Source organism: Lonchura striata, chromosome 5 (assembly GCF_046129695.1).
Source record: "Lonchura striata isolate bLonStr1 chromosome 5, bLonStr1.mat, whole genome shotgun sequence".
Lineage (NCBI taxonomy): Eukaryota > Metazoa > Chordata > Aves > Passeriformes > Estrildidae > Lonchura > Lonchura striata.
Window position 1 is genome coordinate 66,634,939 of NC_134607.1, and position 518,074 is coordinate 67,153,012.

At 42.2% G+C, this 518,074-nt stretch overlaps 10 protein-coding genes across 21 annotated transcripts in view; 3 read left to right on the forward strand and 7 right to left on the reverse strand.

The window, feature by feature from the left end:
- Positions 1-16,296, reverse strand: part of OPTN (optineurin) — a 16,439-nt gene extending 143 nt beyond the window's left edge. The window contains exons 1-14 of one of the 7 annotated variants that reach the window (XM_021530991.3): positions 16,192-16,296; positions 15,380-15,556; positions 13,528-13,730; positions 11,206-11,361; positions 10,070-10,146; positions 7,870-8,001; positions 6,689-6,770; positions 5,320-5,435; positions 4,497-4,646; positions 3,440-3,533; positions 2,614-2,772; positions 1,819-1,949; positions 1,002-1,081; positions 1-842 (exon numbers count right to left, since the gene is read on the reverse strand). The exon at positions 1-842 is cut by the window's left edge and continues 143 nt beyond it. In XM_021530991.3, the coding sequence (XP_021386666.1) occupies positions 721-842; positions 1,002-1,081; positions 1,819-1,949; positions 2,614-2,772; positions 3,440-3,533; positions 4,497-4,646; positions 5,320-5,435; positions 6,689-6,770; positions 7,870-8,001; positions 10,070-10,146; positions 11,206-11,361; positions 13,528-13,730; positions 15,380-15,545 (1,668 nt within the window). In that variant the 5' untranslated portion in view covers positions 15,546-15,556; positions 16,192-16,296 and the 3' untranslated portion in view covers positions 1-720. Of the gene's footprint in view, positions 843-1,001; positions 1,082-1,818; positions 1,950-2,613; positions 2,773-3,439; positions 3,534-4,496; positions 4,647-5,319; positions 5,436-6,688; positions 6,771-7,869; positions 8,005-10,069; positions 10,147-11,201; positions 11,362-13,527; positions 13,731-15,379; positions 15,557-16,097 lie in introns of all 7 variants that reach the window. The other 6 variants (XM_021530988.3, XM_077783676.1, XM_077783675.1 and 3 more) reach the window with 6 other exon arrangements.
- A 28,027-nt stretch (positions 16,297-44,323) lies between these two features.
- On the forward strand, positions 44,324-78,036 carry CCDC3 (coiled-coil domain containing 3). The gene is made up of 4 exons (XM_077783159.1): positions 44,324-44,411; positions 45,533-46,073; positions 47,035-47,209; positions 77,748-78,036. Exons 1-4 carry the CDS (start codon positions 44,324-44,326, stop codon positions 78,021-78,023), a joined length of 1,080 nt encoding a protein of 359 aa, XP_077639285.1. The 3' UTR covers positions 78,024-78,036.
- A 13,543-nt stretch (positions 78,037-91,579) lies between these two features.
- Positions 91,580-298,519, reverse strand: CAMK1D (calcium/calmodulin dependent protein kinase ID). Of its 3 annotated transcripts, none has more exons than XM_021530986.3 (11): positions 297,674-298,519; positions 209,098-209,229; positions 173,023-173,097; positions 133,906-134,044; positions 129,631-129,757; positions 121,854-121,929; positions 113,541-113,653; positions 111,814-111,892; positions 103,069-103,156; positions 102,427-102,565; positions 91,580-95,377 (listed from the first exon to the last, which is right to left on the reverse strand). In XM_021530986.3, exons 1-11 carry the CDS (start codon positions 297,763-297,765, stop codon positions 95,331-95,333), a joined length of 1,107 nt encoding a protein of 368 aa, XP_021386661.1. In that variant the 5' UTR covers positions 297,766-298,519; the 3' UTR covers positions 91,580-95,330. The 3 variants fall into 3 exon arrangements, with proteins under 3 accessions (XP_021386661.1, XP_021386660.1, XP_021386662.1); XM_021530985.3 differs by having other exon boundaries at positions 91,580-99,099; XM_021530987.3 differs by having other exon boundaries at positions 91,580-95,351; positions 297,674-298,518.
- A 24,631-nt stretch (positions 298,520-323,150) lies between these two features.
- On the reverse strand, positions 323,151-357,013 carry CDC123 (cell division cycle 123). Its single transcript, XM_021530981.3, has 13 exons — positions 356,832-357,013; positions 355,009-355,080; positions 353,107-353,161; positions 352,286-352,318; positions 349,752-349,847; positions 348,904-349,010; positions 342,693-342,741; positions 341,007-341,082; positions 338,004-338,126; positions 334,718-334,746; positions 329,513-329,641; positions 327,645-327,782; positions 323,151-326,839 (listed from the first exon to the last, which is right to left on the reverse strand). Exons 1-13 carry the CDS (start codon positions 356,903-356,905, stop codon positions 326,813-326,815), a joined length of 1,008 nt encoding a protein of 335 aa, XP_021386656.2. The 5' UTR covers positions 356,906-357,013; the 3' UTR covers positions 323,151-326,812.
- Positions 357,014-357,026: 13 nt separating this feature from the next.
- NUDT5 (nudix hydrolase 5) lies at positions 357,027-368,761 on the forward strand. Of its 3 annotated transcripts, XM_021530982.2 has the most exons (10): positions 357,513-357,630; positions 361,524-361,613; positions 363,628-363,695; positions 364,486-364,538; positions 365,131-365,238; positions 365,780-365,875; positions 366,868-366,969; positions 367,369-367,377; positions 368,106-368,159; positions 368,420-368,761. In XM_021530982.2, exons 2-10 carry the CDS (start codon positions 361,551-361,553, stop codon positions 368,527-368,529), a joined length of 663 nt encoding a protein of 220 aa, XP_021386657.1. In that variant the 5' UTR covers positions 357,513-357,630; positions 361,524-361,550; the 3' UTR covers positions 368,530-368,761. The 3 variants fall into 3 exon arrangements, with proteins under 3 accessions (XP_077639804.1, XP_077639805.1, XP_021386657.1); XM_077783678.1 differs by lacking the exons at positions 367,369-367,377; positions 368,106-368,159; positions 368,420-368,761 and adding an exon at positions 357,027-357,137 and having other exon boundaries at positions 357,511-357,630; positions 366,868-367,348; XM_077783679.1 differs by lacking the exons at positions 367,369-367,377; positions 368,106-368,159; positions 368,420-368,761 and adding an exon at positions 357,027-357,137 and having other exon boundaries at positions 357,524-357,630; positions 366,868-367,348.
- Positions 368,762-370,159: 1,398 nt separating this feature from the next.
- On the reverse strand, positions 370,160-384,231 carry SEC61A2 (SEC61 translocon subunit alpha 2). 2 transcript variants are annotated; one of them, XM_021530979.2, is made up of 12 exons: positions 384,125-384,231; positions 382,563-382,630; positions 378,709-378,774; positions 377,186-377,264; positions 375,438-375,569; positions 375,192-375,301; positions 374,431-374,584; positions 373,312-373,472; positions 372,117-372,314; positions 371,712-371,903; positions 371,496-371,572; positions 370,160-371,216 (listed from the first exon to the last, which is right to left on the reverse strand). In XM_021530979.2, the coding sequence occupies exons 1-12, from the start codon at positions 384,129-384,131 to the stop codon at positions 371,030-371,032; spliced, it is 1,431 nt and encodes a 476-aa protein (XP_021386654.1). In that variant the 5' UTR covers positions 384,132-384,231; the 3' UTR covers positions 370,160-371,029. The 2 variants fall into 2 exon arrangements, with proteins under 2 accessions (XP_021386654.1, XP_021386655.1); XM_021530980.3 differs by lacking the exons at positions 382,563-382,630; positions 384,125-384,231 and adding an exon at positions 379,638-379,837.
- Positions 384,232-388,138: 3,907 nt separating this feature from the next.
- On the reverse strand, positions 388,139-407,248 carry DHTKD1 (dehydrogenase E1 and transketolase domain containing 1). The gene is made up of 17 exons (XM_021531056.3): positions 407,089-407,248; positions 405,275-405,430; positions 404,594-404,805; positions 402,742-402,936; positions 401,510-401,779; positions 398,273-398,444; positions 396,576-396,774; positions 395,435-395,747; positions 394,288-394,372; positions 393,576-393,715; positions 393,054-393,204; positions 392,038-392,144; positions 391,595-391,759; positions 391,149-391,231; positions 389,417-389,586; positions 388,808-388,893; positions 388,139-388,359 (listed from the first exon to the last, which is right to left on the reverse strand). The coding sequence occupies exons 1-17, from the start codon at positions 407,246-407,248 to the stop codon at positions 388,258-388,260; spliced, it is 2,766 nt and encodes a 921-aa protein (XP_021386731.3). The 3' UTR covers positions 388,139-388,257.
- Positions 407,249-412,188: 4,940 nt separating this feature from the next.
- Positions 412,189-464,351, forward strand: UPF2 (UPF2 regulator of nonsense mediated mRNA decay). Its single transcript, XM_021530978.2, has 22 exons — positions 412,189-412,318; positions 417,002-417,381; positions 418,733-419,512; positions 423,312-423,472; positions 424,476-424,673; positions 425,912-426,061; positions 426,457-426,560; positions 426,881-426,966; positions 433,264-433,372; positions 434,545-434,658; positions 435,910-436,026; positions 440,814-440,999; positions 441,525-441,728; positions 442,347-442,622; positions 444,007-444,190; positions 446,322-446,461; positions 447,497-447,601; positions 448,534-448,632; positions 449,305-449,472; positions 453,859-454,000; positions 457,588-457,708; positions 463,142-464,351. Exons 2-22 carry the CDS (start codon positions 417,020-417,022, stop codon positions 463,149-463,151), a joined length of 3,816 nt encoding a protein of 1,271 aa, XP_021386653.1. The 5' UTR covers positions 412,189-412,318; positions 417,002-417,019; the 3' UTR covers positions 463,152-464,351.
- Positions 464,352-473,498: 9,147 nt separating this feature from the next.
- On the reverse strand, positions 473,499-497,886 carry PROSER2 (proline and serine rich 2). The gene is made up of 4 exons (XM_021530977.3): positions 497,779-497,886; positions 488,279-488,494; positions 478,155-478,407; positions 473,499-477,252 (listed from the first exon to the last, which is right to left on the reverse strand). Exons 2-4 carry the CDS (start codon positions 488,456-488,458, stop codon positions 476,264-476,266), a joined length of 1,422 nt encoding a protein of 473 aa, XP_021386652.2. The 5' UTR covers positions 488,459-488,494; positions 497,779-497,886; the 3' UTR covers positions 473,499-476,263.
- An 18,432-nt stretch (positions 497,887-516,318) lies between these two features.
- The window catches only part of ECHDC3 (enoyl-CoA hydratase domain containing 3), a 5,535-nt gene continuing 3,779 nt past the window's right edge, over positions 516,319-518,074 (reverse strand). The window contains exon 5 of the mRNA XM_021531055.2: positions 516,319-516,819. Coding sequence (XP_021386730.1) covers positions 516,490-516,819 — 330 coding nt within the window. The 3' untranslated portion in view covers positions 516,319-516,489. The remainder of the gene's footprint in view (positions 516,820-518,074) is intronic.

Sequence of the window (518,074 nt, forward strand, 5' to 3'; positions counted from 1 at the left end):
CATCATAAAAATTAACAGTTCTATAAAACCAAGGGACTTGAGAGAGCAGGAGCTACATATATCAGACCTAGCTGATCTGTTTTAAACCTTACCCACATCTGGCTAAAGCAAGAAGTTACATAAGCCATCAAAAATTTAACATCAGATTAGTATGGTCACAAAGACAGCAATGAAATGGCCATCTGGAGAAAGAGCAGGGTTCACTTCAAATTCTTGATGAATACAGCACTATTCCATTTTGCTGAAAGCTTCTCAAACAGCTTTTTTTGTGTATTAGTTTCCTGGTATATAGTATATAAGAGATGAAGTATTTACAGGCTCACATATATATTTTTTATATATATAAATATATTTGATCAGCAAATATCTCATCTCTCCTCTGACTTCAGTGATTCAGCCCTGTTCTGCAGAGTAGCCATAGAGCAAAGCACTTCAGGGGAATATTCCTGAAAGGTTTCATAGCAGCAGACACACTGCAAGTTCTGTAGCACAACCATGTTGTTAATCCAAGAAAACTCCTTCCCTAAAGCAGATTACAACAACATTAGTGACTACACAGCAGGGGAAGAGTTTTATCCTTTTCCCATTGAATTAATAAGCAAACCCTGAAAACCTTCTTCAAAGGACATAAGAGAGCTGAGTATTATTTGAGCAAGAAGGAAAAAACCCCAAGTGTTTGGCAGGTGAAATTCCAGAGGACAAAGAATTGGAGGGCATCACTCAATTAATGCAGTCCATAACGTGAATCTGCAGTGTGTCCAAATCAGGTAGAATTTCTTCACATTTCGGACATGAATAAATTGAAATATTCCGCTGCTCTGGCCAATCTTGACTATTAGTTCCTGTAAGCAGAGAAGATAAATGATTAACTATTATATTACCTGATTTTGCTCTCTGCAGCTACCCAGCTGCCAGAATAACCACAGGGAAGCTGTCTGCAGCCAAGCAAAGCTGGTTAACCTGAACCTGACCCCAAGGGCTGGAGAAAGTGCCTGCAGTACCTCTTTGGACAAGGTGAGGTGAGTGCTCCCGATCCGGCATCCTGGCTCCGTGGCGACTCTGCATCTCTGCCAGAGAGGTTCTGTGGAGAATAAACAAGTCAAGGGCTCTGAAAACAGACTCCTGTCAACTGGTCATGCATTTAGTTCACAACTGCTGCTCAGAAACAGGACCTAGAAATGCCACTGCTTTGTGAGCTCATGCCAGAGGTCTCCTGAAATCAGGGTCATGCAACTGACACCAGCAGCAGGATTTGGGCAGCCACACACCTAGGGATCTAGGGCACCCTTCTCTGGAAAACTCCAAGGACTCTCAGCTGTTCAGGGAAAACTGCAAATTTGCTTTAAGTAGAAAAGCAAGCTATACCAAAAAAGGACCCTGTACAGTTAATGTGAAATGTAACTTGATTCAACCACCACCATATTCAGAACTATGTACTCACCACTACCTCCCAGAGAAGCAGCAGATATCCCTGGCACACACAGCAAAATTAGCTGCAGATTCACAGCTAAAACTGAGGCCAAAAGCCAAAGAAACTCACACGGATCAACAGGGAGAATTTACCAAGCATGAATCATATGAAATGAAAGCTTACTAAGGCACCCAACTAAGAACTAACACACTTTACAGAGATTCTACCAGAAAACTGAGAAGTCAGTAAATTCACTTTTTTTTCTCCTTTTAAATTCAAATTAAGCAAGAAATGTCTGCAAAGTTATTTGCCTTTCTACTACGACACTCACAAAGACAATGTTGGTCAACATCAGTAACAGAGTAACAGGACATTGCAAAGGCAGTTCAGCCAAAGTCTGTTCTCACCGGCCAAGATCTTCAAGATTTTGCTGGTCTTTTAGTAGGTATGCCAGCTGGACAGCCAACTGCTCCTTCTCCTCATGGATCTTCTCTCTTGCTGCCCTCTCAGCATGGAAATCAGAACAATAAACCTCCATCTGATCAGAGAAATGAGATCAGAAATGAAAATTTGTAACTTTGACTGAACAGTATTTGTATATTACATGTCAAAATCACAAATCTGTATCATAATATGGATCTACTCTAAACACTGCAAAGCCAAGACCTGCACTTCTCACAAGGTGAAGGAGACCTAACACTTTCTGGACTCTGTAAAAGATAGTCTTTTGTGTCTTTCCTGGGGCACAGGTATTGCCTCTGCTCTATAGAGGCAGGAAAGAGGCACAGACAAGCAGTGAGTGACTTGACTAGTTACACTGACAAATCTGTGGCTCAGATAGTGGAACCAGGCCAAGATGCCAGTTCTGTGTGTTAAATATGAGGCAAACCCCTTTTAGTCACTTAACACATGCTGGTTTGAGTAAAATTATTCCTAGAACATATGCAGTGATTCTTAGGCCAGTGGTTCTAAATACCCATCTACTCCCAACTTCTGTTTGTTGTGCCAGACTCCAGCATACACAGCTCCTCCTACAGAGCCCTAGAATACAGTGGGTAAAGGCTCTGCAGGTATCTGCAAGGCAATCCAAGTAAAGGGTGTTATGCTTTGAAGTTGAGAAAATGTATTCAGCATTCCAGAGTGAGCCATTCAATACCTCCTGGTTTCAGGGAAGTAGCCAGTTTGTAAAGAAGAGCTGATACCTGAGCACGGAGCACAGACATAGTTTCAAGGTCCTCCTCTTGCTTAGCAATTAACTGCTTCATTTCATCTATCTGGAGCTGTTTTGCAGCAAGGGCTTGTTCTGCCAAGTTCACCTTTGCTGTCAGTTGTTCCACCACTGCTTTGTCTACTCTGTCCAGCTGCAAAGAAGAACTGGGATTATGAGATGAACTCTGACCCTCCTCTAAGTGAAAGTCTGCTTCTTACTCCTCCTGTCATTGGAAAAGGTTCCCATTTTGGTCACCAAAGGAACTTGGACTAAGACAGCAGTGGTGACTGATATTTTACCTTAAAGATTAGTTGTGAGCTTTCAAACTACATTGTATCAAATTAAAAGACAACCCCCTAGTGGACACTGTAAAAGACGTTTTCCTAGTTTCTGAAACTACACAGAACAATGTAGCACTTCCATGGTGTTTCAGTTCCTGATAAGACCTTACTGTGGCAGGCATTTAAGAATACAAAAATGCGTAGAGATTTACTTTCCCATAAATATGGGAAAGTAAATATATATAAATGAAGCTGCAGGAACACTGATGTATCTATCACTTCTGTCTAAGGACTGGACTCTGCTGCAATGCATTGCAGATAAGACCTTACCCAGAAAACACTGTGGAAGTACTGATGTGTAGATAAAGTTTTCTGTAAATGACAGCACAGGAACCATGTTTATCAGAGCAGTGCTGCTATGTTGCATGCAATTATGTAGAAGGGATGACAGTTGTTTCCTGCCCAAATTTGATCCTAAAGATGTTTTCTCATCCTTTCCCCCTCACCACTTATGATTTCTTCTTGCGATGAGTTTACCTCTTTGCGTTTCATTTCATCAATTGTTTTCATTGCCTCGGTGAGTTCTGGAAGGACTTTGCTATATGAATCCTGGAGGTTATTGTATCTTGCCCTGTTTATGACAGGAAAAGAGACGAAGGTTTGAAACAATTATCTGAAATCTAAATAATGTTAGAACTTAAAAAAATCCACTACCAGCTCCTTGCAAATCAGTGTGCATTTCTGGTGAGAAAACGTCATGCTTCATGTCTCAACATCTCTCTTCCAATGAGTTGTGTGCTGCTCTATCCATGGACTAAGTGCAAACCAATGTCCTTACTGATCATCTGCATTTCGTATTGAAGAATCCATCACTCAGTTTTTTTATATGAAGCTTACAAATTCTGTTCAAAATGTAACACCCCTCTTAGGCAGACATCCAAGTCTTGACTCAGACTTCAAGTGAAGAAGAATTTATCAGAATAACCAGAAACAGAGTCCAAAGATAATGAGCAGCTTCTGCAGCAGCTGAAGATGTGTCCTTCAGGAAGTTCAGCCTCTCTGAACAGCTTGGACTGACATTTTCACACTCCTTACATGGACTGCACATGAAAGGGAACAGGAAGCCAAAGCAAACAGCCTCTCTTTACCTCAGCCTGACCTGACCACACACTTGACTCTCCTAGTGCAAACATATTGTAGGGATTGCAGACCTCTTCATTAATGCCACTTTCCCAGCACTGTCACCACCTGACTTGTCCCTTCCCTCTGGGATGTGTCCGCATTTACCCCTGCTAGTCAGTGCCACAGCTGTTGTCACCTCTCTGTTCTTCCACTTGTGGCTCTATTCCACCTTGGACTTTATGATTAAAGGAAGATACAAGTCAGAGTTGACAGCTCAGGTATTCCTAAGTGAGGGTCAGTAGACGAAAGAATACAAACTTCTACTTCATACTCTACAAACACAGCATAGTTTCAAAGGGCACAGGACACAGAAGTAGTACTTGAGATTCAATTCCCCTTTGGCCAGGTTCCCTTGGACTTTGCTTCTTCACTGACAATACCTCCCTGGAATATAAAACCAAGTCACACTCACTTTTCTTCACGTGTCTTGGCTTGTTCCAGCTTGACCTCTGCCTGCATGCTCTCTACCTGAAGTTCCAGCTTCTTGATGGTGTATATTAGCTGCTGCTTCTCCTCCAATTCTGATGCAGCAGCCAAGCTTTTTCTTTCCAGTACTTGGCACCTAATAGAAAAGGAAAAAAAAGACTGATCTCTTCTGTTCACCCTCTCCTGATGGATTTTTCCCATCAGGCACATAGCAAAAAGGAGTATTTGTATGGTTCAATTTTAAAGGCTTATTTTGATGAAAAACATGGGAAAACAAAAACCAGTCTATACACAACCATCAGAAAACAAAGCTATAGAAACCAACATTTATTTTCTTACTATTATGAATCTAAAAGAACTGGATTTTGACAGGAAACTAAGCAAAAAAGTGACGGTCTTGTAACCACTTTTATAACCTAAACCATTTTCTTCAAAAGTCCAGACAGCTCATGTGAAAGGCTATAACCAAATCCCTTGGCTTTTCCCCCTAAAGCCAGAATAGGGATTGATTATGTGAAGGAGAAAACAGAAAAGATTTTTCTTTACTTCATGAAGGGTTAAAACTCAAATCTTATAATTCAAGGCACTCAGGTTCTATTTGTAGAACTAGGTTGGCAGTTCAGATTTTCTGACAATTGCTGTATTTCTGCACTTCACCACTTACAAAGAAGGAGCACTCTTTAACAGAACTTCTATGAAAGAGTTATTTAAGTTGATATTTGTTGAGCTGGTGAGTTTCCTAAGATGGGAGTTGTCATACAAGTATGTACTGAGTGTCGTGACAGAACTTTTGCTCTTCTGAGCCTTACTTTTCTTGCAGTTTCTTCTGAATCAATTCTGCTTCTTTTAACTTCTCATGGGCTTCCTGAAGCTCTTTAAACAGAGCACAGACTTGCAGATTCAGGGCTTCTACTTCACTGCCAACCTTTTAGAGAAAAATTGAAAATTATGTATGGACAATTCAAGATAGTAAAGTTACAGGCTAAGAAATATAAGTAGGAAGTCTCACTCCAGAGAAAACAGCCTAAGTTAGTTTGCACAGTTACAGTCTGTATTCAGTAATAAGGTCTCATCTACAAGGCTTCACAATTATTCCACACTGCACCCCTTCATTGTTCCACTAAAGATTTACATTTTACCACAGAGGCAAGTAACATGAGTTCTGCTGACAAGAGCCTCTGAAGAAATCCAACAGTGTACATGGAAACAGCTGCCAACAAAAGCACAAGTGCTGACCTCAGTGTCCACTTCAATGAGGAGTATTGGGCCCAGGCTGTAACTCATGCAAAGTGGAGATAAAAGCACTGGAAAACATTAATTAACTGAGACGTCATCTGCTTTCCCTAGGAAGGGCATCTCTTGGCCTGACTGCAGACTAGTCTTGTTTAACCAACCCAGCCCTGCCCTGAAATACTTCTCCTGACCTTCAGAAGGGCACAGGTTTCCAGCAGGTCCCATAGCATATTTCCAAGTCCCATGCAGCACTTCAGAAACTCACATACAAGCACACTTAGTTGCCTGTATTATGCAGTTGCACTGAACCAGCATGGACCACCAAGGCTATGGGATTGCACTCTCACCTCACACAGAAGCTTGCAGCTTCAAGCACAGAAGTTTAAGCATCTGACTGGAGCTGAATCCCAACCCCAGCACTCTTTCAAATCTTGATGGAGAACATCAGGACTAAGTTTTTGCCTGGAACTGTGTCTCAGTCCAAGATAGTTATGCCCCACCTTTGTAATCCCACTAGAAACATGAACAAACCTAAAGCAGGTGCCACATGAACTCCACATTTAAAGTCTGTTTTCCAGTATGCTGTCACTGGATTCTGATCAAACAGCTGACGTGGGCAGGAGCAAGGAAATTCACACAGCCTAGATGATTTCTGAAGAAACCATTGGAGACATTATGGTATTTCTCTCTGTTCACTGGGCATGGCCAGGGCAATGTGGTGTAACTGCAGTTATGCCAAGCTTCCTGAATACTTGGCTCCCAATTCCACGCCTTTGCAGTGGTGTAATTTGGAACCACCTCTAAGATATATCAAAGTTCACTTCCATTACCTGTGCAGGACAATTGCCCTTTGCTCCCTGAGTGCAAGTGGAAATCTAGACCCTGAGGTTGGTGACCTCAAGTCAGCTGTATGTTGTTATATCTTGACTGAGGACAGGAACTTACAGTTTCTGAACTCTCTTCTTCCTGTTCAGTTTGTGTCCCACTCTCCAGGCAGCTTCTGGTCTCCTTCTCCAGCTTTGACAGTCTGGAAAAGAGAAGGAGCCAATAATGATGGATTTGGCTTATGCTTCAGGTGAGATTGTGACTATGCAAGGATTTCATGCAAGTGATGACTCTCTTTGTAACATCACAGCCACAAAAAAACCCAATAAGGCATAATGGAAAGCACAGACATGCAGGAAGGCCTGCACAATATGGGGGTTCTTGAAGAACACAGGATGCTGTGTACATTTAATTAAAATGGATGTGTAAGTCTGCAGGTGTGATGAAGGTCATGACATTCAGTCCAAAGGGACTGATCTTTGGTACAGTCCAAAACTGCCAACTCTTTGGAAATAGGTAATTCTGTTCACTGAATCCAGTGATTAATATTGTCTCTGTTTTCCTGTGGTATTTTTAGGGGCTGAGGTTTCTAAGAATTGTTTGGTTATGGCTCATGACCTCTTCTAGGAAGACCACATAGAAGCAACTACTGTGATACCAACCTTTCATAGTAGATAATGTCTTAGTCTGTTTCTCTGAAGTGAGGATCTGGAACTTCCTGGGGAATTTGCCACTCCTGAACAGTCGTGCTGATTTACACCCACAGAACTGAGCTGAGACAGACCCTCATACAGGTCTCACTGTGGAAACTCTCTTAGGAAAGTTTGGAATTAAAACTTATTTTAGACATTTCTAAGGAGCTTTTGCAAGCTCACACACTGCTGAATGTAGCCTGTATCATGAAGAGGACTATAATCCTGTTTTAGACAGTGATTTGGTTAAGGCCCCACACAGAGATGATTCATACAAAGCCAAATAACTACGGAGGAGTGAATGGAGAGAATAGCCTCAACTAGTCATCCTATCTTTCTGAATAACCCATGGATAGTTCAAACCCAAGAGGAAATGGGTAATTTGCCTCGATCTGTGGCACTTCAGGAAATCAAAATAAAATCCCTTGGAAAAAAACTGTGGTTTATCCCTATATGGACAACTACAAAATGTTATTACAACTGAGTGCTCAGGAAAATTCCCCAAATCACACCAATATTTCAGCTTGTTGCTGATCATTCAGAGACTTGGTAACTGCAGCAGCCCTGAAAGAAAACAGCTCCAAATGTTACAGTGTGCCTACTTCATACCTCTCTTTGTGATCCTCCAGCTCCTTCTCAAGTTTTTCCCTCTTCTGAGTTTCATTTCTAAGGCAGCAGAGCAGCTGGCTCACAGTTAGCTCCTCAGATTCCAAATTCTTAGATTCATCTGCAGATTTGCTCCTGCTTCAAACCAAACCAGAAGTAAATAACAACAGCTACCCCTTTAACAGCACACTCCCTAATCCAGTCTGAGAGGCCACCAATTCACACAGTGTTGGAAACCAGTGCTCTGTGAAGGGCTCATCCCCAATTGCCAAGAGCCAAGACCACTAGCCACAGCTCCTGTCTGTGCAAATGAAGAACAGAGGAAGTCCCCTTCCAGTGGAGGGAACAATTCAGCACTTAAGCTAGGAAAGCAAAAGCAGTCATGACATTACAAAACCCAATGCACTTATTCTGACCTATTTTGCAGCCCTTTCTGCAAAGTGCTGCTGTATATTTCTACAAACAACTTTTTTTCCCCAATAAAGCACAGAACATTTCTGATCTCTGCCTCACTCCTTTATGGAAAAGAAAGCATATCCCACTAAAAATTGTCATCAGAAATCACTTTCTTGTTCAGAAAAAAATTTCTTTAATGCTTTAGTCTCCTCACATTCTATAGCTCTTTTCAAAATCATATTTTGCTACTGTAAATTGAACCAGAACTAATATAAAGCTCCAAAAAATAGGATAAGTGTTAAAATACTGTGTTCCATTATATCCATTTTTATGGCCATCTAGACAGAAAGTCAAAATCTCTGAACTGTATGGAAGACAAGCAAGTTAGGCTGTATATTTCAGAGTTTCAGCTGTAAAAAGTTCTCAGCTCTAAAAAGTCTCAGCATGTGTTAAAAGTTCTGCTTTTGTAGTTCAGAAAAGAAAGCAAAGCAGAGTCTTCTGTGTGCTTCTGAGAGCTAGAAACCTCTAGTGAGCAAAATTCAATACCCAAAAGACAGTGTTCAGCCAGGATATTTTAAGTAAATAACTTTTATCAGGGGATTTTTAGTGCAGTTCTACCCTTACAGAAATAAATCCATCCTGAGTGGATCACATTTCATTGAACCTGTTAACAGCACCCATCTAAAGTTTCAGTGCTGGACAAAGACACGTGGTGACACTGGAAATATTTTAAGAGGTATGTATGCCCTCTGTTCTTGTTGATATGGCCCAGATTCTCCTCCAAAGGTAAGCAAGTTCCACAGAGAATGTCCTCTCATAATCAGTGTTCTCACAAACCACAACAGCAAGCTTAAAACTTGCAGCTTGGTCTGTGGTCAGCAGCTCCTTCAGTTTTGTCCACAACTGTGACACAGTTTTTTTTTTTCCTCCTTCAACTTCTTATCTGCATGCTGAGGGACAAGTTTCTCTGATACTACACTGAAGCACTGCTCTCCCTTGCAATGACATAGGATTGACAATGTGGAGCACAGCTTTCTGGCCTGCTATGTCCTTAGCATTTTCTGTATCCCTCCCTTTCAAAAGCAAAGACACAAAGTAAATAAGAGTTCAGCCAAAACCATCTAGCTGCTAAACTGGGCAGTATCCAAAATGGAAAGCTGAACAGTATCAGATGTCTATGTCCACAAGGAGTAAAGGTTCAGCCAGGGGCAAGAAAGTCCCTTGTGTCCTGGAGCTGATGTAAAGATCAAATTTTGAGAAGTAACCTGAACAGAATGCTGCTATCTTAAACCCAATAACCTGAAAAGCAATGACTGTATTGCACTGTGTGTCTACGCCATCATGGATACACTTCATACCAACCACACTCCAACAGGGTCATATCTGAAAGACTATAAGACCTCTAACTCTTACCAACATCAGTATAATTGGGTAGAAGACAGATATTCTATTAGATGGTCTCCAGTGATTAGGAGGAAGAAGTCCCTGTAGCCTCTAGTTTTGTCTTTTCTCTGTGGCCTCCCTTAAAAGCCTGAAGAGTTGGCAAGTCAGAATGTCCATAAATGCCTGACCAACTGGCCAGAATAAGCACTACCTCTTGTCAGCCAGTAAAAATTGGAAGAAAAAATGTCAGAGAGCTGAGGGTCTTACTGCATGCTAGGAGGTAGAGCTACTGCAATGGAGGGGTGCAAAGCAAAGAAAAAGAGGATTTTCTAGTGCATTCCTAACAGAAAGAAGTTCCCTTACATTGAAAACAAAACCTGAGGCAGAAGTCTGAATCACACATATCACACAAGAACCTACGTACATGCAGACAGCAACATTACTTGGCATTTCACCACTATTCTCTTGATGTTCCTTTGCAATTGTATTTATTTCCCCTTCCTAGGAGAGAAAAAAACACTATTAGCTCAGTATTTTATCTAAGAAGGACAGAAGGACTTTATTTATTTGAATTAAAGAATGAAGAAAAACAGGGAGAATTGCTATCATGGCAATACACATGAATAAAAAACTCTCACAGATAATCTTCATGTTTGGAAATTCTTAATTTAAATACTTCACATGCCCTTCCCTGTATCTCTTCCAGCTTGATTAGAGAATAGGAACAACAATGAGATTTGCCCTTCTCCATTCAGCAGCAACTTCCACAGCCACTCTCCCCTGTGAAGATGACTGGGCACCACACAGCAAGTCAATGGCATTGCAGGTGACGTTCAATATAAGCCTAGAGATCACTCTCCAGCCTCCTAAATGAACCACTCTTCTTTCCCACTACAAACCCAACTCCTTGACAAACTTCCCACTCCTACAAACCCTGCTTTGTAGCCCAAAGAAGAATCCTTCTAGCAAATAAAAAGGAGAATGCACCCCGAGTTTTCTCTGACAACTCCAAACATATTTTAATTACATTTTTAAAATTTCTTGTTCCACATCTACTTTCCAGAGAGAGGACATGGGGAATAGAAGGGTATCAGAGGACTGCATTTTCACATCTCAGTTTGTGAAGATCTTCCAGATACAAGAACAGTAAAAAAAGTACATTTTTTGCCTCTAGGGAATACTCTCTAGAGTTTTGCACTCAAGTTTTGTTTGTCTGCATCTCTATTTATCTGTCAGTAGGAAGTAAGCTCCATTTTCAAAATTTATGCACAGGTGTTGCCCCTTAACAAAACATAGTACTGATGTTCCCAGAAATTTCAACTAAGACAAGAGTTAACATTTTTAGCTAGTGCAACACAGGCTATCTATGAAATTAATTTGCTTACAGCTTTAAAGGGGAAGGACAAAAACTAATTCTAAGTCCTTTACCACTACTTTTACGCTATCTTGTAAGACACAAGTGCTCTATGGCAGGTAATGTAGGAAACCAAAGAATGACACAATTATTTAGCCTGGCACCTGGCTGCAGGTTACTGTGTTCCTGTTGTTCCCTTTACTTACACTCATCCCAATCTCCACAAAGGAATCCTCTGCTGAGATGTTCAGCTTGACCTGCAGCTCTGAAATGATGGCGAGCAGATCTGCCTTCTCAGCCTGGAGCCGCTGCACCTGGGACTTCAGCTGCTTCACTTCCTTCTCGGGAGCCATGCAGCCCTCCTGGAATAAACACACCAGCATTAGCCAACCAAAAGGGAACTCTAGGCAAGGAGCACACAGCCTGAATGCAACACTGTCCCACATCCCTTCCTTTCTGTTCAGGCTTGCCTGAAAACCCACAGTACAGATGCCTAAAGGATGTTCTGGTTCACTCAACAGCAAGGAGTCTAAACTGTGAAACCAAGTAAATCAAACACTGGGCATCCCACTGCTGGAAAATATGGGACTGGTTCTCTGAATGCACACATAATTAGGATGTAAATTTTTGCCTGAATCTATGCCTTTTGCTACCACACAGAGTATCAATTGACTTCCAGAATTACTGAATTTTTTCACCCATATCCCTATTCCTCTTCTCCCAGATCTAACCAAAATCCAAGGAAGAAAAGACCAGTGGCAGAGAACTTTTCCACACACCCCATTCTTAGCCTTTCCCCACCTTCTAGCTTCTTTGTACCCTATTTCTAAGTAAAAATCTTCCCAATTCCTCGACCTTCATACAAAGTCCTAGATTCCTTCCACAAAGTCTCTATTCCTCAGAGATTCTCCCCAAACTTCCCTGTTTCCAATCATGAACATCTCTTTTGCCTTCTGCCTTTTCTCTTTCTCTAGGTTACTCAAAACCCTCTCTTAAGCCTCTATACAACCAGCAAGATTCATTTTTTCCTCTCCTTTAAATGCTGCTCCCCATCATGAAACTTTCTCTGTGAGTTTGTTTCTTCCTCATTTTGTAATCTGAGCATCCACCTCCTGATAATGCCCTTCTTACAGCACATACCATCAATGCAAAGTCTGAACAATTCCTGGAGTCTGAATTACATTCTAAGATATGATTATGCCAAATCTCCAAATTATCTCTGTGTCGACAGTGTCTCTCATCCCACAATACCACTCTGCCCCTCTGACCTACTGCTGCCTCTAATTTTGTGCTTATACTGTAAGAGGATGCATTTAGACTCAGTTCCAGGGAAGAAGACAGATTTTAAATTTCTCAAGCAGGCTGGAAAATTCTGGCAACAGCATACTTCACAAGAAGTTCTACAATAGATAGAAAGATTATAAATCCTCTACTTTCCCTTAAAAAATATTCCATATTTATGAAATTCTGAACAATTTATTAAATCCTGAACTTTCTTGACAATCCTGAAACACAGCTTTCAGTCTGTAAAGACCGTGTAAGTAATACTTACACAATCACACTATTTAAGCATGACTTTCATCCCCCTTGCATCTTCTGATCTTATTGGCCAATTTTGATTTACATGCCAACACATTTCTTATGGAGTTCCATAAAACAGTCAGGAGGAAGGGAGAGTCTACTACTGACTCTGTTGAGAAAAAGGTTAATACACTCATTTTTCATCAGACAGCAGAGAATCCACATGGGTCTTGGAGGTACCAGACACCAGAATGCATCAGTTTGGCTCTGCATGGAACTTCTTAGTTAACTTTTCACATGACAATTGGGAGACAAAGCAGGTTTTGTTTTGGTCACCTTTGCCCACAGATACCTTCAGTACCACCTGCAAAATGTTGCCTGGTTACTGTGCAAGCACCTGCAACATTAGAAATGATGTGTAACAGGGCCAAAGGCAGGACACAGAGAGAAAGCTCAGTCAGACTCAAATGGAGCAGCAGAAGCACAGATCTAATCCGACCTCAGCAAAACAGCTTTCAGAAAAGAAAACTGATATAATAAAAATAGATGGAGCATAATTTTTTTTTTTGCTTGTTTACAGGTTGACTTCTCCCTGAAAACATGCTCCTGGAAAAACAATACAAAAAGCAATTAAATGATGAGAGCCAGATAATCTAACAAGTAAAGGGAAGGATAAAGTAAAGAGATATCCAAGAATAAATGAAAAATTCGCAAGAAATGCCAGTTCTTATTTATTATGTTAAAAAGTTGAATTATTATTTACTAAATGCTAACAAAAAAACTAAATTATCTCAGGTGTGCCATATTTTTCTCTTACTACACTCTGAAAGGCCTCACTTTATAAAGTAAGTCAAGTGAAGACCATTGCTTAGAGCTAAGGATAAAAATGGAGATATTAACAAATCTCCAAACCATCCCAGTGTGATGAATCCTAGAATCATAGAAGGGACTGAATGGTCCAGATTTTCAACTCAAAAGCATGTCAATCTAACCAATTCCTTATTTACCATTTCAGCTCCTTCTTCTCTTTCCTTTAAGCTCTGAAGTTGCTGCTGTAGCTGTTCATTTTCAATGCACTTGGCCTGCAAGCACTGCTTTGCCTCCTTAAACTTTAACTCATAAAATTCTCGTTCTTCTTTCTGCTTCTCTCTCCATGTGGAAAGTTCCTCGTATCGGTCCTTCATAGCTTGGTTGTGCAACTTCATGGCCTCTAAATGGTAGCCAGAGAGAAGGTATTGAATCACATTAATCCTCTGTCCATGAAACAGCAGATTTCCACTACACTGAGCTCAGCATTCTTCAGCATCAAATGGGTTGGCAATAATTGGGTATGAAATATGAGCCTCTGTCTGGCATACCTTAAATACCAAAACTAAACTTATCATAGTCCGTTAGCACTACAATAAACAGCTTTAAATCCACTGCTGAGATCACATGCTCACACTCACTGATTTCTTGACTTTTTCCTAAACTAAGAAGCCAGAAGGATTGCTCACAAGAGATACTTGGTATCTTGCTGTGTGTGGTATTTACATGATCAGCCCAAATCAAACTGCTGAACTGAGCTTCTGAAACTACTGAGACTTGGCAGGGAAAACATCCTCCACTAGTAAATTTCTGCATGGAAATCGATGCTATCAAATAAAATGTCTCAAATATGACCAACAACATTCTCCCCCAACATTTGGTTAAAATTCGATTGCAAGCACTGAAAAAATATACCAAACAACCTACAGGCAAATCTTTGAGTAACAAAGTCAGTATGTAACAATATCAGTCTTACTACTGCAAAATGCTGACAAGATTTTTAGGCAGAGTCAGTGAAATTATTTTAGACATGCTTTTTTTTAAAGCAAACAACTCAAAGCTGGTTACTTAAAAATCCTTTATACTTGTACTTTCCAGTAATTTCCATTGCATCCTGATGTCATATGATAAACTGCCCATAAATCCTTCAGGTTATGAAAAAAAATATTCTGGAGAATGATTCTGCATGTTATGGGTTACGCCAGCTGTAAATATGTCCCAGAACATTATCTTCTATAAGACCTTTCAGCAAAATTACAGACATACTTCTACAAACAACTTTCCTGCTAGATTCCCATGAGACAGAAAAGTTGGACCACGTCCAGAAATGATTCAGGAGGAATTTAAACACCAGTGTAAAATCACAACACAGGAGATATGTGACTTCATGCTCTGCTGTCAAATAAACAGTGAGATACCTCTGTCTTTTACACAGAAAATTCTCAGATCCCCCAGGTTTTGCTCTAGCCATTTAAAGGAAAAAATAACTGACAGCTACATTTCAGATCCAGAAGCAAATGTATCTCACACAAAGGACTCAAATAATTAGGAATTTTCAGGGAAGGCTACTGGTTTCTCCCAGATGTATCCAGCCATAGCCACCACTCTTTTTTGAAGTATGGAAGGTACAGTACCCACCAATCCTAATCCAGCTTTGGTAAAGTATTTGTAATGGATCAAACAGTTCTACAATACAAACCAAAAAAATCCTTTAGAAGTTGGTGAGCAAATAGCACATCATAGGAAGAGATTTTTCATGTCACCCTCTAAAATCCACAGTGCTTATATATAAAACTCAAGAGCAAATAAGTCACCCTTACATTGGGTTGTTCTCCCTCTAATCTACCACACTAATTCAATTTGATGTGTGCTACCAAATATCCTATTGATGTGTATTATCAAACTGGCACTGTCACTTGCAGAGTTGTTTATACAGCAAATGCTACTCAGCAAGGGCAAACAAGCACAGAATTCATACTCATAGCACAAACAAACCCTTCAGAAGAGACTCAGGGCTCTTGCATTTTAAGACCAGCACATGTGTGCATTCACCTTTTAACTCATTGTTCTCAGTGATTAATTCTTTCATCTGCTGCACCATCTCTTCTGGGGTGTAGGTGTTAAGGGCTGGGGGAGCCATGCTGTCCACTCCATTTTCCATTTTACTCTTGGAATGCTCTCCATTTTCAGCAGGACCGCCCTTCAGCTTGCTGGACATCTCCGAAGCAGCTGTTACGAGGTTTGCCAAGAGAAAACTTTCAATTTCTTGCCCAATTATAAAGAAAGCATTATCACACACTCATTTTATTAACACATGCAAAAGCACATAGGCACCTTCAATCCCCCTAACCCACCTACACCTGAGTATCAGTGAGTCTACGTTAATCCCCCATGGGCCTCAAACACGATGCCCAAGACGTTTTTCGGGCTAACCAGCCTTTCCTCAGGAGCTCATTTCTCTGGGAATGAAAGGAGACTCCCGCCTCGCCCACTCCCTTCCCACCCCTGACAGCACTCGGGCCCCGCCGCCCGCCCGGCCCTGTCGCCGCCTTTCACGCCCAGAGCCCGCTTCCGCTGATTTTTAACTTTCATTTTCGCTTTCCTGCCCCCTCTTCCCGTTCTCCTGCGGACCCCGCCGCGGTGCCGGCGAGGCTGCGGCGCCTGCAGCCGCCGCTGCCCGGGCACGGCCGCTCCGAGCCCGGGCCGGACCGGCCCGCGGGAGCCGCAGCGCGGCGCTTCCCCGCCTTGCCCTCCCTCCCCGCAGGCCCACCGCGGATCCGCCGAGTCACCGGGCGAGCGCGGCCATGGCGACCGGCCCCCCTCACGCCGTCCTGGGCTGGCCTCAGGGACGTGGCCCCACTCACCCCTCACAGCGCGCCCATGGCCGCAGCGCCCCGCTCAGCTGACGGGCGCGCTGCCCGCCCTCCCCCGCCGTCCCCGCCTCCGCCTCCTCCTCCGCGGGGACCTCCCGGCTCCTCCGCTTCCCTCTCGCTTTCCCGGCTCCTCCGCTTCCTTCTCGCTTTCCCGGTTCCTTCGCTTCCCTCTCGCCTTCCCGGCTCCTCCGCTTCCCTCTCGCTTTCCCGGTTCCTTCGCTTCCCTCTCGCCTTCCCGGCTCCCGCCCTGCGCTCCGCGGAGCCAGCGGCGCGGGAGCCAAGCGCCTCATGGAGCTGCGAGGTGGAGTGGGGAGCGCTGCCCTTCAGGGGGAAGAATCCTGCGGGTCGATGGGGTTGGGAAAGACCTCTGAGATCTTCGAGTCCAGTTTATGACAGCACTACCTTGTCAACCAGGCAATGGCACTGATTGCCACTTCCTTTACAGTTTTTACAGATTTACAGACAGTCTTATAGACTTTCCTTTACAGTCACCTCCAGGGACAGTGACTCCACCGCCTCCCTGGGCAGCCCGTTTCAATGTCGATTCACCCTTTACGTGAAGAAATTCCTCCCAATATCCAGCCTAAACCTTCCCTGGAACAGCTTGAGGCCATGTCCTGTCATCCTGCCGCTGATTTCGTGGTGCCAGAGCCTGATCCCCCTCAGCTACACCCTCCTGTCAGGGATTTGTAGAGGGCGATAAAGTGACCCGTGAGCCTCCTTTTCTCCAGGATAAACACCCCCATCTCCCTCAGCTGCTCCTCACAGGACTCATGCTCCAAACCCTTCCGCAGCTCCACTGCCCTTCTCTGAATCCCCTCCAGCACCTCCATGTCCCTCCTGAAAAGAGGGACCCAGAACTGAGCGCAGAACTCGAGGTGTGGCCTCACCCTGCCCAGTACAAGGGGAGGAATGGCTTCTCCTGACATGAGCCAAAAGACAGGATCGAGGGGTAGCTGTGAGGTGAGCAAAAGGGAACATTATTGCACAGGACATTTCAGTGATTTTTGCCACAGGGTCAAATCAATTAGGAAGGGGTTTGCCGTGCTGTGGGGATATAGTCCATTAATGGCTGTCAAACAATGTGGTTGGAAGCCTTCAAATGGCAGATTCCAGGGATGGGGTTAGCTGGGGTCATTCACCCTGCACAGCCCCAGTGCTTTGTTACTGTGTTTAGAAAGATGGGGGGACTGGGAGTACCTCAACTGCCTGGTCTTAAGTAACAAAGCCAACCAGGACATTTTGGTTACTGTATTTACAATAGGAAAAATTGTAGCCATTGTAGGTAAAATGTCCGTTTCAGATGTGGAAAATACATGGCTCAAAAATAGTCTCTTTTGATTTGAAAATGCTGCTTTGCCATGTCCTAGGAGTTGTGAACTGCCTGTTTAACAAAATCATGACTTTCCATGGGCTGGTCTCCCCAGCTGCCCTCCAAGTGCCACAGCCAGGAATTTCCCAGGATGAAGGAGAGAAGTAAGGTGCCCGCTGGATGGTGCATGGCGGACACTGGCAAGGAAGAGTCCTTTTACAGGTTCAGCCTTTAAACAGGGTGCAGCTTACAAATCTCCCAAGAAATAAAGCCAGCAAACATTTGGGACCACCTACATGGTGCAAGGAACAGGTCTGATAGCAGATTTATGCATGCTGAGTCCATAATCCATGTGCTTTTTGCTTACACTGCTAATGAACAGAATCTGTCTCCTTGATGGTAGAATGAGATCTTCTCTGTGGGAGGGAATATGATTTTGGAATTGCTGTCGTCTCCCATCACTGCATCTGTGGCTGGATGTTAGACAGGAGTGTATGGAAGTTAGAGAGGCAATAAAGAAACCTTCTGAGAGACTGAGGAACAGAATTACTAGCAGCTCATCATGGCTTTTTATTTGAGCTCTGAGACAAGTTCTTGCAGACAGCAAGACCTTACTGCACATACAGCAAAGAAAATTGAGTTTTACTTGTAATCAGAGGAGTTTAAATAAGATGGATTTTTTGTTTGGTTGGGTTTTTTTTTGTTTGTTTGTTTTAATTTTTTTCCCACTCCTGATAGCTGTTTGTTCCCTCAATAATCCCAGGTCTGGTTTTAGCACCCAGAATTAATTTTTGGGAACAGATCTTATTTAAGCCACAAATACCCAAGTTTTAGGGGAGCATTTTATCTTTTCAGTGTTTCACTGCAACTTAGATTTATGTATCTCACAATGCTTTGAAGAGATCCAAATGCAAAAATAATCCTTGCTTGCAGTTCTAAAATGGAGGTGGGTTGCCTGGAAGCAGAAGTCATATATCTGATTCTAATTGGAATGAAACACTTGCTTTCTAAAAGCCAAAGAAAAATTAGAGTCCTTGTAGATATGGAATGGAGATAAATAACCAAAGAGACTTTGTGAAAAATAAAAAATATGAGACAATTTATTTACATGAAAGAAAAAATGGCTTATGTCTAAGGAAGATTAAAGTATTTGCACAAAACTCTTGTTGCACATCAGCCTTGTGGGAACATAAGAGATGAAGCAATTGTTTGCCCACCTATTTTATTCAGATATTTTTTTTCACCACAGCTTCTCATGTGATGAATCCTTTTGTCCATTCTGCAGGTTACAGGTGACACAGAAATGAAAAGTGTGGGCTTTGTGTGGGAGGGAGATCTGTTCTGAGTCTCCTGGTGAGTGGTCTGAACTGCTGAGCTGAGTTAGGAATAGCCCATCTCTCTATGCTGTACAGCTCAGATAATAAATATTTGGAGGTAAGAGGTATAAAAGTGTCCAGCTTTCCCCAAACCACTCCATAACATTGGTTTGCAAAAAAAAGACATCGGTCAGCTCTGGGTCTGAGGGCTCAGATGCAGTCAAGTTACTTCAGAAATTTCCTTGTGGCATCTGAGCCACAGAAACATGGCTTTGTGTACACCCTGACTCCCTAGCAAATGTGGGATAATTCAGTTTAGCTTAGTCTGAAATGATGAAGAATTGTGCTGAATTATCACATCAGTCTGGGCTACCATCTTAGGTATTGTTTTTGCAGTTATCTGGGAGCTGAGTCCTGAGAATCAGCCAAGGCTTGAACTGTGGAAAGCTTTGTTACAAAGAACACTTCTCAGAGTATCTCTACATTCAGGGCTTACAATTTATCCATCTCTCTGTCTGTCATGGATTATGTGGAAATCATGTGCCTCTGAGTCTCTTCTGCTGGCTTTACTCTTTCTGTCTTTCAAGTCTCAGCATTACCTTCTTGACTGTTGCTGCAGTAGCTGCTGGAAATTCCTGATTTTGGCCAGGACCCCATGAATATTGTACAGACATAGCCCAAAGACTGACTTCTCTCTCAGGACATAAGGAATAGGCACTATCCTGGTCTGGATGGTGTCCCCTGAGCAGCTCAGGTGCCTAAAGGCTTTGCTTTATTCTGCCACAGAGCTATCTGCAAGTCTGCGGAAGAACTACTAACCTTGATTAACACCTGGGCCTCTTGCCAGCATAAATGCTGGAGTGTTTGCTGTGACTTCAGATTTGCTGATTAAGCTTAATTTCCAGCTGACAGGTATTTTGAAAACACCATAAAGATATATGCTTTGAGCAGATTAGGTGGAGGAGAGGAGTTGTTATAAAGCACATCCAACTTCTGCAGTCAGCAGTATGCTGTGATGAATGTCACCATAACCTAGAGAGAAGTAAGATGATTAAATACTTTCATTTCTTCCAAAAATTAGGTGCTACCATGACCTGGAGAGGGCTCAGTGCCAGCTGGCAAAATTTACATTATGCAGATTCAGGCCTTAGATTATCTTCTACAGTAAAACAGCTACAAAAAACATGAGAGTCAGATGTATGTTCTGAATATTTGCTGCCACTGACTGTGGGAACTCAAAATGTCTCTCAGACATTTTTAGAGGTTCCAGGCCTTGGTCAGAAGCATTCTAGACCCTGGCAGACAGCTGAAAAACAACTGTGATTTTGAGTTTGAGCCATGGAATGAATTACCGGCTTTGGAGGTGGAACAAGCAATCACAAAAGGTTAGATAGTATAGTATAAGTAGTTACAAAGTAGAGGGGAAATTTTTTTAGTAGTGTACAGGGGGGTTTTAGTACATGTACAGGGGGGTTTTCGCTTTGTACATGGGGGTCAGAAGTTCTAAGATGGAGGAAAGTGGGCTGAACCCATCCTTCTTCCTTCTTCTTCCTTAACTCCATGTTCTTAGTGATGTTGGCACTCACAGATTGGTTTAGAGTAGAAAAACACTTGGCAACGTAGGTAGTAGGTATTGGGGAATAATTGTAAACATGTTATACGTAATATATCTTATAAAAGATAGCAGCAACCCTGGGCGGAGAGAGAGACGAAGAAGACAGCAGATAGAGAGGATGTCAGGGTGTGTGTGTGCCTCTACCCAGGCCACTGATCAAATAGCCGCAGTCCAAGAACATAATCTGTTAGATAACTAGCAATAAACTGCCTTGAGACCGAACAGCTAAGCCTGCGGAGTTTTTCTTTGGAAGCACGGGTTGGAGGAGGAATTTCACCACCACATGTGGCCCCAAAACAAAGCTGGGGTTCCCACAACTGACAGATGGTATGACAGGTTAAATCTGGGACCATCATGGATTTTTTATCACTCCAGTATTGAATCTATTGCTATTGATACTATTCTTACCTTCCAAGGGAAAAATCATCAAAAAGGAAGTCCAGGAAGCCAAAAGGTAACAGAAATAAAGTAGTAGAAAAAAAATGATCCAAGGTCCTGTTTTCAATCTAATAACCCTGCTGTGGGCAGGATATGTGAAGCAAAGGTAGTGCCAAAAAATGTGTCTAACTAACTGCTTTTGGCCCATTGTGAGTTCAATGCAGTGTGTGTTGTGTACCTCTTTCCAGCCAAATGGATAACTTCTTTTACAACTGCAGTTATATAACACTCCTGTGCAATGACACAAGAAGAGTAAAGATGCTTTAGTACAATTTTTGGATGATCTAATACAGAGAATGCTGGTATGTAGGGAAATTGTGATGTCACAGTTTTCTTTTTCTGATTTTTCCTTCCTCTAGTGAGTTGCAGTTGGATTGTGCCAAGTTGCTGGAATTCCTCACCAGCAGTTCTGATTTCTTTCTTGAAACCAACTCGTTCTGTCACCAGTCAAAAATATTATCTGTAGGTTTTTTCTAATAAATTTAGTGATTTGAGTCAAACTAGCAAAAACATCCCAGTTATGGACAGTCTAGCATGAGCAGTAGAAATGAAAGGTATTCTAGCCTATTTCCTCTAGGTACCTGGCTCTGCCTTAGGGGCTCTGATGACAAAGTCATTTTCTGCCTGTCAGTAAGCTGCTTCAGAATTTTTGCAGAGGAGAAGAGTGAAATGTTAACCATAGGGCTGGTGGTTTTGTGATTTTGTGTCTGTCATTGCAGAGGAGATGAACTGGCTCCTGGCTGTGGAATAACTACCACAGACAGCGCTGTACAGTCCTTGTTCAGGCTTTCTTCTCTTTTCGTGACTACTCAGCAGATACTGGTGTCGACTCAGGATGCAGTACATTTCACTCAACAGCTGCCATGCCAAAAATAAGATGGATAAATGTGCAGAAAATCTAAAAACTAAACTGACCATCATACTTGTTTTCTCCTTCCAATAGATGGCAGCAATTCTCTTTCCGTACTGTCATGGGATGAACAGGTCAGGAGATCCAGAATACCAGCAGAGTTTAAAAATACAGGCATCTTTGCCCTTTTCTTTTGCTCTTTCTGAGTATGAAATTTGCACCAAGAAGGCAGAGGACTGAGGAAATGTCTGAAGCCCTTGGAATGTGGCACTGCTGCCAAGTACAGCCGTGCCAGGAAAGCACAGGCAAGTCAATGAGCAAACATGACCCAGGGCTCAGAGATGGGGGAGGGAGGTTTTCTTTTGCCTAAGAATGATCAAAAGTAAAAGTGGGACTATTTTAGGGTTTAATTTAGAAGGAATTGAAGAGCCATGGAAGAAGAGCATGGAACATGAGGATTCCAGGTCAGCTGGAGAAGACTTGGACACCCAAGGAGCAATGACGGTGCACCGTGTGGAAGAATAATCACACACAGTGGACTGGCCCCTTGGAAGAAGTGACTTCTATAAATCTTCTATAAATCTTCAAGAGGAAATTAAACAAGAATGGAGCTGAGGAAGACTCTCTTCAGAAAGTACTGTGGCAAAAATCTCTCACAGATAAAACTGTTTTCTTTATCCTGAAATGCACCTGTGTTCCTCATTAGAAGAGAACAGCTCCATACCACCAGATGGGCCATGGGAAGGGATGAGCCAGACTCCTATCATACATTATGACATAAAGAAAGCATTGCTTCTTGGCTGCAAAGAGATGGTCAAAAAAAAAAAAAAGTTTTAACATTATTTTAAATGTAGAAAAAACATTGTATTATTTTTAAAACATTATGTTAAAAAGAATAACTCTCAACTATAGCCTGGAGGCAAATGAGTTTTTCATTAATTTTGCCACTTAAATACTTTTTTAAAAAATCTCTTTCTAATGTTTTCAGTCATACATGTCCCTTATTTTCTTTTTACCTCAAATGTCTTGCTAGGATTTTTGGTTGAAGAGCTCTTTGACTCCACAAGCTGCTTCCCTGCTAAATGTGGAAAATGTCACTCTAGTGGGTTGTGTAATTGCACTCCTCACTATTTCTCTTTTTACACAATCTGGAGGAGGGAAATATTGCTACCCCAGTGAACTGAGCTGCACTGGAATTTTTGATGGGATGCAGAAAAGACAAACCAGTAAGAGGACAATTCCAGAACATTATGGATGTTGTTACAGTACAGAGTTTCCCAATAAGACACCCCAGATCACACTCCTGAGAGGAGCTAACTGTTTGTTTTTTCTAGAGCATCTTGTGGGTCTACAAGCCATGAACCCTGAGCAGTACTCCAGGGGACATGGGGCCATATCCTCATCTTGTTCTTGAGATACTGTGGTTTCTGCTGGGTGGAAATGAAGCTTGCAAGCACATCTCATAAATTGCAGTATTCTCCATATCATTTAAGAGATATTCTCATGTTGCAGCATTGACTTGTCTCTGTGTTGACTGTAGGAATACCCCAGCATACCTGGGAATATAGCTACTGCAAGGAAGCTTGGAGTGCAGTTTGTATGGTGTTTAAGCCTCTTTGAGACAGCACTGCCATTGAAAGTGCAGGTGGAGACATACAGGCAAATGGATCTGGGTGAACCTGGCCAGAGTTTTTAACCTGGATCATTTTTTACCTAAAACAGTTTTGCTCGTGCTGACTCAAAACATGCTCACATAGTTTTGGCAGGAGGCTGGGGAGAAGTAGCCTTTGGACACGTTGGAACAGGTCCAGAAGAAGGCCCTAACAATTAACAAAGTTCTGAAGCACCTCTCCTATGAACAGGCTAAAAGAGCTGGAGGTGCTCAACCTGAAGAAGAAAAGTCTCTGGGGAGACCTTATTGAAGCTTTTCTATACTGAAAGGGGGCTTGTTAGAAAGATGGAGAGAGACTTTTTAACAGAACTAGTAGTGACAAGATAAAGGAAAACAATTTTAAACTGAAAGAGTGTAGGTTTAGAGGGCATGTAAGAGTAAATTTTTTTGCAAGGAGGGTGGTGAAAATGGGCCTAAGTTGATCAGAAAAGCTATGGATGGATGCCCTATTCCTGGAAATACTCAAAGCCGGGTTGGATGGAGCTTTGAGAAGCTTGATCTAGTGGGAGGTGTTCCTTCTGACACTGGGAGAGCAGGGAATACTGGGAATAATTTGGTTTGCAAGAAAAAGTAGAGAAGGAGAATTTTTCTGAGGCTATTTAAGGCAGTAAACTCAGACTGAAATCTTGTCAGAAAACAAAATGCTTTTCAGGCAGCTGAGGGCGCTGAGCACTTCTTAAGTGAAGTTGGCGTTTTGCAGGCTTGGGCTTTAAGTTACAGCAATAAAATGCTCTAGTCACACCGAGTGCTGCTGGTGAGCAAAGCCTGAGCAGGGGCTCAGGGTCCAGCATTGCCAATAGCTGAAAAATGAAAGACCAGAGCTGGTTAAATAACTGCTTACGTGCTTCAGTACAAGCGTAAATTTAATGCCTTAATTTTAATGGCACCTTGAAAGAACTCTTTGATCACTGATTTCCCCTTCTGAAGCAGCAAGATTTTGTTTATTTATTGCAATTTCAAGTAGCATCATAAAAGTAGAACTGGAGAAAAATGTTAGGCTCATTTACCTGTATATTTGCATTCTCGTAATCTTTGTCAGTTTTTTCCCATCCTGGTTTTATCCATATCATTGAGATCTGCTTCTTTGCATATGACACATCTTTGCCAGAATCACCACCTAAAGCTGTCCTGAATTTCCCAAGAAATGGCTTCTCTTGTGGTGGAATCTGCATTTTGCGCACGTCTGTTCAGGTCTGGAAAAAAGACACAGTGATATCATTTCACTCAGACTGTGATGCATGATTATTTTTAGGGATTTTTAATATAAATCAGATTTCTCTGGATTCTCATTTATCTTGTATTGATTTCTCTAGCTTATTCAAGCTTCTTAAAATTGTTCAGTGGTTTTTGTTTATTCACCATTTTTTATTAGCAAATCCTTAATTCCTTAGTGCTTCTAAAGCTTCTTAGGACATGAAACAATGCTTCTGATTTGTTAACTCTTATTATTACCTCTAGTGGTATGAATAAAAATTAGTTTACTTTGAAGAAATATACTTAATACATACACTTATTTTATTAAAGTCAAGTAATTACTGCAACTAAAGTCTTTCTTAGTTGGATACTTCATGTCTTTAGAAGAAAGGTTAATCTACTTATTGTGGCAGTCATTTCTACAATTTTTTCAGCTCTAAAGGGACATCTTGGTTTAGAAAGTTACAGATTTTTGAGTCAGTCAATTGCCTTTTTTTCATCTACAGAAACTTTGATTTGTATTTTCAAGTACTGGTAATTGAATTAAAGAATCTGTGACTTGTAAGGCCACTTGACATGGGACATGTAACACATCTCTCAATGTCTTAGGTTGCAAGATGTGGCTGAGGGTGTGTATTTTATTGCCATCTGTTATAGGTGGGGCAGTTACCTTCTGTTAATTGGGCAGTTTTCTTTATCTCTTCCACACCAATCCTCCCTCTGGGAAATATATCTTCTGTTAATGGGCCATTGAGTGTCACTGCATGGCTGATAAAATTCTATCATCCCACTGGGAGATGCTCTGCCCAGGGGGAGGAGCCAAGCATTCCTACCTGGATAGAATCTGAGATTTGGAACACCACAGGAAGAGTTTTCCCACTGGATTCCCAGAGGAGTAATTTTCTTCTCCACTAGCTTCCCAGAGGAATACCAGGCCCATCTACACTGCCACTGGATCTTCAGAGGAAAACTCCACCCTTGTACAGGATCACTGCTTCAACAGAACCACACCTGACACTCCAGGAGGATTGCAGTCACCATTTAATGGGACTGCTATTAACACTGTGACCCACAGGGTGTCAGGGTTTTTTTTTGTACTATTGCATTTGTATTTTTAATTTTCTTAGTAAAGAACTGTTATTCCTATTCCCATATCTTTGCCTGAGAGCCCCTTAATTTCGAAATTATAATTCAGAGGGAAGGGGTTTACATTTTCTGTTTCAAGGGAAGCTCCTGCCTTTTCAAACCTGTCTTTTTAAACCAAGACACTTAGGTACATGTGTCCATGGTGAATTCTCCATATGGAGATAAATGTCCTTATTTAGGGTTTGTATATGACAATGGCTGTGGCTGTGATGGCGTCTCTTAACCTGAGCTGTGCAGAACCTCAAGGCATGAGGGTCAAAAGGGCCACCTCATTTTTTATTCAGGTGCCCTGGTACCTAAGGCTCTACATTGTGTCATATAACAAATGTCTTCCTGTCTTCTGTGACCCCACAGCCAGGCTGCAGCTGGCATGGGACCTTCTGGAGGGATTTGCCTTTCATCCCTGAGCACAGGACATGGCTCCTGAGCTACCGAACTTCTTGGTTTCCTCACTGAGGGATGAAGCACAGAGAAATGGTTCTGCAGAGAAATTACACTGTTCACTGAGAAAACATAATTTCTCAGTACTCATAATGTGGGATTCTCAACCCATCTCAGCATTTCTAATAATATTAAAAATAGCTTTGTCAACACAGAAGTTCCTCATGGTAGAGACAGGCAGCACAGGCATCATCTATTTTCTCCACACGAAGAAATACCTGTGTGTTAAAGGGAGAGACATGCAGAAATCAAGTCAAGCTGCCTGATGAGATGCAGACTGATACCCAGATGTCAAATGGTTGAATCCATGTTTCTGCCTGTCAGATCTGCTGGGGGTGATTCAAACTGGATTTCTCAAGGGGTAACTTGTGGGTGTTCCCAGTGGCAAGTGATCTCTCTCGGGTCTCTCCTGCTTAACATTTTGTCTATCTTTGGCCTTTGGGTGCTATCAGACCCAGAGGACTGTTTGAGGGGCATGGGCCTCTGGGGAGGTCGGTATCTCACAGGTGTGGCCCATGAGCTCTGTGGGATGCAATACCACAAGACAGAGGCATTTTATCCCTCCTGCCAGCCTTTCTGCCTTCCTCTGCAACATTGATCTCCTCTCTTCAGCCAGGACTAGATCCAGGTGGGGTTGATGGCTGTATCCAGCTACTCCACTGGAGTCAGACTGCACTTCCTGAACCAGGCAGCCTTAATGGCAAGTCAGGGAGGGGATGGATGCCACAGACAGCCACCACTCTAAATCCCTGCTGCTTCCTAAAGTGACATCCAGCCAAGGAACAAAGCAGATGAGGGAGCAGACTTTGTGATCAGGTTTACAATTTGATCAATTATTATCATAGTTGCAATAAGCTAGTTACAGAGATGGGAACAAGTTGGTGTCATAGAAAATCAGCTATAAAAAGTGTGCTTCTAGACATGCTGAGTTCTCTGAAGACAGAGAAATAGCCTATTAAAATATCTTGTTAACACACAGGTTGTAGCCTCAACGCTGCTGCTTAGTTTAAATGTGTTTTATTTTTCCTCTCATTTTCACTTGTTTCTTTGCTGTCATATGTAAAGGGATATAGTTTTATTTGGGTAGATTATTGGATAATATAGTGTACAGGAGGTAAACACTTGTGGTTACTTCCATTTTCTCAGCTCCCTCAAGGTGACCAGGACATGATGCAGACCCAAACAGGAGCCCAGGTAGTTTCTTTGCAGTAACTCCTGTCTTAGAATATCCTGAGTTGGAAGGGACCCACAGGGATCATCAAGTCCAGCTCCTGGCCCTGCACTGGACAAGCCCAAGAATCCCACCATGTGTCTGAGAGTGTTGTCTAAGCACTTCTTGAACTCAGACAGACTTGGTGTTAAGATCACTTCCCTTGGGAGCCTGTGCCCAGCCACCCTCTTGGTATGGTGTTTACTGTCTCATGCACAGCCACCTCTTTTTATGTCTGTTTTTCTCTAGCTACCTGATTTTTCTGGTTGGCCATTGGGTTAGAGGGTACAAAGGAAAAAGGATACCTGACCTCAACTCTTTGCTTAAGAGAAAGAACAGTCAGTCTTGTGCTTGAATGAATTACATCACTACTTCTGTCTATTCATTTATTCAAGAGACAATGAAAGGGGAAGGAAACTTAAACATTTTTAGGCACTTGCTCTCATTGAAGGGTTAGGATAATAAATGAAGATAAGTTTGACTATTGCATTATTTTTTCCTTATGCATTTATTAGCCTTGCAATATCAGAGTAGGGTTAAATGACAGAGTTCCTGTCCAGGTCCCATTGCTTTGATTTAGCCTATCATTCTCCAGGAAAGGGACCTGTGCCAAAATCTGAATCAAGCCCAGTGTCAAACATCACTAATATCAAATATCACTCCCACTATTCCCAACAAGGTTTCCATTTAAAAGATTGTGTCTACTTGCAGTTTTTCAATAGCACATCACTGTAGGGTCTGAGTTCCCCCTGATGCTGTAGTAAAACCCTATAGATCTATACACAACCTGTTCTGTTTTCTGCAAAATTATTTTCTTGGTCTGATAACTTTCCCTTTGAAACCATCCCTTTTTTTATAGGCTGAGCTCTGGGTGGGAATTTAGTACAAATCTCTTATTTAAAAGCCCCAGTAGTTGCTCCTTGAGGCCAAGTCTGAGCTGAACACACTGCTGCTGGAGTCACAACTGGACACGGTGAGTTTTGGCAGCAACAGTGTGTTCCAGAGTAGAGAGAAAATATGGGAAGGTGCTTTAGGGCCCTGGAGGATTTTTGTATAGGATATGTAAACTTAGGGCAGGGTCAGGAACACCTCAGGAAGGTAAACTTCTTAAGAGGCATTTTTTCTTCTTTCTTTTTTGAAAGCAAATGGCCATCTAAGATTTTGGGCTGCCTGAGACTGCAGTCAGTAAAATACATTTTGGGATTAAGCAGGGGAAGATTGTGTTTGAGAGTGAGAGCTAGGTTAATACATCACTTTAGTTTTGCCCCTTGTAAGCTCTTCTGTATGTTATCTCTACATACCAAATCTCAAAGAACTTCCTAGATTACAGCCAGCTCCTGTGAAGGTATCATTTCCCCAAGCCATTACCCCAGACACATCTCATCCTTGAACCTGGAAAGAGGAGTAATGTTGAATGAATGTAACTAGAGAAATTTGAGAGAGAAAAAAATAATTGCTAGGGAATGATCTTACACAGATTAATGTATTTAATGGACCACTTGGATTACAGGTGACTGAACTGTTTTGGAATGTGCTGTTTTCTCCTTGTTCCTGTGCTTGCCACTTCCATTTTTCTGCACTTGTTCAGCACTAAGCTTAGAGAGGCAAAATCAATAGTGCTCCAACATTAATAATTGAGCAAAGTAGGCAGCCAGCTGAGTAAACCCTATCTCACTTGAAATCAAAGCAGTTACTCCTGGCTTGAGCTAATATATCTGAGAATTAGGTGCAGGCTGAGGTGGAAAATGGGATAAAAATACCAAAATAAAATAAAAAAGCCAAACAGCTGGCTCCCCCTGTGCTGTGCTGTCATGATTCTCACCAAAGGAGTGGCAGAAGTGAATAAGGATTGCTCTCTTGAATCATTCTGTATTGGGATGCAATCAGGCAGAATGGTTTGAAAGCATTTTTAGTTTGTAGGAATTAACTCTCTAGGGGTCCGAGTGCTATTTCCAGGTTTCATCCTAAAGCATAAATCATGTACTTATTGAGAGCTGATCATATAAAGAACACAGAGAGGAAAAGAGTCTGAGCTTTTAACTTGGGGAGTGGAAAAAAAAATAGAAAGAAAAAGCAATAAACACACTATTGGAAGTGTTTCTGAAGGGCATTTGGATACCCTCACAATGCAGGGTGAGAGCCCCACTCATGTGAGAGAATGTAATGCTCCACAACATCCCCTCACTGAAATGCTGCCATTTTTGGAAAAGACTGCAATAAATTCCTAACACCCCTAGTGAAATTACACAGTGCTTAAGGGACAGGGTCTCTTAATCCCTGTAAACCATTGAGCAATAGGATGTCACATCAGATTGTCATATCACCCTGGTGGCTTCTGCAGTTTATGGAAGTTGCCTACATGATGTCTTTGAAAGTACTGGGTTTGGGAAATCTCCAGATCAAACCTGCTCATAAATTTTGAGAAGAGGGGGTTTCTCTGAGGGATAGTCTTGTTTTAATGGGGCAGAATATCAGTAAAGGCATAAATCATGAGACAGTAGGATATAGCTGGCAAAGGAATTCAAAAAGAATTAATGCCCAACTGCCTGAAATCCAGGAGATGCATGATAGTATCACTGCCAACAGAGCAACAGATTAAAAAATATCATGTAAAATTGTCCTTTCTTTCAGGGAATCTCCTGGGTTCCTTTTGCAGTGTGTCTAGGAAAAGTGCTTTGAATCCTAAGTAGTGTGAGGAGGCAGACAGCCTAATTTAAAGGTGTTAAAATATTGCCAAGGGATGGGAGCATCCACAAGGACAGCCCTCTGGGGTGGTGCTGAGCACTCATTGCATCAGGGCTGTTCAGTGTGTGTTGAGGATGAACTGTGTGATGCACCAAGTTATCCCATCAGGAATTGTGTGCCATTTCTGCAGGAGTAAAAACTGCCTGTCTTCTCTGTAAGGGGGAACAATCAAGAAAACATTATGAGCTGGTGCATGGGGGAATCCTACTACTGTGTATCAAAGCATCCTTTAAGGGGACAACACAAACTCCAGATGGAGACCCAGTTTGTTATTTCGATGAAGCCTGTAGGAGTGAGTTTATGAAAAGTTCAGCTAGGGCTGCATTTCAGCAGGGTGGAGTTTGTAGCTTTTCTCCCAAACAGCAGAACAGGATCAAAGCACTTTATTTTCTTGGCTTGCAATGTGTTTTTTTATTATTTCTTTTCAATGGTGCAACACAACAAGAGTTGTGGCACAAAGAGATTGTGATATTCAGAAGCAAAAGCTTTTCTAGATAGGACACATCTGTATCTCCTCTCTGAGCTCTATCTTTCCATTTTGACTCTTTGTGCAGCAGTTGGCAGTATGCGTAAATCCAGAAAAGCCTTGCAGAGCCAGGGGAAACCCAGGAGGCAATTAATTAATCTTGAAACAGCACAGCCTAAGCAGTCACCAGTGACCTGGACTGTCTATACACAAAGTTTAAGTAATTGTGCTGCCAACTTGCCATCAGGGCTGGGTTTTTATGAAAATTTTTTTGCAGTGAGCAGCAAATATTTTCTTTAAATATGTCAGTGAAGGAGCAATTGCACAGCTCTCAGCTGCAGCAACCACTTCTGGTCTTGTGGGTGCTGCCCATCACTCTTTGAGACCAAGGTGGCTCCAGCAGAGGTTGAACAAGGATCTCCAACCATGAACTCAAGGGCCAGAGGAAAGGAAAGAAAAGCAGAGGCTTGTTTGTCCCTGATGATCCTCTGGGATGTGTGCAGCCTGGAGGTATACAGCTGGAATGGGAAATAAGACCATATAGCATGATTCAGCTGATACCAAACAAAGGCTGGGAAAAGGAATTCCTATGTGAGCAGAGGGAAGCTTTGCAGGGAATTTCCCCTGGCTGCCTTTCAAAGTTCTGGCTGCTGCATATTGACCTGTGAGGCATTTGTTTGGTTTGGCTTTTATCTTCTTTTTCTTCCTTTTTTTTTTTTTTTTTCTTTTCAGTTCTTGTCTGTTTTGTTTCTGAAAGAATGACATCCTGGCCCCTCACATTTCTGGAGGCAACACACACATTCCTTGCAGCTCTGTGTTACCAAGAGGACAGAAAATATTCTTCATAATTACACATGATTTAATCATTCTGGCTTTTCTACCTCTTCCCAGAAGTTTTATTATCGTAATTAATTTATCTGGCATCTACTTACAGCTCTAGGCATTTTCCCAAACCTTTAAAGACACAGTTAGCAGTTCTGAACGTTTCGCTGCTGTATTTCTTTTCCTCAATTTGCGAGTTATAAATTCTTTGCTAGGAGTCTTTCCTGCAACATGAGCTTTATTCATGTAGTCCCCATTACTGTAGTATCATCATACTCCAGGATCTCTTCTTCACCACAGCATTGTGATCAAAGAAAATGGTGTTATCCCTAGTTACAAATGAGAATCTGGGGTACAGTGGGACTAAGATTAATTTTTGGTGACTTGCCCAAAATGCCACAGAGGCAGGAAAGAGAATTACACTCTAGTGTCCCAACTCCAGCTCCTGCTAGGTTTTGCTGTCTTACAATGTATTTCTCTTTCACAAAATGTTCTGCAATTTCCAGTCCATGCAGAACTTATCACTTTCTTGAATGCCTTTAAGGAAAGATGAGCCAGGAGGGAAGCAATCCTAAGAGCCAGTAATTCCTTTTGGAAAATTATCTTCTAGCTTCTGGATATTGGGCAGAAAAAGATCTTTTGCTTAAGAGAGATCTGAAATCTGATCTAAACTGTGGAGTAGTAATCATACTTTCATTATATCTGTATATAATTGCATTTGTCCATAGTAAGTTTCTTCAATTTCAGAGGGATGTAAGAGAAATGATCACAAATATTGTTGGGTTTCAACAGCCAACCCAAATCATTAAAGACATCAGTTTAGCCTCCTGTTTGTTTTTAGTAAGGGTTGGGAGATTACTGAAATGAGAAACTCCAATCATCATCCAGCACAACTCTGTGTGATTCAGTGTGATCCCTCAGTCACCACACAACGGGCAGAGCTGTACATTAGCCTGGATTGCACGTGACCAGGAAAAGCCACAATGGTGGAATTCATCCTACCTCTGGCCTTGCAAATCAATTGTACAGGCTGCCAAAATTCCACAAATTCTCACTTGTCATCTGTTTAAACTCAACCCCATGTAATGCTCTTGACACAACTCACAAGATCCACAGGTATCCTCAGTCTGAGCACAGGCCACCTGTGCCTTGTTTGCTGGAATGGGAGCAACAGCCTGGAAAACAAAGCTGCTGATGGAGATGCCAAAATCGTGCTCTTTGTCAGACAGAAACTGAGTCAAAAATCAGGTTTCAACCTATGCAGAACTTGGCCAAACCTTTACTATTAATTTGGCTTCCAGCACAAGGAGCACAGCACTGTAATACAAAACTCCCTTGGTGGGTGAACCATTTTCCACATACTGTTTGGTTATAGCTGAGAAGGATTAGAGATGTCCTGGTGTGGGCAGCTTTCTCCAGTGTTAGAGTGAGAGCTGGGCTCTCTCCTGGCTCAGCACCCTGAGTCCCAGCATGGTTCAGTGTGAGGAAGGGAGCATTCTGGGGTCTCCAGTCCCATCAGGTTGTGCTCCTGAGACTGTCACAGGAGGGAACTGCTTACCAAATTCACCATGGATGGAGATAGCAGCTTGCCAATTTTAGACATGGTTACTAGTGGTACCCAACAATGTCCTAAATAATTTCACTGCATTTACTCCAAATATACTTTTACCAATTAACTGGGCAAAGCCTTAAGATGAACAAGTAAACAACAACAACATTTAAAAACCCCCAAAACAAACAAGCAAAAACAGCCCCAAAAGAAGAATAAAAAGGCCTTCATAGCATTTCATTTACATTAATTAAGCTATTTGTCTCTGTCAGTCTGTGTCAGCCAACAGATACTCGGCAGTCCTTATCTCTACACCGTTGAGCCTGATAAAGGTCTAATTGCCTAAGAATTGTACAGCCCTCGGGACTGCAGTGGCAAAAGCAATTTCCTTCTGCATAATGGAGCCTTAACGAAAACACCTCCCGTTTAATGAAAGCCTGGAAGATTAAGGGACAAAGGTAGGGGTGTGGAGCTGGGCTGCAGCCAGAGGGGTCTGTGTGGGATGGCTGGGGGCAGGAGGAGCCCCAGGCAGAGCAGGAGGTGCCTGTGCCATTCCTGCTGGTGTGGGGGGCCCTGCCGCATGCCCCAAATCCAGGTGCCACCGAGGGGCAGCCCCTGCCTCCAGGTGCTGTCAGTCCTGCTGGCTGCAGCCAGGGCACAGCCAGCAAAGTTGAGCTCGGTCCCCACATCTGCCTCCACTCGCCCGAGCAGAATCTGGCCACTTGTTGCAGAAGCGTTTGGAGGTGAAAGGATGGAGGACAGAAAAAGTGTGTGTAACAACAGTGCTCTTTTGTTCTAAGTTAAAGAGCCGATTTTAATGCAGGATGCAAAGCTGACCCTGGGGTGAAACATCACTGAGCGTCCTCAGAGGCTGCCCTCCCACGCAGGAGCCAAACTCAGAAAATCTTTGATGCATTAGTGTTTGAAAGCAAAAGAGAGGGGGGAAAGCCCTAGAAAATATTCTAGAGAGAGAATGAAACAGCAGAAGCAGCAAAATAAGTTAATGTGGATTTTACAGCAGATACTGATAAGGGACAATTTCCCCATTTCCCTTCTGGTTTAGAACTAAGATTTCATGGACACAGAGATAGTTATGGAAGAGCTAATGAAGCATAAAGCTGAGTGGAAGGCATCGTATTCAGGGGGCTGCTCACAACTCACAAGAAAAATGTTTCTCCCTTTTTTTCTCCCCACAATTATAAAAAAGAGGAGTTAACACCTGTGCTTGCTTTACTCTGCCATTTTTCACATTTGCAGTTGTTCTCAGGGGAATCAAAGTGACAGATTTATGTAAAACTGCAATTTGGATCTTTTCTTGCCCCGAAGCAAGGCTTTTATCCAAGCTATTCTTTCCCTCTTCATGAGGGGATGGTGAAGAGGAGGAATGCATCACACTTTAAAACAGCAGAGGAAAAAAATCTTTCACAGCTGTTTCCAGCAGCTTAATCCAAGGTAGCGATTAACATGCACCTCTGTGGAAGAGATATTTCACCTCCCCCTGTGGTTGTTATCACCTGTGTAGCAGATAGGGCTCAGAAATGAACTCATGGTGAGAGGATGGAGGGCTACAATGGGAAAGCTGTGAGCAAGAGACTTTGTGCTCTTATTCCCAGAAATTTCTGCTATTGGTTGACTCTCCGAATAAAGTGGACAACTTCTTTGGGCTGTCTGCATTATGAATGTCACTCCTAAGTGCTTTAAGACCTCAGGTTTGCCTCTGTACAGCAGGGGTTTTAGCAGGTTATCTGCAAAAAGCAGCTCTGCTCTAACTGTTGCGTTGGAGATGGGATGAGCAGAGGTCTCTTCCTCTGTCTCAGTGCTACGGGCACGTAGATGCAAATGAGTAATGGTAAATCTTCAGTAGCACAAGAACTCCTGCTGTCTCTTCAGGGCGCTGAGCCATGAGCAGCAGTTTGGAATGTGCCCTCCGAGTGAGCACTTATATTTTATCTTCACTGCTCAGTGTGCAAATGTCCTGAAATCCCATCCTTGAATATGTAAGTGTTTGGGAGGCAGAACTATTAACACCTGAATGGACTTTCCTGTGGTGCTTGTCTCCATGTTATTTGAGTGCTGCAAACAAGTTAATGGATGTGAATTCACAGTCCTTTTATGAAGAAGCTGGTACCCATGTGACCAACCAGGCTTGGCATTTTTGTCCCCAAATCTTATCCTTCCAGTCAATCTCCTTCTCCATCCCCATGTTTTAGCCAAAAATGAGTCTTGCCTCTACTCATAGGAAAAAGGTCTCCTACACAAGAATAAAAATGCATTACTCTTTAGACTGCCATGATGAAAAGAGCATTAAAATTTTTTCTACAGAAATCTCACCCAAGATAAGCATGTAAAATGTGATATTTCAGCCCAAACAATGAATGCACTCCAAGGAGAAGCCAGGCAGCTCTGCTGACAGGCCATGTAATCCAGCAAATCACTTGCTTTGGCTGCTGCTGCTGGACCTTGTAACCTTTGCTGGCTCCAACAGCACCTGTTTTGTACATGTGTCACCTGAAATGGTGGCCAGAGGACAGCTGTCATGGCCTTGATTTATGACTTTGCACTGGGTGCTGCATGTGTGCACATGCAACAATCCCTGTACAGAGCATGGCCATCAGTCCCTGCTACTGGGTCATCAGCAGTTGTGTGGGTGGGTTTCAGCTGAGGTAGGTTCTGGAGTTGTTTCTTCCTCCTCTGCAGTTCTGATGGTGTGTGTAAACATCTCATTGCCAAGGAACTTGGGAGCAGAACTAAATTACCAATAGGAACCCATCAGCAGCATTGCCCTCATCACAAGCAATCAAGTGAATTCTTCATGAATGTTGATGGCATTGCTGACCCAGTTCTGGAGAAAAGACATTCCTCTGAGTCAGGAGCACCAAGCCAGCTGATTGCCATAAGAAGAGGAGGATTCTCTGTGAGGGAGCTGGATCAGAGCCCATTTCACTGCCTTGGCTGTGTGCTTGGGTTAACTCACTGGGTTAAGTGCAGCCTTATCCTTTGCAAAGGGTAATTTCTAAAATCCAAAAAACCTCCTGCAAAATGGTGGGGGAATGTGCTTTCATGTCAGCTGCTCTGTGGATAGAGCTCTATTCTAGAGCATGGCAGAGATGAACAAGACCTACTTAAGGTAGAAAAATACAAATCCCATGTGCTAACACAGCAGGGCCTTGACTCATTTTGTGAGATATTTCTAGGTGGTTTGATGCCCTCTCAGCAGCAGTTAGAGAGAGAAACTCACTGCCTGGTTGCCGGAGCCCACCCTAGGTTGCGGGGTGGCTCCGTGTGGTGCAAAAATCTCTCCTCCAACCCGTGCTTCCAAAGAAAGGCTCAGCAGTCTCTTGTTCGGTCTCAACGTAGTTTATTGCAAGTTATCTAAAAGATTTTCTTCTTGAGCTGCTGTGGTTTGCTCAGCAGCTCAGGCAAAGAGGCACACACACACCCTGACATCCTCTCTGTCTCTTGTCTTCTTCTTCTCACCCCCTGCCCAGGGCTGCTGCTATCTTTTATATGGTACAGTATGCGTTAAATGTTTATAGTTTTCCCCCAATGCCTATTACCTATATTAAATGGTGCTTTTCTACTCTAAACCCATCTGTGAGTGCCAACATCACCAAGAACATGGAGGTAAGGAAGAAGAAAGAGGGAGGACAGGGCAGGCCCAAATCCCTCCATCTTAAAACCTCTGACCCCCATTTACAAAACCAAAACCCCCCTGTACAGCACTCAAAAATTCTTCCCTCTACTTTGTGACTACTTCTACTATAATATCTAAAATTTGTGACTTCTTGTTCTTCCTGCAAGGTTGGTAAATCATTCCATGGTTCAAACCCAAAATCACAGCTGTTTCCAGCTGCCTGCCAGGGTCTCAAATGCTTCTGACCTGGGCCCGGAACATCCAAAAATGTCTGAGGGACATTTTGAGTTCCGACACCTGGTGGTTGGGGAATAGGTGGTTTGTGGGGAGTGGGCACATCTCATGTGAGTGTTGCTGGAAGTTGGTGGGAAGGTTATGACCCTGCACTGTCAGGGACACAGCTTATAAGGCCACCCCAGACAAGAAAACTCACCTCCCTCCTGTTGGTACTTAATTTAAAATTGAAAGTAGGTGCAAAGATGCCCATGAGAAAAAAGATGGTTTGGGGGGTGATGGTGGGGTTGTGCTGGGGCAGGCACAGCACCTCTCTGGCTCCAGGAGGGTCAGGAGCATGGGGAGCAGCTGGGAGAGGGCATGAGGCAGGGCATGGCACTCAGGCTAAGCCCAGCTTTCTGCAGGACAAGAGGCAATGCAAGCTGGCCAGTGTGAGTGAAAGTTGGTTTTACAGAAGGTCTGACAGCTCCTGTGGGGATGTACAGGTTTCTCTGATGGGGTTTGGACACTGAGGACATCCAGTTGGTGGCTGTGTTAAAAAAAAGACTTAGAGTTCTCATTGTTCTTTTTTCCCTTCTTTTCTTGTCCTTATTTCTCTAGTTTTACCATATACTCTTCATTTAGTTAACTTAATTCCTTCATTTGCTCCTTCTTTGCTTTAAATTTTCCTTGACAAGCTACTTCCCTTACTGCCCTTTTCTTCCTGTCTTGAGTCTCTTTCTCCCACTTCCTCTGCCTCTTCCCCACTGTTTTTATATTTTTCTTGGGCTCTATGTCTGCCTCCCACATTATTTCCTACCCCTTCATCTGTGGGACTTTCTGGGTGCAGGGGCACTTCTAACCCTGTGGTAGTCTACAGTAATCTATTACTCAGTAATCTGTGCTGCCTTGCACCTCTTTGCCACAAGTGTCCCCATCCAGATGTGCATACACATCTGTACACGAGGCACACACTGTCCCAGAGGCAGGAGATTGAATTCAGACCTAGTTCAAGGAAATGCCAGCTTCAGTGGGGTTCCCCACTCCAAATCCAGAGCTCCTTGGGTGTTGAATGAGACATGGAATGGGAAGCAGCTGTTTTCCTTACCCCATCCCATGAAAAATAATCAGGTACTTTATTGATTAGTGCAGTTTGAGAGAAGAGAATTGTGCTGAAAATTAAGCATCTGTTGGTTTATAATGGAAAGTATTTTAAATAAAAATGCTTTCAATTATATTGAGATGTTTTGTAACAGAACTGTCATATGCCATGAGATAACTTCACTGGAAAGAACATCTATAATGAGAAACAAATCACACTGACCTTTGCTATAGGCCTGAAAGCAGGTTTCTTTGGGGTTGTGAGGACTCATTTGCCCTCCAGCAGTGGAAGAATTAAGATGTTACGTTTAACATAAACAAGAGAGGTTTAATCCCAAATCCTTGTGGGAGAGCACTTTGTGTTCTCTTAAAAGTTCAGTAATTCCATAAGCAAGATGGACAGTTGGGTTATTTTAGACTCAGTGAAAGCAGGGGAGGGACAGAAGGGACGTCAAAGGGAATTAACTCATCAGAGTAAGAACCCAGTTGTGAAAACTGAGCAGAGAGTGAGTTCAATTGCATTAACCATACATGGTGCCAAGGTCTCTCATTATAAGATGCCCTTTCCCCTTTTTTGCTCTGTCCAGCTGAAGTGCAAGAAGAAATGTCTGTGTGGGATCATCCCAAGTTGGGGCTGGGCAGCCTCCTGTACACAAGTGCCCATTGCTGTTCAGGCAGTAATAGCATGAGAGCAATGATTCTCATTTCCACTGGGGCTCGACACAAGAGCATCTGAGGGCAGCTGCTGGTTTCTGAGTGATGAAGGAAGAAAGGCTGCACAGGGACGTTTCTTGTCTCTGATGACCTGTCTCTGCTGGATCTACCTGCACATCTTCTCTGCACTCACAGAGTGGGCTTTGTTTGGGAGCATCTTGGCCCTTTTGAAAGGCAATCCCTTCCCACAGCTCTGTGTCCTGCTTCTCTTCTGCTGGGGCACAGGCAGAAGTCAGGCCCAGCAATCTGTTACCATTTAGCACACTAACTTCACTTTAGAAGAAGACTTTGTCAAACATGTTACCTCCAGCTGTGATTCAAAAACTGAAGACAATTCAACTCTCAGGAAACATAGGAGGGACAAGATATAAATCCAAAAAACTTGAGCAACGACAAAACATTTCACATCTCTATCTTTTTATTTCCAGACAAGAAGCCAAAGTCCTACAATATGACTGTTATATTAGGACTTAGATATGTAAGCATAATTTTCTTCATCACTCTGCTGTGATCTTGCAGCTGAAGAGAACCAGTGTAAATGACTGGGTGCTGGAGGGATTATTGCCCTGGCCCAAAACCCGGCCAGAATTGTCTTCACTTGATAAGTGAAGTTTGGATTGCAGGGCAAGTTCTACTTTGCCAATAAAATTTTTCTTCAGGAGTGACCAATGCAAATTGTTCCATACTTGTGTAATGCTGGCTAGCAGAACAAATATGGTTTTTGGATAAAAGAACAGAAAACAAAATAGATGTGGTGGTGCTGCTCTCTCCCTGGCTCTTTGGAGACCAAGCTTTATGATCCTGGGTTCATCTCCGGTGTCTGCTGAAGAAAAGAATGCTAAAAATCTGGGGCAATCAAGCTACAATAATGTCCAGTTATCCTACCACCAAGAAAAGGAAAGTGTATTCAATTTATTCAAGGGAGTACTTATATTGGATTATAAATACCAAAGCTGGGTGAGAATATCTAACAAGAGGGGTTTTTTTCCACACAGCAGACAACAGCATGACATGAACCTATGGATGGAATCCAAAGCCAGGCAGATCCAGAAGAAGAAAAACCACAAAATTTTTGCATTGGAACAGCTGACCAATGGATGACCTATCTTCTCCACCACCTGAGATTTTAAAGTGAGAATTGTGTGTCTTCCACTTTCTTCTTCTAAATTCAGTAATGATCGGGACACAGGAGTTCCTGGGTGACATCATCAGTGTGGACGGGTTAGATTTCCTAACAGTCCCTCTGCCTTTAAAACCTTTGATGCTTAAAAAGTGCATTTACCTGAGCCAGGGTTCACCCCAGGGACAGGGGAATTAGCTGTCTTTATTCCTTTCTCCCCAGCTGTGGGAATGCTCTGTTTGAATATCTTTCCCATCGCCGGTTGTGTCAGTGGTATGTGTTATGCAGATGTGTGTCTACTGGGAGCAACGTTCAGACAGCACATTTCACACTGATTTATGAACAGACTTATGTGCCCAGCAACTTCTGGCCTCTGCTGACTTGGGTTGGAATCAGCATGTTGTTGCTATTCTCGTTCTCAGACCTGCAGTCACAGCTCAAGAACCAGATGCTGCAGAAATGTGGAGCCGAGGAAGTCCTTGCCTCAGAGCTCTTCTGTAAACGGGCTGGAGGAGGTTGGTAGCCAAGGGAACCCAGGGAAAAGATGGGAAGTAAACATGCCCAGTCATGATGAGCTGGAAAAGCACTGAGTGTGGCAATAAGTTGGCTAGGCAGTGGTGGGCCAAGGCTGGGACTGCCCAGGAAAAGATGCTGCAGGACTCCAGGCATGAGACAAAAAAATCTTCATTGTGTAAAATGGCAGGAATGAGAGAATGTCTGGGATACAGGGCTACAGCGAAAGTGTCGACACAACCCTGAGAATAGAGAGGTCTCTATTCTCTAGTCTAAAGTGAGGATGTCATCCAGGTTGTAAGTTCAAGTGATGGATAAGAGAAAAACAGTTCCACTTCGGACATGATGGGTCTGAGATAAGGACCAGATGTCCCCAGATGTCAGGGAACCAGGCTAAGATGGGAGTTTCAGTAGGAGAACACAGCTAACAGGGCAGAGGTCCGGATCCAAAGGAAATTGAATTTGAATTGGTGAGAGAATTTGAATTTGAATTCCATTTGAATTGAATTGAATCAGAGATCAGAGCAGAGGAAAAGGAGAGCAGGACTCAGTGACCACAGTGAAGGCAGAGTGGAGAAGGGGGATTGGTTTCAAACTGAGAGTAGGTTTATATTAGATATGAGGAAGAAACACTTTACTGAGAGATAAAGAGCAAACTCTTTACTGATGAGGCACTGGAACAGGTTGCCCAGAAAAGTTGTGGATGTCCCATTCCTGGGAATGTTCAGCATCAGGTTGGATGGAACTTTAAGCAACTTGGTCTAATGTAAGGTGTCCCTGCCTATGACAGGGGGGTTGGATCTTGGGAATCTTTAAGGTCCCTTCCAACCCAAGCCATTCCATGATTCTGTGAAGATAGAAAGCAGAAAGAGTAAGGGCCAAAGAGGACAAGAAAGGGCAGAAAGACACAGTGAAGGTGTAGCCAAAGATCTCCATCTATACCATCTACCTGATCCTTCTACTCACTTTTCTATTTGAATTCTAATTGATATTACAGAAAGTCTTTTTACTGCTGTGCATAAAAGAAATATTTCCAAATGCTTTGAGACAACAATGTATTCCCAGCTGATCCCATAAGACATGTCCAGTTTCTTCATGGTCATGATTACTCTTCAAAAGAAAAAAACTTGAACAACTATGGCCAGGGAATGTGATTTTTTTTTTTAATCAGCCAGCCCAGTATTGGTAGAAAAATAGTTAAATAAATGCACCAAATGTCAACTATGACAAGAATGACTCAAATTAGAGAAGCAGAGATAGAAGAAGCTAACAAAAACATCTCTTTCTGTGGGGACACTAGCACAGCCAAATACTCATCTTTGCGGGTCACCCAGTTTAAAGAGCAGTGCACAGGGGGAAAAAATTTGGGTTTGATATTTTGTACTCTGGACTACAAAGGAATCACTGCAGATACATAAATAAAAGACAGCTGAGCTGAGGTTTCAGGTCACCTACACCCATCAGAAAGGCAGCTAGACTAAGCACTGTGCTCTCCTGTTGGATACCTGGACTAATGCTCAACTCAGTCAATTCTTTAGAGGCAAAGAGAGACAGAGCAGAGCAATGTTTCATTAAAACATTTCAATCACCTACATTGTCACAGAAACAGCAAAGAAAATTACATAGCCCAGGGAGAGAAACCTTTGATTTAAATATCTGTAAAAATGTGTGAAAAAAAAAAAGAGGAAGAGCTCCTGCCTGGGAAAATCATGAGCTTGTCTCAAAGTCTACAAGACTATCTAAGCAGAGGAAGTGAATGAATAACTGTGGCACATGCATGAGTGGCTGAAAGTGCAGCCTGAGCAGTAATTGGCTCTATTGGTGCTCCTCTGATTAGCTGGTTTTGGCTGCAGCACTTGTCAGACCCACGCTGAGTTCACAGCACAAAAGCATTCACACTGCACTGAAGAACGTCTCAGATCAGCCGGTGGATCCCTGCAGAGAAACAGCAAACACAGATCTGAAGGATGCAGTCCCCAGGGAGGGCTTTAAACCCTTACTTCATGTCACTAATTCCTCGTTATCTAGAGCTGGAAGAGAAAGGATTCCTGGAACGGATTCAGATGCTCCTGTTACTTTTCACTACCTCAGAAATGAAGGGAGAGAGAAGAAAATTGATGGTGTTTCTGTGGACAGAAATTTAAGAACAAAATCACAATAATCACGGAATGTAGGTAGTTTGAATTCTTTATCAAAATACCCATCTGAGTTGCTAATTAACTGAAGCAGCAAAGGGATCAGCTTATTGGTATGGGAAGGAAAGGTTACACACTGATAAATCTCCAGAGGGAGACAGGGAGAGGTCTCAGTTGGGGACATGTCACAGAGGGCATGGGAGGAAATGAGCCACCCCAAGTCCTCACAGTGACAGTGGGCACAGCACTGGCAAACATGAATGGAAAAGGCCAAGGAAATCAGGCACTTCCAAATAAGATAAGATATATTTTTATGTGTAGATTTGCACACCTGCTGTATCTGCTCCCAGGTTATGGCTAAGACCCTGTTTCAGCTCATTCAGCTTTAAAATCAACTCCATGAATGCCTGCTATATCCTGAAAATGCTGACATGACCACTCTGCAGAATGCCAGAGAAATCCCACAGAACATGAGTTATTTGCATCCACACTCTGGTAATCACCACCAAAAAACAATTTGGAGAGCATCAGCCAGCACAAGAGTATGCCAGCAAATGCTGTTGTGTTTTCTGAGCTGGCTCACTGATTCAAACACCCTGATCAAATATAAGGAATTTAGGCTATTAATAGTAGCTTTAAGGAAAGACTTACATATTTTGCTTATGAGCTGCCTGTCCTTTCTCACCCTGTCCTCCCTCCCAGCTAAATTAAGTTATGTTTTGTGGTGGCTAGACGAAATGTGAGGAACAGCAGAACAGATCACAGTTCAGATCACATATGCTCAAGGTGATTTGAGGACAGCTGACCATTATTTACTTCCTCATACAGTAAGCAGAGATGAAGGTTAAATGTGAGGCTTTTCTATCCAGAAGATATCAGTCTTCTATGTATACACATAGGAAATAGCAACTGCATTTCACACAAGCTGGGAATTTGGTTCCCAGGACAAAACCAACCTATGGTTACAAACATCTCTTCAGCTTCTTGGGGCTCTGCCTCCAGAGAAGTGGCACTGAAGTAATAAAACACTCACATGTTGCTGCCCACACTGACCCCAAGATTCATGTGGGTGAAGCTGCCAAGCTCTGACACAGTTGTACCATTGGGAAAGACATAGACAGACATGGAGAGTCCACCCTGGATGGGCTGAACATCTCTCCCACCACTTGCAGCACTTCTTTCTTCATTCTTTGTCAATATCTCGAGATACCATTTCTCACAGAAACCTGAGGTTCATGTCAAAGCCTCCATTTACACTGGATTGCACAAAATGCCTCCAAAACTGCATCAGCATTAGCTGAAGTCAACATCAGCCTCAATTCTTTGTTTTACTCTTTATTTTCTTTTTATTTATCTAAAACCTACTGAAGGAGGCTCTGGACCTTCTCCACCACAGTTTTGTCCCTTCAGGTTCTAAAGCAATAAGCAGTTTTTCCTAATGGTTATCATTAAAGAAATACTGAGCTGGTTCGTCTTTTGGGATTTCTTGAGGGTATTTTCTTTAAAAAATTCAAAATTGTCTTTAATTTTTTTTCCCTGAAAGTTTGAAGCAATTTGTTGATCTTTGAGAAACAGGGAAAAAAATCAGAAAAACTCTGTCATTCTGAATATTTTTTTAAGGAAAAAAAAAAAATCTCTTTATTTTTTAGCAAGAACCAACTTTGCTGTCCATGCATAAAGCTATGGTGAAATATATTGTAGCATCTTGCCATCATGAAATATGAATACTACTTTGTTAAACTCTTCAGCACACAGATGAGACTGATGAAACTATTCCTGAGGAAGGCTCTTGTCACTGAAGCTGTTTTGTCTCACTGTTATGAAGCTGACTCAGCATTATTCAACTGATGATTCATTATTTTGCACATTATTTTGAACCCCAGTCCTGCACAAGGACCCTCCTATACCACACACAGCATGAACGTGGAACAAAGAGGCACCTTCTGCTTCCAAGAGCTCCAAGTCCTTGTAGACAACTGGAGAAGCAGATGGAGACAGATGGAGGGTGAGATTAAAGGAACCAGCCATAACATGCTGTCAGACTTTGAGTAACCTTTACAGCCAGGGAGAGACTTAGCTGTGACTGTGTCTCCACGATATTCATACAAAAAAAAAAAAACCAAAAAAACCTCCAGAAGATTTAAAAAGTCCCAGGCCCATTCCTGACTATTATTCCAAGTGAGATCAGATGTGGGAAAAGGAGAATACTGAAATAGAAAGAGGCTGTTGGAGGCTGTCAGTGGTGCAAGGCCCCTAGGGATCTTTGGGAGAAGCTCCACAGCAGTTTGTATGTGGGGAGAGGGTCAGTCTTTGAGCTATCTGCCAAAAAGCTGCATCAGCTCTTCTAGGATGAAGCAGTGGGAAGTCAAAATATATTGAGACCTGGCTTTTACCTTGCTCACCAGATGTATTTTGGAAACTGATTGCAGGCTGCTAGGAAGAGCTGGTCTCCTACACTTGGAAGTTTTTCTCCAGCCTCATTTGAAGTGGGAGAAGTGGATGACTAGAGTTACAAGTTTCTACACAAGCACATCTTAAGTTTCCCAGGATTTTCTTTCCTAGTGGAGCTGTGCACTGCCCCCTGCTCCACTGAGACCCTTGTACTTCCAAAACCCTACGAGCCACACCTTCACTTTTCAAAGCACTGGGTGCCACCAAGCGCTCACCCCGGGTCCATGGAGTGTTGGGCAGCAGCTGCAGTCAGCCCAGAGTACGTCTGCCCTTCCCATCTCTGCTCTTCTGCATCTTCCCGCTTTGCAGTCTCCGTCCTGTCCACGTCTTCCCTTTGCATTCCTTCTCTTTGCAACCCTGCCTTTGTATCCCTCCCTTTTCACCTCCCCCTTTGCACCTCTCTCGCTTACAAGCCCACCCCTTTGCCTCTCTGCCCCTTCGCATCTCTGCCTTTTCCCATCCCTCCCCTTTGCATCTCTGCTCCTCGCATCTCTGCCCCCGCACACCTCCTGCCCCTCGACCCTCTGCATCCTCTCCCCTTCTCGCTCCTGCCTGCCCGGCTCTCAGCCCTCTGTGCATCCGCCCCTGGCACCCTCCCGCCCCTTTGCACCCCCACCCCTTCTCATCCCCGCCTCGCTGCCTCCCGCGCTCTCGCCCAGCCCCGGTCCCCCGCAGCCTCCGGGACAGCCCGCAGCGCCTCCGGGCCGTCCGTGCCCCGCTCCAACCCGCTGCCCCCGGCGCTCCGCTGCCCGCCCGGCCCGGAGCCGCCCGCGATGCCGCCGCTGCCGCTGCCGCTGCCGCTGCCGGTGCCGCTGCCGGTGCCGGTGCCGGTGCTGGTGCTGGGGCTGGTGCTGCTGCTGGGGGCCCGGACGGGCGGTGCCGGGGGCTGCCAGCTGCCGGCGGAGTGGCGGCCGCTCAGCGAGGGCTGCCGGGCCGAGCTGGCCGCGATCATCGTGTACGCGCGGGTGCTGGCGCTGCACCCCGACCCCTACGGCGCCTACAACTACCTGCCCTGGCAGAGGGGCCCCGCCGGCGGCCCCCAGCAGGGAGCGGGGGACCTCTTTTACTCGGCCGAGATCGAGCTGCTGTGCGACCAGGCGTGGGGCAGCATGCTGGAGGTGCCCGCCGGCTCCCGCCTCAACCTCACCGGCCTCGGCTACTTCTCCTGCCACTCGCACACCGTCATGCAGGGCTACGCTTATTTCTTCTTCCTCCGGTGAGTCCCGGGGTAGGGGGGTCCGAGGAGGGGTTGGGATGGTGCATCCCGGCTCCGGGGCATCTCCGCGGGCGGGGGATGCGCGCCCGCCCTGCCCGCAGGGTTCGCTCCGTGCCGCTGCCGCTCTCCGCGCAGCGCCTTCTCCTTTGCGCTTCCACACACAGCTTCACAGGGAAAGAGAAGCTTGGGACACCAAACTCCCGTAGTATTCCAGCACTGTCGGCCAGCACATGCACAGGGAGATGGTGTTGAGTAGCTTGTGGGTGCTGCTGCTTTTGTTTTTTATGGCGGGACGGTCACAGAGCTGTTTGCCGAAGTTTGGCATGGGAGTTTAAAACCCATCCCCAAATACTCACCCGATAGCTTTCCATCGACTCTCCCGAGTCCCAGCCAGACCCTGACTTTGGGCTCATCGAAAGAATAAGAAAATAAACCACAATGTGGGAACAGAGCCATCTCCGTGACCTTTCAATTCGAGAGCATTTGTGAAATACTACTCAGTGGCTTGTTTTGAAATACTTGGTATATTCTTAGACTGGACGTGCGACAAAAGTAATTTTGATGCTGTCTAGGGCTTAGTCTGCAGCAACATCTTTAAGCGCATTTTATTGACACAAGTTATTTATTGACTGCTTGAAGGAGTACTTAAACTCTGTGCTTAAGGATAATGTGATGAAAATCCAGTAGAAAGTGTGGCACCAAAATACAGATTTGCCTCCTTCATGGGGTTTCACAGGTATCTGCAGGGTGGCAGGAGCCTGTTTGGTCCTTACTGCTGCTGCCTGATCCCAGTCCTTGTGGTGGAAATTATCATTTTGGTGCCAGGAGAGCTCAGAGCCACTTGCTGGCTAAAAGTCTGTGTGACTTTTTGTTGAGCCAGGCTGGAGTATGACAGGTGACTTCTGCAGGACAAAGTGCTGTTCATTCTCACAGTGGGCTGCCCCTGCAATCTGTGTTCCAGAATGGATGAGAACTACATCCTCCTGCCACATGGAGTCAACTTCCAGGAGGCGATTTTCCCTGACACCCAGGAGAACAGAAGAATGTTTGCCAGCCTTTTCCAGTTTTCAAACTGCTCACAGGCACAGCACATGCTGAGCTTCTCCAGTGACTGGGAGATCCAAGAGGACAACCGGGTAAGGGATTCTTTCACTTTCCAGTGCTTGTTTTCAAAGTGGCCACAAGCATTCCCATGTCCTTTGTAAGCATATGTATATTAACACAGAGCAGCAGGTACTTGATTTTCCTGTTCCTTGAGTAGTATCACTAGCAAAGTAACACACTGGTGAGGAAATATTAAACTGTTTTCAAAGATGACATCTCTGTTAAGCTCTTCAGCTTCCTGTGGACCTGAACAAAGCTTAGTATCAACTTGTTCATGAGCAATAGGTTAAAAATAGTATTACTTGTGATCTTTTCCTCCCCCACCTAGCTAGTTTCTGAGTTTGCTACCTCTAGACCTCTTTTTTTAAATTTCAGCTGAAATGCTCAGGAGCAGGTATTTGCTTTTGAACTTCCATGTTCATTTGATGAAGTGAGAGCAGTACCTGGACCATGACAGACTGTAAGGGATTATTCTTGCCTGACTCCACATAACAGCATAAACATCTACTGAAATAATTGCCCTGAGCTGCTTTTGTGGCAACTGGGGAAAAAAAAGACACTTAAGGGTACATTTCATGTGTGTGATGAGGCCAGGGTTCCTCTAAGTGATGCCAGCACTTCTGGATTAGACAGATGAAATGTCTCTTTCTCCATTCAAGGAAGGCCACAGAAAGCAGTTCACCCTCTAGGCAATCCTCCCTTAAGAACATCCACAGATGCCACTGTTGGTGGCTTCTGAGCCCCTTTATGGGATTGTAGTGTGTGTAATAAATGCAGGATTTTAACAAATGCTTATTTGGCAGAGAGAAGCAAAATGTTGTTATGTGTGTGCATGTTCTGGATGTGCATATACTTTTGAAAAAGTGGAACTTGGAGAGCTGGTTTAGTGCCAAACCCTGTTCTGTGAGGCTGGTGGTTTCACTTGGTAGCTGAGAACATTTTAAGCACCCCTCTAGGTCAGGATGGACAGGACAGGTGTCATTGCTTGTGTATTCTGTAGATTTACCCAAGGCATGTTTATGTATGACAGCAGATGTGTGAGTGGCTTCTTGGGAGATGGATGCAGGGAATTCAGTAGCTGTCTGAGCCTTTTCCTTTCACCACCTGGCCAAATGCCAGCACACAAAGTTTGAGCTGCTGTGTGGCCATCTGGCCAGTGACACAGCTCCTCTCCTTGGGATGCCCCATGAGCAAGAGTTTTCTTGCTGCTGATATTTTGGGGAGGGAGTGTGGAATGGTGCTGTTCAAATGTGTGGGGACAGCAGCAGAAATTGATATTTAAGAGGAAATTAATTATCCTACAATTAAATTGCAGAGCTGTAACCCTGTCTGGGCAAGAAGGGGGAGGTGGAGAGCCTTGGTCCAAGCCCTGCCTCCTCCCTCCACTCCCCTGCTCCCCAGTGCCACATGCAACATACTTGGCAAGTAAAGGTGCTGCTGCTGCCAAATCCACAGATTTTTGTCCAGGGCATCAAAGTGGCATTGGGAGGCCACCAGATCCAACTGCCAGTGTCTGCTTGTGATGCCTCTGCACTGTTCATGTCATCATACTGAGCTAAATGTAGGGGACTCTTGATGGACTGGTGCTCGTTTATGCCAGCAGTGAATCTCACCAGTCAGCCTTAATGGAAATCACCAGGCAGAAACCCCCAGGGTAAGTTGGGGCAACCCTCAGCAAATGTATCAAAAGTGCATTTCAGCTGTTGCACTCTTTGACCCATGCAGCTGTGAGCAGACTGGGGGGGATTAGAGCTGCTGGTCCCACAGACAGGGGCCAGGGGCTTTACACGCTTCCACCCCCACCCATCCAGTGAACAAATTCAGCACAACTGATGGACACTTTGTCTCGCCTTCATAATGAAAAGTAAAAGCTTCCTCTGCACCAGTTAAAAATAGATGGGGCTGACTGTGCTCTCATTCAGCTCCTGCATCTGTGTTTGCCCAGCCGAGTGCCGGCTCCCGGCGCCTGCGTGCCCCAGCCTGGGAAAGGGGTGACATTTCTGGTGGCTGCAATATTAGGAACTTGTTCCCCAGCTCTTCCCAGGTACAGGTCTCTTTATATTTCCCTCCTCTCTCTGTCTTTTTACATATAGTGGTGGTTTTCCCAATTGTCACTGTGTCTGCTCACATCCTGTCACAGTGTGAACAATTTCTGTTTCCAAATTTGCTCGGCCAAGCTGGCCCGTGCTGGCTCCTGAGCTGAAATCTGTGGTGTGTGCCAGCTTCATGGCACAGACAGTGAAAATAACTTAGAGCATTACTCCTGAAGTTTTTGAGAAAGAATCTCTTTGGGAGCCTGAGTACATCCAAAGATGGGTTCTGTGATGATGTCAAGTTTGGAAGAGCTTGGACAGAGAGAGAATTGCTTGATGAGGCTCACAATGTAGTGAGGAGTCAGGGGTCTCACTAGCTGCTGTGTACTGACATAAATAGTTACTTAAAATACATCATGGATGTTTTGTGCAGTCAAAGAGGAGAGATGGAAATGTTGAGACATTCCGAGCAGAAGGCAGCTGGGATGAAAGTCTCATCCCAGGAGTTCATAGGTAAGGTCCTGCCTCCAGGTGTTGGAACAGCTGCATGCAGGGACAACTTGAAAAGCAGCAGAGGAGGTCTGGAATAAGAATGATGAAATTTTGTTTACAGATAAATCCCATACTCTGAAAATCTTTTGGAATCCTGATCTTGATATATTTCTGGGGTGGACACTTTAAGAGAGATTTTGGTGCTAGAAGCATGTGCAGTTGCAATGGATAATTTGGGTTTGCAGCTCTGGGATGCTCAGCCAGAATGTGAGAAAATCCCATGATGGATGAGTGTCTTTGCCTCATGTAATACTACTCCAAGGAAGAGGTCCCTTCTGCAGGGTGTGCTTGAGCTGGCCATGGGGCAGGTGACCCAAAAGTGACCACTGACATGTCACCCCTCCTGCTTGGCCTCTTCTGTCTGCAGTGTTCCTTGCATGCAGGCAGCCTTGTCTGGGCTGCCCGAGGGGTGAAACTAGGAAAGCACTGACAGCTCCTTCTCCTTCCAGCAAATGTGTCTGATAAGGCAAAAGAGAGCAAATAGATGTGCAGGAATCTTTTTATGCACTGGGATGTGCCACCTGGCTTTTCCATCATAGTAAAATGCTTTAATTTAATTTTCAGAAAGGCCCATGGTGTGTGATGAAAAGAGGTCAGACCCAAGGCACATCTCATTGAGTATAATACTTTCCTCATCCTGGGCCTGCTGCTTTTGCTGAAAGCTAATTCCAGCTGCATTTTTAAGCCCCTTACAGTCTGGGCTAAGAGCCAAATACTGCTTTCCATAGTTTTCCAATAACCCTACAATCTCATAAATTTACTTAGGTGCTTGTTCTGGCCATTTCAGAGTGTAGTGATAGCTCCTGCCATTGTTTCTTTAGACACTTGCATTTTGGCCTCCACATTTGCAGAGGAATATACTAATATGGCTTCATCTTGACTTTTTGTCTCAGACCTTTGGCGATGTTGCAGACCTCTTGCTTTACTCCAGCTCGTTGTTGCAGTGGTTTCCACAAGGTTGTTTCTAAAACCAAGGGATGATGCAGTACATTGGGATTGAAATCTAGCCCCTCTGCAGAGTTTCACCACTTTAGTGCAAATCTACGAGCTGTAATTTCTTCCTTCTGTGATCTCATAAAGTGGACCTTATTGCTTTGTCTGCACACAAGGGATTACAGGAGAAGTGACTTGAGGTCTGGTGTCAATAATGACAGTAGAAATCTCTAGAAGCACTTGTAATTATTGTTCAGAGGGGCTTGAACTGGTTTTGTCAACAGGTTGGTAAGGAAATGTGTTCTTTTGGCCTCCCTCTTATGTGTGCAGGAGAGCTGCAAAATGACCCCACCTGCATCACAACAAGGGGCTGATGTCAAGGTGTCAGCCCAATTGTGAGCAACAGTGAGAGCACTGAGATAAAGTCCATGGAAATTAAGGAGTCCAATAACTTCAGTTAAGCTCAGAGATTGCAGGGGGAGGCTATACCTTTTATTAAGTCTCTCTCCCAGCACTGACTCGAGCAGAAGAGCCACAACCACAATGACACCTCAATTGATTTAGATGAATGGACTTGCCTTCTGAGAGACCTCCAGAGCTTTATCTGGAGGTATTATCTCTAATAATAGAGCTTTTATGGGAGTAGTCAGTGTCCCAAATAAAAAGCAAGGTAATTAGTGGGTTAGCCTGGCAGTCTACAAATATCTGTTTAGCATCTTTGGGTTTGTATCTTCTTCTCTGGTGGCTGTAACAGACTAATGACCTGACTGGGACACCTGGAAGACTTTGGAGCAGCTGAAAAGGGAACTAGATAAGAAAAGCAATGTAATTGCATAAATGGCCTTGCCATTACTGTGCAAAGCAAAAATCAAATTAAATTACATTCTTCCTCTATGGAAGTAGAGGAAATGGCTTCAGAATTATTTGTATTTTAGCAACTGCTCTGTGCATAGACTGGGAGTCACTGGGTTGGGTGAATCCCTGAGCCCATCTGTGGGCAGCAGCACATCTGCTGGTCCCAGCCTGGCTCTTCCCTGATGCTCTCAACCAGGTGAATGGTAAAGGGTCTCAGTCAGTGACATTTCACAGCACCACGAGGGCACAAGCCACAGAGAAGTAGCCACTTGTACTAGAGCTCCTTGCCTACCAGAGAAGGGCTTGTTAATGTGATGTTTGCTATGGGGACTTGTTTTGATCCATCTCTCAGGCAACATGCCCCCAGAGAGGGGGAAGAAAGAAGGAAAGTTGGGGAAGTCCCTGTAATTTTTCAGACTACCCTGATTTTGGAAGTGATTAAACAGTGTCCTGTCCAGAGAGAGCCTTGGATGCATGTGCCAGAGGTCTTCCTGTGGTGGCTGAGAAGGACATTGCTGATGCCAAAATTGACTGTGCTCTGTGAGTCTTGCAAATCCTGGTCACTGGGAAAAATAAGCTGATAACTGTGTTATCCATGTTATTCTCAAAATTAAAATGAAAAATTATTTTTTTTTCTCTTATTAAAGTTAAAAGCTCCTGCTCTTGCAGAGTTCCCTCCCTGCTCTGAGTGCTGTGAGATGAATTTCAAGACTGGAAAATGCTGCTCATGTAGTCCAGAGTCAGCTGTTTTAGAAGAAGAAGCAGACTGAAAAAGAGCAGGGAGCATCCTGCACAGTTCTCTTTAATTCCCATGTACTGAGTTTTTGTGTTTGCTTGTGGCATGAGCTGCATTAAACATTCTCCCTTCTCTGGTTCTTAAGGCACTTGGGAAATACAAAGTAATATCAGTTAAAAACAGTGCTACGTGGCAAGGGCAGTACAAAAAGACCTCAAAATAGAATTGAAGTGAGGTCCAATATCTAGAGCTTTGAAAATCTTCTTTTCTCTGTGGTTTCTTGCCCTGCCATTGGTTAAAGGAGCTGATAGCATGATAGAAAGTGCCATCACTTCTGGGTTGTTTTCACAGTGATTTTCAGAGCTTTTGTTTTCCTCCCAGAAACCCACCCAGGGTGAACCCCTCCCTATGATCTGTGTTTAATTTGAGTACATGCAAGCAATATCAGATTAAATGGAGAACTGCTGACAAGAGTCTGGGGCAAAGAAAGACCACAAGACAATTGATACATTTGGGTACCATCCCCAGGAGTCTTTTGGCACAGAAATGGCATTGATTCTGGAATCTTCACACCCAGGCTGTGGTAAGGGACTCTTAGAGCTCTGACTGGCATATCCCTATCAGTTTTCTATCTTTCCATATACACACAGGCTGATAAAACACAGAGTAAAAGATCACAAAGGAATACACAATAGCCTTATCTACAGGATGTTTCCATTACATATAGAAGGTGTTCTGAGCAGTGCTTCCCAGGAGAAAAATGGGCAATATCTCTGGTTTTCAGTTGTTTCTTAGAGGAACATTATTTCTGTTGTGGGTAGATTGGCTGGTTTTCATACACAATGCAAGAGGGATGACCTGATGTAATGTGGGAGCCTTGGATTTGTTATCATTTGTGAACAGTCAGAATTTGGGATTGAAAATGGAGCTTTACCCCACCCATCTGAGCTCTTGTCCCCCACATCAGCCATGGTGGTGGGGAGGTGCTGAGGTGAGAGCCCACTTAGCACCCTCCTGGTACCAACAGGGGAGCCCCAAAGAGTGCCAGAGCTCCTGGTGAATGTGTCTGGACCAACCTGCTGCCTATCAGGCATTGCAGATTGCTCCAGAGCACGGCTCTCTCTTGCTGTGTCTCAGGCACATCCAAGGACATAATATCCTTAAGAATATCCAGTTTCCAGCTCATTGAGCAAGGAAATGCCAAGACATCCAGGGCTGTGTGTGTGTGTGTGTGTGTGTGTGTGTGTGTGTGTGTGCTGCTGCCTCCTTGAAGGGTGAAGCAGCAAAGCAATCCTTCCAGGAATTGGCAGGGAAGGGAGACCCACATGGCTCCAGGCCGCTTTTAATTATCCAGAGTCACACTTTAATGAAGTTCTGCCAAATGCTCTAATTCATTCCATACTTTGTGGCACAAGGCTATCTGCTGCTGTACTTGAACTTGGTGGTAAACAGGCATCTGATTCCAGCCCCAGGACATCTTTTGGCTTCTCCATCTGGCTGGTGGCCACGGAGGCAGTTGATAGTTGTAGGCTGAGCTCTGCATGTTGAGAGACACAAAGGTGAGGCTGAAGGGACTCTGTTGTCCCTCCTCTGTTTTAGATCCAAGGCTGTCTGCAGGGATGCCATAGCCTTGGGCTTTCCAGCCCAGACGTGGCTGAAAGACTTGCAGTGCTGGATTTCTGCTGCCGGGCACAAGTCCTGCTGCAGCACTTTCTTAATTGGATGAAGAGTTTTTTGGGAGCCTCTGACCTTTGAAAGTCTCCTAGCCAAGGGCCAAGGCTGTGTAGGTAGGAGAGATGGGATTTTGATTGAGCTGGTCATGTTCTCTCTATGCTAACACAGAAGTGGCTGAGGGGGGTGATACCTCCCTCGGGGGGGAATCAGTGGGAAGGCTGAAGCCACCCTGAGCATCCACATGTGAAGATGGGCTGGGAATTGCAGCATTGTAGTGAGTGGTGGACCTCTCATCCATCCCCTCTGGAGATGACACTGTCATGAGAAAAGTGGCAACTAGAAGACATGAGGAGGCTGACTTCAGTCTACTGTCTCCTTCCCTGTGTGTGATACTTCTGCTTTCCTGCCCTCCTCCTCACAGCCTCCCCAGAGTTGGAAAGTGAGAATGGACATCTCACCACTGTGAAAGATGAAGGGAGAGATGCAGGGAAAGGGTTGGTGCAGATCTGGGCTGTGAAATTGAGGAGGGCAGGGCAATGCATGCTTTAAAGACCTTGTGTCCACAGCCAAATCCCCTTCCTCAACAGAGGTTTTTGTACTCAAGGTGCTCCCCAGATACCTGGGATGTGCTCTCCAAGGAGAAGAGTTGAGGCTGGTGTTCTTATGGTGGATGTATCATCTTACTAACCCAAGGCAAAACAGAATGTGCAGTCCAAAGAAGCAGATCACAGGTTTATTTGAATCCAGTTATGCTTACAAGTCATAATTGTTCCATGACATTTCAGTCTCAGAGGGTGGAGGTACTGACTTTGCCTGGGAGCCACTGAAAGATGCTCAGATATGAGTCCTCACATCCTGCTCACAGTAACATACTGGGGCTATTCCAGTGCTTTTGATTGGGTTAGGAGCAGGAGGGGGAAGCAAACATCAGAACTGGCTGCACATGGCTCTTCATGTGCTTGGATTTTCCTAGACCTTGTTTGGAGCCAACTCTTGGGGAATACATTTAGAATGAGTCTCGGTCAAGTTTTCTGGAACAAGATCTGCCAAAATTGATGAGGGAGGTACCCATATTATGTGTTGTTCAACCCAGTTATGGGAGCCACTGTGTCCTTTTGTAAATCTGTGAGTCTGTAGATGAGTTGTGTTGTTTTTGTGTGCAGATTGAAACTTTGTATTGGTCAGCAGGTGGAAAGGATGATTCCTGTAGATCAGTAGTCCTGGACCAGGATCTCTCCTTGATGAACATGATGCTCCTACAGGCACTGTGGGCACACCTGTCCTTTAGTTTAGTTGCTGTTGACCTTGAACCCAGAGAAAGTATTTTCTTTCAATTTCTCTCTCTCCTGACCCATCTGTGACATAGATACAGAAAAAGATGGAGCAAAACATTTATTAAAATCAATGGCCACCAAAATCCAGCTGGCAACTGGCAGACAGGACACCTGTGATGCTGCCTGTAACCAGATCAACCACTGTGGCTTGAAGGGAGATGAGATCTTTTAATCTGGGACATATTTTCTCCCAGCCCATGCATTTTGATGTTTATTTTCAGAAATGACAAGCCAAGCTGGCTCTGAGGCAGCAGGAGTTCAAGTCCCTAATGGAAGCTGCAGACAGAGCCTTTTAAAGCCAGTCCTGCCTCTGCCAGCCAAGTACCTTTCCAAATTCCCCTGGAGAAGTGTCCTTGCCCTGTTGTGCTCAGCCAGGAGCAGCCATGTGGTGCCAGGCTTGGCTTGGCCACTGGCCCTGGCAGCGCTCAGCCCCTTGCTGCAGCTAATATGAAGTGACAAACCGAAGTGACAAACCAAATTGCCTGATTTTGAGGGACTGGGAACATATGGTTTTGGTGGACCAATTGCAGTTGGTTGCTGAGCAAATCATTGCAGGTGCCTCCAGCAGCTGATGCAGTGACTCCCTCCTCTTGCTGCCCCAGTCTGTCAACTTTTTTTGGAACCAGGCTACTGCAACTGTCGAGTCATCTGTAAAAGGAGTGACAGCAGGGAAAAATACACTGAGAGAGAAGCAAGTTTCCATGACACTGTAAAATACAAAAGGAAAATAATATAACTAAAAACCCAGGTCTGAATTTCTGCCCAAAAAACTCAGCAGCAAGCAAGGAAACAAATATTTCCTAAGATCTGAAAGCACTTAATGGATTTTTTCTGCAGTATTTTTGCATTTCGTAGATCAGCAAGGAAACAGTAGCAACTGCAAGGGGCAATGTTGGTGCAATGTTTTATATTGAGACAAGATGTGGGACTAAAATGCAACCTAGTATTTACATACTGTTATCCTCAAACTGACCCATCTTCTTCACTGTGCAGGGGCAGCAGGAGAACTATTTCCATTCTGCAGAGATAAAAGAAAGGCAGGTGTGTTGGGCTCCCAGTCCAGTGGAGACAATTCTTTTTTCTCCTGGATTCATGCCCTCTGGGATTAAAATCAACTGTCTGAATTTCTTTTTCCTGAAAACTTAACTGTCAAAATCCTGTGCCCTTCCCCTCCCATGACTTCCAGTCTTATTGCACAGGTAGTGCTGTACTTTGAGTAGGGATTTTTCTTCAGGTGGGTGACAAATGAGCAGCTGGAGTTTAGTTGTTTATTCAAACAGAGCATGTTGGTGGTATGAACTCTGGCTTCCTTCTTCAGGTGGGTGGTGTCTCGTATCGTCTTCATTCCCTCAAAATGTAATAAGTTTATTGCCTTCATTTGTCTTTGCTGTACACCCATTTCAGAGTACAATTGTTTGTTTAGCTTTCTTTTTGTATTTCCAGAGCCTTTAACTAGGGTACAAACACAAATATGTTCTTCTGGATGTTGTTTATTAGATTATTTTTTATTGTGGAAAATTATTTAAATGCTTACGTGGATGGTGGCTGGGGAGAGAAAAGAGAGAAAGTCAAAGCACTTGTACTGACAATAGCTCAGGATAGGAATAGAAATTCAGATGCTTTAAGTCCTAATTTCCCTTACATGGGGAAAGATAAAAATCCCATTATATCCCAAAACAGAGCCTTTGAAGCAGAAACACAGTAGCCACATCCACTCAAAATTCTCCATTTTGTCACAGAGTGAGGAAGCTGTTTTCCACCTTTAAAGCAGCATCCTTGGGCATGGAAAATGAGCAATAATGAGGAAAGAGCTTAGACACAGTAACCATAGGGCACCTCTGCCACATGCCTGCCCATGCTTTAAAAAAGTTCTGAGGTCTGGGTTGGCTGGGAGAGAGTTTATTATTCATGGTCTATAAAGGTTGTCTTAAGTGAGAATCTGTGTGTACATGGCTTATCTGTGGGGAAGAACCTTACTTGGTCTGTAAGTATCTCTGCTGGAGATTTTTCTGTGAGTAGAGACAAAGAAAAAATAACAATGCAAATGAGAGAAAATTAAAATAACTCATGAGAATAGGAAATGAAGAAATAAACCACCAAAATGTGTGGCCCACTGATGTGGTTACAAAGCACGGGTCTAGCTGGGAGATTGAGGTGGGTCAGAAGAAGACATTCTCTGGCTGCCTTCCTCTGGAGAAAGAGCCACTGCACGGCTCATGACATGGCTCTGGGAGGGGCTGTGTAGGCTTTCAGAACCCCCTGTCCCTCTCCTGTTACTCTTCAAGCTGGATGTTTGTGCTGCTCTCTCTGGAGAGGGTCTATGTCCCCCACTCTATAGCTGGGCAGCTCCAGGAGGTACCAGGTAGCATCTAAAGCCCACCTCTATCAGCTGGATTCAAAAAGACAACCTGGAGGTGAATTTTTTAAAAAATTACTTCCAAGTTCTCTGTGCCATGCTGGATATGAATTCTGGTGTTGTGAAAAGTCTCTGAGGATTGGAAAAAAAACATTTTAAGAAGACTCTACAGAAGGGTTATTACTACCATCAATGGTTTAGGTTTTGTCCTTTTATACATTTTAGCCTCAGACATGTTTTGTTTGAGTTGAGTGAACACTTCATGATCTGTCCCTCAAAATCCTAATTGAGCCTGTGTTTTCTTAAGTCTTGGTTTCAAAGGGCAGAGGAGCAATACTTTGTGCTCAGATGTTGCCTGCCATAATGAAAATGGCTTGAAACCACATCCAGTGACAAAAATCCTCCAATATTTAACCCTTATCTGAAAGCAGCTGAACTACTGATGGGAAATGTCCTGGTGCTTCCAAATCAGTGGCACTCTGGAGCTGCTGGAACACGTCCTGTCCTTACAGACAGTCATGGCTCAAGTAACATATTACAGATGTCAAGGATATGAAGGAGCAGACCCCTTCTATCAAAACATCAGGCCAGAGAAGGGCTGAAATCAAAATCCCAGACTGGAGGCATCCCTGAGGCATTTGCCTGCCTGTTCTGTGTCTGGGCTTCAGGATCTGCCTCTGGTCCTGCTCATTGTCAGAAACTCTGGAACAGGAGAAGCCTCCTGTGGTCTCTGCTAACGAAGTGGTGTTTATCACGCTCTGCTAATTGCATTTGCTATGGTATTTACAGCATTTCCTATGTTTTGAAATGGAGAAATCTCAGGCTTGCCCAGGGCTCATTGTGTATTTTAATTTGCTCCTAAGCCCACACTATCTTTAAACATTAACTTACACATTGGCAGTGTCCTGGGGCAGCCTCAACCCCACAGCTATTGAGCTGGGAATGTGGCTATTGAAGTGTTAATGTTTGCTCTCATTAGGAATCAGACATAGTGTCCTTTTTCCAAGTCCTGGGAAATATTTTTAAATTTTTATTATTTTTCTTTTTTCCTTTTCCTTGCAGTTTTATCTGCAGTCAGTATTCCTGACTCCTCTAGAGCAGCACAGGGATTTGGAAATCCTTGCCCAGCACAATATGGGAGTGGAAAGATCTCCTAATGCTGGACCCACTGCAACATTAGCCCTACAAATAACTGTTTTCAGATTCCCCTGGCCTCTGGGGCAAAGACAGTGTATTAATTGCAAGAACAGAGGTCTTTGAGCTCACATCGTGGTCTGGCCTTGGCCACATATGAACTTATTTGTGTCTAAAAGGAACTGATGTGGTCCTGGGCCATTTATGCCACAGCACCTTGACCATGGCTATGGCTCTGTCTCATTAGCTTCTTTTTCTGGATATAGCAGTTCCAGCTTAGATTCAGTGGATGAGGAAAAGTCCAGAGCTTGAATCAAGCACTGCAGCATGCCTGGAGTCCTACTTCTGTATCTGTTGCTGTGTGGAGCAGGTGGCTTGAATTTGGCTGGAGCTTATGATGCATTTTGTAGTCTTTAGCTTATAAAGCCTTTTGGATAAAATTTACTGAGTGCATGAAGGATGTGGAGTTTTGTTTTGTGGATTTAAATCCAATATTCTAAATTGCTTTAAAGCAATTCCTTGTGTTTTGAAATTCTGAAACCTCTGTCCTCCCCTTTTTAAGGCCTGTGGTCAATCACAGACTGATTTAGAAAATGGTGCAAAATGTGTAAAAGAAATAAAAACCCCCAATTTTTAAAATGATGGTAGGAAAAGAAAAAGAAATAGAGGACGCATATGTTATCAATACTCTACCAAAAGTGAACATTGTCTCTGACACAGAAAGCCTTTAACTCTAAAGCTTGTAGAACAACTGGAATAATCTTTCTAATGCAGTCAACATTATTGGAGCTGTCATGGGGCTGTTTGAATTACTTCAATATTGATTTTAGGGCTTTTTCTGTTTGAACTTTATGTATGCACTGTAGATGTGACTCCAAACATGTTTTTCTATGCATTTTATGATAAATATTCTGGCTTTGGATTGGCTTCTTGGTTGGATATACTTAAGTGTTAGTTGAATGGAGTTAAGGAGCTTGTCTACTTCAGTATTGATCTTAAAATGTGAGCAAAGATTGGATTTCATTGCATACAGCATTCTGAAGGGCTTCAGCCAACAGCAGAGTGGGGTACAGGAGTCCTTTTGTTAGGTGCTTTAATGTCAGAAGTACTGAACTGGTGCAAAATGACAGTTTTCTGAGGAAGTAAAGTAAAAGGCTGTCAGCATTCTCCCCTGCCCCCATCCCAAGACCCACAGTATGCTGAGAGATACCTAAGTCAGGTATCCATGGAAGAGTACAGGAAGAGAGTTCTGCTGATGCTTTCCCATCCTCCAGTGTTTTCAGGTGAAGATGTTTCTGTGGTGAAGTAATTTCCATATATTTCTTTCTTTTTTTATATTCAGTGACATCCAGTCAATTTATCTCCCGTAAAGCTGTCCAGCTCTCTCTTGAGAATTTGATTGCCTTTTTGATTTGATTTCCATCTTTTAGATTGCCTTCAACCTGTTTCCTACTATATTATCTGATATTCCCAGTTCTTCTGCCTGACAAGGCTCTATTTTCTTCCTTCATAGCATTCATGGTTGTGTAAACCTTTATCCTCCACCCTCTCACTGGACAGGACTCAAAATTACAGATCAAGCTTGATGTCTGAGCCTCAGAGAAGTTGTTCCTTCCCTATCCTGGATAGGACTCAGTTACTGCTAACACTGCAATGCAAGTCCTTGAGAAAAGAGGGAGTAAAGCCCCTTCCCTGGCTGTCTGGGACCTCCCACTGCTATTGCCACAGGGAAATTTCAAAGTTTTGCCTAGACTGTTGGAAGTGCCAACAAGGAAAGCAAATATTTGTGTGTAAGACTTAACCCCAAGAAGATTAAGTGCAGATGAATGTCAATAGTGCCAGCAACCTGTGAGAGAAAGTGAAAACTGAGAAGGATGTAAAAACAGAACATAGTATGGAAAAAAAAAAGAAAGGAAAAGGAAGAATAAAATGCAAAACATATTAGAAGAAAATCAGGGAGAAGGAAAATTTCAATGGGGCTTTTTGCTTTCCAAAAAGGGCAGCATGAAGAGCAGCAAGACAAGCGTTGCAACAGGGGCTCATCAGTGTTAACAAGTTGGGAGGTTCCAAGGGTGAGCACAAAGTAAAGAGGGGGCAGAAATGAGGGATGCAGCTTGATGGGATGCTACATGGACAGTAGAAGCCTTTGGAAATTGAGAAGAATCCCGTAGGTGATGAATATCTTGCACGGTCTTTAGTTCCTACCCCTTCAGTTTTGGAAGTCAATTGCTAGCTGGGGAATTGTGATCCGTGGGAAGAGGTTTGGTTTTGTGAAGCTTGGCCCATGTTCTGTGGGAGGAGAGCTGTACTGTTTGGAAAGCATCCACCTTGAGAAAATCATAAGTGGTAGGGCTGTCTAGACTAGTCAGGAAGGCGTGAACAAATAACCAGAGTAAAATAGAAGGAGAAGAGAAAAAGTGTGATTCCTCACCTAGAATTAAATTAAGATGTCAGGAAAAAAAATTACTCGAGGCTTCAAAGGATGCAAACAGAAGATGTTCTTAACTGGCTTTACTCTAAGGTTAACAAGGAGAGGAAATTAGACATGCTCATGGCTGGATTTACATGTCGCTGCTGGAAGAGGGTGGGGAGATATGTGATAGGAATGCTACAATTAATTATTATAAATCTCTTCATAACAACCGTGTGGGCAGTGTGCAGGTGTGTGTGAGGACCTTGGCAGCCTGACAAAAATGTAATTATTGGTTATGGAGGTAGCAGCGCTCACTCCTTGGCACTTTGTCAATCAGCAGAGTGGTAATTAGCCATTGCTAGAGGCCACTGTGATTCTCTGAAGAGGAAAGTAGAACCTCCTCAAACACCTGGATGTGGTCTGGGTGAGAGCATGGGAGGGTAGTATGTCTTACCTGGGAGACTGCAATTACAGCAAGGATTTCCTGACTCAGAAACCAAACCAGAACTATTCTGCCTTAAATATTGTTATTTTTTGACCTGCAGCTTGAAACTGGCAGCAATCTGCATCCATATAACCCAACCTAAATACAGTGGTTTTTTGAAGTGAAGTAGATCATTAATCTTTAGTTTGCCAGGGGTCATGATAGATTTTCTATCGCTGAAAAAGAGGTTGGAACTCTTTTCTAGGATAGATATGCACCTGCTGAAGTAATTTGGTGTGCAAAAGGAATGACTTCCAACAATTTTATACAGGAAGTCTGATATAATCTGGGTTAAAGAGAACTAATTCTTGTTGCCCTCATTGCCTCATAGAGGACAGCATGTTATTTTCTAGTTTGGCTGACAGAAAATGTGGGCTTTGGGACTATACTACATATAATGGAGAATTCAGTGTCCTGCCCCAAAACCCATTCTTGGGGGTTTCCCTCCCTGTGGATCATAAGCAATCATGTACAGTCATGTTTACAAAGAAATCTGAACCACAGGAGTAAGAAGCAGCCTTGAGAGGAGGGTCAGAAGCTGTCCAAGGCACCATCTTTCCAATTTCTACTATAGCTGAGGAGTCAGGGTGGGAAAAAGCATTGCCCTGTGGAGCTCTTTAAAGTTCCCCATCAGATGCAGTAAAACACACTGTAGAGCAGCTTTAAAAACAAGGGGAAAACAAAGGTAAATATATCTCTGACATAGTGACAGCCAAGAAGAGCTTGTCAGGCCTGGGTTCCTTCAAAGATGTGCACTGAGCCCTTTCACACTCTTAGTGCTGTTTGCTGAAGTACTGAGGAAGTGGGAAGGCATCCAGAAAACTGGTTCAACTCAGCTGACACGCTGGAATTTGAAAAGGAGCAGGAAGGAGATGGAGATCTGCAGCACACTGCTGACCTGCTGGGACACAGTGATGCATCATGCTGCTCCTGCTGCTGCAGGCTGTGCTCAGAGGTGTCGAGCAGCTGATGAAAGCTGTTGGAAATGATGGAATAGCATCTTCTCACAGCTGCTACAGGGTTGGGTTTTTTTGGTCCCGATGAAACAGGGAGACAGATTTTTGGGGTAGCCTTCAGGAAGCTCTTGACCCAGCTGGCTACAAGGAGTGAAAGTGCCTCACAACTCTGTATTGCCCTGGAATACATGGACAATCTGTAACAGTGAATTGATTGTAATTTGTCAGAGCTGAGCAGAGCTTCCTCTGATCTTCTGCAAGCTTCGCAGATGCTGTGTAAGAATTACTTGTGAGCTGTAATGCCTGCAGTGGTAAAACTCAAACACACAGGGTGAAGACTGAGGAGTGCTCATTTGTGGTTGCTACAGACGTTCTTTGTCATGGCCATTACTGTAACTTTATTGTAATTTAACCACATTTTAAAAGTCAACCCACAATTGTAACCACTGTGTCACCACCCAAGACTCAAAACTCAGCCCAGAATCAATGAGGTTGTAAATGCACAGAAACCCCTCCTGCAATTTAACACCAAGGGAGAAGTCTTCTCAGGTAATGCAGAATTTATTATAGCATCCCTCCCTTTTCCTCTTCCCTTTTATGTGGTTTTGTATAGCCCTCACAAACTACGAGTTATACATAGAAAGCAAAGTAATAAATGAGTTTGAAATATGAAGCCACATTCAGAATTTTTTGGATGAAAGTAGCTTTGTTAGTTTAGGTTATTGGTCTACTTTGAGAAGTGGTAGAGGTGGAACATTGCTTGTGAGATCTTTCACCTGAACTTTAGGGGTTGAGCCCAGTAATTGGATCAATTGATGCTTAAGTTGAATTATCCCTATAATTTTTGTGTTTCTTTATTATTGTTACATATGCATCAGTCCTAATTGACTGAGAAGTTTTTGAATAATTAAGCTTTGAAATACCAGGAATTATTCCCTCAGCAATCAGAGGATGTGACATGCATTTTTAACAGTCTTCATTAAATTTAAGTATTTAAGTCATTAACGTAAAATATGAGCTCACACCTTCCCAGCAATGACACCACTGACTCCAAAAGGCACAACTAAGCTGTCATAAGCTGTTGGACAGATGGCAGCTTCTTTAGCTTCTACCACATTACTTTTGTTCTCCTTTCTGTTGCTTTGTTCAAATTGCTGCCTGGCCATGTGAGCAAGTCTTGGACTCACAGCCTTGAGTCCATAGCAAAGCATCTTCTTTGGTCTGTCACTCTCCAGCCCCAAAAACAAAAGGTCAGCCATATTTCTTGACCTTTTCAGTGGATCTGAACATCTGTGGAGCTCAGCCCATTTCCAACCTCACAGTTGTTCTGGTTGTATCTTAGGAGCTCACTTCTGGAGTGTCTAAACAATTATGACCTGTCTTTAAGGCATGGACAGTGATTAGCAGAGCTGGGAGGCAATGTCCTTGTATCTACTGAGTTATTTTTTTGCTGCTAGGCATCTGCCTTCCTTCCCATGGAACTCTGAAACCAATATGCCTGTATTTCTGTCTGTATTTCATGTGTGGTATTGTGGAGAGAGCTCATTACAGACAAACTCAAGTGTAGCCAGCACTTAGCTGCAAGTGCAAACATATCATGAATGTCTGTGTTGCATTAGGATCTTTCCAGAAGACATTGAAGACAGCCAAGAAGACATTGACAGACAGCCAAGGTGGCTTCACAGGCTCAGTGTTCTCCCAGCACTTGTTGGTTCAACTGTTTTTAAAAAATGTAGGCATTTGGGAGAGCATGGATGTCAGCACCAGTAAAGATTTGCAGTGCACCAAGTGGCAGGAAATAGGTGAGTTGATTTAGAGCTCAGCCAGCCTTGTCCTTGCTTGAGCCTTCTAGAGGAACTTCAGGGAGAGAAACGTAGTGAGCTGTGGTAGGAGATGGCTCTGGGGAGCCACTAGCTGCTGTTTCTGAGTTATAATTGGATTTCACAGTCCCAGAGCTGCATGGCACATCCATCCCCACCTCTTGTCCTGAACTGAGTTGTGAGGGTCCTCCATCAGCCCAGTGAAACACCTCCAGAGCCTGGAGCTGGCCCATCAGGAGGGATGAGAGGCAAATGTGAAACCAGTTGCATTGCAGGCTTTGCAATTGTTGTGAGGTCTCCTGTTTGAAGTTTCCCAAGCCACGGAGCTCAGGCAAAGAACCTGAGGGAACAAGAACTGTCTTAACCTGCCAGATGTGTCAAATCAGTGCAATCTCCATCATGACAGGGAATGAGTCTGGTGAGTAGGAGACATGTGAGTTTGCTTGACAACTGCTGGTTCAGTTCACAGAGAAGTTTTCTGCACAATGAGTGGATTCCTCCTGGAGGAAACACAGCCAGACTGCTCCAGATGCCTGTATGGTGTGCACCAGCTCCTAATGGGAACATGAGGGATCCACAGCTGGTACTTCACACACCTTCTGAACCCTTTCCCTGTCTGTTTGTTCACCCCAAACACATCTAGAGCTTCAGTCTACAGATACATTTATTTCATTCAAATTGATGCAGCCAACAGTGCAAGCCTTTTTGGGGTGTCTCACCTGAGATCTTGAGTTTTAGGCACACAAGCCTCACTGCGGGTTTCTGGAACTTTCAGTTACTTGTCTCTTCCTCCTCTATTCTTTCATTTAAGCCTGTCCACCTGACACCTGCTCTGGCCACCTTACTGTTCAGACATAGGTCAACCCAGCAGGGTCTGGCATGGCAAATGTGACAGAAAATGTGGAGAAGTACAACATTATCCATGGCTTTGTGAGGCATTTCTGTGTCCTTTTGGTAGAAAACATGACCATCATACCTTCCAGCTGACCAGCATTGAAGTGAATAATCTCAGGAGATCAGGAGCATCTTTACAGTATCACATCAAGGCATTTGCTCTTAAGTTTCGACAAGCCTGATGTCTCAAGCAAAACTCAGCTTTGTTTTGTCCACAGGCAACCTCTGCTTCACTCTCAGTTTGCATCCAAAGCATTAAAAAAAACATGGGTTCATCAACATGTTCATGAGTTTTTAGTAAGCTGGGATTCGGCTTTCTGACAGCTCTGTTTAGTCTGACATATGTTCCTGCCCTTTACTTCTGTGCAGGAATGTGTCTCTTCATTTCCATGAAAACCTCCCTGGTGAGAAGTTTCCTTTTAATCTTGCACATATCCTGAATTGCTTCTTAAAAGTCACTGATGATGAGAGCTGGAATTATCTTCAGATTTTATAACTTGGCTAAAAAAGTCTGGCTTCAAGCTAAATCTTGACACATAAATCTCAGCCAGGAAATAATTTAGTTTCTCTCTTTCCATCAAAACAGCAAACAACTCGGCCCACTCCCAAACAGTTGCAAAGTTCTCAATGGTAAAAGGGAATTTTAGGAAGGGATTAAATAAAGAAATGTTACTAAGTGGCAGAGTCTCTAGGGTGGGGAGAATGTGAAAGGAAAAACATTTGGAATGATGCAATTTATTCGGATCTTTTTTCTGTTTGTTTTTCTTCACTTGAAATGCCTCACAAATATCTGGAGGGAGCAGGATAAATTATCAATTTGATTGACTTTCAGTAACACTGATTGCCACGAGAAGGTTGGTGCTGTATGCCAGTACAGGGATGTACTTATTAACAGGATTAAACAGAGCGAGGCAGCAGTTGAGAGATCTCTCAGTTGAGAGATCAGGTGGATGGGGCGCAGATTAAACAAATTGGTTATCCAGGCTTATCAGCTGAGTTTGTGTTGCACTTTACATGTACTAACCCTAAACCACATCTGGTTGATGAAGAGAGGCCTCAAATATCTGCAGGAAAGGGTCTTTACCATTCCCTCCAGAGGCTTAGTGCCATGCTCTTGTTGTGCTCTTCCAGATTAACTCACACTCCCATTGATTTCTGACCTAGGCAATGAGTGAGAATAAAAGTTTTCTTCCATTCCAATAAAAACCCCTTGTGTATTCTGCTGGATTTTCTGCTCATTTACTGACCCTTAGATCCAGAATAATGAGAGGAATGACCATTACCACGTTGCTGCCTAACCAGTCACACCCATTTTGTTGGTGGATGGTGCCTAAGGAATGGTTTGGTTTGTTTTCCATGGCCCAATAAGGGCAGTTGCTAGAAGCTGTCCCTTTGATCATACTTGAAACCTTGGTCTTGGGACCATGGACATTGCTCATGTATCTGAGCCATATCTAAGCCATGTTCACAAAGCCAGGATTTTCCCCTTCTTGGATAATGTAGACTTAAATGCCTTTATCAGTGACACAGAAAAATACAATTTTTTCTTGTATTGACTAAATCCCTCAATACTGAAAGTTCAATCAATCACATAGTGCAGCGATGGACAATTGGTCCAGGATCCTTACTGAACAGTATGTTTCCAGATTGCAGGAGACAAAGCTGCAGGTATGGGCAATGCCTACCAGCACCTAAGGAAAAACATGGTGTCTGGGCTCATACTCTGAATTTGCACAGAGAAGCACTGTGGCCATTCAGCATGCAAGTATCTGCCCATGAGTCCTGGCTCTGCTATTGCTCTTGTCCTATACATACTATTCAGGATTTGAATATAGACCTTTCTGGATTAGGTTATAATGACTCAGAAACTCTATAAATCACAGTTGTTCTGTAATCCCCATTTTTTGGAGACAAGGAATGGAAGCACAGGGAAGCTATTTACTGGACCTACTTACCCCTAACTGGTTATTGCCCTCACTGCAGGGGAGACCTCCAGTCCCATTCCCCTGATTAGGATGAGCATTTTATCTGCCCTCTTTGATGAGGTGTGAAATGCACATGTTGCTCAATGAGAACAAACTGTTCAGATAACACAGCTCAGAATGATAGAGGATTTGTTCTTCCAACATTATCATTGTCAAAATACAGGGCAAGTGTCCTAATTATGTGACTAGAATGGAGCCAGGTCCTGACTTCCTCAGAGTGGGTTTGCCATTTTTTTTTTTTTTCCTCCAGTTCTGTGATGTTTGGCAATTTTTGTGAAGTTGTATGGATGGTGACTGGTGTGGGTACTGTGATTGCTACTGCAGGAGGGGTGTGAGGCAATCCAGATCATCTGCTCTTCAAGGCTCTCTATGCCCTGGCCCTTGCTATTGCTGAAGTGATGCAGTACAAAGCTGGTGAAAGTACAGATAACTTCTGCATCAGAGAAATATGGGAAAAGCATAACAAATTCCACAGAAGAATTTTGGACTGATAGAGAAAATTAATTTCATAATCATATTTAAAGCCCATGCGTACACAAACAGTAACACAGACTTGCAGAGGGAAGCATTTACTTCATGCCCCTAAGTATTTAGCCAGGAACAATAGCAGATTTTACAGGTAAAAAGACAGAACAGCAGGGTATTAGGAGATTTTTCAGACCTCAGTGCAGTTATTCACAGAAGAGCCAAACCCCAAGGTAGTGTGTGATTGAACTGTAGCTCTGAGGTATCACCATGTGCTCGCTGTGCAGTGGTGTGGCACTTGCTATGTAATTATCTCTCTCCAGCACAATTATTAACATAGGATTAAACAGCTGAGAGCCACCACTGCAACATTAACCAGCAGTGGGGTGTGTGCTCTATAATTTAGATGCTTGGAGGGAAGAGTTTACCACAGGGCATCCACCAGCCCTGTGAGCATTTTGTCCTGTGTAACTGTGGCTGCAATCCTTCTGAAATCAGGCTGGAAAGAGTGCTCTAGGCTTGTGTGTATGGGGAGGCCTGACTCATGCTTCTCTTATGACCTTATTTTCTGCAGGCATTGTAGCCAGCCCTGTGTGAAAAGGTTTTCTCTGTATAAGGCAGTAAGTTGTGCAGCACTTGCTGGGAGTTTTTGGTGCTTCTGTGTCTGTATGAAATGCAGCAAAGCAGCAGGGAGAGATTTTAGCCACTGAAAATGACATTGGATTTAAAATATGACCCTGTATTTACCTGACCCCGTATTTCTGTTGAGAATTGAAATATTAGCCCAGGAATAGATCCTGATCTGAGGAATTGTACCAGAGTGAAAACAGCTTTTGTTTCCTATAGAAACAGTCAAGAATGCCCCAAATGCTTACGGCCATCTGAGCATATGCAAGTAGGAGGGTGTTTCCCTAAATACCACATCTTTCCACATTGAAAACTGCCTATTTGCCAAATCCTGCCATCTTCAGAGTAGCCTGTTGCCCATTTATCTCACCCAGGGTGGTCTGGGGCCCTTTCAGGATTTACAGCCCACGCAGCAGCTGGAGCTGTGGACAGGCTGCTCTGGGCTGCCTGGTGGGACAGGAATATCTGTGAGTAGCAGGGAGCTCTTGTCAGCCAGATGTTAGTGCTTGGAGCTTGTTGTGCAGAACTGCTGCTCAGTCTCTCAGGCATTTGGTCCCTTTCTCAGCATTGACATTAGTCAGAGAGCGCCTGCAGATCACAGATGTTTGTTTTTCCTTCCCTTTGTCTTTGCTTCTTCAACCTCACCAAGGCTTTTCCACTTCTGTGGCACTTCCGTGCTTGAATGAGGGCTGGACCTGGTCCTCAGCCCTGCTGGCTCGGTCACCTCTCCCGAGGCTGCTGGCATGGGGCACAGCAAACATCTCCTGCTGAGGTCTCCTCCTTGCTCTGGGCTTGCAGAGCAGCTCAGGAGCAGATGCAGATGCCTTTTGTCAAGTCCGTGTGTTTCACCCTGCCTGATTTCAGTGCTGCTGCCGTCATTTCCATGCAGGTTTCACAAATCCCTTACTGCTTGCAGGGAAAAGCTTCATTAGAGCCTCTTGTCCTGCTCCTGCCACGACAGGGGCATTTCCACCGTGTGCGTAAGCACCGTGCTGGAGTTGTTTCCGTACTATTCAATGCAGCTTTAGTGCCTGATTCCCTGCTCTAAATTAGTTCCTCTGACTCATCCTCCAGAGGAATTTCTGTCTCTGTAAAGTCTGTAGAAAAAGATCTGAAAGCCAATGTTTCCTACCCAGGACTGAGGTTACATATTTTAGCAGGGTGATGCAAAGACCACCACAAGGGACCCACCAAACACAGATAAATGCAAATCTGAGTGTGGCCTTTTCATTCCCCATGCTTTTCTGGACCCAAACAGGCTTGGAAAATGAAATTAAATGTCTCCAGCAGTTCCTATGGATGCTCAGGAGAGATGTGAATATTCCCCCTCCCCAGTGGCACCATAGGGCAGCAGGTTGCCCGGGGGCACTTGCAATTTCTCTCTGAAATCCAGAAGCTGTGCACAGCAGCAGGGCATGCTCAGGGCTTCCAGCTGAGCCTTCAGCCAAGGAAATCCTATCTGTTTGTAAAGGCAGCTGAGCTGCAGCAGCTTGTGCGCAGTGTGGAGCCAACACATCCAGAGCAGAGGGATTTATAGGGGAACTTGACTTTTATAGATGTTGCATTAACTTTAAACATTTGCCTTTCTCAGCATGGATTCTCCTCCTGTGCATACAAATGCCCCTGGGTATGATATATTGTCTGGAGAGGAGACATGGCCTCAAATTACAGTAAATGTCCATTTCTTTGCTTTCTTGAGAGGCAGCATTTAGTGCATTGCAGTCAATGCTGTGGCCATTTGCCAATACCCACCCACAGCCTGCTGGGATTTGCTCGGCTTCTTTCCCCATTTTGACTTATAGGTGACAGAGAAAGAAAGTTCTCTTCATATTTATGCATAACATTTATTTTATTATATATTTGCTGATCCCAGTTCTTCCCTCCTCACTGACAGGGAACATGGGTGCTCAGCATTTGCACTCTGAACCTGCTGAAGGGTACAAGGAGGTGTGGCATGGCCTTACCCCAAGAGGTTCTGAATTCCTTAAGACCTTAATCAGCCTTGTTTCCATATGCCCCCTGTTCTCTCACAGTCCATGTCTCCCACCTGTTCTTTTGTACCCTTTACATCCAAGTTTAAGTAAACCTCAGCTTACAAACATCCCTACAGCACTTGCCACACCAAAACATCAGTCACCTCTGTCAGGACTTGCAGGGGGTCCTACAACTCTACAAGTTGTAAAACATTAGACTGAAGTAAATCATACTTAATGTAAAGACCCCAAAGCAGGTATAATGGTACTTTAAATCTGTGTTATTCTCATGCAAATTCATGCTGGTAAGGATAAATATTTTTCTTCACCATCAGATTCTGGTTCTCAGCTTCAGCTGCATCTGGGGATGGTATATTTAGATATACTGCACTTTCCTGTATGCCCTGTACTTGACAGGAACACTAAAATAAAGGAGGTTTCTAGAAGCTGTTGTAACACAAGGTAAAGGTCAGTTCATTCAAAAATTTCAATAAATAGGAACAAATAATAAGATGCTGTGCTGCTCTGATCATCATTTTCTCCTTTCCCTGAGTTCCCAACAGTGAGAAGGAAGGACAGAATACACTTTGGTTTTGGGTCTTGTTGGTTTTATCCCTTCCTTGGTATTTAATTAGTTCTCTGTGTGTATGTGTGGGGGGAATGGTGATCTAATCCTGTTGAAATACAAGCCAAGTAAAACAAGTTTGGATGGAGACATGGTCACACGGCAACTTTCAGTCAGAGAACAATACACTTGGGGTAAGGTATATTAGCAAAGTAGTTTAAGGCATATCAGACCTAATTGGTTTTATTGTGAGAATAGTAATACTAGGTGGGAAAAAGCTAAGTTGAAAATTAAAGTGGATAGCAAGTTTTGGTAACTTTGGTAATGGAAAAGTTCTGTACACATTGTTGGGGAAAAAAGCCTCTCACAGAACTTTTGAAGCTCTGCTAAGACTGCAATCACTCTGAGACAAGAAAAGAAAAAACACAACACCAATGCCAACAAAAAATATACAACTACCCCTCCCCCACAAAAAAAAAAAAAAAAAAAGAAAAAAAAAAAAAAAAGAAAAACAAAATAAATCCCCAAAAGTGACTCTGTAATTTTGATATTTTCAGCATTCAGGCAGAGCAAAATTCAGAAATCTCTGAAGCAACCTGTCTTGTAAAGTAGAGTTAAACGCACATTTGCTTCTTAAAACCATAGAGAAAAGATTTTGTTTGTCCTTCCTCAACACATTTTCCTTTAAGCTCAGCTGGGTAGTGCATTTTAACATTCAGGATCATTTGCCTATAACTGAGCAGCTCAATCCTGACCTGCCCTGTCTGCTCCTGACCAGGAACAGGACAGAGGTATATTGGGAATGCCCACCAGCTGCTATAAGGAGCAAAGGCAGACACTACATTTGCTTGGTTGTGTTTCTGCCTTGCAGAGAGCTGTGCTGCAGGGCTGTGAGCTCACTGTCCATGCAATGAGCTCTGTACATCCCCTGCAACAGGTGTGGAGAGCCAGGAGTGGTGTCCTGGCTGCTGCCTCTGCTTTTGTACATAATAGAAGCATGTGCCACCCCACGGTTCCTCACTCCGCTGGCCAGCCTGAGAAGTTCTGGTGCAGGGAGTCCGAGGAGGGTGATGTGGGTCTCAGCAAAGAGGCTGGCAAAGTAAAACCTGTGAGGGCTCCAAGACCCTCTGCTTCCCCAGCCCCGACCCACCTTGGCAGGTCCACATTGCTGGGAGCGCTGCTGAGGCCAGGAAGCTCCTGGAAACACAGACAGCACAAGGGATGGGGCAGGTGGGGCTCGGCTGCTCCTGCTGGACAGCTGAGCCCGAGCTTCCCTGCAGCTCCGCTCCCAGCTCACCCCGCATTCGTGCTCAAAGGGGGAAAAGCTGGCCCTGGTGTGCCTCCCCGGCTGCTGCACCCTCAGTGAGCAGAGGAAAGGAGCTTGGAGGTCATACCCTCTTGATTTATTTGTCTCTTCCTGGAGACCTTCTGTCTCCCACTGCCTGGGCAGGGAATTTAGGGATTTACTGTCAGGACTGACTTATCTGCTCACTTGGCACAAGTGAGGTACCTGTGGTAGGCAGTCTGGCTCATACCCTACACCTTTTTTTTTTCCCCTTTCTTGTCTTGATTAGTGTGGTTTCTATACTTGCTAACCCATTGACTTTTTTCCTTCACAAGTATAGGGAATAAGGTGTTGATCCCTTCCTGGGCACCAGCAGTGACTGTGACGACATATTCCCATCCCCATTTCCAATCATGGCAGAGGTCACTTGGTGTGACTGTCATTTGGTATCTTTGTTTCCATCCTCTCAGCAGCTTCTCAGGCTTCAGGGCTCCAAGTGCCAGGAGAAAGCAATGCCTCAGGACAAGCTCTAGGTGTGGTTTTAGGGCCAGGGACCTCTCTTCAGGTATCCCCATGGCTGGGGGGGGCTCTTTTCACCAGTTCTCCAGTGCCCCATAATGACCCTGCATCCTGTAAAACCACCCTCAGCCAGAGCAGGGGTGTAAGGGCTGTGAATTTGAAGGAGAACTGTGGGGTTTTGAAATGGATGCCAGCAACACCCACTGCAGATGAGAGCCACCAGCAGTTCAGATACCTCCACACCAAGCAGTGATTTGATGCAGGTCAGAACAAAGCTCTTTTTAAAGACCCCCAAGAACCCATGGACATGGATTTGGGTCTGTTTCCAGGGCAAGTTTGTCCAAATTCCAAGAAAATTGTCTATATCCTGCCCTTGTAGCCTGCCCTGGGAAATCAGTGCCATTCTGATGCCATTTGATGGGGCTCATGGTGACATCCATCCCCATCAGAGATAGTTATCTAACAGGAGTCTCCAAAGGTGGCCCACATAAGGGAAGCATCAAGGTAGGCAAGAAATCTTCTCTAGGATGTGCCCATTTCTCTCTGGTGGCTGTTGGGAAAGATGACTTCCCTTTACTAGCTGCATCTAAGGAGCTTAAAGAGAAAATCTGCTTTCATTGAGGACTGAAATGAGGAAGAAAAACAGTGCTGAGACACCTTGGGGTGGGTGTAGCCTGGAAGAAGCTTCCTGTAGGCAGTGCTTCCTACCCCAAAGAAATCCACATCTCTAATATTTTGAATGAGCTGGAGAGATTAAAAACATTACATTTCCTGTGGCAAATGCTGATCCAGCATTCAGCAAGGTAACAAGAGACACAACAATTTTTTCCTCCATCCAGGTCCTGTGCATCTTGCTGATGCATATGAGGTCCTAGGGTGAAATCCCAGTTTATCTCCATTAATGCCAGTGATGTTGGATATGTCCTTGGGACCCCAGTTCTGTTCCTCTAAAAGTGCTGTTCCTGCAGCAAGCAAAGGTGGTTTAACTCAGTGCTGCCATGCCCCCACCACCTCACCCAACACGATGCTTTAACAGCGCTGACAGGGACTTTTCCACACTTCAGCACGAGGGTTAGTCTTGGCTGAAAAATCCCAGTAACTGGAGGTTAAGTCACTCCATCCCAAACCAAATACTCCCCTCTGCCAGACCTCTCCCACTATTCTTTGATTCCTCGTCTTTCTTTCCATGCAACACACTCACTCCCACAGGAAGGACTTTTAGGTAGTGGGACTCCAGTGTTTTTTAGCAGTGTTGCCATAAGGAGCATGCATGAGGAGACAGCTGGGACTCAGCATCTCTCCCTTGGGTAGGTGAAGGGAAGGCTTGGGTGCCACTGCTGGGTTTTGAGTGACCTGAGTTCTGTGACACTAACTTCAACCACTTACGGACATTTTGTGGTGGATGAGCACTACCATGACACCCTTATCCATGGCACCTTTATCCATTGTGCCCTCAAACCAAGCTTCTAGAGGGCAGGTCTGTCAATAAGAAAAGTGTGTACATACATCACTTCAGTGTGTTTGGTAAGGGATTTACATGCCTATAATGTGATGATCCAAAATCAGTTTGTTAGTTAATAATTGGATTGGATGATCTTGGAGGTCTTTTCCAACCTCAATGATTCTGTGATTCTATTCTATTTATTACAGTGCTGATTTCTTTGGCAGATTTTCTGTATCTCCTAGATTTGGTGAAACTTTAAACTTGGTGTATTTGTCTCTCAGACAAATACTCAAATAGATTTAATATGCAGTTTCACAGCCGTAGGCTGTCCTGGATAAATCCTCAGGATCTGTATGGTTCTTGTGCCATCTTTCTCATTACATCTCTGGTATTGCTCTGAACTTGAGTGTACCACTGCTGAGGATGCCTTCCTAACAAAGCTGAAACAAGCAGACATGCAGACTGACCTTCAGACCAAACAACTCTTCTGAATTATGGGTCATTAGGGAATCCAAATTTTGAATGGAATTTGGAAAATTTCCTGTAAGTTTTGCCTAAGGAGCCATCTCCTAGTCCTTCTCTTCATTTCCCAAGCATCCAAGTAGCAACTTGGACTGGTTAAGTTCTCACCAGTTTGTTCAGCAGCTGGGTTGGTTATCCAGGGTGTGCTGGACTCACAACTGTCACATTTACACAGTTCTCAGCACTAGTTTGAGGATAACTTGGTTGCAGCCAGGTGAATCACAGCTACAGCAATAACAGCAAGGGCAGGACAGCACTCAAACATCATCATCATCACCACCACCACCACCACCATCATCCTCCCCACTGCAGAGTCCTGTGAAAAATGCTGTTTGTAACCAGACAGTGAGAATGAGAACTCCACCTTGTTATTTTTCCCTATGTAGAAGGAATAAAGTGTTTGTTTTCCAGCTGGTAGTCATGCAGCTGCAGGCAGGCATCCAGTTATCAAACTGGGCTCTTCTTATCACCTACCCTGTTGGCAAACAAAGCTGTGCATGCCAGATAGTACCTCAGTCTTTTAGAACTGTGCTGTTCCCGTGATGTCTCTGAATATCTCCAGATAATTTAAGCACCTAACTCTGTGTTTCAGACTGGAGAGTGAGGACTGTAGAAAAACAGTATAAGAAAATGGTCTGGTTAGCTTTTTGATAGTGTTTGAGAGGTTTCTGAGTAGCTTTGTAGAGCAGGTCTACCTCTGCTGACAAAGGACTAACCTCAGAATGTTTAGGAGTGTCTCTGGGATGAGGATAATGCTATCCTTGATGTCTGCTATTCCCCCATCAGCCAGCCCAGACAGATAAAACGCAGTTGGGTTCACACAACCTCCCACTTCAGCAGCATGAAGTGTTTGTTCCTCTGCACTGGATTCTGGCATAGGCCATGCCTATCACTGCATCCACGGAAAATGCAGGAAATCCCTCGTGAAGTAGAGTTTCCACCTCATGTCTTCCCAACAATCATATTCCCCTAACTCAGTGTCCTCCTTTACAGGGATTTAAATTCAAGAAGGATTCTGCTTGAGGTTTTGCAAGGGCTTGGCAAACACAAAAGCCAAGATGTGCTGGCTGTTTTCAAAGACCACTTGGATTGAACAGCGATCAAAACCAAACTCTCTCCTTTCCAGCACAAGTTCCAACCCTCTATCTGTGAGCTCCCCATCTTGCTAGCATGCATTTATAAAACAGCCCTGGAGAGAGAAGTTGGGGTAAGAATTTGCCACATAGCAAAACCCCGCAGTGCTTTTGCACAAGGAACAAGAGCTTCCAAGGGAGTAGAAGCAGTTGCTGTGTTTGTGTTGACTGGCCATGGTTTCCCACTGCTGGGGGTTTCCAAAGCAAATGAAATGTTATTCATCAAGGCAGGCTCCCTCCCCCGCTTTCAGTTGTTGAAAATACTACAAAGTAAGATGGAAAGAAACATGTAATCCTTCATCATCACAGTCAGGATTTACTTGTTTATTTAGATTCCCTGTCTGTTCCAAATGTTCTGCCAGAGAAAACCCATCCAGACTCCAGGAGTGCTTGACACACATAGAAAACTTTCTAGATGTATTTAGAAGATAAATCCAGCAGAATACATTGCCTGTCCTCACAGTGCAGCAGCAAGACGAAAGTCCCACATGCACAGTAAAATATCTCAGGATAGTTTTGTAGGGCAAAAAGAAAGCAGGAGGCATCTGAGGAGAAATTGATTTTGATGTGGATCTTCTATATCAGAAACTTTTTGGTGGAGCTATCCTTGAGCTCCAGGTACCTCCTCTTTTTCTGCCTGGAAAATGTGTTCCAGGTAGAAAAAAATGGAATTTGGTGTCTTTGTGGTCAGTAAAAGGAGAGAGTTGTGCTCAGAGGGTGATTCTTCCCTCTGCCCTAGGAGGTGCAAATCAGCCCCTGGAAGGGTGTCTCTCCCTCCAGGCACTACAGGGGAAATGCAAAGTGAGGAGCCCAGACCTAAGTCTCACTTTTAGCTGCTTAAGAGAAGGCAGCTGAATCCCATCCTGAGTGAGGGTGTGTGCTGGGAACTGACTACTCAGCAGCCTCAGCTAGTGTTTGTCATCCCACTGCCGTTGCTGCACCTATAAATAGGAAACAAGTGAGACCATAAACACACCCATGAGATAGGAGAGCTTTTGGGTCATCCTAGGATGAGGTAGTAGAAGATGAGCAGTTGTCCAACAGTTGTTTTGCAGTTGTACCATCACCCAGTCTAGTGGATTTGAAAATGCCCTGTGAGCTGTTCTTCTAGTGATGCCTTGGGGGCAGACCTTTGAAACCACCTCTCTTTTTTATTTCCTATCTAAGAGCCACTGGCATGAGTGAACGTCAAGAACTCGATGTCCCTTCTGGGGGCAATATTGCAGTAAGTTGTATAGGGTAGAGTGGGAGGGGCAGTTTTCAGGCCATTACCCTCTAAATACCTTATGTTTAAGTTATGGGATCGTGGATGCTCCTAGAGACTGCTGAAATCTTACCCTCTAGGGTTTTGTCTTAAACAAGCCAATATAAGGAGGTGTTTAAGACACCTCTGTACATGGAAAAGCAAAATAACCAGTTCTGTGTTTGGCAGGCGCTGTCCTTATTTCACATGTTGATGTAAAGAGCAAAGGGCAGGCTCTTATCAGAATCTGGGGTTTCTGTAGGGCTGCTTAGCTGAATCAAAACTAGAATTTCCAAAAGTGACACTCCTTGACCTGAACTCCAGTTTGGTACCAGAATTAGGGCAGCCTTTCTCCATAAACTTAATGTGGCCTCAGTGTACTGGACAGGTCTGACAAAACAATTCATAAAAGCAATTTTGCATCACTAGTATCATTAAGATCTACAATTTCGGGTCTTCACTAAATCCATAAGTGAAAGAGAGGATTTTACTTAAAAGGATATAAAAACAAAGTAAAAGTTCCCCCAAAAAAGCATTCTGCTTTTGAAAAGCTGTGAGGTGTTTTCTGCAAAGCCTGAATTAACCCTTGCTATGATAACTTTCTGTGCAAAGCTCACCTGCTGCTGTCCCCACAGCTCATGTGCTCCTCGGTGCAGAAGGCCCTGTTTGAGGAGGAGGACAGGGTGAAGAAGCTGCAGCAGAAAGTGGCGGCGCTGGAGAAACGCAACAAGCAGCTGCGAGATCGAGTGAAGAAAGTCAAGAGGTCCCTGCGGCAAGCCAGGAAAAACTCCAGGCACATGGAGCTGGTGAACCGAAAGCTCAGTGAGAAACTTTCTTCTGCAGGTGGCCAAATCCCCTATATTAACTCTTTGAAGCAGGAGAACTCCCATGGTACCTACCTGAAAGTATAATGCAAGGGTAAGTGCTCAGGCCAATGGTAGTGGCAAGTTTTGTCTGCATTAGATCAGGGTCTGGCCCTCACACCTTGTCTGTGCTGTGCTTCAAACCTTGCATGGAAAATGAATCTGAACTTGCTTTAGACACAGTGCCAGATTAAACAGGAAAGCCAGCTGGATTTGGCATAGCCCAAAGCCATGTCCTTGCTGTTCTCAGTGGACACAGGGCCTGGCAGTCATCTGTGCTTCTCCTCTGTCACCCACCTCCACCATCACTTTTAGGTTGTCTTTGATGGAAGTGCCAGCCCAGACCTCTGGGCCATTGCAGGCACTTGACACAGGAGCTCTTCCTGCCAGTTTACCTCCTCCTCATGAGCTGGGCAAGCAAGGCTTGGGATCTAGAGATGAATGTGGTGGGAAGGATGAAGGCATGAATGCCCTTCACTCTCTTATCACCCCCTTCACTCTCTTATCACCCCAGGATCTCAACCTTGCTTGAGCTTGACTGAAGTCTATATCCAGTGCCTGGGCATAGGCTATGTCCAAGACTCAGACAGTTTGTGCCTCTCTTCAGCACAAAATATAGATGTGCTCAAATTGTCTTAAGACTGTCCCTATATATCTTTAAATATTCTAAATTGACTATATAACAACTTTTATTTTTCCAAGAAGTGCCTCAAGGCTCTCAGTAACTTCCTCAGGTGCCTTTATCACTGGTCAGCCAACTGGGTTGGAAACCACATCCTTTTGGGACTGTGTCTAAGACCTAATCCTGCAGTTAGGAGTGGACTTAGCCTATGACTGGGTGTTGGATCAGGCCCAGCAGGCAATTTCAGATCCCATTCTCAAGCAGGTTTAAGTTACAGTGCAGACAAAGCTTCAAGTTTTGTAGTCACTGAGGTATAATGAAGGTTGCTGGGCAGCCTCAGTTACATTTAAAACCTGTAGAGACCACATCAATATCAACAGGGCATTAAAAATTTAGGTAGTTTATATATGTATATATTTTAAAAATCCTATAGAAAATATTTTTATTACACATTTGATATAGTCTTATTTCTTAAAATATGAAGTAAAACCTGTTTCTTGGTTATCTCATAAAAAATAAATGTCCATCATATCCTTTATTAGGCATTTACAAACTGACTTCTGCGCAAGCAGTGTGGGTTTAGGCATCAGTATCCATGGCTGATAATGTTAATTCTTGAAACTATCCCTGCACTTGGAAAAGCCCATATCAGCTTTCAAATGTGAGCTTCAGTCCAAGCAGAACACAGAAGCTAACTCTCATTGCCTTCCAGTTTTGCTCCTTTTGGAAATACTTTTTTTTCCCTTCTTGAAATAATATTGGCATTTTTTAAGATTCTGACTCCTCCTCAAGCTCCATTGGTTTCAAAGGCTCCTCCTCCCACATCACCACAATTTGAATTGTTTTCTGCTGGAGTCAGCAATGCTATTTCCTGAGAATCTCTACAGAACTTAGGCTTCCCTAGAAGCCACCAAGAGATTTTAACTCCAAAATTTAAATCCATAGAAAAGTAACTACTCTTTATTGTTTTATTTTCTGGCTTCTAAACTACTGTTTAAATAAATGAACTGGTTTTCCTGGGATAGGTATTAAAAGCTTATGTTTTAATTTTTTGTTAAGAAAAATAATCCCTCTGGTTTTCATTAATTTTATAAGTGTTTGTATAAAACTGAGAAAGTATAATTCATATAGTTACACCTTTGCTATTCTTACAGATTTTCCAAACACAGTGTTGAATATCTTTTTCTTTTGGCTGGTATTTTTGTTGCTTGACAAAAACATTGGAATTTTCTTCCTGTTTCCCCCTTTGTCTTCCTTAAAAGAAAAAGTAAAACATTTTGTTCTCCTTGTAAGTTTTGTGAGAATTTTGTTTATTCTGCAAAGAAAGCAAAAAGAAACTCCCCAAATGCAAAGTCCAAATGCAACCCAAAATGTTCTCACTGGGTACAAAACCCAAAAAGGTTGTTTCCTCATAAGTTTTTTCCCTGTCATTCCTGCTTGGGTTTGGATCATTTCCAGAGATAAGGACTAGCAGTCATATCAGGTCACAAGTTAACCCTCTCAACAAGTAACAGGGGATGTCAAACCTAAAGAAAAATGCCATTAAGGTGTCAGCACTGATTGCCTGTCCCTGCTGGTGACAGTATCCAGAGAGTGACCAGTAAGGCTGCACATGCAGGAAGCACAAGATGAAGAAGGAATTTGGGTTATGTCTACACAGGCTGGTACACATCACACAGGGCCTGCCTGACACATGCTAAAATTTTTAGGCCCACTCCATAGCAATTTCAGGGATCAGCTCATCTGGGGACCTGCAAAAAGGGCAACATTTTATGCCATTTCCAAGAGTAATGGGAAGGCATGATTGAGTATCTTCCTCTTGAAAAGCAATAAGGGAGGGACTGAAATGCAGAAATGAAGAGGAGATTGGCATAGCTGGATGGTTTGGCAAGAGATGATGTAGAAACCCAGAAAACATCCTGGTAAGAAAGAGAAAGACAAAAAAAAATCCCTATTTAGTTAGAAACAGCACCAAATGTGTCATCCCCCCTTGAGAAGATGCTTTACAAATTAGTAACATCTGCTTTTTACAAAACATATCAGGAGCTTGAAGGCTGCCAGAACATCTGCAGGACCAGTGCTAGGGGTTTCCAGAGCAGCTGGACACAACTGGAGACAAGGATGGGATTTTTGGCATCTGTGTTCACTGTGGGGATGTTTTTGTAGACAAATAAATTTTTCCTGATGGATACAGAGGATGACAAGAAGTGAAAGAGCAAAATTAATAGTAACAGGACAGAGTAACTGTAGGAAAGAGGAGGAGAGAAGAGAGAAGAGAAGAGAAGAGAAGAGAAGAGAAGAGAAGAGAAGAGAAGAGAAGAGAAGAGAAGAGAAGAGAAGAGAAGAGAAGAAGAGAAGAGAAGAGAAGAGGTGACAGAAAGAAACAGAAGAGGGGAAATAGTTCTCTTAGGGATTGTCCCCTTTTAACCATCAACATATCCCTCTTGTACTATTTCTTTCACAACTTTTGCAGGACTTGTGTGTCTCACCAGAGTGTAAGTGGATAATTCAGATGGTGATCTGCACCCAAAAACACCCTGAGTTTTTAGATTTTACAACTGAATTTTCTGGGGTTTTTTGAAGGTGGATATTTATAGAACAAAATGTATAAAATAAATTATTCTCATAATTCCCAATATCATCTCGATTTAAAAACCCTACCTGAATAACTGGGGAAGAACCACAAAGTGATGTAGGATTTACGGGGAGCAGACACTGTTAGTAGCTTTCTTTGCTCCTCAACACCAAAACCATTGGGAAAAAATTACTTCCTTATGTTTGAATAATAATTTAGGGAAATAGCCATGTTTTTCTGTTTGGGTTTTGGCAGAAGGGGGTTTTGGAACCAAAGAGCACATCAGTGTTTCAGAGTTCTATCAGTGAAGCACATTTCTAATACACAAAACCTCTCGCCAAGCTAGGTAATCTCCCATTAATGAGGCAAAGGATCCTAAATTAATTTCTGAAAGTAGGAGAAAAAGCATAGAGGCAAAACTGTAGAAAGCAGATAAAACTGAAACCATGTGTCATTCTTCTTTCTTATAACAAATCCAAGTAATTGCAAGGAAATTTCATTTTCCTCCCTATTTAACCCCAATTATTTTCATTTAATCACAGACGTGCCCCTATTTCCCTCCAAACCAGCCTGCCTTGCGTGTGAAACATCCTTTCTAGCATGTGCTTGGGTTCAGGGTTCCTAATCCCCTAAAACAAACACAGCAAGCAGCACAGCATGTCCCAGCACTCGTGGCACTGCTGGGAGGGCTCCTGGCATCCCAACAGGGATGTCTGGGGGCAGGCACAACAGGGATTTAGTGGGGCGGGAGCAATGCTGTCTTTGTGGGGAGTCATCTTTTGGGGGATCAGGATTTGGTGCAGATGGCACCAGGTTGGGTGAGAATTGGGAGCGTTGATTGGCTTGAGGGTGTCCCTGCAGTGGGAGCTGGACAGGTTGGTTTGATGGGCTGAGGCCAATTGCATGAGATGAAAGAAGGTGAAATCCTGCACTTCAATAACAGCAACCCCACACAGCACCACAGGCCGGGGGAAGCGTGGCTGGAAAGCTTTCCAGAGGAAAAGGACCTGGGGGTGTTGGTCAACAGTGACTGAGCATGAGCCAGAGGTGGGCAAAGAGGCCAATGGCACCTGCCTTGCACCAGCAATAGTGTGGCCAGCAGGATCAGGGAGGATTTTGCCCCGGTACTGGCCACTGGTGAGGCCACACCTTAAACCCTGGGTTCAGTTTTGGGCCTCTCAATTGCAGAAAGACCTTGAGGTGCTGGAGTGTGTCCAGAGATAGGAATGGAGCTGGGAAAGGGTCTGGAGCACAAGTTTAATGAGGAGAAGATGAAGGAGCTGGGGGCTCAGCCTGGAGAAAAGGAGGCTCGGGGGACAACTCATGGTTCTTTACAATATTCAGAAAGAGGTCTGCACAAGGCTCTTCTTGCAGGTAACAAATGAGACTACAGGAGAAAACAGCCTCAAGTTGTGCCACGGGAGGTTTGGTTTGGATATAAGGAAAAATTTCTTCACCACACAATGGTTGTCATGCCCTGGAAAGGGCTGCCCAGGGAAGTGGTGGAGTCACTGTCACTGAGGGTGTTGATAAGACATGTAGATGTGTTACTTGGGGACATGGTTTAGTGGCAAACAAGGCAGTGGTGGTTTAACTGTCAAACTAAATATTCTTTAGGGTCTTTTCCAACCTAAGTGATTTAATGATTCTATGAATTTGTTGGTTTTCCATTAGATGGGTTTGTTGACTTCACACCACTCCTGAGGTGCCTGATGGTTTCTTCTGGTGAGAGTGTTCCAGCAATTGTTGGCTGCTTTGGTTAATGCTGATTGCATGCAATGGCATCTCCCCCTCTTCTTATGGAATAGCAATTTTTCTTGTCACTGAAATTTTCCACAAACACGGAGCTATTTCTCAGAACAAGTTTTAAGTGCTAAATAATTGTTTTGCAGTGTTAAAATATAATCAGTGAAGTGGCATTTTCTTTGGCAATATACCACTTTCGAGTCATGACAAAATTTGGCAGAAGTCCCTTCTATGTACCCCTTGCCCCAAGAAAAATCAGCAGGAAGCCTTTGAAATGTTTTGGGATTGCAATGCACGCATGCTCAGCAAAAGCTTTGTAGTGCTGCACAGTAAAACCACAGCAAATGCACTAAGTGAACCTTCCTGAGCCTGTCCTTCCCTGAACAGTCCAGCTGGCATAGGCGGCAGCACCCACAGCCTTGACAGGACTGATAAAAGCAGATTTTTATTACATCTTAATCTCTTGGATGACTCTGCAGTGCCCAGGGGTTTGTGTATATGCTCAGGGTGGTGTCTTAAGGATGAGGATGCTCCAATAAGCTCAGAAAGGACTTGAGGAGTAGTTACAGTAGAGACACTGGAGCTGGGAATACTCACAAGGTCAGAATTGCTCTTACAGAAGTGGCTGCCAGTACCTGGTTTGGAGATGTGGAAAAGGTCCTGTAAAAGGGAGAGCCATTTGCTATTCACTGTCCATCAAGAGTCTGTGTGAGGGAGCTCCACTGGACAGAGAGACAGAGAGACAGGATCTGTCACTCGTGTTTTGTACCTGCCCAGCTCCAGCTTTAGCTCCAGGTAAGGGACCAGGCTGGAGAGCAAGGCATGAGTGATTCCTTCTGTGGTGGGAGTGGCCCAGGCAAGCTGTCCTAGAGACAACCTGGCAGCATGGTGAAGAGTAGAGGTGGGCTCAAGCCATTGCTGTCAACACCCAAAGTGGCCTGGCTCCTTTTCTTCATTTCTACTTGCTCTTACAGACCTGAGATTTTTCTGCAAGAAAGGCAGTCAAGAGGAAACCAAAAACCACATGGTTTTGGAGGGTCACCAGCTGCCAACGTGCAGCCTATATATCACAGTCTGGGAACAAATGCAACAGAATACTTCATCCTTCCACTGAATACACTGGGTCCTTAAAATTATATAAGCAAGACTTTGCACAATTGCTCTCCACTCAAAGTCAAGCAAAGGCAGCAAGATGCATGCAAATCCCTCCAGCCACACAGCAGTTCTGTGGCAGGTCTTCATTAGAGAATTCAGGGGCCCTTGATTTTGGCACCTGCTCCAATTTCTAGAACTGTCACCTTCTTGAATGGGACAGGGAGGGGAGGTGCCAGCACATCAGAGATGTAGAGTCTTTCAGAGTGTGAATTAGAGCAATCTGAATTAGGTGCCAAAACTTGGATTGTTTATTTAGTCAGGAAAGCAACTATCTCAACAAAAGTGAGGGGACAAACATCCTCTTGGCTGGAGCAAAGCCCAGAGAGGTCTCTTCTGTCTTCCAGTGTCAAGAACTTTTTTGACAGCCTTTGACTATTGAAAGTTTTTACACAGTGCCCTAACAGAACGTGAGTCCTTCCCCAGGACAGCCATGATCTGGCACTTCTTATACACCAGACTGCCCAGAAGGAGGCAAACAGGAAATCCTTCCTGACAGAAACCACGAGGCCATGCACGGAGGAGGAGGAGCTCTTGGGCAGGTAAAGCAGCACTCCAGGTGGAATCTCAGGACAGCTGACCAGAGGGGCAAAACCACTTCTTTCAACCTCCATAGCCCAATCTCTTCATCCCTTTCTCACCCAGGAGGTGAGAGGGGACTGATGGGCAGATGCTCCCATGGAGTCACTGGGAAGAGGTCGGAGGGATCCTTGTGTTGAGCTGTGCCAGGATCCACTAGGGAAGGGCTGGACCAACCAAGAAGGAAGGAGGAAAGTGCAGACCATCAGGTTGTCCCAGAGGACATTTCTGTTCCACTTGCCCTGCCCAGAGAAAAGCAGACAGCCTCCAAGGTCAAAGGATTTAATTATCTGTCATGCCAGTAAACCCCAGGCTGACCATGGAGAGGATGAGCTGCCTGATCTCTGCTCACCATCCAAGGACAAACACATGGCCACATCAGAAGGGTGCTCACTTGAACTCTTCCCATGCATTTCCATGGGAACAGGTCAACTGTTTTGTTTTCCTCTCTTTAATATTTCTCTTATGATTATTTCCGAAATATTCTGCTTGCTGGAGACTTGGCCTAAAGTGATAAGGAAGAGAAAATGTCACAGACTGTTGTCAAGGAATTATTTTTCCCATTCCCTGATGCCAGGAAAAGCAGTTCTTGCTGTAGGAAAGCAGATCATGGGTTGTGCTGTCTTTGTATTACTTGTTTCAGAGATGTTAGAAAATGCAATATGCACCTATAAGTACAGTGTGTTATTTGGAAGCTGGCAGCAATGAAAACCATTTTTTAGCAAAAAGAAAATATCTCATAACCTGATATATCTTGTCTTGTCCATACATAGGTGATTCAGGCTCATTTCAGGATCACAATCTATTCTTTTTTACACATACAAAACATTTTGCTCCCCATGAACACAAGATGAAGAGATAACTCCTGCCTTAGGAAATGTACCTTTTAATTGTCTGGAAGCAGCACTCTCACCAGGAAAGCAGGGCAGTTGTGACTTTACAACATTTTCAGTAGCTGCATCGACATTGTTCAGGTTGAAAGTTTCTGTGCTGATGCTGGTCTCTGCCTCAGTGCATGAAAAAAGTACTTTCCAAACTGTGGACAGTTTGCAACTGAAGAACATTTTCTTTTTCTCTAAATATTTTTGCTGATATCTAGTCTATTACTTCTGTGGAGAATCCACAGCAATTCAGGAAGGTTACAAGCAATGACTGAAAATTCTTCAGCTGCAGAGAGTCAGCCAAATCTCCTTTTAACCACTGTTCATTGGCTCATCCCCAGCATTGTACCATGGATAGATAGAACAGTGCAATGTGATGGTCCCAGTGCTGCCACTTGCTAACAGCCTCTGCCAGAGATCACCACCTGTAGTTACATCCTGATGTCACATGCAGAGTCCATTCTGTAGCCACATATTTGATACCTCACCCTACGGAGACAAAAACCATCATCAATCTGAAATTGCTCCAAGACAGAGTGCATGGTTGAAAAATAAAGAAGAAATTCTTTCTTGTGAGGTTAGTGACACACAGGCACAGGCTTCCCAGAGAAGCTGTGGATGCCCCATCCCTGGAAGTGTTAAAGGCCAGGTTGAGTGGGACTTTGAGCAACCTGGTCTAGTGGAAGGTGTCATTGCTCAGAGCAGAGGAACTGGAAGTGCAGTCAGAGCTGTGGGCAGCCTGGGGACAGGTATTGGGGTCCCAGATCCAGCCCTGATCAATGGAGAGTGGTTAGTGCTGCACTCGGAGCACCCATGACATGTACTTCATTCTGTGCACTGACTCAGGGGCTAAATGGGCTGGAGAAATCAAAATGTAATCCCACAGTTTAATTAAAAGATAATGGAAGCTTTCCAGCCACATCACTAAAGCCCATGCAGAGACAAAACTCCCTGTTCTCCTAGAGGGATAAAATAAAATGCATTGTCACGCTGGGGATCAAGCTGATCTGAACTTCATATTCCTCATCTGCTGTATTCTTAATTGTCATTGCTTTTAATTGACTGCAGATTTTCTTTGGTTTTGCAAATTCAGTTTTGAAGCAGATTCTTTGTATTCTTTATGGAATAGGCTTCAGGATATATGAACAGGGCTGGTGGGGGGCTTTGCACTGCTGGTAAGTAATGATAGTTTCTCTGCAGCAGGAGCCAGGTTCAAGTGAGATGTGAAGTACAGCGTTCACTGATGAGCAAGGAGTGGGAGGAAGCAGCATATTTCCAGCCATAAAACAGGGGGACATTAAGAAGTTACAGGCAGCTCTGGCAACACAGAGCTCATTAACCCAGTGGGTAGAAAATACATTGCAGATGCATCAGCCTTGCTGGAAATCCAGAGGGGAAGAGGTGGAAAGGAACTGTGCAGGCTACAGGAAGCTGCCAGTGGTGATGGAGGGCAGCCACACCCATGCTTCTCATGAATGTCACAAAACAAAATAGGGAGAAAATCGTTGTGCTGAGTCCTCTGCCTAATGTGTTCATCTGGGCACCAAACTGACAGCAAAAAGAACGGGGCATGAGTCAAACCTTTGGGGACATGATGAAAGACCTCAAAACCCACAGAGAATTGGCTTTCACAGCAGGAGGGATCCCAGCATGTATTCTAGCCACTGGGCTGAAGTTCTTGTTTGGAATATAAGTAGGTTTTTAGGTCTTCTCCTAAACGACTTGCTTGCAAAGTTAAAAGGAAATCTGAAAACTGGGAACTGGAACCAGGTTTTAGCTTTACATTTTACTGTTTTCTTTCTCTCATTCTTCTTCTGTAGGGATGTTTGCTGAGGTACTAAGTTTTCTTTTTCTGAAAGCCTGTATTTGGAGGAAGAGCCAAGGACACTGCAGATTGATTTTCTGAGCTTTGCTCACACTCCCTAATACAAGTGGCAATTTAGTAGGATAAGCTCATTCCTTTTTTCACTTTTATGGATTTCATTAAGAAGCATGAACAGGCAAGAATTCCTCTAAGCAATCATATTACCAGCCTAATTTGCTAGACTTTCATGAAAACAATTAAAGATAGAATGATGCAATGACCCAGTTCAGGACCCAATTAAGACTGAATCAATAAATCAGTAGGTTTAAATCACCAGCATAAGGCCATAGATAATCAAAAGAAGTTATGAGGCTGAAGCTGAACAGAATGCCTGCATTACATCACCACAAGAGAATTAAAAGATTAAATACTTCACAGTTGAGGTGCTCAGCTCACCTTACTACAACAGCTTAGTGGCAATGGGCACAACCTGGTACAGGTCCATCAGCTGCTGGGGACCACGGCCTGGGTGCACAGCACAACAGCCCTGCCAAGCCATCCACAGCTGCAGGTATCCCTGGACATGGTGACTTCCAGGAACAGGTGTCAGGACCCTGTCCATCTGTTCAGCCACATTTGGTGCTAAATTGTCTCATCAGTCTGTCACCACCTTCTTTGCACAGGTAAGTGCAGCCCCCAAGGTGTCCTGCTAACAAACAGCTGTTGGCTCTTTCCTGCAGGTCTCTGACTTTCTTCCAGAGGAATTGCTGGACATTTGTTTCTCTCCATAGATTTAATGGGAACCACTAGTAAACTCAAGCATGTGGTGCCCTCTGCATACTGCAAATACTTAGAGAGGGAAGAAGTTCCTCAATTCAAGCCTCTAAGGTGACTGTCAGTGGACTCAGCAGTGAACTTGGTATTTGATGGCAACAAAGCTGCACACTGTCTTCAGAATTCAGCCCCAGCTTGATCAAAGATGAATTCCCTCTTTAGATATTGTGACTAAAAAGTAATTGAAATACATGGCAAAATCCTATCATTTGAGTACTGACAAAGCACAGCAGAATAGTTCCCAACCTTCAATTAATGCCATGTTTCCCTCTGCTTTAGTCTGATAGAGACACTGTAATAATATAATATTGTATAATATAATACAGATATAATATAATATATAATATAATATTCTATTGTATTGTATTACCATATATTATAACTCCAAGTGTGTGTCCATCATATACCTGTGTTCTATTTGTTGAGAGCAGGAGTTCATCTGTCAACTCCCACTGAAGGTCAGTATGGGCTCACCAAGACTATAATTTTGGTTTTTCTTTGTAGTGGAACAGCCCTCTGATCCACTTAGGTGCTACACTGAACTGTGTTGGGTCAAAGACTAGGAGGGAAAGTTGCATTTCAGATGCTACTTTGAGCAAATGCAAACTTGAAGATGTGGTATGTGATTCTTAATATGGTTGGTAGCTGGCCTGCAACAAAAAGAAGCATTTGTTTGAGATTTATTATGCATTTCTGGTCACTGTTAGATTGCAAGCTGAGGCACAGATGTGAACACAGCTCTTTCTTCTGCCCTAAAGAAAGAAAATGAAAAACATACAAGAGTCTATATGGCGCCAAAGAAAGCACAAAGTTCGTGAGTTTGATGGAACAATAAATTGCCTCTAAGTTCTATTATTATTAATTTCCCTAAACAAAACACTTTCATGAAGAAGGTAAATGAATCATTAATTGAATGTAGCTTTATTAGAATATTGAAATTATAAAAAGAAAAACCTCAAAGATTAAAAAAGAAAATAAACTCTTGAAATCAGGATAAGCACACAAAGTTTGGAAGTCAGGAATTTATCCCAAAGTAATCCAGAAAGCCCGAATGCCAAACAATCTGGAAATACTTAATTGAATACTTGCAGTGATAGTCCAGATGGTCCTTCTTCCCCACCCCCATAGATATAAAAAATGGTTAACACCAAAACAATTCAGCATAGTTGAGAGGGCCCACCAAAGAGGGACTCAGATGTGCTGGGCAGGGCACACACCCATGGTGATGTAGGAGGATTTTCTCCCTGAGGGATGTCCAGAGCTGGGAGGAAGCATAAAATGGTGGGAAGAGTGCATCCTTTTATCCCTGTGACAGCTTAGAGTGTCCTGGGATTGCTTTTTGGCAGTGCAGGCCCATGTTGTCTCCCCATGGAAAGCTGCCCAAAGGGATCTCACAAGACCAATACAGTTTTGTAGATTCACAGAGCTGGGGAGGTTTGGACTAAAGCAAGAGATTCAATGTAGGCATTATCACAAAGGGTAGGACAGTTCACAGTGCACAAGCACTGATTTGAAAGCCCTGTGCAGAATGTATCTTCCTTAGCATCACCTGCTCCTGAACCACAGGGGTATATCCCTACTCAGGTTGGATGCTCCTCCAAGTTGTGCACCTGCACTTTCTCTGCTTTAACAGGTATCCCTTATTCAGAAGTCCTCTTGGCTGTGAAAGAAGAGCTACCACAGCCTGCTGGAGCCTTGGTTCTGGCAACGGACAGTTCTGGAGAGCAGGAGTGAGAAATGGTGCTGGTGCAGCACAAAGAAAGGCTGATGTGTGGCATAAGCCAGACCTCAGTGCATACCAACACCCTGAAAGCCTTCAATGTTAGGGCATCCCCCTTCCCTCCAGTGCACATGGCTGTGGATTTTGGCAAGGTTGCAAGCAAAATATTTTCTACAGTTTGCATCTTGGTCTTGTCCCTCTGGCTTCTCTGTACTGATATTTTATCTCCCTTGTTGCAAACAGCCAAGAATTTGTGGCTGAGCACATAGAAGCAAAGAAGATGTACAAAGATGAAGTGAATATTGAGATGAGATCGTCAGGATGTCATGGCTAAAGATTTCAGTGGTCCTGGGGTGACCTTCTGCCCAGTCTCTCTGGGAGCTTGGAAGAGCCTGGCGGACTCTGAGTGACCACTGGATCTATGGGGGAACCCATGACTTTAAAACCAAAACATGAGCAAGTTTTCCTGGCTGAGATTTTAATTTCATGGTGAAATGTGGGGTAAACCTTTATCTACTGTAAGTGCCACATTTGAGCTAAATCCAGCTAACTTATACACAGATGGGAATGAGGTCCTTAGTGTGAAAGGATTGTCAGAGTTCAGGCTTATGTCAGGTGGGAAGACAGCATAGTCTTTCTACAGGATCTGCTGCTCTCCCTGACACTGCAAATCATGTGCCTGTGCCTCAGTGTCACACACCACCTCCAACACACTTCCAGGCAGCATTTTTGTACATGGATGTACTTTTCCAAAGGTGTATTTCGCCATGGATGTGCTTTTTCTGGAGCACAAATCGAAGGTTATCTTACCTGTCCTGGTAGAACCCACCATCAAAAGGTAATTCTGAGAACACAGCTGCTCACCACAGCTTTCAAATACTTACCACGTTGGTTCTGGGAGTTGTTTCTTCATTCACAAAATAAAAGCTTTATAAGTAATTTGCCTTTCTCTTTATATTGCTGTGAGCTGGCCATCATTACTGCTGTTTGTTTCAACTCTGTTACTGAACCAGGTGTCTAAAATTACCTAGCTCTGGCCTCAAGCACAGGCCCACCTCCCTGCTGGGCATGTTGGTTTTGTCACCTATTTTAAGAAGGGAGGAATTCTTGTGTGCCAGTGAGTGAAAACCAGAAGATAAAAAACAATAGTTGAGAAAAATAGGAGGAAAAAATGAAAAGCAGGTCATAACACACCCCAGGAACATCATCTGGAAGAAAATTAAGCCAATGATGGAGCACACTCAACCGTCTTTGGAGAGCACAGCTGACTGCAAAGGGGCTCAGAAATTCTCACTGACGAAAATCTTGTCTCCTTTGATGATTCCCACCGCAGGGTGTGTAAGTCACCAGCACCAACTCAAATGTGCAGCAGTCTCCAACAGGTACATGTCCTTTCCCAGCCCTACACAGATATTCTCAGAGCTCAGGAGACAGCCATGTCTCCATATGTTGACATTCAACACCATTTCCACTGACAGCTTTAGGAAAAATATGAAGGACAAATCATCCTTTCTATTCATTTCCCTATGGAGTGAACTGGGGAGAAAGAAAATCTTATTATTCTCCTTTGGGACATAAAGGAACATCATCGCATAAAAAACAACAGGGCAGTGGAGCAGCCACAGAAATTATTCACTCCCTTTCTTGCATGTGGGTGGAGACTCATGCACTCAAAATCATCAGACTTCACATCAGGCTGATTTAATTGGATTTATTGGAGGAAAACAATTAGTCATCCCTTTAAATTGTCATTATGATAGAAATCTTGATATGTATACATGATTGTCAAGGCAGAGAACCACTTGCGATGTAGCCCCATTAACAATTTGCAGAACTGCAAACTCATTACGCAGATAAAACTTTTGCAATGCCTTAATAATACATGCATGGAGTAAATACACATTCTCCCTTCTTTTTGGACATGGATGCTGTTATGAACTTGTTATCAATCACAAGACCTGCAATATTAGGCACACTGACATTCCTTGATTAAGATTAAAGCCTTTGTAGAAAACATGCTTGCATTTTCATTAGAAGTCAACTGAGGGATATTTTGTAGTTGGGGATATTTGGGGAGTCACTATTCTGGGCAGACTAGGCTCTTTTTTCCCACTATTTTCTGGCTCAAATAAAATATCTATCTAAAAAAAGGCCCAAATGGGCCAAAATATTGTTTCTCAACTAGAGATCAATGTACAGCAAGTCACTGATATTGTGTTGACCAAAACATGAATCGCACCAACTGAGCTGCAACCTTGCACACTCTTCACTTTGGGGGTCATGGAGCCTCACACCAGGTGCTGTCTCAGCAATCTGATCTCAGGCTGGTTGACAGCTGTATCTGATGGTTTGTTGTGCTGCCATACAGTGATTTGGCAATGGCACAGCCCTGGCTGAGCACCAGCCTTGAAGGGGGGCTCAAGACTTCTCGGTGTTTTCGGCCACCATGGAGAACAATTTCCAAGGACTATGCCACCAAGCATGGTGCTTGCTCCCCAGGCCTGCAGCTTGTCATGCCCTTGCCAGGAACACAGAGCAATTCCCAGGCCTTTCAGATGACTGCTTTGAGTGTTGGGAACTCAAGGGTTTTCCACACAGCAGCCACTCAGCAGCTGGGACCAAAGGCCTGGAGATGCCTACAAGAGGTTTGGGCTGGAGCAATCCTGTGCTCTGCCTTGGAAAGCCCAGCACAGATGAAAGTGGGTCAATGGCTAAGGGAAGAGAAGGCAAGGGCATGGTTTCCATGTGGAAGAAGGAAAAGTACCACACCAAACTCTTCCATGGATAAATGGTATCACCTGGAGGTTCAGGGATTAAATGGTAGTATTTAGGTGGTGATGCTTTGGAAAGGATGGGATAGTTTAGCTCAGCTTTCTGCCCTATTTTGTGCAGGCAAAGAATCACAGCATCTTGGTCCCCAAAATGCAGTTCATTCTGCAACAGGTGAGAAAGAACTATCTTACAGGAAGAGAAAAATACTAAGAAGTGAGTGAACCAATCTGAATTTGCACTAGGAAAAACAAACCAAAAGAAAAAAAAAAAGAAAAAGGGACACACCAATATGTTTCTTGGCAGCTCTGAGAGTTAGTGACCCAGGGAAGGAATTTTTGATTCAGATCAAATTTGTAAGTGTTGTATTAAAAAAGGGATTCTCACCTCCCCAGCTCCCTGCTTCTGTATATGTGTATGTGACTGCTGCCTAATTTTAAGCTGCTCTGGATGGTGACTCTTCCTGTACATGCTGCAGAGCACTCAACAGAAAGACAAAATACATTACCAGGCTTTGCAATATCTTGTTTACAAAACATCAGCTTTTGCATTTACTTAAACTTAACAATGGATTTCAAGTTACAGGTACATTGAGGCATTTAAAAGCAATACATGGAAGTAATTCCCTCAGAGAGAAGGTTGGGTTGAATGTGGATAAAGAAAAGGCTCGGGAAATACAGAACCAGTGAACAGCAGTTTAATACATGCAGTGCAGTATCATGCATTTATTGGACAGTTGATGCCATCATTAGTTCAGCAGTGTTTTTTCACAACACCTGCGAGCACACATGCCCTGATTCCACTCTGGAGTATGGAAAAACTCTGAGAGCCATTCGACTGACCTTAGCATTTATGAAGATGAGGGGGAAAAAAAGCTACCTGGACAGATAAGTGGCACTATTTGTGGTGGGGAAGGGGGTTTTGAAATCCAGAGTCCAGGCTAAAGAGCCTCTATCCTCTGCTACAAACACTATATACACAGCTTTGACCCAACCACGCAAAGTCAGACCAAAAAACCTGGACCAACTCCTGATGAGCCACAGGAGGGATCTGTGATCCCTGGGGCCACAACGCACATGTGCACACACAAAAACACTCGTGTGTCACAGAGAGACAGGCTGGGAAGGCAGGGCCCTGCTGCAGGGATATGAGGGGAAACAAAAGGGATTGGGTAAAACTTGCTGCTGGGCATGAAGTATGGGATGACTGGTTTACCAGGGGAAATAAGAATTCATGCAGTGTTTGTGAGCAGGTTGCTGTTCTCTCACTCAGCTATTGCTGACAGTGATTTGCCAACTAATCTTCCACTCTTGGTCTTGATGCTGTTTTTCTTGGATACCGTAATCTCCATGTGTGTTTCTGCTTTTTGCTTGAATGAGTTTTGGAGTTTCTGGAGCAAATAAGCACAATGAGGAAGGCAAAACTTCCTTCCCATTAATAATTTCTGGGATGCATTCACTCCCCCATTGACAGGTAAATATTCATGGCAGCAAGAGCAGGAATAATTGCATCAAATGAGAATTTCCATATGCTGAATGGAAGCTACTTCTGTACCTTGGGGCTCAGCCTAGAAACTTATTTTGCCAGTAGATGAATCCCCTGATTCTTTGGAAAGAGCAAAAGGAACAGGCTATAGCCTGCATGATCTTGCTGGCAAATTCAGTTTTTATCTGGTGCTCATTCAGTGTTGCTCAGGGCTGGAGCTGTTATCACAGGAGGAAGTAATAGCACAGGTTTCCCTAGAGCTGATCTTATTAATGCCAAGTTCACATCAAAGGGCAATATCCTCTCTGCTTGCCAATGGCTGAAAGCTATCTGGCATTCTCTGGCTGTTTGCTTCCCTAAAAATAGGAAGGGGACAACCTTGGGGCCAGCTGCAACTGCATTTCATGGGCACCCTGGAGGCCCATGTTCTGGTTTGCAGAGGGTTTGGGGAGAAAAGCCTTAGATCAGGGGTTATGCTGGCCCTGGGACAGAAAAAAAAACCCTTAGAACAAGACCTGAATTTCATCAGAACCAGTCAGGAGCCCAAAATAACTAGTAATAATAATAAAAAAAAATACTGTCAATAGCCATGAAGGTATGCAGGACACATGCACAGCAGAAACCCCTATTCACTGCCTACAGCAGAACTACATGGAGATGTCTACCAGTGGGATCACACCCTTTTTGTGGTTTGATTCTTGTCAGGAATGAACCAAATGTCTTGGTTTTATTTCAGCACCACAACCATAACACACACACACACACAAGGCATAGGTAAAATCCTACCTTTTTTTTCTTTTTTTTTTTTTTTTGCCCACTACTCTAATGGCACCTGTACAACAGCAACAAGGACAGAGGAGACAGCAGCAGCAGCAGAGTGACACAGTCTCAGGAAAGCAACACTGCCAGGTTTTCCCCACACTCCTACTCCCCACCAGCTGTGTTGCAGGGCCAATATCCATTTTGTGCTGCAGAAGGGTTGATCCAGCAGAGAGTTAGGATGCACTGGGAATGAAGTCACATGCAAAATCATCAGCAGAAGCCCTTGCCACTGCAATACTGACTTTCAGCTCGCAGAGTTCACGGGCAGCCTGTCCTCACAACTTCTTCTGCAGGCTAAGGGGCCAGCTGGAGCTTTTCTGGATTTTTTTTTGTTTTGTTTTCCCAGCAAGAGCACTGCTGTTGGCATCAGAGATGGCCTCTGTGACTCTGGAGGTAAAAATCAACAATCAAAGCTGCAAGCAAAGAAAAAGAAGGGGAAGGAGCTGAGGAAAACAAGTTACAAAGGAATAACCCATCGAAACCAGTAAAGTAAAGCAGAAAAGGGTAACAAACAGAGTCCAGGCTGAAGTCCTCATGCAAGCAGCAAATCACAGATTGTTTAGCAGGACAGTTCATTGGAAAAGAGCCCAGGGTGATTTTTCTACCTAGTCCTTCATAGCAAGGCCAGCTGGGGATTTGTTTTGAAGTTTCTACTGTGGGGTTGTTCAGCCATTCCCCCCATGCCCACATTATTTTCTCTACCTTTGCATTCTCCTGTGAGAGTGGCTGAGCAGAAGCAGGCTGGGGCAGGGGAAGGACATGCAAAAGCACTGGAGCATCCCTGGTAAGCAAGGCTGGAGTGTTTGCCCTAACTGTGCTTCCAAGGGGAAAATGTCTCCAGCCCTCCCTGACAGATCTGGCCTGGGTGCTGCCAAGTCACCCCTGATAAGAGATTTACTCAGATTTAAACTGAGAAGTTTCAACCAAGTGATGCTTCAGGAGAGATCTCAGCATTTGGTGAATCTGGGTCAGGTCTCCAGCTTGATACCAAAGAAGAGCTCCCCATCACCAAAACTGCAGTAGAAAGAAACAATTTTGCTCTTAAGTGCTTCTGGTTTTTATCTTATGATCCTAGCAGTTGATAGCAAGCCAAAGAGAATGATGATAAATTACACAACCAAGGCAGAATATTACTTGCAAAAACAAAACCAAATCACATTATATTCAACAATGGAAGGAAAGAATACCCCTCTCATCAAAAAAAAAAACACAGAAAAAACCCAGCAAGGAGGGCAGCCAGTGTATGGGAACCCCCATCTGCAGGACAGCATGTCTGCCTTTGCTCCTGTCACTGCTCTTTGTTTTGGAGATCCATTTTGGAAATCCATTTGCTTTTCTTTTTTCTGCAAGATTCATTTGGATGCTGTATTTTGCAGTGGTCACAGCAACTGCTGAGGTCAAGTTCAAACCAGACCTCAGGTTTCAGAAGATGAGGTACAGAGGGAACATTTGAGCCCTAACCTTTAAAACTGCTCTACAGAGACAAAATTATTCCCTAAATCCTGCTTTTTTTGCACATGTGTAAATGTAGGGAACTCCACTGTTGCCAAACTGGGAGACTGTCTATTTACAACCTGCAACTGGAGCAGAATAGGGTCAGACATGCTTGTGAAATCATGGGGGTTCAAAATACCTTGAATTTCTTGGGGTTGGAGTCTCTCAAAACTAAAACTTCCTTACTCAGGCTGGTAAAATAAATGAGTTTAGGCCTTAGGATGAGTTTAGACCTTAGAATGAATTTGTGTTCTACTTGTGTTTTGATGCTTTTGCAGCAAGACATAAAGAGCTCAGATGTAAATGATAATAAAAAGTGTATGGTGGCAATGGCCAGGGTATGGGTACAGGAGTGTGACCTGCAGCAAGGATGTCCCCTGACCTTCAGTCTGCCCAAATCTTGGTCAGAAGTTTTCACTGTGTAAATTATGTGCAGTTTTGCTGTAGGCCCCCAATAGTTTAGTATCTGCTATCTTTCTTAAAATGAGAAATTGAAGGTAAAGCCTTTCCTGTGTGAGCATCCATGCCAGCTGCAGCACGGTGGGGTGCACAGGGGGCACCTGGGCTCACCCAGATGTGCCACAAACCTCTAAAAACAGGGAGCAACTTAACACAGAGAGAGCTAGAGAAACTTGGTGCAACAGCTCCAAGTGCCACTGGAGTGGCTGTTTCAAACACAGTCAGTGCTCACTGCCACATGCCTTCCCAGCTTTTTTTTTCCTCAAGGGTTTTTTTTTTTTGGTAGGATGGATGAAATCCCGGCTCTGCTGCACGAAGCCAACCAAGCAAAGCTGGAGCAGGATACAGAAGTCTTGATGAAAAAGACCTATCTTATGGCTTTTCCCAGCACAAGCACTATTGCCTGATACATTCAGCTCTGTCTGTGACTGGCTTTCACAATTTCTTGTGCAGGATAAGTGAGGCAAGTGTGGTGACAGAGCACACTGCAGGGAATTGTGCCTCTGGCAAGGATGGACCTGTCTGGGATGTGAGGGGCTCAGAGTGCCCAGTGAAGGGCATCTGTCTCTGCCACCTGCCTCCCCTCTCACCTCCTCAAAGCAAAATCAGATGGAAGTTTCATTGAGGTAACCTGGAGGGAGTCCTTTAACAAATGGGGCAAATTTGCTCCCCTCTCTGTTTCAAGCTGCTTTAATGCACAGCAGCACAGCAGTTTTGGTGACTGTTCCTGAAAGATGCACCAGCACAAAGAGCCTGGGATGTGCATGCATTCAGTAATTAAAAAATGGGTAAATTGGGCTTGCTTTGGTATATAAGCTCCTGGAGAGGAGGGAGAGCCAGTGTCACCACTGCTGCCAGCTGTGTCTGTGCTTTTCAGCAAGATGCTGCTTTCCCAGCTGAGCACTCCTTGTCAACCCTCAGCCTGATCATGATGGAGCTACACTACACCAGATCCTGCATTTTGCACCCAAGAACCTGCCAGTACTTTACAGAGGGTTTCAAGCACCCCTCCTCTCCTCTCCCTGCTTTGGCTGTTCTGGGAGGTGCCGAGCATCAGCAATGCCAAGGAAAGCCCCAAGGAGCTGTGGGTGCTGGGATCTCTCTCATGAAGCCCTTGGGCTGGATGCACCCCATGCCAGAGGACACACTGTGGGGTGGCTGGTGAATTAAATGTCTTGCTGGAGGGCAGCACAGCAAATTGGTGGCAGAGGACAATGATTCCCACCCCTGTATCTTCTTTTTCTCCCCCTCTGCTCACAACACACAGCGACTCGAAGGAGATGGGAGCTGCAGGATGAGACCATGATCTGTCATTTCCCTTGCACAGCTCTGGCCAGCTCCTGCCTGACCCTGTGTACCTGCCTCTCCTCTGATCCCCAGCACAACAGGAATGAGGCCAAGGATGAGCTGATTCCCAGTTGGTGGCAATTTAATTCTCCCCATGGCTTTCAAGGAGGAGGATGAGAGGGAAAGCAGCAGTTTCTTAATCTGAGCAGTAACAGCTCTGCTAAAGCCAGACAGACTTGCAGTCCTATTTGAGGAACAAGAAATGGCATGCCATTGAAATCCTCCCAAGTTGCAAAGTTAATGCCAATTCCTACCTACAGAAATAGCTATCCCCCATCAAACTGGAAGAGGGACGTTATTACTTGAAGTAATTTTTAAAAGAAAAAAATATGCTTAGGAAAGTATTTCTATTTAAATAATCCAGTTGAGATGTTTGTAGTTAATGGAAAAAAAAATACAACATATACTGTTACCTACACTGAGAAAAGAGTAAATCACTGGGGAAAAGAATGAGTGTTCATTAGTTAGAACATTGCTAGACTCACATACATATATATATTTATATATATATATATATATGTATATATATATGTACAGCACCAGCGACTGTTAGATTCCGTTCCTCCTGGAGTCATTGCAGTTTGTGATCAATGAAACATTTCAGAATTGCAGTAGAAAATATGGCCATAAAAAAATCTTCTTTCTTCTAGTCCTTCGCCGAGCGGGGTGGGGCGGCGCCGGGGCCGCCTGCCCGCTCCTCGCCGCCCCGGCGCTCACTTGCTCCCTGTGTGCACTGTGGTCACTGTGGTGGCTCTGGGTCTCCGGTCCCCTCCTACCGCAGAAACGCCTGAAGAAGCAGATGAAACAAAACTACAGAGAGTGGATGGAGACATACCTAAAAGGAAAGCCAGAAACACAGTTAGAAATGTTATTTTTGGAGGTGGGAACTCGGGCAAAGCGGAGTTTGTTTCGTAGCACGCTACGGAGCGGAGAGGATTGCGGCTGGAGGAGGGGTTGTTGCTCTTCCTGCAGTGGTGGGTTGGCTGGGTACCTCCACAGGGCATCTTCTGCCCATGGTCATTGCCCTAGTGCCACCAGCAGCAGTGCACACACATCTCACAGGGACTCAAGGCCCACTTTCGGTATAAGTTCTGCCACACCGATGTCACAGTTCCAGGGCTGAAGACAAAGAGTTGTGGGGTTCAAAAATCCCTCCAGCATTGTACTTGCTCAGAATAATTTCCTCTTGGGCATGTTAAAGGTGATTAAATGTCTCACCATGGCCATCTAGCTAAATGAACAGACTGTGCACCTGGGCTAATAAACACAGTTCCCTGGGCATCCTGGGAAGTACAGTGGGTCAAATTTGTTGCTGAGTTCCAGTAAATCTAGAGGGAATGTAAATTTGTGTGACTTGGACATCACTCTAGTGACAGCTCACTGCTCCAGGCTTTGCTGGGATGTCTCCAGGACTTCCAGCTGAGACGTAGGTTGACGTGAGGTTGAGTATCTCTTGAGTACCAGTACTCTGGTGCAACAAAAGCTGTTAGGTGGGGACCTGGCATGGTCACCTTGCTCTGACAAGATGCAGGCTCAGCGTGATTAGAAATACAGTTCATTTTTCCAGACTGGTGAATAAAGGATGGATGAAGCTGATATTAATATATTCTCAGACTGAAGTTTGACATGACCTTTTGACTCTTCAGGATCTTTTTGATACTTGTTGGGACTTTTAACTACTTTTCCATGCTTCAAGGAGGCATTTCAATCTCAAGGATGACTATGCTGTATCTATACTTGGCCACATTCCATTTCCCATTGATATTTGACAACTTGGCATCACACTGCAATTTATCTAGTACATTAAAAATACAGAGCTCTAGGACCTATAAATAATCTAAGCAGTCAAATCATGACTGAATTGAATAAACCAGCCATGCACTGAGAATCAGGCCAATACACTTGAGAAATCCTGACTGATTCCCTTAGGGATCCCTTCCTGTTTCCTGACAGCTAGCATAATCCAGCCTAATGCCTGATCTCTTCTCTGCCCTACTACAGAGGTTTTGGATGCAAAAACAGGAGACAATCTACTGTCAGGCAAAGGCTGTACTTAATTGTCTTCAGTGATGTGGAATCGCTGCATTTGAAACTATTTGGAGAGTTGAAAAATTGTCTATTAATAGCATCAGGCAGCATTCTATTGTGTAAGGGTGGCACAGCTGGATCACGTAATTTGCTGTATAGGATCATTCTCGTGCAAGGAGTCTGTACCCAGAGAAAACTGCTGAGAAATAAAGAGGTAGGAGAGAGACTTCAGAGATTTCCTTTTTCCTATCAGGAGGTATTGGGTGGAATGTATTTGATACGTTAGATCTCTCTTAACTCCTTGCATTTGTTGCTGTCTCTCCTCATTGGTTCTCTGGGGCTCCAGCATCTCCTAACTCTTTAAATTATTTCTTTGAGGAACAAAAGCTCTTCTGCATTATCTGCCAAGGTGGACTTAACCTGGGATGCTTGGAAATCTTCCAATATTTTCCTGCCTTGTGTTTCTGGCATGTAAAAGCTCATCCTATCTTAACACATCTGGTTTAATCCTTCATGTCCTGGTTGATTTCACTACTGCAAAATATGGCTGGATTCTGCACAGGGTTCTGTAGTCATTGAACAGATTTCTTTGCCTTTCCACCCTTCCTGTTCACACACATTTTAACACTTTTCAAACTACTGATTGCCATTAATTAACGCAATTTGAGATTAATCAAATGGATGGGTGGAGATTAATCACCCACCACTTTAGCAGCAAAGCATTCAACAGATGCTCTAGACCTGACTGAGGTCCAGGCTTGCCATACTTCAACAGGAGACAAAACCAAGGGACATTTCTCCCACATAGGGGGTTTTCTACATTGCTGCATGGCCAGTGCATGGTTGGAAGTGTTTAAGGATGGTCAGCATCACTCCTTTGCAGGTGCCAGGAGCATGGTGATGTTTTTTTGGCAGCAGCTGTAGGATTTGGCACTGAGCATCCCAAACCGGACACTGGGTATGAATCCCCACCAGGCTCAGTATCCAGGGGGAAAGGAGCTCTCCCCTAGCTCAGCCACAGCACAGGCTGAAAAGGTATCTCACAGAGTACCCAGAAGGCAGAAACCCCCCCCCCCCCCAGATTGTGGGGGAAACCACGCCCATGGCAGCAAGAGGAAACAGCTTCCACACAGAGCCACCAGGACTGTGGTTGGAGGCATGTCCTCAGCAAGGAGCAGGCCAAGCAGAGGTGGCAGAAGCAGAGAGCAGCATTATCCAAAATCCTGAGCAATGGGTTCTTTCAGCTCCAGGACAGTGCAAGGTACAGTCTGGAAATGACTATTTCAGTCCACAGCAAAACATTCCTTTTTAGTGTTGCACTTTAAAGTAAACCCCCCAACTGTAAAGTTCACGTCCCTCCATTTCATTGTATCAAATATCTACAGATGGACAGGAGAGAAAAAAAGAAACGCTCAGAAGGGAGAGAATAAACAGACTTCATTGAAAAGGATGCATTTCTGTCTTCCAAATAATCCTTTTGCTGCCATGTCCCCTTCCCTGGCATTCAGAAAAAAATATATATCCCAAACATGAGTCCAGTGGGCAGCTTGCAAATATCAATTAAGGCACAAAACAAACATGGCCAAGGGCCAAGTCCCACAGTGGTGTACAGGGTCTGAATCCTGCTCAAACAAATGAACTTCTTAATGAAGGAGCTTAACATGGCTTAGGAAGAGGGAGGCTGGGACTGTCTGGCAGTATCAGTCTTCTCCATGGAAATGGAAAATAAGGCAATTTTTACAGAAAGATGCTGTATCATGATACTCTAAACTCAAACATAAACAGTTTGAGTAAACTTTTTCAAACTTCAACCAAACAAAAAACTTTGTTGCTGTGGGGGTCTGGGTCTTTTTCCCAAGCAAAAGCCCTTTTTCTCCACAAGAAACTATGATTTTCTCTCAAAAAATCACCAAGCCAAAACCTTCATTTTTTTTTTTTTAGTGCATCGACTTTTCCAATTGCAACGCAACTTTTCTGGCCAGCCAAAAAAATGACGGCCCGTTTCAAATCCTTATTTTAAACGCCTGCTTGCACCAAGCCAAAACCGACGGGCAGCGAGGACTGCAGCCTGGGGGGCAGGGGGAAACGGGGATGCCGTGGATTTGCTGGGATTCCCGGGACGCTGGCTACTCACAATCTTTCCGTGTGGCTGCGTCGGGGAGCGGCGTGGCGAGGCTGAGGGTGCTGGACACGCTGGCACTGGCGCTGTCCAGGCTGCTGCCGAGGTGTAGCCGCCTCATGTGCCGCACGACTGCCGTGGCATTGAACGCTTGCTGCAGGAAAAGAGCGGGAAAGAGATGGACAAGAGGGAAAGTTGGAGGTGGAAGGGTTACTTGTGCTCCTCTCCTGGCTGCTCAGAGTGTCAGAAGGGAATAAGTCTGTTCTCTTTCAAATTTTTCCTGAATTCGAAACTAGAAAGTGCGTTATCAAACCGTTGTTGTCCTAGTGCTCAGCTGGGATGCAGCAGCCTACAAGAAAGTCATATTTGACAAATCCATCCCTGCCCCAACACGTATATTTTCATGTCCCTGTATGGTGCTGACCCCACTGCCAAAACCCAAAGGTGCTTTAGCTATGAACAGCCCCAGCCCATTTCTCACGCTCTTTACATTTGGTACTTGTCAAACACCATCCTGTATAAGAGGCCCTGCAGGGTCATGTAACCTAAGCCTGGACCAACCATTTTGGCCACAGTTTTGAGCCACAAAAGCTGCCACAGGGGTGACTGTATGGCAGAGCTGTGAGTCAGTGTCACCCCTCAGGACGGGTCACTTACTCTCCATTTGCTTTTTGCAAAGTTCTTCCGGATCTGAGCGCTGACCGACTCGTGGATGTTTTTGTTGAGTGCTGTATCTCCAGCGATCCTGAAATGACAGAGCAGGCACATTTTAAGAGATCTTTTCCTCCCCCTGAACACTCTTACTTTTTCCCCTCAGTGGAGGGGCTGCTCCCAGGTGTGACTGCACCTGCAGTGACAATGATTCCAATCACAGACGGGCTCAAACTTCCCATGGCTGTCTCTGCTGGCAGCTGTGGTGGAAAATCTGGGGCAATAAAAGCCAGTGTAGATAAGGTTTGTAAGTCTGGCAGCTACAAAGAGGTATGGGCTGATTTGTTGGTGCTTGGCTGCTTTCTATCACCATTACAGCCCCAGATGAAAACATACTTTTTTTTTCCTTTACATCCAAAGACTTAACATCAACAGGCTGAGACTACTTTTAGCCTCAGCTATGCAGAAGCTTCTAGAGGCACTCCAACCTGTCTGATTTCTGCTTGCACTGGAGGTTTTCCTGCCAGCCTACAACGTATATAGTCATTCATCGTGATTAATATAGATTTACAGTAAAGCAGAGACATGGACACTCATTGAAGCAGCACAGGCTGCACAAAGAGCTTAAGCTGTGCAATACTTAACCTAAAATAATTGATTGATCTTGCATAGTTTCTTTAACAGATAAAGATGCATTCAAATCTTCACTAAACTCTGTTATTTCAAGGACATTTATTGATTAATTCCTCAAGGCATGAGATCTGTTGGAAGAGCAGGCACCACAGTGAACTGATGCTGGGCCATGTGCTGGGGTAATTAGTGCCATCTAATGTAGGTGATGATGCAAGGAGGCAAATATTGCCTTGTATGTGATACGTTCAGAAATATTTTTTTTTAGCCACAGTGTAGAAAAACAAAGTGCACTAGCAATAAAAAAATATAAGAAATTTAATAATACACCAGGACCAGAGTCTCCCAGTCTGAGGGGTTCCAGCAGGATAATCAGAAGGTCTGGGGACTCAAGAGTCATCTAATCCTTCTGCCCACTCCATCTCTCTCAAAATAATTTTGACAAATATTTGACAAACCACTCTCTAAAGATCTTGGAAAGATGGAGACTCCTCAGGCAACCTATTCCAGTGCCTCACTATCTCCTAGCAGACATGGAAAATAGTTTATTCCCTTTGTCTTTGAAGCATCCTTTCACATATCTGAAGACTGTTACCATGACTTCTCTCAGTCTTCTCTTCTCTAGACTAAACAAACTGATTCTTTCACTGTTTCTTCATAACTCATGTTTTCTAATCCTCTGATCTAGTGAGCTCCTCTGGACTTTCTCCAACTAGTCCACATTTTACTTTGAGGGTGGCACCCAAACTTTCTCCGTTTTCCAACTAAGGCAGCAGAATGGCAGCGTTGCTTTGTGCTTTTAAAAGAAAAATCTCTGCTTACATACCCCAGCCTGCTGCTTCCATTTATGTGGATTGAAGACACCCCTTTCACTTTACCCAGATAATTCCAAACTTCTTCTAAGGACATGCTGCTTTTTCTGCCTTCATTTCCTTGGTACATCTTAGAAGTGCTGAGACCAGCCTTCTCCAAATTGCTGCCCACCTTCTAGCTGACAACAATCTCCTAGGATCTTCATCAGAGGGATGAGAGGAATGACTTACCCTTGGGAGGAAGGACTAAATCCTCATGTCCCAAGAGTGGAGACACACCAATCCCATCCTGCTGCAGCTGAGCTGTCTCCATTGGGTTATTCAGGAGTGCTGGAGCCAGCAGGATTGTGGGCAGGAAGGAGCAGGGCTCACCCAGCTGGGAAGGACCCTGTCTCACTGCCACTGCCATGGAGCCTCTGCCTCAAGCAGACAGAAGAGCTGGGCAAAGCACAGCTCCCAAGTGGCACCTGGCTTCTTCTCTTGGCTCCCTGTGCTGTTGATAGAGAAAGGGAGGCATTTGGCTGAAAACTGGATGATCTTCAGATCTTGCTTTGAAGATGATGCCTTCTGACCACCTTTCCCACTGACAGCAAGGCAAGTTGGATTTCCTGGATTTCCCACTGGGGCCAGGTGACCAAAATTTTTGTGAGGCACTATCTGGTTTATCACGTTCACTGTTCCATCCTCTGTCCTGCACAGTGAATATTGCCAGGCTCAGCACAGACCCTGATGGATCCCAAGCAGTCCACACTCCCAGACAGGTCCTAGCAGAGTTTCCTGGTGGGAGTGTAAACTTCATGACTAGTTAGAGTCACTCCAAAACATCATGAGCACTCTGCTCTGTCCAAGAACACCTCCTTGCACTTGCAAGACACATTTTTCCACCGAAGCTTATGATGCATTTTGCTTTACAAACAAGTTGGTTAACAAACTCTATAAGAACAGATCTTTTTGCCCACCTGTCAAATCTTATTTTGGAAACATAGATAGAAAAAGTTCTTGAGGCATGATGCCCTTGCAAGCTCTTCCAGAAGATTGTTCTTGCCAATTTCCACAAGGATTTGAAAATACATTTTTGTAATATGAAGCTTTTGATCTGACATGTAGCTCCAATAAAGGCTATTTTTGTATTATTATTATTTTTAGTTTAGGGATCATTTTCTGCAATGCTGGTGGTTTCAATAAGAAACTGCTGGTTCCAATAGTTCACAAACTGCCTTCTACCACCCCTAACTCTATGTTCACTATGCAATTCTTGTAATTCCAGGAACAAAGTCTTGGTATTTGGGTTTTTTCCAGATAGGCAGAAGAATATTTGTTTACTTCACAAGGGGATGGAAAGACATCCTGTGAAGCCCTCAGATGCTACAGCAGTGGAACCATCCTACATCTTAGGTCTCTTCAGCAACATTAGCACCTTGCAGATGATAGTTTCTAATCAGAGCAAAATAAGAGCACTGCTGGGGCTAATTTAGTGCAGCAGGAGCTGTTCAAACACGTGCTGCTATGCTGAATGGTGTGGCTCAGAATGCAGCCTCAGCTGCCAAAGCTGGGAGTGGGATTGTTCTCCAAGACGCCTTTGAAGAACTACCCTGTTAATCCTGGGATGCTGTAACATGAGCACTGTGCTTTCAGGCTGTATTTTGCACTTGGAGGGTTTTGTAACTTTTATGAAATACTCATGGTATTATAGTGTTTATAGTATAGTTTTACTTCTAGGAAAACAAGAGCAGTGTTATCATCCCTTCGCTGTTGGTGCTTTGGTGGAGATGTGGGGGTTTCAGGACATGAAGAGGTGGAGGTGAGCAGGGAGAAGTCACATGTTTTGTATTCTCAGCTGGTAGATATGGAAAATGAGATATGCTTTGGGCACACATATCTACTCTGTGGTGGCCATCATGAGCATCCTCACATCTATATCAAATGTATTTAATAATGAACTTTAGTTCCCTTACTGAGAAGAGAAAGAATGAACTTAATAGATACTGGTTTTAGTGCATTTATGATTTCCCTTCCACATTTTCCTAACTCTTCAAGTCCACAGACTATAAACGATCTTGTTTTTCCTTTTAGGACAAAAATAACTTAGTATCTTTCTTTTTTTCTTTCTTTCTTCCTCCCTCTCTAGCATAACATATACTTTCCCTCTAGAAATCAGCTCCATTTTCATTGAGAAACTGCAATCAACTTGCGCTAATCAGGCTGATGGTTATCTAGTCCTGAACAATAGCTTCTGGCTTTGTAGTTAACTTTGAAATTAACTATGTCAGCTCTGAAGTTTTTTTTTATACCAACTGTTCTACTTGGACCAATAAAAGACATTGCTTCTACCTACCACACACACACACAAAAATAAAATTAAACAAATCAGAATAGTACATCATCTGTTACCCTGTTGAGCATCACCCAGAACCAAGCAAGGACTGATTAGTCTAAGTGAGACCTGGATTTTCTATCAGCATTCCCATTTTTGCAGCACCTGAAAGCAGCTGCATCCTCACAATGCTTTGAGGAGCTTCCTGTTGAAGCTGGTTTTACATCCAGTTGTAAATAGGTAAGTGTCTCAATGCACAGAATTGGATACCAAGAGACCAAGAATGATGGCTCCCCATCCCAAACACATCCACTGAAGCTAAGGAGGGTATTTCTCATGAATAACCATAACAGAAATCTAATCCTGCACATGAGAGGAATCTATTCTAATGATCAAATATTATTTCATAGTATTTAATTTATTTTAGCTTTTCTAGCTGACTTCAAACTTATCACACCAATTTATCTGACCATACCACTTCTAAGCTTTGAGAGGAACCTTCAACAAAGACAAAACCAGCAAATTTCCTTTTGGACAGTTCTTCATTAGCATGCTACAAGCAAATGCCTCTCTCATCCTCCCTGCCCACAATGGCAGGCAGAGCCTTTCATCTACCACTATTTTCTGAACCTTCCTCCTGAAGGCAGCCAACTCAAATGCTGTGCTGGCCAAAAAGTGCTTGGAAATACATCTGAGTATGATGACAGGAAACATGGAGTTAGCTGTAATGGATAATGCTGAGAGATCATAACTCTTCTATATGTATGCTCACACACATCCATGCATGTATATAAGTATACACACACTGTATCAGTGGTGCTCCAAAATAAATAGAGTGTGGGGATGAACTCGATAAGAGTTTGATTTAATGTTGTAAACATCAGCAATTCCCTTCAGGAAGGCCTTTTCACACTTCAAACAATATTGTCTGAGAACTGAGCTCTTTGTAAACCATGTCCTTTCCCCGGGTGGAAATTATTATCTGGCTTGTGCTCTCTGGCACATAATAAACACTTGGGGTCATGGTCACAATTTGCAGAGGCTCAGTCCTTGCCAGAGCTTTGTGATTCCTCAGTGTAGGCGTGGCTGGGCACATCCCAAGGATCCTCTCTCCCTTGGCACAAGCAGTGGGGAAAGGCCAGGACCACACTCCCACCTGCAGACACTGGGGTCTAACTGGTGCCACAAGCTCCTTCTCCCTTCTACAGCCGATGTATTAACATATGGAGGCAATTAATCTATCATCCTTTAATTTAGATGTCCCAAATTGCCTTTGATGCCATAAGTGCCTTCAGTGCACAGCTTTAAATCCCATTTAAATTCACTTGGTTAATGCATGATGGAGTAAATAAATTCATGACAGCCCTTCTAACTTCTGTATTAGCTTCCTGACTGCTGGACTTTGTCCTCACCCTCTGAGCATTGTTTTCTTTCCCTCTGATCCAAGCCTGGAGGATGAATTTGGCTCCGAATGACTTAGTTTGACCTGATGGGGAGCACACTTGGGTAATCCTTGTAAGTCCCTTCCACCTCAGGATATTCTATGTTTCTATAAGTCTACAGCTGGAATAAACAGGTCCTCAGGTTTCTGCAGCTCACCCCTAACCACTGCAGACTGAGCCACTGCCCTAAACAGGATGTGGGCTCTGACGTGGCAATATATTTAATAAACTTAATTGCTGTCTTTAATATGAGCCAGGGAAACATTAAAATGTATCAAGCTGCAGCAAAATCACCCCATTCTTTTGTTACCTTCATTTTCCATGTCCTTTCTGAAAAGTCACAGTGGGAAAAGCTAAGCAGAACATTGCACCTTTGCAACACCCCATAAACAGTGCAAACCTCACTGAAAGATACATTATAAAACAAATAACTTTTCCAGTGGAAAGCGTAAGTCACCTGTATATTAAACTGGAGAAATCTGTATAAATGGACACGCAGGGGTGGAGTCATTATACCAACAAGTCTCACATTTTGTACTGTTTCTGCTATCATACTTCACTGCAATTATTAGCCTCCTTTTCTGCCAGCTCTGAGTTTAACACACCATCCCCCTACCAAGGCCATTTGATTATAAATAGCAAGACATCACATAAATGCAGGCATGTGGCGAGCAGATACACTGCAGAAAAGTGGGCCATTGGGAAGAAGTATTGACTTTTTTTAGGGTCTGATCCTGTGCAAACATTTATTCATGCAAATAGCTGCCTATTCTGGAGCAGTTTCCCAAAATTCAAAGATATTATTAACCTTAAAGGCACAAATGTAATATCTTGCAAGATCCAGTTCCTGCAAGCCCTGTTTGGAAGGTTTTAATGAAAACACAGTGATTAAAATAAAAGGTGTGTTTTAGAATCAGTTTGTTCTTCACAAATACTACATATTGAAACAAAAAAATCTCATGGCGAGATAGCCATGTCATGCAGAGTTAACTACTTTCAGCACAATCAGAGTATACAAAATGTGCTAATTATTCATAATTTGATAGATTTCTTCCTAATTTGGGAACATCTCAATGATCTGATACTGCACAGGAAGACTTCACAGGAGGAAGAAAAAGGGAAAACTGGAAAATGTTACTACATGGAGCCATCTCACCATATATATATTAATTATCTACCATTTGCACAGCGACAGTGACCCAGGGAGGCCTGTGTTCTGCTGGTCAAACAGGGAGACAACCCCCAACTCTCACTGAAGTCTGGCAAAACTCCCATTAGCCTCAGTGGAATCAGAATTTCACTTCATGAGCGCTCTAGGGTTCAGAGATGCTTCTCCAGTTATGTTGCTTGTGCAGACAAGAAAAAATACCTTTTATGAGATGTCATCAAGGGCTGCTTGCAGTGCAAGCACTCTGCAAAAGGATATAATTTATGGGACCACTTCAGCCTGCTCTGATCATCTCTTCCTTCCCACTAAGCCAACAGCTTTAGGTACCTCTGTGCTGATAACACACAAAGATGTCTCTTGGCACTATGGAAGGTGATGTAGCCAGGGGGGATGTGTGCTGAGAAATCCATGCTCATCTGAAAAGGGGGTGTGGGATGATACAAAAGCTGTGGTAGCCCCTCTCTGCTGGCTGCACATGTGCACCTCTGTCTCCAGCTGCTGCAACACTGAATGCAACCATGAGAGAGAGGAACTCAGGCCTGAAGCTGCTGGGAACTTAAATATGTCCAGGCTGAGAGAAGGATACAGCTGACCACTGAGGCAAAGCACAGAACTCTCTTCCTACTCCACTGAAAAAGCCTTCCCTCCCTTCCAGGAGAAGGAAAGGATGCCACTGCCACAGATGTAATGGCTAGAATGAGAAAAGAAACAGTAAAACCCTCACTATTTCCTGACATAAGGAATCTGGGTGGAAAATGCTCCTTGAGCAATGCTTTGGCAAAAGGAGATCTTATCACTAACTCCAAAATAACATCTGGGTGAGCAGCCATGGTTACCCAAAAAGTAATCTATCACTACAGGATCAAAAAAAAAAAAATCACTGCACAGCTCTGCAGAGAGGTCCATAACTGCAGTGTCCATGTTACAGAAGCTCGTCAGAGCAAGGGGGAATGAGACATGGAGTTGTTCATGAGCACACTGGAGAGGACAGAGGCAGGTCTGAAGCCATAGCTTTGGAAACCTCCATGCTTTTGCTTTTTGTCCTGTAACCCCCTGGCATGTATTGTTGCTGTGTCAAAGGGAGGTGGATTCAGGGTCTGCATGCCAACACGGTGAATATTTTAGCCTCCCTTCTGCTGTGCCATTTGCATGTCTGACATTTCAAAGGTTGACCCTGAGTTGTGGTAGGAACCATGTCAGAACCTGAAGTCTTGAAAATGAACCACTGGATGGCAAAGTCAGCCTGGCAGAAGAAGACCCCCTGCCACAGAAATAGGGGAAAACCTTTTTTGGGGGGTTGTTTTTAAGTGGAAGATTAGATTATGTGGAAAATAGTACGAATTATGTAGCAGTCTGTGAGTTTCCATTGGCCCTTGGCCATGACATGCAAAAGAAAAAAACAAAACCACACAAAAAAAGGAATGAAAACACTTTTTATCATTTTGTTCCTTTCAGAGGGCCCAGAAGCTGTGTGTGTTACAAGTGCCACGTTTCTTTGTTGCACTCCAGCCACCAACACAGATGTATCAGGGCCAGAAGCTGAATGCTTACATTTTGTGTATCTTGGATGTAAGGCTTTGGAAAATCTGTCTCTGAGTTGTACAAATGGTCACCTCACTCCCTGCTGGGAGATGCATTCTCATTATTTATTTTGTATTTCTAATCCTGACTTGTTTAATTTCCTGAGGCTCAGGTCAGTCTCATTTAGAACCAGTTTTGGATTTTTTTTTTCATCTCTCAAAAGTGGGATTTCATGTCTCAAATTTCCTTTTTGTCACACAGACAATGCAAAAGGAAGTGGCATTTGGGGCAATGGTGATAGTATAAAAACAGAGTGCAATGCACACCTGGGGTGAAAATGTCATGCTATTAACTCTTTTCTGTTGCAGCTATTGTAACATCAAAAATAATACTTTACCTTGCTTATATAACGTCCCCTAACCTAAAGGAGTTAGATCCAGAGCCCATGTGAGGGTGCAGCTGGAAATGTGGGATGATGCTCTCAGTCAGGGCTGGTCAAAAGTACATGAGTCACCCTTGCTCCAGCTCCACAAACCTTGGGAATGTTGATGAAGTCACTCATATGCAAAGGCATCATTGAACTCAAAGCACTTTAATCATTTTGGCACATCCCACTGCTGCACTACAGTCAACATACATAATTCAGCATGTTACTAATCCTTACACAGGTTGGTGCATGAAATTAAACTCCATTGCAGTTTTCCAGGAAAATCTAGAGGACAAAGGCAGGGATTGTAAGAATAAAAGCACAGAGTTATGTAGTAGAGGTTAGTACAATATGTGACAGAAAAATAATTTCCATGCAGGAATGTAAAAAGGTTCTCTATGTCCTGAGGATTTCTCAGAGCACTGAGTGCTGCTTACCAAGGGTGCCGTGCTGCTTGCTCACAGGTGTATCTTTTATTAGGGTCCTTCTCCATCAAATTCCGAATGAAGTCTTTAGCTGCCAAAAAAGGAGAAAATGATTGAAAGCAATAGAGTTGATGCTATATTCAACAGCACTTGATCAGGCTACCAATTGCCATCTGGCCACAGCACAAGAAAAGAGCCCTGGGTAATCTGTCATTTATTAGTATAGATAGAACTGAAGTAACTTAGGAACAAATCCAACCTATTTAGTGTACCTGAAGGTATCTACTCCTGCAGGTATATCTAGGAGTGGGATGGATATTTCAGAGTCAGCACAGTCTATCTCTGCCAGCCCTAGGGTCCCTGGTCAGCCACGTGCTGCATCATCTTAGTGGTCAGAATGTGGCCACACGCCCTGGCTGTGCTGGTCAGCTGAGTGGAGAGGGAGGAGGTGAGATGCCACAGTAAGAGGAACTTCACATTGCTCATTCCAAGCAGTCACACACATGAACAGCTGTGAGGACATGTTGCCTGTTCAATAGGAATTCAGCAAGGAAAATGAACTCCCTGGAGCAGGAGGCAGTGTGTTTTTAATCGACATTATAATGGAAGGAACGGGGACTGCAGCGTGGCGTGCATCCAGCAGTTTCAGGACAGTGTAGCTGAAGGAGCCACAGCAAAGCCAAATATGGCAGGAAAATCTTTGTGCTGATTTAGGTGATGGACTTTCCCCCACAAGGCAGAAGGGTCTGCCAACAGACCTTCATATTTTCTCTGAAAATACTTATTAGTTTAAAAAAAACTTCTCATCACATATATTTTTGAGTAATCCATCATAATGATATCTGGATTGAAGATGTAAGCAGCATAAAATGTTGCTTTGTGTGGAGATAAGAGAATATATAATCATCTTTATAATAAAAACACTCAATTTTTATCTCCCCTGCCTCAATCAGTAGCACTAATAAATCAGAAAACTGTATTGATAGAGATATTTTTACATGATGGAATATTCCTAGAATTCATTTCTTCTTCTGCATGAATTTTCCTGGGTTGGACAGAGCAAGGACACTGATCTTGGGTGACCTCTTGGAGACTAAACAGTGATGCCTGTGCAGTGCTGCATGTCCCCTGCTGTCACCCCTAGACACAGACTCAGGCTGGAGCCAGAAGCCCTTAGGAACATCTGCCTGTAACACATTTGGGGTATCTGCCCCTCTGCCAGGCTGACTGGAGCAGGGACAGGTGGGTACTGTGGGTTAAATATCTCCTGCACTGGGTGGAGAACATCCACCCACATGGACAGTCCTTCCAGTTTCTGGAACTGCTTACCTGCCTCATTTGAAAGCCATTAATTTCTTGTTTTTGCTGCACTGACTGAGGACTTGCTTTGGAGCCAAACTCATTTGTCACCTTATTACTAATGACACATTAACAATCTGCTTTTCATTCAGACACAATGAAGAAATTAAGCTGCTTTTTCTTCTTGGGACAGTCTTCTGCCATTTTTATCTGCTGTTTGAACTATGTTTTAGTGCTTTTTGTGTGACTGACAGACCTAATTTGTCTCCTGCAGAAACAAACTCCCATGAATATTTGAGCCAAAAGAAATGCACATTCCCACTGGTTAAAAGGACCTCTGCACATGATAGAGGGTGCATTTTCATGCCCAGAGGGGGATGCATGCAATAGGCACAGATGCATGCATGGCTGTTGCAATTTAAAGAGCAGTAGCTACTTACCAGACTCGGAGATGTCGTCCCAGTAAGGAGAGTCAAACTCATACTCTGCCTTAAGGATCTGCTCAAAGAGTTTGGAGTCGTTTTCATCATAGAAAGGGGGATATCCACAGAGCCTGATGGAGAACAGGAAAAGAGAGAGGTGACCACTGGTCCCATCTCTGTCCAGAAAGTAAGAATGAGGGAAGGAGAAGGAGAAACTCTCACTTAAGGCTTGCCCCAGTACGTTTTCACGGAGGCAAGTGCTACCATGAGAGAAGTTTCTTCAGGGACATGTAAAGCAACTTCTGAAGATTGGCAATGCCCTGGACAAAGTGGAATTCTGCCTGGAATCCTGGTGCTGTTGACCTCATGCTGACTCATGAAGATATCTTGGCCTCTCTCTGCATGCTTTTGAGTGTTTAACCAGAGGAATAGTTTAATTACACAGACATGACCCCTGTCATCCTCTCCTGTACCAGTGCTAAGAGGAGATTTCATGAGCTAAACCCTACATCCACAGAGCATCAGTGCCTCTAATCCCTCAGCACATCCATAAGACCTGGTGCAAAGCAGGACAAGGAGCCCTGCAGAGCTTTCAGGCAGAGGGCAAAATGCATCTGCAGGATGTGCTGGGCTCTGTGTCCCCAGGCACAGTGAGGAGGAGGCCCAGGAGCCCATGCACCTCTGCAGCAGAGCTTGCATGGGCTGCACATGGACCTGCTGCTGCTGCAGACACAGGGAGAGCCTTCTCCCTTTCTCACTCCTGCAAGTGATTTTGCTGACCACATCCAATTGCCTGCCTTGCCTGAGGCCAACACCAGTCCTGTCCTGGTTTTCAGTGTTTCTAGTCAGACTTCTCAGAAAACCTAGCCCAGGACAAGCAGGACAGTGAACATTATTTGCCTAATTTGAGCTCATACATTCAGGGTGCACCCTCCCAGTGCTGCAGGAGCAGGACATCCACGATGCTGAGGCAGGGCTGGATGTGGGAAAGCACATCTAGCACTGCATTAAGCAAGTGCAGTGATAGAACTCGTGTGTCAGAGATCCCTCACAGCCAGCTGGTGCTGCAGGCAGGATTCTGTCCCATTCTGCACAGACATGCCAGCACAGACAACCCTTCTTCAAGCTTTAACACCAGTGTTGCAAAGTGCCACATTTACCTCTGAGGCTGGCCCAAGGTTTTAGCAAAACCATCCTGCTCACAGCTAAACAGCCCCTCCTGCCTCTGTGTAGAGATTATACATTTTTTATCTCTTATCACTGGTCTGTGGTCTAAATCATTCTTTCACATACTTTGCTGGTATTGAAATGATGTTTTTCCTACATTATTTTTAACTCTAAGTCAACCAACCTCAATAAAGCGTTTAATTGGAGAATTGGAGAGAGCCAGCCATTACAAACAGACTGTAGATCTAGCTCAGAAACAGCAGCAGAGCAAAGGCAGGGGGAAACTGCAAGAAATGAAATACTTGAGTTATAAATAACCCAAAGCCAGAAGGCTGCCCTGGAGGTTATTTGAACCAACTCAACACTTGAGGGTGAAAGGGGCAATGTTTTTGTTAGCTCTGAAGAGCCAGTGTGCTTGATAAATAATTTAAATATTGAGATGTTGATCTGCATCACATCCACACTGACCCAGGGGAACTCTACTGAAATTTGCAGCATGATTATGAGCCTGCTGTGGTTCAGATGGACCAGAAATCTCTCTTTATCTCAGAGAGCAGATGAGCCAGTCCTCATTTGTGTCCCACTGGCTGACTGCTGTTACCAAACCGCTGAGATAACCTCATGCCAGGCAAGCCTGTATGTCCAGAGCAGGACTGTGCACCTACTTGATGGGCACATGCTTGTGTGTGGGGCTGGGTGCTCCTGTTGGAAACCCTGTTGTGCAGGTGGTGTATGAGAAGGGTCCCTAAAAATGCTAAACTTAAGCAAATGCCAAAAAGCCACTATGTATACAGACAACAGAGGAAAACATCTGGTATCTTAATGAAGAAACTGGATCCACAATCAGTGTCCAGCTCTACTGGTACCTGTGAAGAGCTTATAAATTACTTCTTTTAGTGTAATAATTATCAGTCCTCACATCCCACAGTCTTGGGATGGGATGCACATGAACTCCTGATTTGTGTGCATTCAAAACTGATTTTCTCCTTCCTCCTCTTTTGTCACAACCCTCAAGACTTTAGGTGCTTTACTGAGGGGAAATGATGGAGCTGACAACACCAGCACTGCAACTGGTGGGATGAGCACTGGGGTAGAGACACCCAGGTTGGAGAAAAAGAAAAAGGAAAGAAAAAAAAGAAGAAAGAAAAAAGAAGAAAAGAAAATTAAAAATACCCCAAAAAAATAAAGAAACCCCACTTAAAGCCATTGCTTTGTCCCCTCCTCCCTGACTCAGGGGACTGCGCTTAAGAAGCCTGACAGCCCTTCATTAATTTCTTGCCTTCCTCAGCACTTTCCTTAGACAAACCCAAAGTGCTCCAATAAAGCATTTTAAGGCAAGCAGACAGTGCTGTGCATGCTGAGGCACTGGCAGGCTGCTTTGGAGAGAGAAATAACTCTCTGCAAATGTGCACTGTACTAATTACCTTGGCAAAAGTACAAGAGCACAAGTTGGGGCTGCTGATTTATACACACTTGTGGCAGCAAAAGGTAAGAGCAAACTGCTCAGCAGCACAGAGCTGGAGGGCAGCAACCCTGCAAGGGGGAGCACAGAGACATGAGGCTCAGCAAGAGCTCCAGCCTCTCCAGAGCCTTTCAGTCCAGCTCTGCATGCCTGGAGTATTTACACATCTGGGAAAGCAGCCTCTGTGTCCAGCAGGTCACTGCAGCCCCTGCTGATGCACAAGGAGAGGCAGGGTGATGCAGGAGGGCACCAGAACTGCCAGGAGCTGGGCACAGGGCAGAAAACAGCCTCTTCTGGCACAGCTTTTCCCTTGCTAGGAAGAAGCTGAGAAGTGTTAGTTGCTACTACAGGTCATGGGCAGGGAGATTTCCCCAAAATCAGCCCTCGCCTGAGAGCTGGGTGAGCCCAGGGCAAGGGCTGATCCTGGCTTGGCCAAGGATGGGATAAACATCCTACAAAGGGGGATGCAAGGATGTTCCTCTGGGAGGCAAATCAATGAGGATTACACCAGAAAGGTGAGAAGGGAGCAAGCCCTGTAGGTCAGAAGAGGTAGTATGTGGGAAGGGAACATTGGGGCATCCTGGCACAGGGATGAGAGCCAAAATACAGGTATTTTATGTACAGCCTTGCTGTCCTTTCCCTTAAAAAGAGCTTAGGAAGACATGGAAGTTTTAATGTTACTTAAGGTTTAACATTATTGGATTTGCAGAAGGGATGGGAAAGCTCAGCAAATCAGCCTCTCTTGCAGTTTATGGCTGGACTTCCAGCAACTGGGCCATTTTCCAAAGTCCATAATGAGTTTTTTGGTTAATTCTTACAAAACCAACATCCCACTGACTTCATTTCCATCTGGTAGGACATTTCTGTGTGAATAAAATGACCTCACTATCAGAGGTTCTGCTGCTTTACTTCAGATATGCAGAAATGCAAAAATAACCACTCTGTCTTCGATGTGAAAAAATCCTGCACTGTCCTGGGGGAGTTTCAGGCAGCTATTAGTTGTCATCATTTTCTTGCAGTTTCACCAAATAAAAGGTTTTCAGAATTATTTAGCAACCTTATCACATAAGCAACAGATTTCCCCCTAAACTCCTATTCCCAGTCTTGCCTTAAAAATAATGAGATGCAGATAAGAAAAACACAGGTGGATGTACAAGAGAAAGATATTGCCAGAAGTTATTTCTAGCAATGATTCCTGAGAGCACAAGAGGAATAGCAGGAACATCTTGCCTTCACCAAGCAGAGAAAGCAAACCCCTGCAAGATCCCATTACATACTGGGGAGGGGGGGGGATACTAAAAGCTAAATAACTCATTCACATTGTCAGTGTCCAGTCTGTAACACAAGAGGCCCCAGGGTTAGTTTTACAAGCAATTTTACAGTTAGATTAGAACAAAGAATTCAGTAGCTGCTCAAAGACCTGAGATGTATGGTGTGGGAAGTCATCCAAGTGTTATTTATAGGGATAAAGACATGTATTTCTTCTGAATATTTTGGGAACAGTCCTTCATATTGGCTGACACTGGTGTCCCCACAAAACTGTGGACAAGGACATATCAGCATAGGGAATCACAGACAAATTAAGAAGCAAGCAACAAGGAACAATCATTTAGGGCTGTTTTCCCAATGTTAGCTGAGTTTTCCTGAGTAACCCAAAATGCCTGTGTCCTCTGCCACCACTGTTTCTCCTTCCAGTGCTGAACAAGTAAGTTATTCCTCATTTTTTGCTTAGGCTTGTGTGTCATGCAAATCAGGAAAGATGACTGACCACTTTTTCCCAATGGATGACTCCTAGGATGATGGTGGAAACTTCTTTTGGCATAATATACTTTGCACTGTCCCTGGTTAATCCTTCCATACAAACTTCACTGATGATTAATGCACATCTATTTGAAAATCAAAAGCAGCTCAGCAGCAAAGTGTTAAAGTATGATGCAGGATTTATCTCCAGACAGGTAATTGTTTATAAACAATAACAAACCAGTAACTCACTGTCCAAACAGTGAATGGAAACGGAAGAAAATTTAAGACAAAATGTGTTTGACCTATTGCAGATGACTATGAATAACCACGAGCTGAGGCACAACATTTTGTGCCCCCAGGTTATTTTCCAGCTTCAAAACATTATTTTCTATTTTTTGCATCAATTAACCTAATCTTCTCTAGAAAAGGTATGCATGTGATCAGTATTTTAGTTCCCCAAGCTTTTATAATCCTTTATCTGACCCAGAAAGGCCCCAAATGCAGCTGCTGGGAATCCAGTGAAGTCTCTTGCTCTTCTTATGCTTTATATTTTAAAGCTGGACACATTATCAAAACTACCTTGTGATAAGTGGAAGGCTGAGCCCAACAGTGAGGCTGTTTCAAATTGAGAAATGCTGCAACTGGAATAACAGGAAATTTCAGGCTCTAAAATTAGTTTTTGTGAATAATGATTTCTCATGCAAAACAGGTTTTGATAAAAACTCCACTGGTGGGGCCTCTGCAATCTGGCTGTCATTAAGGAGAAGCATTAGAGACTGGCACTGAAACAGAATTGTTCTTTCCCAAGACATCCTTGCATATCATGGAAACAAATATTTCTCTACAGCATTGGTGCCACAGAAACAGTTTGTTCTTCCAGTGTCATAAACTGAGAGCTCTCAAGTGAGACTGAGCTTGGGTCTGGAGGCACTCAAACCAATTGCAGAAATATTAACTCAAAGCATCTTTAATTTATGCCTGACTTCTGTGCTGGTTTCCCTTGAGTTTCCATCTCCTTAAATGACAATAGTCTACCCAGAGTGGCAGTGAGGATCTGTGGGAGAGGTGAGGAGATGAAGCAGGATGTTGTGCTTGGGTTGCCATATGCAAAAATGCATCTCCAGCTGGTTCAGGCATGTGCAAGTAGTTCCAGCTGTGCTGATTGTGGAGCTGGAAATGGCATGGGTGCAGCTACATGTTTGAGCTAATAACTCCTGCTCAGGGCAGGTTTAACTCCCAGCATTTCACCAGGTCCTTGAGCTGCTGGTCCTTGTGGCATCTCAGTGCCATGTCACACTAGGAGCCCCCGCTGGCACTGCTGAGGCCACCAACCTACGTGTTAAACCCGTGCCCATCACTGGCAGTATCAGACACACCACCAGGGGTAATTCCCCCCAGCATAGGGAAGGACCCTCCTCCTCCCTCTCTTTTTACTGTATTCCAGACATTCACTTTCTTAAGACATTTGCAACTTCTGGCTATTCCTGGAAGCAAGGATGACATCCAGCCCAAATTAGGACACGTGAGATGTGGGCTGGGTTTCTAAGATCCCATTGCACTCAGCAGAGATGGGGGCAAGGGAGGCTGGAGAGTGATGTAAATGTACCACAAAGCAGATGAATCCATGCTGTGGATTCAAGCAGGGCTCTGAGCAGGGAGCAGGGTGTGATCCAGTCACCCCAGCACGAGCATCTGGTGCTACTTGACGTGGTCCATGGTCTGGGGCTGGATGCATCTGCCTCTCCAGATGGAAGGCCTCTGCAATGTGTTACATTTTCCAAATCCATGTGGCTGCCCTGGACCCCCCAACATGGCACTAAATGTGCAAGTTTAGGCAGCTGAACAGCCCACCCTGGTGAAATGGCTGCTTGCATCCATTCAGGCTGGGTTGAGATACCCAGTGACTCTGAAGTGCACAGGGCCCCTGATGCTATGGACTGTGGGGGGCTAACCAAAGGGAGCCCAGGAGTGCTGCTGACTGCTACAGGGGTTGAAGGATGTGGCTTACACATTGAAAGAGCTGGTTTGGTCTCAGACCCAATCCCACCCAAGCTGTAACAATCTGGCAAAGACATTAACAGACTCCTTCTACAGCAATGCATTATTGCCACTTATTTGGGCTGTACAAAATACAAATCAAGACCTTATTACCTGAAGCATAGAAACCCTGAAAAGGTTTCCTTGTCCTGCAAACAGGAATTCATAGAGGCTCATTCTTACTGAGATGATTTAAGCCTTCTGGGCTGGGAATTCCCTGTATAGCAAACAGGGAATTTAAATTTGAGGAGTGTGCATGCCTTGCCCGACAAGCAGAGCACATGCTGATTTGGAAAACAGAGCAGGAAACAGAGCTGAAACTTGCAGAAAGAGCAGCTTTGCTTAGAAAGGGAGAAAGATTATGGAGGAGATTAAAATATTCCACCTGTTGAAGAAGTGTTCATAAAGTGGATGTGGAGGACACTTTGCTTAGCACTGTCTCACCCCTATTCCCCAGCAAGATCCATGAAAGCAACAAGTGGAATAAGACCACAGCTCTGCCAGCACAAAAGACTTCTGGTGCATGAGCCATTGACACATGGGACTGACAACCTGGAGGAAGGCAGAGCCAGGTTTATCTCCAGGCAGCCACATGCAGCAGCTCACAGCCCTCCCATGGGCTGACAGATGGACACATATTTTCATATTTCATATGTTCATGGTGGATATTTGGCAATAAACTGAATACAGACAGCAGCTGAGCCTGGATGTAAGGCAGAGTAGTCCTATCTCCCACCTGCCTCTTCCTTTTCCCACTCTCTGAAACTGGTACTCTGCTAAGTTCTAAAAGAGCATCAGAAAAGACTCCAGCTGCGTCCTGCCATGGCTGGCAAGGGCTAGCCATGTCAACAATCCTGACCCTTAGGACTTCCATAATCAGTTTTTTTTTGGAAAGAAGTAGCTTTGAGTCAGCACACACCATCCTCATCTAAATGAGCACTAAGGGATGGTTTGCAAAGCAGCCTTCAAGGTATTTTGCATCTCTGTGCTCTTCCTCACTGCTGTAGTAGGTCCCAGTGGGCTTTGAACCAAAGTCAGAATCAGCAATGTTGATTTTTACTTTGTTTAGCAAAAGCTTTTTGTATCCTTCTATTGATGGCTGCTCCAAGAGAAATCCATTACCATGTAATTTTTGTACTCAACAAGTTTTCAAAATAGACAGTCAAAAAATTAATGTTTTCAGGAGGATTTTGGTTTAAATAAATAAACAAACACACAAGCAAAAAACAAAGCCACCATCCTATACTATTTAATATAAAACCTTCTTGGTTTGGGTGGCATATAAATTATGCAAATGTAATGCAAATGTAAAGAATGAACATTGCACAGAGTGGATAGCACAGCAGTGAGGTATGTCCTGGCAAAAATCGTCCTACAGCACCATCAAAAAGTTATTCATGTTGACAAGCCATGAAATGTCTGCATAAGGAAAAAGGGAACAAAGTAGGAATGCTTTAACGCTGTGCCTCATTGGAGCTACTTTTTCCTTCAGTCTTGCATAACAGCTGTGACAGTTGTGTAAAACGGAAAAGTAAAAAAAATAAAGCAGTGGTAATGCTGGAAAAGACATTTGTTTCTGTGGCAGCTCAGTGGACACAGCCAGATTTGTTTCTTCTCAAAGTCAATCTGAGCAGGGGACAACAATAACTTCAATAATGTCACAGCCTGGACAAGCCCACATTACTGCACACAGTGTAATTCTGGTGGGACCAAAGATTTTAACAATTAAAGGGTACTACTCCATTTCCTACCACTTTAGCTCAAATTTCAGCCTTTATGCAACTGGGAGGTATCCAGGGTACGTGCTACCCTGTGTCACAAACGTCAGGGATTCATTATTTTGCCCCAGGCTAAGCAGGTGACTCCATGGTGGGACAGCAGGTCCCAAAGGTGCCAGCACTGGAAATTCAAGAGGTACTCACAGGATGTAGGCGATGACCCCGATGGACCAGCAGTCCACGGCTTTGCTGTAGGGTTTCTGGGCCAGCACTTCAGGAGCTGAAAATAAAAAGCCAAACAAGCACATGCTATAAGAGCAGACATTTGAATATGGTCAAAAGGTAGGACTCTGAAACTTGAAGACCTCCAATACCTTGCTTTGCTCTCTAAGTACAGCCCTTGTGTTTGCAAATGTGTCGCGAGGATTTTGAAGGTCATATTCTCACGAGAAAGGATGACTCCAAAAGTAGAGCAAATTCACTTTTTTTTTTTGTCTCCAGGCACAGAAAACAAAACAAAGCACAGAAAAATGTGTGAGAGGCAGAGGGCCATCACCTCTCTGTTCAGGAGGAAAATGAGGCCAGGCTTTGCACGGGGGCAGAGATGCACATTCTCCCTGACAGCATCACAGCTCTGCCAGAGGGGAGTTCCAGAGGCAGCTCAGAAAGGGCAGCGAGTCAGGGAGGAGATCAGCTACATCTGCAGGAGAGGAAGGAGAGCAGCCACCACTCCTTCCAGCAGCTGCTTTCCAAAGCCTGCTGGATGTCAAAGTCACAGGGAGTAATTTGTCCTTCTGCCTCTGGGAGCAGAGACACCTCAGAGGGAAAAATGAAAAGCTGCAGGAACTGGACATGTGCACAAAGGAAGTGAGGCTTCTGCTTCTATAAGTCACCATAGTCTAAATTTTGCTAGAAGCAAGAGTCTGGGAATTTATTTAAACTATTTGTGTATCTCCTTTACTATCCTATACTACTGAGACTTAAAAAGGTGTATTTTTTGTTTGGAATCCTTAAGTATTATGTTTTCCCTGTTGGGACCTTGCAGTGCAAATGCTTAAACCTAAATTTTAAACCCCTGTGACCATAATCTTTTTCATTTAATAAGTTTTTGCCTTTTTCAAAGCAAAACGTCCACAATAATGCAAGAAATCACTAACTGTGGCATTCCTAAAGCAGACTTGCCATACTGGGTTTTAAAAAGTCCAGTATTTCCTTTGAGTAATTTGGAGTTCAAATGCTGGAAAAAAGTAATGAAGTGACAAATCCCAACAAAAACATTTCTTGGGAGTCACACCTTCCTCTGCTAGGAGTCTCACCAGCATTAAAGCACTTCGTTACTTGAAGAAGAGCAAAAAAACAAATTGTGAAGCACAGAGAAGTATTAAAACTCAAGCCCCACATTTAGTAGCTACCTATCCTCTGTTGTACTGGTAGGACTCTTCAAAGACTTATCTTCCTAATCCAGACAAGCCAACAAAAAAAGCCAAGGTCAATACTGCCAGCAAGGTATGGAACAAGAAGAGATAATGAGAGTAAAAAAGACTTTCTGGTGCTTTGGCATGAGGGCTCAGAGAGGGGACTGAAGGAAGAGAATGCATGAGGCAGGTGAGGGCATCTGCATTTGCACAAGCAGAACAATGATGGAAAGGGTCAAATTTCCCCAGGGACATGTTGCAGAACTGAAGAACATTCAGGGGAATGTGGGTAAAATTATAGCTGGCAACCACATTATGAAGACTCTTGAAGATTGGGATATATCCCAATCTGCAGCACAGGTTAAATACTACCCCAATTTTCAAGTCATTCAGCAAATTAGGACCATTGTATGTGAATTGGAAATTGGGACCACTCTCAAGAAATGAGAGAGTTTCCTGTTTTGTTCCATCCCTTGTAATTGAATTTTGTGACAAAATATGAGGAAGAAGGGAGATAATGTTCTCCTGTCTTTATGTGCTGAAATGTCTTCCAACTTTCCAGTCCTTCCAAATTCCCAATATTTTATTCACATTCTCTTCTACCGTTGACTGTCTGTGCCTGTTTACATAACTTTCAAGACTGGTAAACATTACACATCTCATAGCTCCTAAAGAAAATATTATGCAAATGGCTGCTGTGCACCAGTGAGCTCCTGACATTACACAGATATGCCACATTTACATAACAGAAAACAATGCTGAGATGAGGGGATGTGAACTATATAAAGATTTTCCCTCTTAACACATCAAAGCTACGCTGGGGCATTTCTCTCTGTTTTAAAGGAGTGAAGAGCACTGATAGCTGCTGCTGTGGATGGCAGCTCTGAAACAGGTAAGAACAATACAGGGCAAGCATTAATGAAGAAAGGTAGGAGGTTTAAATACTTCTTTAAAGTCCAAATGGCTGCTTTTGATGTTTGCTCCAATAAGCAGCCATGCAGCAGGAGCAGGAGGACACAGCTCAGCATCATCTGTCTCTGATATACGGAAATATTTAATGAGCTGAAAAACAAGTCAGAGAAGCTCTCAGGAATGACAGCAGATCAGTGCCAAGAGGCAAAAGCAGGAGACACAACGAAAAAAATCCAGGAGCTGACAGCATTAAAGATCAACACAGACGGCTGGGGAGACAAAACAGCAGAAAGGAGAAGGGAAAAGCCAAATCTCCCATTTCTGGAGCTGGGTTGATGCCAGCTGAGCAATGGCTTCCACTGCCACACATCCCCAGGGAATCACTCTGGGCTCAAACCATAAACAGTGGTCACCCAGACAGGGAAACCAATGGAGCAAACCTGGACCCTTCCCTCACATCCAGGTAGCTGTTTCAGGCCAGATCAGCATTGCCACAGGCCAGGTACAAGGCGGAGGCTCATTCCACCTTCAGGGACATGAAGATGTGCTTCTCCAGATGATGTTTCAAATGGAGGTTTTAAGGAAAGGTACAGACCAGGACATCTGGAGCCCTTTGAGAACACTATGCCATTACCCTCAGAGAGCACATGCTAATAAGTCCCCTAAAAATGCAGCTGCTGGATGCCAAAAACTGCAATCCATGTTCCTGCAAAGAGCTCAGATGATGGGAATTGCTCTGATACTTTAAGCCTGTTGATCACACTGTACAAGTCATGAGGGTGCCTGTTCTTCACAACAGCCTGTACTACACAGGAAGGGCCAACCCAGTCCCTTTCCTGAAGTCAAAACCTACAAAGTACCCTCCTCACAGTGCAAACAGGCTGAGATGCACATGAAGCAGCTTCACCACAAGACCAGAGTCCTTCTTCCACTGACTCTTGGGGTGAAAACAAGTTCCATTTTTTCACACATCCCTTCAGTGTTCATCTTGTCCTGCTCAGCCAAGACTCTGAAGTTGTAGGCTTTTTCTGAAGGAGAGCAGGATTTCAGCGCAGTAGTGCTGACTTTCTATGCTCCTGTCAGTCTTATTTCACGTTGCTGAGTCAGATTTAAATATCTGCCATGGGTAATAATGCAGTTTATGTTTAGCAGAGGGTAACACAAGTCTTTGTCAGGATTCGGCAGCAGAGCTGAGAAATTGCCCTGTCACGTGCCTGAGCAAATCCTGTTCAGAGTGATTCCCATGCTTCATTTTTACTTTACAGTATCATGAATAATACTGCCTAAAGGCTTGCTAATAAGGATATTCTGAAGGCTTACTGAATATTATTTTCCAACCTTTGACTCACAGGATACCAAACAGGTCAAAATTCAACGTGGAAATCTGTTGCTTACTTAAATGCTGTGGTCTTGCACAGGGCTAAGAGGAACAGGTGGCTTTGGTGAGATCTGAAACTACTGGATTTCTGGTAGAGAAGAGATGAAAGTTGTGAAATGACCTTTCGTAAAAGCACTACAGAAAATGAAAACAGTGAGTGAAGTGGGGTGTATAGGGACCAATCACATAGACAGGATCCAGCCCAATTTTTATGACAGGGAAATAGAAGAAAATTTTACTTGAAGAGGACTGGGACTCAGAGCCAGAATTTTAAATCTCAGTAGGATTAAGATATTAGTCAGCCACAAACACAGCTCATAATTCAGCCTCTCTGCAAAATGCGAGCAGATTGCCTTGATACCTCAGGTTTTAGCTTTTATATTTTTCAGATTCTGTGCTGCTTTAGTGTGTACTTCTGAGCTTCATATTGGGGGACAGTAAGCTCTCTTCACAGAGTAGGGAGATAAAGCAATTCCTTCTCTAGCTGGGGACCAAGGACAAATGATTCAAATCTCAGGCACATAAACAACATGGACTGAAGAGAGAAAAACAAAAAGGAAAGGACTTCATAAGCTAAAGCTATAATTAGACAACTAACTTAAATATGCAAATGGACCAGAACTTATAAAAATGTGAGATCCTGTGACCAGTCGTCCATTTTTTGTGACTATTTCGGATTCATCTTGGGTGCAGACTTGGCTGGGCTCTTGTGTTGCCCAAGGTGTATCCAATGAGGCCTTTTAATAAATCCCTGCTTTATTCTTTATCTCTGTCTAGCCTAGTTCTAGGTCAGCCTTCACAAGGTATCAGCCTCAGACAGACTTTCTAACATTTTTTTTTTTCTAATTTTTCAAGCATCTTGAAAGTCTAAGTTCCATCTGCAGAAATAACCAAAGCTTTTGAGGGATCACCACTCATGGAAAGTCACTCAGTGACACCCAATTCCCAAGCATCCAAAATCTCTTCCGAAGAATTTGCTGAGTGACTGGAGTCACCTCCTGGTGGATGCCCAGCTTGACACACCTCAGGGATGGCTCATTTTCAGCAGGTTTGAACAGCTCCTACATCAAAACTGAGTTATTATATAAGGCCAAGAGCTGACCAGCCCAAATCCATGATGTTTAAAATTATAAATCACTAATGGCATCTTGGGATCTTGCCCATAATCACACACATCACTCAGGGTTTTGAGAACACCACTTCTTCTCCACATTGGACAATGGGTTCAGACCCATGTAGGTCAGTCCTCACACCTAATTTGCAGTGAAATGAGCCACACAAGCTGCCTCACCTTTCCCAATTCCAGGTGCTATCTAAAAGTTGGGTGTCTAGTCCCAGCTCATCACCCAGACTCTTTCCATGAGAAATGGAGATAAGAATGGTAAGCAGATAAGAGAATGCAAGACCCTCTTAGAAAATGTTGTATTGTCAGACCCCCTTTTCAGTAAGCAAACATTTAGATTGGCCTTTTAACAAAAGTGGCTCAGATAATTGGGTTAAATTAGTTTAACCATCAGCTTTTCATCACAGGGCCAAAGTCTCTGACAAAACTCCTGAAAAAATAAGAACTCAGAACTCTTGACAGTAATCTAATCTGCAAGGCAGAGCTTTAAAAGCTGAAGTGCTAATGCACTACTGGTTAGGCACATTTTAGATATAGTCTAAGTTGAAAAGTAATATTTTGATTTTCAGAAAGAAAACTGATATTTTCTAAGGAATTTCATTATAATTACACCCTTCCTTATTCATTAAATTTCCAGACCACATAAACAGGCATTTAGTGTCATAGATACTACTGTTCTTTGCAGATGAAAATAAGAAAAATTGAGATAAAAAATGAAGTACAAGGAGTTGAAAATACATCCTGATCAAGGAAATTAGACAGAAATGACAGGGGGCTTGTAACTACTTGGGCAGCAGACATGAGTTGAGATCAGGACTGCTTCTGAGTCAGAAGCTTGTCCAGCACTTTGCAAAGTGAGATCTGACTGCACCATTTCTGGAGATGAAATATAAATTGTAGCAGATGCCAATGACTTCTAAACAGAGCCCTGGGTGCTTTGACATGTGATATGTGCCTAAACAAACACCTTCCAGCAATTTAAAAGCAAAGTGGTCAAACTGATAAAAAGAATCAATTCTAGTAAGATCTTAGGAAATAGGGTGTTCTGCCTATCTCTGAAGAAAAGCACCAGGAAATTAGTTTGAAGTGATGGATCTCTGAGTGCTACTTAACCTGAGGTAAAATAAGTGGGAAAGAAAAAGCAAAACACAAAAAGAGGTGTCAGACAGGGCACTGGATGGGGCTGTGGCATTTGTCTACCCCAGCCAGGCTGAGGACTTTTATCCATGCTGTGCCATTAGGAGGAATAATTCTTCGTTGGATTTGAGGGCACTTGGCAGGTGCTGCAAGCTGGAGTGACACTGGAAGACATGAAAGCTTTTGGACATGGGCAAGTTGCAGACCACCTATGCAGAAACCACAACATCAGGTGTAACCCTCAAGGAGGACCATTTCTGGGCATCACCACAGTGACCAGCAACAAAAACCTTCTGAGCTTGAAGAATGTGTGAGCAACCTATTGTGTTTTTTTAAAAAAAGTACAGCACTAAAGAGGAGCTGCATCCTGTGCAGGAAAAAAAAAAAAGAAAAAAAAAATTAAAAAAAAAAGAAGTACAACAAATATTTAAAGATGTTTTCTTTATGAAGGAGGGGGAAAAATCCTGTCAGCACTTCAGAAATAAGTGGCCATGACCTCTTGAACCAGGACAAATAAATCCTGTGTTCAGCAAGGCAACAACAAACCTGGAGGCACTTGTGCAGCCATCACAGGCCAGACCATGGGTAATGAGAGCTCTCAAACATCTCACAAAGCACTACAGCTCCTGTCACAGCCTCCAAGAGCTTCCTCTCCAAAGTAGCAAGTTTTCTCATGTTAATAACAATGATGAGAAGCTGCATGAGATCACTCAGAGACCAAGCAGAGTCAGTCCCTCATTTTCACCAGCACTTCAGCAAACTTCATCTAAGCTTTCCTGAGTCTTGAGACTCATTCTAGTCAGCATCCATTCTAGAGCAAAATAAAACATGTCTGATAGGGACAGAAGAGCTGACAGCAAAAGTTATGAAAATTGCTGTCTCAGCTCAATTCCTGCTACTGCTTTGGAAGATTTCCAGTCTGGTGGGATTACACAAGACTGCTACTCAGAGTGCATCATGGCCCATGTCTTAAAATAAAACATTGATGGGAAAAGCACAGAAATCTGTTCTTTTTCCTGATTTTAGTGGGCTAGAATGTGTCTGCACAGTATGAAGATAATGCCCATAAAAAGTATCTGTGACAAATTTGTATCACTGTGTCATAATCACCTATTCTGAGTTGTTGTACCATGATATCATCAGAACTATGAAAAGAGGTGAGGTGGCAGCTGCAAAGTAAAAAAAAGCTTCTGACAGCTGGAAAACATCCAGCCTTTCCTGCTGGAAAGATTTGAGAGAAATCTATCCACTGTCAGTGTCATGGATTTCATGGATACCCCAGAGTTTAATTTTCCCACCTCAGCTGATGATCCTGGTGTGGCAGGAGGCACAGGCTTGCTGGATGTCTTGTACACAAAGGGAGCCATTTAAATGTGTTTGCTCAAACAGACCTCATCACCACCTGCCATCTAATGCTCACTTTCAGCTACTTTAACTGTTTTCAAAGGCTGCTGGTAAACAGGTAGCCTTGTACAATCACTACCAAATGGACAGAAGAGCAAAGAATAAATGACAGAAGACAATTTGACACTGTCCGGGAAGGCCCAAGGATCTAAAGAGGTTTTGCATTTTGACATCTGAGTCAGTAACTTAATGTGATTGCAACAGGATTACTGAACATATCTGAATAAATGCAGCTCCTTGATTTTACTGTCTCCTATCAGGAATCTGGCAAATGTTATTCTTTATGATTAAAATAATACCTTTAATTATGTAAAGTTTTCTAGGTGCTTGCAGGAGCAATACATTTGAGACTATTCTTCCCATGCTCCTGGTGTAGCTAAAGCAAGATCTGTGAAAACTCTCATTCTGCAAAGGTCTGAGAATATTAAAGTGAATCCCACAGACCCAGATCTGGATTAGAGAATTGTACCCCAAAGGGGAAGAGAACACAAGACAGAGCACAGGCAAACGTTAAATTCCACCAAACATCTGTAAAATCTCATGTGCACCATGTACCAGCACCAGAAAATGAGGACTATTTAATTTTCACTAAAATATAAGCAAACCCCTTACCGACATAGCCAGGAGTCCCGCAGGCTGTGGACATCACATCTCCTTTACCCTCCATCTTCGACAATCCAAAGTCACTGATCATGATTTTTGACTCCTCATCCTGGCTGTAGTACAGCAAGTTCTCAGGCTAGAAAGGAGAATAAGCACAATGAGTTTTGAACATGTGAGGTCAGTAACAACAGCTGGTGACCCATGCATTGCATTTGATACAATCCCTAGTCACACCATACACAAACATAATTTGGTTGCCCTAAGCCTAAAGAGTTGTTCTCAAAACCTACATGGAGATCCTCTCCAGATTCCTGTATGGCAACAAATGGAAGACCCTGACACCCTGAGCTTTGAGCAACTTTTCTGGGACAGCAAACTTCTCTTCTGGCACCTCGAATAAGACCTAAGACTAGTCCCTTACTTGTTAAATATCTCTGACACATGTTATCTCATCAGAGTGGCAAAACAGAAGGATTCATTCAAAAGCAAGTAAATATGGCAAATCCAGGCAGTGTACTAAAAAATTTTATACAGTATTTGAAAAAAGAAAAAGGAAAACAGGAGGTGTTAGAGAATTTTTGTATCTTCTCCACTAGAAACAAACTGTTTTGAGAGAGGAAATGCCTTTACAGTTAACAGACTTGAAGCAAGGATATTTCAGCTAGAGCTGATTAGGAAAAAATGCTGAAGGAAAAATGTGCTATGGTACTGAGCACAGCAACTTGTTTATGGCAAGAGAAAACAAGGATCACTCCACAAAGCCCTGTGACTTTTTATACCAGAGTCAGGCAGCTTGGAGAGCCCAACCAGCCTCCATCTGCCCCACACAGTCCTGCATCCATGTGTTTTGAGTGTGCTGCTGCTACACAGCAAAGCTCTTGCTGGGTGCTGTGAGAGCCCAGCTCCTCCCCTGCTTAACATCTGGGCTCATGAAAGGGTCCACAGCTGCAGCACTCAGCCTGCTGGCAATGTGTCTTGGACCTTTGGGTCTTCACCTATAAAAGTGATGGGTGCCCAATGTTTCCAAATAGCCTTGTTGGAGTCTTTTGCCCAAAGCTGGTACAAATGCTGACACGCAGCCTGCTGTGTGCTCCAGGAAATGCTGAGAAGCAGCTGCAGCCACACAACATCCTCAGACTCCCTGGGACACATCCAAGCTTGGATTTGTAAGGAGGAGAAACTGCAGTTCAGCAGCACCAGCATCCAGCTTCCCTTCTCCATCTGCTCTGGGGAAGGGGGGGTTGAAGGAGTGCTGGAGGGGAATGTCCCCATTCAGGAGGTCAAAGCATTTCCTGGCTCCCCAGCCCCAGCATCAAGTGATGGCTTCATCCACAGGACATGTGGAAACATGGGACACGATGGCCATGGGAAGATCTGCAAGCCACAGCTGTGGGCCAGCAGGGCTGAAGTAAAAAGGGAAATTATTTGGTTCCCAAAAATAAATATGCAGTTGTACCATTTATGTTTCTTTCTCATGATACCTTGCAAGACCAGTGCTTTAATTGGTGCTTAACTCTTTTAGGGACTACAGTTTCATGCCATGCTCTGCCCTAGGCTGGAGTCACTCCTAATTTTTACTGGCGCTCTTGTGATCTCCTGAGGGGTCAGTAGACTTGGAATGAATGGAAAAGCAGTTATTTCCTAACAATTTCTGATAACTCACCTCAGGTTCCCACATAGTAAGGCCAAGAAATCTACACATTTAGAAGTCAAAACTGTTTGAAAGAATTCCGTTTCCTCAAGCTAGTTAATTCAAAAAGCATTAACAATGTGGCTCTGTACCAAGTGGAGCTGCTTGAGCCTTTCAGTCCTTTTGTGCATCCTGGAGCTCCCCTGGACATTACCTGCTGCCATTGCTTCTAATCTGCTCTTGCATTACTTAGATCAGAGACTTGGAGCCCAGACCTGCTTTTACCAACTACAGCAAGTACTATTTTGGTATCTGAATAATCACATAATTACAATAAACAATTGTTATGGATGTTTCACGGGTTGTATTTTTGTAGAGTGGATTCTTTCCCACAGTTTCATTTTGAACCTTACACTTATTTTGATATTTTGAAATCACAAAAAGTTTTATTATATCCCTGTTTTTCTCATCATGGTATGTTTTTGCTAACAGAAATTCACAGCAGGCGTTCCTCATATACTATATTTTATGAGTCATTTTGACAATTGATATGGCACTGACAAAAATCTGCAAACAAAAGAGAGAAAAAGAGCTACTCTTTGCTACGAAATACCACTGGAGAAGGTTGGTTTGATCTAAATTCAGCCTGGCCTTACATAAACTCTGAAAGTAATTTGTACGTGAATTTAATTCCCAAATCACCAGACCCCATATTTTATTACAGGAACTTTAAAATAAGATTGTTTTTTTAAATGAGAGGTATAACCTGCTTTAGATTATAAATACAAGAATACCAAGACCTTGTACAATGGAATATCTGAATTAAGAGCTCTTGGAGCTCACTCCAAAAATGCTGGTGGCAGAAAGAAGCCTGAAGTTGTTTCCTAAAAGTTGAATTTGGGAGCAAGATGGTTATGGTAAAATGCAGCACTTCCATACTGGAATTCTGTGGAGCTCTTATAAATATAAGAATTTATGTTTCTATGTTTCTTATACTTCAGCATAAGGACAGGAAATGAACAGGAGCAGAGGGCAAGGTGTGGAGACTGTAAGAGATGGAAGCCTCACCAGTGCCTCGTTACAGGAAACATATTATTTGGGACTGTCTGGACTGGACTGCAGTGCCTCTTGACTCTATTAGTGTTCATTAAACCTTTTTATAAGGCTTATATAAGGCCCATAACCTGTAGCCAAATTCCTCTCTCTTTACAGGGGGAAAATACAAGCTCTGCCTCAACGTCCAAGGAAATTCCTGTTTGGAGCATCCCTCCAAAATAGAACCAGAGGTGTTATTTCCATCACTGAAGTCTTCATTTCTGGCAGTCAACTTTGGCAGAATTAACTATCTCAGGAACTGAACCAACAGTTTTCTTTTGAAATTTGTGGTTTTGTTTCTAGTACCTTCTAATTTATTATTTAAGACACTAAAGTGTTATCAAATCCAAGCCTTTCTACTTGTCTTAATGACAATTAAAATACTGGAAGAAAACAATACAACAACAACATTTAGGGAGGGTTTTTTTTACCTGTAAAGATGAGAGGTTTAGATGTGACAATATGGTGCAGATGAAAGGAAAATCATCTAAATATCACATTGGCACACAATGGTGCTTAGAAAAACCCTTACAGTTAACAAAAACACTCTTCCAAATGATAGGAAATTGCTCAACTTTCCCCCACATTTGTTACCAGTTATTATTAAATAAAAATAAATCTAGCACAGCAAACCTGCAAAATACTTTATAGCAGTGAATACACCTTAGCTGAGATGGAGTTTCTACCTTAATGTAACATTTTGGGTCTAAATGGCTTTTCCTCACATCATACATGCAGAGCTCCCACTGTAACTGCCCTGACTGCAGAGTCCTCATTAAAACCAATTCCATGGGTGTTGGAATCCAGGGCACAGGGAATTTTTCTCTGCCTGTCCTGAGAAGTCCTGATCCCCAGGAGAACACTGCTTTTAACTTTCATTCATGGAGAAAGCTTCCAAGATTTTGGGATGAATTGGAATCTACAAGTCTGTGAAATAGATAGTAGTATAGTTTATTACAGGGTGGAACACTTAAAGTTTTGGGTTTTTAGTATGGAGGTAGACAGAAAACAAGATGGAGGATTTTGGGTGTTGTATGATTTCCTGCTTGTTCTTCATCTGTTCCATTTTCTGCAGTGTTGGTGGCACAGAGTGATTGGTGAGAAAGAACTGCAATTCAGATGTTGCGTGAACAGACAAATTATTAGTTATTGGTAGAAAGGTAGAAATAAAATAGGTTCTAAGAGTTAATTGGACAAAATAGCTTTAAAAGACCTTGAACCTGTGTGTCTTGTGACTTTAGTACCTTTTCTTTGTATGCTAAGTCTGATATGTAGACTGAACTGAACTGTAGGTGTGCTGAGCTTTTGATAAGAGAAAAATAAACAGCAACCTGAAGACTGAAAAAAAACAAAAGTCCCATTCATCTCCCAATCCTGACACAGAACTTTTTAAGGGGGATCCTTCTGGGGTGGGGTTTCCAGGAGGCTTTGGAGCATCTCTCCTATGGTACCACCTTACTGGAACAGCCAGTGCCGGGGCACACGTGTTTGTTAGGCGCACACAATTACACAGCCTTCACTAACATTGCCCAGGGCACAGAGTGGTGCTGTGGCCATACCTTGAGGTCCCTGTGCACGATGCCCATGCGGTGCAGGTAATACACAGCGTCCAGGACCTGCCGGATCAGGGTGCTGGCGTCCTTCTCCGTGTAGAACCCCTTCTCCACAATGCGGTCGAAGAGCTCTCCCCCAGACACTCTGGAAAACACAACAGGAAGTAGAGGTGTGAGGATGTGCTCTGTAATGCCCTTTCTGCATCATTAAAGGATGGTCAAGGCCATGCAGTAGGCACAGGCAGCCAGAGCAGATCTGGGGCTCCCCCGCTGTCCCAAGGAGGGCCATGAGGATGGTGAAGGGTCTGGAAGGGAAGCCTTATGTTTAGGGGCTGAGGTCTCTTGGTCTGGTCAGCCTGGAGAGGAGACCTCATTGTGCTCTTCAACATCCTCATGAGGGGCAGTGGAGGGACAGGCACTGGTCACTTCTCTGGTGTCCAGGGACAGGATCCGAGAGAATGGCCTGAAGCTGAATCAGGGGAGGTTTAAATTGCATATCAGAAAAAGGTTCTTCATCCAGAGAGTGGCTGGGCACTGGAACAGGCTCCCCAGGGAAGTGGTCACAGCACCTGACAGAGTTCAAAAGCATTTGGACAATGCTCTCAGGCACAGGGTGGGATTGGGGTGTCCTGTGCAGGGCCAGTTCAACTCAGTCATCCTGACGGGCCCCTTCCATCACAGCGTATTCTTTGGTTCTCTGAACTGAGTTTGATTTTCTCCAAAGACTGGTCAGGCTATAATGGAAAATCCATCACACATCAGGGAGTGGTTAAAGACCCACCAGCACTTGCAGAGGGAATCACAATCATACCCCAGCAAAAGCCAGGGGAGCAGATCCTGCTTTCCGTGCTGTCCCACCCTAGAGAACTTTGCATAGGCAGTTCCATCTGCTGATGCTGGCCCACTCAGGCTGTAAAGCTTCCACCTTTTATGATTCCTTGGGGTTCACTTTTGACTCCACTGACCAAGGCTTGGGGTTTGCCCCAGAGGAATGATCCCATTCTTTCCCCACTAGCGAGTGAAATGCATTCAGGGGTTGCTGCCACTACCTATAGAGCATTAGTTTATTAAAGTAGCCTGCACTTCTGACAATTTTAAATGCTCTCAGAGGCCCCCTCCTTTACTCACACACATATGTATGCTCATTTATCTGCAGTCACAAGCTCTTTAGTCAGAGCACAGCCTCTGCCTGGCACTGGTAGGATACAGTTATTGATGAGGAACAGAGATTATCAGTGCAATTCATCACCAGATGACACAAATGAGGAAAGTATTCCACAACTCAAAGAGGAAAGAAAATAAAACTTTGACATCCCACTATTTAATGTCTCCTCTACTGCATTTTTTTCCCTGCCTTGCTAGAAATAACACGTTCTGAACCCAATTTTAAATAAAGAATGGCACATTAAAACTCCCTGGAGGATTATCTGAGGAAACAAAAGAGGAAAGAAATGTCTGAGTAATTGAAATAATAAAACTGTCAGCAAAAAACTGCCCTACTAGGGTAAATAAAAGATTTCCATTTTAGCAAGCAAAACCTATTAAAAAATAAAATGTATGCGATATGTTCCTTCAGCAAGTTACACCACTTAGCATATCATAAATAGCACAGTAAAACTTTCTTTAAAAACAAACCTAATAAAGGGAAAATAACAAATTATTACAGTCATTAAATGCATATGGACTGAGAGCTTGCCATTACACGAACACTAGGTAATTCAGCCACTCCAGGCAATAATCTGCTTGAATAATAACATGAAGTCACTTCCTAGGGAAGTTTGGAGCCTGAATGGGAGAGAATGCTACCACTAAAAATGAACACATTCAGCTCAGAAAATGAAAAGCAACCTTAGAAGAAAAAGAAAGAAACCAGATAATCCTTCTATTAAGTGCTAGGCAAACAAAACAGTTTACTAACTTACTGGCACTATATTGCAACTGCAGGAAAGGTGAAGTCCACCCAGGGTCTGAAGTCCACCAGCAGCCTGAATTAAATCCCCTTCTTTCCTAGTTTCTCACAGCAGGAGTTGTATTTCTCACATACACATATTTATACATAGATATGTGTAAATACACAGCGTGCTGCTCCAAGCCCTCTGGGCCCAGCCCGTGCTGTGCCCTGCCAGGGAGAGCAGACACACCTCACCCTCACTGCTCACTGAAGGCAGATACGATTTTATTGAATATGGCTCCTATTAGCTGACTGTCTTTATATTTCCTTTGCAGTCTCTTTGTTTCCTGTGGACTGACTGCACTGAAAATTGAGCCCACGCAGTCATTAATATCACTGAATACAACACATTTCCCCATAAAAATGCAGTGTTTGCTGTTTTGCACTTTTATACAGTTACTTTTGTTACACTCAAGCAATGGACTGCTTTAGTAGATACCAATTTACATCACGTGCTTTCCTGCACAAGGAAACTCTCCTTTGATCTTTGTGGAGAGTGTATTTCCACAAAATATTTTTCACTAAATTGACAGAATTTCCTTCCATGCCAGCTCACTCCCTGCCCCTCTTATGCCTCATTCTTTAATTGAAGGCTTTTCTTAGTCAGATTTAGTCCAGTGGATCTACTTGTACCCTGGCTCAGTCTGTTTATAATTTTATTTCAACACATGGAAAATATTTGCAACCTCTTAAATGATGCACTGCAAACCAGAGCTTAACCCAAGCACTCAGGAGCAGCCCTTATATTTGCAGGTACTTGTTTATTGAGAATGTTGCAGCATCCCAGGTACATGCAGAGAGCCAAGTGCTTCTCTTTATTAGTGTGGTGACTCTGTGTTATGGTGCATTACACATTTGCACTCATGTCTAGGGTCTCCCCGATGAGGGCAAGATTCCTGGCTGAGTTCCACCTCCCTGAGATGCTCTTCAACTCACACCCAAGGTCATGGTTACTTTCCCTATGGAGCTTATGTCCTTATGGCTTTTCTCCTCCAGGACAGGGTTAACTCAAACACGATGTCATTGGGAATGCCACTCCCTGCATGGCACCCAGGGACTGACATAAATCAGTGCTGTCACAGGAGTAAACCAGCAAAGGCAGCTGTGGGAGAGCATCTGAGCTCTAAACTCATGGTGGAGATGTGGCCTGTTGCTGGTCTTGATCCCAACCCACTCTGCCCTGCTGAGCTGGGACTTGGCATTTGTTCTGAGCAGACCTGGGCACTCATAAAGTGCTGCTGCAGTTTGTTCCAGTCTTTAATACTCTGGAATAATTATTTTCTCTTTAATGGAACCATCCAGCTTTGCCCTCTCTATGGCAATTTTGAAACAGAATTGAAACTGCAGGCAGTAAAAGTAGAATTAAGTCTTTGTTTTAAAGGAATTTAAGACAGAATTTTCTGTCCAGAAAGAGAGAGTATTTGGTAATTCAGGGAGGGATTTCTCATTAGTGGAAATTAGAGGACTGCTCCTGTCTTGCAGCTGGCACTGGCTCACAGAGCTGGACACACAAACAACAGCAAAAGGAACCTTTTTCCCCTGATGATTTTGATTTTGGTTCCCAGCAAAGAAAAAGTCAGAGGACAACTAGCCAAGTTCAGCTACCTTAAAAGCATTTAACTCTGGAGCAGCTCAAGTGTCATGCTGTGATCCAGGGCAGCTTCAGCCCTGCCCAGGGACTCAGAGTTGGTCAAAACTCAGCAAAGCAGCCACAACTGCCTCTTCTGTATGGACGTGCCAGCTGGGGCTTCCTGGATGGAACGTGTGGCTCCAGCCCTTGGTTTTCTCAGCCACTGAGCAGTGGCTTTTCCCTGGTTCTCCAAGCAGCTGGATAAAAGCCCAGCACTTGGAGAAGGAGCTGACCCAAGTGTCCCCATGGCACATGGAAACCCCAGAATATGCCTTGCCTGCCTCCAGCAACAAGAAACAATTTCAAAACAATGACCAGAAGAATAATTTAGTTTAGAATGAAAAAAACATTACAAGACCCAGCCATAAATGCAAATACTTTAACTCCTACTACATCTTTCACCCGAGGCTACGTGCCTTTAGTACATATTACTGACTAGGCACATGGAAAAGGCCAGAAAAAACATTTGAGGTAAAAGGAAATAGGATTTGAGGGGAGGAGGGCAGTCACTGCCCTGGTCCTGCTGGCCACACTGCTGCTGGTACAGGCCAGGATGTAATTCCATTAACACCCAGTTTGAGGAAGGACAGTAGAATCCAACTTGACCATGTGATAAAAGAGACATTATCTGCAATTCCACTGGGGAAACAGATTGCACTCTGTTTCCAGGGTTTCCTGAGATAAGAGCTTCCAGATTTAGTGTTTCATTAAGGAGACTTCATGTATTGATCATGCAGATGATACAAATCTTTCAGAGGACCTAGGTTGGTGATAGGAGTGTAGATGTAGGAGTTTGCAATAAATTCCTAGATTTCTAATTCCTGTATTTATAATATTTTATTTTCCTGGCTGGATTTGGGGGTTTTGCTTCTTGTTTCTTCCCAGTTTGATGTTTAAATGCAGATCTAAACCCCCAGCACAAGCTGCCACACTGAGTGGCTCAGTTTAAGACAGGTTTCAAAAAACTTTGAAAATACCAATGGTTTTGTACATGGACAAGCTACCTTGTTAATTGGGCTCTCAGCGTGTACACTGTTGGCTGAACACCCTGCACAGACAGTAAAAAAGGACCCTGAAAGACCTTTCAATGCTTATTAGAGGCAAAAGAGAGGTCACTCTAACAGTGTCCTAGTAATTACTCAGGCTCTGTTCAAGGATTGGTGTCAGTCCTTGACACTACAGTTTCCATATTTGTGCCTCTTCTAATTTATAGATGTAACTCATGAGAGGCGAGGAAACATTTCAGCATTACAGAATTCACAGAATTCACAGAATGACTGGGTTGGAAGAGACCTTCAAGATTATCAAGTCCAACCCATGCTCCAACACCTCAACTAAACCATGGCACCAACTGCCACATCCAGTCTTTTTTTAAACACATTACTATTACATTTAAACACATTACTATTGCACCTTCCCTTTACATTAGCCCATTTCACCATCAGTTCATCAGGAAAGAACCAAACTGGCAAACAAAAAGAAAACAGACAATGCTGCAGGTAAAGAGAAAGGGCATTATTAAATTTTTTCCAAAGCATCCGATTCCTCTGCAGCACTGTCAGGAAAGCAGAAGGTGCAATGTTTCAAAGAAGTACTTTGATGAAAAATGAGAACCAAACAAAAACTCTCATGCAATTTAAGGCCCCTAAACTCATAAACAGAAAACAAGAGGCCATCTCTCTGAATTTCTGGTGTTTTTGCCAGCAGAGTGAAACTTGCACCTGCACACTGCAGGTCATGGTACCAGGTACCTGCCGGACTATCACCTCAGTGGAGCTGCCTGGTGGGGGACATCCCCACATATGTTAGCTTTCAGATGAATAAATAAATGAATAAAAGATCAAATAAACACTGGAATTAAAAATAAGTTAGTCATATTAATGTGTTCATGTTACCCTTTCTTTCTCTTGGTGGGACTCTCTGTGTGTACAGATAAATCCTCTCATTTCTTCACCCCTGCATTCCCCACTGTTACCAAGTGTAGGAACCTTTCTGCTTGTTTTAGGAGCTCGAAAAATAACACCCTTTGAAATATCTTCATTGACTTCTTTGCCATTTGGCAAAATACTGATGCTTTTCTTCCTCTTTTGTACTACAGGCTAGAATTGCTCTGGATCATTTACTCCTTGACAGTTTAATTGCTTTTTATCAGGAGTCTTATTGATGAACTCATCAGTGGTGGATTTTCATGAAGAATCCAAGCAAAGCTATTCAGAGCTTGTTGGCTTTTCCCTCCAGAAGAGTGTTAAGTTCACCTGATGCTTCCATGCAGCTTAAGATGCATTCTTCACAGGACAAGTCACCAAAGCACCATACATCATACTGGGTTAGAAGAACCACCCTGTAAAGGCAGACACATCTCTAGGGATTCACTAATACTGTTTAAACTTGAATATTGGGGATACTAAACAAAAAAGAGGACTGATATCAGAAATTAGAGCAGGAGGCCTCCCAGGACAGTATGAAAAGTAAGTTAAATATGAGCATTACCCTAGAATTGTGAGCAGCTTATCTATCAGAAGTTACATATTCACAGTTTCCTACAATATAAATCAGAAACAGCACAGAACTCAGCATGAAGCTGAAGTGTGAGGGGAGATAAGAAAGATTGAAGGGACTATTCCTGAGAAGTTCTGCCTTTGAGTATTAGATTTCTCTAATGAAGGAATTCTTATTAAGACAAATAATTCAGTTTTTAAATGTATTTTGTTTTTAATGGAAGGCTTTTCTGTTTGGCTTTAAAATTCCTCTGCATTGTGAAAAATGCATGAGAACCAGAAAACAAACCTGGCCAATGTGGTATTTGAAAGGAAAGAGAAATTTGCCACCCTCATCTCATTGTTCAAATGAAGCAACACATAAAAGGAAAATGAGTAAACAGATTAATAGATTTTAGACCTAGAAAGGAACATTATGATTATTTAGTCTGACCTCTTGCAAATAGAAGTATGTGATGAAAATTCTCCTTGTACCAATAATCTAGAGTGTTAATCAGGCAGGGACAGATATTGTTACAGAATTACTGTACAGCCTTCAGAGATTTGCTTTATTCAGTAAATATGTCAGAAAACTGCCCTGGCTTTCTCATTTGCAGCACATCATAAAATATACAGCTTGAAAAAGGCGAGGATTTTCCTCATTATTGTATCTTTAAATCACCCAGCTTAAAATCTGCTGGTAACATGAATATATATACTCCAAGGCCACTAAAGAAAGGACACAGGATTAGTTTTGGCTTATTTTTCTAGAATGCAGGAGTGTGCATATGGCAGGGAGGGATGGATAGATGTTAGCACCATCTCCTTTATAGTTCTGTTAATTATTCAGGCTGGAAAAGACCTTCAAGAACATCAAGCACAACCTTTGACCAAACGCTACCATGCCCACTAAAATATATGTTCAAGTGCTACAGCAACTCCCTTTTTGAACATTTTCTGGGATGGCAACTCCACCACTTCACTGGACAGCCTGCTGCAGTGCTTGCCAATCTTTGAGTGAAGAAAATTTTCCTCATATCCAACCCAAACCTTCTCTGGTGTGACACAAAGTCATTTTGTCTTGTCCTATCAAGAGTTTCCTGGGAGAAGAGATCTCACCTCATTACAGCCTTCTTCCAGGTTGTGTAGAGAAAATGCAATGCAACATTGCATGGTATTTAATCTGGTTTTTCAGCCCTTTCACCACTGTGATGATGGCTCCTCCAAAGGGCTGCTCTCCACCCCGAGGGGTTGTTTGGGAAACAATTGGGCAAAAATGCTGTGGACATTTTTCTGAACCAAACTGAGCAAACTAATTTTCCTCCTGCATTAAAAGTTTCATGTGACATTTGCTGAGCAGCTGTAGTGAGGTTGTGCTTTGGAGAACAGACCTCTGTTTCCACTGGGGCAAGACTCTGAAGTCTCTGGAAAGCTCTGCTCAGGGATGTAGCACAGTTTGGCAGTTAAAATCTTTGGAGACAGCATTTTCCTTCACAGAATCCCTACTGCAGAGATCTTTTGAGGTCCATGATTATTCAAGGTCAATGCTGTTTTGTTTTATTCAATTTTTTTTTCCATATTCAAAGAGTCAACATTATATTCAAAATTTCCCCATGTCCTATCAGCTGTAAAAGGTGTGACTGAATCAAAGGCAACCAAATGACAAAGGACATCAGGTTTTAAAGTCTTTTATGATTACACTATTCTTATGACAGCCCTTTAAATGCCAGCAGCCATCTTGCCCCTGTCTGTGCTCATCCCCCCAGGCAGTGGTGCATGGATAGATGGGACCTGCCAGTGGCAGCAACACTCCCTCAGTGCTGCCATCATGACAAGGCACAGGAAAGAAGCCAGTGCTTCCACTGAAAACACCACCATGCAGTCAAATCCTAAAATATAATCACAAATTTGCACATTTCCATCACTCTGCTGAGGTCTGCAAACACCATGATGTGCAGAAGATGGGCACATCCTTTCTTCCAGTCTTCTGAGCTCCTACAGTTTGATTGGCACCTCCACAGGAATCAAGGAATCATCCTGGGATTAGCAAGTGGATCACACTCAAGCGGGCTCCTTGTTAGTTGAAAAAGGAGCTGTGGAGGGTGGTGAAACACTGGCACACGTTCCCAGACTGGGGTGGATGTCCCATCCCTGGAAACATCAAAGGTCACATTGGACAGGGTTCTGAGCAACCTGATGTAGTTGAAGCTGTCACTGCTCAGTGCAGGAGGGTTGGACTGGGTGACATTTGAGGTCCCTTCCAACCCAAATTATTCCAAGATTCTATGACAGAGGTTGGCACTTCAGCCTGTTTATCTTCATGGTTCTACATTAAATGGAAAGGCAAAGCTGCAGCCCAACAGTGGTGACTTTTACCTGTCACATCCCTGCAAACAATGTACTCAGCAGTGAAAAAACCAGCATTTTTTAAAATGTCATTAAAAAATACACAGTATGTATTAAATACCTCAAAAGCATCATTTTAAAAGAAGGAATTGATCACTGGTTTATTCACTTCAATCTGTGGGATGTCAGTAAATCAGTCCACTCTTGCTCATTGTGTGTGTGTGCATATATATGTGTGTGTGTGTGTGTGTGTGTGTGTGTGTGTGTGTGTGTGTGTGATCTTGTTGCCTCAATTTTATTCACTTTGCTTCTAGAAAACAGAAAAGTACAGCTCTGGAGACAAACCACTGCTCAAAACACATTTTCCAGTATCTAAGGGCTGGAACAATGTATTTCCTAACTGCTGTCTTATTCCTCCATCTCTCCATAAAATTAGTGGACAGTTAAAATCTGGAGGAGATTCTTCACCTGACAACAATTTAAAACTAGGTCATGTTTCACCACTAATAGGTTTGGTTTCTTTTCCTTTTCACTTGTTTTCCAATGGAAACCAACCTGGATGTCCTGCCAACATTAACTAGGAAGAACAGACCTAAAAATAATTAAAACTGATGCAACGAAAATGGATACTGTAAATTACACAATAGATAGTAAATAACTTTGAAATATAAGGTGAATGCAGCACTGAGAATTGTACTAAATAACAGAAAGGAGCACAGGAAAGTGCAATAAAGTCACTCTCAGCTGGAGCTTAAACAGCCCAGATTTTCACTGAAATATATTTAATAGAAATTTGGGGTGGTGTGTATATTCCTTCTTCTGAGATTGACTTTTTTTCCCTTTGCTTTCTCACAAGCAAGTTTGCAGGCAGATATCATCAGAGAAATAGCCAATGTAAAGACAGTATTGCCTGATATGTGTCTCAGTGCAGAAAGAGCTTTGAAAACTCTTATACCCCCTGTATCTCACATAAATTCTACTTTTTTTCAGCTTATTTGTAGGATGCACAAGATTGAACCATCCCTTTGTCCTAGAGAAATACAACCCTGAAAAATTTATTTTGAACCAGAAAAAAAAAAAGGGAGAAATACTCTCAATTGGTCAAGATATATTGTTGCAAATATCAACTTTCCAAGTAGCTTGTAGAAACAATAAATTGCAAGGTAAATATTAAAACCAAACAGACCAACTTAAAGTTATATAGGTATCTTTTATGTTTTATCAAACTGTTGCAACAACTATATATACATTTAAAGTGTCATTATTATGCTCTCCAGCTTTTGAGTGCCAAGAAAGTTGCAGAGAATTGATAAAGAAACTTCAGAATGCTAATTGTTTATAATGAAATATTTCTTAAGAAATGTACAAATAACTCAAGTACAAGGAAAAAGTCATTCTATATGCACTATTTTAGAATATACATTTTTCATAAATATCAGGAAATACACATTGGAGTTTAAATATATATTGAAGTTATCAAGGACAATTCCCTGAAATACTCGGTGGCCATGAAAAATCAAGCAGAAGGTTTAGGAGAAAAATGAGTGCAAAACAGAAAATAATTTGTCCTCCTAAACATTCATGAAACACTCCCACCTTCAATAGTTTTGACAAAGTTCATCTCACCAAATTTTGCAAATTTAGACAATAAGCACCTGTATGGGTGCTACCACACTCTTCTCCTCCAGCCAGCACAAGGAAGGGAGCGTGTCTAGGGTGTGAGGAGCAGAAATGTCCATTTCTGTGTTCGTTTGGACAAATCCCAACTTGATAATCCCCATGGAAAGAGTCCTCAAGATGCTTTGGCCAAAACTATAATCAAACCTGGGGAAGTACAGAGAGGAAAAGCAAGCAGGACCAGAGAGCCTCTCTGTGAACAGAGAGAACGTGTTTTAGAAGGAAAAGAGATGGTAGAGAAGAACACGCTACAGAATCAAAGATCCACAGAAACATGGAATTATTTAGGCTGGAAAAGATCGCTAAGATCACCAAGTCTGACTCTTAACCCAGCACTGCCAAGTCCACCACTAAACCAGTCATGAGAAGGATGGAGCGTGGACAAGGGAAATATAAATAATTGTTCCACAGCACAGATAAGAAATGGGGGACCTAATGGAATTAGCAGGTTGTGGATTTAAGACAAAAGCCTTCGTCATCTGAAGAGCCATCCTGGAACAGATGAATCTTTGGTATGACCCAATACAACTGCACTCACCTTCTTATGTTTATGCTCATCAAATTAATTATTGAATTATTTCACTCAGCTCTGGTCTGAGTGTGCATACCTACATTAAGGGAGTCTTTTGATTCTTTCACTTAAATCAAATACGACAGATTCATAGATTTTAAAACCTTTATGATAATCTAATCTGACTCCAGACAAAACAAAGGCAGTACAATTCTTACCTCTGATCCATTGCTCCTGGCTGGACAAAAGACTATCATTTAGCAGTGTAGACAGGCTTGACTTAGAATATATCACTAATCCCTTGTCTGCTCTGTCCAGCAGTTAATTACACACACTGACTAATTACACTGAAGTTTTTTTTCCAATGGTAATTTCAGATGTTCTGTCACTGGAATCCTTTCAACACTGCCTGCAGACTTTTTAGCTGTATTAGAGAAACTTTACTCTATTTAGGTCTTGGTAACCTCATTCTTTTTGCTTCTATCTGAAGTTTCTCCCCAAAAAAGTTATATTCAACAGCCACCTAAGATATCCATTGAGAAGAGCTAACTAGAAGCTGAGTGATGCTCATTTCCAGTTCTCTATTTGGAATGTTAAATTACCATGTTAAGAATCTTCATTTACATATGCATCAATAATAAATTATCTGTTCCTGGACAGGATATTGACCAGTACTAAGTACCTGTATTTCAGAATTGAACCAAATATAGCATAAACAGAATGTACAGTTTTCAATTGCTTACTTCTCAACATCATTTAATCACTCTGCTTCATCTTGTGAGTTTATCTCACTGCTATTCAATCAAGATATTCTTGTTTTCCACAGTGAAGAGTGCAATTTTGAGTGGTGTAGAGACACACCAATCTAATTCCTTACAGCCTGGACGCAATCTCAGCTAAATAAAACTTACACGACTGTTAAGAGCAATACTATATATTTAGCCAGTAAATTCAGTTTCAAGGGGGCAGTTTGTAATGTCACTGAAGGAACAGGAGAAGCAGATAGTTAATTTGGAAACCTAAGGATTGTACATAAATTGATTAATCTTCTGCCCAGTCCCCTCTAAAGGGGGACAGGGTGCACAGGACATGGTGAGTGAAGATGAGCCAGATCACACCTGTCAAAAACAGTTTATGGCAAACACACTGGTCTAAATCCCACTGCTTCAAACCCACTGTAACCCACAACTGCTGAGCTCTGCTCGATGTGCCCCACCTGGGGCTTTCACCTACGTATGAACCCCAGTTTTTCACGTCACCCACTCCTTCCCAGCTCCCTCCACGCACAAAGCCTGTGAGTGGGTTCATGATGCTGCTTGTGCATTGCTGAGGGGCCAGGAACAGCACAGGCAACTAAAGTTCCATGTTTATTTGCAGATGGCCAGCTGCCCTCTCCCATTAACAACAGCTAATTTCCAAACTGAGCCCTTTGCACAGATAAGGCACAGCAGGGACCAGCAGGACCTGCTGATTTATTGTGCTTTGGCTGGAGGGTGGGCAGCACAGATATTCTCTCACGGCCTTGAGGGAAGATTTATGATGTACAAAAGAGGCAGTTTCTTAAAAAAAAAAAAAAAAAAAAAAAGCATCTGGTCCTAATTCTTGATACTCTCAAAAAACTCCTCAGAATTCAGGCATGTGAAACAGGATGGCTCATGTGACTTCTGCTCTTCAACTGCCATGGGATGAGCTCCTCAAGGAAATGCTGTCCATGGCAGCCCCAGGAGAGATGAGAGGAATGAGGCACCACCAGCACTAAATGAAACACAGGCAAACCTGGCCAGCAGAGAGAACAGCTTCCAAAAATGCTGGGAAATCATGAGGGAAACCAGCTGGGCATGGAAGGGGCAGGAAGGGAGATCCTGCCAACACCCTGTGCTTGCTCAGTCTGTGTTAGCTGCTTGGCACTAAAACCAGGTACCACAGCCACAGATTTACTGCTTTTATTCTGTGCAATAGTTGAATTTACTGTCTTTAGAAGGAAATAAACTCCAGCCTTCTGGGAAGGCAATTACTTGTTGAAAGATCTAGTAGGAGCAGAGCCCACAGAAAAGAAGGTTTCCAGAATGTCCTGCATAACACAAATGTGCCCCAGGGTTTCTTTTAATAATTCTTCAATTATTGCCTTGCTGGTGTCTGTTTTAGTCCAGGCCATAGAGATGTTTCTAATGGAAATCATCAATTCATCACAGAGACAATTTCCAAGAATATAATCACAGAGATGAAAACAGACTCATGCTCATAATGAGGGCTACAGAAAAAGTGGGAAGATTTTATGATCCTGTTATTTTTAATGGCAGCTATTTGCTCCTGTGTCTTAACAAACTAGGCTGGACAACTGCCAGGCATTCTGGTTTTTACTGGGACTGTCCCTTGGCCTGGGGAGAGATTTTAAATATCCATTTATACATTATTGCTCCAAGGCTGCCATCTATTCTAACACTTTACATTTTCCTTGACACAAAAAATGCAAGGCTTCAGCTATTTCTTCGTTAATCAACACAAGTAGCTCCACAGTAATTTTATTTTCAAGACAGAAGAGTGAATCGATGCCAAGAAACCAACCCTCACAGGTCACGCTCAATATTTTAGGAGTTTGTGTTACAATTGCCTTGTCTATTTCTGTAATATTTTTTAATGGATGGATTAGTGACAAGCTGTAAAAGCTTATGTTTGTAAAAAGTAAACCCATGATTGATACAACAAAGAATCAAAATTAGCTGGGAAAATGGAGAAAAGATTAACCAGACTGTCTCACATGCAGAAATTTGTAGAAGCTACATCCAGCAACGAAAGTCCACCACAGTGCTGTTCAAAGACTCCTCTCTCTCTCCAGCAAACACCTTGGTCATCTGCTGGGGCAAGGCACAGTGATACTCCGGCCCATCCCACACAAGAGCATCCCAAAAATCTCTCTCCAGGAGTGGCACCTCTAAGGCAGCTTCTGGAAAGCCACACCACCAGGCAGAGTGGGCAAAAAGTGAAAACATGGACTTCATCCCCTTCAAGTTCCCCAGCCTCCAAAGCATCCAACAGGATTATCCCAAAGCCTCAAAGACACCTTGTTGATGATTCCTGTTAGCCATGGAAAGTTCTCCTTGAGCCCTGCCCCCAAGGCTTGGAAAGGATTTAATTTCTCCATGTTTCACATTTCATACTTAAACTGGGAGGTGTGAGATGTTCAGGATCACTGCACTGATCCGTAGAAACACAAAGGCATGGCCAAGGCAAGAGCTTCACCTTGGGTATCTGCCTTTAACCTTTGCTCTGCCACACATTTCTTCTGCAACCTTGGGCAAGCCAGTGAAGGATGACTCTAAAAAGGGATTTAGGTCATTGGAGAGGGAATTAGGGTTTGGATAACCCAGGTGCTGCTGCTGCCAGCACATCAAGGTGTGACAACTGTGAGCAGCAAAGCTCCCAGGACTTGGGGCTCAAGCTCTGACCCTTGTTCCACATGTAAGAGAAGAGAGGGGAATCAAGTCAATACATCTAGCACTTGGAAAGTGCCCTAAACCACAGGATGCTTTCCATACTTCCATCTGAAAATATTCCACCTCTCAGAAAATAATTCAAGACTCCCTCAGCAGCATAACACTTCCTCAGCACCATGACTGCTGTACTGATGCCAGTGTCATGGAACAGTAACAGGGCCCATTAAAGTCAATGTCAGTTGTTCCCTTAACCTTTGTAGGGAGACAGATTAATCCCTTCAAGAAATATGTTCATCCTGTCATGTTTTTATGAGATGGTAATCTTAGTCCATGTCTTCCATGACTAAAGGAAAAGTCACCATGCTGACTTTGGCCTTGCAGCTGGAGTGTCTGTCCCTCCAGCAGGAAAACCAGGTGTATTTATGCAATGGAAGGAGCCATTCACTCTCACTGTGTGTTACACACCAGTATGGAAAACAGATTTCACACTGATGATTTATAAAGTGCTTTAGGCAGCCCTTAAATAATGAGTTACAGCCAGGTATGAACATCCAAAGCCACTGATGAAAAGGCTCTCCTGCTCTTGTTATGTTATTTTTGCTGCTCTGGTTGCTAGAGCTCAGCTCCCTGGTCCAGGTCCTCAGCCCAGTGCCAGGATTGACCTGTCTCAGTGCCACAGATGTCTGTTTTCTATTTGGCCTGTGGTATTCCCTGTGCAATATTAAAATGTCATCAATTCAGTTTAATAGGCCAAGTAAAGGCCTTAGTCAACCATTTAATAGCTAAGTAAAACACAGGGCAAATGCATATCAGTCCAGGGACTGCATTAAAAGTTTAAGGGTTCAATTAAGAGGCATCTCGCTGGTGTGTTCTCAGGAGGTTAGGAAAACAGAAATGCCAAATGTTTCCCCTGTTGCAGCTGTTAAGCACCAGGCTGGAAACCCCTTGTTAAAGTGCTTTTTGTTACAGTGCTATTCCAGTATATTAAAAGAACCTCTGTATAATACTCCATTAAAATAAGCTATTTACTGCAAAAATTGAGCTGATATTTATATGATTTGGGGTTTTTTATAATTTTTTTTATTGTTGTTGTGCTGCAAGGTCCTGTCTTGAGGGCCACCTGGATGCAGAGGTGCCCAACCCTCCCACAAGGCAATGCCTGATAGCCCAGTGTTCCCAAGGCTGAACATTCTGACACAAAACCAGCTGAGCTTGAGTTTCAGAGCTGCCCAAAGCCCTGTTTGAAGATGCAGAACCAAGCTGCATTATTACAATTTTTTCTATGGTTTGGCATCCTTAAGGACATGGTCACCCAGGAGAAAGAACATGTTAATTAATAAGTGTTTTCAGATTCAAGCAGACACTGACAATATAATGGATGAACAATATTGTTGCAGAATAACAACCACATCCCAAAACACCTCAGCTTGCAAGAACAGACATCCCTTGGGCTGAGTACAAGAAATCCAGATTCTGGGCCTCAAACTGATGTGTTCATCACATAACCATGGTGTGTATGCACCACACAGACACCACCACAAACCTGACCCAGCAGAGAAAATGGCATTGCTGCTGCAATAAGGTTGTCTTTGCAGTGTTAGACCCAACCTGGGATCACAGGTTTCTGCACTGGACCTCTTGGCCACCGTGAGATCAAGTGCCCACAAAAGATCAGGCTGAAATACCATGCAGGGACTGGGAAAAAAAGCAGCAGCTCCTTGGTGGAGCAGTGAGATCACAAGACTGGGCTTGCTCCAGAGACAGACGGCACAACAATAGTCACGACTTCTGCTGCCTCGTTATTTATAGGCACAAAAATGTGGATCATTTAGCAACTCAGAGTGAGCTGCCAAACAGAGAGAGAGACAGCAGCTGAACCCACTGCTGAACAGTCAGCCGTGGCTCAGGATATTCCCTCCTGCAGCAGCAGATGCAAATGCTGCAGGGCAGCAGCTCTGGGACAGGACGCTGCAGTTCTGCTGGCATCTGGTCCATGCTGGCACATGAGCCACCAACCAAGGCAAGATGGTAAATTTCAATATCCATACTGAAAAGAGCAGTGAGATGCTGGGATTTGAATCCCTGCAGTCAACTGGCATTATATCCCCTGACTAAAAAGAAGCTTTGATTTTGGCCCTAAGGTACTCAGACAACAGATGGGACAGAATATAAAGATGTGATCCCACAAATACTCTGTGAAGAACCCCAGCTGCAGGGAAAGGCAAATGTAACCACCAAGAAAAAAACAGATATGAGTGACTTCAGCAGGTCCCAACACAGTGAGTGAGGTACTACAGACTTTGCAGGTCTCCTCTCTGCCACGCTGCTCTGCTCTGTCACTCTGATGAAGGTTTCCTCTCCTGGTTTAGGCTACTGGTGATGGTCAGAGCTTATGCACTGTGCTCCACCTCTCCTCACAGCTCACTGATTTGGGGAGGTCACCTTGTCCCCCTGCCCTCATCACCCAGCTTGGGAAATACCCATCCCACAGTGCTGGGGGGCTCCGACCACAAGCTGCCACCACCCTCATACTGAACACAACACTGAAACTGAACATTGGGAAGAATTAACTTATTTTTTGTTTATTTTCTGTAATTTGGTACAACTAAACCCAAATATCAAACATATTTTCAAATAACAGTCATGCTGGGAATATATCACAGGGCACAGTGCAAAAGCAACCAGTAATTCAAACATTAATGCTTTTTATTAAACAAATAAAACACTTTGACAAATGCCTCAGAGTCTACAAATTATTCTCAAAACTATGCAGAACTACTTTATGTTTCAGGTTTGGGGCATTGGTTAAAATTTACTGTAGTGCTGTTTTTTGAAAAGTCAATTTATTTCACCCTAGTGTAGATTTAAGACATCAGAGAGCCATCTGGTGGTTTGATTGCCTTCTAATTAAAATTCGTCTCTTGGGCTCTTGACTTCCTCTGATGCAGAGCTAAGTTGTCTGCCCCAGAGCATAAAAGCAGAAAAATTAAGAACAGTAAGATGTGTGAAAGAAAAAATTAAGTATACAGAATTTCAGAAAATATTTTTGCCCTTGATTTGTAAAAGTGAGCAGTTCACAAAACACTGGTGATGTGTTTTCTCTCTGATTTATCTTTTTCACAAGATTAGAAGTGGACTAAAGTTTCACAAAAATCATCCTATGATGTAAAAAGAAAAGTATTAAGTAAGCCTATGCTGCATTTCTATGGAATTGTTGTTTTGTTTCTTAGAAAACTTCACTGTTTTCCCCTATGATTTCATAAATATTGAAAGAGAACTGTATCTGTGACTTTGGAAATACAGAAAACAAGGAGGAAAAAAAGAGAAAAACCTCAGATACTAAAATTAAGCATTAAGTTGATTCAGGCATTCCCCTGGCATTTTTTTTTCCCAGGAGGGAATCAAAGCCCCATCACCAGGGTCTGGGGTCCCAGCCTGGCACTGTCCCCAGGCACAGAGATCTGGAACCAGCAGAAGCTGCAGCTCCCCTTCCTCTTGGACCTGATCAGGTCTGTGTTAGGAGTGCGGGAGTCTGGCTGCCAAACTCACCTTGCCCAGGGCTCAGCAGAGGCAGAACTTGATAATTTGGCTAATTAAGTTAGTGCCAAGCTCATTACTGGTCAGAGACTGGAGTAGAAAACAACTTTTCCCACCCTCAGGGATGGCAACATCTGAGTGTCTTCATTATAACAGGTTTGATTTTCTACTCCTATACTCCAGCTAAATTTGGGATGCCCAAGTCCCTCCTGACATTTGGCCCTTATCTCTCTATTCCTGCACAGCCTAGTCCTAGTCCTAGCTCTAGTCCTTACCTCTCCCTTGTTGTACAGACCGGCCTCTGCAAGGTTTATTCCCAGATCTGAACCTTCTAAACAGTTCAGGCAGGGTCTGAGTGGATGTGCAGTACCATTCCTGTGACAAATCTACCCTCATGATACATCCTGATCTGGATCAGGGTCACCACTGTCACTACTGGGGTTATGACAAGCTAATCCACATGCTCTGGTGGATACAGAGAAAACCCAAATTTGCAAAGCTTCATTGTGTAGGTCTGATTAGTAACTGTGGAAACCTCTCCCTGGATGATGGAGAAGTGCTCACCAAGTGTTAACCAAAACCAAGTGTTAACCAAGGGAAAAGACCAGGCAGTGTGTCCTCTCTGGGAGGACACAGCAGATGTCATTTCCAGAAAGGGTGGCTGGAGTCACACCTGGGCCACAGCAAAGCAATTCTGTGCTGCTTTCTGGACAGCAGCAAAGCAACTCTGTGCTGCTTTCTGGACAGCAGCAAAGCCTGAGTTCTGGGATGCCACATCTTTTCCTGGAGCTCACACAACATCATTCACCTGTCTGTGTTTGCCTGTAAAAAGACCCAAATCAATAGGACCCTGATTTCATTCTGACTTGGTGCTGCTGCTGCTTCCAACAAAAAAAAGCACAAAGGAGAAAAGTTACTTAGAAACAAAACAGCAGCTTCTGAGGTTCGTAGCAAGAGGTGGACAGCTACTGGGTTTGTTTTATACATTTGGCAGGGATATTGAGTGATTCATTCATCCTTCAGTGTTTAGTTAATGTTTCTCTTCCTTCCTCAGCCACTTTTTCTCCTTAGTTCTAGTACTTTCATCCTTTGTATTTCTCCCTGATCCCCCCAGGAGGAGCCTCAGTACCACGTAAGCAGGCAGAATTTGAGACTGCCAAAGAGCTCCTGCAGTTTAGCCCCATACACACGGCTGCCCTTCCAGTTATTAGCCAGGAAAGATTTATTTTAAATGACTGTGAAAGAGCACACTAATCAGTCTGGAAAAATTTTCTAGGGATATTTTCCATGGACTGAGATCCTTTTAGTCTGAGGCACTTGGCACATCAGGAGCTATAATATGAGAATGTGATTCACAATTCCATGTGTAGGGGGTTATTTATGGGGACAAAGTTACATCAGAAAGCATTTGCAGGATCACAAGATGAAATATACCTTCAACACCTTCTCTTCCAGCAAATCACAGGAGATTTCTGAAGTGTTGGAGAGTAGCTGGTTATACAGCTTCAGCCTGGAAATGGGCAAAGCTGGGTTTTGAAAATTGTGTCTTTCTGTTTTGACACCACTACAGGCTCCTTCTGTGCCCTACAGCACATTTTTCCCTTCCAAATGTTTCACATCACCTTCTGCTGTTTTTCTGATCTGTGAGCTCCAGGACTTGTGAGATCTCTGGGGTTAGAGCAGTGTATCCATGCCTTACTAACCTCTCAGCATCACAGCATCCCTACAGTCAGGCTGGGAGTATGGATGGATCCTTCCCTGTCCATCCTCTCTGGTTTTCCAACCAAAAGAGGATGGGATACCCCACCCCACAAACTAGGATCCACCTAGAGCACATACATGGGCCCAGGGTGCTGGAGATGCTCCCATCATGCCTCCTTAGATTTGGCCCTTGTGCTAAAAAAAAAAATCTCAGCTGGCCTCTGGTTTCTGTTCTGGAACAGAAAAACAATTAAACACTATTTCTCCAACTGAAATTTGCTGGTAGTAGAAACAGTTGCTGGAGCAACTGCTTCTCAGTGCTCTAAGGGTGGTTAATTAGAAATCTATTGATTGACGTTATATGAGAAATAACAGATCTTTTATTTTTCAGATGATTAATTATTAATAAATTAATGAGATGGAAACTAAAGTGCCAGAAAAAAATGGTTCTTAGTCTGAAGGAAGTTAATATAAAATCTAAAACACATTCACTTCTACCTTATTAACTTTGAGATTGATGTAATATCCTCAAGAGGTTTAGTTGGTCTCTTCTCTTAAGTTTATATTCTGATTTGCACAAAAGTAGTCTCTATATTCAGACTAGATCTTGAAAGAATTTTCTTTTATAGAGTGAATTTTCATATTTGAAAAAAGGAAAACAGAACAAAGCCATTTATAAAATGGTAAAATCTGAAGACAAATGTTACTCAGAAATTTCTTACTCCAGAGGAGAATCAGCCTGAAACAAGTTTTCCATCACTAAAACACAACATGTACTATGCAAAATTTTAGGAAGAAATTCATTGTATGGCCCATTACAAATCTCAGGGAAGCAGACCCAATGTACCAGCAATCTCAGCCAGTTTCTGCTCTCATTTTCTTGGCATTAGATGCAATTTCAAACCATACTAGACAGAAGTAGGGAGAAAAACCCCTGCATCATTCTGTCCATCAAATTTTTAATTGTTGTCTCGGAGTTGCAGGATTGGTCTCCACTTCTCTGTACTGCTCAGGTTTGAGTGACAGATCTGTTCATATTTCATTCAGAGAACTTCAACTACTAGGAAAGTGTGTCTTCATACTCATAATAAAAATTTCCTTTCTTTCATGCTTCCTTTCACACCATTCCTATCCTCTCTGTGGTGGATGTCTCAAACCCAGAACCACCACGGAAACCTCAGCTTTGATGTCCTTTGAGAGTGTGGCTGCTCCCAAAGGTCTTGCTTCCAATGGGATGCTTCCCAAATTCTCCTGCTCTTCCTCTGTGAGCTACCATTGGAATCACCACTGCTGATATATCACAAACCCTGTCAGGATCTCCTTCTCCCTCTCCTTCTGAGGGCATCTGGAAACCCCATCACTAACACCCAAACCACAAACACTTCTTCCCTGCCACTGGAAAACTCTGATCTGTTTATGGAGCACATGTTACTGTCTTCTAAAATTCAAAAGAATATGTTAAAATTACCATAACTTAATGTCACAGGAGAGATGAGCTCCAAAGTTTTCTTTGGAATTTCTTGCTGAACAGAATTTTCTGCAGCCGGTATTTACTTTTCCCTGAAAAAAAATGGATACTTCCTTCTCACCTCTGTAAGAGCCTGAATCACAGCTCACTGAGCATATGGAAAAACTCACTGTGACTTCAGTGGTTTTGAGCAATGTCCCACATGCACATGCAAGCTTTTAACCCAAATGCCCTCCCAGAGCATGGTGTCACAGAATCACAGAATCACTGGGTTGGAAGAGACCTTCAAGATCATGGAGTTCAACCCATGCCCTAACACCTGAACTAAACCATGGCACCCAGTGCCACATCCAATCTTCTTTTAAATACATCCAGGAATGGCGACTCCACCACCTCCCCAGGCAGGCAATTCTGGTATTTTATCACTCTTTCAGCAAACACTTTTTCCTAATATCCAACCTTTATTTCCCTTGGTGCAGTTTAAGACTGTGTCCTAGACTGGAGGTTTGCTGATCTTTCTTCTTGAGAAACAGAGAGCTCTGCAGAGCCATACTTGCTGCTGCAGGTTAACAGCACCACAGGAATTTTCTCCTGGCTTTTTTAACACCTCCAGTCTGAATCTGGAATCAGAAAAGTCTGTCACAATTTTCCAACAGCAGCCAGTTTCTTTCCCCTAGCAGCCTGCATCCACCACATACTGTGCACAACACACCCTGTATTCATCACTGCTTGGTCAAAGTAACCTTTTGAGCTCTTTTAAACTCTTCTCTGGCACTTCTGCCAGCCTCTTAAACATTTCTGTACTTGTCTCAGATAGTCTCAATATCCTAATGTTTTTTCAAACATTGTGGGTGATGCATGAAACTCTACATTCCCCTGTCAAGCCCTCAAAATAACCACTCTATACTTGGAAAGGAAACACCCCTCTGTTTCAGTCACCAGGAAACACTGAGCTGTTTATGAGGCACATACTACCACTTTCAAACCTCACAAGAATATGTATTTCCTTCTGTTGAAGGTACTGCTGTAGGATCTCTCTTTAACAGGGAGATACTAACACAAAACACACAGGAATCCAATTATGTCCAAGATATAACTCTACTCCTCCATCAGATACATCTCTGGTGTAGCCAATGGTTCAAAAATTGTTGGGAGATACATGGGGAAGGAACAGAAAGACCCATGTTTCTCTCCAGGAAATCAGCTTGAAATGGATGCTGTAAGTAACACATGCAAATATCCTTTTGTGTGTTTGACAATTTAGTTTAGACCTTAATTGCTGAACTGAATCACTTTAAAACTACATAGTAAAATGAATGACTGCAAAAGCATAAATGTTTGAGTGCAAATACCTTTTAAATATCTTGAAATTTCAGACAGTGAATCAAAGAGAAACGGAAGGATGCAGTCTTATTTTTAATCACTTTCCTACTATTCAAATAATAAGAAACAATGAAATACATAATAAGAGATATTCTGGAATATTTTGGCATGCTACTGAACTGAAATTCAATGACTTGACATGCTATCTTGGATAATTTAACTTTGAAGCCTTTGTTAATTGTTTTCTGGATTACTGCCTACATAGACTTGATTTCAAAGCTCACCCTGTTGGGCTTTGAACATCTGAACTGAGAATAAAATACAGAAAATACATTAAGTAGCTCCCAGAGAACTCTTTAAAAATGTTATTGATCAGAACAGTGCTTGAGTTCTGGGTTGGCCCTGTGAGTGCCAGTGAACCCACGACATGAGGGCTGAAGGGCAGCAAGAAAAGGAAACTCACTGGATACTGTCTTGGAGATTTCACATCTTGCTGGGCTGCTCTCAGCAAATGTGGTGGCTTGGTCCATGCTGAAGGCTGAGCCTCCTCACAGCCAACCATGATGTTCAAATCATGATTTTCAGGGGTGTGAGATGGCACACAGCTCCTGCACACCACAGCCTTCCAGCATAGTCTTCCTCATCTTCATCACTCTGCAACACCAGGCACAGCCCGTCAGGCTTGATGCCCTCTGACTGGGGGTCCTGTTGGTTCTCTCTTCCTCACTGTCTTTGATGTGGACTTCTCCCAGAGACCCCCGTGTGTCTCGCCTTTCCCGCCAGCTCTGACTCAGCCAGCGTAGGCCTGCAAGCAGCAGTGAGAGGCAGATCCGTGACAGCTCCCTCCCAACTTACTCCTTCGTCCCCTCCCGCACGGCCGAGCAGCTCTTCACGCCGCCGGGGAAGCACAGGATGCTGCCTCAGCACTGACTCCTACCCACCAGCTGCTGGGCTCAGCCTGGATCAGCAGCGTCCCCTCTGCCCCGGAGCCTCAGCCAGAGACACCAAGCCCAGCCCTCAGCCCCCCTCCTCCCCAGTCCTCAAATTGACTGGGATGGGACACACGTGAAGGTCCTCCAAAGAAGGTTGTGGGTTTGCTTGAGCATCTGAGCATGCTGATCCACTGTCAGGACTTTGGGGTTTCCCTCTGCCAGGAGGAAGATGAAGGACACACCTACTGTTGGAATCCAGGGCTTCCCTCTGGCTGCCCTGGGACCCTGGCAGGGGGTCAGGAACCCCCCTGGACAGAGCTCCCAGAGACACTGTCTGTGATCTCTGTCCATGGAAAAGAGTTTTCAATCTTACAGGATGAATTACCAGCTCTGAGTGTTTGATATGAGTAATAATTAAGTGTGGCATGGGTGCAAAAGTAAAATGTTAGGATTCTAGATTAGGGGTCCAAAGGGGACAAGATGGAGGAAATTGGGTGTGTCTTGTCCTTTTTCTCCTTCTTCATGCCCTCCATGTTTCACTGTGGTGTTGGCATTTTTCTGTTGGTTTAGGCTGGGGACACACTGTCCAACGTAGGTGACAGATATTGGCACGTTCTTGTAAATCCAGCCCAGGGAGTTTCTGGTATTTAATGTTTGTAACATCCCACTGAGGGCAGAGCCCCACACGCTGCCCTGCAGGACAGAGCTGGGCAGGGCAGCAGAACATGTTAGAGATAAACAGAATAAACAACCTTGAAAACCAGCACAGATGAATTCTGACTTCTTCTTTGGCAACGGGGCAGAAAGACAGAGATTTTTTACAGTCTTGGAATCATCAATATCTCAGATTCTGACAACCTACAAAAGCCAACCAAAGAATGGCCAGGAAATGAGCCTAAGCACTCACTTTGATGTGGAATACGTGAGGTTCAAGGATTCCCTCCTCGGTCACACCCTGGCTCTGGTTTGGATCAGTACAATGAGATCTCTCTGCAACACATTCCAGCTTCCCACACTGGTCACACACTCTGTGCCATGCTGTGAAAGTGGACTGCAACATAGTCCTTCTCATGCTGTGACACCCTCTGACCTGGAAAATGCCCAGCAGCATATTGATCATTTTTGAGGGACATCACGGCACCATCTGAGGCCTCAAGGAGACAAAGGCCACTGCTCTGTGCTGTGGATGTACAGGGGGTGCAGAGCAACCTGGCCACAAGCAGGGTAGGTGAAGTTTGCCCTAGGCTTGCCCATGAGTCATAAACAAGCCCTTTGCCTCCTTTGTTCAGTAAGCCTAAAACAGACAGGCCTGGGAAAAATTCCTTGTCTAAGCAGCAGGTTTAGTCCACTCCTACCCTTTTATCTGCAAATTTTGTCCACCAAAGTATTTACTTCCCTAGCTTATCACAACCACTCTACCATCCCATGCAATCAGTTACTACAGCTCTTTCTGGAGGCAAAACCTAATCTTTGACCTACAGGACTGATTCCATTAAAGTTAGCAGAAAATTCCTAGCTGAACTCAGCCATAGATTGTGCCCCTAGATGTGAGCATGGACACACAGTCTCTGCATTCTGCAGGGCTGAGAAAGCCCCAGGCAGTGTCAGAGCTGATACCAACTCCTTGGCTGGGTACCTAAAGCAGATCAGTGCTGCTCGCCATCATCCTCATCCCACTAAGTCCTGTTTATTCTCTGTCTTTCTTCCAATCTCTCCACAGAGTCCTCAAAGGTCCCTTTGAGGCATTTGGTTTGTACCAAGTAAAGGTAAAAGGAAGAGAGTATTCCTTGCTGAATGTGAAATGAGATTATCCAATGGTCTCAGGGGGTTTGATGGTTGTTAATTTTCATCAGCCTGTTGCTTAATGCAGTTTTGACAGGAGAGGGAAGTCTTTGGTCAACACAGTTGAGTCCAGGGGCCAGATCATGGCAGAAATAATCGGGTCAGTGTTGTTGCAAGACACAACTGTAACCCCTCCACAAAACTGATAGCAAGCACCACATCACTGTAGCCAAAGAACAGCCATTCCTTTGTTTTAAAGACAAAATTTACCCTAATGCAGACATATGGTGCTTCCTCTGCACCACACAACATCTGTGGTCATTTGTCCTGGTCATTTGAGAGATGATCTTCCTAAATGTATCACAACACTTACACCTTTAAGCACAGGAGACTGAAGTTACCTACCCAGGGCTTTCAGCATTTTATCTGACCACACATAAGTCATCCACCAAATTACTTTCAAATCAACTGAGGAGTGTATTTCAGAAGAAATAAAAAAAGCGCAGCTCAAGACAATACTCGGAATAGGCAAAGATGAAATTCAGTCATCCAGATCAATTTGGTGCAGAATTGTTATATCTGGTGGGTCTGTGGTCTCTGTCCTGCATGCACCCTACAACTCCACCAATGTGCAGTACCACTTCTCAACCTCATCTTGATTTGTTTTTGTTCTATAACATGACTGTTAAAAACTCACCTGCAAAAATCATATCCATGGGATTACTAATCTTGGTAATCTATGATTTATAAAATTGTGGGAGTGGGTTATTGTTTCCTGGCCTGTTATATTTTAACATGTTGCTTATGTTATGGACTTATATTATGGACTTATTTATGCTTGTGATAGAAATAAATCTATTCACTATGCCTCAAATTTATAAAAGGCTCATTGAAATTATAAAGGAAATGTTTAGAAAACTGCTGGAAAAATACAAAACCATCAGTTAAATAACATTAGCAAGGAACTGCAGGAATAACTGAAGTAGCCTATTTCCTTGCTGTAGGTAAAGATTAAAATGTATTCAATTCATGGCAGTTTTCAAGTTGCTAAGGATTATGAGAACAATGCACACTATTTTCAGCTTGCCAAGGAGAGTGAATCAAATGCAAGAGCCCAATCCTTCAAAAACCACCCTTCAGATGATTCATCTGCAGAAGCCTGGCTGGAGCACCCTGTGTGGCCTGACACCATCACATTGTCTCTCTGTGGCAGCCAAGGCAAAGTCCTCACCACATTCAGACATGTAATTAAGAGACTGAATGTGTTCAAGGTCAGGTTGGATGGAGGTTTGAGCAACTTCATCTAATGAAACATGTCCCTGCTCAATGGCAGAGATGGTTGGACTAGATAATTTTTAAAAAGTCCCTTCTGATTCAAACCCTTCAGTGACTCTACAACTTACCAGAAAATAAAATTTTAGAATCTTCAAAAGAAATTCTGAACATATTGCCAGAAGTAAAACCTTACAAGAAACTGTATTTGCTTTTCACCTCTCTGTACCAATGAGTTCTACAGTGCAAAGGCTTCACAGCTTAATTGTGCAAGACTAAGCTACCCTAGAATCTGATGCTATCTGCTGAGTAAGAATTCAATAGGAAGGAAAGAAGGATACCTTTTGGTTTAGGACTTTCTCTGAAAACCATAAAAATGTCAAATTCTTTAAAAGAAGATAGGCTTTGTAAATTTTTTTTTTCTGAAAGAAATGCTAATATTCACATTCTAAAGGGCACTTGTGTCTTCAGACTAAAGAAAATGGACTATTTTATGCATTCAAAGTGCAAACAGAATAAAACCAGTATGTATTTCCTTTGCCTTGCAAATAACTATTCCACAGGAACAGGAACTAGAGGCAATGAATATAATTTACTACCAAGAGGCTGTAGATTAAGTAAACAGCAAGGAGGTCAATTTTGCATTCACAGCCACATGGCGTGGTGTATGCATGACTGAGGGTACACCAGTCTCCAACCTAGAGGCAATTCTCCTGCCACAGAGCCAATTGTCTTGCTGCTAGCTGGGGTTTCCTCTCCCATTTCTTCTCCTTGGCCTGTCCTTTGGAAAGACTGAATCACCAAGCAGAGGTACCTGTGGCTAAATAAAGTTTGGCATCCACAGGTGGGAATTAGGTGGCAGAATGTGACTTTGCAAACCACTTCTGTGACCCTTGTGTTCTTGCCAGTGGTGAGACTGTGGATGGGCTGAAGTTTGAATTGTGGCAGAAAGCTCTGAAAAGACCATGACAGAAGGAGCTCCTGGTGCAGTGATTTGTGCCACAGGGTGATGGAGAGTGGTGCCAGACCAGCACTTAATGGATAAATGGAGTTGTTTCCACTCTGAAATCTAAAAATTTAAACTAGGAGAAAGCTTTTAGATGCTTTGCTTTTCTCTTTTAATGGCTTTTTGGTGACAGTGTCCATATTTCTTGCAGAGGGAGCTGGATTCAGACGATTTATTTTGAGAAATCCTTTGAAATGGAACTAAACCAGCCTTTAAGCAATATCACAGTGCCAGAAGTTGTACTTTAATCCACTTGGTGTTTGCACAATATATTCGTCCAAGGCACTTACATGCCTAAACTGATATTATAATCTCAAAACTTTTTAGAGTTTAACATGTTTATACTCACAGCATCCACATATGACAAAACAGGCTATTATTTTCAGTTCCCAAAGGAGAAGCAGAGGCCTGGAGGCTGTGCCTGGTCTGTCTCTGAACAGAAACAGCACACTGCCCCACAATTGTCCACACTGACAGGGCTGATGACATGCTCCCCTGAGCCAATTCACCCTGAGCCAGCCATCCTCCTGGCCAGTGCCTGCACACAGCTCAGTGGACAGCACCAATACACACCTTCTGTATTTATTGCTAGAGATAGGAGACAAAAAGATCATTCGTATCCACCCCCAAGCAAACCCAGACAATTCACTACAGGGTTCGTGGGTCTGATTACACTTATATATTTTGAGTATAATCTTATGGCCCCAAGCACCCTTCTCCAAAGGCCCTTTCCAGTGTTTATTATTTAGGACAGTAAGTATTTCAAACACAGAGCTGCTACCTAGTTATCTTACTTCTTATTGTAATGCACCCTGGGACACCCATCACTTTGAGCTTACTCCTTTGCATGCACAAAGCGGAAGATGGGGATGAGACACGAGTATGATTTTCCTTCTGAGCTGAAGGGCACCCAGGCACACTGGGAATTCCCAAATCACCCACCAGCCCTTGCCTCCACACAGATCCAGTCACACAGCATGGGGAAAGCATGAGCAGAGGTGCTGGAGCCCCTTGTACCACATGCTTTGGCACATTGCTCCTACATCCCCATATCTGCATTAACCACTTCCACCTCCCTGCAGCACAAAGAAATGAACATTAAAATTCAGGATACTGCTGTTCAGTTTCTACCCAACCTGAGTTTAAGCTGCTATTTTATGGCTTTTCCTAACCAAGTTTTAACTGATGACTCTTTTTGTTTCCCTCCATTGATGGTATGATGCATTTGGCTGCCCCCACATCTATGCACAGTAGGTGAAATCCTGGCTTTATGTAAGTGGATTTTTAACTCTGGCTGTCATACATCTGCTGCTTGAGATTTCCACATACCTACATCATAAGGATATATAAATCTGTGCAATGATGATGGCCAGTCATGCTGTTACACTGAGTCACCAGAGAGCCTGGGCTCTGTTTGCTGCAGGTTTCTGCACAGACATGGATGGGATGGAGGGGCAAAGCCACTGCACAGCTGTTGCAGAGTGTGGGATTAAGGCATGCCTGAATATGTTTTTCAAAACAGTCAATAGCTCCTAGCAAACAAGTCCATTCACTTTTACACAGATGGACCACAGTGCTCCTCAGTGAACACCACCAGAGGCCAGACTTCAGTACTAATTTCTTTTAACAACTTACTCCACGAAGAGCAGCACTGACTCAAGGGAAAAAACTCAACAAACAAAAACCCAATTAATCTTCCCCAGAATTAATTAGGAAGGTATTCTCTTTCTGCGAGCAGGGAAATTAAAAGACAAAGTGATCTGAGACCACAATGTAAATCAATGACAGAGTAAGACAAGAACTCCAGATTTTCAGATCTGTGTGTTCTAACCACAAAAATATCCTCAAAGACTTTAAGAACAGCAGCCAGTGGTTCCTGTTACACATTGTTGGTAAACAGGCTAGAATATTTTTCCATAGATAAAAAGACCTATCCTTTACCCACTCTGCTACATTTTTCAGCTTAGAGAAGAATATTAGAATTCCTTTAGCAGGATAAACTCAGCCTTCCCAACACATCAGAGACAGCCTAATGAGCACCTACCACTGAGATGCTGTGTATGATTCTCCTTTCTCTTCCATATGGCTCAGCTTCTGCTTTTCCCTCCTCCTCTTTGAGCCATGAGCTGCCTCCTCTGCCACTGTCCTGGGGTTGCATTGGGAGCCCCTGTTCCAGGGCTGTGCCAGGAGCCACACACCAGAATTTAGAGGCAAACAAACCTTCCTGATTCATTAAGGGCCCACCAGGGTTTGCAATGGTCCTTCCTTGTACAAATAGACTGGCTTTAGGTGACCTAGAGCAGAACGTGAAACAAGCAACAAGAAAAGTTTCCAATGTCTCTGGCACACTGTGCTGCTGCTGTTTTGGGGAACAGTCTGTCCACCAGCGTGACCAGGGAAACCTGCAGTGGAACACCTTGTGCAGGAAGAACCCCTTGGATGAAGACACTTGCTAAATGGAGCAGGCTGAGGGCAGGCATGTGGTCAGGAAAGCTCAGCCAGAGGTTGAAATCTCTGATATGACTATTACCTGGCCACATTTCACAGCATGTTGCAAGGAAATTCAGGCCAGGGAGAAGCTCTAGACCTTCAGACAAGAACAGAGAACAGCTCATAATTTATTTTGTTATTTTTCCATTATTTTCCACTTTTTTTTAATGTGTGTTGTTGTGCAAACTGTTGCCTTTTTGCTCTAAACTTTCAAACGTACACAGCCATTAATGTAGCAGCACATTTCTTTAGTTAATTTAGCTCAGATGGGACCAGGATTAAAGGAGAGGCTGCTCAAAAGCACCTCTCTCCATCTTGGTGTGAATCACTTCCAGCAGCAATCCTGCATGCTCCTGTCTGTAGGCATGAGCACTCCTCACTCCCATTCCATTATAAAATAAATGCCCACACACATCAGAGGAATGCTTTTTCCCCAAAATACTCCCACTTGCTGTTTCTAGGAGCTGCCATGGCTCTCCTGACAGTGATCACACGTCAATAGCAAGGAGAAGGATTCCAGCTGCAATCATGTTAGGCTGAAAAGGAAAAGGAAATGCCTTTCTCTAGGAAATTTGCCTTTTAAAATACATTTTGTCTGGTGACACAATCATCAGTGACAGAGAGCTAACCTACATTTCCCTTGCCAACCCTTCAGACAAGGCAGGACAGCACCAATGGGAAGCAAAACCTTTCTACAGCAAATCCATTTTCAAAAGCATCTGAAAAGAGCAGATTTAAAAGTCTCTGGCAGGGAGCTTTCAGCCCCAAGAAGCAAAATGTCAGAAGCACTTTCTGCAAGTGGTCCTGCCCCACACTTACAGGAAAACAAGCCTTAATCAACAGGAAAGACCCTGAGCTGCAGTGAGATAAATATTCCTGCAGATAAGCCTGGTGAGCAATCAAAGCAAGGTAATTTCTCTCTGCTCAGCATTGCTTAATTATGGTTACACCTCTCCTGTCCCATGGCACTGGGTCATGTTTTGCAGCAGGGTGACCATGCACTTCAGGACTGAGTACATCTGACATCACCATCACAGCAAGGAGCATCACAGTCATGGCAGAATGGGTGCCTAGCTCTGTCTTCTCCTAAAGGAATATCCCTTTTTCTGTAGCTGCAAATTTTTCATGGCAAAAACCCTACAGCAGAGAAAAATAATTGCATGAATTTTAATTTTTTACCCGATTTTTCATATTATAGATGCCAAGCCCAGTTTTTAGTAATGCTGCCTCTGTTTATGCTAATGCAGGTCTTAAAAATCTCAGCTGCCTTTCAGTGGATTTCAAACTGTGTTTCTGACTCTTTCTTTACAATGCATTTTGGAGAATTGTATCTTCTTCCCTCAGGGACATCTGGACATTTAAAGGCTCCACTACGTCTCACTCAAGGATATAAGTGCTCCTTAGAGTATCATCAATGAGGGATGAAGAAAATACAGTTACAGAGTGGCTAAATGCTCCTTGCCAACAGAATAATCAGACAGAATAAACACCAAACTCCTCCAAATCATCTTCAGAGCTAGTAGAGAAAGCCCTTTTCAGCTAAGCCAGGATCACACCGCCCCAAATGGGAATTTTGCCTTGGAGAAGGGAAAAGATGACATAAATATTTGGGTCTCTGAACACAATTTTCCTCCAATGTAAGAGAAAAAAATGGCCTTTACAGGCTAAGATATCACCATGTGGCATGAATCAGAATGAAATGAGCACATGTGCTATAAAAGCATCAAAGAAAGGCTTCACCAGCAACAGTATTTTCTTTTTCTATAAAATGCTTAAAAAAGTAAAAGTTTGGCTACAGCAGACCTAACCAGTGTTTCAGGAAAATAAAAAAAAAAAAAAAAAAAGAAAGAAAAAGAAAACCACAAAATCCTTCACATTCATTTTCCACTGAATAATTTTCCAGGGAGAATGTTTAAAGCAGAAACCTATGGCAAGTATTTCTGCAGACCTATGAAAATAGTTCCTGTAAGAGGAGGCAACTACAGAACTGCAAAAAGAAGTCAAAAGAGGGTTTCAAACAGCGACCTGCATTTCCACAAAAAATTCTAGATTTTACATTCTCCTTTTTAAGGCCCTGACACCCAGTCCAGCCACAGAAATCTAAATGAATCAACATGACTTTAAAATACACCCTATGTAGAGATTTTGGGGCAATGCAGACAAAATGTGTAGCGAGAGATCTTTTCTCTCAGTGTGAATATGAATGGGATGACAATGCTCCATCATCGCCTGCTATAATACAAAGCAAGTGTAGGTGCAAGTCAGTCCCAGCACTGACTCTGGACTCACTTACAGACTCTTGACCAGAGTAATGTATGTGACTGTACAGCCTAGAACACAGGCTGGAGCTGAGACATCAGCATGCCTGGGAAATTGAGCCTATTTTTCTGCCACAAAGTCATGGAATGTCTTCTGGAACACACTGACACATAACACTCATCAGCCTCCTACTGTCCCCTTCACCACAGCCTGCACAAACTTCATCCAGCAGAAAACTTTTAATAATGTTTTCCGTGTAAAAGAATGGACTTGGGAACGCCCACGTTCATTTTGCATCTTGATTCAACACAGTGTTATTTCACTTCAAAGCTTTGCAGGTTGTTATGAAAAGCCTTTTCTGTTTAAATAAGTGTAACCATTTAATCAGAATGACTCCACGTCATGCCTGAGAGAGATCCCACTGTATCATAATGAATTCTCACACTGTGGCATATATGGATTTAACATTTATTATACGCCTTGCTGAAAAGCCCCTTCCACCTGAATTAAACACCAGCTATTTAATTGACTTTGGTGCACCACAGTGTAAATTACCAAGAGCTGAGAGAAGCAGAACTAAATCTAAAAGACTCATTCAGTGACTACGTGAACGTCAAGTAACCAGCAGTGAAACTTCTGGGCAAAGCATGAAAGGAACGAGATGCTTATCCAAAGCCAACAAAATGGAAAAAAAATTGCTAGGGCTCTAAATAGCCACCTTCCTGCTGTTTGGAGAGAAAAGCCTCACTCCTGCTCTCAGGGAAGCAGTGATATTATACAGGATTACTGGCAGATCTGTATTGCTGCCCCATCAATTGCCTGTTCCAGACCAAGCTACACAACACAGGCACATACACCCCGTGCCCAGCTGCAAGGGAGCCCTAAATGAGAACTCAGTGAGGCAGCTGCTGCAGGGCTGAAGGAAGGAACTCAAGCTGATGCTGCCAAAACTTATTGCTATTAAAAAAATAAACAATCAAGGCACATGCTGTCACCCTAAGGATTTGGTACCAGCCCTTGCTGGTGAGTGGGCATTACAACAAATAACTCTATGTTTATTGTAATTGCCAACATAGGAAAACAAACAAATTTATGAGACCTTCAAATCTTTTTGTAACTTTAAAGGTTAATATAGTAGAACAAGTTTTATTTTGAATTTTGGACAAACACTTTGTTTTCTCTATTGACACTTTGTTTTCTCTATTTCTCTATAGCAGCTTTGCAACAATAGATGTCTTGAAAGAAAAAAAAATCCATTTTCATCTGAACTCTTCACATTTCTGTAAAAGCAAGCAATGTTATAATGCTGTCTGTTCAATGAAAATGAGAAAATTTTTCTCCATTACTTCTTTATGCTCAAGGCTGCAGGAAAAAAAGAGAACCACTCTCCATCAGGAGTAGCATGTCACTTCAATTGAAAAAAATAACCCCAAACCATAGTGTTGCCTTGCTAATGAGTCCTTACTGGGATGTTTTGACTAAGGTAACAATAAGTGCAAGCTTTGGAACAAGGATGTTGACAATTGTTTACAACTCTTGAAGGTGATAGAATCTTCTAAGTGGTTTTGGAAGGCATCATGAGAAAGTTTATTGTAGTCTCCAAGGTGAAGAAGACTCTCACCATTCCTCTGTTGCTGCAGGAAGGCTGAGCTGCTGCCCAGAGATTCTAAAATGCCTGGTCCTAGCCACAGCTGAAGCACAAGGAAGCAGCAGGATTGCTGCTCAGGAAAAGGTGCTGTGTTTGGAGAAGACATGGGGACTAGGAGTTACCAAAAGTTCTGCCACAGCCAGAAAAAACAAAAAGAAAAATGAAAAGTGCTGAGGGAAACTAGGACTAGCCAATGAGCACACTTACACTTTCAGGATCACACAAACTCCACATGATTACAGGTGTCTCAAAGCCATTCTGGTGATCAATCTGTGGTCTATTAATCTATTACCAATAAATTTGCCCATGCCCTGATCTCTACAATGACATTAATCTTTTCTAGTCTGCTTATAACTTCTCTGCCATTGGAAAAGGGGAGATCCTCCTTTGTATTTAGCACTGACCAATGTAACCCAACTGATGGAATAACCTTTTTTTCCACAAAGGAAAAGATTTTAAATTTATACTGGATTAATGGCTGTTAGCTTTCTGCTCCTGAAGAGCCCAGTATGCTTTTATTATTATTTATTATTTATTGGTAAGGCCCTGGAAGAGGCTGATCAGAGAAGTTGTGGATGTCTCATCACTGGAAGTGTTTAAGGCCAGGTTGGATGGGGCTTTGAGCAACATGGATTAGTATAAGGTGTCCCTGCTCAGGGCAGGGGGGTGGCACTGGATGATCTTTGAAGTCTCTTCCAACTAAAATCATTCCTTAGTTCTGTGACATAAATTCCATTGTGAATGCAGAGAGATTTCCTTCTGTCTTTTGCATAAAGCTTACACAAAACCCCCCAAGCAGGGGAATAAGCCTCACCTAAGGAATGTGGCATGGCAGACCTGTATTTTGCTTCAATTAGCATCCTGATGCGATACCGGCTTGGCATGCAGATCTCTGTTTTGTAACACACCGAGCCCTCGCTGGACTCCGTAAGGAACCTGGCAAACACAACACTTCCTGCCATTGTCTCTTGTTTTTCTTGGAGGCTGAATATTTTCATTGAAATGTCACTTACATACACAGCTCATGCTCGGCTGCTCTCGGAGTGCACTCAAGCATTGGGCTTTCAAAAAACAAAGTGAATTCAGCACTTAATCACAGCTTAGCACTCTGCTTACTTATTAGCAAAACATGCAGTTGAAAGGCAAAATCACAAGCAGAGTGGTTCCGGTAATAACAAAGACTTGTGCAGATTTTACCACTGGTGAGTACCTGCCTGTTTGAGCTGCTTCCCAAGGCATTGCAGGGTTATAAGGTGCGTGTGGTCTGGCAGGGAGGAGCTGATAAACAGCAGGAATGGGACCCTGGGATTCTGAGCCTGCAAACTTGTCAGCAGAGTTTTCCTCAGTGCGTGACTTGCACCCAGCAGGAAGGAGCCTCCATCATCTCAGCTTTTCTGTGACAGAAGTAATCTGAATAATTCATCAGAGTTTAGAGACCAAGCTGGGAAAACTTCAGGGTTGGGGGTTTTGACTCAGCTTCAGCTGGTTTTTTGCAAAGGTAAGGAGAAGTACTTCAGGGTTGGGTCAAACAGGATGTTCACCCTAAAAACTTGTCCTCGGCAGAGATGCCAAAGCCTCAAAAGACATCACACAGGGAAAATACTCTGGTTTCTTTGGAGAATCAGAAACAGCAGCTGACAGGATCTAGGTAAAGCAGTCCTGCCAAGGGGATCAGATCACAGGTGCCCCAAAGAGGTGGAACACTATACCAGACAGGCATCAGGGTTTTCACTTTCTTGAACTAGATCCTAGTATTGATAAGAATTTCCTCTGGATTTGTCAATATTCTTGACTCTGCAAAAAATTGCAATGAAACTATGAGGCGAGTCTTCAGCTTTGACCATTACTTACTGCACGCTACCCTGGGCTGCTCCATATGGTTCAGAGGTGCCTTTTAGTCCCATTTTTAGCCTGTTTTCCAAAGGCAGTGAGACAGTGACTCTCCATCCCAACTTGCCAACCCTTAGTAATTTCTGACTCATTGGGTGAACTTCAACCAACTTTGACAGAAGAGCAGAGGTAGCAAAAACATTAAGTTCTTACTTATTTTAAGCAAATAAGGATGAATAAAGGAGAAAAAGGAAATTACTGTCTTAATAGATTTTTAATATGGTCCCATATTCTTCTGGAGAAGCAACAGCCCCAGATCCTGTGGCTTTGACTAGTACAGGTTACACAAAACTCTTGGGGAAACCAAATTCTGCTGCTTCACACTTCAGTGCAGGTGAACAATACAGATGAAATCAGTCAAGCCTCGGAAATTTGCTCTGATCTACGCAGGCAGCACAATCAGAAACAGCATTTGCAAATAGACCCACAAAACTCAGGTGGAAAAGACATTTAGATTGGATTATTAGGAAAAAAATTATTCAATGAAAGGCTTGTCAAGCACAGGAACAGACTGCACAGGGAAGTGGTGGAGTCACCATCTCTGGAGGTACTTAGAAGATGTGTAGATGTGGCACCTGGGGACATGGTGGAATTGGCAGTGACAGGTTAATGGTTGGACTCAATGATCTTTGAGGCCTTTTCCAACCTAAATGATTCTAAGATTTCATGTGTTTACGTAAATCCATTTTTATGCATGATTTTCCAGCATGCAGAAAATGAATCATCAATACCCAAAGAGGATGATTATGCTAATGAAACATTAGCATCACCAACCACAACAGATTATCAAGATCTTTCCCTATACTGACAGGTGAAATAAGGCAGATCACTTGTAAGATACAGTAAGGTAATTCTTACCAAATGGCACCAACAGCAACCAAAAAATCCTATAACTGCTCATTAACAGAGCTCACTATTACACCAAAATTGTTCAATGAAACTATTTCTGAAAGCAATTTATTTCCCCCTGTCTTCTACAATATCCTCTGGGGAAAACTCAAGCAGCATCCAGAAGGAATGAAACTTTCAGAGTTTCATTTTAGTTTTTGTCTTTTTTGCCTGTATAGGTCTTAACAGTGCTATAGGAAATCCAAGCTTGGGAAGGAGCAGATTTTTTCTTGGTTGGAAAGCACATCATCCTCATGGAAATATGACAAATGTTCTACAGTATTTTTCTATAGTGCCTGCAAAAGTTTGGCAGAGTCAAACTTTGTGATGACAGGAGAGGCAGTGATTATCTACATTTATATTTGGCTTTGCAGCTGCACCAGTGACCACCTCACACCACAGCTGAGCTACACTGCTGGAAGTGAAAGACAGCAAGGAGTTGTCTACAACCTTGCCAAACTTGGGAACGCAAGGATATGTGGGATTGCATTTTGGGAAAATAAATAAAGAAAAAATAGCCCAGCCCTTTACAAGGAACAGTATAAGCCCTGCAGACAGCACATGAAATTCTGAGTTGTGGAAGCCAGCAGTCTTCAACCTGGACTTTAGGTCTACCTTGCACTGAGAGGATTGTGTCAGTTTGAACAGTTCTGTGATGGCTTGTATACAATATATGTGAAAACAAGGTGGTGAAACCAAAGCCTGAGATCTTATTTCCCCATGGACATACTGGGAAACACACAGGGCAGATTCACCAACAACTATGTAATCCTGGGAAGTGTTCCCAGGGGGGACTGGCAGGAACAAATTAAGTGTCAAGTAGACATGGACGGCTGCCTCTTAACCTCCCTTCTTTCCAACTCCAGCACAGACACCGAGACCTTTACTTGCCCATATCTTTGACAGAATAAATGAGGTGTGATATTTATCCTTCAAGCTGGTCTGCTAACAAGCATGGCTTTCATGTAAAAGGAGATGCACTCAAGGACAAACATAAACAGGGAGGCTTGGTCTGCCTTCAAAAACCTTCTCCCACAGAGGTGCTGCGAGATGCTCAGGGGCTATAATGTGAACTTTCCACAACATAGCAAGGAGTGCTCTAAAGTTTGGTAATGAAAACGCTGTCCACACCACAAAATAATCATTGGGAAGTATTAGCTAGAGACCACTTAGCAAGCAATGACCCAGGGAAAAGCACATATGGATTTGAGATTTGTTGTGCTCATGACACTGATCTTTGAATGGCCCTGATTTTATCCCCTTTTTTTTTTTTTTTTTTTCAGTCTAAATGTGGCTTTCTCAAAGCTGCTTGATCAGAACCCCTTCTGCTTCACAGAACCCAATTTTTAAAGGCATGCAAAATTAGGAGAAATTGTTTAGGAGAAATACACAAAAATGAGAAGCTGAAAAACCCACAAGGAATCTAATAATAATCAGGGCAGAAATATAAACAAAAGGATAAGATACTTCATGCTGTGCAATGGTTCACAGCCATTGTATCAACAAGTTGGTGTTACCTTGGAAACAAGAGATTATCCATACATGCCTCCTCCCAAACAGGAATCCATGAAAGGAGGCAAGCAAAATGGATTTTGAGCCTCCTGGACTTTGCAGTGTTGCCACCCAACTCTGATACCAATTGATCCCAAGCCTAAATATTGATGGAAACTCAGAAGCAGTGCAGAGGTTGCACCATCCTTCATGTAACATCCAAAGAGATGAGGGTGAGTACCTGGTTTGGAGTAACCTGAGTACTCAGGGTGAGTACCTGAGTAACCTGAAGGGTTCTTGTCCTCTCCACCTTGAGATAACACAGCATTTTCCCAAAAAAGTGCAGAAAGATGATTCCCTGCATTTAGTTCAGTGCTCTTGGTCTATCTTGTAGCACAAGACACAGCTCTTTGCTGGGGCTGGGAGCTGCCACCCCAAACGAGCTCTGGCTGTGGCTTCAGCTGGGCATCTCACCCCACTGGGCAGCAGTGAACCTGTGTCCCCCTGGAATAGCTAAATGCTTGGCCTTTGGAAAATTAACTGGCTGGGTTTACAAGCACAGCTATAACAAAAAGGAGAATTCTCTAGGAAGTGTTGAATAGTGAGCAAGTAAAAATTTATACCAAGATATAATCAGTGTCATCTCTCATTACAGAGCTACATTTCAGTTAACCCAAATATCTGGATGCAAGGATTTTTATAAAAGTCATGGTTACACTATATTAAACAAGCTAAGAATAAGTAGGAATAATATCTATTTATTTTCTAAAGAGATTAAACAAAACTAAGGATTTGTGAATCAACTTATCACAAAATTGGTACTTCCCACAATCCAGCTGGCTTGTTGGAATTTGTACAACACCAATGTTGCTGTGCAAGTCCTTTTGCAGCACTCTGAACTGAAATGTAGAGCTAAAAAAACACACTAAGAATTTACAGGACGTTATTCTCCCCACAATGCCAGCACAACTTCTGAGGACATCAGCATGCCTGGGCCCTACTAACAGACAAGGGATCAGCATTTTCCCCAAGGGCTTCCCCTGAGGTATTTAACCCCAGAGCTGCCTCTGTCAGATGCTCCAGGCTTCCCTATGGCACATCTGGCTCTTCTCAGCTGTAATTCATTCCCCTGCCCTGTATGTTCTGCTCTTTTTTTGATGCAATCTCACAAAACCACTCTGGTTTGATTTGGGTGAGACTAGTCACAAAACAATTTAATTCCCAATTTTACAACAACACAGCACATCACAACTAGAGATCTGGTTTTGACCACCCTCCAGGGATTTTGCAGTCTGTAGCATATGAGAAAAATACCTCTTACATATCCAAATTTTTTGGGTTAGGGAACAAAACCAGAGCAAGAAGAGTTGGCAACTTTGATATAAAGGCTTCATTAGGTTTAGTACTTACAACTGCATGACCAGATACAAATGGTTCGGACTCTCATAGATGTCTTCCAGAGCAACTATATTTTCATGCTTGATCCTGAAAAAATACAAGATAAGATAGGATGAAATAGTGATTTTCATTTGTGTTCACATGACTGCAAAGCATAGAGCACTTTTTAGTACTATAATACTTGTCAGTGTTTTATTCAATATCATAAACTTTTTGCAAGGATGTATAGTGATAGAACGCTAAAAACTGAAAGAGGGTAGATTTGGATTAGATACTAGGAAAAGGTTCTTTACTGTGAGGGTGGTGAGGCAGTGGCACAAGTTACCCAAGGAAGTTGCAGATGCCTGATCCCTGGAAGTGTTCAAAGCCAGGCTGGACAGGGCTTTGAGCAACCTAATCTAGTGGAAGGTGTCCCTACCCAAGGCAGAGATAGGAAACAGATTATCCTTGTAGTTTTAGGGCCCTTTCAACAAAAGTAAACAGTCCAAAGTGCTTCACAGCCCAGAATACAGTTATTAATCAAAAAAATTCTTTCAATCATTTCAAAATGTGTAACAGTTAAGTATCTGAGGCATTAGAGGTACACAGTTCCTATATAAATGAAGGTGGTTGGTTGGAGGCTGAATTCTCAGGAGAGCTTTGCTGCAGGGTGCAAGGGAGTGAGAGAGGCAGGGTGCAGGCTGGCAGGGAGAAAGCAGGGATCTGACCCTGTGAAGAAGCTGGCACAGGGAATCAGCAGCCATATGACAGCCCCACACTCCTTCCCATCAAATTCATGCTGCTCTGGTGTTAAGCCTGGTCTTGATGCCCGAATTTCCCTGCAGCATCATTAAGCACTGTGTGCACCAGCTCCAAGAGTCTTCATGGCTTTTTTACATCCCCACCATTCCCACCAAACTACTTGCCAAAACACTGTCTCTAAAGAGAAAAATCATCTCTACAAGCACACATCTAATTAGCTACTTCAGCAAGGCCTCTATGGGTTTGTTCCTTAAATGTTTACAAATAATTTGCAAAGGATATATTTAACTTGTGCAGATCCTGCAGAGACTACCCCAGTGCAAGCCTGGGGCAGAACATTAATTACACCAGTTCCAAACAATATTTTAAGAGCAAGAGAAAGATGGAAAATTCTAAGAAGAGGCCACTCATTAAGCAACAGATGGGTATGTTCAGAAGGAAAGTAAACATGCATTGTCAGCAAATGCAAAACTCTCTACATGTTTCTAGGTTCAAGTAGCTTAATTAAGATGTTTAATCATGTGTCAGGACCTTATCCTCTATGGTGACAAGTGTCCTAACACCTGTGTGATGACGTGGGGAGCAGAAGGTGCATTGTGCCCAGCAGGATCTTTCCCACAAACATGCAGACTAATTCAATTTCCTCCGAATTCACTGGAAATATTATGACTGACCTGAATTTATGCCCATAATCAGTCATCAAAAGCTGTGTTCATGCAAGGACTTTCACACAAAGGAAATTTCATGTCAACAATAAGCAAACTCAAATGTAATACACTGCAGGATGTTTGAGCAACCAACACATGACTTGGCTCTTCACTCTACCTAAATGGCTGGAAAATCCCATGGTACTTTAGCAAAATTTCCAGGTAGATTGCATCACAAATTAAATTCTTAATATTTGCAACAGGAAACCAATAAACCACGCACTTTGCTTTACTCAGCAAATGTTTGGAAGCATTCATTTTGTTGTGCAGGTCTAGTGCTTGGTCCCTTTAAGGGTTAGTTAGGACAAGGGCAGTTTTGCCTTGTTTAGTTTAGTTGAAGGTGTTTTAGAAAAGACATTTCAAGCAATTAGTGATTTTTAATGAAAATCATTATATTTATTTATCCATTTTCCTTTATGCACCACACACATTGACATGATCCTTTGTGATCCTCCTGCCATCACAATGATATTATTTAACACAATCAATCTGCCGTAGAGTTTGAAGCCTCCAGTTTAGTCTGTGGTATGGTTTTCACCATGCATACACTACTGCTTTGCATTCATAATTTTGGAAGACCTCAGAGGTTCCCCAAAGCAGCCTCACCATCACACACCTGATCACCCAAGAGCTCTCAGAGATGCAAAGCTGAGCACCAGGCTGCTGCAAGAGCCTCTCCCCTCCCTGATTTGCAAACCAAATGATTCCACACCCTGTGCTCTGGAGGGAGGGTGGACAAACCTGCTCAGTTCTACAGAGAAGGGAGAGAAAAGGTTTAGTCCCACCCCCACGGGGTCCTCTGTATTAAGCTCATATGTCCCCCTCTGAAATCAGAGGCAGGATGTGAGCATGTGGGAAGACAGCAAATTTGAAGTGCAATCTGGGAGAAGGCAGAAGAAGAAGCTGAATCACCCCCAAAGGACACAAGGATCATCCTTCATAGGGATGATGGCATTTGGAGCATGATGTCCCTTTGGGAGGTGGTGTCTGTACATACCAGCCACCCCAACTGCTGGTGGCTGCTGCACTCCAGGGGCATGATGAGAGGGGAGGAGGCATTTTTCACCCCTTTGACTCAGCCTCCCCAAGACCAGCAAGACCTCAGTCGTGGTGTTATGCAGTGTTTAATATCCCTGGGGAAGTGTACATCACACACCTGCAAATAAAGCAGCTTGTCCTGCACAACTTTTCTCTACTCAGAGAAAATGAGAAGCTACTAAAAGGAAAATGGAATTCAAAGTTAAAAACTCAACAACATGGAGATTACTTTGGGTGAAGCCCACAGTTTAGACAAATTTGGGGGTTGTGTTGCTGGAGCTGGACCAGAGTAGCCATGGGGCTCCCAGCAGAGATCACTGTTGCCAGCATCAGCTCCTCTGCCACTCACTCCAGAAATTCACACAGAAATCCATGTGCTCCTTTTTTCCTTTTAAAGCATGAGCATGCAATCACTTACAACCCTGATACACAATAATTAATCCTTCAAGGATGAGCAATATTCATTTCAATAACACCCTGGGGTTTGGGCAAGCAGGTGTGGCATCATCATAATGTTTCATTGGTACCACAAAGCCCAATGGGGATGGAGCAAATCTGTCCCATTTCTGTGCAAGCAGATCAGCAGTGCCAGACCTGAGGAACAGCAGCCACTCACTCTGGTTTGCAGGGATGCTTGGGTACATCGAGAGCCAAGGAAAGAACTGTGAAGTGGCAGCTACTTGCTGGTCACAGATCAGGAGGGATTTGGGGAATGGGTTAATTAACTCCACTTTTATCCCTTTCTAGGAGCACCAAGCAAGTCTCAAAGGTTCAGAGGATTCATTCTGCTAAGCCTCCAAATGCCTGCACACAGTCCTGCAGAAATACTCACTGGGCTGTCTGATCTACTCAAGACCTGACAGGATTTATTATTCTAAAAGGTGCTGTTCTCATTTTACAGAAGGGGAACCATTGTGCAGAAAAACTACAAGTATTTCTGTAATCACAAGTGAGAATGGAGCAGAGAGGGCCAAGATTCCTCAATCCCAGAGTAATATCTTAATCAAGGGGCCATATTATTTTAATTCCTTCTCCTTTCTACCTCAGTGAGAAAATCTTAACCCCACTTCTCTGCAGACCTTTTCTTCCTTCTGTCTTCCCTCTCCAGACTCCTCCCTTCCCAACATGTGGCTCCCACCCTGCAAAAGATAAATCTGCCTGATTAACTCTGCACAAGCAGCTCATTGATGCTTTTAGGGTATGTGATAGTGCAATATTAGGGCTGTAATACAGGGGACATGGACATGGGCTGGGGTGACAATGTTTGCCTTAAAATGAACATCAAAGCATGGGCTTGCTTAAAGCAAATTAGATCCCATTATGCAAATTGGTATGAACTAAGGAAAATTGCCCTTGCCACTTTTTCAACCTCCTATTCAACACATTTACTATTTTTCCTGATGCTCCTCCCCATCCTGGCAAACCCCACATGCTGCTTGCATCTCCCACATCCAGATGTGTCCCCAAAATCCCTCCATTTGTGGAACAAAGGGCAGGTGCCTCCTCCAGCCTCCACTGCTTTGTTCAATTTCAGGAATATTCTGAGGCCTTTATACAGAAAGAAGTTATCTAGAATTAAAAATACAAATAAAGAGAGGCTAATTATTTTTTAGATTCAGGACTTTTCACCCTACAATTCTCATGTGATGCTGCAATCCATGGAAAAAGAAGAGCAAGATAAATCTAAGAGTGAGAATCAAGGGAATTTAAGTATACAGGGAAAAAAAAAAACAACAAAAAAAACCAAACAAACATAAAGAGGGATTAAACATGGTAAGAAACTTTGAAAAGTTTCATATAAAAAAGAAACTATGAAACTATGAAAAAGAAAGGATGGATTTCCCCTGTTCAGAGCAGCTCTGGGTTGGATGCTGTGCCTCAGGCAGACACAAACCTTGGGGCTCAATGCAACCATACAAAATTATCAAGCTTCCCCTGCAGACTTTCAGCCTATGATTCTGCCATGTGCTTTTACAAAGAGGTCAATGATACAAATGAATGAAGGCAATGTTGTGATCTAGCAATATTTTAACACACAGCCAGCCAAGATTTAAAGGAGCAAATTGAACTGGGCAACCAAGGACTTCAAATGAGTTTTCTGGGCATGGCAGCTGTGCAAACAAGGGCTGACAAAAGAGTGCTTGATCTGCAGCAGAGCCCAAACACACACTGGCCCCCTTTGCTTCCAGTGGAGGCATTGCACGAGAGCATTGATAGGGGAATTGTCATTTATCTCCAACTGCTGCTGCTAAAACACAGAAACTTCCACCTCCAAAGGGGCTGAAACACATCCTTGAGACAAGACCTGACATGACCAGGAGTGACATTTAGCTCTGCTCACCAGTATCTGCAGCACTGGAGTGGTGATGGCATGGCATGGCACCCCAGTGATGCTAAAATCCTCCCTTGCCACTGACTGGCACAGAGACACCATGTTCTACTCACTTCCACCAGAAGTACACAAGCCCCCATAGGTCCAGATCTAGCTCTAATGGACAGTACTCACTTCAGTGTTTGCCACAAAAGTATCTAAAAAGCAATATATTCAATGGGCTTTGGCAGGAGATTGCTTTTAAAAAGCAGGGGATTAAAATTTGGAAGTTGATGTACAATAAGGGCAACCAAATCCTTTAATGGCTGAGCTTTCTGTACATCTCTGCTGGCTCCTGACCATCGCAGAGGCCAAAGAGCTGGCATTAAACCTGCTATGTGCTGCCATGGATCATTAATTAGAAGGGCTGCACTCTGCATAGATAAAAGCAGAGAACCCAGATTTTGCTGTTGCTTTGGCTGCTGATCTGCCAGGAGAGCATGTGAAACACCCAGCTACAAAATACGATAGAATCACTTACATTAATATCTATCATATTTAACACCGAAAACCAGGATCAGTTAGAAGAATATAGTACAAAAACCTTGGGCAAACACGAGATCTGCTTAAGTAGAGCAGGTCCCCCCCACAACAACTCTTTCCAAGTCAGTGTTACATTTGCAAGACGTGACATTTAATGCTGCACCTCCACGAGAAGCACGTGTCATGGGTAAAATGCCACAAGAAAGCAGGAATAATTTTGCAAAAGCCAGAACTAACAAAGCGTGAGTCTGCAAGGATTTGTGGCTTTGAGTAACCAAATGTCTTGGAGAATCAATGTTCTGTTATTCCCACACGTACCCAGAGAGAGTTTTTCCAGCAGCATGAGGGTTGACGAGTTCTCCAGTTGGCCAAGGGAAGTGTTTAAATCACAGCTTCTGCAGTGGAGGGCACTGCAAACTTACCTCTGCTCAGCTGTCTCATTTGTTTGAAATGAGTCAATAATTTCAACAGATAGTAGGATAGTCTCACACATATTCACAGGGAGTGATCAGATCAGATTGCTTTCCACTTGAAAGAAAACTACCAAAAAATCTTCATGATGGCTCAGAAGATGTGGGGATACATGGGAACAAGGCAGCCTGATCTCAAGGAGAAACTGGCAATTCTGCCAAGAGGGCAACAGGGCAGAGTGCAATGGCAGGGGCTGGTATGGGGAAGGAAATTGGTGGCTGTCCTGGAAATGGCTGGCTGGCTGCAGCAGAGCTCTGCCCACCATTGCTGCTCCCAAAAAACATTCCGATACTGATGCTGTGTGTGGGACTTGCACTGCCTTACCTCAGTGTCATTCCTCAATGAGGGCCCCAAAACTGACACCAGGATTGGAGGTGCAGCCTCACCAGTGCAGAGGGACAGCCACTGCCCTGCTCCTGCTGGCCACACTACTGCTGATGTTTGGGGTATGAAAGGAGGGAGGACAGTGTGGTGCCTCACTCATACATGTCTGGTTGATTTTCAGGGGTCCACATTGTGAGAGGTTACCAGATTGATGGCACCAAGTCAACCACCTTCCCTGAAATGGGCACCCCTGGAGACAGCTTCAGAAGAAAGGTGGAAGGTTTAATGACTCTGATATTAATTTCTCCTACTTCATATCCCTCACAATGTCCTCCCACCACAGCCAACAAGAACGTAGTCCAGCAGTGGTGACAGCTTCTGTGGCTTTGGTCCCCACCATCTCAGGGCAGCAGTCTCCCCCTCTCTCACTCACAAGCACACATGCAAATAATGCAAAACTTAGAGAATCCTCAGCTCAGACACAGAGCAGAACAAAACCAGGCAGATGTCAGTTGCTCAGCAAAGGTGGCTCTACAGAGTTTGCAAATCCAAAACATCTGTTTTTACTCTCCCACTACACTTATATTGCAGCTGTTTTTTGAAGTTGTATCCCTAATTTGCCTATCGGAAAGCACTGGAGGAGGATTATTGAATTCAGTACTGAATATTCCCTTGCATTAAAAATAAAACGGAGTTAATTTTTATGACCTGTAACTTAGAAATTGTGCTATGTCCCCATACCAGACAGTGTTTTTTGACCTCCTGTGATCTCCTACCATTGTGATACCTTTTGTTCCCACCCACATTCACATCTTGCCTTGCTTGATCTAACAATTGGGCAAGGGACAGCTAATTCCAGCTCAAAGCCAGATGGTTCAGTGTCCATATGCTGACTGCCTGGCCAAATTAGTTAAATCTCTGAGGCTGGAAGGACAAGGAGTTAAACTTTGGGGTCACACAGGAGCTTCAAAACACAGACTGCTCACAACACAGCAAGGAAATTGATGTCTTCACTAATATTTTTAAGATCTCTACGCTTCTGTCAGGTTAATCTGGTCTGCTTTGGGAAACCAGACAGAAGAGAAAGACCCTGGATGCCCTAGAAGATGATACAGAAAGGTAAACATGAGGGATGAGTCACTTCATAACCTTTCCTCAGCTATGACTGAAGAGGAGATGGTGACAAAAAGCTCCAGTGTTGGTAGCAAGCAACAAGTGGCTCAGAGCAGGTGCCTCAAGGAAGTAGGAACAGTCAAAATTCAGAAGAGATGTGGCCACCAAAAGACCTACTTCCATTAGCCTTAGAAGACAGTGATGACTTTGAAATTAACATAGTTTCCAGTATAGTTTTTTCACACTTTAACACTTCAATTAGGCATGTAATATTCTGTATGCAAAGCAGTGGGCCAGGATGGGATTTGTCCTGATCCAGTGTCCTAGCAGGATTGTCTCATGATTATACAACTTGACATCTCTCCATTTAATTTTCCAGATCCTACCCATCACCTCTATAGTCTCCTGTTTCTCAGGAGTGATGACCCAGAAGTATTTCCATCCATTTCCATGGTCTTTCTTCCCTAGCATTGCATTCTTCTATAGCAAATCCCAGCCTGATGTATCACATGCATAAAATGTTCCCATGAGATTTTGCAGTGATAAAGTCAAGATGGAGACATTCCACGGGTGGAAACCTGAGCTCTGTAGTTATTCAACTGTAGCACTAACTGGCTGTGACAAAACCTATCCACAACGCCCTGACATTTCTGATCCCTGCCCTATCTCAAGTTATGCTTCCTAGTGAGGTCACAAGAGAGCTCAGACAAAAGCTGAACATTTTCAGCACAGATTCATAGGTTTTCACCAGGCACTGGTGGAATTTTATACCCTCCCAGGAACATAGCAAATTAATTTAGGTACCTTGAGGATAACCATGAGTGATTCCTGCATCACCCACACCTGGAGTTAGGTGCTGACCTTGTGCTCACTTGTCTCAAGAATTTTCAGGTGAATGCTGCTCAGCAGCCATTCAAGGGAAAGAAATTCAAGGTCTGGGTCTCCTATTACTAAAACTTGCAACTCTAGTGTGAAGACTAGGTCCAAAAAAAACTTTTGGAATGCTTGTATTCCTGCCAATCTGGCAGCCCATTCAAGGCAACAGCAATATCCCCGTGTCAGTGCCATTTCAGGAATATCCCTGACTTCCACAAGAAGCAGACAAACCATGAGAATGAGTTTCCAATTGGTGAATCCCAACTGGCAGCAATAAAAAAGGCTTGCAAAGCTTGAGCAGAAGCCTCCAGGCTGTTTAATGTGAAACACATCAAAACAAATCTTAATGATTAATTAATCATTAAAGGTGAAAACTATAAAAGCAGTGTCTGCAAGGATTTATCTCAGACAAAAACAGTGTACCATGCTTTAGTTCTTGGCAGCAGCCCTGTTTTTGCAGTGTGGAGGACTGTGGATTTACATGTGCAGCCAGTAATTGGGATGATTCCCACTCCCTTGCCTGGGAGACTGAGGAGCCACGTGCAGCTAAAGGTGAGCACTCCTGGGCTGAGGTGGGCTGCTCTGGAGGTGTTTCACAACCATGAAAGCACATTCTGCTTGCAAAACCCATGAAAAACAGGAAGACTGACACTCTTGGGAGGGTGATCTGGCTGCAGTCAGAGCAACTATCCTTGTACATTGCCTCACAAAATGAGAAGATCTTCTTGGTTTCCAGTGAATGAAGAGCTGAATAACTGGTGTGACTGTGTGGCCTCCTGGCTCTGAGATGAGTGCAGGGTGTGCACATCCTCTCAGTTCTAGCTGAAACCTGGCAGAGACACTCCACCTCTGAACAGAAAGCCCTGCCACCCGTGAAATACCCATTTGACACAGACACAGGGGTGTTGTTGTCTACTGTTATCTCCTCCACTGGTTTGATTACATACTAATGAAGGGTGAATGCTGTAACACCCACTCACCTGCATAGGTGAGTTACACAGGAGTATGGAAAAATGCCTATTCAGACAAGCACACAGTTGAAAGATATAACAAAGCCAGGTATTTTATTCCACCATATGGGGACCAAATGTAGCTGTCACCCAGATGTGACAGAGCTGGGACTCCCAGCTGTGACTTTTACAGCATCTTTATCTGCTGGGTTACAATAGAAGCTAATATATATGGGTGAGGTGGAGCTGAACTGCTCCAGGACAAGTAACAGCACAAAGGCAGAGATGGTTTATGTACCCAGAAAACCAAAAAGACACTTTGTCTCACAGAAGGAAGCAGGGCTATGCTCTACAGTCACATCCAAAGAGGTTTATGCCTCAAAACCACATTTTCTCCACAAGAGAAGCAGAAAAGAAAACGAGCAACCAAGCACAAATGACATCCTGAACATAAATTTCTTGTTCCTCAATGAAGCTGAGTCGTCCTCTGTGTGCTCATCTCTGCTGATTGTTGCTGGGCAGCCTAGAAAATCACAAGCTTTGATTGAGACTCATCAGACTGGGTGTGCATGTGACAATTAAAGCAGATTACAGCTCCTCAGTGCCATGCCAGTGGCCAACAGTGTCACACTTGCCCAGCTGCAGGTGTCTCCTGCAAATGCCCTCCAAAATGGGTCAGAGACCCTGTGTGTGCAGGGGGTACAGTAATAGTCACTTTGCCTCCCCTAGCAGGTGTGAGTTTGGGTTTTGATGAGGTCTTGGTGTCACTGGGGCCACTGTGCATGAGCAGTGCTTGCCTGCACCCTGCCCCCCTGGCTGGCCCAGGGCCACCCGTGCAGGGAGCAGGGAAGCCTGGCAGACTGGGATGCTGGAGAACAGCTCTCCTGGGGCTCCTGGGCAATCCTGCTGGCATGCAGGCAGTGGCTCTGACTCAAGTACTCAGTCTGCTGGGACAAGCCACATGACAAACTCAGCAGCAGCAACCTGTCAGAAAACGCCCTCCTTCCCACCAGGCTACTGGGAAGCCAATTTATTCTATTTATTGAGACAGGAGGATAAGTAAGAGGCTAGGCAGGTTTCCACATTTCATCATCACTGTATTAGGACACTCCTACACAGAAGACTGCTCCCCCAGTTGCCTGTGGGAAGTGCCAATAGCCCTTGGGTGAGTCACAAACACCCTGCACCATTAAAGTGGGAGAGCTCTGCAGAGCGGGGGATTGATCTCAGAGGACAGACCTTGCCACTCCACGTTCATTATGAGCTCCTGTCCTCAATCACAGAGCGTGGAAAGCCAAACTGAAAGGCAGGTCCACATCTCCTGACACTTGTGTGAAAGCAGTGGGACTCCTGGAAGTGTCAGCACAGACAGAGGGCACACGGCTCCAGCTCCATAACTGAGCCTGCCATTTCAAAGCCAGACTGAAGGCTACTGATCTTCAAGGCTGGTTTATTTCCAATCTTCCCAGATCCTAGGGACAAAGAAAAAAATCTTCCACTTCCACTGCTATTTGGTTTGTTTTGCATGTGGTCTTCAGGAAAGTAGCAGTGGGAGAGAATAGGAAAAAGCCCTACCAGCAATGGGCAGAATTAATAACAGAACAATTCAGCTGGGCCAAATCTTGGAATCTTTAATCAGGCAAGGCTGCTGGAGGCCTCACTTGGCTGGATTCACATATTGGCAGCATCACTATAGAGTCCAAAGTAGACTTGAACTCAATACATCAAGTGGCAGGAAAGTCATTTAACCAGAACAATATAATTAGCAGAAATCTGTGTTAATAAGGACGCATTTTGCTTGTGTATAACAGCTAATTGGTTTTTAACCAGGTGAGAATAAGTTTGAGGAACTTAATCTCCCCAGTTTTACAAAGGATATCATACAGGGGTTCTAATTAAAAATTAAATAGTGAAGTTCATTTATTCCTGCTACCTGTATCAGCGTGGAGCACAGGGACCCTATGTATAGATTTCTATTTTTAGGAGAGAGAAACCTGGATTCACAACCATCCCCAGAGTGCCTTTGGAGAGGTAACAGAGGAGTTTAAACCAGGAACCGGCTCTATACTTGCAGCCACTTGCCCAGAAAAGCAGACTATAAGTTGCAGTTCCCTCTTTTCTTATGGCATGTAAATATAATTTAAAAAAACACTCACTCAGTAGCCAAGGACCAGACTTCTAAAGATTATTAGGTACGATATGATGCAAGTAGCTTCCTACAGTAACTAAGCATCAAAGTGCTTTCAAACTTCCTCCAGGGTGTCTTCAGACAGCTAAATATATTAAAAATATATATCTAAAAGATTTTTAAAGGTGATATAAGCTCTGAAGGGCTGGAAGATTGGAATCTTTCCAGAGTTTTGAATCCCTAATAACCACTGCAGAAAGAATTTATGTTTTTAAAATATGTCACTGTGGCACTGTCCTGCAACAGAGCTTGGAGGTTAACAACACCAATATTTCAGACAGCAACAAGCACAATATTAATGTCATAAGCAGCAATTAGTGTTAAAAGACAGCAAATCCTTCATGTAAAATAAATGCATGTCTAGCTGTGGGAACAGTAGGGCTAAAGAGCAATATTGCAATGACATGTGGTTATTTTTCCATTATTCTAGCTAGGTTTTACCACTGCCCACTGACTTTTTGCAAGTCATCATGAAGCAGAAATGGGAATAAAAATACTTTGAAAGCAGGAATTAATAAATGTACTTCAAAGGACATTGATAACAAAATTTGTCTTTGCCAATTCCTTGTTTTCATTCATGCCATTAAGAAGAAATCAGTATGAAAAAGTGGGTTGTTTCATGGCATTCAGGAAAATGTTTTCTAACCAACTGGCTTATAAACTACAATTCTATAGATTTCTAATATTTTATGCAGCCAAGTCACACATACAAGTCACACGTGGTGACTCATTTTTTCCTAAGCAATACATCCAATTAATTCAAGGTATTTAGAATGAAAGGTAGCTATTAGATGAAGGCTAAAATAAATGGTATTAAATGCAGCCTTGCTGTTGATGGACACAGGACATTCTGGTAACATCCCCTTCTCTGCTGTGCTAAAAGCTGTGCTGCTCCCCATGAATAAAGCTGAATTAATAAATGAAAGCTGTATCCTGCTTAAAGAGCATCTGCCAACAGAGCTTGTCAGGATGAGGCTGGAAGACCCCTAGGACACCAAGTACATTTTGTTTCACAGTTTTGATCTGGGTGGAGCATGTATGTGGGGAGAAGGTATTGTCCAGCTCAGCCTTTGAGGTGATTAAATGCCTGGCTTCTCCCAGAAAAAAAAAAAAAAAAAAATAGTTACAAAGCAATGGGTGTGATTTTATAGCATTCACTCCTGCCTATTGTCTGCTTAATTGGAGTGATGCAGTCATTTATGATACATCATGAAACAGTCATCAGCCTTTTCTTTTTTATCACTACCTCAGCTTTATGTGGCATCAATAAATCCAATGCCTTGTCACAAATTGCAAGTGTATCAGTGCTTCATAGATGCTGAGCACAACAAATAGAAAATGCTGGGAAAGTAGTTGGTGATGTGATTAGCATCACAAACTGATGAGGTTAGAAGTTCATTTCTAGATGAATGTACACATTCTCATGGGTCTTATCATCTGTGATCTGGTGATTTCTCAAGAGCTGGATTTGGAATAAAATTTACAGAATGTCTCAATTCCGAATGCAACACAAATGCAGGCACAGATGTTCCTATACAATTCCTAATTTGTGCTTTAGCTTAAAGCCTAGAATTGCCCAGGTCCTTATCAATTATGTGTCTTATGTGTCACACTCTCCTGCACAGTGACCCTTGAAGTTCAAATCCAAACTGCATCAGAGTACCAACCTGACCAGCATCCTGTCCTAGTCTTTTTGCCCTGTTGTATTGCTCTATCCATCTAGTTATACTTCAACTTGTGAATTACTGCATTATCAGGTTACTCGGTGTTCTGGTGGGATTTTAAAATAACAACAAATTTGATGCAAATAATTATTTCCTCCAGCCAGGAGGGCATTTGTGTGCTCTCAACAGGACAATAAGAGGGAGGAAGCTACCTGCTGAGCTAATGCTGTGGCTCTGAGTTTCCATTAACCTTCTAACTTCAGCCATTTTTCATTATGAAATCATGAACTTCAAACCAAGCACACAGAAAAATGTACATTTCTCCCTACTCACATAGCTCTGAAGTATGACTGGAAATGCTGTTTACACATTTAAAAAAAATCCACCTTTGACCTAGGAACAAAAGCTGCAGTTTGCAAAGCCAATGGAATTTGTTTAAGAAGTTTTGAGGATTTCCAAGGGGGCTGGAATTAGCCTGGAAACATGCTCAGGCTGGCACCAGCTACCAGCAAACACTGGTAAAAATACTCTGGAAATGTTTAGGGGAAAATAAACATGAATCCATATGCCCAAAATACATTTGGGCTTCCGTGTGTGGTTTCATGCCAACTAATGGGCACATTGAGAGGTGCAAACTTACTGCCAAGAAACCAGCCAGAAATCTTCAGAGGCACAAGACACCAAGGAATGTCCCTCTGACACCTTTTTTGTCTTTCTGAAAGTTATAACCAAGTGGAAGAAGTCATTGGAATAGGCAGGAAAGTGTCAGTTTTTACTCCAAAGACACAAAACTGCAGATATTTAGAGGATAAAATAATCAAACCTCATGTCTTTATTCACACCTGAGCTGGACCACACAATGCTGGTGTCAGAGCTCTGAGCTGGTTCTGGTGACACCATAATGAATGAGTCAAGCAGATTCCCCAAGGGGCAGGCAGGTTTCAGTGGCCTCAAACCAGGCCTGTAATACCAGGCAAGTCCCACTGGTTGAAATCCAATGTACAAAATCTGAGCAGTTCATATTGCATCAGTCACACATGTGCTCAGCTCAGACACAATTCACTGTTAACATTTGGATTAACAGACTGTTGAGCTGAGCTTTGCAAACTCCATACCAGATACAGGTGGGGCAGGTGAGCCTCTGTTTCTAAAATGTCATTTTGCTTTTGACAGACATAAACACACTCCTGAGTAGATAACAAGAGTTATCACATCTCACAGTACTTAATCACACAGTGTGAACAGTTAAAACACTTAATCTCACATTAGCCTAATTGTTACTCAGTGTCTCCTGCTTTGTCTGCATTTCTGGTTTTGTTTCTGTGTCTTATTTTCTCCTCTGCTTTGAGCTGCTTTCCCCCCACCATCCATTTACTCTTTGTCAGAAGCCCACCTGAAGGTGGGAAGCTCTTTTCCTCCCCATGCCAGCTGTCATCTCTGTGGCTGCTGCTTGCACCAGCCATGCTGTGCAGTGACAGCAGGTCACAGTTTACAAAGACCTGTGTCTCCATTTGTGCTGTCTGTGGGACCCTGCTCAGGGGAGCAGTCAGGAAGAAAATAAAGAGAAGGGAAGAGTCACAAACATGCAATTTCAGTGACTGCAATCTCTTCCTCTCTGGCTTTTTTCATTCCCTCACACTGTAGAGCACATCTCCCGGTCTGTGTTTTTGACTGGCCACATCTATGCACTATTTATTCACTGCCTATTCTCTGGACATGATACTTTCATGAGTAGTTTTAAGGACCTTCTTAGCCTATTCTCATCTTATCTATTGCTCCTCCTGACCCTTGAATCCTGCACTGCTGGTGCCACTGTCACTAGGAAGGGGGGACAAGCCCTCAGACCAGGAGTCTCTGTAGCCCGGTGGCAGCAGCAAAGGCAGCAGTTAATGGGACCTGTGAGCTGCCAGGAGTCTCAGAAGGAAGGGAGGGCACAGCCACAAGCAGGAAGCCCCTCTCAGCTGGCAGCCACCTCCAGCAAGGACAAGGATGAAGTGCCCAGAGGTAGATCTCTCAGCTCCAGAGTGGGACAGGAGCTCCAGCACTACCTTTGCCCATTTCTGTGCATATTCCATCCAATGTTCTGACTTTCTGGAGGTGCTGCTCTCAGCTCACTCTGCAGATCATTTCCTCAGGCCTTGGAACCCATGAAAGCAATCCTAACCTGGCTCTCAGGGTTTCCTTTTCCTTCCAAATAACAATTCTACAATTTGAAGGTGGGACTTGGCCAAAGAGCTCTGCAGATAAACAACTTCCATCTCTTTTTTTTTTTTTTTTTGTCAAAATAACTGTCCTCTTCGGAGGAAGAACAAAAATGTCTAATAGCCCAAAGGAACTCAACTTTCAGTAGATTAAAGTAAAAGTGGCCCTTGAAAGTGGAAAAAATCACCCAGGGAAGGGCCCTCAGCCTGAGAAAGGACTGAGACCTCTCTCTCTCAGCACTGACTGAGAGGGATTTGCCAGCTGGGAACAGAGCAACCTGAGGATGTGCTAACCCAGCAGACCAAGAGCACAGCTCCTTTTGAAAACCTCCCCATCTTGCAGAAACCCTGGGGAAGGGATCTGTCTTCTGAAATTACTGTCAGCTGCCTCCCAGGATGAATCCGCCCTCTGTGCAAGATCCTTCCTAGTTCTAGATTTCGTCTGGATGCATGTCTACTGAGGATGTCAGCTATGAAAAGCATTTCTAAAGATGGTCAGAAAAAAGCTATAACACAACTCTCCATCAAATAATGCTAACCTCTTTCAGGACTAAGACATCTCCTTGTTTGCCCAGGTTACCCACAAAAATACTAGAAAGAAATTTCAAACAGAGAAATCTAAAATTAGCTACCAAACTTCAAGCAGGTATGTGTGTGATCTGTGTTTTATAACCCCAAAAGCAAAGTGATTAACACCTCTGTTGAATTTGCCAGAAACTGGCAATCCCTCATCCAGTTGGTGCATTACTCAGACATTTTGGTGATGGTTTGCAGTGTGAAACAAGACAGATTTGTGCACACCCTCTCTTCTCATGGCAGTCCCTTGACTACATTAATCCTCCATTCCAAACAGGATTTACTTTTCATCATTTTATAAACAGGCTGAGTGGTGTTAAAGATGAAATGTCCATCCACAGCAGGGCGTGAGGCCAGCAGCTGAAATCAAGAGGCCATTATACTCACTGAGCTTCAAATCATGATCCAGAGCTGATGAAGAAAGGTTTATTTCCCTGTCCCTCAGCAGGACCATCTGCTCCCATCTCAAGAAATCTCACAGCCTGACTTTATTGGTCAAATATTCATGGGTTTCTACCACAGAAACCCATGATGTTCAGGTGAATGACCTTGAAATGCCTCGACTGTTACAAATTTTACAATATCAATGCATTTTTTAATACTAAAGCATATTTTAAATAATTTCTAAGGATTCAGTATGATTAAGTACACTGTTAGATAAAGAAGATCCCTCCCATGTGTAGTGCCAATGGTGATACCATCTTTCATCCAGTGAAAAACCAAGCAATATCGTCCTTTGTAGGGATCCATTGCTCACATAAACCTGATAAGATGGTACAACAACTATTTTAAGACATTTTAACAGAAAATATGCCTTTATTTCTCATAATCAGAAGCTTCCAGGTCTTCTGGCTGATCCACATAAAAAAAACCCGACTTTAAGGATCCCATTGTCACTGTCTGCAAGCTGCTCAATCTAATTGCTGGTTATATCCAGTTAGATTTTATTTCAGAAATAACCTTAGTGAAGTAAAAAAAAAAAAAAATAAACAAATGTAAAACTACTGCAACTAGGAAGATTTTCAGAGCCCAATTCTTGAAACGAGGTATTGTAAGATCATTTAAAAGGAAGGTGATACAGTACTTCTTTGTGGTAACATTTATTATTTGTTTAACTAAAGGTCAGCAAAAATAATAAAAAATCTGTTGTCTCAGTGACCACAAAGGCAGATTTCAGGCCTGGGAATCTGCTCTACTTTAGAAGAAATAAATTTATGTCAACAACCAGGACATTTTGCCAAACAGCTCTTCCACTTCTCCCACCTCTCTCTAGGCTGAAGGCTCTTGGCCAAACCCTCTTGCCCCATAGCTCCAGCATGCAGATTCCTTGTTTTCCTGACACCTTCACACAAATGGTCTTCCACTTCTGGCACCTCTCAGCTTTATTTTTTTTTTTCCTGTAGACACTAAGTGTGGGAAATACTCCTTATTTCTCAATAGCTCTATGACAAACAAGAGAACAGGCTGAAACCTGGAGCCCACCCAGCTTGAAAGCCTTCCTCCCAGCACCTGCTTCTGGTGGAGATTCCTTCACAGCACCATTCCCCACCTATCTCATTCTCACCCCAAAACCAGGGGTATCAGATCTGTAGCAGCCCCTTTGGTACTGCTTTTAATTTTGAGAAATCTTAGCTTTGCCAGTCTACTGAGAGCTGAGGAAATGTGTATTTCTCCACTAAGAGCCCCCTCTACTCCTTGTTTATTCGAGGACATTTTCTCCCATAGTGCCTTATCTTTGCCATTGTTTCATGGTCTAATTACTTCCCTTCTGAGAACTTAATTTAATTTATCTCCTTGGAGTCAGGCAGGATCATATCAAATATGTAAACTCAGCTGGGCATGACATTCATACAAACAACAGCTCCGCCTGCATACAATTCCTGCCCTATCACAAGCAATCCCACTTAGAAAAGGGAAAGAGCATTTGTGAAAGTCACCATTTATTGCCATTATTGCAGCAATCTTGTACTGTGCAAACTCAAGCTACTGCTCGCCAAAGCATGCTGCAGTTTCCTCTGAGGAAATCAAAATATTTTCAGATGAAGAATAAATAATCAGCTTGGAAAGCCCTGAACAAAGAAGCCTCTGACTGAATTCTAATGGAAGGAAATGGTTTAAACAATGTTTGTTTTCTGAAATGTTAACAGGTTTCTGGTGGCGATCTGTACTGATCCATACTGTGCAATATAGCTGAAAATGGCCTTTTCCCACAACTTCTCTGCTCTTTACATTCTTGTGCTCTTTGCTGGGTGTCTCTCCAGGTTGGTACCTCAAGTGTTGCTATGTTTGGCCCATTCCTGGATATGCTGCCAGGATGTTGTGGCTGCAGTCAGCGGTAACATTCCACATGTTTTGTTAAAACATGGAAGAACAAATCTGATGAGATGGACTTCAAATGAAATCTTTATTCTCTCTCTGTCATTAGTATGGACTGTGGAGATCTTGCATGTTGGGATGCTGTCTAATGGTTGCTTTCTCCAAGCAGGTCATTTTCCTCTTGGAGTGTGAGGAGGAGGGGTTAATGTACACAACATGCATAACAGAAGTGACTGAAAAGGTCCATACAAATAGAAGGAAAACAGCCTTAATCTAGATAACTAGAAGGAAATTTCATTTAATTATATAGCCAACTTTTGACTAAATTGTTTCAGATTTTTTTTTAAAAATGAATGCATAAAGAGCATTTTGGAAATTCTTAAGAGACATTTAATAAATAATTCAGAGTAATTATAATCATAGTCTCAAACACGCTGAATGGGAGATCTTCTAACTCAACTAGTCAACACATGGAGTGAAAAAGTGAGCTCAAATTGAAGCTGCTGCTGTTATCATCCCCACAGAGAAGAGCAGAGAACGCTGTTGCCCAGGGGCTGTAACTCACTCAGCACTGGTGGCACGGTAAAGGTAGGGGAGGGCAGCTTCAAAACACACACAAGTGTTTAGCAAGTGCCAACTCGTCTAATGGTCTGCCACTGAAAGCAGACTGGCTTCACTTCCACCTCACACTACAGAAATCAAAACAGCCTATTTGAAAATAAATATGTCATCTTTGAGGCCAATTAAATTTTGGATGCTGTGACCAGTGGAAGGATAGAGGATATAGAAGTTTGGCTTCGTAATTAAAGCTGACTGCAATCTAAATTACAAAGAGATTTTGGCTTGTCTTGATTGCACATCCCTCAAGATAAAACTCTAATGACTGCCTGATCTGGAACTCCCTCTGTACCTCGTGTGTGGCTGTCAGGGGAGTGTTACAATCCCGCCTGCAGAGATGGGCTGCTCCAATTTAGGCTGTAGTGTCTCCTGTCTTTACCTTGACAGGAGAGCCCTGTTCAAACCCCAGATGACATTACAAGTGCTCACCTGTTAAAATATGCATGGGAAAAAGGAAATAATAAAAGCAAAAATCATAAAGCAGAGGCCAACTGATGAGCAAAACACTGTTTTTGCAAATTGGGCAGACACTGATTCCTGAGATGAGTATCTTTCCTAGGAAATATCACACCCAAGGTCTTACTAAATTCAAGGCAAGCAGAGCAGCATGCCAAGCATAAAGACAAGTTGTTACAATTTCAGGACATTTTTTTCATGCCAATGCCAGTTTAACATGTGTCCCACCCTATAAAATTATTTTCTATTGCTTCTTCCTATGTGATACCACCTTTAAAACAGTAATTAGAGGACGTGTTTGTTTAGAGGAACACAAATTACTGCCTTGCTTCAGGCAAGGGCCTGCTTAGCATGTCAAGTTATCCTGGAACCAGAATAAAATCATCAGTGAAAAATAAATATTCTGTGTACAGTTTCATACAGAATGTAACACCTCCCTCCAAGGTGCTCATGCATCATTTAGTGCTTAACACATTCCCAAGAAGCAGGAAATAACTCAGACAAGCATCAGCACTTAACCATTTGAGGGCAGGAATCCTACTGCAGTGATGTCTTGAGCAAGGTGGGACCATTTCCAGTTCCCAGAAAGGAAACAAAAAGACTTGGTGTCCCCACCTTGACTCCAGGTGAGCATAATTTGCCTTGCCCATCTGAGCAAAGAGCTCACAAGAAACTGGGCTCAGTGCCTGGTTTCATTCTCACCGTGGGTCAATCAAACACCCGTGTGCTGCATCTCACAACAGCATTTCAGCCTGTGCTGGTCCCCTGCTCTCAAGGGCATCCAAGAACAGGTTTTAGTATTAATCAAAGGTATTCATACACTAAGTTAAGCTTATCCTTTCCCAAGGAGCATCTGCTTTTTGACCAGACAGTTATTTCAGCAACTGCAGTCAGTCACAAAAGGTTTGGCAGGTACAAGGAGAAGAGACAAAGGGTATCTCAACAACTCACTCAGCACTCTGGATGAGCTTTCTGCAGGTGAGCAGGGGGACACACAGTATGTGTTTGGCAAAGTAATGTGTTTTTTTCTATAGGAATTACTATCAAAGGTTATTAGTCCAGGGTGGGCCCTCAATCACCACCACAACCCCTAGCAACACCCATGTTGTTGCCACCATCAGATTAGCTAAAAGACCTATTTCTTCATCGATGCTTTTCTCATAGACATTAGTAAAACACTTCCACCTCTTCACTGGCAGAGAAGGATTTTTTTGTACTTCATTGTTTGTAGTTTTGTAAACACAGTGCCAGGATACCATGGTGAGAGATAGCTACGAACTATGATGCTTAAAGATACTCCTTTGAGGCTAGAACTGCACTCCCAAATGGGTTTAGAATATGGTCCATACCACAGTGCCCATCATTTCACAGAACCATAGAATCATTATGGGAAAGACCTCTAGGATCACCAAATCGAACTATTGGCCATGTTCACCACTAAACCATGTCCTCAAGCGCTATATTTTTATGGTTTTTGAACACTTCCAGGGATGGTGATCAATGACAGCTTGCATGTGGCTTTTCTGTTTATAGTAGACAAGTCAGTTGTGTGACGAACACCAAGAAAGGCATGCAAAAATACTGGAGTTCTTTGTGGGAACTCCACAAACTCCACTCAACACACCCAGTCCTACTGAAATAATCTGGGTTAGAAAAGAATTGCCAGCCAGAGACTGGGCAAGAAGGTGTTAAGGTAGCTGGCGGGCAGAGACAGCTAGGAAATGGCTTAGCCTTTCCTAAGTCAGAAATACCACACGCAGATTACAGAAATCAGTGTTGTCTCCTCGCTGGAGGATGTCTCCTCAGGGCTTTCTTTTCAAGCAGACCGAACCACAGTAAAGGTCATCACCATTTACAGACAAATCTATTTTGCAATACATGGAGCACACTGTGCCTCACACACAAACCTCGCTGCCTCAGATCGACACAAATCCTCGTGGGCATCTCCCTGCAGAGCAGGGGACAGGAGGAGCTCAGTCAAGCAGCAGATTTGCCATCCCTGCATCATGCACACGTGGCAAAACAGACCTGGGTTAGCTGGTGGTGCAAACACCTGAGGTCCCACCGTTCTGCAGCCTGAGGGCTCATTCATCCCTGTTTGAATTTGTTTTGACTCAGGCAACGGACACTGGGGAGGTTCAAGCTCTTGTGCAAATCTTTCTTCAGCCATGACCACAGCCTTACTTCTGCCACAAGTCTCAAACTCATATGGATGCACCTCTGACAATATTTGGAAATGGCTTCCTTGAGTGCAAGGATGATCTGGCACATACCTTTTACTTGACTGTTTATAGCTTTTAGAGCTTACCTGCAAAACTCCTCTGTCTATGAAATACTAAAGGCAAATTTGAACAAGCTGTAAGTTTGCAAGGGGGTTCACAGTTCCCGTTCAAATCCTTGGCATTTGTGATCACTTTCAGATTTTTTTTTCTATTTTAAGTGAGAAGTGCAAAAATATGCAGCAGGAATTAACTGTTTGGGAACATCTTCAGCATCCAAGTTGAAGAAAAGTGCTTTCTTGAATCTTCTCATCTTGCTCCATTCCTTCTCCATTTCTACTTTCTCCTGGATTACTCAATCTCAAAAGCATCCACGTAGCCCTGTGTCATGCTTAAATATAATTTCTGTTTGGAGTGATGTGTGAGTGTTGTGTTTCCAAGGGAAGGGGGATTACCACAACTGTAATGATCCCAAGCAAGGAGCATTTTGGGTCTGTTACAGGTCAAAAACTCCTATTAGCAGAGCTATGGAAAAGCTTCTGGTCCCACCTCAGCAGAGTCGATGCAGCTTCTTTGATCAGCAGTACAATTCCTCACCATTATCAAAAGTAAAGAGGAGAAACTGTGAGGAAAGTTGTTTACAAAACAGCAAGACCAACTGCTCACGATGTTCCACTTTATTTTTAATACAAGGAGAAGCAAAGCACTGCAAAGCAATTTTTAATTCACTGCTTTCTCCCAGTACTTTTGGCTTTGTACAACAGTGCCAAGTACTGATATTTATATAACTCAGTAATGGTTATTATTTTTCTTCAAAAATGTTATTTCAGTGTGGCTATGCCATCACCCAACCAACCCTGAAACACGTGTGGCTTCAGGAGGAGTCTCAGAGAAGAGATGGTCTTTCAAGACCTTCAAACGAAAAGTTTAGTCTGGAATAGGCTCAGAAAATAAATATTTTCTGAGCTTCTTCCTCCACTCTGGAGAAGGGAAACCATGGCCAGGACCAAGCACAAACCCACAGACACCAACACTCTCAGTGGCACCAAATCCCTTAACACCATCTTCTCCCTTGTAGAGTGGCCACAGCCCAGCAACAGGCAAGGACTGACTGAGACTCCTGTGATGCCAATTAAAAGTTATGTGAGCTCAAGTATTTACTTGAAAAGAAAAGTCAATATAGAGGGATTTCCTGAAAAAGCATACTCAATACTAATTCCTTCACAATGCTATTCCTATGGAGGTGCTTTAATACGCCACAGTTGGCTTCTGCTTTCTCCTGTTATTTTATTTTGGTTTTTTTTTTTCATTCCTTCACACTTCAGCATGGTGGTTTCCACCCAGGGGCATACAGACCCTAGGGAATCTGTGGGATTCACAGGGTCTGTAAAGGATAACTAAAAAAGTAAATCCATCATTCAGGAGTTTCAAATTAAATTGCTGTGCAGGAGCTGGCTCTGCTACTGGAAAAAATTAAGTACCTGCCTATTCAAATGGCTGAAAACCATTATTATAAAGCCATTTCCAGAATATGCTCTTGGGCTTTTGCTCTTTCATTTTCCTAAAAACAAGACACAAATCACCCATAGCAATCAGAGCACTGATTCCTCCACCAAAACCCCTCCTTTTGCCCCATTTCCATATATTTCATGTCCTTGGCTACATGTTCCTGCTGTGTCTCACCCACACAACATCAGTGTGTGCCTAAAATCTACTCCTCAGTTAACCGAAACTAGAAGTGGAATAAATGGATTTAATAAATGAAGACAAAATCTGGATTATCACCAGGAATTATTGCCAAATCAAGCCCTCTTTTCAGGATTATCCCACTCTAAAAATGCTTTTTTCCCTCCTGCCATGCTCTCTGTAACTCATTGCATGCCATAGGAACATTTCCAGTTACAGAGTATGCATGAGGAATGTCCAAAATATTCTCCAAGTACCCTTGGGTGTCTATAAAGAAGAACCCTGCACTCAATTCTGCATAGTAAAAACAGAGATTCCACAAGACAAGGACCTATATAGGCAGAATATTAAAGAAACATGAGATATATTGATATATATCAATATATATAATATATTTAATATACTATTGAGAAATATATTGAGAAATACATCCACAAGCAAATAGAAGTTAAACCCTTACAAGTTCCCAGGCAAAAGAGAATAATAGAGTATTTTTTTGGAAGGAGTATATGAGATGCTTTTGCAGTTCTAGGGTAGAAGCAGGAGACTCCCACGAAGCCTGGCTACCTTTCTAACCATGAGTCAAACCCAGTTATTGAGATCTACATAGCATGAACAGATGAAATGAGACAGCCCACTTGCTGCAGTGGGTCAGATCAGGTGAGTAACTTCCTCCTTCCAGAACCAAACACAGAGTTTAAATGTGCTGAAACACAAAGTGCAGTTCAAAATGAGCCTGAACTTTTGGTCAGTTTGGGTACTGTTTTTTCCTTGAAAAGGGCCTGTTGCTTTTTCAAAGGCGAGTCTTAAAGAGGTTTCCAAGATGGTTCAAGGCCCAGATCAGCACTGAGCTGAGTGCTCCCTCTCAGGGCTGATATTTCTTGGTTTGTTGTTCAGGACTGGGAGGACTGTGATGGGTTACCTATGACCAGAGAACAGTCATCTCCCACATGGATGCTGTAGGCATAATCATGACACAGGAAATTATATAGCTGACTAATAAAATCCATGAGGTCTAATGTTCTCTAGATAGGGGATTTCAGTGGGATCCAGATCACTGTCTTGTGCAGATACTTTTAAAAATGCCACTCAAGTGTGCTTGAGATACAGATGTGACAGCATCAACACAGGATCACATCTCTAAATCTTGTAAGATTTCCCTGTGTGTAAACTGATGCCAAGCAGAATCCTCTACACTAGCTGGCATCCTCTTTCTGTTAGCTACTAAATTCTCCCCAAACCATCCCACTGATAAGTTCACCTGTATCAGCTACTCTGGAGTATATACAGCACTAAAATAAAACAAATCTAATTATGTTAAAATAAAACGGTGTAGGTGTTCCAGCTTGAATAGTCATTTAATGCTCAACTATGGGGAAAGAAATACAGTGAAAGACTGCCAGAAATACTGACATCAATCTTCCATTTCAAGAGCAATTCAGAGTGATTCCAAATATAGTTGGTCCTATTAAGAAAACAGCTCTTGGATAAGAGTGCAAACTACGTCATCATAAGAAAGAAAATCAGAAACATATGCTTCTAACAGTAGGAGGAATTTTAAACAAAGTCAGCAATTCAGCATCCTAATAGTAAAATCAGAGAAAATAGGGGAGAAAATCTCTATGTGCCAACCCAGTCCTTTCAGGGTGAAGTTTGGTGATGAACTCTTCTCTGGTCTTTCAGTTGTTAGAAGGAAAAACAACTTAATGACACCAGCAGGAGCAAATCCCACTAGGTAAGACACAGACCATGTTCCTCTCCTCCTCCCACAGGAGCAACCCTTTGGATTTCCTTGTTCCATGGCTACATGGAAGGAGGAGAGAAGACATGACCAGTCCCTGGCAGATTCTCTCTCTGCAGGCTGAAGTTTGGCCTCAGCCACAGCAGCTGAAATCAGCAGCAGCACCAGAGGCTGTTCCCAGTCCTAATCCAGAGATGGAACAGAGCTCTCAGTGGGAAAGTCAGGATCCTGTGTGGGCTCAGGCAGGCCTCAGTGAGGAGGACATGAAAAGGAGCCACCACCTTTGGAGCAGTAAATGGCTGTGCCCCTTTTCTTAGCTGTCTTAGTCCAGGAGGCACTGAGGAACAGGGAAGGAGGCTGTGCAGCAGGTCTGCTGTGTGTAAAGCCCCGAGTCCACGCTGCACAGCCAAACAAGACAAAGCCCTGCAATCCACATGGGTGACCTCAGCTTCAGCTTTCTTTCCCCTTTTGCTTTGGGCCAGGATTCTCAAGGGAGCCTCGAGGAGTCATGTAACCAAGTTCAACGACTTTGAATTTTCCTATTGACCAGAATAGCATTAGATCATATTACCCATGTCTATTTGTTAATGACGAGTGTTCATTTATCCATGCTGGTGCTACATGGCTGGGACTTGTGTGTTGGAGACCATAAATGGCAAGGATGATTCCTTCAAGACATAAACACTGTGGGACATGCAGGAGTTTCACTCAACAGCAATTTTCTCAGGAACACACAAAAAACACAGAAGGAAAAGTTTCAAAGGTCACAAAAATTTTCAGCTTCCCTCCCATCAACCCTCCTGTAGTAAATATAAATCAGACAGCTATTACTATTACTGTAACATAGCAAGGGGAGAACTGGCATTTCTGTATAAATACCAATAAAAGTTGCATCTTTTTGGATCATGTTATATCCATATATTTGTTGTGGTTTGCATAAGAGAGCATATATAAAACAATGAAAAAGTCCTTTCCTCTTTGTTTTCAGGTAGAAATCCCCCATTATCCTCTTTAAGAGCACAGCTGTGAAGAGCCACTGTTTTCTTTTCTAATTATCAAGTTCACAGCAGACATGGGAGTGACCAGATTGCTTTGGTCTGGAGAGAGGCTTCTTGACAAAATGTAATATGCCAAATGCTGCTGCCGCATGGGAATTCCTCTGCTTTTGGTGGAGGAGAAAAAAAAATTAAACAGCTGAGAAACAACCCCACACCAATCAGGACTTTTCAAACCAGTATTCAGCACAAGTTAACTATTGCACTCAGAGCCCAGTCCACCAAGGCCTGAATCCATTCCAGGGCCCTGCAGGGAATGGCTGCTTAGCTGTAGAAATATGTAGGTGTAAGTCCAAAAAGGTCGCAGTTTAATCCCTGGTGCATCAGCCAAGACAGGACATATCACAAAGGTATGAAGACATTTGAAGCAGGTTGTTGTTTTATTTGGTGGGAACCAAACAGATTATATATAGAAATTTGGACTAATCTCAGAAGGTGACACTGCTGAAATGTAGTGTGCAGAAATGTATCTGGCACAGTTCACTGCTATTTATTTGTCAGTTGGTTGTTTTGGTACCATATAGACCTGTAGTACATATTGGATTATTTGCAAAAGCTTCCTACTAATATCCCTTCTCAAAGCTATAGAACAAACTTTCAAAAAAAAAAAAAAAATCTGGTATTTATATGTTTAGGTGATTTCAAAGAAGAACCTATAAACCCTAAGAAGGCTTGAATTCACCTATGTCTGCTGTCCTAGACAAAAAGATTAAGGGGTAAATCAAAGAGGCAAAGGGATTCCTGTTTAATGTAATGCTCCACAATTTTCAATTGATGAAATAGTTGGCAGACTAAAAGCTGGCTGTCACCCATCCTTAGGGAAATGATTTCATAGTCCACTTACTGATATAAATTGCCAGTGTTAAAACTAATCCAAAGGTTTCTGCACTTAGAGAGATTTAAGACATGGGCAATATAGCCAGGTGCCTTTGATAGCCAGACATGTAGAAACATGGATGCAAGCAAGGAAAATGTTAGGCTTTATTTTGAAAACTTATTTGACTATTAGGCTTAAAGTCCTATAGTTGCAGAAGCACAGCCCCTTACTAGGGACACTCTTAATTCATGATAAAAAATATTTATTCTGATTAAGCCAATGTCTTATGAACATAAAACACAGTTTAAAAAATAGAATTTCTGATTTTAAAAATATAACCAATGTTTAATTTGGAATAAAATTATCATCAGCATTTCCTTGATCAAACTCATCACCAGGGCAGCCCCCAGACTAAATGAGTGTTTTACAGTTCTCCCTTTGTTAAAAGATAAATTCTGTACACATAGATTTTTTTTTTTTACTTTTTTTCCCCTTTAAAAACTCTTACTGAACACAAACAAAGTGTTGTATGAGTAAGCATTGCAAGTAAAAAATCAATTTGTATCACAGTTGACAGTTGCAGACTTAGTTGGTCAAATAGCAATTAATTTATGCAGCTGTCAGTTCAGGATATTTTGGATATATTCCAAACACAGAGGCTGCTGTCAGATTTAACCTGATGCAGCAGAATGTGGGACAGAGTACAAATATTTCCTCATTTTATTATAGTCAGAACCAACCCTTTCTGCCAAACTCTGGTTTAAGACACCTAGAACTGTTATCCTAATGAGACACAAAATTTAATCGTGATTCATCTTCAATAAATGAAAACAGGAGGTGTAAGTTGCCAACAGAGTTGTTTTAAATTCACACTGGAGTCTTAGAAAAATCTGCCCACTGATTAAATTTCTATCTAATTTCATATAATGAAGGCAAAAAATACAGCAATTTTTGTTTACAAAGCATTTTGATATGCAACTAAGAGCAAAAAACTGCTTTGGACAAGGAGTACTCAAGAAAACTGTCATTTCTGATAAGATTTCTGCTTCTGCCTTCTTGAACTGACACTTTTGGAATACTTGTTTATCCTCCCTGTACATTCTGATCCACCTAGAAATGCATATTTGATGATTTCCATGGCAAGTGAGGTTTGAGCTTAGATGCAGCTGTGTACCTGGAGGATGCTTCCAGCTGGCCAGATGATTCTTACCTTGCATTTACTTGTTCTTTTCATGCAGTGTTTCACAAATTACAACTCTACTTCACCAGTCCAACAGTCCAGTGTTTTATGAGTTACTGATGTGGATTTTAATAGAATTAAAATAAGATAAAGGATTATCTACCAAGTTGCTTGGACTATGCATCTAAAAATTTACCCATCACCAAAATATGGTCACCCTGAGTTAAAAACTAACTGGTTCCCACCAGCACATCACAACTGCTTATTAGAAAACACTGAATTCTTCCAGTTCGTGTTGCAAGAAAAATGTTGAGAATAGAGGCAAAATACAATAGGTTGAGAATATTTAAACAAGGACATCTTCACTTCCCTAATGTCATGAGATATTTAAACAACTTTTGTACTTCTTCCAAATGAAGAAGTTACTTCCATGGGGGAAAAAAAAAAAAAAAACCAAAAAAAAACAAAAACAAAAAAAAAAAAAAAAAACAAACCCTTATTTTTGGACAAAACATTCCAGATTACCTATAAAGAATCTTGGGAGAAAAAACAGAAAAGGAAATATTTTGCCTAATGAAACCACCTAGAACTACATCGAGTGCTTCCTTAGCTGCTTTTATGCACCAAGACACCCTTGAAGTTTTGAACTGCAAGCACTGGAGAAAATCCTGTCCCTACTACCAAAGCCATGTGCTTGCAAATGAGGAAACTCTCAGGTTTAAACACGTGGGTGTAACAGACCTTATGAATCCAGATTTAAAGCTGAGTCATTTATCAAACTTTTAGATCTTATTCAAAAGGCTTTAGGCATCTAACAGGTCTTTCTTTTAAGCAACAGACAAGGCAATATAATCAGACACTTGTACCACTGAAACACAATCATAGCCACCTTCCTGAGAATTAGATACTGGAAAATAGGTCACATATTCTCATTCTTCAGCAAGGAGCACTCAGAGGACCCTGGCTTTGTTATTCCACCTGTGCAAGGGAAGTGGTCACAGCACCAATCCTGCCAAATTTCTGGGAGCATTTAGACAATGCTCTCAAGCACGTGGTGGGACTCTTGGGGTGTCCTACACAGAGCCAGGAGTTTGGCTCCAATGATCCTTGTGGTTCTCTTTCAAGTCAGCATATTCTGTGATTCTGTGTGGTACAGAAGCAGGCACCACCTAAGGCTGACATTCTAAACTAAAACTCATTCTGCTCATTTGGACCCTTCTTAAAACTCTTTCAGAAATCAACTGTTACATCCTTAAAATACTTTAGGAATAATTCAGTTAAAATAACTCAGTTGGAGCACTGAGTGACAATGTGTTTCCATGTCCTCCTTCTAACATGGATATGCCATTTTTTGAGATGAGTCAAGGTATGGATAACAATAGTTATGCCAGGGAGATCTGGCAAAACACCACCACCACCCAGGAGAGAGGACAGCTGTGTCACCATCCAGCAATTACAGTGAAATGACTTATCATGCTGTGATCTCCTTGGAGGAACACAGCTGTCTGGGTGTGCAGGGTGTGAAGTCAGGCTGAGACACAGAAATGCCACACACCATCCCTGAAGCCTGACCCAGCACACTGCACGTGAATGGAACTGTGCAAGACCAGAGGAGATACAAAGAGTTCTGTGATTACCATTCAGAGGAGATTTTTCTATTTAATTTAATGTATTTTAAGGATTTTGTAAGATGTCTTGAGATGTTTCTCAATATCTGCTTACATCTAATCTAGCATGAAATGCAATCCAAGCAGTCCTAGCTGCAAATCTTCCCCTGCAAAGTTTCCAGCATCTTAGTGATGAAGAATGGTGTCAGCTTTGTTTCAGGTTTCACTTTTTTTTTTTTTTTCACTGGGATGAATTCTTTGCAGCAAAACTATTTGCTTAACACTGAGCCAACTGTGAGTGCCAAGGCAGAGCTGCCCTGTGCCATACCCACATTTAGAGGGTCATATTCCCTTTCACCTGAAACCGGAGAAGGGCAATTCATCCAGCCTGCATCTCCTTGATCCAGGAGATGATCTCATGGTTTAGGCTGATGTCAGCCTCCAGGCATGCCCAACTGTCCCCCTGCCCCGAGTTCTGTGGATCCTGGCTCCTTTCCACGCCTGCCTGCCTCCCTAGCAGGGATTTCTGCAGCAGTGCACAGCTGTAAGGGAGGCTCCACGGGCAGGCACCACGGGTCCCTGCAGGCATCCAGATCAGCCCAAAAGATCTATGGGGGGAATGATGAAGCAAATCCATGCATGATGCCAACAAATATATTCTTGGAAGGGCCCTACCCTGACACCACTGACATCAGCATCACTAATGGTACCACTGGGTATCCCACCCTAGCTGGTGGCTGTGTGTCTGATCACGCTGAGCTATCCCTGGGGATGCAGGGCCCCACTAAGCAGCAGGTTTTTGGGATGTCCTGGATTTGTTGGCAGGGTTTGGAGCATGGCAGCACAGGGAGAGCAGAGTCAGCCTTCTGTCACCCCAGAGCAACTGCAGTGGCATGAGCAAGCCAGGTTTTAACAAGTAAATCTACATAAAAGCTTTCTCAGAGAGTGATTACTTAATATAACAACCAGCTGTCTCTTCAATTCTTGCTGAGGCAGCCAATCCTCTCACCATTATTCACCGAGGAGGAAAAAACAGGAAAAAAAAAAAAAAAGCAGCAAGCCTGTTTTGTCTATAGAATAAGCAAAGCACCAGAGAAATTATGATACCTGACAGACAGAGATGTCAAGTGCTTTTTTTTGTTGTTTTTTCATTTCCTAACCATCTATACATTTCTTGATAGAAAAAAAAAGAGCTCTTACTGCTGGGGTGCAAAGAAGTAATTGGTCATTAACTCCTTAAAGGTCAATCCCACAGCTTTTTTTACATCAATTACACAATCTAATTACTATCACTTTTATGTTGGCACTTATCCACACAGGATCTGAATGTCTCCTCTTTAGTTCAGCTGGCCCTGTACTCTGCTGTGCAGCCTTGGACAGAAAAACAATTACCATAGGAGAACATCAGTGGGCACCAGGAGAGCCTCCAGACTGGGAAAGTGGAATATGGGACCACGCAGGCCTGCAAGGGCTGTAATTTTTGACCTGAACACAATCGTGGCTTGAATAGATGGGTTTGTCCCCCAAAGTCAATCAGGAACATTCATCTGAATTAATTAAATGCCTGAATTTATGTTAGGGCACATTAAACTTCTGCATGGCCAATTTTATCCAGAATTAATGTAGCCTTTGATTCCAAGTTAAATTGCACAGAAGAGTTTAATAAGAGGTAACTAATGGGTTTCAAAACTAAATTTGGATTTGTCTTCCTGGAGACCATCGAGTCAGCCCTGGAGGGCTGGGGCATAACAGAGATAAGAATCTTAGGACAGAGAGGTTTTACAAGGAGTTTGTCATTGGGCTGCTGAAAAAGAGCAAAGAGGTACAATTTTTTAATTACCTCTGCAGCCTTCATGTAAATCTTGAGAAGGGATGATTCTTCCACACTTGTTATCTTCAACATGAGGAACAGCACTGCCTCCTGGCATGGAGCAAGGGGCTCCTTTGACCATCATCTGATTTATGGGAGAGCAGGAGCTCCCACAATTCTACCCACATTAGGAAAACTTTTCACTGCTGTTTTTTGTTTAGTTTTACTTTGGGTATAGCCCTGACCTCCCAGGCTTTGCAGGAGAACATCTCTCTCCTCTCCCTGCTCTTTATCCCAGCAGCAGCTCCTGTTTGTAGGTGCAGGCACATAAGGAGTGAGGCAGTGCCTGGGCATGAATCACTGCCTGAGCATCCTGTCTCCTGAGGAAACAGGGGATGGAAAGCACTGGCAGAAGTTTAGCTGACCTGCTGGGGACAGGAAAAAAAGCCTCAGACCTTGGTAAGGCATGGATTTAATTTGTAATAAGGAATTTAACGATGCCTCTTCCACAGGATCTAGGATAGTAAAGAGGTGGGGGAGAAAGTAAGAGATACCTAAATAGCTTAGAAATTATTTTTAAAATATCTTTTCAGCAGAAACTAGCTAAAGCAGAGTATGATTTGCTAGCTAGACAGTATTGCTTAACAAGACACATGCACGTTACTGCCATTAAGCAATCAATGTACCTGGGTGCAGGACTACACACAGTTTATTGTTCCTCCCCTTGTTTTCCTCTGAGTCAGCACTGAGTCTGTACAATTGGGCAGGTAATACCCAGGCAGCAGAGAACTTCTTGTGATAAATAGTGGTGTAGCCAAAGGGGAAAAAGCCCAAAACCAGCCCCACAAGCAAATCAGGCATGTTTTTATCTATCTGACCTATAAGCATTTTTTTTTCCTCTTTAACTAGAACCTCAGACTGCTGCAGCTCTGCAGTCCAACTCCTCGCACTCTGCACTGCCTTCAAGAACCTGTCTAGCAGAGGATTCCTCTTTCAGCATGTTCACACCTGCACTATAACCATAAGTGGAAGAAATTTCCTCTATTCTACAGCAAACAATGGAAAGGATTGCATTTCTCTTTCTGCTCAAAACCAGAACACATTTCTCTTTCTGCTCAAAACCATAACCTGCTTTCAGAGCAGGTTATGAAACTCCCCACACATCAGCTCAGAGAAAGGCTGTGTCACACAGAGGTGACTGTGTGCTGTTGTTCCCCACAGCCAGTTAACGCAGCTGTGACAGTCCAGTTCCAGAGAGCCCATTTTCTTCCTCAAACACATTCTAAGCCATTCTAAGCATGTTTTCCACATGTCTTAATGTCTTAATTGAAGATAAAAAGAAAACTCCCTTCTTGATGTGGTACCAAACACAGTGGGATTCTCACCCTCCTCTGAAACATCCAAGCAAGGGGAGCTCAGCCTCCTCACCAATTTCACTGAACTAATTACTGTCTGAAATTAAGCACATGCTTAAATGCTTTGTCAGGCCCAGGCTTCTGGATTAACTGCAGACTCAGTCTCTCCCAGCACATCACTTGACAGTGAGCTCCTTCCCACTCCGTCCCCACCCATCCGAGTCTCCGGGGAACGTTGCCATGGATTTCCACGGGACACAAGGGTCCATATTGGAAGAACCCTGTTAAGGTTGCTAGGCGTAAATATTGACTTAACGGCTCTTCCGCCTTTTTTCTTTTTTAAGAACAGATTTGTTGGCCACGGCTGGAAAAATAGAATTATGGAGTATGCATGATTCACTCTGGCAGTCACACAAACATGCAGAGCAGTTGGCTGGCAGCTCGGCTCCTCTGTTCGCAGAACATCGCTCCTAAAATGTGTCATTTTGTTTTGGCAGCCAGAGCGTCCAAGCCCACAGACAGAGATAAAATCTCCTACCTTCCATGTACTTCACATGGGAGTCACTGACCTGAAGCTGCATAGAATATTGGATTAATACTCCCAACAGCTTTTTAGCCCAGACACACAGAAGGACTGACAGAAGTTTTGGTTCCACACTAAGAGCCCGGTTCAGAAACCTCCCCTCTCACACCCTCTCTGCCAACACAAGAGAGGGCAGGAAAGCTACTGCAGGTAAAACTGTTTATTCAGAAGTCTTTTCAATAAGGGCTGTTTCACAACCAATAATTCTTGTGACAGAAGGAAAGTAGCAGAGGTTAGAGAAGACCCAAAGCTTTTGGTCACTGGATTCACGTTTTCATCACCAGTACTCCATGCTCAGACTTTTAACCCTGACTGCAAAAAATGCTCCTCTAAATATTACTTCAACACACAGCACCATTCAAACCCTTTCCCATATTTACTCTGCCAGATCTGAATGATTTGGCAGGACTGGCACAGGAATGAACCTTCACCAGAGATACCTGAGTGTCCAAAGTATATATGGGACACTGTGGGCATTGATCCTGGACATGCCAGCACAATCTCTGACTGTTCTAAGCACCACATACAAGGGCATGAGCAGCTCACCTGAGAGCAGCCAGACTGCAGGGAGAATATGCAGGATTTCCTACCAGACCTCAATTTGATATACAATTGAGGGAAATCAAGAAGAGTTGTTACATTTCACAACATTTGGCAGAAGTCTGCCAGAAAGCACAGAGCTTGTCAGGAGGAAAATAAAAATCTAATGATTGAAGATAGGAGGAGAAAGTCCAGTGTAGGACAAGAGATGCTTCTCTGAAGGATCTCAATGAGTTTGCCTGCATTTTAGCCAGGCAGGGTGTCTTTTATCCCATCAGAGTTTAAGCACCCTCAAAAGATACAATGCAAAACCAGACAGGGAGACTAAGATCAACACCTCTGCATATTTATATTTGCTTTGCATGCACATTTGCATATTTCTATTTGCTTTGCATCCATCCTCTCTGTCTCTACACCTTCCCCTCAGGGAACAGGGACCAACTGGTCTTGCCAGGCATCCTCTGTGCACATCCTCCAGATGAGGCAGTTCAGTGCATGGTACATTTAAGGCTGTGGCACCTCACAGCTCTGCAGGGAAGCCCAGGGCTCTGGGGTCCCACCCATTCATTAGACAACACAAGAACTAACCATTCCCACTCAGTGTTAAGCTGCAAGAAACAAAAGCAAGGACACTTAGATGGAGCTTAGCAACAGCTGCTCAGGATCCATTCAACTGCACTCAAATCTATTTTTACTGACAGCTTTTGAAGCAGAGAATTCATTTAACAGAGGAACAGGTTGATATCCATTCTCCTCAACTGTAGGCAGAATTTAGTTTGTTGTTTTCTAATTGTTTCCTTGGTGGCACATACAAATTCAATACTGCATCTGCAAGCAAGGATGTCTATTTTCAGCATAAAGACAATGACAGGCAAAGTTTGTATTAGCAACAGCTAAGTAGAAGACACCAGGGGATAAAAAAGGGACATTCTCTTTTAAGGTCCTAACATGCATGGGACAAGAGACTGAGTAGATCTAATTGCATGAAATTAAAGAATTTTCTGCCCACTCATTCTCCTGCCCTTGCAGCTGGAATAGCACTGCCTGGGTGCTGCCTCCTGGTTTCTCAGGAAGTTGTTTGCAGGGAACAGAAATGTTTCACAATGCAGAAGCAAGAAATAACCCAAGTGATTTCTCTGCTCTACCAGCTCAGGATCAAGGCTGATGCAAGTCAGTTCTTGCTGCATGTGGATATTGCCCCTCTTACATCCCACATGAGTGCCAGGGGACAAACTCATCAACACAAAGATTTTCAAGCTGTGGTTATTGGCCATTTTTGCCTGGTTACAGACATGGCAATGACTGAGTTTTGTGACAGGTTCTCACTAACACCACACAGCATGACAACATGCTGCATTTGTCACTGGGTTTACATTGCACTAACCCAAGGTGGGCTTGGCAATAGGAAGGCGCTGCTACAAATAATTGTAGCTGTTTGGAGCCCCATTTATGTCTCTCCACTGAAAAGGATCCCCTCTGCCTGCTGAGATGTCTGAATTTGCCCTTGAGCCAGCTCTTTGACTTAGGCTGGCTGAGCTCTTCATCCAGTTAGTTTTTAGCATCTGTTTATCACATGGTGGCCAGATGATCAGCCATCACCTCTGACATAACCAAGCAGTGGGGAAGAAGTCCCACTTGGGACAGAAGTGCAGCAGAAATAAGAGTGTCCCAGTCCAGTGCAGAGTAGTTCTGTACAACTGTGCTACCTTTAACTCAATGAGAAGATACTTTTAGAAGTTTAAAACATACTACAGGAACCAATCCTAAAGTAACCAAACTCTTTCTATTTCCCAAAATGAAAGTCAAGGGTGATAAGTTCAGATCCAAATGTCTCTAAGTCAGATGAGATTAATCCCACCTCCAGGGCATAAGATGAGGAAGAAGAAAGGATCAAGCCTCTAATAACTACAATGAATTCATAGACTTGTGAAATTCCTTTTTCTTACCCATGTATTCCAAAGTAAGGAAAAAACAAAGACACATCTCCCTTCCAGAAGTACAGAGGTACCACTCATCTTTATGGCACAGGTTAACACCATCTCCTGTGACAATCCATGGCATGTCATCATTTTAGAGCAATTAGTAAACAGACTGTTTCAAGCGCTTAAAAATTATAACCCTGCTCCTGCTCTCCTCAAATCCTATGACACAACTGCTGACATGCTTAGTGGATAAAGTCTCTTTATGGCATTGTAGACTTACTCTAGCCTCACTCCTTTCCCATTTTGCAGTGAATGTGAAAGAGCATTTCTCAAAACATTTTCAGCACCATTTAAATTTGCATGATCTTGTCTGCCTGTGATGGGCTGAACAGCTTTTCAGTCACATTTGTCAATCACTGTTCCTCAAATGAACGAGTCTAACTGAAGCAAAGGAGCAGAAATGTAGGTCTGGTACTCACTTTCTCAGCACTGCAATTTCATTCTCTATGCTGCTTTCCTTTCCCTTCAGTGCCTTCTTGGGAATGCATTTGACTGCAAAGAGTTTCCCACTCGCTCTCTCTTCAGCCAAAACAACTTCAGAGAATGCACCCCTGAAAGAAGAGAAGAAAAGCCCTGGTTTAAAGTGGTGTTTTCTCTTTGAAATCTGTTAACTGAAACACAACCATTGAACGTAGTTCTTCTGGTGTCCTTTGGAAGCTGCTCTTGTTAAACACAGAAAAGACATTACAAACATCTTTCTTTGCCTTTACAAACATATGGAGACATTCACACTCATGCAGTACATTAAAGGCTTACCAGACACAATCATTTTAATAAAGAACAACAATCCAGCAGAGATATGAGCAAAGCTTCAAAATGAGAAAGTACCATTTCTGTACACAGGGTCATGGACCATAGTCTGGCTACTGACGTGGTGGATGATGTACTTTTCCCCTTTCTGAGATTTTTGGAGGTTTAATTCACAAAGCAGCCCAGTGTCCCCAGGACTAAGTGACACACCGGTGTCAGGAGTGCTCCTGGTTCCTCAGTCACCACAAGAGGTCATGGACCCCACTCTGGTCCTCCCTGGGCTGCCCAGAGCTTCTCCTCACCATTGGATCAACCCTGACTCAGGCTGCATCACAATTTCTCTATGCATACAGAGTTACTCCACAACACAAACTGATGTGTGTAACCACTAAAGCCAAAGAATTGGATTAAATCACAAATCTAAACGTTGGCCTTAGTAGCAGCCTCCCTATGGTTACCCCAAGAGGGTTACACAAATAAAGAAACATCATCACAGCAGCCGGTCACTAATTGCCGAGAATGGGCAGTGCCTCTCCTTCATTGGGTTATTTCATAACAGTGTATTATTTCTTGCACTGTCATTGCTTCCTCCCAAGCCTCTGGACCAAGAATAGGCCAGGAAAACATCACAATCAATGCTATAGACACACTTTTTCAGTTCCCAGAATTTTTGAGCATTTGAGCATCGTTCAGACTTTGCTGCTCTGGACAGACTTTGCAATGGTACATTAGGACGATCCTTATATTCTGGAACTTGTTACTGGTTTAGCAGCAGGGTACTGGGCCAGAGAGAGCATTGACCTGATAAGGAACAGTAAAACATTTTTCCTATTCACCAAAACCTCCTCCTGAAGCATTCACTTTCTCCAAGAGAGATCAGATCCAAGGACTTGTCTAACCCAAATGACAGCTGAAGGATCAGAGTGAGCAACCTGGTCTAGCAGGAGTCCCCTGCCCATAGCAGGGGATTGGAACTATATGATCCTGAAAGTTCCTGCCAACCCAAACCATTCTTTGATTCTATGATCCACCAGCTGAAGGTTTGTGTTTTATTTATAAGAAATAAAAGCAGTGTTTCCTTTATTATTTCCCCTCATGAGCACATTATTCTGCTGTCCTACACAGCTCACTCTGATAAATACTCAGGAGAGTGCTGAGCAAACCCAACCATCCAGCCTGCTCTTTAAAGGTTAATGTTTGGTCACAGCCTCATCTGGCTACCACCAGCTTTCTCTGGTTTTCATTCCTGACAATTGCTGCTTATCTAGATGTTCTGTGGATAAACAAAAGAATTTCCTTTCCTGGACAGGCTCCTCCTTTTTAAGTCATGCACTTGGATGACACAACCAGGCTGCTGTGACCTCATCAACAGCTCCCGAGTTGCAAAACAGCCATGTAAATCATGAATTGGATAAGCAAAAGGAAAAGGCTGCTGCTCTGGAAACAAAGTACCTGTTTACCCAGAAATGCTTTTGTAGCCAGCAGATAGGGAAATAGTGATAGGAAGTAGATGAAAAAAAGACTTGCATGCTGTTACACAGCAAATATTTGACAGCTTGTCCACATGGGGCAGTGATCCTCTGAACCAAGAAATGTTTTACCTCATTTTTACTAAAAAGGACAGACAATGGCTACATTTATGCCACTTGGAGTTTCAGAATGATTCCCCCTTTTCTGCTTTGTGTATAATCCACCAGAGCATGTCAGAGCATCACAGGCTCCAATTTAGGGTTCACACAACTGAGCCAAATGATTTGCACAAATAAGCCACCCAGAGTGTTTTTAATTATGTTCTTTCCTTTCCTGTTATCGACAACCCTAGCCATTCAATTCACCAAATAAGGTTTTCATCCTGACCCTCATGCTTGGGACAGCCAGACCAGAACTGCAGTAAAACCCTTTTGCTGGAAAGCCCTGAGACCTCTGGGTGCTTACCAGCTTTGGTTGCAGACCAGAGCACTCAGAAACTCACAGGGCTGCTCCCAGCTGTAATCCATGAAACCCTTAAGTCTCATCTGCTTGAGCTTTCAGCAATGCACTTTGCTCCAGCTGTGTCTGAGCAGGCTCCTTGCCTTCAGTTCAATGGTGTTAGAAGCTACAATATTCCCACCAGTCGTTCACTGGTCACACAGCTCTCCCAGTGTTTATGATATTACAAAAAACACAGGGAGCTCCCATTCCAATCTGCATTTCATTGCTGATCTCAGAAAACAAAATAGAGGAAATCCCTTTATTTCCCCTCTGCACTATATAGTTGACTCTGTGAAGCACCTCTTTTTCAGCTGGCTCCATCATTTCGCTGGATTTCTTCCTCCACTTATCAGACACGGTTTCCCTGCTTGGAAAGAGCCTCTGTGAATTTAAATGAAATTTTTTTTGTGGAGTTCTGCAATACTCATGAAACCCAATTCCCTATCTCCTTAACAACTTTTCTCATTATAGCATGAAATAACCTGAAGCTCAGCTAAAGTGTTTGGTCCCATGTCAACCCCAGGCACGGACAGGGTGCTTTTTTTACACTGATTTTTATATGAGGCCATGGCATGAAATTGCTGATGCTGGGAAGAGTTCCTGAGCAATGGGAAGGGGAGAGCTGGGCTGGATCTGCTGGGAGGGCAGGAGGGAGATGTGAGGAGGCAGAAGTGAGGCAGTCTGCATTATTCTGTGCACTTCATACGCTCCTGTGCTCACAGAGCAAGGGAGGGGGGAAAAGCAAGGAGTCAGTGCACAAAAGAAAGAAAGAAAAGTGAAGTGCTGGAAGGAAAGAGAAGGAAGAGAACAGGTGCAGAGAGGGATCAGAGTGTTAAACAGAGACTCAGCAATATAGGGCAAGAGGCAAGAAAGGGTGGGAGGGAGCACCAGCAAGGGAAAGGCAGTGAAGATACTCCTGGAGCCTGCTGGAGTCAGGGAAGAGTCAAAATACTGAATAGATGGGCAAGCAATTATCACAGTTTCAAACATGCAGCTGAATTCATCCACCCTTAATGACACAGTCCAACCTCCACTAAACCCCTCTTGACTCAAGCATGAATAGGTAAATATCAGAGAGAAAGTCACAAAGACAAGGCTGCTCATTTTCTTGCTAACAGCAATATATCCTACAGCAAATCTCCACTTCCTCAAAAATGTTACCCAGAACTACCAGCTCAGCAAGCTTGATAAAGATTTTTTTCTCCCCAAAAGGAATTAATACTGCCTTTAAAATCATTATATTAATGAAAAAAGGTAATTAATTTCTAATAATTAATTATAATTCTTTATTGATATTTAAAATGTAATTTTGTACAAAGTTTTAGAAAGAAGTTTGGGGTAGGAAAATATTGCATTTTACACCATCAACATGGCAAGACTTTAATGAAAAGGCCATGGCTTCCATTAAACATCATCAAGCAGTGTTGTATGATAAAAATGAAAAAGACCAAATATCACACTGTGATATAGATTTTTATTTTTTAAATGGAACAAGAAGTTAACTAGTTAAAAATTATGATTGTAAATGTGTCTGCAAGGGTTGGGATGCACCATTCCCTTCAGTTGGGAAGGAGGTAAATGCAACCTTTCCAACATGCCCAGGGACAATGTCTTTGTCTCTCTGAACAGGAGCTACAAAATCCTTCAAGAATTTTCCCTGTCCTGCCTGCAGATGATAGCAAACAAGCAAAAAAGCATCACGGCTTTGAGGAAGTAGGACAGTGGTAGAAATGGGTAAGCAAGAAACTTCTGCAAAATGAAACCACTTTTAGCTGCCAAAATCCGTGTGCAGCAACAACCTCTTTTTGAAAGTTTTGACCATATTATCATTTACCCTGGAGGAATTGCTCTTTTCAAACTTCTAATTAAGGCATGGAATAGTTTTATGATTTAGATCACTTCCATATGAATTAGGAACAATATACGGAAAAAAAAAAGATGTTAAAGAACTTAATGAGTGACATTGAGATAATGGCAAATTCTAGAGGGTGCTTGAGATGTTTTGAGTCCTCATCCCTTTGCAAACACCTGGACTATGCAGTATCTTATGAGATGCCAATTTTCGAGAGTTTTGATTAATTTAAATTATTTCTTGTGCATTAGTTCTCTTTTATATAGATTTGAAGATTAGAATTTCAAGATTAACACTGAAATATGAACATTATTCATACCCAAAGAGACTGGATTTTCTATGAGAAAACAGCGGCTGCAAGGCTAGGCTATCCTGAAGATCAAAGCAAAACAAAGAACAAGTATGTTTTTCCTTCTTCTGTTGGAATTATAACTTATTATGAACATTTAATATCTGAAATACAATGAACAGCATATACTATGAGAGCAAATCTGTTCTCATTCTACAAAAAAATATTGCTGTGACAAAAATACTGACAAAATGAACACAAAACTGATGGATGGATGGATGGATGAAACTTTATTTTTTCCATTCAACATCAATGTTGAGCAGTTTTCCACTGCATTAGCAGGTGCTCTGTCACACTAAGTCAACAGACACAGCCAGGAAACAGATTTCCCATCTTCAGGCTGCATATAGCTAATGTTCTTAATTATGATACAATTGGCTTCCCATGTGTACTTTGCCCTGGCCAAACCAGGGGGAAAAAAGTGAACACTCAACATCTGAAAAATATACCATGTCCATCCACCCTGAGACAGAAAGACTGACTGAATCAAAGGGAGACAAAGCAAAGCAAAGGTAATTTTCATAGTGTGGCTTTGGCAACCACACTCAAATTCTGTTCCTTGACTCTCCAAAGAAAGGTGACTTTGGATTGCACCACAAATATAGGGGAGAAAATGTCTTTGTTAGCATTTTCAGAGCTTCTTTCAAGGGCCTCAAGGAGTTAACTGCAGGATGAGCTCAAGCTCTGTGGAACACACCAAGGGAGTTCTGGTCCTGCAGACAACTTTTCTACTAATCCATTTTTCTGCACAACTCATGTTCTCTCTTTTGACTTTTTTTTTTTTTTTTTTTCATTTTCTACTCAGTTGTTTTTCTAAACAGCTCCTCACTCTCCTCACACCAGTGCATCCCAATACAAACCCAACTAAAGCTGGAAATAAAGATTTTCATTCCAAAGTCATATCCATCAGTGTTCTAACAGCTGCATGACAATGAATTTACAATTTAACTTCCAAAAGTTTGGTGATGTCTGAATGCAAAGTTAACAACATAGAAGTGTGGAGAGGGTTTTTAGCCAGCCAAGAGGAAAGGAGAATGATTTTGGGACTGTGCTACACAAGGTACAGAAACCAAAATCTCTGCATATTCCCAAGAACTGAATATAAATTCATGCAAAAAGCTGACTAATCTGGTGGCAGCCATCTATGCTTTAGAGCACAAATACATTTTTTAGCTATTTTCATTCATCAAACACACAGTTCCAACCCTGCAGCCCCTTCTATGGCAATGCTTCCTCTGCCTGGGCAAGAGCACAACAACTGGGATCACTGTATTAACACCGGTATTTTTAGCTTCCCTACTCATTTAATTTCCAGTAAGCCTCCCAGCCACAACTGAAAATGCTGTTTCCTACCTTGGGGCCCTGCTCTAACACCAGACATGGCCCTGCCCTGGGCAGTGTCTGACCCTGGCTCCCCTCTCCAGGACTGATCCCAATCCCTGCTCACAGTGATGATCCCATGGAGGTGCCTGAAGCCGCAGGCTGGGGTTGATATTAACCCACCCCAGATGATGAACAGCACTTCCCATGTGCCAAAAATGCTGTTGCTATATCCTGATGGACACTCCAGCAATGGCAAGAGGCACAGATACTCTTTGCTGGGCGTTCCTGCAGCTCCTTTCTGGAGCACTGACACCTTTCTCTGTGCCCTGAGCCATTGTCCCATGCCCATTCCCTTTCTGCAGCACTGACACCTTTCTCTGTGCCCATTCCCTTTCTGGAGCACTGCCACCTTTCTCTGTGCCCATTCCCTCTCTGCAGCACTGCCACCTTTCTCTGTGCCCTAAGCCATTGCCCCATGCCCATTCCCGCAGCATTTTGTCTTGTCCAAGGTATCCTAAAACCACAGTGGGCTTGCAATGAGCAGCCACAGTGTGAAAGGACCCATGGAGTCACCATGCCCTGGGTTGGGCAGCACATCCCCAACTCCAGACTTTTCTTTCCAGCCATTCTGCTGCTTCCCCTTTAACAAGACATTTGGGAGGAAGTAACCCCATCAACAGCCAGATCTCTGCTGGGGCTTATAGCCATGACCATAACAGAGCACCCAACAATATCACACTCCAGGTAGAGCTTCTTTGTTCACTTCCCTATAAACAAGATGGGTTTCCACTTAGCATTTCAGTCTGCAACAGAATGAGCAGCACAAAGCTTTGAATCTTGTGTAGCCACCAAGAGTTTTCCTATTTGTTTGGGTTTAACTTCTGTTTTTTTGTGGGTACTATTGTCTACAGTTACAACAGCTTAGTGTTTTGACAGGTTTTGTCACCTGAGTCAGATGCAAGAATTTTGATGCCCATTTGAGGCTTATAATTTCTTCTAGTTTAACTGCTCAATATTTAATAATATCAGGGAAATTAAAAAAAAAGAGCCCACCCATTAAAAGACCTGGGATTAAGATTGGAAATCCATGTCAGCTACTTAAAGGAAAGCTACTTAGAGGAAAGAGACTTCTGTGAAGCCAGAAAACATTTATAGTTGCACATCATAAAGCTTGAATTTATGACAGTATAGTCAAGGTGGTTTCCTTCATAACCCTGGACCCTCTTCCCCAGGCAACAACACCCTTCAAAGGCAACAGTGGCTTTCACTCAAGGAAAACATTCCTGTAAACGACGTGAACCATTCTGTAGCTGGGATTAATTCTTTATTCCAGGATGAATTCCAAGGTCACAGCAGGGTATGGCACACTCCACCAGCACCTCTTGTCACTCCAGCTCACACACCAGCAGGGTGAAAGCACCAAAACACACAATCAAGGAGACTTCCAGTGAAGAAAAGCCATCAGGCACAGAGCAGAATGAGGAATGCAGGCTTCAGTGCCATAAAATTTGGGTTCAAAGATGAATGAAACACACAAGGCACAGAAATTTAGCCAAAAAGGAAAGTTTCTGAAGAATCTCCTCCCTTTCTAAGATGAACTAATTTGTTTGAGCTGCCTGGTGTATGCTAATTTAATAGGATGCTATGCAGTCTGTTCTGAGACAGTGATACATTGATGCTAAAAAGGGAAACTGGCCCAGCTCAGATCCCCAGTCATGTTTGTTATTACAGTCATTTTCTTCCCTGAACTGTTTGCTTCTTTCTGATTAATCCTGACCCCTATTAGAAAGGGAAGTATTGTCTTTAAAGGCCTATTACATTTACATTACATCCTCTGTGGCAGTCACAATAAAGCCATCAAGAAAAACATACAGTTCTCTGTACTGAGATCTTCTTTCCATTATACTCTTCACAAATGAGCTGTTAAGCAGGGTTTTTTTTTCCCACTGATGATCACTTTCTTCCCAAAGTGAACATTTAAGTACCGTTTTTTCCACTTTCATCTTATGAGTTAAAAGGAGCTCATCGTCTCCCAGGATTTATCTGATGGCAGCATTCTCACAAGAAAATAAACCTTTTTTTTTTTTTTTTTCTAGGAATGACCTCAAACCTTTCTAGAGGCATAAGTGATCTCCATATTTTTTTTTCCAAAGCATTTCCCTATTCTAACACTGACATATGCAGGGTCTATTATTTCTGGAGATCTTATCTGGCCAAATTAAGTAGATTACACCAATTTGAAAAAGCCTGGTTCTTCTTCTTCTTTCTCCACATAGAAACTCAAGAAAAGATCTGTCCCACTGTGGCAATCTCTAAGAGGCTGAACCAATTATAGAAAAAAGTAGATGATATTGCAGCAAAGCCAGGCAGACATTGTAGTTTTGCTTCCAACAATTCCTACATTCCTTCTACAGAGGTCTGTAGTGAAGGTGGAACTATCCACTGCCTAAAGATCAAATAATTCTGCAACTGTGACCAATCCATGGGAAACTCCCATTTAGCTAAGAGTTTCACCTAAAGGTGTTTGGAACTTCACAAATCAAAGATACAAAAGTCTGCACAGCACCTCATTCATTCAAGTGGCATTTCTTTCTCTACAAAATAAAGCCACAGTGTCAGTTCTGATAGCCTTCCCCAGCGATCAGAGGAAAAGGATTGTATCATTTGAGCTGAGATTTTCAAACACCAACCCTGCCTTTCAAGAACTGCACTGCCCACTGAGGGCCTTGAGGAACAGGAACTCCATGGACTGATGTAGCACCTGGGGACATGATTTGCTGTTGAAGACGGCAGCATTAAAATCTGGACTCAGTGGTCTTGGAGGTCTTTTCCAACTTAAACAGCTCTGTGATTGTCATTTAATTTAATTACTTAAAAGCTGGGAGCTTTGCATCATCTAAAAGTGCATATTCCTGTTGTACTTTGAAAAGCATCTCTAGCAGATGCTTATGTCATACCCAAAATTAATGACAGCACGCTGTGGTCTGTAGGATCCTTAAACCCTGTCAGCCAAACCCTCCTGCTCCATTTGCTGCACGACTTTGGTCACAGAGATCACCCGAGATGCCCAGGCATTAGTGCAGATGATCACAGCATGGTTCCTGCCCATTCTAAGGGCAAATTTAAATTAGATAGCTGCACCATGAAACCAATGCACATCTCCCAGCACCTGTATTTTCCACTCCAATCCTCCAGATCCAATGTAGAGCCCCAGCCAGGAAGCACCTCCATGAATGTGATGAGCAGCCACTGAAAGAGGAGGCCACGGGGTTCAGAGCTGTCACAAGCACAGCTGAACAGCTCCATTGTCTAAGAGCCCTTCTGTGCCTCTGTGAAACTCTAATTGGCTTGTTCTCATCCTGCTGCCTCAGCCAGTCCTGCATATCCATTTTAAATATCTGGACTAAAAATGATGTGCATTTTGTATCCTTGCCCACTCCAAGTTGCAGATTAGAATTATAAAAAAAAAAAAAAAATTAAAAGAGAGAGAGAGAAAAAGACAGTTCAGGATGGTGGAATACAAATAAATTGTTTTACAGCTCAGAGCTTAGCTCTGGTAGGAAAAGGCACTGCAGGATATTCAGAGCTCCATCTGCAGATTTACTCCCAATGGCCACCTCTGAAAACACCAGGAAAAGTGTTTGCTTTTCTACTCCCCAGCCTCTTCACTCATGTATCCACATGCAGCTTCATGTCTGAGCCGAGGTACATTAGGAAACTCAGCAAACTGGTTTGCCTAGCAACTGGCAAGCTTGAAAATAAACACTCTGGCACAGATCATTTCAGTCTAACTGTACACAAAGTTACCAGGGCCTTTGCAACTCACAGATACTTCTGCAAAAAGAATTGCCACACACTTTCCACATGTGCCACCCTTGGTCATTCTCATGAAAACTCAGTGCAGAAAGAGGGTTTCTTTCAGCTGCTGCTGATGAGGAATTTCTCCATGGCTCCATTTTCATGGTGCTGTGTTGAGACTTGGGAGGTTACCTGCCAAAGAGATTCAGCATCAGCACACCTTTCCTCCCATAGCCATGGTCATGATCCTCCACACTGCTCTGAAGGCACATCTTTCGATGTCATGGAGTTACACAGGGATTGGCAAAAATGAGAGATGGAGATGTGAGGAACCAGCTCCCATCCAAATCCTTCCCAGCCTAACCATGCATCCAGCTGAAGCAGGGAGCCAACGAGTGATCCTCTGAGCTTATCCCATGCTTTTAACAGCAGAGCAGTGAGCCCTGCAGCAATCCCATTCCCTGAGGATGGGAGCCATCCCCGCCTTCTGCTGCCTTGCCCATGTGATGTTAGAAGACAGGGAACGAGCCCTTTCAGCATGGCAGAGCTGCATGAAAGCAGCTGAGCCTGTCAGAGAATCACAAGAGAGAAAATGTGCTGGTGTTTCCTATATTTCATTTGAAAGGAGGACAGACTTCCCCACCCAAAGAGGCCAGTCTGGTCTGGTCTGGTCCATGGAAGCAACATGTTGTTGAGATGGTCCATGAAGACACCTTCAGTGAGACAGACACTGATATCTGCCACATTGTTCATAAAGTCATCAGATTCCTGCTTCAATAGCAACTGGATTAGGCTTAATAGAGCACAATCCTAATGTATTTGCCAAATTTGCTACTAAGGAGAAAGAGACTGAGGTCCTACAGATTTCCCAGGGCAAGCTTCTGCTCCTGAGCTTCACCTGACTCACCAGAGCCATGAGAGACTGGGGCAGCCCACAGCTCCAGCCCAGTAAACACATGCAGAGCCAGGCCACCCATCCCTCAGCCTCGCCCTGCCATCCCCCAGTGAGCAACAGCACAGGGGGAACCATCTCAGTGTTTAAACCAGCTCACAAACACCAACCAAAGCCAACTGCTGCACAGGGATGTCCTTCTGTGTTGGAAAACTTCAGCAGAAACAATCTGACAGCAACGCTGATTCCCTGTATCTGAAATGTAATCACAACACCTTACAGTCTCGGAATACAATGACGACTTTCCTAGGAGATGCTGCCACGTGCCCTGACTATTTTCAAAAATGAAGTTTCTCAGAACTAATTTCTATCTAGGGTTGGCATGCTACACACACACATTGACAATGCCACCTCTGTGCTTCCCATCCTTCATGTGGGTCCAGATAACTCAGCCCAGACCTTGGACAGCAGGGATGAGAGGCACTGTAAAATGACCCAAGAGCTGATGAGGGTGGGAAGAGGAGAACACAAGTCTTCAAACCTGACAATAATAATTTCTGTGTTTCTTTGGAAGCTGTTTCATAATTTCATGGACAGAAAGGAAGCAGCATATTTTCCTCCCAGGTGACTTGCACTCCAGAAGTTTAAAGAACCCCAAAAGGATTGCAGGAGAGCACTGACAGAGCGAGAAGGAGCAAGAAGGATTGCAGGAATATCTCTCCTAATGCACTGTAAAGATTACCTGAAAGTCAGTTCCCAAAAATACTGCAAACAACAGGCCACTGGCAGCAGGCTGAGGAGCCTGAGTATGCTCCAGCTGGCAAAAGATGCCACAGATTTTGTGGCACAGGTGGGGTACAAAGGTGCTCTGGCTGATACACCAGCCCACTGAAGAGATGGGCATTCAAAACAGGTTAGAAGTTGATTAAAGAAAAAAATCAGAAAATATTCCAGAAATTTAGCTTCCCAGGGGGCTTCTGTTTATTGTCATTGAAAGGACTTGAAGGGGAGGATGGGTTGGACACTGGATACTGACAGCAAGGGCACAAGTTGATCCCTGGAATTTAGGAATAAATCAAAATGAGACAGCATCTCTGCCCACCATGATCATAAGGGGAGGTTCACCATGAAGAAATAACCTTTGAGCCCATTAAAACATGACCAGTCAAAAGGATGTGTGTGAAATTGTTGGAATAGCAAAAAAAAATGTTACTTCCTTGGGGATGAGTTTTGCTTTCTTCCAGGGGTAGGAATTTAATTTTAACAAAAGCTTAAAAAATGGGGCTCATGTAGCACAAGACTGCCTCTCACTCTGTTTATCCTCCAGCCTCCAGCAGTCAGAGATTCAGGAAAGGGATCTCTATTCAGGTGACTGTTGCACTGACCCATCATGTCTCAGCTACCTGCCCTGTACTAATCTCTGTAATTCATTTTCTCCAACCCATTTACACTTTGAATTTCAGTCTCCTGCATAATTAAGCAAAATGAAGTACAAATTACATGAGAAAGCATTCTTCTTTATTCATTCTAAATTTGATGTTGATAATTTCATTCCGTAACTCTCCAGTGAAACACATTTTAAACACGTTAAGTAACCAACTGGTTTCCCATGTCACATAATGGGTTTTAATCACAAATATACTGAACGGCTTTTAAACTATGACTAGAGGTCAGTGCTAGAAACAATCAGGAAAAGGAATGTGCAAGAACTGGATTCCTCCTCACTCTCCATGACAAGAAACTCTCAATCTATAGCAGGAGACATGAGACATACCCAGAATTCTTAGGAAAGAAAGCATTACCTTTTACACTGTGTTGAATCTTCAGTGTTGTGTGTAATTTTAAAGGAATACTTGTAAAAATGAGTAAAGTTGACAAAACAAGAAGTGAGAAGGTCCTGGGAGACAGAACCAGGAGAGCTAAAACTTGCAGGAAACATAAGCACTGTTTGAAAATATTGATGCTGGAAACACAGACCAAATATAAGCCCCAGGTAAAGAAATTCTTGAAGTCTGACAGGCTAAGCAGCTGGGCAGGAGAAAGTGTGAGAAGTAAGACAACATCCTCAAACCCAGAAATTGTGTGTCTAAATGAGGAAGCAAAAATGGATTTCAAGTTCCGGTGGCTAAAATATAAGATCTTCAAAGGGTGGGGAAAAGCACCTAAAAAACAGTTGCACCAGGCAAGGAACCTAATAAAGACTTATTCTGCACATATGAGAAGCCAAATGTGTTCCAGATTACTGATGGACCAGGAAGAAACCAGCTACAGATGCAGCACGAATAAACTCACATGACTGTCACAAGAAAAAATTAGGGTTTTTGTCATATGTGATCATTGCAGAGAGGATGGGGAAGGTTTTTACACTGAAAACCTTCTTTACAAGGCTGGCAGAAGGGGTCATAGACTGGACTGACCCAAAAATTCTAGGGGAATGTGGGCACGAAATTAAACACAGACTGGAGTCTCCCTCTTAAAGATTATGTGTACCCAAAATAATGTAACTTTAGAAAAGAGATGCAAAAAAATAATTCAGGAGTTACAGAGCAACTCCAGATTAGCAAAACTGACATCAGCAGGTCAGTAAAAACTGTACTGAAGCATATCTCTCTCACCAAAGACACAATTACTGAGCACTTTGAGCAATCTGATACATTGAGGATTTAGAGAAGGAAATCCAGGTTCATAAATGCACTGGAATACTCTGGAAGGGTCAATAACTATGCAGATGGGAAAATGCTGTTGATGTGGGTTTTTTTAGATTTCAATGGGGTGCCTCAAGGACCTCTGAGCAGATGAGCTGTCAAGATAGGCAAAACTTCTTGCAAGAACAAAGAAGTGGTCAAAAGACAGAAAACAGTGTGGAATAAATGGCAAATCCATTTAATATCCAGTGTTAGGGGTCACCAAGAAAGTACACAGCCACAGACTGAAGGTTTTGTGTTGTTGAGCTCCTTCTCACCTCAGGATATGGCACCAGGGAGGATGAGAGTGATGATCAAAATCATGGAACAGCGACATTATGAGGGATTACTGAATCACCTGACACTTTGCAGCCCAGAAAGGAAAACAGAGGGACACAAAATAAACCTGGGAGTGGAGCAGGGAAGGTGGTCATTGTCCCTTCTAAAGCAAGGATGAGGTGATAGCATGTCACCTTAGGTGATGCAGCAAGGATAGCAAGGATACACTTCAAAACACTTCATCCAGCTTCTTCCCATAGGACACAGTGGCCATTAAGAAGGATTCAGGAAACAACTAGATAAATACTGGTTATAAAACTCATCCCACTAAATTCATGCCACTAAAGGCACCATCTGAGTGTCAGAAAATGCCTGCACACATCTCATAGAGCGCTCGGGGAGTACCCACAGTACCATAATTGCATTATTACTAAATGCTGACCTGTACATTCCTCCCCTGCTATGGTCTGCAGGGAGAGGGTAAAGCATGAGATGCATTTTTGGTCTGACCCAGTAGAGCTGTTCTTAGGGTCGACCAATGCAGCAGAGCAGCAGCAAACAGCAGCTCATAGGCTTAAATGCAAAATGCATGGACCATGAAGCAATCACTGAGGCAGACAGGAACTTCCTTAGGTTTTAAGTCATGGCAAAAAAACAAGGAAAGTGCATGTGAAATACTGCCTAATTCAAAAAACTGCATTTTCACCTAAGCAACCCAGTCATCTCTAGTACATCAGACATGTAGTAATAAAGACAACCTCTGACTTCAGAGGATTAGCAGAGAATTACTACAAGATGTCCAGGGAAAACACAGTTTTGAAAGTTGCATCAAAAATATATGGAGGAAACAGTCTCTGTGATCTTCTTGGACTGATCTCTCTGGAACAAACAGAGCCCCTGTCTTCCTTTATCTTTGCTCTAAGTGATGGGCCTTTTATTACCCCTGCACATAATAGTCATCTCTTCCTTGTGGGATCAGAGCAGCTAAACCAAAGTTCACATCCCAAGGTTTAAATGCCATACATCAATCTGCCTTTGCATCCCTGCAGCTAGAATAGCCAAAACCCTCACAATTTCTCATGCATTTATCCTTACAACTCCCTCATGGGATTAGGCAGTGCTGTCACACATCTGAAATACATGGGAATCAGGGCAGGGAAGGTTATAAAGGAGATTAACCCCAGGTCTCCCCAGGCCATCACCCATTACTGAACTGGGAGCTGTCTTCACATGCTGCTGATCACACACAGCCTCTACTCCCTCCACCTTTTGCTTTAGCCCTCCTTCAGTATTACAGGCTGCTGTCCCCACATTTTTATCATCTGTGATAGGACTAAAGCTCAGTTTTCCCCAGAAAAGAGATTCACTAAAAGGCTGGCATCATTTCCCCATATCTTGTCATGAAAATTTAAAATTGTGGAAGTGTTTTTGCTTTCTACATCACACACTGCTAAAGCTGAAGTAAACAAGCAGAATCATCAACCCAGTGAGTCGAGCAGTGAAGTTGTTTATTGAACCCCCATGTTTGGTATTGAACTTATTTTCCTAACTTTAGCAGGGTAAATACCCTTTGGTTGAGTGGCCATCAGAGTCTTTATAGGGTAGCAAACCTTTTCTCTTTGTTGACAGAGCCTCAGAGTGGCACACGTGAATGTTAGCAGGTGTTCATATTTAACTTGTCTTTGTGGGTTTTTAAGCCTGAGATGCATACAGTGATTGAGAATTACTGTTTATTCATTTCTGTGTAATAGGAGAAGCAGCATTTCATCTGTCTCATCCATATTTAATAGCTCCAGGCACAACAACCATGAAAGGTCTATTTTTCTCCCACTAGGGAAAATATTATTATTATTATTACTACAACTATGACTACATCTATATTCTGAAATTATTCATCCCTGGCTTTCTGTATGACTTCCATGTTATCTGTGAGCCAGGTCCTTTCCTTGTACTTATCTGAGTTACTGTGCTGAAACTACACTGATTTATGCTATGCTGAGTCACATCAGCAAAGGACAGAGTCAATTCGAAGCTTTTCAAAGCTTCTTGGCAATATAAACCAGACTGAATTTTGCTGCCCTAAGGATGAGAAAGAACCCTTAGAAAGCTACTCATTTGCTGCTTCTGCTTTTATCAGGAATATTATTTAGGGAGGTCCACTCCTCTCCCCAAGCTTCAGCTCTACCATGTCCATTTTCACACTTTTACCCATCTTGGCACATACACAGAGGGAAAGGTGGCGCCAGGGATGTTCTCTGCAGCTTTTCCATATGTCACCCATGCCCAGAGAACACCTCTGCTCCCAGAAATGGTCATTAAATATGAAGGATGGCACCTCATTTCCCCCCAGCATAGCAGGGCAGCTCAGGGTCAATTCTGAGAGCTCCAGCACAGCCCAGGCTGTGCATTGCCCAGCTCCAAGAGAGGATGTAACTCCAATAAACTAAAGGCATCCCTCTAAGCATCATCCAATAAATCACAACAGCCTGGACTAATAATGGTTCAGAGTGCCATTTATGCAGTTAGGCAGAAGCAGAGGAAGCATAATCATGCAAGCACTTCTTTCCCTTCCCAGTGATAGAAGAGGACCTCAGTGAGCTCCAAGGAAACCTCTTCTTCCTCACCAGACCCTGGACAGCCTCCAGCACACCTAGCAACCATGCAGTGCCAATTCCAACCACAGAAGCAATTAAGACATGAGTTTTTCCAGGTATTTGTTCCTGGGAAAAATGTTCCCTGATAGCTTGTCATTAAAATGTTAATCATAAAGCTGCTGAGGGGCCCTTCTCCAGGAGGTCACTTGTCCAAACACAGACAGTGTCAGCAGTCCCTGGCACGTTACCACAAGCTGTTTACCCAACAAGAAACAAATTTCATAGATTCAACCCAGTCACAAGCTGGAAATCATAAGCAGGAACTGAGATAGGTCCCTCAGGAACAGCAGCTCTGCCAGCAAGTTGCAAATCCATGGGCAGGGTTTCACACAGGGGGGGTTGCCCTTCCTGGGGCAGGACTGATGAGTGCTGGTAGCACAAGAGTGACACTGGAGCAGGCACCAGCAGGATGCTTGATGCATCCAGAATCACCTGCTTAGACTTAACTCCAATTCAGGAAAGGAAAAAACTCACCCAATAACCCCCACAATTTTTTTTTTTAGCCTTGTTTGCCTAAAGAAGCTAAAAAATCCCATGTTAAACACATTCAGAGGCTGAAAGTTATGATGAAAGCAGCAGCACTGCAGAGGATATATATATATATACATATATATATATACATACAGACATACATTCACACACACACATACACATATGTGTATATAAATACACACACACACACACACACATAAAAAGAGACTTCCTTGTTCCTTGTTCCTATTACTTGTAATTTGGAGATAGGACAAGGTTGGGGGTGGAACACTCACTATCCCCTTTCCTCTGCATGTGTAGTTCTCATTAGGGCCAATTAGGATGATAATAACATCTGAAAGGAGGCTACAAGCCAACCCATGTGATCAAAGCAGAAGTAAACACAACTCCAGAGAGCTTAGGAAGCATATAGTTTCCTCTCCCAAGTCCTCCAGCTCGTATCTGGCTTGATTCTACCTGAAATCTCAGTCCTGTGTAATATTATTTGGGAGAGTATCCCACCTGGGAGGAGATGAGGTGGCACCATGGGTCTTCAGGGACCCACAAATCTGTAACAGGTCTCAGCACATAGGAAGAGAGAAATTAATTGTTCTTTCCAGTGTTTTTTCCATACCTAGCACAAGGCATTACAGTTTCTACATTAGGAATCAATATGTTGCTCAGGGTGAAGTTAAAGAGAAAATCCATCTGAGTTCAGTGAAAGCAGACTCTGCACTCGGCTCTCAAATGCCTTTTCCACCCTCCCTCCCCAGGGTAAAATGGTGAGCACAATTCTAATGGGAAAGTCTGGGTGAGTTTTCTGCACATTGGTGCTGCTCTGTCACTCCCATCTCTAATATCTGCAATGCCTTCCCCATCCCAGCTGCCTCCCAGGTGACTCCATGCAATTACATTCCTAATTGTGCCACAGTGGTGCTCTCTGGGATGTTACACCACTGTTTAATTTATAAATGTCAATTTGGAAGCACAATACAATGAGAAATTACCCACATCAGACACAGAGCAGTTCCCACTTATGAATAGCTAAAAAGACAACAAAAATAATTAAGTATTTAACAAAGAGAGAAGACGAGGGAATGCAGGCTTCCCTTTAGTAAAACCCTTCCAGATTTTACACGTGCTCAATTTTAGCTGTTTAAATGGAAGGGCAGAGGTAGCCAAGTGCCAGGTTTAATATTGGACATGACATTGCACAGTCTGTGCTTGTTTGGGAACCTATTTCATATTTAAATCTCAATTAAACAGTAGGACTGCCTTGACATTTAAAAATCCAAACAAAACACTTCAAGCGCAGCTCTGCAAAAAGCATCTGTAAAAACATCTTCTTATTCTATCATTCTTTGCATCCTGAATAACATCTTCAGGAAGAAAAAATAAAAGAAAATAAATAAATTGGAATTGTTGATTTTTACCACCATTCTCTTTGAATAGTCGGTCCAACTAAGCAAGAGTGCATTTGGTCCCTCTTGTATATAATCAGCACAGCACCTGCAGAGATATCTGAGCTAGTTTTGAATTATGAAAAAAAGTGTTGCACAGGGGGAAAAATCACCTCATACCAAATCACCCACGATGATGCTTTCAGACTATCTTGTCCTTTATACATTTGATCCCAAGTGACATAAAACATGAGGAGAGGGGAGATGCCAGAAGCAGGAGGTAGGGAAATGGGAAAGGAGGAGCTGCATGGGTCATCCTTGGTTCAGGCCATGGACACAAAAAGACAAGATCTGCCCATCAGCCATCCCAGTCTGCCACAGGCAAAGTCACAGCACTGGAGCCACCTTTTCCTGGGCTGACCCTATTCCTCCTGCATCAACCCTGAGGCAACATGGGGAAGAATGTGAAGAGCACAAGGGGAAAACACTAGGTATGAGGCAGAGTGCTTTAGGTCCCAACATCTTCTCTGACTCCAAGATTATGGACATTACTGTAGCATGGACAACCTTTCACTCCCCCCAGGTTGGGCTGGCACACCCCGTGTTCCAGCGGGGGCTCCAAGGGAGCATTAACAAACAACCCCACATCTCAGCTTTCCTCCTGTCTGCTTCTCAGTGGCACCACATCAAATATGCTGGTGGCTGCCAGCCCAGCTCTGTGTGCCCAGCTCGAGGCTCCCGATGCCACAGCCAGGCTTGGAAACAGCCCCATGAGATGCTGCCTCTTGTCAGCCCCAAAAATCTCAGCCTGGGTTTCTCATCATTTCACTGCACAAGCACAACCATAAAAAAGCTCATACTCTGCAGGCTTCCAGCCCTTCTTTTTTCATGTTTATCTCTAAATGCTGCATGCAATGAGCACCTCTATATGCAATAAACAATTCTTGCCTGAATGGAGATCACCTCAACATGCACTAGCCCTGCAAGGGGAGCATTGTGATGCTTACACACACACAGGCACAAAAGTTAAACTGAGAAAGGGAGATAAGGTGGATTCAGTGCTCTCTCTTTTGTCTGCCCACTGTGGAAATTACAGACCCCCTCAACCACTTGTCTGTGTGGAGGAAGAGAACACCCACCACACTGGCTCAGACCAAAGGGCAGTTCTAGCAAAATGTTTCCCAGCTTGTAACAAGCGCCTGTATGAAAAGCATGAAGAAAGGAGAAAATATGGAGATATTCCTGATTCACTCTCTTGATCTCTCAGGATCAGTGATTCGGAGGCTTCCTGGGTGCAAGGGTGCACTGGGATCACTGCCCACCCAAGCAATGGCCCCTTGCACACAGATGAGACATTTTCTCATACACACAACTTGGCAGGGGTTTCCATGTCCTGCCAGCTCTCAGACAAGCAACACACTGCAGCTCTGCAGGGAAAAGCCAAAGAAGTGCCTCAGCTGGTGCCAGCTGCGTGCCATTGATGCTAATGGACTTGTTCTGCTTAATACCAGCTGATGATCTCCCTCTTTTCCCTTTCTGCCTTCTCAACAGATTTTCTGGTGCTCAATATATAAAATATCCATCAAAAAGGTGGATCTAGTCTAGCAAGTGCTGTGACACTGATTTATGCCTGTTACAGGAAGGTATAAGAGCATCACCATAGGGCTGTAACAGAGCACACCAGCCCTGGGAAAGCTTTGTGATAACCCTCATTACTTAAATATTGGCTTATGCCTTCAAGATGGGGCTTTCTATCCTTTGAAATCCCTTGGGTTGTTCTCATCCCTGCCAATGTAATGCCTGCTATCATGCCAGGAGAAAAAGTGTGGAACACTCTACAGCCTTTCATTCCCCCTGAGCAGACTGTCAGTCCCACTAGGGACACTGCTTCTCCATCCTGCTTTAAAGAAAGCACCTGCAATTATTCCCAGAAAAAGCCAAGCTCATTTTAAATCACTGATAATGTCAGCAAGCTCTATTCCAGCCACGCTTTCTAACAAATCAGTGACCTCAGTGAAAGATGAAGGGAATCTCTGAACTCATTTGGAGATATGACTCCAAATTTCTGCTTCCATCAGTTCATTACTCAGGATGACATTAGCCCCTGTGTGCCTCCTGCCTGCATTTCCAAGTCCTGGAGTCATCAGTGGGTGCAAGCCATGTGAGGGTCTTCCCCACACCAAAGTGCTGATGACATCCCTAACTGGCAGGAGGATTTCAGCAGCACCATCACCCCAAAATGAGTCATCTCCTTGGCTGAGCCCATTTCAAGTCCCTCCAGGGTCTGTGTGCAAGATGTGCTAATGTGCTCAGTGGAGAGCATGTCCTGCACTGCAGGGTGAGCCACAGAAACACTGCCTGTCACAGAAAAGCAGTTTTCTCATTTCTTTATGACCAGAGAAACCAGCTCCTGTCCCCAGCTCTGATGCAAAACGTCAGCAGGAGAGCTATTAAGTATTTAGGGTGGGAAGCTCCAGCATCAACCAAAAATACTTCCATGTTGGCAGGACTTATGGGATCAGCCAGTATCTGACAGCCCTATAAACCTTCCCCAGAAAAACCAGAGGGTTTTCCCTGAATCCAAGATTCAGAGCAAAGTTCCTACTTCTGTCAGCTGGTGGGTTCAAGTTCCCACACTGATCCATGCTTGACAAGAGGAGAGAAAAGGCTTCTTATTTTTCCACCCTTTTTCTGTGTGATTAGAGATGGGCCCAGGAGACACAGATTTGCTGGTAAAAACCTCCCCTTTGATCAGTTTAGTGAATTCTGAGTCAGTGCAGTTAAAACCTCTAAGTCTCCTACATCCCAATTAGAGATAATCCTAAAATATAAGGTTTGCATGAAGATGTGAGCTTTTTATGGTGCCTGGAAAGGAAAAAGGGGGAGTTTCCTTGTTTTATTACCAATGCTTGTCCTGTCATATTTCATACCAACAACTGAGGTCATGTGCTGTTTGCCCTTCCCTTATTTTATGAAGAAGAAAGTAGAAAGGACAGATTTAGAACAGAAAAGAAACCCAAGTAGAACATGGGTCAAATTAAGTTTGGTGCCTATTTTTCCCACAGGAAAATTTGCCAAAGAAAAATTAAAGTAAATCCAAGAGGCAAGTACAATGCTCTACATGATGAATTTTTTCCAGCTACTTTCAAGGTATAATTTCATTATGCTAAATGAGAAAGAGAGATAATATGTCTCTCTTTGCTCCATAAGTGTGTCACTAAAGAAATTTTCAGCTGGTTTATTCATTTTCAGGCTCTCTGCCCTGATCTTTCTTTCTCCCTTTTATTACCTGTGTTGAGGCTATAGTGCTACTCACTGCTGAGCTGCAAAGTTGACTCACTACAGCTCCTTTTTTATTTCTCACTGATCTCATTGAATTATTGAAAAGGGTGCTGTCAAGTTGAAAAGGATATATTGTCAAAAATAAAATAAATTTTCATTCCTGAGCTCCAAATGGCACCTTAAACCATATATTTAAGGACCCAAAAAAAAAAAAAAAAAAAAAAAGTAAGAATTTGTAAAGGACTCATTTTCTTAACATTAATAATGCCCTTGGTTTTCTTTTTGCACATTTCAGTCCAGACAACCTAAGCTCACCATCAATTTCTAGACAACTTCACTCTCTGCTTCTCTTATACTTGAAGTAATGATATTGCCAAGTGTCTTAAGTTTGTTCTCAGCCTTTGGGTTCTTGTGGGCTTTTTTTGTAAAGCCTGAGTTTTTAAAGACATGAGTAATGCTATGTCTCAGCTCTCATTTTTATTTTGTTTTATTTTGGTATCTGTTAGCCTTTAGGCTTACAGAGAATAGTTTGGCTCTGTGGCTCTCGTACACCCCAAAGGCTCAAAACCAAGAACCCAACTGAAATTTTTATATAATCTCATCATTTTTAGAGATATTTTTATGATTCCAGGAAGACTGGATGATTTCATGGGTTTTAACTCTGAGACTTGGCTTCTCTATGGTTTTAGATTTAGTGTCTGAATTTCTTTTGCACTGCAGGTCCTTATAAACAACATGTACAAAATGTTCAGAGCTCAAGACCTGTTTCTTTTTCCTTCTTTTTTCACTTGGTGGCCCAACATCTCCCTGGCTGATGGGAAACCAGAGCACTGCAGATGATGCTGATGAAATCCCCCTACTCTTCTATCCCTACTGGCCACAACCTTAGTCTAAGTGTGCCCATTACCAGAGCCAGGCACCTTGTAGACACACTATTATATTACAGAAAAAAAATAGGCAAAATCCACATTGTTTGTAGGACTCCAATTTCTCAGTAATTAGAGTGGTATAAAATGAGCAAAACCACAGTGCTGGTACTCAGTCCTTAGTTAATATTTGAAGAGTGTGCTGAAATTCTGGCTCTATAGAATAAAGGTGTGAGCTTGTCACAAACACTGAACACATTGGTGAGAATAGTTAAAAAGATGCTGGGCATTAGCAAAAAAAAAAGACATTCATAAAAGCTAACGTTAATTGGTCAGAAATCTTTATAAAAATCTCTTACAAGAAACTGTGCAACTAAAATACAGAACCTGAGATGAATTGAAACTAAAAAAAAAAAACCAACAAAAACCAACACCCTCCCCACCCCAAGTCCACACTTCTTTCTTTGTTAGAAGTTCTTCTGGAACCTTGTTATAAAATTCAGCAATGCACCATCTCTCCAACAAAGACTTTTCTCAGAAGACTCCAGGAATAAAAAAACAAACACAGTTCAACCAACCTACCTCTGGGGCATATTTACACAAAGGTTTTTATTGCCTTTCAACTTGATACATTGTTTTCAATACCAAACTGAAAGGTAAAGGTATTAAAATGTACATTGCAGTGCAGTTTATTCCAGAAGAGCTCCACAGTGCATCCTGAGCAATGTGCATGAAGACATACAATTGTTTCTTATGCCAAACCTGAGCCCAGCTGTGTAACCAGGGCTAAAACTTCAGACATGCACAACAGAAATGAATTTCTTTATTTTTACTGCAAACCTGATGCAGGACAGAACACTTCAAAGATTGTTTTGTTTACTCTGATTTGAGAAACTTTGGGCCAAACTCATTAAATCCCTTATACATGAGTTGTGTGATACGTATGAAGGTGACTGCAGACAGAAAAGAAATAAACTGCACTGTCTTCAACAGGGTGGGAGTTGAGGGCTGTGTTTCCCTGGGCCAGGCTACATGTCACATCTTTTGAGAATTATTCAGATACAGTAACTCTTTCAGGATCTTGTTCTACCTACTAATAGTAGGGGGTTTAAAGAGATAAAACTATTCTCTCAAAGATTTTAACTTCAAATTTTGACAAAAATCAAGTGAGAACTGGCTGAATGAATCAGTGGGAACCTGAGGCCAGCTGTACCATGTTCACCTCCACAAGTGGAGATGCAGCTCCATCAAGGCTGTCCCACAAAATTCAACACAGGTTCTGCCATGGCACCTTCCATGGGCATTGGTCATACTTGGAGGGCCCACCCAAAACCAGAGCTCAAGCACTTTAGTCCTCCTACAAACACATCATTTCTCCAGGAGATGCTTAGAATCTCAGCAGTACAACCAAAAGGGTGAAGATACACAGTGAGGCTTCTCCCAGGCGGTGGTCCACAGAGCAAATTCCAGATGTGACTGTTACTGAATTAAGACAATTAATCCCTGGAATGAATGCGATGTGATTACTGGGTGTTGGAGATGGCTGCTTCTCTGAATCAGGATGTGGCAGCCTTCCAGAAAGGCCCCAGAAAATGCATCTATCCTCTTGGAGGCATAGGCTAGACTGGCATGGACAAAATCATCTTCCTCTCAAGAATTGTAAAGGCTGCATGGTCAAAACATCAATTGAATTTGATTTTTCACCCAGCTGTTGTATCTTCTTAATACACATGTTCATATGCACTTGGTCCACTTAATGCCATCACTGATTGCAATTAGATGTTCCTAATCCAGACTTCAGCATAACATATATTGTACTGTTTGTTAAAAAATGCCCTCTCAAGAATGAATGAACATCTCTTCTTGTGCTATCTCCCTCTATAACCCTCCACAGCCTGTTGCCAGTTCTCATTATGTCTGCTCCTCTCATTTTAATTGTACCCACTGTATAATAAGGACCTTCCAAATTGGTTTTTCTGTAGAGCAGAACACGTAGTTACTCACAAATGACACAGAAAAACATGCAAACATTAAACATTTTTAAAATGGGTAGGCATCCAAAATAAAATTATCCTTTAGAGAATGTCTGGCTACCAACTGGATAAATCCTGTCACTGTTCAAATTAATAAAACAAATTTATTGACAGGTGTTAGGCAATTTTTAGCAAAGTTACAAGGGTGTCACTATAGCTAATGTTATTAAAAGCTTTGATTAGTTATAAGAACAGACCCATAGGTCTAAATCAAGGCTGCACACTGAAGCTGGGGAGATAATTGATGTTCACAGTCAGGAAAATAGTCTTTAACTCCAAGAAAACTCTACATAAGGAAGAGGATACATACACTAGAAAGTAAGATAATATGCATTACTTTTTACATGTTTCTGGTCCATCTTAAGCTGTGACCCATCTGAGCAGAGACCTTTGGTGTGTGCTCAGGCTGTAAAGAGATGTCAGGATTGCTGCTCACCCAGGTGACAGCAGCTGGTGTGAGCATGCAGCCCTGCCTCATTGCACTTGGGGCATAAATCACATCTGCTTTAATGCATTTACTCTGGACAAGGAGTTGCATTTTCTGGGTGCTGTGGCAGCAGAAATAACACAGCACATAATAACAGAAAACAATAACAATAAAGAAATACCTATGAAACAGGCACCTCCTGCACCGCTGGCAGCGCGAAGGACACTGCACAGCATTTAGATGAGGCTGATTCTTGCTGCTGTATTTATGACTGAACATTATTTCTTCCTTTGCAGACATTTGCATTTCACCCCTTGGAGAACCTCCTTGAAACACAGAAACACAGCCTCGTTCCCCACCCTTCCTAGGAGCAGGGCCTGCTGTGAATGTGCACAGTGGCTAAAAACTCAAACCAGCTACGGGGCACACCCTGACCCAAGTCTGGCGCTCAAGGGGATTATCCTTGTTCAGCTGCTGACCCATCCTTCCCTACCACACAGCCTGCACTTTGGAGCAAAGAAAGCAAACCCAAAAGGAAGAAGGAGTTACACTGGCTTGTATTCTCAGAAATGTGAGTCCTCCTGTGGAGCTGACAATCCACAAAGACACATTTCCCAGAGCGCAGCCACTGTGACCCTTCTAGAGAGAGAGCTGCAAGACTGGAATCCATTGGAGCCCAGGAAAGGGCAACAGAGCTGGGCAAGAACCTGGAGCACAAGTCCTGTGAGGAGAAGCTGAGGAAGGTGGGTTGCTTATCCTGGAGCAAAGGAGACCCAGGGGTGACTTTATCATTCCCTTCAACTCCCTGAGAGAAGGTTGTAGCCAGCTGGGGGTCAGGCTCTGCTCCCAGGCAGCCAGCCATGGGGTGAGGGAGAGGACATGGCCTCAAGCTGGCCAGGGAAGATTTAGGCTGGATACGAGGAAGAACTTGTTCACAGAAATTACAGACCTTAGAACAGGCTACCCAGGGAGGTGGTGGAGTGACCATCACTGGAGGTGTTTAAGAAAAGCCTGGATGTGGCACTCAGTGCCATGGTCTGGTTGACAAGGTGGTGACCAGACTTGATGGTCTCAGAGGTCTTTTCCAACCAAATTGATTCTGTCATTCTATAATGTAAAGTTCACTGGAAGTTACAACCCATGTGCTGGGTCAATGAACTATACAGCCCTACAACAGCTGAGGGATGAATTTGGCCTGAGTTAATTTTATAAGCCTTTTTTAGAGCAAATAAGTTTCATTAAATCTCATGCAAAAAGCATTCAACCAAAGGCAAATTCAAAATCAGTGTACTTGCTTATCCTCCCTTCTCTCTGTAAAGATGCATTGCTCTCAAATACAGAGGGATAAACATGATGATGTTACAAATATTAATATGTAGGGAGTGATATAATTAGTTACTTCTCAGTAAAGGTGAAAAGATCAAGAAAATCACATTGTCAGTTGGCAGGTGGAAACTACTGCTTCCTTTTACATCTCTGAAAAATTACAGCAGGTAGCACAGCTTCCTAAACCCATTTGCCTTGATTCAAATAGACAGATTAAATAATTAACCAGAATTAGAAATAACATCTAATATGAGCAGAGTAAAGAACTACAGGTGCTCACTGCAGGCTATGTCTGCTCTGATTTTAACATGCCCATGATTTCCAAAATCCAAATACACATGTGAGAATGCACATAGTGTATCTTGGGGAAATTTTCTGCCACACATATCTGATAGATCAAAGAATCCTCTGTTATTTCTTGCACATTTCTGAAAAATGCTCAGCAAGCCCTCCAGGTCTAATCTTTGTTTAGATGAACAAAGAGCTCAATTAACTTCTAAACCAAATTTTATTTATTTATTAATTCTTTTTGGAATCATTCTTAGTAGACTCAGGTATGTCTTGTATGCCAGATCCTCCAAACAGGGCACAAGGTACAGGTAATATCATTCTCCTGCTCCTATTCTTACTTTTTCCTACCTTAATTTCAGCAAGGTTTCAGGACCAGACCAGGTGCTCAGGCAAGGTTTACAAGCCCCTCACAAAAGTGATGAGAGGCAGCAACACCTTTCTGCTGTGAGCCTCAGACCTCTTTTGGCTGATGTAAAAAATCTGCTGCCTTAATCCTTTGTCCCTTTGTAGAGGTCTCTTACAGAGATGGCAACACATCCTCCTGGAGATGGTACCTTTGCCCTCTGGACATTCCCATCCTGAAATTAATTCAGTGAAAAACTGTGATATGGTGATGACTTCTCAAGTCACACAATGCTAAATGTAAATCGATATCTTCCAACAAGGCTGCTGAGGAGAGCAGTAATTTAGAAGGATTCAAAGGCATATACAAAAGGCAAAAGGAAAACAATGCATTTAGGCACTTGGTCAAGCTGAAATCCAGTTTATGCACTGTCTTCATCTCCAGTATTACCCAATTTTAAAAATGAAAAAAAAAAGCTGCTAGGAGCAGGCACATTTGGAATAAAATGGATTCTGTTGCTCTTCCATCCAGTGTACGGAATCAGTGCAATCAAACAAACAATCAACTGTAAGTCCAGAAAAAATTTAAAGCCATCAGTATAATAAGATGATTACAGTAGATAACTCAAACAACAGCTCATGAAATCAGCAGAACAGAGAAATATTTGTGCAGGATATTTATCTTCAAAACCCCTCCCATGCCTCCCTGTTGCTGTCGAGGCAGGACGGGAATGAACAGACTTGACCCAGAAGGCTGTGAGAGTAATACTCCAAGAATCTGAGACCCACATCTCCCCCCTCCCCCTTTTTTTTCTAAAGGCTAGCAAGAGCAATACTCCCAGTAAAAAAGAATTTTTGTCTCAAATTTTGTCTAATTTCAGAAGCCACTCCTCTCTTAAAGTAACTTGAAATGCCTGAAATTGAGGCTGTTCCTTAGCCACAAAAGCAGAAATGCATTTTTCAAATTCATTATTTATAATGTCTGTATGTATGTGTGATATGATATGTATGAGTCTATAGCGGCAGGGCTAGTGTTTGCCAAATGCAGTCATATTGATATCTCCTCTACTTGATTACAATGAAAAATTTATTGCATAAATTAGGAGGAATTGTAACTGCTCAGATTTGTTAATACTATATATACTTTAATAAAGTATTCAATTGCATCAAAATCACAAATGGATAAATGTAAAAAATAAATGTAAACAACATCAAATCGAAATCACTCTTTGCCCATTTGACAATATGCTCAATGCCAACTGGTGATGAGGGATGGTAGCATAGTTTGTATCTTGGCATGTCCTCTCTTCCAAACCCTAGAAAAGAGCCCAAGTGATGCTCACCCTATGCAGACACCAGCACTGAGACAGAGGAAAACCAACCTTTTTCATCCCTGCCTCCGTTCTTCCATCTGAAACATGGGACAACAAAGATTTTCTTGTCTGGAGTCCAGTAGGAATGGAAACTTGTACTAGTTTTAATTGGGGCAGAGTTAATTTTCTTCGGAGTATTGTACATGTGGCTGTGTTTTGGATTTGTGTTAGAAACAGCATTGATGACACATTATTGCTGGGCAGGGCTTACATAAGGTCAAGGCCTTTTCTGCTCCTCATCCCACCAAGGAGAAGCCTGGGGCTGCACAAGGAGTTGGGAGGGAACACAGCCAGGACAGTTGACCCCAGCTGACCCAATGGATATGGCAGACCATTCAGATTAATGTTCAATTCATAAATCTGGGGGAAGAAGGAAGAATGGGGGGACATTTGGAATGATGATGCTTCCCAAGTCACAGTTCCATGTGATGGAGTCCTGTTCTCTTGGGGATGACTGAACACCTTCCATGGGAAGCAGTGAATGAATTCCTTGTTTTGTTTTGTTTTGTTTTTCTTGTGCATGCAGCTTTTGCCTTTACGCATTGAGCCGTCTTTACCTCAACTTGAGAGTTTTCTCACTATTTCTTTTCTAATTTTTCCCCCCATTCCACTGGGGCAAGATGAGCTGCATGGAGCTGGGTTGTCAGCAAATTTAAACCATGACAGTCCCTTCTCATGCCCAACAGGGGCTCAGGGAGTTCAAGATAACAACAGATTTGATTGAAACATGTGAGATCGAATTTATAGCTGTTACTGCTGATTAGCTATTAATTGGCAGACTCCTGTGCTTGCCATGGGGCTTGGTATTCCCCACTGGATATTTGAGTCTAGAGCTCATTACTGAATGCTTTTTGCTTTGACTGTGTTCTGTCCCACCGTGTGGCTTGTTATCTTACTCTGCTGTGCCTGGGAGCATTTTGATAACAGCAACAGTGATGCAACCAGGCTGGCAGATGGCCAGGGCATTGCTGCTGCTTCTGTGCTGCTCTGCTGGACAGGCTGGGACCCCAGTGTGACCTGTGGGAGAGCACACATGGGAGCAGGACACCCCGAAGTGTTCAAGCCATGAACGTGTCTGCAGCAGAGCAGGTCCAGCTCAGCTACATCAGTGCTGTGGCTGCGGGGAACAGGTGCACCTCAAGGTGTCTATGGCTGTGGGTAAGTGTGCACCACAACAGGTTGTCTTGGGTCACAAGATGTGACTGGGTGGGTGTGTTCTTCACCCCTGTTAGAGGTGGGGCAGTTATCTCCTGTTAATTGGGTCACCTGTTAAAACCAGGCGGGGCAGTTTTCTTTATCTCTTCCACAACCAATCCTCCCTCCAAGAGATATCTTCTGTTAATGGTCCCTTGAGTGTCACTACATGACTGATGAAATTACATCATCCCCTTGGGAGATGCTCCACCCATGGGGAGGAGCCAAGCATTCCTACCTGGATAGAATCTGAGATTTGGAACACCAGAAGCAGCCTTTTACCACTGCGTTCCCAAAGGAAGACCAGGCCCATCTACACCACCACTGAACCTTCAGAGGATAACTCCACCCTTCTACAGGATGACTGCTCCAACAGAACCACACCTGACACTCCAGGAGGACTGCAGTCACCATTTAATGGGACTGCTGCCACCTCCCTGACCAGCAGGGTGTAAGATCATATTCTGACCCTGTCAGTGGTTTTTTTCTTTGTATTATTGCATTTGTGGTTAAATTTTCCTAGTAAAAAGCTGTTATTCCTAGTCCTATATCTTTGCCTGAGAATCCCTTAATTTCAAAATTATAATGATTCCAAGGGAGGGGGGTTTACATTTTCCATTTCAAGAGAAGCTCCTGCCTTCCTTAGCAGACACCTGTCTTTTCAAACCAGGACAAGGAACAACCCTGGGAGAGGCCATGGCTCATAGATAAGGTTCCAAGAGGAGTAAATACACCCTCAGGGACATCAGTGTGTTGATAAGGGCAAGCCAGAGCAGGAGCAAAGGGAAGAGTTCATTACAGTGTCAAACCCTGGCCCAAAGGCACCAGTGCTGGAGGTTGTAATGCAAATAACTTTAAATTGTTGTAAGCCATGATGTGAGTCAGTAAGTGGATTACTGTAGCCTTGGAGAAGTCTTACAAGAAGCAACCTGGCCTGAGCTGGCTTTGAGACCCAAAACATTCACACAACACATGTCCCAAGTAAACACCATGCCAAATAAACTCAACAGACATTTGATGGACATTTTGTACACATTTTATGGGAATTCTATGGACATTCTATAGGGGTGGTCCATAGACTAGAAAAATGACACTTGTATTTTATGGTTAAAGAGATCAAATTGGATAGGGTGGTACTTGAGCATGATGTAAGTGGTATGGAATAAGGGATGGGGAATCTGCTGTTCCTTGCCTGGAAAGTGGTGAATGAATTAATTAATTCCTTCTTTGGCTTTGCTCACATGCTCAGCTTTCTTTTATCTATGCAACTGTCTTTAGCTCAATTCACAAATTTTCCCACTTTTACTCTTTCAAATTGCCTCTCCCATCCTGTTGCAGGGCATGAGAGAATGGCTAGGGATCAGTTGCCAGCAGGATTAAACCACAATAAAACTATTATTACTCTTCACTCACTTCAAGTACTTTCTCCTTCTCATCGTTCATCTTCATCATTTACCCAGTTTTGGACTGAGTGCTTTTGTTAAAGGGTTGATTATAGGATAATTTGAAACAAGTACATTAATCTCACATTATGCCTAATTGCATTAGCTTCAGATGTGTCCTCTAAGTATGAGCTACATTTTGAAAGATGTCTAAGACTCTTTTCTATCATCTCCCTTAATGAGATCCAATCTCTGAGGTCTTTTTCTGACTTGTTCATTCTCTGTGAATTTTCTTTCTCTTGGAGATAGTGAATTTCTATTAAATCTCCCTGAGAATCTTTGATACTGACAGCAAGATGGCACTAAATCAATAAAACACTAGATAAAATAACCATAATTAATAGTACTTTCATTTCCTATTTTTTTTCCTTAAATCTCAAAGTGTTTTGCAAAAGAAGGCAAATAATATTACATTTCACTGATTAAAAAAAACAGAGGTAGAGATAGACCAAACATCCCATATTAAATCCCATATATTGTAGGGACAGAGTCCCATTAGGAGAGAAGACAGGTCCCTGCCTGAGATGATGGGGCTGCTCAATAAAAATAGTGATAAACACCAACTTCATCTTTTTAGCCTTTAACTTTCTCTGCACATTATTTCTTTAAGTCAGTCAATGACTGTTAATAGGTGACAGACTCATCAAACCATTGAAATTATGTAACTTCCAAACCTGTGAGATTAAAGTATTGTTCTTCCCACAGCCCCATTACTTTCAGTAACTACTTCCAAACCAGCTGCCTACGTGGGAGCAATCGAGGAGTCACTTCAGTCAAACAACTCTTCCAATGCACTCCTTCAGAAGTATTAAAGCCAGCAAGGCCTATTGGGTGACCATTTTCTGATTTGTGAGATCCTGGCTGGATTTATCACAGTGTTCAGAGAAATTCACAGATAGTATTCAGAACATATCAGGTCTTAAATGTTTTCCAGCAAAAGGCCAAAAGGAGAAAACATTCACATTACGGCACAGAAATTCCAAATCTCAACATCACTGAGATTCCTCCACACCCTGTGTAGATGGCATGAGTGACAAAGTGGGATTTATAATTGGGAATGCCACCAGCATCCACAAAAAGCAACACAACACTAAAGAAGCACAAAGGAGATGCTGACAGCTCCAAAAGGAACAGCTCTATTTCACAACCCTTATCTCACTGTAATTAATTTTGAAGCAAGCTATCTTTCCCTGTGACACTTCCACACAACTCCCAGCTCAGAGAATGCGACCCCAGGAGCCTACCAAAGAAAGATGTAAAATAAACTCTCCCAGGTCAAATTCCTCATGATACGTGGTTTCATTACATAGGAAAGATGCCCTGGTCTGCTTGCCTCAAGTTGTTTTAGCTGCTCAACAATTTTTCTTTCTGGGTAGATGCTGCCAAATCAACATAACCCCAAATGTGATCATTTTACTCAAAATTTGTAAACAAACTAATAGCAAAGCAAACCGTACTCACAGAGAGTCCTCCAACCCTGTCGTAACACTAACTTCTACATAGGTTTTAGCATCAGTCTGCTTTTGAAATTAATTTTGAGTTAGTTTGTATGATGTTGAAAAATTTGGAAGGAAAATTCAAAGTCCCACTGTAAGTCTTAGACCATGTTCACCATGTTACTAACCATATTTTTGCCAATTTCCAACAACTTTCTGTTGAGCTGAATGGGTATGTCAGACTTTCCAGAGCCATGACTCCCATGAGTCACCTGTTGAGCATGAAAATGAGCATTTACCTATTATTTATGTATGCAAAGTTACATTTCCTGCCTGTCTCTGTGAGGCATGGTGTGACCCCTGGCAGCAATCAGAGTTTTTCAGGAGCTCCAAAATGTCTTAAGGGCAATAAAGGTCACATTTTATTTATATTTATTTTTCTTTCTTTAAATTATGTAAGAACAACTATTTTAAAGCATGCAATACTGAAAGTCAGTGGAGGGAAGATAAAAACAGGAAGGGAGATAACAGCACAACTCAGAACCTTCACATGCAGCATGAGATATGCACAGAGCCCTGTGCCACCAGCCCATCCTCCAAAGCAAGGCCCCACTAAAGATCTGGGAGCCCCAAACTAGACCCACCCCATGCTACCAATTTCCTTAGAAAATTCGGGTGGTCAGTCTAATCCTGGTCTTCCTTTCACACTCATGGACAGACAGAAGCACAGATCAGGAGAATCATTCAATGAATATTCATGGCTTAATGAACTAATATCTGTTAACAATGACAAAAGCATGATGAAAACATTAAAAAGTCTGCAGAAACAGAGGTCTCTTCTTTTCTTTTCTTTCCTAACAAGCAGTAGCTTGTCTAGGACTGAACAGGTTTACAGGCAGAAAAGCACCAATCTATCTAGATACTGAAAATAAATCAACATCAGTTTCAAGAGCAGCATTTGCAAATAGAGTCTGTGCGTGAGCTTCTCTTGGCCATGGAGAAGCAAGAAAATCCAGTGTCAACCTGGCAGCTGATGGCTCTTTTTATTCTCTACTATCCTACAGAACACAGAAGTGCAAGAATGAACATTCAGCTTCCTCAACTCGTTATCTTAAACAGGCTGTGCTGTGTCAGAATTAGCAGAGCACTCAGGCCTCGTGCTGCCAAGCCCCCAGAAATACCAGGCAAATCAGATACAAGGGACATAAGGGGCTATGCATTATTTTCTGCAGATTAACGTGTACAGAGGGAAAACCAGGATACTTTACACCCTCTTTCTCCTATTCACTTTGAAGAACTATGGACCAGAGAGGAGAATTCATATTTACATCCAGTAAATAAATGAGAAGCCAATGTGTTCTTGGGCAATCTGCAGTACAAAATAGCTTTCCTGGACAACTTTCAGGCCTTATCAGTTTGGCAGAACTGTTTGATACACTTGGGACATGTGTTCCAGCTGAAGTGTGCCATGGGACACTGATAATTCACTCTGTCCCAATGTGTAAAACATTCTTCCTACCTCTGACACTCCACCAATGACATCCCCTCAATGACAGTTATTTGTCCAGTTGCCCTGGTTTAAAAAAAGTCCCATCTTTCAACACATCTCTTTGGTAAATACACTGGGAAAACTAAACTATCAACATCAACACTCTTCAGTTAGGAAAAAAAAATCTCACCAATAATAACTATGTAAACCTCTGTAAGATAATAGTAATTTCAGAAAAAGTCATGGTAAAGGACTGGCCAGGAGATTTAAGATCACAACCTAGTTCTGATTCACTCTTGTTTTGATGAGTGATTCTGGACCTTCTGGGTGTTTCCCCATCTGAAGACTATAAATAAATAAAGGCACTTTCATGGATCCCTTGGAGATCATAGTATGAAAAGAACTGGATAAGAGCTGTGCTACTGCTTTTTTGCATTGAACTTTCCTGTTTTGCTTGATCTGAATTATCTTTCATTCACAAGTCATTCTGTGGTGTGACCTAGTGGAGGGCACTGAGACTGTCTGCAGGATACTGCCCAAAAGCATGATATCAGAGATCAGCCTGTAAAAAAAAAAAAAAGTAGATTCTAAAGGGATAGAAGTACAACAGATCTGTACTTCCTTAACCAAAAACCACTGACTTGTAGCTGAGAAAATCTGCTGAAAATGATCACAAGTATTACCAGGAAAGTTATATTCAGTGTGAACTGTTTTTACCCCATTTTCAAAAATGAATGAGATTGCAGGACCATCTCTTCTTACTGGAAACTGGTACATGCTCAACACTCAGGAAAAACTCACATGAAATTTTAAATCACCATGTTTGGAAGGGAAGGATGGTCATGTGGTTAGCAGACTGAATTCAAGAGACCTGGCTCCAAATCCCATTGGGTTACAGGTCTGCCCTTGGACTGGCACTCAGAGTTCTTTGGGACACAGATTCTTCTTTCACATTTATTTGCAGCAATGGGATGTAATTTCATGCACAACTTTAATTTGAGTAAAATTTGCAGGCAGTACACACAAATCTATGTGAGCCCTAACACTCTTAAAGAAAATTTCAAACTCCTGTGTTTCCATCATGTACATCAAAATGCCAAGCACAAATTTCTCTATTTCCGACATCCCTGGAAAGATGAAGAGTAATAGTAAGATACTGAATAATATGATTCATATTCTTGTTATTAAAAATAATTAAATATAGGATTCTCCAAGAAGGGAAATGAGTGTAATATGAAATTAATCAGTGAAGCTTCTGAAGTAAATGGATGGGTTATTACCAAACAGCACTAAAGCAGGCTTAAGAGTTTTTACCACAAACCTTTATATGAAAAAAAAATTGATAGTTCATGATAAAATTGCATCTTCTCTACATTTCTACAATATATAAAGAATATAAAGAAGAGAAAACAAGCTAGACTTTTGATAAACATTTCTGAGAAAAATTAATATTAGTTTTCATTTTCAATTAAAACCCTTCTAAAAAATGCGGCCTACAAAATATTCACATAGCCTCACTCCCAGAGCCCAGGCACCCCCCACTGCAAGGCAAGTGGAATAAAACATACGTGACAAAACAGGGAAAGAAACTGCTGTGACAGTACATTCCAACAGCTAGCATTGTCTTATGATTTCCAGTATCAGTTTATATAAATACAGACTGTATAAGCATATGGATTTATAGACTTGTGTAATACATGCTGTATTTCAGAATACTCATTATCACACGTATTCTATAAAATACGTATATGGAAAAAAAAATAAAGTCATTTCAAAAGAATGCAGAACCACCTAGATATATAAAGCTCATGACTTCAGCCCTTGTGGATGGGCCCATCTGGGACAGGTAGATGGCAAGAGATCTTCATCAGAGGTGACCCTGGTCCTCTGTGCGTGCAAAATCCTCCAGCAATCACTCCCCTGATGCTGCTCTGATGTGTGGGGCTCTTTGGCTGCTCCAGACTCGTTTCCTACACAGTCTGTTCCAGAGATCATTTCTCACAGAATATTAAAGTGGATCCTTGAACAATGCCAGCCCAAGGAGCTCCTCTCCTTTACTCTGCCCCTGAAGAAGGGAAAGCTGGTGCTGCTGGCACTCTACACCCAGACAAGACCTGGCACAGCAATAAACCTCTGCAGCCATGGAGCTTTCTCTGGGTGACAAGATCTGATCTGAATGCCACCACAGGATAACAGCCATAAATTCCCACATAATTCCTAAATTGCAATGTCTCGCTGAGAGAAACAGAAGGAACACACAGATAGATGCAAGTGGACAGTTTAGAACTGCTGATTTTAGGAGTAGAGTCTTGCTCTGTGCAGCAGCTGCAGATGAGGGTATGAGGGTACCTCATCTTTGTGAAATAGCAGGACTGGGGCTTAGCCTCTCTTAAGGCTCAAGAGAGATGTATTTTTTCCACACCATCCTGCTGGGCTACAGGTTCATGACAGAAAGAAAACAAGCAGAAATTCTCAATTACTCAATTGAATGTGGAAGAATCTTGAACTCCTAAGCCTTAAGAGCTCAAAAGTCAACCAGTGAATGGAAAGAATCCAAATAATATTTATTTGCATTTATTTGCCCAAATTCTTGATTTAAAATGTTTTGATGATTCTCTGTGAACTAAAATTCATTATTTCTTTTATTTTCTTTTTTTTCTTTTTTTTTTTTACTTCCTATACAGAGAATCCTTAAAGGAGAAAGGGAGAGATCCAAAGTTCGCACTCATTGACACTTTGCAGTGAAACTTCACACACAGAATATGCAAGAAATGAGACATTTAGAGGTTATTTTTACCCAGCATTCAAATCTCTTTTTAAAAGAACACATAAAGACTCTTTCCTGGAACACTTTACCTGGAAAAGGTTCAATTTTTCTGGCATCAGCATGAAAAAAATGCAAACTCTCAAAGCAGTCCGTGCTGCAGCTCTCTGTAGGGCTGACATGTACAATTCTGCAGTTTTGAAATTCTGCATTTAAAAATCATTGTTCACCTCAAAACACTCCTGCACTATAGCACTTACTGCTTAGAGTGCAACACAGAAGAGTGATAATTAAGTAGCAGAGATCCCAGAAACTTGATCTAACCTCTTTTACCACACAAAGTGTCATTTTAATCTACATTTAATGGAAAAGAAAGTTAGACACCTTTGTTCAGCCACTGGCATGCCTAGAGGAGCCAAGACCAAAACCAAGTCCCCTGACCTGTGCAATGAAATGTGAGATTCACACAGGAGTGGCCTTGGGTAAGTCTAATGAGAGGATGCAGAAGATTGGAAATAGATTAGGCACAAATTCAGATGGAAGAGGCTGCCCAGTGCCCACAAAGGCAGTGCTATGTGGTAGCAGAACTCTTCATCCCTTTTCCCAAAACTCCATTTGGAGATGGGGCCCTGGTCACAGTCCCTGATCTGCAGATCACCTATTTTTTGTTTGATTTTTGAACCCTGTGAGTGTCTCATGCAAAATGCATAACCACATTTGGTCTTGCTGCATTATACTTGGCTCATTATTCATGGGTGGACTTTGTCTTTCCTTACATCAATAACCACTCCCATCCTAAATTAAATCAATGCCACCCACAGCAGCAGCTCCATTGGAGGTGGATTCAGCTGACAGCCAGCCAAGCAGGGCTGGGAGCCTGGCTCTGCTCAGGTGCTTCATGAGCTACCACAGGCACCACAGAACGAAACTGATAATTAATTAATAATTACAAAATGTGGCAGCTCCTGGGACATGGGGTGGTGGAAGGGAGGCTGGAACACCCACATTTCCATTTGGTTTTCCTATTCAATTACTTTGTGACTAATCATTTGTTTTTCCACGTCCTGTCTATTTAGATGACAAGCTTTGGAGGGTGGGGACTGCCTCTTACTATGAAGCTGAAGAAAGAAAGAAAAGTAAATAAAGTAGGATTCTAGGATGAAAAATAAAAATAAAGTAGATGACACCCTCAGCAAGGCTCTGCTCAGCTGGTGATGACTGACAGCATCACAAGATGAGCTGGCAAGTTAAGAAACTGGTTTTTACTCTTTAAAGTCCCACATTTCTGTGTCAACAGTGTTTTCTGAACAGCTGACACTACTGATTCCCCACAGAAACATAACAACTGCAAGATGAAAATAATCTGCCCATGCATATGCTATGGATCTTTTATTCTTCTTTTCCTGCTCCTCCTCTGTTCAAATATTTGTTCATCAGACTTCGGCACCAAAAACTGGAAGCATGCCATTCTGCCCTTCTAATATTTTATAGAATACTGCATTTATTTAGAATTATATTCAGCCAATAAAAAAAATATGCTACTTCAAAAAAATCTTCCTCTAGTGAAATTTTATGTATTCTGGCTAGTTGTTTACTGCAGAATTTTTGTAATAAGTTATTCTCACTGCAGCCTGACCTTTGCAATTTTCATAATACAATAAAAAAAAAAAGCATACTCCTTCTGCAGATGTACATTCACAATCTGCTCATCATCTCTTTCCTCTGTATTTTGCAGCAAACAGATGTCAGTGAGGACAGCTGCTGTAAAAGCTCCTCAATACACTGATCTGGCATCTTGAATGATGACACCTGAGCCTCAGATCCCAGGGAAATCTTTCACACTTCTTTACAGAAAACACATTTTTGTTTTTGGACTGAACACCAACAAGATATCTACAGTGCAAGCTTCGATCTAAAGATGTCTCCTGGTCTACCATTAGTTCCCTATTAAAGATTCAAATCACAGAATATTAAAGATGCTTTTTATAGACTACCAGTCACTGAGGCTCTGTGTACCACTCAATGGTACATCCAAACTGGGAAATACAAAACAGTTTTATCATTTCCAGATAGAAATGGGAAGAGAAGCAGAGAGGAGGGAAGGACAGAGAGCTGGGAGCTAGAGCAGTAGCAAGATACTTGAATGTCACATTTTGCAAAGTGGTGACTGCAACATTTTCATATTGTCTCTAGTTTCCTTACTTCCAAGTTTCCCTCATTTCTGTCTCAAATTTAAATAATAACTAAATTTTGAAAGTATACATTTCTAGCACTACTTATTTTTTTCCACTTTCAGCATCCAATTCCTCTTCTTGGACCTTCCTACATGGAAGTTGTGTCTGCCTCTAGAAAAAATGCATTTCTAATTGACTTCCATGGTCCCTAAAAGCTTGCCTTAGCACTAAGAAAATCCAGATCTAAACTATGAAAACCAAACAGGAAAAAATACAGTGTTCAGACTCTATAGGGAGTGTATTTCCAGCCCAAGAAGAGACAAAAGGTTTAATCATGGCTCAAATCCCACTACTGACATAAATGTTCTCATCTGGGCTCTCCTAGAGAATTTTCCTATAGATCTGAAAGCATTTTGTAATAAAAATATGAGTTTTAGATTCTCAGAAAACTCGAATCACTCAACTGAGGACATTTATGATAATTTCTGGGAAGAGAATTCAAGGTTTACTAAAGTTTCCTTAGGTCACAGTGTCTTCCAAAAAGCACAGTGACCCCTCAAAACCAAATTAATAAGCTTCATCATTACTTTGTTCCATATTCGTTATTCCTGGTAAAGGAAAGGACATTTTTCAGGGAAATCTTGGGGTTAATTTGTTACATGCATCTTCTATGCCACGTTTTTTTTGGCAAACGATAAGTGAGCTCATTAATTTCTATATCTTAGTTTCCGTTTCAAAGTAGTATAAAACAGAAACAACCAGACACTCATGCCAAAAAGTAAAAAGTAAACATTAAAGAGACTACAAATGGTCCTTTTTAAAATTGATTCAGATACAACATAAAGCAAAAGGCCATCTTAAAACTAAATGCTCTTAAAATAAACAATGAAGATATCCTTACCCCCTACTTTGAGTAAGTATTTAAGCTAATGAGAGCTAGGAATCAATGAGTAGATATTGAATTGCTATCCAGCCAGGCTTCAGACAGATTCTGGTAAACAAACACAAATCTAAAAATAAAAGTGATGGGGAAATCTTTTTTTCAGGAAATTGCACATTTATAGGCAGAGGGGTGGGGGAGTGGGTGGAAAGAAATACTGTAAAAGACAAGGGATGAGGAAGAGATCACACTTGAGATTTTTCCATCCGTTGGAAAAGATGCTTAGATCAGCATCCAGTTTAATAACTGAGACACATCACTGTCCGTGCTGGATCTGTGGACTTCCATGCCTTTGGCTCACATCTGCACACGCATCTACAGCTGGTATTTAGGACTCTAGAGAGGGGAACACAATTCTCAAGAACAGCCAATGTAGATGCAACTTCCTGAGAGAGAAAAAGTTCTAAATATCACAAATGCTTCTTGCTCTGAGACCTGCTTCAAACTTCCTTTTGCTTTATTTTGTGTAACTGGCAGTTCCACTGAGAGGCTTTGTTGTTTTAGAAAGCAGCCTAATACACATATATGGTATCATAGGAGAAAATCTAGATTTTGTAGCAACACCTACTATCACTACTCTCAGTGCTGCAAAATTTTTCACTAAACTGAGAGATTAGACACCCCACAGTCGTGCCACACATTCATAAATTCACTTTTGCCAAAATAAAGTGCTGATCTCCTGGGCACGTGGCCATATTTCTCCAACAGAGCAAAATGGTTATGGCTGGAGTTTCCATATATTGTTTTATGCAATACTCATCTGTGTGCTTTTGGTACTTTCAAAGACACAGGACAGATGATCCCACTGGAAAGCTGCAGTCATCTGCTTCCCCTTCAAACTGCAGGGTATGCAGGAGGTTCACTGCTCCCAGCCTTGCTTCTTTGCCCAGCTTCATGTAGACCTCAGTGGCAACCCAATGACATCGAAAAGAGCCCAGCTAAAGCATGAAGTTTTAATTTAGTTTGGAAAGAGACAAGGTCTGATCAACCACAGCAATGATTCCCATGATTTTTATTCACATCCTGGGAAAATCTTATATGCAATGGTTCGTCTCCAGAAAAGACTTTTTGCAGTAGGCCCAGGGCATGAATGGATGATGTGCTTCATGTAGAGCCAGTGCAGAGGGCAGGAGCAGAGGCAAAATATTCACAGGCTCACATTCCTAAGTAGGAAACCTCCTGGCCAATATTGCTAGTGCACACATTAGGTCTCTTTTCAGTGAAAAGCATGAAAAGAAGTGTCCTGAATCTGCTAAATTACTTTTCATTGTGAATTTTGACTGCTGCTCCAAAGTGCAGACATAATTTACAGCAGAATATCAAGTTTTACCACCTCTGACAGTTTTGAATGCACATGACAGCTCACCACAGACACAACCAAGTACACAACCATGGATGAATATGGTTCATCCTGGCACTGCTGCCAGGGAACAGGAAAGAACCACCAGAGCTTTTTTTTTTTTTTTCCAGCAACCAAAGTAGAGATGCACCTAAAGTCTCAATTTCTACACCAGCACTTCAGAGGGCACCAGCTGGGCTAGCACAACCTCTTCTGTGCCCTTCATAGTCTCCTCTGAACAGGAAAAGTTTCTTGTCTATGTCTTACTTGATGGCAGAGATCAACGTCTGTCTGCAAACCCATTGACTGCTGCCAGCCATGCAGCAGTCTTTAACAAACTACTATTCTGCAGGCAATTTCAGAGAATCAGATAGAGAACAAAGAGGCTACCAAACCAACCATAAAAATTCAGATGGAGAAAACATTATAATGAAAAATATTAGAATGGCTCTAAATTCAGAATTGGTGTCTCCTCACCCTATAAAAAGTCCATTACTGTGTGCTTTTTTCTGAGATGTGAGGCATGCAGCGTAACCCTTTCCATGATGAGATAAAATAGTTTTCAGAAAATATCTGCTTCAAAACTGAGCATTTCTACATAGACTATTTTCTTGAAAATTGAAAAAGAGTATTCTTTGTTTTTAAGACAGCTATATTCTGTTGCTGACAAGTTACACAGACCTTGAAACAGTAGCAGTGATTTTTTTTATTTTTCAAATAAAAAGGGTGATCCTATGTAAGCAGACATTTATTTTGCTCATGTGTGAGAAGAAAAGATGATGACACAATGCCTAAATGCAGAGTAATGTTTTTTTGGAAAAGGAATCAGGTGGTTTTACAAGGAGATAATGCTGACTGATTTAGAAGTTCCTCAACAGACCACTTAGTGCTCTTGCAGACAGCAATATGCTGATGCTGATATTGCAGAGTTTTACTTCCAGCTTTGCTTTTTCAAAGAGCTATATGTAATTTAAATGTATGAGCTCAGATACACCCCTCATTGCACTGTTTCCCAAAAAGGTATCAGATAAATTGTGAGAGAACCAGGAAAGCCACCAAGGAACACAAAACTAACTCAAACCTTGGCTGACAGTCCAAAGGAGGTCCAATCCCCCAGCCATCCCTACAGCTGGACAATTTTGCTCGCATGGCACTGACAGAAATCTTACCCTGCTACAGAAGCAGCTTCAGCCTCCCAAAGAGCAAGCAGGAAACTGGCCAGGCACAGTATTCCTCAAAATAAAAAGGTGTCAAGGAAACTAAATAGAAGGGATTATAAAGAAAAGAAAAAGATAACAGGATGGATTATTTTCAGGGCAGGAGCTCAGTTTGGTTGCCTGATTTTTGTTTTGGCAGCTGCACATCCCGGGGATGCCTATTTAGGGACAGATTTTACTTAAAGCTTCCGCAGTGTTGAGTATGAAGAAGCAGGAACAAAAACATGTTTCATGGACACGTACATTTTTAGAAACCCAGAGGAAGTGAGCCACTTGGGCAGCTCCCAGGCTGATGTTGTTTGGCTTTGATTTCTTAGTTATGAACACGAGTGGCTTTTCACACTGAGTGGCAATGGGTCTGGGAAGAAAGCAGCTTCTCCAAGCACAGTTCATGCAGACGAGGGATGCAGAGTTCCCACTCCCAGCAACTGTTTTGGAGATCAAAGCAGCAGCCAGTCAGAGGGATCCCAAGCATTGTTTGCTTCATAGACTCTTATGTACAATTATGTAACGTCATTAAGAGGTGTAATTAAGGAGCCCAACCATGCATTTTTGTTGTTGAAGCCAAAGTATGCTTAATGGTGTAATTACTTTTAAAAAAGAGCTCCCACGACTAATTACATCCACAGGGAGAAAAACAGCAAAAAGCTTTGCAGTGTAATACTAGGAATGAATTGTGTGTCTGGTAGTTTTACTCCTCATTCCAAGTACAGCAGTGTAAACTACTGGCAGACCCCTCAGCTCCCTGTGCCTTCCACAGCACCAAGATTACCATTAATAAGACCATGAACAGCAAAATCCTCTGAATAACAGCCAAGGTCAAGTGACCTTCATGCTGCACAGGAATGATCCCATTTCACCTGGAATGAGTAGGGATATGGCACTGCTGGGGTGTGCAGGCTGTTTTGGGTGACTGATGGGGTCCTCAGCCGTGCCCCTTGTGCCTCCTGCCTGTTCAACCTTCCTGTTTCCAGGGAGCTGTCTGAGGTTGAAAATCATAGGGTGAATCCAAGGGGAAGACCTTGGCAAATGCTTGCCCAGGACCAAGCAGTGTCAGTGTCACACTGGCCACCAACCCCTCCCAGGGGTGACAGGTCACAGGATGCTCTTGGGTGGTCAAGGAGAGCCACATCACAGACCATGTCACCTGAATCCAACTCCTGCCAAGCACCCACACTATGCTCCCATCACTTCAAAAGCAACAACAGGAGGAACTGGCTCCAATCCACCTCTCTCTCCAACCTTTCCCATCCCACATCATTAGCTCAGGGCAGATGGGGATTGGCCTTACCCCACCCAGGAGCCAACCCCTGAGCCCCATCAGTGAAACGCTGGAAAATACAGATCTACCCAAAGCATTGGTCTGGAGCCAAGGAAGTATCACAGTATTCCTCAGATCCATTTGTCTTACTGCCTGAGATGGAGTTCATTACTAGGGTGCTGTGGCACTGTGAAATTTATAGGCAACAGACTCACTCCATCCATTCCAAAGAGACAGGGAACAATTAACACCTCCCTATTCCTGATGCTTCTCCCTTCTGCTTTTGCCTTGTTTGATTCCACTTCCCTTCTTTATCCTCCTATTATAGAAATAGCAGGGTACAACCAGAATTTATCTTCTTTTTCCCAGACAGCCTTTAAGAGAGCAGAAAGCCGCCCCAGGATGGACACTTGCTGTCCCCAGCTCCAGCCCCAGGCTCCAATATTCAGCTCCACAAGCAGAGATCTGCTGCAGCCATTAAAATGAAATCTGCTGGGTTATGCCTGAAAATGCATTTCACTTTGCTAGCATGATTCCAGCAAAGTTTATAAAATTGGGAATGTGTAATGCCTAGCAGAAAGCCTGAGTGGTTTCCTAACAGAGATTTGCTAGCCAGCACCATGTCCCACCCAAATTATTTCTGCAAGTTCCACTTAACACCTTCAGCCTCTGCTCCCTTCAGTGCTTCACAGCTCAAATAACCTCCTGCCCTTCAGTTTTGGGAAGAATATTGAAAATCTCATGATCACACAAAAAAGACTCTCTCATTCTGGGGAAACCCAGCACAATTTCAGCTGAGATGTCTGAGGAACAAATGGGTCCATGTAAATTGAGGGAAGAATCTTGAAAAGATGAAGGTTATGTGAAAACACAGAGTTTCTCAATTGATGACTTCAGATCAGTTCTGCTGAGTATCAGTTCTCCTAGTGAGTTAGCTGAATATTGACCTTTTTTTTTTTCCTCAAGCAAAGAGTACAAGATTATGCTCTTCAGGGCTAGAGTGAATCAGGTGGGAAATGTGGGGGGAAAAAAAACCCTGGGATAGGAAGAAATCAGTCCAAATGCAGGACAGTGCTCCTTGCTGTGCTAGAGCTTCATGATGCTGATGCCAGGCAGCTGCCACAAGTGCAGGACAGCCCACATGGGAGGACTGACACATAGACTTGGAGGGAGCAGGGCAAGACTGAGTTTGGGATCCAAAAGGGAAAAGTAAAAAATAGAGGTGCAGTCAAAAAATGAAGAAAAATGTCAAAATGTCCTCACAATCCTCCCTGCTGATGTTGATCATAAATAAAGGCACAAGTTCAATCTAGTGGTACATCTCTTTCTGATTCCAAATACATTCTTTTTAGGTTGAACTGATGGGTGCCCACAGTACTTTGAAATTTTTATACAAAGCAAGTTTCAAAACTCCAGAAAGAAAACATCATAAATACTTTCTCTTTTTGAAAACACGAGCTGCAAAGCTCCTCGCAGCAGTTTTGGAGTAGCAAAGGGAGATAATAAAAGCAGACATAAAGCTGGTAGACAAGAAAATACATGCCAAATATTTTGGAGCACTTGGCTGAGGACAGGCGGGTGGTTAAGTACCCAAATGAGCTGCCTGCATTTTCAAAATGTGAAAATTCAGTTTGTGGATATGGAATTCCAGGCAAGCCTGGTTCACTTCACTCCTTAGGGCTTAACTGCCTTTGAAGGTCTTTAAGAGCCTGTCCAGAAAACATCTGCTTACTTCAGTGCCATTTTAACCATGGGTTATTTCTTCACTCTGAGAGCAAATCAGCAATACACTGACTCCAAAGAGATGCTCCAGCCTTCGTGGAAAGCCTTTCCCATTTTGCCTGCAATATTGCTTTCCTGGGCACATTTTAACAACCACACAGCAGGACACAGAAGGGGCATCCCCAATCAGCAAGGAGAAAGCTTCTACTTTTGGTATAGAAAGCTCTGAACTTATTGAAAAAAACCGGATTGATGTAGCTCATGTCTCCCCTCCACACCAGGCTCTGAGGTGTCTCTTTGCACTCTCTTGCATCCAAAAGAGGCAAGAGCCTGGGAGCAGCTGAAACAGGCAGGAAAGTTGGGGAAGCAGCTGAAAGGTCCTGGCAGGCCCAGAGATGGGTCTGGAAACCCACGTGGCTCTGCTGATCGGATCTCAATAAAACTGTGACACTCAGCAGCTGTTTGGTGTGCAGGATGGCAGCTGGAGGCCAGCTCTAGGGCTAGAGCTCAAGGAGCAGTGCTCAAAATAAGCCAGAAAATGAATGCAACATCCTTCAGCTACCTGAAGTTATCAAGGAAGCAAAAAACACCAGAACTGGGCCTGATAAACAGCTGGTAAAATCCCATCACCTGTGCCCTCACTGGAATCAGTGTCTGCTTCAGGTCACAGCAGGACTTCCCCACCTCTTCCCAGCCCATCCAGCCTCCAACCCCAAGGTCCTGCCCCATAGAAGGCATGGTGCCACGTTGTGAATTGCTCATTCCTCACCCCATCTGTGATTGCTGTCTGCCTCTGAGACATCCACATCTACCCTAATTCAGACAGTATTGGTCATACCATGAGCCCAGACCATCAACACAAGGTGGGGGAACCACCAGAGAAAAAAATGCTATTCACCTCCAGGGTTTTGAATCTTCAGTGGGATTTGTTACTAGTTTTGTAATTTGGTAACCCTGGAGGTCTCTAGTCTACCCCACCATGTAAAACACATCCAGCAAGATCCTGTGCTCAGGGCCACGTCCAGCCAAACTGTGAACACTGCCAAAGTGGAGATGCCCTAGATGTTCTGGACAGCCTCCACCCTCTGATGACATCCATGGTAAAAAAGCTTTTCCTGCATCTAACTGGAATTTCCCATCTTGCAACCTGTGCCTGTTGCACCTAGTCCTGTCACCACAAACCTCTGAGGGGAGTTGAGCTCCTTGTTCTTTACATCCTCCCATTAGGAGCTTGGAGACAGCAAAAAGATCTTCCTGGAGTCCTCTCAGCTTCTGAAGAAACCTTCTCAGCTTCTGCTGGTGCAGAGTGGATCAATGTTTTAGGGGTACAGTCATACCCATGGAGCCCAAAAATGGGGTTTTCCCTCTGACAGTGCTAGGGCACAGATGCACACCCAGGATAAAGGATTTACTGCCTGGACAGGTATGGCTGAGCTGCAGCAACCAGCTGTGTGCTCACTTCTCCCCTCACAGTGGGAATTGAAACCAGACAAATAAATCCTGAAGCCAACAAACAGCAAACAATGCAGAGTCACTAAACTATGATAACACAGCCACAAGGTAGAAACTGCAATATTTTTTTTTTTTATCCTAAACCAAACACAACACTAGATCTCGTCAACAAGGCCCAATCTGGACAAATTGTCCCCCAAAAGCCTTTTTTTCTTTTCTGCAACCTTTGATCTTTTAGCTATTGAAGTAAATTATTTTTCTGTCTGTACTCTAGGGTCTCTGTTTGGGTGGTGAATGTTGAATTTCACACCAAGAGAAGGGGACTATGTGCCAGGTAATTGTAAAAATACAATCAGATAAAATAATTCCTCTGCTCAGAAAGGAAGGCTTTGGAGGGAATAACCTGTGGCTGCAGAGACTTAACTTCACTCACTAAAATTCAGAGCAGCTGCAGCATCTCTTTCAAGCTGGTTCAAGCTTTCAGTGAAAGTTCACACAGCACATTGGGGATGTCAGGACATGCTGTATTGGGCAGGTACAATGAAAGCTGATGGTGGTGCTCTCCAGAAACTAATGCATCTTCATTTGCAGCACAAATGATACAGGGACATCATTATTTGTAATAAATATTTTTAAGACCATTATTAGCACCAAGTGATTATTTTAAGATATCAGTTGTTTAAATACAGCAAGTGTGGCAGAGTGGTTGTTTGTTCATATAAGGAGAAAGAAGGGTGAGACAACTGTGCTATGCATCATGCAATTACAGCAGCAGGGCTGGGCTTTTTCTGGTGATGAAAAGCTCCACAGTAATTCCAAAATGTGCTCAGCTGGTTTCTATTTATTACTGGCATCAGCACAATCTTTCTTAGGGATTAGGGAAAAAAAAGTGAGAATATTTCATAACATTCACTTACTCTTTTATGTGTGACCACTAATGTGTCTGAACACTGACTTCTCTTTCTTCTTTTCATTATTTTATGTATAAGCATCTCTGACAATGCTGGATGGAGGCATTGAGAACACTAGGGGAGCTCCTGGTTTGAAAGTTATACCAAGGCAACAGAAGTCTTAATCTTATTTTTGAAAATGTTTCAAAAACAAAAGATAATATTCATCCTAAGGATAAATTTCACTTGATCTTGCCACGCTCAGACATATGACTCAGATCCTTGATTCTGAGAGCATCTATAAGGATCAGTTCAGGGCTGAACCTAGGACTTCTTACATGTACAAAGCAGGAGAAATAGGTGCTTTATTTTTCATTTCACTGTTATTTTCTTTTCTGTTTGCACAGGCCTCACTGGGATGGTTATTAACATTCCATTTCTTTGCTATGGGCATTCTATCCAGCCCTGATCTCCTCCAAAGCTACTATAAATGGATTTAATTCAGACTCTGATATCAAGCTCTGTGCAATGAGCCAAAGATTTTAGTGGACAGAAGTTTTACAAGGTTCTGAGAGTGGCACACTGGGCAAGGCTGGCTTAAACAAGTGGAGCTGTTCTCCAGCTGTGCTTGCATCCCTTGCTCCCTATTGCACACTGGTCCAGTGATGGTGCAAACCACTGTTGCTCTCTGCTCTTCATCAGGAGGTAATGCTTGCAGTGTGAGCACTGCCTCATGTCAGCAAGGAAAATTTGGCTTTTTGGGTTTTTTTCTGAGCATCCTGTGTAATCTACATAACTGTTCTTTTGTTTTTCCTTTGGCTGGGATGCCTTCGGTTCATTTCTTGCTTTGGTTTTCTTGGTTTCCTAAGAAAAAAGAACCAGTTGCTGTTTATTTCCCTCCTGTAATTTTCAATCTGTTGGAAATTACTGGTACAGGCCTAATCAATTGTTGATTTTCTTTTTAAAAAACACTAATATTCAACATGGATGTTTATGGATGCTCAGTTTGTACAATCCTCTAAGCAGGAGTAAATTTTACTCTTTTAACCCCACACTGAGTTGCAAAAGACCCATCTCCATCTTGCCTAATGTAAAGCCATCAAGTTTCACTACATGCTGCTTTCTTTTTTTATGAGATATGTCATCACCAAGTCACATATAATTAATAAGCCATGACCCCCAGCTAATAAGGAGTGAGAGTACACAGATTTATAGGTGGCTGGGTGTCTGCTCCACTGGTTCTGGCTTTGGCAGTGTTTCCTTCTCCAAACTGCAATCCCTGTGACACTGTCACAGCTCATAAATAACCCCAGGTGAGGCTCCTTGGTGACCCACTCTGCAACATCACCAGTGCTCTGTGCCATTGCTTCTCCCCATTAAAGTCTATTTCTCATTATTTCATAAGTAACACAAAAATTAAACCACATCTGAAGCAGCAGGGAAATCAGTCTTCTCCAGAGAACCACTCCAGTTAAAAAATTCAATATATCTTTTATCCATTTAGGCATGATATATATTTAAAAAAAATTGTAGCAAGAATAAACTTAAAGAGAAGGCAGAAAAAATATGTTCTAAGTAGCCAGCATCTACACTGCAATAATATTCTTCTTTATACACTCAGACAAGTGTTTTTAGGAAGACAGATGATGTCTAAATGTTCTCTTTTGATAATTTCTTGTGTGCTTTTAATTTTCTGCAGATAATTAATCATTGTAATAGGAGCATTTAGACTTTTAAACACACATTTTTCCACAAAAAAAAGAAATTCAGTCAGGCTAGTAATGTTCTCCGATTAATTAGATTTTTAGCGTGAGGTACTCTATAAAAGTACATCTATTCAGAGATGTGGTGTAACACCAAGCAGTCTTGTAGCTAATATTGGGTCTCTGCAGATTTAAATGAGGCTGCTACATTTTGTCTGTGGCTCTTGAGCTAAAATATTCAACTTTCTACAAAAAAAACCATATTCAGCCCTGCATTCCCACACAAACGCAGTTATCGACGTGATTTGCTCCAGGAACACAAGTTTTACAATCTTAATCCATTTTAAAGAGTCAGAAGTGAAACAAAGGCAGTGCCTAACCTGATCAATGAGAGGAACAATATCAGACCCTATTCCCCTGCTTAATTCAAAAGCTGATTCAGGAATCACTGAGGATTCTGCTGGAGTGAGAGCTTTCAGCAAGTCACGAGCTGGGGGTAATTCATTTATATCCATCAAGAGAAGCAGCAGTTTTAAGGACAACTCCCACGTGCCTTCAAAATAATGAATCCTGAGCTGTAGCATTCTCTTTCACAGCTTCACACCCCTCAGAGCTGGAATCAAGAGTTGTTTGTTTGAGTAGGTCACATTTTCACTGTGGTTCCCTACTCTTCCCAAGTGGGACGCAATGGATTTGGGGGAGAAGACCAATATCCAGAAACACACTTGTTGCCTTAGATGCCTGAAAATCCATGGTCAGAGGTGTGTGTAAGTCTTCATCCACCAGCCCTGCACCAAAGCATCCCAAAGGATATGGGGATGTGTTTTACTGCCATTCCTCAGAGGGAACTGAGGCTGGCAGTGCCTGTGTCACTAAGACTGAGCAGTGCTAGGGGCATGAAGCAACAATGCCACAGGCTGGAGACCATTCCCAAAACACAGTGTATGACCATTTTCCCAACTTTTGTACCACTTACACTTTCTTTCATGAAACTTTACAGCTACAGAGGGACCCTTATCTTTCCTGGCAAAGCCAGAACATTTTTAAGAGTTTGCCTAGTGCAATATGTGGGTATTTTCTCTCTTTTCACCTTGACAACTGCACACTGTTGCCCTCACTCCTGTTCCGTTTATCCCACTGGGAACTCTTAGATTAAGTAACTCTTAGATAAGAGTGGGAAATTAGTCATCATAAACACGTGGGCCCAGTGAAGAACTCAACTTTCAAACAGCAAAAGAGCTTTCACTGCAGTGCTAACACTGTGCTGAACTCCACAACTCCTGATGAGGTTGCTATTTTTTGTAGGGTAAAAAGCTTTCAATCAGCAAGTAAGAGGTTCTCCCAGAAAAAGAGTTCCTGTTGATAAAGGCTAAGGAATTATTTTTGTCTTTCAAGATGTCTAGGACAAAAAATAATTCCGAGAACCTAGGTCTACCATGATTTCTGAGCAGCACTGCATTATTATGCGCATAGTCTGATTGGTTTCAACAAGAGCATGGAAGAGTCAGATCCTGATTGACCACTCAGCAGCAAGGGCATGAATTCACAGATTTTCTGATGGTGCATCAAGGCCTGCAGAATTTGGAAGTTAAATTGGCTTCACACCTTTCTAACCTCAGCATTCACCATGCAAAACTGTTCTCTAGCTGGAATTGTGAGTTCTTACAGAAAGACTTTGCACCTACCACCCGAGCACCTCAAGATATCCATTCATTCAAGCTCATAATCCTGCTGTGACTAAGAGATGTTGTGGTCCCCATTTTACTGGTATGGAAATGGAGATCATGAACAGTCATATTTTTTGGACACAGAAATGTGAGGAATCACTGCAAGAAACAGAATTTCTAGCACTCAGCCTGTGCCTTCAACCTTTATAATATATGTATGCTTTAAACAATAAGGTTTTGGATGAATTGTTAAAGAAAGATTTAGGCTTTAAAGAAAGAAAATGGGGTTTGTTCTGACAACACTTTTGCCTCTTTCACACCCTGGAGCAGCAGAACTACAACTCGATTTTGTACCCACACAATATACTCCCAGCCACTCAGTTCTTGGCACTTATGTGCCAAAGCTGAAGAGTTCCTGCCAACCAGAACTGCTGTGTTATTGTTATTAATCATCTGTACAGGCCATCAGTGTGCAAGAACGTCATGCTGGAAATGCTCCCTTTTCTCCATGGCTGACCATCTCCTCTGCACTGTTGTAGAGAACTTCCAAAAGCAGACCAAATTCTGAGCTTAGTCTACTGTGCTGCCAGGAAGCCACGTGTCTGTGAGGCCACTGTATCACATTCTCCTGTTTACTGAAAATGTGTAATTGCAGAAGTGGAGAACAGCTTCAGAGATGAGGCTGCACTGAGCCTTCCACTTAAAGCAAGGGTTCAGCCGCTTGGTTGTTTAGTAATTTTATAATAAAACTCAAGAGATTTCATAGTTCCACTGTTAGTTGGAAATTGATGCAATTAGAAGGGTTTTGGTCCGGCACTTGATTTCTCTGCATTTTCCATGAGTAGAACAGGAATAATTGGTCCAGAATTTATGATGCCGTGGCAAAAGTCTGTCTGCACTGTTCAGCAGGGCACAGGAGAGAGAACCAGACCCGTTATCCCCCAGAGGCAAGGCCCCGTGCTGCCCTGCTGCGTGGCCGACAGCAGTAGAGCATCTTCCATACATCCCTCCAGTGAATTTCCTGCAGCACGGACACCCGGCTGCTCCGAGCAGAGTCGTGACCTCCAAATCACTGCACAAAGGCCACCGGCGTGGGCTGGCTTGGCTGCTGTCCCCTGCCAGCCCAGGGCACGCCACAACGATTCCAGAGACAAAAGGTTCGATATCCCAGCCCCAGGCTGGCTCCCACTCAGCCCTTTGTCCCGTGGGTGTGTCGATAAAACGAATGATCCACGCCCCAGTGGGTCGGCACTAACGCACCACGCAAAGAAGCAGCTTGAAGCTCAAAGAGCAAAATTTGCAGCTAAGGACACTAATGACTCAGGCTGGTTACTCTGCAAGCAGATCTTGTGGGAGGTAAGAAGTGGATGCAGGCACCATAGAGCTCGACAATGATGACAAATAACCCAGAATGCTTCAAGTGTTTGTGCTTGATATGAAGAACAGAATTTTTGCATATTTTCCCATATTTTCTGGTTATTACAGAGTCAAATTCTGATGAGACCTGATTTTTATATTATCTTGTTACAGAAGTTAACTTTGATTTTAAAAGTTGGCTCAAGTCACATGGAGAGCAACCTGTAAAAGCAGCCTATATGATTGGAGCTGCCATTTTTTGTGGACTTAAATTACACCCTGAAATTCTACTGGACAATCACCATACATTTTATAGAGACAGCTCCTGGCCTGAGGGATTTGCAGAGCAAATAAATGCAAACAGAAAAAAATAAATGAGACATCAGAAGGTCAGATGAATATGGGAAGATTAATGGAAGTGAGTTGGGGGAATATGGCTAGTAGGAGGCAGCTGTATGGGAGGAAGGTAGAGCTACACCATGGGGATTGGAGCCAGGTCAAGCAGATCTCAGTAGAAATACTAGAATTTTTAGGAGGAGCAAAACGTTGTTTTTTGACAGACAGTTTTCACTCTTCAGCTCTGTCCCCTAGCACAAGCTCAAAATGAATCAAAGTTCTCCTTGAGGACCTTTTCCTCTCTCCTTCCACTTGTGCACCTGTATCCTGTAATGTTTGAGAGGGGCTGCACCAGCCCTGGCAAAGCTCTGGGATCTCAGTTTTCCTAGGATGTCTATCAGGCAAGATATCCCCAGGTGATGGCACTGAACAGCCTGTCCTGTCACATCCCTTGTGTGCAGCCTGGAGCCATCCCAGGCATCTTGGATGGGTCCTCCAGGGCAACCATTTATACTGTAGCTCCTCAGAGGTGGCAGCTGTGTTGTCTACATAGAGCTTGCTCAGGAAAGATCACAGAGCAAGGCATCATTTTGTGATCCTTGGCTGTAAATTTACACTTTCCAAAGATGTTCATATCCTACTGAAAACATAAAGGAAAGACAGGTGAAAATTGCTGTCTGCTGAGTGACTGCAGTTTGAGGACTCCTCTGAGTATAAAAGAAAGGAAATATTGTTCTTTTCAAGCTTATGGAGCTCACCAATCCAGGGATGAGCTTCAGGGTCAGGCAATTTCATGTTTCACAGATGAGTGCTTAGAAGCCCTAGAAGAAAATTACCCCGGTGCAAAAAAAACCCCAAAACCACCCACAAATACCTATTCAGCTAGTGCCAGGAGGGCTGTGCAGGCTCAGAGCACTCATGAGTTTAACTGCTGCATGCGAGCAAGAACTGGCTCATGCTAAGTACTGGCAAAAACATTCCCCTGGTATCCACTTGTACTGCCAGAGCTCGGAGCAGAGGTTTCCATTTCCACTCCCAGGGGATGTGAGGGTGACATGGGACACAGAGCTGGGCCAAAACAGGGAGCTGGCACATACAGTCCCTGCCCTGCAGACAGAGATTATTTTCTTTTACAATTTATCTGTAAAATCTGTTATGTGGGGACTTCTTTTTTTTTTTTGTAACTGCATTTTATATTAAAAATAGATGTCTCGGTGATGTTACAGCACTTGTTAGCAGAGGTTGTTAGCAGCCTGCAACTATCAGAAATAAGGTTTGATGGAAGAGGTGGTGTCCCCAGCAGCCCAAATACATAGCCATATTGACATGGTTTAATCCAGCTCTTGTCCATCAGGTAGCCACCACCCACTTTGCAGCAGCCCTCTCCCATTCAGTGGAAATTTTGTCTTTTCCTTTAAAAATAAATACAGCTGGGCTATCAGTCTGGGTGTGTACATCCCATGAAGCAGCAAAGGAGGTATTTCAACAAAACAAAAAAATTCCCTGTGGGGAGTTTGTGCCTCAGAGGGATGGAGGAAATGCAGCCCTGGGATATGAGGCTTTCCATCCTACACCACCCTTGTGACAGGGGTACAGCTGGAGAGGCCCTGGGGAATTATTTGAGGGTAGATTGCAAATTCACCCCATTACAGGTGGCTGAGCAGCCTGTGTTCACCTCCATGTACAGTGCTGGGCATGAACAGCAGGAAGAGTAGGACCAGTCTTGGGGACTTGAACTTGGGAGAGAGGTTTAAACGAGGTAAAATTAACTTTGGACTGTAGCCTGGGGATGAATGAGTCCTCCCTGGCATCCTGGAAGATGTAAGAGTTCCCCTGGAGAAGCATTGGGATCCCTCTCACTTGAGCAAATTTTGACTGCTTTGGACAAAATGATGGAGAATATTTTGCAGGGAACAACCCTGTGGGTGGAAGGGATGATCTAATAGGTCTTTTCCATCAGTGATTTCCAGGTTTTTTGTGCCTCTGACATTAAACCCTGAAATAGCAACATTAGTCTAGGTCAAGATAACATTAAAAGCATGTGTTTAATTTTACATCTGCAGAGGACTAGATGTGCCACACAGCAGCTGCATGAGTCACTCCCAGACACTGTACACCACCCCCAGACTGAGCCCTGGGATGAGGGCTTCTCTTGAGCTGATAGAAAACCAGAGCACACAACACAATGGCCACAGGTGTAAATACCAGCACAGATTCTACACAGCAGCCAGGGAAGCTCCTTGACAAAGCAAGGGCTTAGCAAAGCCTTCATGCTGCCCTGTTCTCCCTCCAGAACTGCTCCTACTATTTCTGACAGCTTTGGGAAGGCTTGGGCATGTGGTGGGGCCTGAGCCCCAACCTCATGGACCTGAGCAGATCACCAGGCCAGTTCCCACATCCAGCATCGGAAGCTTAGAAATGTTGCAAACAAGTTCACTAAGTCGTGGGAAATGTGTGCACACATAATCTCACCTGTGTCAGTTTAGTTACCTCTCCTCTCAGGCTAAGCCCATTTCCCAGCAGCTGCTCAGGTTAAGAGGTCACCAGAGCCCCTCCAAGAGCACAGCTGAGGAGGGGGTCTTGTTGAACCACAGCACCCTGACTATACAATAAATTACCTACTCTGCAGCAGCTCACATTTTTTACCCACCAAACAGGCAACAGTTCAGGTTTCTCATCCTGAAATGAGGGCAGTAACACTTGTTTTTACCACACACCAAAATTTAATCAAGACAAAAGCACTCCAGAAAGTGTGGCTATCACAGAGACAATCTGTGGCCCTGTGGATTGAGCATCACAGGTCATTAACTAATCCCCTCCAAATGCACAAACAACTCTTGTTATGGTGGAAGGAGCCACAGACACACCAAGGGAAAACCAGACCCCACAGGGATCAGCAACCACTGTCTTATTGCAGTCTTGTGGGTCATACAAAGGGCAAATATGAGAAGAGGTTGAGGCAGATCTGACAAAGCCAATCTTTGAGTGCAGCACTGAGAAAGCCAGAGAAAGCTCACTACATTTTCTTAGATGTTGCACAAATGCTGCCCTGAACATTTACAAAGAAGAAAAATGTTTATTGGAATCATTAATCCACATAAAACATGATAAAAATGCACTTTTACCACCTGGCTTCAGTTGGTGTGTTTATTAGCAGGGGATTTGAGGCAGTGCCCACTCCTGTGATTCCTGGTCCTTTTCCAAACACTCTGGCTCCCAAAGTGAGCCTTCCAGCAAAGCTTTCTAAGCAGGGTGGGGGAAAGTGGGATGGCATGTGGATTTCTTTTTTCAAACTCCTGATCCCCTCTGAAAAAAAGAAAATTCAAGCACAGAAATATAAGTTCCATAACCTAGAAAGTTGATTTGAATAATAAAAATTTGTAATTTTTAAACTTTTTTTAGATCTTACGGTTTTGGAGGCATGAGTTCTGAATATTGATGATTGCCATAAAAGAACACAACAAGTACCAGGTAAAATATTTTCTTCCTGTTTTCTTTAATTTTTCTATTCTTGATAGAAAGGACTCTTACCAGCACAATCTTTTTCTCAGTGGTACAAAGAATTCTTTTGCCTTACAAGATTCTGATGGAGTTGGTTTCCCATTTTAGAATACCAGTGCATACTAATTTAGAGTATGAACAAACTAAGGAGTAAAATGTACTAAGACTTGACTTTGCAAAAAGAAAAAAAAAAGAGGCTGTTTTGCTCACCTTTCTATGGACAGGATGCAATTGATACAGCTGGTTTTAGGATTAAATCAATAGGCATCTCCTTGTCGAACCCAAGGTGCTCCAAGCTTTTGGGCTGGTTCCTAGGCTTAAGGGGGATCACAGCTGAGTTCCAATTCTAGTCCATCCTTTATCATTGCATCTAAACATGATCCCACCTCCCACAGGCAGCAGTGGACTCACCACCATGCAGAGACAGGCTCATTTTCCTACCAGCTCTCTTGGATTTCAACAGCCCTCATACACAACATTGGATTTCCACCTAATGCTGTCTCACTTTTTGACTTGCTTGCCACCCCAGAGACTCAGTACTGAAGCTCCCTGTTCCCTAAAGAGGGAGAAGGTGGCACCCCCAGCACCCATGGCAGATGAGGGGGCACCCAAGGAGACCCAGCAGGATCCATCAGCTTTGCCCTGGGCTGTCAATCCCCAACACGCAGCTCCTGCCTCTGAGTCATCCCTGTGCTGAGCACACAGCAGTATGGGCTGATGCCAATTTATATAACTGCAAACCCATCAGGTTTAGTCACCCTCTCCTCGTGGCATAACCCCCACACAACACAAACCCTCCTGTGTGCTCCAGAAAATCAGCATGGCTTGGGAAGTCAGCACCATGCCAGGCACGAGGGCAACACACGGAATTATTTTCCTTGAGGATGAGAGGGTTAAATTCAGAAACTGACTCCAAACACATTCCCTGGATTGTTTTGAGGATTGAGAGGAAAACAAGTATTCCTTATAATTCTCTCACTGTTTTCTAAATGACCTCTGCTAGAGATCTTAATCTGGCTTTTAAGAAGTACAGCAAAGAAATCTCATGTTATGGGGGCAAGGCCAAGTTGGAGCTGGAGTTAAAACATACCTCAGGTGAACTGGCAGAGGGGTCTCTGGAGATTCTCCCCTCTTTGGAAATACTGCTGCCTTTTCACTAATGAAACACATCCATCCCCAGAGACCTGATCTTATGAACCACCATTCAGGTGAAGGTCCAGATGTGTCATTGTGATTCAGCAAAGGCAAGAGTTAGCAGCATCAAATACAGAGTGATGGAGACTCCAGGACTATTCTGTGTGTCCATTTCCCACCACAAACTCCAGGGCTGTGGAACTGAGCTGAAAGCTCAGGCTTGGCAAGACAAAACTTGTGTTGCTGAACAGTATTGCTGAATTTCTGTTTCTAAAAAGGGCAGAAAATAATCTCCTTCCAAGATTACTAACATTTTCTCTACTGAAAGCACATTCCAAGTTTCTGGTTTAGTGAAAATCTGCTCAGCTCCATAGGGAATGGGAGTCCCACACTGGCTGGCACAACTCTCTTCTGTCTTGAGGAAACCAAGTTTGGGTCATTAAAATTTGGCTAATTAAACTGTCCTTGGCTTCCTGTAAAATAAGTTTTACATCTCTTGCCACAACCTAGAGATAAGCAGGATAACACCTGTGACAGACAAAGCAAGTCTTGTACATAATCTGGGATGAGTGTAGTCATCAAATACAATTCTAGATACTATGATCACATTTCCAATTCTGCCTCTCTGCCTGCAGTTCCTGTATAGTCTTAAGAGAATACCAATTACTTAAACAGCTCCCTACTCACTGCACCTGGACCAGAAGCACCATTTAATTTTACAGTCTGGGCACCAAGGCATAAAGAAACATAGATTTGTTGTATCTCCCACAGGATTTCAGAGTGTAAATCCTATGGATTTATTTTGTTGCCTCCAGCTCAGGTGAAATTTGCAATTCCATGAAACCTTTTCTCACTGTGTCCAAATGAATTCATGGTGGGGCCATTACCAGCTTACAAAGTTAAGCAAAAATTGGGTTGGAAATATAATGGCAGGACTGTGCCCAAAAGTAAAGTTAGATGAGTAAGAAGCATCCACAATGGAAGACTCGACATATAAATTGAGGGTGACAATCATTCCCCAAGGTTAGGATATGATTAGGAGATGAGGGTTTACACTGTTCCAGACCTGTGTTTGAGGCTGTCTAGGGCCCTCCACAAAGTCAGGGTGGGATGGCCCCTGAAAATAGGGTGGGGCTTTGCATGGGAATAGCTCCAGGGATGAGCTGAGGACATCATCCCCACGCTGAAAAGCAAATCAGCCTCCATCTCCCTGCCAGAGCCAAACACACGTCCTAGATTCAATGCACACTGCAATCTTCAAACTTGCCTTCATACAACTGTTTCCCAAAATAGAGACACCATGGCACATCCTGGAGAGCAGGAGACCCTGGTGTGATTCCCATCGTGGGATGAGAGGCACCCACCACAGGGTTCATCCACTCACAGACTGATTCACAGGGGCTACATGGGGCAGGGCACAATGGAGCATCACTGTTCTGGGCTGTGTAAAGGTCCATGCAGGAGCCAGCAGCAGCAGACAAAGATACCCTCTGTACCCACAGGAGATGTATTTTGCTGCATTTCTCAGGGCAGCTCAGAGAAGCCAAAAAAACCTGAAGGTTCCCATGAGAGAAGAGATGCCAGAGCAAACCTCATCTGGGAAAGTTGTGGAGTTTGCTTATGTAACAACCTGATCCTAAGGTAAGGCAGAAAGAAATTCCATGCTTGCATGACTCATTAATTTATTATGAGCAAGCTGACTTTTACAGGAGGGCTTCCACTGAAAACCAGACAGCTGACAAAGGGCTACAGGCAGCCAAATACCACAGAGCTGAAGTCCAAGGTCAGCCACACCACACAGGTTACAGGGAGTTAGGAGGCTCCCGCCCCCTCAATGGAGATGTGAACATCCAATTTGGGCTCCTATGGATTCTAAGGTTATCCCCAACCTCAGCATTTCAGCCATCACAGGGAGTGAGGTCTGCCAATAAAAATTACTGCAAACTGAGAGAAAGAAAGTAAAAACAACAGGGGAAGCCAAGGGAAAACGCTGAGTTTCCTGGAGGCTCTCCATCCCTGCCTGCTTGTCCTGGTGGACTCCAAGTCCTCTGATCAAACACAAGGACAGACAAGTGGGAAATTAAATGCCTTTTGCCTGAAAACACATTTCAGAGCGCTGTAACACTGATCACAATGCAGGCACACCCACACCTCTTCTTTCTCTCTTGCCGTGGTTGGCCTAGGAACTCCAAGATTACCCCAACACCACACCAGCAATGGCCAGGAGTGCTCCACCTCTGCTTTATGTGAAAAACAATCCCTGAGGCATCCACCAGCTGAAGAGCCACCAACCAAAGGGGTCTCTCTCATCACTTGGTCTTGGTCATCCTTAAATCGCACCCCTGCCCCAGCCATTGCATGACCCTTCATACCACAGCCTCCTTTTGCTTCCCAGCATGGCTGCTTAGCTGCACCAGAGCCCACAACCCTCTCCTGGCTGTTTAGTATCAACACACTCTATTAAGAGCTTTCTCAAAAGGAAATTGCTTTCCTATCTGTATTAAAATTAGTTTTGGGGGTGGGAAGATTTCTCATGGCTTCAGCATTAGGCAGGATTCATATGTTTCCTTTCCAGATTTGACTAAGCATCAAAATAGTTTCTTCTAGGAACCTCTAGAACACCCAGTATCAGCCAAGTACCAAAATCCTGATTTATTAAGGAATCAGCTAATGCCCTTTTACTACACGACCTCATACATGATATGTATGTACCACAACCTAACGTGGAAATGAATGGTCCTAAATTCCTTCCATACTGGCTTCTTCAAATGTAGCAGAATTATCTCCATAATACACCCTCCTGCTTTCCCCCAGTCAGCTCCACACCAGGACTCTGAGATTCCCTCCCCATGAACTTCTTTCTCACTCTACCCATTCCATGCACTATCTCAACATAACCTGGAGCATTTACCTCCACACTACCTAGACACCCTGCCCTTCTTATATTGATAAATAGGGCTCTTTGCACAGCTCTATTCCAACCAGCTCCGTCCTCATTTCCTTTCTGTCCCTTAGGGAAATACAAGCAGCAACGTTTTAATTTGCATGGGGTCAATGTGTAAAGTAAAACTGATGAGAAGGCAAATTATGCTGCAAGGCATCAACAGCTGCCATCATCTCACAGCAGTCAAGAGTCCTGACAAATTTGGTGGCCTTTTACAATGGGGTTACAGCATTGTTGGAAAAGGAAAGAGCAACAGATATCATCTACCCGCATTTACACAGTGCATTTGACATTGTCCTGCACAACCTCAGCAGGTTTGCTGATGACACCAAGCTCTGTGGTGTGCTCAACACAGCAGAGGGAAGGGAACTTCCAGAGGGACAGGCTTGAGAGTTGGGCCAGTGTGAACCTCATGAAGTTGAACAAGGCCAGGTGTGAGGTCCTGCAGTTGGGTCAGGGCAATCCCAAGCACAAGCACAGGCTGGTTGGAGAATGGATCGAGAACAGCTCTGCGGAGAAGGACTTGGGGGTGTTGGTGAATGAGGAGCTCAGTCACTGGCCCATCACTGTGCTCTTACAGCTCAGAGAGCCAAACATGTCCTGAGCTGCACCAAAAGCAGTGTGGGCAGCAGGTCAAGGGAGGTCATTCTGCCCCTCTACTCTGCTCTCGTGAGACCCCACCTGAGCACTCACAGTCAGCACTGGGGTCCTCTGTCACACCATAGGTCACAATTGAGACAGCCACAATGCACAGTCTCACCATACAATATGAGAAAGCTTTAACCCCCACAGAGTAACACCACACCACTTCAGAAGGCTGCAAGTATCTGCCCTTCATGTTCTCTAGCTCAGCATTTTGTACCCTTCATGTTCATGCATTGCAGCTGTGTGCCCTCTGTTCCCTTTGGTGTTGCTCAGTGCCCCTGGGCACTCCCTGGCTCATTGTGTCAGTGCTGCTCACCTGCTGCTCACAGCTGTGCCCACTGGGGATGAGGCTCAGCCACAGCCCCACTCCCAGTTACCACAAACTGTGTGCCTACAGTCCCAGAATAGAAAGGACATGGACTATCTGCCAGGTACAAAAAATACTTTCTTCTAGCTGCATTATCCTCTTTTCTTTCTTACTTCCAGCTGGATACTTCTAGTTGGATTTAAATCACTGTGTATTAACCCAACCACCTGCTAGTTTCAACATACCACTCACCTCCCTTCTTTCACTTTGTGGATGAAAACCCAGCTCATAAAGTCTTTTCACATAAGGACCTGCTCCATCCTTTCAGTCATTTTAGCTGCTTTTCTCTGGATCTTCTCTCTGTCCTGAACTGCATGTGCATTGCCCTGGCACAGATACACCTACAGTAGCAATGCACCACCACACACCTGGTTCTCAGCACCCTCCCCAGCCACACACAAGGGGTTTGCTTTGAATGCCACTGCACGCTGAACCCATGATCCCAAATAGCTGCCAACCATGACTCCAAGATCTCTCCCCCAAGTTACAAGTCCCAGTTCTGGAGTTTAGCATCATGAAGGCATGGTTTAATTTTCCCTTGATGGATTACTGTACATTTATCTACACTGGAGCTTGTATGCCCTGTTTTTGACACTCAGTCATTTTTATGAGGTCTGTCTGGAGTTCCTCACCATCCCTGTAGCATCTGACTACCCAAAGCAGCTTGGCTTCATCAGAAAACCCAATTTTCTCTTTACACTTGACCTGACAGACTTTACAGCCTTCCCCATTCTCTTCATTTGAACAAGAGCTCCATTTCTCAGATGCTAGTCATCTCCTGTGATATGTTGTTTAATCTTCCTACTGACTCTGCTGGTGATTTAGGGGACAACTAGTTGTTTTTTTTTCTGCTTCTAAGACACTGTAATTAACAGCCTCCAGACTCCATGCAGTTTTCTTCCATTTTTGAACTGCACCCTCATATTTATTCCTCTCTTGGAACTAAATATCCACATAAATGCCTTGATTTTTCCTGCTGTGATTTTAAAACTAATTGTATTGTACTTGCTATCAGTGAGCTCTGCTGCTAAATCCTCCTGGTCCTGGCATCACTTCAGGATAAATCCAAAATAGCATCTTTTCTTGCAGGACTTAGGATTAATTGTTCTAGGAAGCAACTATGTACTTACTCCATTGAAAACTTTCTCACTGTATCTCATCCTGATGAGGCACTGACCCATTCTATGTATGGACAGTTGAAATCTCCTTCTATTAATACCTGTCCTAAATTTTCAGCTTCTTTAATCTCACTTAATATTTCCTTGGCTGAGGGGGGGGGGGGGGGGGGGGAAGTGTTCCTGTAGTACAATCCTACTACTACATTTATTATTAGAGTTGGAATTTCCACCCACAAAGATACCACAGCACTTCTCTTTTCCCATGATACTTTTACTCTGCTGCATTTTGTATTATCCTTCACTTGCACTGTCACTCCTCCTCCCATACATCCTACCCCAATGCTCCTATAAATCTGGTACCTTGGCAACACTGCATCCCTTTAATTACCTGCTCTCCCCCAGGTCCCCAGGGTACCTGTGCTGGGTTTGGCTGGGGTAGAGCTAATTTTGTTCACTGTGGCTGGTACAGGGTTGTGTTATGGATTTGTGCTGAGCACAGTGTTGATGGTATAGAGATTTTATTTTTTTTTTAATTGCTGATCAGGGCTTACACAGAGCCAAGGCCTTTTCTGCTTTTTACTCTGCTGCACTGTCAAGAAAGTTGTGGGTGCATGGGAAGTTGGGAGGAGACACAGCCAGGACAGGGATATCCCAGACCATATGGCATCATGTTAAGTACATAAAGCTGGGGGAAAGAAGCAGGGAAAAGTGGGAATATTTGGACTGATGGTGCTTGTCTTCCCAAATAACCATCACTTGTGATGAGGCCTTGCTCTCCTGGAGATGGCTGAATGCCTGTCTACCCACGGGAAGCAGTGACTCAATTCCTTGTTTTGGTTTGCTTGCTTGGGCAATTTTTGCTTTCCCTATTAATTTGTCTTTATCTCAGTCCATGCCTTATCCAGCTTTGACCCTTCCAATTCTCTCCCTGATCCCACTGGCGTGGGAGTGAGCCAGGGCCTGTGTGGTCCTTGGTTGCTGGCTGGAGTTGACCCATGACACTGCCACACCATGGTTGTCAGTTGTCACCAAGCCCTTTTCTTCTGTTTTTTCAGGCTTCCATCACTGGGTGAGAGCACGTGTGTGTTTTGTCTTCACTCCAGCACCTGAGAGTGTGCACATCACTCAACTGCTCTTGCAGATGTTGCTTCATCTCTGTAGCAACCACTGTGGTTAGACACAGAACCAAAGTCCTAAGGCTTAGATCTGGATTCACATTTAGACACAACAAAAGAGCTCCACTGCCTAATTCAAAGCCAGTCTGGATTCATATTCAAACTCCCCTAAAGGTCAGGCAAATTTGACACCATTACTGCTACTAAATCCACTTATCCATGGAAAAAATGTGATTTAGAGCAGGTGTATTATTCTGCATTTTCTGGACTTGTAGAACTATCAAATGCAATATAAGGCATCTGTAACCTCTCTACTCAATTTTTTTCAGTTCTGCTTCACTTCCATGTTTTTTTCTACTGTCTTTCAAGGATGAAAGATAAAAATGGTTCTGATATGATAAAAATCAGTTACATGACTTGTAGTAAGATATATCCAGCTACAACTTGACGAGACTACATAGAATACACAGAACAGCTGAACTCTAAGTGGATCTACTTCATCTGGGTCTCAGAGCCAGAAAGAAGAGCCTTGGCTTTTCTGTAGGTTTATAAAGATGTAAAATACAGCATAGTTGTAAAATACCTGCTTGCTGAGTGGGATAGTAGGACAAACTTATCAACAGTCTCCCAGTTTCAGCTTTCAGCAGTCTCCCATAAGCACAGCTTAAAGTCTCTCCTTGAAGGTCTGGTCTTTGCAATCAAATTAAGCAGTGTTAAGTGGGCAGCAGGACTGGAAGTTACTGTGGCAACATAGACCAAAACCAGAGACTGTAGGAAGTAGTTTGTTCACTCACGACAATTTTCTCCAGCACCTTCCTGGTGCCCAAAATCCTTCTCACAGGAACAAAGCCTCTCTGACAGGCACTCCGACTTCTTAATTGGAAAAAAATAAACAAATAAACAGAAAAAAACCCAAACAAAACCAAAATTGGCATTATCCATTCAAAAAATCTGGTAGGCTTAAGAGTGAATGACTTAGAGCATCCCAATTTTTCCCAAAAGGCACATGGTGATGGCTAATGTAAAAGGAAAACCTGACTGAAGGGAAATCATCCAAAAGTCTGAGCTTTGTTGACAGACCCTTTAAGAGAACTGCAGTAACACAGGAGCTACAAGACTCATATCATCCAAACTGTCAGCACCTCTCCTCCTCACAATGTTTTTGTCACCCACCATATAATCCATTTGGACTTAAACCCTCATGATACAAGACTTGCTCGGTTCTCTCCTAACAGAGTCCTTGGATATCAGAAGAGCAAGTTCTTCTAATTCAGCTCCAACAAGTAGCTCTACAAAGCATGTGTGAGGAGGCAAAAACACATCCTGTCAAGCTATGAAGAAATCTCTGTTTCCTGAAGTGCACCTGCAACTAAAATGTCCATTGGAATCCCAATGAGACAAGGAGAGAGGCTCAGATAAAGAATCCTGGGGTGCTCCAGGGAGAAAAACAACAACCTGACTACATAAGTTGCCAGCAAGTGACAGACCTCAACAGACAAGTCATTAACGTCCCCAGTGACTGTCTCTGCCTATTAGTATAAGCTGCATTAAGGGGAGCAGAGCTGTAGGGAAGTCACAGAGATTAACTAAAAATAGTCAAAGAGCCAGGGAGGCATTCTCCTGCTCTAAACTCTTTATGAAACTTAAAATAAAGCTGCCCCCAATGACTGGGCAACCCATGTGTGAAGCAATTCAGCAGCTCCCTATTACTAGAGAGGATGAGCTCTGGTAAACACCATAACTTTCACAGGCTACTGGGGTTCAGCCATGGGCTGGAGGGGGCCAGCTGGGGAAAAACTCTTGATTCATCCAGCCCAACATATACAAAGAAAAATCTGTTTATTTAGAGAATCATTCATTGGTTTCAGTGGGGAGGGAGGTTAAAGCATTATTTGTGATTCTCTAAAACCACTTGCTTTTAATTCACTGCCTAATCCTCAGGAGGCATGTAAACCAGACTTTTTTTTTTTTTTTTTACATTGAAATAAAAGAAGCTGTTCAATTACATTCAGGCTGTGTTGAAAACAAATTGGAATGAGCAGACTGCCAAATAAAGGAAATCTCTTCCACATGCAAGGCTACCAGTTAAAGACAGCCCAGAAAGCAGCTAAAGTCCACTCTTACAGGTGCTTTCCCTTGTTCTCCACGTGCCACACACCCGAAATCCACATCTGTGTTGTACATGTAGGCGTGGATTACAATGTGTTCAATGAGTACAAACACACTGTATTTGCAGTAAGACACAGAGATCATGTCCAAGCCCAACACAGTGATCAGCTAACAGCATGTGCTGGATTAAAATTCATCAGACCAAATATAAAGCAAGAGATAATTCAATATATGTACAAAATGATAGTACTCTATGATATTACTGGGCATTTATACAGATAACAAGACTAAGCAGAGTTACAGATAATGATTTAACATCTTTTGAATGCATTTTAAAGGTCACATTCAGGGCTTATGCCAGGCTTTGAAGCGTAAGAAATCAAAAATGGCCAACAATAAGGTGTGATGAGGAGGGATCATACCCTGCTCAACTGATTCTGGTGAAGGACACTACCAGCAACAAGAGAAAAGGAGAGACAATGCAGTGGTAATGGAATTCATTTATCAATAGCAACAAAAATCATTAGGAAATTACATGCATGGTCAGATCCTCACCTTCCCCCCATCTCACTTGCTCATGCATCCACACATAACTTTCTTCCTACTACAGCTACAAGCAAAACATCATGTTTTATCACCTCTTTAAACCACCTTAATCTGTGTTTAAAGGGGGAAATTCTGGAGAATGGCACCAGGGAGAAAATTTTACTTGCCACGGACCACAGCTACTGCTCCTCTGAAAAACCCAACTGCTGCCTCCACTGCTACACTCAGAACATGTCACCACGAGCCAGGGGCCACATGTTGGCCTCCTGCACAGGAATGACAGCTTTGCCCATTCCTTCTGTTTGGTCTTTATCACCCTGGATAGGATAAGCATGGGTCTCATCAAGAAGCACTTGACAACAGAGGGTATCTTATCAACAGGCAGAGCTCAGCATGGAGAAAGGGCTGGTAGGAAAACAAGAACAGGAATTAGGAATAAGCCCCCAGACTCTTCATTTCTCCATGTGGCCCTGCACACTGGTCCTGCACTCTGGGGAGGGATGGCTCTCTTCTAGTCACTCTGGAAAACAGCAAACCTGGACTCACAGACAAGGGTTTGGGTAGCACAAAACTTGAACCTCCCCTGCAGTGGGTTTGATTCTGCACATTTCAGTCACTCCATCTGCTATCATAGCACCTTCATGGCTTCCAGCCAAACTCTGCTCTCCCTTACACCACTATAAAAATTAAAAGAATAAGCTCCATTAGAGTCAATAAGCCACAGTGAGATCAGATGCCTGCCTTTCCAAAATGAGACAGTTATGCCTCTGTGACCCAGAGTAGAATTGTCTGTCATGCAGCAGAGTCTGGTGGTGCACAGCTCCCAGTGTTCCTCAGTGTTTCCCAGCCAACTCTAAATTCAACATCCCCATTATTATCTCCTTGGTCATTTCAGCCCAATCAGAAAAGCAGCCACACTTCAGCACAGAGAACAGCTGAGACCCCAGTGTGTGCCCCAAAAACTGAGCAAAGACTTTTATGATCCTTAAATCCCTTCCAATCAAATGGGAGATTAATATTCCTTGGGACCCATACAGGCCTGGAATTTTAAAAGTGTAAGGGCAGACCCTCTTAGCTGGTATTTCTGCATTGCTGACAAAAAGGACTTTCCACCAGGATTTACAGATGGTTATATTAATTTGAATTATTCCCTCAACATAAAACTCCTGTGCTGGCATTTTTGTCTAGATGCCACAAAAATAGGAAAAGATTACATAGACAAACTGTATTCTTAATATGTGGTTTCCAAAACACACTAAATCCCTAAAACTGAGCTCAAATTACATAGGCAAGGATGAGGTTTTCAGATAAACATAGCTCTAAGCAACACCAGGAAAGAAAATACAATGATGTCATGGTCCCAGCTCTGGTTCCTACATTCCCTCTTGCCTCCTCCTCCATCCCTGCCCTGAATTAGCCCACCCTCCAGTTATCCTGGTAGGAAAATATGGGCAGCAGACAGCCCTTAGTCATGCCAGAAGTCCTTTTTCCACTGTGAACTTTGGCACTTTTATCTTTAGCTCTCAGAAGCCTCAGGTTGACCTTCGGGCATGTTCTCTTCCCTAGGGAAGTTTTGGGGTAGCCCTGGAGGTCCCAAGTGCTGTTGGTCTCTGGCAGGAAAGGGATTTGCCACCACACAGAGAAGGGAAGGATTAACCCTCATACTGTGCAAGTTTGGGAGGGTTGTGCAAAGCCTGGGTGTGCCAAGTGAAGGAAACATCACTGAATGGGGAGTAAAAGCTCTCACAATATCCCAAAGTCCTTCATGCTTCTCTGTAGGCTGGATTGGGCTTGGAACAACCCAGTCAAGTGGGAAGTGTCTCTGTCCATAGCAGGGTGTTAGGCTGGATGATCTTTAAGGTCCTTTGCAACCCGAACCATGCTGTGACTGTGTTAGCTGAGGGTGGCACAAATGATGGAGAACAGAGACCCACCACACTGTGTTCACACATGCAACAGGAGATGGAGCAGCCAGGCAGGAAAAGCTGGTCTTTCCCAACTCCTCAGGACAGGAGATCATCCCTGTAACACATCTCTATTCCCACTGCTGCAGGGAACTGCTGCAGTCACAGGGCGTGAGAGGACAGAGGTGGAGGACACCTCTCAGCCCCACTTGGATGAATGTTTTTCACATTCAAACCCACCTATAAACCATAAGGGAGAGGGTATGACATGAAAGAGCAGATCTTTGAACACCCAGGCTGAAAGAGCAGGACAGTGCATTAGCTGAAGACATGGGCAAAGGCTTTGTCTTCTGCAGTTACATGGTCAAGAGGAACCCTGACAAAATTCATTGATCACTGATTCAGTTTTAGGTTATTTCCCTCCCAAGGTTCCCCACAGTGATCTTCCTTTCTGTCTGCAAATTTTTTCTCAGTGCAAGAAGAGACAGCTGGAAATTTGTGCAAGAATTTTGGGACATACAAAACCTCAGAAATCCTGGTCAGAGTGAACTCCATGCATGTTTCGCACATTCATCCACTAAAAAAACCAAACCAAACCAAACCAAACCAAACCAAACCAAAACAAAACAAAACAAAACAAAAAAAAAAAAAAAAAAAAAAAGCTTAAACAAAAAACCCACAATATTTTACAATTTCATCCAGCACATGAAACCCCAGCTTCAGACAAGTGTAGTAAATCCATCATATCCCAGGTGCAGTGGATATTCTTGACACAGGAGACATGTGCACACAAATCCCAAATTGAAATAGCAGTGCTTTAACTTGTTGTATTTGGTGTGTTCCAGGGAGAGCACAGAGGGGTTCTGAGCTGTAGTCTTCTCTTCATTTACTAGGTTGTAAAATTAATTTTTATTTCTATCATTGTTTTCTCTTTTGCAGAACATGTAATTCTAGGATCATTAAAAATATGGGGACAGTCTATGTTACAGCTTCTTAATTCATACCCAATAGACTGGATTTCTTTTAAATAAAGATTTTACAGTGAAAACCATGTGAATACACCTAATTTCTCTTCTTTCCCAGCCTGCTACTGAAACAACAACAACAACAAAAAAAAAAAAAAAAGCAAAGACAATTTACCTATTTTTTTATTCTCCAAAGCAATCAATTTAATTTGCTTAAGAAAAAAGATTATTAAACTGAGCCTAGAGCCTAGATCCAGGTGAACCAGATCCGACTTCTCAGCACAGGCACCGGAGCAAAGCTATCCCAGGTCAGGCGCTAGAGCTGCGCCCAGCACCGTGGCCAGTGCACAAAACCTTCACTCCAAGAAGAAAATTCAGGTAATTCAATCCCCACTGCTGCCAGCCAGGTTGGAAATCAAAACCCTGGAAAGCCAGCACACTTGTGGCTGCTGCAGCCCAGCGAGCCCGTGGCCCCTCCAGGGGCTGCTCGAGGGGATCCACGCGGCCAAGCAGGGCCGAGCGCTGGCCCCTGCCCCACGGCAGCTCAGCACGGCTGCGACGGGGAGAAATACAAAGTAGGGCAAGAGGCAGGCACTGAGGGATACTAAAAATGCCTCAGTTAGTGTTTTTATAAAAATTGACACACATGAGATACCCCTTGATCCCATTCTCCTCCCGTGTCACTCATAGCAACTTCAGGAGACTCAGGAGAAGGCTGGATTCTGCAGCCTGTAATCCTATCAGCTCTGCAAAAACAGTTTGTGTCTTCAAGTCTGTCTCATTAAATGCTGCAGAAGCTTCAGCAGATTCACTCCACCAGCTGTGTCTTCTTCAAACTTTGTCGTTGCAAATTCCCCAGGATACCCACTCTGACACTTGGGTGGTGCAAGCTCCCCAGAGTCAAAACAAATTTTCCTGCTCAGATGGGGGAGCAGAAGGTATGGAAAGTGCTCACCAGTTACTGCTGAATCTGGAAAACAACTTCATTTCTTTGTTTCAGCTGCTACTGCTTAAGGACAGACACATCTGAGCTGTCCCTACACCCCAGCCCCACTTTGCAGGAATTAAACCTCCCCCCTGGGTGTGCCAGCTTTGGGCTATGGAGAGAAGGAGCCTTGGATTCACAACCACAACCTCTGCTGCAGAGTTCAAACATTGTGCAATGACAAAACTTCTCTTCTGCTCTTTCAGAATTGTTACTTTCTCTTGTTCAAAGATCAGGCTGGGCAGTAAAGTGACAAGTTTTCACTCAGCTGGGGCACAGTGCTCCTTCGCAGACAGACGGGAGATCTCCTGCCTGTGCCCCACACCAGCTGGACACCAGCCAGCCCAAACTGGAAACCATCTACTGACACACTCAGAACTTGCACAGCCATGGAAATCAGGATGCTGACAGTGCTTCTCACTCCTCTGTCATCCAAGAATGGTCAAACCTCTTTCTATTCTTTTTTTATTATAATTTTTTTTTATTCTTCTTCATCTTTTCCCTTTTTCCCTCTTTCTGCCCCCCCCCCCCCCCCTTAAGGTTGTTGTTTTTTTTTTAATTTGTCATCACCTTTTTTTCAGGCCACAAAACCATTTTATGCATTGATTTTCCTTTAAAACCACCTACAAAGCATTTAAAACTCAGCCCATCCAGCTATGACTCATACTTGCCCTGCTCTCCTACCCCCCTCCAATTTTATTTGGCTAGAGATGGGGGATTTGAGGTTTGGTTTTCCAATTCTTGTGTGTTCTCACCCTCTGGCCCCCAGCCCCACACAGCACAACACTGGTGCAGTGAGGCTTTAGGCAGAAAAGGACAACAGTAACACAACTTCAAAGCCAACAGGGTACATAGGTGACCAAAACCAGCCATTGCTCCTGTGCTTGACCATTGCTTCTCTCACTGGCAGGAAGGTTTTGCCAGCTGGAGGAGGGCTCAGAAGAAACAGGGCTGAGACATGCCCAGCCATGGAGCTGGAGTTTCCATTTCCCACTCACCTACACTGCCACCAGCAACCCACATTTCTCTAAAGAACCACCCATCCAAAGTCGTGCAGGGCCAGCTGAGTCTCTGATCTTGCTGATTTTACCATCTGAAGGCAGAAAACAGGCTGTTCCATCACCCACTTGCACAGAAGCACTAAAAATTCCTGTTTTTTTTGTAATGACCCAGAAGTAATTCCAAGCAGAGCAGCCTCACTGATGTGAAATTGCAGGATTCAAACCACCTTTCGGTGTAAATACCAGCTGAGATAAAGAGTGGGCAAGTGCTTTAAAAGCTTAGTATCCACACAAAAAAAAGGAAAAATCTCACAAGTGCAAAGAGTAATGATGACAGCTCTTTTCAAGCAAAAGTAGTCAATGTTTAATTACTCTGCTTTTGCAGAACCAGTGGATCACACATGTTCCAGGTTACAAACCCAATATGAAATTCTCACAACACAGCCCATGGTACAAGTGGGGATATATTTTACTACCTTTGTGCAAGAGCTCCTTTTTAAACTACCAATATTAAAAGAATGTCTTCTTTGTGCCAAAACCAAGGAAAGAAGACTGTGCCACTGCCACCTCAGAAGGCCGACAAAGGTTGTCTTAAGTTTTCCAAGATAATTTAAAACCTGGCAAATGAAGCCCCAAGTGCAGAGAATAAAATTAAACCCAAGCAAAATAATTTTGACTTTTGATGACATTATTTAACAGAAGATCTTACACGCAGTAAAGGAACTGGACCCAATCAAGAAAGAAGAAGCTGTTCTATCCAACCCATCCCTGGGATCCCATTCTGCATAAGCTAGACTGCCACAACAAATGACTGTGAATTCCTAAATTTAGGCAAATGCACCCAACCCCTGTAGGGGCAGTGAATCCCACCCAGCCTCCTCATTGCCTCTAAAGGAGGCAGTAATTCCTGGAAAACAGCAATATTTCTCACAAACTCTGCAGACCCTGCAGTGCACAAGGTGAAGGGATAATGAGTCCTTTCTTTTGTGCCTTCAAGACTTTGAAAGACTGCCAAGTTTTATACTGTCCACATAAAGTACAGCCTCAGAGGAGAACAAACCCAAATTACATGCAAGAAATTGGTTTTGCTCAAGGCCCAGATTATTGTCTTGGGTTATTCTTTTTGCTGTCCTCGTCTCAGAAAAAATAAAGCTATCCAAATAAAATACAACGCAATTCCTTTGCCTGTGATGGAGAAAGTTACTTTTCTGAGCTTATATTAAAGGTTTGCTTGAATAAAAAGGAACCTATTAATATAGAGTTTTCTTACTGCATTTTAAAGGGCATTTCATGAAGGCTGGTGTTCCCTTATTGCAGTTTTCATAGAATGGAGAAAAATATTTATGGTGCACCAACAGTGTGCTGAGCTAAATAACTTTTTCCCTCTCACCCTGCCAAGATTCTCCTGCGAGGAAGTTTTACAAAGTGGCTTAGCAGGGCTCTGACTGGTGCTGGCTGTGGTGGTGCTGGGTGGGTGCAGGACACCAAGGCCAGTGCTCACCAGTGCTTCTGCCCAGACTGGGCTGCCCCATCCAGGCAGTGACTCCCATTGGCACTGGTGACCCAGCAGGGCTGAGACCTGACCCACAGCTCCCACCCCACTCAGCTGCAGTGCATAGAGAGATCTCCCTCCCAAAACCAAGGGGTTTTTTGGCTGCTGTGATGAGCTCTGGGTGGGATTAGCAAACCTGGTCCTTTGCATTATGCAGAAATTTACAGAAATACAGAGGACAGTTACTCAGGAGAACCCCTCTTGGTCACCTTTCAGCAGTCCATACCTAGTAAAAAAAGACATTAATGGCTTAATATTTTGCTCCTTCTGAAATCCCTTTGACTTCACACCTCTAATAACACTTTAGAGTGAACACATGGCACTGTGAATGAGCAAAGTAATCACATACTAAACAGGGTGAAGCTTTAATAAATGTTATAGTGAACTATGAATTTCCCTAAGTCACTAAGGAAAATCCATTTCAGGAAAATCTCTACACATGTGAAGTGCAGTCGCTACAAGCTTTGTAAGTAGAAGCGTCTTGCAAATATAAAGCTGTACTAATAAAATCTGAATGGAAACATCCAGATATTGGGATCCTAATTCATGAAGATGCCAATGGCTTTCTAACACATTTTTTGAGGACTCACATGGTCTTTTGAGTACAGCTACTCTCTTACCCACAGCCCAACTAAGCATCCTTTTCCCATAGGGCTTAGAGCAGCCACAGGTGAACAGTGAGACCTACAGCTATTCACCTTCCCTGCAAATTTATGAGACATTTGATGGGACATCCATCATCTAGCCCAGTTCATCAAAGTGGAAAAAGACAGAGTGTTTTACCTTCCAACTATATAACTTTGCATAATAAAACTGTTTAGACTTGGAGATTTTTCTGATGAATGCCAAATGATCTACAGCAGCAGTCTTCACAGCAGATCTAAATCACACAGCTTAAATGAAAGCCTGCTTGCCAATTTATGCATGAACTTTACTTTTTTCCAGAATCAGAGAAAAAACCTGAATGCACTGTGCCTACAAAATGGCTTTTTAAAACAGTACTGCTGCAGTGACTGGAAACACAATTGTATTCCTCTTGCATCTCACAGGTACAATTTTTTTTCCCCCAAGACACACAAATTAAGACATTCCTACAATTGCTTTCATTGTTTTTTTGAAGGTGTTTCAAAAAGCTTTATCACTTCAGTAGCCACTCATTGTGCTGGCTTTAGTTACTGAACTGATTTTCAAGAGGCACAAACACTGTGAGACATTAAAAAATATGATTAGCAGATAACACATGGCTAATGCTACAGATGTGTCTTCAAGGCAGGACCACATTGTCTCATCATTGGAGGGCTCTTCAGGGCAGCACAGATCCTCATCCTGCTCTGCAAATCCCACTCTGTTGGCAGTGTGATGCTAAAAGGGCTTCTACTTTCTGACTCCCACTTATAACACAGACTGCACAGGAGGGGGAAACTGCCTCAAAGCTTTACAGTTTCTTACAGGTGTCTTCCTAATGTCCATCCACCAATGAACCTATACTACAAAATCCATCACTGGCTGAGTGCTCAGAGACATTTCTGGAAGGTCCTTCTGCCTTGCTGGGGTTTCCCTGCACACTGAAAGACAGCAACAGTTTCAGAAAACAAAATGCATTTCAGTTGGGTTTACTTTCTTGTCCCATTTCTAGTGTTATTGAGGTGGAGCTGTCCACCTCTTTTTGAAGTGGTGTTTTTAGGCAAGGGATCAGATTCTGTTTCCCCACAAAGCATCATCTGTCAAACACGAGCATTGCAGCTGAGTTCACAACTCACTTGGATACAAGAGGGGAGATTCTTACCACATTACCATGACAAAAACAACACCTTGCACAGTACAGTCTGAACGTCTCACATCACTTTAATGAGTTAGATCTCAAAGTGAGTTACAAAGTAGGTCAGGAACTGTTTGACAGATGGGGAAACCAGGACAGTGAGGTGCTACAACTTCTCCAAGGTCACAAAAAAAGGCCAGTGCCACAGTCAGAAACAAAACCCAAGTCTCCCAAATTATCTAGTGCTCTTCAACCCAATACATGACTACACCATTAGTCCACATCATCCCTAAATATCAAGATTTTACAAGGTCTGACTCCTGAGTGGGTACCAGCATGGGAGCACCAGTCCTGCAGATATGAGCAGTGGAAGACCAGCAGGTTCACTGGGTCAAAGAAAGTGACTGGCAAGTCAAAGGAGAACCTGTACTTTTGCCATTACTTTCATGTGATCTCTAACACACATGCACAGCCATGTAATTAATGTAATTAAGTTTTCATCCAAATTCTGCCCATGTGAAGCAAAGGCTACTCCAGCTCAAGGACAATCCAGCCCTGCTGGGACACAAATATTTCAGACTGGTGACCCACTTCTACTGAAGCATTGAGCACAACCCCTCTCTCCCTGCCTTCAATGGTATTTGGAGGACTCTCATTTCCCTGTCACCACTGCATGTGTGAGGTGTGGAGAGGTAAAGGGGTCATGAGCATCTAAAAATTGGATGAATGCTGTCTCATTGACATCAAAGGCCAACTCTCACTACTTTTATTTGGAACAGAGTTAGGCCACTACAGATAAATCCTGACCTATATAATTTTTGATGTTTGGCTGCACTTGTCGTGAGCACAGACAGGGAATGCCAGGAAATGGAATTTCTATTGCATTTCACAGTTCAGACACAGACACGGCAACTGCAATAAAATCCACCATAAATACTGATCCTACCTACTAGGAAAGGCAGAGTGGAACATGGACAGCTAAATCCAACAGGACAGTGGGCTACTCAAAAATAAGAATTTTGTTCTGGATTTTAAGGAGACAGCACATATTTTCCTATTTGCACCCTCAGCAGAATTCTCATCTAGTGCATACCCAGTACTGCTTCTGCCACCAAAATCTTCACATCAGAACACATCTAGCTATGTTAAAGGCTTACAAGACCAAGTAAGTGATGCATTACCATCACTTATTTTGACTATTTGTTAGACAGTTTTGTGTAAAGGCTTCAGGAAGATCTAGAAGTGTATTCCACATCCCTCCATGATCAATGGGGAGACAAATATAAAGCCAAAGACCCTTTTTCTCCAAATCTGCAACTTTTGATATATTTGCAGACACACCAACAACACATTAAGAGAGTCCAGCATGGACAGAGGTCCCAATTTTTGCCTGAATTATGCTTTCTGTAATAAACTGCATTAATCTAGATAAAAAATTATGAAGGTAATAGGTTGTCCAATGTTCAAACTCTCCTCTCATTTATTTCAGAAAAAAAAGTGGACATAATACCTTGCTGACACTCTGTAATTTGTCCTTATAGACCAAGATGCACACAAGTATCCAACAAGAGCCACAGCAGAAATAGATGCCAGCAGATGGTATTATCCTGAACGAAATCAATTAAGGACATTTACAATATGTCAAAAGTGCAGCTACAAAAACAAAATGTAGACCTGTACATCTGTTTCTTAATGAAGCCATAAGTATTTGACAGTTAGCCAACAAATCACAATCTAAACACTACAGCAACACCAATAATAGATAAGGAAATACCAGACATATTCAGATTCTTCAGCAGTCATCACAGAATACAAGATGTTGAGCATAAACTGAATAACCAGATACTGGAAGTCCATATGTCATGCATTAATGTAACTAAAATATCAGCATATGAGTTTTCAGTATCACAGATTTTGTAAGGACGTGATTTGCTCAAAATTTATAGAAACAGGAGCCACATGGTAACGATAAGTTAAGAAATACTATTCTTTTCCATAACACAGCCTTCTGGTGTATTTAAAAATTTCCTTGGAACCCTGTCACCTTGACTGAAATAAAAAGAAAAGCACTCACAATTCTCTAAAAGTTGTTATGACATCTCTGTTGAGAGCACAGTGACAATACACGAGGCATGATGAGATACACAGCCAGGTATGTGAATGGCATCTTGTAGATTATATAAAACACAAATGGACTGAGGGAATTCAGGAGTTATTTGTGTAGGGAACAAAAATCTATTAGTTCCCCATGAAGATGACAAGAGGAGAAAACATTTTAAAGGGGGAAAAATTATCTCTTCTGTTCCATAGCTTAATTCAAAGTATTGAGGACTCATTTATGGAAAAAAAGGGTAAGACCAGTGAACACCTGCTGCTGAACATGGCACTATGTCCACTGTGACAACTGTTACCAGTGTTTGCTGCAGATTTCCACCACTACAAACAGGGATGGGACTGTCCCATTCACAGTCTGTTTCAGCAAGATGAAAGCTCTGGTATTAAAAGAGGTGATGGCATCAACTCCAGGGACAATGGTTGTTATTTAGCTCCTGGGGAACTCATACCAAGTTTCTCCTACGTTAGCTGCCAAATGAATAAAATATTCAGAAATATTTACCTTAAGTGTTAATAAGGGCTGAGGGGTGGGTTTCCTTAAGGACCCTGGGAAAATACAGGCTTAGCAGTGAAAAACACAGAGAAATGCATCATTCATTTTTAGTGAGGCCCAGACGACAGTCTCATTAGACCACAGATGGATTAAAGACAAATGATCTGGTGAAAAATGTCACTATGGGCCATGTAGCACTTAATCCAAGCAGAACCACTGAGAACAGATAACTGGATAGGGATGTAAGGATATAAAACATAAGTTTTTAGAATGGCATTCCTTGGCGGGGGGGGGAGGGGGGGGGGACAAAAAAAAAAAGGTGCTGCATATTTACATTTAATCTGCTTCATAGATTGATTTTTGCCATGTTACCTGTCAAACCACTGAACAAACTGAGTAATTGCTTAAGCAGCACTGATAGAGACATGACATAATTCAAGCATTGTGATTCTTTGTTCTCATATAGCTCATTAAGAAATGATGATTGGTTCCATTTACAGCTCTTAAGTTGAATTCAGTAACCACTGACACACAAACTCAACCTGGCATCTACTAATTTTTTATTGTTCTCAAGCAGAAATTGTTCCTGCCAAAGTCGCTCTTGCAGAGCATTTCAGTGTAGTGGTTGATGATTTTTTAACGATGCAACACAGAAGGGGAACAAAAAACTCCAACTGACTTCTCCACTGATTTATAGCATCTATGGAATGAAAAGAAATAAAACTTCTTGTATTCTGTACTTCTCCCTTTCCCCCACCTCCTTTTTAGAGAACTATTTTAACCTGTATTATTTCATTAAATAAATTCTCAGCACATCCCTGCAAACAGCTGAGCTGGCAAAAGATGGGAACTGTCCTGTGGGATGTGTTCAGCCCCTTCCTCTTCTGTTGTGGAGTTGCAACCTGTTCCTTCACAGCCTTATAACTTTGTAATGAAGTTTGAAAGCTGAGAGTAAAAAGGGTACAATGCTGCTATTCCAGCCTGCTGCTAAGTCCTTCTCTGGACTCACACAGGAGTATTCCAAGCTGTGGAAATCAAAGGCAGAATTTTAGAGCAACATTGAGATGCTGCAAATTATTTAAGAGAAAAGAAGAGAGAACCAGTTGTGCTTTTGTGTGCTACCCTCTGACTTCAAGGAAGATCTACTGCGACCACAAAGCCAACACACAAGGAGACATCTAAATACACAATTTACAGGCACCCTCCAAAGCCAAAACTGCAGGTTTTAGACAAGAGATGGGAAGAAGGGATTTGCTGTAGCAGAGGTAACATGGAGGTGGAGGACAGGAGGACAAGGAAAGACCATTGTGCTTTTAACTTCTCATTTGTCTGGGTTCCTCCCCATTAGCTAATTGAGCACAGGGGCACCACACAGTTTCTGCCTTCCCCTAAATGTAACCCAAATATGAAGAGAAATTAAAATTACAGAATAAATTAACAACATTCACAATGCTCTTAAACAGCTTTTGCCAAATGGCACAAGCCATTGTCTATGTAGTCATTAATTAGGCCAAACAACATGCTGTTTGGCAAAAAAAAAAAAGTGCTATTTATGGCTCTATATCTCTATATATCACTATATAAATAGTATTTTTAATATGTGAGGGTATATAAATTTATATATATATTATATATATATATATAATATTATACACACACATAGACACTGTATCTACCTGTATGTATATAAAGGGCTCCTCCACCTTTCTCACAACCACTGGCAGTGCAAGGCAGAGATGTCACAACATCACACAATCTCCAGGGCAAGCACTGGCACTGAAGCTGCCAGTCATTTTAGTGGTCATTGAAAATGATGGAAGTGTACTGGTACAGTACAAGCTGTCCTGTCCAAAAGACCCATGTCTATGAATTTTTCCAGCTCATGAACAAGGAGGGGGACTTAAAAGTTTCCAGAGTCAATTAAGCTGCAGCAGAATGCCATTGCTCTGCTTTGCCCCTTTGCTCTCCTTTCATCTTTCCCCTCACCTGCAGAACCAGCCTGTTCTCAGCTTTAGTGCCTGTTATGTTCCTTCCAACAGCAGCAAAAGGGAACAGGTTTGCTTTCTGGGCACAAGTCATCTCAGCTGTTACTCAGGAATCCTTTAATCACTTTCATTGCTTTCCATTAAAAATACAAGATTCATCAGAGACACTCATTCAATGGACTTGCCTACAAAGCTCTCTGAGATTTTTTTTCTTTTAGAGTCTCTCTCTTAAGAGCATAAAATTTATGTCTATGACATAAATTACATGGCTATGGACAGGAAAATTAACCTGTAAAATTACTCCAGTTACACCTTAACATGTCCAAGACCAGAAGTCTCCCTGCAGCCTGCAGTACCTCTACACCCTCTGTCTATGTGCTTTTGAGAACCATTTTTTTTCAGCTCATTTCTTGGTACTTTCTCCCCTGACACCTAAATATATAGCCTACTCCTTCCTAAAAGGCATAACTCAAACCTGTGACAGGGGACATTTCCCTTCCTTCTAAATTATTCCTCTTATGCTCCAGTGCCTGGGTCATTAGGCCAAAAGGAGCCACACTGTTTTTCTGCTCCATTAATGTTTTTATCTGAGCATCTTCTCATAGTGCTTCAAGCAACTTGGCTAACAAGCTGTGTATCTCCCTAGAAGATATAAGAGGGGTTTGTACTGTTTCATGGTGCTTTTTTTACATTTGAGAACATTTTATTTTGGGAGGGAGAGTTTGTTTGCTTTGCAATATTCAGGTTGCTATGTAATTATGCTAGAGAAGGTGTCTCAAAACACTATGGCTTACACCCAGAGAAGGAGGTGGTGTTTTTGTGATGCTCATCACCAGCCCATGGAAAAGCTTAACAACTTATCAGATTTTCCCCTAAAAAAAAAGTTGAACAAATTAATTACACCCCTACGGCAAGAAATCCCATTAAAGCAGAGGTGTAAGGCTGATGCTGATCCCAGAACTTTAGATAGCCCTTAAGATAGCTCAGGCTGCATCTACAAAATGTCCCAAAGTGAAAGACAGAGCCTTTGAATTTGTACAGGTGTTATTCAAGAAAACAGTGCAGAGAGCACAAATAAAGTTTAATGAGCTCACAGTGTCTTGTGCCACTGGCAGCACACACCAAGCACTTTGCTATGCCTAAAATTTCCAAAACACCACAGGCTTCCTGGCTGGGCACATCGTGCTGAGCTACTTACACTGAGAGGCAGGAGAAGACAAGAGTGAGCAGTGGGAGGAAATCTCCAAGCCAACTCAAAATAACAGTGAAGGATTATCCAGGCGTGCTCCAGCAATCTCTCTCAACTATGGCTGAATGTGATTAGCAACCTGTGCCTTCCCCAGAGGAGTTTTCCATGTGGCTGCAAAGCCTCTGAGTGCTCTCCTCTCCCTTCAGCTCTCTGTTGTGTTGTTTGGATTTTCTATGTAATTTGGGGTTTTTTCACGGTTTTTCATCCAATAGGTTCCATCATTTCTGCCCTTTCCCATCACAGTGGGGCAGTAGGGTCATAGTTGATGAGTTTGTATGGAAAACATGCCTGGTTGAAGCTTGGTCCTTTGAATTATTTAAGCTGGTCGGGAGGCTGGGATCCTGCTGAGAGCAATCCCACATCACCCCAAGAACTGCCTGGACTGTTCCAGCTCTTTATAGCTCTGGGCAGCTCTGGATTCCTCTGAGCAGCTGAAAAAACACAGCAAAAAAGCACCCACGCTGTTACCAACAGCCCAGAGACAGTGCTTTGCATCTCCAAACCTTAACTAGTACAAAAAATTTATATGTGATGACCCTAGGTGAATCACATATAAATAAATATATTCTGAGGACATTGGTGCTGACACAGTGCCCGCTACTAAAAGAAGCAGGAGAGTCCCCTGCATAAGGCTGGAGTTAAGATTCAGATGTAATTCCTAATTTTTGGTTGTTCCAGTTTGGAAGAACATATCTTCAAATCCTCAACCTAAATTAGTGGGAGCATTAAGAGCAAGAAAATGAGAAGAATCCTGCAGAAAAAAGTGCAAAGGAAAGGATCTAGCAGGGAGATGCCACATTCTTTACCCTGTTGCTGCTCCTGTTCATTTGCATCATTACAACTATCTCCTTTTTGTTCCTCCTGGAGACTCTCAAAAGACTGAAACTGTTTGGTTTCTCTCCAATTTGAGATATAAGAAAACCAAAACAAAAATAAAAATAGAAATAAGTCCTCAATACAACTAAGCCAGCATGTTTTCTGTCATTTGCTTCTTCTCACTTCACTCTTGAAAAAGGTATCTTTAGAACTAATCTTATGCAGTCCAGTTGTCCTAAGCTGTTGATATTTTGACTGTGACCCGTGATATTGCTCAGGAAAAGATCAAGCAAAATCAGTGAGCTATTGTTACAGAGGATCCCCAGCACTGTGCTCAGCTGTTCTACACATAGATCAGATCCAAAACAGAGCTTCCCAGTAGCTTTTTCTTAGCACTTCCAGTGTTTAAAAAAAGTTAACAAAAAAGGCCCTTTAACTCAGCCAAAAAAAAAAAAATCTGCTTAAGAGTATTCTTTTGATTTAACCTTATACAATCTGTTTGGTGAGTAATTCTGGCATAAAACTCAATATGCAGCTTTCAACATGGAAACATCAGTGAAAGGGCCTTCAAAAGTTTATTAACAATCTGTTATTTATAGCTTTCTTTTTCAAAAGTGATTGGCACAACATTCGTAGGAAAATTATAGGAACCGACAAGTCAGATAATAAAAAAAAATATTGGTGTTAAGATTTGATGGAAAGGTTTTAAGGAACACTATGATTGCTAGAAATGAGACATATTCTGATTGCTAAGCCAACTATTTGTCATTCAACAACAGCCCAATCACACACATATGTTTGCAAATTACTGTTATTGTTGTTAATTATTATTTACAGAGAAGCACTGAAACGCAAGGTGGTTTGAATTCCAGTGAAAATGACAGCTCACTGCCCCGAGGAATTTTTTATCCCTCCTTTCACTCATTACCTGTTTACTAACAGGACCCACTTAGTTCCAACTTGTTTTCCTGCAATCTAGAATGACTAGAAAATTAGGTCCTATTAAGTAATCATGAATATAAACTGTGAGTCACCAGTTAGGTGAATACCATTACTGGCAATAAATTCAGAATCCTATTATAAATGCCTGTTATTGTCAAGCAGACCAAAACAATACTACTTTATTCAATATTAATTGTATCCTTGGATGCTTGAAAGGATTAAGTAACCCCAACTAATATTCTGCACGTAGCCAGGAGAACTGCATGTGAAGGACAACAAAAATAATTGAGGTCAGTCACCAAGGTGGAGAGAAAAAGAGGCAAAAAGGAAGGAAGACATACATAGAGAGATATTTCAGCTCCTGTGTGAAAGCAGATGGAGGGTGAAGGAAGCAGACAGGCTGCTCCAGATGGAGCTCTCACACCCACTGTGTTGTGGCTGTGATGGGAACAAGAGACTTTTGGTTAAAGGATTGCTGTAGGGCTCCAAAGAGTTGGGTTCAGCTCCATCCACCACCTCTGCACCCTCTGGGTTTTGCTTGTTGGGAGCTTTTGGGGTGACAGCTACTGCTGTGGCTGCCAAAAAACACCAACGTTTTTGTGCATGCTTTGCCCTACACAAAGAGAACTTATGGAATACATATTTGTTATATTGAAGTCCTGAGAACTGAGATTAAGTGTTGGCCAAGGCAAGAATCACATTTTCCTAAGCAAAAAATAGCAGGAGAAAACCCAAACTGTCTATTCCAACCCAACCCTAATATCTTGCTGTCACCTTGCTGGTCAAGCACCCTCCTTGGCTGCACAGGCATGCAGGTGAGCAGGTATCCTCTGGCAGCAGGGAGCTCAGACAGGACCAAGGCATACTTGAAAGAGAATACCCACAGAAAAAGAGACAAGGCAGGGGGAAAAATGAGGCAAGGCATCAAAACTAGAAGACAAACAGGCTAACAAGGGAAGCATGAGCACATATGTGAGCTGACAGTACAGCAACTGTGTGTCTTCAGAGTTATACATTCATCTGAAAGCTTTTGATTATTGAGTATTTTGAAATCTTATTTTCACATGATGAAAGAAAATTGGCCTTTAGGCTACACTGCTTCCCCAACAAGCACTTTCTGAAATGCACCTGTGAACCAGAGCTGGAGAGCTGTCAAAAATCCTTTCCCACCAATGACCGCCAATTTTTTTCCCAATCCTCACCATCAGCCTTTAAATCCATTGGCCATCTTACTTTTTTTTTTTCTTTCCCATTTCAATTCCAGCTGAACCCTCAGACCTATTATTTTCTGTAACTGTTCAAGAAAGAGCAACAATTTATATCAAAAGATACTAACTCATTATTTTTAAGCCTTCAAGAACACATTGGATAGAAATCTATGCCAGGAGATAGCAAACAGGATTACTTGGTTTAAAACAAAATGTGTCACCTTAAAGGAGGAGTCCTAACAGTATTTTTCTGCTTTCATTAAATAGAATACACAAACTAAAACATCTGAGTTGTTTCACACCACTAAGTTAAACATTAATATTTGGACCTCAGCTTTCACTCCTCCCACAGATTTGAAAGAGGTGCAAAAAGCACCTCTTAGAACGAATTATCCCTGACCCCGCATGGGTTTGACAGCAAGACTCCCAGAGTTATGAATTTTAAGGTCAGAAATGACCATGAACTATCTCCCTCTGTAAACATGGACAAGAGGCACTTTCCTGCTGCTTGTAGCCTGAGAGCTTTGAGAGCTCCCAGAAAATCATCCCAGAGGAGATGACATCCACTTGCCTTCATGATTTGCTCCAGTGGTTCATCAGCTTCATCAGCTTTGTTCCTGAAAAAATGCACCTCAACTTCAGCCCTTTGGGATACTACATTTTCCCCCCTGAAGATTTTTTTAGGTGAAATGTTTCTTTAATTAAAAAAAAAAAAAGGAAAATACTGAATCGAAGCAAATATGAAACAATCTGACAGAGCTGCTGCTGCCTCACTGAGGTGTCATAAAAGAGAGACAGCAATTGCTGGTAATGTCAGCAGAAACTCAAAAATCCCTCAATCATCACAGGGGGCATCGAGCCAATGAAAACACAAATATCAACGTCTTTCTTTATATCTTGAGAACTTCCAAAACCTGAAGGGAAGAATTGAGTAACTTGCATGGTGCCTCAATTTAAATGGCTGAAAAGGAATGATCCGTATGTGAATCCAACAGGAGTGCTTTTGGCACCTGGTTGATGAAAAGGCAGGATCTTTGGCTAGAGGCAACCAGACCTTGAGCCCTCTGGTACCTCTCAGCACCTCCCCTCTAGAGAGGGATCCCTGCCAGGACCTATCCTTGCCACCAGCACCTTCTCAGTGCTGGGAGCCAAGGCTGGCCCAAGGCACAGCCCCCATGAGGGTCTGACCACCCAAAACCAGACAGGAGCAGGATCAGCCGGGGTGAGGCTGCGCGGGGGGAAAGGCACTGTGATGTTACAGTGAGCTCATGGCCATTCTGTTCCCCCTTCCCCGGGACCCTGTGACTCTCATCAAGGTAACCCTGGACCCCTCCTTCCTGTCCCAACAGGGTTGGTGGAGAGCCAAAGAAGCCCACCCTGTCCAAAGTCTATACAGACCCCTGACATTTCCTGTTCATTCTCTTTTGCCCCGCTCTCCCCATGGACATCACAGAATAAAGAGAGCTGCACCAACATATATCGGGGTAAGAGCCTCTTTTGGAAATCTTTGCCATCTCCTGATATTCCTCCCCTCAAACCCTCGGATCTCTTTGCTAGCCTGATAATTTAGGGGGCTGAGAGGAGGGGAAACATCACCGCGAAGGACAGCGACACAGCAGGCAGCACACACGGGTTTGTGACAGTCTGTGTGCTTGTGGGCACGTGGGTGTGTGAGAGAGAAAAGAGATGGGAGAGGAGGACGAGGAGTGACTTCATCTCACAGCAAGAACCAGCACGTACTGGTGTGTGGAGGAGCCACCGAAAGTGCCAGGAGCGCATCAAATGGCGTAAGAGCGTGTAAGTGACACAGATGAACCAAAAATTACCACAGAGCCCCCGAGAAGAACAGAACCACCCGTATGTTTTTCTCTAGACTGTATTTTAGGAAAGTGCTGGAAACTTATTTGAAGCGTATTTGTCTTCCCACCCAGCTCTTACTATGTTGTGGCTATATCTATGCAACTCCCTCTGTTATCCTTACTAAGCTTTGAGGAATCTACCACATCATTTTTAAGGACAGCACTGGTATTTTCATAGTTACTAAGTTTGAGCCTTTCTAAATATTAGAACTCTGATTTCAATTATGCCTAATTACAGATATCTTAGAAATGTGGGGTTGATCTAATTAGGCAGATCAAGTGATGGAACCTTCCTCTTTGACTACTGGATGGCATGGTTTTCTTATTCTTTCTTGGATGTCAAAATCTAAGGGTTAATATGCTTTATACATAATATATTTTAAATGTGGACGGGAAAAAAGTGGTATTTCTGCAATCACTCATCAGATTTGTGCTATTGTGAAACGTCATGTCTCCTAAGGGCTAGGGCAGAAATTCTCCTCTCCATACAGGCCCTCAATTTTTCTCTCAATTTGTCTTCCAGGTGAAACTGAGTAGAGCTACAATAGGTGAATTTGTGGAAATTTAAAGAGACAAGAGTCAGATCTTCTTCTTTCCTCAAGCACACCTGTCTTTACTAAATTACAATAGTTGAGGATCTGGCCCATTGCTATGATTTTATTTTATCTTTGACTTTTTTTGCTTGTTTTTTCCTAGCTACTTTTCAGGATTTGTAACTTCACTGACAATGGCTCAGCAGCAAAAAGGTCCAGTTCCAAAAGGGGCACTCAATGAACCTGTGCATATGGAGTGTGGTGCACTGTCCCACATGGACTGGCACAGCCCAAGAATGGATCAGGACCATCACAAATATTGTAATGAAATAACATATAAACTATACCAATAATCATGTATTATAAAATACACTAATATTGACTACTATTATCAAAATCTTTTGTTGACACTCTTCTTTTGTTGTACGTGAGAGATGGCAGCCCCAAAATAAGATTGCACATGCCTTAATATCTGCATAAATCCAGAACAGGGTAAATACAGGTTTGGGTACATCTGAGCCAACCACTGCATTGCTGGTACTTCTTTAGAAGAACATTATTGTCCAGCAGCACAGAGCAGAGCAAACAACACAGACCTCAGTCACCAAAGGAAACAGTTCTTTGGGTGGAAAAGGGCTGCTTTCTTACATCTGGGCATAACGTCCAGTTCGATTTCAGCATCAGTGTGGCTGTACAAGATTTACAGGGATGTGTAAATAATTTATTCCAGCTCTGGAAGGGAGAGCTGGGTACTCATTAGAGTTTCCTTGAAGCCCAAATGATGTAATGATTAACTGACTTAGGATCTTTTTAATAATTCCAGCAAATTTCAACTCTCCCATGTTAAAAATCTGCTGAAGAGCTTTTATTCAGATGAAAGGCTCTTTTCTGAGAACAAAACATTAATAAGGTGTACACATAGATTCAACATTCACAAATCAATGCACTTGAAATAAAATATGCTTTTAAATTTTCTTTTCCACTTTCTTCCCTGATTTGGGGGTTTAGTGCTTTTCTCTAGCCAATTTTACCACAGGCAGTTAAGACAGCTGCATGAAAAAAAGCTGTTTTTCTGTTAAAAGTGCTTTTAGCACTTTGGCATCCTGAAATGGAATGGCAGAGAAATGCAAAATACAGTTACTACAATCCAGTACATTTCATGTGACATGCCAAGTTTTTCACTCCATGCTAGAGAAAAATCTATTAGCCAGTGAGATCAAGTGCTGGCTGTCCAACATAGCTCAGCTTTACAGTGCAGGAGGGATCAAAGCAGATTTTAACCCTGCTCCTAAATAATAACAGAGGAAAATGTTTTGGGGCAAATACTTTAAATCTACTTATATTTACATAGCTTAATTCCTATTTAAATACTTTCTTATCAATAATTGAGAATGTTTCCCATCATTTAGGCTCCTGGACCCTGTGTATCTGCTGCTCAACTCAGTGAACCTCCCTTCACTGCCTTCAGTAGAAATGGAACGGGCACTTTAATGATTTGCACAGCAATGGCCTAAATTTTTTAGAAGCTTCACATCTTGGTAAGTCACACCAGACATGGCAGGAACTGCAGGTGCTGCACTGGTAAGCTACGGAATGAACAACCAGAAGGTAACCCACGTGTAGGCTGCTAAACACACATATATTCATAGTTAAATACAGCTATGGCTAAAAAAGAAAACAGTTCTATTTTATATACATGGGGCCAGGTTCATAATCCAATTATTTTAATTTTCTAAAATTTTCTAAATTGACTGTTAAGTCAAGTTTGAAAACTTCACAGCTTCCACTCCCATTAGAAAGGACTTACCAAACTGTGAGGCTCAGTTAATAGTTTGAGACACTAATTGGCCATATTTAATGACTTTAATTTGCAACAGCCATGCTAATATGCATAACTATTAACTCTGACCAGCTTTACCTTCTTTGGGACCTACACCAGCTCCCACTAACTACAGTGGGATCTGGATCAAGGCCACAGCAACAATTCCTCCTGAACCTCTTCAGCAGCACAAATTAACCCTCTCAGGTGGCTTCAACGCCACAGCCACAGAGATCTTGGAGAGCTGTACAATGAGAACCCCAGTGAATTGTCCTGCTGCTCCAACAAATCTCAGAGCATTACAACTTTCCTCCTGCACCCCTTTGCTCAGGAAGGGCACTGCACACCTAAGGTGACAAAGCAGGGCACTTCTTTCCCGGCATGAAATTCTCACAGCAAAAAGTCAGTGAGGGTGACAGAATACTGAATACATCACAACACTTGGCTCTTACGCTGCGTTTTGCTCCTTCAGAGAGCCGGACAGGCATGAATTTGATTTGCTAAGTCGGTGTTTTCCCGAGGGCTGCGCTATCAAGCCCATCACGGCAGAGCTGCTGACCCACGTCCATGTTAAACTCCAGCCTGGCCCCTACTCTCAGCCTGTTTATAGGAAACCAGCGAGCCCACGAACCAGAAATACTCTGGTTATCGGGGAGCCTTCCCTTGGAAGCAGGAAGAAACTCAAATATTACAGTCCAAACTTGTTCAGCTATGTTTAGGAAGTGGCACGGAGCGTAGGAAAAGCACTACTCGGGATGAACAAGGCTTCGTTTCGAGACACGCTTGAAGTTTCAGCTGGAGCGGTGGGGACACGGCTACTGGGAGCGCTCGCAATCCAACCCCGCTCCAGTTACAATGTACACACACACCGGCTCCTTCAGCACTCCCGGCTCCCTACCTTTATAATATCCCCAGTCAGAAAATCAGTTTAAACAAAAATAAAACTCTTTGCTCAGCCAAAAAGGCACCAGCCTGTACCCCGCTTCCTTGCACCATCTGTGCGTGTTTTTTCTCAGCCTTCACAAAAAAAAAAAAAAAAAAATAAACCAACTCTAACGTTTTGCTAATCTTTTTGCCCCGCCACTATAAATAAAACAAATAAAGCCCAACAACAGTTAAGCGTCGTAGCTAAAACACATCCAATCCACTCCGATTATTTCTGCTCGTCTGTCCACGAATAGCTGCAGCCATCGGCTTAGGGGAAGCGTGCAAGTCAGACCGCATTTATTTACAGTTGCACTATCAAGAAAAAACCTTCCCCGGTCTCCTCTTTCTATGAATATTTTAAAACACTCGGGGTTTTTCCTTTTTATGGCTTTTTTTTTTTTTTGGGGGGGGGAGGGCATGGGGGGAGGCTGAGAGGTGATACTAGCCCAGCTCCTGCCCCACAATTCAATTCTTCTCCGTGTTCCCAGGTCTCTCCGACTTCTTGCTGGGATGGATGCGCGGGGCGCGGAGCAGCACCCGCGGGTGCGCAAATCCCCGCGCAGACACCCGCACCCACCCGCGGGGCGACCGCGCATCCCCGGGGGAAGGGACAGCGCCCGCGCCCGCCACCGGCCCCGCAGCCAAACCCCGCCACCTACGTCCCCAGCGTCTCCTTGAACTCGAAGATCTTCTTGATGTCCTCCGCCTGCTTCTTCCAGGAGCCGCCGCCGTCCCCGTTCTCCCGGGCCATGGCCGCGCAGCCCCGCGGATGCCGCGCCGCCGGCTCCGAGCCCTCGGGCGGCTTTTGCTTTCTTTTCTGCCGCGGCGGCAGCGGCTGCTGCTGTTTCTTCTTCTTTTTCCTCCTCCTCCGCCTCCTTCTTCTCCCCTTCCTCCTCCTCCTCCTCACACTTCCTGCCCGCCGCCGCTTTTATTTCCTCCGCGCTCCGGCGGGCTCCGCGAGTGTCACTTTTCCTGGGCTATTTCCTCCCAACTTTCTCTTTCCCCCTCCTTCCCTCCCCTTCTCTCCCCTCCTCCGCGCTCCCCCCGCGGAGCCGCTGGCGGGGCTGCCCCGTCTCTCCGTCCTCCTGCGCACCCGCGTCCTGGGGTCGCTTTGCTCCCTGACTGACCCGCCCCGCCGAAAAGTCCTTATTTTTTTGTTTGTTTGTTTGTTTGTTTTTCTTTTCTTTCTTTCTTTCTCCTTTTTTTTTTGTTTTCTTTTGGAGGGAGGTCACTGTTTCTCTTCCCCCACCCCCGTGCGGGGCCCCATGGGATGCTCAGCCTTGCCGGGCGCGGTGCGGTGCGGAGCGGCCCCGCGGGCGCAGCGGCTGTGCGTGGTTGTTATGGCAATGGGAGGAGGAGGAGGAGGAAGAGGAGAAAGCGGAGGAGGAGGAGGAAGAAGGAGGAGGCAGCCCCGCCGCTGCTCTGCTGCCTGGCGCTGCCCCTCCTGACTGAATGAAGATAATTCGCATTGCACCAAAACCACGCACGTCAAACGGGAGGGGAGGGAAAGCAGCGAGGGTAAAAAAAAATAAAAAAGGAAAGCCAGGAAGAAAAAAAAAAAAAGGAAAATTAAAAAGGCACGCCACAAGCGGCCGTGCCGCCTGGACGGGCTCTGCGCGGGGCTGCGCCGGGATGCGCGGAGGCAGCGGTGCCCACCTGCCTCGCACAGGCACACACAGTCCTGGGGTGTAAAAAACCATCCCTCAGCAAGGACCACCCTCACCCAGCACAGCCCTCGAAGCAAGGGGCACCCTGAGAGGGGTCGGGCAGGCCGGGGCCGGCGGTGGGCACCGGGTCCAGCCCTGGCACCGCTCCCACCCGCCGGCAGCGCCGTCCGAGCCCGGCACGGCGGCGGCGTCTCGCACTGTCACACACACGCGTGGCTGGGATTGTTGCTAAAAGCAGCTTTTCCTCAGCGACACTGAGACCTCTAGCGTCGTCACATCGGGCATGGGCTGAGCTTTGATGCGGGGTGACAGGCGGGATTCGTCAGACATCAGAGAAAATGATAGTCTGCACTAACAGAGAGATGTTTATAGTTAAGGTCTTTGGCTGCAGTTTTAGAATATGTAAGACACTAAAAAGTGCAATTCTTTTGGGACACCCAAATTAGGTGACCAAATCAGAGGCTTTGCTGTTGGCAATACAGGCACTCTGGTGCCTCAGGGGCAGCCCCATATCTGACCAGTTCCAAACCTGATCATCAAATCAGGACCTGAAAATAAATTTAGCCAGGAGCTAAATAACATTTACTTTAAAACAAAGATGACTGTATGCACTTTATTGTTTAACATGCATTGTGTCTTTTAACGGATTCCTTAAAATTCTATCCTGGAAGATGATTTTCAAGATTTCTTGTAATTTATGAGCAGGATTTGCACAGTGTCAGCCTGTGAGGCTTTTCCTGAGTCTGGGCTAAAATGTGCCTCTTGTGTCACAGGGGCTGTGGCAGAAGTAGGGATTCGTAGGTGGATGAAAGTGAAAATCTGGAGTACAGGTTGGGGTGTTTGGCCAATGCTACCCTCTGCTGGGCAGAGCCACTCCTATGTGGCTTTGCCTGTGCCAGCTCCTGCGGTTTTTTACTGCATCCCTCTGATGCTTTGGTGGCTGTCCAGCCTCATGGACAGCCCAGACATCTTGGGATTTCCTCCGATGGATGTTTGTGTGCTGTCACGAATTGGTTTCCTTCCGCTCTTGACTTACTTCCATCTTCTCACTACCATGAAGTGTCACCAGGAGTCCCCAGGGAGCCTCACAACCCCACTGCATACCTGGGAAATGAAAGATGTGACTGACCTAAAAACATGCAGCTGACTGCCAAATACAAGTTGCCCTTCAAACAGCACCACTGTGACATTTTCTCTCTCTTTCACATGTAAATCATGTGGTATTAGAAATGCCATGCTCCTGCCTTCAGGAGAAGATTGAGAGACTGTGAAGCCAGGAAGGGCAAGTGTGATGGTCTGCCCTGACTTCCAGCATGGTGGAGGCCAAAGAGCTCCATCCATCCAGAAGATGAGCATTGTAACTTACCTTGGGGCTATGGCATCCCAAAATCATCCACCACTTTTATTTATGACACCACACTGGTCCCTATGGCATCACATTAAAGTCTCACTGCACAGACAGTGCTATCCACTTCTCCATTTCAGCTTTAAGCGAACAAAACTTTTACTTAAAATTGCTCAAATCCTTGCCAACACTGCAATTTCTCAACATCAAAATTGTGTAAAATCTAAATTATATTTTCCTTATTTCTCCTACCCCTTTGTATTGCATCAATGTGCTCTTTTTTTGTTGTTAAATAACTCACATTTGAAGTAACTGGTAGTTTAGAAGTCTCTGGAGCCATTACAGTCTTAATGAGAAGTATAGGAGATGCTTCTGTTAGGCAGGGACCACTGGCACAATAGACCATAAAAGCCCCTTCAAAGTCATTACAGTCTGTCATGTCAGCCTGAATTTAGGGAGTCTGTAATCTTGCTTGACTGACAGGCTCCTGCAGAGCTATTGTAGCTATTTGAAGAGCAGGTATTTCTAAAAAATTTAAATCTTACGTGGAAAGTTCTATCTGGAGTGGCTGCAAGTAGCAGAGCGTGCTGCAGCTGCGGGGAGCTGCACGGCTGCATTCGATGTTTAATTACCACAACCCGATTGCAAGAACAGCAATAGAGCAGTAAAATCAAATGCATTAAGACTGACATTAAAGCATCAACTCAAGCCCTTTTAATGGCTGCACAGAGGCCATCTCCCATTACCTGGGCCTGCTCTGCAGCTCTGCCAAGGGCTGTATTAGGAAGCAGCTAATGAGCAGGCGTGGCTGACGTGTGTTTGAAGCAGCTGCACAAGCTGCACATGCCCCCAGCCACTCCACACAGCAAACACCAGAGCCTGACACTGCAGATGGACAAGTTCCAACTGGTTTTTAAGGCCTTCTCTGGAAATACTGTGAATTTAGGGGAGAAATTCAAAACTGACTCCTATATATTTTATTTCAGGATAAAGTGATAGGATTTTTGGAGCAGTGTTTGAAACTGTATTGTTACTGCTTGGTCCTTCCATCTGATTCTGGGGCTGGTCATGTATGGTATGGCTGTGCTTGGCCATGTTCACTGCTGACCCTTCATATGGGCACTGTGCAAATCAGTTTATCATGAGCATAAATAAAGGAGCCATATCTGTTTTTCAAGTTTTCCACTGACAACCTGGTTTTCCTGTGCTTAAATATCATATCAGACCTCTTCCCCAACGTCATTTCTGAGTCATACAATATAATCTTCCTTTCCAATTACAAATCAGCACTATTGATGCTTTTCTGCAAGAACATCAGAAACGTGGCTGTGGCTCAGCTGCTGGGTCCAAGCTCAGGAGATGAGCACCCACAAGTCCTTGGCCATGTTTAGGGTTAAAACCTCACGTTCCAGTTCCAGAGCAGCAGCAGTGTAAAGCAAACAGCACTCAAGCCCACAGCTGTTCTCTGCTGCCTTCCCTATCATGCAGCGACCTCAGACAGTGGGTTTTCTGCTTATGACAGAAATAAACTGGGCCAATCCCAGTGAGAAGGTGAATTATTGGTGTCACACACATATAGGAGGAGCCAGCTTTTAGTGCTGGTCTGCTCCCATGGGCGGTGATAGCAGCACTGTCATACACGAGTGTAGACCTTGGCAAGAAACTCAAAGCAAAATGACATCTTGGATGCTTTGTAGCCTCTGAGACAATCCTGAGATGAAGTAAAATCATGGGGCAAGGCATCTTCAAATTTGGCAGCACAGATCTTAATTGTTTGAGATGCCAGGTCTGACTAGCACGGTAGTATTTCCATCCAAACTCACACCATTCCTTGGCATTTCCAATGGTGGGGATGCTGCAGCTCCAGCTTGTGCCCCGTTTGGAAATTTGGGGGAAATCCTCTTGGGTATTATGCTTAGTCATAAAAAAATAAAATTATTACGAGACTTGCTTGCATAAAAGAAACAAAATTGTTTCTCTTAAATGTAAATTTCAAATGTTTCTTTAAATGAGATAATTATTTATTTTAAAAAAATAATAGCTACTATTTCTTTAATTGGATAGGAATTTTTAAGACTGAAGTTGGAAAGGTGCATTTTGATGGGAACCACAGGTTTTGGATTTTCACCATAGGTGAAAATTTAATATATAGCCATATTGGATATGGTTGGGTTTTGATGTTTTCCAGATCAGTTTGGACACCACAAGTTCAGTACAGAAAAAGATAAACTTGGGTCTAAGAATGTCCACAACAGAAGGCTGAACCTGCTGCTGATGATGCCAACAGCAATGCTCCTTTGAGCTAATTTAAGACTTTTCAGTGATTTTAGGGGACTTTGACCTGGTCTGTACACCAAGAGGATGCATGTGAAGAAAGGAACACAAATCCATGCCAAAAAAGAGACTCCTGCCTGTCTTAGGTACATGGTTGTTTGTGGTGTTTAAGGGTTAAATATAATCAATGTCCTTCCACCACCTTTAAGCATATTAAAGCCTTAGATCAGTCGACCTAAGGCTTTAATGACCTAAGGCTAAGATAACCTAAGGCCCTTGCTCATCCTGGGTAAAACACTGTCCTAAAACATGCAACAGCAAGGGAGAGGAGATGATAGATGGTTTCTGCCATTGCTGCTTTTCTCAGAGGGAGGAGGGAGTTTAAATTTCTGTCAAGTTTTTAACCATTTCTATAAAGAGGAATGAGCAAGAGCTGATGTAGATGTGAATCCTCAACCTGCAATTAATTGCCTGAAGACCATCTGGTGCCTGGTTAAGCTCCCATGTGCTTATATTACTTGTGAGATTTACAGATGCCAGCCAACTTCTTTAAGTTGCTTCTCTTCCCTGGTTTTATTCTAATCAGAATAAACCTCAGAAGTTAGAGGACAATAGTTTTGACAACATGAGGCTGCTTGTTTCACTTTGGAAAAATTGCTATGTAAGAGAATAATAACCAGGCTAAATACATCACTTAGAGGCTGCTGTGCCATGTGTGCATTGCAATAAATCTTAAACCCAGGGTCGTAAATCACGGTCATATAAAAGTGTAGTGAGAGGAAAAAAACCCTATCACTGCCAAAGCAGAGGAGAGAGAAACAACAAGGGGGTGATGATGGATGTGGGCAGTGGGAGAGCTGGCAGGACACAGACAAGGAGCAGGGAATGGATGAGAGATGGGCAGGACAGGGGTAGGAGGGACAGGAGATGTTGCCAGGGACAAAAGTTAGAAAGGGCAAAACCACACACCCTGCTCAGTTCCTGAGCTCTGGGGTCCCAAATCTTGGTATTTCCCTGGTGCCAAGCACCCAGTGTGAAATCACTGGATTTTTCATAACCTTAGAGAGCTGCATGGCCAACACAAACCCTGCTCACACACCTCCTCTCTCAGTCCCTGGGCTCTGAAGCTGGAGGTTTGGCTCTGGATCCAACAGGCTGCACCTGCTGAGATCAATGATATGTAATGAGATAAGTACTGGTAAAAATGAGAACTGGATCTTTCTCTAGTTAATTTGGCAGAAGTGGCTTTACACACTTGAGTTTTGAAGGGAATACTTTGGGACTTTACTTCTCCAATATTTATATTAAAAGAATTTTAGGTGATGAAGTAAGGACTGAAAAGCTGCAAAAATGTCAAAAAAACAAGGTTCCCAAATACTTCCAATTTGACACTGAAAACTCATTTAAATTGGAAAAGATCTTTAAGATCATCGAGTGCCAGCACTCTCAAGGCCACCACTAATGTCCCCAAATGCCACATCTACATGTCTTTTAAATACCTCTAGGACTGGGGACTCAGCCACTTCCTTGGGCAGCCTGTGCCAGTGCTTGACAACCCTTCTAGTAAAGAACTTTTTTTCTAATATCCAATCTAAACTTCCCTGGCACAGGTTGAGGCCATTTCCTCTTGTCCTGTCCCAAGTTACTTGGGGGAAGAGACAAACCCTCACTTGGCTACAACCTCCTGTCAGGGAGCTGTGGAGGGTGGTAAGATCATCCCTGAGCCTTCCTTTCTCCAGGACAAACACCCCCTCAGCTGCTCCTCATCAGGTTTGTGCTCCAGACCCTTCCCCAGCTCTGGTGCCTTTCTCTGGACCTGCTCCAGCCCCTCAATGTCTTTCTTGTCATGAGGAGCCCAGAACTGACCTCAGGATTTGAGGTGTGGCTTCGCCAGTGATGCATACAATCATTGCCTTGGTCCTGTTGACCACACTGTTACTGATGGAGGCCAGGATACCCTTGGCCTTCTTGGCCACCTGGGCCCACACTGATGGCCAATACAGGTTTGCTTGGGTTTTGTTTGTTTTTTTCCCCCTAGGATTTCTCCCTTGCTCTGAACAATTCAGCGCAGGAAATTCATCTGCACAGCAAAGGAGCTGCCTAAAAAATTCTCCTTCTTATTCCTGCTGCCCCAGGCGGGGCACTCAGGATGGATCTGCCCTGGGAGACAGGACCACGGCAGCGGGAGCCGTGCCTCGGGCGCAGCGAGCGCAGCGAAACGCCGAGTGCTGGGGAGGACCAGATCCCCGGCGCTGCGAACCGAGCACCAAAATTAGCAAGAGCGTTTGATCATTTCGGCCTTAATCTCTCCGTGGCTCCGTTCCCCAGCTGGAGATAGCGGGGGAGCTGTGCAGATAAACGCATTAATATTGATCAGGCGCCGAGGCTTCGCAGAGGCGCTCGCGAGGAAATGAGCGTCGAACGCGGCGTGCGGTTTGAGCAGCGTGTGTTAATGTGGCCTGGAGCAACTCGCCAGATTAAAATAACCCCAAATGATATGTGATCAGATAATTAAAGGGTGCCTCACATCTGATGTGCAGAAAGGCCCACATTGTGGCTGTGCAGGCTGTTAATTCCAGCATTTCCTGGCTCCCGGGAGTTTGACTTTACAACCTGACTGTCTTCTACAAGTGGGGTTAACAGCCCATGCCCTCAGGAAGGGAGAATTATCTGATCACTCCTCTGTGCCTGTGCCTGGTAGTCTTCTCCACCCCCAACAAATTTTTACTTTCCTACCTATTTCCATCACAGCCCAAAAAGAGGAGTCTACTGAAAATGAGAAGTCAAAGTAGAGAGAAGAGGTCCAGTTAATCCTCCCTGCAAAGACATGTTGCCTTGTTTGGACATCAGGGAGCCTGGAGAGGCTGCAAATATAGAAGAGGACTTAAGAGTGTAGGATGTGGGGCTCAGCTGGTTTAATTGCCTTCTGCACTGTTTTTCTGTCCAGTAGATTATCCATCAGGGAACTCGGCTTGTGAACCTCAAGATAGTACTTAGAGGCCAGATACTACTGCCTGTGAAGCACTCAGTAGTCACAGCTGTGCTGATTGGAGCTATGGAAGAGCCTCTCTTCCCTCTCCAGCCTGTCCCACGACTGCACTGGGTCCACATGCACCCTAAGGGTGCACCACAACCCCTTAGCTTTGTGTGATTTCACTGTTAAGGCTGAAAATGCACTATGAGCTCTGATCTTCCTGAGCTTGATGTGCTTATCTGAGCCATGTGAAGGTTGCATCAACACAACTCACTTCCAGGGGTCACAGGCCAGACTCATCCCCTCCAAAGGAGGTGATTTATTCTGGATATCACCTCCACTTGCACCAAAGAGAAATGTCAATAACTTCCAGCACCCTCTCACCACACCAATGGAGTCAAATAATAAAAGTGGAAGAAAAAAAATTGAATGACAGAGGCAGGGGAAGAAGATATGGAAAACCACTCACTTGCCTGCAAAGTAATCACTTTTTTTCATTTAAGCAGAACACTCAGCTATCTTTTATATTGTTATTTGTAAGGTCCTCTTAGAAGCTGGAAATTAAATTTGTTTTATCTCCTCATTTTCTCTTTTTCCCATTTGGTGAGCATGGCTATTTTTCTGGGGTTTTCACAGGGGTGAAATGAACTTGGCTCATTTTGTTCTTTCCTTCCACAGACATTAATGTTGCTGAATAACGACGGGAGAAGGAGCTTTGCTAATTAACTTTAGTCACCACATTAAGTCCAGGCTGACACTTACATGCAAGGAGCAGCACAGTGCAACAGCCAATGATGGGCACATGGGACAAGAGCCAAAACAGGGTCCTGCTGTCCAAATCAGCCCAAAAGAGGTTGTTTCATTTTTATTAATGGGCAGGTTCCCCATCTCAATATGTTATTTAGGGCTACAACAGGGTTGCGTTGCAGGGACGACAATGGAAATGTGACAGAAATGTTCCTGGATATATCCTGTCTTCTTCAGCCTGGATGGACCTTAGCAGGCCATGGGAAGATGAAGATCCTCAAATCCAGGTTGGAAGCAATTAAAAGCTCATGAAGAGGTTGAGGGGAAAAAAAAAAAAAAGTCAATGGGTAAAGAGGACCTACGTGAGAAAGGGGACACACTGGCTTGGAAGGGAAAAGCAGAGCTTCACATAAGCATGAGCTTATTCAAATCTGAATTTCTGTTCTTTACATAAAACATGATTTTGCAATGGGTTTAGGCCATGTCATGGTGCTCCCTGCCAGATAGACACCAAAGTCAGGGAGTGCTTCAGAAAAAGCATGGGAACTTTTTTTACTCCAGAGCAGAGGCATCAAGACTGCCCCAGGCGGTGCCTGGAGCTGAGCTTTTCACCCATGGAGGATAAATATCTGAGCTGAGACCTGCATTGACAGAGGACAAGTAACACAGCGGGTAATCCAATTCACAGGACCAGGCATTACTCATGGAGTAGCTGTAAACCTGGGATGAACTTTTGGATCCAGGCTTAATCACTGTCTTGCTCTGCACAGAGCAAACAACCCCATCAGCAAAGGAGTGATGGAGCTCAGCCGAAGCTGCTCAAGGGCTAAATCTGTGCCCTCCACTTTTTACAAGCCATACTCCATTTACACAACATAATTACCAGATGAGCTGCCAAGCAAAGAAGAGATCCAGTTTTGCAATTGTAGCCAAAAGCTTCATTCACTGCCAGATCTGAAAAGAGAAGTTGCCTGTGTTTAGCAAAATCAAACAATTTTTGGAAAGTTTTACTGGAATTCCTGACTTTCAGGATACCATGGCCAGTGTCAGCTGGTGAGATTCTTCCAACTGTGCAAATTCATGCCTGCTGGGATGTGAGCAGACTGTGAAAGGATCTCCAGAGGGTGAGTTAGGCAGAGTTTGATGGTGAGGGAAAGATTTTTAGTAGAAAGGTTAACCTCATTTTTCAGAGCTCTGTAATTCAGCTGGAAAAATGTGCTTTCACCTAATTGTTGTAAAAGCTACAGCCCCACGAAGGTTGTTACAAGGTGTTTAATCAAACCTGTGTCTCCAAGCCTTGTGCCACAATGCAGGTGTCTTTCTCTGATGGAACTGGAATTCACTTTGTGCTCTTTGAAAACTCATTTAATTGAATGGCATATTTTAGGCACTCTCCCTTAATTAAATTTGCATGGGCATAAAAAGTGAGGAAAGCCAGAATCCTTTATCCGATTTTGCTCCTTTCATTTAGCAATACCCACTTTCCCCCCCAACCATCATCAAACTATCTAACTGTCCCTCAAGCCAACTATGGGCTGAACAAAGCTTTCACAGGCTCTTGTTTGCCTGCCTCCCTTCATTTCCCACACGTGCAGGGAGCTATGAGCAGTGGCTGGTGTCAACACTCTGCTCTATGGGCACATCAAACCCCAGCAGCTGTCACAAAGAGGCTCCTCACCTCAATTTTTTGGTAATTTCTGCTGGAATATGATGGTCTCTGTCCTATTTGCCATCAAGGCTCTTGTCTTGATGTATCCTCACTGCATGCTCTTTGATAAGCATGATCATCATCATCATTACTGAGGTGCAGAGAAGCTGGTGGCCTCATCATCCCAGTCACCAGCATGTTTTAATCTGGTTTAGTTTCACTGAGGCTCATGGGCCTTAACACAACCCTTCATAGACACCTGAACTTCAGTTCCTGTGTAATTTTGTCCATGTCTTCAACTAAACCAAAAGCCTGGAGTGAATGTTGCACCTCTTCACCAGCTGTTCTTCCATCTCACTCTATTTGATATTAATTAAACAGTAGTGCTCTATGTAAACCTTTATTCCCACCACCTCTCTGCGCTCATGAGGACACCATCTGACTGCATCCTCATACCTTCCTCTCCCCTTGTCTTCCTTCCTCTCCTAGATCCTAAATGGAGTCGTGCTTTTTGTCTTTTCTCCACACACTGCATCTCCCAGCTGGTCACCATCCTACCAGACAGGTATCTGGCCACTCATTGTTCCCATGGGCTGCATTTTGAGTGAGGCTGAGCTGTGTTTTGTGTGTTTCCAGAGCTTGTGTAGTCAGATAAGATCTAATTTGGGCTCTGCAGGCAGCAGAACACCAGCTAGTGTGAGGTTTGACATTGTACACCACCATCTTCCTCACTGAGCCTTTCCATGTAAATTGAATTCTCTTAGCCAAAGCTTTATGTCCTATGTGCCCTCTGTTTTGTCCCTGTTTAACCACACTTTAGAGCTTGCCTGCTAGAGAGCAAGTTCTGTCCTGGTCCCATCTTCATGGTCAGACTTCAAACACCTGAGCAAAATTTTCCCTTAGCAAATGGACCTTGGTGGACATTCTGTAGGAGAAGTGAAGCATGAAACTCACCTGTCCAACTTCCTAAAGTATCAAGGCCCGTTAGCTTTGGTGTCATTTGCAGATATGGTTTGATTTGAATCATTTCCATCCTCAGAAGCCAATAGCAGGTTGAGTTTTGGATGTCAACAATCCAGTTGTCAGCTACTTCTATGTTTAAAAAAAAATCATAGAGAAAAGTGATAGTGCCTGCCAGTTGATCTCTCATGTCAGCTGTCATGCTCAAAGCCTGTTCACTTCAAGGCTAATGATGGCCCAGACTGCAGAGCCTTGGAAACCTTATCCTGCTTCACCCAGGATTGTGTGCACCATGGGGATGTCATACAACTGGATTTCACAGTTCAATCAGCCTTAACTAAAAATGCTGGGCCAGGGTCAAATGACAAGGAGCTGACAGGAGGGTTTGTATCTGACAGAGATACCTGAACCAGATAATCACAGATCTATGGGGAGATGACTTCACCAGTGTGAGGACAGCCTTGGAATTAGGGTGAGCTCTTCCTACCCTAGTACACCTGCTTCCAGCTTTCTGCTAACTTGGGAAAACAAACACCACCAAGCATTGCAGGGACTGTCTGGAAAGATTCAGATTTCAGATTTCTTGGAGATTGTGCATGCACTGTTCATGTTCAGTCTTAGTTTTGGGTGTATCTGCTGTGCAGATGAAACCATTGCTCCCTGTCAGAGTGGGAAATCATGCTGTGGATGAAGGCCTGGAAAAAACAAAATGCATCTAAGCTAGACCTGCTGCTGCCTCTTCCTTAAACACCTTGACTATCAGAGTCTGTTTGACCCACTTTATATGACTCTTAATTTATGCACCAAATTAAATTAAGTTTAGAGCAGGTGGGGTTATTTTTCAACAAGAACTCCTTTAGTAAATGAAAAGGGCTGCTCCAGAAATGCCTGCCATTCTCCTGGAGAGGGATGCAGCCTGATGATGCCACATGTCTTATTATAGCACTGTGACATGGGTCTCCTTGTACCCTGGGTGGCTCTGTGTTTGTCAGGGGCTGAGCATGCAGGGTGGATGTTCAGACAAACAGTTCCAGGAACCTGCTGCACCAGCAAGCCTGGAATAGCCACATCTGTGATGCTTTTGAACCAACACAGGCTCATTTATTTTTCCTGTTACCTCCCAGCACAACAGCCCCATCTGCCCTGCCATTGTTTCCCATCCTCCAGCTCTGTGCCACTTCTTTCAGGAAGACCCTCTGCACTAACACACACAGTGCCTTGCTCTCCTTAAAAATCACCTCCCAGACAGAAAAAACAAAGGTTCCTTTTTGCCAGAGAATGGTTGCCTTCAGAGTATACACTATGTGAGGAAAAAAAGGGCTGGTTTTACTTGTTTCCTATCTTTTCCTTACTCCTCTTAATATTCCTCCCTCATCTGCCTCTACGCTGTCATAGGAAAAACAAGTTCTCCTTGCCTTCTCCCTTAAGAGAAGTCTGGATTAATTTGGAAAAACCAAGCTGACAGCCACGTGGGCATGCATGGATATGAGCAGTGGGAATATTTTCCTGTTAGGGAACAATTTTTATTAAAAAAAACCCAAGGAGTGGCTGTGGTTTGTAGGCAGTGGGTGCATGGGCTGCTGGTGCAGGGGTAAATCCTGTGGGTGTCAGTTTGGGACTGCTTCTCCTTATGGTATATATGGTATATATGGTATATATGGTATATATGGTATATATGGTATATATGGTATATATGGTATATATGGTATATATGGTAGAGACTGTGGCTGAGGCAGTTTAACACCAGGCAACTTCACATCCTGATTTTATCCAGCTGTGCCTGATGGTTCCTGACTTCAGCATTCCAAGTGCCAAGCAGTGACCAACAGGCCTGAAGGTGGCACAGCACCTTCACCAATCCCTCTTCAATGTCAGTTTGAAGCCAATGCAGCAAGGTCATGGTGAAATTCCAGTGGATAATTCAAAATACAGCTATTCCCAGTTTGGTGCGATGGAAACTGTAGAAGTGTAAGGACCTAAATAAAGATAAATGATAGAGCTATTCGTAATTGGCACTGCCTTTTAATACTGTACAGGAACAAGGGACATTTTGGGGAAGTTAATTAAAATTTAGTAAGAAAACAATTCTTAGGACAGATTTTAGTTTGCTTTGGCTGCTCAGTCCTGGTGAAGTGTGCCTGTGGGCATCCAAAGGGCTTTCACACCTTCCCAATCCTGCTGTTCAGCATGGCAGAAAGGATTGTTTCTTGCACTTAATCTTTAAGATAAACACTTTTCTACTCATTGCCCCCCTTTTCTAGCAATGCACTTATTCACCATTGTGAGTTTCTTTAGTTGGACTATTTTCAGCCTTGGTAAAGTGAATTTACATCCAAGCATCTTTTCTGCTTAGTGGCTTGGCAGTGTGGCCTTGCTAGGGATGCTCTGCCACCCTGCTACTTATTGATGCTAAACCAATATTAACCACAGCAAAAGGCTCTCACACAGCCTGTTTGTGCCTTGATGTGCCCTGTGCTGAGCTGAGAAATCAAGGGCATGCTTTGCTTCACCCTGTCCTCCCTGCAGGAGTGACGCTCCCAAAAACATTCCTCATTTAGCAGTTTCCTCAAAATTCTGCCTTCAGGCCCCCTTTGTTGCAAAAGCTACAACAAATACCATCCTAATTTTGCAGCTGAGATGAAGCAGGTCTCTCCAGCCAGGATTGCTTCATATGAACTGGCTTCACGCTCCTCTTGTCCCATGGAAACTCCTTGGGGTAAAAACATCACCTTTTTGATCATCACATAATAGGAGGAGGAAAGTCAGTGACCAAGGGCTTTTTTTTCTACACAGCAGTTGGCATTGTACAGAAAAAAATAAAAAGGGATTCTTCCTTATTTTTCAAACTTTGCAGAGGTAGATTGAAAGCATGAGCCAGCAGCTGTGGTCCCAGCATCCCCCTGACCATGCCCTGGCACCAAGCACAAGCAGCCAGGCACCAGCATTGGAGGGGATGATGCCAGAGCCAGCCAGGAGCTTGGGGCAGAGCTCTGGCATGGGGCTGGGGAAGGATGCACCCTGAGCAGATTGTTTCAGTGCAGCACAGGGTTGGCTTTGAGTGCTTGGAAGATCAGCATGTGGGCCTAAGTTTTATTTTTTTATGCAAACACCCTGGTCTGCATGGAGAGCTGCCCCAGGTGGCACCAAGATAAATATGAGCTGCTTCACAAAACCATTTCCTGCACCTTCCCTGCTCCCCAGTGGCCTTCAGCTGGTGTTAAAAGAGCCACAGTGCTGCTCTTTGAATCACTTCTGTCTGTCAGACTGTGGTCAGCATCTCAGAGGGTTTCACTTCAGAGCTGTGCTGATTTCTATCAGCAGAGAACATGGTTCTTTAGGGGCTTTTTGAATGAGAGAAGATAAATGCTAAGAAGCACATTTGTTTCTGCTTTTGTATCTGAAAGGCAACTATTCTTGTTTGGGGGACAAGTCTAAAGCCCTGTTGGCAGCTCTTTCCTATTGCATAAAGCAACAATTTCTTTTTCTAAATGTTGGTTTTTTCCTCTTTCTCCGCACAACTGAAAATGTGAATTAATGGCTTGTTTCCTACACTCTTGACTGAGAAGTCCAAATGCAATTTTTTTTTTGCCTTTATCCTGAGTACCCAGCTCTCACAGCAGGGATAATTAAATGACATCCCCCTGATCTGCTCCCCAAGGCAGGCAGAGCTGCAAGTGTTACCCATGGACTCATTAATTTGCACTACAGGAAAAGTCCTGCTGCTGCTGCCATATATAATTCCAGAACTCTGGAAACTGTGATGGGGTTTGGCTCAACAAGGATCAATATTTCCTTATAGATGCCATCAGTTTTTCCCAGTGTTTTAGAACATATCTAAGGAATGGTGGTGCTTTAGTACCTCAAGGGCTGTACCTGATGCAGACTGCAATGGGAATGATGCAGAATAGCTGTTCTATTAGAAATGGCACAACAAAGAGCATTTATTAAAAAAACATTGGATTCTGGATATCTAAAACCTGTGGCTATTTTAATGATTTAGTCCTTCTTCAGAAAGAAAAGCAGTACAATGGTGCAACATCATTATATTTATATTAGTTTATGCAGAAAGACAGAAAAAAAAATATCTGAAAGCAAGAAAAAGCAACATCAGAAACAAGAAAAGCTGGTGCAATGGTGCAACATCATTTTATTTATATTAGTTTATGTCAGAAAGACAGAAAAAAAAACCATCTGAAAGCTTTTCATAGTCCCCTAAAATCTGAGACCAAGTTTGTGAACTAAACCTGAAATCTCCATTTTCACAGCCTGTTCATGGGGCCTTTCTGCTGTGAGAGCTGTGCTGAGATTTCTCCCCAGGTGCTGCCACCCTACAGGATCCAGCCCTACACTTTGCTAGTGCAGAGCTCTGCTAAATGAAGGAGTCTTTTAGATTCAGACAGGTTTTGTGCTGCAGCCCAGCACAAACCTTGTGAGCAGGTCCTTCTTCTTCACCATTCTGGCTTTAATGGTTTTTCACAAGAAATACTGGCTTTTGTGCTCCCTTGGATGAATTGGCAGGTCCTAATGAGCTGTGAATGCAATTTAGGAAAGCCCAGTTGGTAGGGCAGAAATGGTTCTGTGGAAGGCCATGAGGGAAGTGTGGGAAAAGGGAAAGAAGGCACAGAGGTGCACGGCCTCAGAGCATGAAAAAGCCAAAGATGAAATTGTAAGAACTTGCAGAGGTTTCAGACTTAGAAACAGCCAGAAGAGAATATCTGCTTCTCCCAGTTAGTTTTGGGAACTTAGATTCCCAAAAGTTAATTTAGGTTCCTAAACCTAACGTGTTAGGTTATTAGCTAATATTAAACTGCCAAGTCATTGGTTCCCAAACAGGCTCCAGGAGCTGTGACAGGAATGGTGGAGGTGGAAAGCTGCTCTGACACACCTGAGACCTTTGCAAACAGCAGTGCCAAGGGTGAGGCTTTACTCCAGAATGGTGGGGCTGGCCTTGCTCTGAGGTGAGCAACACCCCAAACTGAGGGGCTCAGCCCACACCTGACTCTGTGGCAGTGCCAAACCTCTGTGAGATGTCCAAGGTGCTGGGGCAAGCATCACAGTATGGAGCAAGCTCAGACCCAGCCACTGATGTGCTCCCAAAACCCCGTACCTGTGGCCAGCCCCTGGCCAGTCTAAGCCAGAAGCTCTCACACCACTATTGAGGGCTGCAAGAAGAGGTCCAGAACACATTCCCTCAGCAAATTTGCTTTGGCAGCTTCTTCCAACCAACCTCTGGGATACAGCCATTGCTTAGCTGGCCTTCATTACTGTAACCTGGGCATGGGGATTTCTGGGCATGGGGATTTCTGGGAATGGGGATTTCTTGCTCATTTTGTTTCCTCTCTAATCCCTCTCCAGAGCAGAAGTTGGCTCCACACACACCTAATTTGCCTGATCAAGAACAGAGGACCAAATCAATCACTTTAAACTGAAAATATGCTTTGCCTTCTTGCTTTTTTTTTTTTTTTTTTTTTCCATACATACCACTGCACCAGGAATCACCTCTGTAGCATGCTCACCCTCAACCTCAAGGACAGGTCAGTTCCCAGAGTCTTTGGACTGGATGATGATATCTTGTGGACAGCACCTCCAGCTGTGGAAATAAATTGGATTATTGCAGCATTCATTTACATCACGTAGCACGGTACCGTGTAAATTTGCTCCCTTCTCCTCATTCCCCCTTGGGAATGCATCTTGGAGAAGGTGTGAGGTTTCTGCAGGGGGTTTTGGTTCTCTGGGGTGGGTGGGCTGTGTTCCCTCTGTGTTTCCCGGGATTCCTCTATTTAAGAAACAAGCTCTTGCATAACTGTGCACAAAGCCATGCACACATTCATAAACCACCTCCTCCCACACACCCCAGGCACAGCTAAAACACACAAGCTGGAACAAAGAGCCACTTCACACTACCCTAGAGGTACATAACTGTGAGAATATAGGCAATAATGCATATTTTATGCCTGCTTTTTAAATTTTTGATGTCACAGTACCGAACCTGGAATAATTAGGTTTATATCCAACTTGCAAGAAGTGTCACTGTTGGAAAAGCTCAGCTCAGCAATTAGAAATTCATCACTGCAAAATGCATGGTGTCATTGTCTATGACAGGACCCAGTTCATTAAAAATCCTCAGCAGGTTAAACTACACAAAAACCTTGCTTGGATTGAGTTAATATCTCTCTAGTTGCACTCTTCATTTTTACCCTTATATTCCATTTTAGTAACTCTCTGTCCTTTATTTTTATTTCTCCTCCACAATCCCTCTTAAACCTAATAAACATCATCTGAATATCAAACTGCAGGAATTTACCGAAATGTGACATTTGACAAAATTCATCCTGTAGTTACTGAAGTACTAAATAATTGTCCTACTTTTCTCCAAATTCATTATATTTATATTTCCCAAAAGATGGTCTTATAGTACAAAAAAAAAAAATACAACTGAATTCTAATATAAGAAAAATTATCAAATAGGAAGAAAGAAGTATAGGCTAGGACCTAAATGTCATAAATTGTACTTTAATTAGTGTGGAAACCAAACATTCTGAAGATAGCAGATATGATATTATCTCCTTGGCTCTTAATAGTATTTTGGGTTTCTTACTTAAAGATGTCTTTCACTTTATTATTGATGGCAAAATTATCCAAACTGGGAGAATTGCCTTTAATTAGGAGAAGCAAGTGCTGGATCTATGAATGGAAGCATTTGTAGGAAGCATGCAGCCAGAATTATCCTATTTAACAACCTGTTGGAGGCTCATGGAAAATGCTATGAAATATTATGGGCTGAGCACCAGCTCTGTGCACACAGGACTGGGGGCAGAATGATGGATGCAACTCCAGTGGGAGACAGGGATGGGAGAAAGGTGTGTCCAGATGTTGAGATGCAAAACACACCCCACATTTTAACCTCAAGGGCCACAAGTGGCCCATTTCTATCAATTTTGACAAAAAAATCAAATACATCAAACAGCTGCATGTTTTGTGAAAATGTTTTGTTGGGTAGAGGAAAAGGAGAGTGTGTAATCAATGCCTCCCCTAATGAACAGCAGTGTAAGGACAGCAGGTAGAGCCCAGGCACAGCTCCAAATTATCCACAGGAGGCTGTGCCTTGCCCATGGATGAGGGACACAGAGACAAGTCCAAGGATGAGCTTAATGCAAGGGACTCTGTAGCTACAGAGGATGTTTGGAAACCAGAATTTATTTTCCTACTATTTGCAGAACAATTTACTGGGTTTATTTGGTTTAGCCCCTGTTTTGACTCCTTCTGGTCCCTTTTCTACAGGGATACTCGGTCCTGCAGTTCTTGCCCATGAAGATGCTCTCCCTGCATGGTTTGGGGTTCTCTGGGTGCAAGGTGTGTGCTGCAAGTCCTGGCTCCCATAAAGGGATACTACAGCAGAAAAAAGCAAGCTACAGAGGAATATCCCATTAGGGAATGATGGGAAGACCTCCTTTTCCCTGTTTTTAGCTGTGGTTTTCAGCCCATCACCACAGAGTTCCTGCAGGTCATGGATGCAATCTCAGGTGCCTGTAAGGGGTGACCAAGGCAAGCAGCACCAATTTCTGATCTGAGCTACTGCACTTCTGCTGGAAAAGCTTCTGTGATTGAGCAAGGCTGAAAGCCACTATTTCCCCATGTTTTAGAGCAACTTCTTCCAGCCTGAATCTCTGTGTAACGAACTCATCCTGCCAGTGAGGCTCTTTTTCTCCACGCTCCTTCCAGCCTTGAGAACCTCCTGCCCAGGGAGGACCTTCTGCAGTCACAAGTCCTTGCTGGAGATGCCCCAGCAGCAGCAGCAGCCCATGATGCTGTGCCCAGGCTCCAGAGGTTCCCAGTAGCTGGTTAAAGCCATTCCAAACAGAAACCTGTTTCTCCACCATAAATATCAGACACCAGACTGATGCTTACACGTGGCAGTTGCAGGTGTCTGGAACAACTCAGATTAACTAATTTCAGGGTTGAGGCCTGTTTTTTCCCTATATTAAATTTAAAGAAGGCTTTGCAACCATGAAGTCCATATAGCCCTGATCTCCTGACACATGAAAGCTGTAGTCTGAATAACTTATTAGCACCCTCAGTAATGAAAAATTATTCAATATTTAGGACTAATGCAGATTTCCTACTGAAAAAAAAAAAGTGAACAGCATTTGCAGCCATGTGCTCAGGGTAATAATTAAGGAGAATTATCTTTGCTATATGTATTAAAACAACATAATTAAAGATTATGTGTCCATGTTAAAGAGAAGCAGATAATCTTTTGCTTAGGAAATTAACAGCAACTGCACTAACTGTTTCCATACCTGGAAGAATCTAAGGCTGAGTAAGAAAAACGGAAACCAGATGCCCAAATATTACATACTAGCTTCTGTTCTCCACTTTGAGACCCCAGTGTGGAGCAAACTCCATCTTTGGGCAGTGCTCCAATTTCCTCCTTGAATGCACATGGTAGAGGCTGTGTGCAGTGAGTGTCTCAGATGTTCATGGATTTATGAAAAAATTCTATTTTAGGAAAAATTCAATGAAAAACCCTTTTTCCTAAAATACCAGGAGAAATGCTGGCATGATCTGAGGAGCCAGATATAAAAAACTGGTTCTGTTACTGATTGCCAAGGTATTTAAGATGTCGAATATTTTATTTAGAAATCCATGATGCATCTCTAATGGCTTAGCCGGTAAATAAATCAGAGGCACTGGAAGGAGCCATCATCAATCACGGCTTAGGGCTATACAGGCCTGACTAGTGAAAAAGCAGCAATTATCACTCATTAGCACTTATTTCCAAGTCTTCTCCATGAGAAAGGGATATCCAAAGCAAATTAAAATTGTCCTGTGTCGAAGTTCTTTGACAGCTTAATGTTTCTGACTCAAACTCATTTGCAGTTTACCTGCAAGGTAGCAGAATGCAGGCAGGGCTTGTGCAGACTTGTGTTTGGGGGTTTATTTCTATAGTGACTCATAAAAGAAATTTGTGCTGAAGGTGTTCCTGCCCTCTGGGCATTTGCAATATGCATTTCTCATGGATTCATTACCCACTGCTGCAGCTTTTCCTTCAGGAAAGGGCTTTCAGAGCATCTCTCTCCATCGAGCTGCCCGTTTTCATGACATTTAAAATGTTTAGGAAACCTCTTGATCGAATTAGGTTAAAAATGGTAATCCATGATGTATGATCCATCATACTTTTTTTGTTGTTGTTGTTCCTTTCTGGGGGTATTCACATTCCAAAGAACACCAAATCCCAAAGGGCAAACACTTTGAGACAGGGGCCTTTCAGCACTTCCCTCCCTCTGTGTGCATGATCCCATTCTGCACCTCCTTTTCAAAAGATCTGCTACCCCTTTCCCAGGTGTAGCGAGTACAAAGGATAGTAGACGAGCTTTCTTCCCCTCGCTGTGAGATGAGAGAGAAAAACCTGTCTCCAGGCCATCAGAATCTGTCACCAAGCCCACCGGGTCTTTTTGCAGCTCAGTGATGCCAATCAAATGGTTTCTATGAGAGACAAACTGCTATTCCTGGACTCTGGCTGACTCCTTGCTGTGGATCATTGTCTCCCGAAAAAGGGAGAAAACCCAAATCCAAACCCAGGGCTGGAGCTGAATTTCCTTTCCTCTTCAGCCCTGTGCACTAAGAAGGGCTGAACCTTCACATCCCCACCTGGAATCAGTGAAATCAAGCATGGATCCCACTTTGAAAGAGCATGTGGCATCCCCAGGTGAGATCTGAAGTTTGGGGAGGGGTGTCTCATTGGACAAAGAAGAAACTGTCACACCACATGGAAAGTGAGGGAATAGGATGAGGGAGGGTCTAAAGTAAGACTGAGCATAATCAGCATTATTCCTGCAAATTCCCCAGACTCCCTTTGTAGCTTGCCTTAGGGCTGGGATTATTTTCTCCCCTGAGGGCTCTCCCTGCTCATTTTTGCTATGTATTGGCTGATTTCTTTTAGAAACAACACAGAGCTAAGCTCCTTTTCCCACGTTGAAGAAGACTGATTTTGTCTTTTTTAATGAATCACATTTTCTTGTGATCAAAATTAACTATCCCATGAGCAAAAAACTCACAGAGAAAAGAATCCTTCCTGACGCTGTGCCCAGGGTACAAGTGGCAGGTGTGTGCTGAAAGAGCAGCAGGCAATAATTAGCCCAAACACCCATTCCAGTGCCTAAACAGTCCTGGATGAGAAGAAACATGAATTTGTGGAACAGCAGGGACTGGAGGCAGCTCTTAGTACATTCCTGACCCCAAAACCAGGACACAAGGGACATCTTGCTGTCACAGAAGCAACAAGCAATAACTTGGAAAACACAGCCAGAGAAAGCAGTCTTGCTCCTTTCTACCCTGCACAGGCCTTCCAAGATATCACAGACCAAGTTGTTCCTTCTGGGATTAGAGTCTGACATCCAGTGCAGTTAGAAAAACATGTTTCATGATTACAGTAGTTTTTTCTAAGCAATTTGAGTTCAAAGCTGTCCACCATTTCTAGGGTGCTCCTTGGAGAAATGTCTGACTCTGCAGCATCTCTCCTGTGAGGAAAGGCAGGGAGAGCTGGGAGTGATCCATGTACAGAAGAGAAGGGGATCTTCTGCATCTACACAACTACGGAAAGTGAAATAGGAGCAGCAATGTGTTCTGGCAGGCAGGGGGCCAGCCACGTCCTGGGGTACATCAGGCACAGCATCACCAGTCAGGTAAGGGAGGGCATTGTCCTGCTCTGCTCTGAACTGGGGCAGCCTCACTTCAAGTCCTGGGGGCAGTTTTGGGCAGCACAATGTAAGAAGGACATCACACTATTCAAGTATGTCCAGAGGAGGCTGACCAAGATGGTGAAAGGTCTCAAGGGCAAGACTTATGTGTCGGAATCTGAGATATTGATGATTCCCAGATTGTAGAAAGTCTCTGTCTTTCTGCCCCACTGCCAAAGAAGAAGCCATAATTCCTCTCTGCTGGTTTCAAGGTTGTTTATTCTGTTTATCTCTAACATGTTCTGCTGCCCTGCTGCAGCTCTGTCCTGCAGAGCAGCGTGTGGGGCTCTGCCCTCAGTGGGATGTTACAAACATTAAATACCAGAAACTCCCTGGGCTGGATTTACAATAACGTGCCAATATCTGTCACCTACGTTGGACAGTGTGTCCCCAGCCTGAACCAACAGAAAAATGCCAACACCACAGTGAAACATGGAGGGCATGAAGAAGGAGAAAAAGGACAAGACATACCCAATTTCCTCCATCTTGTCCCTTTTGAACCCATAATCTAGAATCCTAAAATTTACTTTTGCACCCATGCCACACTTAATTATTACTTATATCAAACACTCAGAGCTGGTAATTCATCCTGTAGGATTGAAAACTCTTTTCCATGGACAGAGATCACAGACAGTGTCTCTGGGGCTCTGTCCAGGGGGGTTCCTGACCCCTGCCAGGGTCCCAGACCTTCCAGGGCAGCCAGAGGGAAGCCCTGGATTCCCACACTTATGAGGAGCAGCTGAGGTCACTTGGTTTGTTAAGCTTGGAGGGGACTGAGAAGAGACCTCAGGGTCTGCACCTCTCTCACGGGGGGAGGTGGAGGTGCTGGTCTCCCCTCTCTGGTGACCAACAGCAGGACATGAGGCAATGGAAAGAAGCTGCACTGGGGATGCTGTCCAGTCTGAACTCCGGGAAAAGGTTCTTCACTGAGCAGGTGGCTGGGCACTGGAAGAGGCTCCCTGGGGAAGTGGTCACAGCACCAAGCCTGACAGCATTCAAGGAGGGTCTGCATGATGCTCTCAGTCACACACTTTAGCTTTAGGTAGTCCTATGAGGAACAGGGAGCCAGACTCAATGATCCTTGTGAATCCCTTTGAACTTGAATTATGATGTGATTCTTTATTCATTCTTGGCCGCGCTCCAATGACCGAAGTATTTTTTGCAACATTGTGCCTAAAGCAACACATCTGACTACACCATCCTCTCATCTAACAAAATAATCTCTCATTTTTTCCATCCCTCTCTCCTGCTAGCCCTGAATGACACCTGCCTTTATCCTCCCCCAACAGCTTATTATCACCTTGCATTTAATGGTCTCTGCTGTAACTTACCCACTCCCACTGCACTGCTGCTCTGCCAGCTCTCACCCATTTATTCTCAAATGTCTGATTTCTCCTCCTAACTACAGCTCTTTGCACTCGCCTTTATCAAATTTCTTCTCGTTATTTCAGGCCATTTTTCCTGTGTATTATGGCCACTTCAAATTCTGATACAAACCTTCAAAGTGCCTGAGTGCATTCTCAAGTCACTGCCAACCATGGATTTTTATACAGGCTATTTATTTTACTGCTCCAGCCATTAACAAAGATATGGAAAAATACAGACCCTGAAATAAAATGTGTAGTGGTCTCACAATGCCCTCTCTAGCTTTATACCAATAGCTATTCCAAGCACAATTTTTCTGCTAAATTGTGTTAATTTGCTTCATTTCTTCTTTTCCTTGAAAAAAATGAAAAAGAGTATAGTGAGGCAAAGAAAACATTAACAGCATCAGTTTTCTCTGAATCATCTGTCATATTTTTTTCTAGATCCACTCATTTTTTCACACTTAATCATGTGCCTTTCCTTCAGATCTCCAGAGTTTTCATTTTGATTGATCCTTACAAGCCCTTGCTATTTTCCATTCACATTAGGACACAGCTGATGGGCCATTAAAAAAGCACCTATCTTCCACCTCTCCCAGATGGATCCAGGCATCGACACCCACACTTGCCAAAACTGCCTTTTGAGGTCCTTATTCTGCTTCTCTCATCTCCCTGCTGTCTCCAGAGCACCAAATGCCAACTCCATGGCCACTTCCACCTGAATTACTTCTAACTTTTAAAGTTTTAAGCTTCAAATAAGCCTGACTGCAACCTAGAATAGTTAACTCCAGAGTAACAACAACCCTGTACCTTCTGAAATACAAACAGTCCTCTGGAAAAAATCCTATTAACTGTCTTTTCAAGTCTTCCCATGTTAGGCACTTTCCCAACAGATTCTCAAGTATTGTTTGGAAATACTGGTGGACAAACAATTGAGCACAAGCCAGCCATATGCACTTCCAGCCCAGAAAGCCAAACATGTCCCAGGTTGCATCCCCAGCACTGTGGGCAGCAGATCCAGGCAGGGAATTCTGCCCCTCTGCTCTGCTCTGGTGAGGCCCCACCTGCAGTGCTGCATGCAACTTTGGGGTCCCCAATACAGCAAAGTTACAGACCTGTTGGAGCAAATCCAGCAAATCAAAAATGATCCCAAGGCTGGAATACCTGTCCCTTGAGGAAAGGCTGAGGGAGGTGGGGAAAGCTGGGAAAAGCTCTGGGTAGACCACACTGCAGCCTTTCAGTACTTAAAAGGGGTTTACAGTAAACCAGGGGCTGTAGTGACAGGACAAAGGGCACCAGCTTTAAAATGAAAGAGGTTCAGTTTAGATTGACATTAAGGAAGAAAATCTTCATGATGAAGTTGGTGAGACACACAGGAACAGGGTGCCCAGAGAAGTTGTGGTCGCCCTACTCCTGGAAGCATTTGAGGACTAGAGGATATTTAACAATCCTTTCCAACCTAAAACATTCTGTGATTCCCAAGCTTTGGAAATACACCCTTGGCTCTCAGCATAGTGCCCCCAGCCTTTCCTGAGTGACAAGATAGGTCTGTGATCCAGTGCTGCCGTTTATCTCCAAAGTCACTGAAATGCACATCAATCAGTTCTGACACATCCTGACGCTGAGCTCCTCCTGTGTATTCCTCACACGGGTGTACAGACGCTTTAGCTTCACATGCTCATTCTCTCTCCTGGATATTACAGTCCCAGCTCCCATGAATAATTCATTTACATCAATGAAGTGCTACAATCTGTCAGGACACAGTTTCATAGCAGAAGCCAAGACAGAACCCAGAATTTCAAGTCCCTCCACCAGCTGGATTTGAGCCATAAAGACTAGAAATAAGAATTGATTCTTCTCTCTATTTTGGACAGTAATGCTGTTTAGGAGCCACAAATCTGTCTGAAAGTCCAGCTGCAACTAGCAACCTTCCCTGAAGAAAGGCCCTGAGCAGTCAGTGTTTATGACCAACCAGCCAACCAACTTTTCCCTACAAGTTGCCAAAACACAACCTTGGCAGAAGCCTGGCCAGCTGTTCAGAAGGCCTCAGAGAAATCAAAACACTATTGATACCCAGGTAGGATAGCCATTGCTGCAAAAGTTCACATGAAGAAATATAACAGGATACCTCCCTCCCCCAGTCTGCCCTCCCCAAAAGAAAGAACCAAAAAACCCCAAACCAGACTTACTGCAGTGCCAATGTCATTGTTGCTACTAAATCCTGTAATCACACAAAACTGCTTCAGGGCTCTGTATCTTTGAGAAAGCTTCAAGACTACACAAAACATAACAGTTACAGCAACAAGTCTTATTTAAGCTCTATATAATGTCAGGGTGACCACAAGTTGGAGATTGTGTCTTTACAGATGTCATCAAATTCAAATAAGAAGACAATGTTAATTCAACATCCAGACAAGCTTGTGCTAAGGTAGATTTATTAAGCCTTTAAGTACCAGTGTTACCAAGTGTCCTTCATGAATCAAAAGCACCATGGCCTTTTCCTGTGTTACACTTCACATCCACCATCTCTTGGCCAAAAATACGTATTTTAGTTCAGTATTATTTCTTGAACTAATGTTCAAAATGCAACGTGTCCAAATACAACCAGAATTGATACTTCTGGTCCCTAAGGCTGAAATCAATTACCAGCTGCCAAGCTGATTTGCCTATTTATGCTTACTGACAAACACCCTGTGCTCCTCTCTGGCTATTTGGCACTTCAAATTTGGAAGTTTCTGAAAGCTGAACTCAGTCATGCACAAAGGTACAGAAGGATTTTTACAAAGGTGTGTGCCATGCTATTACCCATCTCCACAGTGCCACTGATCTGTTTTGGGGTCCTTTCAGCTGGCAATGCTCACCTGAGAGACTGAAACCAGGAGTGTCTAAGGGTCTCTGTTGCTCAAATGAGCTCCTGAACTGCATCTTACAGGGCACCTTTTCTCTGCATCCTGGACATGAGCAGCAGGTGAGTATGTAACAATGAGACAGATGAGATTTCTAGCCAAGGGTGTCAGATGCATTTATGTGGATTTTTATTTATTTATTTATGCTGTGATCAGCATCCCACAAGCGCTACTATTTTGCTGAGACTCAGACCTGGACATTTCTCCCCTACTTTTAGAGTTAAGGTGGTTTTTTTAGGTATTACAGAGCACTACTTAAAAACATGCCTTTTTAAGAGGAAGGGAAAAGTGGACAGAGGTTTTAAAATTCAGATCAGTATCATCCATGCTGCTGCTACTACAAATTCTGATCTTAGTATTTATCCAAATAAGAGGCTGAGGGATGAGGAAAGACATGGACAACACTGGAGAAAGAAGAGTCAAAAGAGAACAAACAGCATGGACATTCTGAAGCCCAGGAGCATTACTCCAAATCCTCAACTAAGCCAGGACATGGTCACAACTGCTGCTTATGGGGTTCCCAGAATCCTGATCCCCACTATCCATCTGGGAGAATAAACATCACAAGTAATGGGCTGTGAAACAATGAGGACTTTTCCTTGGCACTCCTGGCAGAGCTGCAGCCCAAGAACTGAGTCTCACTGCTGGAGCCATCAGATGCAGCCAGACTTCTGCAGGGTTTGGCAGGCACAGGATCTGTATAAAATGACTGCCATGTTACCTCCCTCTGAAATTTCTTGTCATCTAGATGAGACTGCAAGCATCTTTACACTGTGTTTTAAGCATATAATTAGGAATATATAGTATACAGTAGGCCCTTACTTAGCAAATGGTGATGATATAATTAAATTCCATGAACAAGGACCTGAACAACTGGAAATTTGTATTTTCGAGTTTCTGTATATAATGCCTAGAGGCAGAAACTGCTTTTACGATAGAAAGAAAAGTGTCATGTATTACTCAGTGTAAAATTGATCTGAAGTATTTGTAATCTACCAACATTAGCTCCCTCAGCTCCCCAAAAGGAATATGTTTGTTAATTATCCTAGGAGATCAAAAGGACATATAGAGTGAAAATTCTTTTAGAAGAGGAATCTAATTTAACAGCCAAATAAAATTCACTCTCTGGTTACCTGAAGTTGGGCAAAAAAAGCAAAGTACCTATAAAGTATGTATTTAAAGTGTAAGAATATGGTATTTTGGGGGGCCTTATCCTGTAGATCATATTTTTATATTGGGGATTGATTCTGTACCAGTTCTGAACATGGGACCAGTATTTTTGCTCTGCTACCTTTCATGGTTCTTCACTAGGAGTTAGCCCAAAGGAAGCAGGACAAACAGGACAATTAATTTGTGGAGCCCACGTGGAAGAGGTGGGAAACTATCTTCCAGCTTTAAATTAAGACTTTGTTTTTAAAGACAATACTCTGTAGTTTAGAAGCATTTATGGATCTATTGGAAGTTCCAGGCATCATCTGTGTAAAGGAAGTGTGGTTAGATCATCACAACAGTTTAAGCTATAGCTAGAACTTTAAAACAAAGAGGAAAGCTTTGTTAATTTTTTACACTTTGAGGTTCCTACCCGATTTAGAGACATTTATACTCAAATTATCCCTCTGGAGAGGGTGAGAAACACTCATCCAAAATCCTGCAGTATGGCAGAATTAGGTATAGCCCAGCCCTGAGTTAATGATCATCTAATCTGAATACAAAAAGCTATTGAGAAGCAGGTTCCAATGCTTCAAACAATGCTTCAATTCAGGGCAGACTGTTCTGACTCCAGGAGCTTTCATCTGTGATGTTTCATCAATATGTGGATTCTTAATCTGCATAATCTTTAACTTGAGTAAGTTTTCATTCAACAGTGAAGCTAAATAAAGACATTAGGTAATAATTTAACAACTTAGCTCAGATTTAACATCCAAGAACAGATTGTAACCAAGCACCATTCCAATCCGACAGCAAAAGCAAGGCAAAGAAACACAAACAGGTTTATATACACACACACACACAGTATCACATAACTGGTTTGAAATAGGAACCAGTTTCCAGGGGTTATGAGCTTCTTCAATGTCCTTTTGTTTCAATGGGAACTCTGCACACTGTTAATAAATTACTGATGCCATACAAACACCTATATCCAAAAGTCAGCTGGTGATTCACCTAAAACTGTCCTCCCCCACCTCCCAAACAACAGCAACTGGCAACAAGAGCTTCTGTTTCCCCAGATTTAGCCAAGCTTCTCTTTATACAAAAAACAAGAAGTAAAAAAATGAATACAGAATTTTAAGAGCTGAAAGAATAACTGCTTTCATAAGAAACTCAGAGATGTGACACAAAACAAATAAGACTGAGTCTGCATATAAAATTATAGGTTGATGTTAATTATGTAGATTAAAGTCACAGATGATGTCTTGTATGAAATCATGTTGAAAAAAACAAGTTTCAAGAAAGCTTTACTATGAAAATTAAATTAAATCTGGTCAAGTTAGATGAATTTTGTTGCTTTAGCAACTGTGAAAATACTACTTCACTTTAAATGCATTCAGAATTCCAAATTCCCAATATGCAAAATTTTCAAACTTTAAGTAGTTTACTACAGCTATAGCTGTTCTCTGGAATGAAATATTAGCCCTTGTAACAAAGAAAATAATCCCTTCTCCATTTTTAATTTTTTTACATAAAGGATGAGAAGTGCTCTCAAAACAAAATCAATTTACAATTTTAGAAGGTTACTACAGATAAAAATGTACATTCCTTTTTCTTTGTGACTACATATTAAGCAAGACTGTGCCTAAATTCAGAGAATGTTCCATGTTTTTACTGCACAAGCATTACATGTTGCCATATTTACACAGGAGAGTCTGAAGGTGTAGCTCAGTGGCATCAATCTTCACATTATGAGAAATGGAAAGCAGTTGTTCAGCTGCACTCAGGCTGTTGCTTCCTTGCACCTGGAATCCAGTGAGAACTCATCCTGACCTTTCATGTTTCCCTGAAAAATCTTCCCTACACTTTTGTATAAACCAACAGATGCTGGCGATGAACAGCTCTTCAGGTCTTTCATTGACTATAAAAAGCAGGTTTTCTTTAAATCAATAGTTTAATAGTTATGCTAAATACAGATTTTGCCACATTTCTTGCTTGTAATTCAATGTAATGCTTCTGGGTACCTCAGTCATCCTCTTGCTGATTTCTTTTCTGTCAACAGAACAGGAGAGTTCAGAATGTTAGGACACAGTTATCTGAAGTAAGAGTACCAATAAATCATGACAAGTGTTCCAGATACAATGGATTAGACAGTGACTGCACTTCTAAGTCATTTTTTGGAACAGTAAGAGATATTTTTCCAGCAAATGGAACAGAGCAATATCAACCCTCTCTCTCTCATCCCAAACTTTATTTCCAGTTAAAGAACAAGATTTTCCTAGTCCATTAACTCATGGACTATACAAGAACCAGAAAACATCATGGTGGTGGCATGAATCAGAGATGCAGATGCAGGTAATTTGCCTTCCCTTCCCTGCCTTACAAAGATACCATGTTTTCATGTCACTGTGCATTAAAAGAACAAAGAAAGCAGACTGAAAAAGGAACAACTCAATCATTGTTTTTCCTAATATATTTGTCTTGTAACTTTTAAAGAAAAAAGTTGAAAACATTAAAAGTTAAAAGCATTAGCTCCAGGCATTCAAAAAACACACTTCCATTCATATTTATATTTCAATAAGAAAGGAAACAACTCAGTTCTTCAGTAAGATTTGTAAAATTACATTCATTGCTTGCCACAAAAATAAAATTATTTAAGCAAAGTGAGAGCAGTAAAAAGCTTGCCCTTTATCACTTCAGAAACAATCAACCCAACAATACATTGTGTGATTGCTTCATACATTGCTTTTTCTGTAATTTTGTACACTTTGTTAGTAACAAAAACAGAGATCCAGGGACTTGGTGGTTCCATTTGACAAAGGTGGAAGGTCAGAGATTTTTTTCTGCTACTTCTTACCAGTTTAAGAAAGTCAATCAATTTGTGAACATCCTCTCCTGTGGAAAGGTCCACAAAGTCCTTGGGCAGTCGGTAGCTCAGGTAGGGACTGGGCTGGACAGTGACTTTGCTGTTGGTACAACGGAACACTGGATAATCCTTTGGAAAAGGAGATAAGAGCAGTGGACATGAATATGAAATGTTTCTGGGACTCCTCCGTGAGACTGAGTCACGCTGCCAATGAGTTTATTTGGCACTCACTCAACTAAACTTGCGCTTTCTAAAAATTGTAGCTTTCTTGTAAAACCTCTGCCCACTTAGAAACAATTTGAAATGTCAAACATGTTAAACAGTCAAATAATGGCTTTCATTACCTCACTTTAAAGTTTCTACAGTGTATCTGTTATTAATGTATTTAATAAATTCATGCTTATGACAGTGCTGTAATAATGGAACTATAAGGAACTTTGGGCAATAGGATCTAGATACATATCTGGATAGAGAAAAATTTTTTTGATAGAATCCCTAAACTTATCTTCACAGTTTCCTTCTTTAAACACATTTGCAACTATAACCTTAATGAAATTATAATTTAAGTTTTCCATCCAATTTCCATCCAAAAAAAAACTCTATAAAAGGGCCAAAAATATCTCTAAATGCTGAAATGTAGCAACAGGTTTTGGAGAATGATATAATTTTCAGTTCAACACATTGACATACCATGCAATTGCCAGCTGTACTGCAATAAACAGCTTCATTTTAAGAAAGATCAGCAACTTTACACCAGATTATGTGACTGGATGTCAGATGCAACATGAAAAAAAGTTATTCTGCTTTTCATCCACGATTGAACTAAAGAAAACTGTGCAAAGCATCTGGCAACGAGAAAAAGAAATCCCAGACTGAAAATTCATGTGTCCCAGAGACAGCTCTAGAATTGGGAGTGTGTTCTAACAAAGAAGACAAATATTTTAGCAGGAGGGTTCATGGAATGGGTTTTCATACAGCAACAGCCCCATGGTGAGACAGAAGCAATGGCCTGAAGGACAGCCCGGAGTGGGGTTTCCCTGTCAGTGTGTTATGGAAAGGGCTAACTCTCAAATGTTAAAATCAGCTCAATGAAGTTTGTTGTTTCAGTGACCTCTAATGCAGTTAACAGCGAGGAAATAAAGGAAAGAAAATAACCAAGTGTTTCCCAAGATGCACTAACACACCACTTTCTATCTCCTACCCAGCTATCCAAGGATTTGCTAAGATGTGAGGACTTTGTCTCAAGATGCAAAAAAAGCTGGAATACAAAAAATGAAGACTCTTCCTCCCTTTCTGTATTAATGGGGAGTTACTTCTTTTTGCAGAGGAAATGCTGCTTGGAAGAGGGATGGAAAAGCCTTGTTCTGCAAGTCCTGGGAGTTCAACCAGATGACAAAGCTTTGCTAAGGGTATTCCAGATGAGGAAGAGACATAAGTTAAGCTTCTGCTTGTCTCCCCCCAAGCATAAAACTGGAGATGCAGGAAACTGCATCACAGATATCAAGAACCAAGTAGAAATTTAAGTGATAATATAGAAAAGTAATAGATTTAAAAAAAAATTGAAAGGAATGCATCAAAACTATGTAAAAGCAAGTTTCAGGGCATCTTCTTTGCACTGGGGTCAAAGCTGCAATATGGGATTGTACTGTTTGAACTAAAATTTCCCCTGCAGGCCTCTAAAACTAGCAGGTGATACTTGTTGAGATTAACTATAAGGTAGATTCTACTTACAGAGAGTTTACATTTCACAGAAGCTTAATTTACTTCAATGGGATTTGCATCACAATTTGATTGCAACAGCAAAATAAAGAAAAAAATAAGGCCATAAATCCTGCTGGATGTTATTCAGCCTCTCTCACCTGTTCTGTTGCTTCCCCTTCACTCTGGTCTCCTTTCAAGTTTTTTCCAGAGGTGAGTTCTTCCCATGTAAAGAGCAGGGAGTCTGTTACTTCACCAAATGGGTTAAAATCTATTAACCAAATCTTACCCTGCAAAGGAACCACAGACAAATTAAAACAAACCACAGAACTAAAACAAAGCAAAAAAGGGGAATACAAACAAAAAAAATATCAAAATACACATATACTCATATTATTGTAGTATGCTTGGTCTTAACATAAAAAGATGTCAAAATTGAAACTACCTGGTTTTCTAAACGAGGTTTTAGATATTCTAAAATCCTTTGCATTATAGAGTTTTATATCACAGCAAGCTATCATGTACTAATTTACTTTGATTTTTTTTAAACAGAAGATCAGACAGAGCTAAAATAAACTGAATTTAGTTCTATGCAAGGTGTTTTCCGATGAGCCCACCGAAGTTATGGCTAATCCCCAAGATCCCCAGAGGGAATGAACAGGAAATAGGGGAAAGCACTAATCAAAAAACACAAAAAAAAAAAAAAAAACCCAAACCCAAAACACAACCAAACCCAAAACATGACCAAACAAACAAAAAAACCCAAACTGCCCACATAGGGATTTTGCTTTCCATGGAAAAACACCTCAGCAACACTGTACTATCCAGCAGTCTACAAAAATCGCTGCTCTTGATCTTAGAAGGGACCCTAAAAACAGAGAGCAGGGTCTGCAAAATGTTAGTGGAGCTCATGAAACATCAAAGATGCTGTACACACATAGATAAATAAAGAATTACTTAAAGGCATTTTTAAGTCATTACTAGTAGTCCACACTAGTTTCTACCCCATCTTTAACACATCTGTGTTCCAAACAGTTGTGGTAGGGTGCACAACAACACAACTGCTTTACAACCAAAAAAAGAAAAAGGAAAAAAGAAAAAAGAAAGCAGAGACTAACAAGATGTATTAGGAGTAACAGACATGTGGGGGAGGAAGAAATAGTCTGTGCTCCTTGAGTCACTTCAAGATACAACCCCCAGCACAGGCCCATTTTCTCCTGCCCAAAGAACTATAAACTATTCTAATAAAACAAAACATTGTTATAAATTATAAGGAAATATGACTACAGATGCTAGTAAAGATGTGCAAAACCAATATTATATCTGGATGAAATCAGTTCTATCAAACAGGGAAGGAAACAGTTGCAGTAACATAAGCAGGGCTGAAGAGTTTTATTGTGTTTATTAAAAAGATCAACTGGAATTGGAAAACAAAGCTGAAATTGTGTAGCTACTAAACATTCATTTGCTTTCTCCTCTTTTCCTTCATTTCTGAAGGATCTTCTTGCTTTAAAAGATCTTGCCTATCTCGATACAAACAGCAAATACATTCAATTATTTACACTACAGCCATCTGGTTTCTAACACACAAAGATGCTTTTGAAGCGTCGGCAGAGAATAACACGGAGACTGCCTCCCCCACCCACGCCACCTGAGCTATCCCACAGGCATTGACACACTGTGGGACTGTAAATGATGGGAAGCTGTGAGCAGAAATGTTCTGGTGCCTCTGTCAGTATCCACAGCGAGCTCCTCGTGCAGGTGTGGGGAGTCCCAGTGGAGATGAAACCAGTGGTTATGACCTGCAAGCTGGAGCTGGGCCAGCAGCCCAGCAGGGAGAGTGTGGTTGCACACAGGCTTTCACAGGTGTCTGGCTCAGGGCAGGTCCACGGGGAACAGCTCTCACAGAACACATTTTAAAAAGCCAAAGCACAGAAACAACAGTGCTGAAACCAGACAGCTACAAAAGAAACTACAAACTGGGGGACACAAACCTGAGTGGTTTCTTGTTTGTTCTGGAAGGGTGAGCAAGCCCAGATCTGCATGGTTGAGCTGCAACACCTCTGAACTAATATTGGCACCACCAGAGCAGAGAGCCAATGGGGCAAGCTCTGCTGTCATTTCCCAGCTCTGGTCCTCCTCAAAAGGCTGTCACAAATTCTCATTATAAGCAATCTTTTACTTTTCCTAATGGGGGTGTCTTGTCAGCTCCAAGGCAGCACGGGGAAGAATCTGTGGGTTTAGATTCATTCTATCACTCTGGAAAAACAAGCTAATTAACCAATTTAATCACAGGCAGAAGCAATGGCTGACAAAGTTCATTCAGCAGTTCAGAGAATCTTTCCTTGCATCAGAAACGTTTATACCTAATACTTCCCTATGAAAGGCTTTCACAGAAATTCCTCTTCAGCCCAAATACATCCAGCTCAGCTTTTTCACAGGAACATTAAGATCACTTCTCTAGAGAATAAATGTACCCTGGAAAAAACTGAAAATTGATTTTGAAACTACTGAAAGCAACATGTTTTTTGTGAGCACCCAGCAGTGTTCCTCAACCCCTGCAGGCAGCAGTGCAACAGCTGTTTCCTTGAGATGGTCTTAAATCTGCACTGAGCTTTGATAGCTGCAAATTGATGACAAGTGGCCAACCAAAGTAAGTATCTCTTTCCAGGGCTCATTAAAAGGAGTGTATATAACCCTGGGTGAGTAACCAAACTGCCTTTTCTTAAGATTAAATTCTCTCTCAAGTCTTACATGCCCTGTCATGATTTAAATACAGTTTCAGATAACTTGCACTATGTATCTAAAAAGCAGTAGCAAGGCTATTTATCTGCTATCTTTTGCCTGCTATTAGTAATCTTTGTCATACAAGACCAGAAAAAAAAAATTGTGTGGAGGGGAAAAAAAAAATTCCCCCACTTGTACTACATGGTGTTTTCTTCTCATCCTAAAAGAAGGAATCAATAGATTTACAGCACTCTGTCAACTTCATGCCTTATTTTGCTAAGGCAGTAAGCAGCAGGGCACTGAAAGGAAGTGCCCATGACAAAACCTGTTGTTTAAAGGAAGTCAAAGACAGATAAAATGAGAACTGTTACATCTCCCTAACTCCAGCTGCACCTTCTTGCACGGTGACAACGCTCACAAGGCACAGACACAAGCACTGGTCTGCTCCTTAACAAGAGCTGTGAGCTAGTAGCAGTCCAGAGCCCCTCCCTGCATTGCTCTGCCTTACCACAGCGACTTCTTTTGAACTTGGTTTGCTGTTCACACCTGGGACACAGCAACGGGCGGACTCTCAGGCTTTTGTGAACTCCCCCTCCAACTCAGTGAGCAGGACCTGTGGAGCCAACTCCAGACAGTCTCTAAAGCAACTGAAGTGAGCACGGGGAGGAGACTGCCGTCATTTACAACAGTAACAACAACTTGCTTCTCCAAGCTGAATATTTTGAGTTGAAAGGATTTAAAACAAGCAGACAGTGAACATTTTTCTCCTTCTGTAGGTGAGGTTGCTGTGCAACCAGCCTGATGAGGAGCACGGGCTTTGGAAATTAATCATGCTCACAATATTCTTTTGCTGCCTGTAACTCACACGCCAAGTGAGCGATGAATAACACAGTTGCAAACCACAATAGTAAGTGTGAAAGGAGCAGCATCTGACACACAAAGGGCTAGCTGGCGGTTTACAAGACCTGAGGGTAGAAGGAAGGGAGAGAAATCTACAAACAGATATATTTTATCTTGACATATGAAGAAACACTGCTCATTTGAGATACCACAGGCTGAACCCTTTTACTTAAATAATTTCTCTTCATGCCTCAGCTATGAGGCAGAGCACCCAACGGCAGAATCTGGTTCAGTGCTCAAGTGCTGCTCCTCATTTTCCCTGACAGCATCCTCACGTCTGTTGATCTGAGCCTGGGCAGGTAATTTCTATTACAGCATAGCCGCTCTAGCCCACAGCCTCGTTTTAGGCACCTACATTAAAAGCTGGGCTGAGAAATGGTACAGTCATTGTTTTCCACATGAGACACATTCCTGTTTTATAAACTATGGCACGATTTACTGTTATACAATTACAAAATAGTTCAGCAACATTCAAAATGAGAATCAGGACTTATTTCCAATACACTCAACTCTAATAAAGACTTTCTCCAATCAAGCCCTTCAAGCACAATTCATCTGACCAAATATTTCTCCCCACTCACACTAGGAGAACTCAAGGTTACTAACTCTGATACTGGCACCTCCATACAATTATTCAGGTTGGAAAAGTCCTTTAAGATCATCAAGTCCAACCCTTAGCCCAGCACCTCTGTGTTCACCCCTAAACCACACCCTAAACTACACGTCTTTCAAATAGTTGAGGTGGGATGCTTCTTCCCAACTCCATCACTATCTGGATGTTGAGGGTTAGGATCTGCCTAACTCTCAGAACCACGGCTGGAGCAGCTTGAAAAGAAAAAACTGGCTTCCATCTGTCATAAACTGGGCACACCATATTCACACCGTCTTTGGACAATTATCCCTTCCTATCCTAAACTTCCAGATATGAACCATTTTCCAATCTCGCAAGGATAATATGAGGAAATATTAAAGATACTTTTGATGAGTTAAAATGCTGTAGTGAAAAAACAAATACAGGAAAAGAGAAATAAAGCCCATGGAAATATCTGTCTTAAAAGAAAATGCCCCATGTTTGAAAGCTATTTGGACCATGGCCTTAATGAAAGAGTCAATATCTTGAATTGGAAGGGACCCACAAAGCCACTGAGTCCAACCCCTGGCCCTGCACAGAACAGCCCCACAAATCCCACCATGTGCCTGGGAACACCACCCATAACCTTAAGCTTTAATTTTCAGTCAGCCCTGAACTGATCAATCAATAGGACTTGAAGACCACTGTAGATCCCTTCCAACTGAAATAGTCTATTCTACTCTAAATTACTGTAGCAAGGACTCTGATGTCGTAACAAAAACTAAGTTGCCTCTTGTAGATTCAAAAAACTGAGAAAATTGCAGTTGAAGCCTAATCTCCATGCTTTAGAACAGACAACTTCTCTGGAAGATATTAACTAAATAATTATATCGCTGGCACAGACATATTTACACCCCTAATCCTATTATTCCCCTACTGTAGAGAGCATTTATCATAGAAAAAGACCTGTGGAACAGAATAAAATCGAGTAGGTTTTGCTTGGTGTTTTTTTGTTTGGTTGGAGTTTTTACTTTAGTGGTATTTTTGTTTGTTTGGTTATTTTTTACAGAATCAATTCTAGGAAGGCAGAGCTATTATTTGCTTGATCTTTGCAGCATTTCAAGTTTTCACAGAAGAAACAATTATATACAACCTATTGTTCACTTACCCTGCTGTCTCTGTACACATCAAAAACAACTGAAAAGGAGAAGAAAATGTTAATTGCAAAAGATAGATAATTTCAAAGAAGATATCTAAATCTGAATAAATACTTGTGTACACAGCACAATCTGCAAAGTCAGTATGTCTAATGAACTGCAAGCCAGAACTGGGTATACTCAAGAACTATTGTTAATGCACTGGGAAATCAGCTGCTGGGTTTTTTTCCATTTAATGCTGGTTTCTTCTGTTGATTTTTCTCCCATGAAGAATATTTGATAAACTCTTAGCCCAGAGAGCTTATCTTTGACATTACTGCTGTTTTGTTTACAGCAGAACAGAGACGTTTCAGGGAAGGATCAAGACTTCATTGTATTGGACATTGCACAAACATTTAATAAGAGAAGGTTCCTGCTCCACAGACATTAGGATTTCAGCAGCTAACAAGACAAACAGGTTGTAGGAACAAAGGGTTCGGTGGCAGTGAAATGGCCATGTTTGATGTCACCCAGAACAGACACAGCACACCTAATTAATATCAACAAATCCTTTAAACAACCCCCTTGCCACTCAGTGACTAACTCAAAGCTGCCTTGCCTGGCTCCACTGTTGTTCCTCCCCTTGGCTTAATTAAACACGTATAATGCAGCTTTCTGTATATTCAGCTTTCCATCAGCTTCTGTTCTGGATGGTTAAACAAATCTTTGAGCTGTCTTTCTTTTGAGCTAAGGAAATCAACAGGGAAGCATTCAGGCATGGCTACATGCAAAAGTTGTATCAGTTTAGCAGGAAGAAAGGAAAAATGGAAAAAAAAAAGATTTAGAAAAGCCTCAGACGAGTGCTTTATTATTGTTTCCTTCACTAGTAAGGGAATATTTCAGCTCGGAGATTTCCCAATACATGTGGATAAACTAAATTCAGGATATGACTGCAGAACACTTGAGTGTCAGGAAGCTGCCTGTCAGGAACAGGGATGTTGACTGATCACATCCATGCATGTAAAGCTTAACCTGACATTTCATGTGAAGTTGGCTGGGCTAAGGGCAAACCACAACTCCGCAAAGCCAAAGCCAGTCACGTAGCTGGTTTTTACCATGCAGCCTAAAAATCCACACAGCTTTTGCACAAGCTGGGCTGCGTCAATGTCAAAGTCACTCCAGGATTAAGTGCTCTGCTCTCCCAGGAAGACAAGTCCTCAGTGGCTAAGCCAGTCATCAATGCAAAGGGGGGTACAGGATTTCTTCTCCAGCTGTTCAACTGAACTTAGTGCCTGCACCACATCCTCTCCATAGTCATAGCCTTTGCATCTGAGGGTTTCTATAGTAAGGCCTGTCAGCTTAAAGCAAGCCCATGGCAATCACTGAGGCTAATGGTATTTGTTGGGATTCACACAGCTGGAATTCAGACTGATTGCACTCTGGTGACTGGTTCAGGACAGTCACAAACACTGAACAAGAAGAAAACCTGAATTATTCCCACTCTCCGAGCAGGAGTGTCCCGTGCCAGTGAGACTGTAGTGAAACTTCACCAGAAACTGCTCTAAACAGAGGGAAAGCCAAAGCTCAGCTCTGCACTATCAACACCTCCAGAGCACTGCTCTTACTGGGCTCTTATCAAAGGTATTTAGAAGGTTCTAACATAATTTAGAAGTATTTATAAAGCATTCACCCATCTGTTATCCTACTGCTCTGACTCTGCAATGCTTCAGCTGCTCTGACTCAACTCTTCCATCTGGAGATGCTACCAGACCAACTGGAAAAAGCAGACCAAACAGCATCAAAATCCCCAATGAAAAAAGAAGTCAGGAAAAAAACTGTAATACCTTTCCTTTTAAAAGCAAACAAACAAGCAAACCCAGATTTTTATTGTTAACAACACATATGCTACCAGGCAGTGGATCAAAGGAGATGATGGGGGATAAATGCAATGTGGTTAAAAAAAAACCACCCACAAAACCACAGAAAACATTTTCTTCATGGCATTTCTCTGCAGATGGACCAGCATTTAGTGCCTAAGAATAAAAGGTTAACAAACCTTCATCCCAGAAGGTTGCCCTGAAACCTCCTTTTCCCTCAAGGCAACTCAGATGGCACCCTTTACATAAGATGACATTTCAGACCTCTCAGTTCACCAGACAGCCATTTCAGAGCCTAAATCTAGGCATCAATTTCCAAAAATAGTGCCCTGAATTCTTATCTATCAGTTGATTACATACCAGCTAAAATTACATTGAAACACAGAAGAAAATTAAAAGGCAGTAATCAGAATGCCAGATCTATATGACTGATCATACTTCAAAATGTAATGGACTTATTAAATTAACGTACTATTCTGCTGGTCTTCTCCAAGCAGCAGTTCATGAGAACTTCCCTGGACTGAAACAGAGCAGCTTTGCAGACTCAAATGATTAAGAATTTCAATATAACAGAAACTGGCACTTGAAGGTACCTTTTTCAGACAGAGAGGACAGATCTATTTGACTGTTCTGGTGTCTCAGTAAAACAATTAATATAATGTTAAAAACCTACCCAAAGGTTGACTTTTAAAAGCATTAGACATGACAATAAAATTGCCAGAAAATTCTTATGTTTATGGGTTTTTACTAAGCTGAGGTTTGCTCCATATCAGACCCAATTTAAATTTCTTCATCATGTTTTTCACTACTATTGATCACCCATTACAATGCAACACCATTCAATTCTCCCTAAACCACGTTAGAAAACTATTTCAAATCAAATTTGCAAAGGACTTCACATTTAGAGAACAAGGCAATTTACTTGGACTGATTAGGTGTATCAAATACTGGGGCCTTTATTCAAAGGTTTTGGCACCTAACCTGGTGTGCATTGACATTCTAGAAGAATTAATTAAAATTTATTTAAAAGAAATTTAAAAATCCTTTATTAAAGGAATATATCAATAATTTAGCAGCAAACATCTAACAACACCTTTATAAACAAGTATTCTTCTCACTACTGAATGTCTTTTGTCAAGGATCTCCTAGCCCACTTTTCTGGCATAAAAATTATCTTAAAGTATAAGGGAGAAAAGCTTTTTTAAAAAAGTTATTATGCCTTTTGAAGGGATCTTCCACTCATTTCCTGTATTTTCTTGGGGAGTTCCAGCCTATTCCTTCAGGGTTTTTTGTTGCCAATGTAATGCCAAACTTTTGCTGCTTGACCTGCTGTAGCCACAAGAGCTTTCAGACACTCCCAAACTAAAGAGAATCAAGCCCTGTGAAAGCAAGAGCAATGAAGAGAGAGATGCATACCCACAAATACCCTCCAGATACTTACAGTCTTCATCCAAGAATTTATATTGTATGTGTTTCTTGAAAAACTCCTGTATGGACCTACAGATCTCCTCATGTTGCTTAGAGATATGATCATAGTACTGGGTGTAGTCCCTCTGTGATATACCTGTCAATAATTTCAGGTAATTATAATTATAAAGAGCTCTAGACATGCAAAAAATCCAAACAGGAAAAAAAAAAAGCAGTTATCAGACACAGAAGATGGGGTTTTCCCAAGTTTCTACCATTATTAGTGACTTACTGTTTAGCTTTATTCTGCTATACTTAAAGTACTTCCATTAGGAATCTCTCCCTTGAACAGCTCTGTCCAGAATTTTGTGAACCTCATTTTATATGAACACACTTCGACTATTTTAAAGTGAATATCAGGAGGTAACTTGCCTGTGTTTAAGTTTCCAGCTCCCATCTTTTCCTTTCAGTTTTATTCCCTTTGGTTACTCTGGTCAAAAACCTTGTTCTGCACATCACACATAGGGACCACAATTTGGAACCATGAAATGCCACGGGGGGAGGCTAAGCTTGCACATTGGCAAAGATGATACTTGGATACCACAAATTCTCATTTAACCGATTTTTTTTTAAGTGTGGAATAACATGTGCCTGTTTGATAAGGCACTACAGGTGAATCCCTAAGTTCCCAAATCAGTAGGATGGCATGCAGGCCAGTACCTTAGTGCTCCCATTTGCTCCCTCAAGAGTTTTCTTGCCTACGTAGACAAACCACCCCTCCTACAAATTCTTAATTTCATGCATTTGTCTACAAGACACTGGTTTGAAATGACATCAACAGGATTATACACTTGCATGCATCTTGAGTGACAAGAGTTCTCACACAGGATATGTGTCAACATAAAATATTGCAATACCCTGCTTGACTAATGTCAAATCCAAGACCTGCCCCGTCACTGCAGAATGAGTAATTCAGGCTATTTACATACAAAAAGAGACAGAATTCCCCACGGAACATGTATCAGTGACCTCAGATTGCTGTTTTAACCATATACAAAACACAGAGTTCTACTGTAAGAAAATTCTGACTAGCACCAAAGATATGCTCTTTTTTAAAAAGTTCATATAAAAAGTTTGTGATGTCAGTGGAACTTTGAATTTTTAATACCACTGCAAAGCTTAACTCGAGTCTAAAAAACAAAAGCCAAAAGATGACAGCATCTAAGGGATGCAGATGTGTAACTGGAAAATCATTCATTATGCTGCAAGTATCATTCCTTAGTTTGACTGACAGGCTTATTAATTTTAAGAGTATGGGAACATATTGTGAAAAACCTTGGAACTATCTTCAGAAATGCAGCTGGAGTGCTAGCTAAAAAAAAAAAAAAAAATCCCATACTGGCAGATATACTAGGTTTCAAAACCTGGCCATGAAATGTACAGAGTGCTTAATTATCCAGCATAAAAATGCTTTGTATCTCTGGCAGTTATGGTGTTCCAGCATCACAAAGCAAGACAGGATTCAGCTCTCCTCCCTTCAAAAAGCTCTGTCAGGAGCCATTAAGCAATATAGACTTAATGGGAAATTTCTGCTATTAGGAAGATAAACTCTTGTTACATAGAGCTGTAATACACTTGCAACTGGCATAAATTGAGAGAAAATGGGAAGATGAGCATAGGAACACCAGAAGGAACAGCAAAATAAAAGGGCTTAGGTGAATGGTGTGTGTTGACAGCACCTGCATTAGCACAGCTCAAATATCTCTGTGCAGCTCCAGAGGAAACCCAAATCAGGAAATGAAGAACAAGGAGTGTGCTCCTAAAGGTTCACAGAGGTGGGACTGGGTGGAGCAACAAATTGCTGATGGCTCCCAACAGGTACAAAAAGGCACAGCCAAAACAAGCCCACACTCACCATGCTAAGACAGGAGAAAGAGTGAGAACTACATAGCCAATACCCTTGGCCTTCCATATCATCACAAGGAACCCTGGACAGACCACTTGTGGATATGGAGCTTGGGGCTTGTGGATATGTAGACATTAGAGAGGCAAAATGAGCAAAAAAAAAAAAAAAAAATAATCACTTTCCTTCCTGTAGTCTGTATTTGCTCCATCACTGCTATAACACTTCCTTGTTAGAAGAGTTTAGACAGAATGATTCAACCTTGCACAGAACAAATGTGCACTAATCCTGAGCTATTTGAGTTTCTGCTCATCTCTAAAGGTTTCATGGTAGACCACACCAAAATCAAATTTCAGAGTAGTAATTAGTCTGAAATTAAACCCCTCAATCAAGCACCTGTATGTGCACTGGGTTTCTCATTTCCTGCTATAGTCAGCAGAGAATAGTCAACACAACTAGAGGAGTAAAACTGAGCTAAATTTACCCTAAATTACCCTAAATTTACCCTACTCAGCTGCCTGCAACACATGCTCTAGCCCAGTCTGCCTGTTCTCCAGCTGCCAGAGGTCTCCCAATGCACCCATGAGCTCTGTGCATGCTGTGGATGGCTACCCTGGCTCTTCAGTGCCACTTGAAATGTTTTACATTTAGGATTCTGCATCTGAGCAACAGAACAGGCTCTAAGCTACACTGAATTTAATATGAACTCAAGACACCTCCTACACCTGTAGAGATGTTCTGAACTCCCCAACTTTCTACATAGGGTCATGTATTTGCAGCACAACACACAACTGCCTCTGTATTCATTCTGCAAGCTGGAGACAAAGCAATTTGCTCCTGAATATAAAAGACTGTCATTGAGTGAAGTTTCTGAATTAACAATTAAATTAAGTATATTCCCATTGTAATGGCAAGCATGCTGAGCTGCCGGGCTTTCAAATACAGTGGAAAGTGAGATGTGGTAAACCACATTTTAAATTACAGAAAGAATAAGCCATTAATTTCAGAAAGGAGGTGTGAAAAGACAGAAGAATTTTCTTCAGACTTCATTCCTTGAAGAATTTTCTCATTCAAGGAATCAGAGAAACTCCTCAAAACTTCATCCAATAATTTTGTTTTTAACAAATTCCTTACCTAAAAGCTTGTTTTCCTTGACAAAACATCTGAATTCTGCACCAGGGATTAGTTCGCACCATTTGCGAAGAACAAGCTGTGGAAGAAAAACAAATGACAAAGCATTCTTCCAGACAATTAACAGCATCCTTTTGTGAACAGGTCTTCCTTTTAGAGCTGCAGTTTTGCTGTAATGATGACCACTGATAGTAGAAAACAAAACAATCTTAAATCTGCAGTTCACATAATCACCTTTAAAAATATTTCAAAACAATTAGATTTGTTATTCATTTCAGTGAATCACAGGATGCTCTCAATGTGATGGCATCTCTAAAGACCATATAGTCTAAACTAGCTTAAAGCAGAAAGGTTCACACTGGACATTAGGAACCATGAGGACTGTCAAGCATTGGAAAAGCTCTCTCATAGAGGCTGGGCAGCCTCTACCCACTGAGGTTTTCAAAACAGATTTTATAAAATGCCAAGTGAGACAATATGATCTCATTTCTTACCCAGCTTTGAGCATGAGGATGGACTAGACAACCCCTGAGGTCCCTTCCCACTTTAATTTTATGAACTTCCACTTTGTACAGTATTTATAACTGTGAAATCATTTATGAAACAACTTCCAAGTTACATTAATGATAAAGCATGGAAAATAAGAACCCTGCTGTACAACACAACAAATCTGTCAAGGAATTGGCAGAAAGTTGCTCCCTAGCCAAAGGAGCTGATGAGCAGAATTAAATTTATCCAAATCAACCTCTATTCTGGTACACACCCAAGCAGAATTCTGTGACGCCTTTGAAGGCGCAAACCAGTTAAAATAAGGACACAGGACAGAAATAGAAAGCAAACTATTATAGTCAACAGGACAGACTGCCTGGGAATTAAGGCATCTTTCTGGCACTTTCTCAAATTTCTGTATTTCCTAAGCTGAAATATTCTGAAGACTTGATGTTTTTGAAGGCCCCAGTTACAGCTACTGGATGCTGGAAACTCCCAAACCCTTTAAACTGCAGCAGAAAGCTTCAGTAACCAGAGATGACATTCCTAACCTAATGTTAATGGTGTTAACATTAAACTCTTTGTTCCAACTTTTAGATGTCCTGTATCTTTAAAGCACACTTGATAGTGCTTTAAAATAAAACAAAGTTCATTCACTTTCGAAAAGCTCTTTAAGCCCACAGCATGATGACAAATGTTATATTTACATCAAAACTATTATTAGAGAGATGACTAGAAATTACCATAAGAGCAGTAGCTCCACATTAACAGTTTAAAGCACCTCTAGCTGAACATTTTGATCTGGTAACAAACATAGGAAACGATGCAACAGACCAGTTCAGGATGTCCCCAGCCACTGCAGCAAAGCCTCACCCTTGGTAACCTCAGTGTGATGTTCACAAGCAGCTCACCATCAAGAATATTTTATTTGAGCTACTGAACTTGTCCTTCCTGTCTCAACCTGACAGACATGAGATGATATTGCAAGGAAGCTTCTCAAGTATGCACTTGAGCCCACCTGATCTGCAATTAAATGAACTTCTTATGACCTGCAGTGCTGAACCAGACTTCCCTTCATATGGAAAGCAACATGAATAAATCAAACATAACACATTTAGTGGACAGAAACCCAGTCCCAAATGTCACCCAGCCAGTGAGCAATTCTTTTAAATTACTTAGAAATCATATAAGGAGTCCTACCTCATAGTTCAAGGAAGGATCAGGGGAATCATCAGTACAGTGAATAAATCTGGAAAAGTAAGGCACAGGCTTCAAGATCTGCTTTACATGTAAGATTTCAGCCATAGTGAGAAAAATAACCCCAAACTGTGAAACATAAGAACTACTGTTAAATTATTTCCAATATGTACAAAGCAAGTAAGTGCAATACATAACAACAACTCTCCTTTTGACAATTATCACCACCTCTTTTATTCTACTGCAATCTGGAAGCACTTAAATCTGGACAGGGATGTGTCCAAAACATCAGTGTTTATTCACTGTTGATTTATTTCTGTTTGAATCAACAGCACTGCTCTTTTTCCCTTATATTGTTACACTGGCATAACTGAATTTTCAAAAGACCCAATAAACTTGAGCAATCTAATGCAGTTTCACTGCAGCATGTTTTGCCAAGTACTTTTAATGTTTAACTTCCCAAACCACACAACAGAGACACATCATCATGCCTTACAGCAGTTCATTTCCATGAATAAAGGATGCAAAACAGCACTGCTGCTCAGCACTCCTGATTCCACAGCATGGTATCTTTCTAAATTAAGAGCCTTAAGAAATACTCTTACAAATCCCTTGAGAGTGGGAATAAACAGAACTATTTCCACAACTGCAAGTAGATGTCAAGGTTTTGTCCTTTATGAGGAGCTGACTCTGTCGGGCTCCTTTCAGGGGTTAGCAAAAATGGAGGCAGTTATAAGCCAAGTCAACTTCCATGTACCTTTCTGTCATTTTACAGTAAACCTTGCAATAGATTCTGTAACTTTCAAAAGGTCTTCACAGAAGAACATGTGTTTTTCTTCCAGTTCTACTCCCTGACCTTATTGGCAACAAACTACTTGGAAGCACAGAACTGTGTTAAGGGTCACTGCTGAGCAATAGTCCTAAATGCAATATTTATAGGATCTCCTTTTGGCCATGAACTTCATTCAGCAACCCAAAAGTCTCACATAAACATTGCTTTTGTATGACATGGCTTCCCAGCCTTTGGTTTGAAGTGAAGAGCTATTGTAAGAGTTCATTCTGTATGCTGCCAGCAGAAATACATTTCACACATTTTAGTTTAGACTTTAATATCCACAACACACAGAAAAGTAGGGCAATACAGGCAGACTTTCCAAAAGCACAGTGATCAAATACATCATATACATATATATCTGTAAGACTGTGTAAACAGATAACATCTTTCAACTACAGTTTAGATTCCCTGCAATTTAAGATGTGTCAAGGCAACAGAAACAAACCATGAGAGCTCACAGTTTTCCTAGAGTCAGAATTCCCCTCTTACTAGAGTATATGCCTATCATGCTGAAGAAAATATCCCCCCCACACACAAAGCCAATAATAAACTATCTACAAAGGCAGATGAAGTCCAGCACATGGAGTTTAACAGTGCCTGCACACAAGGACCCGTATTACCTCTCACAGACTCCATATCTGAGATTGGGGTACCTGCAATCCACCTCATTCCAGTAAGTCTTTTCCAGCAGTCAAAAAACCCCACCCTTATAATCAAAATTATTCCCTAGCTCAACCCTCAAATATTTTGGGTAAGAGCTATGTGGAGAAGGATGGTTCCTCTTCCCTTCTAAATCAGAAAATGAAATCCCTGGGTGCCATCCCAAGCCCTATAGACTGCAGGTATCACTGCCAAATCAAGCAAGCAGGCAAAAATACTGCAAGACACAGTAAGGGTATTTTTTTGGGGGCCTTCATGACATAAGACTAAGTACAAATGAGGAAAAAAATGGGTGTACACAGCACAAGACAATATAAATTCATGTTTTTGCATCTAATTTTCCTTCTTAATATTATCATGAGTTTTCATTGACAAAAGGCCACCTTCATCCAGTGAGTAAATTTTGGGCAACTTGAGGTTGCAATTTTATATTTTTTACCAGCTTATTGTAGCATTTATTGTTGAGAACCATCTGAACTTGTGTATTAGAGATGGGCTTTTGATCTCTAGAGGCACAATGCTAAGTGGGGTGTCTTCAACCCACATCCTATTTAGGTTTGGACCTACTTGAAAGAATAATCAGAAAGGTGTCAGGAACCCCAAATTGAGACATACTTGGGCTGTATTTTCTTTCTAAAGCCTCTGAAAATTGTCTTTTTGAGTGAAGGGATCAAACTCTTCTGTTGTCTTGTAGTCAACAGATTTTTTACAGAGTTACACTTAGAAGTCAAGACCAGAAGGATCAAGATTTCTTTATATGTGGCAACTCTATGTCAAACTCCAAATGCAAATACTCGACCACAGGACATGCTACAAAAAGCCATTATGCAGGTCAGTTTGCAACACTGAGAAAAGCAATTTAATAAGGTTGGCAAATTTCTCCAGCACCTACCCTGCTAAGAAAGCCATGAACTCATCTGTTGCAAATCACTGAGAGAATTAGGAACTATTATGAATATTAAGAGAATTGCAAAATTTATTCTGTACCTGATACTTCCCTGTTATTATCTCATAATTTATTTTAAAATCTTATTTTAAAAAGATTAAGGAGAAGTTTTTAACAGTTTTTGAACTGTAGCTTTATCCTTGAATATTAAACCTTGCTGGAACTCTGAGGTGTAAAAGAAATAGGAAATTCATACACCACTGAAAAGAGAATCTTGTACTACACCGTAAATTGCTAGGAAAAATGGGCAAGAGTAAAACCTCAAGAAAAAATATCACCATCAAAGGCCTCGTTTTCCACATCCTCTTGTGTGCAACTGCCTACCTTGAAACACTTTATATTAAAGCCTAAACTATCAGCTCCTGCTCCTGCCAAAAGATACTGGAGTGCTAAGGCACATTCTTCACGATCCAACACTGCCTCCTATGTTCTGTTCGGAGAACACAGGCTGTTATTCCTCCACATCTTCCACATCTCAAAAAACTTTGAAATTTCCCTACAATTTGGAATTCAATACTAAAAGCATTAAGTCTGGCATCAGAAAGGTTGTCAGAATTAAGGGGCATTATCACATCATTAGAAGTACTGCTAGTATTTCTACCAGTCTCAAGGTAAGCAATCAACCATGTTTTAACAAAACATAGTCCACCCATTCTAACAATAGAAAGAAAACTATTTTACACCAATACATCCATCAGTGCTATACAGAGCTTTTTGTTCAAAAGAGTAGTTTTAATCACTTAACAGAAATCCCAGTTAGAAAGGGATTTTTTTATCACACATACTTGAAACACTAGATTTCTGAAAGCCTACATTAATGCCCAAAAAATTAAGATCACACCACCCACAAGATTTTTTGTGATTTCAGCTAAGTAAAATACAATGCTGACTTTGAAGCAGAAACAACATCAGCTGCATTAATGAGAACATCACTCTGAAGTCTTTGTTAATTTATTTAAAATTAACATGCTGGAAAGGTGATTCATTAGTCTGACCTCTTCAACCAAGGTGTCAGCATCAAGAAGGAATCCAAACTTTTGAAACAGTCAAAGCAATTTAATCCTACTCAGTGTATTTGTACTTAGTCCATACTTTTTAATAGTTTATATTGAAGCATTACATGGTTGAAGCTTTGAACTTGAGACAGTTGAGAATTATAACAAGGGCATTCCCTGAGCTGAACAATGTTTAAAGGCAGACAGGAAATGGGAGTGGAAGAAAAAGGCAAAGAAAGTGGTTTGCCTCAAGTCCTACATCATTGGCTTAAGTTTCTAGATTAAAACCCAGACTGCAGCATGTTTACCATTATGACCCATGAAGTGGGTATTTAAGTTTATACAATTGCACAGGAAACAAAACACCAAAAAAAGGGTACTCAGCATTTCAACTGTTACTTATGTAGGGCAATAAACCTTTAGACCATACTGAGTAGTATTGACAAAGTAAAAATATAGTGCATTTCCCCTCTCTCCAAGTAGTCCTTCCAAGGGATTTGGATGCATTATGTATGTAATTTTCATTTGTTCAGCACTTCAGGTTCTTATGCCAGTTACATTTTTAATTTCTGCTTGCTAAGGACTAGTGAACTGGCAGCTAATCAATAGTATAATTAAGGACAACCACTGTTCCAATTTAGCAATAATCATTGCACTGTTTGGGGACATTCTGTACAAATAACTTTGTAATTTAGAAGTACCAAGCAGAGGCTGGACAATAATATATGCTTTAATCAAGTATGACACAGTCATAAATTACAAGATCTACACAGAGACCAAGATAGAGACCAAGGTGATTTCCCACAATCATGTCATAAGCTTTACTTTTTTACCATCTTAGGTGTGCTATCTGATGGTCTTATCACACTGGGGAAAAAAAGCCTAAATGGACTGAACCAGTGGAGTTTGAGGTGTTGCCTTTCTGCAAGAGGTTATTCTCCCACAGCAGGATCAGGAGCGGGGAAGGTGCCTGCTATGGGTTGCTCAACCACTGCTGTTCTCGTGTGAACTTCAGGTGAAAGCACTGATGCTTCAAGTCAACAGCCATGCTGTGAAACCTCACACCACAGCCACCAGAATGTCTCCACTGCCTCTCCTACCAAGCCAGTGCTGACTGCAGGGGTGAAGAGCTGAGGCACTGACTGGAACTGACACAAGATTAATCTGGACAGAAAATACACTGATTTCAGTATCAGTGAAGGTGGTTGAACCAATTCATTCTACCATACAAAGAACTGCCACATCTAAGTCAAGTGGCACTTGCTGAACACTTGCTTGTCTTCGACACTAACTACAAAAAAGTTAGCCAAACAGGAACACTGCAAAGAGCTCTAGGTACATTTTGCTGAACCTCCTTATGCATGAAGACAATAAATATAAACTCCATACTATTTAACATTCACAAAGGGATGATGTAAACTGTGCAGTCCTTTTCAGACCTAAAAGAATCAGTCCTGAAAGCCATTGCAACAAAAATTTTACTGCTCAACTCTGTGAGCAAGCCATCCTCCAGACACTCCAGCTCTCATTAGAGGAAACCATGAAAAGCAACTCCTTGGGAAGGCACCAAAGGCCTCCAAGAATTCACTCACCTCTGACATGTAAACTATAGATTTTTCATCTCTCCCATTCCTCTGTGACCCCAAAAAAAAAAATTTTCATTCTTCACAATTGTTTCCCAAGCCCAGCATACTTTTCAAAATGTTTTATCATGCTAATATCTTCTCCCGTCCTCCTCAGCCTCTTGCCCAGCACCTCCTCTCATTGCAGGTTAGACATGATATAAAACCCAACATCAGAATTGGACTTACAGCTTTACTGTCAAGAGCTCCCTTTTTTTTTCTCAGGTACCAAAAACTGGGGGAAGAGAGTCTCATCAGAGTTGTAGGAATGAAAAAGAAGGCAGTTGCACAGCATTAACATAACTGGTTTCACACTTGAAAAAGAAAATCTTTATCAAGACATAAGCCAGTTGACATGAAACTTACACCTGTTAACCCCCTATGAGGCACCTAGAACAATGGCTCTGCATTTGACTGAGTCTCCTAAAATATCCTGTGCTGCAAATAAGCATTGAATAATTACTGGAAAATAATCTCTCAGATACCAAGCCATGGATTGTCTCTTTTCTTTGAAATTCTGCTTGTCTGGGAAAAAACAAAAAAGTAACCATAGTAACAGAAACATCAACTCCAGTAATCTCATTTTCTTTCAGCAAAATGTTGTATTTTAGAAATTAGTGACATAAATCAAGGAGATGCAGGTACTACAGGAGGAAACTGTTCCTATACCATTAAATAGTCCCTTCATGTGAGCAAATAAAAATCAATACCAAGCACATAATATTTTTAAATTTATCTGCAATTGCTATCCTTAGACACCTGGAATGTATTTGTTTCAAGAGCTACAAGAACTTGGGTTCAGAATAAGCTCTAGAAATATGTAAAATATATTAGCAGAAGTCTCAAGCATCTTCCAGGCAGCCAAACAAACCTCAACAGCTTTAAAATACGAGGACATGGTAAAGTCACGCTGTATTACCATAAGAAGTGGCACCAATAAGGAGGGTAGCAACAAGTAAACACCAAGAAGGGAGGGAAGGCAAAAAACCTCAAGAATCCAACATGACTTGCTCTGAAAAGGTTGTGGAAAAGCTAGGTTCTTAGCCCACAGTGTCAAAGCACACTGGTGTCATGTGTTACTTTAATGTCTCTCTGGTTTGCTTTTGGCTTTTTCTGACTGTGTGTAACTAAGACTGTCTGCTGGAAATTGACTTACGGCTGAGTGAGGTCACGAGTGATGAAGTCTGAACTCTTGAAGAGGAGGAAGATGTCACTGAGAGCTTTACATTTCAGAGAGCTGTTCATTGCTATCCAGTAGGCATCCTACAGAAACACAGAGATTACCTGAAACACACCTTTATTAGCAGGAGGGACTGCAAACTTCAAGTCTATCTAAATATTATGCAACGTTTGAAATACATGCAGAAAATTATTTCCTTTTATTTTGAGGAAAACTTCATTAGTGGTTAAAAGAGACAAAATAATTATTGCTTTTCTTATGAATACTTTGATGAAAGCAGTGCAAATTCATTTGCAAAATTAAGTTTTTGCCTTACTGCTTCCAGGAACTTTCTTGGAATGCTTGATTGAACACAATGTCTCTTGAGAACACAAAACAACAATATTTGGATGCACTCATCCTTAATGTATAGTTAAGAGTACCTAAAATTGACTAGAAGAAAGTTTATTGCCTTTTTTGGAAACTGTGGTTACTTTTTATCTTTATACCAGGTAAAGGTTTCAACTAGTATCCTGAACAAGAGTCTGCCCATCACACAACCATCTGTGACCAGGATATAGGTTTTAGATAGGAAAAGTCAGTAATGCCATGCATCAGCCTCCCTAAAAATGCACCATCACCACCTAGTGATAGACAAGATATCAGTGAAGTGGTGGATTCCACTTAGAGTAAAGAATCCAGCACTTCATTGCTACCTTGTGTATCACTTCTTCCTTCATCAGAACCACTAGTCTCTTCTTCTTTCCAAAGCATTGAGAGAAAAACAACACAAAACATTTTGTACAATAACATCTGTTACAAGTTTTGGGAGTCAGCATTCTTACCCTTGGAGCACTCCAATTGAGTTTAGGAAAAACACTGCCACCCAAGGAACTTATTGCTTCCTGAACTTTAGCTGTGAACTCGGGAAATTCTGGTGCCTGAACGAAGAACAACAGCAAAAATATAAATTTCAATCCATTTATTTGTGAAATATAGCCATCTTCTAAATATTATTAGAAATATACATTGCATTAGAAATAAGTCCAAAACCAGTATGAACCTCAGAAATATGGCATACAATAAAATCACTTAAATAAATCACTTCAAATCTGTCATTTTTTTCAATCAGAGAAAACTGAAAATGCTCCCAGTTCTCACTCTCATTACTAGCAAGTATCATGAACTTCAGGAGAAAACCCAAGACATCATAACAGTCACCATGAAATCTCCAATAGCTAGCAAAAATACAAGTCAAATAACCAAACCTTAAATGCTTACTTACCTTGTTGGTTTATACATATGGTACATTATTGTATACAAATAAGATCCAGTAATATTTAAACTTCTAAAGAGTGATTTTAGAATTAAACATATATTTATTAATTCATAGGCACTTTGAGTGACAGCTGCTCATTTAGACTCTAGTTTTATAAAATGTTAGTACCACTTTAACTAATCAGCTCTTAAATTAGGTCTTAAAGTAGCTGCTTAACAATATATTGATTCAAAATAGAGCACAGACTGCAAAGGTTGGATGAGAAAACCTTGCCTTGTAAAGAACATTGAAAATCTAAGATTGAGGTAAAAAACCCCCCAACTCTTCAGTTTGCTCCAAACTCTACCCTGAATGTGGTGCTACAGAAAAAAAAAAACAGGGTGCTTACCTTTAAAATAATATGGAAGGATATGAAGCATATGTCAAAGATTTTTCATATAACAGAATTTATAGCTAAAAGTATACAGGAGCACGATTTCTGCCTATTTTGAAACTCAATTCAAAAGTAACTCATAGGCTAAAGTTAATTGATATCTCTTAAACAACGAAACACTCACAGCCACACAAGCGAATAAAAAAACTCATACATTCTGGCATCTCCTCACTGCAGCTTCCCCAAATGCAAACACTTAAAAAAACCTTCTCATATTTTAGTGCAGTGACCTAGACTGAACTTCAAGCATTTTGAACCTTTCCTTCATAGATTACCTAGTCTCCATGGGAAACTATACTTGGAAAACTGAAAAAAAAACACTTCTCTAATTTTATTTTTAGACTTTCAGTTGATTCTAGAAACTGCTCCTGAAAGAAGTAAAACTCTTCATCCACTGCATTCTGATCCAAGTTTCTCTTGTTTTGACAGAAATCAGGAGTCCTACTATGTATGTAATACCAGCACATACTAAGCCTCCTTGGGAAAATGCTACCAACATGTTACTTGATTAACACAAGAGGATAAATACACAAACAAGAATAAAGTTCTATAACTGCATAAAAAAGCTGGACTTTAACATTTCCTGAATTTTGAATGCCTGGCTTTGTAACCATTAATATTAATGCAAGTTATTCTAAAACCAGAATTTTCTGCCTCATGAGGAAGCTGTAGACTTGCCTAGATATACTAGAGTCATTTGCCCTGTGCTCTTCTGACAGGTAAATATTTCTTAATTTTGTAATTCCTTATTGTGTTCTACATTATAACAGAACCTGATTCAAAATTCTGGTATTAGTTATTTAGCATCATTACCACGAGCTTTGCAAACCATATGATGGATTCTAAAATCCTTGTTTTAAATAATTTACAATTAAGAGAATCTAGGTTATCAAAGGTTAAATATTTGAACTGAAGATAAATCAGTGTGCAAAAATTTGAAATGTACTGGTTTCAAACTCTAGGCAATAAATTCTGTGCTAGCAGAAACACCACTCAGAGCAGGGCTGTGATTATGGCACCTAATCCAACACGAGCAATTCCACACCCTGATGAACATTAGGGAGCTAAAGGACTGAAGTCACAGCATCGATGGCAGACAAGTGCCTTGAGTACTTCAACTCTGACAGTGACAGGGCAACAGCAAATTTCAAAAAAAGATGTCAGAAAAAGATCAAGAAAGCCTGGTTTGCATCCATTATGATCTTGATTTCACATGCAAGGAGACCATAAAGACAGGAAAAGAAAAAAAAACATGATAGAGAGAGATGTACTTGGAAGAAATAATGGCACATCAAGAAAAGAGCTGTGAAGATTGAGCTGCAGGGGCTTAGTTTCTTCTGCATCCAGTCTGATTAAATAATTTGGAGAGACTCAAAGTGGTGAAAATGAAAGACAGCTATATTTAGAGCTGTACTGAAGTTAATTTCCTAGAGTCTAACAAGTGTATGATTGTCAGGGATGAAGAAAAGTGTTTTATTTTAATTAAACAAAATTAAGTCAGCAAAACCTTTTTGAAGTTACAGACACTTATACTGTCATCCATCTAAAATGGTCTGAAAAATGTTAAATACAGCAAGAGATATCTCTAACCAGCAACAAGTTCGTATCACAAGGCTGCAGAAAGGAAACTGCTGACAAACCCACATTGGGCTTTTACAGGACCTTACCTTAAGTGTTGTAGTGTTCTCATCATCCGACCACTGTTCAAAATAAGAACAAACCAAAGGTTAGCAGCTGAGCCATCCTTTATAATTTATGAGAACATCAGAATTCATGTAGCCTCTTACAGCATGTAGATCAAATCATTGCCACACACAGCAAAACATGACCATCCTGCAATTATTTTGGCTGTAAAGACAGGAAAAACACTGTATATTCAGCAGAAGTACTACTCTAAAGTATTGATAAAAAGATACCTGTATATATTTCAGTTTTTATTTATATCAGAAAGATGGACATTTCAGAACTCAGTCTTCACTATCTACAGCTTGCCTCCAGCTCCAGCACTTCCACCCTTAGACCCATGATCCATTAGTTACACTTTTATTTCTTTTTCATCTCCTTGTTGTACCTTCAGCCACCTTGCAATCACAACATTTTTCAGTGTTTTCCCTCTAGAATGGCCTTCTGAGTTACTATGGTCTCAGAAACTTGCACTGTTTCTTTAAGTAACTACTCCAAATGTACTCCTAATTTTTCAGGGCATGAAACAACACTAAGTTCAATTGCAACATTCCCCAGTCATTATTACAAATGCAATTACCAAGAAATGAAAAATAAAAAAAGTCTTCTATGAAAGAACATAGAAATACCTTAAACTTTCCCTGACTTCACAGCATAAGTGATTACATTTCTATGTTTGTCATGGTAACTACCACATGACAATTATTTTTGTGAAAGACTCTCTGCACTTGTAAGTTATCCAGAAAAAGTATTACATTCATATTTTTCTCAAGAGACTTGACATAAATTTGCATTTTATGCTGACCTGTATCTCTTCTGCATCATCACTCCCTTCCTGAGCATGACTTGGCGGATCTTCTCTGAAACAAAAAATTAACAGGAAAAGGAGTAAGCACTGGAGTTTGACTTGACCATGTCCATTACATTTACACAGCATTTCCAGCTCTCAATGTCAAAATGTTTTCATAAGAAGATTAAACCTCAAAACTCTGGCAGAGAAAAATCAGAGAAGCCAGTACTGAAAACTAAAGACTAAATAGTTGGCACTGGGCCTAGGTCCTACCCTGAACACTTTGCTTCTTTCAAATTAGCAGATCTGTTTTTGCTCTACCACACCTTAATTGAAGCTTTTTGACACCCTGTTAATGATTCTTTTCCAACTTTACTGTATTCTGACACAAGCACAAATTTAATTTTTTTAAAAAACAAGTTCAGTTAAAATTTTTGCCTCCATACTCCCTTTCCAAGTAAAAAATCATAAACCTTGAGTTTCAAATGTTGACCTGTGAATTTCTGGCTCTGAAAAGAAAACGTCCTCACATTCAGCATACAGACAAAGAAGATCACTATGGAGAGTGGAGAGTGTAGCAAACAGGGCAAAGTCAAATGTAAATCCCTACCAAAAGTCAATTCTTAGACAAGCTGAGTCTCTGCAGTCCCTCAATGCACTTCCATAGGGACTAAACCATTAATCCAGTTTTTGAGATCTACAGGTCAGACAGGGGTGCACTGAAAGTTAAAAGCAGTCTTGGCCTTGAGTGCAAGAACATCACCTTCACTTATAGCTAAGGAAATTCAAGTCAGAGAAAAAATGATTTCTAAAAGATGCAAACATCTTAAAAATCTAATTTAAGTCAATCATACAGCTGTCCATTACTCCATTGAAGACAGCAAAATTATAGAACACAACTGTTAAGTCAAACATTCAATGTCAGCTTTTCTAAAGGGTTATTAAAATATACCGCTGCTGCTAAATAAATTGCACAATTCTACAAAAGCAGGTGACAATGCAGCTTCTAATCCAAAATAGTTTAAAAAACAATTCTAATTTTCTGGATATCCTTTAATAAGAAAAATAATTTAGAAATTAAAAATTAAATCCTTTCATGCTTACAAGGCATTTAAACAGCTTCAATTTTTATATAAGTTGATACCTTATAAATCAGACCAAGCTCCCTTTCACACACAGCCTCACTGGTTTCTCTGCAAGGGGCAAACTACCAGTTAGGGAATCATGGAGTGAGGACTGATTTCTGGGTTTGATCATTAACAAGATGCATGCAGCAACCATTCCACAAGGAAACCACACAGTGAGATCCTACACAGGAACAAAGAGTAGGGCCTGTGCTCTTACCAACTGTTCCTGCTACCTCTCCACTTCATTCTTCTGCATCCAAACTCCTGACATGGGAGTACATACAGGACATTCAGCTTTGTCATATGCATGGATTACCCATATGCAAATGATTATATAAAATGCTACTAACTATTGAGTCTGTATATAGCTTATTTCATTAAGAATTAAGCTCAGGTAATGTCACTTCACCCCTGGACTGATATGGGAGAGGTCAAGCCTGTGAACTGGACCCAGCTAGATCCAAAGAACCAAACACAAACCAGCAGCTGAGCATCCCAGAGACTGGTACGCTCCCCAAAGAAAGGTGGGGAAAAAAATGAAAATACTTTGTCCACTTGTCTAGAAGGAATTGTAGTTCATGGATTTTAAGATATGCTTCAGGCAGCAGCAAATCCAGCTGTACTAACAACAGTCAGCCCATTCACATGCTCACACAGTGTGAAGTTTACTGTAGTCACACTGGTCAAATTTAAAAACTCATTATGCTCAATACAATATATATATACAAAATGGTGCTGTGAATATAAAATGGCATTAATACTTGGAAGCTGGGGAGAAAACACACTTTACCTTCCAGAAACCACCAGTGTTCCATCATCCAGCAAATATTCTTTCACATTTTCTGGCAAGGGAAGTATAACACTGGAAGAAATGCGAAAATCTCTTTAATACTTTATTATTACTTGTTATAATAAAATCCTAGTGAAATAAAATAATTTGGCTTTTTCATAGCACACACTCCAACAACACTAGACTTTGTCCTCTAACATTATAGAAGAAAATTCGCTTTTGCCCTTCTTATCCCTCACCCAAAAAAGTAATGCCCATTTTCCCTCCATGGAAGAACAGGACAAAAATTTTAGATGAAATACACAAAAATGCCCCACTTCTTCAAAGTTCTAAGAAATTCCAAGTAAAATTGTGTGCAGCTTGTGAAGAGGCAACGTGTTGCTCAAACTAAAACTAAAGATTTTTCCTTCTGAAATCCGAATCAAAATTTCCCTATGCCATCCTAGTGTTCCAAAGATGCAGGACTGTCACTAAACTTACCACAAGTAAGCCTGTGTTAAACATTAAGAAAGATAGAAGATCAAACGCTTTGATTGCTAAAAACATGATGTCAGCACTTTTTGATCCAACAGGGTGGCTATCTCGACTTTCCTGAGCTACTGGTAGTTCTTGTAACTATCTCATGATCTCTAGCAGCACCTTAGAAACTGCAGAATTGCCTATGGCTTCCAGAAAGACACAGAAACACCAAGCCACTTGGGTTGGATTTCCTCAGTCACAGTTTAAGTAGGCAAGTAGAAACAGCGTAGATATCTTCTGCTCAGCATGGAGTCCCACCAGGAGAGCAGGGAGCACAGGGGTACCTGGCCTGCCCCAGGGCTTCCCAAAACACTCCCTTGGGATATAGAGACAAGACCCCAGCTCCCTAGACTGCAGCTGATGGTTCAATCAATCTTTCACCACCTCTATCCCAGCTCTGCCCTCTGTCTCACACAACCCCACAAAATCCCAGAATGGGTCAGGTTGGAAGGGACCACAGGGCTCATCTGCTCCAACCTCCCTGCTCAAGCAGAGCCATCCCAGAGCACAGGGCACAGGGATGTGTCCAGACACTTCTGGAATATCTCCAGCGAGGAAGACTCCACAGCCTCTCAGACAATCTGATCCAGTGCTCGGTCACTGCTCAGGACAGAAATTCCCCCTTGTGTTCAGGTGGGATTTCCTGGGCATCAGTTTCTGCCCTTTGCCTTCTGTGGCTGGGCACCACCAAGCAGAGCCTGATCCATGCTTTGGCACCCCCTCTTTAGACATTTATATGCACTAATGAAGTCCCCTCTCAGTCTTCTTTTTCACTTCCAGTACCTGAAGGGATCTTGCAGGAAAGATGGAGCAAGACTATTTATAAGAGCTGGTAGTGACAGCACGTGGGGGAATGGATTCAAATTGAGAGTTGGTTTAGGCAGATATTCATTTTAATTCTTTAGACAGATATTAGTTATAAATCCTTTCTTGTGAGGGTGGTGACGCCCTGGCACAGGTTTCCCAGAGAACTGTGGCTGCCCCATCCCTGGAGTCAGGGAGCAGCTTGGACCAACCTGGTCTGGAGGAAGGTGTCCTTGCCACGGCAGGGGATTGGAGCCAGATCGTCTTTAAGGTCCCTCCTAACCCGAACCATTCTGTGATGCCCTAGGCTGAACAGGCCCAGTGCCCTCAGCTTTTCCAGCGCCTTAACCAGGCTCGTGGCCCTGCACTGGACCCGCTCCAGGAGCTCTGAGGGCCGAGCGGAGGGGCAGGACGCTCTCCCTCGCCCCGCACTGCTCCCCACAGCGCTCCCCCACGCCCGCACCGCCCCTCCCAGCCCCGCCGCGCCTCACCGCCCGCACCTGCGGATGGTGACTGCCTTGAAGAGCGGGTACCACAGGGAGAACTGGCAGTGCGCCACCTGCTCCTTCTTCATCCTCCTCCTCCTCCTCGGCCCGGCCGCTGCCGGAAGCTCCCGCTCCGCCCGGAACCTCCCGCGCAGCTCCGGGCGCCGCCCGGCGCCATCGCCGGCGCGCGGCCCCGCCCCGCCCCGCCCCGCCCGCCGCCTCAGCGCTGCCGGAGCCGGCGCGCCGGAGCGACCCGCGGCTGCCTCCGCTCTGCCCTGCCCCGCCCTGCCCCGAGGAACAGCTGAGTAGCGCCTTATCCTTGTACGTTCTGCTGCTCTGCCCGCGTGTGCCCTGCGTGGAGCTGCTTCATAGGATGTTACGGGGCTGGAAGGGATGTTAAAGATCATCCAGTTCCAGTCGCCCCCTGCCATGGGCAGGGATACCTCCCGTGAGACCGGGTTGCTCGGGGTTTTATCCCTCCTGGCATCCACAGCTCCCTGGGCAGTCCGTTCTGGTGTCTCACCACGCTCACAGGATTTCTTCCTAATACCTCAACTAAACTTCCCCTCTTTCAATTACCCCTTGTTCTGTCACTACAGCTCTCATGAATAGGCCCTCTCCAGCTTCCCTGCAGCTCCTTTAGGTGCTGGAAGGTGCTCTGAAGTCTCCACACAACCTTCTCCGATTTTCTCAGCCTGTCTTTGCAGGGGAGGTGTTCCAGACCCTTTATCAACTTCGTGGCCTCCTCTGGACTTGCTCCAGCAGTTCCGTGTCCTTGCAGTGTTTGGGACACAGAAGCTGCACAGAGCTCCAGGTGGGTTCTCGCAAGGGCAGGGCAGGGGGGCAGAACCTTTGGATGCAGCCCTGGGCTGTGAGCTCGCATTGCCAGCTCCTGTTAAGTATTTTATCGACCACTATTTTATTTTGCTCAGTGCCAAGTCAAGCTTGAACAGAGTAGTATGGGGGATAGTTAAGCCCTGTGGTTCAGCTGTTGTGTCCTCTGCATGGCATTGTTTCCATAAAGTGTTTCCTCCTGTGCTCTCCCATCTGCAGTTTGGGGATGTCTCCTCAGCTGTGTGACACCTCAGCTGTTGGGAAGTTTGATAACACCATGGACCTGCCTCTCACCCTCTTCTGCTTGTGTGAGATAATCCTTGTTTGCTTTGCAGTTACTTGCCCATGTTTTATTTGGAACTCAGTGGGTCATCCATGCTTCTAGATACTATGCTAAAAATTAAACATTTTCCCCCTACTTTTCTCCCTGCCCTCAACTTAATTGCAACTTAACTGATTTTGTTTCTATAATCATAGCACTAAAGTGCAAGTAACAAGGTTAAAGCACTTTAGGAGTTTTTATTGGTGTTAATCTTCAGCCTAGGTATTTCAGAGTGTTGTTGGTTAAATTGTGCATAAAATGTTGCCAGTGTCTCTTTTGCACATTCTTTATAAGAAAAGCTGTATTTCATTTGACCTTGAATTTGCCATGGGACTCCCCCCATTGCTGAGCTTCCATTAAATTTTGTTGTTGTCAGCTGGAATGTGTTTGGATCAGAGAATGTCTTCTGAAAAGTGATTTAGGAAAGCTACTCCATCTATCTAAGTATTAATGTTGAAGTTTAGTTCTGATATCTTGACATCTTTCTCGAACTGATTCACAGACCATGGTTGGCTTAAGATTTTTACTGCTGGGAAGGATAATTTGGAAACTGTAGAATGGCTGGATACTGCCTTGAAAGGAAGCCACTCCATAAAGAAATAAGCAATGGGAATAAAGTTACATGTTTTATAAATGACATGGCTTTTTCAGGACAGAATTTGACCCTAGTTTGAAATAAACTGGGGAAGAAGTAGCATGATTTGCCAGCAGTGCACTCTAACACTGGGCACAAAAACTACAAGAGAAAGTAGAAAACATTTATTTTTCCCCATAATTGATACTTTGAGTGCTGTTGATTCCTGTTAAGGCAGCTGATAAATATGGCCACTTTGACATATTCTTAAGATTGCATTTATAACAATTAAAAATGTGTATTCTTAGAGCTCATGTAATCCTCAGTCAGGTAGTCAGACTGCTGTATCAGCTGCATTGAATTTTTAACTCAAATGAACTCATATTTATATGCAGAGAGAATTTTATGAGATAGAAGAACTGCAAGACAAGGCATGATCTGAAAGCTAAATCGGCCTTTAGAAATCTCACATTTTAGTGTTACATTTTATTTTCAGTTGCTGCTAATTTTGTTTATGAACAAGAGATGTTGCCATCCTTGACAACATGACTAACATGAGATGCCAGAAATGCAGCCTTCATTTAACCAAACAGTATTTCAGCTTGCTAACAGCAGAAATTCTCACTTCTATACTGCCAACTGAATCTGGACAAAAATACTATTTTGGTGGAACTTCTAAAAATGTCACTATACGTAGAGTTACTGCACCCACTTGTGGATGAGACCCAAACTACAGAAGCTGGGATAGATCAGCATTCCTCTCTCTTTGAGAGGTTCACCCATTTTAGGTTTTAACGATAATTCAAACTACTGAAACTGTATTTTTTGTTGTTGTTGTTTTAAGTAGTAAGTCACCACTGAATCTCTCAGGAGAGAACAAGCTGTTTTGAAAACAGGTTCTGCCATGAGATGAGATTCTCGTATTTTTTTTATTCATGATACAATTGTGGTAATTCACATTTGAGAAAAATACAGTGGTATTTGTGCAGAAGGATTAGTGAGATCAATGGAACAGGATTTCCTGTGAGGGGAGAGTAAAAGAGGAAGACTTAGCCCAATCTAAAGACAATCTTAACAAGGCTATGGTTCACTCTCTACTCCTTGGATATATTTATGTTGACAATGCAAAAAGCTATAATTCTTCCCAAATGTAGGAGGTGAATTTGCTGTAGCTGGTATGTAAGGTTTGTGTGTTTTTGAAGACATCACACAGAGCCTCCTTTGACTGTTTCTCCTGGGCTGTGCTTCTTTTTCCTATGTTTGGTGGAAAGCTTGATCTTGTGTTTGACAATCACAGCATGAGACCATGGCCATTGTCCAGGTAAAACTCTTCAATCCTAAGAGAAGGGAGTTCCAAACATTGGAACAGCTGACTGAACTGAAGTGAGATAGAAACTAGAACACAAACAACTGAACAGTTTTTCATACAAATAGTGGTAAGATAGATAATAAAACTATGTAAACTATGAAAAGGAGCTTCATTGCCTTAAGAGACTATTATAGAACTTTTTTTTTTTTTTTTTTAAGGAACAGGATTTGGTTTAACAGGTCAGGGTTTCTTTTCAAGTCTTACATTACATAAAACCAATCTTCATATTTGACCTCTATCACCTACTTCATGCAAAACCACTTTCTTAAGACTTAAGGAAGAGCCTGCCCTCTGTACAGACCAAGGAAATGGTTTCATGTAATTTAGTTTTAGTCCTGCTGATAAACTGAAATATTTAGTCCTACCTGTTCACCTTTTAACTACTTACTGCAAGTAAATGTCAATCCAGTATGTAAGAAAGTTGATTGTTGCTCTTTCATGTTTCACTAGTATGCAACAGATGTTACTGCAAAAGGATAAAGATGAAGTACAAAATTAATGTGCTAAATCTAGGTGTGATAGAGAAGCTTTTCACACACTTTGGTACTGTTCTTTGCTAGAGACCACACAGAGCCTTATTAATCCATAGCTGAAGTTATGGAAAGATTCTTTTTGACTTTATGGAAAGATTATGACCATTAATGCTATTGATGATTGAGATCTTTATGATTATCTCATCTCTCCTGGTGTTTAAACTGATTTGTTTCTTTTCACTGAGTTTTGCTTATGATTCATGAGGATTTTCAGGATTTCAGTATTAAGTTAATGGTTTCCCTGGTATAAGTTTCTGTGCTGAAAGTGCCCCATAGTTCCACAGTCTCACTGGGTCTGTCTCTAATACATTTCTTTTGCTGCTGCCTGCTGTGTCTTTAGGCTGGAACTGTTGCATAATCTCACTTTTCTGGGGATGCAGGCTGAGGCATGAGCTGCAGGTGCAGAACCTTGCTTTGGGCATTTTTTAAATGAAAATGCTGCCTTTTGCATGGTGTTGGGCACGTCATTCTCAGTAAGAGACTGACATGCCATAGTCCAACCATCACACCAGCCCCATGTGCTGCCCTATGTTTTTTGACCTTGCTTTTTAGTGGAAGGATTGAGTAATTTACATGTTTGTGATGTGAGCTGGAGGTAGATTCTAGTTCTTATTTTTAAAAATAGACAGTTTTTACCACTAAAGTCCTCTTGGCATAAGGGTTTTTTTTTCACTTGCACAGTGGAGTGCACAGTCCTGTTGTCCTGACACTGTTGACAGAGCATTTCACCCAGATCAGAATGAAATTACTCGAAATGGATTAATTGTCTGTATGTGTGTCTGACATTTGAATAGTTAAGAAAAATGTCTTCAGCTGGCATAGCTACCTGACAGCTGATAGGACTATTAAAACTATACAAATAGGGGATTTGACTCAAATTTACATTTCTCCTTTAAATTACTTGACTCTGAAATCACTGGGTGGAGCTGAAAACATGAATTGAACTTGCCATCACACGTCCCTGACTTTCTCCAACAAGCTATATTTGTTAATTTACGGCACAGAAATGAACCTTTTAACTTTACACTGAAAGCAAATATTGATTTTGTTTCATATATGTCTGGACTTTGCACAGGAGAGGAAAAACCTAACATTCCTGAAAATGGCAGCTGAGACATCTACAGAAGTTGCAAAAACAGCTAAACAATTCATCCTTAAGGAAGAGGTACAGCATGCTTGGGTTTGACTCTTGTTGTTAAATAACAATTATTTGTGAGTTTGTGAGTGCGGAGTACAAAATGCTAGAGAGGCTGGATGTTCATAAAAACCTATTCAGTAGACAAAAAATTTCTTCCTGATTGTCAGAGAGTTTAAAAGATGTGACATTCCTCGTTATTGAAATAATTATACAAATTATCAGCGAGGAAATAAAAATATACAGTGTTGCATTATGTTAAGCTGCTTCTCTTTTTTTTCAGATTTTGCATCTCTTTCTTGTATTGTCTCTTCAGAAGGTTTTTCAATGTTCAGAAATAACGCTGATATGTCTGAGAGACTTTACAAATTGGTGGGTTATGAAACTCAGCAACAGTTTTCTCTTTCAAACAGTTTTCTGTTTCTTTAAGGTGGTGAGCCACCAAGGGTTGCTTTAACATTTAGGATTGTAACCGCATTTTATGTTTGCTGAAAGGATTTGAATTTAGATAATTGCTGCTTTGAAGACATCAGTAAGGAAGTAGTAAGACTAATACCAGTCCTAAGAAATTATTCTGGAAGTACTTCATTCTTATTGGAAGCACTTTCACCCTAAACTGCCCATATTTGTTTCTGTTCCCTTTAAAGTGAACTCTTACAAGTTAATCTTTGGTGTTAAGGCAGGTTTGGCAGTGCCCTGCTCTTGTTATAACACAAATGTGGTTTCTTTTATTTGTTCTTCATGGAGTGAACACACTTCTGTAATTTCTTCTGGTTTCAAGGCACACGGAAAGAAGAGATTTATTTGCATTATGTCCTTTCTCTTGGGCAATTTTTTAATATTAATATTGCACAAGCATTAAGGATTTAATTTTTGTGATCTTTTTGGGTTTTCTGTTTAGAGTTGGGTATTTTGCAGGCAGCATTTTCATTTTATCCTCTTTTGGTTTTGGTTTTGTATAGGTTTTTTATGGTTCTGTTTGGTTTGTTGTTGTTTGGGGTTTTTTTGTAATGTTTCGTAGTTATTCTGTTTTTTAAACAATGCGCTCTTTGATATCACTGGAAATTTATAATTAGATCTTACATATCTTAAGGTATTTACTTTTTTCAATCATTTTGTGGGCTTGGGCTTAATATAGAGAAGTATTTACCCTATTTCTGCCAGTGGCTCTTCTATCAGAAGTGGTTCTCTAACTGTGCAGTAACAGTGTGGCCTGGTGCTGGACTATCTTCCATGAAAGTGGGAGCTGATCTTACTTCATTCTTCCTTTTTCTAGGAAGGCACATTCAGGCTGTTATAAGCAGATGTTTTTTGCTCATCAAAGTAATAGATAAAGAAATAAAAATAACTCATTTTAAAACAAGTTACAGTAAAATAAGCAAACTGCTAAGCTAGTATCTAGGGATTTTTCTCTTTTAAATGGATTACATGAAAGATGAGGAAACATCATAGAGAAAATAAACTCACTTAGCCCAGAAAAGACATTTGGTCATAGTGTTAATGCCAAGCACTCACTCTGCAGCTCTCAGAACCCTAAAGGGACAGGTATGTGTCACTCTCACAGCTGCAGAATACAGCAGTTACACAAGGCCACAGTCTGGGATCAGGGCAAGAAAAGTTTCAGTGTAGCTTGGTTTTCAGTCCTGCAAGCTCAGCTTTTGGGCTGTGCTCTCTGCTGAGGGGGCACTCGTGAGGACCAGTGTAGCCAAAGTCTGTGCAGCCCAGAGACCCTTTTGCATATTACCCCTGCAAAATCCTACCAAATATGAGGACTTTGCAGTACATAAAATCCCACTGAATTAATCAAAACTTGCTTACAAAACTCATGTTAAGAAAAACTACTGTCTTGAGGTTATGTTTTTATTCATATTCAAGAATTTAGAGTATTTTTTTTTTGTATTAGCAATAGGAATGCTGTTGCACATTCCTGAATGTGGTGTGATGCTGAAATTTGTCTTCAAAAGAACCTAAAAATATTGTGTTGTTTCTCCCAATTCTTTGGATTAGTTTTATAATGTATTTAACAAATCATTCTTTATTTTAGGTAATTGTAGAAAGACAATGGTTGAAGCTTGCAGAAACAACTTACACTGATCCCTTTGGGAAAACCAGGTAATTGCCTCTCTGTTAATCCAGATTCCAAATTGTACAGACTGGCCCCAGGCTAGAGAACATGAGCATTATAAACACATCACTCCACACAAGATGAGAGTTGTTCATTGTGAGGTTTCTTCAGAGTTCTGCTATTCAGAGGAGAGAATCTTACTCCAGCAGATGTGCAAGCATTGGGATTGAATTTGGCTCCTAAATCCTCTTTGGCACATTGGATCTGGATTGTGCTGCATTTCCAGTTCTTTGGAAGGATGCTACACAGAAGCAAATTCCAGCTGTGCAACTACTCTGTGACAGTCAGGGAGTCCATCCTGTGGCTTTTCTGGTTTTTAATAACAAGCACCTTTTCCCCTGCTGGTAGTGCATATTATTGACAAATTAATGTCCTCTTGTATGTTATAATTTCTGTCCAGTTCTTTTGTACTCTTTAGTTTTGCTGTATTTATGTAGGTGTTACAACATGGCTTTAGTTCCCTCCCTTTAATATGTTAGATTCTCTACTGATTGCTTTCTCTAGTGCCTCCCAGTTCATCAGCAGAGTATCCTCTTAAAATTAGCAAGGTTGGATGTTTTGTGTAACTAAAATTAACTATTTTCTCTCTCCCTTCTTAAGTAGGCAAAAGAAAACTTTATAGAGACATTTTATAGTGCCAGTGTATGACAGGGCCTGCCTATGGCCTGCTGCTTCTTACAAGACTTCACAGTGTGATGGTACAGTTTACTTTAAATGAAAGTAGCAAGGGTAGAAGATGATTTATGTATTAATTTGCTCTTTTCTCTGTTTAAACAGAACCTGGGAAACTGTAAAGCGTACTGGCAACAAAAAGGGAGTTACAGCTGATGGTAAGAATTGGTGGCTTTTTCTGTTTGCCTTTTTTTCCCTGTGAAAGTCCTTCTGATAAGCTGACAATGCAGATTTTGAGCTGATCTGTTCCTGAATGAATGAGGATGTGGAACAGGTGGCTTGGCAGAGCTGGCTTTGCTAATGAAAGGCTAACTTAAGTGCTGAAGAATCAGAACCTTACCGGTGGGATTGCTTCCCAAGGTCATTGTGTTCACTTTAAAATGATGGAACACTTCCTAAGACATCAGGGGTGCCCTGACACAGAGTACTTCTCAAACTGGTGATTTGGTCTGCCTTAGAAATGGAGAGTAGAGTTCTCTACAGAGGCTTTCAAGCAGTTTCTGTAGGCAGGAGAGCCCTTCCCTGAGGCTCAGTCTTGCTTGGTATGTGTGCCTCTGGCTTGCTGGGGAGCTTTGAAGATCTCTCACCGTGCATGATACAAAGAGCTTAAATTCATCATTCAGGATTTTGGAGCAGGCACCTCAACATTTAATGCTCAGAGTAGCTGCAAGGTTCCTTTCCAGATCTGGCACTAAAATCTTTCTGCTGCACTCACGTTCCATGTCCTTGTGTCTCCCATGGCTGTGGTAGGTGTAGCAGTGATAGCAGTGCTGCAGAGAACCCTGCACTATGACTGCATTGTCCTGGTGAAACAGTTCAGACCCCCAATCAATGGCTACTGCTTGGAATTTCCTGCAGGTAAGTGGCTGAAACACTGGGATTAATCACATATGGTTCAGTGTGTTCAGATTTGTTTGGAGTGTCAATCTTTACGTATTTTATAGGTTAGACTTGAGGCTCTCCAAGGTCTTTTCCAACTTAGTTGATTCTGTGATCTTAATGAAGCTCCAGCTGGAAAACCATGCTGGGTTCCGTGTGCTATTCCAAAATAGGAATATTTGATACTAAAAAAAACAAAATAAGCTTGTTTTAGCAGATTGGAGAAAATTCCCTCCACTTTTCCTTTTTCTAAGAGTCAAAGCATTTGACTTCTTTCCCTCATGAGAATATTAATGCCTTTTTTGGAGAAGGCATCATGATTCTGTAGATAATTGGTTAAGGATGTGGGCAGCAGCATAATGAATCCAGGGATTGGAATCCTTCCTAACACTTATCTCACAGTAAAAACAGAGTCATGATGATGTTTCCCCTTTTCCATAAAGCTTGATTAGATCTCAGGATGAATATTGCAGTTAAGTGGGAAGCTTTTAATTGTTTTTGTCTATTATGTATCTCCCAGGCCTCATTGAGGAAAACGAGTCAGCAGAAAGTGCTGCGCTTCGAGAGCTGAAGGAAGAAACTGGGTACAAGGGGGAAGTCATTGAATGTACCCCAGGTCTTTGCTTTTTTTATTTTTTCCCACCAAAGATAATTCTGTCTTGATGGCTACTCTAAATGTCTGAAATGCTCTAAACCAAAAGGAAAATCCAATCAGCAAAGCCTATGCAGATTAGCAGGGTAGCATCTCGTGGCTGTAAAAGTGAAACTTTGGTCCTTGACGTGAATCAGTTGCTGAATTTCAGTCTGAAGTAAGTTTGATGTCTATAGGGAGAAAATTGTTATTAATTAAGATCCTTTATATAAAACCCAATTAATCAAGCTGTGATTTGGCATTTTAGTGTAAAGGTCTAAATTGCTGGCCTTCTGTGAACTTAGAAAAAAAAGCTGCATAATGCAGAGGTCACTCTTCTGTCAGCTGTGGGGAGGTGACAGTACTTGTGGGGAGGTGAGAGTACTCAGGTTCTCCAGCTGGAAAGGAGAGTAATTGGAGTAAATTCAGAGATCCTTTGGAACATGGTTGTTCCAATCCTCTGCTTTCTACATAAGATAAAATGAAGGCAAAATGAGGATCATAAATTGAACTTGAGAAGGTAGGTGAGGCAACTTAGGATTTTGAGGAAATGTCATTGCAGTTGAATCTTGTCTCTCAGTTATTGGGTACAACTGCATGCTGGAGACTGGGAGAGGTTGGAGACAGGTGATGGCAAAATTAGACGACAACAGACTGAGGAAGTCTATAAGGGATAGTTCACAGTAAATCTTTAGCCTATGGAATGGAAAGTAAATTTGGCTGTGAAAACAAGTCTTCCCAGGGATCTGTAAAAGAGCTGAGAGTTACAGAAGCATTACTTCTAAGAATATGTGAAGACAAAGTTTTCTCTCCTCTTACAGCACAGATGTCTGCTAAATATGTATTCTCCTGATTCTGATATATTGATATATTCTGATATATTGTATCAGATACATTTCTGTGAAAGATTTTGTTAAAATGTCAAGGTGCCTGACTCCTGCTCTGGAAAATGAACCTCTCCATATGCTTGTTGGCAGCTCTGTGCTTGGACCCAGGAATGTCAAACAGCACAACACACATTGTGAGCGTCATCATTAATGGAGATGAGGCTGAGAACACAAGACCTAAGCAAAACCTTGGTGAGTTTTGTACCATTTATTTGAACATTTTGAGAAGATAACAAAACAATGGGTTTAAAACAATTAACCCCAACACGTCATCTCTTCTGTCCTAGCTGACTTGGATAATGCACATCCTTCCAATCACATCCTGCAGTCTAGATGAGTGTGTCTCTGCTGAATCCAGTGGGGAAACCCAGCTGCAAAGTGTCAGCTGTTGGCACACTCAGAATAAAACATTTCAGTGCCAAATTTCAGTGAAGGCCATAAGCACTTGTGGACTTAGATACTGCTCTCAGTTGTAGCTTTACTCTGGAAGTAATTGCAGTGTCACTCACAGTCAGTCAGCCATCAAATGCTTTTTAATTGTAAACTCTAGTGTATTTCAACTCCTTAACTCACTACTCTTCTCGTTTGCAGATGATGGAGGTACGTAATGTGACTGTGATCTCATTGACAATAAGGTCACGATTCTTCGTATGGCAAGTTTTACGTAGAAAAAGTCAGTTAAAACTGGTTTTTATTTGTGCTTGAGTAATCTCCTGACCCTAATGAAATGTGCCTGAGGTTGACTTTGGCCTAGATGCAAATTCCTGTGAGAATTTGTGACGCATTATTGCATCAATTATCTTTCCCAGTCTTGCACCTATAGCACCAGTATTTCAGGAAATACAAATTACTGACCCCCCAACATCTGTAGGTCAAACCCTAAAGACAATTCAGAGAGACAGGGGAGGGTGAGCCAGCATAAATTCATCATTAACAAACCCTTTGAGATGGTTTGGTCTTGAAATGCATCTCCAATCCATTTCCTGTATCAGAAGCCAGACAAGTTTTCTTCAACAGTGTTGTTTTTCATTCTCAGAAGGGAGGTCTCTCTTTTTGGGATTCTTATACTTCATAGCTACCAGCTACACTTTTTACCCCAACTGTTTTTCCAGCTTTTTTCTGCCAAACATTTTTTAGTGAGCCCAGTCACTGCCTTCCCCTGTTTAATTGATCTTTTTTTTGATACATGAAAGCTCACAATTTTTGGATGGTGATGAGCATTAAATCAGTTTCTTTCCCCTTCTAAATTGCAAGAAACAGAAAACTGAGGTAAATTTCTCTACTGTTCACTAATTTAAGAATGTGGAAACCTTTTTCTTCTCTCCTAGAATTTGTGGAAGTTGTTTCACTGCCAAAGAATGACCTGCTGCAAAGGATTGATGGTAAGAACTTTCTGACACATTGAATGCACTAACATGAGTTTCAAGAATCCCTTCTCAGGGCTCCTCATGTCATCTCTCACCCCAGAATACTGTATGTTAAGCAAAAAGCTGAGAGACTTGGCCAGATATGAGAGTTATTGATAGCAGGAGGAGTGTGCAGTGTCTGCAATACTACACATCTTCATTTTAGCAAGGAGTTACATTTCTGTAAAGCTAAGGTTTTAACAGCATCTCATGATTTTTTTTTCTTTTATTTTCAGAACTAGTAGCAGAGGAACATCTGGCAGTAGATGCCAGGGTTTACACTTACGCGTTGGCTCTAAAGCGCGCAGCAGAAAAACCGCTCCAAGTTCCTTTTATGAAGTTCTAGAACTGGACAATGAGAAATTTAATTCAAAACTGCCCAGGCTGGATGGCTTAGAAGTACAACTCTTCTTGTAATCAAGGTCTTTTGCTTTACTTGTAGAGCAAAAAAAGTGGTTTTTGTTATGATTCTGGTATTTTTATTTTGAATTGTGTAACTGACAGAAAGTATTTCCTCTAACTGCTCTGTCAAGCCTTGACAGAATATCCAGAATAAAAATACTGTTTAATTTTCAGAATTGCTCATTTCTCACTAGATTCCTCTCTGCACTTACAATTCAGTATAAGAAAGATGCTTAGGTAACTGTGGTTGGTGTTGTAACACCATGGTTCCAAAGGAGGCAGAAGCAGAAGAGTGAATGCAGGTCTCTCTAACTCTCACAGCACTCACACAACTCCTAACACCTGGAGAGGGGAAAGCTCATGCTGGGCTGCAACTTCTTTATGCTGGGTAGCAGAGGGGCTGGCACTGATTTCTCCTCTCTAGTGACCAGTGATAGGACCTAAGGGAATGGCCTGAAGTTGTGTCAGGGGCAGTTTAAGCTGGATATCGGGAAGGGTCCTTCAGCCAGAGGGTGGCTGGCCACTGGAACAGGTTCCTCAGGGAAGTGGTCACAGCACTGAGCCTGACAGTTCAAGATGTGTTTGGACAAAACTCTTGGGCACATGGTGAGATTCTTGGGATGTCCTGCACAAGGCCAGGAGTTGGACTGAGTGAGTCTTGCAGGTCCCTTAAACTCAAAACTCGTATAATTGATTGCAGAACATCCTGTTAAGTAGTAATTTTCTGTGACAGGAGCAGGGACAGCAGCACAGGAACACTGTGTGCATGTTCTGGCTGAAGTAATTGAAATAGCAATTTGAAGAACTTCCTATTATGATTTAGACATGAAGATGATGTTTCCTTCTCCCAGCCCTAACTAAACTATGAAGAAAGAGAAAACTTGTTTGGTCTAAAATAATGATTATGACACCACCATCTACTGGTGCTAACCGGAACTGTGCAGGCCCAGGGGATCCTGCTGAAGGTAGGAGGTCACTTATGTACCTTGAGAGGGCACAGCCTTGCAGTTTTCCCTCTCCTGAGGGCACGTTTTTGTACCCAGGCTGCACCTTCATTCAGTCAAATCACTTCCAGGTACATCTTATCCCAAATAAACCTTAGTGTATCTGCACAGTGGGCTGCTACTAATTATGTAAACAGCCATCACAGCTGAAAGGTCAGAATCTGAGAGATTAAATAAACACAGATCAAAATCAGTCCTGCCTCTGAAATAGACGAGGACAAGTGTGCATAATTAGAGAAACTTTTTGAAAGAGAAAATTGCTTAAGAGTTTCTTATGTTCACAAACAACACAAAGTTACTTTCAAATTAAGAGTGAGAGAAGACAGAAGAAATGTCACATCAAAGGGAGAAAGCGATTACAGCAGAGCAGAAAAGCTCAATGGCTTTAAGGGGAGGAATCCTAGGACTTTTTTTAAATTGTGGCTGCTAAAAATTAATCAGAATTCTATTTTAGAAAGAAAAAAAGAGGACGAAAGGGAGCCTTGTAGACCTACCTCCCTATCAAGGCATTGTAGAAACTACCAGACTGCACATGAATTACATCTGGCACACACAAGACACAGGAGAGAGTTTAGTTAAATAAGTTTATTGTCTAACGCTTACATTTGTTACATTGCCGCTGTAAAGCGCGACAAATTTCCAGCAGGAACTCCCCGTTCCCCCTTTTCCCTCCTATGAACTGCTTTAGGAACCAGGCCTCATTCTTTAGACTCACAAAAGCGAAGTGGACATGAAGTTTCAGTGGCACAGTTTTCACAAGTACATGGTTGAACAGAACTGCTGGGCTGGGCCCTGCCCCACAGGAGGCCTGGGGCAAGAACGCGGCTGCCCTGGCCGCAGCAGATCCCCACAGGGCCAGCTCTCAGGTGAGATGAGTATCAGCCGCCGGTAAATGTTTGCTTGCCCACCTCAGAGCTCAGAGAAAGGTGCCTGGGTGGAGGCACGGCAAAGGAATAAGGAGTGCTGAGTTCAGTGGTGAGGAGATGAGATTTTTAAAAAAGTATAAAAAATTAATGTAAAATACAGATACAAATAAATTTTGTCAGGAATACTGGCACGTGGCAATCTGAACTCAGGGTTTTGTTTTTTTTCTGTTAGGGACAGGGAAATTAATTTAACACTTTACTGCTGTGTGCAAAGATGTTTACGGCTCTCAAACTGATACATTTTACCATCTCACTGTAGTGTCTGAACAGCAAGGTAGATGAATTGTTTCCAGCATTACAGGCAACACTAGATAATACTTAAACAAGATAATGTAAACTTTATTCTTAAGGCAGCTGGTACTAATGCTGCACACAGGCATCGCTCAATGCCCATTACAGTAATGGGACACATAGCACTTGGAAACAAGTAAAAAGAAAATAGCATTATTGGACTAAATGACGCATGTTGTCAAAATACTTTCCCTTTCACACAAACCATGAAATATTTGGACATCTAGAAAAATAATGCACCTACTCCTCCAACTTCAGCCTGTTCTTTTACAAATATTTCAAAATACTGATAAATAATAGTGACTGCAAGCAGAATGCCAGTGCCAGAACCAATGGCTCCTAGAAAGTCAGCCAGTACTGAAAGGGCACCAATGCACAAACCACCAAATGCAGCTGCTGTAGGGATGTATCTGTAAGAAAGGAAAAAACAGGGAAGAAGAAGGTAATAACCAAGATATCTTTTTTTTTACAAACATGGAAGATTAAACTAAAAATCCCTCATTATAATGTCACTTTAAAAAAAAGACAGTACAGGCTAATCTCTCTTTAATCTGCTGCTGTAACTTCTTTTGCATAACTAAGAAAGGCAACAGCTGAATGGAAAGAATTTTCTTTTTGCAGTGGAAACAGAATTTTCTGACAATCCCCAGCACTCTTCACCATCCACCTGGAAGTCAGCATTTCCTTACCTGTTAAGCTCATGAACCATTGATGTATCCCTGTGGCCTCTCATTACCATTTGCTGTTCTTTGAGTTGCTTGGCAACCTGCAGAAAACATTATTTTATGAAACTGCTGCAGTGTTTCAAAGTCACTTGATGTTTACTAAGATAAACTGATCAGTCAGTAGCTGGTCAGTTCTAAACCAGAAGCACTGTTTGAAAACAATTAAGGTATAACACCTACATCTTTTGCTGATGAGCCAGACACCTCAATCCAGGTCTTGGAGAAGAATGCACAGGATCCCAACATAAATATTATATAAACTATTACATGGACAGGATCCTCAAATATTGCACCCATGGATTCTGGAGGAGACAAGTAGTAGCACAGGCCACCAACAGGGTAAGAGCGAGCAGGGCCACCTCCGCTGACATCCTGAGAGAGGAAGAAAAAGGCAATAAATTACTTTCTTACAGATTTCTCACATTCCTATCCTGTATTAATAGAGGAATTCCTCTTTGATGTTTAAAACAGCTTTTATACACAAATGTTAAAAAGTAAGTATGCCAGTTGATTAAATACCAAGGATTCACAGCAAAGTAAAAATGCAATAATTCTACGCAGCTAAAATGTGATTCAAATACTTACTGCCCACTGTCCCAGTAAGTTCACCAAGAAGTTACCACTGAAACGAACAGACAACATCTGGGAAATGACATAGAGGTTTGACACTAAGGCAGACTGCAGAATGATGGGAATGTTGGAGGTATAGAACAGCTTGATGGGATAGCTGCTGTACTGCCCACGGTACCGTGCAGACTTGATGGGTAAATCCACTCGGAACCCCTGTGGGCAAGAACACAAATGCACCAGGGTTCACTTCCAAAACACAAGGTATTCCCAGAATGCCCCAAAACTATTCCTGACCATGCAGCTCTTGCTAGATAAACAAGGACTGCAAGGTCTGGGATAGTAAAGCCCAAAGGCTTTCTGCTACAGTCTGGATTACAGATTTTAAGGATTTAGAAGTGTTGCTGCTTGGTTGTATTACATTCTTTTCACATAAACATGGTGTCTCATCTGCTAACTGGTACTCCTGTGAAATACATTTTATAGCTTAGGGGTTGATAAAAGCCTGTCATGGCTTCCAACTGAACTAGCCAGTTACCAGCAGGCTCTTGCATGTAAGCCCAGGCTCTTGTGTAGTTTTCTGGGGCAGGACCTTTTCTGAGTAGACCCAAGAAAAGCCACACGAGCTTCAAAACATGGTTTATGGTTTGTTTTTTTTCTTTCCCAAAACTCAGACTCAACACCTTTAAAAAAACTTTTAAAAATCACATTTTAGCTTTTCCTGCCCAAAAAATCTCCATATGGATTCTCCTTTAATGTCTATTTAGTAGATTTAAAAAGAAACATTAATTCAGTGTTTCAAGAAAATTAGGGAAAAATTGATACACACTCCATTGAAGCAAAGTTCTCCAGCTCTGTCCAAAAGTATTCTTTTGAGTCAATGATGAATATTAAGAATATTATTGGTGTGATGCAACCACTGCAGTATCAGAATCTGTTTTCTTAAAAATATTCTCATAGTGTGTATGGCATTCAATGGAATGTGAGATTACGCACTGCAACCAGGCCTGGTTGTAGAATTTTACAGCTTTACTGTCACAGAGGTAATTGTTACTGAAATAAAGAGTAAAGAGACATTTTGAGTTCCAACAATTACTCAAGGCTAAGATACTTCAGCTACTCTGGCTTAAACCTTCCCATCTTTTCCAATGACTGCAGTGTCCAGGGTCCATGTGCACTTCCACCTGTGCAGAGCTGCTGTGAGGAGTTTTACCTGGAAATAGATGACTACAGCAAACACAAACACTGTAGCAATCAGGTTCATGAGATTGGGCAGATTCTGTCGGTAAAAAGCCTCCCGCAAAGCCCGGACCTTGTCAGTTCGTGTGGCCAGGAGATGGAATAATGCAATCACAGCACCCTCAAACTCTGTTCCTGCATGAAGCAAGAAAGTGAAAGAAAGGTTAGTCTCCAAATTAAAAACATTTTTTTAAAAGTACCTCGTTTTTGGAAATTTTAAGCATGACACACAGAAAATCTGATACAAAAGGACATGGATCCTGTTATAACAAGTATGTCACAACACAGAACTCTTTTTTAGGTTATGGAATGTAGAATGAGCCAAAAAAAATTACTCTTGATTAGAAAAACAAAACAAAATCATCAAAGCCACACACATGAAAGAATACGCTCTTCCTTTCTTTTCTGGGAGTAGGAGGATGTTCAGAAGGAAGAAATAATAAACAAGGATGAAAAATAGCTTTTAGAAGAAGAGTAATAAAAATGCAACAGAACTACTAAGAATTAAATGCTAGCTAACTAAAAACATGGCTCAGGATTTCAAATGAATGCAGTAGATGAGTTAGTTTCTTGATGCTGTATCTTAAGGTGCTATTTCAGGGGTCTCAGAACAACCAGATGTCAAAGACTGGCTGTGGAATGAAGAGATGGCAGTCTCTGAAGAATCAAACCAACTTAAAGTAATTCAGAGGCACCAACTACAAAGGCATCCTATAGCCACAAACAACAGCTGAATCAACAAACACCTATGAATGTACAGCATTTCCAATCTTCTCTATTTCCATGGGCTAAGTGATGCCAAAACAAGATTATTTCAGTTTGGAAATCCAAAAATTTTCATTCAAGGGGCCTGAAGTCCCATTTTAACTGCTGCACTTCAAATTAGCAAAGGCAAACATGTATTAATCTCCATGTAAGTCAGACATCTTCATGTTCAATTTCATTTTAATCTTCTAATTCAATAACTGACTTCAGAAGCCAATCACCACACATTAGAACTTTTTTAAAATGCCATCCAATAAAAATGTGATGGTTTATGTGTAGTATACCACCCACTGAAACATGTTGTGACTGACTGTAACAACACACATACCTCTGCCAGTGTTGATGGTAGTGGGACTGAAAGCTTTCCAGACAATGGTTTCACAGATGTTGGTGGCAATAAACAGAGAAATACCAGACCCCAATCCATAACCTTTCTGTAGCAACTCATCTAGCAGCAACACAATCAAACCAGCCACAAACAGCTGTGAGAAAAGAAACAAAACTGAGCAGAAACAAGAATAAATCAAGAGTTGTGTATTAATTCCCTGCTTCAGTATTTTCATCATGTGGGAGAGTGGTCATTAAGTCTTTCATCTAAATGTCATTCATGCAGAGTTTCTGACCTCTCACATACCAATGGCTGCACATCTCACCTGGCAATGACCTCTGTGCCTTTTTTCAGCAAACAGATAACTCAGTAATAACTTTTTTTCTAAAAAAAAGTTAAAGTTTGTACATTTTTTCCTCTGTTCTGCAGGAAAATGTCTCAAAGCTGCAGCTGTGCCATTTAGTGAGAATTCCTCCACAGCACTGCAAAGCAGCCACTGAAATTCCTGCATTTTTTATAGCTACCAATTCCAGTATTTCCAATTAAGCACCACTCCTACCTGAAATACTTTTGGTATTTACTATCCCAGCATTCTCCTCCTTTATGGAATATTTAGAATTTCTCATATCTAGACAGATACAAATAATGATGCTTTGCAGCATTAAAAATAAATTGAAGTCACCAAGACACTGAAAGATTTTTCCTTCCAGCTATACTGTCTCTAACCAGTCTCAATTAACACAAAATAGCTCTTTACAAACCTGAATTATAATAAGAAGACAAATTCCAGCACCCATTTCAGCAGGATCTCCATACATTCCAGTCATAACATATACAATGGCTTGCCCAATGGTAATAATCATCCCAAATACTAAAACAGAGAGAAAGTAAATCCTTTAAAAAAATCTGAAGTCAACTACCAAAGAAATCTCATATCTATTATCACTTGGGCAGGCTTTCCCAAGAATAAAAATACACTCAGTGATTTCAATTGGAACAGTGCTTACATTTCTGAGCTCCATTGAACAAAGCTCTGTCTTTTGGAGTATCACCAACTTCAATGATCTTTGCTCCTGCCAGCAGCTGCATGATCAAACCTGATGTCACAATGGGTGAGATACCCAATTCCATCAAAGTACCTAGAAAAGAAGAAAAATTAAAACAACTGCCATTCCAGCACCTCTCCTAAAGCATTAGGTCTCTTCCTGACCTATAACAAATATTTCTAATAATGCTTCCAATATGTATACTTCTGTACAGCTATGACAAAACAAAGACAGTTATGGCCTCACAAAAGGCTGCTGGGTTAGAACCTGTAATTTTGAAGGCAGCATGGAAAACCCATGTAGCTTTTAATTACAAAAATTTCTGTGGAACTATGTTAACACTGAAGGCCACTGCACACTGAAGCTCAGCTTTTTTGGCATATCCTCAAGGAACCTTTCCCTGGACAGCATCTTGTCCCTGATTGTTTATTCCATCAGTGCTTCAATGTCACATTTTCCGAAAGTTTAATTTTGCAGACCACAAAAATATGCTGCAGATCCACAGTTTCTGATATACTGCCCTTTGAATCACTGGCTCTAGTTGAGAGTTTAGGATTAGTTCTTAACAAAACAAAGACCATCATTAAGCTGCTCTTAACTCTGCCAACTCATTGGCACTGTGTCACTGAGGTACCAACTCCCAAATGTATACAATTCAAAGAGGGAAAGCATTAAATTAATTATTATAATTTGGTTCTTTCATACTTGTATCCTGGAGTTTCCATGTAAAATATTACACCATCTGTCATGGAAATCTCTATTCCTCCAGTAGCCAGAAAATTAGGATGTCAAAAACTAGGATTCACCTCACATCCTCCAATGACTTCTAGTCAGTTGAGTTAAGTGAAAACTCACTTTCCCACTCCTGATTTTTATTGCTTTCAGTCTCTCTAGCCTTTTTTTGGCCACTGTTATCATTCTGTTTGGGTAGTGGACAGCATATTTAGTATCACACACTGCTAGGGACACACCAAATTCTGCAAACATTGCAGAAGAATTCAAAGTAGAGAACTTTACCTTACTGTCCTCACTGGTGTAACAAAATTTGCTATTCCTAAGTAAGCAGTACCTTCACATTAGAGGGTTCCGGTGATTTTCTTACTTCCAGCCAATTTTCCAAGCTACAGATGAGATCAGTGTCCTCATTTAGAGTCAGGCATGACTGGTCGCCCATCTTAAGTTTCAGACTTCTACCATTAGTCTGAATCTTATACATTTGGTTGTGCCCCATTTTACTCTTCTTAAATACATTAGTTTGGCTTTGCTAAAGTTAATGCCTAATCATCTCTGCCTTTAGCTTTCCCACCTAGAAAATTACTCACCCATAACACTGCCAAACTATTACGAAGTGTAACTGACTTGCACAGGTGAGGTATTTCCTAATCAACACCCTCACACTGCACATTAGTGCAGTTCCTAATTGGAAAGCCAGAAGATTCCCTGTCCCATATATTAGTTAGAGACTGCTCTAAAATCCTGAATGGAATCATCCCAAAATTTGTGAATCAATATTAATCTCATCTGCATCTCAAAGAAATTCCATTCCTAACATAAAGCACTGCTCAAGTACCAATTTTGATTCCATCTGTGTTAAGAATTTTACAAAGTGTTCCAACCTGACATCTGGGTGGTGTGGAATTTAACAGCCAACATTTTTCCTCCAGGTCTGTTTATGCCAAGAGAAAACAGAGAAAGGAGTGAGTACCAACCTCTGTTTGATGCCAGAATGACTCGCATCCAATAGAAGGGGTCTGCAGAATCTGATGACATGATTCCAAATAAAGGGATCTGTCAAAGTATGCAACAGCATTAAACAGATACACAAAATTAGCATGTATTAATACAAAATCTTAACATGTAATGATTCAACTGTTATATTGTTTAATTATTTTGTAAAATTAAACCAGAGGTATCGACACCATCTCTTTTAATCCTCCAACTGGGGCATAACTCAGAGGACTAAACTAAGACCCTTCCACAGGAAAAAGCAGAAACCCCTAGAAAGAAGTTTAAATATATTTTGAAATATCCCACACAAAACTGTCAATACTAAACACGTTCACACAAAACTCCCACCATTCTGTATGTCAATACTGAGGGATTTTGAGCTCTTTAAAACTCTTCCTAATCACCAAAACAGCAGAGTAGGAATCCAGGCAATCTTAGGGATCAATTTCTGAAAACTCTAGTCTGCACCATCTGTTTTCTTTATTCAATTACTATGATCTCTCACATGGATGCAAAATTCTAATTATGCATACATCCAGATGCTAGTAAACCCAGATAAACTCCATGTTCTTCTAGCTCTAGTATCATTCCCACTTCCTCCTTTCAAAAATCAGATAGGTACAAAACACAAGGCTGTGTTTTAGCCTTTAAAACAGTCCTTCAGAGCTGAAAACAAAAACTATTAAACTACTGCTCTGCAGTCTGGGATGGCTGCATTAATAAACATAAGCTAAAAACCCTGCTTCTGAAATGTACAGAACATTTTGAATCTTTCATGACATTTGTAAGTCCCTAAAAATGTGTATCAAGTAACACGTGGATTCTCATTTTCTTTCTCCACGTTTTTAAAGAAAAACATTTTTAAAGAACAGCAAAAAAAAGCCTTAACTCTTTACAAGCCAAGCACAGGATCGAGGAATGCCTACAACTAATAAAGATCACATAAATGTTTACAAAGACAGGAATTTTGAAAGAGTTTTAGCTCACAACTTAGTAAAGTTAAGGATATTCACAAAAAACAAGCTCTACACGTCAACAACTTCACAAAACATTTTCCTGCAGTCTTTACAATCCATCAGCCTGCTGAAGAGGAATTTGGTAAAGAGTCACTTTGATTTAGTTTTCATCCTTGTGAGTGCTAAAATTTAAATGTAGCTATGAACAGAAGGTAAATAATGCATTGAATTGCTCAGCTTGTTTGTACTGCTCGATAAATAATTACCTTGGCTGTTTACCCTGCGGCCACTATCATCATTTGATAAGACCTTTGTAACAAGGAAAAAAATTATATATTTAGAAAGCATTAGTTTCTAAAAACATCCATGATCAACACTAAAGACTATTTCAGAGAACCAGGTTTTTAGAACTGAACTTTAAATACTTTAGCATAAAAACAAAAGCTGAAACTAGTAGGTCAACATGAAACAAGAACATCTCATGCTTTCAGGGTACTTTTTATGTACAAAACACACATTTTCTTACCACAGATGACATTGATACCTACCTGGCAGCACACTAAGAAAATGAAGAGTGTGATGGCTGTCCATAGTACCTTCTCTCTGAACTGGATCTACAGGACAGAGTGGAGACACAAACATGTTCACTATAGGTAGAACTTCCATGGCACTCTCACAACATTACTAAATGCTGTTACCATTCAGAATTCAATGGAAAGATATCAAACCAGAAAGCATCACTCCTCATTGGAATGTATTTTTAATGATTTCAGATTTTAGAGAGAGAGACAAAGGTAACTTATGTGGGACAGGCAGACAATCAGTTACTAGAATATATTTTATCCACAGTATTCTAATACAGAGGGTATTTACAGAAGAGCAACAGCATGGCTAAAATCATGGACTTACCAGAGCAAATATGAAAGATTAATGCAAAAAACTTATCTTTAGTACTTAGTGCTCTAGGCTTCAGCAGAAGTTTTGTAAGGCTGGAAATTATTAAACTAAAGCACTATAAAGTTTGTAGAAGGACTGAACTGTTGTGAAGACATATGATTAAAGCTACGTGTTTTAATGTTTAACCATGAAGAACCAGGAGTTTTCAACATCAAAATATTTAGAATTCAGTTCTTCAAAGGGTGTTAGAGGAAGCTTTAAATTCATCATTATGTTCATTCCCCATAAAATGATCTTTAAATATTCTTTGTTTTCCTCCAAAATATTTTTATTGATGTCGATTATATATCACTTTAAAAAGAATGCCAGATCAATGATCACTAGTCATTAATTCAATGAAGAGAATCTCAAGAGTCGCAACTTTTGAGGTGCCTGTAATTAGTGCCAGGTGCAAGAAGAGAAGAATCACAAGATTTATGTTTGAGTCAGTCAAGAGGATTACTCAAAGCATGAGACAGAAAGAAATGCATTTGAAGAAAGCAGAGAGAGCTGAGATGCAGGGTTATGTTCAAGTTCCCACCTCTCCTCCAGGGACTGTAAACCTGAGGGTTAAGTGTGTTCACTGCAGACAAGTGTAGAACAGCTACTAAAACATGACATGAACTAACACATAAGAGAGATACAGCAGAAATGGTTGGAGCTCTCTGCCTCCAACCACTGAATCTGCCTGTGGAGAAGTAACAAGAAAAAGGATTAGTGCCTGGTTTCATAGGTACAGAACACCCACAAATGAGAAACTACAAACCAGTGCAGCAGCAGCACGGGTCCCCAAGCAAAGAAAACCCAGAATGTAGTCTAAATCTTTGTAAGTGAAACCATGCACTTAGAAGCAATATAATTCAGGTAATTTAATTTATTTCCTGCTACTGCCTCACTCTTAAAAGAGGACAGATGCGAAAAATACTTACAGCACAGAGTTATAAAAAGAAAAATAGTGACAGCAGCAAATAAATCCAAACAATACCTTGTGTGAGACTATGCAGTGCTGACCCACTTTACCAAGTCTGAACACCACAATTCAGACTTTAGCACAAACTTCTAAAACCAAAAATGCTTAACCAAATTATCTCTACAGCCTCATAGTTAAACTTGGCTTCAGAGGCATTGGTGAAGGTCTAAAACTGCTCTGGTTCTATCTCTAACTGTGCTGAATGTGAGCATTAGAGGAATTCTGCATCACCCAAATCGCAGTTATTCACAAGGAAAAGTCTCTATGAGTCAAGACAACAAAAAAGAAAAAGGAGTCATCCATCCAAACCCATATGTCAAGAATGACAAAATACAGAGTGGTACCAAAATATTCCAGCCACAAACACTAACAAGCACAGGGACAGTAAATTTCACCATCTGATCTGACTCAATTGGACATTTTCTTCCTTTGACATTTTTCTTGAATCATGTGAAAATGAAGAGACTTGAGCATTATTATCTTGGTGCTCTGAACAGGGTGTTCTACTTAGCAAATCTGTGCATGAGGGAAATACAAGCCCATTCTACTAACTACAAAAGTAGCAATCACTTTTGCTAATCAAGTTGGCCAAAGCACAAAAGCAACACTCCCTAGAGACAGAAGAAAACACTTTCCTCATCAACAAGAACAGCAAAATGATTCACTGAGAGCCCAACTGAATCAAAACATCATCTTCATTTAACAATCAATACATGCTTAATGAAAATTAATCTCATTTTCTCTTTGGTTATCTAAATTTCTTGTCCTGGCCTTAAACCAATCCACTAAAACCATTACTGGTCATATCTGCCTGTGACAGCTTGCAAGAAAACAATAAATTACAGAGGATTAGTTACATGGAATGACCTAAATCACTTGATAAAGTACACAGAAGCAAGGAAGATGACTGAAAATGGTCAAAGGGCTCTTCAGCCTAGGAAAGATGTTCCCAATTACATTTTCACTTTAAATTTGTACAAAGCTGGCAACTGGCAGCCGTTGTCTAGACAGCGACCAAAATAGCAGTAAAGACAAAGTGACCCAAATAGACAGGATAGGAATCTTGGCACTTCTCATCTGATGATGGACAACAAGGATAGATCAAGCCCCTCTTCCTCTGTGGCAAATAACATCTGCCACTGAGCTTTACAGAAACATCAGTATCTGTAGGTTTGTGTCAGCTTTCTCTTCTCACTCATCTCACAAGACAAAAATGGGATGGATGCAACCAACTAATCACAAATGAGCCACAAATCAGCACCAAAAGATTGCACCAAGGTTCCCCACTGCAGAAACAAAGATGGGCACCTGCATCAACCAGACCTGGTGCATCCAAGCCTTAGCATGGGGGTCTGGCTCTGGAGATTCCTGCTCTGAAAATGCCTTTGTCTGGCCTAAATAATTTGGTTAGAAACCTGTCCCAAAGCTGAAGGATGCTGGAGAGCAACTAGGTGGAGCAAAGAGCCAGGGAGTAAATCCCAGTCTTTTGAAAAAATCCATTCCAGAGGGCCATAATAATAATTTTTTACTGTATCTTCTCCATTCAACCCAGCAGACACAGCTATGGCCACTGGCACAAACACCTCTACATCCAGTTCTAACCCTTGGGAACCTCTCATTAACCAAAGAGGATTCTCTGAGATGGTACCATATTCCCAGTTAAGCTTCCCCTTTTAAGAATAGAAAACCCAACAATTAGCTTTTAAGGAATTTTCATGGAAGTCATGACAATAGCCATGACACATCTATTTGTTACTTTAATTAGATTGTCACATGGGCAATATGTGCTTGCTTGAGTTTTGAAAGCAAAAATGGTGTTTGGTTGGGTTTTTCTTTTGGACAAGGCAGGTCTCCTTCTGATCTGTAGAAATTGCCTATATTTAATCTACAAAATGTGCCAAGAAATGGGAGGAGTTTCAAGGGCTAGAGGACTAGAAAGATCAGCTGTAAATGATCTGAGTTCACTGACTTCAGATCAAAGAGAAACATCATCCAGAAGGTGAACAGGGCAATTACCCGAACTGTACCACAGATCACTCTCCCACTTCAAGGTCAATCACAGCTAAGAGTGTAAGAAATACTCTGTGGGAAGGGGAGAATTAAACTTGTGCTTCCTGATATACAGAACAATCCTTTTGCAAGTAATATACAAGGCAGCTCAAAGTCAACAGTGAGATCCACAGGAAAACAAAGCTTGAAGATTCTGTCCTCGTATGTTATAATAGATCACAGAGAGCTGAAACTGAATAAACTTAGTCTAGAATTGAAATTATTTTTAAAAATTAGTCAGCATCATTACCAAAGGACTTAACAGAAGGGTACTAAGAATTCATCATCACAGTAATGTTTTACCTAAATATGTGCTCCCTCCTGCTCCAAAGAATGTGTTCTACTTTAGGGCCCACTGTCTGTATCTATATTGGAGCCTGGACTAGACTGTCACAATATTCTCTCCCCTGTGAACTAATAAAAGTAAGAACATAATGCAACACTCACTTTTCTTTCCGGTTTCTGGATTTCAGGTAACACTGCACAGAATGGCTTAATAACTTCTAGAAATTTTACTGTTCCAGAAAAACACACACACACAAAAGAAGACAGAAAAATATATTAATGAACATGTATGAATTTATAAAACTTCACAGAACTTTATTTGGCTTCCAAAACTGTCTGAAAACTAATACCCTCTTCTTAAAACAGCTGAAAACAGGGCAAAAATGTGAAACAGAATTCTTGTGCTAACCAGATTTGGCCCATTCTTTTTTTCCACCGCAGGAATAATTTTAGAGAAGTGGTGTTGTATGTATCACCAGAAGTGAACTGAATTGTACTGCATCTAAAAATAAATGACCTAATATCAGTCTGTGCTAGTTAAACACAGAATGACACTAACATCAAAAGGTATCCAAATATTACAATCTTGGGTTTACTGAAGTATTTAGCTGAAAAAATAATTCAATTGTTAAGAAATATTTAGAAATTGTAATTTAAATGAGTGCAACACTTATTCTGATTGGAACTTCGGGGGATTGTATTTTAGTTTTAATACATCTCTCTTCACAGTTTCCGCTTTAAAAACACAGAAAAGCTCAAGAGTTTGAGCTCTTTTTCTGGGGAAAAATTAAATCAATATAGGGGAAAAAAAATCAAAGCGTATGTGCTTGGTGGGGAATTTGCCCTTCAAAACTTGACTATTATTTCCAGCTCCAACACACTGGGACAGACATGAAAAGCCACCATTCATTTACAAAGAGAATACATTTATTACACTGCAGAATGCATTTACTACATTGTAAATAACATTTTGGCAGTAGTGCCACGCTTACATATACACTCTAATGTAGCATATGTATCCTCTATGTATCCCAAGCGCTCACACCGCTGGTTGGAAGGCGCACCTCACTCCACAGAGGGTGGCACAGCTCCACTGTGAACAAGCTACCAGAGCATCATGCGATGGGTCAGGCTGGAAGGGACCACAGGGCTCATCTGCTCCGACCTCCTGCTCAAGCAGGGCCATCCCCGAGCACAGGGCACAGGGATGTGTCCAGACACTTCTGGAATATCTCCAGCGAGGGAGACTCCACAGCCTCTCAGACAATCTGATCCAGTGCTCGGTCACTGCTCAGGACAGAAATTCTCCCTCATGTTCAGGTGGAACTCCCTGGACATCAGTTTCTGCCCTTTGCCTCTTGTCCTGTTGGGTGGCATCACTGAGCAGAGCCTGGTCCATCCTCTGACACCCACCCTTTCAACACTTATACACACATATATATGCGTACATAGGGTACATATGCTCCATACGTGTATACAGTGTCTATATATACACAGTAGGGCTAGAATGGAACATGTCACCCCACCACGAAGCAGTGCCCGGCCTCACGCCGTGCCCGGCAGCACCGACCCTGCGCGGGGAGCGGGTGCTCGGCACCGCCGGCCCTGCCTGCGGCGGCACCCGCAGCACGGGGCCCCATCACCGGCCGCGTCCTCCCGGCGCCGTTTCCCCCCCGGCCCGCGCCGGCCCCGGCCCCGGCCCGCCCCGGCCCGCCCGCACTCACTGCCCATGGCGCTGGCCCGGCCGCGGTCCCGGCGCTGTCACCGCCGCCGCGCCGCCGTCACGTGACGCGCGCTGCGGACGGGCCGTCCCTCCCCGCCCGGGGGGACGCGGCGGTGCCGCCCTCACGGAGCGCCCCCCGCGCCTTCCCCAGGCGAGGGGAGCCGGGCCGGCGGGATCGGCCGCGGCGGGGGCAGGCTGAGGGCGGGCAGGCGCCTGGCCAAGCACCGCGCTCCCGCAGTGCTCCGCGCGGCCGAGGGGCGGGCACGGCCCCGCTCCGCCTCAGCGCTGCCCGGCGCGGGAGCCGCCGCCCCTCGGAGCCCGCTCAGCCGGCGGTACAGCCCGACCGGTGAAAAGCACAGCCTGAGCGGTTTGCTGCCGAAGTGTTTGGTTAAACAGCCCAATCCACCCGTACTGACAGATGGATGTGATAATTGCACGGGGTGAAAGGACACTGGGACATTGGACAAAGGGCAACAGAGCTGGGAAAGGGTCTGAAGCACAAGTGCCATGAGGATCAGCTGCGGGAGTTGGGATTGTTCCTCCCGGAGAAAAGGAGGCTTGGACTCCCTGACAGGAGATTGTACCAGGTGGGGTCGGGCTCTGCTCCCACCTAACCAGGACAGGATGAGAGGACATGGCTTCAAGCTGCGCCAGAGGAGGTTTAGGTTGGGCTCTGGTAGGAATTTCCTCACAGAAACGGTGATTAGACATTGGAATAAGCTGCCCAGGGAGGTGGTGGCGTCGCTGTCCCTGTAGGTGTTTAAGGAAAGATGGATGTGGCACTCAGTGCCATGGTCTGGTTGACAAGGTGATGATCAGTCATAGGTTTGGACTCAACAGTTTTGGAGATTTTTTCCAATCTATTTGATTTTGTGTTTCTGTGATTCTCTGAAGTGAACCTGAAAACTCATTCCAATATCATGCCACAATCACCAAAACCGGCATCGTCCCTACAGAGCTCTCAGTTACAACAGCCAGTGGTATATAAAACTAGGATCAACCGAATTTATTGCAAGATTTAGATATGACCATTAAAAATAGTATTTACTCTTTCTGAATAACTGCTCTGATGCACAGGCTCGAATTCTTCCCGTATTAGGTTAAGTTTCCAAAAGAGAACACAAAATGTGTGAAGCATTAGGGCTCCTCCAAAACTTTGAATCTATATTTTGGATTTTACTCTGCATTCAATAAGAAATCCTCTTAACTAAGACCTTGACCTTGCTACAATACCTAAACATCTTTGTTCAATACCTTCCCTTATCTGAAATCACTTAGAAAGGTTTTTTCTTCCAGTTCTATATACTCATAACTTAACAAATACTAATGAGGAACTCCATAGCAATTACTTTCACCTAGAGTTCTTGTACAGTCTGACAAATGCCCATAGTTATCATGCCTGGCAGTGTACTTGTAGATCATAATCTCCAAATAATAGCTGGGTTAGTAGCTAAGCTTCAGGAAGTTTCTTGTAATCACCCTTCATTCAGATTTTTAGTCATACTTATTTGAGAAGTTCATTAAATTACAGGTTGTGTTAGCAATCCCTCCTGTCTCTAAGTCACTGGCCATTGTTTTGTTGACTGATAAAAAGTCCAGAGATTTCTTCAGTCCATACTCACACAGATACACCATTTCAGGTGTGCTGAACAAATGTTTCTATGTCACCTTCTTCACTGACAGAAGCAAAAAAATAAAAATGCAGTACTGTTTTCTTTGCTTATTCAAAATAATACTGTGTTCAGAAATTTTCATCTTCAAAGTTCAGACTCTATTTTTAAATCTAAAATAACATCATTGGTGCCAAAATACTTGTTTTAATATGTTTTCCTGGTGTATTTGCTTTCTGAGAGCTTTTGCTCCCTTTAATGAATGGCTCAACCTAAGAGCTCATTCCTTCATGTCTTTCCTTTTTTCCCTACTAGTCCTGCACTTCTCTCTGAAAATCCTGACACATCACAATGCACTAATTATTTAACTCTCTCTCTAGTTAGCTCCTTGCTATCTAACAGCACATAAACCTCACCTCTCCTTGTGTTAATGATCCACAGAATTTCCTGTCCAAGGACTGGGACCTGCTCTGTTACTCAGCCTGTGTAGCAGCTCAGGCACAGGGTGTGACTCTTGGGGTGTCCTGTGCAGGGCCCGGAGCTGGACTCGATGATCCTTGTGGGTCCCATCCAATTCAGGATATTCTATGGCTCCATTCTAATTCCTGCTTCTCTTTTCCCCAAAGCAAAAGCAATCCAGCACTGTGCAGGATGCCCCAGCTGGCATGCAAAGAAAAGCAAGGCACACAGATGGAATGTGTGCATCCAGAATTGCTGGGAGAAACAGCATCAGGCCCTCAGTCGGCACGCGCTTTGCCTTGCTCCTGGGAGCTGTTATCCATCATGCAAGAGCAGTGTTCTGCAGGCAGTCTGTGGCAGCTGACTGAGGAAAGCTGTGCTCAAGCTCTTCCTTCCTACCCCAGGAAAGCTGTGCTCAAGCTCTCCCTTCCTACCCCAGATCCCTGGGAAGCTTCATGGCACACCAATGGGGCTGGGGGCATTGAGCCAAGCAGCACACCAGAAATGGCTTTGTCTCCCACCAGGAGGATCAAACAGGGTCAGAACACTTGAGCATCCTTTATTTGGTTGGTCCCTGCACAGCCTGTGGGAAAATGGTGCATAACAAGGTCAGGTTTGGGCCACGTGAAACTCAAACCATGGGCTCTGTTCTTCCCTTGTGTGCACTAAAACTGTTGGTTTATGTAATCATCAATGTGCAGTCAATGCTGGTGCTCTACAACTTCCTTGGCTACAGCTGCAGCCAAAGCAACGTTACTCTTCAGCCTCCTTTTTCTAGTTATCAGCAGAAATCTAAAGCAGAATGTGCCTTGATTAGATAAAGCTGTTCAGGATGTGCAGGAGGTTGTGCAGTTTGCTAGAGCAAAGTGGGAGAAACATGACTTCATGTTGCTGTGATGGATGTGCTAATGCAGCGATGTGAAACACGACAAGAACAGAGGTTACGGAGATAACGTCTGGTTCATATGGAGTTAATGAATGAGTGTGTCAATTAACTAGGATGAAATACTAAAGCAGGCTTCAGAGATGATTTTGGGAGCTGTCTCCCCAAGTGAATGCACACCCTGCCTGTGATCTGCTTTTTCTCACCTACCATGACTTTCCATCCACAAGTGCTGGGTCCAGTTAAACCCCACTTGTTTCTTTTCAGAAATGTCTCTGGCTCATAGTGAGTTTGGATTACTTAAGCATAGCTTGCACAGGTAACTGAGAAGAGCAAGGAGGTGCCAACTTCACCCTGAAACCAGGAAAGGAGAAATGCTGGGAGAAATCTTGTGGTGGAGGGAATGCTGCTGTGGGGCAGTCAGCACTGGGGTCAGCCTGGGATGCCTGTCTTCCATTTGGTTTCATTAGTCTCCCATTTAACCTCAGTGTTTTGGTCCTTTATCCTTTGTTACTCAACAAAGACTGATTTCTTTCCTTTATTCAGATGACAGCTGTGCTGAAATCATCCCTTGGGATTTCTCACCCTCTGGGTGAGAAAAATAGCGGCGCCTGAAGTCTTCAGGAGCCATCTTGCATGGTCCCCCCCAATGGAAATCCTGTTTTAACAATTCAGACACTGAGAAGAGCAGCAATAATCATAACAGATTGCATTCCTGGCCCTCAAGAAAAGAAAAAATAGATAATCCACAACATTCTGCTATAGAAATGGCTCATTCCCAGGCATAGGGAAGCATTTAGTTGATCAAGCAGTACTAACACTTCTGTAGAAAGAGACATGCACTATCCCAGGAAACTGTCAAATGCAAATAAGCAGCAAGGTATAAGGTATTCCACAGTCATCAATCTGTCCCCTAGACTGGATTTTTAACTTTATAAAGACATTTTTTAGAAAATTGTATAAGAGAAAAAGAAGTATCAGTAGTAACAGGTGCTTCCCATTGTTAGGTATTCTCCAACATGAAAAAATTGCTTCATCACTACCAAACTTATTCCACTTTTTTTTTTTTTTTTTTTTTTTTCCATTTTGGAGAGCTAAGAGTCTTAAGGATCTGGCTTTTGTTCTTCACAGGAGGAGGCACTAAACATGACTGACATCAGGAACAGTCCATTCATTGAAAACTTAGATAAATGTGTGTGTCAGAACATGTTCCTGCTGCTTGTTGTGGAGGATTCCAATGCCGACTGCTGGGGCTGGTAGAGGAGGTCTGCTCACAAGATTCAGCTGAAATTTGAGTCATAGGGAAATGATTAATGAAGGACAGAATCACATCTCAAGGTCCTGATGCCACAGTGATATCTGCTGTCAGATAACAGGGCAGCAGCCCCAGCTGGAAGTAATTCAGGAAGTTATCCCCCATCTCCCAAAGACCATGGCTCCAAGGACTTTATAGTGCATGATCTGCCAGAGCAAATGGCACCTTTGTATTCTCCTCCTACTTCCCTACTTGAGATTTTTCATTATCCTGTCTACTTTGACTGAACACCATGTAAAATAAAGCTCCAGTCCTGCTCTTCACCAATGGTGCTATAAAGAGCAGAAGTAGCTGAAATTAGAACACATACTTTAGGCAGCAGGATAAGTTTTTTTGTCAAGCACCATAAGCACTTTTGCATTCAAGGAGAAGTTCAAACTTCATTTTAAAGACTAAAACACCCTGGGGACCTCTTACCTTAAGCCCCAGCTGCTTTTCAAACCGTGGAGACACAAAGGACCATGGACCCATGTTCTGTGGTTCTTCCTGACTCCATTTGAAGACTAAAGGAAGGATAAGGGTACATAACAAACATACATATTTATCTTTTCAGCAGAGAAAGAAAAACAGTTTTTTTATTTTTGTAGCACCTCTAGTTTTTTTGTCTTGGCACTACCTTTGAAATGAAGGCATGCCAGACTCAATTCCCTTGCAGCTCAGAACTCAATTCAAACCCAAAGTATGTCCACCATTAGGGTATACTGTGTGTATATTCTGCTTTTCTACTGCTGTTTTCAAAAGCTACTAAAAGGACTGGCCTGTAAAGACCAATGCAAAAAATATCTCAAATGGTTTGCTCTGATTTTCAGTGCTGCTTCTTGGAAGCTAACAATAGCAGAGAAAAGAGTTCTTTTAACACAAGTGATAAACATTTCTGAAACATCCCACTCCAGAAACACTTGGATGTATGAGGGGGAGAGCAAAGAGGAAAAAAGCCACTACAGCTCTTCATCTTAAAAGGTAGGCAACAGATTTAGTTCAATACTTCAAAGAGACTAGAAGCACAAAGGTAGAAGCTTGGCTGACCTTTTGCATGGGTGTACTTGCTCAACTCTTGCTGCAGAGCTTCCAGGGGGAAAGGACAAAGCTCTTCAAGTCTCAGAATAGCTGTGCTGTGCTGCTTCTCTCCCAGTGTTTCTCTTTGCTTCACCAGAGCATAGTAATGCTTTCCAGAACACAGCACCACTTGGGTGACACTAAAAAAAAAAAAAAAAAAAGTTTCCAAGTTTGGTGTTTTCCAGAAACTTGATGCAGAACAGCTTCACACTTCTAACAAAAAAAAAACCACAAAAAACAAAACAAAAACAAAAAAAAACCAGTCAAACTTCAAAGACAACTTCATAAAGCGAAATTGCTTCCCTAGACCCTCTTTTCTCTTTCTTGACCTCCCTTCCCTCCAACTGCTGGCAAACTAATCTTTGGGGACAGTATGCCAGAGGTCCTGTTTCTTCAGTAATTTTGGAAAAGTTACCTTACAATGGGATTGATCTCTCTTAGCTCTGACTATTAAAAATTAAACACCCAGTCAAAGGTAGTCATCTCTGTAGAAAATAAATCAGAAGAAGAGAAGTCCCTCCAGAGGACAATTCTCTGCCATGCCAAAGCAGGACTACCTGCTGGAGAGACACTACACCCTCCTGCAATCACAGAGGTCTTGCCTGCCTAATCTTACTGGAAAAAGCAGTGAGATAAACTACACTCTTTGTGCCTCACCATCCCACTTAAAAAACCCAAGATGCAAAGGTACTTCCAGCCTTTTGACTGGGGGTCAAGATGTGAAGTGGAAGGAGGCTCAGACCTGGGTATTACTAGGGCAAACAGCAGATAAGGGGAAAAAATATTAAGGCTGAATTAGTCATTCTGAACAGAATTCACTGTAACATCTGAAAGTAGAGAGATGTACACACACTTTATTATTGCCCCACCTCATCAGCTCAGGTATTCCAGCCCCAGAACAGAAATTCTGGATTCAGTTTTGGGCCACTCATGACAAGAAAGACACTGAGGAGCTGGAACCCAGCCAGAGAAGGGAACGAAGCTGGTGAAGGGTCTGGAGCACAAGTCTGTGAGAAGCAGCTGAGGGAGCTGGGGGACCTCAGCCTGGGGAAAAGGAGGCTCAGGAGGTGCCTTGTCACTCTCTACAAGTCCCTGGTCATAGCCAGGTGGGAGTTTGTCTCTTCTCTCTGGTAACACACAATAGGACAAGAGGAAACAGCTTCAAGTTGCACCAGAGGAAGTTTAGATTGGACATCAGGAAAAATTTCTTCACTGAAAGGTTCAAGCCTCCCAGGGCAGTGGTGGAGTCATCATCTTGGAGGTATTTAAATGTCTAGATGTGACACCTGGGACATGGTTTAGTGGTAGACTTGGCAGTGCTGGGCTAAGATTGGACTTTATGATCTTAATGATCTTTTCCAAGCTAAACAAATCTATGATTCATGTCACAGCTGCTCCAGTGACTGTCAGCTAATGGACATGGTGCAGAATAGGTCCCATCAGGTTGGTTACTACAGTCAAACTCCCTGTGAGGCCAAGGGCTGACAGGCTGAACACTTCACTGTTTTGCAGACAGGTGTGGTAACTACCAACAACTACCAAAAGAGGAAAAGGAGAGGAAGTAGAACTAACCATAGTTGCCTACCATAAAACATTTTCCCCTCAAGTCACCTCTTTCATATCACCTCAAATGTGAGTTGTTGGGTAGGAGAAAGGGACAAGACATCTCTTTTGAGTTTCTGCTCTAAGAAAATAGAGCTACCTTTTAGGATCTACTGAGAAGTCACCAATGACAGGCTTGAATGTGGTCCCTGGGGCCATTTCTTCAAAACTCGATACAGCAGCCTACATGGGGGAAGAGTTGGAAGTTACCAAATCTTGCTGCTTTTCCCTTAGGCTAGAGTCAGAAAGAATACTGAGGCAGGGTTTTGGTAAGTACAAAATATACAATAGTCTTCCCTCTCCCTCATATTCCTACTCCCAGTGAAAAATGAGATGATAAGCTTCCCAAGAACACCATCAGACCAGGAATGAAGCCTACTTCTAGCTCACCTCCACCCAGCTTGGCAAAATTCCACTGATTTGACCCCAAAACAGCAATCACAGAACACAGGAGAAAAAAAAAAAAAAAAAAAAAAGGAGAACAAAAAAGAGGATAAAGAGAAAAAAAATAAAAGAAAGGAAGAGGAAGGACATTTCTCAGCTTACTGGAAGCCTCAGTAACACTTTGGGAGAAGCAACAATGAGAGGTTTCCTGAAGTTTCGGACCATTTGCCTCCGGAGTAGGTGGAAATACTGTGCTGGGGTGGTGGGATGCACAACTGACATGTTGACCTGGTCACCATCAACACCCTCTTCTGAGCTGTCACACATCTGTACAGGGGGAACACAGCAATACCTTGTCAAAAGCAAGCAGTGGGACTAATATGCAAGAAAGAACCTAGGCACATGAGGCATACTGACCTGTAGAAGAACAGATCAGTAAATATCCAAATTCAAGAGAGGAACAACTTCAGAGAAATGGGTTCAGCATTTAGCTGGAAAGATTGTGTCTGAACTGCCTCTGTGGAGCTCATTGCAGCCGAGCTCCCAGAGCACTGACTGCCAGGGCTGTGCTGGGCATGTGTGACTCTGGGAGGTGTGGTGGGTACCTGTAGGAACCGTTCCATCCTGCAGGACGAGTGCTCAGGGCCTGCACCATCATAGCCATGGGGAAGAAGAATTACTATCCCACTCTGCAGAAGCCATTTAGCTTCACCTAGAAACACAAAACAAAGAGGAAGGAAAGGATGATTTCCACAGAACATAAAGCCACAGAACACATTACTTTGAACAAACTGCTCTGGAAAAAGAATAGCCAATTTCCACATCACTAAATACATACCTGAAACATGTTCCTGGCATTTTGGTCTGAGGTTCATTACAGTGAAATAACACATGTAAGGTGATCTGAACTTTCTGAAATCATAAGGTAGCTCTGGGCTCCCAGAAGACTTAAGTCTCCACATGGAGCACATGACACAGTGAAATTTTAAAACTTCATCTCTGCAGGTGTGACCCCAGCAGCATCCTGTAAGCCAATCCAGGCTAACACAGCAGTGCTCATTCCTCTGAGCTCTGCCAAACCTCCTGCACTATACAAGAGATTATAATCAAATCCAGAATTTGGGTGAGATAAAGGGCCTCTGAATTTCCTCCTATGACTACAGAAGTTTTATAGCTGAGTACTCAGAAAACATGTTAGAGTCAAACTTAGTAAGGTCTTGTGGGGTTTTTTGTTTGTTTCTTTTAAATAATCACTATTTTCCTTCTCTATTGTTTCAGGAGTTTTTCAGATGCTTCATGAAGGAAAGGTACAGCCTATAAAGCTATCAACCATATACACACACAGTAAAATACACGTTGGAGAAGAAAGGCCATTACTATAATTAACTGTCCTTTTGTAATGACTGGAACTCTGTGAAGGACTCTTTCATTTTATATGTACTGTCTTCAGAGAAAAGCTGCACAGAAGTCTTTGGACCTCACAGGCAAGCTCATAGTACTCCCTGAGAAAACAGAATTCTTTGTATAACATGCCATTTTACTTGAAAGAGGAAGGATTCTCTAAAAGTTTGCATAAGACCAATGATTAATTCTTAAATATATTAGTTCCTTGTACACTCACCTCCAGAGATGAAAGTGTCAAATATTATCTGGGCTCCATTAAAGAAGTCTCCAAATTGAGCTTCCCAAATTGGCAGTAACTTAGGGTTCTCAATACTCATTCCATATTCAAAACCAAGCACAGCTTCTTCAGACAAGGGACTGTTACTCACCTAACAAAAGGAAATTGTTGGCAGGGGTGGATGAGGAAGAAGACAAACAAGGGTTAAGAAACACTGGAACCAGGCAAACAGTGCTGACAACACACACTCCTAAAGGCAATTGATAGGCACTGATTTTTTGCTTTTGAATGAAGGCACTGAGGGGAAAAGAATAACATTTGATCTCTCAAGGAATAGCAAACCCCCTTGTTAAAGCTGTAATTTATAACAACAAAGAATAGGGATGCCCTGACAGTTTTTATGTCCCTGTATCTGGGGTTTGCCAGAACATACACTAGGCCTACATATGTCTCAGCAGCTTTAAAAAATGCATTGTTTCAGCACAGTTTGAAGAAGGTGGTCTTGTGGGTTACAGAACCTACCTCTAGGAAACCCTTCTGGTCTGGGGACATGTGATTCAGAGGAATGTAGGTATCATCTGTCTCCTGGCAAACCAACATTGCGTGTCGTTGGCTGAAGGTTCCTCTGCCAACATCTTGTCCACTTAGCCTGATATTAAACCCTTGCCAAGCAATAAACACAGCACCAGATCAGCAAGTTATGTAAAAAGAAAATATGCAGGACATAATTCATCTCTTGTTATATCTCTTTTTGGATTTCCCCTCATCAGCAACATCAAATCTGAGATGCAATTCTTAGCCAACAACAGCTCCAACTGTCAAGCACACAGATGCTCTGACATTATTTTGGGTAAAATGGTTCAATTTACTGAAGCAAACTGCAAAAAAAAAGTGTGCATTCTGTATCACATGTAAATGGAGATTTGAATTCAGGCTAGAGAGGAAGGAGAAGAAATAGTAGCATAATGTCAGCTGCACTGCTTGTGCTCAGCTCTATGCACAAATATTTTTGGGGAGTGAGAGGGAGCTACAATTCTTTGAATATATTTAAGACTCAGTCTACAAATATTAGTGACACATAGGATTCATATTTACCTTCTCTTAGACCATGCAAATTGTCAAATTTCTAAATCATAGCAATCTTTTTACTTAGAAACACTAAAAAACCTAATGTTATCCTTTATTGACACTAAAGCAAAAATATTTTACTGTCTGCTGTCTAGTTGCCTCTTACCTTGGCTCAGCAGAGAACCAAATGCTAAAGTTTCAGCTGTTGCCCAGTCCAGCTTTTTTCCTTCCTCCATTTTTTGAACTCTTGACTAAGCAAATAAAGAAGAAGAAAAAAATTTTGTCTTTTTCCATCTGTAGCTTTTTTGGTGGCACAGACTAATATTAGAAGCTAGAAAAAAAAGCAACACACTACAGAGGGAAATGCTATATTCCTGCAGCCAGCTTAGGCTGCATCAGAATAGAGAGCCTTATTTCAGCACATCCTAAGGAAGGTTGCCTGAGGACCACAGAACCACAGGTCACCCATGTATTCACCTCCCAGTCAACAAACTATGGACTGATGAAGTAATCCTAGTCAGAAAATATTTAAAATCTTAGCACAGCACAGAGTGTAGTCTTGACAGACTTCTGGTCTGTCTGGTTAGCAGTGATGAAAGATACCAGGTGTAAGCATTTCAGTCACCAGAACTCTTCCCTGTTCTGGCCTGCAGAACTGCAGACAAATGATCAAACTGAGCTGTGGAGTTCCTGCCTTGGGCTGAGAAGACAAAAACATCAGTCTTTTGAAATACTCAACTCACAGCCTCTCCTGGCTGCCAAGCAGACACCTGCACACACTCATTATCCATCAAAGGGAAACATTCACAAACCCCAAACTGATCCAAACCAAACACCAACTTAGGAGCTATCAAGCCCAGACTGTCAAACTAGGCCACATGTTGTGTGGTGTTTATATATATAAGTTATAAAACACTCACTACTGGCTTTAGAAACTGTGTACACTATTGCCAGGTTCCTGAATCATTCCTTTACAAAGTACTCATTCTAATCACCAACTATATAAATGTTTGTAACTTATCATAATAGTTTCTATTTGTAAGACAAATAAACTGTATTTTCTATAAGCTTTTTCTTCATTGCAATAAAATATTGTTGAAATAACAAACTAAAGTACATGGTCAGACATGGGGAAAGAAATATTTCTTCAAAACTGGAGAAAAAAATGGCATAATCTCAGCCTTGAAACAGAGTGAGCTGTTTTTCCTAGATAATACCTTGCTATTCTCTAACTGGCAACCCTGCTGTGTTTAGACTTTTTCCTGTAAGAGGTTTGAGCCATGGGATCAGAAGTATCATGATGCTCTACTCACCTGAGCATAGGTCTTCAGGAGATGGCTGTGCATCTGGAGCTCTTCGGGCACCTGCACAGACTTGGCTCCAATGAACTGCAGGAGCGGCACAGGCATCCCCGTGTCCCAGGTGGTGATTTTGGCAGAAGGCTCCACGAGGCCTTTCCAGTGAGCCTGCAGGTTGGTAGGGGGTGGGCTGTATGAAGTCATGTTGGCAAGGTGGTCGTTCAGCTTGGAATAGCACGTGGTCTTTATCTCAGACACTTCAGCCTCAGCCATGAGCCCAGCAGCTGTGAGGTGCTCTGCGTACGTGTCTGGGATACTCTTACGGGATCTGCCAGGGAGGGAACCAAACAACAGAGATATTAAGCCTAAAAGCAGTGTCACAGGAGAACAAGGAAACACCACCTTACTACACTCATGTACCATGGAAAACTCATATAAGTGGTGTCCTGGTGCATTATACTTATTTGCATGAAGTTCAATTTCCTGGCATTTTCAAAGAGATAACAGGTCTCTTAGAGATGTGTTTTACAGTTATTTATTAAAAAAGTGAAAGCGCTGTAGTTGGCAGTTACAGGTAAAAACAAATCAAAACCCCCTCTGTGCTACCATGCATATTTTCTTCAGAGAGATTCACAGTAGTATTTCTGCATTGAAGAGAATCAAGGCAACCATTCAAACTCTTCACCTAAAATACCAGAATTCACTGGTAACTGAATTTTTGTGTGGGGATAAGGATGGAATCTGAATAAATTTAAATGCTGATAAAGATGAGTCCCCAGTGGAAGCAGCAGGACCAGACAAAGACAAGACAAGCATCACAATGGCTTCCTGCCCATTCTCCCACAGCATGCACACTTCCCCTTGGCACACAGAAGGCAATTTACCCTCTGATTACCAGTGGTCACAAATTTGAAATCCAAGATATATGTCCAAGATTGACCTCCAAAAGCACCAAGCCACACATTCAAGAGCCAATAGTAATGATTGTTCATTAACATCTTATTATCAGACTCACACTGTAGTCAAGGGCTGCTGACAGCCCAGCTGCACCTTACATAAAGACCTGTGGATATGTCAAAGGATCTCGCACAGAGCCTTCTGTTGCAGCAACAAGACTTGAGGTGGTGCAAATATATTTTGGTTGTGCAACCCTTACCTGATGATTTTGTACATGGTGGGGTTGGTGAAGAAGGGCTCATCAAGCTCATTGTGTCCCCACTGCCTGTAGCACAGCAAGTCCACAATGACATCCCTGCGGAACTGGCGCTGGTACTCCACAGCCAGTCGTGTGGCACGGACAACTTCCTCAGGATCATCCCCGTTCACATGGATAACTGCACACCCAATGATTTTACCTGCCCAGGGATTCAAAACACAACAGCAATCACAGCCAACCCCTTCCAAAGAAAGCAGACACACACATGCTCTGCTGAAACTACAGACAGCCCATGTGAAGTAACTATAATAAAAACAAATCAAAAAATATGTTCTTTGTGATGAGAGCTGGGGTAAGGAGAGCAGACTTGCCTGGGAGAACATGCAATTACCCTGTTGTATTTGTCAGTTTGAGCACAACTTCTTTACAAGAATTTTCTTCCCAGAGGACTTTCTATACACAGTTCCTGCATCATATTAATCTGGTAGTGTACAGGAACTGGGAGAGAACTACTTGATTGCTTCTATTTCAAACAGAAATTGTTTTATTTCCTTCTTATCCTAAGCTCTCACTACTGTGAATTCATACAAGCCAAAAGCAACTTTCTCCCTTATTAGTAGGGAGTATCATTCTGTCCACTGCTTCTCCAGGCAGAAAAATCTTTTTATTAAAAAGAACACTGAAAAATTTCAGTATCTTAAGACCCTCTCAGACAATTTGGCTGCAAGCTCCTTTTGTACTTTATCTGTCCAAATTCTGGAAATTAATTCCTGGCTCATGTCAAGTTTTCCTCCCAAAGAAAATACTAAAGCTCAACTACATAACAGCCCCTCCTCACTCACAGGTAAGAAGAAAGGAAAACTAAGGGTGGAAGCAAGAAACAAACTCAAACAAAAACAATCCATAACATAAAACCAGACCAGGGGAAACAGTAATAACATATGCTATCTACTTTACCAGATTTAATGAATCTACTTGTTTGGTTTGATGAAACCATACAACAAACACTTGATGTTAGGTCAAAAGCACATAAGAATATATTTTTATTTATAGGAGACATATACAAGATAACTAACTGCAATGTCTCTGATCTTACTGGTAATGCATCTGTTTATCACTAAGAAAGATCAGTCCAAAACAAAGCTTCTAGTTCAGGCATAGAAAGATCTTGAGCTTCATCTTTAAACTGAAAGCTCAACAGGCTCACATGACAACAAACAAAACAGAAAAAATGGAGGAGTATCTGACATAAAAATCTTGCTCAGAAAATACAGACATTATTTTTATGAAATTTAACAAGATATATTTAGAACAGATCTGTTATATACTCCATTGCAATACCTTTTTAAAAGCTGTCAATAATATGACAGAAACTGAGTTATAAAGACTTCACAGAAATCTTGCAATTATTTTATCACATCCTGTAAACATGTGACAAGATTTTCCTTTGATATTTAGTCTTTGCCATAAAGCAGATAGGAGAGGGCATATTTTTAGCATCTGAATTGTTGCTAGTAGGAGGGAATAATAATAATAATAATTTTAATTCCTACTCTACCATGAAACTGGAGTTACAATAATCTCTCCCTAGAGCTGACAGGCAGTTGCTATAAAAAGTGCATTGCACAGCTTACACTGCAGTTAAAAATCCTTTCTGGCAAAACAGGCAATCTTCCTTGTGATTCAACCCTACCTACCAATGTCACTGCAGTACAGAGATGACCTTCCTCGCTCTGGAGGAGTGGTATAGCCCAGCTGGTTATTAACAATCAAATGGATGCTCCCACCAACTCTGAAATGTGGTAGATTAGAGAGGGTCAGTGTTTCAGGAACAATCCCTTGCCCAGAGAAAGCAGCATCACCATGAACCTACATCAGGGAAGAAGATGGAAAAGTCTCATTAGGAAACACTGGAGGAACAGCAAAATCAAAACTATAACCCATTAAGTAAGACCTCCTAAACTGGGTACATGGAAAAGACACAGTTCCAGCTGGACCCACTTCTTAATCCCTCTCAGAATACTGCTTCCATGACTTGAGAGTTTATGTAGCCTTATCACTAACACAAGGTCATGGCAGCCAACATATGTACATGAATGCCTGCTGTAATCCCTACCTGGAACTGACCTATAATCTCTTAAAACTGACCCAACCAGTGTCCAGGTGACTGCAAGCTTCCTGGCTATGGCAAAGCTGGAGCAGTCAGAGGCAAACCACTGACCCCTGAACAAAAGGAGCCACTCATCACAACATTCACTACACCCTTGCTCAAGTTGAATGTTGGTGAGCTGGGACTTATGCCCATTTCCACCTTACCAAACACACAAGAACAGAAAAACAGGAGGAAAATGAACTGAATGTAAGCACTCAAAGAAAAACTTTCAGAAGGAAAAAGAAACGCTAAGTTCTTAGTTGCATTTTGAAATAGCAATAGCAAATAAATGCTGCAAATAAAAAAAATAGTTCAGAAGGGGAAGGGAGAATAGTGTGATAGCCAACCCAGGTTTCAAACAAATGCTAGAAGTACTGGAGTGAGTATCATCTAGCATCTCAATATTTTGAAATTGGAGACAGCTCTCCATTGATGAATATAATGACAGTTTCCTCAGAATGCAGACTCAATCATTTGCAAATTAAAGTCACTATGAAGATTGATGTACTTCCTTATTGAAACCAGATGACAGTTCTGCTTTCTAGCTATGGAATAGTGGTTTCAAGCCTTAAGAGACATCTGCAAGTACACCAAGATAAATAACAGAGGTTCAATCAACCAGTGAAACAGCAGCTCTGGGTCTTATACCATTCCAGTACAGATTTTTAAGAGGTATCACAGCAAAACAAAGGTAAATACTGCAAGACAGACAAGCCAGCATACCCACTCTATCCCTTACCATACTACACTTGTTCCTGAAGTGCTGGGTTTTCACCTTTCCCTCCTGGTTTCTTCTGCTGCCTAAGAAGACTACATATCTCAATATCTGTCATTGAGATATGTAGTCTTGAGTGAAGACCCTAGGGTCTTGAGTGAAGACCCTAAAACATCTGAGAAAACTCATAGCCTTTAGCATTTGCCAAAGCATTAAAGCCTAAGGACAGTGACTATCCAACTACACAAGACTTTTCATATGCATCTCAAACCCCAGAGGATTCAATTCCTGTGATCCAGGCAGGATTTTACTCATTCTACCAAAAAGATGGAAACAGTTTTTGCTAGGGCACATTTTTCTCTGGGCTGCATTAGCAAAAAGCTAAAAGCAAAGTCATCATCAAGTTTAATTCACCAAACAGTGACCCTGAGGGTGGAATTTATTTCTGGGAGATCTTACTCCCAGATTTCATTTCAAATCAGGAAATAGAGTTAAGGTATGTGAGGAGGTGAAAAATAAACCACTCTCCAGAAGAAATGGACAATTAAATACTGCAGAGATGTCCATCTTGGTAGTCAACCAAGAAGAGTTTTATAATCCGTATAAGTTCTGAGCACACTGAAGTTCCAGAAGAGAAGACCTTCAGACCCTGGACAATGAAGCTCACCACTGACAATGGCACCTTAACTGATCTTTACTCATTCTCCCCTCAAACTCTGGTACTGAGGTTTGTGGAAGAAGAGAAAAAATGACAATATAAACCCAGAGTGTCTACACTCTCTTCTCAAGAGAAAGCACTGTAAAAACAGACAGTTCAAAGCCAAACTCCCAAACCAAGATTCTAAAACACAAGGTGCCTGCTTTAATCTCTCTTCTCAATTAGCTGAATGAGAGCAGTTAACAGTTACAACCAAATATTCGCCTGTTTTCCATCTCACTTGTGCACCTTTTAAAGACACAGTCACAAGTAATGATGATACACTTTCTTCCTTTTAGGAATACTTTGAATCAGTTTACTAACATGGACGAGTTTAGCACAGAAACGAATGCATCTCTTCTCCACTATGAAATCCTCCCTATCATTCACCCCTACAAATCCTAAGAAGTGAAATTTTTCTAGGATAGGGAGGGTCCATTCATCCTGAAGAACTGTTCTTTAAAGAGTCATAGTACTTTCATTACTACATAGTGAAGATCTACCGTTATGAGAAAGAAAGAACAGTATCTTCTCAAACTAAAAATACCTGCACTGAAAGAGAGAGTCACATTGGGAAGCAAAAGCTGGTTTCACTAGCAAGCTCTGAAGACTTTTTTAAAAATAAGAAACTAAGAACTCCAAATTGCCCAGAATATTTTGTATTCTCATGTCTCATGCTTTTTCACAATATCCCACCCTTCCAAAAGAAAGCAAAACATTTTTTTAATCTGAAATATGTTTTCACTCCTACAAGTAACTTTCTCCATTTTGTTTGTTACACTTTACAGAACATTTTTGCCCAACTTGTTTTTAACCTTGGCTTTAAAATGTTAAGAGTTCAATTCACTTGTTTTTCCAAGTTGAAGTAAATGCAAGAGAAGAAAATTTATCAAGGAACTATTTAGGATTGCTTCTACAGCTATACAAGTCAGTTCAAGGAGTAAAAACGAATTCCAGTAGAGTCTTCAACAGTACCATGACAAAATGACAAAATTCTAAACTCTCCTTAATATTTTGCAGCCTTGTTGACAGTTCTTCTCCAAACCCATTAATTTGAAAGGTTTCCCATGGCAGTTTAAATGCAAAAGTGAGGAAAGGCACATATGGCTTTCAGTGCAGAATATTATTAAAATAAAGGGAGGCATCAGAATCAGTATTCATAAATCTTAGAAGTGCAATTATTTAAACACCAGCATAATCACAAACGTCACCTGGTTGATCTTCCTTGCCCCCCTCTTCCCCCATAAAGAAGATCCCAGCTCTTGATATCATACATTAACTCAGTTTTGTTTGATATTTCTATGCACACTCCTGTTCACATTCTAGTCCAGCAAGTCTTACAAATATAAATGACAATATGTGCAAAATACCTGCAGACAAATAACTTTGTCCCCAGGCTGTGCAGAACTCTCTGGGGAGTAATCACCATCGAGCAGAGTCTGTTGCCTGGCTCGTGTCTTGCCCACAGCCACTGGGTTGATGGCTTCTAAGTGTGAGGGGTTGGGGAGCAAGGTGACATGCACAGGTCTGTGGGAGCCAAAGTCCAGATCTACAGAAGATGTCAGGTGGGAAAGAACGTCCCCAATGGCTGCTGAGTTCTCTGGAAACTCACTCAAACCACGCATTTTGCGGAACATGAGCTGCAGGGAAACAGATTTGGTTAAAACCCTTTTCTAATTCACTGACAGGTTGAAAGAAAAACACTCTCCTACTCCTGAAATTGCAAGGATGCTTCTAAGTTGCAGCACATATAACCCTTCATTAGAGTTCTTTTAAGAGTCTCCTGCAGACAGTTCACTGAAGTGTTGATAGGAAGGGAGAACACTCTCACACAGGTAACATTTTATTGCTCCAACATTTACAACATGGCAAACTTCTGGGGGTTTCTTTTACTGCAAATAAACCAAGCAACTGCCTGTGAGGTTACAAATCTCTTGCTGTCTTAGGTTGTAAGATGTATTTGGGGGTGTGTATTCTGTTGCCATTTGTTAGAGGTGGGGCAGTTATTTTCTGTTATCTGGGGAGATATTTTCTCTTAATGGGCCAGTGAGTGTCCCTGCAGGGATGATAAAATTCCATCATCCCACTGGGAGATACTCTGCCCAGGGGGAGGAGCCAACCATTCCTACCTGGATAGAATCTGACTTTTGGAACACCAGAAGCAGCCTTTTCCCACTGGACTCCCAGAAGAGCAACTTTCTTTTCCACTGCATTCCCAGAGGGAGCCCAGGCCCATCTACACCACCCCTGGAGCTTCAGGGGAAAACTCCACCCTTGTACAGGATCCCTGCTCCACCAGAACCATAGCTGGCACTGCAGGAGGGCTGCAGCTACCATGGAATGGGACTGCTGCCACCTCCCTGACCCACAGGGGGTCAGGTTGTATTCTGACTCTGTCAGTGCCTTTGTTTTGTATTACTTCATTGTTTATTTTGAATTTTTCTAATAAAAGAACTGTTATTCTTACTCCCATATCTTTGCCAGAGAGTCCCTTAATTTCAAAATTATAATAATTCAGAGGGAGAGGATTTACATTTTTCATTTCAGGAGAGGCTGCTGCTTTCCTTAGCAGACAGCTGTCTTTTCAAACTGAGACATTTACCTCAGGAGGAAGCTGAAGTAAGCCCACAAGCAGATTAAGCCTGCCCCGATGAGGCATTCCAATGATGATATCCGTGACCCCGCTGTACGCACACATCTTGAACAGCTCGTAGAAGAAGCCCATCATGCTCTCTGCTCCTTCACCACCGTATCGCTTCACTGTGGCAAACTTGGTGGCCAAGAAGTGATCAAACTCCTGTTAAAAACAGGACAACTTGAATATTAGGCTATTTTAAGCAGCAACTTTCTGTTTATAACATTGAAATTTAATTTATGTTTATACCCTTGAGGCATACAAATCTAAACATACCCCTGGAAAGTCTAAGCTCACTCTCCACCCACACAGTCTGAGACCAGAAGCTATGATGACTAAAAAAAATCAGCTCTAAGCAGAAAAATGTTGCATTGAGGACTAAATTTCCTCTGTCTCACATGGAAGGTGCTTCAAGAATCCTAACACCAGATTAATTAACAAATTGCTTGGTAGTTTACCTGTTTTAGGTGGACATGTAGGAATGGTGTTGTTTTACAGTATAAACCATAATGAACTTGAGATACAAAGCAGTAGCAAAGCAGTGTTTCATTTTGCTTTACATTAGGCATAGTCCTTATTACACAGGTAGAATGCTTGAGAGAAGAAAAATAAATGCATCTGTATTAACTTCATTTTCTTCTGACTTCATTCACCTCCTCAAAAGCTCTAATAAGTGGCCAAGTTCTGGAATTGCTGGAAATTTCTTTTGCTTTTGCAACTAAAGACAGAAACTAAATGAAGTCTATAACTGAAAAGGGAAGACTAAGCCACACACAAAGATCTGAGCCAACTGCTAGTGGAGCAATATTCAATTCTAAGGAATAATGTATACAAAAGTGATCACATATAAAAGCAGATTTTTTTTTCTGTCACAGTTAAATTATATACTCTTAGTATAGCTCTGGTCATACTGAAATTAAAGTAGAGCACATCAGGGTCCCAATTTCACCCTCCTGTGTCACCATCAAATTCCTCTCACTGCCAAAGAGGCTACAAAAAATACAAAGTGGGCCAAATACTTCCATTCAGTCATTGGTAAATGTTACATTTAACACTCCTTCCACTTGGAAAACTGGAAACAGGGACATTTTCACAGATCCTGCTCTTCTACCTTTCCAACCTTCACAGATCCTGCTCTTCTACCTTTCAATCATTCTGGATAACATGGGAAGAAAAGGGGAAAAAATTAAAAATTTTCACAGTACAGAAATATTGGAATAAATTTTCCCTATACATTTCAAAAGTGCATAAATATTTTCCTTCCTTATAGAAGGCACTGAACAAGGGTTCCTTGCTGAAAAGCTCCATGTGTGCCAGTGCTATATGATAGCATCAACTATCTAGTTGATGTCTGCATCAACTCTGATTTATTCTTCCAAAACCTTGGGTGACAGCATACTTTAAGGACAGTAAAACAGATAACTGTAATGGTGAGAGGAAAATACAGAATAACTAAGCCAGAGCACAAGATTTCACAGAGCTCTGCTCAACCTAATGTAACTAATGGTCCCATTAGTAACATTTAATATGAGCTGTCAGATCATTAATCTAAGAGTACCTTACTTTTGAAGACTGATTATTCATGGGTTTACAGCATCATTATTTCAGTAATGGCTGGTAAATTAATTCAGCAACAAACTCCAATGAGATTCCTGTCTCGCACTGCTTCAGGCAAAACCTTGTACTTCTTCCTCCTGCACACTGTCAAAGCCTTTCAGGACAGTGATTGTTCTTTTTTTGCATTAATCATGTCCAGAATAGTAAAGGATCCATGACAGATTCCACGACTATTACAATCCAGTAACAGGGAACAAAGTACCTGGGACTCTAGCATCAGTTTGCACAAGTGCTTTTTCTCTTCAGGTGTAAATGCTTCTTGCTTTAGCTCTTCAAACCTTTTAGCAAACCATTCTCTCTCCTCCAAAGTTGGAAGCTGGCTTGTTTCTATGGAAATATGCCCGCAGTATATATGGTCAAGATAAGCCATCACATCCTTTACAGAAGCCTCCTCTTTTCCCATGTTTATAAGTCCTGGTGGGAAATAAATGCTATTAGTCACTTTGGGGGAGGAGAGGAAGCACTAAGGCCTGTTTTGGAGAAAATAAAGCAATGAGAAAGACCACCCTCCTTTGTTTAAGGCTGCAGCAAGGCTCTAAGAGAGACAAGAAAAGACAAATCTTTACTTCTGCCACTGTACTTTCAAACCTTCACTACAGCATTAAGTATTGTGATAAATCATAGAATAGTACAGTAACACAATAAATTAATGTTTAACCTCAGTAGCTGTAAGAACAAGCATAAATTTTCATGATTTCCAAAGATGCTAGAAGGCAGCCTCTCACTGCACTATGGTTTCTGCAACAGACTATGCTGAAGTTCTGTTCAACAGTTTTCATCACTAATTGAGCCACCTCTCAATATCTGACTATTCCACAGAGGCCACAGCCCCTCAACAAATCACCCATGAACAGAATTTGCTGCGATAAGGCTGTGGACTCACCTGTAGTAACGAGAGGACCCTGAAGAACTTCAGCCAGCTCTTGGATTTCAGGTACCATGTTCATAACAGCTCGGCCAGCAAACAGTGGGTTTATTTTGGCAGCTTTGTGGCCATGTTCAGCATAGGCAGTTATTAAACGAACAAGAGCATGGTCAACTAAAACCAAAAAGAAAGCAGAACAGCATCACACATGTGCTCAGATTAAATCTACTTACAGCATCAACACAGGAATGTTTTGTCAGCTGGCAACCATCAAGGTTCTGGCTGGAAAGAGAGCTTTTCCATGCAGTTATTTCTGTCTTATTACCCTACAACAGCTCCCATCAGCAAACTGCTAAATCTGCTTCTCCATACAATTTTCAAGAAAGTACACTCTAGATTTCCCCCACAGCATAGGTTAGGTTCCTGTAAACATATGGAAAGCTACTTTATTTTGCTTTGAATCTCTTTACAACAGTAGCACTGTTGTAAACCAAAACCACTACAAACAGGTATGTTCAAGTCAAGCTCAGCACATTACCAGTGTATAGTCTTATTTCCTAAGCCAACTCAATCCTATCACTTATGCTTCCTTGTTCCTTGCTGGAATGACAGGATTGGGTCTTAACAATAATTCAGGTCCCATGACTTCAAAAAAACCAAAGTCTGTCTGCAGGAGCCAAGAGCATGTGCAGAGCCAAATGTGGTAAAAATTATCGACATGGGTAGAATTTGACCAGCTGAGAGGTCACACACATGTTACTGAGCACAAACACAGACCAGGCTGATAGACTGCAAACCATAACACATACTGCAAGCACAACTTGCTACAAATTAATGTCATGAACCAGCTTATAAAGCATTCATAATGTGGAGGGGTTTTTCATCCTGGTAAAAACGTAGCACTGACAGTAGTCAAGTCTGAAGGCTTTTGTTTTCCAAAACAATGAAATTCTCAGACCATAGCACAAGCTTATTTCTCTGACACTGGTCAGCCCATTCAAAACAGCCCCTTTTCTCTACTGGGATCTACAACACAGGGACATAACCCAGACATAAGGCTAACAGTGCCCACAATGCTCTCAGCAAGGAGGCCGTTTAAATGCAATTTTTAAAATGTTACATAAAAATATGTTAATCATTAACAAGGAGGCTACTTTGTGACGGGTCTCAGTGTCCAGGATGAGACTAATTTCACTCCTGCTCTGGGCAAAGGCTTTAAATCCTACCAGGGTCACCAGAGTAAAGTTAATGTAAGCACCAAACTCCTATCTAGAAGAGTTTACTGCTTGAAATCACCTTTCTGTACTGTAAAATGGAGCTAAAAGCAACACAGGATTGCTACAGGAGAGAGTTACCTGTATTTAATAATGAAATCCTGTAATGTTAAGGGGTTGGATGGGACCTTAGAGATCATCCCGTTCCAACACCCTGCCGTGGGCAGGGACACCTCCCACAAAGTTTTATCCCATTTGGCTTTGAACACCGTCAGGGTTGGGGCATCCACAGCCTCCCTGGACAAGCCGTTCAGTGTCTCACCACTTCAATTGGGTTAGTTCAAGCCCCACGGTATAAAAGGCGCGTGGCAGAGGTGCTTCTACGAGCAGCAGAACTCTCCGAGAGCCCCTCGCTGAGCAAACTTCAGCAGCCGGTGCTCTCACAGCCGCTTCAGCCCGTGGAGCGGGGCCACGCACCCCAGGCTCGCAGGACCCACAGCCAAGAGCTCTCGGAGCGGGTCTGCTCCGCGCTCTGCCCCGCGGGAACAACACAAGCAACACCTGAGAGCGCCCGGGCCCCGCTCGGGGCAGCCCCGGCGCGGCCCCGCGGTGTCCGACCTGCTCCGCCGGCGCCGCGTGGCTCCTCCGCCCGCCCGCCCGCCGCCTGCCGCGGTCTGTAGCCGTAGACGCCGCGCTCGGTGCGGTACCAGCGGCTCGGGCCGGCCCGGCAGAGCGCGCAGCGCACGGCCCGAGCCCCCGCCGCGCCCGCCATGGCCATGGCCGCGCTGCCCCCGCCCCGGGCCCCGGGGGCGGCGCCCGCAGCGGGGGCGCCCGGCGGCTCCTGCCCTGCCGAGCGGAACGAGCGGCGCACGATGGTCTGGGCTCCAGCGAGGCCTTTTGGGGTGCTGTGCCCAGCACAAGGGAGACAAGGAGCTGCTGCGGAGGGTCCAGCGGAGCCTCCGGAGCATCTCTCCTGTGAGGAGAGACTGTGGGAGCTGGGCATGTTTAGTCTGGAGAAGACTGAGAGGGCGTTTCATGAATGCATATAAATGTCTCAAAGGTGGGTGCCAAGAATTTGGTGCCAGACTCTTTTCAGTAGTGCCCAGCAACAGGACTAGGAGCAATGGCAGTAAAATAAAACCCAAGAAGTCCACCTTAACATGAAGAAGTTTTCATTGAGAGTGGCAGAGCACTGGGACAGACTGCTCAGGGATGTGGAGTCTCCCTCTGTGCAGACATTCACAACCCACCTGGATGTGTTCCTGTGTCACCTGCTCCAGGTAACCCTGCCTTGGCAGGGGGGTTGGACTGGATGATCTCCAGAGATCCCTTCCAGCTCTTACACTGGTGAGACCCCACCTGCAGCGCTGCATCCAGCTCTGGGACATGGCCCTGTTGGAGCAAATCCAGAGGAGGCCACCAAGATGATTAGAGAGGTGGGGCACCATTCCTATGAGGAAAGGCTGAGAGAATTGGGATTGTTCAGCCTGCAGAAGAGAAGGTTTCCTTGTGACTTAATTACAGCCTTCTAGTACCTGAAGGGAGTCTGCAAGAAAAGATGGAGATGGATTTTTTAGAAGAACATGTAGTGAGAGGATAAGGTGGAATGGCTTCAAACCAGGAGAGTGTAGGTTTAGATTAGGTATTAGGAGGATGTTCTTTGCTGTGAGCAGGGTAAGGTACCAGAACAGGTTGCACAGGGAAGTTGTAGATGCCCTACCTGTGGATGTGTCCAAGGACAGGTTGGATGGAGCTCTGATCAGTCTGGAATAATGAGAAGTGTTCCTGCCTGTGGCAGAGGGCGGCATAAGATGATCTTTCAATGTCCCTTCCAATCTCAACTTTTCTGTGATCCTGTAAACTTTGTGTGAATGCAGGTCTGGGGTACTGGCAGGTTTCCTGTCCTTAGGCTTGGTTATGCTCCTGTAGCCTCCACCATGAGGAAATCAAAGAGTATTTTTTTTGTCCAAATCAAACTATGGCATTTGCCTTTGGAACAGGTGGAACTGGATTTCAGAACTGAATCAGTTCTGACACCCCAGTTGGTCTGGGATTTTATATTCACAGTTCTTGCAGAGGGGCCACTTGTGTTCCTTGAGGCCTGTATGGTTGGGTTTATGCATATTTATAAAACCCAATATGGGAGAAAAATATAAAAATAAATTACTTTTAATGCTGCAAGGAGGGCAAAAGGATACAGCAACAGAAGGACAGTGGACATGTGGCCCATTCAGTGAAGGTGGTAAAAATGTAGCTGAGGATATTAATATTTTTTTCAATTAGAGTGAAGGAACCTTAAAAATAATGCTGCAAGATGATGTGATTTTTTTGAAGCTGACAGTGGAGAGGGAGAAAACATTGACGTAGTTAAAAATTTCCATTTTGTGCTTGGGGAAAAAGACAAATGTTGCAGGCAGATTACAGGATGATGAAATGCTTTTCCATAGTTCTTAAGCAAATACCAGTCAAACAGCAGATATCAATGTGGTTTTGCTTTCAATCATATAGGCAGTTAGTTGAATATTTCCCAATTAGCACTGATACGAATAGGCTTGAACAATAAAAATTTTCCAGTTTCTCTAGAGAGATGTTTCAGACACACTCAGAGATGTGTTCTCTGGATCTCAGAGAACTAATTATATATTCTCAGAGAATATTTGTATATATAAGTTCACTTAATAAAAGTTTAATAAAATCTAAGCATGTGTTTATGAAATATATATCTCATCAAGTCAACTTGTTAGGGTTTTTATGTGAATCAAAATCCAGTTAATAAAGATTTCACAGATTTTCCAGCATAATCATCTTGTGTAGGACATGATTACACGTGACAAAAACATTGCTATAGCTATATCTAAGTCAAGGAATGGCTTTGTTGACTTTGATTCATGTCTAAACATGAGAAAGTGGTACCTGTGCCAGGAGAAACACCACTGCTGAGGGCGTAGGCAAAGTGACTCTCCCAGCCTGGCTCTTCTGGCACAAAGCCTGTCCTAGAGAAGGCTCCTGTGTGAGGCTGATTTAGAACTACATGATGCTCTCACTAAAAAATACTAGAAACGTCCAAAACCAAGGCTATACACACTAAATAGTAAATGTCTGGCTGAGCACTGGGAATATTGTTAAAGGAATTACCCTCCTTGCCACTTCAGTAGTTAGATCAACCCAAAAAAGCTGCCCACACCTTGAGTGCTGATGAAGTTTGTCAGCTGGAGATAAGTGGTGAGGAGAGGTTACCTTCAGTCTGAGAGTCAAGATGGAGATAAGCAAACACAATTTATTTTAACAGGATGAGGTGAAAGCTTGCACTCATTGAAAGAGTATGTGCACTAAAATGTAGCTCATTTCCAGGAAACAGGGGCTATAAATAACCTCCAAAAATAATGAGAAAAAAGCAGGTGGGTCTAAAAAAATTATGTGGATATCTACTAATTCAGAAAGGAAGATAATTTGCTGGATTTGGCTGCAAGGAAATATAGAGGACACCTACAGATTCTACATTTGGCCAGTATTTGGCACAATTTGAATACTGTGTGCAAGTTTGGTGCCAGTAATTGAGGAAACATATAAAAAAATTTGGGAGGAAGAGCTTCAAGAAATAAAAAGAGAGATGCTTTATGTCTGAGATTCAGGGAACAACAACTACCTGCTTTTGATTTTGGTAAATCAGTACAAAAGCTTGATTAGCATGTGCACAAATGAAACAGGTCATTTAGGAGGAAAAGTTTGCTGAAGTTTGCTTGCGTGGCCCTTACAAGAAAGAGCTCCAACATAATTGTAGGTGTGGGAGTGTGGTATAAACACAGAAGGAGATTTTGATTCCCTTTCAAAACCATAGTGATTGCGCTTTTTATTCATGTTGGAAAGGGTAGCAACATCGTGCTTCAGAAGAAAACAAGCCAGCATCTCTTGTTGTAATGCCAATGCCACTGATAAGCCAAGTATAACCCAATTCCCCCTAAAAAGAATCATTGAGGTACTCATTGACAGGCCAAAGGATGGTGCCTTTAGAAAATAAAGTACCAACACTAACATGGATTTCCTCTCCCCCTTTTTGCCATGTTCTGCCATGGATCTTCTCCACTCCAGTGAATCAGTTTAATCAATTTGGTAGTTTAAGTTATTTTGGCAAGCAAATGAGATCTTTGTGAGCAGGGACATGTGAATGATCTGTACCAGTAACAAGCACAACTCCTTTCAAACTTGTCCAGAAAGAGGTTTTTAGACATGTCTGTAAAATGTGCAATGACGTTAAACAGCAGAGAGGAAAGCTCTCCTATGGAAAAAAAAAACAAAAAACAAAAAACAAAAAACAAAAACCTGTCTAGTCCTGTAGCAGCTTTGGCAGAACACACCTAAAGCTCTGCATCAGTAAACAGTCTCTTGCCTCTGGATAAAAAGCAACTTTAACAGCTGAATAACCTTGTTATGTACAACCAGGCCTGTGCCTGCTGTCAGTGTCCAATATTGCTGAAGGCTTGTTCTAAGCCCAGAGGGCTGTAAAGGTTTTCCCAACATAAAAGCTTCTATCAGAATCTGGATTCAAAATGTAAAATAAACACCAGATTCTCACTCTGCAGCTCTGAGCTGTGCCAGCTTTTGAGTTGCCCAAGAGGTAATGCCTTGCCTAGAACTGCAGGCAGAGAACATTTCCAACAAATCCAGGAGCTTTGTGCCACTAAACTCACCACTGTAAAATATCCTCAGATGTCCAGGTGGGAACTGTGACTGGACAAGAGGGCAGAGAGACCAAATTTAGACTAGAAAACACACCCAATGACAGAATCACAGAATGAGTGGGTTTGGAAGGGACCTCTGGAGATCATCCAGTCCAATCCCCCTGCCAAGGCAGGGTCACCTGGGCAGGTGACACAGGGACCAGGTGGGTTATGAATGTCTCCAGAGGGAGAATCCGAGAGCAGCCTCTCCCAGTGCTTTCCTCATTTGAGGTGAAATCTCTTATGTTATATTTTATGACCATTGCTCTGTCACTCAGCACCACTGAGCCTGGCACCACTCTCTTGGCACCTGCCTCGGAGATATCTGCTTGCATTCATGAAATGCCCTCTCAGTCTTCTCTTCTCCAGACTGAAGAGGTCCAGCTCCCAGAGGAGAGATGCTCCAGAGGCCTCCTCATCCCTGTGGCTCCTCTGCAGCAGCCCCTTGTCTCCCTTGTGCTGAGGAGCCCAGAACCGGGCACAGCAATGGACACCCACGAAAGCACCCCTGAGGCAGTAATTTGTTGTTCAGACACCGTCACCGCAATGTTTTATCACGGCGACACCTGAGGGCCCCACCCGCGACATGACAGCTGCCGTGACGCCTGGCGGGCACAGACACGTCACCGCAGTGACGTCATGCGGCTCCATGAGCCGAGCGGTGCTCTGAGGCCACCAGGGAAGCGACATTCAGCAGCTATTTCCCCCTCCCCCGCCGCTCTGAGGGACGCGGGGCCGAATCCTTTCCCTCGTCCGTTCCCATTCCCGTTCCCATTCCCATTCCCATTCCCATTCCCATTCCTCTTCCCCTTCCGCCTCCGCACCCCCGGTACCAGCCCGCCGGCAGGACCCCGGCCGGGCTGCCCGCCGCGCTGCCTAACCGCCGCCCCTCGGGAAGCGCCGCTCCGCGCCGCCCGCAGCCGCAGCTCTGCCGCCGTCAAGCGGCGCCGCTCCTCCCTCCGCGCCCGGGCGTGGCGGGGCGGGCGCGGCGAGCTCGGTCGGGGCAGCGCCGTGGGTCAGGCAGCGCGGCGGCGGCCCGGCCGCCGTGAGGGGAGAAGCGCTCGGGGGCCTCGGAGGGGAGGAGGAGGCGGCGGCGGCGCCGGGCGGGCCCATGTCGGCACCGGGCACAGGTACCGCGGCACCGACCGGGCGGCAGGGCGGTGCCGGGCCGTGTGCGGGCACGGGGACTCGGGCACGGGGAGAGGAGGGCACAGGGGCCTGGCGGGGGCACGGGGAGTTCCGGAGGCGGAGGGGCCGCGGGGCTCGGAGCAGGGAAGGCTCGGGTGGCGGTGCCTGAGAGCGCTGGGAGAGGCAGGCCGGGAGAGCACCGGAAGCTGCAGTTGCCGAGCTGCTGGTCCCATCCGGGAAAGGGCCCGGGCTGCGGGACAGCTGCCAGCGGGGATTGGGGTGGTAGCGAAGAAGTCTTTTTATACTTAGTGCCTTGTCTATAGGCCGCTGTTTCACGGTGGAAAGCACTTTCCTGCAAGTTTAGCAGCAAAACATTTTCCCCGAGAGGTATAGAAGCGAAAGTAAAAGTGCCCGGCTGTTCGGCAGGTCGGCCAGAAGATGTGTCAGTGGCCTGAAGTTGTGTCAGGGAAGGTTTAGGTGGGATACCAGGAAAAGATTCTTCACCCAGAGGGTGCTTGGGTACTGGGACAGGCTCCCCAGGGCAGTGGTCACAGCACCGGGCCTGCCAGGACTCCAGAAGTGTTTGGACAATGTTCTCAGGTACATGGTGTGACTCTTGGGGTGTCCTGTGCAGGGACAGGAGTTGGACTTTGATGATCCTTAAAGGACCTTTCCAAGTCAGGATTTTCTGTGATTCTGTGATCCTTCCCTGCCACTGTGTGGGGGGCTCCTCTCTCTCTGCACTACATTTTTTTTTTTCTGTGTACTGTGTCTCATTTTCCAAAACCTGTAAGTTTATTTTCTCCTCGCTGACCTTCATGTTTCTCTTATGCACCTTCCCTTGCATTAAGAGAACCTTAATTGCATTTTAGTTTTTGAAACTTGCAGAATTCTAGTGGTGTGATAACTAGTGATGGAGGAGTTTGTTGCTCTTTGAGACTTTTCAGCCAGTCAGAGGTAGGACATCTTGCCTACATTCGTTATCTCCCATATCTCTTCTGTAATAGATTAGCTGCAGAAAGGACTGTTTATATAATCCATTTAATGTCTAGTGAAAAATTTCATTGTGTTTAGTTTAATAGAACTGTATTTCCTTTCTTCATACTTGTGTTTGCAAGGATGGGGATTCTGGATCATGTTACTACAGGCTTTGAGAGTAGACTGTTTTTATTGATTTAAGGATATTGCTTTGAGGGCCAAGGTGCTGATGTTTATTGTTTTATTCTGAATTGTGAGTGGATTTGTGATGCTGAACACCATATGTTACTCTCTGCTTTCCTCATGAGTAAATAACGTAGATGGTTTTTCTGAAATGTTACTTCTGTATTTCAAAACTACTTCATAAGTCTATGAGCTCAGAGTATCATGAACCCAGTCCCATTCTTTCAAATTCCAAGATAATTGTTTAAAAAATTTAGAAACTTAAGTACAATAAAAATTGACTTAATTACAAATGAGTCACTGTATGTCAAATATTGAAAAATTAAGAAAAATAGTTCCCTCTAAAAACATGTTGTCTGTAGATCCTGAAACTGAGAAGGGGTGTTAAAACATGTAAGTATCACTACAGAAATGGGCTGCCAAGAGTCTAAAGGCATAGGGATGTTTGTCTTGTCTCTGTTTTCTCTGTCCTTCCTAATTTTCTGGTGTGAGTGTTGGTTTGTCCTGTCTGTTGGCTTATGGAGTTCATGTCATTATTATGCCTTTTCATCAGTACATTAATATAAATGTGAAATATTAAATAGAATAAAGTTTATCTTCATGTTTCCATGCCATCTTCAGCTTTGTTTTCTATGGAGATGAGGCCCAGGTGAGCCAGCTGTCTGTTTCCGTTTTCCCCGCTCCCACAACTTCAGGGAAAGTTGCCTTTGGACAGTTCTGTCTGCCTGTCACGGGAGCTCTGCCCGCTGTAGCCCCGCCTGGCTGCGGCTCCGCGCTGGGTCAGCGCGGGCGTAGCTTGGAGGCAGCGGCAGCACCGCCTCCCGCTGCCCTCGGGGTTTGGTGTCGGCACGAACGAGCTGGCAGAGCAATCGGAAAGGTTTGGGAGATAAGGAGCTGTACACGTAGTGAGAAGTATTGCAACATACCTGTTCTGGGGCACAGAACAGAATCCTACTGTAAAACGAGATTTTTGGGGGTTTTGGGACTCCAGTGTTCACTGGGAAAAATTGGATAATACTGCCATGTGGTCAGTTATGCTCCATTCCTTTTCTTTTTATCCCATCTTCTCTGGTTTGGTTTTATACAAGCAAACATCAGATACATCTTTAAAACAGAGTTCCTAAATTTGGTATGAGCTCAAGCACCATAATGATTGTGGTAAATGACCCTGTTGTTAAAAGTTAATTGTGCAGCTGGCTAGATATTTTGTTCAGAGTATTGGAATTGTGACATGCTGTTCCAGCATTTCTTTAAACATAGGCAACCCCTTCCCTCTTTGGTTAAGTACTGATTTCATAATAATACTGTTTTAAGATCGGTGGTTTTGGAATTCAAGTAGTTCTGAAATTTTATAGTTGTAGACATGCATTAGGGAGCCAAATGTGCTCCTGCTTGTTTAAACAATGCTGATTTGATTTCCATAAGTCAGTGTTAGAGACATTTCCCCTTTGATGCTGTTGCCAGTTGCTGCCAGAGGCCAAGTCATGAATAGGTTCTTTACCAACTGGTAAGTTGTCACTGCCCAGGTGTGAGTACTGGTACTGTAAATTTTTGCAATCCAGTTTTTCTTCAGAAGCTCCGGATGAGCACCTTAAATATTGTAATACAGTTTCATCTGGGTAGGATAGACAGCATATAAATATGTCATTTTATTGTTTGGGAGATGGCAGAGGGAATGTGTCATGCTTATTAAGAAACATATATTCTTTATTGTGAAGTTTTATTTATAAACATATTTCAAAATAGTTAAAATTAATACCAGGAACACTCTGCATTAGATTGGAATGCAGGTGTCTCATTATCCACTCTGAGTAGATGTAGGGAATTGGTGAATCTAGGATCTTTTCATAATCCAGAGTAAAATGTTAGAAAGGCAAAAGTAGGGGTGGCCATTGGCAATCAAACTGGTGTTATTAATAAAAACAAAGTGATGGCTCTTCACTTGAAGCATGTTAGTATGTGAAAATTATCTTTTGTGTTAAGAATTTAATTTAGCCTGAAGTAAAAGCCTGGGTGGTTGTAATTGCCTCTTGTGGTCCTGCCTGGCCCACCTGACCCTTACATGAGTCAGCAGAATGCCCTTGCATTCTAGGCTGTAGTACCAGGAGTTAACCAGGAGGCTGAAGGTGAGTCTTCTCCCTCTGCTCAGTACTTACCACATGCAGGTGTGGGTTCTCTGTTCCCAAGAAAGGCACTGACACACTGAAATAAGTCTCTTGGAAGATAACCAAAAACATAGGGAGGCTGGAGGACATGAGCTGAAGAGAATCAGAGAGAATTGGCTTCTTGATCTGTAAGAAGTGAGGGGTAAATCTTACAACTGTCTTAAAACAGCCTGATGGGAGAGTATTGTGAAGATGAAGCTGGCTTCTCCAAGCTGTGCAGGGATAGGATGAAAAGAAACAAACACAGTATGGGGCATGGTAATTTCCAGGTTGGTATTAGGAAAAGCTTTTTCTCTGTGTGTCCAGAGGGGACCACTGCTTCTCTGTTCCTGGAGATACTAAAGCCTTAGCTAAGCCTCTGATCTGCTTGGAGCAGGGGCCCGAAATAGGTGCTCATGATAGTTTCCTCCTAATCAAAATTGCCCTGTGTTTTTACCGTTTTGTGTTCAATATGTGTTACATTTTGTGTCTTTAGCCAGATGAAATCAAAGCTTGGAGGGCTGGAAACCCCAAAGATGCTAAAGCTCCTACAAAAATGTTGGTTGAGTAGAAGGAGAGAGAAATTGTAGTCTTTGATAAGTCTTGATAATTGCAGCCTTTCTGATATTTCCGTTTGCTCTGCTGGGAGGGAGGTTTGTGCATCCAGCTTTGTCAGCACTGCTCGCTCTTCAGCTGCTACTTGTGCTGAGTGCTGGAGATGCTGGGGAAATCTGGGGAGGGGTGAGGAAAGAAGGAAGCAAGTTGATGCCTTTTCACAGGGAGGATAATCTGCAATGAGGATCACAGTGAGGATAACCTGCATTGGAGCAGATTGGCCAGAGGAGTTGTGGAGTTTCTGTGCCACTTTTCTTTGACACTTTTCAAGACTGGAACTGCTTTGAGCAGGAGGATGAATTACATGAGGTCTAATCTAACCTGCATTATCCTATGATCCCAAGTAGTGGTAGTGGAAGCGGGGGCATTCTTAGGAGATATATAGAAGGGTCAATGAGGTGCAGATGCATAGTGATGTATCAAGCATGTACTTACTTTTAAGTTTGGAGTACTTTGTTTTCATCAGTCTTGAATTATTTTTCTTTCAGATGAACTTACTTATGTTCAAGATCTTACATTCCTTGGGTAGTAGAAACTTCAAGAGGCTTTTATTTCACAATTCATGCTGGAGACAGCTTTGCAGAATAACATGTTTACAAAATGATTTGTTTTTACTTGTCAGGTCCCTTCCTTAGTTGAAGAAAACATAAACCTTTATCCTGATGAGTCATGCATTTGTGAGTTAAGTGAATATGGGTGGGCTATGAAAAATGACTAAAATATCAACAGCAATTTTAAAGTATTTGTTTTCCTGTGGTTCTGCAGGTTTGCCTGGATAACACAATGCCAGCTGAGCGCAAAAAGCCAGCAAATATGGAAGAAAAAGAATCTCAGTTAAATAATAAAGAAAAAGAATTTAGTGAAAGGCGACCAGTGAGCACCAGGGAGAAGCCAAAAGAAGATGTGAAGGTTGGCATGAAGAGAGAGACTTTAAAGGTTCCTGAAGATAAAAAGAAAAAAATGGAAGAGGATAAAAGAAAGAAGGAAGACAAAGAGCGGAAGAAAAAAGAAGAGGATAAAGTAAAGGCAGAAGAAGAGCAAAAGAAGAAAGAAGAAGAAGAAAAAAAGAAACTTGAAGAAGAGGAGAAAAAGAAACAAGAGGAGGAAGAAAAAAAGAAACAAGAAGAAGAAGCTGCTCAACTGAAGTAAGTTATCTTTTAAAGGTTTAACTGTATCAAATGTTAGAGTTCTGTTATCAGGATTGTGGTCAGAGTTATAAAAGATGAAGTGTTGGAGTTTCTTTTAATAAGTTGCATGTAGTGTTACCAATTTTATGTGCCTGTCTGACTGTGCTTTATGACTTCTAAGAGGTTTTGAGTTTTCACTTGTAACTTCTGTTAGTTTGGTCTCTGCTATGGGGGTTTGTTAGTGTTCTGCATATGATGACCATGGAGAGCACAGCTGTGCTTGAGTAAATGTTGTGATTTAACCCCAGTTGGCATCAGCCCCACACAGCCACTCCCTCCCCTCAAAAGGATGGGGAAAAGAATCAGAAGAGTAAAAATGAGAAATCCTGTGGGTTGACATAAAGACAGTTAAATGGGTAAAGCAGAAGCTGTGCAGGCAAGCAAACCAAAGCAAGACTCCTCCTTGGTGGGGTGGGGTGTGGAGCAGAAAAGGCTTTGACTGTGTGTAAGCCCATCCCAGCGGTAGTGAAAACATCCCTGTGTTATCAACACTGATTCCAGCACAAATCCAAAACACAGCCCCATACAGGGTACTCTGAAGAAAATTAATTCTGTCCCAGCCCAAACCAGAATAGAGAAGCACAGATGCATTTAAGATGAAGTGTTATTGTCCAAAAATTGGGAATACAGACTTAACAGGTCTACAGATCATACATAACAGGAGCAAATCTGATGTGATAAATTACATTTACTCAGTCATAGACAACTGATACTTGGATGGCAAACTCAGAATGTAACCTGGAAGTTTAATATGTGATATTACCAAGACCATGTTTCTTATTATGTTATCCAACCGTAGTACAGTGTTGAATGTGGAATCTTTATAGGTCTGAAATATTTACCTTTTAAGATTGAGGCAATGTCATAGCCAGATTCTAGCTGGAACAGATATATTTCACATATTCCAAATTTTCTGTGTAATTTCATTAGTCTGGCAATAAAAATAAATGTGTGATACAGTAACCTGTTGAAAGGTTGTTTCCTCTTCTGTGAGAATTTCATCTTCATCTGTAGTAAATGGAGTTTCATGTTTATATTTTCAAAGTCTGTTGGGATTAGTATGTTCTGTGTAGAAATATTTGAGAAATTTTGTAACAAGTAGTCCTTGCCCTTTGCAACACAAAAATTAAGCCGAGCTTCTGAAGCAGATGCTTTAGCTTTCTAGGATTAGCTTAGTAGATATTAAAGAAGAGAGGTGAAATGGTGTTAAAACTCCTGAAGGTTTTCCAACTGTGACCTTTTCTCCTCTGTCCTGATACTCTGAGATTAAGGCTCCATAACAAAAATGAGTAATTCTTATGTCGCACAGGGAGAAGGAGGAAGCACATCAGCTCCATCAGGAGGCTTGGGAGCGCCATCAGGCAAGAAAAGAGCTCCGCAGCAAAAACCAGAACGCACCGGAGAGTCGTCCAGAGGAAAACTTCTTCAGCAGACTGGACTCCAGCCTGAAGAAGAACACGGCTTTTGTTAAGAAGCTAAAAACCATTACAGAGCAACAAAGGGACTCCTTGTCCCATGACTTTAATAGCCTGAATTTAAGCAAATACATTGCAGAAGCAGTAGCTTCTATTGTGGAGGCCAAACTGAAAATATCAGATGTGAACTGCGCTGTGCACTTGTGTTCCCTCTTTCACCAGCGATACGCTGATTTTGCTCCTTCGTTACTTCAGGCCTGGAAAAAACATTTTGAAGCAAGGAAAGAAGAGAAGACTCCCAACATTACCAAGTTAAGAACTGATTTGCGTTTCATTGCAGAATTGACAATAGTTGGGATTTTCACTGACAAGGAAGGTTTGTCTTTAATCTATGAGCAGCTTAAAAATATTATTAACGCTGATCGAGAATCCCACACTCATGTTTCTGTGGTTATCAGCTTTTGTCGGCACTGTGGAGATGACATTGCTGGTTTGGTGCCAAGGAAGGTAAAAACTGTGGCAGAGAAGTTTAACTTGAGCTTTCCTCCTAGTGAGATAATTAGCCCAGAGAAACAACAGCCCTTCCAGAATTTGTTGAAGGAATACTTTACATCTTTGACCAAACACCTGAAAAGGGACCACAGGGAGCTACAAAATATTGAAAGACAAAACAGGTGACAATTGAATGTTGCTTTTTACTTATGAATAAAAATTAGTTTATTTACTAAATGCCTAGATTTGTTGTAGTATTTATGAACAAAGTCTGTTAGCAGTGTATTCTGCAATGTTTCTAAAAAACATTCTAAATTTGTTCTGAATACTTAAAAAACAGAGACAAAACAGACTCTTTGAATATCTTTTAAAGGAAAGGGAGGTTGACCTTTAGTTGTAATTCTCTTTCCTCTGTTTAGTGCTGTTTCCTTATCAGCATGAGAGTAATGCTGCTTTCCCAGCTGGTACTGTCCTTTTCCAGTTGGCACAATCTGATTTCTCCCTTTCCACCCACATGTATCAAATGAAGCATATGCCACAATTGCTTTGGCTTGTTTACTTTTTTTAGTGTACCAGGATGAAGGAAGAAATAGGTTAAATTAAGGAAGTATCTGTTACACTCCAAGGTGGACAAATATATATTAAATAAATGTATTAAAATGTTGGAGGGTATAGACAATTTGATAAAATTCCTCCTAAATATTTACATGTAGTACTAATCTTGCAGGGTATAAATATGCAGACTTTGAGATTTTAATGATTTTATTTCTGCTATTTTCACATTGGTTAATAACTGCTTTAAAGCATCTTGAATTCTCATTATTGGAGCCAGCCTAAACCCAAATGCTATTCTTGAAACAGTCATTCTTAATTTCTTCTGGAAACATTCCAGTCAGATAGAAACAAACAAGTTACTGTTTATAGAGACATATTTCAGTTAAAAGGCTGGACATCCATCCAGAACCAAATGTATGCTTGGAATTCATTAAATTTTTATGTTTCCAATGCAAGAATCTTTTGTGCTGATGGGTTTTGTGCTGCAGTCCTATCTGGACTCAGCCAAGTGTTGAATTTCACAGGATCATAAACTGACTTTGGAAGTACTGTTATTTCTGCAAGTACCTTACTAATTCAAAGTACATTACTGACTAAGGGGTAATTTTTTCAAAGTGAATGAATATGAACCTTTATACTTTCACAATTATCATTAGTTCTGGGCACATTGGTTCTGGCTGGTATTTCAATGAGTGGGTGTTCCAAAATCTGTATGATAGAAACTTTCTTCCCTCTATTTTCTGAGAGGTGCAAAATATTTTAAGAAAGCAAGAAGCAGAAAGAAAGTAAATGATCTGGGAGAAAGAAATATACTTTAATATTTACTTCTACAGCTGGATAAAAATGAGTGGACAGAGCCTGAGCAGCCTGGTCTGACCTCATCACTGAGCCTGCTTTGAGTAGGTCAGACAAAGGCAGATGAGGGACCTCTTTGAGCACCTTGTCATTGAATTATCACTGTCAATTTGGGTGTAAAGGTTTGTTTGGGGGAAGGAATGTGAAGAGCTATCATTTATCACTGGATAAAGAGAACTCTGTTTTTTCTCTCTCTGAACTTTAAGGTATCTATTTTAACTCCTTAATGATAGTTGAGGAATGAGTTTTGTTAAATAAGACATCAAAATCTTTCCTACCAGATTTTATTTGTTTACATCATCTGTAACAGATTCATGGCATTTGCTTGCTAGGGAAGTGCAAGGCATGAGGGAGAGCAAGACAGATTTGCCAAGTAAGAAGTTTATGAGTATTACAGAGATCTTCCTAAGCTGTGGATTTTGGGAAAGTGATTGTGCAGTTGATTCCGTACTTGGTTTTGAATTTTGTTTTTTTGTGGGTGTCAGTTTTTTGGAGTGTTTTTGTTTGGTTGGATAGTTTTTGGTTTTTTTGTTTTTGTTTTTAAACCAGTAATCCTGTTAGATAAAGCTACTCTCTGTGTATTGAAAATTTGATCCATTTTGCTGTAGTTTTTATTCAAAGTGTTATTCCACAATCAATGAAGTGAATAGAGAGTGAACTGTTCCCTTTTGTGCATGAACTGTGTCACATGTTAAGGTTATGATATTTTGTCAGGTAAATAACTCATCAATTTATCTTTGTCAGGAGAATGACTATGAAATAATTCAAGCTGTACAAATTGGTTGAATTAATTGAAAATTACTATGCTAAATTAGTAGTGCTTTAGTGCTGTGTTACCTGTGAAATCATTTAGGTAAAATTAAAGCAGACTCAAGCATTGCTGGTTAAGTGGATAGTTAGGAAAAGTACCTTGAGTTACTCTTTGACTTTCATATAACGTAGAACCTGGTGGTCATTTGGTTACATAGCTGGGGGCACAACAAAGCCTGTCAGGCTGTGTTATTGGAAGGAAACACCTTGATCCCATATTCTAAAAGGAGTTTTCAAAAATAATTGTTAGCTATGGAAGAAACTTCTTTTGTCTAAATTAAGTATGTTTTTAAGGTGTGCTGAGCTTGCCTTGTGCTTTGAAGAGACATAAAGTAGGACAAGTACTAGGCGCTTATTTATAATTGTATTCAGAGGTGAACCATGCTTTTTAAAGTTTTTTTCATTTGCTTTAGCTGCTTTGAATTGGTTAACACTTGTCTTCATGAAACTGAAATTGAGAACTGAAAGTCTTGTACTATTGTTACAGCACTTTGCTTTTTTTGTTTTTAAATAATAGCAGAGAGCTTCAATGCTTATGTTTATAAAGCTGCTGGTTTAAAATATGTATGCAATGGACAGCGATCTCCATGGAAAAGCTATGAATTGACACTTAATGTGTTTCCTGAATCCAAGCTGAACTACTGCACTTCACAAATACTCAGTGGTTATTTAATTAGTTAATTTTTCTTTGCTGTTCTGTGCAGGAGCAGGCAATTCCTGTTAAATATAAGCGTGTTTTGTCAGAGAAATAGAAATTTTGCCAGCATTAGTGCTTCTTCCTCTCTTGCCAGACACCTGTGTCCACTTCTGTTTCTGAGCAGGCATAAGGGATTTTGCTGCTCACCCTTTGAATGTGTACAAAGAAGACTTTTGTTTTACAGTTAATCTGGAGCAAGAAAACTGATATCCCTCAACTTATATTGCCTTAACTATTTCAGATTTCTTATGCCACAAAATGCTTTGGCAAGACTGTGACTGTTTGCCTATTGCATAATAAAAGCCTAATGGTAATGGAATCCTACAGATAATAATGTAATGATACAGCTTGCTTTGGGAATTGTGGTATTTGAACCTTGTTTCAGACTTCTGATGCTTTCTTTTCAGTGCAGGGTGCCTGGTCAGTGGTTCCAGCACTTGTAAGCAGTGATTAGGTTTTTCAAATGAAAGTTACTTTTGACAACAGATTCAGTGTTAAAAAATATTATTTGAAACAAGTATGAATAGTTTTGTAAAAGAAAATAAAGAGCAGCTGAAGAAACAAATACGGCTGCTCATAATTTGGACCAATAGCCTTGAAATATCTTGTTTTGTTGGAAAGTCATTGGGCTGCTTGCAAATTTTGTGACCCTCCTGGTGATAATAACTCATGTAATCATTCAGACAATATGGAAATGGATTATTACAGGTGCAAAGCAACTTTTATCTAGCTTGTTGATAAAGTTGAATATATTATTTTACTATGTATTTTTAAGACTTTTACAGCCTAATTGTGTCAAAGAGTAAGTGGGCCTTTCTCTTTGATGTGGAAGCTAGAGCTTCTGTGACTCTACTGTCCTCAGCAGGATTGAAGTTGGAAATTTAGTGTGGTTTGGAAAAATAATAGTATCACTTAAATGTTTGCTATTGCAGTCTAAATTAGAATTGTTACAGATCCCTCAAAGAGGAAAGTTAGCTTTGCTCAGAGAAATTCCTAATGGTTCAGCATAGCTCAAATATGATTTAAGGAAAAAGGTGGTCTCACTGTAAGTTTGGTTTTTGTAGACGCATTCTCCACTCCAAAGGAGAGTTGAGTGAAGATCGACACAAGCAGTATGAGGAGTTTGCAATGTCCTATCAGAAGCTGTTGGCAAATTCTCAGTCTCTGGCTGATCTTTTGGATGAGAACATGCCTGACCTCCCCCAGGAAAAGCCAACACCTGAGGGTAAGCCAGATTCTAAAGCAGGTCAACAGATCCTTGGACTCGGCTTGGATGTGGTGGAAAAACTAACCATACCCTCTTACCAATGTGTTTTTTCTGCTGGTTTCATTTCACTCAGGCTTCCCCCTAAAGGATATCAGCTAATGAATAATACATTTGTATTTTAAAATTAAAGTAATGATGCCTAATATGTAACCATAACTATTTTATATTCTGTGTAATTATGGAAACTTAAGTAATATCTCTTTAGGTTTGTTTCTGGGGATAGAGTAATAAATGGAAAATTAGAAATGTTTTTAACCTCATCCTTTCCTTTAATATTATGCAGGTTTTAGTATTTTAAAAATGTCAGAGTTTTTAAAGCTGATACTGTTAAAAAATATGTTTGAAGTCTATTTTGGGTCATGATGTTGTGGTCAGGAACATACTGATAAACCAGGTAAGTCACTAGGTGTGGCTGTCTGGCCTCCTGAGCAGAAGTGTAGCCTTTCAATGCCTTTAAATCTCAACTTTGAGATTTGGTGAGATGTTGAAATCATAAGTGTCTTTTATTTTAAATTATCTTGAGTTTTAAAGAGTTGTATTTTTTTAATGCCTCTAAGTATTAAATTGTTCTTTTTAAACTTCATCCTTAAAACTCAGTGGGGTACATACAGTTAGTTCATCATACTCAAAGTGATTACTTTTAATGCCTAATGTTGTTAAAGTCTTTTATAACTTTCTAATACCACATAATGTGCTGCTTGGTTTTTCTTGATTTGATTTCCACTGATTCTGGCTGTGTTTTTAATCAAAATGAAATTTAAAATTTAAAGATAATTTCTTGGTATGTCTAATACTAAGATTGAATTGTTAAAAACACTTTAAGGTATGCATTGAAATATTCAAGTGAAAATAGAAGTAGTAATAAATTAACACTTTCCTAAAAGGCCTCTTAAAGGTCCCTCCTCATAGAAGATTGTAAATTTGTGTAAATAACTTTTTTATGGTTTCACTACTTTTGCAGAACATGGACCTGGTATTGATATTTTCACACCAGGAAAGCCTGGAGAATATGACCTGGAGGGGGGTATCTGGGAAGATGAAGATGCTAGAAACTTCTATGAGAATCTCATTGACTTGAAGGCTTTTGTGCCAGCAATTTTGTTTAAAGATAATGAAAAATATTCCCAGAACAAGGATTTGAGCAAAGATGAATCAAAAGGTAGGATGCTTAGATGAGTATTTTCTTCAACATATCTTGTCCAACAGATAAACAAACTTGATGGAAGTAATGAGTCTCTAATGAAATAATTTGTAGTAATCGGGACAGTACACCAGTTTAGGTGAATTTTTACAGAATAAACTAGGTGGGATAGCAGTTATATCTGGTTATTAAGGAAGAAAAAAATAAATTCATTTTAGTATTGTTAGAATTGTAAATTTCAAGTAATTTGAGGTTAACCAGTGTAAGTAAATGCCAACTTTTCTGTGAAAAATGGGAAGAGTTTTCCCTTCTTTGCAGATTTTATTTTGGGGTTTTTTTCACTGTTATTTTCTTATTAAATTGTTAATGGTAGGTGCCGCTGTCAGCATAAAATTTCAGTAGATTAGAATGCCTGGGTGGTTCCTCATTCTGACACAGCTCTCAGTTCACAACTGGGCATGTGCAGACTTCAGGTACAATGGGATAAAAAGTCACCATCCCTGGCTCAAAGTGTAACAGAAGATGCATGATTGGAGAATTCTGACATTTCCCTGTCAGGATCTTTAGATGTTGGAGCAGCTTGCCCAGGAGGACTGGAATCTCTGTCTTACTATTTTAAAACAACTGGAAAAATACCTGAGATACCTAGTGTGAATAGTGTTCATCCATTTGGACCAAAAGGTTGAACTGGTGATATCACCAAAGTGCATTTCAGACTAATTTTGTCTGTGATTCTGAACGTATTACTTGTTTGTGAGTCTATATTTCCACATGGTGCATGCACTGTGTAGAAGTTGTCACACTGGGCTTTGAAAAATTTTAGAATTTTAAAAAGTTTTTCTGCCTTGAAATTGATTTTTTTTTTTAAATGAAGCAGAATCTGCAAATGCGATTGGAAGGAGGCCTGAGAAAATAGTACAATTTTGTAGTCTCTTGAAAAATGCTCAGTATTGGACCAGTGTCATGGTCCAAGGAAAATATTAACTATTCTTTTCTGAATATTTATCAGATTCAGATATCGTGTTCAAGGAAATGAGTAATCTTTATTTGACCTTTTATATAGCATGTTATTTCATCAACACCTTTGTCCTGTTTTGCTTTTTCCTTTTTTGCTTCATCTGTGTAAAAGATTTTCCATTAAGACACTAAAGACGTGTAGGTTTAGCAGCATTAATCTTCCTGTATTCTAATAATGACTGTTTGTATTTAACAGTTTGTTAGTATTTATTTGGTATTTCTACTTAACTTGTAAATAGATTCAAAAGATGCCAAAGATAATAAGGAAGCAGCTGGGAATGAGGATCTGGAATTGGAGCTGGAGAACCTGGATATTAATGATGATGCACTGGAGTTAGACTGTGGAGATGAGGCAGAAGATCTTACAAAGAAACTTCTTGATGAGCAAGGTAAAAAGAATTGGTTTTAAGAATTCTTTTTCTTCATGATTTGGTTTTTTTTGAACTCTATTATAGTTTATGGATTTGCAGAGTGCATTCAGGGCTATTTATGAAACTAGCAGCTAGAAACTGCTGTGATAAATGTGATAAATGCTTTTGTCACAAATCATTCAGATACAAATGAAAATTATTTTAAACATGTTAATGTAGTGAAAATTACCAGTTCCTTCACACAGCTTTTACAAATAAGCAAATGTAAAGGCAGTTGTCTGAAAAGTGACTACAAAGAGGAATGAGTGCTTAACAACTAAACATTACAAATGCACTGTTTGGGGAATTTGTTGGTATATGATTCTGTTTCATAGCTTAAAGATGACTGCTGTTTGTTTATTTCCCTCTGTTAGAACAAGAGGATGAAGAAGCCAGTACTGGATCTCATTTAAAACTCATAGTAGATGCTTTTCTTCAGCAGCTTCCAAATTGTGTCAACAGAGACCTCATAGACAAGGTACGGTCATAGTTTCAGTTTTTTGCACTCTTAAAAGCCGTAATGCTAGATCAGATAGATAGGAAATAAAGATTTCAAGCTTTGGAGTCTGACAGTAGCTGAATTAATTTTTAATCAGTCTGTATTCCTCTCAGTGGACATGTTTTCTGACTACACCAGTTCTAACCAAAACTGAAGATTTTTCCTTATGGTTATTTTTAAAGCAGTTGTATGTAATAGGAGTAACTCTGTAAAAGCTGTGTGTAAACACCATTTTCTGTTGCTTTCTTGAAAATCCACTGCATTAAAGTGAAGCATTGCATTAACTTTGCTCTTTATAGGCAGCAATGGATTTTTGCATGAATATGAATACGAAAGCCAACAGAAGAAAACTAGTACGAGCACTTTTCATAGTTCCTAGACAAAGGTAAGAACAGAAGGGGACCAGGCTGGATCCACCCATTAATTTAGCATTTGCATGTATTTTTAAAAAGCAGTGTATATTCCATTTGTTTATTCCTGATGTGCACTTTTGGAGTGGCTTATGCTGAAGCACCAAAGAAATACTTAGAATCAATGATCCACACCATGATATATTGTAAAAAATTAAGGGTTTTAATAAGGATTTTTTTTTTATGATACTTGGTTTGTACAGCAGATGTCTTTTCATTACTTTTTTTTTTACTGTGAAAATAACAGCATAACCTACCTGATACCAAAAACAGAGGTTTCATTTCATTCAGGACAACTTGCACTTCTTTGTGTTAGAGCCTGTGGACACTTAGAGCACAGTATAGTTTGGAAGGAGGATTTCTTGTAATATGTTAATTCTGATGCAGTACATGGCCATTGCAACAGCCTTGTCCCTTCTGCAAAGCCAGTTCTAGTCCAGCCACTTTGAGCCTGGCCTCTTTTGTCTGTGTACATCTGTCTGTGTAAAGCTCTTGCTTTTGTCTGTGTACATCTGCCTCTGTGTAAGCAGATTTCCTGCACTTACAGGAAGAGCCCTGCTTCCCAAAATGTTTGCAAATACTCAAATGAAAACATTGAATTCATTGGAGGAATAATGTATTTCTCTTTTCTCTGGTAAACCTGAGCCTTAAATAGATGAAATTATGAAGAAGTTGCTTTTCTTGCTTCACCTTGCCCTATTTCTCATGATAAACTGTTTTGATGCTGAATTTAATATAAAGTGAACACCATCATCTTGGAATTCTTGTTAAGAGTTTACACTGCTTTGATTCCATTACCTTTTAACACTGGGGGGAAAAACATAGCTTGAGTATCTGTTTTGTCTCAACACAGGTGTAGACTGGCTTTGAGCAAACAGACTTTGGTGCTTTGTTTTCGTTAAGTTTAATCACTGCTTGTGCTGTGTTTTCAACCCTAATTCAGCCTATTTCACCATCCCATCTGCAATAAACAACTGCTGTGCAAATTACCCTGTTCTCTTGCTGTGTGCAAACCAATGGTTTGTTTGCTGACTGAGGCATTAACCTGACACCATGGTGAAGCAATGCACATAATCTTTCATTCTCTTTCATATTCTTGCCTCTAAAATTTAGGGGTTTGACCTCAGAGTTTGGAGATTTTCATTAGGGGCCTGATTGCACCTAACATAGAGGAGGCAGGCAACTGATGATCTTTGTGTTAGATGTAACAAGGTGCTCTTCAGCCCAAATGCAGGTTGCAGAGGAAGTAACATTTCTGTTTATCAGCCTGCTGGTAATCACGAAATGCATCAAAACACAATGTGAGCAGAATTTCCTTTTCGCAGCTTAAAACAGCTACCGCAAAGAAAATCAGCAGGAGCACTTAGACTTTTGTCTTCAGCTCTGCCATAATAGAGAACTTTCCATACTTGTAAAATGGAAGTGGCTTTTTGGCTGGTCTGTGACCATACAGTAATGTTTGTACCACTGCCCTGTATTGTTTGCTGGTGCTGTTGGTTCCAGATTGCTGAAATTGATTATTAACTCTTGGAACCTCTTTGAAAATCCTTGATTCTCTTTGCATAATCTGCTATATTGTGCTAGGTGACAGTGATCTGGAGGAACCTGAACATGTGTACAGTGAAAGGAGGTACTTTCAAACAGGAACAGCATGATAAGGCTTGTAAATTTAGCAGTGTTATTTCATAGATGACATGAAAGCAAAAGTTAAATTTCTGATATTACACTATTAAAAAATGTGTCTGTGATCAGGCTGTACTGTGGACAGAGCTAATAAACTCCTAGAAGCATACATAGTTTTCTCATTGCCATTGATTTGTCATTTTCCCAGTGGTAATTCCATTGCCTTGTGGATTTGTATTAAAAGTAATAATTTAAAAAATATTACCTTTTCTCATAGACCTCTACAAAGCAGGATAGATGGTGGGATAACCTCGAGGAGCTGCTACTTTTGTGATGGTTCTGTCTCCAGTAGTTGGAGCTAACACTGAAGTGAATGGCTCAGCTGATCTTCTCACTGTTGGTCTTTGATTATAAATATTAATTATTCCTAATACTAAGAAGTACTAACACTTGATATGCAATTTTTTAAAAATTCTTTTTCCCGCTGTCTGCTCTGGGTCCTACTTGACTAATAAATACTCAAGCTACCTTGATTCTTTTAAGATCTTAAGTTCACTTGTGTTTATGTGCCTGCATTGGTGACCCCATCTCTGGGCTACTCAGCTGGAGAAAGCGGGGTGTTGACTGTGCTGCTTGTTCTGAGCACAAGCAGCTGGACTGTAAATACCAGCTGAACTGCCCATAGATGCAGACAATTTGAAAGGGCAACCTACCCCAATATTTAAGTAAACCATATTGCTGCAGTTGGTAAAAGAGCAGTTCTGCTGTGTGTCTTCAAGTCAACATTCATAATCCTTTCTGATGTAGAAAACTCTGTATATTCTGTAACACACTGCTTCGAGGCTTTGTGTACTGTGTATTAATGATTGTTTTGCTCTGTGTACCTCTTCACTGAGCCATAATGATATAGCTTTACCTTCCAATATTGTTGTTCCATACTTGTTTTTACTAATCCAAGAATTTTTGCAATATCTCTCTGGGATACTGTGGGAGAAGAGTGCTTGTTATGCTAATGTTTTTGAGGAGGGTTTTTTGTGAAAGCTTCAGAGGAGCAGTGTCCTTGAGGATGCAGATAAAGCAGTATGTTTTCAAAAAGCATTTAGTTTCCAGGCATATCAGTTAATGCTGTTTAAGTTTAGCTGCTTTATTTGCAACCATAATGAGGTATTTCAATGACAGAATAAATTCTCTTTCTTCTCCTGGGATCACTTTTGGGAAATGTGCAGCACAACAGTTTCATCAAGAAAGTCTAAAACTGGTTGTTATGTATAAAACAGACACTGTGAAATCAAAGTCATTATGTAGTGTTGCCAGGGAGCTTTCTTGCTAACACTGGGGTTGGATAGATTGGGACAAACTAGGATTCTTCAGGACAGAAAACTTAATTTGACAAAAAAGACCATTTCTTCTTCAACTCACTGTAAATCAGTGTTAGAATGCATCTTTGCCCTGCTCTGTTGAATACTGATGAATGGATCACATTTACATTTTCAGCTGTGACTTGAACCTCCAACCCAACAGAACAGAAGGCCTTTTAAAAAGATTTTTCAATGTCATTATATGAGTGGCTTTCACATTTGCATTGGAGGATTGATTTAAAGCTAAATATTAGCCTTTTAATCCAGGACTGCAGACAGTGATTTAACCCATACTGTTCACAGCTTTAGGACCTTTTTGTTCTTTGCTGTCTAACTGAATTAGCTTCCTGTACACAGAATTATTTAGGTTTACTAAAATACTGCAATGCTATAAATTATTTTCTTTTACTTCAATATGAGAAATCTGAAATATGATTTTAGGCTTTAAATTCTAAACAATTCTAGATAAATGTTAAGCAGTATATAGGGGCTGTTGTGGCTTATGGTATTTTTTGATGTTCCCATCTATGGTGATCTGTGTTGCAAGTTTACCTTCAGCAAGAGATCTGTTGTTCATATGGAAGTTTTTAGTTATTTAGTTATTATTGGTTGTTCTTCATTCAGAAGTTAGCTGCTTCTTAAGTGTAAAAGTTCACATTTCAATGCAAAAGCTGCAAGCCTCCTGTATATTTCCTGTCAGCTTTTCATCCTGAGACTTCTCTATAGCAAGGTTCTTTTTGTTCAGTTGAACTTATCAGTGTTTCTGTGGCCTGTTTCTGTTGAGGATAAAATTGAGGGATGTGCCTGAGATCAAGGAGTTTCATGTCCTGGCAAAGAAATAAAAGCCAAAAGTGCTTCCCTGGTAACATTCCAATTCCACATCATCCTTCTCTTCCCACTGAGCAGTGTGGGTGACACTTAGTACCTGTTCAGGCCCTGTGAGTGCACTGCTTTTATCCATTATCATTATGCTTGTGAGGCAGGAGTTCTGGCTCCATTGCTTCATTCTTTAAGCTGTCTTGTAGAATCACAGAAATTAGGAAATGTACAAAATGCCCCCTTTACTCTTCCTGGGCATAAAATTTTGAATGCATCCATTTTGGAGATTAGGACTTTGAGATAAGCTTTTCTGTAAGTTAGTTTATGATTGGTTTTGCTTGTTTGGGTGTTTTAAAATAAACTGACATTTGAAATCGTAGAAAAAAAGGTATGCTCTTAGATATTTACTGATTTGTAGCTCATGTGAGTCTGAGATCCAGAATTGACTAGATTTCAGCCCATGGTATGTAGTCTAAATGACAATGGTCAGAAATGGTGCTTTTTACTGTGGTGGTGAATATTCAGGATGCTCAACATAGACTTCAGGAAGTGATTGACTCACCCCTGATGCCAGATCTTGCTTCATAGTGGGGTTTGTGGGGGTTGAGTTCTTTCCCCCTTCTCAAGAGGAAGAAATGCTTTTGGAGGGAACAAAGCACTGCACGTACCAGTAGATGGTGCCACTGATACTGAAATGTCTCCACTGCTGAACACGAAATTTTGTCTCCCCTGAGAGGGAACAAACTCAATCTCTGATTGCCAATTTCAGCATAATTAACCCAAGGCTTTTCCTTATTATATTTCACCTATTTAGAAATACCCAGTCTTAGTATGCTTCCCCATGAAGAAACCTTTTGTGTCCTGCAAGGGAATAACAACAATGTGCTCTAAGACTTTAATTTTCCCCCAGGTATACTCAGTTTACAGAGATGAAATTATTACCTCTCAGCAGGCAGGTACTTGTTGAGACCAGAATAAAACTTTGTGGTATTTGTCTTAAAAGAGTTGCTATACAGAAATCAGTAAAATACAGTTAAATACACCCTCTTCATTCAGCCACAGCCCTCTCTTAGTTCAACTTTTGTGGGTGTGTGTGAAGTAGTGAGACTTTCACTTCTCTCAAAGTTAATGGCTAAATGCTTAATAACATGGTAGTAATTTGCTGTGGGTAGTCAGCCTTGACTGTGTTTTCCAACAAGCTTGAAAAATGTAAATACTGCTTCAGTTATTGATTAACAGAAGAGATAAAACCTGTTAAATAGGTAACTGAGATACCTACAATATTTCACCTGGAGTCTTGTGTGTTACCAGGAGGCTGTGTGCTTATGCTTTTGGGGGAGGAATATATTCTGATGATTCTAACCCACAAGTTAAATACATAATTGTCTCTTTTTCTGTATGTGGGTATTAAGTGATATCAAAAGAGAAAGGAGGCAGTTGTGATGGCTTTGTTTTGGGGCTTTTGTCTTGATGCTTTGTGCCAGGACAAGCTCTGTGTATCCACTGTGCTTTTGGATTTTTTTTTTTTTTTTGGTTAGGATATTTTTTCTTTTTGTTTTTCTTTCCTGAGCAGTAGGGGAAACCTTAATCCTTCATAAAGTATAAACTCAAGATGCATTTTTCCCTTACAGGCAATTTTTCAGTAGAAGCATGCAAATTTAGGATGTTCCTCTCCACTTACTTTGGCTTGTTCTAGAGTTCATCTGTTTACTGCATTAACTTAACATTCTGAAAATAAACCAAAAATACTTCCTTCAGCTTGTTAAATGATATTATGAGGCCTCAGAGTGCAGTTGGTTTCTCTGCATTTAAAACTGATATATACACAGCTGGTTTACATGAATGTGCAAAGGAAATGGGTGTGAAGGCATGTAATTAAGGCAAGAGAGAAGGAAATAAGGAAATTCTATAGCAAACTTGAAGTATTACCATTTGTGGGATGCTAGCAGAGTTTTTGGGAAAAGGGTGGGCAAATCACATCTGCTCAGCTTTGTTTTATGTAACAACTACTATTCATTTAGAAGTTTCCAACCTTAGAAGTAAAGATATTCTCTACCTTTGTGGTTATATCTACTGCTTTTCAGAAAAAAATATTAATACCTTGCTGTAACCCATGGCCTTGTCTGTAAGAACCTTTTTTTGCATCCTCAACCTTTTTGAGATGGATCTGAATTTTCTTTCTGTTTGGTAATTTATTGAAGGTCAAATTCTGTAGTTGATGGTATTCAGCATTTTGCCTATGGCAGGAGTTAAAAAGGAAATGATCTATGAAGTATTCCAATAAGATATGGGGCTTTACTTTCTTGTATTATTTTTAAATGATATTGCATTCTGAAGTGGGCCAAAAAATTGCATGTATGTAGTTCTGTCAGTGCATTGATTGTTTTCACAAGTAAAATGGTACCCATATTTGTACACATAAATAAATTTTTGTCTATAAATGGTCTATTTTATCCTCTCCTTTGTTTGCAGATTGGATTTACTACCATTTTATGCAAGGCTGGTTGCCACATTACATCCCTGTATGTCTGATGTAGCAGAGGATCTCTGTTCCATGCTGAAAGGGGATTTCAGGTTCCATGTATGTTTTGGTGATTTATATTTTTATTAAAACGAGATGAACTAATCTCATAAGTTGACCTTTGGGGAAAACCCCCACTTTGTGTTCTGTAGATACTACTTCTAAAATTCAGTGAATATTTTTCTGTCAGCTCAGAAGTTCTATAAAAAAAAAAAAAGAGACATTTTTGTAACTTTGCAAGTCCTTGTAAAAGAGAAGTTTTTGCAACTTTCCATGTATGCTTACATACTTATATAAATGAACTGTGTAACAGTTACCACAGAAGTTACAAATATTAGAAACTCTGCTCCATCTGTGTTGAGTTTTCTGTAAATTAATAACTTGCTTTTAAAATGAGACCTGACCTATTCTAACATTTCCCACTACAAGGCTACTATTGTAGTGATCACTATTACCATGTAGTATTTAATTCAAATTAGATTTTACAATTTTAATCTATCAAAATTTTCCACACAAATGTATTTTTCAGTGTTGTTTCTTTCACTTTCTTATAAGTGTTATAATCAAATGTGTTAGTGATGATTCCTTCACCATTTTCTGAGCTCTGTGGCACAGATTTCAATTTTTTTCTAATATTGACATTAAAAATGTGTATAAATTGCTCAGACTTACTTGAATCTTAACAATGTTAACTTTCTCTGAAAAAAACCTCTCTCTGTTGGGGAAATACAATTTTGCAGGTTATGTTTAGACGTAGATACATAATTGTGTTTTTTTCCTAAATTTATGCTGAATGTCAGTTATTTTAAAAGTCGGCACATAACTAAATCTGATTCGAAAAAGCCATCAATATTTAATATTTCCTTGAGGACAGTACAAGTGGCCCTGTTCACATAGAGACTTCTTATTGATTCTGAAAATATAGAATCTAGAATACTGTAGCACTACTTTACTGGGGCAAAGGAGGAGGATCTATGGCTGTAGGTATGTTAGAGGAATCAATTGGTTTGGGGCGTGGGGAGATGGGGAAAAGAATTGAAAATCTGAAGAAACAAGGGTGTAGGGAGGGTTTTAGGAAACCCAGTGAGAAGTTAAGGTGGAGCTTGCGGAACCAAAGTGGCACCAAACACTGCTGAATTCCCAAATGTGTTTTGTGCATGTTCAGATCAAAGTAATTTAGAAGAAGTGGGTATTTTTGAGGGCCTGCCATCAAGTTTCTGTTGTTTTTTTAGGTAAGAAAAAAGGACCAGATCAACATTGAAACAAAGAATAAAACTGTGAGATTTATTGGTGAGCTTACCAAGTTTAAGATGTTCTCCAAAAACGATACTCTTCACTGTTTAAAGGTTGGTGTTGTGATAGTCCTGTATTCCTGTTTATGCTGCTAATGCATCCCCATCCTATTCCCCTTCACTTACCTGCTGCTCATGTTACCTGAATTCATTACATGGGATGTTTTAAACCTTGATGTCTGTGACTGCTGTGTATGAGGAGACTTTTATAGCTGCTATAGAAGTTAGAAGGTATAGAATTCCTTCCTCTTCTAATAGGAGGAATATATTAAAATAAACTTCTACATTTGGACATAACCAAACTGCTCATTGTTTTCTTTGGAAGTATGGCAGACATTGCTACTTATTAATCTGCTGTACGTTGCAAAACTTCCATTAATGTTTTTGTGGAGAAGGTAACAATAAGGGAGAGAGACTGGAGGCAAAAAGCATTTCAGTGATGCAAGGAGAGGCTTTTATGCCATTTTAGCCAGTGGTTTTGTTTGTTGAGGAACAAAACATGTCTGGAAAGCATTAAGCTCTATGCATATCATCTCACTTTGCATGCTGATAAACATTCAAACCTTGGTGTCAAGTCCCAAATTAAAAATAGGTATTAAAAAACAAAAGTGCCTTTAATAAAAGATGCTTGAGACTCACAGTTTAACATCACTTTCTATATGAATAGTTTTTGTTCATTGATTCCTGAAATATCAAAGCTGAATTCCTAAAGAAATTATAATCACTTATAATTTCACCTCTCTTGTCTATAAAATGCTGTAAAATGCAAAGCTGTATTAATTATAGTTACTGCTTAACTGAAAACAGTGCAGTTTAGGTGTGCTCTGAGGTTACTGTGCCCTTGTGCAGTGTTATTGGGTAGTTTGGGTGGGGTTTTTATGCAGGTCTTTCAAAACATCCTGTTCTTCTGAAGCCTAAATTTGGTGTCCATATACTGTTCTTATAAGAATTTTAAAATGAGATTAATCTTTTGAATATTCATAGAATAATTTGGGTTGGATGAGACCTTAAAGATCATCTGGTTCCAATTCCCTGTCTTGGACAGGGACACCTTCCTCCTAGACTTGCTTTCTCAGAATTCCATCCAAGAGACCTTGAACACTTCCAGGGATGGGGCATCTACAGCTTCTTTAGGCAACCTGTGCCAGGGCCTTGCCAATCCTAACATCTGATCAGTGAAATCCATTGGCATTTTTTCCATAAAGAATTTGTTACACCAGATAATGTCTGGTAGCTATAACTTAATGTTTTCTGCAGCTGAAAAAGATGTTTAACAAGCTGTGCTTTTATATAAATACATACCAGATGCTTCTGTCAGACTTCTCTCATCACCATATTGAAATGGCGTGTACCTTGCTGGAAACCTGTGGAAGATTCCTCTTCAGATCACCAGAGTCTCACCTAAGAACCAGTGTTCTTTTGGTAAGAAAAAACTTGTCTTACGGGGGAGGGTGCCATGGTCTGACTTAAAGCAATTACTTCTTTTTGAAACTGTTCTCGAGAACTCCAGTTGACCTAACAGCCTCTTCATGACTTGAAAGAAAATGTAAAAAGAAAAACTTCAATTTCTGAAGTAAAAAGCTATTGCTCTTGAACTACTAGTAATTCAGAGACAGGGCAAACCCAGAGGATGAGGTTGAAAGAATATTGTAGCTGTACCTGAACATGCCTGAAATAGTGTTTGAGGGGAAAAATAGTAGAGTGGAAGTGAAGACATTTGTTCAAAACATGGTTTCTATGCCCTGTATAATGATCTGGGGTTCTAAATGTCAAAAAGAGAAGCAGTTTTAGAAATAGAGATTGGGAATTAAGATTAGAATTGGGATTTGTAACTCTGAAAAAGTACTGGCAAAGACTTAAAAATAACAAGAACTGAATAAAAAAATAACAAGAACTGAATAATATATTTCTGACATGGGAGACAGTCCTAAAACTCTGTCCAGGGCAAGAGACCGAGTCAGACATGGTTGAAGAAGACTTTCAAAGATAGGTTCACTTTCTCTTAAACCAGTAGTCTCTCTTCTTGTGCTCTAATTAATGGAGAAGCAGTTGCATACTTGGGTAAATTGCTATACAATTCATTTTCCAAAAAATACTGTTTTTTTCTGAACCTCTTTGAATGTCAGAACATCTGTTGAGGTGGTACAGTCATGAGAGGAAAGAGATGGGCAAATGAACTGCCAGTTCCTTGGCTCCTGCTTTTTGTAGCAGTGTACTTTGTATCTTGAAAGGTTTGAATCTCAGTCCTCTAAAGGTTTGCCAGCTGATGTGTTGTATTGTGAAATATATTCCTTTCCATAATCAAGAATTTTTCCCCTGAATACTCAGTTCCATTATCTTTAAAAGACATTTTACTCATTGCTAGCACTTTCTGGTAGTTAATAAAAATTTTAGAAGTCAGGAAAAATTAAATGCTTATACCAGAGCTAGTTTTTGTAACTGACTGCTTTTAGTGTTATGCACTACAAAAATGCTGACTGTTAGCTGGATTGCTGGAATCTGCTGGATGAATGCTGAATATGGCTTAACTGTGAAGTGCAAGACAAACCACAAACACTGTTTGAATTACTGAGGCTTAAAGCCTCACAAGGTTTTGGATAAGTAGTCTTTTCTTATGCATTGAGGAACCAGGAGAAGGTGAAAGATGGCAAATAAGTTTGGAATATCTATTTATTGAGATGTAAAATAGGCAAAATAGAATTATATTCTTCATCCATCTTAATAGCTGCATCTTCTAACATTCCACTAAAAAACCTACAGAGATTAATTTTGTCTTAAATAATCTTAAACAAATTGGATCATAGTCTTATGGTACAATTTGGTGTGACCTCCGGAAAAGATTTCTCCCAAAGCAATCTGATAACAATCCTGTGGTAAAAATCTAATCAATTGTAAAGCTGATCTACTCTTATGGGTAGAATTAAGGCCTGTTGATCCTCTAAATAATTATTGATCCTAATCTTTACTGCTGATGATGTATTTTATAAAAAGATTCCAAACAGGCTGCATGTCTCCTATTAAAGACAATGTTGCTTTGTATTGGTGTGGAAAAAAGTAATAGTTAAGAATGGATTTTAAAAGTAATTAAGGAAAAATTACTTATTGAGAAGTAAAGTGTTTGTAAGAGCATTGCAACTTTAGTGACACTAAGCAACTTATTCTGTGAACATACCCTGGTTTTGTGCAACTGCTTCATGTTTTGCAGATTATTTAGTGATTCTTCTTTTATTAGGACAATGTTTATTTCTAGTAATGGTCATCTTGGCAAATCTTTCAAATTCAGTGTCATTTATATAATTTAAAATACTAATGTAAAACTAGATTGGCTTTAGGATTGATCAGGATTGATGAACTATTTGAATTAGATTATTTGAATTGGAGCTTTGAAAGGAAGATCAGCTTCATCTTGGTCTATGTTTCTGTAACATAATCGAGTTTAAATATCAAATACTTGTATTATGCCGTTGTGGTCTTGCTGAAAGAATATTTGAAATTCTGGTATTAAAAGCTTTCTGATGCATTTTTAATCATTTAACTAAGACAATGTCTTGAGCTTTAGGGCCAGATCACTTGTGTTAATAAAGATACAGAATTTAAACTGCACAGTGGCTTCCTTCTTGGTGTGACTGCTGTTACTGGTGTTGTTTGTACAGAAGGAGGCTGTGGCAAAGTAAATGCAGTTCATGTAGAACTGTGTTAATTCACTATAACAATAATGTGCTTCCAGGAAATTAAAAATTTCCATTTTGAACTGTCAGAATGAGTAGCAGGGCAGAGCAGTGCAGGTATTAAAGGGAAGCAGGAACAGTTTCAGTATCTTGCTATAATCTGATGTTTAAATGTCAGTTGTTAAATGCTTTCCAAAACTGGAATTCTCAGTATGCTTAGACTTTGATGAGTTGCTTCTTTCTTTTTTCCCTAATGGTCACAGATTTTCTTTTGAAATGCTTCTGCAATATATGCTATATGCAGAAAGATTGTGCTACTTGCCAAGAAGAAAAACCCAAACAGTTTTAATATTTTAACATGGATACTTTAACGTTGTTTTGGTCTGTTTTTATCAAAGGAAAAACAGAAACCTAATCTTTAAATGTAGTGATTTACCTGTGTAGTTCTTAATTTTAGCCTAGTAAAAGAATGACCCAAAGTAGCTGATGGGCTTCAAGCACTTTGGACCACAGGTCTTGCTTTTTTCTTCTGAATTGCATCAAGGTTTTTGTCACTACAAACAGTGTAGTGTTTTAATTCCTCTTTCCTGCCTGTCTGATGCCTTAGCTGAAAAAGGACTGAAACAGTTTCTTGAAATGCTGAGGATTTTTAATAAGTAGAGATTAAGACTAATACAATCCACTTACAGTTAGAACACACACTCGAGACTGCTCAAAACCCAATTAATTACAGTCATGTTGAGACTTCTTGTCTCTTCTGGGAAGACACATTTTAGTTACGAACTATTATTTACAGTGTAATGTATAACTTTTTATAACAGAAAAATATATAAATTGTGTAGGTTTAGAGGATTTAAAATGTTATTTGCAAGCCCTTCCGCCATTTTCTCTGTTTTGCTTCACTTTGGCCCATTTCATTTTTCTGTTTATAATGTAGCATGGCAAATGCTTTTAAGGCAGCAAAGGTGTATTTTCTCTTGATCTATCTAGAAAAGGTGAAACACTTTCAAAGGTAACATTAACATATATGACATGGTGAAGTTTGGGAATTTTCTACTCTAAGTGTTTTTCCCCACATAAAACAATTTATGTACTCAGTTGTTAAGTGCTGTGCATCTGTTAGGTGCCTGTAGGAAAATGTGCTGTTACTGACAGAAATTTCCCATTTGGAAAGGAACAGTCTCACAGGGAATCAAAGGAAAGACCATTTGTGTCGTGGAAAAGGTTAAGAATGAAATGCCTTAGGGTTGCTGTCAGCTGGAGACCTTCCTGTTGATCGATGACTAAAATCCAGGAGGAAACTTAACGTTATTTGTTGGCTTACTGTGTTACACAAAGCTACTCTTCCTCATTGAATTAGCAGCTGAAACTCAGGGTTATGGAGCTGTTTGAGTACATTGACATTTCAGTTGAACTGAAATGTCTGCCTTATAAAAGTAATTTTAAATTATTCAGGTTTAGTGGAAAGGCCACCAGCATGAAAAATCGTGGTTTCTCACCAGTAATCAAAGGAGGTTTAAACTCTTGGTTGGTTTACAGGACTGCCTGAATGGATATACTAATATTTGTGTGTAGGGATGAAACAGTACTTACATGTTAATTTTGTTTATCTATTTGGAGTTATAAATTACTGTGTAGCCAACCTCTAGCAGCTAATAAAGTTTATACAGGTCCAGTTTCCTGGTGAACCACCATAGGAGCACTTACAGAGTTACACTTATATACATATAATTACACAGATGCATACTAAAAAGTAATTTAATAATGGAATTAAGCTCATCTTTAACTGTAAAAATCAGCAGCTTAGAACTGCTTTTTTTGGATAAAATAAATTTTTAAACCCCAAAAAACAAGCCTTTACTTATACATCTAAAGTGAAGTATGGAGAAAAGATTTTACTAAGTGACAAAAATCCGGACAATCATAACAATTAAGCACAGTAATTAATGCTAAGTCTTACTTGTCTGATTTTTCCTGAAATATTACTTTATGGTAGATCCTGTTTTTCTTGCAGTTGATTCTGCTTTGGTAAACAGCAGTAATGGAGCATGGAATAAGGCAAATTCTGTTGTCTAAACCTTTGGAAATTCATATAAACCATCAGAAATTCTCTGGAGTTACATGCTGATGTAAAAAGTAGATTGCCAGTCTTATGATAATTCACTGTGTTTGTGTCAAGACATCAGTATTTCAGCTACTTTAGTTAAATAAAATCTAGTTAAATAATGTTTTAATCAGTAGTCTTAGGAACCGTTTATCTGAACAGTAGCACTAACATTTTGAGTTAAATACTTCTCAGAAACCTTTTTTACCACATGTGAGCCATTATAAAAAGAGGGATCATAAAGAAAAATGACTGTGGAAAGAGCAACACAAAGCCATATATATTTACTTTATCTTTTTTTCTCTCTACCCAAGCTTTTAACTTACTTTTCTGCAACCTTTCATATTTGCTGTATCCCAAATGTAACTCTTAAAGCCTTTGGCTTGAAAATGTGGTATGTCAGCATCTCTTAACTGGTCATTTGCATTTGTTTCCAGGAACAAATGATGAGGAAAAAACAAGCAATGCATCTTGATGCACGCTATGTTACAATGGTAGAAAATGCCTATTACTACTGTAATCCTCCTCCAGCTGAAAAAACTGTGAAGAAAAAACGTCCTCCTTTGCAGGAATATATCCGTAAGCTTCTTTACAAGGATCTCTCCAAGGTCACCACAGAGAAGGTAAATCCTTTCAAAATCTTCAATGCAGTTTTTACTGAAAGTGGTGTAGTAGTAACTTTGGAAAAGGTCTGGGGAGAGCTATGGTTTTTTCAGTTGCAAGGAAGAGGGATCCTTTTTTTATTCATGAATAAAATGGTTAATTTCTTTTATTGGAACATAGTTGTGGACCTGTGTTCTCAACAGCATCACATGCCGAACAAAGGGAGAGTGAGATGAGAATCATTGTGTTCTGTACATTGTATTGGGATAATAAGGGACAAAAGGCTTCAGTTAAATACAGACTGTGAGGGCAAGGAAATTATGGAACAGCCTTGGACAACTTGATCTGCTCAAGGACAGCAGTTGGGTTATGTACATAGATTCTTCCATAGCCACTGCAGGTCTAGAGGATGCCTGGAAGGGAGAACAAAGTTGTTTGCAGGTGCTTACAGGAATTTCATCCCAGCCAGGAGAGGGGGGAATGACAGGGAGCATCTTGATATTTTACCTGCTAAAATGTGAAGCTTGTCTTAAAATTTGGTTTAGGTCCTGAGACAGATGCGCAAGCTGCCTTGGCAGGATGCAGAAGTTAAGGACTATGTTATATGCTGTATGATCAACATCTGGAATGTGAAATATAATAGTATTCACTGTGTAGCCAACCTCTTAGCAGGGTTGGTCCTTTACCAGGAGGATGTGGGAATTCATGTTGTGGATGGAGTACTAGAGGATATTCGACTAGGAATGGAGGTAAACAATCAGTATCCTTGCTAAGCTATACTCATCTACTTATGTTGAATGGAAAACAAAAATAATTGTACTTAAAGAAAGGAATCCTTGGATTCTCTTTTTTTTTGTTTGGGTCTGATGGCTTTTCTACCTCAGGTACTTGCTTTGTATAGGTTTATCTAAATTAATACAATAACTGTGCCCCAACAAAAAAAAACCCAACAAAACCAAACTAACATTACTTAAGACAATTCTTTTCCCTCCCTTATCATAGTAAGGCCATGGAATTTATTCTTTGACAGTGTAGACAGATTTACACAACTTCCAGTAACTTTGGAAACCAGTCCATATTTTAAAAGCCGTTATATTTACAAGATTTCTCTAACTGAAAAGTCATCATAGATTGAGTGTATGCTAAATGTATTGGAACTTACTAGCTGACCAACTTTCATAACTACTTTTTAATGTTTACTTTTGTGTAATGTATGTAGCTATAAATAAGCATCTTTTATTATAAGAAGTTCTGTCAACTTTTTTATACACCTTTTTCCTTTGTAAAAGGTTGGTTGGGGTTGGGTTTTCAAATTTTCTGTTGTGTCTGTATGATAGAGCGAATTTTCTTGTTCTTTTTTGATAAAGGTTAATCAACCAAAGTTCAACCAACGGCGGATCAGCAGTGCCAAGTTTTTGGGGGAACTTTACAATTATCGAATGGTGGAGTCAGCTGTAATATTTAGAACTCTGTATTCCTTCACCTCTTTTGGTGTGAACCCTGATGGCAGTCCTAGTCCACTGGACCCTCCAGAACATCTTTTCAGAATCAGACTTGTCTGTACTATCCTTGATACCTGCGGGCAGTATTTTGACAGAGGATCCAGCAAGCGAAAACTTGATTGCTTCCTTGTATATTTTCAGGTATTCTAAATTTTATGCAGATCTGTAAAGTTCTTTAACAAGCTATTATAAGTCAGTCTGGTACATATTTGTCTCACTGTTCTCTAACTCTGTAATTTGTAGAAGCTTGTATGTCTGGTAGCAGTTTTAGTTTCAAGTAATATGTTGAGTTATACCAAAATGATCTGGAGGCACTCAGTGCTCACATAGGAGTTTGCTGAACTTGAAGAAGAGATTATTTAGGCTGCTGTCCTCAGCTGATGGTTTTCGTAGAGAAAGAGGAGTCACATACTTCTCATGCCTGCACAGTGAGAGGATGAGAGGTAATGGGCACAAGTTGCAGCAAAGAAAGTTCTGACTCAATAAATGTAATGAAGTGGAGAAAAGATTTCATAATGAGTGTTTAAACACTGAAATGAGGAATTCCAGACCATGGAATTCATGCTAAAACTTGCTGGATTTAATTTCTTTTTCCTTCTGCTTTTCTCTATAATTTATACTAAAACAAGGGTATTGAAAAACTAAAATTAAGGTGATAGCTTATTTCAAACCCTAAGGGTACAAAGTCACTCATCTGCATGCAAGGTGTAAAGTGGTGTGTTGAAGTGTAGAACCTCTGAATGGTTTGGGTTGGAAGGGACCTCAAGGATCGCCTCGTTCAAACCCCTTGCCATAGGCAGGGACACCTCCCACTGGACCATGCTGCTCATGGTATGATACAGTCTGATTTTTAAATGCAAAAAGAAATGTTTTGGGGAAGATGCAATTATATTTCTGTTACACCTAATAATTTCAGCAAGCCATCCTCTTGAACATGTCATCTTTTAAATAAGATTCTGTTATTCATACTTCATTTTCAGATGCAGTTTTTGCAGCACCTTAGTTCTCATGTTCTACTGTTAGGTTCACTTAAAATTGGCATTAATTTTTCACTTTAAGAGGTATACGTGAATTTGTTGTAAAGCAAACTGGATAAGGCAATTGAAGCTGGCTGCAGTCTACAGGTTTTTTTAATGATGTTTTCCCCCTTTTCCTCATAATATGCCTTTGGGGAAATTAATTTTATTGAAAATATTTGGGGGAAGGAATCAAAATCTGGCTGGTTGTTAAATGGTCATCTCTTGTAGAAAGAGTTTACCATGGGAAGGCACTTTCTTGTCAGGGCTTTTTTGTTTAGTCTTCATACTTTTAACAGTAGTTATGATTCTTAATGTTTGTGATATCCAGTATTATCAAACAAGTTCTAGTGATATCAAAATATCTAACAGTTGTATGAAATAGGAGAGTAGTGACATGAAAGCTTTTGCATTTTTTACTGTGCAAACACGACATTTTAAACTTCATAACTTAAATCGTTTATAAACTTCAGTGTGCGTATAATTGATTTCAATATTTGGTATTCTAGCGCTATGTGTGGTGGAAAAAAAGTCTGGATGTTTGGACAAAAGACCACCCTTTTCCTATAGACATAGACTATATGATCAGTGATACACTGGAACTGCTGAGACCAAAGATAAAGCTCTGCAATTCTCTGGAAGAAGCTGTCAGACAGGTGCAAGACTTGGAACGAGAATTCCTAATAAAATTGGGTAAGAAAATGTGCAAGGGAAGTAAGGTATTTTTGACAATTCCTGTAATTCTTAAAATTGTCTCTTTATGTTGGTAATAGGTAACTTTTGTTACTGTTAGGATCATTTATTCTCATGATAGAAATGTTTTTGTACCTTTTTTGCATATTTCTTTCTAATCATCATAGATACCATACAGAATCTTCATAGCTCTAAAGTAATAGATGTTGTAAAAATAGTCAATATGAATACTCTTAATATAATGATATTTGGAGAGCAGAAGTGTGTGTCTGTGTGTTTATTAATTTATGGAGTCACATGGTGCAAGTTAGGAGAAAGAAAATCATTAATCAGCAAAATGGAGGAATCAAACTAATTTCAGGAGAAAACAATGGGGCTGGCAGCACAGCTGTGTTGAAAATAGACTGATTAGTGAGTATTTAAACTGTTATCATCATATTAATCTTTAAATCTCTTTAAAGCTCTACATATCCGTTCTTAGAAAATGTTGGCTACTACTGTACTCAGTGTTAAATTGAGTTGTTTTCTAATCTTCCATTTTTATTTGAAAACAAACTTGTTCATTAAAAGATTTTATATTTAAAGCTTGCACTTTTTAAGTGTTAATTAGAGCACTTCACCAACTTGCACACATTCAATTTTTAAGAATATGGGATGAATATTAATATTTCAGTGGGATGAATGTGTCTAATAATCACATAAAAGGTGGCAACTTCTGGTTTAGGAGGAACTTTTTTTTAAATTATAATATTTATGTAATTGACATGCCTTGAAATGCCCTATGTAGTAACTGAAAAGCAGATTGGAATTCCCCTATGGTGTGATCTGAACTCATGGTTTTCATGCTCTCAAAATGATATATCAAAAGAAAAGATATACAATGAGTTATTTAAACTGTAATATTCTTTTAAAAGTTACTCAGCACTTCCTTCCTATAAATAACAGGAGCTTCACAAAACTTTATATTGATGGCTGACCCTAAGTGCATTTGGTCTAATGTCAAAAAAGGAATGACAACCAGAATAATGACTGTGTTGACTCCTCAGTAAATTCCTAGAGAAACGAGGAAACTAGTTCCAGGCCACTGGAAGTCTAGACATCAGCAATTCTCTGGAGGATTAAGTGGCTTTTAAATTAAGAAAAGAAGGAAGAAAGAATGTATGAGAACAATAGTGTATGCTGAAAATTTGGGGGTTTTGCAGTGGGTGACTTAAACATTGCAATAGTCATTCTCTAAAAACAGATCTTAATTTTTTTCCTGAATCAGAACCATGCTCAATTCTTAAATACATTCTGATTGAAATCTCTTATCTAAGACTAAATTTGACACTGAAACACTGGAAAAAGCTAAGACTAATTTTTCAGTTCTGTGGAAATGGTACAGATAATCTAATAGATTGAAGGATGCATTACTGAAAGAAAGGAGATATTTATGTTTGATATTTTACATGCAGTGTAAACTAAAACATCTTGAAGGACAGAAGGCAAGCAGGTCAGCAAGAGAAACTGCAAGATGAACTAAACCCACAGTGTAAGAGTGCCAGAGCTGTCTGCAAGGAGGATGAGCACACCAGACAGTACTTGTGGAAGAGACTTTGCTTTCCTAGAGATTTCATATAGGCACCTACATCCTCATATAGGTTCAAGTGCAGCCTCAGAGCATTAGGGGAGAATCATAAAGGTTTATTATAGGCAGGGAAAATTGTTGTTTCAAAACTGTTAATTGACAGTAGAGGGAAGTACTGCAGCAAAAGACTGCAGGGGCTTCCTGTCTCTGATCCTGCTGGTTTTGTGCAGTCTCTGTAGTTTGGTAACCAGATTTTGTTGCATGTGTCAGTAGGGCCCACATTTAGTTTGAGGATGTTTTGAGGCAGTTTGCACAGCTTCTTCTATCCTCTGGGAGATTTTAAACATTCTCTCTAATATTTTCCTCCTTTTCTGACAGGACATTATTACCCTTTATGTCTAAGTTAACTATATAGGAAATGTTTCATTCAGAAGTCAAGTATTATTACCAATGGGAAGTTACAGTACTCAGTAACAATGGACTTCTGAACTGATCTTCCATGTATAACTTTAGTGGTTATATATGTTCTAAGGTTCTAAATTTTTCTCTTTTTCCAAATTCAAGGAATTGTGAATGACAAAGATTCCAAGGATTCCATTACAGAAGGAGAGAATTTGGAAGAGGATGAAGAAGAGGAGGAAGGTGGAGCAGAGACAGAGGAACAATCTGGAAATGAAAGTGAAGTAAATGATCCAGAAGAAGAGGTGAACTTAATCATTTACCTTGCCTCATGTAAAATAAGTGATTTTGATTGATTGTTGCTTTCTGAAGCTCTTCTAAGTCAGAGTTAGCAGGTGAAATCTGGGTGTGCACAGCCCAGTCAGTACTGTGAGGATATCATCCAGTTCTGTGGATGTGGAAAAATGAGTGTCTGAGGCTTATTCCTTATTTTGGCAGAAACTTGAACCTGATAGCTTTGCTCAGGCCATGTGCTGCTTCTCAGCAAGAAGACACCTTCAGTTTTTTGGCATGAAAAAAACTCGCTTTCTGATGACTTTTTTTATCTGTTGTAGAAGCAAATGTATTGACTAAATGTCAAAGCAGTCATTAGGAAAAAATAACAGGTGTTCAGGATATGTCTATGCAATATGAATAAATAAAAGATTTGTGGAGCATGAAAACCTTCCTTGTTTACTGTGCTAATAATATTTTCAATCAAAAATGTTGGAGCCAATAAAAAAACCACAAGCACGTAGAAATTCTGACTTGTCAGTATGACACAGCAAAGTTGACATGATAATGGTATTGTTACAAGAAAATGAGTTCATCAAGGAAATACAGAACAGTTCTTCTCCATATGTTTGGGCTGGTTGATTTACTAATAAGCTTTCTTTCAATAGATATCTCTCAGCATTAAAGGTCCTGAAGTTTGGCTGGGTTTGTGCCTTCACCCGTAAATTAGTATCAATAGAATCAGAAACAATTGCAGGGTAGGGAAGGCACCTCTGGAGATCTTTGTATTTCCCTTTTTGACCTTCATGAGTTCTTGCCAATCCATTCCTCCAGCTTGTGGAGTTCCCTCTGAGTGGCAGTGTGTATCAGCCACCAGTCCCAGTTTTCTGCTGTACATTTGTGAAATTAGTAATAAAGCTGAGTGAGTTCAGACTGAAACATTAAATAAAAACCAAACAAATTTACAAAGACTTAACTAAGCAACATGAAGAGTTTATGGAAATGTTTGAGGAACCAGCTGTCCTTCTTGTTTTAATATAGTCAGCAGTTAAAATTGAATGTTTCAGGAGGGCTCTGACAACGAGGAAGAAGAGGGTGAAGAAGAGGAGGAAGAGAACACTGACTATCTTACAGACTCCAATAAGGAAAATGAAACCGACGAGGAGAATACAGTATGTATTGAGCTGGAGATAAATGAATTGAACTTGCATCTTTGGTTTTCTTTACTCAATGTTTTTTCCCAGTGCTGCTTATAACATATCTGGAAAAATACAGAAAGGACACTTCCTGCTATTCTTTCAAATACATTTTATAGCTTATTTTCATGTATGCATACTTGGGTTATTACCTTTTGAAAATTTTTTATGCTGTCAAATTTACTACAACATATTTTCTCTGTAAGCTTTCACAGGTAGCTAGACTGGAAAACACTGTGTAAATTATGGTTTTGCAATGTCAGCAATAGTAGCAAACTGGTAGGATACAACAAGGCAAACCAGTTACACTCCACTAGATCTCAAAACAGAAAAGGAGACAAGCCAAGAAGTGTTGGTTTGTACACCACATTTGTATACAAATTTTGGATTGACAGATTATGTTTGCAGCTAAAGAACCCTTCGGGTTGAGCCTGAATTAGAGTTACATAGTAAGGAAATAATGAACATTGTAGAACAATGTGTTACAGTGCTGACTTCTGACATTTTTTTTGTCATGTTGTGCTTTCCAAATAATTGGAGAGTAGCCTTTGCCCTGAAAATATCATCTAACTTTATTAACTTAATGAAAAATATAATTAAAACAGTTGTCTTAAGGATAGAGACCTTTTTTTATTGTTGCCACATCTTGAATGTGTCCATGCATCTACACACACACACACACACACACACAAGTCTGTCAGAATGTTATGAGTGACCATATATCAGGAAATATGCCTTTCAAGAAAATAATGAAGGCTGATAACTTCTTTCTTGAACAATTTGGTTCTATAAACCTTTTGATTGTCTATTATATGGAAGCAATAAGGATATTTTCTACTTCTATGAATACTGAATATTCATATTTCTGAATGTAATGTAATGGATGATTTTTTTTTCCATTGCAATAGGAAGTAATGATTAAAGGAGGAGGACTGAAGCATGTCCCTTGTGCAGAGGATGAGGACTTCATTCAGGCCTTGGATAAGATGATGCTGGAAAATCTTCAGGTATGAATAGTTATTTTCTTATTTTAATGTACAGCTAAGTGTAGTTGATTTTTCCTTGAAGTAAATAAGTGATTATTGCTTAGGTTACCATACTAAAGGAATGAAAACTTTTTTTTTCCTTTGGTTTGGCGTCTTCTGTGCAGTTGACTTGTTTGGCTTTTAGTAAAATACCTGTTAATTGTATTGTTTGCCCAGTGACATACTGACATATATTTTACAGAATGAGTAATGAATGCAGCAGGATACTGTGCAAAATTTCTGACACTACCTTAGTTTTAATAGACTTAAAATGCAGATATATTTAAATTTACATAAGCTTCTTGTACTTTGTTTTCTTAGTCACATCTGGTAAATATTTCAGTATTGAGTATAGCAAGTCCTGTATAATAAATGTATTAATAAGATGTACAAAAAAATCCTGAATTAAGAATGCATGTTCTACAGTGTGTCTCATCAGGTCTCTAGATTTATTTCCCTAAGAAATTATCCTGTAACTTTCTTCTTCATAAACAAGGAAAACAAAAGGAAAATATAGTAAGCCTAATAAATGTAGTTATATATTACTTTATTTTCCTGGAAGGTTAAACCTTTTCTCTGTTGTGAAAATATGAATGTTGCCAGCCTGACTATGTCAACATCTGATCATTTATAGAATTCACTTTTTTTTCATAGCAACGGAGTGGTGAATCTGTTAAAGTGCATCAGTTGGATGTTGCTATTCCTCTGCATCTCAAAAGTCAGCTGAAGAAGGGCCCCCCACTTGGAGGTGGGGAAGGAGAGTCAGAGTCTGGGGACACAATGCCATTTGTCATGTTAACAAGAAAAGGCAACAAACAGCAGGTAAGGTGTATAGATACTGTTTAAATAAATCAAGACCTTTCACTTCAAAAAAAGTAACACTGAATTTTCTATTTCTTCTTTCATTTCTCCAAATCAGATACAGAAAAGTTCACTTTGACACATGGAAAATACCATATATAACTTCTTGGAATTCTTGGTTGTTAGTAGGAATGATGTAGAAAAAGTCTGTGGTCAGATTACTTTTTGCATTTGGTGATTCTCTCAGTAGGTCAGTGATATCTTGTATGTATTTTAGATATAGTTGTGGAAGATGAAGAGATGTGGTTGGTGGACTGCCACTGAATGTTGAAAGGACTAGAAAGAAAAATGAATATTCCAGAAATTCTAAGATTCTACAGCTTTTCCTGAAAACACTTTCAGCCTTAAATCAAAATATATGGTTATTGCTAAATTCCACTTCCTAAGTAACTGCCACTTGGCTGAATTTATTCAACTTGCAAAAAGAAAAAAGTCATTATCCCTGAAGACACTGTTAGGAGACTATTCCAGAATGCATGGAGAGAATCTCTTGGAGAAACTTAAATGGAAATCAGATTGATAAAACAAACCTAACTCCTTGCTTCATGCAGCTAAGCTGAAGATTAAGTATGTTAGTCTTGGCTCTTTTCTCCAGTGTATGTTTGAATTTTCCTAGCTCAGCAAATGCACAGTACACAAATCTCTACCTAACACATTCCATATGTATTTCTTGTCATGGTTTAGGGCTTTTAAAGGAATATTTTCTTTTTGGTTGAATAATTTGATGAAAATAAATTACTCTGAATTTATATGGAAAGCATACCCAAGGAATTGTTTTGTGCCATATATGTGAGCCTTTCAAGTGTTTAGATCCATGTCATTACTCGGTTTTTAGATTTGTTACCTAAATTGTGACAGTAGTATAAACCTGAACCAGGCTCCTTCTCTTTGTTTGTATAAAACACATTCCAAAAATCTGTGTAGGAAATGGTTATTCTGTTTTCCTGGAACTTCAGTGTGGTGTACAAAGTTCTACAAAAGCTCTAAGTGGGAGACTTTTGTGGTCATTGGCCTAAAAAGGGGGTTAAGAGAACTCCATTTTTAAAATAAAATTGTTTAGCTTTTTTCAGAATAATTTACTAGGAATATCTGTAGTTACAAAGGAATTTTTGGATCTTCATATTCCATGTAAAGGGGAAAGTATTGCAGAAATGTGACTTAGAAAGAAAGCAGAACTTGTTCAGGAGTTTTCCCTGCTCCTCCCCCAATATTTGGTTTTTGGAGTAGGCTTTTCCTGCCAAAACTCCTCTCAGTGTTTCTAGAAATGTAGAAAACAGTTGCTTTATAGACTACTTCAGCTCTTGAATTAATGAAAGGCTTCTTTGTCCATAGTTCTGTATTCAGGAAAAAAATGTGTTTTAGTACAGAGTTTTAATAGAAAAATAAACAGGAAAGAAGAGGTGGAGTTGAAAAGAAAATAATTATTCCTTCTTACAGTGCTTTATTTTAAATCTGAATGAGCAGAATGTGCAATGAGTTTTGAGGTGATTAATTGTTAAGTTATAGCTGTAAACTTTCAGCTTTTAAAAACAGTCCGAAGAAGTTTGCAGAAACCTGGGAAACTGTAACTTACTTCATCTGCACTGTCACCAGACTGATAAATGACATCAGCCTACATGCTTGCTCTGCTAGTAATGATTTCAGTCTCTGTGTTCTTTGTCAGTGGTGCTCCTGAAACAAGAAAATATTAGAAAAATGGAATGTGCTGTGCTTCCTTCCCGAGGGTAACATTTGGTAGTGGAGGTCCAGTTGCCAAATACTCAGTTGACATGTCAATGTCCACCCAGATTTTAGTGCAGCACTGACAAGTAGTTTTTTTGAAGTAACCCAAGAGCAACTGACTGATATTTACCAGATGCATATATCCAAATTAATGGTCATTGCAGGCTGATAGTGACAAGACACCATATTTTATCCTCAAGACTTTGAAAACTAGTAGCAGTTAGAACCTAACATGGTTATTTGAAATTAAGATGATGGCATTGTGATTTATCCATAAACCATGAGAGAGCAAGGGGAAATAAAGTTGGCATCATAAGGGATCAGAGCTGAGCTGTATCTAATACCATTTGGTGTTTCTGAGTCAGGAAGTTTTATGCCAGGTAGGTATGAACTAAAATGAGATATAGACAGTAAAAAGAAAGTCAAGAAATTTGGTTACTGCCTAAGACAAAAGATTTCCTTCCTTTTGAAAGATTTTTAGCAAGGCTCCATAAAAGAATGATATCCATGGAATGGGCAAATCTCTCCCTGAAAGTGGAATTTTTTAATCTCATTTATATCTTCATGTCTTTATCTCATGGCATTTTTGTAAAATCTGTGGTCTAGTCTCTGAATAATGATTTTTGGTCTTCCTTCAGTTTGACATCTTTAAAGTGAAATCCTGCATCCTGCCTCCATCTCACAGATTCAATAAGAGGTTTTTGATACACCTTTTCACTATATGCATATTGGAAATGTTTCAGTTGTTCAGTGATCATCATATCCTGTAGTAATTGTCATCAGTGACTGGATTTCAGGTGGCAACTGATTGCCTTGAGATAGTGACTCAGTGGTGTTTTGTTAATTGCCAGGCTGTTGTTTTTCTGTATCTTTTTCTCTCATTTACACCCTTCTATAGTTCAGTTTTCTTTTTCTAGTTTAAGCATCCTGTTTGAAAATACCAATCCCATTTAGCTGATAAATCAATAGAACAAAGAAAATATAAAGGACGTATTAAAATGGATGAGGAGCTTAATGGTGAAGCTGAGGAATGATTTTTATCATGAAATGCTGCTAATGGATTAGTTATTTGTGTAGTTTACGTAAAGTTCATTTGATAATGTCAGGGAACCTGCACAGCCTGCTCGGCAATAAGTAACCAAAGCTTACTTTGCTCTTGGAATTTCAACTTTCTTTTCTATTCTTCCTATCTATATTCAGTATAATATGCTATTACCTTTGCCCCAGCCCCCCAAAAAAATCTCATCTAAATGCATCTTGTAGTAGGTAGGGTTTAGGGATTTACTGTACCCAGGTTTTTCTCAGATCTTTGCAAGAGTCTGTCTTTACTGTTTTGAAGACAGTTTATTTTCAGGTGCTTCATCTGAGCCTTCTCACACTCACTGCTGCTAGTGAGGCATTACTGAGATACCTTGAGACTCTTTAGTGATAACTGCAGGTGGTGAGGATTTTGCTTTTACTCTAAATCTTCTCAGCAGAGGTTTTGATAATTTACCTCTCTCTGCAGCTTTTGACAGTGTAACAGAAATTTACTTCTGTTTAGGAAATTACTTCTGTTTCTTTGGAAATAGATCTCCCATGACGAGTAACAAGGAGCAGGATTCAAAGTAGTACATGGAATATTAAGAGTGGTCATTATTAAATGCATTAACCTTCTTATGGCATAGAAATGCTTATTTCTAATGGACATGGAGTTGAAGGAGGAAGTGAGATTTTTCTAAATGTTTGCAAACTTCAGCATTGAGGATTTTCTTAGAACTGTTCTTTCAGTTGTGGATAAAATTAAGAATTATTTCTCTGTGCTGGAACAACTGTAAAAAAAAAAGATATGTAGAAGTAACAAATTGGATTTTCTGAGTCTGGGGAAAAAGAAATCACCTTCCCTACACCTTCCTGAAAATAACAGCTGGATTTCCAGAGAGAGGGTACTTCTGTGGGAGTGCCAGTCTTACCTGGTGTGCCTTATGGCAAATCAGATAATGGGTCTTTAAATCAGAATGTGTAGTGGGCACATCTGGGTATGGGGGAGGAGGAAATGATCAGACACCATGGCTGTCACTAGACTAAGAAGCAGCACTGGGAACCAGAATTATTCTTAAGAGAAGAGTACTGGCCAGGGAATTCCAGGGAATGTTTGAAATGCTTGAAATGTTTTTCCTCTGTTTACAAGAGATAGTAGTAGATATGCTGCTCAGGGGGCTTCATCTCTTTGGAAGGAAGAGACCTGAAGAAGGGAGATACATCTTTCTGAACCAGCTGTGGTGCTTTTCTCTCAAGAACATGGCAATTCCCTGTGGGCAAGTCAGCTGGTATGAAAATAAGAAATAAAGCATATATCTGTGCCTTCCTAGGGAAAGACAGTTTTCTTCACTTGAATACTGTTTGTAATAGGTTTTGAACTTGGCCTTTTTTGTGTGTTCTCTGTGTCTTTAGCAGGTCTTGCAATTTCTCATGCTATTTTATGTGAAATAGAGGTTCAAAGCAAACCAACAACACACTTCACAGTAGCAACTTCTGTAGAAAGTACCTCATTGAAATAACCATAGCATTTCTGTATTTTGGATCGTTTTGTAATGGTTGGGTTTTTCCTCTGATGAGCACTTAAAAACTTTTTTTCATTTGCAGTTTAAGATCCTAAATGTACCGATGTCTTCCCAACTTGCTGCAAACCATTGGAACCAGCAGCAAGCAGAACAGGAGGAGAGGATGAGGATGAAAAAGCTCACTTTGGATATCAATGAGCGGCAGGAACAAGAGGACTATCAGGGTAAGAAAATCACCAAGGATTTAGTTTTTATTTTCAGGGGAGCCTTTGTGGATCTGCAGAAAGTGTTATTTGTGATGATTAGCAGCTGAAGTTCTAAATATTGATTTGGAGTACTTATGGGAAACCTTTATTTTGGTTTTAGTCATTTATTGTTTCCTTTTTGGTCTTTATACTTGGAGAAGTTTTTGTAATTGTTCCATGAAAAGGAATTTTCAAGTGGATCTCAAATTTCAGCGTTTCCATTTATTTTGGGAAAGGGGAAGAATTGAGATTGTTCTTTTAAAATTGAGGTTTTACAAAATCAATGTGATGTTTACTGCAAGGCAGTTGAGTTGGATACAAGATTAATTCTGTGTGACTTAAGGTCTGCTTTTAAACTATTAATAGGTGTTTTAGGTATTAATAATGTTTAGACTCCTTAGTCTTACTGAGAATTGCAAGTTGTGAGGTAACCTAGAGAGAAATACAAAATGTTACCTCAGCTTCATTTTGTAAAGGTTCTCAGAGTCCTCAAATCTGGAGCATAAGCATATATTAACAAAATGAGGGTTTTGTACAGATTACATGATTAATTTGTGTTTTGAATGTGAGTCAGGCACTTTGGAACCTGGGTAGATTGAAGCCAACAGTTAATACAGCAGATCATACAGTCCCCAAACAGGTGCACCTCATGTGTTTGGTTGTTGGGTGGTTTGTTTTGGGTTGTGCTTTTTTTCAGATTCAACTTCCTTTGTCTCACTCAGATAGTAAACAAAGCCAGACCAATAAAACTGATGTCTTACTGGTGCCATTTAACATCTCAAAAGTTTTTGCTCTACTTTTTTTTTTGTAAAGATGTTGTAGTCTGGTGATAATCACAGTGTAAGTAGTTAATTATCAGGAAATCTCATTTAAGGCATTTAGTGAAAGGTCATTGTTCATCAAGAAGTGGTAAATTGAAGCAGTTTTAATTTTAAAACACTATGGAATCCAGAACTTCTTGCAGAACTTTGATAGTATGAGAAGTAAACTTGTAAAAAGGAGTATCTTCCAAAGTGAGTACCTGCAGAGCTCTGAAGAGATAACACAATATATTCTTAGTGTTAAACATGGTAATTAGCTCAGAAACTTTCCTGAAGCACTCTGCTCTTATAAAGCCCATGTGTGAGAAAGGTAGAGACTCCAGAATTAGACATTTTAGTGCTTCTCTCAGACTTTTTTTGTGTTTTTCTTCATTAGATACTTCTAATATTTCTACTGGTCAAGGCATTTGGGTCATACCATTGTATGACTTTGATATCTAAAATGAACCTGTTTAATCTAAGACAGGTTCTAATCTAATATTGTGAACAATCGTGCTGTATATCCAAAAAAGGATCACATTGATTTATTTCTGTTGGACAAAATCAGACAACTGATATGAATTGATAACTGGAAATTGGCTTTTTTTATTTTCTCATAGATTTTTATTTAGTCGCTGTGTATAAAGCAATAGAGGAAGGAGGTCAACACAAAAGCTAAAGGTTTTTCCATAAATAATATTCATTTTAAAAACAGCTTTTGATGCATCTTAACCTGGGTAATATACAGAGTAAAACTAAACTAAGAAGGACCTTTCAATCAGGCTAAATTAAACAGGCCAAATTACATTCACCTTTAGAAGAATTTTTAATTTAGATTTTGTGCAGTTGATTGTTACTTTTGAAGAGTCATCCTGTCTGTGACAAGTCGGTACCTACTCATTGAGTGAAAGTGTTGGGTTTAAATTTCTGTTTCAAGCTTTGAAATTACCACGAAGGAAGAATTCTCAGTTTCTGGAAGAATGCCTCAGGGTCGTCCCAACCTTTGCACATGTACTTGTTCTTTTCATCTGCACAGGGTAGCTAATAGATGGAAATTCACCAATGTACTTCAAAGTAGTATCAGATAAAGATTTAATGTTTCAGCAAAGCTTAGTATATTACAAACATTTTTTAATTTAAAGAACTATTAGGAACTTGGGTGGTTCTTTAGTTTAGACTGGTACTTTTCTGTGCAGATTATTTTTTTCCTTCACTAAAGAACTAAGGAGGTTTGGTGATGTGCCTCCAGCCTAGAAAACACACTGTGCTCCCCTGCCATCTCTGCCTTCTGTTACATTCTCCAGTCTGAATTTCCCAGTTCCATATTTCCTTTCACCTGGTGTGTGGAAAACAGAAGCAGATGTGCATGTATTTGTTCATTCACTGCTTGCTGTTCACACCTGTCTGGCAGGGCACCCTCATCTGGCTTTCCTCCTGAGTCTCCTCATTGTCTCCAGAGCTCTCTCCTGGCTCACGGGGTTTGGGGAGGCTGATGTTTCCTGATGTGTACAAACATGGGCTGTCAGTGTGTTCAGTGCCTGCCTTGGCCAGGTGCTGAATTCAGTGTACAGAACATGGATACAAGGGTCACTGACTGTTGACACAGATATTGAATCAGTCACAGTTTCCCAGTTTCTCCAAGACTGGGTGGAGAACTTCACTGAACATTTCACCAGAATATTGTAAATGGTGAGGGAACCTCATTAGTGTCTCTAGTTTGGCCCCACTGAGAGCAGTGTGTGTGCAGCAGGTGATGGGTGTGTGACTCCAATGAGATTACCAGAGATTGGAGAACCAGACAGAGCAGACTTTCAAACATAATCTATTTAACAGCTCATTCCACTTTTCCCCTTCATTTATCCCATCTGTCTGTTTGCTGAGTAATGTAGATCCCTGCTCAGGTGGACTGTAGGAATACTTTCCATTAGAGGCATTAACAGATTGGCAGAGGTTACCTCCTATGATGTATGTGTAATTATATTGGCTACTTAATAAGCATTAAGCTAGCCTGGTAAAGAAACATTTTTTTTATCATTAAAAATGAAAGTTTTAGAAATTAAGTTTTACCAAATGTCAAAATACAATACTATCCTAATTTAAATTGCCTGTAAGTTGGCTGTCCAAGGCTAAACTGGATAGTGTGGGCTGCTTTCTGCACCCAGATTATTCCCACTGATGATAAAGTGGAAAACTCCATCCGTGGGACAGCTGGTGCAATGTAGGTCAGCTGAGTCACCTTCTTCAGGTGCCTGTCTTCCCTGGAAAATGATCCAATTATGCCAAGCTTAGACTTAAATACCTGCCTGGTAATGCCTAATTTTAGGACAGGTTTCTTGCTGAGTCTTTAATTGGCAGCAGCATTGTCCAGTTGTTACTATTCCAGGGAGGTTTAATGTTGAGGCCACTCATGCCGCTGTGAGTCTTTGTTCCTGATCATTGATGAAGAAAATGGTGGCTGATGTGTTTAGAAAGAAAAGGGCACAGACCTTTTCTTGAGCATCTGTGATGAAAACCATTGCTGGCAGTTCCTTCTGCAGGAACATCTGGAAATGCAAGTTCATATTGTGGGGTAGCTTGGGTTTATCAAATCTGTGGATGCAATTTGTAACTTTTTGTAATTACCTTACGTGGAATAACTTGAGTGTTAACTGTACAGCAAAGTGTAAGTGTAAATGGCAGTGAAAATGCATGTGTAAATTCCTATGTAAAGCGATGCATAGAAAATGTATTTAACTTTCTTCTATTTACTTCTGCCTGAAATCCCAGAAATGTTGCAGTCTCTGGCACAGCGTCCAGCTCCAGCAAATACTAATCGTGAGCGGCGGCCTCGTTACCAGCATCCGAAGGGAGCACCTAATGCAGATCTAATCTTTAAAACCGGTGGGAGGTAGGACAATCTTCCTTTAAATGTGGTAATTCTGGTTCTAGGCAAGTCATTATCTTCATAATTGAAAGAGATAATGATCTCTGTAGTGAGTGCTTGGGCAGTCGTTTCCATTCTAAAGCATTCTCTTAAAATGCCAAGCAGTGTTTTGTACTTCTAACACAGTGTCTCTACCTCTGTGACAGTTTGGAAGCCAGAAGATTTTTCAGTTTTGAAATGGCTGCTAGAATCTGAGCATCGATTTGTAGGTTAAAAGATGCATGTCTGATTTCTTCATGAGAGGGGGAGATGTAGCTTTTTCATATCACTGTGACTTAATGCTGTTGTAGGAATATAAAGTGTTCAGGTACACTGAATTGCCACAATACTTGCAGGTGTTTCATTGACAGCTGCAGCCTTCTGTTCTTTCAGGCACGAGCTGCATGCTGCGGTTATTCTTTAAATACAACAGCCAGCCCAGTAGATGTGATATCTGTAGATTTCTTTTAAATTATTTTCTTTAGCAGATTTTATATTCTGGTGTTGTAGGGACAATATAATTTAGGACTTCACTGAAGTAGGTCAGATGTTATCCAGCAAACATTTTGAATAGTGTTTGCTTATTCAGGTGCCATACACTTGCAGTTCTGATGTAGTTTTGTATTATGGAGTTTATTCTTTGTTCCCTTAAATCCATAAGCTCCTTGGAGCAGAGACCAGGAAGTTTGTTTGAGCAAATATATTTTATTTGTTGTCTACTGCAGTGCTCTGCCTGGCAGTCATGCATCAGTTGAGCCATCTCAGCCTGCAGTAAGGAACTAGTACTTTTCCTAACTCAATGTATTTCTTGGAGACTGGGTCCACCAATGGCTTCCCACTGGCACAGATTGTCTGTTGCCCACACTTTTAGAGCCTCTGATTTGTAGGATATTGAAAATTGTCTTTTGACTTTAAGGGTTGTTCTGCAGTTTCTGCCCAGACCCCTCTTGTGCTTTGTTAAAACGTTACCCTGTGACATCTGAGGATACTGGAGGATCTCACTGAGCAGAGAGGAACTGAGCTGTAAATTTTGATATCTGTGTAGAGAAGGTTTCACATTCAGGCCTGGTAGAACAAATGGTGTAACACAGATACTATCACTTCCATAAGGACACTGTGTTGTGTTGTTGCTGCTACTTTGTACATGAACATAATTGAAATGTTATTTTCTTGCAAAATAGCACAAACTTACTGGAAATAATAGTTTGCTGCTTTGTTTAAGGTATACAACTTATTTTAAAATTCTTGACGTTAGGGATAATCTAAGCAAAAGAATCTCCTGGTTGATTCCACTGTAATGTACAGTGTGACGGGTTCTGATAGCTGAGGTAGGAATGAGGCTTTTCTTGCATTTCAGGGAGTGTTGAGAGTAGAGAAATTTATTTGTTGTTTTTACCTTTGCTTTTGTGTTAAAACATGCCCTAAGCACTGTGTTTCAAACACCTTTTAGGAAGTTAAATCCAAATCTACCTATTGTAGCAGTTCATTTCAGAAGGGGGCACTGGGTTCTTCCATATGTTTTTGGCCCTGAACAACTGGATCTCATTAAACAATTAGCCCTCTACCCTAACCTTAATCCTAACAATTAGCCCTCTAAATGTTTTTAAACAAAGAGAAATCTTCTGCAGGTTTTACTTTATTTCTCCTCTGTTAATGTCCTTGCTCTGTACTGAAGTAAATGCAGTGAGATTTGCAAGCTTTGTCAGATTTATTATTATTTAGTATGTGCAAAATGCTGGATCAAAAATTGGAGTTTGTTTCTGTTTGTTTGGAATTGCCTGCTTGTATTGCCTCAGGTTTTGAGACATGCTGATGCTGTAAGGAGGAGATTCTTCCTGGGACTCGTACATTTTAGGCTTGCTGGCCTTAAAGATTATTTACTGTGACTCCGTTAAAAGTAGAGTTCCTTGATTTGCTTCAGCAGAACTGTGAGAAAAACAATTTTCTCTCTTGCCTCCAGTTCTGTAGCATTTGTGTGTTAAGAGAGGCCTTTGGCTCGCAGGCTATTAAATTACTACCTTCAGGAAACACAAAATTTACTGAAGTAATTTTTTTTTGGTGATGGGATTATCATAAAAATTGACTTGTACCATTAGGAACAGCTTCTTAAAATATAAAGTGGTTTTTCTTTGTTTAAAAAATTGAGATCCATTAAATGGCTTGGTTTTAAAAGTGAAATGAAAATAACCACATTATATAAAATAATTTAAAAAATATTGATTACCAAGAAAGTCACATTTCTCCTTGTAATTCTTCTGTTGAGAAGTGGAGCCTTACCAAGGATTTTATCTTGTTAAACCTCTCCTTATTAAAAGATGCAGCCTAAAAATTTGTTGCTGTTTTGAAAGTATGGTATAGGGCCTGCCTGTGCCCAAAGTTCCCCATGGGATGCAGGTATAGGCTGGCAAACCAAATTATATTCAAGTTAAATGGTGATCTCAGGTCTCCTGTTTACATCCGACTCTTACTTATTTTTAACCCATTTAATAAAGAAAAATGAAGCATAACAATAATAACAGGATGCTGGGATTTTATTAGCTAAATATTCTCATCATAAAGACTATTGCATTAATGGTGAAAAATCAGAGTTTTGATAATAAGGAGAAATGTGAATTTAACATGATTTCCTGTTTCAACTACTGGACCAACACAATTCATACATCAGCTGTCATGAAGTTGATGCATTGACAATACTGCTGTATGAAGCTTTGAATTCATTTCTTACTGAGATGAGCCTTTCAAACACAGCTAAGAAATTCCAAACCCCTTTTCAGCTGTTTCATGGGAGGGAAGCAAAGGGAGGAATATGGGAGGGGGCCTCCAAATCTTGCAGCTGCTTCAGGTGGACTGCACTGGAGCTGAGCAAACAAGAATGGAAAAGCCTCAGGTGCTTGTTGAGCTCTGCAAGCAGGGTGTGAGTCTAACCCAGACAGCAACGTTGGAGAGACACCTGATCAATCACAGTTCAGAGAGAATGGAAGGCAAAATTGTATTTATAAGCCATGATCAGTTAAAAATACTCCTGCATTTTAAAAGGTTCTTTCAATATAAATTATAAAAACTGCCTACCAAAAATCCCTGCAGCTCTATGGCCCACTGGAAACCAGCTACCAGGCCCCAAAACACCTCCCTGCTCCCAACCCACTGTACACAATGACTTTGATTTCACTTTGTCAGAGTATTTTATTTTTAATAGATAGATGAGAATATAAAATAACTCACAGAATTTAAGATCCTCTTACTTAGGGGAGTTCAGCTTGCGTGGTTTATTTGAATTTTGATGTTCACAGTATGGAACATGGTAAGTCAGATGTGATTGGTTTTTAATGGGCACCTTAGTGTTTTCTGTTTCTTGTTCATGGTTTTGGGTGATTAGGGGGAGAGAGACCAAAGAGCATGGAAGCTGAGATTAGTTGAGAAGAGCAAAGCAGGGAGTGAATTGGGAGAGGAGGTGTTTGGAGCTGGAAGTTTCTGAGGAGATTTGTGAAGAAATGCAGCACTGCAGAAATGCAGAGTGGGTTGGAGGACACGAGGGCATTAGGGATAAGTGTGAAATCCAACTTCAAAGGTCTCATATGTCAAGAAATAGAGATTTTCGTGATCTTGTGATGTTAGCAACATGCAGAAAGGAGTTGATTATTGATATTCTCCTGGGCACTTCTCAGTTGAAGCTGTAAAGTTGTCCTGCTGACTGAGCTCTCCCAGCTTCACCCGTGCCATGGCTTTGTGATTATTTCATAGCCCAGGGTGTGAGGTTTCTGTGTGTTTTCTTGGCTTCCAGTTTTCTGCTCCAGCCATGTCTGAGGTTCTGTGTGTTTCCCTGTCACTGCTAATGCTCAGCAGTGGCAAGAGAAGCCGACTCTGAATTTCATACACATTAACAGTGTGTCAGTGGCAGGAAGGGGAGTGTGGGAAGAGACTGCAAAGAATTGATTTCTTTTACACACAGAGCTCAAGGTGGTTTTGATTACATCTGTGTACTGAGTTTGACCTTGCCAAATACAGGTTTGGATCAAGTCTGCTGGGTCAGACACAAATGTGAAATACCTGCTTGGGAAAAACTGCTGCTGCTGTTTTTGGCAGCAGCACATTGCTGTGATCCCCTCAAACAGGGATCTGCCACCAGCGTGTACTGGTAGCTGCTGGTTTGGGTGAGAGTCATTTTGACCAAGCTGGAGACATTCAGCCAGTCCCAGCCTTCTTCCTTCCCTCCCCATGAGCAGTAGAATTATTTTTTAAGGGGAGGTGGAGAGCTAAAAGCATGATCCTCCAATTCAGTGATGTCTGCCCTCGGCTGTAGCATTCTGCAAGTGAGATGTCAGTCTACTAAATAAATAAAAATTAAAGTTCTTTTCTATTGACAGCACATAGCCAGTGTTCTGATGTTGAGTGTGCCACAAAAAATTGGAATATTACATTATGTAACACTAACAGGTGGTTAAAACCAAGTAATAGAAGCAGTGCTGCAGAGAGTTCTAATGATGCATCAGCTCAGGACTTCCTGGCAAAAATACACAGCATTTTTGTATAAACAAATACTGGATGTTAGAACAAAGCAACTCATACAAATACAAAATTAGTGTGAAAGCTTCATCTGGTACAAGAGATGCAGAAGTTACTATGTTCACATAACATATCTGTAACATTTTTCTTGCAAGATCTTCAGTACAAACCAGGTTTAGATCAAATGACTGTTGAACAAACACTGGAAGATTATGCACTGATGTAAAGAAACATGAGCTGTTGTGTTTACATGGTAAAAAATCTGGGTGTGTAGCCCTGGAGTTTTCTTGGAATTGTAAATGTTGAAGTTTTATTTTGATGTCTGTTATTAATTTTAATTTACAGCCTAAAATCAGCTAAAAAGGAGTCCCGATGTGCTGAAGTTAGTGACACTGGGGTGGCCTTACTGCTGCATTGCCCTGGTCTTGTTGAATCCCCTGCCTACAAACTGGTGTCATTTTTCAATGTCATTCTTCTATTTGTACGTTCTTAAAAGAATTAAATGTGACTTTTTGTCACATTTAGGGATGTGTTTCATGAACAAGGGATGGTGGAACACTTAAATGCACCTATGGACTCTAAAAAAGGTTCTAACCAATTATTTGCCTCTAGATAGCCCTTTGTAACATTTCTGCAGAACTTTAAGCATTAAGAAACTGCAGAGAAAGATGAAAACTATTTACAATAACTCCTTTTTCAGCAAATTCACAGCTGTGCTTCAGTAGCTCAGCATCTCCTCTGGAATGATAAGGTGCAGATTGCCCCGCTGCTTTTGTCCAGTGTGGCCTTTTGAAATGGTTGTGCAGAGAAGAGAAATATGTAACTTTGAGGGTAAAAGGGTATCAGAATGAATGAGTGGCAGCTGCTTTTGGGGCCCCTCAGGCCGCTCTGACTCCTCTCTCCCTCTCCCCGCAGGAGACGTTGATCCAGCCGCCATTTCATTAGGTCCCGTATCTCTGGTGTTGTGGAGTCCTCCAGCGATTAAACGAGAGCAGTGGACACATCTCAGCATGTCAGTCTAGAGCGTTCAGAACCGAAACCTGGGACAGGCTGGGGCCGTGGGGCACGAAGAGCAGCCTCCCCTCTCCCCCCCCACCCCCCCAAAAAAAGCTTTTTGTTATGGGAACCGCCTTGAGGGTTAATCTTCTCATAGGAGCAGAAGCAAACGAGCGAGACGGGGAGCTTGACCTGCGAGAGCTCGGCGAGAGCCGGAGCAGCCCGGAGTTCAGCCGATTGCACTGGAACGGGAAAGGCCTTTGGCAGCTCAGCGTGCAGGGAAATAAAGCTCTGAACTCGCCACAAGTTACGTTGTCTCCGACTCGAGCACTTGGTGTTGGAAGGATGTTCTTTGAGGGCTGCAAATCTACAGTAGAAAAACATAGAGCAAACAGCAAAATCCAGAAGAAAACCCTGCCGAGTAGGATAACTTCTCAAACACTCCTCAGTGAGGATGTTCTTGGTTAAGGAAGAGCCTTTTGCTACCAGATGTGCCAGAAAGGGGGTGGGGAGGGGTGAAAAACTGAAGAGCCAAGGAGGTAAAATGTCTGTTAAGGTTTAAAATAGAAAGTGAGGTTGATGAACACGGGGTGTTGACTCGTACTGCTTGGAACAGCCTGACACCAGCCTAAGGACAGGGATATAGTTGAGCCCATTGTATGTATCATTGAAAACCAAAACGTGCCAGTCAGCGTAAAAGGAGGATGTCAAGGAGTGGATCCAAATATTTTGTTGATCTTCATGGGTTGATAAGCCTCTGTGTCTATTGAAACAAACAAAAAGTTTAAAAAAAAAAAGATTTAAGTCTGGAAGCAAGTAGAATTTTTATTTTTTTCTAAGTAGAAATGAGGTTTCTTGGTCTGTTTCTGACAATCTGTTATTTATTAGTGTAGGGTTTTGTTTGCTTTCAGGTAGAGGTAGTTCATTGAGTTCAAGAGCCCATCTGTATGTTACTACTAATTCTTTTTTTTAGCTCTTTTAAAATCCTTTTTACCACTGGTTTTGGTTTCTGCATGTAGGAAGAGAGACTTGTAAAATTGTAACATTTCATACAGAAATGCCGCCCGATCTTCACCAGCTTCAGAAATCTGACCTTTGCCAATGCTGCAATAAAGTGTTGTAATTTAGAGTCAGTGTCTGCCTCTTGACATTCACTTTGTTCTTTGGAAATGATGTTTTGAAGGGTTTGTGGTGTACTGTGGGCTGTAGTTTGGACAGGAATTCCAGGTCTTTGATTCAAGTCTTACATGATTTTTTTCATATAGTTTTCTTTCCACATGAAATTAATGAGTACATTCATTAATGATGTTTGTCACTCTGAGATTGTCCAGGATCTCAGGAACGTCCAGGAACGTCTCCTACAATATCCCCTGGTCAAGTTCCACTTCCCCAAACAACAATGCCAACCAATTCCTAATAGCAAATACCAATTCCTATTACAAAAAATTAAGTATCTAGTTGTGGTTCAGAGTCAGCTTCCTTTTCTCAACATCTTGCTTAGTTTCAAAAGCATTTAATTTATCCAGATTGAGTAACTGCATGAAAATAAAATATTAGCTCTGTTTTATATATGTCAGTCCAATGCCTTGGGATCAATGGAAATGTCTTTATAAAATTATTTTCTGAAGATAGTTTAGGGACAGCTGGGGATTTTTCTGACTTAAGGATGAAATAAAAAACAGTTCAGTGAAACCTTCTAAAGGTTAATTTTAAGATTACTTATTTTAATGTTGTGCTGAATAAGAACCTCAAAGAGCATTGTGAGTGAAATAAATCAGAGTTGAATGTACAGGGACAAACTTTTTAGCAGGGCCTGTTCCAGTAGGACAAGGAGTGATGGTTGTAATCTAAAAGAGGGTTGACCTAAATTAGATATAGGGAAGGAATTTTTTTCAGTGAGGGTGATGAGACACTGGCACAGATTTCCCAGAGAGGTGGTGGATGCCCCATGCCTGGAAACATGCGAGATTTCAGCCTGATGTATTTGAAGCTGTCCCTGCTCATTGCAGGGGTGGTGAAGTGAGTGACTTTTAGAAGTCCCTTCCAACCCAAACCATTTCATGATACACAGAAAAAACTCCAGTTTGCATCCACTTTATTCCTTGCCTTCGCATGTGCTGACCCCACATCTCGTGGTGTGGCTGGGTGCTGGTCCTGCAGCTTGCACAGCAGTTTCACCACCTGATCCACGTGCAGGTTCTTGCTGCAGGGATTGCATGGCTCTCTCTCATGTCTTTAGAAAACTCTGCCTTCCTTTAGAGGGCGTTTGATTAAAATTGTTGGGTGAGCAGCCTGGGGCTGATACACAATGGGGAATTTTGTTTTGCCTCTGTTTTCATTGGTGTCTGTCACCTATGAATATTGTTGCTTTACCCGGATTACAAGATGTTTATTTTAATGAATTAAATTATGTTTAATGTTGTTGCCTCTCTTCCCTGCAGTGCAGTGACTCATGGGTGCATGTGGTGACTGGGGAAGTCATCCCAAATTCAACCTGTGGCACTGCTGGACAGGGCAGGGGATGTTCCCTGGGAGCCTTTCTCAAGGGATGCTGCTTGAAGGTGCCCTTGCAAAGAGCGTTTCTGCAGCAGTGCTCCCAACCCTGCAGGCAAGGAGTTAAGTGTGGGAAAGCGTATGTAGATGAGGGAGAAACTGTTTCATGGCTTTGATTACGTAAAAGATTTCTGTTATCTTATCATTCTGTGGAAAGAATTTGGGCGAAAGTCAGGCCCTGGCATTTGGAGTTGTCTTCACTGATGTGAGGCTCCTTGAGCTGACAGACAAAGAGTGCTGCAGGTTGGTACAAAGTGTACTTTTGTTTGTGTAGGTTTGTGCTCAATAATTGTGCCTCAGTTTTGGATGGTAACTTCTCTTCCCACATCTCTCAAGCTTCCAAAGCTCAAGGCAGGGCCTTGGGGGAATGAAGTCCTTCCTGTCATAGGAGACAGGTTTGTGACCACCTGAGGGACCTGAATGTGCCTGAGTCCAGGAGACGTGGCAGGAGGGGTCTGGGGCCATCCCTGGCTCCTGTGAGGGAGCTCTGAGCAACCTGGTCTGGTGGAACGGGTCCCTGCCCATGGCATGGGGTGGAACTGGATGAGCTTTAAGATCCCTTCCAACCCAAACCATTCCATGATTTATGGTGCGTTACTTGGAGGCCTGTTGGAGCTGAGGTGCTGTGTTGGTCCTTGCTCTAGGATGGAGCCAGGGTGTCTGGGAAGCTCTGAAATTGGAATTTGACCCAGGAATGTCAGATACTTGCAGGCAGCACCTTGAACTTCAGCTGGTGCTGTGGGGCATCTTTCTCTACCTGCAATGATGTAATGTGATAAAAAAAGCTGTAAATATTTTTTCATTAATTGCTGAGTTTGCAGACTTGCTGTAATCTCAACTTCCCAGGCCTTCAGCATAAGAAATCTGTTGGGCTGTTTTTGTTATGTAGATACAAATATAAAGGACACCCATGCACGTGTGCCACAGCACACACAATTTTATGTATATTCAGGCTTAGAAAACCACCTCTATTGTGAAGACTGCCTGCTTTGCTCAAGCTCTCAGCATTTTTCCTTTGGCTGTTCCAGCAGAGCAGTCTCTGTGTGCTTGGCAGGGCAGCAGGATGGGCTGTGAGGAGCTCGGGCGCCGTGTATCCTCACCAGGTCGAGTGAAGGCTTTCAAAATCAATCCATCCATAATGATGCCACGAGTCTGCTGTTGCCCCCTGATAAATACATCAATTTTTTCCTCATTTTTTCCCTTCTTTGAGCTTCATCACTCCTTAGCTCCACACTGAGGTTTTCCTGAGCCAGGCACTCTTCAGCCCTGTGGAAAGTGCTCCTCTGAGGTGACAGTTTGCTGTCTCTTCTCAGAGATCCACTATAAATAGGGTTTTTTCCAGTTACTCCTAAGGAAATCCCAGTCTACTGGGAACAGGAAACTATTTGAGCAGGAATCAAACAAATGAGCAAATGTCAAAATATTTACTTGCATTGTTTGAACTATAAACTTTGCTTTTAAGTTATTATTGTCGGGGTGTGATTGTGCCCTTAAAACACTTTGTGTTTATGATCCTTGTTAGAAGAGCAGTGTTCTGTAAAAAAGCCTCTCTCCCCCCCTCTTTCCTTCCCTCCATCACCTGGATCCAAGCCATCAGGCAAATAAAAAAGTGGTTGAGACACTTAAAAAGGAGGAAGACATTTAGCTATTGCTAATGTTTATTTGTTCTTTGACATTTACCTGCAGGAAGAAAGTTTCTCTTGTGCAGAGGATAAAGGGGTGTGACGTTTGCTGTGGAGAATGAGTCAGTCAACAGCCCAAGAGCTTGAAAACTTTGCTGTATTTTCCCCTTAATTGTTTTGGTTTTCCCCCCCCCCAATTTTTATATTATTTACACTATATATATTATATATATATGCACACATATCTATCTGTTCATGGTGGACTAAAAATCAGAAGCTCCCCTGGGAAGCAAGACTTGAATGTGTCAGTGAGGCTTTCAGAACCCACCTGGAGGGTGGTTTGGGCTTGCTGCTGCATTATTCCCAAATTGAATTGCTGCAAGTTGTGGTGTTGCCTCCCTGGGGTGATGGAAGTGAAGATAACCAAGTCAGAAGAAGGAGCTCAGAGGCAGCTTTGGCTGTTTTTATCTCTGCTCTGAGCAGCTTTTCAAGTGGTGATGGGAGCTCTGGCTTCCTCCTTGGGCTCAGGGCAGGAAGAGCCCTTTCCTGGGAGGAAGACACAGCTTCAGTCCACTCCTCTCTGGGAATCCAGCTGAGCTTTCCTGGCAGACACCGGCTCCTCACCCCTCCTGTGGCAGGCTTTCTTTTCCAGTAAAAGATGGACACAGCAACAGGACTTGCAGTCTAACCCTCCCTTTCCTAGTGGGGTAAATAAACTAAGTTTATTATTCAGGTTGGTCCCAAATCTCACACCCATGAAAACCAGGGGTTTCTTACTGGCTGTGAGTCTTAGCTAATATAAAATTAGAACAGCTTTTGGGTCCAGAGAAGGCTTCACTGTAGCTGCAGGGTGACAAACTGCAGAGAAAAGTCTGCTCTCAGCACAGGGCAGAGGAGTTTGTTACAGGATGCACCAGGAATTGCACACAGTGCCCATTTCCTGGGCTTAAGCTCACTGGAAAACTCATGGCATAAATAAAAATTAAACCTGATCAGGCAAAGTAAAATCCATTTAAGAGGCAGGAAATGTTCTACAGTAATGAAGTTTGTGTCATGAAGCCTGAAGACTGTGGATCCTCTGCTCTTGTGCAGGGCTGGACAGTGGAAATAGAAATGTGCTGACAGCTGTTTCCTAATAGATGTTTAAGTATGAAGAACTAGCCTCCCCTCCCACCACACCAGCTTGTAAGACACTGTTTTCCTTCTGGTGTCATTCCACCCTCTGAGCATCAGTACAATGGGTGAGTTATCTTCATTAATCAGAGTATGAACAACTCCTGGCATATGTGAGCCTGAGCTTCCAGGCTGCTGGATTTGCTCCTGGGCTGCCAAAGGAATGCTACCAAAGGGGCAGGTGTGGTGGTGGGAGAGGAAGGGTGATTCAGGATTACTCCATAAGCCTGGAAACCTAAAGGTCAAGTTCATTTCTGCTCTTTTTCCTTGGGTTAACGTCATTGCCCTTGTTTCCCAGCTGGGAAACGCAGCCCTTGCCCTTCCTTGTGGGAATGGATAAGCACGCAGAGACCAGATAAAAAGTTACACAATTTTCTGATGCTGACAATAACAGAATCTCAGGGAGTTAAGAGCTTCCTTGGAAATTATGTGGGAAAAAACCACCATGAACATTTGAGGGTGAAGTTGACCTCCCCAAGCCTGTGAGGAAATGAGCAATCCTGTCCTGACAGAGAGCTCTGAGGCTGCATCAGGCAGGGAAGGGACTTGCATGAGAAGCTGAGCCAGCAGTGAGGGGGATGCTGTGACAGCTGCCCTGGGCACGAGTTGGGCTGTGCCCAGCCAGGGCTGGGGGCTCCAAGGCTCTCTGCTTGCTCTGGGAGGACACTCATGGAAGCTGCCACAGCTGCACTGAGCTTCTGAATCCCTCCTGGGCTGAACAAGGCCTGGCTCAAGGACATGGGACCTCCCAAGGGTCTGTGTGGGGGTTTGGCAGGGACAGTGGGAGGGGAGTGTGCATTACTGGGAGAGCAGGGATGTGGTTTTGGCATCACCTCAGAAAGAGAAGTGTGATGTCCAGCAGTAACCACTGAAGCAGCCATGCCTCAGCTTTGGCTGCTGTCTGAATGAAACTTCCCGTGGCTGCCCCAGCCCTATGCCCAGATGGTTTTCCAGTACCTCCTGTGATCTTCCACTTACAAAGCAGGAGCGGGAGAGGAAGGATGTCCTGGTGGATTCACTGTTCAGTGGGATGAAAGGCACTGCTGAGCTGCACTTCCCACCCCTGCCTGCTCCAGGTGCCTCGGAGCTCCACACGGGCTGAGGGCAAACAAGGCAGGAGGGCTCTGCAGGAGATAAGGTGAGACAGCCCCTTCTGTGCCCAGTGCAGGTTCAGTGCTCAGGTGGCTGCTGGGGCACGTGGCAGGGCTGAGCTGGTGGGGGGGCGAGGCTGGAGGGTGCACAGGGTGGTGATGCTGAACTGGGTGCAGCAAGAGCAGGGGAGAATAAGGCAAAATCTCAGACAGACCTGGAGCAGCAGCTCAGCAGAGTCCCTGCTGGCTGTAGCACAGGCTGTAGGAATTGCAGCTGCTCCCTGACTCACTGGTCAAGCAAAAGATTTTATATATTTATTTTCTTTTAAATTCAAACCTTCAACATACTTTACTAAAAAAAAAAAAAAAAAAAAAAGATGGGAAAAAACCCCCTAAACCCAAAAAACTTTGCCCTTCAGGTGAAGATACTGGAGCAGCTGCATTTCTTTATAATACAGAGACATCCCTCTGAGAAGACAGTAATGGTCCTGGGTAAGTGTGGCTCAGCAGCTTTGGGAACCACTCAGAATTAGTTTGTGGTTCCTGGGGATCTGTGAAACATTCATTAAAGCTCAGGGGCAGGTGCAAAGACCCATGAACAAAGGAGAAAATGAAGCTGAGTCGCTCCTTCAAGCCTGCCAGCTGGTTTATCTACCACTCCTTGTGCCTGCTCAGTTTAATCCCAAAGTTACTGAAGCCTCTCCTGGTGTTCTTTTTTTGGCCAGTTGGAAGTAGCAGCAGGTAATTATGGCCCAGTGGAAAATAATCTTTCCTGGCAGTTCCCTTGAGGTAAGAACACATCTGAACATTTGGTGATGTAGTCAGGGATGCACCAAGGACTTTTCAGGGAAGGTATTTCCTCATCTGGGAGGAGTCACCTAACATGGGAAGAGAAGTCCCATTCTGGGGAAGAAAAAAACCAAATAAAAACAAAGCACACAAGACAAGGGTGTGTTCCCTTGGAAGGTTTGGCTCCATCCAGTCTAAGAACCCTCCTTAGCATAGAGGAAAAGATATTTATAGTTTTGGAAATCAGTGTTGGGACGAAGACTTGTCTCCCTTTGCCTCTCTGGGATGCAGGAATTATCTGAAAGCAAGAGCAGGTGGAGGAGGACTGATGAATTAAAGGCCTCCTCTCACTGAAAAGGTTGTCAGAGTCTCTTGGGAGGCAACACTGGAAGGCAAAGGAGTTCAGGAAGGCTGGATGTGCTTCTAAGAAGGAGATTTTAAAGGCACAGGAGCAGATGGTCCCACATGCTGAAATACGTGCAAGCAAGGAAGGAGACCAGCCTGGCTGAACAGGGAGCTTTGGCTGGAGCTCAGGGAAAAAGAGTGTGTGACCTTTGGAAGAAGGGGCAGGTAACTCAGAAGGAATTCAAGGCTATCAGGGTTATGCAGGGCTAAAGCTTAACTGGAATTTAATCTGTCTACTGCTGTAAAAGGCAAAAAGAAAAGTTTCTATAAATACATCAGCAACAACAGGATGGCTGAGAAGAATCCTCATCCTTTATTGGATGCAGGAGGAAACAGTGACAAAGGATGAGGAGAAGGCTGAGGTACTTCCTGCCCTCCTTGCCTCAGTGTGTAATGGCGAGAGCAGTTGTTCTCTGGGTACACATCTCCTGAGACAGGGATGGGGAGCAGAAGGAAGGCCTCATAATCCAAGTGGAAATGGTCAGTGAGCTGCTGCAGCACTTGGACCCACACCAGTCCATGGGGCAGGTGGGATCCACCCCCCATTGTTGTTGTGGGAGCCAGTGAAGTGCTCCCCAAGCCCCCTTCCATCATCCTTTACCAGCAGTCCTGGCGAGGTGGGAGGTCTGGGTTGGAAACTGGCAAATGTGACACTCCTCTTCAAGAAGGGCTGGAAGCAAAATCCATGGAAGTACAGGCTGGTCAGCCTGACCTCAGTGTCAGGGAAGGTCACAGAGCAGATAATCCCCAGTGCCATCACAGCACATGCAGGACAACGATGGGATCAGGCCCAGCCAGCAGGGGCTTGTGCAAGGCAGGTGCTGCCTGACCAACCTGATCTTCTGTGGCCCACCTGGGGATGAGGGGAAGGCTGTGGACGTGGCTCCCTGCACTCCAGCAAAGCCTTTGACACCACCTCCCACGTCACTCTCCTGGAAAAGCTCTCAGCCCAGGGCTTGGACAGTGGCTGGGTTAATCCTGCCTGGGCAGGGCCCAGGGAGGGGTGGGGAATGCTGCTGCACCCAGGTGGCATCTGGTCACTGTGGTGTCCCCCAGGGCTCAGTGCTGGGGCCAGCCCTGGTTAACATCACCACTGGTGAACTGGACATGGGGATCAAGGGAGTCTGCTGGTGCTGTGGAGTTGGGCAGAAGTGTTCATCAGCAGGAGGGCAGGAAGGTTCTGCAAGGGAATAAGGTTCAACACCACCAAGTGCCAGGTCCTGCCCTTGGGTCACAACAACCCCATGGATCCCTCCAGGCTGGGAGATGAATGGCTGGAAAAGTGGCCAGTGGAAAGGCAGCTGGGGGGGCCTGGGATGGACCCTGAGCTGTCCCAGTGCTGCCTCCCTGCTCCAAGGCCCTTCCTTTGCAGCTGTCTCCAGAGCAATCCCACTGGAGCAGGTGCTGCTGTGCTTCCCTGGCTCCCCCTCTGCCAGGATGGACAGCGAGTAGCCAGTTAAGGAAGGGCTGTGATTTTTATTTTGGTGGCTTCAGCTACACAACACTTGGAGCTTGTGCAGCAGAGCTGTAAGTTATTCCTTGCTGAGGCACAAACAAAACTGAAAACTTGCCCAAGCTGCAGGGTTAAATCTACCCCGTCCCCTCAGCTTCCTGCCTCCCCCATCCCTCTATGGGTAACACTTTCTGAAGATGTCTGTTCTAAAGGGAGAAAACAAATTCCATGTGTGTGTGTATAAAACAGGAGTCAACACATCAAAAGCTTCTTCCCCAAGTGCAGCCACTTGAAAGGCTGCAGGTGCTGGGGCAGCTGTGAGGCTTCACCTCCAGCACAGGTGAGGCACTGGAACCTCCTTTAAGTTTCATTACAGATCCAGCCAAGTTAAATTCTCTGCCTGGCTCCAGGCTGGAGCTGGACACAGTTACAAAAGGCCACCTGCCCTGCCATGGCTGAGCCCTGAGGCAGCCCTGGGAGCTTGGAGGCAAGGCTGCTGCACCTGCTGCTGCTTTTTGGCTACCACCGCAACCAGCCTCAGGGATAAAAAAGTAGCTCAAGCAAATGGGAAGTATTTTTTTTTTTCTAGAGTGATTTCTATTCTCTCTTTTATGACACATGATACTTGGACAAATGCTCAACAACACCTGAATACTTACATAGAAATCCTTCTTCCTTCTTCAAAAGACAGAAAAGCAGCAAACAGTTGTAGAAGGGATGGGTAGAAATGTTCTCTGGCAGGGAACTTTGACCTGTGCAACAAGGAAGACTTCCACACTCAGCAGGACCACACTCACTTATGGTAACAGCCTTGGAAACAAAGATGTTATTCTTCTTTCACATATAAAATTTTCCTCTTGGAAAGGTCATTTTAATAATGCAAAACATTGTGAGAGAGAAGCTTTTGTCTAATTCAAACACTGTTCAGAATGAACTCCATTCTGGCAAGGACACTGCTCACAGCTACTGAAGCCCAGCAGTGAGAATACACATCTCTTGTCAGACATAGCCTTTTTTTTTTTGTCCCTCCTCCAGCACCTGCCATGACAGGGCTGGGCTCTGGCTCACACACATCCACAGTTGCAAAATGAAAGGTTATTAAATCAGTATTAGCCATTAAGAAAAGTCACCTCCTTCCTCCAAGAAAGAGTCATGCTACTGGGTGGCAAAGAACACAATGGCACCTCCCATCAGCCATCATTTAATTTGGTTTATTCTAGTTTAATAGATGATTTATCAGATTTGTGCAAGACAGTTACCTCTAGCACAAAGGGAAAGAAAGTAAAATCACAGCAACATATACACACAAAACAAGATACACAAAATAGAGCTCAATTTATATACAGGTTATTAGCAGCTAACTTAACTTCATTTAGTACATGGCTTTACTCACTACAGTTTTAGGCACAGAGAAGAATTTATCTGCTATGATGAAGGGCCACAATGAATACCTCGTTCCAAGTCCTCCCTGGGCAGAAACTCCTTTACCTAATGAAGGTTTAGCTCTCACTTCCCACCAGTTGAGGACACAGCCCTGCACAAAGGATGAGAGAACATGATCCAGCTAATTCAGCATACAGCAACTTTAGATATTAAATATCTGGGATATTTTTAAGTAGGGTGACATTACAGAGTTATTGAACTAGACTGAATTCCAATGAAACAGTGTCAGGGTTTTTTTTTCCCCTGTTTGCTTAGCAAGGGCTCTCAGCTGTAAACAACTCAAAGAAGAGCTGGCAAGAAATGATTAGATGTGGAGATTGCTTTGTACACACTTCACACTCATTATGAAGAATTTGCTTTACCAGGATTTAAAAGCACAAAGGCCATGAAACATTTAAATTTACTTAGCAGGTTATGTTAATAAATTATGATGTATCATCCACATGTCAGCTTCCATTCCATCCTGCACTGCAGCATGTGCTTGGGTGTATTTTCTGTGCTCCTTGGTCTTTCTGATTTAGGACTGCAGACTCAGAGCCCAGCAGAAAAAGCCTGTGCTTTACTTGCAGCACACAAGCAGCCTTTTTTGCTTCAGCAGCACCTCTCACGTTTGATTATGCATGCCCAAGTGCTCTGCCAGCCCAGGAACAGCCACATATTTTAATTACTGATGGCTTATGTACAGCAAGCCTGTCACAATGAGGAACATGATCACTTACCCAGTGAAAATGCTGAAAAGAATAACTACATAACAGAACCAGCCAGATACCATAACAACACAATTAAAAATTTAAGCAGCAAGCAGACAATTAAAAACAAAACAAAAAACAAACAAAAAAAAAACAACAACAAAAAACTTATGAGGCAGGTTGAGAATGACACAAAGGTTTTTCCTTCATGACAGCTTCGTTTACAAGTACAGCTCAGCAAGTTTGAAATACTTTATCACAAGAACTACAAACTTGTTTATCACAGTTATGTCAGAGCTCCTCGCCAAAGGGTGTGTCAGTTTCTGCTGCAGCCACCCCTCCTCTTCTCCAAGGTTTATTGCTCAGCTACTAAGGAGAAGCAGTGCATTGGTCGAGGCTTCAGAAAGTGCAGAGAGCAAGTCAGTTTTTCCCTTTAGAAAAAAATCCAGAACACTGAGAAATCAAATGTGAGGGAATAACAACCAAAAAAATTGAAGGTTTGGCATTGGATTTTAAAGTGGCTATTCTTGATGCTTTCAGGTAATACAAAAAGGGAAGGCGTTTCAATGTGGAAGGACAGCTTTGCCATATTAAAAATAACCCAAAAACATACTAACACACAAATATATTTTGGGACCATCTTTACCAGCTTGTCTATTGAATAAATGCAAAATACCACCAACTTTGACTATTCAGGAAAGATGTGCAGCTCTCCTGAAACTCCACATAGCCTGCAAGAATTTTGGCTGTAACTTCTGTCATGCATTGGCAGAGCAGACTCAAATAAGGCTGTGAACAGAGGATTATTAGGGCAGCCAAACTACAGGAAGACCAAATGATAGTTTTAGAAGTAACAGAACTTATAATTTGCGTAGTACAGCTACTGTTCAAAAAGTAGCAGTTCCTTCCCAGGAACCCAAACATAAAAGAGAAGACTTTTGACATATGGGTCTCGATTTTGGTTAACTTGTTCCTATGGCTTCTCTGCTGTGAGATCCTCCCTGGGACAGAGCAGTTGGGGTCACAGATTGTCAGGAGACTCTTTGGCAGTCAGTGCATATCCTCGAGGCTCTCCGGTGCCTTTCCCTGGACACGTGGGTCGCTCAGGTGTGAGAAGCAGGTGGCTGGGAGGGGAGGGCAGGCTCCAGGTGCAGCAGCAGAGTGAGGCAGTCACCCATTCAAAGCTTGGGCAGCTCTGTCCAGGAGAAGGTCAAAGCAGAAGCCATCCTTTGCACAGTTTTGAGTCAAGAAGAGAGTGAGGGAGCAGAAGACTCCCCATCCAACATTGGCAGGGAAAGAAGCCAAGCCAGATAACACAGACAACAAAAAGTCACAGAAGGGTGTCACACTGTCAGAAATTCCAGCTGTGACATTATCTCGAGCTCCCATGGACAAACAGACAGACATGTAGGCAGGACAGATGGGGCTCTTTGTTTTGGCTTCAGAAAGAGCAAAAGCAAGATTAGCCATTCAGCTTGCTATGTACAACAATACTGCACTGTACACTTCATTAACAAGATGCTGCCTGCTACAGTCCAGCATTAATTAAATAAAATTCCTCTTAGTCACAAAGAGCAACAGATGAGTATCTCTGTAGGAAGGAGAGCCGAACTCCACTACTGTACATGACCCTACATGATGCCAGTCCTTCTGGGATAAACACAAGTGGCCATTCCACAGTGTTTAATACCTTCCTGGCTTGCCTGAAGCAGAGACCTTTCCCTTTTTTCTTCCAATCCACTTGATCCCAATCCTGTTGGGGCTGTTCCAGCACAAAGCCATGCTATGACTTTCCCCCTGCTGCCACAACATTCCCACCCAAGTTACGCGGTCTCTTTCAGCAGTCCCAGTTTCCGGAGTGCCTCTCTCCTGGCTTCTTCAGTTGAGCCACGGCCGGAAAACTTCACCGTTATCCCTTGGGATCGAAACCCTGAAGGTCTAGGCAGTGAACCCGACCTCCTCCTCATGTCCAGGCTTACAGCAGGTTGTTTATAATCATTGCAACTTTTTTCTGTGTTCTGCTGCAGGCTGCTGACTTTGTTAGTGGCAAGAGCCACCTCTGGTTTGATTGTTACAGTTTTGCCCATAGGAAGGAAAGGGCTGGGCTCACTTTTTAAAACCTCATGGATGTTTTTATATCCATTGGTAACAGCCTCTGACTGCTTGGGCTGCACATCAAGCTGCTGAGTGCTTGGGGCATGGTCCACTTGGTCCTGAGCTGGCTTTCCCTTAACTAGGCCGAGTTTTGTCAGGGCTTCATAGCGTGTTTGCTCAGAGGAGAGATCCCGTAAGGAAGAACTTCTGTTACGTGACAAGAAATCGTTTTTATGCAGCTTCTCCTCCAGTTCAGCTGCCAGAAGAGCTCCCCCGTTGATGTTGGCCAGCACCTGAGCCCGCCGCTCCTGCACGTTAACCGCTGCTTTGGAAATCGTCTCGCTGAATTCCTTGCCACTGACATTTGTTATGTTGATGTTGCTTGGGAACCGGTGCAGTTTGGGGGCGGGGGCAGGAGGGTGCTTGGGTGCTGTGCAATAATCACCGTTGGCTACCGGGGCTTTCTTCCTGTCAGAATTCCCTTCCTTGAGGGCGCTGGGGAAGCGTGCCCGGCTCTCCACCTGCTGCTCAGAGATCTTCTGGGCCATGATGAGAGGAGTGGGGATGGAACGGAGCAACTTTGGATGCTGCACTGGAGGGGGTGGAGGAGGAAGAGGAAGTGTCTCAGACACCGTTGGTGGTGGTGCAGGGGGGTGTGGGGGAAGGTCAGCAGGTATAGCTGGCTGAGGGCTCTCAGCTCTCCAAGGGGCATCCAACACTAAAAGGCAAAGCACCAGAGATGTCATTAACTCTTCACACAGAGCAGAATGCAAGCTAAAATGCTTCTTTCAGCAGCATTTCTCCCCTCTCCCTACCCTTCTAACTCAACCTCAGCCCGCACAGCCAGAAGAAAATATAAGAGAACTCCCAGCAATGGCATCTCTTAGGCAATGCTATAGCTCAATGCTGTGTGTCACTAACACAGCCCTCTCTCTGCCTTTTGCTCATAGTCTGCATGTTGCTTCACTGTGCTTCAATGGCTGCTCTTTCATAAGAGTTTTGCAGTTCTTATTTTTTATTAAAACAGCCAGGAGAGGACACATTATGTCCCACTGTGTGGACTAGCTGATAGATTCATTGTCCAAACACAGAGAGAACACACTCTACAGGGTGACAAAAACAACATGCCATATGCTATCTTGTCACAAAGTCACTGATAGGATTGTATGCCTTTCAGTCCCACAAAGAGTTACACTGAAAACAATCTGCTATCTTAAAACTCTTGGGGAAAAAACCTTAAAAAGTCTTTGAGAAGAGCAGAGCATGAACAGGTTGGTGAATACAGTCTGCCTTGCTGCAATGACTGTGACAATACAGCAGCACAACAGTGACAACTCAGTCTCCAGGCAGGGGACTGAAGACAGCAAACCAACAACTTCATCAGATGCATGACCCCCACGAGGGAAAAGGAAAAATTAGGAAAAAAGTGACAGTAGCAGCAAGAATTCCAAAAACCCCAAGGCAAATTAAAATCACTGTCTTTAGAGCTCCCAATGAGTAACAAATTTATCTTGAAGTAGTAAGGAAGGTACAGAATTTCTTTAGCAGTTTCTAAAGAGAACTGGAGTAGGTCAGGGCTGGATCAAAGGGAAAACCCACACTCGCAAGAAACCAAACTACCTGGTTCTGTATCTCTGCTGGAAGGACCTTCATGGTCACTGCTCTCAGGTGTTGACTGCACTAAGTCAATGATATCTTCTGTCTCTGAATGACTGGACACATTTTCTTCTGTTGACCTTGGGGACTGACAGTGGATGCCACTGTCACGTAGGGCCATCTCCTCCAAGTCATCTTCTAAGGCATCTATGGTTTCCTCAAAGAACATGAGAACATCCTGTTCTTCATGAGTTAAGTATTTCAAACTTTCATCATCCTATGGAAAAAAAAAAAAAAAAAAAGATTGATGCCTTCCCAAAGAGACATTTAGACATTACAATGACAGAGGACAAAAAAATTTAAAAACCAAAATAGCAGCAATTGGTATTACATGCTTTAGTTTGGCAAAGAAGTCTTCATTTGAGTTGTACAGAGTAAATTACTTAAAGATCATAAAAGCCATAAGAGCTACTAAGGAAAAAAAAAAAAAAGTCCTACACCCACCTGTGCCTTTGCGTGCGTTAAGATGGCTTCTTCTGATGCCAAACTGGGGAAAACTATGTTCTGTGTCAGATTCAGGCTCAAGGCTTAGGGAACAGCATGGGAGGGGAAAGGGTGCACTCAGGACAGCCCCAGAAATGGTTGATTCCCTTTTTGCTCAAGACCAAAGAGTGAGGACTCCTAGAAGCAAAGCTGGAGCTGAGAAGTGTCTCTGCCACTACCAACTATAAACTAACCAAAGGTACATAAGAGATTATGAAAAGGTAATAGTAAGTAGGGAGAGGGCTTCTAAAGATTTTACCTTTGAGTTACAGAAAGGAAAACCCAAGAATAAATATGAAGACCTCCTCCCTAGTGGCACAGTGCCTTAGGCTATTTTCTTCAGCAGGAAATAATCCTGTAGACCACAGAAGTGATAAATAATCACTTGGATTATCCAGTCTTCATTTTCTCTGACTCAGGGCTCTTAATTAACTTGATTAGCACATTATCACTATGTGAAGCTGGGCAGCAATGCTCTAACTCTTTTCACTCCACCCTTGGAAACACTCACTTTTCCAGAAACTTGGAGATGACAAAGAATGATTAAGAAAGGCACTGCATTAAGACAATGGATACAGGAAAGACATTTCCCAAGAGACCTGTGTAAGTTCTGGAATGCAAGTATATATTGTTGAAAAGCAAGTGAGGTTTTCCCTTTTCTGGACTGAATTTCTCCCCTGCCAAGCATATACTGGAAACTTTGCTGTCAGTAACTCAAGAAGAAGCACCAAGGACACCTCACTGCACATGCAGACAGGGTAAAAGGGCTACTTCTCAGTGGAGGGCTGGGAGAATTTAGGTAAATACATAAAGGTATGCAGTACAAATATTCAAGAGGTAGCACATTCTTGCTAGGGCAGCACAACTTGCTTCAAACTCACCATGCCTGTTCAGATCATCTTACACTAGATTAGACTAAAAAAACCTGTGTGCAGCTCTACCTGTTAACTCCTTGCACAAACAATGCTTTTATCCCCATTTTCAGCACTAAAAATAAGAACAACGTAGCTCTGTACCAAAATAATGCCTATAGATTAAGAAATATAATGTGCTACATTGTACCCAGTGGCAGTTGATCTTCAAGCACTCAGAATGTTACAGATGAGAAAATAAATGGTTTGAGGGTCTTAGCCTGTGTGGCCAATAGAACATTTGGTGGGTGGGAAAGATGTACAGAGGTGTTGTTATTTCTAACTTAGTCTTAATATCCACAGTGTACTGTCAGAATAAGTAACTTATTCCAGCTTGCAGCAAAACTGCTACAAAAGCTAAAATTTGGATGCCATTTGCCACTGCCGGTTTAAAAGATGAACTTCAAAGGCTGACATAGTCCACAGCTCGCACCCACCACATGTCAGTTTTCAAAGGCCAAGGAAAGTTTTACAGCTGCACTTGAAAAGCAAGAGACAGACAAGCCTTCCTTTTTTTTTTTTTTTTTTTTTTTGTGTGTGTGTGTGTTTTTTTCCTTAATGGATGTTGCAATCTCCTTCCTTCCCCACCCAAATACTCATAGGGCTGCTATGTCTAGTAGGCGAGAGAATGACAGGAAAGGAGCCCTTGTTAGGTAGCCCTGAGCTGGAGCTGAACAGGACTCCAAGAGCTTTTGTTGAGGGTAAGCTCATTGCAAGAGCCAGACTTACACAGGCAAAAGAAAAGAAGGGGGGCTGTGTTTAAGAAGTTCATAGTGGCAACAAATCCAGAGTGTGGTACAGGAATTACTGCGTGCACATAAAAAAACTGCTCCCACATTAGCTTAACTTGTTTGATCAATAGCTGAGTAAAGAATAAAGCAAGGAAGCAAAGACTTCCAAAAGCACTTCCTTCCATCCTTTTCTGTGCTGCAAGACTGAACTTATTTCCATTATAGGAAAGATTTGCAGGAGAGCTTTGCCTGATTTAACCATCTCTTGTGGACCTTGCTGTGTCCCTTTAGGTAAAGGATTTAAATTGAGTAACCAGCTCTTTACAAACACATTTGTAATAAACAGCATACCAGGATGTGAAAGGCCAACTTCATCTCTGTTAGCACTTCGATCTGTTTCCTCATGCAGTTTCCCTTCAAGATGATCAATGTCACATTTCATCAGAAAAAAAAACCCCAAACAAACAAAACCAAAACCAACAAGTCTGGAGAACAAGCAATGTTAAGTGAGGGCACTGTACTGAGATGCAAGGCATCCAGTCTGGATAGAAACTCCCTCAGGCCAGATATGTTTCAGTTTGCCAGCCAAGGAAATAATCCCATTTTAGACACACAATCACAGTGGGAAAAAAAAAAAAAACTACTCAGGCTGGTCAAACCAAAGGAGCTCAGAGATGTAAACCAAGCAGTGACTTACTTTATTCCCACCTGTATTACCTGCCTTATTACTACCTGTATTATAGTAAAGCCTTCAGAATGGTGGGAGGAATTTTTGTAACTTAAAGGTGCCAGTTTTAACTAAGGCCACCAGGTCTATAAATTAGTTCATTTTCGATATATTCCAAATACTGGAACAGTCCATATTCTTTCCAGGCTGGTTTTCCAGGCCTCCTTGATGAATCTGTGTTTTTTTAATAGTCAAAGAAAAGTCTTTTCGTCTACTTGAGTTATTCACCTCATAGTTTCCATCTTCTCCCTACTCTTTATACACAAACACACTCCCTTAAACTAAATCTCACATACACCTAACACTACAAACTTTAAAACTACTGTCAAAAGACAGCCTGAATTTGAAGCTTGAATATTGTGCTTCAGCTTAAAATTACATTAAATTAAGAAGATTAAAAAGACTGCTCAGACAGAAGAAATTTGGGATGAAAACAGATGAAATAGCCAAGTATGCTCAGCTGGCATTAATATTTTAAATCTCTATGCAGCCAAACATTTCCTGCTTATGCCAAACAGGAAACAGTGTTATAACACTGTTTGATATAAAAGAGGAAAAATAAAGAAATAAGAGAAAGAAAACAAGAATAGAATATATTTCCTAGAAATGATTTCTTGATTCCTTTCCTACCTGTTCAATACAAGGACTTAATATCCAGAAACCCACAATTTTTCATATACATCTGTAGAAATTCTCAACATCACATCCAGATCTAAAATCCTAAAACTAGCACAGTTTTGACAGAAACAGAACATCACAGGAGATCCCAAGACATCTGCAGTGCTTAAAAAAATCTAAAACCTGCTAAGGAACCAAACTTTAACTAGCAAAATACCAGGAGAATGCCAGATTCAAGTGATTTATCACTTGACAACTTCACTGAAGAATTAATAGGCACAATTCCATGAGAAAGAAGTGACTGGGTGCTTCTCAAAAGAATAATGAAGGGAGCAAACTAAGGTGTAGTACAAAGGCCAGTGTAGCACCACTTGGGCCACAGTCTGTTAGTAACAAGGCAGTTCTACTTTTTAGAAGGGGTGAAAAGGAAAGCCCTGCGTGCAGGAACTGTATCCGAACACACATAAAAGGTTTAGCACAGAAGAAGTCAAGTACTTCTGCCTAGATTTACAGGAAAGGGAAACTGAATGAATTGTACTGTTGCATTCTTGAAGCTGGAAGCATGTGAATTACAAGTAAGAACATGAACTACTACACAGGATCAGACCAAAAAGCCCATTTAGCTTCAGCAGCTACGAACACACAGGATTAGGGAGAGAGGTTGTGGGAGGTGTTGCTGTATATTGGATGGGTATATTTTTTCCTCCCCTAAATCCTTCCAGTTTCCAGCAACACATGGCTTAAAGATTTCCCAGATGCATTGGCATCTGTGTATTTAATAGCCCTTAATGAGCTTTTCTAACGTGAATTCATCTTATTGTTTGAGCCATGGAAATGACTGGCATGCACAGCATTCTGTGGCAGGGAGTTCCAGAGTGTAATTGTGTGCTGTGTCAAAAAGTGCTTCCTCTACAACCCACTATCTGATGGTTTTGATAGTACCATTTCATTTGACGAAGAAGACTATAATATTGAGTGTTGTTTTCTTCAGTTTACAAGCATAATTGTACCTTTGTGCTTCATGAGAGGTAGCAAAGCATATAATCAATAGGTCCTAAGTGAGGAAACAAATTATCTACAAGCACTTAAAAGATAAACTAGATGAGCTAAAGTCATAAACTGACTAAATTACTCCTAGCCTACTTTAAAAGAAAGCAAACTGAATATCTGCTTAAACTCTGAAGACGTCTCTTTGATAAACAAAATTAGGCTGATCAGCCTATAGAAATTGGAAGGAAAAAGAAATTGTCAGACCAACAATTAGAAAAATGAGGAGACATGTCAGGCAAAAGCCACTAAATTTTAATTTAAAATCAAGTAATTTCACACCAAACTCATTTTTCATGAGAGGGTTATTGACTTGACCACAAGATGTCAAGTACAAGATGTCACATACCTTGATTTTAAAGGTTTATGACATGGCCCCCAAAAAGGAACTCACAGATGAATAAAAAAAATGATGCCGAGATGAAGTTACTGCAAGGTACCTGTGCAATTTGTGATTTTGTCAATTTAAGTGCCATAAAGAGGGAAAAAATCTGCTTTTCAGGGATGCAGATCTCATTTTGGGATATATTAACCAGGGTGATGACATGACAGCACATCCTCATTTGGAACACAGAGTTCAGATTCAGTTGCTGAACTTTGGAAAGGATGCAGCCAAGCTGGACAGAGTCCAGAACAAAGCACGGAGTGCTCCAAGCTTAGCTGCACAGAAAGGCTCAAATCATGGAGCATGTTACATTTAAAACAGGAGAGAATGAATGGGTGGTGGGCAGATGCAGCCCTGTGTCCCTGTGTGTATTTTAAGATATAAAAAGCTGACCACCTCTATAATTGCATCAAATCTTCTCTACATGAGCTGACAGTGAGACAAGCAGAAGTTCACTTTCACATTACAGAAACTTTAATGCAAGTATTCTGTCAAAAGTACCAGAATATATGAAAAAAACACTCTGAAAGTTCAGTAATGCCTATTAGCATGGTTTAAAAAGCAGATTTGCACACCTGCTGTAATAATCTCTATCTACCAGATCCTGCTTTGGAGCACAATGATACAGTTTGTGCACAGAGCCCAAACTGCCTTTAGGATCTGTATTCTCACTAGCACATTTTACAGCAAGATCATTCCTTGCTAGGAGTCAGGCTTTTATTTTTCCAAGGCACACTGTTTCCAGGTCATACTAACATCAGCTTATGAAGCATAGCATAGCTCTCTCCACACCCTCTAAGGAACAGCTTCCACCTGCTCCAAGGCAGCTGTATCCATACAAAGCAAACAGACAAAAATTCTTCTCATTTTTTTGTGTATTGTTATTTGGCAAAGTCCCTGGACATGGTGAAAGGTCTTGTAATCCAGTAAAGCCTGTGGAGTATCAGTGTCAAGGGAGAAAAACATATTAATTTTATGAAAGGAGTCTTTCTCAGGACTTTCCCTTGAATGCACCTGAAGTGCAGCTCAGCATCACAAGACCCATTCAAATTGTGAGGAAAAAAGGTGGCAGTGGGCTAACAGACACATGATCTATCCTTTTCCAGAACCCCTAAATCCACACTGGATTCCCAGTGGGTTCTCTTCATGGAGGTTGAGGTAAAGAGATACCAACATGGTACACTTAGAATGCCAGGTCTGTTGCACCTGAATTACCTGCACTGATCCAAAAAAGGATAAGGATCATAACAAAGAATTTTTTGGCTACAAGAGATACCATAACTACAAAACAACCAAGTCACCCCTGAGTTAAATGGCTGAGCGTGTGAAACAAAACACTGAGCCAGCTCAGACTACTCACACAATAGTTGTGCTTCATGTCTATGTCACCAACATTCAGAATGTCACCTGTGCTATACGAGGGATCCAGGAGTGACAAACCACCTTCAGTGACTGGCCATGAAGTCTTGTTAGAACCAGAGAGGAAGCTTGTCTGAAGAAATAACAATCAGAACAAGCAAAATCTCTTTAGAGTCTTGGCCCCTCCCAATTTAAGCCATTTGATTAGTGATCAAATGAAATAGTCACTTGAACAAATTCTAGAGGCCACCACTACCCCGAAAAGAGCAGTGGTGAAACTGTGGCATTAACCAAGGATCTGTCTGATCCAAAGGCAAAAAAATAAAATATATAACACCAAGATTACACCAAGAATATATATAATATATTCTTGGTGTAATCCACCAAGAATAGTGAGAACTCACTATCCCTCAAAGCTATCACTCAGTAAGACATGTTCAGATACAGAAGGTAAAGTACTGAAGCCGTAGTAACAGATCCAAGGCATTGACACAGCTTATTATTAATGCAGTTCCAATTAGCACAGCTTACTTCAGGTACAACCAGCACCTCTGCCATGGTTTTCACAGGTAGCACAATTGTCCTAGCACATTATTCACACTTAGAAACTAAAGCAGTTACTCATGGCTGAGAATAGATACCCAGTCCAATTACCAGCGACAAGCACTGAAAGAAGGATTGGCTTTAAGCTGGTCTGTGCCTATTCAGTCAATGGAACAAGTCAAATTTCTTCAAAAGAAACCCTCCAAGACCTAGTTTTATCTTCAAATCAAGTGTCCTTAAATTGCTGCAACTCTATTTCATGGCAAGTTAATTCTTATACCACATGTCTGGCAGTGTCATTACAGACTGGGTTTTGGAAGCTAGAATTGCCAAGAACAGAGTGTTTTTGTTTGCCCTCACCCTTGGGTAAGTGCAACTGATTCCATGCATCAAGAAAATACTCTTCTCTCAAGCAGATGTATGGCTACCTCTTTTTAACACAGAAACCAAAATATATGTGCAAAGCAGTCCTCATATGTAACAGCTTTTATGGTTACTAATGTTCATGTAAGATGAAGGTATTAAGGGATGAATTTCTCCCATCTCACCTCAACCTGCTGTGACAGATTTGGCCAAGTAAGTCCAGAGCTGAACATCTATAATTTCTACAGAAGTACTCCTAAAATCAAGACAGCATCTTGATTTCCTTTTAAAATAATGAATTTGGCTTAGAGGCCTGCAGTTGTCAAAGTTAACTGGAAGCATCACTATATAGGTAAGAGAAGCTGAGAAATCTGGCAAAATTAAACTGAAGTGACAACCGCTGACTGGGAAGGATCCCACATACAGGATTTTAAGACCTTTTTAGCACATGGAAATTGATGTCCATCTCCTAGTCATTCCTAAACTGACAACCAGTTCCCAACAAGCAATGCCAGCACAGACACACATGATGCAGGACCAGCCAGGAGTCATCCAAACCAGCTGTGAGCAGTCAGCAAAGGCTAAAGCCAGTCCAAGTGTTTGTCCCTATTATCACATCCCTGAATTTGTTTGAATTCCACAGATGCAATACAAAGGTTATATTTAGTAACTAATGCAATTTGATACTGAGAAGCTTAAGAGCCTGTTTTTTTTACAGTCAAGTTGTAAGAAACCTGGAGCAGCACAGGCCTATCATAAGAAGCATTGTCACACTTCTTTCCTTTTTAATGTCCATTACAACAACCCAAAATATCAAAGCCAACCCTGACCTTTCTTGCCATGTCTCTAGGCAAATAGATCCAGGAAAGTGATAAATGAAGAGGCAGTTAGGTCTTTAGTAGCTTCTGTTTCAGGGTCTAGTGAAGGTCCAGTGTGCCTGAAAATAAACCCTACCTTTCTCAAAACTGGCATAATGGAAATTCTTTGTCTACACAAAGTTATCTACCCCTTTCCTCTCATTAGGCCATCAAAACTTCTGCATCTTCTGAACTTTTATAACAAAACTACTGAAGCAAGAAGATGATGTCTCTAGGAGACTCTTCCAGCAATGAGGCAGAATATGCAGCATTTCCTTCATGTTCAGTTTAACACAGACCCCTTCTCAAATTCAGAAACTGAAAGGATGCCTGTATTGAGAAGAGTTTATATTGTCTGACCTGCTACTCCACACATGCAACTTATCAGCCTTATTGGACCTACTACACTGCTGGAAGAAAAATCATGGAAGGGGATCTGTGGCATCCCAATTAAGTTTGTTGGTACACAATTCACTGTCTTCATGTACAAATTCAAATAAGACAAATCAAAGGCTCTGTGAACTGCTAATTCACAGGTCTGATAGGAATTGCCTAAGCCTGCAGCTAACTTTAGTCCATCTATAAATTACTGCATTACAGGGTAGAAAGGGATTCCAATTCTAGCTGATGCATCATCCTATGGGTTATCACATGGCAGGATCTAGTCGGACTAAGGGAACTTACGTCATTTTCTGACACAGCAGACCTGGGATAAGACCATACAAACTGATTTATACATAGCTTTGTTATTCAATACTGATTTTTTCAAATGTCTAGTCTCATGTCTGCTACTGCAACTAAGAATAAAACCCAAGGAAATATGATTGACTATTGCTGTGTTAACCTGGAAACTAGTGGTACAGTAATAAGCAAAATTAACTTGCAATTCGGCATAAAATTGTCTCCAGCAAAGTACTACTTCCACCATAATTCTCTAAAATTCAACCAGCTTTCATAAAACAAACACCATACACTAACTTCCTGAGTCCAACTTAACCTCTCCCACCCTGACCCTTCATAACTTTTTTCTAGAGCAAATCAGAAACAGTTAAGGAACTAAATTTTGTCATACTTGTTTTGTGTCTTAACTAGCAACACAAGCTGAAGGATACAGTGTCATATTAACAGCAAATATTTTCAGTAGAAACAACAAAAAGAGGACCCACATTTGAATTGCCTCCAGGTGTCAGAAAGCTCACAAAGTAGCACAAAATCTTGAGTGTATCTGAGGTATACAGATAAATACAGGTTTTGCCACTTACTCTTTCACAAAAAACTACCACATTAAAAGGAATCTATCAGGGAGGGCAGAGGGAAAGAGACAGAAAGCCTAATTCCATATTTAAGGCAAGACAGCGATTTAGATTTCCAAGCAAGCACGTTTACCAGAGTGCTCTTTCTTCAACTAAAAATGGATGCTTTTCAAGTGGTTGGGATGATAAAAAAAATATGGAAGGAACCATACCTGCGCTTTCTAGGCTTAGCCTGTCACAGTACAAAGTGTACTTTTGAGTTCACTGCCTGATTCACCCTGCTAATTGGGAAGAATGCAGAAGTGCATCCTACTCCCTCAGTTACTCACTCACGATTTAAATGACCACACACTCATACTCACTAATGCAAGCACAGCTTTGTTTATGGTGACGTATTTGTTACTCATCTAATTAAGGTGGAATAAGCTGAGACCTTTATTCAGGAGTGTCAACAAAGAGACTAAGCAGAAGCAGTGCGTAGAACAACCACTATCCTTTAAGTTTCTTTATGAGCTATTTAAGAAAGCAAGGGCAGAGAAGCCCTTACTGCCATTCCTGGTTCTCTGTGAGGAGGGGCTGGAGAGAAGCACTCTCCAAGCTCTCAGAGACAATCAGACCAGAATAACAAGCTGTTATACTGGAGCTGAGAAGTTATTTCTGGACTTTGAGTTTAACAACCGAGACAACACCAGCAACCACTTAGGATTAGAAATGGCAAAAATCAATCTTAATAAAACAAAAATCGCGTGATGTGGGACAGAGCTATTAATGTAATCTGTATCACTAAGTGCAAGGCTCATTAAACACTTACCAAGGCAAGATTTCTGCACCTAGCTTGGCTGCCATGGTTCTCCACACTGGCAGTCTTGTCCGTGCTCCCATGCGTGTGTTCTGGAGAGATTTCGGATGCCATTTCAGGAGAATCCACCAGGAGATTCCTAGGCATCACACCTTCTTGACCTATTGATCCCGACGCAGCACAGAATGCCATCAGTGTGTTATGTGGGGCTGCACGCTTTATTCATATCTGGAAGCAAGAGAACAATGTGGAATGGGGTTAAACCTGCTTGTTAAAACACTTGAAAAGGAATGGAAAATAAATAGCAAAAAAAGATCCCACACAAGTTAATAAAGGGCATATCTTTATGTCCTGAAACACATCTACTGCTTTATGGGCATACTTTAAAACACTGGTTTTGTTCAAAAAGATGACTAAAATCCAACATAGAAAGGTTCTGTACCCCATCTCTTGTGCTTCCAAACCAGATATCTATGAACAGTTAGAAGCAAGGACCCTGCATCTATCCCTATCCTACAAATTCAGTTTGTGTTTTCCATTATGGCACATCATTAACAGTAATAAAATCCCACTAGCTGAGATACCAACTGGCACAGCTCAAGTACCTTTATTTGGTTTTAAACAGGAATTCTATTTATGGGATCACAGGAGGGAAACAGAACCCCATTCATTTCCTAGCACTGCTGCAGTTAACTCATGCTACTGAAGTAGCTCTATGCCACCTGCTTCTGGTGAAATATCCATGAGCAGAACTTGGTGCCATTTTTGCATCAACACATTACAAATTGCCTTTTAAAGCTTCAAGAGCTTTTATTTCACTCAGCCATAAAGAAACATTACTTGTACATTTGGAAGATACTTACTGAAACAGACATATGCACCAGCACTCACTGGAGGAAAAGCTCCCAGTGTTTTAAGCTTTCCCAATGCCCAGTTCTGTAAAACCTCTGAACTGTAATCATCTCCCAAAACATTCTGGCAGAACTTTTTCCTTGATTCTCAAGGACACAAACACAAAAGTCATCTCAGTGCACTAACAGCATGAGCAGGGAGTAGGCAAAACATAGAATCTAGCTAATTTCTCGCTGTGATACATTAAACCACCCTTTGCAATGAGAAATTGCCTTGCTTGCTAACAGTCCATCTTTTCACCCAGCCTGCCTGTGACCCGTGGACAGCAGTGACACATTCCTCAAAACAGCTGGTTCTGAGGTGCCGTGTTATATGCAACCAGCTGGGAAATGGACACCATTCCCCTGACACTGCACAAATTAAATGAGATGCTCCTGCTTCCCAAGTGCTTCTCCCTTTATTATGGCTCAAGAGGCGACACGAGAAGCAAAGTCAAGCGTGCATTTCCAATTCAATCGGATTACTTCTCCTTGCTCCCCACAGCTGTGGGCTGAGGGCTGAGAAACCAGAGCCTTCTGGTAAGCTGATTAGTGTTTCATAGCAGTGAGATAACATCTGCCAATACTGAGCAACAATTCCATCCCGCTGATCCCTCCTCCCAGGAGAGGGCTATGACATTACCAGAGGTGCCTCGCCTGTGCCGCAGCACCAACGTGTCCTGTGGGAAAGCTCCCACACAACGTAGCTAGGCTGCAGTCCAGCAAGTCTTGGAAGCACATCCACACTCCAGAGCATTGGGTTGCCACAACAAAAACATCTCATTACCCTTCTCATGAACACTAGGTCTAATGATGAAATTTAGCCTTACTTTTACACAAAAAGAACATGCTTCCTTTTTTTCTATTAAGAACTTTAGCTATCAATAATACAACACATCCTTAGGATAATGGGCTTTAAGTGATACCCAGAGTGGTAGAAACATGCTCATGGGTCCTGGTTTTCAAACTCTTAGGACAGACAGGCACAGAAGCACTGAGGCAGTACCTTTGGCTGCTGCAGAAAGCTAAACAGGAAAACAGCAGCCCAAGCATGAAACATATCCTGCAACAGCAGCTCCATATACAACAAACCCTGTGATGCTGAAATGCCACAAACACATCCACAGAAGAAAATATATGCAATTTTTGGAAGCCAACATTATCAGTGAAAATCTTGACTCCTCTGAAATCTTACATTTGAACAAACACACACAAATACATATATAATTTTTAGAAGATGAGACTATCAGAGAATCTTGACACCACTGAAATTCATAGAAAATCCCCACTGACTTCAGATTCTGTCCTATGACTGTCAAGGTGATGCTCAGGTGGAAAAGAGACCAGCAAGAGGTGAGTACTTCTACTGACATTCAACACAAGGCAAATGTTATTTCTCTTCAGCACTTTTAAGTTGCAGCATCAAATTTTTATCCAGGTGACCCCAATATAAACTGAATATGCCGTGTTTGTTCAGTCCCCCAGTGACACTACAGACAACTGTGAGATTTCTAGAACTACACTCAAAACTATGAATATTTTATGGATTACATTATGAGAGGTCACTGCCGCAGATTACAATATCACAAATAAAACCCACATTTAAAGACTAACCAGGAGAAGATGTTAGCTGATATTAACAAGAAACAAATCAAGAGGCCCAGATTTTGAGGGACAAGTATTTAAGAGTATTGTTCTGCTTTCTCCAACAGCAATACCTCAGAGTTTAATCAGGGCTAAGTTCATGGTAGACTATCTGCATTCAGGACAGCAGGAACACCCAGATTCAGCAGCAATAAACATTAAAGTCATGAATTCTAAATAATAACAAATACCTCTGCTCCCAGCAAGCTCCCATTACTCATTCTGGAACTGCAGTTCAGATGTTTCACAAAGCTCCTGAACAATGACTAAAGGCAGTGAGTGCAACTGGTTCAGAGAGCCACCCACACAAGAGCCAGTATCAAACATTACAGCACTGGTCCTGCTTTTGTGTTAGAAGCTCTGGCTTCTTTGGGCGTTTTACTCATTTCAGAAAAGCTTGGGAGCTGTGCAATGGTCTGCAAGCCTGCAGGAAAGGTGCAGGGGAAGATTTTTTTTTTTCCCCCTTCTACCTTTTACATAATTTTTAACACATCAAAGGTACATGTCAATAAAATCATAATCCATTCATATACATTATTTCTTCTCCCCTTTACTGGGTTCTTTATGCTTTGAGAAACTCCTACACCTTTGCACAGTGTCTAAGGCAGCTAGAGCTGATATGAGGCTGCCCGGCACTGCTGCAATACGTACAGCATGTTTTACAAACAAATTCCTCTCCTAACCATGGTTAACACTCATCCTCTTTATGTCATCTCTATTAAGTGAAAGACTTTAAAAGTTTACGACAGAAACAGTCGAGGATCTAATGAATTTCCAGACCCCACTGCTTCAGTAGGATTGTCAAGGTAACAAGCAGGGTTCAAAAATAAGGTAATCTTGCTCAGAGAGAAGGAACAGCAGGACAACAGGCAGCTGTTCCTCCTGACCTTCAGAGATGCATTAAATATGAAAGTTTCTCACAATGGGATTTGTTCTTCAGCCATTGCAGTTGGGTATTTTTTAGCTTGGCTTAAGAGATGTGTGCCTGTACCATTAACGATTAATAACACAAAAATATCAGATCATGACATAGGAGCACAGAAGTGTGACAGGAACAGTACTATTTGCAGAGAGGACCCCAGATATTAAACCAGAAATGCATCTTAGGGTAGGAGTGATTCTATCATCTGAAGTGATCACTTCTTGGTTACACTAGAGATAGCTTTCATGAGATACTTAAAACAATACAAGTCACGTATCATGCACGTTTTTTCAGAGAGTAGAAAAATGTAGAGGAGGAAATTGAAACAGTCTGAAGTTAGCACTGAACTTCACCTCCAAAGATTTAATTTTGCTTTGACAGAGGCAAATAATTCACAGAGAATGTATTAAGTTGCCATCAAAGATAAGGTGCAGTCTGTCCTTTCAAAAAGGATATTTTTACAGTTTTGCTGACTAAGGTTACTTCTTCACTGAAGCTCAATGTTAGCATTTACAAGGGACTGTTTCTATAGTAGCAGGAAATTGAAAGAATTTTTTATTAACAATCCTGTTTGAAGACTAGCTTAATAGGCAAAAAGATCAATCCCACAAAAGTGCAAGACATTTAAATGCTAAAAATCAACTGCTAAGTAAGCCAGGAGCCAAAAGTCAGCAGACAGCACCAGGCCATTAACTGCACAATATACTTAAGGTGAGTTGACAATTTCTAGAAAATTATCATGCATTTTTAAAAGAGCACAAGATCAGTCTGATCCTTTCACTACACATACAATTTCTGGAACACACTCTGCATGAAACATTTCTGAAGATAGATTTCTAAGCCTCATTGTCCTCTGAGCATCATGCAGACTTTGCCTTTGTTCTTAACCAGCTCTTTCTCAGTGATTCAAGAAGAAGTGGCCAGTGAACTTCAAGACTGGTTTAATCTGTCAGCTGTGCACTGACATAGCAGTGCACACACTCAGCTCTGCACACACTGTCAGCCACCTTGCACTCCATGGTGGTGGTTGAGTTTGGAGGGTTAAGCATCTGGAGAAAACATCTGGAAACACTCTGTGGTCATTAGAAGTATTACCATGGGATGAGTTTTATAAAAATGATGATAGAGAGGCAGACTGGAGACCTTTATCAGCCTCTGACAGTTGGCAGCAGAGCAGTAAAACAAGGCAAAGGAGAGCAGGAACTTACTGAGATTCCTGCATGCTGTGGTCAGGAGACCACAGGATTTCCCAAAACAGGTCAGGTATTTGTGTCTAATAACCTCATGAATTTTTCCTTGTATTAAGTGCTCCTGCAACATACCTCTGAACCAGCTGTACAAGACCAGAGCTGAACAAAACCAGCTGGTCAATGACATGTCTTCATTGAGCCACTACTGTTCCAAACTCCTCAAAACTAACTGATGGTTAGTTACACATTTCCTCCTTGTGAACAGGGCTATCAGCAACTGAATTCTTCTTACCTCCTTCAGGATGTGAAATACTGAGTAAATCCTTGAGCTTTAGGGGAAACCCTACTCTTGTGATTTACAGTAAGATTGAAGCTTTCTGGTAGAACAGACTAAGTAACAATACTATCTATAGAGGCCAAACCTCACAGGCAAGTTGACTAATCCCAGGAGTACACAGGATAAACTGATGAAGTTTTGCTGAACGCATAAAAACTCCACAGAATCAGACAGTAAATTTATAAGCTGTTCTTACAGAAAGAAACAAAATGAAACTGAAGTAACAACAGACAACAGCTGGTGTTTAGGAACCAAGGTAAACCAAAACTGGCCAACATGTTAAATTCTGACTTTTCTTCTCCATATCATAAGTGAAGAAACTTGTGATAACAGTGAGTATGATTAATAGTTTTTATCTGCTCATGAAAAATCCCGTGTGCTCGAAACAGTTATTTAACATCCAGTAACCCAGAAACATTCCTGCCCTTGTTTAGAGAGAGACTGTCACCACAGTATAGAAATGCTGACCATTAATAGAAAAAGAAAAAACAACAAAACAAACAAACAAACAAACAAAAAAAAAAAAAAAACCAAAAAAAACCCACAAAAAACCCAAAAAAAACCCCAAAACATACACACAGAATCCATGACAGTTAGCAGTAAGGTCTACTAAATGAGAGCCAGGCCAACAGCATTTTTATAGACATTTCCTTGGATATCAATATTGATTTGCAGAACAGGTGACAAGTAGGACTGAACAATGCTTAGCCAAATGTGAACTCAGGGTACTCTCATGGCAGCCCATGACAGATATGCAACTACATCAAAGTAATTACAGAGTGACAACAACTATGCAAGTCTCCCAGAATCCAATGCATGTAGCCCCAATATTTTGTTTCAAACTTTCTGGTTTCTGTGGCACACTTGTGACAATTCAAACTTTCCTTTACAGGCTGGGAAGCTACAAAATCCGTTAGTTTTAGAGCTAAAAACAAAGATTCTCTCAGTCCTCTAAATCTGGAAGTTGGAGGCTCAAGAAACACACTGAATGTCATTCATACAACTCACACCAGAATTTGTGAGAGCTGCCAACAGTGAAATAACTAATCCTGTGTACATACATTTTTGAAAGAACTAGATGGGCAAGGCACCAATTCAGTAAAATTTAAATCTGTCTGACTTCACTAGGACATTCCATCACATGCTTAAATGGTTCGGTGAATTGGATCTCAACTTAAATGTAGCAACCACTTAAAAAGAAAGGAAATAATCACAAACCAACATTTTCATCACCCAAGTAATAATTCAGTTACTACACTGACTTCTCCAAGTCATGCTTTGCTCAGAAAGGACACACCTTTGACCACATTAATCCAAGCCTGATGATACCAGAAAATGAGGATTCCATACTGTGCTTCATTCTTAACTGGTCTTTCTAGATTTTCAGGATCATCCTTTTTACTGTTTTGAGATCCTATGGTTCAGAGACTTTGTTACATACAACCAAGCCAGCACGAGAGCACAACTCATCACTACCTTAATACTGTTCTCTGAAGTGTTTGGGAAATGCTCCTTCTCTTAAGGCAGTGAAATACCAGCAGGATTTGATGATGCTAAGCACATTGGTCCACCCTCAAGGTGGGAAAACATGTGCCCACACATCTTTGCCTTTTCCCTTGCAAATAAACTCTGTCCCCAGCTCACTACATCAGCAGCAGCATCAGCTGAATCTTGCTGCCTGAAATGAAGGCCAATGGCAAAGGCTCCTACACAACATTGTGGATGGAACCACCACAGATCTCTGAAGTGCTCACATTTCCCACTCATTGAGAGTGACAGAATCACTTCCTGCCCCAACTAAAAATAAAACCACAGCCAGTGACAAGTAGTTACTTTTCTGTAGATTAAGGTCTTACCTAAGGGCAAAGATAAGGCTTTCACTGGGACTCTCCAGTTGAGATTTGATAACCAGCACCTGCTCAGTGGGAGAACTGCATGTGATACCCAGAGCTGCCTCTCCAGTCCCACATGGGACTTTAAACACATCCAGGTGATGGCTGAGCTCTCCTCTGACTTCAATTTGCTTCATGCAAATTTCAACAAGGAAAGCGTCCCATTCTTTTCAAGTTACTCTTTTTAAATCTCTCCTGTTAACATTAGGGTGGTGCTATCTGTGACAGCCAACACTTTAGAACCATGAAGTGTACATAAACAATTTTAGGCACAGACGCCTCTGTAATTAGTCAACTTCTGTCTTGTTACAGGTGCAGCATTACTGGGGTTTAGGGTTTCATTATGTAACTGCTGCTACAGTCACAGCAATGGTGAGCCAAATCCTGTTTTACACAGTATTTAGGATAGCAAGACAATTTTCAGCCCCAGTACAGCTGTGTCACAGTCTCACAACTGATTTTAGGCTGCTCTTCTATGTTTCTTTTTGTGACTGCTGTGCTGGTGTGGGGAAGAAAGCAGAGGACGTCTGAAGCACAAAGCATGGGTGTTTACTTTAAAAATGAACTAATTTTGGACATTTCATTCCTATGTAAGTACATAAAGGTCTGTCTGCCCAAGGTAAACAAAGCTGAAAACAGCACTAGCAAAAAAGAGCAGTAGAGTCTTGGCCCTGGACTTTACTTGATACAGGGATCATCCATACACACCCAACTGAAAAGAATATATTTAAGCAGTTAGTTATACTGGAAATTAAAATCACTTGCTTTTATTTTTTAATTAAAAAAAAAAAAAAAAGGAGGAGAGAGGATTTGGTAACAGTAGCAGCCTGTCTGGCTGGCTTTGAAAGCCACATTCATATGCTCATTTATTTTCATGCTCCAGTATTTCAGAAGGTCAGTCAGCCTGAGACTTGTCAACTGCTCAGGAGTTAAGTTGTTCCAGTTACTATATCCAACCAGCAATCCATCTGCCAACATTCTTAGTTAATATTTCTCTCAGAGGCATGCAGAGAAAAAGCAGCTATAACTAACAAGATGAGAGGAGTTTTACTACTGACAAAACAGATGCAATATATAAATCTCTCTGTTCCTTTCTAATGCCAGGCATTACTCGTATTTCTAGTCATAAAAATTAAGTCTACTCATTCACTCCGTATAGTAAAACCCCCAAACAAATCCTTGATAAGAAAGACACTGCTGGGAAAATGTATTCCATTTCTGAGAAATAAATAGTATCTTCCTTTCATAGAGACCCAAGCAAGCAACATTTTCCCCCCTTTCATTGTTTAAACATCAGCTCCCCTCTTATACAACAGTAATTCCTGTAAAGGAAGGAGAAAAGCCACAATCATAATTCTTTAAAGTAGTGCCTGTACAAGCAAGGCCATCTACAATGCTGCATTAGTCAAGGATCTGTATCGAAGTCTTAAAATAATACCTTTTTATAAGCATAAGCCAGAAATTGCAAAAGCTTTTAAAGCTAAAACTTACACTTTAGGGTTTAGAAAGAAGTCTTTCATAAAGAGAGGGGAAAGGAAATAACTGTTACATTTCTGATACTTGCTGCAGCTTAAAATCCTTGGAAAATGTTTAGAAAAATTCGGAAGAGGCTGTTTTATCTCTTTCCTATTCCATCTGCATGCTTGTTACCACAGGAATCATCTCTTGCTACACCCATGCACAGAACCAAGCACAAGAGAGCTCCACTTCCAGCAACCTCCTCTCGCTGCCACACTAAAACAAAAACTACTCAGGAAACATGCCCTTGAGATCCTGGATTACTGAAAATCCCAAGAGCGTTTTTAAGGCTGTGCTTTCTCTTTACGGGCACTAAACCTCACCCAAACCACCTAAGATCTTAAGAAGCACCAGCTATCTCATGCTTATCACCTCCAGATGGAAAAGGCACCTGGAGGGGGAAGGGGAAAAAGGTATCCTGAACTAAAACCTGCCAGTCTTTACACCAACAGCTTTTCCACTGGAAATCCTAAGTTGCAGACAAGGAAAGCAAAGTGGAGGCATAAGGCAGCTGCTCCTCATCACCCTTAGCCAGGCAGGAACAGCATACATCAAAGTTTTACAGGTATGAAACGTTTGCTTAAATATAGTTTCTTAAAGTCACCGATAAGCAGAAGAAAATTTTAGGTTATGCTAGGAAAGAACAAGAAATCCACGGGGGTAAAAAAATTTAACAGCTCAACAGTGGGAAGCCAAGCCGCACACGCGGCAGGGCAGCAGTTCGCTGATAGTTTTTCTGCTCCCCGCCCGCGTACCAGAACGAACGCGGGCCCGCAGCCGCTCCGCGGGGCTGGGCCGGCCCCTGCGCCCTGTCCCCGGTCCCGCCGCCACCCAGCGCACGGAGCGCCCGGCGTCCCGGCCGCCGCTGCTCTTGGAACAGGAGGGAAGAATAATTAAAAATCCATTAGTGGGTAATAAGAGCAACACCGGACCGCTCCCGTGGCGGGCTGGCAGGGGCGCGCAGCCCCGCGGCCTCTCCCCGCAGTGACACCGAGCCGGGGGCAGGCGGCGCGGGGCGAGCTCGCCCCTCACGCCAGCGACCCGAGCCCCGGCGGGGACGAGCCGCGGGGAGCGGAGCCCCCCTCAGCCGGGAGCCCCCCGAGGAGGGGCGGCACTCACCGGCTGCGGGGTCCGCGCCGCTCCCGGCGGAGGACGGGCAGGTGGCCGGAGCAGCTCCGCCGAGCAGAACTCATGCGCACTGCGCCGGCCGCCACCCACGGCGGGCGGATAAAGCGGCCGGGCGGTGGCTCGGCCCGGCCCGGCTCCGCCTCGCCCGGGCGGGACCGCCGCCTTTGTCCCGGCGCTCGGGGCAGGGCGTGAGGGCGGGAGCCTGCCCTTCCGAAAGGCGGCCGGGGCGCCGCGAGGAGCGGAGCTCGGTGTGTTGGAGCTACGAAGTTCGTCAGGGGTCTGGAGAATCTCACTTGTGAGGAAGTAGGGAGATGGGCCTGATCAGCCTCGGGAAGAGGTGACCGAGATAGGAGCTCATCAATGTCTATCAGTATCTAAAAGGAGGGTGTCAGAGGCTCTGCTCGGTAGTGCCACCCAGTAGGACAAGAGGGAAAGGGCAGAAACTGATGCCCAGGAAATTCCACCTGACCATGAGGGAGAATTTCTGTCCTGAGCAGTGACCGAGCACTGGAGCAGATTGTCTGAGAGGCTGCGGAGTCTCCCTCCCCGGAGATATTCCAGAACAGTCTGGACAAAATCCTGTGCTTCACCGCTGAGCTTGCTCCCGACCCGGCCGACTCTGTGATTCTGTGTCCCTCCAATGCGTGGGGGACATGGGTCTCCACAGGCACCCATGAGACTGTGTCATGAGACACAGAGAGCTGCGTGCGTGGTGGTCCCAGTGGGAGAGGGGACAGTGACACCTTTGGCTGCCTCAGAGAACCCCGAGGTAAAACCTGCCCCGATCATGCCCAGGGAAGTTGTGGCTCCCCCATCCCTGGAAGTGTTCAAGGCCAGGCGGGGTGGGGCTCTGAGCAACCTGGTCTAGTTGAAGATGTCCCTGCCTGTCGCAGGGAGTTGGAACTGGGTGATCTTCAAGGTTTCCTTCCAACCCATCCCATTCTATGGTTCTATGATTCTGTGAGGCATAAACTATGTTGGGTTTGGTGTCTGAGGGGCTTGTCCCTCCACTAAGCTGCTGGGAAATGGTGAGGGTAAATGAGAAAAATCACTGTCACGACTGCCTGAGTCTGCCTCCTCAGTGGGGAAAAGGTTTACATGCCTTGTTAATCTGTGCCACCCATATACTAAAGAGCTCAATAACAAATATTGCCTATTTGTACTCTTATTTATTACTAATGTATAGTCACAGTCACAGGTATTTATCAGGTGATTGTGTCCACTCCCTTCTTCAATGTGCAAGGCCACAGCAGCCAGCAAATTAGCAGTTTGAATTCTATTGCACTGTAAAAATTTCAAGCTGCTTTCAGAAATCATTATTTTTCACCCACGCTGTGGTGGCTGAAATATTCCTAACGCAAGAAGTACTCAAAGTGTGGAAGACAGAAATGTTTTAAAAAGATGTGGGCCTACCCAAATAAATGGCATTACAGAACAGGGAAGGGGGAGATATACAATGTGGGTCAGTGAGGGTTGACAAGGTAAGCCCATTCCCAGTGTGTAATTTTTTTTTCAAGTGTTCTTCAAAGCTACAGGAGCAGTGTCCAGGAGGAAAGCAAATGATTAAGAATCTAGTTATGTAATTTTTGGTTATGTTGAAGCTGGTGCCTAATCCAAGCTTTTTGGTCATTCTGCAGCCAAGAGAGAGAGACTTTCCACCAGTGGAAGAGAGGCTGGACAAACCACATTGTAAGAAAATCTGTCTCTAGTGGTTGTAGTGGTGAAACCTGACTTGAATCTTGTGTGTCTCTCTTGTCTGGGGGCCCAGCTTAGAGCTTGCTGATGTTAGGCTAAATGAATCCCATCTTTCTCTTTTATTCTTGGCTCTGACAACAGCTTGGTGTGGGATCATATGCCTGTCCTGCGTAACAACTCTTACACAACAGCACAGGAGAGGAAAGCTCCTTATTTCATCAAGGAGCAAAGTGGGAGTGGTGTCTATTGCATATAGCATGGACACCCCAGCTAAGGAGAGCATCTCTGTTCTGGGAACATTTAATTCAAAAATATACTTAAAGGCAAGCTTGTACTTTACAGATTTCCAGTATGGGAACATCAATACACAAAGGGAGAGTGCTTTGAGATTCATCAAGGTAGAATGTTAGATAACGTCAATGTATTATTTTTGCAATGTATTATATGCTAATTCAACCTGCCTGAGTTAAATTTCTCCTTACTAAGTAGGACATCATTCTGAGGAAGATTTTACAGTTACAGGGCTTTATCAGCTCCACAGTGTTATTTTCTTTATTTCTTGATTTACTCTTATCACCTTGTAATATCAGGTGTAGTCTCACATTAAAAATGTGCCCTGTCAACAGGTGAGTCCAAAAGAGGTTTTTTGTCCTTTTGATAACCATTTGTATGTTTTTTTCCCTCTTTCCTCATTCTTCAGCATTACTGATTACTAGTCCTGGCACTGAGTTTATTCTAGGAGACCAGCTGTGTGTTGACACATTCTGTCCTGAAGGTGGGGAAATTTATGGAGCACAGTTCCAAGTACACAGCCCATTACTGTGTATTATAGAGAACTTCCCTCCTCTGCTCGGTGAAAACTCGTTATACCAGTTTAAAAATATGTCAGGTATGCATCTCCTTCCCCCAGCATTAATCATTAATTAACATGTGATACTGACATTTCTGGTTGATACTTAATGTAGCAAAACAGTATTTTATGTGCGTTTCGAATTTCTTCTATCGTCCTCCTGCCTCAGTGGAGGGTGACACATCCAGCTGTCAGTGTCTGTACGCTGTAATGCTGCCCAAAACAGAGGCACAAGAGAACAAGCCCATGTTCATAAAACTCCTCTTGCCAGTCTGACTCCTTTGCCTTGTGTTACAGGCCAAAATTTGTGTTTCTTCTCACAGAATGTGCTTGTTGTATTTACTACTGCATATAACTGAGAATTGACACACTAAACTAAGCAACTGTGATCAAAGAGGGTCTTAGTCACCTGATTTGGACTTTTTTCACGAACAGTTTTCATTTGGGGTCTGTCTTTTCTTTTTCTCTGTATGTGTCCTGGATTTGATAAGAATTGGTAGAATGGAGCAGTCAGAAAAAAAAAAAAAAAACAAACCCCCAAAACTTAGACTGATGGGAAGCTATCTGGTTTTTACTTGAATTTCAGTAGACATAGAAAGCTCCATGGTTAAAGTTCAGAGCCTCTTGTGTGAGGCAGTGTATGGAAAATAAAAGAACAGGCAACAGATAGACAAAATAGGGAAATAAATGTATACTGAGATATGAGATAACCATGAAAGAAATAGGGTTTAGCCAAAGTGAAGGTCAGGTTACATTTATAGTCATTATGGTTGACTTAGTGTTGTGATAAACATGGTATTATCATGACTTGTTATTTGCATAAGAGTGGTCATAGGAAACCTCCAGACAAGAGCATGGCTTGTTGTACAAAGTACTGTACCAACAGCAGATCACTATTATTGTTTACAATCCGTAATCCCACACAAAATGTGCTCCAGGACTGATTCATACAACTTTTCCCCTTGATTGACCACTTCCTTTTTTTGGCTGGGCACTAACAGCCAGAGCCAAAGGAAGGCTTCAGTGTCACAGCACTCCTTGCTTTTGAGTGCTCAGCTGGCAGAATGCATTTCCAAGCAATGAGATAAACTTACAGTAACCAAAACCTGGGGCTTTGCCTGTGACTCAGTAGCAGTCAGCTATCCCAGCCCAGATGTCACTGCTGCCTCCCTCCTGCCAACTCTGTGGCTTTTGTTTTGTGGTCAGGCAGGTTTGTGTAGTGAAACAGCTTAAAACAAACAAAACAAGGTTGAAAGCTCCCTCCCCAAGTTTGCTGATGACACTAAACTGGGTAGTGAGGTGGACATGTCAGAAGTGACAGTAGTCTTGCAAAGACACCTGGAAGGGCTGGAAGAGTGGACTAGCAAGAACTGTATGAGGTTTATTTGACAAGACAAGAGGCATGGTCCTGCACCTGGGACAATATAACCAAGAACCCATTAGAGGCCAGGCCACACCTGGAATACTGTGTTTGCTCCTGATCTATGCAATTCAAGACACAGTCAGATTGGAAAGGGTCCAAAGAAGGGCTACCAAGATGATCAAAAGGCTGGAGAACCCACCCAGTGAAGAAAGGACCAGTTAGGTCTTTTCTGCCTGGAGAAGACTTTGGGGAGACCTTATCAGAGTAGTCCAGCACTTAAAGGGTTACCACAAAGAGGCTCTCTCTTCTCAAGGACCCACATGGAGAAGACAAGTGGCAATGAGTACAAATTGCTCAAGAAGAGGTTTCATCTTTATATGAAAAACAGTTTTTATGCTGAGAACAGTCACTCACGGGAACAAGCTCCCCAAGGAACCAGGTGGAGCTGGAGGTTTTCAAGATGTCACTGAACAGGGTACTACATAATCTCAACAAGGCTCCCTTCTCCATGAAAAACTGGACTTGATGATGTTTTGAGGTCACCTCCAGCCTGGGCCATTCTATGATTCAGTGATTATTTTTGGGAGGTGCTCGTATCTTTTTATTTTTGCCCAGAAGTTTTTTTCATTTGGTTTGACTGTTGTGGGAGAAAATACTTAGGTTGAGGGAAACAGATCTGAAACTAGATTTACTGCTGTAGGGACAGGAATATCTTTGAGCTGTAGAGAGCAACTTCCATCCCTCTCCTGGGTGATCAGGGTACATGTGTGGAGAGTGAGAGATGAGTTTGAACAGTCTGGTGGTTCAGAGACAATGGAGTCTTCTAGATGGGCACTTCCTAGACAAGTAATTGAGATATCATCACTTGTTGTGAAAAAAAAGTCAAGATAGGATCTATGGAGAGCAGATACAGTCAATATTTATTTGGTACTCTTTAGGAACGCCTTTAGTGTTTAGCCCTGTTTGTGATGAAGCCAGAAGAATATCTAATTTCCAGGTTGTTATAAATTAATTGAGAAATGGCCCTGAGGCTGCTGTGGTTCATTGCCTGTACAGAAGCGGAGCTGGAGGCATTGTGAGCTGTATTTATTAACATCTCTCCAGCCAGCGTTCGTAGTCTTCCTTCTGCCCTCCCTATATGCAGATTTCCCGCTGTCCCTTCCCTCTTCATTACCTTATCTCCTCCCTGCACGGCAGTGGCCAGCTCACTGTCCCAAATCCCCTCTGCCTCCTCTGCCAGCACCCCACCCCATGCATGCCTTGGGACCTACCCTGTTCCCCAGAACTCTTGCTATTGCCACTGTGATTTTCTTACTGCTTCTCTCTCCATGAAGCCACATCCCTCTTCCTTGCCTGATCTCACAGGCATACTAGTAAATTGTCTAGGAACTCAGACCCAATTTCTCTCCTCTCCTTACTTCTGGTGTTAGTGCACCTCACCGGTGAGACAAGATTTGCAGGTAGGAGGAGAAGGCTGCAGAGGAAGAGGAAGTTCCCTAATGAGTTGTGCTGCCTCCAGGCGTTGTCTGCAGTTCACCTCGGGGGAGGGAAAGGCGAGCTGGGGTGTATTTTTGGCACTTAGTATCTCACTTTCCTTTAAATTCTAGTTTTGGCTCCTAAATACTCTATTAGATCGAATCTGTCTTATTTTCCTTCAGCAGATCCTACTCTGAGAGTAAATATTTCCCTTTCCCTGTATTTTGTTTAGAGGGGAGTGGGACAGCTTTCTGCTGGTGTTGCAGTATCTGGTTAAGAGTGATCCGATTTTAATAGCTGTTTCTTGGCTTCTGCTATTTAAAACATTTTTTTTTTTTTTTTACATTTAATGATAAGTTTGTTCTCCCATACATACCAATGACTATAAACAACTGGTTATTTTCCAGTGTCAGTGAGTTTGAAATTAATGCAACTTATTTTCCTGTGGGGAATGGGTACCTATGTCACTGAATTGAATTAGATATCAATAATATTCTTTCCAAAGGGGAGAAGTGCAACTAGAATCAAAGAAATATAGAAAATTATTCTGAGAGAGCACAAAACACATATACTTGGAAATAAACCTGTCTTTTTAAATTGCTGTGGGGTTTTGAGGTTTCTGCTTTTTTCTTTTTCTTTTATTTACCCTTTGTTTTCCTTTTTTCTTTATTTTTTTAAAATTTCTGGTTTGATTTCTTTTAGAACTGAAAGTTAATTCTTCTAATGGTTTTCCATTGGCCCATGATATGTGCCTGCGTGATCTCAATTCCAGTTCCCAAGGACAGGGTGTCCTGTGATACAGCAAGCTGTATTTTGCATTTGAGCTCTATTTTCTGTCTCAGCAGGACTGAATGGTTTATGGAGGAGGAGAGCAGGATGGAGGGGTTCCCTTTAGATCATGTTTGAGGGAAGGACTTGCCACTGACATTCACGTTATTCTGGAAAGGAATTCTCATGGGGTTGTGGGCTCTGCCCAGGGTCAACTTCAAGTCAGTGGAACAAATCCCAGTAATTTCATTAGGAGCTGAATCAGGCCTTTACTAGATCGAGAAAGGGATTTAGACTTCTGTAGCAGAATGTAGATGGACTTTAGACACTTAAATGTCATCTGCAATCCAAACAGTCTCTGCTTATCAGCCATCAAAACCCACTTCTGCCTTATCTCTTCACGAGCCTCTCAATTTTCCATGGCAGTCCAGTGGCTGCATGTGCTGTATGAGGTGAACAGCAGACTTCAGCCCAAACTTAACCTTGTCCAGTGGAGTGGCTCACACATTCTCCATCTTCAGTGTCCCTCAAGAGTGTCCACAGTGTGTTTGGGAACACTCAGGGGTATTTACTTGTGAACTTGCGTTCTGTGATTGTACCTCCATTAAAACTGGATTGGAGGATACCCATCATGGTTCAGAAAGTAAAAGCAGAGATAAAAGCTTCTACTCAAGGTGCTATAACAAGAGGTGAAAGGAGGAAAAAGGGATGGAGGTCCTCACCAGATCTTCAGGGACAAATCATGTATTTTACATTTCCATTGATGGATAAAAATAATCCCCCATCATGGCAAGCCCCTAATCACACAGGACAAGGCTATTAGAGGATAATCCTAACCTAAATTGCAACCCTGTGTTTGAGTACTGGTTCTCCTAATGCTCCAGGATACAATTACAGAACAAGGCCTGGAAACCACAGCCTTTGTTCTGCCTTATTGCTTAATTGTTTAATGAAGTATTCACTTCATCTAAGTGAGTGCTTTGTAATTTTGTACTTGCATGCAGCTGGCAGAGGCAAAGATCTGGCTTTTTTACAGAATAACTTGTTCTTTTGGTGGAAGAAGGTACCATTAAAAATATCAGGCTGCAATAGTAAATAATTTGAGAGATCTCTCCATAAAAAGAAAATCTCACCCTTGGAAGTGAGGTATGAAAGCACATTTTTAGTGCTGGGTTTTTGTCCCTTTTCTTCCTTGATGCTGTGCAAAGACAGGTGGAAGAGGCAGTGGGACAACCAGTATCAGATCTTTCCCTAAAAGGTTTGTTCTGAGGTCAGGACACTGCTACCATTGTGCACCTCTCAAACTGGAATGGGAGAGGCCTTCCCAAATTAGGAAAAAAATAAGTATTCAAATAAGTCTTATATCAAGATAAAAGCAATATTCAGGCCCTTAAGTAAGTGCAAAGTCACTACATACAAGTGCAAATAACATGAAAAAAAAATTCTAAAAGTTTATATGGATTTAAACAGTTTCCCTGTTATACTCTTGAAAATATTCCTATGCTCAGGACAATGTGTCAGGCTTCAGCTCCTGATGAAGGTCAAGTGCTCTGAGACATCTGTCCCCTACCAGCTGCAGGTAGGCAGAGCTGTACCTCCCAGCATTTCAGGGATTTTGATTTTCTGAAGCCTTTCTTCCTCTTTATAAGTGTAGAAGGAGGGTAGACAATTAGCTCTGGGCTTGGATATCATTTTTGGCTGGCAACAATGAGCTTCAGACACAGGATATCAGGAGATTCACAACAGAGTAGGGAGAGAGAATGACCCTGGGAACAGGAGAAAATAATTTGAATGTTGGAGGCTTGTTTGAGTTCTGGCCATTCAGGGGCCCTTGCAAATGCTAAATACCAAAGAAACATTGCCAGTCTGTAATACCAAGTTTTTCTTTAATAGCTATGAAAGTGTTTTATGAATAACATCAGTACAGACAGAAGAGGTGAGATCACCTGTGCACCTTCCTCTCCTGCCAGTCCTGCCTCTTGGGAGGTGCTGCCTATGGATTCTTTCCCTGTTCTCACAAGGTAGGGTGCTGCTTCACTGGGAGCACATTGCTGGAGTGGCACAGCAATGACAGAGGTGGTTCACAGTGGGTTCACTTGATGCTTTCCATGCAGACTCCGATGTAGGTGCTGTTCTTGTCAAGCCCATGGAATGCAGATGATGGGAAGGAAGCCATCACACAGTTGCATTTGAGGTACCAACAAACAGAACAGTATAGGGCACCTGGATGTGTGTGCTGGATGGCCCTGAGGCCATCTATATATATGTATATAGTTAATATGTATATACAATGTATATAGTTAATACATTGTTCTTGGCCTCCAAAAGTGACAAACATTACTTTTAGCTGCTGTGTTCCATTTGAAAGCAAGTACAGGACAAACATTTTGTTTGTCAGGGCACTTTGTAACTTGTTTACGTGCAACTACCATTTTCAACATCATTTAACAAGTCATTATAGACCTTTTAATAAATTATAGTCATTAACCTTGCCTAGGGTAACTGAAGGCAAGATTTTAATTCAGGCAGTGAAGAGCCTGTCCTCTAGGCCTGTGTTCAAGATCACAAGAGTGGCAGAGCCAACATCAATTCAAGGACCAACAGGAACACACCTGGCTCACAGCCATCTTTTGTACCTTTGCAGTGCTGCTGGTTCCTGCCCATGCCAGTGCACAGAGGCTTCTCAGGCTGCTGTTATCCATGCTCACTCCAAGCTGCCTCTGTGACCTGTTATTGTAGTTGGCAGTGCTAAAACCTGAGCAGACCCTGGTTCCTTTGCCTTTAAGGACATACCTGGCAGCTTCTCTGTAGGGAGTTTCCTGCAGAGGCAGGAATCTGACTCATGGCTGCTGGAGACACCTCCTGGAAGAGCTGTCATGGAATGGCCACAGGCAGTGGTGATTCAGTCCTGAGCAGTCTCATTGGCACCTGATTTCTTAATGGCATCCCATATACACTTATATTACTGGCTATTTTTGTATCCTCCATGCAACCAACGCTGTGATTTTGTTGAAGAAAAGATTCAAAACAGGCTGCAAAAGTATTTATTTAGCACATTTTTGGTTTAAAATACTGTCTTGCCAGGTCTTTGTTATTGCTACTTATCGCTCTGAGGTAACATTTGCAATTTCAGGGATGTCACTGGTGGTGGCTCAATATCTGTGGCTACAAATGGACATAGTCTGAAATGGCTCCTGCCTGAACTGGCTTCTCCCAGTCAGGGAAAGCTCAGAAGTGGCAGGGAGGAAAACAAAGCCAAGAGCACAGGTCAGCCCTGTCCTGGCTCTGTGGGAGCACACCGGTGCAAAAGGGCTGAGGCTGTCTGGTGGAAAAGGTGTGGAGACACAACTGACTGGTCTGAGTGGAGCCTTTGTAGTGAAAACTGGCAAAGCAGTTAAATTACATCCTCCACTCAGTCCACTGGTGAAAATTGTCAAGAAGCTGCTGGGCACAAAGGTGGCATAACCTGTACCCCATTGCCATGGACTCCTGCAGGTTTGGCCTGGGCTAGACCCCATTTGCCACCTTATCAGTGTTCTTGTTGACCTGGCTGGGTTCACTGCATTCCAGAGCTGGTCGTTCAATGTTGTTTGTTTGAATTCCTCTGCTGCTCCAGCACAGCCCACTGTACTGGCTCTTTTGGTGTTTGAAGTTGTAGATTTCCCTCACTGTGGTGGCTTTGGACAGTAAATGTTCTCCCACATCCTTCTTCTACAGTATGGGAATCTGGGGAGAATTGGCTGATAACCAGTGTTCCCTGAAATTCTAATTACTAAGAGTACCATGATAGGTGCTCATGCTCTCTTACTTTTTATGAAGCCAGGAGTAAAACTGGGGCTCAGATAGAGACACCTGGCATTTGTATTCCTTCATATTTACAACAGTGTAATGATTACCTTCACAGACTTGCAGAGCGCTCACCTGGCCTGAGGGATGGAATGACTCAGTAGGATATCTGCATCACAGTTGGAATATTGTTCCTGCTGGGAGAGGACTTGAGAGAATATTTTTATTTTTCAACAGCTCCTGCTGTGCCTTGGCATTTACAGTCCATCTGGACTAACACCTTCAGCATTTTTTTCTCTGCCCAGCAGACTCTGGGCCAGCAATGACAAGAACATTAGTTCATCACCAAGCTGTGAGTAGCACAGCTGATTAATTCTTATCATTCCCTGCTTTTAGCATGGCACATAGAACTTTAGAACTTCATTTACAGCTGGGGAAACTGAGTCATGGAGAGAAGAGACGGTGCCACTTAGTGCACCTGTTAAGGTGTGTGGAAGAGACAGCACTGAGATTCTGGCTGGCTGAGATCTAGCTGGAAGGGACATCCTCTGGGATCCTGTTCCTGAAAGCCTAAGGCACTCACCTCTTCTAGCCTGCTGACACAGGCTCCTTGGAAGATCTTTCTGAATAATTTGTTCCATCCAGAACCTCTTACCAAACTACACAGACCTATTTGTATCTAAAATTCAGACTCCCCAGGAAAGCCAGAACAGTCTTTCCCAAACTGTGCTCAGCTGAATGGTCCAGCTGCCCAGACACAGCTGTATTGCTCACAGGTGTACTCCTTAAAGGTGAACAGGGTCTCCTCTTGCTTCCAAAGATCTCGCTGGAATTTTTAACTGAATTGTCTGTCTTGAATCAGATTGTAACTGGTCCTCCAATGTAATCAATGAGGATGCAAAGGCAGGAAAAGTGGGAAAAGAAAGCTCAGACCCCTGACTTGCGGGGCTCCTGGGGGTACTTTTCCACGTTTGCTGTTCGGAATAAGCCAGGGCTCATTCCCTGGGAGCAGTCCAGTAGGAAAACGGGGCTGGCAGCACCGGCCTGGCGCCGGTCCCGGGAGCCGCTTCCAGCTGTGAGCTGCCATTGCCCTCTGCCGACAGTTCGCTGTACGGTGCCCTCCCTGCAAAGTGAGTGTTTTCTGTTCTACGGCAAACAAGGAGTTCTGGGGATTTACAAAAATCTCAGACAGAGATTTTTGGGGTTTATTGCTTGATTTTTTAAAGTCTTTTCTCACTGTTGTAATACACATCTGTCAGTAAATCAATCAATCAATCAATCACATATCAATCATCCCCCATCAAAGCCAAGTCCAGTGTGAGCTGTTGTACAAGGCATGGAGTGTATAGGGAATGGGAGCCAAATTTCCCCTGTAGAGGTTGTGGCGTACAGGGACAACTCAAATAAAACATTGAAAAACCCAATGATCAGGCCCATTTTACCTGTAAGTCATGGAGATGCTGAAGGGTCTACCTGAGCCCACAGAAAGGCAGCTCTTGTTCCCTGCTGGAAGTCAGGTTAATTCAAAGCAGAAGTAAACCACAAGTCCTGACTGCAAGGAAAATGGATCACACTGCTGGCATCTTCTTTTTTTTTTTTTTTTTGCTTTTCAAATTTTTTTCATCATGAAATTAGGTAACTCCTTAGCTCGCCCAAAGCTACAATTCAAATGTTGTTTGGGGGTAAAGTAGGCAGAAGCAATGACCTGTGATAAACAGAAGGTTGGACTGGACAGTCACATTTATTTTCTGTCTCTTTCAGTTTGCCCAAGGTCATAGTGGAGTTTTGTGAGAAAGCCAGGAAGCGATTCAGTGTTTTTTATTTGTTTTGGGTTTGTTTTGTCTGTTGTTTGATTTGCCCAGAGCTTTAAATTTTTTTCCTTTTATTTGTTTCAGAATTATCTAATGAATTACATATAGAAATACATTTAAATATTATAATGAATGGGTCAGAAAGGTCTAGGACATTTAACAGGTGGGGTTTTAGCCTGTGAACTGCCACTGAGCTCTTTACCAACTTTTCCTGTGGTAAATTTATTGTTTGTGTTTGTTATGAGTGCTGAATAAATTGGTGTTACATTTTGACCATCCGGTGCTTCATAAAGATTTCAGGCTGTCAATGGAAATATTGGACTGATTGCTCTGAATAAATGCTTATTTGGAAATGGACTAAAAGCTTACAGGAACATCCACAGAGAGCAAAGAAAAAGGACTTCTATCTTTGACAACTTCAATTTTACTGTGATGAGTACATAGAAGGGACTAAGTGTTTTTTCATAGGCTCTCTAAAAAGATGAACTTTTCTCTTGCTGCTAGATAAATGTTATTTACCATTTCAAGGAGCAAAGGCTTCTGATATCAGTGATTCGGACTAGTAAGGAGGAGATATCAACTTCTAAATTCCTGAACTTTAGTGCCGTCATTTTATTAAATATATTATGGCAGAAATTATAGAAACTGTAAAAATAAGTAATAGTATTGATAATTAATAATAGTCTCAGGCTAATGAATAAAGGGCTGGTCATCTTGGCATGGCCTCAATGAAAAAGAAGTAAATTATGTCAGTTTTTCAGTCCTCTGCGTGGGTGCTCTGGAGAGCACCTCAGTGTTTCTCTGAAGGCTGGGCCTTCTTTCAGAGAGCCAAATTCTCTCATTACCCTGCTCTTCCATCTGTTATGTCTCAGATTTGTGGACCCATGTAAGAATGAGTAGTTTAGTCATGTAAAAATCTTAGCACTTATTGAAACAAAATTAACCCTCAAGGAGGGACAGAAAAAAACAGTATAAAAGTTCTGACTTCACACTGAGGTCTCAGAACTAAAGAAAAAGAACACTAGTGAGGTCCTAACAGAGAAGGGAGATTGACTTAGAATTATTCACCATGTCTACATTTATACAATATCCTAACCTTCAGAATGGGGATTTTTAAAAATAACTCCCTTAACTCCCTTAAACAACACATGTAAAGTTTTATTGGCATGAAGGGTGTATTTCATTAAACAGGTACAAGAAACAAAATATTCATATCTAGACTGAAGAACACATTAGAAGAATGACTTCATGTGTTCATTTCCTTTTTCCTTTCCCCTTTGTTCTATATATGATTTACTAATTCTTTATTGTTTCTTTCCAGAAGCATCACTCACTGTCTACACTGAGAATGGTTCTGGGCCAGGAAATGGAGACAACTAGAGCAGGTATATATTTCACTTTATCCTTGAGGCTGACAGGCAGAGTGGACAGGGAAAACATCACTCACCTTTCCAAACATGATTTCATCCACTGTAATTGTTTATAGGAGGACAGGTCTGGAATAAAACCTGAGTGCCCCTTTGGAAGACCTCACGCCTTCTCTGTGATCAGCAGCTGAGGCAGCCTGAATGTCAACATTCCCTTATGGCAGGGAATGTGTCCTTAAAAACTCCTTCAGGAAGCAGAATTGCTTCTGCTCCCTCAGACATGGCCCATTACATCAGAGCTCCTCACAGGGCTCTAATGGTCGAGTGACAGATGCAGACATTGCCATCCATACCTGTGCTGCATTTCTGGGAGGGGATGCTCCCTCAGCAGGACTGCTGGATGACATGGAGACCTAAATCTGTGTTAAATCCAACAGGTTAATCTGCACTGCCATCAAAGTGAGGTTAAAGAATTGGTGGGAAAGTTTATTTCTAGTTAGAGTCCACGGCATTACAAGTCTTGGTTTTGGCAGGCTGAAAAGACCCTCCTGCCTCTAGGAGGGAAAATTTAAAGGCTCTCATATTAAGTAGCTTATGAACATTAGTCATTAATCAAACCCATTTTAGTAGTAGAAATTCCATTAATTATTTTATCATCTGGTTCTGTTTTAATTTCTTTGTCTATAACAACCATAATGGATAAAATATACAATAGCCCTATGGATGTTCCCACTATCATAACTCCAGGATACAAATATTTAAAACAAATATTAATGCTTTAAAATTAATAGCATGAAAACTACTACAGTTGGGCACATCAAATTTCCCCTTTCCAAATACACAGTGGTATTAGGGGTATATTTCTACTATTTTCTTCTTAGAAAATCTATGGTTTTGACAAAAATAATTCCTAATATTGACCATAAGCAGACAGGAGGTGGTATATCATACTGTGGAGAGAAAGGTACAGCTCTGATGGTTTCTTCCTTCCTTTGCAAGTGTAAAGCAGGATGGGAATGTATTATTCAGCAGTGAAATTCAGAATTAGTATAATTGAGGTGCAATGCCAGTGGAATCAAGACAAATGAATCTTACTCATTGCAGTATGAAATTTGTCCTATAGCTTTAGGTCTTCATGGAAATTTAACCATTTGTCTAGTCTCCTTATTGCTCAGATACAGCAGCCAGCATTTCCATGAGATTATTTAAATGTAGAATTATTAGAAAAGTTTGCAGCTACAGAGATAGATGGGTTTTACATAAAATCCCTGCTCTTTGTAGCAACACAGTGTGATATTGAGAAAGATAATGGTCAGAAAGTACATTGCCAGGCTTCTAATGAGAAACTGTTGACAGTAGAATTACCCCAACATTCATCAAAAAGCCAATAAATGTCAAGCAAGAGGCCTTTGATGCAGTAGCTCATAATTCCTGTTCAGAAGTCTCTGCAGTCACTTCAGGGCATGCTGTCATCCTGCATTTCTGCTGATTTTACCAAAAACTTTGTTGCTGAAGAAATACAAGGAGCAGGTGTCAGCATTCCGAGTGCCACTGCTACAGTGCCACGGGCTCACCGTGAGACCTCAGGCACAGCACATTTGGCCTCAATTTCCCCATCTGCAATACAGGAATGACAACACAGGAATTACCCAGAGGCAGTTCTGTGAAGGACACGGTGCTGCCATCCAAATGCTCACAAATCATGAGCTAGGTGGTAAAAAGTCTGCTGCTGACTCCTGCCAATGAGGTAGCCATGCATTTTTAATGTTAACTATGTCCAGCTTTTTGGGCCTTTGTAGGATGTATTTTCAAGCTCTCTCCTCCACAGTACAGGAGATTACTTCAAACCAACCCTGAACTAATTCTTACCCAGGCTGCTGAATTCTGGGTTGGGTGGCCTTAAGGAAACTCCATGAAGTTTATATAAAAGCTTATATAAGCTGTCCTTGGGCTCTGTGGAGCACAGAGGGTATAAATACCTTGCCCATTACCCAAGTCTTCTGTTTAATTGTACTTTCAGTACATATTCCCCAGGTGATGTGGTGAGGCAGGTCATTGCCTGGTCCATGAATTAGGAATAATCTTGTGCCTTGTGTTATTTGTCACTGTTCTCTGGCTTTTCCTTTTCATCTCCCTTGTTCATGAGGGGAGCCTGAAGCTATAACCCAAGTAAAACTATCATATCCTCTAGATTTTGCCTTTGTTTCTTTTTTAAAATTTCCAGGTAAAAGCTCAAAGCCATTCCTTTAAGGCTTCCATTCACTCTGAGGCAGTTAATCCCATTCATGCTAGTATTTCCTTGCTTGCATATCATGACTGGTTTCCATTCCAGCTGTTCCTGTATATGTGGATAGAAAATGTGTCCCTGTTGGTCATTTGCAAGGATAAGCTGCATCCTAGAGGCTGTATGCAGATGGAGTTGCACTTAGTTTCCAGAGCCACATGCTGTTAGGATGACTTGAAACTAGGCTAATTACCTGGCAGACTTCTCTGAAGAGAGATCCTTTAATAAAAATGGAGGGGGTGACAAGGGATAGCATCCTTGCTATTTTGGGACAAACTCTTCCCTCAGGCAGCAGATAAACATAGTGATAAGGCTCCCAATCTATCATTTGATTTGCTGTTTCTTGGCTGTAGTACTTAATTAACAATTCTGGAACGGCTCTGTTTCCCAGGAATAGCCTGTAAATCCATTAAATTAAAAATAAAGGCAGATGTGGGCAAAAATAAAAAGCCCATGCAAGTCAGAAATGAAAAATTAAGTTGTTTTGTCAGTCTTCAGGGGACAGTGTAGGAATGTTATAAAACCTTCTGAAGCTTTTCTTTCTAGTGTTCGAGCAAGAGGGAAATGTTCCTGTGGATACCAACATTTTTAGAACTGATGATTGCTAATTACAAAAGCACTACTGACAGGACAAGGCAGAGTGGTTTGAAACTGAAAGAGGGTAGGTTCAGATTGGGTATTAGGAAGAAATTCTTTAATTTGAGGGTGGTGAGGCACTGGAACAGGTTTTCCAGAGAAGCTGTGGATGCCCCATCCTTGGAAGTGTTCAAGAGCAACCTGGCCTAGTGGAAGGCATCTCTGCCATGGGGTTGGAATTAGATGGTTTTTAAGGTGCCTTCCAACCCCAACCCATCCTATAATTCTCTAAGTACATAATTACTTTACTACATGAAATAGTACAAATACTGTGAAAACTGAGTTAAAACAAAAGTATATTTTCTGAATGGAGTTAATAATAATTCCAAACTCTGTAGATGGCAATCAACTGTAGAGGAATTTCTGAGTATCTGAAAGAGTGTGCTCATCTAAACTGTCACTCATGCTTTAAGACAGCCAGTGAAACCATTATATTACTGCAGTTAGCTGGAAAGGGCACTGTTCTGCAAAAATCAGATAATGTACTTATTTCTAAAAGCCTGGAACAAAAGAGCCGGTTGAGATTTGCTGAGTAGTTGCAAGATAGCCATTAAATATAAATATTTTTAAAAACAATTTACTCTTTCCTAATGCTTTTAGAGGAGCGTGTGGGAACAGGGTCTAAGTGCAGCATCCTGCTGCATTGAAAAGGGCATGATGAAGGTTATTGGACTCCAGATTTAACTCTTCCATCTCACAATTGCTCATAACAGTGTCTAACCTGTATAAACTAGGTGAGTTTATAAAAAACTTACCCATATTTCCAATAAAAATTTGTATTTTTGAAACAGCTAGTTCCAGTGATGCACATTTTTCACATTCAATTTGAAATAGTGTAGTGGTCAATTAAAGTTTCCATTCTTAAAATTAAAACTTGTTGCAGAAATGAAAATTTTGTTCTTTTGAACCTGTAGATGCAAAGGGACTTGTTTTATGAAATGTATAATTGATATTTCCACATCTGGACTTTTAGTAGCCATAGGTAGGAATAATTTGATCTAACTTAAGACATCCAAGTCTACACCAAGCCCTTTAGGCTGCTTCTACTGTTAACAAAGAAAAAAGGCCCATTCATACTGTGATTCACATGGTCTTGCTTAGACATTTGTTTAAGGATGAGATGGATGAGCCCTCATGATTTGGCTATGTGGAACTTCAGAAAAAATGTGTTTGCTGGGAGGTCATCCCATGTTGATCACCATGGATTGATATCAAGGCTCCTTTCATCCAGTACTGCCATCATCAACACATTCTCTGCAAATCTGAAGAATCTGCAAAATTGGTGCAATGGCTGACACCCCAACTGGCCTGGCTTCAGTCCAAACAAACCATGACCCAAGCAGAAATGCAAGTTTCTTCACCTGGGAAGAATAACCAGTACAGGATACCAGTATGGGTGAGGAATGGACTGGCAGAGCAGAGTCCTGCTGGAAATGGGCTCCCAGGGCCTGCCTGGCTGATCCAAGCCAGCAGTGCACTTTCATCACAGAGCAGACAAAACACACACTGAGCACTACTCACAGGCCAGCACATGGGAGGCCTATTTTGCTCTCCTCTGCTCAAATCTGGTGAGGCCATATTTAGGATTCAGCCCAGTTTTGGCATAACCAGTATAAAAGGGATCTGGAGAAACTGGAATTGGTCTACTGGAGAGATGTCAAACTGGTTACCAAGAGAACATGACCTACAGGGAGGGTGGAGGAAGCAGGGCTTGTCAGTCTAGCACAGAGCAGCTAAGTGTGGTCTACATGCAGCCTGTGACTGCTTCAAGAGAGTTACACAGATAATGGAGCTAAACTTCCTCAATCATGCCATATAATGGAACAAGGGGGAATGGCCAGAAAATGCTGCCTCAAGGTTCAGACTGGACATTAATAAAAAGATTCAGCTGGAGGGTTGCAACTGATTACCTAGGGGAGCAGCTGAACCCCTTTTTTTGGAAGTTGTCAAGTCTTTAAATCCATGGCTGAACTGCTCCAGTGCTGGTAAAAACCCAGCTTTGAGCACAAAGATGGACTTCTCAACTAACACACCAGCCTGAAAAGTACAGCTGGGGCAAGACACTGCCTTTCACCCCAACCCATGCTCATCCTCCCTGCAGTCAACAAAACTCCCTAGAGCTGGGAGTTGAACTGATGGGAGAAAATCAGGATTAGAGGGGAGAAACTGCTGACACATACAGTTCACAGGAAGATATAAGGAGCAATGGACAACTGTGTTACAAGCTTCTGTCTGTAACACTCAAATAGTCCTAGAATCCATTATTACATGTACTACCATCATCTCTGGAATGTGTCCAAGCCCTCCAATTCTCTATTAATAACAATAAATAACAATTCTCATCCAGAACTATAGAGAGGAGGTGCTGAACAAGATGATCTGAGATTCATCTCAGCCCGTCACTCCCTATTGTAACCCGAAATATGTTAAACTGTTTTTTGCAGCACAGAGTTACGTCTAAAACCACAGAATAAATTCACTGCTGTCAAAGAAAACCCATTTTCTTTGATTTTTCTTAACATTTATTACATACTTAGAGTAAATATATTGTGTCTGGCATTTGTAAGAAGAGAAATTTAACTTTCAGTAAGAATAAAAATATAGCTCCTAAAGGCAACTGTGTGAAGAATCATAAAGCACTGCTAAGGTTTGTTTAGAGACAGGACTCATTTCTTCTCCTCCTGAGAGTGTGACCAGACAGGCTTACGCTTCTGAACAAAGGCTTCAATGCCTTCCTGCCCATCTCTCAAAGTCAAATTATCTACCATGACCTTAGTAGTTATTTTGTAAGCAGTGTCAAGGTCCTGGGTAATCTGTCGGTAAAAGGTGGCTTTCCCCAAGGCCAGAACGGATTTGCTGCTTTCACATATCTTCTGAGAGATTTTCATGGTCTCTTCTTCCAGCTTGTCTTCGGGTACCACCTTGCTGATGAGCCCATGCATTAATGCTTCGTGAGCAGAGAGAGGTTCACCTGTGAAAAGCATCTCCAGTGCCACCTGAACAAGGAAAAATATTGAATTAAGTCAACCCAACTCAGTGCTTTGTTTTGTTTGGGTAATTTAATCCTCCTCCTTCAAGTACAAGTAATTCTTTTCACAAATGATTTAAGTGTTTTGGTCTTTTAAACTGCCAAGGACCTGTTAAAAGGTCTCAGCAAAGAGAAGGACTGGGTCTAAAGCTGGTCTCTTCAAACCTGCCTGCTGATTCCAGCTGTCCTAGGCTGAGACCCCTGGGTTTCTCTTCAAAAGCCCACAATCTCTAGTGCTTGCTGTAGGAATTAAAAGAGAAGTGGATCATCTACAAAGTCAAATGACTGAACTTGGTATTTTAAGTGCAGTTTTTGAAAACACCTGTCCTAGTTTTAAATTTAGTAGGAGTGGTTTTAAATATGGACTTTTTATAGCCACATTATTTCAGTCTCCTACTGCTTCCAGCATTTGGTGCTTGAGGTTTGAGATTAAAAAATCCCCCAAATACTCAGTGACTATTCAATGCTATGTATCAATAAAGTTTTCCAAGACTCCTGGAGCAATTGACCAATGCCCGAATCATAAGAGCTGATTATTCTCATTAGCATCTTTGTAATGGTAGCTACAAACAATGGCAACTTTTTTTGTCAAAAGGTAAAAATCACCAATTCTGGGAACGTTCTTATTGCTTTGAAAAGTGGCACAGAGAAAAGTATTTCTCACACATTTTAAAAAGGTAATTCTACAGCCCAGAAATACTAACTCAGAAACAGCTGCAACTGCACATAAGAGCAGACTTGGAAAAATCCCCCATGGACTCTATTTGAACAGGATGTCCTTGCAGATGGGAAATTTCAAGCTGAAGCTTTTATCCAGAAATGGGATATGTGCAGTTCAGTCACTACATCTCAGCAGAGCCCTGCTGGGCTTGGACCGTCTGCCTGCATGAATCCAATTGGCTTTACAGGTTGTAGTATTTTTTATGCAGCGAGAGATGTGCAGCCACAATCAGTAGGACGTAAAACAGGAAGACACTATAGGAGGGTTTTAGGTGCTATTTAAAGCATCTTGATCTACAGCCAGGCAGATCCTGCTGGCAGTGAAATGTCATTGCCTGGCAAGAATTGATGCCTTGGTGGGATTGTTATCCTAAACTTGCAGGGGTTTCCTCCTCAGGGGAGAGCATCATTGGCTAAAGCCCTGAGCTGTCTGTTGGAAAGGAAAGGGATTGCTGAGCTGGTGGGCTGCTGGGACGAGCTCGTGCTGGTTGGAGTCACATCAG

Bases quoted from the DNA above. Each gene is read 5' to 3' on its own strand.
- PROSER2 (XM_021530977.3), bottom strand. From the start codon at position 488,458: ATGGCATTCTGTGCTGCGTCGGGATCAATAGGTCAAGAAGGTGTGATG. The intron at 478,408-488,278 runs GTAAGTGTTTAA...TTTTTTCCATAG, and splicing joins GGTGCAGAAATCTTGCCTTG to GATGATGAAAGTTTGAAATA. The intron at 477,253-478,154 runs GTAGTTTGGTTT...TTTGCCTTTTAG, and splicing joins CAGCAGAGATACAGAACCAG to TGTTGGATGCCCCTTGGAGA.
- CDC123 (XM_021530981.3), bottom strand. From the start codon at position 356,905: ATGAAGAAGGAGCAGGTGGCGCACTGCCAGTTCTCCCTGTGGTACCCG. The intron at 353,162-355,008 runs GTAAAGTGTGTT...TTTTTGTTTCAG, and splicing joins ACACTGGTGGTTTCTGGAAG to AGAAGATCCGCCAAGTCATG. The intron at 342,742-348,903 runs GTAAGTCAATTT...TTACTTTTCCAG, and splicing joins ACTCGTGACCTCACTCAGCC to ATTTATTCACTGTACTGATG.
- UPF2 (XM_021530978.2), top strand. From the start codon at position 417,020: ATGCCAGCTGAGCGCAAAAAGCCAGCAAATATGGAAGAAAAAGAATCT. The intron at 434,659-435,909 runs GTTGGTGTTGTG...AATACATACCAG, and splicing joins ATACTCTTCACTGTTTAAAG to ATGCTTCTGTCAGACTTCTC. The intron at 436,027-440,813 runs GTAAGAAAAAAC...ATTTGTTTCCAG, and splicing joins TAAGAACCAGTGTTCTTTTG to GAACAAATGATGAGGAAAAA.
- CCDC3 (XM_077783159.1), top strand. From the start codon at position 44,324: ATGAACGTGGAACAAAGAGGCACCTTCTGCTTCCAAGAGCTCCAAGTC. The intron at 44,412-45,532 runs GTGAGATTAAAG...GGTCCCCCGCAG, and splicing joins CAGATGGAGACAGATGGAGG to CCTCCGGGACAGCCCGCAGC. The intron at 47,210-77,747 runs GTAAGGGATTCT...CTGTCCCCACAG, and splicing joins AGATCCAAGAGGACAACCGG to CTCATGTGCTCCTCGGTGCA.
- SEC61A2 (XM_021530979.2), bottom strand. The intron at 378,775-382,562 runs GTGAGTGTTGCA...TCTGTCCTGTAG, and splicing joins TCCAGAAACCGGAAAGAAAA to ATCCAGTTCAGAGAGAAGGT. The intron at 375,302-375,437 runs GTAAGCACTGTT...TCTCTGTTTTAG, and splicing joins GTTCAATGGAGCTCAGAAAT to TATTTGGGATGATTATTACC.
- DHTKD1 (XM_021531056.3), bottom strand. From the start codon at position 407,248: ATGGCCATGGCGGGCGCGGCGGGGGCTCGGGCCGTGCGCTGCGCGCTC. The intron at 404,806-405,274 runs GTGAGTCCACAG...ATTTCCCACCAG, and splicing joins GGGTCCTCTCGTTACTACAG to GACTTATAAACATGGGAAAA. The intron at 388,894-389,416 runs GTCAGCCAAGCT...TCCTTCCTTTAG, and splicing joins CAAGTACACCCATGCAAAAG to TCTTCAAATGGAGTCAGGAA.
- NUDT5 (XM_021530982.2), top strand. From the start codon at position 361,551: ATGGCAGCTGAGACATCTACAGAAGTTGCAAAAACAGCTAAACAATTC. The intron at 364,539-365,130 runs GTAAGAATTGGT...TGGCTGTGGTAG, and splicing joins AAAGGGAGTTACAGCTGATG to GTGTAGCAGTGATAGCAGTG. The intron at 368,160-368,419 runs GTAAGAACTTTC...TTTTATTTTCAG, and splicing joins CCTGCTGCAAAGGATTGATG to AACTAGTAGCAGAGGAACAT.
- CAMK1D (XM_021530985.3), bottom strand. From the start codon at position 297,765: ATGGCCCGGGAGAACGGGGACGGCGGCGGCTCCTGGAAGAAGCAGGCG. The intron at 121,930-129,630 runs GTAAGGGGTTTG...TTTTATTTTCAG, and splicing joins CGGGACTCCTGGCTATGTCG to CTCCTGAAGTGCTGGCCCAG. The intron at 111,893-113,540 runs GTAAGTAGCTAC...CTTTTTTGGCAG, and splicing joins GGACGACATCTCCGAGTCTG to CTAAAGACTTCATTCGGAAT.